The sequence below is a fragment of the Coregonus lavaretus genome, assembly GCF_964263955.1.
Source record: "Coregonus lavaretus genome assembly, chromosome: 36".
Classification (NCBI taxonomy): domain Eukaryota; kingdom Metazoa; phylum Chordata; class Actinopteri; order Salmoniformes; family Salmonidae; genus Coregonus; species Coregonus lavaretus.
In genome coordinates this window covers 11,472,282-12,048,997 of record NC_140023.1, presented here as the reverse complement: position 1 = coordinate 12,048,997, position 576,716 = coordinate 11,472,282, and the positions used below count along the sequence as shown (strand labels likewise).

The following is a 576,716-nucleotide window of genomic DNA, read 5'->3' as shown; positions in this document are numbered from 1 at the left end:
GCCGTATATACAGCCAGATGAATGTAATACGTTTCCTGACTTCCACCCCACATTCCTGCACTACAAATGCTGACCCAGTACGTCCTGTCCTTGGATCTTTTGAACCATCTGTGTAAATGTCCACAAAATCCTGATACACAGTTTCCAGACATCTCTTAAAGAAATCAGATGGATCAACACCCTCCCTATCTTTCTGTAGTCTCTCCAACTCTTCTAGATCAACTACTGGAGGTGGGAGTAGCCATGGTGGATTTTCAGGATTGTTGTGCCTTTTAAGTACACTTCCTGTCCCATCAAAACAGAAACTGTGATATACAGTAAGTGCATCGCTCCAGTAGGCAGAAGAGGAAGCGAGACATCACACTGGCTAATTGTTTTCTGGTTCATATAAAAAATAATAATAGTAATAATATGCCATTTAGCAGACACTTTTATCCAAAGCGACTTACAGTCATGCGTGCATACATTTTTGTGTATGGGTGGTCCCGGGGATTGAACCCACTACCTTGGCGTTACAAGCGCCGTGCTCTACCAGCTGAGCTACAGAGGACCACCATATACAAGTAGACCAAACCCAGCTGCTTCATTGGTGTCTATGGGAGAGCCACCCCTTAAGTAGACCGGAACAGTGACAATTTCTTTCCAATGGTAAACGTCCTGAGTAAGACGTCTTCATTTATCGATCATCTTTGTCAACCAACCTTTTTAGATTGGCCTTTAACCAGTTAAAGTCAAAATGGGCTATATTGTGAAAGTTCCTTTTTTGTTGTTTATTTTTGGTCTTATTTTAAGTTTAGGGTTAGGCATAAGGTTTGCAGTGTGGTTTAGGTTAGGGTTAGGTTTAAAAGTACGATTCTAAGAAGATATTTTTCAGAAATAGGTGGGGTTTAGCCATAATATGAGGACAGTAGACAAGGTGTTAGGGGCTAATACCGTGTGTAAAGATCCATGACCTTCCAGAGCCGACTAATCAAGACTGGTCAAGCGCTCTCAATACTGAGCTTCTACTTCTTATCATTAAAGATATTCTAAATTACATGTACACACTCGGAAACAGGCCATTTTACGCAGTGGTAGTACTTTGTTGAACGACACTCGTTTCATGAATAACCCTGTCTCAGACTTGAAGACGTGTTAGCTCCCAGAGCCAATGCCTAGGGCTTTAGCTCAGTGGGCTAACCTTGTCTCGAGGCATGCAGATGACCTGGGTTCAATATTGGTTGGTTGCATATGGTTAGTGTTTGTCACAGAAAAATTTATTTCTACGAATTCAGGCAGAACCCCATGGCTTATTTCTATGAAAAGTTCCAACTGATCAATTTAATTTCAAAAGCATTTGTTTCGCTAAAATGTCAGATCAGAGTATATTTGGGTCAGGGTGTTCAAGCCCTGCTAAATCCATGTCTCACTAGTCCGAGCCTGTCATTATTATCACCTGCAATAACGGCATCAGCATAGCAGGAGGAAGGCCTATTGTGACAGTAGGTAATAAGACATTAATGATGTGTTTTGACATGCTTTCCCTTTAATATTACTGGATCATGACATATTGTAGCTCATTTTGGATACATCTGTGGATGACTCATGTAGCGACCATAAGACCTTGATATCACCTATATTGATTATATTCTAGGAAGATATCTACTCATATGTTTACCTAATTACACATTGTGCAAATATAAAAAACTAATGTCACATTCTTGTGACATTATATATCTTTTTCTAGTAATGTTTTCGTGTTATTGTATGTTATTATTGTATTCACGGTGGCTCATATTAATATTTTACACCTGGAAATGATCAATACTAATTTTATAGACTAACAGAGGGCCATTTGTGGTGTTTTGTTTAAGTAGATATACACTACCGGTCAAAAGTTTTAGAACACCTACTCATTCAAGGGTTTTTCTTTATTTGTACTATTTTCTACATTGTAGAATAATAGTGAAAACATCAAAACTGAGAAATAACACATGTATCCAAAAAAGTGTTAAACCAATCAAAATATATTTAATATTTGAGATTCTTCAAATAACCACCCTTTGCTGATGACAGCTTTGCACACTCTTGGCATTATCTCAACCAGCTTCATGAGGTAGTCACCTGGAATGCATTTCAATTAACAGGTGTGCCTTCTTAAAAGTTAATTTGTGGAATTTCTTTCCTTCTTAATGCGATTGAGCCAATCAGTTGTGTTGGGGAGGGGGGGGGGGGGGGGGGTTACACAGAAGATAGACCTATTCAGTAAAATACCAAGTCCAAGAACAGCTCAGATAAGCAAAGAGAAACGACAGTCCATTATTAATTTAAGACATGAAGGTCAGTCAATAATAAACATTTTATTCAAGTGCAGTCGCATAACGCTATGATGAAACTGGCTCTCATGAGGACCACCACAGGAATGGAAGACCCAGAGTTATCTCTGCTGCAGAGGATAAGTTCATTAGAGGGACCAGCCTCAGAAATTGCAGCCCAAATAAATGCTTCACAGAGTTCAGGTAACAGACACATCTCAACATCAGCTGTTCAGAGGAAACTGTGAATCAGGCCTTCATGGTCGAACTGCTGCAAAGAAACCACTACTAAAGGACACCAATAAGAAGAAGAGACTTGCTTGGGCCAAGAAACACAAGCAATGGACATTAGACTGGTGGAAATTTGTCCATTGGTCTGCAGTCCAAATGTGAGATTTTTGGTTCCAACCGCTGTGTCTTTGTGAGACGACGTGGGTGAATGGATGATCTCCGCATGTGTACTTCCCACCGTAAAGCATGGAGGAGGAGGTGTTATGGTGTGTGGGTGCTTTGCTGGTGACACTCTCTGTGATTTATTTAGAATTCAATGCACACTTAACCAGCATGTCTACCACAGCATTCTGCAGCGATATGCCATCCCATCTGGTTTGGGCTTAGTGGGACTATCATTTGTTTTTCAACAGGACAATAACCCAACACACCTCCAGGCTGTGTAAGGGCTATTTTACCAAGAAGGAGAGTGGAGTGCTGCATCAGTTGACCTGGCCTCCACAATCCCCGACCTCAACCCAATTGAGATAGTTTGGGATGAGTCGGACCGCAGAGTGAAGGAAAAGCAGCCAACAAGTGGTCAGCAAATGTAGGAACTCCTTCAAGACCGTTGGAGAAGCATTCCAGGAGAAGCTGGTTGAGAGAATGCCAAGAGTGTTCAAAGCTGTAATAAAGGCAAAGGGTGGCTAGTTAAATAATCTAAAATCTAAAATTATATTTGGATTTGTTTAACACTTTTTTCGTTACTGCATGATGCCATATGTGTTATTTCATAGTTTTGATGTCTTCACTATTATTCTACAATGTAGAAAATAGTAAAAATAAAGAAAAACACGTGTGTGTGTTCTAAAACTTTTGACCGGTAGCGTAGTTCAGTAATGTGCCGTTTGAAATACAATGCAGTGGTATTACATTCAAACAAACAGCGTTTTAACGCAATGCATTAATATGTAAATCCTAGCCAGACAGTAATCTGGCAGTTTTCTTTTTATTGTTGTTGATTTCATTCTTGGCCCGGGGCACACAGTGTTTCTTCTTGGGGAAAGGCCATCCATTTCCTGAGTCCACACACCCAGCACACACACACACAACCAAACCTTTTGGCAGAATGTGCAATTTTGCACTTGTCTAATCCTTCCCACAGTGCACCTCCCAATATCAATTCTCCTGTCAAGTCCCAACAACACCAGATGCCCCCAGGGCTATTTCTACGCCAAAACTACCATTTGCATCAAAAAGACAGTTGGCAAGCACCCGGCGTCGTTCATACAACACAACTGAGGCATTTTGGAAATATTTCCTCACGGTCTCGACACTGCATTTTCTTAGTGGGCTTGGCTGGAGGAGTAACCGGCTGGGTAACCTTGTGTCTGTCCCGAAGTGAAGGTTATCTCTGTAGAGGCAGAGCTGTTACCACTGTGTACTGCGCCCTCATATGGGCATCTGTCTGTCACACTGGTGTTATGAAGACAGCTATCATCATTTGGCATTGCTATCTGTGTTATCTGGAGCATTCTCACACAACCCACTGTGGCCACTTTTCTGCATGCCAGCATATTGCACTGCAGCCGTTTCCTCACTTTACAGGCTAGGTGAACGAATATCTACAACAAGCTTATGAGCTATAACATTCCTAATTTGTCATGCAGGGCCATTTTGAGGCAGATAGATAAACAACAGCTCTGGTGTTGAAAGAGAAGCATGGGCCCAGCTGCTACCCTCTAGCTCTCAGTCTACTAGCACTGACCTCCTGTTGGCAACACATCCCCAAGGCCCAGGGATTCTTATGTGTACTGTTCATCGAAAATGGAATTTCACCTTAGTGTGGATGTCCTTGCAACTACAAAAGACACAGAAGGTACAGTCAGTAGCAGTCAATGTACTGTATGACTTTTTGAAGTCAGTGGTGAAATATCTCTAGGCTTTCTTTCTTTTTACACATGTACCTGTATTTGGAAATCCTCATTAATTATAGTTAGGAGATGTTTAATCACCAAGTGACTGGGACGAGACAAGCTCTGTCGTCTAAGCTGCTGGAAAACCACTTTCAAAGCCGCGAGTCGACTTCCCTAGCAATCAAGTTGTTTCTTTGTCTTCAAAGTGTTGCACTAGATCAAAGGGCCTGGAGAAGATTATAACACACACCCTTTCACTCTACTGAAAGACGACATTTAGTGCTTCACCAGGAACAAAACATGAAACTGTGCAACAAGCATAGCCTTTATCAAAGTGTGTAATGACACGATGACATTTTAGAAAGTGCCACGTCGCGCTAGTTTTCATTTCCAAGGCCGACAATAAAAATGGCCTCTTCAACGCAACAGGATTCATTAATGGACTTCCGGATTTAAAAAAAAGATTGGTCAACGTTTTATTGGCACTCAGCAGGAATACAGTACACACAGGTTGTGATCTCAGTCAATTAACCATGAAATATGGAGCAAAGCTGACATCATCAGGTGTGGGAGAATATCAGTGAGCTTACACCACTCACGTCATTGTTTGGTGATGAAAGAATGATCAACTGCATATCAGATCAAATTTGATTAGAATTAGATTTATTTTCAATGAAATTGGATTTGTGAAAATTTGATAAATGGCTATTACATTAGAGAGATACAGTAAGGGAAAAAAGTATTTGATCCCCTGCTGGTTTTGTATGTTTGCCCACTGACAAAGAAATGATCAGTCTATAATTTTAATGGTAGGTTTATTTGAACAGTGAGAGACAGAATAACAACAAAAAAATCCAGAAAAACGCATGTCAAAAATGTTATAAATTGATTTGCATTTTAATGAGGGAAATAAGTATTTCACCCCCTCTCAATCAGAAAGCTTTCTGGCTCCCAGGTGTCTTTTATACAGGTAACGAGCTGAGATTAGGAGCACACTCTTATAAAGGGAGTGCTCCTAATCTCAGCTTGTTACCTGTATAAAAGACACCTGTCCACAAAAGCAATCAATCAATCAGATTCCAAACTCTCCACCATGGCCAAGACCACAGAGCTCTCCAAGGATGTCAGGGATAAGATTGTAGACCTACACAAGACTGTCAATCTCCCTCGGCCTGGGGCTCCATGCAAGATCTCACCTCGTGGAGTTGCAATGATCATGACAACGGTGAGGAATCAGCCCAGAACTACATGGGAGGATCTTGTCAATGATCTCAAGGCAGCTGGGACCATAGTCACCAAGAAAACAATTGGTAACACACTACGCCGTGAAGGACTGATATCCTGCAGCGCCCGCAAGGTCCCCCTGCTCAAGAAAGCACATATAAAGGCCCATCTGAAGTTTGCCAATGAACATCTGAATGATTCAGAGGAGAACTGGGTGAAAATGTTGTGGTCAGATGAGACCAAAATGGAGCTCTTTGGCATCAACTCAACTCGCCGTGTTTGGAGGAGGAGGAATGCTGTCCATGACCTCAAGAACACCATCCCCACCGTCAAACATGGAGGTGGAAACATAATGCTTTGGGGGTGTTTTTCTACTAAGGGGAAAGGACAACTTCACCGCATCAAAGGGACGATGGACGGGGCCATATTTACATTTACATTTACGTCATTTAGCAGACGCTCTTATCCAGAGCGACTTACAGTTAGTGAATACATATTTTATTTATTTTTTTATACTGGCCCCCCCGTGGGAAACGAACCCACAACACTGGCATTGCAAACGCCATGCTCTATCAACTGAGCTACATCCCTGCCGGCCATTCCCTCCCCTACCCTGGACGACGCTGGGCCAATTGTGCGCCGCCCATGAGTCTCCCGGTCGCGGCCGGCTGCGACAGAGCCTGGATTCGAACCAGGATCTAGTGGCACAGTTAGCACTGCGATGCAGTGCCTTAGACCACTGCGCCACTCAGGAGAAGTGGCGCAGTGAGATATACAGTCGCAGGAGATATACAGTCAAATCTTGGGTGAGAACCTCCTTCCCTCAGCCAGGGCATTGAAAATGGGTCGTGGATGGGTATTCCAGCATGACAATGACCCAAAACACATGGCCAAGGCAACAAAGGAGTGGCTCAAGAAGAGCACATTAAGGTCCTGGAGTGGCCTAGCCAGTCTCCAGACCTTAATCCCATAGAAAATCTGTGGAGGGAGCTGAAGGTTCGAGTTGCCAAACATCAGCCTCGAAACCTTAATGACTTGGTGTCACGCCCTGGCTCTGGGGACTCTTAAATGTTGAGCCAGGGTGTGTAGTTTCTATGTTTAGTTTTCTTGTTGAGTGTCTAGATCGTGTAGATCTATGTTGGCCAGGGTGGTTCCCAATCAGAGGCAGCTGTAGCTCGTTGTCTCTGATTGGGGACCATACTTAGGCAGCCGTTTGGCACCAGTCTGTGTGGGATCTTGTTCCGTAAACGTATGTTATTAGTCTACCTTGGACTTCACGTATCGTTTGTTTGTTGTTTTGTTCGTGTTTAGTACTTTAACAAATATCACGCTGCGCCTTGGTTCCACAAATCCTTAAATGGCCGTGACACTTGGAGAAGATCTGCAAAGAGGACTGGGACAAAATCCCTCCTGAGATGTGTGCAAACCTGGTGGCCAACTACAAGAAACGTCTGAACTCTGTGATTGCCAGCAAGGGTTTTGCCACCAAGTACTAAATCATGTTTTGCAGAGGGGTCAAATACTTATTTCCCTCATTAAAATGAAAATCAATTGATAACATTTTTGACATGCGTTTTTCTGGATTTTTGTTGTTGTTATTCTGTCTCTCACTGTTCAAATAAACCTACCATTGAAATTATAGACTGATCATTTCTTTGTCAGTGGGCAAACGTACAAAATCAGCAGAGGATCAAATACTTTTTTCCCTCACTGTATGACTTGATAATCAAACAAATACAATTTTAATGATTACAATAGATTAAATGGTCACGCTTGTTATTTACTTATGTCATAGGCCTAGATTCAAATGCAAATAATGTCAATCAGTACCTAGTTTTGAAGAGCCATTTTCAGTTTAATAGAGGGCACAACTTCGTCTGGTCATGGTCTCTACAAGGTGTCAAAAGCGTTTCACAGGGATGCTGGCCACAGTTGTGTCAAGTTGGCTGGAGGTGGACCATTCTTGATACACACGGGAAACTGTTGAGCGTGAAAAAACTCAGCAGCGTTGCAGTTCTTGACACAAACCGGTGCACCTGGCACCTACTACCATACCCCATACAAAGGCACTTAAATATTTTGTCTTGCCCATTCACCCTCTGAATGGCACACATACACAATCCATGTCTCAATCGTATCAAGTCTTAAAAATCCTTCTTTAACCTGTCTCCTCCCCTTCATCTACACTGATTGAAGTGGATTTAACAAGTGACATTAATTAGGGATCATTGCTTTCACCTGGATTTACCTGGTCATTCTATGTCATGGAAAGAGCAGGTGTTCTTAATGTTTTGTGCACTCATTGTATATGTGAGCCAGAATATTAGGCTGCGTTTACACAGGGAGCCCAATTCTGAATTTTTTTTCACTAATTGGTCTTTTAACCAATCAAATCAGCTCTGAAACAGATCTGATGCGATTGGTTAAAAGACCAATTAGTGGAAAGAATATCAGAATTGTGCTATCTATCTAAACGCAGGAACTGAATTTAGTGGGGGAGGAAATGTTTACTTCATGTGCTGAAATAACCCTGAATAAGTTGTACATTTGCGGGCCACATCACATCAAGGCCCTTTGAGTATAAGACAATATGGATGGACATCAATATCAAGATGGGTTATTTCTCTCCTTGCTTTCAACATGAGTTTTGTTTTCCTCCAGATCGTAGTGTATGAGGGGTTTCCTAGCAACAGTGGCTGTTTTCTCAACAGACCTTAAAAATAGAATATCAATTCATACACTGTATGAATGGTCTAAAGTTAAAGTAATGGGTGTTCTTTTCAGTCTAATAATCAATGTCCACCAATGTTCACAGTCTATCCAGGATGCAAGGCACTGCTGTTTGAAGGAGGAAACAGTTTTCATTCAAACTCAATGGTACATGCCGGTTTCGTAATTGTAGTTCAAAATGAAACAATGTCTGCGACTCTTTGCTCCCTACAGTGGTTTATTGTGAGACATGCACATGGTCCCATCACCAGGATCAACATGCCCTTTTGAATGTATTTGGAGTATGTCTCTCTCGCTCTCTCTCTCAGGCTCTCTCTCTCTCTTCACCGCCCCTCCCTTGTTTATGGAGTCTGGTCCAGACTTCTTGTCCAAAGTGCCAGTTTGAGTGGGCCTGTTTTCTCACTGGAGAGTGTCTCGATGGCTTTTACTGTCCATTTAAAACACATCAACCATGACACTTACTTAACAAGGATATCGCAGCATAATGACCACCACACAAGTACCACTGACCTTTTGCTGTCACAATTAAAGTGCAGTGTGTAGAGCATAGGCAAAATTGGCACGGGGGATGGGGGGATATGTCCCCCCAATATTCAGAACAGGTCAATTCATCCATTCATTAAAATCAATAATAGTCATTTGGACGCACTGCGCCTCCTCCGCTCAGCTATTCACGCCCCTCTCCCACTTATTTCAGTGTGCTGCTCAGTAGCCTCAGCCAAGCCAGCACTTACCTCACAGTCAGGCCGGCCTCATTCCATTTCAGATACACATGTATCTCTGGAATGGAATTTGCCCCTCTGATATGGTGCCCCTCCCTCTATTAGTGACCATGCATATAACTGGCCCCACGAAACAAGCTAGTTTAATAGATTAATAGATTCTAATGTTGAAAGAATCATTTAGTCTTAGTTAAATTTGATTGCTGAACAACTCACTGTAAATGTGTCCTTTAAAGTAAACTTCCTAGGTTATCCAGTAACACAGGACATTGTCCGCTCTCTCTGTCTGGCTCACTGTATGTGTCCTTGTCTGCTGTGATTGGGTGCGATAGAGGCAAGCAACCGTAAGGGGAGAGGTGTCAGTGCAGGCAGGGGCAGCTGCAGGGTTGGTGTATAGGTGAGTGAGAGGAGACTTATGCTCAAAAAGTGGAAATAAAAAGTAGTCTCACAAAACCAGAGTTCCTTTCAAGGTGTACTTATGTTTGAAGGTGGCAAAATGGCTGTATGTGATGATCAACCTTTCCATAACATCAATCACATATCTACAAATCACCTTTTTTTTTTACACTGCATCATTATAATACAACTCTGAGAGGCTTAATAGGTTTTGTCAAACTGTGTAGAATTGCAGTAAATGCGTTTTTAAATGTCAAATTTTTTCCGGAGCCCCTGTCTAAAATGCTATATCTACACCACAATTGCACCTCTGGTGTAGAGACCACATTCATCATGGGAAGGCTCTTAGCCTCTCTGTCTGAATTTGTTGCGGAAGTAATACATGATAAGCATTGTTGTGTTGGATTTTTGTTGATATGCTTTTTAAACGAACTCCTACAGTAAGTTACCTCTTAAGTGAGGCGGTGTGTGGTTTCAAGAGGGTGCTCAGTGGAGGGTTTCATACCGTTATATAACAGGCCTCCCATCATCCCTCAACTGTGCACTCTAGTACAGGCCTACGCTCAGCTGTTTGGGTTACACAAGCCTGTCACTGTGTCTGAATGACTGGTTGATTGACAAATGTTGTGGACATGAAATCATCTCACCAGTGTCCCAAATAGATTCAAGACAATGTCCAAAGGATTATTGGATTGCATTTAACATGAACAAGATTTGTTGGAAAACCATCAGCAACACCACCAATCCAGTATGCCAGCTTGGATTCCCCAAGCCTATATCAACTTCCTATCAACATAAACACACAGCAAGAGTTCCTTGTCTAGGAAGGTTCTTGAAATGGACAGTGGTGGAAAAAGTACCCAATTGTCATACTTCAGTAAAAGTAAAGATACAATGCATTGGGAAAGTTTTCAGACCCCTTAACCTTTTCCACATTTTGTTACATTACAGCCTTATTCTAAAATTGATTTAAAAAATATAAAAAATCTCAGCAATCTACACACAATACAAAGCGGAAACAGGTTTTTAGACATTTATGCAAAAAAAACATATACCTTATTTACATAAGTATTCCGACCTTTTGCTATGAGACTCGAAATTGAGCTCAGGTGCATCCTGTTTCCATTGATCATCCTTGAGATGTTTCTACAACTTGATTGGAGTCCACCTTTGGTAAATTCAATTGATTGGACATGATTTGGAAAGGCACACACCTGTCTATATAAGGTCCCACAGTTGATGGCCACTCTGACAGAGCTCCATAGTTCCTCTGTGGAGATGGGAGAACCTTCCAGAAGGACACCCATCTCTGCATCACTCCACCAATTAGGCCTTTATGGTAGAGTGGCCAGACGGAAGCCACTCCTCAGTAAAAGGCACATGACAGCCCGCTTGGATTTTCCCAAAGGCACCTAAAGGACTCTCAGACCGTGAGAAACAAGATTCTCTGGTCTGATGAAACCAAGATTGAACTCTTTGGCCTGAATGCCAAGCGTCACGTCTGGAGGAAACTAGGCATCGCTCATCACCTGGCCAATACCTATCTACGGTGAAGCATGGTGGTAGCATCATGCTGTGGGGATGTTTTTCAGCGGCAGGGACTGAGAGACTAATCAGGATCGAGGGAAAGATGTGCTCCCGAGTGGCGCAGTGGTCTAAGGCACTGCATCGCAGTGCTAGCTGTGCCACTAGAGATCCTGGTTCGAATCCAGGCTCTGTCGTAGCCGGCCGCGACCGGGAGACCCATGGGGCGGCGCACAATTGGCCCAGCGTCGTCCAGGGTAGGGGAGGGAATGGCCGGCAGGGGATGTAGCTCAGTTGGTAGAGCATGGCGTTTGCAACGCCAGGGTTGTGGGTTCGATAAAATAATGTATGTGCTAACTGTAAGTCGCTCTGGATAAGAGCGTCTGCTAAATGACTAAAATGTAAAATGTAATGAACGGAGCAAAGTACAGAGAGATCCTTGATGAAAACCTGCTCCAGAGCGTTCAGGACCTCAAGACTAGGGCGAAGGTTCACCTTCCAACAGGACAACAACCCTAAGCACACAGCCAAGACAACACAGGAGTGGCTTCGGGACAAGCCTCTGAATGTCCTTGAGTGGCCCAGCCAGAGCCCGGACTTGAACCCAATCTAACATCTCTGGAGAGACCTGAAAAGAGCTGTGCAGCAACGCTCCCCATCCAACCTGACAGAGCTTGAGAGGATCTGCAGAGAGGAATGGGAGAAACTCCCCAAATACAGGTGTGCCAAGCTTGTAGTATCATACCCAAGAAGACTCGAGGCTGTAATCGGTGCCAAAGGTGCTTCAACAAAGTACTGAGTAAATGGTCTGAATACTTATGTCAATGTTATATTTCAATTTTTTTATTTTTAATACATTTGCAAAAATTTCTAAAAACCGTGTTTTTGCTTTGTCATTATGGGGTATTGTGTGTGGATTGATGAAGAAAAGGCCATAATGTAACAAAATGTGGAAAAAGTCAAGGGGTCTTAATACATTCCAAATGCACTGCAAATAAATATGCGGTGTGTATAAACAGTGTAACTAAAATACAATTTACAGTGGTAGAAATACTAGAAAGAGCTATGTTGGGGATACAGTATTTAAATACACATTGTGAAATGGGACATGTCCAGTGGTCCAATGTCTCTATAACATGTGACAGCAGCGTTGGCTATGTGTGTGTATGAGGTGTGTGTGTGTGTGTGATAGCTTTTGTGTGTGTGTGTGTGTGTGTGTGTGTGTGTGTGTGTGTGTATTGTGTGAGTGAGTGTGCATCATCTGCAAACCAAAGCATGAGTTTATGTCATACCTGGTTCATAGACTGCTTACAGGGTAAGAAAACCAATGTTATAATTTGGGTGAACAATCCCTTTAACCATAGGGGGGGGGGGGGGGGGGGGGGCTTCTTTGAAAAAGTATCATCTAATAGTAGAAACATCACCATCTACTGGTCAGAACCTGGAATTATCAGGATGTAGGATGGGACATAAACCCAACAACTTCAATGACAAATTTCTCTGAACAGAGAAAAAAACCCATCACCAAAGTCACTGAAAATACATTACATAGGATGAAGAAATAATACTCTGAGCCATTATGTTGTACTTCTCTGCTGAAATAAAAACCCTGCAGCGGTTTGAACAAACATTCCATAAAAGTATATATTTTGTAGGTGTGATGCGTGATTTGAAGGAGTCAGGCGCAGGAGAGTAAATCACAGTGTACAGAGTCTCTTCCGTAATCCAGCATAACCAGTCCAGTGCGCAAAACAGGCGCACTGGAACAAACATGCACACAGGGAAAATACCCCGGCAATACAAAATACTGAGCTCAACCGAGCTACTAATCCTCACAATGAACAATCACCCACAAGGACAAGGGGGGCAGAGGGAACACTTAAACCCGTACTAATGAGGGGAATATGAACCAGGTGTGTGTAATTGACAAGACAAGACAAATGGAATTATGAGATATGGAGCGGCAGTGGCTAGAAGGCCGGTGACGATGAATGCCGAAGCCTGCCCGAACAAGGAGGGGAGGCAGCTTCGGAGGAAGTCGTGACAGTAGAATAATTTAGGACAACATGAACGACGAATAGATAGAACCTTCGCTTTTAACAAAGGATTTTGCAGTAGATTTTGCAGCACAAACATAAGTTGGACACAAACAATACTTTTTTGCAATATCCTTATCCTAAATGTGGGGTGAAACCAAACACATTTAGCCTACATGACAACATAACATGTAGCCTAACATGTATCCTAGCCCTGTACACACATATCATTGGGGCAAAACCGTCTTAAACCATACATAAAATAACCATACATAAAATACAACAGTTATTTATCTTCTCAATGATCATTCAACACCGCACGATTTGAATGACAGCACATCATTGAAATTCGCCAGAGTAGCCTGTTCCACTTCTGGGCAGCCGAACATTCTGTGTGTGTAGGCGGTAACCAGAGTTTGACAACAGAGTAACACATGCACAGAAAGTCTGGTTGTTTAGCTACCGAGAACAATGTCCAGAAAATCTAGTCACACTGCACTGGGTTGATATCACCCATTTTCCATCCAGCGAGACAGTAGATAGAGAAAACCTTTAAATAAGGACAAATATGGACAGCATAATGCAACATTTGATATGCGCTCCTCAAACAAGCTGCCAAGCAGAAGGAGATAAAAGTGGTTGGGTTGGTGCTACTCTTTAAACATCCCTCAAGCACAGCGATGCAGAAGAAAAGCTCAGCAAGATTCATGGAATTATTCCTCATATGTTTTAAGGTTTATTTTCATAGTGATTAGGGCTTTGTTGATGCTAGAGGATCTTCGGGATATAACTTCCCATATCCTATTCACTGAGCTATAGAGTGGGAGGTGATGAACACTTTAGGGGCCTTAATATGTGTGTGGTTCAGGTACTGTATACTGCCATCCTCAACCTTTAGATTGCACATTCATGACGATGTAAGACTCCAATTATCCTATTTTCAAAAAGAAACAAAAAGAATTAGAAAAACATTCACAGAAAATCTATGTACAGGATGGTCATGAAAAGTCAGTCACATTGAAAGAGCTTATGAATGAAGAATTTGTTGTTCTCCAGCTTGTCATTGTTAAGCCCCCTGCAATTAGATTCTCATAGCTGCCTGATTCTGTGACAGGACGGAAGGGGGATGGGGGATCACGCACCTCATAAGTCCTTTAAGCATGTTTATGAACACAATGGGTTATTTTTATTTCCGATGCTCAAGTTAATCAGATATTTGTGATTCAATATTAAAACAATCTAGAGTTGATTGATGCAGCTGTGCGTCACACAGTAATGTAATTTTGTTTTGAATATTGAATAGAGACTTACCGTTTCTTGTAGTGGCTGCAGCTCAATCCCCTCTTTCTGCCGATATAAAGTTTGCTCCTATTCCATAGCATGGGGCTTGTGAAAGCGTTCTTTTTCTACAGTTGTCACAAAATCATCTGTAAAACCCAAACCGTGTGAGCTACAAACTAATAAGAAAGGTGAGACTCTCAAGAACACCACAGTGTCAGTTGTTTGGCTCTACAACATCCACAAGCTTTATGGCAGATGTCTGAACTCTCTGTCACAAATATCCTCATTTTGAAGAGGTCTTCTCACAAAACCAACTGTCCAGACTGAACCGTTGGAGCTACATGTACTACTAATATGTCACCAATATCGAAAGAGGAGACGCAAACATTAGCTTCAGGGGTCCTCTGAAGGTAACCCAGTACCAGGCTGTAAAAATGTCAAAAACATAATAAACATCATCATTTCTTACATCTTGCAGACATAGGAAAGACACTTATTCCTTCTGATTGATTTATTGACTGTCTGTTTTGACGTTTACAAATGAGCTTAAAAATCTAATAAAAATTGCCTAAATGACCATCTTAAAAGAAATCTATATGGGTCGTTCCATGCCATTTCAGCAAGCCATGACAACCACCATCTCAGATTGTTCTGAAATCATTTCTGGAGTTAGAAACAGCTAAGATAAGCATTCCAGAAACATTATTTTGTTTAAATAAAATCTCTGACAAATTAAGCTAATTGATTGCACCCAAATTGGCCATTTTAATTTATAGGATTCATATAATATTCAATAATGAAGACATGAAGAATACAAAGAAGTGGTCAAATGCCATTAGTGCTGAGCAATTAGTGTTTTTTGAGGTCGGTTCGATTTTTCTATTTCGTTTTTGATTCAATTTTTTAAACATTAAATGCACTATGCATTATGTGGGTTGAGTGCTGTAACAACATAGAATAATACAATTAGTAAAAGTCCCATGATGGAAGTGACTGCTCATTACTGCTTATTACTTATTTCAGCGCAATGGATTATGGTCAGTGTAGTTAATTACCACATTTTCTGTGCTAAACTGTGTAGAATATTTGCCTGTTGGAAACTACAACTCCTTACTACATCGCCCAGTTCAGTTTAAATAATGCCCCCCCCCCCCCCCCCCCCCCCCCCCATTGTTAAAGGGATAGTTCACCCAAATTACAAAATTACATATTGGTGCTCTTACCATGTAAGCAGTCTATGAACCAGGTATGACAGCAACTCATGCTTTGGTTTGCAGGTGATGCACACTCACTCACACAACACACACACACAAGCTATCACACACACACACACCTCATACACACACACACACACACACACACACACACACACACACCACACACACACACACACAGCCAACGCTGCTGTCACATGTATAGAGACATTGGACCACTGGACACTCGCATTTCAAACTGTGTATTTAAATACTGTATCCCCAACATAGCTCTTTCTTGTATTTCTACCACTGTAAATTGTATTTTAGTTACACTGTTTATACACGTCGCATATTTATTTACAGTGCATTCGGAAGTATTCAGACCCCTTGACTTTTTCCACTTTTTATTACATTACGGCCATATCAAAAAAAAAAAAAAATTGTTTTCTTCCCTCATCAATCTACACACAATAGCCCATAATGAAAAAAAGCAAAAACAGGTTTGCAAATGTATAAAAAAAGGAAATATAACATTACATAAGTATTCAGACCATTTACTCCAGTACTTTGTTGAAGCACCTTTGGCAGCGATTACAGCATCGAGTCTCTTGGGAATGACCCTACAAGCTTGGATGTGTCCAGTGGTCCAATGTCTCTATAACATGTGACAGCAGCGTTAGCTGTGTGTGTGTGTGTGTGTGTGTATGAGTGTGTGTGTGTGTGGTCCTCTGTAGCTCAATTGGTGAGCATGGCGCTTGTAACGCCAGGGTAGTGGGTTCGATCCCCGGGACCACCCATACGTAAAAATTATGTACACATGACTGTAAGTCACTTTGGATAAAAGAGTCTGCTAAATGGCATATTATTATTATATTATATTTGGGGAGTTTCTCCCATTCCTCTCTGCAGATCCTCTCAAGCTCTGTCAGGTTGGATGGGGAGCGTTGCTGCACAGCTATTTCCACGTCTCTCCAGAGATGTTCGATCGGGTTCAAGTCCGAGCTCTGGCTGGGCAACTTTTTGGAGAAATGTCCTCTGGTCTGATGTAACAAAAATGTAACTGTTTGGCCATAATGATCATCGTTATGTTGGAGGAAAAGGGGGGGGCTTGCAAGCCGAAGAACACCATCCCAACTGTGAAGAACGGGGTGGCAACCTCATGCTGTGGGGGTGTTTTGCTGCAGGAGGGACTGGGTGCACTTCACAAAATAGATGGCATCATGAGGAAGGAAAATTATATCTCAAGACATCAGTCAGAAGTTAAAGCTTGGTCGCAAATGGGTCTTCCAAATGGACAATGACCCCAAGACTACTTCCAAAGTTGTGGCAAAAATGGCTTAAGGACAACAAAGTCAAGGTATTGGAATGGCCATCACAAAGCCCCTGATCTCAATCCTATAGAACATTGTGGGCAGAACTGAAAAAGCGTGTGCGAGCAAGGAGGCCTACAAACCTGACTCAGTTACACCAGCTCTGTCATGAGGAATGGGCCAAAATTCACCCAACTGATTGTGGGAAGCTTGTGGAAGGCTACCCAAAACATTTGACCCAAGTTAAACAATTTAAAGGCAATGATACCAAATACTAATTGAGTGTATATAAACGTCTGACCCACTGGGAATATGATAAAAGAAATAAAAGCTGAAATAAATAATTCTCTCTACTATTATTCTGACATTTCGCATTCTTAAAATAAAGTGGTGATCCTTAATGACCTAAGACAGGGAATTTTTACTAGGATTAAATGTCAGGAATTGTGAAAAACTGAGTTTAAATGTATTTGGCTAAGGTGTATGTAAACTTCCGACTTCAACTGTACGTATAGATTGCATTTTGATTACTACTACGGTGCTATTTGGGTTGTTAATTGGATTCATCCCGCCGTTTCTTTACTATTTGCTTACTTGTTTGACATTTTACTGCATTGTTAGGAGCTAATAACATAAGCATTTTGCTACAATGATTTTGATTTAATTAGATTTTTGTTTACCTGGCCACTGTTTCAAATGGTAACTTTTTAGCATTTGTGGCCACTGTTTCCATCCAATTGGTAACAGAATTTCATGCGAATATTCTAAAATCTGCATAAAAACAATATGCATTTTTCCACCAGATCAAATTGAGTTGTTGGTAACGTAGTGCACATAAAAATACCTTTTGCTGTTAAATTCCCGAAACAAAAATACAACTTAAATTGGTTTCCATCACATTTTAAACTCTACTGATGGTTTTCTCACAAAAGATGTTGCATTATATAGTGAGTGTGCCCACTCTGGTATTGGCACGTGCACTCTAGCCAACACCGCTATCTGCATGCTGTTGGCTAGAGCCCCCGCATAGCCTTCATGATGAGATTATTATTATTATGGACAAAAGAGCAAAATTATTATATATTTTTTCAAGCATTGATTATCATGCAATCAATTAGCTTAATTTCTAAGAGATCAACTTATATTTCAACAAAATAATGTTGTAGGAATGCTAATCTTAGCTGTTTCTAACAACATAAACTATTTCAGAACTATCGGAGATGGAGGGTGTTGAAATCCTCTTTCTTGTGCATTTGGAACGACCCATATGTTAGCTTAGTAGATATTGTGATCTAAGGGCTTAGACCTACAGGGGTTAAAGAAATACACTTACAGCCAAGGTGATGCTTTGAGTGTATTGTGTGCACATGCACACACATGCACTCACACCCGTTTTCAGCCCCAAAAGTTTTCCTGAGCCAATCGGTTAGGGATTGTTCAGCTCTAAACTAGGTTCTGTGCCCTGAGACCTCCCCTACTGGGAGAAGAGCTGGGAAACAGCCAATGACTCAACAGAAGGTACCATATGGCCTCCACAGCACTGTTGTACTGTATGTCATTGCCATCAATGATAGACTTAACAAATGACAAGTGCTATTAGCATCACAGAAAACAAAATCTTAGGTCTGCTACACACATATTATGCATATCAAGCTATTCAATATATGTACAGTATATGTATGTGATGTGTATAATCTTGCTGACAACGTAGCTCTTAATTTATATTCTGTGATAAAACAATTGTTAGAGCGGAACCCTTTATCCAAACTGCAAGTTAGTCACTACCTTTTTATGGAGCTAAATATTAAATCAGCCAAGTGCATTGGAGACATTACGCTCCCTTAGTGGCACATAAATAACTTGTGATGTGGCTTTTGAGTGTAACCATTTTGGATAGGTACAGTAACTTCGAGCTTGGCAGTTTGGCTGCTGTGTAAGCATAAACTACAGCCATTCAAACTATGGCCCTCCCTTGGCACTCTCCCTCTCTCTCTTTCTCTCTCTGCCTCTTCTTTCTGTCCCTTCCTATGCCTCTTTTTCTCTACCCTTCTATTTCTTTTCCCCTCAGCTCACTCTCTATACCTCACTCTCTATACCTCACTCTCTATACCTCACTCTCTGCCTGTCTTTATCTCTATCCCTTCCCTTCTCGCTTCCTCTCTTCCATTCTTTCTCTCTCCACCCTTCCTTCTCTCCCTCTCTCTGAGCTCTCTTGCGTATTTGTTCATGTCCCTTTGATGTGCTAAACAAAAGAGGGATACATTCGCTGTTGAGCTCTGGGGAATCCGAGCTGAAACTGCACACCACAGCACAAGCATGTCCCCAGGACCTCCAGGGAATGGAGAAGATGTTCCAGAGACTTCCTGTGAAGACATGGGCCAGCGCTCCATCAAAACAGGCTGCCAGGAAGTACAAACACAACATCGGCTAGGGTCAATGCATACTGTGAATCCCACCCACAGAAAATCATCTTTGTCTTTATTGTTTGATAATCTATTGAGGCGTTCCATTGTTCGGGTCACCCCTTTATGATTAAGTACTAATTATAGAATCCATGGAATGTGCATGTAGCCTATAGATGTAATTGATATAAGGATGGCCGTCTGCTGCATTCAAGCTTTACAATAGACTGCTGAATGATACCAGGAGGAAAAAAGAAAGACCTGCATATGCTCTCTCTCTCTCTCTCTCTCTCTCTCTCTCTCTCTCTCTCTCTCTCTCTCTCTCTCTCTCTCTCTCTCTCTCTCTCTCGTTCCCATTCTTTCTCGCTTAGACAGGCACACACACACACAGACTAAATGCACTTCATTATGGGGGTTGGAAGGGGAACTATAGCTAAATGAGTGCTCTCGGATGTGAGGCGTGACTGGGGCATAGTCTGCTGGAGTGTCAGATGTCTGTGTTTATCCACACCCACGTAGGTCTAACCATACAGTAAGACACACCGTCACACACCCATACTGTGTCTGAGATCCATCTCTCTGTTTCATACTCATTGTTCACAAACTGTGCTATGTGGAGTTCATGTTTGTGGCTGTGCTCTATCTGTAATCCATCTCATTTTGCGCACAGACATGTCTGTTTGATTAACTTCAATCCTGTGAATTACATGAACTAACACTTTATTGCAATGATTTGTCATAAAATGTGCCAACATAAGTTGGTGAAATTACACACAAGGACACTGAAATGGATCTCTCTTTCTCTCGCTATCTCTCTCTTCAACTTGCACATACTCTCTCTTTCCATCTCACTCTCTCTTTCACGCTTGCTCTCTCACACACACAAGCACTCCATATGTAGTTAATTCATGCAAATGTTTCCTTTCTTGAGAACGACCTCCACACAGAAGGTACTCTGGGTCTTGTATGGGATGACTATGTTAGAATATTTTCTTGAAAATGTTTTGACAAATTTATGGAAACCTACCTATTGGGACTGAGGTCAATAATAAGTGTTGTATGTAATAACTTCTAGCTGTTTTGATCTTCACAAAAATCTTTACAAAAAATACATGCCCTAGCACTACACAGCTGATTCAAATAATCAAAGCTTGATGTTGAGATGGTTATTTGAATCAGCTGTGTAGTGCTAGGGCAAAAAACTAAACGTACACCCAGGGGGGGCCCCAGGACCGACTTTGGGAAACCCTGCGTTAGTGTATACAGTGAGGGAAAAAAGTATTTGATCCCCTGCTGATTTTGTACGTTTGCCCACTGACAAAGAAATGATCAGTCTATAATTTTAATGGTAGGTTTATTTGAACAGTGAGAGACAGAATAACAACAACAAAAATCCAGAAACACTCATGTCAAAAATGTTATGAGTTGATTTGCATTTTAATGAGGGAAATAAGTATTTGACCCCCTCTCAATCAGAAAGATTTCTGGCTCCCAGGTGTCTTTTATACAGGTAACGAGATGAGATTAGGAGCACACTCTTAAAGGGAGTGCTCCTAATCTCAGCTTGTTACCTGTATAAAATACACCTGTCTACAGAAGCAATCAATCAATCAGATTCCAAACTCTCCACCATGGCCAAGACCAAAGAGCTCTCCAAGGATGTCAGGGACAAGATTGTAGACCTACAAAAGGATGGAATGGGCTACAAGACCATCGCCAAGCAGCTTGGAGAGAAGGTGACAACAGCTCGTGCGATTATTCGCAAATGGAAGAAACACAAAATAACTGTCAATCTCCCTCGGCCTGGGGCTCCATGCAAGATCACACCTCGTGGAGTTGCAATGATCATGAGAACGGTGAGGAATCAGCCCAGAACTACACGGGAGGATCTTGTCAATGAGCTCAAGGCAGCTGGGACCATAGTCACCAAGAAAACAATTGGTAACACACTACGCCGTGAAGGACTGAAATCCTGCAGCGCCCGCAAGGTCCCCCTGCTCAAGAAAGCACATATACAGGCCCATCTGAAGTTTGCCAATGAACATCTGAATGATTCAGAGGAGAACTGGGTGAAAGTGCTGTGGTCAGATGAGACCAAAATGGAGCTCTTTGGCATCAACTCAACTCGCCGTGTTTGGAGGAGGAGGAATGCTGCCTATGACCCCAAGAACACCATCCCCACCGTCAAACATGGAGGTGGAAACATTATGCTTTGGGGGTGTTTTTCTACTAAGGGGACAGGACAACTTCACTGCATCAAAGGGATAATGGACAGGGCCATGTACCGTTAAATCTTGGGTGAGAACCTCCTTCCCTCAGCCAGGGCATTGGAAATGGGTCGTGGATGGGTATTCCAGCATGACAATGACCCAAAACTCACGGCCAAGGCAACAAAGGAGTGGCTCAAGAAGAAGCACATTAAGGTCCTAGAGTGGCCTAGCCAGTCTCCAGACCTTAATCCCATAGAAAATCTGTGGAGGGAGCTGAAGGTTCGAATTGCCAAACGTCAGGCTCGAAACCTTAATGAGTTGGAGAAGATCTGCAAAGAGGAGTGGGACAAAATCCCTCCTGAGATGTGTGCAAACCTGGTGGCCAACTACAAGAAATGTCTGACCTCTGTGATTGCCAAGTACTAAGTCATGTTTTGCAGAGGGGTCAAATACTTATTTCCGTCATTAAAATGCAAATCAATTTATAAAATTTTTGACATGCATTCTTCTGGATTTTTTTGTTGTTATTCTGTCTATCACTGTTCAAATAAACCTACCATTAAAATTATAGACTGATCATGTCTTTGTCAGTGGGCAAACGTACAAAATCAGCAGGGGATCAAATACTTTTTTCCCTAGCTGTAGGTACAGTCAGGGCCGGCGCCAGAACGAATCAGTTGGACTGGCATTTGATTTCCATAGGTGGGCATGTTTTTTTCACGGGACCTCCCTTTTTTAATGGGAATTATAGTAAAGACCATAGGTGGCTCGTTAGTTTCAAGTTTGGGGAAGCTTAAAATGTATCCTACCATTTGTAACGATCTGCGTGTCAGTTGTGATTAATTTTTATGGGCACAGTTTAATTTTGATACTAACGTTTTCGTTTCTCAAAATCATTGTCACGTGGTTAATCATAAAAATCTGAATTAAAATGATACAAATCAAAAAGTACCAGCCTCTGCCATATGGACACATTGATACACCGTGATCCATTGGCGGCTAAAGAAATTAGCGCATGGAACTCAGAGATAGCCTATAGGCCAATGCAGCAGTAGTAACTTCCATCGTCAACTAAGTAAAATACATAGGCCTAAAGCCGACAAATAAAAACAGTAGGAAATATCCTGATGAAAATTCAGGTTCTTTCAATTGCATTCACCTCTCTACTCCGCCTGTCTGCCTCCCTTTCTGTCTGTCTTGACTTAAGCTATCGCTAGTGAAGTGCAGCATATCAAATCAATCAACTGGGTCCAGTAAATGGGCACTTTCTTACATTTGCGCTCAGCACTTCTATGCATGCTCCCTCAAATTTTATCAGGACAGAGAAACCAGACACATACAGTATTCATTGCTCACATGGAGCACTCCAAACAAAAGACAATAAAAAAATAATGGTTATGAAATAAACCAAAAGTGTAGTAGGTTGGATCTATGTAAACAACCTTTCCACTCTGAGAATGAGAATGGTAAATTACAGTAATTAATACATGCATTAAAATAAATGAATGTAACCAAATGAGGGTGATTCACTGTAAATTTACTAGGCTTACTGGTGACATATGTAATGGGGAATTGATAAAAAGAAACAATCAAAGTGTAAACAATTCACACAATAAAACTATTAATGTGCAAGAATTGGCAGGAGACAGCTGAGCGCATTCTGGAGAGCTGAGTGCATGCATTCTGGTGAGAGACGCGCCATATCTTCGCCACACACCCCTCCCCTTCTTCTTGTTTCAACATTTAAAATTATACTCAAGACACATGATCTTCACACGTTTTAGATGCTTTTCACTGACAGCCGCAACTCAATAATCAGCTAGCCTATTGCCACGCACGCTGCCCAAATTGTAGGCTTCACAAATAGGCAGAAGCCTACGCACAGCTATTTTTTTAAAGAAGCTGATTATCCTCTGTGGCTAGGTCATGCTCTCTGGTGAAGTATTTTAAATTATTTTAAATGCTTGACGAGGTCACTAGATGTTGGGGTTTAGGTTGCTACACTACCAAACGCCTCGATGCCGACCGGGACTCGAACCCAGGTCCAGCATTTGTCAACCCAACACACGAGATCCAGGTTCCTGAACCTGCCGTAGCCTACAATTTATGAGGAGAAATAAATAATGCACGTTAACCAGTGTAGGCTGCTGAGGGGAGGACGTCTCATAATAATGTCTGGAATGGAGTGAAATGTCTGGAATGGAGTTAATGGAATGGAATCAAACACATGAATGTGGTTGATACCATTCCATTCACTCCATTCTGGCCATTATTAGGAGACATCCTCACCTCAGCAGCATCCACTGACATTAACTGACGAGAGTGGCTGAGTCTGCTTTGTCACAGCAATATCATGTTTATAGTGCAATATGGATGTACACGTTATGCGTTTTGTTGAATGTCAACATTCCATAATACTCAGGCTATGCAACTTACAGTAGCCCATGTCATGTTGTAGGCCTACTATTGTGCTTATAATTTCTCTCTTTTTGTTTAGGTGTGAACTGTGTAACTGGAGTAAGAGATATGCAGTGTGACCACAGAACCACAAGTCAGGTAAGCTTTCTCAAACCTACAGGAAATAAGTATTGCAAGTATTTTAACAAGTATAAAAAATATTTGCATGCATCTTCTGTCCTTGTGTTTGAATGTGTGTCAAAATCCAAATGTGATATGTGTTCAGTGACTATACAGTAAAACAGTCACAGTGCCAACTGAATTAGACATGAACGTCTGGTGGGGTTTTTAAAGTCAGACCTTGTATTGCTTTACTGTGTTTTATTTATGCCCCTCAGATTATTCACCCTGACATTTACAGAGGCTCTCTGTCATGTGAAAGTCTCTCTCTATCGTAAAACTGCTTGTCCAGTGTTCACATGGTAAATATTTGAGGTCGCCTTCCCCTCTGTTGGGCGCAGAGTCAGTTGTATTTTTCAGGCCAACTTTTGCATAATTGGATGAGGACGTTTTGTATTGTTGTAGTTTTGTTTTAGGCATTCTGGTTGGATTAGGTAAAGCACAGGGACCTAGTTCTGTGTGATTAGTGGTGTATAATGTCTTAGCCCAGAGTATACTTACTGTAAAGCAAAAGGGTCATGGTACTTATGGGTTCTCTTTGAAGGCTCATGCCTCACAGGCTTGAAAGTGCCACTCAGGCCCAAAAACACACAAACTGCTTAGTCAGCACACATCACACGCACACACACACACACACACACACACACACACACACACACACACAAACACACTTACTAACAGGCTGAGTTTGAGTGAGGAGCACTAGAGAGAGGGAGGGAAGTGAAGCGAGAGAGGAGAGTTGAGGAAGGAGGAGATAGGGAGCGAGGGATAGATAAGAGTCACCGGTGCAAGAAGTGTGGCATGTACTGTCTTAGTCTCATGGAGATTAAGGTCAGGGTTAAATTGACGGATGTGGCTGTGGCCCTTTTTTAATGCCATGTAGCAACTGATAATGTAATAACTGCCAATAATGTAATCACTTTTGCTTTTATGTTATAAATGCTGATAATGTAATTAATTGCCTATAATGTAATAAATATGCTGAACTCCTAACATAATAGTGTTTTTGCGCATAATGTAATAATTATTACATTTTTGCGTTGATTATTACATTATGAAGTGGGTTAAAAAAAACATGAATAGTGTAATAGCTTTAATCATGAATGTAATAACAAGTTAAATTATCTAATGAGCTACCATAATTGAGACTTAAATTCTTACTGATGCATTTTATTATTAGGTTTTGGCTTGGTGGAAGAAATATTTGTATTGATATTATTTAATTTATATGACTAAGGGAATGTTACTGGACAGTTCATTAAACCATTGGGCTAATGGTGGAGGGTCCATACTCATGTTTCCCAGCAGACATAAACGGGGAGATTGTGGCATTTGAATTCCGATACACTTAAATATTACAGATAGTACAGTCCCAAAAGTTTGTCATATCTACACCAGAACATATGTAAAATGGAGCCATGAAGGCAACTTTTTATAAAAATTGTTCTTGTACTGGTTGACCTGAAGAAGAAAAGCGTAAGAAAAGTGTGAGGCTATTTGTCTCCCGAGTGGCGCAGTGGTCTAAGGCACTGCATCACAGTGCTAGCTGTGCCACTAGAGATCCTGGTTCGAATCCAGGCTCTGTCGTAGCCGGCCGTGACCGGGAGACCCATGGGGCGGCGCACAATTGGCCCAGCGTCGTCCAGGGTAGGGGAGGGAATGGCCGGCAGGGATGTAGCTCAGTTGGTAGAGCATGGCGTTTGCAACGCCAGGGTTGTGGGTTCGTTTCCCACGGGGGGCCAGTATGAAAAATAAAAAAATAACTGTAAGTCACTCTGGATAAGAGCGTCTGCTAAATGACTAAAATGTAAATGTACATGTAATTAAGAGGACTGTAGAGGCAGATAAATGAAAGTAGTGAGAAAACCCCCCACCGATTTTCGCCTTGGATTGATGGGTTAAGTGTGAGTGAGTGAGTGTCTGTCTGTCTGTCTGTCAGTCTGTCTGTCTGTCGAGTGAGTCTCTGTGTAAATGAGGGAGAGAGAGTTTTACTATACTTGTGGGGAAATTTCGCTGGTCCACAAGGAAAAAGGCTATTTTAGGCTTAGGGGTTAGGTTTAGGGTTAGGGTTACAATTAGGTTTAAGGGTTAGGGGTTTTTGAATGGGAATCAATTGTTTGGTCCCCACAAGGATAGTAAAACAAACGTGTGTGTGTGTGTGTGTGTGCTTGTGCATGCTCAGATTTCCCCCCCCCAATACTATTAAAATCTCTACTGATATGCAATGTTTTTCATAGATATAAGCCAGTTGTAGACTGAACTGAACCATACTCCTCTCTGATGGTCATGGGGTGGTGATGGTGGGGACACGTCAAGCATTGTAGGCGGGCCTATGCACTGCCTCACCACAGCCTGCAGCAAGCAGTGGGTGTATTGTAGCCTGGTCAATCATAGGATAAGGAGGAGTGAAACTCCTGTTGAATATTTGTGTGATCATTACAGTTTGTCCAATCACATGGCTGTAAGGTGTGTCTTCAAATTGACGAGTGTTGTTTTTCTGATGTTAGGCCTAGTACGTTATGCGTTCAGCATGTCCCACCCAGACACGAGTTTGGTTCCATCTCCACTCTGTAAGGCAAAATAGCCTGGTCTGATAAGGAGGAGTGAAACGCCTGTTGAATATTTTACGTGATGTGTTCATCATATTTATTACATTATTGGCAATTTATTACATTATCAGCATTTATTACATAGAAAATACAAAAGTTATTACATTATTATTACATTATTGGCAGTTATTACATTATTGACAGTTAGTCCATTATTGGCAGTTTTTACATGTGAAATAGCTGTTTTCACATGCTAAGCTTACATTTCACATGTGAAACCATATTTTCACATGTATTACATTTAGAGTTCACGTTAACGCCACCTTTTCACATGTGAGAAAAAAATATGTTTTCACCTCACATGTGAACTGCAGTTTCACATGTGAAATTTGCAGTTTCACAAGTGAAAAACTTTCTCATGTGAAGATTTCACTTTCACATATGGAATTGCATTTTCACATGTAGAAATCACATTTGCAGTTTCACATTTAAGAAAACGCGAAAATACCACTTTCACATGTGGAATTGCATGTTCCCATGTGAAAAACCATCAAATTTGCAGTTTCACATGTAAGAAACATTCACAGGTGAAAATCTAACTTTTACATGTGGAATTAGTGTTATTCTCCTGTGAAAAAGTGGTGTTAACATGTTGCAGTAGCAATATTTCCACATATGGAATTGCAAATTCTGTAATGCAATTCTGAAAAAATTAACAGCCTACCTAAGTATAATAATTTAAGTGCGTTAAACATATTTATTTCTTATTTCTGAGCCATCCATTCAGAGTGTTACTGCTGCAGGCGCACGCCTCTCTTCTTCATACATTGGTTGTAGGTGTGTTCACACATGTGTCCGAACACCACGTGTTTTTTCACGTGTTCTTTGAATGTGATTTTTTTCATGTGTTTTGTTTGTTGTTGTAAGGGTCTGATACAAAAGTAATCATTGAGTATTATAGTCATTGTAGTTTTTTTTTCCGTTTTCTAATGAACTCTCAAGGTCTGTGTGTTTCATCTTTGTCTCACTTAGTTTCAGTCTTTCAGTAGAGATGGTTCTGGTAAGCGAAGCATAAGAGACTCTGTTCAGCTTGGCTTTGTTGCCTCGTCTTGTCTGCCTCCCTTGTGCTGGGCTTCCAGTTCACCTGTAATTAGCTTCAATGGGGCCAGTGCTTCACAGAGCCAGGTAGACTGTTCTGACAGCAAAAACAGGAACACACACACACACACACACACACAGGCATGCGTACGCACACGCATGCACACACACACACACGCACACACTCATACACATGAGAGGGAAGTCATCTGGAATAATCCCCTTGTGTCTGCTTGGCTGTGTGAAGGTCACCTAGCCTTCCCTTTCCATTCTGACCATGCCTCTGCTTAACATATTTAAATGAATTTCTATTCAGTGTTATTTGGACAGGACTTTTGACTTTCAGCACTCTAGATGAAGTCAGGATCCCGTAAAGGAAGCCAAGAGGAAAACTAGCCTAGGGGGAAAATGTAATGAGAATAGGCAGTGCAAGACTTCAGGGTGTGTGTGACCAGAACAGGGATAATGCTTTATTACTTTGTTATGACCACATTAGAGCCCTTACTATGCAGTATGCTTGCTATCAATGCATCAGTGTTACTCGCCTAAAGAGGAAATGCCAGAGATATAGTATTTGACAGGTAATAACATGGAGCCCTGACGGCCTAGACCAGAGCTTTAATTAGCTCCCTATTCTAATGTAGTTTAATGTAGTTTCTCAGTCAGCCGTCAGTCTCCTAACCCCTCAAGATCACAGCTCATAGGGAAAAAAGTTTTTAAGCGCTGCTGTCTAAAAGGGGCTCATTCAACCACCTTCAATTCCAATCTCCAACATGTCACATCTCTCTGAGCTGCCGTTGTAACAGATGTTTATAAGTGCATGGAATTACACGTTCACAGGAAACAGGAAGAGGTAAAGAGAGAAAAAAAACGACTCTACCTACCACCTTGTCAATCAAATCAACTGGAAATTTATTCAACATCAGTATGTGTTTAGTTATATTTTCTAAAATGAGGTAGGAATGGTGACTCATGCCCAGGGTTGCAAAACTTTCAATACATTCCCTGGTTTTCCAGGAATCCCTGTTGGAAGTTTGCCGGAATCAGGAGGGAATAAGTAGGAAATCCGGAATCCTCCAACCAGGATTTCTGGAGAACCAGGAAATGTATAGAAAGTTCCCGTAATGTTGCAACCCTACTCATGCCTGCAGGTCGGATGATGTAATGCTTTGAAATGATGTGTCGGATGTGATGATCATTGCATACAGCATGAGGGTCACAATGTTCCATCAGCTCATAGGTCAGCTAACAGTTGTTTGTTCCCAGAATGTTTCTGGTACGTTTGGGGCATATCCCCACAACAGCTAGCCTATTTGACACATTCTATGAATGGCCCATCAACATTTTCACAACTGCAGACGCATACCCCTTGTGGAATGTTGTGACGTGAAGTAAGAATGTTGTTTTTCTTTGACCTTGTCAAAATGCATCTGGAAACATCACGCTTAACACAATTAATGTCTAGGGAACATCATATAGTGAGTGTTATTGTATTTCACAACCAAAATGGATATCAGAGGAAAACATCCCATAGGAGTGTGTCTTCTTAAATGTGATGTTTTCGTGGTATTTGTATTATAAGAAAAGGTTATTCACACCCAGAAACTAAAATAGGAAGTACCCGTGCTAAGGGCTATTCAACGCTGGTCTGACCAATCGGAATCCATGCTTCAAGATTGTTTTGATCACGCGGACTGGGATATGTTCCGGGTAGCTTGCGAAAATAATTTAGACGAATACACTGAAACGGTGACTGAGTTTATCAGGAAGTGTATAGGGATGTTGTGCCCACTGTGACTATTAAAACCTACCCTAACCAGAAACCGTGAATAGATGGCAGCATTCGCGCAAAACTGAAAGCGCGAACCACCGCATTTAACCATGGCAAGGTGACTGGGAATATGGCAGAATACAAACAGTGTAGCTACTCACTCCGCAAGGCAATTAAACTGGCAAAACATCAGTATAGAGACAAACTGGAGTCGCAATTCAACAGCTCAGACATGAGACGTATGTGGCAGGGTCTACAGACAATCACAGACTACAAAAGGAAAACCAGCCACGTCGCCGACAAGTCTCGCATCCAGACAAGCTAAACACCTTCTTCGCCCGCTTTGAGAATAACACAGTGCCACTGACGAGGCCCACTACCAAGGACTGTGGCCTCTCCTTCTCCGTGGCCGACGTGAGTAAGACATTTAAGCATGTTAACCCCCGCAAGGCTGCCGGCCCAGACGGCATCCCTAGCCGCTACCTCAGAGCATGCGCAGACCAGCTGGCTGGTGTGTTTACGGACATATTCAATCTCTCACTTTCCCAGTCTGCTGTTTTCACATGCTTCAAGATGGCCACCATTGTTCCTGTACCCAAGAAAGCAAAGGTAACTGAACTAAATGACTATCGCCCGTAGCACTAACCTTTGTCATCATGAAGTGCTTTGAGAGACTAGTCAAGGATCATATCACCTCTACCTTACCTGTCACCCTAGACCCACTTCAATTTGCTTACTGCCCCAATAGATCCACAGACGATGCAATCGCCTCACACTGCACACTGCCCTATCCCATCTGGACAAGAGGAATACCTATGTACGAATACTGTTAATTGACTATTGCTCAGCATTCAACACCGTAGTACCCTCCAAGCTCATCATTAAGCTCGAGGCCCTGGGTCTGAACCCCGCCCTGTGCAACTGGGTCCTGGATTACCTGACGGGCCGCCCCCCAGGTGGTGAAGGTAGGAAACAACATGTCCACTTCGCTGATCCTCAACACTGGGGCCCCACAACAGTAGTAGGCTTGATTACCAACAATGACGAGACCGCCTACAGGGAGGAGGAGAGGGCTCTGGGAGTGTGGTGAAAGGAAAATAACCTCTCACTCAATGTCAACAAAACAAAGGAGATGATCGTGGACTTCAGGAAACAGCAGAGGGTGCACCCCCCTATCCACATCGACGGGACCGCAGTGGAGAAGGTGGAAAGCTTCAAGTTCCTTGGCGTACACATCACTGACAAACTGAAATGGTCCACCCACGCAGAAAATGTGGTGAAGAAGGCGCAACAGAGCCTCTTCAACCTCAGGAGGCTGAAGAAATTTGGCTTGGCACCTAAAACCCTCACAAACTTTTACAGATGCACAATTGAGAGCATTGTGTCGGGCTGTATCACCGCCTGGTACGGCAACTGCACCGCCCACAACCGCAGGGCTCTCCAGAGGGTGGTGCGGTCTGCAGAACGCATTACCGGGGGCAAACTACCCGCCCTCCAAGACACCTACAGCACCCAATGTCACAGGAAGGCCAAAAAGATCATCAAGGACATCGACCACCCGAGCCACTGCCTGTTCAACCCGCTATCATCCAGAAGGCGAGGTCAGTAGAGGTGCATCAAAGCTGGGACCGAGAGAATGAAAAACAGCTTCTATCTCAAGGCCATCAGACTGTTAAATAGCCATCACTATCACATTAGAGGCTGCTGCTGCCTATTGAAATCACTGGCCACTTTAAGAAATGGAACACTAGTCACTTTAATAATGTTTACATATCTTGCACTACTCATCTCATATGTACAGTGGGGAAAAAAAGTATTTAGTCAGCCACCAATTGTGCAAGTTCTCCCACTTAAAAAGATGAGAGAGGCCTGTAATTTTCATCATAGGTACACGTCAACTATGAACAGACAAATTGTGGAAAAGAAATCCAGAAAATCACATTGTAGGATTTTTTATGAATTTATTTGCAAATTATGGTGGAAAATAAGTATTTGGTCACCTACAAACAAGCAAGATTTCTGGCTCTCACAGACCTGTCACTTCTTCTTTAAGAGGCTCCTCTGTCCTCCACTCGTTACCTGTATTAATGGCACCTGTTTGAACTTGTTATCAGTATAAAAGACACCTGTCCACAACCTCAAACAGTCACACTCCAAACTCCACTATGGCCAAGACCAAAGAGCTGTCAAAGGACACCAGAAACAAAATTGTAGACCTGCACCAGGCTGGGAAGACTGAATCTGCAATAGGTAAGCAGCTTGGTTTGAAGAAATCAACTGTGGGAGCAATTATTAGGAAATGGAAGACATACAAGACCACTGATAATCTCCCTCAATCTGGGGCTCCACACAAGATCTCACCCCGTGGCGTCAAAATTATCACAAGAACGGTGAGCAAAAATCCCAGAACCACACGGGGGGACCTAGTGAATGACCTGCAGAGAGCTGGGACCAAAGTAACAAAGCCTACCATCAGTAACACACTACGCCGCCAAGGACTCAAATCCTGCAGTGCCAGACGTGTCCCCCTGCTTAAGCCAGTACATGTCCAGGCCCGTCTGAAGTTTTCTAGAGTGCATTTGGATGATCCAGAAGAGGATTGGGAGAATGTCATATGGTCAGATGAAACCAAAATATAACTTTTTGGTAAAAACTCAACTCGTCGTGTTTGGAATGCTGAGTTGCATCCAAAGAACACCATACCTACTGTGAAGCATGGGGGTGGAAACATCATGCTTTGGGGCTGTTTTTCTGCAAAGGGACCAGGACGACTGATCCGTGTAAAGGAAAGAATGAATGGGGCCATGTATCGTGAGATTTTGAGTGAAAACCTCCTTCCATCAGCAAGGGCATTGAAGATGAAACGTGGCTGGGTCTTTCAGCATGACAGTGATCCCAAACACACCGCCCGGGCAACGAAGGAGTGGCTTCGTAAGAAGCATTTCAAGGTCCTGGAGTGGCCTAGCCAGTCTCCAGATCTCAACCCCATAGAAAATCTTTGGAGGGAGTTGAAAGTCCATGTTGCCCAGCGACAGCCCCAAAACATCACTGCTCTAGAGGAGATCTGCATGGAGGAATGGGCCAAAATACCAGCAACAGTGTGTGAAAATCTTGTGAAGACTTACAGAAAACGTTTGACCTGTGTCATTGCCAACAAAGGGTATATAACAAAGTATTGAGAAACTTTTGTTATTGACCAAATACTTATTTTCCACCATAATTTGCAAATAAATTCATTAAAAATCCTACAATGTGATTTTCTGGATTTTTTTTCTCATTTTGTCTGTCATAGTTGACGTGTACCTATGATGAAAATTACAGGCCTCTCTCATCTTTTTAAGTGGGAGAACTTGCACAATTGGTGGCTGACTAAATACTTTTTTTCCCCACTGTATATACTGTATTCTATTCTATAATATTCTACTGTATCTTAGTCCATGCCGCTCTGTCATTGCTTTTCCATATATGTCTATATTCTAAATTCCGAACCTTACTAGCTTTGTGTGTATTGGGTATATGGTGTGAAATTGTTAGATATTACTTGTTAGATATTACTGCACTGTCGGAGCTAGAAGCACAAGCGTTTCGCTACACCCGCAATAACATCTGCTAAACACGTGTATGTGACAAATACATTTTGATTTGATTTGATTTAGCTAGAATGGGGGAAGAGGAAGGGAGAGGTGTAGATGGTGAGATAGCAGTGTGTATGCCGCACACACCCACGTAAAGGGCATTTTTTGTTGTTGTTGTGGAGAATAGACACGAGCACTGTTCCCTCTCACAGATTCGCGACATAGCTGTACTGTGTGCAATGACTATATATCTCAGTCCTATCTCCTAATTTATCTCAGTCCTGAATCTCCTGAATCTTATCTTCAGTGCCAGACACTAAGAGAATGATAATCCAGAAAGAGGTACTGTATATAGAGAGAGAGGAAGAGGGGAATACAGGTAGAGAGAACATATAGAAGAGAAAGAGAGAAAGAGAAAGAGAGAGAGAGATGGATAGTGAGAGATACAGAGTGAGTTGTTTACAGGGTAAAAGGCATCCTGACAGGCCTGTTAGAGTGAAAGAGCCTGTGTGTGCATAGGGAAGCTCAGAATGTGAAACATAACCGTCTGCCATTGAATTTCATTCAGGACACCTGAGGCTGTTATGGACTAATATGGTCGATGTTTCTCAAGCCTCCCCACGCATCCCGGTGGATGTGTTTGTGCTTGCATCTCATTCATGCAGCCCTGTGTGTGTGCATGCATGCATCCGTCCGTGTGTGTGTGTGTGTGTGTGTGTGTGTGTGTGTGTGTGTGTGTGTGTATTTGCGTCAATAGGGAATAGATCGCCACCCCCCATGGGTCTCTCTTTCCTGCTACTGCCCAGCAGAACAGGGCTCTTGTTCTTCTCCAGACTTTAAAAGTTTGAGCCAAGAGGGGACTTTGAGGGGTTCTGGACCGGTTTGCTGTACAAAGAGTTATGTGAACGTCTTAGGGTCCCGTTCCTTATAGTGCCAGAAAGCCCCATCTGTCTGCTCTCCACTACCACTCTCTCAGCGGACCTGACTTGAAGTGTCAGGTTTCAGACCCAACATCTGCATAGGGAGTGATGTGTCACATTTTCTGGCCAATCCAGTCAAATAATTAATTTGCTTCCTCTGAGCGACGGAGCCCAGCCTGGGAGACGGCATATGCAAGGCGACAGTTGAGCAAATCCAGCAGTTGTGGTTTCATCTCGCAGAAAATATAGTCCCGTGTAGTTCAGTTGATAGAGCATGGTGTTTGCAACGCCAGGGTTGTGGGTTCGTGTCCCACGGGGGACCAGTATGAACAAAAAAAATGTATGCACTCACTAACTTTAAGTCGCTCTGGATAAGAGCGTCTGCTAAATAACTAAAATGTAAATGTAAATATTCTCAGCCAGATTTAGAGCTCTCAACATGAGAAGAAATACTAAATAATTTAATAGAATTGAAACAAGTCCACTTTCTCTTGGTCACAGACGGACACAATCTATTTGTGCTTAAAGCTGAAGTTTTAACGTGTCTGCACATATTTGAATGGTGTCTCTGGACGTCATTGAAAATTCTCTGTCGTCAGTTATATGAAATGGTGCCAATATTGCACTGTCACTAATTATAATCATATTTTACAGATATAAGAAAGGTGAAATCTTATATTAAGTCGGTTATAATTTGATTGTTAATATATTTAGAAAGCATTTCAGTCATTTCAAACCCTATTGCCCCAATTTGTTGAATAGTAAAAAAAATATGTTGTACTATGTTCTTGAGCTTGTGTCCTCAAGAATGAGTACACCTCAGCAATTTATAACATTTCTTTTCCAGAAAGGTGAGTTCTAGACCTTTTTAAAATGATGCAACGTTAATGTTTATCACCACCTCATGAAAATTAATTACATTTGGGTATGTCTGTTTATGTCACGATCGTTTATAGACGGGACGGACCAAGGCGCAGCGTGATAAGCATACATGTTTATTTAAAAGAATAAACACCCGACAAAACAACAAACGAAAGTGAAGTCCAAGGTAGCACACAAACAACATACCTTACACGGAACAAGATCCCACAACTAACTCTTGCCAAAAGGCTGCCTAAGTATTGTCCCCAATCAGAGACAACGAGCGACAGCTGCCTCTGATTGGGAACCACCCCGGCCAACATAGAAATAGACATACTAAATACTACACCATAGAAACAACACAACACGGAATATACACACCCTGACTCAACAAATAAACGTCCCCTGAGTCAGGGCGTGACAGTTTAGGCGGAAATCAAATTTTTGCCCTATCATTCAAGAGGAGGGGAGAATCATTGAACATTGCATCTGTCTATTTTTTTAACATGAACCCATACGTTTTCGCACACAGACTTCAAAGCGAAAGAAGACACTCATTTCAAGTGTTCCTGCAGTGGTGTTCTTGTTAACCTCTATGGGATCGGTGTCCCGTATACGGGACGGTTGAGCTAACATGCGCTAATGTGATTAGCATGACTGTTGTAAGTAACAGCAAACTAACCAGGACATAGACATGTCTTATATGGGCAGAAAGTTTACATTCTTGTTAATCTAACTGCACTGTCCAATTTACAGTAGCTATTACAGGGGAAAAAATATCATGCTATTGTTTGAGGAGAGTGCACAACAACAGAAAACATATCACGGCAACTGGTTTGATACATTCACCTCTCAAGGTAAATGATGTACTTACATTCAGTAATCTTGCTCTGATTTGTCATCCTTAGGGTCCCAGAGATAAAATGTAGCATAGTTTTGTTTCATAAAATCCATTTTTATATTCAAATGTAGGAACTGGGTTCTGCAGTTTGAAGCCCTGCTGTCTCTGGCTCCACACCCACCCCGCCCGGCCATCTAGATGTGTGAAAGTTAGTGTATAAGCTAATGATCCATCATGTATGACATTCCTGGAAGTGTGTAAACTTACATTTTGTATTCCCATATCGTTTTTGTATGTTCTCTATAGTTATTAACATTTACATTTTATCATTTATCAGACACTCTTATCCAGAGCGACTTACAGTTAGTGAGTGCATACATTTTTCATACTGGCCCCCCGTGGGAAACGAACCCACAACCCTGGCGTTGCAAGCGCCATGCTCTACCAACTGATGTACTTAAATGTATCAATTGACCAATTCGGCACATTTGTGCAGACTTGATACAAAATAGTCCAGTATTGCAATGCTTCACTGGATCAATCTGAAAGTTTTTTGCGCGCACACTGCTACCATCTAGTGGTCAAAATCTAAATTGCGACTAAACTGCAATATTATATTTTGACCTTTCTCTTGCATTTCAAAGATGATGGAACAAAATTATAATATTTTACCAGATCTAATGTGTTAAATTCTCCTACGTTAATTTCACATCAAATTTCAAAGTGTTTCCTTTCAAATGGTATCAAGAATATGTGTCAGAGCTGGCGTAGGTGTGGTGTGGGAATCAGATGCAGGATGCAGAAGTAGTCCAAAATACTTTAATAGAGTCCACAGAATGAACGGCTATAAACAGAGCCGGAGGCACAAGAAAAATAACGCACTCAGCGTAATAAACAAACACGCACAATAGTGCGGACTCTCTACAGAAAAATGAGTACAAACTTGACATGGAAACACCTGCTGACAAAGAACAACTACACACAACCACAAGACAGAAACAACGAGAACTTAACCGTGACAGTACCCCCCCTTGACGCGCGGCTCCAGCCGAGCGCCGACCCCGGCTTCGGGGACGACCAGGAGGACGCGGAGCAGGGCGCGTGGGATGACCACGATGGAACTCAGTCAGAAGAGACGAGTCTAAGATATCTCTCCTAGGCACCCAGCACCGCTCCTCCAGACCGTACCCCTCCCACTCCACGAGATATTGGAGACCCCCCATCCGGCGTCTCGAATCCAGGATGGACCGAACTGTGTACGCCGGAGCCCCCTCGATGTCCAGCGGGGGCGGAGGAGTCTCTGCTATCTCACAGTCCTGGAGTGGACCAGCTACCACCGGCCTGAGGAGAGACACATGGAACGAGGGGTTAATATTCTTATAATCAATAGGAAGTTGTAATCTGTAACACACCTCGTTCAACCTCCTCAGGACTTTAAAAGGCCCCACAAACCGCCGACCCAGCTTCCGGCAGGGCAGGCGGAGGGGCAGGTTTCTGGTCGAGAGCCAGACTCGATCTCCCGGTGCGTACACCGGTCCCTCACTGCGGTGGTGATCGGCGCTCTCCTTGTGTCGACGGATGGCCCGCTGCAGATGTACGTGAGCAGCATTCCATGTCTCCTCCGAGCGCCGCACCCACTCATCCACCGCAGGAGCCTCGATCTGGCTCTGATGCCAAGGTGCCAGAGCCGGCTGGTACCCTAGTACACATTGGAAAGGAGTGAGTCTGGTGGAGGAGTGGCGAAGGGAGTTCTGGGCCATCTCGGCCCAGGGAACATACCTCGCCCACTCCTCCGGCCGGCCCTGGCAATACGACCTCAGAAACCTACCCACATCCTGGTTTACCCGTTCAACCTGCCCATTGCTCTCCGGGTGGTACCCCGAGGTAAGGCTCACCGAGACCCCCAAGCGCTCCATGAATGCTCTCCAGACTCGAGAGGTAAACTGGGGGCCTCGATCAGACACTATATCCTCGGGTACCCCATAATGCCGGAAGACGTGAGTAAATAGTGGCTCAGCGGTCTGTAGGGCAGTGGGGAGACCCGGCATGGGAAGGAGACGACAGGCCTTCGAGAACCGATCCACAACGACCAGGATGGTGGTATTTCCCTGGGAGGGGGGAAGGTCAGTAACGAAATCCACCGAGAGGTGAGACCAGGGTCGTTGTGGAACGGGCAGGGGTTGTAGCTTACCCCGGGGCAGGTGTCTGGGTGCCTTACACTGGGCACACACCGAGCAGGAGGAAACATAAACCCTCACATCCCTGGCTAACGTTGGCCACCAGTACTTAGTGCTAAGGCAGTGCACCGTCCGGCCAATCCCTGGATGTCCAGAAGAGGGTGACGTGTGAGCCCAATATATAAGTCGATCCCGAACCTCGAGCGGAACGTACGTCCGACCCACAGGACACTGTGGAGGGCTAGGATCGGTACGCAACGCCCGCTCGATTTCGGAATCGACCTCCCACACCACCGGTGCCACCAGGCAAGACGGCGGGAGTATGGGCGTGGGCTCAACGGACCTCTCCTCCGTGTCATACCGCCGGGACAGGGCATCTGCCTTAACGTTCTGGGACCCAGGGATGTACGTGATCTTAAAAACGAACCTGGCCAGAAACATGTTCCACCTAGCCTTGCGAGGGTTCAGTCTCCTAGCTGCCCGGATGTACTCCAGGTTTCGGTGGTCAGTCAAAATGAGGAAAGGGTGTTGAGCCCCCTCAAGCCAATGCCTCCACACATTTAGGGCCTGGACCACGGCTAGCAACTCCCTGTCCCCCACGTCATAATTTCGCTCCGCCGGACTGAGCTTTTTAGAGTAAAAGGCACAGGGGCGGAGTTTCAGGGGCGTGCCAGACCGTTGCGAGAGCACGGCCCCTATACCGGCCTCAGACGCGTCTACCTCGACCTGGAATGGTAGCGCGGGATCCGGATGCGCCAGCACCGGCGCCGAGGTAAACAGGTCCTTCAGTCTCCCAAAAGCCCTATCAGCCTCAGCAGACCACTGCAAGCGCACCGGACCTCCCTTTAGAAGAGACGTTATGGGAGCTGCCACCTGTCCAAAACCCCGGATAAACCTCCGTAGTAATTCGCAAAGCCCAAGAACCGCTGCACCTCTTTAACAGTGGTTGGAGTTTGCCAATTACGCACGGCCGACACACGGTCAACCTCCATCTTTACCCCTGACGCAGACAACTGATAACCCAAAAAGGAGACAGACTCCTGGAAAAACAGACATTTCTCTGCCTTGACATATAGGTCATGCTCCAACAATCTCCTCAACAATCGGCGCACCAGGGCTACATGCTCGGCTCGGGTAGAAGAATACACCAGAATGTTGTCAATGTACACGACCACTCCTTGCCCCTGCATATCCCGGAAGATCTCATCTACGAAGGATTGGAAGACTGAAGGAGCATTCATTAACCCGTATGGCATGACGAGATACTCGTAATGACCCGAGGTGGTACTAAATGCTGTCTTCCATTCGTCTCCCTCCCTAATACGCACCAAGCTGTATGCGCTCCTGAGGTCCAATTTTGTGAAGAACCGCGCCCCGTGTAAAGACTCCGTCATAGTCGCAATCAGAGGGAGTGGATAACTGTATTTCACAGTAATCTGATTGAGACTGCGGTAATCAATACACGGGCGCAAACCTCCATCCTTTTTCTTCACAAAAAAGAAACTTGAGGACGCAGGGGAAGTGGAGGGCCGTATGTATCCCTGTCTCAGAGACTCGGCTATGTAAGTCTCCATAGCTCTCTTCTCCTCTTGAGACAAAGGATACACATGGCTCCGCGGAAGCGCAGCTCCTACCTGGAGGTCTATCGCACAATCCCCCTGTCTATGTGGTGGCAATTGCGTCGCCTTCGCCTTACTAAACACAAGTGCTAAATCCTCATACTCGGGGGGAATGTGCAATGCGGGCACTTGGTTTGGACTCTCCACCGAGGTCGCCCCTACGGAAACGCCCAGACATCGCCCTACACACTGGGCAGACCACTCCTTAAGAGCCCTCTGTTGCCACGAAATAGAGGGATTATGGGTAATCAACCAGGGAAGCCCCAGCACCACCGGATACGCAGGAGAGTCAATAAGATATAGCTGTATAGTCTCCTCATGACCCTCCTGCGTCCCCATCCTAAGTGGAGCTGTGACCTCCCTAATCAACCCCGATCCCAACGGACGGCTATCTAGAGCATGTACAGGGAAAGGATTGTTGACAGGAAGGAGGGGAATCCCTAACTCTGCACAAAATCTCCGATCTATAAAATTCCCAGCTGCGCCTGAATCTACTAGCGCCTTATGCTGGGAACGAGGTGCAACCTGTGGGAAGCAAACAGGTATGGTTAGTTGCACAACAGAGAGCTCTGGGTAAGTGGGGCGCCTACTCACCTGGAAGGACTCCCCAGTGCGTGGCCTGCCATCTCGTCCCCTAGGAGACCCCTCCCAGCACCTGGCCGCAGTGTGTCCTCCACGACCACAGTTGGTACAGGGGTTGGTCCCCCTGGGGCTCCTTCTCCTCTCCTCTCTAGCGCCAGCACCCCCGAGCTCCATAGGACTAGGCTCGGAGGTGCTGGAGGGTGGAATGGACGACCCCCACTCAGGACGTTCGCGGGTGGCCAGCAGGGTGTCTAGGCGAATGGCCATATCCACCAACTGGTCAAACGTGAGGGTGGTGTCCCTGCAGGCCAACTCACGACGGACGTCCTCCCGTAGGCTGCAGCGGAAGTGGTCTATGAGGGCCCGCTCATTCCACCCTGCGTCTGCCGCTAGAGTCCGGAACTCCAGTGCAAACTCCTGGGCGCTCCTCTTCCCCTGTCGGAGGTAGAATAGACGTTCTCCCGCCGCCTTCCCCTCAGGTGGATGGTCGAATACAGCCCTGAAGCGACGGGAGAACTCCGCATAGGTGATCGTCGCGGGGTCTATTCTCCTCCATTCGGCGTTGGCCCACTCCAACGCCTTGCCGGTGAGACAGGAGATGAGGGCGGAAACGTTCTCGTGTCCCGAGGGCACCGGGTGTACGGTGGCGAGGTAGAGTTCAACTTGTAGGAGGAAACCTTGACACCCGGCAGCGGTACCATCATACGCCCTCGGGAGCGAGAGCCGAATCCCACTGGGTTCCGGAGCGTGGACAAAGGGACTGACCGGTGCTGGTGGTAATGTGGGAGGAGGCGTGGGTGCCCAACTGGTCCTGTCATCCTGTCCGCGGACGCGCTCCTCCCATGACTCGGTCAGTGCTGCTGCTCCTGCTGATTCCATGAAAGGTGTGTAGTTCTGTCAGAGCTGGCGTAGGTGTGGTGTGGGAATCAGATGCAGGATGCAGAAGTAGTCCAAAATACTTTAATATAGTCCACAGAATGAACGGCTATAAACAGAGCCGGAGGCACAAGAAAAATAACGCACTCAGCGTAATAAACAAACACGCACAATAGTGTGGACTCTCTACAGAAAAATGAGTACAAACTTGACATGGAAACACCTGCTGACAAAGAACAACTACACACAACCACAAGACAGAAACAACGAGAACTTAAAGGACACATAATCAAGACAAAATGAGAAACAGGTGTACCAAAACAGACCAAACCAAACGAACACAGAAACAACGAACGGTGGCAGCTAGTACTCCGGGGACGACGACCGCCGAAGCCTGCCCGAACAAGGAGAAGGAGCAGCCTCGGCAGAAACCGTGACAATATGCATATCCTTGCTGCAGGTCCTGAGCTACAGGCAGTTAGATTTGGGTATGTCATTTTAGTAGAAAATTTAAAAAAAGGGTCCGATCCGTAAGGATGATGGTGCAATTCTGTCTGCTTGGTTGAAGTTCTTTGTTTTGAGGGACATGAACAGTCAGGTCCTAAATTGTTGGTACCCTTGATAAAGATGAGCAAAAAATACTGTATAAAATAAATAATACAAATACTGAGCTCCAAAAATTGGGACAATTATTTTATTTTATACTAATACAATTATTCAGAGAAAATATGTAGTTTTTTTTGTATTTTATTAGGATCCCCATTAGCTGTTGCAAAAGCAGCAGCTACTCTTCCTGGGGTCCACACAAAACATTACATAATACAGAACGTTAATAGACAAGAACAGCTCAAGGACAGAACTATATACATGTTCTTTTTTAAAGGCACACGTAACCTACATATCAATACATACACACAAACTATCTAGGTCAAATAGGGGTGAGGTGTTTTGCCGTGAGGTGTTGCTTTATCTGTTTTTTGAAACCAGGTTTGCTGTTTATTTGAGCAATATTAGATGGAACGGAGTTCCATGCAATAATGGCTCTATATAATACTGTATCCTTTCTTGAATTTGTTCTGGATTTGGGGACTGTGAATAGACCCCTGGTGGCATGTCTGGTGGGGTAAGTGTGTGTGTCAAAGCTGTGTGTAAGTTGACTATGCAAACAATTTGGGATTTTCAACACATTAATGTTTCTTATAAAGTGATGCAGTCAGTCTCTCCTCAACTCTTAGCCAAGAGAGACTGGCATGCATAGTATTTATATCAGCCCTCTGACCCTCTGATTATAATGAAGAGCAAGACGTGCCACTCTGTTTTGGGCCAGCTGCAGCTTAACTAGGTATTTCCCTGCAGCACTGGACCACACTACTGGACAATAATCAAGATTAGACAAAACTAGAGCCTGCAGAACTTTATTACGGACAGACCTCTCCCCATCTTTATAACCATTGAATCTATATGTTTTGACCATAATAGTTTACAATGTAAGGTAACGGCAAGTAAATTAGTCTCCTCAACTTGTTCAACAGCCACAACATTCATTACCAGATTCAGCTGAGGTCTAGAACTTAGGAAATGATTTGTACCAAATACAATGCTCTTAGTTCTAGAGATGTTCAGGACCAGTTTATTAGTGGCCACCCATTCCAAAACAGACTGCAACTCTTTGTTAAGGGTTTCGGTGACTTCATTTGCTGTGGTTGCTGATGCGTATATAGACACACATGCTTTGTTTAATGCCAGTGGCAGGCCATTGGTAAAAATAGAAAAGAGTAGAGGGCTGCCCTGTGGTACACCACACTTTACATGTTTGACATTAGAGAAGCTTCCGTTAAAGAAAACTCTTTGAGTTCTATTAGATGGATAGCTCTGAATCCATGATATGACATAGGTTGAAAAGCTATAACACATACGTTTTTTCAACAACAGGTTATGGTCAATAATATCAAAGGCTGCACTGAAATCTAACAGTACAGCTCCCACAATCTTTTTATTATCAATTTCTTTCAACCAATCATCAGTCATTTGTGTCAGTGCAGTACATGTTGAGTGCCCTTCCCTATAAGCATGTTGAAAGTCTGTTGTTAATTTGTTTACAGAGAAATAACATTGTATTTGGTCAAACACAATTTTTTCCAACAGTTTGCTAAGCGCTGGCAGCAAGCTTATATGTCTACTGTTAGAACCAGTAAAGGCCGCTTTACCATTCTTGGGTAGAGGAATTACTTTGGCTTCCCTCCAGGCCTGAGGACAAAGACTTTCCTCTAGGCTCAGATTAAATATATGACAGATAGGAGTGGCTATAGAGTCAGCTACCTTCCTCAGTAGCTTTCCATCTAAGTTGTCAATGCCAGGAGGTTTGTCATTATTGATCGATAACAATAATTTTTCCACCTCTCCCACACTAACTTTACAAAATTAAAACTTGCAAAGCTTTTCTTTCATTATTTGTTTTTTTATGCATGAATACGATGGCTCACTGTTCATTGTTGGCATTTCCTGCCTAAGTTTGCCCACTTTGCCAATGAAGTAATCATTAAAATAATTGGCAACATCAAATGGTTTTGTGATGAATAAGCCATCTGATTCGATGAAAGATGGAGTTGAATTTGTCTTTCTACCCATAATTTCATTTAAAGTACTTTTTTCCCATCATTCTTTATATCATTGATCTTAGTTTCATTATATAGTTTCTTCTTCTTTTTGTTGAGTTTAGTCACATCATTTCTCAATTTGCACTAAGTCAACCAGTCATATGTGCAGCCTGACTTATTAGCCACTCCTTTTGCCCCATCTCTTTCAACCATACAGTTTTTCAATTCCTCATCAATCCATGGAGCCTTAACAGTTCTAACAGTCAGTTTCCTAACAGGTGCATGTTTATCAATAATTGGAAGAAGCAATTTCATAAATTCATCAAGTGCAGCATCTGGATGCTTCTTATTAAGCACAGCAGACCAACACATATGTTTTACATCATCCACATATGAGTCACAGCAAAAAAAAAAGTATGATCTTTTATACACTATTGTAGGCCCAGCTGTTGGAACTTTGGCTTTCCTGGATATAGCCACTATATTGTGATCACTGCTTCCAATGGGTACGGATACAGCTTTAGAACAAAGTTCTACAGTTCTACAGTTGAACAGGTAATAAAGAAAATCTCAAAAAGATAGGGGTCAAAATTATTGGCACCCCTGTTTTCAGTACTCCAGCACCCTCCCCTTGCGAGGATAACGACACAACCTTTTTCTAAAATGTTTTATGATATTGGAGAACACATTGGGATGGATCTTAGACCATTCCTCCATACATAATCTTTCCTAGATTCTTGATATCCTTCGTCTGCTCTTATGGACTTCCCTTTTCAATTCGAACCACACATTTTCAATGGGGTTCAAGTCCAGAGACTGAGATGGCCATTGCAAAATGTTTATTTTGTGGTCAATATTATTTTTTTGTGTTGTGGATTTTGATTTGTGCTTTGGGGTTATTGTCTTGCTGGAAGATCCACTTGCAGCTAAGTGTCAGCCTCCTGGCAGAGGTAACCAGGTTTTTGGCTAAAATGTCCTGGTACTTGGTAAAGTTAATGATGCCATTGACCTTAACAAGGGCCCCAGGACCAGTGGAAGCAAAATAGCCCTATAACATTAAAGATCCACCACCATATTTTACCGTAGGTGGGTCAATGACGAATAAGGATTTAAAAATGGGAAAAAATATAAAACTCTGTTAAAAATGCTATTTCAATTTATTTCTATCTACATTAGAGTGTTGTATATATTTCAACAAGTTTTAGTCACCGATAATTAAATCCATGCATTTTAATATTGGATCATATTATTTCCTCATGAATAATGTCATTCGGTGTAACGATAATGGATTTTCAAATTATTTGATTATTTACCAGTATGAGCATTAAGCTGTTTATAGATAGTAATAGTGTCACGTTTTCGGCCGAGGCTGCTCCTCCTCCTGGTTCGGGCAGGCTTCGGCGGTCGTCGTCCCCGGAGTACTAGCTGCCACCGATCTATGTTTCATGTTCGTTTGGTTTTGTCTTGATGTTGTACACCTGTGTCTTGTTAGTCCTCGTTAGTGTCCTATTTAGTTCTCGTTGGTGTGTTTGTCTTTGTGTGTGATTGCTCTTCTGTTTCGTGTTGGAGCTACGTACTTCCCTCCAGTGTTTTGGAGAGGTTTTTTCGCACATGTTAGTGCGCCGTTTGTTTGATGCCAGTGTGCGCCGTTATTTCGCCTTCGGGCTTATTGTGCTTATTTTCTACGTGAATATTGCACTAAAGTCTTTTGGACTGAGCTTCTGCGTCCTGCGCTTGATTCATGCACCACACCCACCTTCAGCACCCCTTGACAAATAGTTTGATCTCAACAAACATGTACTGTTTTGAAAATGAAAATTGCATCATAATTAATATCATGCATTTTGGCTTTCCTACTAACATGAGCTCATTTGTTGATTTTAGCACCCAATATTTCACATTCAAAAGTGAAAAAAGCTGGAAAATTGTAAAGGGGTAAAGATTGTTATAGTATCCTCAGCTTGACTAAATTAAATTATGTAATATGACGTGAAAAACCTGCGTTACACCGTCTGACTGTGGCATCAATATACCGAATGACACACTGTGAGATTCCACATTGGATGATCCTAAAAGACTGTCTCAGTAACAAAGATGTACTTATTACATACTAAATGTAAAATGAGAGGCAGTGGCAATTAGTTTTAAATCACCTTTGTCTTATTGTAAGGTAAATGGAGAACAGGCATATGGAAAAGGCATATTAGAACTCTAATTCATATATGACATGAAGTCAAGATTAATTCATTTTGAAACATTGAAAAGTATAACATTTTGATTGAATAACATTGTCAGCAAAATGTGATGAACTTTCCCTACGATTCCTCTGGTTTTTCCTCCATTTATCCCTCCTCTTTTCAGCTGCAGAGGTCGTCATCTTCCTAACTGGGCGATGGTCTATGTGCCCATCCTCCTTCCGTCTACGGTAGCTAAACACAAGCCAAATATAATTACAGAGATATAGTGCAAGCTATCCTCAAAATTACTTCCATACATGAATATTTCCTACAGTGGTTGCGAAAGTATTCACCCCCCTTGGCATTTTTCCTATTTTGTTGCCTTACAACCTGGAATTAAAATAGATTTTTGGGGGGTTTGTATAATTTGATTTACACAACATTCCTACCACTTTGAAGATGCAACATATTGTTGGGGGTGAAACAAACAAGAAATAAGACAAAAAAATAGAGTGTGCATAACTATTCACCCCCCCAAGTCAATACTTTGTAAAGCTACCTTTTGCAGCAATTACAGCTGCAAGTCTCTTGGGGTATGTCTCTATAAGCTTGGCACATCTAGCCACTGCGATTTTTGCCCATTCTTCAAGGCAAAACTGCTCCAGCTCCTTCAAGTTGGATGGGTTCCGCTGGTGTACAGCAATCTTTAAATCATACCACAGATTCTCAATTGGATTGAGGTCTGGCCATTCGAAGACATTGAAATGTTTCCCATTAAACCACTAGAGTGTTGCTTTAGCAGTATGCTTAGGGTCATTGTCCTGCTGGAAGGTGAACCTCCGTCCCAGTCTCAAATCTCTGGAAGACTGAAACAGGTTTCCTTCAAGGATTTCCCTGTATTTAGCGCAATCCATAATTCCTTCAATTCTGACCAGTTTCCCAGTCCCTGCCGATGAAAAACATCCACACAGCATGATGCTGCCACCACCATGCTTCACTGTGGGGATGGTGTTCTCAGGGTAATGAGAGGTGTTGGGTTTGCGCCAGACATAGCGTTTTCCTTGATGGCCAAAAAGCTACATTTTAGTCTCATCTGACCAGAGTACCTTCTTCCATATGTTTGGGGAGTCTCCCACATGGCTTTTGGCGAACAACAAACGTGTTTGCTTATTTTTTTCTTTAAGCAATGGCTTTTTTTTTTGGCCACTCTTCCGTAAAGCCCAGCTCTGTGGAGTGTACGGCTTAAAGTGGTCCTATGGACAGATACTCCAATCTTCGCTGTGGGGCTTTGCAGCTCCTTCAGGGTAATCTTTGGTCTCTTTGTTGCCTCTCTGATTAATGCCCTCCTTGCCTGGGCCGTGAGTTTTGGTGGGTGGCCTAGGCACATTTGTTGAGGTGCAATATTCTTTAAATTTTTGAATAATGGACTCTGTGTGATGTTCAAAGTTCCTGATGTTTTTTTATAACCCAACCCTGATCTGTACTTCTCCATAACTTTGTCCCTGACTTGTTTGGAGAGCTCCTTGGTCTTCACGGTGCCGCTGGCTTGGTGGTGCCCCTTGCTTAGTAGTGTTGCAGACTCTGGGGCCTTTCAGATCAGGTGTATATATTATGAGATCATGTGACAGGTTATGTGACACTTAGATTACACACGTGGACTTTATTTAACTAATGATGTGACTTCTGAAGGTAATTGGTTGCACCAGATCTTATTTAGGTGGCTTCATAGCAAAGGGGGTGAATACATATGCACGCACCACTTTTCGTTATTTATTGTTTTGAATTTTTTGAAATAAGTAATTAGACTATTTTGTGTATGTCCATTACATGAAATCCAAATTAAAATCCATTTAAATTACAGGTTGTAATGCAACAAAATAGGAAAAACGGCAAGGGGGATGAATACTTTTACAAGGCACTGTAGAAGTGCTAATACACTCTCCAGATATGGTTGCCCCGGGTCGTAAGAGTAATAACCTGTGATAGCTGTCAAAGAGTTGCCCCCCCTCCCCCCCCCCCCCCAAGGTTATCAAGGTGCATGCTGAAGAGAAAGGGCGAGGAACAGGCAGGGAGTACATTTTCATTAGAGGGTCAGTGTTAGCGTTAGCCTCTGGGAGCTCCAGTCAAAGATTTGGTCCATGCATTATGTTCTGTTCCCCATGTGTTCCAATTATCAGCCTCTCACAGTCATCAGAATCACCCCAAAGCTAGGATCTATTATGAATGTTCTTCCCCCTAACTCTCTTCTGTCACATTTAAAGGGACATGGTCAGGGTCGGTTCCAGACATAAGTGAGATAAGGGGTCGCTTAGGCCTCCAGGCCGCTAGGGGGCCCCGTCCCCAGTCGGGGTCTCAACTAACTGTTGAGAGTTAGAATAGTAGAATACACAAGGTGCAAGTTCGACATTTGGTTGTGCATCAGCCATTTTTATCGTATTATGTCAGTCACTGACAGTCACTCAATTAGCCATGTCAGCTAAACATTTTTAGATTGGTAAGTTAGACTAGGCACCTATATAAACTTAATGGCCGAATACTAACCAGGCACGCAGGTCACGTGCCCAGGGGTCCTGACCTCCATGGGGCCCCTATTGATTTTTTTAGTCACTCTCACTCAGATATCATTAACATGGCACAAATTATCTCCATCCCATTGCAAAATGGGTAGAATTGCAGGAAATTAGCTGTAAAACTGCCAAGAAACTAATCTGGTTTAGGGCCCCACCAAATCTGGCTTAGGGTCCCCAAAAGGCTAGAGCTGGCCCTGGACATGGTGGTAAAAAAAAATAAAAAATGTAGCTTTTCATTACAACATGTGCTTGATAAATCAATGTTGTTTCAGGAAGATAAATGAAAAGAAATGGCTCTGAAAGCTAGGCAATGGACAGCCATATTGTGTTATCACTCACTGATTTAAGCATGACTATATTAATTCCTTATTTTTGGACATACACCCCATTTCCATGATCCAAAGCCCAAAGTACCCACTCTAACATAACCTCTTCAGTCACTTTCAAAGCTGGTGGATTATATTTTACTGATTTATTTTCCATGAAAAATGAATATGGCAGCAGACCAACAACATCTACTATTGAATTTGTGCTATTACATTCTGGTTTGAATGCACAATTCAGCTTTCCATTCTCCAAGTCTGGCGTGTGTCTAGCTAGTTCTATTGAACCATACCACTCATAGAATTGTGTCTTGTCCTCAAAACTAGGGGCCTTATTCATTGAATTCACATGTCCCCAATTTGAATTGGAGTATGAATTTGAATTGATGCAGTTTTAGAATATTAGTAAGAATGACCAGACATAGAATTTAAATTCCACAAAAGTATTTGCAATTCTTTAACTGTTGTTGTAGGATAAATGTTACCTTATTAGATCAGATCTGATAAACCTTATGTAACAAGAGTGTTTTATATTGTTGAAAAGTCAATTCCAATGATTGAGTTAGCGATGACAAGGCTTCTTAAGAAACTTCTCACCTGCCATCTTTGTGCCAGGAACTGATGTTGAGGTGCTAAAGAGAGCCATTATCTCTCTCTCTCTCTCTCTCTCTCTCTCTCTCTCTCTCTCTCTCTCTCTCTCTCTCTCTCTCTCTCTCTCTCTCTCTCTCTCTTGCGCTCTTGCTCTCTCTCTTGCGCTCTTGCTCTCTCTCTCTCTCTCTCTCTCTCTCTCTCGCGTGCTCTTGCTCGCTCTCGCTCTATCTCTCAATATCATACCAGTCACTTCTGTGCCAACCATCGGCATCCCTTGACAGTTTTTAAGCCTAGCCTCCCTTCAGCGTTTTTCCATTTGCACAGAGCCAATTTAAATATTTCTATGGAGTAGGTGTGGGTTGGTGTCAGAGCCACGGTGAGGAGCTGGGCTGAATAATGCCCTAAGCGCTGCTCGTTACAAGACTAGAAATCAACTTCAGCTATCAGCTCCTGTACAAGTCAGAGAAACAAAGGCCTCTAGCACAGCTTTATTTGTGTGTGTGTGTTTATGTGTGTTTATGTGCGTGTTTACTTGTGTGTACGCATGTCTGTGTGTATGCATGCTTGTGTGTGTGTATGTGTGTGTGTGTGTGTGTGTGTGTGTGTGTGTATGTACAAGCATGTGTGTGTGAGAGAGAGTGCTGAGCACCTCTATGTAAAAAGCTCTCGCAGAGATCACTTTGAATGGCTACATCACACTTCCAACTGAACCATTTCAAAATTACATTTAGTCAAGGGAGACTGCTGCCACAATCTTCAGTACCACAGTCAGCTCCACTCTCGCTCTCACTCCCGCTCTCATGTCTAGCTGTGTGTGTGTGTGTGTGTGATCGTTCTTGTCCACATCTAGAGAATGTTTGTATGCACAATACTTGGAAAGTGAGCCTTTCACCCTTTTTTTTCACTGCAGATACAAAACATGCTGTCACACAACCACCTACACAGTTAATGTACTGGCCTTATTCTTAGGAGCTATACTACAGCTATTGTGTTATACAGTGTTATACAGCAGTCAGTGCTATGTGCTTTGGAAATACCTTATTCATTATTTCAGACAAGATGCTGCCCATAACAACCCCAACCTAAACAATTGGAGTTGATATGAGGACAGCTTTGTTATTTAGTTATTTAGATATCCACTAGAGGAAACACTGGATTGGAGTCTGTCACGTTTAGTGGCAGTCTCTCTTTGTGTGTGTGTGTGTTCCCTAGGGATAACCCACAGGGAGCTCCCAGGAAGAAGATTTCAGAGCTGAGTGAACAGAATCGCCTGGGAAATGACGCTTCAACAAGAGGAATCATTGCCTGGCTACCCAAACTCCTTGCTCCAGACAAACGCTACGCCATGCCCATGGACGTTAGTTTCTGGAGTCTGGATCTGAGTACCTTTCCCTACGATTTCTAGAATGGAAATACGTTCTAGACCAGGGGTGTCAAACTCAGTCTGTGGAGGGCCTAGTGTCTGCAGGTTTTTGTTTTTTCCTTTCAATTTAGACATAGGCAACCAGGTGAGGGGAGTTCTTTACTAACTAGTGACCTTATTTCATCAATCAAGGCAAGGGAGGAGCGAAGACCCGCAGACACTCGGCCCTCCATGGAATGAGCTTGACACGTGTTCTAGACAGTCTGATTGGTCCCTGAAACCGATGGGTTGGGCCAGAACACACATGGGTAAAGCAACGTTTTGAAAATTCATCATTGGCTTTGATACTCTTATTGGTTAGAGATAATCCAATTGCCGATGACATTGTTTTGTACAACACCCCTCATTTTGACGTCACCACAAACAACTTTAATGATTACAGTCTCAGACTGAAGTATGTAGCTAACATAGAGCAGCGGAAGAATTCAGCTTGAGTCGTCAGGCAAGAGGAATAATTTAATTTGTCCCAAGAGAAAAACGATATTCAAGATTAACTGTATGTTTTCGTAATGCCAGTATCTTATTCCTGTTTTTCCTTGAGAGGCTCTTGGCCTCATGGCTGCTGAACTGCAGAGGTTGTTGTGGATGGCAGAGGGGATGTAGGAAGTATGCATAGGAGGGATGATAATTTTCCTCTCATCTGAGTGTGGTTGCTCTACTCCCTTGGAAGACACTTGTGAATCATTTATTGTGTGATTGATTCAAAGAGCTCAGAGAGGAGCATGGGTAGTGGGCTAATTCTCAAATCAGAAAGGGAGCGTTATCTGCACTCTGAACATCCCATTTGGGAGCCTCTGTGCCTTCGTTCCTGTGATACTGACTGGAATTCCACACCACTATAGTAAACACAGAGATTGGAATGTGATTATAACTGCAGATGGTACACAACCAATTACCCCAGCATTATTTATCAGAGTCTGAAAACATCCAAACTGAAATGTGAAAATCATCCAAGTCAGATTCACACGTTTTTAATGACCTGAAATCAATTTTACGGGTCGTCGAGAAGCGATAAAAAAAGAAAAAAGAAATCCCCCAAAAATTCAAGCGTTGCTGCTGATCCATAGCCTCCACAGATGTGAGAGCGGAAGTAATTTATGGAGAATAATTAGCCTATTACTGACAGTCGTTGCTGCAAGTTCACATCTGCTAGGCACAGTCTCTCTGTGGAACTTGAAGGAAATGTCTGACAGCACTTTATTAATGAAACATTACTAATATGAATTATCTTCTCAGCAAATTATTTGCATGCTTTGTGATTGAACTAGTAGTTGAATACAGAGGAGTTAGTAGACTTCAGCTGTTAATGAAATATACAACAACCTCCAAAGAACAAAAAACTGCTCAAAGTGGATATAAGGATGGATACAAGCGTTGCTGACATACACCATTGCTTAAGAATCACCCAGAGGTTGCAAGCTAAGAGTTGCAGTTGGAAGGTTTTTTACAATATGTTCCTGTTCCAGCTTCCAAGGCAAATGTTTAGGTTGAGTAGTCGCTCAACTCAACAGTCATGTGTCAAGCCACAAAGTGCATCAAAGTGTTCTGAGAGTGGCAAGCCAGTCTACAGGTTGAAAAGATGACATCTACTTAAGTGTTAATGTTTACGCTATTGGTCATACTCGTGTAGCTAGTGGTCGATTAATTTTGTGCCATAATTGTGATGTGAATATTTTGATGGTCATCAGACAGACAATTGCCTGTGGTTTCTTTCTTTCTTTCTTTCTTTCTTTCTTTCTTTCTTTCTTTCTTTCTTTCTTTCTTTCTTTCTTTCTTTCTTTCTTTCTTTCTTTCTTTCTTTCTTTCTTTCTTTCTTTCTTTCTTTCTTTCTTTCTTTCTTTCTTTCTTTCTTTCTTTCTTTCTTTCTTTCTCTCTCTCTCTCTCTCTCTCTCTCTCTCTCTCTCTCTCTCTCTCTCTCTCTCTCTCTCTCTCTCTCTCTCTCTCTCTCTCTCTCTCTCTCTCTCTCTCTCTCTCTCTCTCACACTCACACTCACACTCACAACTTATATATTTACTTTGATTTCAGGGAATCCTCATTAGTAGGAGTTTATTGGGGTGACTGATCCTACGGTAAGAGAAGACTTTAATACTCTCCCCCCAGAGCAGCGCTTTCCTTAAAGGGCAATTATGGCACTTTTGAACCTCATAGTCATCATCTCCAGCACCTATCCAGAGTCTACAAACACAACCAGTCAAAGGTTTGTACACACCTACTCATTCCAGGGTTTTCTTTATTTTTACTATTTTCTACATTGTAGAATAATAGTGAAGAGATCAAAACTATGAAGTAACAAGTGGAATCATGAGGTAACCAAAAAGGTGTTAAACAAATCAAAATATATTACAGCCACCCTTTGCCTTGATGACAGCTTTGCACACTCTTGGCATTCTCTCAACCAGCTTCATGAGGTAGTCACCTGGAATGCATTTCAATTAACGGGTGTGCCTTCTTAAAAGTTAATTTGTGGAATTTCTTTCCTTCTTAATGCGTTTGAGCCAATCAGTTGTGTTGTGACATGGTAGGGGGGTATACCGAAGATAGCCCTATTTGGTAAAAGACCAAGTCCATATTATGGCAAGAACAGCTCAAATAAGCAAAGAGAAACGACAGTCCATCATTACTTTAAGACATGAAGGTCAGTCAATACGGAACATTTCAAGAACTTTGAAAGTTTCTACAAGTGCAGTCGCAAAAACCATCAAGCGCTATGATGAAACTGGCTCTCATGAGGACCGCCACAGGAATGGAAGTCCCAGAGTTACCTCTGCTGCAGAGGATAAGTTCATTAGAGTTACCAGCCTCAGAAATTGCAGCCCAAATAAATGCTTCACAGAGTTCAGGTAACAGACACATCTCAACATCAACTATTCAGAGGGGACTGTGTGAATCAGGCCTTCATGGTCGAATTGCTGCAAAGAAACCACTACTAAAGGACACCAACAAGAAGAAGAGACCTGCTTGGGCCAAGAAACACATGCAATGGTCATTAGACCGATGGAAATTTGTCCTTTGGTCTGGAGTCCAAATTGGAGATTTTTGTTACAACCGCCATGTCTTTGTGAGATGCGGTGTGGGTGAACGGATGATCTCCGCATGTGTATCTCCCACCGTAATGCATGGAGGAGGAGGTGTTATGGTGTGGGTGTGCTTTGCTGTTGACACTGTCTGTGATTTATTTATAATTCAAGGCACACTTAACCAGCATGGCTACCACAGCATTCTACAGTGATACGGCATCCCATCTGGTTTGGGCTAAGTGGAACTGTTATTTGTTTTTCAACAGGACAATGACCCAACACACCTCCAGGCTGTGTAAGGGCTATTTGACCAATAAGGAGAATGATGGAGTGCTGCATCAGATGACCTGGCCTCCACAATCCCCTGACCTCAACCCAATTGAGATGGTTTGGGATGAGTCGGACAGCAGAGTGAAGGAAAAGCAGCCAACAAGTGCTCAGCATATGTGGGAACTCCTTCAAGACTGTTGGAAAAGCATTCCAGGTGAAGCTGGTTGAGAGAATGCCAAGAGTGTGCAAAGCTGTCAAGGCAAAGGGTGGCTATTTGAAGAATCTCAAATATAAAATATATTTTGATTTGTTTAACACTTTTTTGTTTACTACATGATTCCATATGTGTTATTTCATAGTTTTTATGTCTTCACTATTGTTCTACAATGTAAAAAATAGTAAAAATATAGAAAAACCCTTGAATGAGTAGGGGTGTCCAAACTTTTTAACTGGTAGTGTATGTGAAAACAGCGTGTTTCTATGATCTGTGGTTAAAAAGATAAGAAGAAACGTCCTAAAAAATGCTTGTCTGTGTCATCACTGGGTAGGATTAAAAGTAAAAAACTGTAATTTTATTTTCCTGCCCAAGGGAGGGTATTTTCTTGCTCCCCATGTCACCGCGAATCTCATAGTGTTTTTAAAATGTTTTAACTTTTGAAAAAGTCCTTGAGTATAACTTTTTTACTTTATATGTTATTATTTTTAAACTTAGAAATGTTGACACTGGTATTATGCTGGAGATAATGAAAATGAGGTTGAAAAGTGGTGGACTTGCCCTTTAATCATTTCTCTCTCCAGAGTGTGTTCACTTCTCCCTGAACTCTGCCCTGCTTCCTCTCAGCACAAGAGAGGGAGACAAGAGAAGAGAAAGAATGAACACTCTGACAGCCTGATTATTAGAGAGCTTTTACACAAAGCCTGCTTGATATAAAAAACTAGTCGGGCCAAGTTGAGATTTTGATCTTAACCTGGATTAGCTTCTTGTGGAGGAAGAATTCAGATGAATGCTAATTAGACAAGGTTTTTGAACAGTAATTTTAGTCTTTGAAAAGAGGATGAGATGTGGAGAAAACCCAAAGGAATTGGCCCATGAACCAGAATGACGCAGAACGTAACAGCCCTCTATTGATCTGAAGAGCTGTGCGTTTGAAATGATGGGGAACAATACACTTTATAACAATGACAAATAACAGCAGATAGTAATATATTCATGACTCACAATGCTTGGGTTACTACAATCCACTAGCCTCTTTGGGCAGCATATTGTTAACACAAGGCTTTTATTAGTGCCCAGTTTTCTCAAATAAGATTAGAATCCCCGAGCCAACTAGCGGAAAGATCTGTCGATGTGCCCTTGATCAAGGCACTTAACCCTAATTGCTCCTGTAAATCGCTCTAGGTAAGAGCATCTGCTAAATGACTAAAATGTAAATGTAAATGTCATTATTGTTTTAATTTACTTCACAAAGTGTCATTGAACAAAAGGAAACGTATTTCTACATTGACTCCTGTGCAGGACAGAGCTCTGACAGCTCTTCTCTCACATTCATTGTATTTAAGCTGATTTCATGTTTATGCCCCTAATCATCTTCACTTGACTCCAGATTTGGTCGACTATATGCTAATTCAATGGGACAGAGATTGGGAAGGTACAGGTACATGTACAGTACCAAGCAAAAGTTTGGACACACCTATTAATTCAAGGGGTTTTCTTTATTTGTACTGTTTTCTACATTGTAGAATAATAGTGAAGACATCAAAACTATGAAATAACACATATGGAATCATGTAGTTACCAAAAAAGTGTTAAACAAATCAAAATATATTTTATATTTGAGATTCTCTGGTCTGAAACCAAGATTGAACTCTTTGGCCTGAATGCCAAGTGTAACGTCTGGAAGACACCTGGCACTATCCCTACGGTGAAGCATGGTGGGGGCAGCATCATGCAGTGGGAATGTTTTTCAGCAGCAGGGACTAGTCAGGATCAAGGGAAAGATTAACGGAGCAAAGTACAGAGAGATCCTTGATGAAAACCTGCTCCAGAGTGCTCAGGACCTCAGACTGGGGCGAAGGTTCACCTTCCAACAGGTCAACGACCCTAAGCACACAGCCAAGAAAACACAGGAGTGGCTTTGGAACACGTCTCTGTCAAAAATGTTATAAATTGATTTGTATTATAATGAGGGAAATAAGTATTTGACCCCCTCTCAATCAGAACGATTTCTGGCTCCCAGGTGTCTTTTATACAGGTAACGAGCTGAGATTAGGAGCACACTGTTAAAGGGAGTGCTCCTAATCTCAGGCTGTTATCTGTATAAAAGACACCTGTCCACAGAAGCAATCAATCAATCAGATTCCAAACTCTCCACCATGGCCAAGACCAAAGAGCTCTCCAAGGATGTCAGGGACAAGATTGTAGACCTACACAAGGCTGGAATGGGCTACAAGACCATCGCCAAGCAGCTTGGTGAGAAGGTGACAACAGTTGTTGCGATTATTCGCAAATGGAAGAAACACAAAATAACTGTCAGTCTCCCTTGGCCTGGGGCTCCATGCAAGATCTCACCTCGTGGAGTTGCAATGATCATGAGAACGGTGAGGAATCATCCCAGAACTACACGGGAGGATCGTGTCAATGATCTCAAGGCAGCTGGGACCATAGTCACCAAGAAAAAAATTGGTAACACACTACGCCGTGAAGGACTGAAATCCTGCAGCGCCCGCAAGGTCCCCCTGCTCAAGAAAGCACATATAAATGCCCGTCTGAAGTTTTCCAATGAACATCTGAATGATTCAGAGGAGAATTGGGTGAAAGTGTTGTGGTCAGATGAGACCAAAATCGAGCTCTTTGGCATCAACTCAACTCGCCGTGTTTGGAGGAGGAGGAATGCTGCCTATGACCCCAAGAACACCATCCCCACCGTCAAACATGGAGGTGGAAACATTATGCTTTGGGGGTGTTTTTCTGCTAAGGGGACAGGACAACTTCACCGCATCAAAGGGACGATGGACGGGGCCATGTACCGTCAAATCTTGGGTGAGAACCTCCTTCCCTCAGCCAGGGCATTGAAAATGGGTCGTGGATGGGTATTCCAGCATGACAATGACCCAAAACACACGGCCAAGGCAAGAAAGGAGTGGCTCAAGAAGAAGCACATTAAGGTCCTGGAGTGGCCTAGCCAGTCTCCAGACCTTAATCCCATAGAAAATCTGTGGTGGGAGTTGAAGGTTCGAGTTGCCAAACGTCAGCCTCGAAACCTTAATGACTTGGAGAAGATCTGCAAAGAGGAGTGGGACAAAAACCCTCCTGAGATGTGTGCAAACCTGGTGGCCAACTACAAGAAACGTCTGACCTCTGTGATTGCCAACAAGGGTTTTGCCACCAAGTACTAAGTCATGTTTTACAGAGGGGTCAAATTCTTATTTCCCTCATTAAAATGCAAATCAATTTATAACATTTTTGACATTTTTTTGTTGTTATTCTGTCTCTCACTGTTCAAATAAACCTACCATTAAAATTATAGACTCATCATTTCTTTGTCAGTGGGCAAACGTACAAAATCAGCAGGGGATCAAATACTTTTTTTCCCTCACTGTAATCAGTTTTAGAATAAGGCTGTAATGTAACAAAATGTGGAAAAAGTCAAGTGGGTCTGAATACTTTCCGAATGCACTGTATTTCCTTTCCCGGTTTTATTTTCTTCATAGAAATATACTGAATTGGCTGAAAAACATATTTTTATTCTGTCAGTTCCTGAATGCATTTGTCTTCTCTGTTCATTCACTTCATTCTAGTTTCATCCCAATGGAAACTGAGAGAACATTGGATAAGCGCATTGGATATTAACATACAATTTTTATTGCGCCCTGGATTTTGGATGTCCTTGACGCCTCTTGAATGGATAATGCAACACTTTCCCCCAGTCTGAATGGAAAAGTGTCCTTGTTTGCATGAAGAGTCAAACTTCTTTAATGTTCCCTCAACATGGCATGTCAAGACTTATTCAACAATGATGCCTATTCTAATTAGAGCAAGGTATATTGATGAGAGGAGTTTTGTTGTGATCTGAGCAGTGGTATAAAGTACTTAAGTAAAAATACTTGAAAGTACGACTTAAGTAGTTTTTTGGGGGATCTGTACTTTACTTTTACTATTTATATTTTTGAATACTTTTACTTTTACTTCACTACATTCCTAATGAAAAGAATGTAATTTTTACTCCATACATTTTCCGTGACACCCAAAAGTATTCGTTACATTTTGAATGCTTAGCAGGACAGGAAATGATCCAATTCATACACTTATCAAGAGAACATCTCTGGTCATCCCTACTGCCTCTGATCTGGCGGACTCACTAAACACATGCTTAATTTGTAAATGATGAAAAGAAAACGGAAAAAACGAAAATGGTTCGGTCTGGTTTGCTTAATATAAGGAATTTGAAAATATGAATACTTAAGTATATTTTAGCAATTATATTTACTTTGATACTTAAGTATATTTAAAAGGAAATACTTGTAGACTTTTACTCAAGTAGTATTTTACTGGATGGCTTTCACTTTTACTTGAGTCATTTTCTATTAAGGTATCTTTACTTTTACTCAAGTATGACAATTGGGTACTTTTTCCACCGGTAAAGACCAGTGATTGTTGTAAGGTGACCGCTAGTGTAACAGGAAGTGGTCGCAGTTTCTGAGCGACCCACTAGGTGTCATCCTCCGACAACCTTAGGCACCTCCTTACTCACAGTCTGGACTAATCACCATCCTATTGGTGTCACCTGTGTCTACCTGTTCACTTGTGTATTTATGCCCTCACTTCCCTGTGTTCCCTTGCTCTGTTTTCTCTGCTAGTTTCTCTATGCTCAGCAGTACTAATCAGTGTCTGATCGGAGAAGTATGTACAGGTACTCGAGAAGTGTTTCTTTATTATTTCAGTCATAAACTAAACTGCCGGCGGGTGGGGAGGGGACTCCACCTCTATGCGGACGACACCATCTGGCCCTTCATTGGACACTGTGTTAACAAACCTCCAAACGAGCTTCAACGCCATACAACACTCCTTCCGTAGCCTCCAACTGCTCTTAAACACTAGTAAAACTAAATGCATGCTCTTCAACCGAACGCTGCTTGCACCCACCCACCCGACTAGAATCACTACTCTCGGCGGGTCTGACCTAGAGTATGTGGACAACTACAAATACCTAGGTGTCTGGCTAGACTGTAAACTCTCCTTCCAGACTCACATTAAGCATCTCCAATCAAAAGTTAGATCTAGAATCGGCTTCCTATTTCGCAACAAAGCCCCCTTCACTCATGCTGCCAAACATGCCCTCGTAAAACTGACTATCCTACCGATCCTTGACTTCGGCGATGTCATTTACAAAATAGCCTCCAACACTCTACTCAGCAAATTGGATGTAGTCTATCACAGTGCCATCCGTTTTGTCACCAAACCCCCATATACTACCCACCATTGTGACCTGTACGCTCTTGTTGGCTGGCCCTCACTAGATATTCGTCGCCAAACCCACTGGCTCCAGGTCATCTATAAATCACTGCTAGGCAAATCCCTGTCATACCTTAGCTCACTGGTCACCATAGCAACACCCACCCGTAGTCTGCGCTCCAGCAGGTATATCTCACTGGTCATCCCCAAAGCCAACACCTCCTTTGGCCGCCATTCCTTCCAGTTCTCTGCTGCCAATGACTGGAACAAACTGCAAAAATCTCTGAAGCTGGAGACTCTTATCTCCCTCACTAACTTTAAGCGTCAGTTGACAGAGTAGCTTACCGATCACTGCACCTGTACACAGCCATTCTGAAATTAGCCCACCCAACTACCTCATCCCCATATTGTTATTTATTTTGCTAATTTGCACCCCAGTATCTCTATTTGCACATCATCTTTTGCACATCTATCATTCCAGTGTTAATACGAAATTGTAACTAGTTTGCACTATAGCCTATTTATTGCCTTACCTCCATAACTTACTACATTCACACACACTGTATATATATTTTCTGTTTGTATTTTTGACTTTATGTTTTGTTTACCTCATATGTAACTCTGTGTTGTTGTTTTTATCGCACTGCTTTGCTTTATCTTGGCCAGGTCGCAGTTGTAAATGAGGACTTGTTCTCAACTGGCTTACCTGTTTAAATAAAGGTGAAAAAAAAAAAAAAAACATTAAAACATTAAAAAACTCAGCAAAAAAATTCATGTCCCCTTTTCAGGACCCTGTCTTTCAAAGATAATTTGTAAAAATCCAAATAACTTCACAGATCTTCATTGTATAGGGTTTAAACACTGTTTCCCATGCTTGTTAAATGAACCATTAACAATTAATGAACATGCACCTGTGGACCGGTTGTTAAGACACTAACAGCTTACAGTCGGTAGACAATTAAGGTCACAGTTATGAAAGCTTAGGACACTAAAGAGGCCTTTCTACTGACTCTGAAAAACACCAAAAGAAAGATGCCCAGGGTCCCTGCTCATCTGCGTGAATGTGCCTTAAGCATGCTGCAAGGAGGCATGAGGACTGCAGATGTGGCCAGGGCAATAAATTGCAATGTCCGTACTGTGAGATGCCTAAGACAGCGCTACGGGGAGACAGGATGGACAGCTGATTGTCCTCGCAGTGGCAGACCACGTGTAACAACACCTGCACAGGATCGGTACATCCTAACATCACACCTGAAGGACAGGTACAGGATGGCAACAACAACTGCCTGAGTTACACCAGGAACGCACAATCCCTCCATCAGTGCTCAGACTGTCTGCAATAGGCTGAGAGAGGCTGGACTGAGGGCTTGTAGGCCTGTTGTAAGTCAGGTCCTCACCAGACATCACCGGCAACAATGTTGCCTATGGGCACAAACCCACCGTCGCTGGACCAGACAGGACTGGCAAAAAGTGCTCTTCACTGATGAATCGCGGTTTTTTCTCACCAGGGGTGATGGTCGAATTTGCGTTCATCGTTGAAGGAATGAGCGTTACACCGAGGCCTGTACTCTGGAGCGGGATCGATTTGGAGGTGGTGGGTCCGTCATGGTCTGAGGCGGTGTGTCACAGCATCATTGGACTGAGCTTGTTGTCATTGCAGGCAATCTCAACGTTGTGCGTTACAGGGAAGACATCCTCCTCCCTCATGTGGTACCCTTCCTGCAGGCTCATCCTGACATGACCCTCCAGCATGACAATGCCATCAGCCATACTGCTTGTTCTGTGCGTGATTTCCTGCAAGACAGGAATGTTAGTGATCTGCCATCGGCAGCGAAGAGCCCAGATCTCAATCCCATTGAGCACTTCTGGGACCTGTTGGATCGTAGGGTGAGGGCTAGGGCCATTCCCCCCAGAAATGTCTGGGAACTTGCATGTGCCTTGGTGGAAGAGTGGGGTAACATCTCACAGCAAGAACTGGCAAATCTAGTGCAGTCCATGAGGAGGAGATGCACTGCAGTACTTAATGCAGCTGGTGGCCACACCAGATTCTGACTGTTACTTTTAATTTTGACCCCCCCCCACCCCCCCCCCCCCCTTTGGTCAGGGACACATTATTCAATTTCTGTTAGTTACATGTCTGTGGAACTTGTTCAGTTTGTCTCAGTTGTTGAATCTTGTTATGTTCATACACATATTTACACATGTTAAGTTTGCTGAAAATAAACGCAGTTGACAGTGAGAGGACATTTCTTTTTTTGCTGAATTTAGTTGCTATTTCGTATTTTGGCTGTCAGCCTGTTTTTGGAGACTTATTTGCCTCACCTTTCTTTTATCGTGTTAAGTCCGTTGTTTTGTATCCTGGCTTCGGGACCACCAGTAAAGAGCCTTGTTTCACCATCTCTGCTTACTGGCTACTGTCTATCCTGCACCGCACCTGGGTCACACCTCACACCAACCCTTACACACTAGGTGAATCATCATTAGAAACGTATAGTGTTAATATCGTTTCAGCACTAACATCCTCCAGTCCATTCAGACAGAGTACAGTAAAGGCAAAAATGAATGGCAACCGATTGTAAATGGCTTATGATGACCTTCACACTGCTGCTACCCTTAGCTGAGAGTAATCTTGATTGAGGGATAACACTTCTGCCTACTGTGGAGATACTGACGACCATTCACTTATTTTCACTGAAAGCATTTTCAGTTAGGACTAGGATTATTTTCACCTGTGCTATAGCCTATTGATTGGATTAATATTTTAATGTGTTCATTATTTATAAAATAGACATGGTGAGATTAGAGTATGTTACATAACCTTGTCAAAGGTAATTGCTCTCATTCTTAATCTAAGTGTATATGACCCTATAGAAACTAAGGTGTAGACTAGCATGATCCTGTGTGTCTTTACTGTCCCTCCGCACCCCTCTGTGTGTAGTTGGTCAGGTTTAGCTTCTCTCTCAGACGACGTGGACAGGGGGAAAATACAGATTTACCCGACTTCACCTTTACTGCCCGCGTAATAGGATTACTGCTTAACGTCAAGAGCATTTGCTCAGGCAGAGTGAGAGAGAGAGAGAGAGAGAGAGCGTCTGAATTTCAACGAATAGTTGGTTTCTGTAGGCTATGTGCTGTGCGCAGCTGAGTTTCGATGCTTGATAATCGTGCTTGCCAACAGAAACATACTAACTCGTACAATAGTTGTTATTTCTGGCCACGGAGTCTCCCTTTCAAGTGTAGGCGAGAGACAGGGGGCGGTCGAGGGCTGATGTGCTTGTGTGAGGACGTGTTCTAGTGTCAGTTGGCGTCTGTGACAGTCCGAATAGGATTTGTGTGCTTTTGGAGACAACATGGTAAGACATTATTTTACGTTTGATATGACCGTTGTAATATTTTGACTTCAGTAAGGGAATAATGTATAGAGGTAGTTCAAATGTATTGGAACGTTTGTTGCCTGCCGCCGTTGTAATATATAGGCTTCTATAAAGTGTTTATTTGTTTGTTGTGTGTGGATCTATGCGCTAGTCCTTTCAAATAAATTGACTAAATGCAGTGTATAATCATTGCAGTATAGGGGGATGCCAGTAATAAACCATTATAACGTGATAATAATTATTAGCACTATATTTTATCATTGACATTGCATCACCATGGTTAAACTACTCTACCCAGAGTAGACTACGGTTCCGTTAATCTCTTGAAAGTGAAGTTTTAAATCACACTGAGCGCATCAGCGTTCACATTGGATTACGCAAGGGTGATATCCAATTAGTGTTAGTGTTTTACTGTAAACTGCAGCTGCAGGCAAAACAAAGAGTTGTTTCACGATCATCAGTCGCTTTCATCACTTCATGTCTCCCAGAGTGGAATACTCCGTGCTTTTGTTTTATGCAGAGAAGCATCCAAAAATCACACATTTCTCCACGGAGGCACTAAGCTATAGCGCCTTCACGCGCATGGGTCTGGTCTCTCTCCCTCTCCCTCGCTCTCTCTCGCCTGTGGATTTACCTCAAGGATTGAACAGCCCAAACACCTTCTGTAGCCCAATTCATGGCAGCTACCTTCCATTCGTATTTTTTCTGATAAATATTTAGATACTGTTTATTTCTATCGAAAATTGGATACAACTGCGTCACTTTGATGTGCATGCACCACGTGCACAGGTCAAGTTTAACGTTTCAGTTTAAAGTTTTAATGTCACATGCACAAGTACAGTGAAATGCCTTACTTGCAAACTCAAAACCCAACAATGCAATAATCAATAACAATGTAATACTAGAAAAAAACCGACATGAGAAATAAGAAGAAATATGAAGAATGCAATAAGTAAGTAAGTAAGCATACTATATACAGGGTCAGTTCCAATGCCATATTTACAATGTGCATAGATACTGGAGTGATGGAGGTAGATATGTATAGGGGTAAGGTTACTAGGAAACAGGATATAAGATAAACAGAGTAGCAGCAGCTTTTTTGTGAGTGGGTGTGCATGTGTGACGTGGCGATTTGAGCATTTACATTTTGGTGGAGCAAATAACAAATTAAAATTGCATGCCAGCAAAGCCACAACACAACACTAAACAATACATTAATTGCACTATAACGGTGACAAACGGTGCCCACAAACTGTTAGGGCCTACATAAAGCTGTCCCAACAGCAGAGCTTTCTATTCAGCACCATGGAGCGAAACAGTTAATTCAGCCTAACTTACTGCCTTTTAAAAAAACATAGCTGATATGGCTGACTTGCTTAAACAAATGTGGTTTCCACTGACAATTGAGATGCGCAAACTATGGCATAAGGGAACGATGAGCAGATAAGAGACAATCCGTAATTTCGATTAAGACATTATTGAGCAAGCTAAGATGGACATAGTCAATATAACTATTTGTTCAGCACTTTTTAAATGTACAGTGACAGAATTCAGAATATGGGCCTTACAGTCTTTTCCCTGTACACCAAGTCAGAACCATAGGATAAATAAAGGGAGCATATAAGTAGACAATACAATATCCGATGATGACATTTCTCTAAAACAGGCTATAGGCTACATTTGAACCACCAAGTCAAACAGTAGTCTAAGTTATGAGGAGGAAAGGGACCAAATTATTAGGGTGAGGCATATGGGCTACTAACAGCTTACTACACAACATACACTTAGTATTACTTTCTCAGCTACAGTATACATACAGTTGAAGTCGGAAGTTTACATAAACTTAGGTTGGAGTCATTGAAACTCGTTTTTCAACCACTCCACAAATATATTGTTAACAAACTATAGTTTTGGCAAGTCGGTTAGGACATCTACTTTGTGCATTACACAAGTAATTTTTCCAACAACTGTTTACAGACAGATTATTTCACTTATAATTCACTGTATCACAATTCCAGTGGGTCAGAAGTTTACATACACTAAGTTGATGGTGCCTTTAAACAGCTTGGAAAATTCCAGAAAATGATGTCATGGCTTTAGAAGCTTCTGATAGGCTAATTGACATCATTTTAGTCAATTGGAGGTGTACCTGTGGATGTATTTCAAGGCCTACCTTCAAACTCAATGCCTCTTTGCTTGACATCATGGGAAAATCTAAAGAAATCAGCCAAGACCTCATAAAAAGAATTGTAGACCTACACAAGTCTGGTTCATCCTTGGGAGCAATTTCTAAATGGCTGAAGGTACCATGTTCATCTGTACAAACAATAGTACGCAAGTATAAATACCATGGGACCACGCAGCCGTCATACCGCTCAGGAAGGAGATGCGTTCTGTCTCCTAGAAATGAACGTACTTTGGTGCAAGAAGTGCAAATTAATCTCAGAACAACAGCAAAGGACCTTGTGAAGATGCTGGAAGAATCAGGTACAAAAGTATCTATATCCACAGTAAAACGAGTCCTATATCGACATAACCTGAAAGGCTGCTCAGCAAGGAATAAGCCACTGCTCCAAAACCGCCATAAAAAAGCCAGACTACGGTTTGCAACTGCACATGGGGACAAAGATCGTACTTTTTGGAGAAATGTCCTCTGGTCTGATGAAACAAAAATAGAACTGTTTGCCCATAATGACCATCGTTATGTTTGGAGGAAAAAGGGGATGGCTTGCAAGCCGAAGAACACCATCCCAACCGTGAAGCACGGGGGTGGCAGCATCATGCTGTGGGGGTGCTTTGCTGCAGGAGGGACTGGTGCACTTCACAAAATAGATTACATCATGAGGAAGTAAAATTATGTGGATATATTGAAGCAACATCTCAAGACATCAGTCAGGAAGTTAAAGCTTGGTCGCAAATTGTTCTTCTAAATTGACAATGACCCCAAGCATACTTCCAAAGTTGTGGCAAAATGGCTTAAATACAACAATGTCAAGGTATCCGAGTTGGATGACCGTTCAAAACGTATTTTCCCAGTCAGATCTTGTTTTATTTCGAGTTCCCAGTTGTTTTGAACTCACTGAAGTCTGAGATTTCCAGTTACGAGTTTCCAGTTGTTTTGAACGCTGCAGAAGTCATGCTGGATTGACAGCATGGCCAATATATTCAACCTTTTCTGGTGTTGCGTGTGAATTTTTATCCATTTAAGCTTGGAAAAGAGAGCCTTAAACCCAGACTTGGACCACACACCCTCTCCACCGAATAGCAGGCAGGGGAAGCAAAATAGTGATTGATTTGCAACGCAAACACTGATTCCTTCCAAACCACTAATTGTTGAATTTGCGATTTCTAACTTGTTGTGTAATGTTTATGTCCAATGGCCGATGAACACCAATACGGTTTGTTTATAATTTCACTTCATATGACAAGGATTGAAAAGGATTTTCCAGTAGATTGTCGACGTGATTCATGATGATGACTGCTTGTCTAGCTTGCTAGCTAAGATTTTGAAAGTATGATGTTGACATGATCAGTCCAATCAAATCAAATCCAATCAAATTTGATTAGTCACATACACTTGTTTAGCAGATGTTATTGCGGGTGTAGCGAAATACTTGTGCTTCTAGCTCCGACAGTGCAGTAATATCTAACAAGTAATTTCTAACAATTTCACAACATGTACCCAATACACACAAATCTAAGTAATGAATGGAATTAAGAATATATACATATATGGACGAGCAATGACAGAGCAACATGGGCTAAGATACAGTAGAATATTATAGAATACAGTGTATACATATGAGATGAATAATGCAAGATATGTAAACATTATTAAAGAGATCAAAGCTACGGTAGCTATAACGTGATTTGACGTCATTTTATCCGTGGCCAATGACCTTGAGCCTTCTTGTATGGGCACCTCTAATGTAAATCTATGGCAGAACCCAAGGGGACTTGAACTTTCTAGCTCTCCCTGTAGATTTCCATGTAGATAGTGTCCCCATGACTGACAGAACACTGAGCCAATCACAGCGCACATAGAGAAGATTACCAACCCCTACACTCTGTATTTTCCACTGGCTGCCCCTCCACCACAAAAAGCACTGAGCTAGGCTGAAACACCTGTATTTTGGAGCTGCCTTACTCAAGAAAGCAAAAAAGAGACCATGTTTGTATGCGGCTTTATTAACTCAATATTTTTTAATTTTTTTACATTGTTTGCAAACTGATATTTGACACATATTAGTGCCAAAATAACATGCAAAACAGGCAAAACAAAATATATATATATTTTTTTAACTAAACAGGTGGGGCTCAAAACAAGCTCTGCCCCACCTGCCCTGAATGACGGGTCACCACGGGTGTGTGTAGGGTCAGTATAAATGTACAGTGCATTTGGAAAGTATTCAGACCCCTTGGCTTTTTCCATATTTTGTTACGTTACAGCATTATTCTAAAATGGATGCAATGATTTGTTTTCCTCATCAATCCACACACAATACCCCATAATGACAAAGTGAAAAAATATTTTTTGAAATCTATGCAATTGGAGTCCACCTGTGGTAAATTCAATTGATTGGACATGACTTGGAAAGATACACACCTGTTTATATAAGGTCCCACATTTGATAGTGCATGTCAGAGCAAAAACTAAGCCATGAGGTTGAAGGAATTGTCCGTAGAGCTCCGAGACAGGATTATGTCGAGTCACAGATCTGGGGAAGGGTACCAAAAAATGTCTGCAGCATTGAAGGTCCCCAAGAACACAGTGGCCTCCATCATTCTTAAATGGAAGAAGTTTGGAACCACCAAAGACTCCTCCTAGAGCTGGCCGCCCGGCCATACTGAGCAATCGGGGGAGAAGGGCCTTGGTCAGGGTGGTGACCAAGAACCTGATGGTCACTCTGACAGAGCTCCAGAGTTCCTCTGTGGAGATGGGAGAACTTTCCAGAAGGACAACCATCTCTGCAGCACTCCACCAATCAGGCCTTTATGGTAGAGTGGCCAGACGGAAGCCACTCCTCAGTAAAAGGCACATGACATTCCGCTTGGAGTTTGCCAAAAGGCACCTAAACACTCTCAGACCATGAGAAACAAGATTCTCTGCTCTAATGAAACCAAGATTGATCTCTTTGGCCTGAATGCCAAGCATAAATTCTGGAGCAAATCTGGCACCATCCCTACGGTGAAGCATGGTGGTGGCAGCATCATGTTGTGGGGATGATTTTCAGCGGCAGGAACTGGGAGACTAGTCAGGATCGAGGGAAAGATGAACGGAGCGAAGTACAGAGAGATCCTTGATGAAAACCTGCTCCAGAGCGCTCAGGACCTCAGACTGGGGTGAAAGTTTACCTTCCAACAGGACAACAACCGTAAGTACACAGCCAAGACAACGCATGAGTCACTTCGGGACAAGCATCTGAATGTCCTTGAGTGGCCCAGCCAGAGCCCGGATTGAACCCGAACGAAGATCTCTGGAGAGACCTGAAAATAGCTGTGCAGCGACGCTCCCCATCCAACCTGACAGAGCTTGAGAGGATCTGCAGAGAAGAATGGGAGAAACCTCCCAAATACAGGTGTGCCAAGCTTGTAGCGTCATACCCAAGGACTTGAGGCTGTAACAGCTGTCAAAGGTGCTTCAACAAAGTACTGAGTAAAGGGTCTGAATACTTATGTAAATGTAATATTTTATTTTTTATACATTTCTGAAAAGTTGTTTTTGCTTTTTCATTATGGGGTATTTTGTGTAGATTGGTGAGGAAAAGTTATTTAATCAATTTTAGAATAAGGCTATAACATAACAAAATGTGGAAAGTCAAGGGGTCTGAATACTTTCCGAATGCACTGTATGTGCATTTTATGTGTGAGTGAGCAGATGATGGAAAGAGTGTGTGTGTGAGTGTGTAGGGCCCTGTGAGTGTGCATAGATACAGTTAAAGGTCAGTAAAGATACAAGGTTAACTCAGATAGTTCATGTAGTGATTTTGTTAGCTATTTATCAGTCTAATTGCTTTGGATAGAAGCTGTTCAAGAGCCTGTTGTTGCCAGACTTGATGCACTGGTACCGCTTGCCGTGCGGAAGTAGAGAGAATAGTCTATGGCTTGGGTGGTAGGAGTCGTAACAGTTTTCCGGGCCTTCCTACCACACCACCTGATATAGATGTCCTGGATAGCAGGGAGTTTGGCCCCAGTGATGTACTGGGCTGTCTGGGCACCACCCTCTATAGCGCCATGAGATCGAGGGCAGTGCTATTGCCATACCAGGAAGTGATGCAGCCAGTCAAAATGCTCGCAATGGTACCGCTGGAGAGCTTTTTCAGGATTTGATGGCCCATTCCAAACTTTTTCAACCTCCTGAGGGGGAATTGGCGCTGTCGCAGAGCACATGCCCCTTTGCCCTTCCAGTCTCCAAATTGCCCTTTTCAGGTGGTGGTAAAATATTTATTTCTATTCCTTTTTTGTCATTGTTGTTCGGAACCCACTGCCCGCAAGTCGTCATGATGTTTTCAAGTTCGCCACCCCCCCTTCTGTCCATTGGTTCCACCTGTTGATATGCCCAGTACAGAGCTCACACTCGCCCGGTTGCACTTTTTTCCCAGTCTGCCCTGTAAAGAAATTGTGCACGGTCGGTATCCAAACAGCACTCTGACCCAATGAGAAAGGGGGGAAACTAAGGGTGGCCAATCATATTTTAGGGGGGGGGGGGCTGGGACCGCTGCCACCCCTCTGATAATGCCCCTGGTTCACATGTAGTCCTACATTATCGTCAATGCTTTCAAAGTTGTTTGTGTGTTGGCCTGCATGCATGTATTCCGAGAGGGATTCGAGAAAACAGGAAAAAGAGATGAGGGCTTGAGCCATCGTGCTTCCATTAAACCTTAAATGAGTTGACTTGTCCCAGAGAGCAGCCATGGTCAGCCTTGGTTAGCCCGAAAAACGACGCCACACAGTGAACGCAATGGCGTCCTAGATTGCTAGGATGCGGAGCCCGGAACATATTTGGTGAAAAGTCCTAAGGTTTAGGCTTGATTGATATTGAAGGCATTCCTATAATCCGTTACTCCTTGTCTGTCCATCTGGATTGTATAATGTGAAGAAACCTTCTGAACTTTTCTCCAAACAGGCACATACAGTGGCTTGCGAAAGTATTCACCCCCCTTGGCATTTTTCTTATTTTGTTGCCTTACAACTTGGAATTAACATGGATTTTTGGGGGGTTTGTATCATTTGATTTACACAACATGCCTACGACTTTGAAGATGCAAATATTTTTTATTGTGAAACAAACAAGAAATAAGACAAAAAAACAGAAAACTTGCGCATGCATAACTATTCACCCCCACAAAGTCAATATTTTTGTAGAGCCACCTTTTGCAGCAATTACAGCTGCAAGTCTCTTGGGGTATGTCTCTATAAGCTTGGCACATCTAGCCACTGGGATTTTTTCCCATTCTTCAAGGCAAAACTCTGCTGCTCCTTGGTTGGGTTCCGCTGGTGAACAGCAATCTTTAAGTCATACCACAGATTCTCAATTGGATTGAGGCCTGGGCTTTGACTAGGCCATTCTAAGACATTTAAATGTTTCCCCTTAAACCACTCAAGTGTTGCTTTAGCAGTATGCTTAGGGTCATTGTCCTGCTGGAAGGTGAACCTCCGTCCCAGTCTCAAATCTCTGGAAGACTGAAACCGGTTTCCCTCAAGAATTTCCCTGTATTTAGCGCCATCATTCCTTCAATTCTGACCAGTTTCCCAGTCCCTGCCGATGGAAAAACATCCCCACAGCATGATGCTGCCACCACCATGCTTCACGGATGGTGTTCTCAGGGTGATGAGAGGTGTTGGGTTTGCGCCAGACATAGCGTTTTCCTTGATGACCAAAAAGCTAAATTTTAGTTTAATCTGACCATAGTACCTTCTTCCATATGTTTGGGGAGTCTCCCATATGCGTTTTGGCGAACACCAAACATGTTTCCTTATTTTTTTCTTTAAGCAATGGCTTTTTTCTGGCCACTCTTCCGTAAAGCCCAGCTCTGTGAAGTGTACGGCTTAAAGTGGTCCTATGGACAGATACTCCAATCTCCGCTGTGGAGCTTTGCAGCTCCTTCAGGGTTATATTTGGTATCTTTGTTGCCTCTCTGATTAATCCCCAACTTACCTGGTCTGTGAATTTTGGTGGGCGGCCCTCTCTTGGCAGGTTTGTTGTGGTGCCATATTTTTAATAATGGATTTAATGGTGCTCCGTGGGATGTTCAAAGTTTCGGATATTTTTTTATAACACAACCCTGATCTGTACTTCTACACAACTTTGTCCCTGACCTGTTTGGAGAGCTCCTTGGTCTTCATGGTGCCACTTGCTTGGTGGTGCCCCTTGCTTAGTGGTGTTGCAGACTCTGGGGCCTTTCCGATCAGGTTTTATATACTGAGATCATGTGACAGATCATGTGACACTTAGATTGCACACAGGTGGACTTTATTTAACTAATTATGTGACTTCTGAAGGTAATTGGTTGCACCAGATCTTATTTAGGGGCTTCATAGCAAAGGGGGTGACTACATATGCACGCACCAATTTTCCGTAATTTATTTTTTAGAATGTTTTGAAATAAGTAATTTTATTCATTTCACTTCACCAATTTGGACTATTTTATGTATGTCCATTACATGAAATCCAAATAAAAATCAATTTCAATTACAGGTTTTAATGCAACAAAATATGAAAAACTCCAAGGGGGATGAATACTTTTGCAAGGCACTGTAACTCCTACTATGGTTTACAGTGGTAGGTTACACTGTAGCTTGTCTTGCGTGCTGTTTGGTGTCGGTATTCGCTGAATATGTTCTAGGCTTCGCATTCTAGCGATCTAGGACGCAATAGCATTCATTGTACGGAGTCCTATTTATGGCTAGCCTTTGACATTCTCTACGCATCCAACCCACAGTATAGGACTACATCAGCAGGATGTGTTTAGTATCTGAGTGAAATGAATTATATTCTGCCTGATTTTACATTGACTTGTGTTATCCCTGGTTTTCTAAACCTCTACTCTTGTTAAGACTATTCATTAATAACTATTGACAAGGAGGTTTTGTCGGTAGTTGAGTGTTGTATAGTCTCCCTCAATAAATCTCAATGCAAGTCAGAAGACATATGACATTGAGTTTATAATGAAGCGATGGAATTCAATTAAATCTGCAATGCGACACACACAGAATGCGTATAGCCTAAGACAAAATCATTCCCTTACATTCTCCGCCTTATACCCAGTGCACAGTTTGAGAGTTCTGGACTGCACCAAAGGAGCTAGATGACTGGTGCCAGGTCTTCAGTACATTACATGAGGACAGCCTTACATTACTCCATCTTTATTGTCAGTAAGAGAAGAGGAGGCTCAAGGCATCTTAAGATACAGTATTAATAAGGTGAACCAATGAGGTTATAATGCTCTGATAACTAATCAGAACCAGAGGCTATACATTGTCCATTCTGATAAAATGAAGTACTCCTTTAGATTTATGAATGTACAGTAGAGAATAGCATAGCATAGGGAATGATGGGTAAACAAAAAAGTCCTAAAAACACCAGTATTCAAGATGGCCTCACTCTACATATTGTGCAATGGGGAATTTTCTTTCTTTTCATCAAGATGCTATGAGAGCCAAATAGATATTGAAGACAATGTGTGTTCTGATTGTTGTTGTAGTTGTAGTTGTAGTAGTAGTAGTAGTAGTAGTAGTAGTAGTAGTAGTAGTAGTAGTAGTAGTAGTAGTAGTAGTAGTAGTAGTAGTAGTAGTAGTAGTTTGCACTTGTGATTCATTGCCTCTTCATTATTACCCTGGGCTCACGCGAGGGAGGTGTGCGTGTGTATGTTATAAAACACAAATTAAAAAGGGTTGGAACACTCCCATGACTAACAAATGGTCCCCTCTCATCTCATCATTACTAAGCGATGACAAGTCTGAGACATATTACAGTGTTATTAATTTAAATGAAGCATTTATGTTTTACCTCGTGTGGGTTTTTCTTATTTTCTAGAAATATTTCCCTAAAGCGAACACTTTGAGGTATTCTCAGTTTAAATGTGGCTGTTTGAATGTTGTGGCAATGGTCACATTTAGGTGTTGTTCAGTTGTTTTGAGTGCTGACATAACAAAGACCATATCACATGGTGTTGTGTTGAACATTTGTATGGTCCCAGTGGGATTTAAGTCAGGGTCATTGACCACTGCCAGAAATATGGTAGGATGACAATAACCATGTGGTGACAGAAGCAATTATAAGGAGGTCAAAATATTACAGTATATGCAGGATATGACCTTGTGAGGTCACATATACAGTAGCCTCTTACTGTTAATAATAAAAACTCCAGGTTCAGAAGGTGATGGCGTTACGCACAATCCAAAGTGACATTTTGCAAAATGTAAGGGAGCTTTCAGACAATCCCCCACCGTCCCACTTATCAGCCAGCACAGATGATTGTATTCATATGCTCAATGTACACCTCAGGGAAGCCATTCCACCAGTAGTTGATGACACCCATGGTCAGCGATACCTGAAATGATTTCACTCTGTCCGGATGTGGAGACGGAGACGAGACGGGATCGCTAGAAAGACTTGTCCTCCCCCCGGTGTTTCAATTTCCCCAGACGTTGTGTCAGACGCAGGTCTGTATTAGGATCAGACCTCTTTTGCGTGCATGCCACGTTTATCAAGAAGGCTAGATAGGGTTGAGCACCCTTATCAAATCAGCCCATAATCAGACGTTCAGGGACATTAGACTGTCTGGTGCTACTCTGCCACCTGGAGTGGCCTGGAGTAGGAACAGATGCATGGGACAGGGGCACGAGATCAAAGGTTATTAATGACAGCAGCGGAGGGTTCATATCAGGGCAGGGCTGATTGTGGGTAGATCATGAGGACTTCATGAACATTTTCCAGATGGAGTCTTGCTATCTCTATCTCTTAACGTCTATCTTCCACAATACTTTGGCGATACAGAGTGAATCCACCCCTAAGTGATTGCAGTTCTTACAGTGCCTTGCAAAAGTATTCATCCCCCTTGGCGTTTTTCATATTTTGTTGCATTACAACCTGTAATTTTAATGGATTTTTATTTGGATTTCATGTAATGGACATACACAAAATAGTCCAAATTGGTGAAGTGAAATGAATAAAATTACTTGTTTAAAAAAAAATCTAAAAAGAAAATTATGGAAAAATTGTGCGTGCATATGTATTCACCCCCTTTGCTATGAAGCCCCTAAATAAGATCTGGTGCAACCAATTACCTTCAGAAGTCACATAATTAGTTAAATAAAGTCCACCTGTGTGCAATCTAAGTGTCACATGATCTGTCACATGATCTCAGTATATATACACCTGTTCTGAAAGGCCCCAGAGTCTGCAACACCAAGCAAGCGGCACCATGAAGACGAAGGAGCTCTCCAAACAGGTCAGCGACAAAGTTATGGAGAAGTACAGATCAGGGTTGGGTTATAAAAAAATATCAGAAACTTTGAACATCACACGGAGCACCATTAAATCCATTATTAAAAAATTGAAAGAATATGGCACCACAACAAACCTGCCAAGAGAGGGCCGCCCACCAAAATTCACGGACCAGGCAAGTAGGGGATAAATCAGAGGAGAAGGAGCTGCAAAGCTCCACAGCGGAGATTGGAGTATCTGTCCATAGGACCACTTTAAGCCATACACTTCACAGAGCTGGGCTTTACGGAAGAGTGGGCAGAAAAAAGCCATTGCTTAAAGAAAAAAATAAGCCAACACGTTTGGTGTTCGCCAAAATTCATGTGGGAGACTCCCCAAACATATGGAAGAAGGTACTCTGGTCAGATGAGACTAAAATTGAGCTTTTTGGCCATCAAGGAAAATGCTATGTCTGTCGCAAACCCAACACCTCTCATCACCCTGAGAACATTATCCCCACAGTGAAGCATGGTGGTGGCAGCATCATGCTGTGGTGATGTTTTTCATCGGCAGGGACTGGGAAACTGGTCAGAATTGAAAGAATGATGGATGGCGCTAAATACATGGAAATTCTTGAGGGAGACCTGTTTCAGTCTTCCAGAGATTTGAGACTGGGACGGAGGTTCACCTTCCAGCAGGACAATGTCCCTAAGCATACTGCTAAAGCAACACTCAAGTGGTTTAAGGGGAAACATTTAAATATCTTGGAATGGCCTTGTCAAAGCCCAGACCTCAATCCAATTGAGAATCTGTTGTATGACTTAAAGATTGCTGTACACCAGCGGAACCCATCCAACTTGAAGGAGCTGGAGCTGTTTTGCCTTGAAGAATGGGCAAAAATCCCAGTGGCTAGATGCCAAGCTTATAGAGACATACCCCAAGAGACTTGCAGCTGTAATTGCTGCAAAATGTGGCTCTACAAAGTATTGCCTTTGAATAGTTATGCACGCTCAAGTTTTCAGTTTTTTTTTTTTTTTTCATAATAAAAAGTATTTTGCATCTTCAAAGTGGTAGGCATGTTGTGTAAATCAAATGATACAAACCCCCAAAAAATCCACGTTATTTCCAAGTTGTAAGGCAACAAAATAGGAAAAATGCCAAGGGGGGTGAATACTTTTGCAAGCCACTGTACTTCCCTCAATATCCCCTTTGTATGTCGACACATGTGGGTAGGCCTAGCCTTGGACTGTCCATTTGGTATTGTCACAATATGTTTTGCTAAATTAGTAGTCTAACCACTTTGAGCTAGCTGATCCAAAGATCATGCTGCCTTTGTGTGGTCACACACACACACACACACACACACACACACACACACACACACACACACACACACACACACACACACACACACACACACACACTGTGGAGTAGTTCAGTGGCCTGCATAAAGAGACGTTCTATAGTTCAAAGAATCATCACGTTGTCTGTGCTTAAGGGGTTCCAGCCATCCACAGACGGTGAGATATGTGAAGTTAATGGGATGGGGGTCAAAGATGCCCATTAAAGTTCTTGCTTCCAACCGATTCATTTAATGTGCTTGGACTGAGGTTTTGAGGGATTACTATGACGTAGTTCTAATTGGAATGTAACTCCCAGGTTGGAAGTAGCAAATAGCTCCCTTTTTCATCACAAATGTATGGAGCCCTCTCTGGTTGCTAGCATAGCAGATCCATTGTACCCTCTGAAGTGCTCCCCAAAAGTGTAAGAGGTAAGTGAACACTGATGCTTCATTGAAACAGACTTTGCCTATCACTTTTTTAGTGAAGAGAAGTGGTTGACTTGAATACTAGATATGTTTAAGGTTGGCGGTTTTCAGCTGAGATTGAATGGTGGCAATATGATTGAAATAAATTGGAGTAAAAAAAGCTCTTAAAGGCATTTATTGTGCAAGACCTTGTTCTCTTTCACTGTCAATGTCAGGTCTGGTACGTATTCTTGCAGATGTCATTTATTTTTTATGTGACCAAACCATTCAGCTCTTCAGTGAGATGGTGATCTATGCTGACTATACTTAACTGTTTTGGTAAGGTAGAGGTTATGTTGAATGTTGGTCATGCTATGGAAGCCCTGGTAGAACTAGGGGCATTGTTAAAGAGTCTGCTTGTGTGTGGCTCAGCCAGGAGCAGACTAGCAGCAAAACATAATATATTGAGTTATCATGCATTATGCATTGCAATCATACCAGTCAGCTAGCAAGTTTGTGTATTGACTAGCTTCTCCTGTAGGGGTTATGGGCAGCTAAAATGTTAATGTTATGTCTTTGCTACAGCATGTGTACCCATCTATTTCACATTGCATTGCATTTGATGATTAATATCCTTCATTGTGAAGAATGACAACAACCTTTATATGTGACTCATTTCAGGAAACTAGGCATATGTCGCATGTCACTACTTCACAGGAGAGGCATTTGAACGTAAACATATATTTGTTAATCAAAATGCGTTTTTCTGGCAGAAATGCCATCTGGAACATGTGAACTTTAATGTGCCTTAATAACAACCTTGTATGCCATCTGTAAATACAAATACATTGTTAAATTATGAGCCTAGTTTAACCACGGAAAAAGACAGGAACCTTCCCACTAGCCATAATTTGCTGACATAATGGATGGGCTGGACATGCCGAGAGATGAGTTCAAATTGGTCTGCCATGTAGCATGCTTCTGTCTATAATGTGAGCTGGTCAGTATGTGTCGGGAATCCTTTCTAACTCTGCTTTTTTGAAAGATATCATGAAAGAACTGCAAAAGTGTTGCTAATGCTCTTCTAATTTTGTCAGAAAGTTGTTTACATTGCAAGTTAAAGTGTACTGTTAGCTAGCTAGCTAACTTTACGTGTATGATCTGTGTAGTAATGTTTTTTGTATCTCAGAAATCCATTTGCATTGCTAGTTATAGCCTAATGTTAGCTAGCTAGCTAACATTGAACCTAGTTGGTTCGCTTTAGCTACCTGCAGATTCATGTATGGTAGTAATGTTATGAGTTGGGATTATGGTTCATTGTTTAGCTAGCTAGCTAGCTAGCTACATGTCTAAACAAAAGACTCCACTATGCAGGTAACCATTTCACTGTACCGTTTATACCTTCTGTATACTATGCATGTGACAAATAAACTTTAGAAACAAATAGATTTTATTTGATATAGTGTGTGTTTACCAGAGACAGTAATGTGAAGAACGACATGACCTGCACCAAAGTCAAATTAGATATAACGTTATGCCAATGAGACAGTGGAATGCCCTGCTTTTATTTCGTCACACTCACAACCGCAAGTTATTTTCTGTAATTAGCTCGCCATTCACTTGTAAATAATGATCTTGTTGTGAGTTTATTTTCCTGTAATAATGAATACAAATTAGCTTAAGTTAAGATGTTGTCAGCTATGATATGGTCATTATTTGAACTGGCTAGCCAGCTAATGTAACTTTAGCTAGCTAGCTAACAAGCTAGAAACAAACCAAAACATTGTTTAGAAAGTTGCTTTTAGTTGCCTGGTTTGCCAAATTGACAAATACTAAATTCATTTTTAAACGGATGGGTTTATTGGTGTTAAAATAATTAATTAAAATAATGTTCATGATGTCACTGCGACAACTGATAAGACATGTCGATAGACGTAGTATAAACCAGCCTTTAGTCTTGAAATCTTTGGTTGTTTAGGACACTACCATTCTCACTCTGTTTAGCACATGGGGGGGAATTCTTAAAGACATGGGTGGGACTAAAGCTTAAGAGGGTGTGAATGATGCTGAATGGGTGTAGACAAATAAGAGCTCTCCATAATGTGAACCGAAACATTCAAGGGCCATTTTCTCAAAAGCGGGGTTACAAGTTTATCAACTTTCAAAGCAGAATTAGTTTCCCATTATTCCACCACTGTAGTGTATGATATACCATTTTCTAGCTCCGAGTCTCTACTTTTATCCAATGTAAAAACACAATTTCAAATGTTGCTACATAACACCGAATCGAGCCAGTCGGTCACACATGTCAAAAGAGCTCTTTGCAAAGCCTCTGGAAGCCATTGGAAACATGACACATCTGACCAGTAATTATTATTTTTCAACAGGTGTTGAGTGTACATTTCCCATCAATTATATGTGTCCTAGGCTGCTTCATCGTACTGTAGGTTTAAATGAAGTGGTTTTGATGGTTTAATGCCTTTGAAGCTTCAATGCCTTCTTACAAAATGTGATTATGTTGCTGTCTATGGATGTATTCCTGCCCACTCCTTTTCAAGCGAACAATGTTCACCAGATCAATTATTTAATCAGCTATTACAGTTGAAGTCGGAAGTTTACATACACTTAGGTTGGAGTCATTAAAACTTGTTTTGCAACCACTCCACAAATTTCTTGTTAACCAACTATAGTTTTGGCAAGTCGGTTAGGACATCTACTTTGTGCAAGACACAAGTAATTTTTCCAACAATTGTTTATAGACAGATTATTTCACTTATAATTCACTGTATCACAATTCCAGTGGGTCAGAAGGTTAAATACACTAAGTTGACTGTGCCTTTAAACAGCTTGGAACATTTCTGAAAATGATGTCATGGCTTTAGAAGCTTCTGATAGGCTAATTGACATCATTTGACTCAATTGGAGGTGTACCTGTGGATGTATTTCAAGGCCTACCTTCAAACTCAGTGCCTCTTTGCTTGAGATCACTGGAAAATCAAAAGAAATCAGACCTCAGAAAAAAATTGTAGACCTACACAAGTCTGGTTCATCCTTGGGAGCAATTTCCAAACACCTGAAGGTACCACGTTCATCTGTACAAACAATAGTACGCAAGTATAAACACCATGGGACCACGCAGCCATCATACCGCTCAGGAAGGAGACGCGTTCTGTCTCCTAGAGATGAACGTACTTTGGTGTGAAAAGTGCAAATCAATCCCAGAACAACAGCAAAGGACCTTGTGAAGATGCTGGAGGAAACAGGTACAAAAGTATCTATATCCACAGTAAAACCAGTCCTATATCGACATAACCTGAAAGCCCGCTCAGCAAGGAAGAAGCCACTGCTCCAAAACCGCCATAAAAAAGCCAGAGTATGGTTTGCAACTGCACATGGGTACAAAGATCGTACTTTTTGGAGAAATGTCCTCTGGTCTGATGAAACAAAAATAGAACTGTTTGGCCATAATGACCATTGTCATGTTTGGAGGAAAAAGGGGTACTTGCAAGCCGAAGAACACCATCCCAACCGTGAAGCACGGGGGTGGCAGCATCATGCTGTGGGGGTGCTTTGCTGCAGGAGGGACTGGTGAACTTCACAAAATAGATGGCATCATGAGGAAGTAAAATTATGTGGATATATTGAAGCAACATCTCAAGACATCAGTCAGGAAGTTAAAGCTTGGTCGCAAATGGGTCTTCCAAATGAAAAATGACCCAAAGCATACTTCCAAAGTTGTGGCAAAATGGCTTAAGGACAACAAAGTCAAGGTATTGGAGTGGCCATCACAAAGCCCTGACCTCAATCCTATAGAATATTTGTGGGCAGAACTGAAAAAGTGTGTGCGAGCAAGGAGGCATACAAACCTGACTCAGTTACACCAGCTCTATCAGGAGGAATGGGCCAAAATTCACCCAACTTATTGTGGGAAGCTTGTGGAAGGCTACCCGAAACGTTTGACCCAAGTTAAACAATTTAAAGGCAATGCTACCAAATACTACTTGAGTGTATGTAAACTTCTGACCCACTGGGAATGTGATGAAATAAATAAAAGCTGAAATAAATAAACTATTCTGACATTTCACATTCTTAAAATAAAGTGGTGATCCTAACTGACCTAAGACAGGGAATTTCTACTAGGATTAAATGTCAGGAATTGTGAAAAACTGAGTTTAAATGTATTTGGCTAAGGTGTATGTAAACTTCCGACTTCAACTGTAAATAGTGACTGCTAGGGTCACAATTTCAAGCATTCTTCGGATTGAAGTATCAGTAATTCAATCATGGGGTGAAGCTTAGTTCGAAACCTCTCCTCACAATGACTGATTTGTGATTACAACAGATTGACTTCCACAGCAAGTATGTTAAGCCACACATTAAGTAGAGGAAATCTCGCCAAAAGTCAAAGTGCTTTGTTAGGAGTCAGTGGTTAATGTTTAACGCCCATTGTACTGAGCTTAGTTCCTTGTGAGATGGATACTAGGCCTACATTGGGATGCTAAGCAGTGAGCCAGAAAGGCACCCACATGGGTTTAACTCCACAGGGTTTAGAGCTTTGGAACGTGGTCATGAGATGAATCAGACAGAGGGATTATAAACCTCAGAGATCTGCAGCTCTGTCAGTGAATTTAAATGAAAACCTTCCCCAGCAGAAACAAAACATTGTACACAGTGTTGCATCTGTCCCTTTAAATCAAATCAAATCAAATTGTATTTGTCACATGCGCCGAATAAAACAGGTGTAGACCTTACAGTGAAATGCTTACTTACAAGCCCTTAACCAACAATGCAGTTTTAAGAAAAATAAGTGAAAGTCAAAAATAGCAGCAGTAAAATAACATTAGCGAGGCTATATACAGGGGTTACTGGTACAGAGCGGGGGCACAGGTTAGTCGAGGTAATTGAGGTAATACAGTGGGGAGAACAAGTATTTGATACACTGCCGATTTTGCAGGTTTTCCTACTTACAAAGCATGTAGAGGTCTGTAATTTGAATCATAGGTACACTTGTGTTATGCTGGAAGACCCAGCCACGACCCATCTTCAATGCTCTTACTGAGGGAAGGAGGTTGTTGGCCAAGATCTCGCGATACATGGCCCCATCCATCCTCCCCTGAATATGGTGCAGTCGTCATGTCCCCTTTGCAGAAAAGCATCCCCAAAGAATAATGTTTCCACCTCCATGCTTCACGGTTGGGATGGTGTTCTTGGGGTTGTACTCATCCTTCTTCTTCCTCCAAAACACGGCGAGAGGAGTTTAGACCAAAAAGCTCTATTTTTGTCTCATCAGACCACATTACCTTCTCCCATTCCTCCTCTGGATCATCCAAATGGTCATTGGCAAACTTCAGACGGGCCTGGACATGCGCTGGCTGGGGGGGGCAATGCAAATAGTCTGGGTAGCCATTTGATTAGCTGTTCAGGAGTCTTATGGCTTGGGGGTAGAAGCTGTTAAGAAGACTTTTGGACCTAGACTTGGTGCTCCGGTACCACTTGCCGTGCAGTAGCAGAGAGAACAGTCTATGACTAGGGTGGCTGGAGTCTTTGACAATTTTTAGGGCCTTCCTCTGATACCACCTGGTATAGAGGTCCTGGAGTGCCTTGCGATCGGAGGCCGAGCAGTTGCCATACCAGGCAGTGATGCTACCAGCCAGGATGCTCTCAATGGTGCAACTGTATAACTTTTTGAGGATCTGAGGACCCATGCCAAATATTTTCAGTCTTTGTCGTGCCCTCTTCGACTGTCTTGGTGTGTTTGGACGATGACAGTTTGTTGGTGATGTTGACTCCTTTGTCTTGATCACGTTGAGGGAGTGGTTGTTATCCTGGCACCAGATGGCCAGGTCTCTGACCTCCTCCCTATAGGCTGTCTCATCGTTGTCGGTGATCAGGCCTACCACTGTTGTGTCATCGGTAAACTTAATGATGGTGTTGGAGTCGTGCCTGACCATGCTGTCATTGGTGAACAAGGAGTACAGGAGGGGACAGGGCACACACCCCTGAGGGGCACCCGTGTTGCGGATCAGCGTGGCAGATGTGTTGTAACCTACCTTTACCACCTGGGGGAGGCCCGTCAGGAAGTCCAGGATCCAGTTGCAGAGGGAGGTGTTTAGTCCCATGGTCCTTAGCTTAGTGATGAGCTTTGAGGGCACTATGGTGTTGAACGCTGAGCTGTAGTCAATGAATAGCATTCTCACGTAGGTGTTCCCTTTGTCCAGGTGGGAAAGGGCAGTGTGGAGTGCAATTGAGATAGCATCATCTGTGGATCTGTTGGGGCAGTATGCAAATTGGAGTGGGTCTAGGGTTCCTGGGATAATGGTGTTGATGTGAGCCATGACTTTCAAAGCACTTCATGGCTACAGACATGAGTGCTACGGGTCGGTAGTCATTCAAGCAGGTTACCGTACTGTTCTTGGGCACAGGGACTATGGTGGCCTGCTTGAAACATGTTGGTATTACAGACTCAGTCAGGGACAGGTTGAACATTTCAGTGAAGACACTTGCCAGTTGGTCAGTGCATGCTCAGAGTACACGTCCTGGTAATCCATCTGGCCCTGCGGCCTTGTGAATGTTGACCTCTTTAAAGGTCTTACTCACATCGGCTATGGAGAGCGTGATCACACAGTCATCCGGAACAGCTGATGCTCTCATGCATGCTTCAGTGGTGCTTGCCTCGAAGCGAGCATATAAGTAATTTAGCTCGTCTGGTAGGCTTGTGTCACTGGGCAGCTCTCGGCTGTGCTTCCCTTTGTTGTCTGTAATTGTTTGCAATCCCTGCCACATCCGACGAGCGTCGGAGCCGGTGTAGTACGATTCAATCTTAGTCCTGTTTTGATGCTTTGCCTGTTTGATGGTTTGTCGGAGGGCATAGCGGAATTTCTTATAAGCTTCCGGGTTAGAGTCCAGCTCCTTGAAAGCAGCAGCGCTACCCTTTAGCTCAGTGCGGATGTTGCCTGTAATACATGGCTTCTGGTTGGGGTATGTACGTATGGTCACTGTGGGGACGACGTCATCGATGCACTTATTGATGAAGCCAGTGACTGATGTGGTGTACTCCTCAATCCCATCGGAAGAATCCCTGAACATATTCCAGTCTGTGCTAGCAAAACAGTCCTGTAGCTTAGCATCTGTGTCATTTGACAACTTCTTTATTGACGAGTCACTGGTGCTTCCTGCTTTAGTTTTTGCTTGTAAGCAGGAATCATGAGGATAGAGTTATTGTCAGACTTGCCAAATGGAGGGCGAGGGAGAGCTTTGTACGCGTCTCTGTGTGTGGAGTAAAGGTGGTCTAGAGTTTGTTTTTCCTCTGGTTGCACATTTAACATGCTGGTAGAAATTAGGTCAAACGGATTTAAGTTTCCCTGCATCAAAGTCCCCGGCCACTAGGAGCGCCGCCACTAGATTAGTGTTTTGATGTTTGCTTATGGCCTTATACAGCTCATTGAGTGCGGTCTTAGTGCCAGCATCGGTTTGTGGTGGTAAATAGACAGCTACAAAAAACTATCTTGGTAAATAGTGTGGTCTACAGCTAATCATGAGATACTCTACCTCAGGTGAGCAAAACCTTGAGACTTCCTTAATATTAGATTTTGTGCGCCAGCTGTTGTTTACATATATACACCGCCACCCCTTGTCTTACCGGAGGCAGCTGTTCTATCTTGCCGATGCAGAATATATCCTGCCAGCTGTATGTTATCAATGTCGTCATTCAGCCACGACTCGGTGAAACATAAGATATTACAGTTTTTAATGTCCCGTTGGTAGGATATCCATGATCGTAGTTTGTCTATTTTGTTATCCAATGATTGTACGTTGGCTAATAGGACTGATGGTAGAGGCAGATTACCAACTCGCCGTCAGATCTTTAGGCACCCTGACCTACGTCCCCGATATCTCCGTCTCTTTCTCATGCGAATGACGGGGATTTGGGCCTTGTAGGGTGTCTGAAGAAAATCCTTTGCGTCCGACTCGTTAAAGAAAATATATTTGTCCAGTACGAGGTGAGTAATCGCTGTCCTGATATCCAGAAGCTCTTTTCGGTCATAAGAGACGGTCGCAGAAACATTGCAGTGAGGGAAACAAGTATTTGATCCCCTGTTGATTTTGTACGTTTGCCCACTGACAAAGAAATGATCAGTCTATAATTTTAATGGTAGGTTTATTTGAACAGTGAGAGACAGAATAACAACAACAAAATCCAGAAAAACGCATGTCAAAAATGTTATAAATTGATTTGCATTTTAATGAGGGAAATAAGAATTTGACCCCCTCTCAATCAGAAAGATTTCTGGCTCCCATGTGTCTTTTATACAGGTAATGAGCTAAGATTAGGAGCACACTCTTAAAGGGAGTGCTCCTAATCTCATTTTGTTACCTGTATAAAAGACACCTGTCCACAGAAGCAATCAATCAATCAGATTCCAAACTCTCCACCATGGCCAAGACCCAAGAGCTCTCCAAGGATGTCAGGGACAAGATTGTAGACCTACACAAGGCTGGAATGGGCTACAAGACCATCGCCAAGCAGCTTGGTGAGAAGGTAACAACAGTTGGTGCGATTATTCGCAAATGGATGAAACACAAAATAATTGTCAATCTGCCACGGCCTGGGGCTCCATGCAAGATCTCAACTCGTGGAGTTGCAATGATCATGAGAACGGTGAGGAATCAGCCCAGAACTACACGGGAGAATATTGTCAATGATCTCAAGGCAGCTGGGACCATAGTCACCAAGAAAACAATTGGTAACACACTACGCCGTGAAGGACTGAAATCCTGCAGCGCCCGCAAGTTCCCCCTGCTCAAGAAAGCACATATACAGGCCCGTCTGAAGTTTGCCAATGAACATCTGAATGATTCAGAGGAGAACTGGGTGAAAGTGTTGTGGTCAGATGAGACCAATATCGAGCTCTTTGGCATCAATTCAACTCGACGTGTTTGGAGGAGGAGGAATGCTGCCTATGACCCCAAGAACACCATCCCCACCGTCAAACATGGAGGTGGAAACATTATGCTTTGGGGGTGTATTTCTGCTAAGGGGACAGGACAACTTCACCGCATCAAAGGGACGATGGACGGGGCCATGTACCGTCAAATCTTGGGTGAGAACCTCCTCCTTCAGCCAGGGCATTGAAAATGGGTCGTGGATGGGTATTCCAGCATGACAATGACCCAAAACACACGGCCAAGGCAACAAAGGAGTGGCTCAAGAAGAAGCACATTAAGGTCCTGGAGTGGCCTAGCCAGTCTCCAGATCTTAATCCCATAGAAAATCTGTGGAGGGAGCTGAAGGTTTGAGTTGCCAAACGTCAGCCTCAAAGACTTAATGACTTGGAGAAGATCTGCAAAGAGGAGTGGGACAAAATCCCTCCTGAGATGTGTGCAAACCTCTTGGCCAACTACAAGAAACATCTGACCTCTGTGATTGCCAACAAGGGTTTTGCCACCAAGTACTAAGTCATGTTTTGCAGAGGGGGTCAAATTCTTATTTCCCTCATTAAAATGCAAATCAATTTATAACATTTTTGACATGCGTTTTTCTGGATTGTTTTGTTGTTATTCTGTCTCTCACTGTTCAAATAAACCTACCATTAAAATTATAGACTGATCATGTCTTTGTCAGTGGGCAAACGTACAAAATCAGCAGGGGATCAAATACTTTTTTCCCTCACTGTATGTATAAAATAAGTTACAAATAACGCGAAAAAACACACACAATAGCACAATTGGTTAGGAGCCCGTAAAACGGCAGCTATCTCCTCCGGCGCCATTCCTCCGGCGCCATTTAAAGATGCACAAAAACGTGATTTTCCTGTGTTTTACATATACTGTATGTGACCCACCGCCTCGAAATTGTGTTTTGTACATTGGATAAAAGTAAGGACTACAAAAGGATATATCATAGTCTCCAGTTGAGGAACATTGGGAAAGTATTTCTGCTTTGAAAGTTGATAAACTTGTAACCCCACTTTTGAGAAAATGGCCCTAGAATGTTTTGGTACACCTACTGGAGATCTACACCTATTCAGCATCGTTCACACCTTCTTAAGTCTTAGCCCAACCCATCTCTTTAAGGATTCACATGTGAGGCCATGTGCTAAACAGAGTGAGTAAGGTAGTGTACTAAACAACCAAAGATTTCAAGACTAAAAGTGGTGAAAGTAGTAGCCTACAATAACGAAAAATTCCAGGTAAAAATACACTTTATTCAGTCCTTGGCCTATATCCTAATCTAAATTGATGGGTCATGTGAAAAAAATGCTATAACCAATCCCCAGCCACATCAAGCTAAGTGGAGGGGTCACTATTGTCTAGACATGTACACATGTTCATGAAATACAATAGATGGCCAAAATCACCCCCAGACACACCTGGCTAACTTGATGGGTCATATAATCATTCTCTTGCGAAGTGGAGTCTTTTGTTTTGACATGTAGCTAGCTAGGTAAACAATTAACCATAATCTCAACCCATAGCTACAGTACAAACAGATTGTGATAGCTAGCCACTATGCATGAAATGCTGGAGTATGCATCTGCAGGTAGCTAAAGCTAACCAACTAGGTTAAATGTTAGCTTGCTAGCTAACATTAGGCTATAACTAGCAATGCAAATGGCTATCTGAGATACAAATACAATTACTACACAGATCATTCACGTAACGTTAGCTAGCGAGCCATTAAGCTAACGTTCGCTAGCTAACAGTACATTTTAACTTGCAAATAAACAACTTTCTGATAAAATTATAAAATTATAATATCTGAAAATATAGCTCTGGATGAATGCTTCACACCATTTGGTTTGTAGCTAGCTACAGCTTGTTTGGCCCATTGTTGTGTCAAGTCACATAAAGTAGTCCATCACAACCTTTTCCCACTGATCTTTGTCGATAGTGCCTGCTAAATTCTGGGCAGCAATGTTGTTGGGAGCAGTATTAACACTTTTGCAGATCTCCATGGCTAACATTATATCTTTCAAAAAAGCCATGGTAGCAAGGATTATCTACACATACTGAGCAGCTCATGTTATAGACAGACGCGTGCTACATGACAGGACAATCCGAATTTGTTTCTTGGCATTTCCAGCCCATCCAATATCTCAGCCAATCAACTAGCGGGAAGGTACTTGTCTTTTTCCTTGGCTAAACCAACTAGGCTCTTAATTTTACAGTTGTATTCATATTTACAGATGGCATACAAGTTTGTTATTAAGGCACATGAATGTTCACATGTTCCAGAAGGCATTTCTGCCTCTCCTGTGAAGTAGTGATGTGCGACATAAGTCTAGCTTCTTGAAACGGGTCACATACAGCATTTCCCCACTACACTATGAGGATAGAATATTACTGTTTGTGAAAATGATGATAATGCACTTTTATTATAAGAGCTGTTTGAAAAGATGTTCTGAAATTTCAGCCTATTTTGATGGGATGAAGTTTTGGCCTGCCTGCCTTAGTTAATAGACCAATAAGAAGAGAGTTCCAAACCTCTCTAACCACTCCCAGACAGTCCTAGCAAAATTATTGATTGAAAAATTGCTCTTTGCTTTATTTTTGACCATTTTAATTGAAATCAATCACAGTAAGGTACTTAATTGTTACCCAAAATTATTTGATATTGAGATAAAAACGGCTGCATTCGACCTTTAAGCACAACAAATGTGTAACATATTGCATGATTTGGATTTGTAACATATCACACCAATTAGCTTATTTCTCTCTTTTTTGGGGGCACAGATTTGTTTATATCCCTGTTAGTGAGCATTTCTCTTTTGCCAAGATAATCCATCCACCTGACAGGTATGGCATATCAAGAAGCTGATTAAACAGCATGATCATTACACAGGTGCTGGGGACAACAAATGGCCACTCTAAAATGTGTGGTTTTGTCACACAACACAATGCCCCAGATGTCTCAAGTTTTGAGGAAGCTTGCAATTGGTATGCTGACTGCAGGAATGTTCACCAGAGCTGTTACCAGAGAATTGAATGTTCATTTCTCTACCATAAGCCCCCTCCAATGTCGTTTCAGTGAATTTGGCAATATGTCCAACTGACCTCACAATCATAGACCACGTGTATGGCGTCGTGTGGGCGAGTGGTTTGCTGAAGTCAACGTTGTGAACAGTGCCCCATGGCGAGAGTGGGGTTATAGTATGGGCAGGCATAAGCTACGGACAATTAACATAATAGTATTTTATTGATGACAATTTGAATGCACAGAGATACCTTGACGGGATCCTGAGGCCCATTATCGTTCCATTCATCCGCCACCATCACCTCATGTTTCAGCATGATAATGCACGGCCCCATGTTGCAAGGATCTGTACACAATTCCTGGAAGCTGAAAATGTCCCAGTTCTTCCATAGCCTGCATACTCATGTACGACAACGTGTTCCAATTCCCGCCAATATCCAGCAACTTCGCACAGCCATTGAAGAGGAGTGGGACAACATTCCACAGGCCACAATCAACAGCCTGATCAACTCTATGCGAAGGAGGTGTCGCAATGGTGGTCACACCAGATACTGACTGGTTTTCTGATCCACGCCCCTACCTTTTTTTAAAGGTATCTGTGACCAACAGATGCATATCTGTATTCCCAGTCATGTGAAATCCATAAATTAGGGCCTAATGAATTTATTTAAATTGACTGATTTCCTTATATGAACTGTAACTCAGTAAAATCTTTGAAATTGTTGCATGTGTTGTTTTTCTTTTTGTTCAGTATATTATTTCTTCACATTTTAGGCGCAGCAATATGTACATGTCGGTAGGCCTACGTGTGAATGTTCTAAAATGCAAATGCGCAATGCTCTTGCAAGCAGTTTCTTGGACAGAGATGGAAATATCCGTTAGAAATTTAGAAAGAGGGGATATCTAAAGATGCAACAACTATCATGGGTTGCTAATATGACTAGGAAAATGCCTTTGGCTGCTAGACAATGAAAGAAAGTTGAAAGAAAACCAATAGAACAGGAGAACGCAAATGAGACTCATTTGAAAGCCTCATTTATCTGTAGGCCTACTTGCACAGTACAGCTTGGGTTGACCTGACTGTGAAAATACCTATTTGGGATTTATAATATTTGGTCATTCAGAGTGTATGTCACTGTTTCTCATCAGATTTTGCACACAGGGCACCTTTCCTTCGCTGTGTGGGCCGTTTGGGAAATGTTTGGCAAAATTTGAGGATACGCACTTCTCCAGGCACCACTACACCACTGGAGAGATCATAACTGTTTTTGGAGAGATATTCAAGTTTTAGTGGGCCGCAGGGCTCTATTGACTTTCCATGCGGGGTCTAGCTTTACTGTAGAATATTGCTCTAATATCTGTTTACTTTTTGCTTTTTACTTTAGTATCCCAGGATGGTGTCTCAGAGTGTGGAGAGAAACACCTATCCCACTCATATTTATATAATTGATTATCAACTATGACACTAGTGCTAGAGCTTGGAATTAGCACTTGAAAGCTATGATGGAGAAGCATGAGGCATGCACGCACATACAAACACATACTTCACTCTCTCTCTCGCTCTCTCTCGCTCTCTCTCGCTCTCTCTCGCTCTCTCTCGCTCTCTCTCTTTCTCTCTATCACACTGATTATGTCTATTCTGCTATTACTGTAAAATGAAAACATAGCACCAACAAGCACAGCGGCTTTATCTTGTTCTATCCATTTCTCCATTATAATAAACATGAGAGCACTCGTGGCCCATATTAAAGCTTTCAATCGCTTTCATGAGGACTGCAAAAGCATGTAATGGTGTTTATTCCGTCCCCTATTAGGGTCACTATGCTGTAGCAGAACTACCCAGGAAAGACTGTCTGATGTTAACACTTCCCAGTCCAGAAGGCTGTATATTGCTGCCACTTTAACTTAAAGGCATGGTTACACTAACTGCTGATTAAGTTAAACAAATGAATTGACAGTAGCTCTAAAACATCTCTTATTTTTTGCCAGTGTTCCTGTACGCATTGTTTGTTTACAAAGCTGCTGTGCTGCTTCACTCAAACACACAAGTAATACATTGATTAATCAGTTAATTAATAATACAGGTGGCTAGCAAAAAGCTAACAGAGACAGGCCAACAGGTAATAGAAAGGTGCAAGAAGATAAGCTTGTGGGAGCTGCAGGTGTGTTTGGTCTGATTACAGTCTGTTGTGTGGTGAGTAGTGAGTGGTGAGTGGTGAGTGCTGCTATCTCTGGCCGGCTGCTAGCTGAGGCACACCATGAGGCGTGGAGCCCCAGTCCGTTAGCCTGCGCTAATCACCCCAGTCATTATGAAGCGGGAGGGCCCCTCGCTAGGACTTATTACATCTCACAGTGGTTAATGAATATCTCCCACTTTTTCCTGGCAGGGACATCACAGAGACTCTCCAGCTCTGCTGTTCCAGCTCCAGCTCTGTCCTCTATTCCAGGTGACGTGGTAACAGAGACAGTAACAGTAGTCGTTTGTGGAGAGCGTGCCATACCATGCAAGGCCGGCTCACTTAACGGCACGTTGAGGGACGTCCAGTTTGGGTTACTGGACTGCTAGCCACAGGAGAGGGTGTGTGCTGAGGATATTTGGTTACGGTAGCAGAAGGGTTGTTGTGAGGACAGGGCGTTTCTATGGAAGGTTGTCACCAGGTGAAGGTTCAGTCTGGGATGTCTTTGACCTGGCTTTTACAGGACCTGGCCCTCAGGCTAATAAGGTTCTTTGTAATGCCTCTGCCCTGTCAATTAGAACAAACACTTGGCGCTGTCAGACTAATTATCACACCTATTACGTTATTATTGTAGTATTACAATTGATTAGACAACTAGAACAAAACACAATGACATTTTCGCAGTGCAGGAACAAAGTTATGTTTTTCAATTAAGATGTAACAAGTAAGCCCATCTACAGACGTTATTATTGTAATCAGACTGTACTGAAGGGTCTGTATACATGCTGATAAACACATAGTCCTGATGGTACAGTCTCTTTGTTTATGGTAAAAAGTGCTTCTTACACTCTTAGAAAAAAGGGTTCCAAAAGGGTTCTTCAACTGTCCCCATAGGAGAACCCTTTTTGGTTCCAGGTAAAACCCTTTTTGGTTCAAGGTAGAACCCTCTGTGGAAAGGCTTCTACAGTGCATTCGGAAAGTATTCAGACCCCTTGACTTTTCCACATTTTGTTACGTTACAGCCATATTCTAAAATTGATTAAATAATTTATTTTCTCATCAATCTACACACAATACCCCATAATGACAAAGCGGAAACAGGTTTTTAGAAATGTTTGCAAAATTATAAAAATACCATATTTACATAAGTATTCAGACCCTTTGCTATGAGACTCGAAATTGAGCTCAGGTGCATCCTGTTTCCATTGATCATTCTTGAGATGTTTCTACAACTTGATTGGAGTCCACCTCCATACCTGTGTATGTAAGGTTCCACAGTTGACAGTGCATGTCAGAGCAAAAACCAAGCCATGTGGTCAAAGGAAATGTCCGTAGAGCTCCGAGACAGGATTGTGTCAAGGCACAGATCTAGGGAAGGGTACCAAAAAATGTCTGCATCATTGAAGGTCCCCAAGAACACAGAGTCCTCCATCATTCTTAAATGGAAGAAGTTTGGAACCACCAAGACTCTTCCTAGAGCTGGCCGCCCGGCCAAACTGAGCAATCGGGGGAGAAGGGCCTTGATCAGGGAGGTGACCAAGAACCCGATGGTCACTCTGACAGAGCTCCAGAGGTCCTCTGTGAAGATGGGAGAACCTTCCAGAAGGACAACCATCTCTGCAGCAATCCACCAATCAGGCCTTTATGGTAGAGTGGCCAGACGGAAGCCACTCCTCAGTAAAAGGCACATGACAGCCTGCTTGAAGGCACCTAAAGGACTCTCAGACCATGTTAAACAAGATTCTCTGGTCTGATGAAACCATGATTGAACTCTTTGGCCTGAATGCAAAGTGTCACATCTGGAGGAAACCTGGCACCATCCCTACGGTGAAGCATGGTGGTGGCAGCATCATGCTGTCAGGATGTTTTTCAGCGGCAGGGACTGGGAGACTAGTCAGGATCGAGGGAAAGATGAACGGAGCAAAGTACAGAGAGATCCTTGATGAAGGTTCACCTTCCAACAGGACAGTGGCCCTAAGCACACAGCCAAACACAATGCAGGAGTGGCTTCAGGACAAGTCTCTGAATGTCCTTGAGTGGTCCAGCCAGAGCCCGGACTTGTACCCGACCGAACATCTCTGGAGAGACCTGAAAAGAGCTTGAGAGGATCTGCAGAGTAGAATGGGAGAAACTCCCCAAATACAGGTGTGCCAAGCTTGTAGCGTCATACCCAAGAAGACTTGAATCTGTTATCGCTGCCAAAGGTGCTTCAACAAAGTACTGAGTAAAGGTTCTGAATACTTATGTAAATGTGATATTTCAGTTTTCTTTTAAATGTTTTTTTTGTAAAAAAATCGAAAAACCTGTTTTTGCTTTGTCATTATGGGGTATTGTGTGTAGATTGGTGAGAATTATATATTTTTTAATCCATTTTAGAATAAGGCTGTAACGTAACAAAATGTGGAAAAAGTCAAGGGTTCTGAATACTTTCCGAATGCACTGTACATGGAACCCAAACGGTTCTACCTGGAACCAAAAGGGTTCTACATGGAACCAGAAAGGGTTCTTCAAAGGGTTCTCCTATGGAGACAGCCGAAGAACCGTTTTAGGTTATAGACAGCACCTTTTTTCTAAGCGTGTGTAGACTGATTTATGTTACCATGTGCTGTTTTCTTGTACAAGTTTTATGACTTGCATATCTGCATGCATGATTGATTATGTTTTGTATGTCATTAATTCACTTGATCAGTCAGATGACACACAGTACTGTACAGTATATCACTCACCATGCTTTGGGGAGGAGTTGGGCTATAATTGCGTCTAATTTTAAAATGATGATTTTGCAATTCTCAATACCTGTCTCCAAGGGGAGGAGTTTCAGATCAATGATAATGGAGGCAAACTTTCTAAAGAATGGGTCATTAACAATGGTTTTAATCTCCTACCATGTTTCGTTCTCAGAGGTTTTAGTATCTAGCCCAGTGATCCTATTTAGGGACAGTCCCAGACATGCCAGGCCAGGCCATTTTATACAAATGGGATTACATCAATGAGGCTTGATGCCTCAGCAAAGTAGTCCAATATGTTCTGCAACATTGAAGGCCTGCATTGGGACCTACACTGACCCATTAACTGGAACATGCTTAGATTATTAAAATGCGCACACACACACAAACGTACACATGCACACACACAAACTCATGCAAAAACACACGCTCATGCGAATGCGCACACACAAACACTTGCACAAACACACACACAGATACACACACACACACACACACACACACACACACACACACTAGATGCCATAATTGACTGCTTGATCATTTGAGGCGTAGATTGATTGCTTGATGGTTTCTTTCTGCAGGGGTCGATGTTGTTTTTTCTGGCTCTGTTCCAATAGATGCTCAGAACATCTACTCAGTGATTATGACAAGACAATATGGTTTATTTTCTTTCTTGTCTCGTCAGCTGCTTGAACAGAGAGTGAGAGTCAGACTTTGGACAGGCATTTCTGAAGCACAGTTTATATGACTTATATCCACTCAGGATACACATGGACACAGCAACAACTGTTTTGAGTGGATATTGGAATTTACTGTAGCTTATTTCTTATAGACTAGCAGAGGTGGGAACAAGTCACTATTATTCGAGTCACAAGTAAGTCTCAAGTAGAATGGGTCAAGACTCGAGTCAAGTCCAAGTTGTGCATTCTAAGAGCAAGTCAAGTCTCAAGTCAAAAACGAATCTATACATGCAACGACTTGTTCAACTACAAATCTTTGTCTATTTATTGAGGCTACAGGACAGCCCTTTTCATTATTTTGTCTGCAACATATTTTGATTAGCCTATGTAATTGTAAAATAGTGACCTTGTAGCAATCGTAAGGGCTTAAAATCAGCAGAAGGGAAGGCAGGTTGATGTGCTCAGAGTGTAGATTTATGTACAGGTCTTGGTGATCCAATGGTGAAAGCACCATAATCATACAAAATACACAAGTAGATTTACCAAATATACACGGGCAATAGCCCAAAAGAAATAGCCTCTGTGTCAGGCTTAACCTGTCCAATCTGAGAAACCAAATCGAATCTGTCTAACAGGAGCTCAAACAAGTAGGCCTACATAATAAGCACTTGGCTCCCAGGACCATACAATGACCCAATTGGCAATTATAACCAATGTAACCAATGTAACAGGCAATTTCCACATCCATTGTTACATTGGTACATTTATCTTAATCAGACTTAATGATTATTAATGATTTTCCAACACCATGCATACATGGAACAATCATTTTCTCTTGTTCAACGTTCTGACTCCAAAGCATGGAGAGCAGGTCACGTAGCCTATTTCTATGCGAACTAAGGCGCGCACGCTCCTATTACGCACAACAAAAATGACAGAGACATAGGACACAGACACACAGAACTACAACATAACCCGGGAAATATGAACAAAGGAAACTATACCATGAATTAAATAAACATAACTTCTACCTCATGAGTCTTGCGAATGTTCATGTGCACTATAAATATCGTGCCCACTTAGAGCAGGGTAAGAAATGGTTGGCTATCAAATGAAAATGTATTGTAGTAGGCCTATCAAACATGAAATAGAAATGTCTACATGTTGCAATAAAAGTAAGGTAATGAAATGATGAAACGCTAGCAATTATTGTAGTATTAGATGGAATGTAGATTTATCACATAGGGCCTATGAATTTAAATGTGTGAAAGCAAGAGCAAACATTTCAACAGGAGAAAAAAAGCCCTCTCCACTGGCGGGAGTTTGGAGAGTGCAATTGAAGCGCAGTGCCTGTTGTGCGTCTTCGCCACAGTAATATTTGATTTTAACAACAAATTCCAATTGCAAGCTTCATAAGTAAACTATCAATATCAAGCAATTGTTACATACCAAAAGACCAGTAGACATATGCTAGTAATTGTTGCCCATTGCTGGTGAGCTTGCAAAGTAAACAGTTAATATTCTTGGTCACCAAACAATTTTTGGAGCTGCATATGTATTTATTATGGCAATCCTCTCTCTCTACAATTTGATGTTTGTGCTGCACCCGATCCTATAGCTGAACAGCAAATCAGCAATTTGTTCGCTAGCTCACTTGACCTGTGTTGATTGACAGTTTGCTGGTCCAATCAGAGTGCCGAGTGTGCATTTCACTAGCCAATCTGTTGCAGTTTTTTTGCAAGGGCAATGCTGCAGCTACTGTCTCTGGCTGTGTGTAGATTAATCCACGTAGACTCTGTGCCACAAAATGAGTGACAAAACATTACAAAACCTGGCCAGATAATTTCAAGTCATCAGTCTCAAGTCAAAGTCGAGTCCCGAGTCTTGAGGCTCCAAGTCCAAGTCAAGTCTCAAGTTATTTTATTTTCTATGAAGTTGAGTCTCAAGTCATCAAATGTGTGACTCGAGTCAGACTCGAATCCAAGTCATGTGACTTGAGTCCACAACTCTTTAGACTAGAATATAGCTTTCTACAGGAAACCTTGGAAATCTGTTTTATGGCCCTGACCAACAGCTAAAATGTTCAACTGAAGTTAGGTTGTAATGCCAAAGTGTATTTTCACCTTTGTTGACCCCTACTTATATACATACAGTATATGCTCAACCTTTATACAGTAGAATCATCCGAACATGGAAAATCCTCTTCAAATGCCATGTCCTGCATGTGAATCCTTAGTTGCCGAGTGTGATAGATATCAAAAGTCGTCCTCATTATTGACGAGGACGAAGACAAGCTTGAAGTGGCTGCCAGCAGATGGGATGTTAAAACAGATTATACAGGTACCATGAGTGTTAGATCAGCTCTTCACTCCTTTCATGTGTAATGGAAAGATATGATTCCCTTTTATCAAGACACTTCCGACACTCAGAAGCAGAAAAGAGCTAGTCGGGGGAAAATAAAGTCTGATGAAAGAGAGGAGAACGAGCTGAGAAGCTGTTCCTGTTTTTATTTCAGATGGAGTAGGGCTCATACCCTTGCTGGATAAAGCCCAGCCTTGTCAGTCTCCATGTTATCCATAATCCATAACCGTGATTGCTTCACTCCCCTCCCCCCTCCCCACACACTTCCACTATGTTATTCCAGCCACATAAATGTCCTACAAGAGATACTGACTGAGATATAGACTCACAGCAGGGATTAGAGGATGAGAATCATGTTGTAGTTATGTTTCCCCAGATGTTGTCCTCATATAAAAAGTATAATCCAAAGTAAAGGACATAGTTAAACTTTACACATTCAGTAGTCCACCATCCCATTTGGGTTAGTTGGAGCAATGGTGATAAGCAAAAGAAGGAACGGAGACATGACATCAACTGACAATTTTCTAGTTTCACCTCCATCGTCCTCCAATACTACAGCATGTTCCTTTAGAGTCACAGTAAAGCCTGGGTTGTGGCTAGAAAACATGCTCATGGCTTTGTTTACCTTGTAGGCCAGGAGAACATTCAGTTGACTCACAATGCCTCCAAGTTTGTGCTCCCCTTATTCTCTTCTCCTAGAGTCACATGGATTTCTTTCTCCCCATGAGGACAGGGAGGATATGACAGACAGTTTAGGCTCAGACAGGAAGTCATCTGGGGAGAATGCTGAAAGATGGCCCTCCCCCTCCCCAGAGTTTCTGGGCCCTGAAGACTGGCTTCAAACGTGTACTGATCAGCCTCTGTTAAGACCGATAGATGTATGTGGGAAATTAACCTGGCTTCAAAGGGAACGACACTGAGATGAGAGAGAGATATGAAGAGGCAGAAAGAGAGAGAGAGAATACGTTTAAAAAAATATAATTGTCGCAGTGGAAGAAGAGATACAACAGCTGGGTTTGTTCTCCATTATCCCCTTGTGTAATCCGCTAGTTATATCTATGATTTGTGTGCATGCGTGTGTGTCTGTCTGGATGTAAGTCTCTCTGGATAAGAGCATCTGCTAAATGACTACAATTTTTAAAAAATTTAAACGTTACGTCTGTGTCTGTTTGTCTTGGTGGAATGTATGTGTTCTTGTGTCACAAATCATTATTCTGTCAACATGTGTGCTAAAATGACTGACAGAGATGCTGATTGTGTTAAACAGGCCTTTGATATGGTGCAGGGGATATCTGTGACTGCTTGCCCTGGCACTGTATGGTTTAAAAGCAAATTTTGCAGCGTATCTCATTCTCCCAGAATAAACCGACTGAGGAAGTTGTGACTCAAAATACCCCTTACAGATAAAAGCTGAAACACTTATATTCTTCTCTGAGACACCTTGCCTCTGTATAGGGAAATATGTGTATGTGCTGTGTACTGTGTAATTCAATCACATAGGCTACATACAGTGACAATAACTCACTAGGTGGTCTACTGTGATAGATGTCTCCAGCGAGGACTTGAATACACTGAAGAAGAAAAAAAAGGTTCTTAAATGGTTCTTCATCAGCTCTTAAGGTTCCTTGTAGAACTCTTGACCGATAAAGAACCTTTGAGTTAAGTGGGGGGTTCTTGACATGGCATCTACTGTTCTTTAGAATTCTAAAAGGTTGAAATGTATGGAAGCCTGCAGATGTGTCCCTTTCATAGCATATCATCGCTTGACTCCATCGCTATACGGCATGACTAAAAACTATGGATACGTAGTTTATGTCCCACTCTCATCAGATCCTCTGAGGTAAATTGCAGCATAGCTACATCATCATCTGATGGACAACTTTGGTGAGTATCAAAGTTAGCTAGCGTTGTCTAGCGCAATTTATTATCATTTATTTTAAACCATATTCCTAAAAGTCCTACATTTCTCAGTGAACAGTATAGCTACCACCTAACTGATCTGACTTGGCGGAGCACAGTAACATAGATACAGTTATAACACAGACAAAATGTTAAACCTGAGGTTATTAGTAAATGTTAGTTAGCTAGCTAGCTAGTTACCAGTATATTTGTTTATACTAACGTTAGCTGCCTACTAGCTAGACAATATTGCTTCTCTGGTGTACAGCAATGTACAGCATATTTCCACACGATGTGATGTGATGTTAGATAGCTAGCTACATTATCTAAGTTAGCTATCTACCAAGGTTGGTATGCTCGCACCAAGTCAGATCACAAAAGTATCTCTGGCCAAATCAGATGAGTTAGCTAGCTAGCTTGGTTTCCAAGTTAGCTAGAAAAATAGTTTGTCAGTAATATCATCATGTGAGATGTTAGTTGTTTTAACCAAAACCTATCACTGGCTAAATATGAACAGTGACTAGCTAATGTTAGCTAAACATAGTGGTGTACAGCAAACTTTTATGCCCGGTGTAGCTAACTAGCTATTTACGTTATCTAGCATCATGCAGGATGTTAGCTATAACATATTAACCTGACAATATTGTGGAAGGGACACAATTTATTGAAATATTAGATAGATAGTAATCTTGGTGATTGTTGTTTCATATGTGAATCAGTGATTCATAAGTGGGTTGTCCATTTAATTATCTTTTTTCTTTTTTTAGTCAGCAATGCTATGCCTATAATATGGGCCAACGAGCACCACTTGCTGGCAGTGAGAAATGTAGCTAGCTTTTAGTGTTGCCAAACAGTGCCCCTTACTGTCAGTAAAAAAATAATAACATATTTTATGGGTATTTTGTTTAAGTACCTATTTTATTAATTTATCTCATTTAGTTAATGAATACAATAAATTAAAAAAGAATGAATGTACAGAATGTATTTACAAAATATATTATGGAATTAACTCTTAGAAAGCCTAAACTGTTACTGTATGTTTTTGTGGTGGATTGGACATATTTGTTTGGTATTTTGAGGACCTATTTAGTTAATCTCACTTAGTTCATGAATAAAATGCAATAGATGAATTAATTTACAGAATGTATGTACAGCATGGATTTACATAATTTATGGTTTATTCTCTCTCTCTCTTCTCTCTCTAGCTTTTGGAGGAGATGACAGCACTCATGCACAAGGACGTGGACAAGCTACTGATAACCAATCTGTGTAAAATGGCAGTCAACATAGTTGAGAAGGCCCCAAAGAGTCCACTGAATATGTAATGTGCCCAGTTGCTAGATGGCTGCCGAACAGAGAAAGTGGGTAAGAGGTTTTATATTATTACTCTCAAAGTTCAGTCTAAAGTGGGCAGCTGCTATGGGTGTCTACTGGTTTTTCTATGGTAGATGGGTGGTGTGCGGGCTAGGTGGCGCAACAGGGGATGCTTACTCACACTTGTGCAAGGAAAGTTAAAGCAATGTTCAATAACAATATAGGAGTAGCAATGAATTAAGATGTTTCATTCTATTTTTCAGGCCAGATGATCAACAGAGACATTCTCCTGCTGCCATATCTCTTCAAAGAGGATCAGCACAGTTGTTTGTGGTTAATTGTCATTATGACATTTTGGAACACTCATTACATTAGTGCAGGGCTCTACAGTTAGATTCTTGTTCAATTCTTTGATTATAATGTACCTCTATTATTGAACAATTACTTTGTTTTAAATTGTACTTTGAAATGAATGGAAATTGTACTTTGTTGGAAATTGTACATTGAGTTTGAAATTAAATGGTACTTTGTTTGAAATTGTACATTCTACTCTGTTTGGTACTTGGTTTTATAATAAACTATTGGTACATTTGAGAATTGTTTAGTCGTGATTGATTACTATTTCAATACATTTGAAAGGATGAATGTATTTTAACAAAATTGCTGAAGAACCACCATATCTGAGAGAACAATTTAGAGATCTATGAAGAACCTTCAATGCCGTGCTACAAAGGGTTGGTGTTAGGGCTAGGGTTGTTTGTAGAACCGTTTATGCTGTTTCCTTGTTTTACCAATAATGGATCTTGGTAGAACCTTTAATGCTGTTTCCTTGTGTAACCAATAATGGATCTTTGTAAAACCTTTTATGCTGGATCCTTGTCAAACCAATAATGGATCTTTGGAGCTCTTGATATTTAAATAGTGTTCTTTTTTTTTTTTTTGGTAGGGTTCTTTAAAGAACCATCCCATTTATGGTTCTTCGGAGATCCAAAAATGGTTCCCCTATGGCATCGCTCTCAAGAACCCTGTTTGGTTCCAACTTGCACCTTTATTTTTAAGAGTGTAGATGCATTTACCCTTGACCTGAACTGTATTTACTTCAGCTATGTCTACAACTTACTTCTGTTGGGATAATGTGATGTCTACCCAATTCACACACGATGACATACACACAGAATGTGAGCAACACGCACATTGCCTGCACATGTGTCCCACAATGGCTCAGTAACAACCTTGGGTATTCTGTACGATTTATGTGCATGTCTTTGTTTGTCCGCCTGTGTGTGTGTGTAGCCTATGTACACGTGCGGTCGTAGCCTGTAATTTGAATTAGTGTTTGTATTACGTACGTCCATTTTGAGCAGTCTTAGCTAACTGGTGTGTGCTGGACAGGAACATCTGGGCTGAAATGTGTTATCTCTGGCCATTTAATGAAGTGGCCGTGTCTTCCTCCCGTCCAGGTGGGCAGGCAATAACGTTTGACAGAAGATGCGACGAGGGCCATGTCTCTTCAGATGGCTGGGGATAGGCATGGCGCTCCTCTCTCTGACCACCTACAGCTGGGCCCAGAACACAGAAGGTATAGTAGATGGACAGTCCTTAACGGGATGTGTGAAGTTGGGTATTGTGACAGCAAATCAATCAATTTTCGTTGTAACATTGACAGTTGAGTGTCTATTCTATTATATCGTATATTATATGTGCTGAGTAAAAACATGCATACTGTTTAAGGTAGACATTTTCACTGGAGTGTGTGCGTGTGAGCTTTATCATAAAGCATAACAACAAAGAGTCCAGAGATTGGCTGGTAAGATGAGGGGGTCAGGAAAAAGGTGAGGACAAATTGTATGTTAAGCCAGGGGGCAGAGGGAGAGCAGAGCAGTAGCTAATTACTTTCTTGGATGGATGTATAGATATTCTCTATGATACTTAATCACAGTGCACTCACAGTACGCTCCCTAGTGTCAAGCTCTTCCCTCGTCATCAATATCACTCAAAAGGCATTATGTTAAGTATTTATAAATCCCTCAATATTGTGGGACGCTTATAAGAAATCCCGCTATGCCCTCCAATGAACCATCAAACAGGCAGAGTGTCAATACAGGACTAAGATTGAATTGTACTACTACACTTGTCGGATGTGGCAGGGCTTGCAAACTATAACAGACTACAAAAGGAAGCACAGCCGCGAGCTGCCCAGTGACACGAGCCTACCAGACAAGCTAAATTACTTCTATGCTCGCTTCGAGGGAAGCAACACTGAAGCATGCACGAGAGCATCTGCTGTTCCGGACGACTGTGTGATCACGCTCTCCGTAGCCGATGTGAGTAAGACCTTTAAACAGGTCAACATTCACAAGGCCGCAGGGCCAGACGGATTACCAGGACGTGTACTCTGAGCATGCGCTGACCAACTGGCAAGTGTCTTCACTGACATTTTCAACCTGTCCCTGACTGAGTCTGTAATACTAACATGTTTCAAGCAGACCACCATAGTCCCTGTGCCCAGGAACACTAAGGTAACCTGCCTAAATGACTACCGACCCGTAGCACTCACGTCTGTAGCCATGAAAAGCTCATCACTAAGCTAAGGACCCTGGGACTAAACAACTCCCTCTGCAACTGGATCCTGGACTTCCTGTCGGGCCGCCTCCAGGGGTAAGGGTAGGTGACAACACATCTGCCACGCTGATCCGCAACACGGGGGCCCCTCAGGGGTGCGTGCTCAGTTCCCTCCTGTACTGCCTGTTCACCCATGACTGCATGGCCAGGCACAACTCCAACACCATCATTAAGTTTGCCGACGACACAACAGTGGTAGGCCTGATCACCGACAACAATGAGACAGCCTATAGGGAGGAGGTCAGAGACCTGGCCATGTGGTGCCAAGATAACAACCTCTCCCTCAACGTGATCAAGACAAAGGAGATGATTGTGGACTACACGAAAAAGAAGAGGATCGAGCATGCCCCCATTCTCATCGACGGGGTTGTAGTGGAGCACGTTGAGAGCTTCATGTTCCTTGGTGTCCACATCACCAACAAACTATCATGGTCAAAACACACCAAGACAGTCGTGAAGACGACAAAGCCTATTCCCCCTCAAGAGACTGAAAATATTTGGCATGGGTCCTCAGATCCTCAAAACGTTCTACAGCTTCACCATCGAGAGCATCCTGAGTGGTTGCATCACTGCCTGGTATGGCAACTGCTTGGCCTCCGACCGCAAGGCACTACAGAGGGTACTGCGTACGGCCCAGTACATCACTGGGGCCAAGCTTCCTGCCATCCAGGACCTCTATACATGGCGGTGTCAGAGGAAGGCCCTAAAAATTGTCAAAGACTCCAGCCACCCTAGTCATAGACTGTTCTCTCTGCTACCGCACGGCAAGCGGTACCAGAGCGCTAAGTCTAGGTCCAAAAGGCTTCTTAACAGCTTCTACCCCAAGCCAAAAGACTCCTGAACAGCTAATCAAATGGCTACCCCCCGGACTCTTTTACGCTGCTGCTACTCTCTGTTTATTATCTATGCATAGTCACTTTAACTCTACCTACATGTACATATTACCTCAATTACCTCGACTAACCTGTGCCCCCACACATTGACTCTGTACCGGTACTCCCTGTATATAGCCTCGCTACTGTTACTTTAATTATGTGTTATTTACATTTTTTACTTACCTATTTTTTACTTAACACTTATTTTTCTTAAAACTGCATTGTTGGTTAAGGGCTTGTAAGTAAGCATTTCACTGTAAGGTCTACACCTGTTGTATTCGGCGCATGTGACAAGTAACATTTGATTTGATTTGAGTATAGTTGAATTAGCTGGATAAGAGGATGCTCCTTGTTGTGTAATGTACTGTACAGTGAAAATATAGACTTTGTAACAGTCAGTAGAAATGGAATCCATTAAAATTTCTGAGACAGTCAGTAAATTATGAACTGTAAAGTACAATAACTAAGACATAACCATACTTGACTGCCCTAACATGTCCCGAGGAGGGAGGATATGTCACTTTAATTCAAGAAGTGTCCTTATTTCCTTCCTTCTTTTCTCCTTTCCTTCATTCCTCCCTCCTTCCTTCCCTCCTACTGTATTACTAAAGCATGATACTTGTACAAAAATGGAATGGAGTGCCTCCTCCTCAAGGTGAAAGCGAAGCATTGTGGGTTCCTTGTGGAAACTGTCTAGACGCATAAACAGCCAAGCATCTGCCCCTGTTGAGTGAGGAGAGTATTGACCTAAACATCATAGTTTGAATTACCCCTGGAATATGGATTTATTTGTACCGTTTTACAACTTCTGGAAAGTTAGTCTTCTTTTAATGCACGGGTTACCTTTGAGAAACCACTGTAGGTAATGCCTTTAAAGCTGCAATTATTCACATTTTTATAGAGTTTTGGCTGGCACGCACATCATCTCATTAATTTGCTCCAGTCACCTTGGGGGAAAGTGAGTTCCTGCTGAAAGAAGTCATAAAAAAAAAAAAAAAAACATTCAGAGCCTATGTCAAATCAAATCAAATCAAATTTTATTGGTCACATGCGCCGAATACAACAGGTGCAGACATTACAGTGAAATGCTTACTTACAGCCCTTAACCAACAGTGCATTTATTTTAAACAAAAAAAGTAAGAATAAAACAACAACAAAAAAAGTGTTGAGAAAAAAAGAGCAGAAGTAAAATAAAGTGACAGTAGGGAGGCTATATATACAGGGGGGTACCGTTGCAGAGTCAATGTGCGGGGGCACCGGCTAGTTGAGGTAGTTGAGGTAATATGTACATGTGGGTAGAGTTAAAGTGACTATGCATAAATACTTAACAGAGTAGCAGCAGCGTAAAAAGGATGGGGTGGGGGGGCAGTGCAAATAGTCCGGGTAGCCATGATTAGCTGTTCAGGAGTCTTATGGCTTGGGGGTAGAAGCTGTTGAGAAGTCTTTTGGACCTAGACTTGGCACTCCGGTACCGCTTGCCGTGCGGTAGCAGAGAGAACAGTCTATGACTAGGGTGGCTGGAGTCTTTGACAATTTTGAGGGCCTTCCTCTGACACCGCCTGGTATAGAGGTCCTGGATGGCAGGAAGCTTTGCCCCAGTGATGTACTGGGCCGTACGCACTACCCTCTGTAGTGCCTTGCGGTCAGAGGCCAAGCAGTTGCCATACCAGGCGGTGATGCAACCAGTCAGGATGCTCTCGATGGTGCAGCTGTAGAATTTTTTGAGGATCTGAGGACCCATGCCAAATCTTTTTAGTCTCCTGAGGGGGAATAGGCTTTGTCGTGCCCTCTTCACGACTGTCTTGGTGTGTTTGGACCATGATAGTTCGTTGGTGATGTGGACACCAAGGAACTTGAAGCTCTCAACCTGTTCCACTACAGCCCCGTCGATGAGAATGGGGGCGTGCTCAGTCCTCTTTTTTTTCCTGTAGTCCACAATCATCTCCTTTGTCTTGGTCACGTTGAGGGAGAGGTTGTTGTCCTGGCACCACACGGCCAGATCTCTGACCTCCTCCCTATAGGCTGTCTCATCATTGTCGGTGATCAGGCCTACCACTGTTGTGTCGTCGGCAAACTTAATGATGGTGTTGGAGTCGTGCCTGGCCATGCAGTCATGGGTGAACAGAGAGTACAGGAGGGGACTGAGCACGCATCCCTGAGGGGCCCCCGTGTTGAGGATCAGTGTGGCAGATGTGTTGTTACCTACCCTTACCACCTGGGGGCGGCCCGTCAGGAAGTCCAGGATCCAGTTGCAGAGGGAGGTGTTTAGTCCCAGGATCCTTAGCTTAGTGATGAGCTTAGAGGGCACTATGGTGTTGAATGCTGAGCTGTAGTCAATGAATAGCATTCTCACGTAGGTGTTCCTCTTGTCCAGGTGGGAAAGGGCAGTGTGGAGTGCGATAGAGATTGCATCATCTGTGGATATGTTGGGGCGGTATGCAAATTGGAGTGGGTCTAGGGTTTCTGGGATTATGCTGTTGATGTGAGCCATGACCAGTCTTTCAAAGCACTTCATGGCTACAGACGTCAGTGCTACGGGTCGGTAGTCATTTAGGCAGGTTATCTTAGAGTTCTTGGGCACGGGGACTATGGTGGTCTGCTTGAAACATGTTGGTATTACAGACTCAGTCAGGGACATGTTGAAAATGTCAGTGAAGACACTTGCCAGTTGGTCAGCACATGCTCGGAGTACACGTCCTGGTAATCCGTCTGGCCCTGCGGCCTTGTGAATGTTGACCTGCTTAAAAGTCTTACTCACATCGGCTACGGAGAGCGTGATCACATAGTCATCCGGAACAGCTGGTGCTCTCATGCATGCTTCAGTGTTGCTTGCCTCGAAGCGAGCATAGAAGTGGTTTAGCTCGTCTGGTAGGCTTGTGTCACTGGGCAGCTCGCGGCTGTGCTTCCCTTTGTAGTCTGTAATAGTTTTCAAGCCCTGCCACATCCGACGAGCGTCAGAGCCAGTGTAGTATGATTCAATCTTAGACCTGTATTGACTCTTTGCCTGTTTGATGGTTCGTCGGAGGTCATAGCGGGATTTCTTATAAGCGTCCGGGTTAGAGTCCCGTTCCTTGAAAGCGGCAGCTCTACCCTTTAGCTCAGTGCGGATGTTTCCTGTAATCCATGGCTTCTGGTTGGGGTATGTACGTACGGTCACTGTGGGGACGACATCATCGATGCACTTATTGATGAAGCCAGTGACTGATGTGGTGTACTCCTCAATGCTGTCTGAAGAATCCCGGAACATGTTCCAGTCTGTGCTAGCAAAACAGTCCTGTAGCTTAGCATCTGCGTCATCTGACCACTTTTTTATTAACCGAATCACTGGTGCTTCCTGCTTCAGTTTTTGCTTATAAGCAGGAATCAGGAGGATAGAGTTATGGTCAGATTTGCCAAATGGAGGGCGAGGGAGAGCTTTGAATGCGTCTCTGTGTGTGGAGTAAAGGTGGTCTAGAGTTTTTTTCCCTCTGGTTGCACATTTAACATGCTGGTAGAAATTAGGTAGAACGGATTTAAGTTTCCCTGCATTAAAGTCCCCGGCCACTAGGAGCGCTGCATCTGGATGAGCGTTTTCCTGTTGATTAATGGCCTTGTACAACTCATTCAGTGCAATATGTGTGTTTGTGTGTGAGTGCATGTTGGAGTGTTTGTTTTGTCTGTGGGCACTTAAGTATGTTATGCGCGTGTGTGTTTGTGTGTGTGTAGTCTATGTACAGTTGTAGCCTGTAATCTGAATGAGGGTTTGTATTACGTACGTCCATGTGTATGTTTGTGCTTTTCTGGCGCCCACATTTTGAGCAGGCTTAGCAGAAGCCTGGCTGGCTTTCACCTAAACAAACAACAACAACAAAAACGGTTCTCTTCTGACCACATTCAGTCTCTTTGTGGGTAATTGAGTCTAGGCTGAGGTCTGACAATTATACATATTTCCACTAGCCATTGTCAAGTATTTTACGTGTAATTTGATGTAACATAAAAGTCAATGGCAGAGTGTGGTAGCTAATGTTGTTTTGAACTAGTGCTTTAGAACCGGTACCCTCAGTCAGAGTTGTGGCCCTTACACTTACACACACATCTCTTATGTATCTACTCCATATGGATGTAAGTGACCAGACTGGCACATGATTATATATTTCCTGTCCTTGTCCTCCATGTCTCTGAGCCTTCTCTGTATTTATCTCACGGTACGGTGACCTGTTCCTCTAGCAGTGGAGCTCCAGCCCACTGATTATAACTGGGGATGCAGCCTATAATTTGAACGAATGCAGACGGGATAATTACAAAGGGAGCAGGTAGGAATTAGAGGTAGTTAGAACAATCACAAATGAGGGTTGATTGGATTGCTGCATGGAAACACGGGCGCTTTTTGAAGCATGAAAGGAACAGTGTCTGTGATGTGTTTATGTGAATGTGTGCGTTCGTGTGTGTGTGTGAGTTTCTTCCCAACTGTGTATGTGCGTGCATATTTTCTCAGTGTCACCTTGGTTTGAGCAGGCCTTCTTAGGCCATTTCCAGCCATAAATCTCCCTGCTCTGTCTGTCGGTCGGTGCGCTATAGTCTCACTGTTTGTTTGTTGTCTGTCTGTCAGCATTCAAGCGTACAACAATGTTGTTACAGTATATAAAAAAACATGCAACAATAATTTATATATCAAAACATAGAAATAACATGAAAACACCAATAAAAGATAAGAGAATAGTTATCGCACAGCTCTTTCTTTCTCTTTCAGCCTTTCTACAGTATGTATCCCATCATCCTTTTTCTCTCATCCTCTCTTTCCTAGAGCTCTTTCTTCACCTTCTCACCTCACTTTGCCTCATATGCTTTACCTGTCTCATATCTCTGACAGTCAGTCTGCATGCTGTGTGTCTGTCTGAACAGTGTGGCATAGCGTTATGCAGTGCAGTATTCCCATCATGCATATCCCCTGTCTGTCCATCCAATGTCTGCCTCTATGAGGATCAGTGATCAGCAGGCCCCATAGCTTAGGAAAGGTTCATGAAAGGTCAAGCCTCAATCTGGATGACAATTCACAGACCTTTCTCATACCTCTCTCTACCTCTCAATACAATCACTCCAAATCTCCTGATGTTTAGTGAGTGTGTGTGTGTGTGTGTGTGTGTGTGTGTGTGTGTGTGTGTGTGTGTGTGTGTTTGTACATGGACTTATTTCTGTGATAATACACTGTACTAATGATAAGCAGCTATTATCTTTGAAGGGTTTCATCAATAGTATGTTTATTATGTCTCTGTTGAGGCTTTGATGGTTGCCCTATTCTCATAAAAACATGTGTGTGTGTGTGTGTGTGTGTTGACAGCCATCCCAGCCAACCAAAATTGGTTCTGTGAAAGTTCCCAGAACATTCGTTAGGTTGCGGCAAATGTTATCATAACACAAAAACTGTCCGGTTGTGCTGGTGATTATACTATGTTTGTACAAAACCTTCGCCTGATGTTGCAAGAATGTTCCCAGAACGTTACTCTCACACTTTGTTGCGGTAGTACGTTCTAAAAACATTACTGGTACATTGTGTTATTAGATTACCTGGAAACCTAAAGTTAGATAAATCCCTAACTAGAAATTAATGGGGAATCTTAGCTAATGTTCTGGGAATGTTCACGGTTTGCTGGAACGTGTTACCTCCTCAGATTCCATCTATCCTTCTCTCTCATCCCCTTCCTTTCTCTCTCTCTCTCCCTCTCTCTCTCCCTCTCTCCATCCCCCTCCCTTGTCTCTGTCTGAAATTGTTTCTCTATTTTGGGGATTGTTTGATTAGAGGCCAGATGCGCAGACTGTGTCTAGCGGTAGCAGCCTCTAGCTGTGTGGGCAGTGGAGTGGCTGTGTGGATGGATGTTTTAATCTGGCAGCCAGCAGGCTGTAATCAGGCTCGGTGTTGTGACACTCTGGCTCCGGGACTTTTATATTTGAGCCAGGGTGTATTTGTTTTGTTGGGTTTTGGTTTGGTTATGTTGGGTTTTGGGTGTATTTCTATGTTTGCAGTTCTGTGGGGTTTATGTCTAGGTTTGGTCAATGACTCCCAATCGGAGGTAACGAGTGTCAGCTGTCGGCTCGTTATCTCTGATTGGGAGCCATATTTAATCTGATTGTTTTCCTGTGGGAATTGTGGGTTTTTGTTCCAGGTTCAGTATTTTGTCACTGTTGGACTTCACTTTCGTCTTTTGTTTTGTAGTTACGTGCTTTACTCATTAAAGTCATTATGTTCACTCAACGCGCTGCATATTGGTCCGCTTCCTCAGACGATCGTGACAGAAAAACCCACCATAAAAGGACCAAGCAGCGTGTCAAGCGGCAACAGGATTTATGGACGCCTATCAAGGATTCATGGACATGGGAGGAGATACTGGATGGAAAGGGTCCTTGGGCACAACCGGGAGAATATCGCCGCCCTCGTGAAGAGCTGGAGGCAGCTAAAGCCGAGAGGAGGTGGTATGAGGAGGCAGCACGGAGTCGAGGCTGGAAGCCCGTGGGTACTACCCAAAAATTTCTTGGGGGGGGGCTAAAAGGGAGTGTGGCGAAGTCAGGTAGGAGACCTGCGCCTACTCCCTGGACTGACCGTGGAGAGCGAGAGTACGGGCAGACACCGTGTTACGCAGTAGAGCGCATGGTGTCTCCTGTACGCAGGCATAGCCCGGTTCGGTACATTCCAGCTCCACGTATCGGCCGGGCTAGATTGAGCATTGAGCCGGATGTCATGAAGCCGGCCCAACGCATCAGGCCACCAGTGCGTCTCCTCGGGCCGGCTTACATGGCACCAGCCTTACGCATGGTGTCCCCGGTTCGCCTACATAGCCCGGTGCGGGTTATTCCTCCTTCCCGTACTGGTCGGGCGACGGGGAGTATACAACCAGGTAAGGTTGGGCAGGCTCAGTGCTCAAGGGAGCCAGTACGCCTGCACGGTCCGGTATTTCCGGCGCCACCTCCCCGCTCCAGTCCAGTACCACCAGTGCCTACACCACGCACCAAGCCTCCTGTGTGTCCCCAGAGTCCTGTGCGTCCTGTTGCAGCTCCCCGCACTAGCCCTGAGATGCGTGTCCTCAGCCCGGGACCACCAGTTCCGGCACCACGCACTAGGCCTTATGTGCGTCCCCAGGGTCCAGCATGCCCTGTTGCTACTCCCCGCACTAGCCCTGAGATGCGTGTCCTCAGCCCGGGACCACCAGTTCCGGCACCACGCACTAGGCCTTATGTGCGTCCCCAGGGTCCAGCATGCCCTGTTGCTACTCCCCGCACTAGCCCTGAGATGCGTGTCCTCAGCCCGGGACCACCAGTTCCGGCACCACGCACTAGGCCTTATGTGCGTCTCGGCCGGCCAGAGTCTGCCGTCTGCCCAACGGCGCCTGAACTGCCCGTCTGCCCAACGGCGCCTGAACTGCCCGTCTGCCCAACGGCGCCTGAACTGCCCGTCTGCCCAACGGCGCTTGAACTGCCCGTCTGCCCGACGGCGCCTGAACTGCCTGTCTGCCCAACGCCGTCTGAACTGTCCGTCTGCCAAGCGCTGCATAAGCCGCCCGTCTGCCATGAGCCTTCAGAGCCGTCCGCCAGACCGGAGCCGCTAGAGCCTTCCGCCAGACAGGATCAGCCAGAGCCTTCCGCCAGACAGGATCAGCCAGAGCCTTCCGCCAGACAGGAGCCGCTAGAGCCTTCCGCCAGACAGGATCAGCCAGAGCCTTCCGCCAGACAGGATCAGCCAGAGCCTTCCGCCAGACAGGATCAGCCAGAGCCTTTCGCCAGACAGGATCAGCCAGAGCCTTCCGCCAGACAGGATCAGCCAGAGCCTTCTGCCAGACAGGATCAGCCAGAGCCTTCAGCCAGCCATGAGCAGCCAGATCCTTCGGCCAGCCATGAGCAGCCAGATCCGTCGGCCAGCCATGAGCAGCCAGATCCGTCGGCCAGCCATGAGCAGCCAGACCCGTCGGCCAGCCATGAGCAGCCAGATCCGTCAGCCAGCCATGAGCAGCCAGATCCGTCAGCCAGCCATGAGCAGCCAGATCCGTCGGCCAGCCATGAGCAGCCAGATCCGTCGGCCAGCCATGAGCAGCCAGATCCGTCGGCCAGCCATGAGCAGCCAGATCCGTCGGCCAGCCATGAGCAGCCAGATCCGTCAGCCAGCCATGAGCAGCCAGATCCTTCAGCCAGCCATGAGCCGTCCAGCCAGGATCCGCCAGAGCCGTCCAGCCAGGATCCGCCAGAGCCAGCCAGCCAGGATCCGCCATTGAGTCCGGTGCTGTCCCTTAGTCCGGTACTGCCCCTTAGTCCGGTGCTGCCCCTTAGTCCGGTGCTGCCCGTTAGTCCGGTGCCGCCCCTTAATCCAGTGGGGTTTAGTTGGGGGGTGGTCATATGGAGGAGGCTACGGAAGCGGATAGTGACTAAGGTGGGGTGGGGACCACGACCAGGGCCAGAGCCGCCACCGTGGACAGACGCCCACCCAGACCCTCCCATAGACTGTATGCTGGTGCGCCCGGAGTTCGCACCTTTAGGGGGGGGTACTGTGACACTCTGGCTCCGGGACTTTTATATTTGAGCCAGGGTGTATTTGTTTTGTTGGGTTTTGGTTTGGTTATGTTGGGTTTTGGGTGTATTTCTATGTTTGCAGTTCTGTGGGGTTTATGTCTAGGTTTGGTCAATGACTCCCAATCGGAGGTAACGAGTGTCAGCTGTCGGCTCGTTATCTCTGATTGGGAGCCATATTTAATCTGATTGTTTTCCTGTGGGAATTGTGGGTTTTTGTTCCAGGTTCAGTATTTTGTCACTGTTGGACTTCACTTTCGTCTTTTGTTTTGTAGTTACGTGCTTTACTCATTAAAGTCATTATGTTCACTCAACGCGCTGCATATTGGTCCGCTTCCTCAGACGATCGTGACAGGTGTGGCCCAGGAGGGTGGGGGCTTGCTGGGCTTGGCTGGTCCTGAACTTGGCCTCTCCTGGAGCTCAGACTGGTCCATGTGCAGGATCAACTCCAAGCAGTTCACTGGGAGTGTGATTGCAACACTCGAAGCAAAGTCCTTTATTACATCGATCTAGCTTTTTTCCCTCAAGTAAAGGAGAACGGTTGTTTGTGATGCTGAGTACTGCTCTCTGCAACTGTTTTCCAGGAGCGTGCAGAGAAATGTCCCTTCCATTCAATGAATACCTAAACCCACCTGAGGACCTGTAATAACATACAGGGTACTAAGGTAAAAAATCTGTCTACGTGCCATTCAGCAAGGCACTTAACCCTAATGGCTGTGGTAAGTCGCTCTGGATATGAGGATCTGCTAAATGACTAAAATGTAAATGTGGTATAAAAGGGGCAATAAAACAATAAAGCGGTCACCCCACCACTTCTTTGGTAAACAGCTAAGGGATGGGGCTGGAGAAATGTATACACTGTCAAATTCATAGACATTGAGGCAAGCAACACTGAAACCATGCGTGAGAACACCAGCTTTTCCGGTCGACTGTGTGATCACGCTCTCCGTAGCCGATGTGAGTAAAACCTTTAATCCTTAAAACGGACCTGTGCGCCAATCTACAGTGCCTTCAAAAAGTATTCATATCTGTTGACTTATTCCACATTTTGTTGTGTTACAGCCTGAATATACATTTTTCTCACCCATCTACACACAATACCCCATAATGACAGTGAAAACATGTTTTTAGACATTTTTGCAAAATCTATTTAAAATTAAATCCAGAAATATCTCATTTACATATCTATTTACTTTTTGGGTAAGTCTTTCTGAGTAAGTCTCTAAGAGCTTTCCACTCCTGGCTTTATTGCCCTATCTACACCCAAGCCATAAGACTCCTGAACATCTAATGAAATGGCTACCCAGACTACTTGCAAACTCCCCAGTTCTTAATGATTACAAGCATACTCATAACATGATGCAGCCACCACTATGCTTGAAAATATGGAGAGTGGCTCTAACTAATGCTGTCTTAAGAGCTCACAGTGAGCAAGGTGAGTGGGCGATTGAATCCCAAGTGGGAGCGGTATGAGTTACAGTGCATTCGGAAAGTATTCAGACCCCTTAACCTTTTCCACATTTTGTTACGTTACAGCCTTATTCTAAAATGGATTAAATCGTTTTTTCCCCCCTCATCAATCTACACACAATACCCCATATTGACAAAGCAAAACAGGTTTTTAGAAATTGTTGCAAATTTATTAAAAATAACAAACTGAAATATCACATTTAGTTAAGTATTCAGACCCTTTACTCAGTACTTTGTGAAGCACTTTATGATGCTACAAGCTTGACACACCTGTATTTGGGGAATTTCTCCCATTCTCTGCAGATCCTCTCAAGCTCTGTCAGGTATTTTCAGGTCTCTCCAGAGATGTTCGATCAGTTTCAAGTCTGGGCTCTGGCTGGGCCACTCAAGGACATTCAGAGACTTGTCCCGAAGTCACTCCTGCGTTGTCTTGGTTGTGTGCTTAGGGTCATTTTCCCAAGATGGCATAGCAGTGTGGTCGTGTACTCTGAAGTGTGTCCGTGTAAATAGCCTGTTTTTTGTTTGTTTTTTGTCTTTTATGTATATATTTCCCTATCACACTTTTCATCCTTCTACTAAATATACTTTCCTGCAACCCGCCTCACTCAATGTGGAACGGATTCTATTTATTTACCTTTTATCTAGAATATCCAGTTGAAACTATCTAGCCAGCTAACTAGCTACTTGCTAGTAGCCACCATTAGCGGTTTTCACCCAGAACATCTGATTTTCTGCCGGAATAACTGAATCACTGGACCTTAACACCGGATCGCAACTAGCTAGCCACAACCGAATGGATGTTGCTGTTGGCTAATCACCACTGCCCCAGAAGCAAGCACCAGTTAGCCTTGGGCTAGCCTCGAGCCAGGCCCATATCCCGGCTATCTACCTCTCTGTCTACCGGACGGGAGTAGCCAGCTAACTAGCTACTTGCTATTAGCCACCGTTAGCGGTTTTTCACCATTGTCCGTGGCCTGCACTACCTACCAGCCAGCTCTAGCCTGGACTATTATCGGCCAGTCTACACTGTCAGCACAGCGCGTTATAGACACAGAACATATCAGATTTTCTGCCGGAATCACTGAATCACTGGACCTTTAACACTGGATCACCGCAACTAGCTATCTGCAACCTAATGGATGTTGTTGTTGGCTAATCAGCCTTGAGCTAGCCTCGAGTCAGGCCCATCTCCCGGTTATCTACCTCTCTGTCAACCGGACGGGATCTCCTAGTGTCGACACGGAGCCCCGCCGATCCATCATGACTGGTCTGCCGACGTAATCGTCTGTGGTTTCAACAGGCTTCCCGTTGCGATGATCAGGAAGATCCATCTGCTAGCCCCGGCCCGCTAGCACACACAATTCCACAGCCGTGCTTCCTGCTCGCTTGTGCTGTAGCACCAATTCGAACTGCTCTCGGACTCACATATTGCTGTTCGCTGGACCTTATGATCACTCAGCTGCACAGCTGATGCCTGCTGGACTGTTCCTTTACACAGTACCCTGTCCTGTTTATCTGTTTAGCCTCAGCCCAAACTTTCATCGTGTGTGTGTGTGTTGTTGTCTTAGCTCTCTCAAATAACACCTGTGATTGCTTTATGCCTCTCTCCCATGTCAATATGCCTTGCCTATTGCTGTTCCAATTAGTTCTTATCATATAATTTCACTGTAGAGCCCCAAGTCCCTCTCAAACTGCCTCAAATAGCAATATACACAAGCAGTTAGGAAAGCAAAGGCTTTTCTTTAAGCATCAGTTGTCAGAGCACTTTACCGATCACTGCACCTGTACACAGCCAATTTAAAATTAGCCCACCCAACTACCTCATCCCCATATTGTTATTTATTTTGCTAATTTGCACCCCAGTATCTCTATTTGCACATAATCTCTTGCATATCTATCATTCCAGTGTTAATACTAAATTGTAATTATTTTGCACTATGGACTATTTATTGCCTTACCTCCATAACTTGCTACATTTGCACACACTGTATATATATTTTCTGTTGTATTTTTGACTTTATGTTTTGTTTACCCCATATGTAACTCTGTGTTGTTGTTTTTATCGCACTGCTTTGCTTTATCTTGGCCAGGTCGCAGTTGTAAATGAGAACTTGTTCTCAACTGGCTTACCTGGTTAAATAAAGGTGAAATAAAAAAAATAAAAATAAGAATTGTCCTGTTGGAAGGTTAACCTTTGCTCTGGTCTGAGGTCCTGAGCTCTCTGGAGCAGGTTTTCATCAAGGATCTCTCTGTACTTTGCTCCCCTCATCTTTCCCTCGATCCTGTCAAGTCTCCCAGTCCCTGCCGCTGAAAACATCCCCACAGCATGATGCTGCCACCACCATGCTTCACCGTAGGGATGGTGCCAGGTTTCCTCCAGACATGACGCTTGGCATTCAGGCCAAAGAGTTCAATCTTGGCTTCATCAGACCAGAGAATTTTGTTTCTCATGGTCTGAGTCCTTTAGGTGCCTTTTGGCAAACTCCAAGCGGGCTGTCATGTTCCTTTTACTGAGAGGTGGCTTCTTTCTGGCCACTCTACCATAAACACCTGATTGGTGGAGTGCTGCAGAGATTGTTGTCCTTCTGGAACGTTCTCCTGTCTCCACAGAGGAACTCTGGAGCTCTGTCAGAGTGACCATCGGTTTGTTGGTCACCCCCCTGACCAAGGCCCTTCTCCCCCGATTGCTCAGTTTGGACGTGTGGCCAGCTCTAGGAAGAGTCTTGGTGGTTTCCAACTTCTTCCATTTAAGAATGATGGAGGCCACTGTGTCTTGGGGACCTTCAATGCTGCAGAAATGTTTTGGTACCCTTCCCCAGATATATGCCTCTGACACAATCCTGTCTCGGAGCTCTACGGACAATTCCCTCGACCTCATGGCTTGGTTTTTGCTCTGATATGCACTGTCAACTGTGGGACCTTCTATAGACAGATGTGTGCTTTTCCAAATCTTGTCCAATCAATTGAATTTACCACAGGTGGATTCTAATCAAGTTGTAGAAACATTTTAAGGATGATCAATGGAAACAGGATGCACCTGAGCTCAATTTCGAGTGTCATAGCAAAGGGTCTGAATAAGGTATTTCTGTTTATTTTTATACATTAGCAAACATTTATAAAAAACCTATTTTTGTTTTGTCATTTGACCATTTATTTTAATTAATTTTAGAATATGGCTGTAACGTAGCAAAATGTGGAAAAAGGGAAGGGGTCTGAATTGTTTTTGAATGCACTGTATATCTATCATGAATTAATCTGACTGCTATAGTGCTTTTTTAAACTGTTTTGTGGTTGCCATTGCCGTGACCTCCCATTAAAGGAAATATTCATTCATTTTGAATGTTAAATTGTTTTCGTGCATCTCGATTCCCAGGGTAATTTCATGTTTTCATGTGTATCTGAGCTATTGCTGTTCAAGCAGGCAGAATGTCGGCCGGTATGATGTAGCTTTGCGATAAAGCCGCTCTCACTACACTGGAAGTTAATAGGAATCTGACTTTTAGATTGAAAAAACGTCTATCATCCATGTCAGATTTCAATTCTGGCCGATGTCATAACGTATTCTCTTGAATGAGCCATTGCTCATATTTTTGCGATATTCCTACTTCGAGAAATGTGTACGTTAACAGAGGGTTCACCACATTTCTCCTATTTGTTTGACTCTTCAGTCCAGGAAGCATTGCAAGGTGCCGTTGAATGGCTGTTGCGAATGTCAGACTCCACTCTGCGAGGCACAGATCTGCAGGTTGAACATTGTGAGATTGTAGACTCCTAAATTGATAGTGCAGTTTGTTTAGGTGATTTTACAGTTAACTAAGTACTTCAGATGCTGATATTCACTTTGGTATTATTATGTGTAGCTACATTTGCTAGATAACTAACTACCTAGCTAGCTAGATAGATAGCTAGCTAGCCAGCCCATAGAGAGAGCATTGCATTGTGGGTTTTGTAGTCGACTTGAACTGCAACAGATTTCCACAACAATTTGTTTACCCAAATATATTTTTCTCACATATTAGTGTTATTTAACGCTGCAAATTATAGGAATTAGTGATTTTGTATGAATTTTTCCTTTAACTTGCAATGGGCAGCGTTGGACAAATGCCCTCCCTGTCTCTTGTGTCTCCCGAGTGGCGCAGTGGTCTAAGGCACTGCATCGCAGTGCTAGCTGTGCCACTAGAGATCCTGGTTCGAATCCAGGCTCTGTCGTAGCCAGCCGTGACCGGGAGACCAATGGGGCGGCGCACAATTGGCCCAGCGTCGTCTAGGGTAGGGGAGGGAATGGCCGGCAGGGATGTAGCTCAGTTGGTTGAGCATGGCAGGGTTGTGGGTTCGATTCCCACGGGGGTATGAAAAAAGAATGTAAGTCGCTCTGGATAAGAGCGTCTGCTAAATGACGTAAATGTAAAAATGTAAATGTCTCTCTCAGCCCTGCGCTAGCCAGCTATTGCTGGACCCAGACCAGGGTTCCCTGCTGCTCTTCTGGATGCCACTCTATGCAAGCAGACTACACTAAGCCCCCTGGGAAATTAAGAAGTCCCTGTTCAGTTCAGTCTTCAGTCCCTTGTCTAGGCATCCTGCCTGCCACACCAGGGACTGGCAGGGTTGTAAATGTAACCTTTGACCTTTGAGCGTTTTAAGCTGATGACGATGATCAGTGACACTGAAATTGTGCGATCTTCCAATCGTCTCACTGCGTGGAAAGTTGAAGTAAGGCAAGGGACCTGGCTTGGTTCGCTCAAGATTCCCCCGCTGTCTCCTGGAGAGAGAGAAGTGACATTGGACAGGGACTCCCAGACAATTCCTCTCCGTCGTCAAGGCTTAATATTTATTTAAAGGGGAGTAGTATTTATGAGTGGATATGGAGGTATTAAAGGTTTTATGAGATGAAGGACCTGGTGTGGAACTGCCTGGAAGAAAGTCATTCATCTACAGGAGTAGTGTTCTCTCCTTTCATTCTCTGTCTCTGATGGGAAAAGGCTGTCCATGGCTGGAGAAGGATGTCTTAGTTATTCTGACAATATCAGTATGGATTGGTGTGTGTGTATGCATGCATTACTAATTAGTTGAAAAGATGGCCCAGGTGCCCATCGGTGGTGTGAGATGATGCGTTACTGTTCCGTATGGGAACAACTCCCATCAGAGAATTATGAACACACTGAATTCACCATCAGCGAAAACGTGTTTTTAAGAACTTAACTTTGAGTGAGCTGTGGTCATTTGATTTAGTGGCTGCTAAAAAGTTACTTTTTCAGATGAAGTTGTGGAAAAGCAGTGCGCACTGATTTCAAAGGCAGCTAAAAAAACATTCTGAAAATAAAATTTCAGTGGGCAGCATTATCTCAGTGGTGCCTTGTCTGAGTGCTCTGGTAATGCACTGCTGATCGAAATGTCCTGTAAAGAATTAAGGCACTGTCTATATCTGTAAGCCTGCCTTTACTGAAAATACCTTGAAATGTTTTGCAGCTTTTATATCCCAGTCATGGAACAAAGTAAGATCTTGCACAAAAACAACCACATCACATCTAAAAAAGGTTACTTGTGTCTCCATCCATCTCTTTTGTGAGGAAAAACGATAAACATTTGGTAATTGAAGTTTTGTAGCTTAAGGGGGAATCGTCATGTTGATTAGTGCAGGATATTATCTCCTCAAATGAAAGCAAATTACCCCGCGGTTCTAATTAGAATATTTAGATTGTCCTTGGACTAAGCTCCTGGAGTGTATAGTGCCTTGATTACCAATTACTGATTGAGTACTGCGTCTTTAACATTCACTGTTTTTCCTCCTATACTTCCACTAATATTACTGGGAACAAAGAGATATATCCATTAAAGCAATGTTCCCCTCTCTGTGGTTTATGAGATGGCTAATTAAACATTAGTCTTGATGCTGCGGTGCTTGTTGATCTGCTTTGGTAATCCTAATTGTGGATAGACATTTGTTGTTTAATTAATTATTATTAGATGGCTAATGCACTAACATTATGCATTGTATGGAGGTACAGTGCCTTGTAAAAGTATCCATCCCCCTTGGCGTTTTTCCTATTTTGTTGCATTACAACCTGTAATTTAAATTGATTTTTATGTGGATTTCATGTAATGGACATACACAAAATGTCCAAATTGGTGAAATGAAATTACTTGTTTCAAAGAATTCTAAAAAATTAATAACGGAAAAGTGGTGTGTGCATATGTATTCACCCCTTTTGCTATGAAGCCCCTAAATAAGATATGGTGCAACCAATTACCTTCAAAAGTTGCATTATTACTTAAATAAAGTCCACCTGTGTGCAATCTAAGTGTCACATGATCTGTCACATGATCTCAGTATATATACACCTGTTCTGAAAGGCCCCAGAGTCTGCAACACCACTAAGCAAGGGGCACAACCAAGCAAGCGGCACCATGAAGACCAAGGAGCTCTCCAAACAGGTCAGGGACAAAGTTGTGGAGAAGTACAGATCAGGGTTGGGTTGTAAAGAAATATCTGAAACTTTGAACATTCCATGGAGCACCATTAAATCCATTATTAAAAAAATTGAAAGAATATGGCACCATAACAAACCTGCCAAGAGAGGGCCGCCCACCAAAACTCACGGACCAGGCAAGGTGTCAGGTTTGACGTGTATGCGGAAAACGAAGTCAAGCGCAGGACACCGAGCGACTGGCAGACGTACTTTACTAAACACAGTAATGAAAGTACAAAACAACAAAACCTCCAATCAGGGAGGAACAACACTAGCATACCACAACACTGCCGACCTAACGGAGAACAATCACACACAACAAACAAATGAGAGACAGGGGGTTTTAAAGGGAATACAATCAACACTAATGGGACACAGGTGTAAACAATACAGACCAATCTAGACAAACACCGAAACATAGATCGGTAGCAGCTAGTACTCGGGCAGCTGCCGAAGCCTGCCCGAGCAAGGAGGAGGAGCAGCCTCGGCTGAATCCGTGACACAAGGAGGGCATTAATCAGAGAGGCAACAAAGAGACCAAAGATAACCCTGAAGGAACTGCAAAGCTCCACAGCGGATAGGACCACTTTAAGCCGTACACTCCACTGAGCTGGGCTTTACGGAAGAGTGTCCAGAAAAAAAGCCATTGCTTAAAGAAAGAAATAGTATTGACTTTGGGTGTTACGGTCCGGCTCTGTTGGTCCTGTTCCTGTTGGTGTTCCTTTCCCTTTTCTCCCCTGTGTGTGTTGTTTTGTGTCTGTCTCCCCCTGCTGTGCAGTCAGAGGTTCTAGGTCAGCGGGCGTGGCCATTCTATCACCAGAGCAGTTACATCAAGCTGCAGCTCATTGGCACCAATCAAGCAGCAGATATCTACCCGGGCTGGACACCTCTCCAGCGCCAGTTCGTTCCTACACTTCCAGTGGTAACTTGGCCCGTACAGCACTCTCAGTGTAGTTGTACTCTCTCAGTATTATTGTTGTTCCTGCCACGTTTTGTAACCTGTCTCTCCTTCGACCAGATCTCGTCTGTTCCTGCTGCCTGCTTGCCTGCCTGCCTGCCTGCCACTCCCACGCCGCTACCTGCTCCTCTGTTGCCTGATATCCTCGTTATCCAGCTCTCAGGACTACTGGCTCTCCACTCCACTCAGCTCCTACCCCAGCCTGAAGCTATTCCACCCTGACTACTTACCTCTGCCTACACACGTTGAATAAACTACATCCTAATTTTACTCTCTTTGTCCGTGTGTCCGTCTCTGCACCTGAGTCCCCCACCCAACCTAACAGAACGAACTGGCCAAACATGGACTCAGCAGAGATGCCACATGAAACAACGGAGGATGGCGTACAACACGCCCTCCATTCACAAGGAGTACTATTGGGACAACACGACCAACTCATCCGGATGCTATTGGATAACAACCAGCAGTTGTTGGATCAAGTATCTCATCTCACCTCTCAGGTAGTTAACCTGGTAACACTCACTACCCTTTCTCCCTCTGCTTCTCCTCCGCCTGTTCCTCCTACAGTGGCTCCAGGCTCGGCTTCCGCTCCTGCCCTTCGGGAACCCCCTACAACCGCACCCGAACCTTTCACCGGGGATCTGAACAAATGCCGTGGTTTCCTGCTTCAGTGTCGCTTGGTGTTCCAACAGAAGCCCCTGTCTTTCTCCACGGAATCCTCAAAGGTACATTACGCACTGGGGTTAATGAGGGGCAAAGCTTTGATGTGGGCAGAAGCGGCTTGTTCTACTCAGCAGATTGCCAGCCTGTCGTTTGACGATTTTTCCTCTCAATTGAAAGTTGTGTTTGATCACCCGGACCATGCCGGGACCGCCACAAAGAGACTGTTGGAGCTACGACAGGGCACGGGTAGCGTGGCTGAATACGCCATTGATTTTTGGACCTTGGCAGCCGATTCCAAGTGGAATGACGAAGCTCTTCAGGGAGCGTTTGTTCACGGGTTAAGTGACACGATTAAGGATGAACTAGCTGTTCGTGAAGAGCCTGCTAACCTTCATGTTCTCGTTTCCCTTGCTACACGAATAGACAACAGGCTACGGGAGAGGAGACAGGAGAGGGGCGGTCGGGGCCACACCGCAGGCGGGGCTCCCTCGCTTTCTGCAACCCGAGCTACATCACCACTCGGACACCGACCACACACCTCAGCGGATCCCTCCATGGAACTAGACGAGCCCATGCAGCTGGGCCGTGCTCGTCTGTCCCCTGCCGAAAAGGAACGGCGCATGCGGGTTGGTGAGTGCATGTACTGTGGGGACCGCACTCATTTCCTGATTAACTGTCCGGTTCGCCCAAGAAGACAAAGCTCGCAGGTAAAAGTGGGCGTACTTGCGAGTGCTACACCTGACTCAATGCCCACAGCACCCTGTCTAGTTATCCCAGCTACAGTCCAGTTCAGGAATCTGTCTCTCCCATTAGCTGCTCTCATTGACTCTGGTGCTGAGGATAATTTTGTTGACGTTAACCTGGTCACTCAGGCTGAGATCCCTGTTAAGCCCCTGCCTAAGCCTATAACAGTAACCGCTATAGACGGCCGTCAGTTTGGCAACATCACCCACCAAACTGTCCCCGTTTCTCTCATGCTGTCCGGTAATCACAAAGAAACCATCCAGTTTAAAGTAGTCTCCTCCTCGGACTCCCCCCTTATCCTCGGTTTCCCTTGGCTTCGCCTTCACAACCCCCATATTGACTGGCAAAACCACAAGATACACAGTTGGAGCACTCACTGCCATTCTGCTTGCCTTGGGTCGGCTATTCCGCCCTCGGTAGGTTCCCCTGCTTCCCCTGTCAAAACCCCAGACCTCTCTTCAGTCCCTGAGGAGTACTTGGACCTGGCTGAGTTTACAGACAATGAAGACTCCAGCAATCCTGAACCTGTTCTGCCCGCTTCCTGTTTGGTGGCGGCGGTTCACTGGGAAATCGAGTCCCTCGTCCGATCGGCACAAGAGTCGGAACCTGGACCGACCGATGGCCCCCCCGACCTTCTCTATGTTCCCGCAGCAGTGCGGCCGCAAGTGCTCAACTGGATCCACACCTCGCGCTTCTCCTGCCACCCTGGTATGAACCGTACACTGTCGCTACTGAAGAGGCACTTTTGGTGGCCATCCGTCGAGACTGACGTCCGGGAGTACGTGGCGGCCTGCTCCATCTGTGCCCAAAATAAGGCTTCCCACCGGGCTCCTTCGGGCCTGCTGCGGCCTCTCCCAGTCCCGAGTCGTCCTTGGTCTCACGTGGCCTTGGACTTCGTCACTGGACTTCCTATGTCTGAGGGTAATGACACCATACTCACCATCGTGGACAGATTCTCTAAATCTGCCCATTTTGTTGCATTACCAAAATTACCGTCTGCCAGTGAGACGGCCGACCTCTTTGTCCTACATGTATTCCGTCCCCATGGAATACCTGTGGACATAGTGTCCGATAGAGGTCCACAGTTCATTTCTCGGGTATGGAAGGAGTTTTGTTCTGCTCTGGGTGCCTCTGTCAGTCTCTCTTCAGGGTTCCATCCCCAGTCCAATGGCCAGACTGAGAGGACCAATCAGGACCTGGAGGCTGCTCTACGCTGTGTGACATCCCAGAACCCGTCCACCTGGGCCAAACACCTCCCGTGGGTCGAATATGCCCACAATTCCCTCACCTCATCTGCCACCGGCCTTTCACCCTTTGAGGCGGCTTTGGGGTACCAACCGCCATTGTTCCCGTCTCAGGAAAAGGAGTTAACCGTCCCGTCAGTTCAGGATAACCTTCGTCGCTGCCGCAAGGTGTGGGTGGACACCCGTGAGGCCCTTCTACGGACAGAAGAGAGGAATAAGAGGGTGGCGGACAGGCACAGGGTAGTCGCTCCACAGTTCCAGCCTGGTCAGCGTGTCTGGCTCTCCTCCAGCAACATTCCCCTGCGCACTGACTCCCGTAAACTGTCGCCCCGATATTTGGGTCCTTTTGAGGTCGAATCCATCATCAACCCTTCGGCTGTTCGGTTGAAGCTTCCCCAGGCCATGAGAGTCCATCCCACATTTCACGTGTCCCAGCTGAAGATGGTCTCCTCCAGTCCTTTGTGTCCGCCGGTGGATCCCCCTCCGCCACCGCGCATTATTGACGACCATCCAGCCTACACGGTTCGGAGACTGCTGGACGTCCGAAGGCGTGGTAGAGGGCTTCAGTACCTGGTGGACTGGGAGGGATACGGTCCCGAGGAGAGGTCCTGGATTCCCAGACGTTTTATTCTGGATCCTCAGCTAGTGAATGACTTCCATAGGGACCACCCTGACAAGCCGGGTGGGTCGCCGGGTGGCGCCCGTTGAGGGGGGGGTACTGTTACGGTCCGGCTCTGTTGGTCCTGTTCCTGTTGGTGTTCCTTTCCCTTTTCTCCCCTGTGTGTGTTGTTTTGTGTCTGTCTCCCCCTGCTGTGCAGTCAGAGGTTCTAGGTCAGCGGGCGTGGCCATTCTATCACCAGAGCAGTTACATCAAGCTGCAGCTCATTGGCACCAATCAAGCAGCAGATATCTACCCGGGCTGGACACCTCTCCAGCGCCAGTTCGTTCCTACACTTCCAGTGGTAACTTGGCCCGTACAGCACTCTCAGTGTAGTTGTACTCTCTCAGTATTATTGTTGTTCCTGCCACGTTTTGTAACCTGTCTCTCCTTCGACCAGATCTCGTCTGTTCCTGCTGCCTGCTTGCCTGCCTGCCTGCCTGCCACTCCCACGCCGCTACCTGCTCCTCTGTTGCCTGATATCCTCGTTATCCAGCTCTCAGGACTACTGGCTCTCCACTCCACTCAGCTCCTACCCCAGCCTGAAGCTATTCCACCCTGACTACTTACCTCTGCCTACACACGTTGAATAAACTACATCCTAATTTTACTCTCTTTGTCCGTGTGTCCGTCTCTGCACCTGAGTCCCCCACCCAACCTAACATTGGGGGGGGTGAATAGTTATGCACGCTCAAATTTTCTGTTTTTTTTGTCTTTTCTTGTTTGTTTCACAATAAAAAAGATTGTGCATCTTCAAAGCGGTAGGCATGTTGTGTAAATCAAATGATACAAACCCCCCCAAAATCATTTTAATTCCTGGTTGTAAGGCAACAAAATAAGAAACATGGCAAGGGGGGTGAACATTTTCGCAAGCCACTGTTCATAGATCTAATTGCTGCAGTGCTTGTTGATCAGGTTAGTGTCCCTCTGCTTACATTGCCTTCAAAAATATTCATACCCCTTGACTTATATCACTTCATGTTGTTACAGCATGAATTCGAAATGTATTTTTAAAAAATAGTAATCCTCACCCATCTACACACAATACCCCATAATGACAAAGGGAAAACATGTTTTTAGACATTTTATCATATCTATTGAAAATGAAATACAGAAATATCTAATTTACATGTTAGAATCACCTTTGGCAGCAATTACAACTGTGAGTCTTTCTGGGTAAGTCTCTAAGAGCTTTCCACACCTGGTTTGTACAACTGTAACTAGGCCACTCAGTAACATTCAATGACGTCTTGGTAAGCAACTCCAGTGTATAATTGGCCTTGTGTTTTACGTTATTGTCCTGCTGAAAGGTACATTTGTCTCCCAGTGCCTGTTGGAAAGCAGACTGAACCAGGTTTTTGTCTAGGATTTTGCCGGTGCTTAGCTCTATTCCGTTCCTTTTTTATATATACAAAAAAATCCCTGGTCCTTGCTGGTGACAAGCATACCCATAACATGATGCAGCCACAACCAAGCTTGAAAATATGAAGAGTGGTACTCAGGGATGTGTTGAGTTGGATTTGCCCCAAACATAAAGCTTTGTATTCAGGACATAATGTTCATTTCTTTCCCACATTTTCAGCAGTTTTACTTTAGTGCCTTATGTTGCAAACAGGATGCATGTTTTGGAATATTTTTTATTCTGTACAGGCTTCCTTCTTTTCACTCAGTTACTTAGGTTAGTAAAGTGGAGTAACTACAATGTTGTTGATCCATCCTCAGTTTTGTCCTATCACAGCCATTCAACTCTGTAACTGTTTTAGTCACCATTGGCCTCATGGTGAAATCCCTGAGCCGTTTCTTTCCTCTCCGGCAGCCGAGCTGGGAAGGACGTCTGTATCTTTGTTGTGACTTGGTGTAATTAATAACTTCACCATGCTCAACGGGATTTTCAATGTCTGTTTTTTTTACCAATAGGTTCCCTTCTTTGCAAGGCATTGGAAAACCTCCCTGATCTTTGTGGTTGAATCTGGTTTGAAATTCACTGCTCGACTGAGGGACCTTACAGATAATTGTATGTGTGGGGTACAGAGATGAGGTAGTCATTCAAAAATCATGTTAAACACTATTACTGCACAGAGTCCTCCCATCTCCCTCTGCCATTCATCTTTCTCTACCATTCCCCTTTCTCTGTCATTCCTCTTTCTCTGTCCTTCCTCTTTCTCTGTTCTTCCTCTTTCTCTGCCATTCCTCTTTCTCTGTCCTTCCTCTTTCTCTGACATTCCTATTTCTATGTCCTTCCTCTTTCTCTGACATTCCTCTTTCTCTGTCTTTCCTTTTTCTCTGTCATTCCTCTTTCTCTGTCCTTCCTCTTTCTCTATCCTTCCTCTTTCTCTGCCATTCCTCTTTCTCTGTCCTTCCTCTTTCTCTATCCTTCCTCTTTCTCTGCCATTCCTCTTTCTCTGTCCTTCCTCTTTCTCTGTCATTCCTCTTTCTCTGTCCATCCTCTTTCTCTGTCCTTCCCCCACCTGCCTTTCATTTACATTTACATTTGCGTCATTTAGCAGACGCTCTTATCCAGAGCGACTTACAAATTGGTTCATTCACCTTATAGCCAGTGGGATAACCACTTTACAATATGTTTTTTTTTTTTTTTTGGGGGGGTGGGGTGGGGTAAGGAGGGGGTAGAAGGATTACTTTATCCTATCCCAGGTATTCCTTAAAGTGGTGGGGTTTCAAGTGTCTCCGGAAGGTGGTGAGTGACTCCGCTGTCCTGGCGTCGTGAGGGAGCTTGTTCCACCATTGGGGTGCCAGAGCAGCAAACAGTTTTGACTGGGCTGAGCGGGAACTGTGCTTCCGCAGAGGTAGGGGGGCCAGCAGGCCAGAGGTGGATGAACGCAATGCCCTCGTTTGGGTGTAGGGACTGATCAGAGCCTGAAGGTACGGAGGTGCCATTCCCCTCACAGCTCCATAGGCAAGCACCATGGTCTTGTAGCAGATGCAAGCTTCAACTGGAAGCCAGTGGAGTGTGCGGAGGAGCGGGGTGACGTCAGAGAACTTGGGAAGGTTGAACACCAGACGGGCTGCGGCATTCTGGATGAGTTGTAGGGGTTTAATGGCACAGGCAGGGAGCCCAGCCAACAGCGAGTTGCAGTAATCCAGAAGGGAGATGACAAGTGCCTGGATTAGGACCTGTGCCGCTTCCTGTGTAAGGCAGGGTCGTACTCTCCGAATGTTGTAGAGCATGAACCTACAGGATCGGGTCACCGCCTTGATGTTAGCGGAGAACGACAGGGTGTTGTCCAGGGTCACGCCAAGGCTCTTTGCACTCTGGGAGGAGGACACAACAGAGTTGTCAGCCGTGATGGCGAGATCATGGAACGGGCAGTCCTTCCCCGGGAGGAAGAGCAGCTCTGTCTTGCCGAGGTTCAGCTTGAGGTGGTGATCCGTCATCCACACTGATATGTCTGCCAGACATGCAGAGATGTGATTCACCACCTGGTTATCAGAAGGGGGAAAGGAGAAGATTAGTTGTGTGTCGTCTGCGTAGCAATGATAGGAGAGGCCATGTGAGGATATGACAGAGCCAAGTGACTTGGTCTATAGCGAGAATAGGAGAGGGCCTAGAACTGAGCCCTGGGGGACACCAGTGGTGAGAGCACGTGGTGCGGAGACAGATTCTCGCCACGCCACTTGGTAGGAGCGACCTGTCAGGTAGGACGCAATCCAAGAGTGAGCCGCGCCGGAGATGCCCAACTCGGAGAGGGTGGAGAGGAGGATCTGATGGTTCACAGTATCAAAGGCAGCAGACAGGTCTAGAAGGACAAGAGCAGAGGAGAGAGAGTTAGCTTTAGCAGTGCGGAGAGCCTCCGTGACACAGAGAAGAGCAGTCTCAGTTGAATGACCAGTCTTGAAACCTGACTGGTTTGGATCAAGAAGGTCATTCTGAGAGAGATAGCAAGAGAGTTGGCTAAAGACGGCACGCTCAAGAGTTTTGGAGAGAAAAGAAAGAAGGGATACTGGTCTGTAGTTGTTGACATCGGAGGGATCGAGTGTAGGTTTTTTGAGAAGGGGTGCAACTCTCGCTCTCTTGAAGATGGAAGGGACATAGCCAGCGGTCAAGGATGAGTTGATGAGTGAGGTGAGGTAAGGGAGAAGGTCTCCGGAAATGGTCTGGAGAAGAGAGGAGGGGATAGGGTCAAGCGGGCAGGTTGTTGGGCGGCCGGCCGTCATAAGTCGCAAGATTTCATCTGGAGAGAGAGGGGAGAAAGAAGTCAAAGCATAGGGTAGGGCAGTGTGAGCAGGACTTTCCTTCTATATCTCTCTATCTTCTTTTTCTCGCTGTCGTACACTTCAATACAGACCATCCCAAACATGCTCAATGGTTGACATGTCTGGTGAGTATGCGGACCATGGAAGAACTGGGACATTTTCAGCTTCCAGGAATTATGTACAGGTCCTTGGGACATGGAGCCATGCATTATCATGCTGAAACATGAGGTGATGGCGGCGGATGAATGGCACGACAATGGGCCTCAGGATCTTTTCACAGTATCTCTGTGCATTCAAATTACCATAGGTCAAATGCAATTGTGTTTGTTGTTCGTAGCTTATGCTTGCCCATACCATAACCCCACCGCCACCATGGGGCACTCTGTTCACAAAGTTGACATCAGTTAACCGCTCGCCCACACGACGACATACATGCTGTCTGCCATCTGCCCGGTACAGTTGAAACCGTGATTCATCCGTGTAGAGCACACTCCAGCAGGCCAGTGGCCATCGAAGGTGAGCATTTGCCCACTGAAGTCGGTTACGATGTTGAACTGCAATCAGGTCAAGACCCTGGTGTGGACAGCGAGCACGCAGATGAGCTTCCCTGAGACGGTTTCTGACAGTTTGTGCAGAAATTCTTCAGTTGTACAAACCCACAGTTTCATCAGCTGTCCGGGTGGCTGGTTTCAGACGATCCGGCAGGTGAAGAAGCCGGATGTGGAGGTCCTTGGCTGGTGTGGTAACACGTGGTCTGGACGTTTGGACGTACTGCCAAATTCTCTAAAACAGCGTTGGAGGCAGTTTATGGTAGAGAAAGGAACATAGTGTTGGAGTGTGCCCCTGGCTCTCCGTAAATATTAAAAATAAACAAGAAATTGTTGCCATCTGGTTTGCTTAATATAAGGAATTTGAAATTATTTATACTTTTACTTTTGAAACTTAAGTATATTTGAGCAATTACATTTACTTCTGATACTTAAGTATATATAAAACCAAATACTTTCACTCAAGTCATATTTTTCTGGGTGACTTTTACTTGAGTCATTTTCTGTTAAGGTATCTTTACTTTTACTCAAGTATGACAATTGGGCACTGTTTCCCCCACTGATGACAAGCTGTGTGTTCTTCCAAATAGGTTAGCACAATGTAGCCCTCATCTTTTTGGCTCTCGTAGCCCTTTCCCTACTTGACCAAGTTAACTCGCTACACATCTCCTGACTTCACAATTGAGCTTTTTAGGATTTGCCCCGGCCTGCCAGATATGTGGATATATCTATAAGCAGCTTTGCTTTGGTGTGTGTATATGCCTATACGAACTTCAACAGTAGGCTTCACGCCACATTAGCAACCTGAGGACCATTACAGCCTGTGGTATTTAGGAATTTCAGCATGACTAAGCTATGTTTACTTCTATGAATACAGAATTACAGGGGTGGGGCAGTGATAGGGAACATCTCTGATATTCTCTTCTAACTCCGGGAGGCCACCCGAGAGGGAAGAGTCCCAGACGGAGAATGTCAGAAAACAAACACATAAACAGAAACACCCTGGAAAAGATGGAAACACAAGATTAAATATGGTGCTCTCTTTTCTCTTTGGCTTTGTAGTCAACATGTGTCTCTTGACTGTGCTGACTTTGAGGCTGATGTGGTTATGGTGTGTGTGTGTGTGTGTGTGTGTGTGTGTTGCTGCCCTTCTGCTGCAGTGTGTGCTCTGATCTCAACAAGTGACCATTAACAGAGCAATACAAGGCATTGTTCTTCCTCCCTGCTGGAGTCTTTTCTTCTCAAATCAGGCTTTTGACATTACTACACACACAAACACACACACACACACACACACACACACACACACACACACACACACACACACACACACACACATATATTTACACAAACACACACACACACACACACACACACACACACACACACACACACTCACACTCACACTCACACTCACACAAATGCAATAAACACAAAACCAACAGACTCCTTGGGATCCTTAAGTCCTCGCTAAAGGTCTCAGTTTAAGAGACATTCTGCACACACACATAGTTACACACGAATACACACACCTACACACACCCCCTCATACACGCCTACACATACTCCCACTCTCCCTTTCTATCCACATTTTTTCTCAGAGCTGATGAGCGTACTCATTTTGATGTGTTGTGTATGCCTCAGATTGGTAGGTCGGAACACTTTCTATTTTTGTCTGAATCAAAGGGAATGTAGATCTCTGTTTCTCCAGCAGATGCATTCATTAATCTAATTGCTGTGAAATTGTAGGAACTCTGAACTCCTATATCAGAGCGCATACTCCTACTCCTAACAGATTAACTGTGCAGTTACAAAATGACTAAAATTAGATGAGCTATGTGCTACCTTACTGATTAACCTCTGAATTATTACACACATAGACAGCATACATATGAATGACTTTCTCTGTCACATTTGAAATTAATGTGCATCCGCCTGAAGTCATAAATGGACACAAACTGGATGGAATGAATACACAATTTCATGAAACAACTGAACTTTCAAATAGTGTGGCCCCCTTATTGCCATTTAATCACTAATTATCATTCGTACCTGTGCTAGAGAAAAACCCCTTGTTAATATAACAGCGAATTCAAGCCTGCAGTTGTATTACTGATTCATGTGCACTTTTAAACCTTCACATTACTGGAAGGGCTCGTTTGCATGAATATTTGATGGGAAAACGATCTGCCCGTTCGCACCTAGCGACAGGTGTTTAGTTGCGTAAGAGAAGTTAAGCAACAGACTGCCATTGAGGAACCTTAGAGGGGGCTGACGGCCTGGTGTCTATTTTCTCTGTCCCACTCCGATGACACGCAGACGTATGGTAAGGAGACACCTGGGCTGGACAGCAGATCACATGTGTTCCTGAACATGCCTTAGACAGGGACACTAGTTGTTGAATGAGTCATAGTGAGAGTCAACTTGTTCTCCATGTCCAGTAAACATTCTCCTTGAACCTGGTCACTGCTTTTCTCAATATCTCTAAGAATGTCACTGCTGATGTCAGTAAGGTACATGCTGTAGGTTCTTGGACATGGGCCATCATATGTACCTTTACAAAGTGTGCCATTATGTAATTATGTGGAAAAATATTTTCACAGTAAGGTTCATAGGTTCATGGAAATCCTTCATCATATGTGCCTCTATAGAGTGTGCTATTAAGTAATTAAGTGGGACATTATTTTCTTGGAGAAAGACAGGACAGTACAGTCTAAGTAATGCTAACATCAGTAAGGTATAGCTTGAGGAAATTATGCTTTGTTATTGTTTCTGTATGTATGTGCCTCTAAGTGCATGCCCCTAAAGAGTTCACTTAAATAATTATGTTCCAAACAAACACTTATCATGAATTCTAAAGTCAAGAAAATGTATGCAACAATTGCAGATTGCGTTTTCATTTCCAAACTACAATTGTATGCAGAAAAAAGGCTAACTATGTTGTGGTGGATGTATCTTGTTTCCTACTCCCATGCCAAATGAAGTCCATCTAAAGATTGATTGAATTGAGATCTAGTGTCTTTTTATAGAGCTGTTATTTTGATTCACTAACTCTCTATTCCTTCACTCCCCTCCCCCCTTTCCTCTCCTCTAACATCAAACCTCTCCTCCAAACCAACAATTTCATGCTATTATTTTCTCCCATGATTATTTTCTTCTTTCCTTCTATGGCACCACTAACCCTGACCTCTACAGACTGGCAGTATGAGGGTAAGAGGGTAAACCTTTCCTTTTCCTCTCTCTCTCTCTCTTGCTCTCTCTTTCTCTCGGCATTAAGTGTATATTGACTCTCAACTAGGGTTGCAAAGCTACCGGTAATTTACCAAAGCTAATAAACAGGTAATCTATGGCAATCTATGGTAACTTTGGTAATTTATACTTGAATAACTTTTTTTTTAAAGTATATATTACACAGCAATGGTATTCACTAAGATGATGGTTTATGTTTAGGTTAATGTCATTCTTTGTTATTGTATTAAAAAAAATAATCTTATTTGATTATTTTACTTGTGATGAGGCCACACAGAGGGTCAGAGACAATTACAGACACCTGTGTTAATCTGAAGTACCCAGAAAGGCCACTAGATGTCTTGTGGTTAATTATATAAAATCCTTTAAAGTACCAAAATTCTGGTAGTTTACTGGTAAACTTTGAAAGTTTCCAGTAATATACCCTCCCTTTGCAACCCTTCTCAAGACCTCTCTCCTGTCTTTTGCCGTCATACAGTCATCACTGAAGCGCAATTCACTCTTTGTACTCTGAGTAATTCCCATCTGTGTATCTCCTGTACTGGACACTGTGCTCATGTTGTCCCCCTCATGGCTGTCATGTATTGTCATCATGTATTGTAGAGAGTTGATCATCACTGCTTTTGTGTCAGTGTCGTTCAACCTATCAATGTGCTTCAACAGTCATAGAAATTATGCAACCATTCATAACCAGTTATGACAGTTTATGACATAAGGCTCTTTGTGGTATTGATGTGTTTTATTGCCTTCTCTCTCCACCATACAGAATGTAAACTGTCTCGGTCAGGCCCCCCTGCTACCATAGTGACCATCGATGAAGAGAGCCCAAATGGTATGTACTGCTTTTTTGTTTTCTCTGAACCTACTGTTCAGTATAGACCATAACATACATTACAACACAGAGTTGAAGGACACATTATGTCTCAAGTACCAGTACTTGGATTTCTAAGTTAAGAATCGACAGGCATGCTACTGGGTACCCAATCAAACCTTTACCCAAGATCCCAGGCTAGGAGCCTTTGTGCTCCTGTTGAGAACAAATCTAGCTTAAAGACTTCAGTTACCTGTAGCACGATACTTGCTATTTACCTAATTAGCTCGAGGAAAATCAACTTGTTACAGGCACTTGTTGTTGTGTACTGTGTGTGCGTGTGTGTGTGTGTGTGTTGGCCTCCCCAGGCAGGGGACATGTGTGCTTGGTACAGATGGTGTTTGTCGTGGTGGTGTGGTGTGGGGCTCCTTTAGTGAATAGACCGCTCCCAACCGAGGACGGCACGGCTACGCATGGCTGTGTGCAACTGGTGACGGCTACAGCTCTGAATGTGTTCGAGGACTCAGGGATGTCGCTAAACAGATGTGCACAAGTTGTTGGGGTCAAGTGTACCGAAATTCTTCTCCAGTTTCCTCATTATTATCTTCCTCCTCTTCCTCCTCTTCCTCCTCCTCAACTGTTTATGTTGTTTTTCAAAAGAAAAACCGCTCAACAACCAGACCCTTATAATGGAAGTCATACTGTCCTTCCAAGCCCTACCTCTCCATACATGTCCTTCCCAGCCCTACCTCTCCATACATGTCCTTCCCAGCCCTACCTCTCCATACATGTCCTTCCCAGCCCTACCTCTCCATACATGTCCTTCCCAGCCCTACCTCTCCATACATGTCCTTCCCAGCCCTACCTCTCCATACATGTCCTTCCCAGCCCTACCTCTCCATACATGTCCTTCCCAGCCTTAGTTCCCTATATGTGTGACCGTGATATGGCCATGATGGATTGTCTAGGGAATGTGTTAGACTGCCATGCAGTCAGGCCTGCATTAGAAAGCCCCTCTCGTCCCTGTATCAACGTGTTCTCCTCCGATGCGCCAGGTCTGTGAGATTTGGGCCTAATCCCCCTCATAAAACACTCATTTACCTGGGATATGGCCCCTGTCCTTTTATTTATCTGGATGTGATGAAAGTGCCCAGGCCTGGTGTTCCTATAATGTAACGTAAAACAGGCAACCTGTCATTATTGACCAAAGCAATTATCCATCTAAATGTGCTCCATTTCTTCCTCCTGTCACACACATGCAATACAAATGACATATAATAAGATTCCATCTCCCCTTCATTCCCTTTTATATTAGTTTATGTCGGGCACCGGAAAAACAAACAGAATAATCACCAGTCCATCACTGTTTGCTTTGTCTGCAGGGTTCCAAGCAGTGTCCTTGTTTTAGAATGCCTTTTGCATCACTCAAGGGACAAGTACGTCATAAGCCTTGTGATAGAAGAATTGAATCAGTTGCTGAAATTATATTTGTAAAAATTATTTCAATGGCCATTCATTGAAGAACAGAGAAGCCTTCGCACTGCTCTTGCTCATATAACTTTGTTTTATTAACCCTTTACACTCGTGGGAATTGGCCTATATGCATGTAGGGCCCAATGGAAATGTTTCAAACAGAAGAAATATGAGAAACATATGCACAACTATGGTAGAAATTTAGAGGAAACAGTTTGGAGATTATGGGGAAATTATTAGACCAAAGGCGAAGACACAACAGTTCACCTGACGCGACTGAATCCAAACATTACACTGTGGATTTGATGTGCATTTTACATTTTCTGTACTTTTCGCAGCATTTGTCAATACCGAAATCTGACTCTTGATACATTGGGTAATATAATAAGAATATTCATGAAATTGTGGGGTATGTGCAACATAAGACAAAAAAAAAATGACAAGGGTTTCAGTAGATGTCTAACTGGTGATATGATACAAGGAAAGAGCCTTCAACTATTAGGGGCTTTTTTGAGCTCTCCTAGCTGTGCCGTTGAGGAACTGAAGCAAGCACACTTGTAGTTTTTTGTTTGGAACACAGCCCTGCATCCTCACCTTCACACAATTACTGTTGTTGTTTACGCAATCCATTATAAATCGCAATCTGGGTCAGGTGGGCATAATTTGAAAGCTTATTATATTGCCAACATGACTAGCTAAGTTATAAAATATGATCTTACAGTGTTAGGCTTTCACAAGGCACTTCAGAGAAACAGATAGTAATTTTGGTGTGCAAAGAATCGATCCATGAGTGCATTCAGGTACAGTGGGGAAAAAAAGTATTTAGTCAGCCACCAATTGTGCAAGTTCTCCCACTTAAAAAGATGAGAGAGGCCTGTAATTTTCATCATAGGTACACGTCAACTATGACAGACAAATTGAGGAGAAAAAATCCAGAAAATCACATTGTAGGATTTTTTATGAATTTATTTGCAAATTATGGTGGAAAATAAGTATTTGGTCACCTACAAACAAGCAAGATTTCTGGCTCTCACAGACCTGTAACTTCTTCTTTAAGAGGCTCCTCTGTCCTCCACTCGTTACCTGTATTAATGGCACCTGTTTGAACTTGTTATCAGTATAAAAGACACCTGTCCACAACCTCAAACAGTCACACTCCAAACTCCACTATGGCCAAGACAAAAGAGCTGTCAAAGGACACCAGAAACAAAATTGTAGACCTGCACCAGGCTGGGAAGACTGAATCTGCAATAGGTAAGCAGCTTGGTTTGAAGAAATCAACTGTGGGAGCAATTATTAGGAAATGGAAGACATACAAGACCACTGATAATCTCCCTCGATCTGGGGCTCCACGCAAGATCTCACCCCATGGGGTCAAAATGATCACAAGAACGGTGAGCAAAAATCCCAGAACCACACGGGGGGACCTAGTGAATGACCTGCAGAGAGCTGGGACCAAAGTAACAAAGCCTACCATCAGTAACACACTACGCCGCCAGGGACTCAAATCCTGCAGTGCCAGACGTGTCCCCCTGCTTAAGCCAGTACATGTCCAGGCCCGTCTGAAGTTTGCTAGAGTGCATTTGGATGATCCAGAAGAGGATTGGGAGAATGTCATATGGTCAGATGAAACCAAAATATAACTTTTTGGTAAAAACTCAACTCGTCGTGTTTGGAGGACAAAGAATGCTGAGTTGCATCCAAAGAACACCATACCTACTGTGAAGCATGGGGGTGGAAACATCATGCTTTGGGGCTGTTTTTCTGCAAAGGGACCAGGACGACTGCTCCATGTAAAGGAAAGAATGAATGGGGCCATGTATCGTGAGATTTTGAGTGAAAACCTCCTTCCATCAGCAAGGGCATTGAAGATGAAACGTGGCTGGGTCTTTCAGCATGACAATGATCCCAAACACACCGCCCGGGAAACGAAGGAGTGGCTTCGTAAGAAGCATTTCAAGGTCCTGGAGTGGCCTAGCCAGTCTCCAGATCTCAACCCCATAGAAAATCTTTGGAGGGAGTTGAAAGTCCGTGTTGCCCAGCGACAGCCCCAAAACATCACTGCTCTAGAGGAGATCTGCATGGAGGAATGGGCCAAAATACCAGCAACAGTGTGTGAAAACCTTGTGAAGACTTACAGAAAACGTTTGACCTGTGTCATTGCCAACAAAGGGTATATAACAAAGTATTGAGAAACTTTTGTTATTGACCAAATACTTATTTTACACCATAATTTGCAAATACATTCATTAAAAATGTGATTTTCTGGATTTTTTTCCCTCATTTTGTCTGTCATAGTTGACGTGTACCTATGATGAAAATTACAGGCCTCTCTCATCTTTTTAAGTGGGAGAACTTGCACAATTGGTGGCTGACTAAATACTTTTTCCCCCCACTGTACTTGTTCCATAGCAAATTTTATTCACAATAGACAAACATTGGTATGTTTGCTGTACAATTACAAGTATGACATGGCGTCATACCCTAAATTGTTCTGAATAGAATGAACCTATCATAAACATTGATACTGTAAAGTACATGAGTTTTATAATATTTGCGCGTTTGGTTTGCTTGCAAGGGTTTGTGGTTTAGTAGCATTACATCGAAGCGTTATTTATTATAATCCTCAACGTCTCATCTTTCAGAACACATCGAGTACTCTTGATTTACAGCATTCCCTTCTCTCAGATGAAAAAACATTTGCAAAAGTAGTCAATTAGCGGGAGGGATGGGGGCATCTTCTTGTTGCGCTTGTTGCTCACACTTAGAGTGTCTGTCAGTTGAATCCCATACACCGCTGTAAAGCGGAGACCCTGAGATCTGACGTTATGTATAGCACGTTACTGTACAGCCACTGCTTTCCCATTTAGGCACTTATCAATTTTCAACCCATATACGGATTGAGTGCAAAGGGCTACAGTTTACGTGTCGGCCTCTCTGCCTTTTGTCAGAGCTTTGAAAAAAAGGCCAAGAGGAGTACACGTAAGCTTCAATAAAAAAGTGATACGAGCAAGTTTGTGTAGGTTTCTCTTTTCTTTGAAGTAATGCAACAAGATAACTCTGATGTGTGAGTGCTTTTTTCGCATTTTGAATGGCCATTCATTGGTATTGTGTGCTGTAGCATTATGGTGGGCCAAGGAAGGAACAGAATACAGTATTGATTAATGTCTTTACTGCTTAATACTTAACGTGCTCAAAGAGAGGTCTGAATAGCTTGAAAGCTATATGTTCTTGCAAAGGAAGAAATGGACCCACATTTTCATGTCAATTTCCATTGTCAATCGTACCATCATTGGTGTGTTGAATGGGATAATGCAACGGGAACGATTGTATTGACCTTACTGAGAGAAGAAGATGAGGATTACATATTACAGTGCATGACTGAAATTGAAGCAATATGATGCCTGTATTCAAATGATCCTCCTCACAATTCCAAGATTGATTGATGAGGACTTATTGGTCAGATGGTGATAAACTGATAGAAGAGATGGATAGGGAGATCGGTTGAGCAGTGTAAAAGATGGCTAGGAGGACAGAGTGGTGCATAGATGTATAGATGACTAAACAAAGCACTTGCTTATTATTATTGTTTGTGTTCAGGCTTAGCGTTTTTCTAGACATGCTTTTCTCATTACGGCTCACTATGTCTGTCTACTGGGGCCCTGTTTAGTCTGAGAATACCAAGAGCTCACAGGGGGATATGACTCTGCTCATTTAGATGGAACGTAGCATGTTTAATTGATCCCAAACGCTAGCTGTGCAGTCACTCTGACAGGTGCCAGAAAGACTCAAAGTATCACTTCACCATTTAAAGCTGATTTGTATCGTAAAGACAAAGCTTGTTTTGTTTTGGCTTTTTTGCTGGTTCAATGTATGAGAAAGCAAATGTGTTTTTTCCCGGGTTCCAACTGCAGTTAATCGGATTGAAGAGATTTCTATCTGGGGGATAAAGGATATGGGCTGTCTGCAGGTGCAGAGAGAGAGGGGAACTGAACTAGAGAGAGGGAGAGAGCATTACAGAAGTGAGTGGAGGTAGAGAGAGGACGTTGGAGAGCGAGAGAAAGGACGAAGAGAAGGAGAGAGAGAAGACAGAGAAAAAGAGAGAAAGTGTGTGAGAGAACGAGAGAATAATACAGATTTTCTTAGAAGAGAGAAAGAAAAGTGAGTGAGAGGTAAATAGATTAAGTGAAAGAGGTGACGTGAGCGGTATAAAGATGAAGGCATAGAAAAAGAGGTTAAGAGAGAGAGAATGAGAGAGTAAGACAGAATTACAGAGTATAGAAAGAAAGGGAAATTAAAGGAATGAAGCCATTGAGAAAGAGATGAGGGAGAGTGAGAATGAGAGAAAGAGGCAGATAATTGGACAGAGCAGAGCTATAAAAAGAGAGTGGAAGTGAGAGAGATGGGTAGACAGAATAGAAGACTGACTTATTGACTGATCTGCTTCTACAACAGCAGAAGCAGATCAAGGTGCCTATAAACTAAGGGGCCGGATGCTGGCGTTTATCTTTTCTCCACAAATGCATGATTTGTATCAATTGTGGCTTGGAACGTGTGAAGGGCCGCCCACTCCTCTCCCGGACATATTGAGCGACAGCTCACAGGAAATAGAAGAAATGAATAAAGTAGTGTAGCTGAAGGGTTTTATTAGAAAGCAGCATTTTATACAGTATGTGCTGTGGGCGAGCATAAGCCGTGGTGAGATCACTTGGAAGACTGATAAAGTCTTTGTCGTAAAGTTGGAGCATCCATATGAATGAAATACACTGAGTATACAAAACATTACTCAATATTAGGAAGGTGTACCTAATGTTTGCTATACTCTGTGTATTTAAGTCACAAATATCACTTCCCTTCTTAAATAAGATATTGCTACCCTGATTAAAAAAGACACACATTCACACACATACTGTGCATGCAAGCACGCACACACATGCACAGATTCCATTCCTTACTTAGATTTGTGTGTATTGGGTATATGTTGTGAAATTGTTAGGAATTACTTGTTAGATATTACTTGTTAGATATTACTTGTTAGATATTACCTGTTAGATATTACCTGTTAGTCCATGAATGCCTTAACCTCCTGAGTGGCACAGTGGTCTAAGGCACTGCATCGCAGTGCTAACTGTGCCACTAGAGATCCTGGTTCGAATCCAGGCTCTGTCGCAGCCGGCCGCGACCGGGAGACTCATGGGCGGCGCACAATTGGCCCAGCGTCGTCCAGGGTAGGGGAGGGAATGGTTCGATTCCCACGGGGGGCCAGTATAAAAAAATAAATAAAATAAAAACATGTATTCACTAACTGTAAGTCGCTCTGGATAAGAGCGTCTGCTAAATGATGTAAATGTAAATATTACTTGTTAGATATTACTCCCTCTCCGCAATAGCAACAGGCTTCTACAGGGCATCCCCTGTAATTAGACTTGGACTGTATCGCCATTAATGCTGAATAGTTAGCCTGAACTAGCTAATACCAATCAACTAATGTACAGAATAAGAATGCACTAGATTCAATCTGATAACGAGAGAGGTGAAATGCAACACTAGACACAGACACTTGGCTCAGGACTGAGGCTGCATCAGAGGAATTCAAATCAAATGTTATTTGTCACATGCGCCGAATACAACAGGTGTAGACCTTACTGTAAAATGCTTACAATTTTACATTTTGCAGACGCTCTTATCCAGAGCGACTTACAGTTAGTGAGTGCATACATTTTCCATACTGGCCCCCCGTGGGAAACGAACCCACAACCCTGGCGTTGCAAGCGCCATGCTCTACCAACTGAGCTACAGGAGGCCCACACTGAGCTACAGGAGGCCCACCCGGACTATTTACATAGTGCAATGTCATTCAGTCTCTCGAAAGGTCTCCTCTTTTCTAAGAAAGCATTCAAAGACTGAAGGATGCTGTCTTCCATAGGAAAATGTCAGGTACAAAGACCTCAGAACCAGCTTCAGAATTGTTTTAAATGTTGTTAAACAATCTGTGAAAGAGCCCATGCAAGGGCTTTGTGACTGTTTTCTCAACGACCATGGATTCATTAGTTACTCCTTTCTCCAGCGCTATTTCAATCCTCTTTCTCTGTATCTCTCTCTGTATCTCTCTCTGTATCTCTCTCTGTATCTCTCTCTGTATCTCTCTCTCTCTCTCTCTCTCTCTCTCTCTCTCTCTCTCTCTCTCTCTCTCTCTCTCTCTCCCTCTCTGTCTCTCATTCTCTCTTTTCCCTGTTCCTCTGGGGAGTCTATCTAATTATCCACATACATGACGGTGAACTAAGACACTCAATTGTTTTATTTCATTCTCACATTTGAATGAAGCAAATCTTTTTTTGTTAATTTGTCTCTGGTGCACACCTGTTTGCCCAAAAAATTTGTACAGCATTACCCATTTTCAGGGCCTCAGATTGATACGAAGTTATAATGACTGGGCCCTGTAATTATAGAATGGTTGCTATGGTAAAATGAGGGCTCTGTGCATTTCCGTTTCAGTGCTATGTCGGTTGTAACTTTTTCTGTCTGAGATGTAGGTTTGGTATTCTGGAGCCGTCTCTCTGTGATTCAAACGATGAGAGCCCTGGTGGCAACACATGCATGAATGCCTGGCAGCAGACTAAAGAGAGAGAGACAGAGTGTGTGTGCGCATTTATGTTCCTGCATGAGTGTGCATGTGCCTGGGTTGGTTGCAGTGTGTGGATGTGTTCTGCGAGGTGCTTGGTTTAATTTGGATTTTGCAGATGTTCATTCCCAGTTAACCACTGCCAGTGTGATACAGAGAAAGTGTTTGTGTGTATAATAATTTGGTGGGTGCTTATATTTGTCGTATTTCACAAGTGTGTATTAATATGCATGTATGAATTAGAAATATATTTTTTTGCATATCCCACTCTCCCTGAGAGGACGACCCTGGAGCAATTAGGGTTAAGTGCCATACTCAAGGTCACATCAACAGATTTTTCACCTTGTCGGCTCGGGATTTCAACTACATTTACATTTACATTTAAGTCATTTAGTAGACACTCTTATCCAGAGCAACTTACAAATTGGTGCATTCAACTTAGGATAGCCAGTGGGACAACCACCACTGGGGGAGGGGGGGGGGGGGGGGGGGGTGTAGAAGGATTACTGTTATACTATTCCAGGTATTCCTTAAAGAGGTAGGGTTTCAAGTGTCTCCGGAAGGTGGTCAGTGACTCCGCTGTCCTGGCGTCGTGGGGGAGCTTGTTCCACCATTGGGGTGCCAGAGCAGTGTATAGCTTTGACTGGGCTGAGTGGGAACTGTGCTTCCGTAGTGGTAGGGGGGCTAGCAGGCCAGAGGTGGATGAACGTAGTGCCCTCGTTTGGGTGTAGGATCAGAGCCTGAAGGTAAAGAGGTGCCGTTCCCCTCACAGCTCCGTAAGCAAGCACCATGGTCTTGTAGTGGATGCGAGCTTCAACTGGAAGCCAGTGGATTGTGTGGAGGAGCGGTGTGACATGAGAGAACTTGGGAAGGTTGAACACCAGACGAGCTGCAGCGTTCTGGATAAGTTCTAGGGGTTTAATGGCACAGGCAGGGAGCCCAGCCAACAGCGAGTTGCAGTAATCCAGACGGGAGATGACAAGTGCCTGGATTAGGAACTGTGCCGCTTTCTGTGTAAGGTAGGGTCGTCCTCTGCGAATGTTGTAGAGCATGAACCTGCAAGATCGGGTCACCGCTTTGATGTTAGCGGAGAACGACAGGGTGTTGTCCAGGTTCACGCCAAGGTTCTCTGCACTCTGGGAGGAGGACACAATGTAGTTGTCAACCGTGATGGTGAGCTCATGGAACGGGCAGTCCTTCCCCGGGAGGAAGAGCAGCTCCGTCTTGCCGAGGTTCAGCTTGAGGTCATGATCCGACATCCACACTGATATGTCTGCCAGACATGCAGAGATGTGATTCGCCACCTGGTTATCAGAAGGGGGAAAGGAGAAAATGAATTGTGTGTCGTCTGCGTAGCAATGATAGGAGAGATCATGTGAGGATATGACAGAGCCAAGTGACTTGGTGTATAGAGAGAATAGGAGAGGGCCTAGAACTGAGCCCTGGGGGACACCAGTGGTGAGAGCACGTGGTGCGGAGTCAGATTCTCGCCACGCCACCTGGTCGGAGCGACCTCTCAGGTAGGACGCAATCCAAGAGTGAGCAGTGCCGGAGATGCCCAACTCGGAGAGGGTGGAGAGGAGGATCTGATGGTTCACAGTATCAAAGGCAGCAGATAGGTCTAGAAGGATAAGAGCAGAGGAGAAAGAGTTAGCTATGGAGAGAAAAGAAAGAAGGTATACTGGTCTGTAGTTGTCGACATCGGAGGGATCAAGTGTAGGTTTTTTTGAGGAGGGGTGCAACTCTCGCTCTCTTAAAGATGGAAGGGACATAGCCAGCGGTCAAGGATGAGTTGATGAGTGAGGTGAGGTAAGGGAGAAGGTCTCCGGAAATGGTCTGGAGAAGAGAGGAGGGGATAGGGTCAAGCGGGCAGGTTGTTGGGCGGCCGGCTGTCACAAGTCGCAAGATTTCATCTGGAGAGAAAGGGGAGGAAGAAGTCAAAGCATAGGGTAGGGCAGTGTGAGCAGGACCAGCGGTGTCATTTGACTTAATAAATTAGGATCGGATGTCGTCAACCTTCTTTTCAAAATGGTTGACGAAGTCATCCACAGAGAGGGAGGAGGGAGGGGGAGGGGGAGGAGGATTCAGCAGGGAGGGGAATGTGGCAAAGAGCTTCCTAGGGTTAGAGGCAGAGGCTAGACATTTAGAATGGTAGAAAGTGGCTTTAGCAGCAGAAACAGAAGAAGAAAATGTAGAGAGGAGGGAGTGAAAAGATGACAGGTCTGCAGGGAGTCTAGTTTTCCTCCATTTCCGCTCGGCTGCCCGAAGCCCTGTTCTGTGAGCTCGCAATGAGTCGTCAAGCCAAATAGCAGGAGGGGAGGACCGAGCCGGCCGGGAGGATAAGGGACATAGAGAGTCAAATTATTTAGAAAGGGAGGAGAGGAGGGTTGAGGAGGCAGAATCAGGAGATCGGAGGGAGGATTTAGCAGAGGGAAGAGATGATAGGATGGAAGAGGAGAGAGTAGCGGGAGAAGGAGAGTGAAGGTTGTGATGGCACATTACCATCTGAGTAGGGGCAGAGTGAGTAGTGTTGGAGGAGAAAAGGATACAAAGTAGTGGTCGGAGACTTGGAGGGGAGTTGCAGTGAGATTAGTAGAAGAACAGCATCTAGTAAAGATGAGGTCAAGCGTATTGCCTGCCTTGTGAGTAGGGGGGGACGGTGAGAGGGTGAGGTCAAAAGAGGAAAGGAGTGGAAAGAAGGAGGCAGAGAGAAATTAGTGAAAGGTAGACGTAGGGAGGTTAAAGTCACCCAGAACTGTGAGGGGTGAGCCATCCTCAGGAAAAGAACTTAGGAACTTATCAAGGAATCAAGCTCATTGATGAACTCTCCAAGGAAACCTGGAGGGCGATAAATGATAAGGATGTTAAGCTTGAATGGGCTAGTGACAGCATGAAATTCAAATGAGGAGATAGATAGGTCAGGGGGAATAGAGAGAATGTCCACTTGGGAGAGATGAGGATTCCTGTGCCACCGCCGCGCTGACCAGATGCTCTCGGGGTATGCGAGAACACATGATCAGACGAGGAAAGAGCAGTAGGAGTAGCAGTGTTTTCTGTGGTAATCCATGTTTCTGTCAGCGCCAAGAAGTTGAGGGACTGGAGGGTAGCATAGGTTGAGATGAACTCTTCCTTGTTGGCCACAGAACGGCAGTTCCAGAGGCTGCCAGAGACCTGGAGTTCCACGTGGGTCATGCGCGCAGGGACCACCAGATTAGAGTGGCAGCAGCCACGCGGTGTGAAGCGTTTGTATGGCCTGTGCAGAGAGGAGAGAACAGGGCTAGACAGACACATAGTTGACAGGCTACAGAAAAGGCTACAATAATGCAAAAGAGATCGGAATAAAAGTACCTAAACATCTAAGAGCGGGGCCTCCCTCACTTACCTTTCACTGAAACACTCAAATATAACTCTCCCAACTTCCACTTTAGAAATTATAATTGTTGTAACTACAGCGTTTCAATGTTTTCTAGGAATAGACTCTAACTTAGTTTATTCAGCTAGCTAACTTGGTACAGTATTCTTCCGTGAAAACCGCCCAGGTATCCTATGACGCCATAGCTAACTAGCATGCTAGCATCCAATAACACACGGTTTAGCACCAATACTTGGTTACAACAAACTACCAAAAGTGTGTTTACACACTAAATAGATCATTTGTGTCCGGTTCTAGTTCCTTTCATAACGCGGAAATAATTAAACGTTGGCTAGCTAGCACAAAGTCAGTCATGCTAGCTACACAAGTGGACTACACATCTCGAATGTTCAGAAAATGAAGCTTTACGTTGCAAAATTCTCATTGACTAAAATGATATTGTATTTAGTTGCTACAGTACTGCTAGCTGGTGGTGTTGGCTAGCTAGCAATGGCTGCAGTGTTGACTTTGTTTGAAAAATGGCATCGCTGCAAACGAATGTAGCTGGCTAAAATGATATTGTATTTAGTTGCTACAGTACTGCTAGCTGGTAGTGTTGGCTAGGGACCATTCGGTTACTGGCCCAACACTCTGACCGCTAGGCTACCTGCAGGCGTGTGTGCGTGCGTGTGTGTGCGTGCGTGTGTGTGCCCTGTTGAAATGATTGCAAGGCCAGCAATATGTAATTAGAGAGTATGGCTGAAAGGACTGGATTAGTCTCCAACACCTGCTACTTCTCTGGATTAGAGAGGGAGTGGAAGAGAGAGCGATTGAGAGGGGTGTGGGGGAGATGAGATTGGTGCATGGAAAGTGGTAGAGCAAAGAGAGAGGGCAGTGTGTTGTCAGTGTGCATAATGTAGGTGCCCACATGCTTGCCTCCGCGCATGTGAGGTGTTAGTATATAAACATTTAATATACCCAGACTTTCCATTTTACTGTTGTTTTTTCATATAATGTATCTCGATGGCTGCGTGTTTGAATCTGCTTGCTAATTCAGTGGAACGTCAAATCTTTAGTGGAATGGTAGAACACTAGTTGCTATTTCTCTCTGTGTCCACCCAATTAGCCTTCTGGGGTTGCTAGTGTGGTTTTTTGGTATTGTGAAACATATTCCTCCATTTGATATGTAAATAAAGGCTGCGATTACAGTATTATATTGAGATAAACGGTCAGGTTAATTAGCTGCGTTGTTGTGCTAAATTGCTTTAACTCTTTGTTTACCCTCATAAAAAATAAGCTATAGAGATGAGTATCTTTTGAAGTATAGCTAGGATTCTGCATCCTCATTTACATACACTTAAATTCTTTGTGAGGATTTTTGCCTTTTTCCATATGCAAACCTCCACCTTTGCTATGAAAATAAAATGAGACAATATACTCCCAAAACAGATTACTAAATAAAATGTAATATGTTCACTCATATTCCCAATATTATATAAACCTCTAATACAGAACTCATCCGAATAAACCTCTAATACAGAACTCATCCAACTGCAATGTAATTTTATAAGAAATAGGAAGAAAAATGCCTCTTTAACTTCCTTCAATTTTTCTCAAGTCGATTCTGACATGAATTCTCAGTCCCCACTGCATTATTCAATTGCCTCTCCCAGAGTGTCTGAGCATTGTCACGTTAGATTATGGTTAAATACAATTCTGTATATTTGTCATTTTGGATTCACATCTCTCTTAAGAAAATCCTGGGGTACATTTTCACAAGAACAGCATCCACTTCTATTAGTTGCTTTGAAAATCGGGTCTCAAGAAATTACTTTACTCTAATAGTTTCGTAGTCACACAAGTAATACGGATTAAAATGTAAAATGTATTTTTTCTTTTTTCGCTGATTTCAGTTTGTGACAAAACTAGCAAGTATAGTGTAGAGAATCATTGTACCATCTAAACCACTGTGAAATATATTTTCCATTAAAAATATATATATATATATTTTTTTTCAGCTGTTTGAAGCTGGTGTACAAAACCGATAGTAAAAAAAGAAATCTTCAGAACAGAAAGCATAGAAATAGCGCACATAGAACAGATCTACCGCTTCTTAGACTTGCTTTCAATGAGAATGATAGATCTATAACCTACATTTCTATGTGAATTTGGTTGGGTCGCCCCAAAAGTTACATATTGCAGCTTTAATCCTCTCATTAGACTGAGTAGTTATTAAAGGGGGGGGGGGGGGGGGGCAGTGCAAATAGTCCGGGTAGCCATGATTAGCTGTTCAGGAGTCTTATGGCTTGGGGGTAGAAGCTGTTGAGAAGTCTTTTGGACCTAGACTTGGCACTCCGGTACCGCTTGCCGTGCGGTAGCAGGGAGAACAGTCTATGACTAGGGTGGCTGGAGTCTTTGACAATTTTGAGGGCCTTCCTCTGACACCGCCTGGTATAGAGGTCCTGGATGGCAGGACTCTTTCACTATTGGTTCTCATTCCCCAGAGATTATTTTCTAAATTGCCTGCAAAATCAGCATGTAGATACTTCCCTTTAAAAGGGGGCTGAACTTACTGATTTAGCCTCGGTTTCAATCGTCCTCATTAGGAAATGCAACTGAGAATGAGATTTGGGTCTTGGAGGCGTGCATTGATGTGGGTGTCTCTTGTGTCTCTTGTATTAATACATTTTATTTGGGGAACACCTTTCAAGATACTCAAGGACATCTTACATTAAAAGTAGGCCTATGTAAAATCAAGTGCCGTACATAAAATCATAAAATCAAATGCATCAATTAAAATGTAAAATCAAAGGACAAGACTAAACAGGACAGATAGCAACAAGAGGGAGGGGTTGGGAAGAGTATACTGTAAGGGTTGGTGTGAGGTGTGACCTAGTACAGTAGGCAGTAGGCAGAGATGGTCAAACAATAATCTTTACTGGTGGTCCCGAAGCCAACATACAAAATAACGGGCTTATCACGATAAAAGAAAGGTGGAGCAAATAACTCCTGTAACAGGATACAAACCCAGTTTAGGGAAGGGTTTGGGTTGGGTCGACACATAGGGATACATAGGGAACTGGGAAGGCACAGAAGGGGGCGGTAGGACAGAGTCAATCATGGATGCTAGGCTATAAGATATAGAGATCGTTGAAGAGGTGTGTTTTGAGGAGGTTTTTGAATGAGATGACTGTGTCTGCATGTCGTATGTGTAGGGATATTGCATTCCAGAGCCTGGGTGCCGAGCAGCTAAAGGCCCTGGCACCTATGGTGGAGAGGCGGGGGGGGGGGGGGGGGGTGACAAGGAGACCAGCAGAGAAGGAGTGTAGGGAGCGGGAGGTGGCATAGGCTGGGAGAAGATCAGAGAGGTAGGTGGGTGTCAGGTTGTGGAGGCCTTTGTAGGTGAGGAGGAGTGTCTTAAAGTTAACATAGGATAGCACAAGGAGCCAGTGTAGATTGATGAGAAGATTGGTGTGATGTGTTTGGTTGATCTGGTGCGGGTGAGGTTTCTGGCAGCTGAGTTCTGGACCAGTTGAAGTCTGTTGGTGAGTTTGGGTGGGGATACCAGTGAGGACAGTAGTCCAGTCGTGAAGTGACAACAGCATGGATGAGGGTTTTGGTGTTGGAGTGTGACAGTGAGGGGCGGACCCTAGAGAAATTGTGGAGGTGGAAGTATGCTGTCTGGGTGATTGTTTTTATGTTAGGTTCGAATGTGAGAGTACTGTCGAGAATGACTCCGAGGCTTTTGACTTGTGTTGACAGAGGGACCAGGAAACCATCTATGGTGATGCTGAGGTTGTGCTGTTTGGAGAGAGTGGATTTGGAACCGATGAGCATGACCTCCGTCTTGTTGCTGTTAAGTTTGAGGAGGTTCATGCTCATTCCGCTCCGGATATCTTGGGGGCAGCTGATGAGGGAGGTGGGAGGGAGAGGAGTGGTGGGTTTGGTGGAGAGGTAGAGCTGGGTATCATCAGCATAGCAGCGGAAGTTAACTTTATGATTTCGCATGATCTTTCCCAGGGGTGGGAGGTATATGATGAAGAGGGGTGGACCCAACACTGACCCCTGGGGGACACGCTGTGAAACAGCCACACGCCCTGATCTGTGATTTTTCAGTTGCACAAACTGTTGGAGGTCAGTGAGGTAGGAGGAAAAACAGGAGAGTGCAACACCCATGACAACAACACCAGCCAGACGTTCCATGAGGAGTGGATGGGAGATGGTATAGAAGGCTGCGCTAAGGTCGAGGAGGATGAGTATGGATAGCAGCCCTGAGTCAGTTGCATGGAGGAGACCATTAGTGATTTTGACCAAGGATGTTTCAGTGCTGTGTTTGGAGCGGAAACCGGACTGGTATGGTTCATAAAGGTTATTGTAGTTGAGATAGAGTTGTAGTTGAGTGGCCACAACCCGCTCCAGTATTTTGGAAAGGAAGGGAAGGTTTGAGATGGGACAGAAGTTGTTCAGGTAATCAGGGTCAGCATTCCGTTTTTGGAGGATGGGAGTAACAGCAGCCATCTTAAGAGGGGAGGGTATGATGCCAGTGGTGAGGGAGGAGTTGATTATGCCAGTGAGCAGTGGAGAGATGGAAGGCAGGAAGGCTTTGACAAGGCTTGCGGGCACAGGGTCAAGTTGGCAGGTGGATGATTTGGATTTGTGGATAAGCTCAGTGATTGAGTTCTCAGCAGCCAGGGTGAAGTCAGAGAGGCAGGTGGAATGGGCTGGGCCTTCTGTGTGTTCGCACGTGGGAAGCTTAGACTAGCTAGCAAGCTAGCCAACTTCCTTTGCCAATTAGCTTCAGCCGGCCGGTGTGCAACCGTGGCAAAGTTGGCTTGACTTTGGATAGCCTATTTGTGGGGCTAGTTAGGGATCATCAATATAGTACACAATGTAAATGTGACAATATGTTCATGTTGCACACCTTTTAGTTTACTCATTAAATGGTTTCAGTATTTGTATATGAATTTCTACAATTTATAGTTGGTTTGAGGTTTTTATGTCTTTGAAATTTGGAGCTATTGAAATTGTTAAATATTGTCCCATGTACATTGTGTAATTTACTGATGGTCCCTAACTAGCCCCATATTAATATCCAAAGTCAAACCAAATTTACCATGGTCAGTGTGTTGGGCATTATGATCGGGTCGATTGCAGCTGTGCTCCGAATTGAGTATTACTTGGGTGCTGCCAGCTGTGGGCATGTGGGCAGGATTGCAATAAACCCAACCCAAGGAAAACTGTTACGTACCCTTCATTCTGTGACATACACTTGTTTACTAATAATCTTGTAAATCTCAGTTTTGGACGAGACTGACTTTTATGACCAACATTATCCTATTTACACTTTGTTGTCAATTTTGACACCAGAATAAATGTTTTTGACTCATATCGATGCTACATAGGCCATTTTCAAACAGATAATTTGTTTTTTGATTCAGTTGCTCTTTAAGTTGTTTCTCAACATTTGTTAAAATAGAGGAGCAGTTGAGACAGTCAGAGGTTCAGATGCAAAAATAGGTGGTATTTATTTTACAGTGCAGGTAATAAGACTGGATACAGACAGGGTATTTACAAAAAAAGTTGTTGACAAAAATGCATAACTCAAAGAAAATAAACTTACTTGGCCAAAATTGCAATATATAACCTCGAGTCGAGGACAAAGGCAAAGTGGCTCATACACTGGGCAAAATGCTGATTAATTCACGCATCTGAGTATATGGCAGAACTAAAGGAACAGCAAGACAACATACCTAGACAAATAAATTCACCTTATTCAGAACAAGGAGCCTGAAAAGAACTTGCCTGAACCTGGCATGAACCATTAGGACCTCTTTAAAGAGGTAAATTCTCAATGACAGTGACACACTTGAAAGGCAATACCATTGCACAATACACATTACAATGGCCAAGACTTAACACGTTAATGAAAACAAAGACATAATATGCATAAATCTTAGCATTTACAATAAATAATGAAAACACCCTTTAAACGGGAGAAACCAAATAACGCAGAGGTGTGCAACCTGTGGGTAAACATGCCTGGCCGTGAACATGCCTGGCGGGGGCTCACCTAGGAAACCAGTTCAGCAGTGGTGAGTACATGTTGGCGATCATCAAACAAAATAATACACAGCTAAACATTTGAAGAGTTTGTTTCACATTTGTGTTTTTTCATCAGAAATGATTGCTTATGGAGACTTCTGGTGACGCAACTTTTTCGTACTGCACATCGGTTGGGTATTTCCCCCCTAAATTCAAGTATTTACTCTGAGCATTATAGTAACTTACACAAAAATGGAGAAGGGGAAAGTAGGAAAAGGTTGTGGAGCTACAACAATAGTCCGTAACAAGACAGGAGAAGCTATAATCATAGACGAAACAAAGATGGCTAATGCTAGCGCAAATAAGATAGCAGCAGCAAAATAACTCTCATTCCGTGAGGTGATAAAGGAGGAATTGCGCGAGGCACTCGCAGGCTTTCGAGACGAACTTCGAGAAGATATGCGAAAATAACTAAATGAGTTCAAGAAGGACATTAACCAGAAACTTGAAGAAAACAAAGAAGAACTTCACAGCATATCTACAAGAGTGGGGGAAGCAGAACAGCACATAGGGGAAATGGACACATGGAACACTGCGGTCAAGGACGTACTTGTACAGTCTTTGAAAAGCCAACACACACTACAGGCAAAAGTGACAGAACTCAAAGGTTTTTACGTCGCAATAACATTAGACTTTATTTCGTGGCAGAGGGCGCAGAAAAATACTCTATGCCCAAATTCGTGGAGGGTCTATTCAATTAAATACTTGAAGATGTCACTGACCTGGGAATCGAGAGAGCACACCGAGCTCTGGCCTCAAAACCCCACAGTGGCGCCCCACCAAGATCCATAGTGGTACGGTTCCTACTATTATAGGTCAAAGAGAAAGTCTTACGTACAGCCTGGAAAAAGCCTGTTAACTTCCAAGGCCAACGAGTGTTCTTTGATCATGACTACGCGGGAGGGATACTGAAAAGAACGAAGGAATACACCCCCATCAAGAAAGCACTAAAAGAGAAAGGGATTCGCTTCTAAACACCATTCCTGGCAAAAATGCAGGTATTCCTGGATAATGGCCCGGTTACATACGAGCATGCAGACGAGGCGGCTGAGGACCTGAAGTCGAGGGGCATACCAGTGGAGTATACCAGTGGTCACGTTAATAACATATATATTAGCTAATGATGAATGATACAGTGACAACAGGGTGACAGAAGGGCATATCATGGGGAGGATTGATGACATGCATGCATGATCTATATAGTTTTCACTTGTAATTAACCGATGTGTATAAGCAACGAAATGGGAACCCTTTTTTTTCCGGTTCCAAGAGGTCTTGTTTGCGACTGCGTCACGCATTTTCATGGGACAGGCTCATCCCCCTCAAATTCCAGAGGCAAGAGACAGTCCTCTGACATAGGATTCCAAATAACAAAGTATTTTCCCTCTTTGGTTTACTTTTGTATTGTTCTTGTTTTTCCGTTCATTTTTAGGCTCATGTTAAGCAGGCTGTTACAGTGCACAGGTTTTCTTTATTTATATCGATGCATCATCGGGATTTTAAGGTCATAAGTCTCAATGTTAACGGACTGGGGAGTGCCATCAAGAGAAGTAAGGTAATAGCAAAGATGAAACGGGAGAGAGTTGACATACTATTCTGGCAGGAAACTCACTGTCTCCCGAGTGCACTGTCTCACTGTCTCTTGAACCCACAACCCTGGCCCAGCGTCGTCTAGGGTAGGGGAGGGAATGGCTGGCAGGTAGCTCAGTTTGTAGAGCATGGCGTTTGCAACGCCAGGGTTGTGGGTTCAATTCCCACGGGGGGTATAAAAAAAATAAAATAATGTATGCACTAACTGTAAGTCGCTCTGGATAAGAGCGTCTGCTAAATGACTTAAATGTAAATGTAATCCCTCCTGAACATAAGAAAATGGGATATAGGAATACCTTTTTTTCTTCTTATAAAATAGGTAGAAGAGGCATGGCAATCTTGATTCCAAATTCAATTAATTTTGAGTTTATATCAGAAATAAAAGACAAGGAGGGTAGATTTATCTTTGTTAAATGTAAACTGGATAACAAGGAAGTTACATTATTTAATGTATACGCGCCTCCGGGAAGTGACATGGTCTTCTACAGGAAGGTGTTTGATTTAATTGCTACAGAAACCTCTGGCACTCTTTATCTGTGGAGGCGATTTTAACATGATTTTAAACTCAAAATTGGACAGCACAAATCAAAATAGGAAAACTAGCCAGTTTGCTAAAAAGATCAATAGGATATTGCAGGATTTAGGACTGCTTGATGTATGGCGCGACATCCACATGTCAGATAGGGAATATACTTTTTACTCAGTCCGCCACACTGAATACTCCAGGTTAGACTACTTTTTCATGTACAGTGCAGATTGACACAGGCTTAAGGATTGTAGGATCGGGCAGAGCGACTTATCAGATCATAATGGAGTTTACCTAACTCTACACCTTGATAGCAAACAAATAAATACGATATGGAGGCTTAATACAAGCATGCTGAATGATCCAGGATTCAAGGAATCAATAAAGACAGAATTGAACGTCTATCTGGAGAATATTGATAACGGGCAAGTATCTCCTGCTACATCGTGGGATGCAGCTAAGGTGGGTATTAGAGGGAAGATCATAGCCACATCATCCCTCAAGAAAAAGATGAAAGCACAGAAATTGCTGAAATTACAGGAAACATTAGGAAACTTAGAACGATCTCATAGTCATTACAAAGACCCTCTTATATTACGAGAGATTCAAAAGGTAAAACAAGAAATTGACCAGATTTATAGTGAAGAAGTAGAGAAAAGGTTCCTGAAACAACGATATTATGAAGCAGGCTCAAAGGCAACAAAATTACTAGCATGGAGACTCAGAAAACAACAAGCACAGAATAAAATGTTTAAAACAAAAGAAGATGACATGCAAATTGGATGAAATACAGAATGCATTTGAATCATACTACACATATCTGTACCAGCAACCAGAGAAGGTAGATGCACAGACAATAGGGAATTTTTTGAACTAACTTGATCGCCCCTCAATTGGGACAGAGCAAAATGATAGACTTCAGAAATAACTACTGAAGAAATTAATAATGCAATATCTAATCTAAAAGCAAACAAATCTCCAGGCACTGATGGCTTCCCTTCAGAATGGTTCAAAGCCTCCAGAGAACATCTAACACCTCTACTTCAGGCCTGTTTTAATTGGACTGCGGGAGGAGGATCTTCCACCACCGTGGAGAGAAGCCATCATATCTGTAATCCCAAAAGAGGGTAAAGATAAGAAGGAATGCAGTTCCTAGAGACCTATTGAAATTCTTAACATGGTGTATAAACTAAATTATATGCATCAATAATAGCCAAAAGAATGGAGGACATAATCCCAGAATTGATTGACAGGGATCAAACTGGTTTCAGACGAAATAGACAGACATAGGACAACATAAGGAGAGCATCCTGTAGCTCAGTTGGTAGAGCATGGCACTTGCAACGCCAGGGTTGTGGGTTCGATTCCCACGGGGGGCCAGTATGAAAAATGTATGCACTCACTAAATCTGGATAAGAGCGTCTGCTAAATGACTAAAATGTAATGTCATGGACCACATTACTCAGAATAAGACAAGTGCTATGTTAGTTAGTCTAGATGCAGAAAAAGCATTAGATTCAGTGGTATGGGATTATCTATTCCAAGTTATGGATAGATTTGGTTTCAACAAAGAAGTGATACAATGCATCAAAACACTAGTCATGTCCGACTTCTAGAATAAAGATTAATGGACATTTGTCACGAACGATAAGATTAGAACGAGGGTCAAGACAAGGCTGTAATCTTTCACCCATGCCCTTCTCCTTGTACATCGAGCAATTAGCACAGGCAATAAGACAGGACCCATCTTTAGAGGGAATAACAATAAGAGCCAGTGAACATAAGATATGCATTTATGCTGATGATGTTCTGTTATTCCTTAAAGACCCAGGCTCAAGTGTAACTAGATTGATGGATGTTTTACAAACATTTGGAACGTATTCAGGGTATGTGCTTAACATACACAAGACCCAAGCCCTAGTATATAATTATACCCCACAGGAAGAGCTGAAGAGTAAGTATAACTTCCAGTGGACCTCCTCATCCATTAAATATCTTAGAGTAAATCTACCAAAAGATACAATTGAAGTTGTAAGTTTACATACACTTAGGTTGGATTCATTAAAACTTGGTTTTCAACCACTCCACAAATTTCTTGTTAACAAACTATAGTTTTGGCAAGTCGGTTAGGACATCTACTTTGTGCATGACACAAGTAATTTCTCCAACAATTGTTTACAGACAGATTATTTCACTTATAATTCACTGTATCACAATTCCAGTGGGTCAGAAGTTTACATACACTAAGTTGAATGTGTCTTTAACAGTTTGGAAAATTCCAGAAAATGATGTCATGGCTTTAGAAGCTTCTGATAGGCTAATTGACATCATTTGAGTCAATTGGAGGTGTACCTGTGGATGTATTTCAAGGCCTACCTTCAAACCCAGTGCCTCTTTGCTTGACATCATGGGAAAATCAAAAGAAATAAGCCAAGACCTCAGAAAAAAATGGTAGACCTCCACAAGTCTGGTTCATCCTTGGGAGCAATTTCCAAATGCCTGAAAGTACCACGTTCATCTGTACAAACAATAGTACGCAAGTATAAACACCATGGGACCACGCAGCCGTCATACCGCTCATGAAGGAGACATGTTCTGTCTCCTAGAGATGAACGTACTTTGGTGCGAAAAGTGCAAATCAATCCCAGAACAACAGCAAAGGACCCTGTGAAGATGCTGGAGGAAACAGGTTAAAAAATATCTATATCCACAGTAAAACGAGTCCTATATCGACATAACCTGAAAGGCCGCTCAGCAAGGAAGAAGCCACTGCTCCAAAACCGCCATAAAAAAGCCAGACTACAGTTTGCAACTGCACATGGGGACAAAATCTTACTTTTTGGAGAAATGTACTCTGGTCTGATGAAACAAAAATTGAACTGTTTGGCCATAATGACCATCATTATGTTTGGAGGGGTGGCTTGCATGTCGAAGAACACCATCCCAACTGTGAAGCACGGTGTCACACCCTGGCTCTGGGGACTCTATATGTTGAGCCAGGGTGTGTAGATTCCATGTGTTTATGTTCTGTGTGGGAGTTCTAGTTGTTGCTTTTCTATGTTGGCCAGAGTGGCTCCCAATCAGAGGCAACGAGTGTCAGCTGTTGCTGGTTGTCTCTGATTGGGAGCCATATTTAAACAGTCTGTTTCCCTTAGTGTTTGTGGGATCTTGTTTCCGTTTGGTTTGTTTCTGTGTTACCGTAGGACTGTACGTTCGTTTATTGTTTTGGTTGTTATATTATCACTAAAGATAATAAAGTTAAGTATGTTTGCAACTAACGCTGCGCATTGGTCTACTCTCTACGACGATCGTGACACACGGGGGTGGCAGCATCATGCTGTGGGGGTGCTTTGCTGCAGGAGGGACTGGTGCACTTCAAAATAGATGGCATCATGAGAAAGGAAAATTATGTGGATATATTGAAGCAACATCTCAAGACATCGGTCAGGAAGTTAAAGCTTGGTCGCAAATGGGTCTTCCAAATGGACAATGACCTCAAGCATACTTCCAAAGTTGTGGCAAAATGGCTTAAGGACAACAAAGTCAAGGTATTGGAGTGGCCATCACAAAGCCCTGACCTCAATCCTATAGAAAATGTGTGGGCAGAACTGAAAAAGCGTGTGCGAGCAAGGAGGCCTACAAACCTGACTCAGTTACACCAGCTCTGTCAGGAGGAATGGACCAACATTCACCCAACTTATTGTGGGAAGCTTGTGGAAGGCTACACGAAACGTTTGACCCAGTTAAACAATTTAAAGGCAATGCTACCAAATACTAATTGAGTGTATGTAAACTTCTGACCCACTGGGAATGTGATGAAAGAAATAAAAGCTGGAAGAAATAATTATCTCTACTATTATTCTGACATTTCACCTTCTTAAAATAAAGTGATGATCCTAACTGACCTAAAACAGGGAATTTTTACTAGGATTAGATGTCAGGAATTGTGAAAAACTGAGTTTAAATGTATTTGGCTAAGGTGTATGTAAACTTCCGAATTCAACTGTACATCCAAACTTTATGACATGAATTACGATCACATCAACAAGAAAATATATGATGACCTGGACAGGTGGAATTCAAAATGAATATCCTGCTGAGGTTACTGTATTTGTTTCAATCACTGCCCATAGAAATCCCACCTAAACAGTTTAGGGAATGGGATAAACGGATATCAAGGTTTATCTGGAACAGTATGAGACCAATAATTATATATATAACATTATAATTACCAAAATAACAGTGGGGGCATGGCCTTAACAAACCTAAAATATTATTTTGTGTCAGCCCAATTGAGACCTCTGGCGTGTTGGTGCAGTTCAGAATACGAATCCAAATGGAAAGACATCAAGACTACTTTGACAGAGATACCCATACAGTCAGTTTTGGGTAATAAGGACATGGTAATATAAATATACAATAGACCAAATATGTAGATTCATTTCTCTCTTAATACATGGTTTAGGGTAGTTAAGCAAATTCATTTAGACAGAGAGGTCAAACTGCTGAGTTGGCTCGCATACGACCCCAGCTTCACCCCTGCAATTCAGCAAAGCAGATTTAAACAGTGGACGCAGAAAGGCATCACATCATTTTGTACAATTATAAGGAATGGGGACCTACAGAACTTCTATGCAAAAAACATGGCTTGGATAAACAAGATTTTTACAGATACCTACAAGTTTGACACTATTTTTTAAGTGAGATAAAAGTGATTGACCCTAGAGCACCTCAAAATGTATCCAATTATGCACTAGCTTATACAACTTGGGGAGTAACAAAAACAACTATTTCAAATCTTTACTTGGGTATTCTATCCTCAAAGAAACATTCTACAAACTATATTAAACAGAAATGGGAGGAGGAACTTAACATTGAAATAACTGATGAAACATGGTTGAACATATTTGAGACTCAACTAAGCTCTACCAACTCAAGATCTTGGAGAGAATTCTGATGGAAGAATGTTATATACGTTTCTTTATAATACCTAAACTGAAATCAAAACAGACTGGCTCCCAACACCCTTGTTGGAGAGAATGCGGGCTATTGAGAGTGGATCACTCATATCTTTTGGTCCTGCCCCGCAATCTAAACTTACTGTGGAGAAAATAATGGGATTTGACATAGAACAACATTCATTTCTTTGTATTTGGGTGAAATACCTAATAACTTACACAATAGGGAAAAGTACCTGTTGAAGGTCCTACTGGCAGCCAGTAAAAAGGCTACCACTAGAAAATGGCTACAAAAAGACCCTCCCACCGTGACACAATGGATAGATATTGTTAAAGAAATACACCAAATGGAGCATATGACCATTGCTTTAAGAACTCATGAGGAGAGAGACCAGGAATACTATGAAAAATGGGTTTTGTACTTGAAAATGGTCTAATTCAAAGATGATGTCACTGTAACTAATCTGATGAACGTATAATGTGTGCTGTACCTGACAGACCTTTTTTGTTGCTCTTTTACTTTATTTGTATTTTCTATATTTGTGTTCCTCAATAAAAACAACGTTTAAAAAAAGATTGCTTATGGGAACCTTCGTGTGTGTAATATATTACCGTCCCCCGATTGAAAAAAAAAGTTATGCTACAAAAAGCTATATATCCTTTGTTTAACTGGAATGGAATGTTCGTAATCCATATATTTGACTTTGATACATTGCCTTCGGAAAGTATTCAGACCCCTTGACTTTTTCACATTTTGATAGGTTACGCCCTTATTCTAAAATTGATTAAAACGTTTTTTCCCCCTCATCAATCTACACACAATACCCCATAATGACAAAGCAAAAACATAATTTTATTTATAAAAAATTAATAATGGAAATATAATTTTTACATAAGTATTCAGACCCTTTACTCAGTACTTTGTTGAAGCATCTTTGGCAGTGATTACAGCCTCGAGTCTTCTTGGGTATGATGCTACAAGCTTGGCACACCTGTATTTGGGGAGTTTATCCCATTCTTCTCTGCAGATGCCCTCAAGCTCTGTCAGGTTGGAATGGGAGCTATTTTCAGGTCTCTCCAGAGATGTTCGATCGGGTTCAAATCCGGGCTCTGGCTGGGACACTCAAGGACATTCAGAGACTTGTCCCGAAGCCACTCCTATGTTGTCTTGGCTGTGTGCTTAGGGTCGTTGTCCTGTTGGAAGGTGAACCTTTGCCCTAGTCTGAGTTCCTGAGCACTCTGGAGCAGATTTTCATCAAGGATCTCTCTGTACTTTGCTCCGTTCATCTTTGCCTCAATCCTTACTAGTCTCCCAGTCCCTGCCGCTGAAAAACATCCCCACATCACCATGCTTCACCGTAGGGATGGTGCCAGGTTTCCTCCAGAAGTGACGCTTGGCATTCAGGCCAAAGAGTTCAATCTTGTTTTCATCACAGCAGAGAATCTTGTTTCTCATGGTCAGAGAGTCTTTAGGTGCCTTTTGGCAAACACCAAGCGGGCTGTCATGTGCTTTTTACTGAGGAGTGGCTTCCGTTTGGCCACTCTACCATAAAGGCCTGATTGGTGGAGTGTTGCGGAGATGGTTGTCCTTCTTGAAGGTTCTCTCATCTCCACAGAGGAACTGTGGAGATGGTTGGCCGGGCAGCCAGCTCTAGGAAGAGTCTTGGGGGTTCCAAACTTCTTCCATTTAAGAATGATGGAGGCCACTGTGTTCTTGGGGACCTTCAATGCTGCAGACATTTTTTGGTACCATTCCCCAGGATCTGTGCCTCGACACAATCCTGTCTCGGAGAGCTGCGGACAATTCCTTCGACCTCATGGCTTGGTTTTTGCTCTGACATGCACTGTACATTTTGGGACCATATATCGACAGGTGTGTGCCTTTCCAAATCATGTCCAATCAATTGAATTTACCACAGATGGACTCCAATCAAGTTGTTGAAACATCTCAAGGATGATCAATGGAAACAGGATGCACCTGAGCTCAATTTCGAGTCTCATAGCAAAGGGTCTGAATACCTACAGTGGGGAAAAAAAGTATTTAGTCAGCCACCAATTGTGCAAGTTCTCCCACTTAAAAAGATGAGAGAGGCCTGTAATTTTCATCATAGGTACACGTCAACTATGACAGACAAAATGAGGGAAAAAAATTCAGAAAATCACATTGTAGGATTTTTAATGAATTTATTTGCAAATTATGGTGGAAAATAAGTATTTGGTCAATAACAAAAGTTTCTCAATACTTTGTTATATACCCTTTGTTGGCAATGACACAGGTCAAACGTTTTCTGTAAGTCTTCACAAGGTTTTTGCACACTGTTGCTGGTATTTTGGCCCATTCCTCCATGCAGATCTCCTCTAGAGCAGTAATGTTTTGGGGCTGTCGCTGGGCAACACGGACTTTCAACTCCCTCCAAAGATTTTCTATGGGGTTGAGATCTGGAGACTGGCTAGGCCACTCTAGGACCTTGAAATGCTTCTTACGAAGCCACTCCTTTGTTGACCGGGCGGTGTGTTTGGGATCATTGTCATGCTGAAAGACCCAGCCACGTTTCATCTTCAATGCCCTTGCTGATGGAAGGAGGTTTTCACTCAAAATCTCACGATACATGGCCCCATTCATTCTTTCCTTTACACGGATCAGTCATCCTGGTCCCTTTGCAGGAAAACAGCCCCAAAGCATGACGTTTCCACCCCCATGCTTCACAGTAGGTATGGTGTTCTTTGGATGCAACTCAGCATTCTTTGTCCTCCAAACACGACGAGTTGAGTTTTTACCAAAAAGTTATATTTTGGTTTCATCTGACCATATGACATTCTCCCAATCCTCTTCTGGATCATCCAAATGCACTCTAGCAAACTTCAGACGGGCCTGAAAATGTACTGGCTTAAGCAGGGGGACACGTCTCGCACTGCAGGATTTGAGTCCCTGGCGGCGTAGTGTGTTACTGATGGTAGGCTTTGTTACTTTGGTCCCAGCTCTCTGTAGGTCATTCACTAGGTCCCCCTGTGTGGTTCTGGGATTTTTGCTCACCGTTCTTGTGATCATTTTGACCCCACGGGGTGAGATCTTGCGTGGAGCCCCAGATCGAGGGAGATTATCAGTGGTCTTGTATGTCTTCCATTTCCTAATAATTGCTCCCACAGTTGATTTCTTCAAACCAAGCTGCTTACCTATTGCAGATTCAGTCTTCCCAGCCTGGTGCAGGTCTACAATTTTGTTTCTGGTGTCCTTTGACAGCTCTTTGGTCTTGGCCATAGTGGAGTTTGGAGTGTGACTGTTTGAGGTTGTGGACAGGTGTCTTTTATACTGATAACAAGTTCAAACAGGTGCCATTAATACAGGTAACGAGTGGAGGACAGAGGAGCCTCTTAAAGAAGAAGTTACAGGTCTGTGAGAGCCAGAAATCTTGCTTGTTTGTAGGTGACCAAATACTTATTTTCCACCATAATTTGCAAATAAATTCATTACAAATCCTACAATGTGATTTTCTGGATTTCTTTTCCTCAATTTGTCTGTCATAGTTGACGTGTACCTGTGATGAAAATTACAGGCCTCTCTCATCTTTTTAAGTGGGAGAACTTGCACAATTGGTGGCTGACTAAATACTTTTTTTCCCCACTGTATGTAAATAAGGTATTTCTAAAAACCTGTTTTCGCTTTGTCATTATGGGGTATTGTGTGTAGATTGCTGAGGATTTTTATTTATTTAATCCATTGTAGAATAAGGCAAAAGTCAAGGGGTCTGAATACTTTACGAAGGCTGTATGTGGTTGTCTCACCTAGCTATCAAAGATGAATGCACACTTACTGTCAGTCGCTCTGGATAAGAGCATCTGCTAAATTACAAAAATGTTAAACGTAAATGTTTTATATACAGATCTCATATTACTTATTGAATTATTATAATAAAAAATAATCATAATATTGATGTCACAAATGTATAATTTGACTGTTTTTTTTATTTAAAAAAGTATTATTTTTTACATTTGACTGTGTAAAACCTAGCAGTACTACTTATTTCTCTGAGAGTGAGCCTGATATGAAGCATTTTGCAAAAAAACATTAAATGAAACCATCAAGTGATAGATTTTAAACAAATATATGTCTGTCATTGAACAACCCCATGCCATGATTAGATAGTGAAAAAACACCAAATTCTTTCCTAATTTCTTTAAACAATACAACCCTATTTACCAACAATGGATATATAGTGTTTTGGAATGAAACTATTCATTTCTAGATTCGACTACCAGACACTGGCGTTGGCGTTCACTTAATATATACTGAACAAAAATATAAACACAACATGCAACAATTTCAAAGATTTTACTGAGTTACAGTTCATATAAGGAATCAGTCTATTTAAATGAATTAATTAGGCCCTAATCTATGGATTTCACATGACTGGGAATACAGATATGCATCTGTTGGTCACAGATACCTTAAAAAAAAAAAGTAGGGGCGTGGATCAGAAAACCAGTAAGTATCTGGTGTGACCACCATTTACGTCATGCAGCACGGCACATCTCCTTCGCATAGAGTTGATCAGGCTGATTGTGGAATGTTGTCCCACTCCTCTTCAATGGCTGAGCAAAGTTGCAGGATGTTGGTGGGAACTGGAACACGCTGTCCTACACGTCGATCCAGAGCATCCCAAACATGCTCAATGGGTGACATGTCTAGTGAGTATGCAGGCCATGGAAGAACTGGAATATGTTCACCTTCCAGGAATTGTGTACAGATCCTTGCAACATGGGGCCGTGGATTTTTTAATTTCTTCATTATCATGCTGAAACAAGAGGCGATGGCAGCGGATGAATGGCACAACAATGGGCCTCAGGATCTCGTCACGGTATCTCTGAATATTCAAATTGACATCAATAAAATGCAATTGTGTTCGTTGTTCGTAGCTTATGCCTGCCCATACCATAACCCCACCACCACGGAGGACTCTGTTCACAACGTTGGCATCAGCAAAACGCTCGACCACACTACGCCATACACAATGTCTGCCATCTGCCCGGTACAGTTGAAACTGGAATTTATCCTTGAAGAGCACACTTCTTCAGCGTGCCAGTGGCAATCGAAGTTGAGAATTTGCCCACTGAAGTCGTTTTCGACACCAAACTGCAGTCAGGTCAAGACCCTAGTGAGGACGACGAGCACGCAGATGAGCTTCCCTGAGACGGTTTCTGACAGCTTGTGCAGAAATGTTTCAGTTGTGCAAATCCACAGTTTCATCAGCTGGTCTCAGAAGATCCCGCAGGTGAAGAAGCCAGATGTGGAGTCCTGGGCTGGCGTGGTTACAAGTGGTCTGCGGTTGTGAGGCCGGTTGGACATATTGCCAAATTCTCTAAAATGATGTTAGAGGCAGCTTATGGTAAAGAAATTAATACTCAATTCTCTGGCAACAGTTCTGGGTGACATTCCTGCATTCAGCATGCCAATTCCACGCTCTTTCAAAACTTGAGACATCTGGGGCATTGTGTTATGTAACAAAACTGCACATTTTAGAGAGGCCTTTTATTGTCCCCAACACAAGGTGCACCTGTGTAATGATCATGCTGTTTAATCAGCTTGTTGATATCCCACACCTGTCAGGTGGAAGGGCTATCTTGGCAAAGGAGAAATGCTCACTAAGAGGGATGTAAACAAATTAGTGCACAACATTTGAGACAAATAAGCTTTTTGTGCATATGGAACATTTCTGGGATATTTTATTTCAGCTCGTGAAACATGGGACCAACACTTTACATGTTGAGTTTATATTTTTGTTGAGTATATAAACCACAATGTTTGATGGGATTAGCAATAGCGTAGTCAGGTTAGCAAGACATGATTGTACCACACAATCAGTCCGTTTGTGTGGAAACAAATGTAGGAAAATGTCCTGACACACATCGTCACAGCAAAGAAGCGGCGAAGCTCATGGGCTTATACTGAAGAATAACAGTTTTTTTTGTTTCTTGCCATGGATTTATAAAAACAATATTGGCCTATCAATATACACTTTGATGCTGTTTCATGGTGAGGTGAAAATATATCACGTGCAATGGGATCCAATGGCACTTCCTGTCTCTTATGCTACAACTTTGTTAACTAAAACACCTTTTTATTTTCCTCATACTCAGCTAGGAGGGCCACAAAAACCATTGTCTCCGTGTAGAGTTGCATCATGTGAAGGAAGCAAGAAAGGAAGTGTTTGTGCAGATGAAAATAGTATAGTGGGTATGAGAAGTATAACTTATATGTCCTGGGTTCAGATAGTGTTAATAAGCCCAAATAGGAGTGACAAGGTATGCTGTAGAGGCATTGGTAAGAAGCTCATTGACATCCATGGAGCAGCTGTGGCAAGGCTGAAGTGGAGATTAGGCCAGATTCAGCAGCCTTGATCTCTCCAGTCGAGGCTTAGGTCTGGAAAATAATCACACAATCCTCCCAGTTACTCACAACCGAACGGAGTGAGGAGAGAGAGAGAGAGAGAGGGAGAGAGAAGGAGAGAATCAGAACGAGAAAGAGCATGAGAGAGTAAGAGATTTGGGAGAATAGAGAACAGAGAGAGACCTAGTCTTTTTATGTGCATTCTCCTTAAGATTGTATATGTCTGCAGCACCGTTTAATAGGCTTGCATTGTTGAGAGCACGTCTCGTTGCCACACGCTGTCTGGACTGAGAGTGTGACTGAGCTTTACGAACAACACAAAGCTAATCAGAAGGCTTTCACTCTCCGAGCAGATTTAACCTGCGGGATGCTCACTGGTTTCGTGTATAGAGACCCTAATAGTCCTCATACAATACCACTTTCATGGATGTGAACATATATAAGTCAGTAAACCAAAGTCTCTCATTAGATGCTAGGGGTGAAAGGGGATGTGATGCAGAGGGAGATACCCTATAGAATAATAGCATTCTTAACAAGCAATATAGCTGGTGTTGGTTGACCTCATTCTGCAATTAAGTTGTTTAGATTTGAACTCACCCTTGCATCTTGGGCCTCTGTGCCTTGAATGAGAACACGAACAAGACTAGAATAGAGTGTGTCAGTGTCATCTAAGGGACATGGGAGGGTTAGTGGCCCCGGAACACTCACATCTATAGCCATGAAATGCTTTGAAAGGCTGGTCATGGCTCACATCAACACCATCATGCCAGACACCCTGGACCCACTCCAATTCGCATACCGCCCTAACAGAGCCACAGATGACACAATCTCTATTGCACTCCACACTGCCCTCATCCACCTGGAAAAAAGGAATACCTATGCAAGAATGGTGTTCATTGACTACAGCTCAGCATTCAACACCATAGTTCCCTCCTAGCTCATTACCAAACTCAGGACCCTGGGACTGAACACCTCTCTCTGCAACTGGATCCTGGACTTCCTGACGGGCCACCCCCAGGTGGTGAGAGTAGGCAACAACACATCTGCCACAATCACCATCAACACAGGGCCCCTCATGGGTGTGTGCTTTGTCCCCTCCTGTACTCCATGTTCACCATCGACTGCGTGGCCGCGCACGACTCCAACACCATCATCAAGTTTTCTGAAGACACGTCGGTGGTAGGACTGATCACAGACGGGGATGAGACAGCCTACAGGTAGGAGGTTAGAGACCTGGCAGTGTGGTGCCAGGACAATAAACTCTCCCTCAACGTCAGCAAGACAATGGAGCTGATCGTGGACCTCCGGAAACGGAGGGCCGAGCATGCCCCCATTCACATCGACACGGCTGTAGTGGAGCAGGTCGGGTGCTTCAAATTCCTCTGTGTCCACATCACTAAGGAATTAACATGGTCCACACACACCTACACAGTTGTGAAGAGGGCACGACAACGTCTCATCCCCCTCAGGAGGCTGAAAAGATTTGGCATGGGCCCTCAGATCCTCAAAGAGTTTTACAGCTGCACCATTGAGAGCTTCTTGACTTGCTGCATCACAGCTTGGTACGGCAACTGCAAGGCACCCGACCGCAAGGCACTACAGTGGATGGTGAGTAGGGCCCAGTACATCACTGGGGCCAAGCTCCCTGCCATCCAGGACCTCTATACCAGGCGGTCTCAGAGGAAGGCCCAAAAGATTGTCAAAGATTCTTGCCACCCAAGCCATAAGACTGTTCTCTCTGCTACCGCATGGCAAGCGGTACCAGTGCACCAAGTCTGGAAACAAAGGGCCCTTAACACACACACTGAACTCTACCCACACACTCACACATACTTACACTGACACCCCAACACACACACACACACAAAACATGCGCTCACATGCATACTGGTGCCACACAAACACACACACACACTTTCACAATCACTACCTATGCTGCTGCTACTGTCTATTATCTATCCTGTTGGCTAGTCACTATACCCCTACCTATATGTACATAGCTACCTCAATTTCCTCGTACCCCTGCACATCAACTCTGTACTGGTACTCCCTGTATAACCATGTTATTTTTACTCATTATTGTTATTCGTTATTCACTGTGTATTTATTCCTCATGTTACTGTTTCTATTTTAATTTTGTATCTTTATATTTAACTCTGCATTGTTGGAAAAGGACACGTAAGTAAGCATTTCACTGTTAGTCTACACCTGTTGTTAACAAAGCATGTGACAAATAACATTTGATTTGGTTTGACTTAGGTATTTGAGTTTTTGTGTTTACTGAAAGTTTGCTGAAAAAATAGCAATGTCTGGTTCTGGTATGATCTGTTGCTCACTTCAGCTGATTTGCATTGACCCATTTCATTTGGAGGTTTTCATTCGTTTCCTACTCTATACACAGTACTAAGCACCTGTTCCCCCATCCTTTCTTTTCATTTGCCTCTGTAGTTATAGTTTACCTTGGTAGTAATGTATAAACAGACAAATGTTTTCTATGGATCAAATTACTTCAGCTGTAATACGAGGATTTATTAAGCATTTTGGAATGCTAAGATGACATTGGTGCTGACATCCCATGCTCAGTTAGAGGTGGTGGCTTAGCACACATGCAGGTGGCAGCGGGCACTGCAAAGTGGGACACTTTGTATCTGGTGTGTGTGTTTGTGTGCAGCTTTGCTCAATCTCCCCATTCACACCAGGATGATAGGTGCTAAGGGTCCAGGGTGTGAAACTGCAGGGGTCAAGCGGTGGGAGCCAAACATCAGCCACTGACACGTCCTATCGGAGTTTGATCCACCGTGTCAGGGATAGAGTAAAGCCGTACTTCTTACACAACCTCTTATAGAAGACTACTGGTCTTGAAAAGTTATAGTATTGGATTGTTTCTTACAGAATGGTGTTTTTCAGTGGATTGAGGACATGAATTAAGTTTTTTTTTGGCTTATTGCGTGGAAAATATAATGTTTAATATATTATTTCAAAGATCAAACACAATTAAACCTGCTCTCGGTTCGACTTCAGTACAAAACAAATGAAGTGCTTATTGATTTGTACTTTGCGAATCTTTTGATTTTCTCTCCGCTAATTTCAAAGTCTTTGGTAAACCTCAGCACATGTACTGTAATTATCCTGTGATTGATTATATTGGTCTAAGGTCTAAGATATCGTGAGTCTAGAAACTCTGCTATGAGTCATCAAGGCTTACGCCTTATGAAAGGTGTAATCTTCAATATATCTTCAATATCTACCGAACTCACACAAAGTCACTGTACTTGGCGCCTGGCCTCTCAATTAGAGAAAAGGGTCTATATTAACTAAAGAATCACAAACCTATTGTTTGAAACATATCCTCATATGGGCGGCAGGTAGCCTAAATGGGTGGCAGGTAGCCTAGCGGTTAAGGGCGTTGGGCCAGTATTTGAAAGATCACTGGTTCGAATCCCTGAGCCGACTAGGTGAAAAAAGTATGTTGATGTACCCTTGAGCAAGGCACTTAACCCTAATTGCTCCAGGGTCGTTGCCAATAATGGCTGATCCCTGGCTGTGACCCAACTCTCTGAGGGTGTCTCAGGGGGAGTGGGATAGGTAAAAAAAAAAGAATCCTAATAGGACAAATGTTATCACCATTATTATTATATCCATAAAAGGTATAATAAAGTAGAATTCCACCAACGGACCTTCCCATTGCTTCTGAAATATAAATCTATTTGATTTGCATTGTCAGGTAGCATGGTTCTGCAGAGTGTCTTTTGATATTTAGAATAAAAGTCGCCTGGTTTTCAACCTTCCCAAGTTCTCCCATGTCACCCCGCTCCTCCACACACTCCGCTGGCTTCCAGTCGAAGCTCGCATCCACTACAAGACCATGGTGCTTGCCTACGGAGCAGCAAGAGGAACTGTCCCTCCCTACCTTCAGGCTATGCTCAAACCCTACACCCCAACCCGAGAACTCCGTTCTGCCACCTCTGGTCTCTTGGCTCTCCAACCTCTACGGGAGGGCTGCTCCCGCTCAGCCCAGTACAAGCTCTTCTCCCCCTTCTAGCACAGACTTTGCTGATAACTACTATATTGAGGAAAAGTGTACTTTCTATGCCTGTAATATATGGTTGTCCCACCTAGCTATCTTAAGATGAATGCACTAACTGTAAGTCGCTCTGGATAATAGCATCTGCTAAATGACTAAAATGTTAAATGTAAAAAAAGTGAGTCCTCTGCCCTCCCTCAGTGGGCTGGTCACACTGTGAAGTCTGGAATAGATGACATGCTCAGTGGAGAAAAACCCATAGGTAGGAAAGCTTCTGTAGGATTTGTTTTTTCAAGGCTTCTCACCACCTGCAGAAGTTTACTTTATCTTGTGTGAGCGTGTCAACATGGTCTCTTTCCTTTGTGAGTTTTGTAAGTATTAGATTGATAAAGTAAGTGACTAGAAGTGCATCAATCTTCCATTGACAGAAATAGTGAAGGCCATTGCCTGCCTTTCTCTAGAAAGCTGAAGTGTAATTAACTTTAGAAAGCAACAAGGCTCCATCTTCCTCCCCTGTAATATTATCAGCAGTATAATTGATGACCTAGATATTCCAAAAAGATGTCCCTCTCAAATTACTGAAGCGAAAGTATGAAAATGCCTTGTTTTGAGATTAATGAACCTGCACGGGGACCGTCTTCCACTTTAAATTAAATTCTTAAAGATCCATTATTCAAATGGTGTTGTGTCCAAGTCAGAGGGAGATAATGGTGTGTCCTCTTGATTGCAACATAGCTGCATCAAACATGCCGTGCCCCAAACATGGAGCATACTCTTTAATGGGGAATATGTAGATGGGTAAATAATAATCCTCTGACTTCATCACTCTTCCCTGTCTACTCCTTCCTGTATGATACTGCATTAGGCCATTTTATTAAAGCATGAAATACAGTGTATTATACTGTGTAATTAAAATATCCATAACACACACCATCCTAGTTAGTTGTATAGCTAAATGCTCTGCTTGCGTCTATGTGCTAGTGTAGTGAGGCATGTGTTAAACTCAGTCCATTACATATGTAGTTTAATTGGCAGTATATGGTTGGTTCAGGGGTTCTATAACTACGCTAACCTTAACCTCGTCCTCATGTGAATACTGCATATGCCTTGCTACATTACTTCTGAGTGTATGTATTTTGTCTCGCAACATTTTTAGAACATTTGGCTCCACATCAACAAGGTCAGGATGTGTTGTGGTGTAGTCATGGTACCCTAACAAGCATGCAAGTCAAACAAGGCACAATTGGTTGGATTCCTCCAGCCAATGCCAAGGCCAGAATTCCAAGGCTGTGTTTCTAGAGGCGTCTGAGCAGAGAGAGAGAATGTCTAGCCAGTGCTCGAGTGCTGCAGAGTCGGATTCTAATCACTCTAATCATGATTCAAAAGCATGGATGAAAATTTGCCAATAAAGTGGCTTTTGAGGAAAATAATTTGGTAATGCCAGGGGCTAGCCCAAATGAGCTGTTGAGTAACTTTCTCTGCAAAGGGATTTAGAAGTTTTGGAGAGTATGTAGACCCTGATAATTATGCTGCTGTGTAACATGACTGACTGTTGGTTGAGGCATAGTGCTTGCAACACCAGGGTTAATGGTTTGATGTTTGCATGGGCGACCTACTGAACATAAATGTGTTAAATAAATGTAAGTTGCAATGGATAAAAGTGTTATGCTAAATTACAATATAACATACCTCTTCTGTGCAGGCACAGTTCTGGTGGAGAATATGCAGATCAACGGGAGAGCAGAGGACCCAGACAGGACCATCTCGCTGATCCTGCTTGACAACTATGCCTACTGGGTCATCCTGGATCCCCTCAGACAGAGACTGTTCCTCAACAGCACCGGACGTGTCCTGGACAGAGATGTGAGTATGGACTTGACGCCAGGTTGGGTTGGGTTGGGTTACTGTAGTTAGTAGAGGCAAAGGGTTTTACATAAAAAAAATTGAAACACAAATACAGACACACTTGCCTACACACACACACGGATCCACTGATACTTAAATTGTATGCAATCACATTGTAAGCTTTCCAAATCGCATTGATATTCCAAGTATTTTTTAATCATAATTATTATAATAATTTTTTTTTTGGGGGGGGGGGGGCTGCTGCTGCATGCTGGAAATGGTCGTCAAGAAATCATAAATGTTTGACTGTTTTTCACAACGAGAACAGTTTGGCCACTGTAAATACTGGTTTCAAAACAGGTCCAAGAAAGCTTGAAGCACTAGACAGATCCCACTGTTTTGAGGCTCCTGGATTGACTGCACTGCAATTTCCTCATTGTAAGGAAAAATCTGTTCTGTTGGATTGATTTGAAACCACTGGCTTGGAGCCCATTCACCACTTCTCTGTTCAGAGTCTGTTATGGTGTCTACAGATTGTAACTGTAAAATCCCGGGACACTGTGAGGTAGAAAAGCGTTCTTTCTGTGGTTGTGTCGGAAACATTTGGAACTAATCATCTACTGAGTGCTTTCGAGCAGTGTGACAATGTATTTTTTATGATGATTACATAATCATCAGTTTATTGATTGGTTTATTGAATTGGTTGATTGATTTCTTGTATCTCTTTCTCGCTCTTTCTCTTGCGCTCTCTCTCTCTATCTCTCTGTCTCTCTCTCTCGCTCTCTTTCTCACCCTCAGCCCCCCTCCTCTATCACTACAATCGTGGTGAAGGTCCAGTGCACCAGTGAGCTGGTTGGGACAGTGATTCTCCACGAGGTCCGCATTGTAGTCAGGGACAAAAACGACAACACACCTCGCTTTCAGCAGCCGCGCTACTATGTGGCCATCAACGAGGTGAGAGAGAGAAAGAGTTACTACAACAGTTGTTGCTTTTTGCTTTAGTGAGCATTTCTTTCTCCCCTGGGTAAGTAATTCAGCCTGGCATGACCCTTCCCACAGAGGTCAGCAAAACCCAGAGGCCTTACAGAAAGTGACTCCTATACTGACTACTGTTGAAGCAATTATGTAGTACATTCATGCTTCATTCTTTCAAATACAAAGAAAGGTCAAGGTTTGGTCGTCATTGAAATGAAGGACCTACATAGTTAGAGTCAAAGCTTTGTTGATGTAGGAACAGTGGAATAGAGTGTAGACTATGCTACTCTGCAGCAACAGGAGTATTCTGCACTGTGTTCCTTCATCTTTTTTATCTCTGTTTTTTACTCTGTTATGCCTTCTGCACGGAGACAGAGTAAAACATGACAACAGCTATTCTACGCATGTTAGGCACCAGCTTCCCAGGATAACAAAACAATAGCAGATCCTCAGATCTCCAGGATATCTGTTCTTCCTCTAGTGCATGAAATTGCTCTGACGCATGGATGGTAGCACGCTAGTTATGCATTCCCAGTGAATCATGGGGTTCCTGTCTGTGTGCTCTGCGTGATATAGATGTCACCATACTCCCTGTCTGCCCCAGAGAGCTCAACAATGATGCTTTTGACTAACATCATCAGCTCAGTGTGTGTGAGTGTGTGTGTGTGTGTGTGTGTGTGTGTAATATCCAATGTAAATAGGTATGCTAGTGTGTGCATGTTTTATTTAAAACAAAGTGATAGCTGCGTGAGTCAGTACTCTCCCTACCAATCCAGACAGAGAGCACAGTGGAATATCAACGGGTGGGTCTAATGCTAATTAGTTAAAACTGCAGTTCCAGCCGGTGTCTTTTCCACAAGTTACCACCGGCTAAATCTATGACGTTAAAATGCCTATTTACTCTGTTCCATCTGACTGCACAATCCACTGTCTCGTCAGCCAAGCCAGGCAATTTATAAACTTGATCTCCACTATTAAATGCATCTAGACATTATCTCACATTTCTTTCAGACTAACATTTAGTTTTCAACAGCGGAGATTTGTATAAACATTGCTGTCTGTCTCTCCGACATTTGCAACATTGTTTCAATATTCAAATTCCATCTCCCCCAACTAATGAACGTGTCGGGAGTCAGAATGAGACAGACAGGCAGGCAGCTTTTCTCAGCCAGTTGAAATCAAGAATCAGCATCATTTTTATGGATATTTACAAAGAAATGTCAATAGAAAACAGGTAAAACAAAACCAAGTGCAGCTAGTTTGCAGTCTTTCCAGCTTCAGTTTGAAGTGATTATATTAGTTGTGTTGTTGGCGAGCTCCTCTGAACAACAGTGTTCTGACAAGAGATCACATTTTCTATGCCAGGTGAAATTGCGCATCATTAGCTCATTGTTATGGATGTATCCAAATAAATGTCACTAGAAACAGCTTAAACAAATGCAAATGCAGCTACTTTGTTGTTATTCTGGCTGCACTGTTTGACGTGACTGTAAGTTACCCGTAGTTGGCTAGCTAGCAAGCAAGGGATAAGAACGTTGCCAGCCAATATGGCAATAGAACATTTACAACGAAAGACTGGGTTCCGTCTCTGGCAACCAAACCGATAGAACGAACAACCAGCCGGCTTGGGTAGCAACCCTAGATTTGTGTCGGGACTATATCTTGTGGAAGGATTAAATAGTATGAATAAATTCTTTAAAATAACGTTTTTAATGAAAATATGTTAATCATTATTTGAATATGTTGGTAACCCGTTGTATAAAAGTGACAATTCCCCCGAAGCCGGTGTTTGGAGGATATATTGGCACGGTTAACAACACCCGTGCTAATATATCCTCCAAACACCGGCTTCTCAGGCATTGTCACTTAAATGTTTTGTGTTAGGCATCACTGTGTTTAGTATAATATGTCTAATCAAAAACAGCCAGTGATATCTACACCTATAGCAAATTGACTTTTGTCTGCATTTTGCATATATATTTTTTTTTTTACCACAAACTGTTATCTACCTATGTTAGAAAGAAACTTACATTTTTACCAAAAGGTCTGCAGAACTGAACAAACAAGCTAATTATGTGGATACAGTACATGCATACACCTTTGAAGATTGATTTTAATCTCCTACATTTGCTGATATAGCTCGCTGAAATTACCATAGTTCTCATCCATCATATCTCACAGCTGTCAGAGGAAAATAGAAGTTATAGTTCAATACATTTCATTTAATATTGAGTGTCGCTGACAAATACACTAGCTCTTCCTCTGTTTCTCTTTTCCAAAATGTCATCACTGTACAACTACAATACATTAATGACACTAGACATGTCTTATTACAGATGTTGGATCTTAATTTCAGCCAGTTTGCAACAGCATGATAAGAATCCTGCAGCAACAGGAAATATAAACTATTATGTGGATTATAATTAATGGACATTTTTGTAGGGGTTGATACATTTTTCAATAGGGCAAATCAAGTCTGAAATTTCAAAGTGGAAATTACTAACTTTAGAAGGCTTTTTAAACCTCAAATACACTTACAATTTGCAGGAAAAATTCTCAGCAAAAAAAGTGAACAAATGAAGATCCTACATCTGTAAGACGCCTGTATTGAGAGCCTCCGAGTCAGACAACCATGACTTTTGTCTCATTTGTTGACACTTCCTATGTTCTTCACACTAAGTACCTGTCAGTGTGTGTTATCCCAGGAAACATTACTCCCTGAACAGTGTTCTGAATCAGACCCCACTGCTGTCAAACCTCTCCTGAACTGAGCTTAACTCCCCTCGGGCCCCCAGGTGCTTTAGAACACAGCTCTCTGGAGGCCCCTCTCTCTGCAGCATCTCTCTGAGAGGTTGCTATGGCTGTCAGTGGGGTGCAGAGGCCCTCAGAGAGAAATATTCATCCATGGCTGCTGACGACAATGTTTTCAGTTCAAATCAGTGCATTCATTCACTCTTCCTAACAACAAAGGTCTCCACTTCTCGCACTTCTGGCAGTATTTGGCCATCTTCTATAGAAGACACTGTGTTCCTGCGATCTTGGGAGGGGTCAGTAATATCAGTGAGATGTAGCATATAAAGTTGTTACAATGTCCAGACAGAGGGACATGCCTGTTGACAGTATTCTTTCTCAATCTCTGCCTCCAGCTCACTCCTGCCGGGACCACCATATTCACAGGCTTTAGTGGAGACAACGGGGCCACAGACATCGATGACGGGCCCAACGGACAGATAGAATATGGCATCCAGTACAACCCCAACGACCCAGTACGTGGATGTAATGCTTACTGACTGCAGATTGTGACTTAATGAAGCTATACGACAATGGGACAGTGGAACAGTGTCTGTTGTCAATTAAACCTATGACTGAACACTGTCTGTATCTCACTCTCACTCCCCCCCACCCTCTCTCTCTCTCCCTCTGTCTCTCTCTCTCTCTCTCTCTCTCACACACTCTCTCTCCCTTTCTGTCTTTCTTTCTCAGGTGTCTAATAAAACTGTGGTTGTAGGCAATACTCTCTCTGGGAACATTGTTCTGGCTGAGAGACTAAATTACGAAGAGAAAACACGCTACCTGGTCATTGTTCAAGCCAATGTGAGACACTTTGCCATTTTCTTTGTTTGTTTGTGTGCTCCAGAAGTGTGTATGTGCATACATTTGTGTGTGTGTGTGTGTGTGTGTGTGTGTATGTGCATACATTTGTGTGTGTGTGTGTGTGTGTGTGTGTGTGTGTATGCATGTGTGTTTGTGCAGATTAAATATGAATGAACAATATTTTTTACTTGGTGTCATGGTAGTGAACTGACAGTGAAAGTTTTTGAATGTTTAGGACTTGAGGGTTCATGGATCTGTTTGTTTTCTACCCTGGCAAAATAATGGATTGGCGTTTTGCAAGGTTTTGGACTGAATGGTTGGTTTAGGGACTTGTTTTGTCCAAAGTGTTAAGTGCTGATGTTTAGAATATAGGGTAAATTACTGATTGTTACTTTGATTGGTTTATGCTTTATTAAGTTTGCCATCGTCAGATAAACCAAAACCTTACTACACTGAACAAAAATATAAACACAACATGCAACAATTTAAAAGATTTTTCTGATTTACAGTTAATATAAGGAAATCAGTCAATTGAAATACATTAATTAGGCCCTAATCTATGGATTTCACATGACTGGGAATACAGATATGCATATGTTGGTCACAGATACCTTCAATAAAAAGGTAGGGGCGTGGATCAGAAAACCAGTCAGTATCTGGTGTGACCACAAGTTGCCTTATGCAGCGCGACACATCTCCTTCGCATAGAGTTGATCAGCCTGTTGATTGTGGCCTGTGGAATGTTGTTCCACTCATTTTTAATGGCTATGCAAAGTTGCTGGATATTGTCGGGAACTGGAACATGCTGTCGTACACATCAATGCAGAGTATCCCAAACATGCTCAATGGTTGACATGTCTGGTGAGTATGCAGGCCATGGAAGAACAGGGATATTTTCAGCTTCCAGGAATTGTGTACAGATCATTGCGACATGGGGCGTGTATTTTCATGCTGAAACATGAGGTGATGGCGGCGGATGAATGGCACGACAATGGGCCTCAGGATCTCGTCACGGTATCTCTGTGCATAAAAATTTCCATTGATAAAGTGCAATTATGTTCATTGTCCGTAACTTATGCCTGCCTATACCATAACCCCACCGCCACCATGGGGCACTCTGTTCATCAGGAAACCGCTCACCCACACGACGCCATACACACTGTCTGCCATCTGCCCGGTACAGTTGAAACCGGGATTCATCCGTGAAGAGCACACTTCTCCAGCGTGCCATTGGCCATCGAAGGTGAGCATTTGCCCACTGAAGTCAGTTATGAAGCCGAACTGCATTCAGGTCAAGACCCCGGTGAGGACGACGAGCACGCAGATGAGCTTCCCTGAGACGGTTTCTGACAGTTTGTGCAGAAATTCTTTGGTTGTGCAAACCCACAGTTTTATCAGCTGTCCGGGTGGCTGGTCTCAGACGATTCCGCAGGTGAAGAAGCCGGATGTGGAGGTCCTGGGCTGGCGTGGCTACACGTGGTCTGCAGTTGTGAGGCCGGTTGGACATACTGCCAAATTCTCTAAAACGACTTTGGAGGCGGCTTATGGTAGATAAATTAACATTACATTCGCTGGCAACAGCTCTGGTGGACATTCCTGCAGTCAGCATGCCAATTGCACGCTCCCTCAAAACTTGAGACATCTGTGGCATTGTGTTGTGTGACGAAACTGCACATTTTAGAGAGGCCTTTTATTGTCCCCAGCACAAGGTGCACTTGTGTAATGATCATGCTGTTTAATCAGCTTCTTGATATGCCACATTTTTCAGGTGGATGGAATATCTTGGCAAAGGAGAAATGCTTACTAACAGGGATGTGAACAAATTTGTGCACAACATTTGAGAGAAACACGCTGTTTGTGCGTTTGGAACATTTCTGTTTTTTTTTATTCAGCTCATGAAACATGGAGCCAACACTTTACATGTTGCGTTTGTATTTGTTGTTCAGTGTAGTTAGCTATTCGTTGCTACTGAAAGAAAATGTACGTAATTGGAAGGAAAGATAGCAGCTGTTGCAGATTACACGTTTGCAATTAAAGTACAAAGCTTTTTACAAAGCATTTGTTTATTCATAAATGAAAGCATCAGCCTCTATACACTTTGATTGTTTGATTGTTTTTAATTCATTGCTTGACTGACATGGTTTTCTAATCCTAGAATAAAAGCAACACTATGATCATTGATTTGTTGTGGTTATGTAGAATTTTGTGTTCTGTATTATGAAAGGATAGAGACAGCTCCTCATCAAGAGACCATTGTTTATTCCTTCACAAGAAACAAATCCACAAACAAACAACTTTTCAACTAATAGTTACATAACCCATAATTACTTTTAGTCTAGAACTACCTAACTGAAAGGTCTGTCCCTTTTTCCAGTTTCCATTACTATTTATTTCCAAATTTGCGAAATGACTCCAGGCTCTCTTTGGAGCTCTGTCAGATAACTGTTCATAGGCTAACAGCCTAACATATCAGGATGTATTTCATTAGAACTTTTACAAGAGGAAGGGCAGTGGCTCCCAGACTCCCAGCAGGCCACATGAGGGAGGGAGAGATATTGGAAATCAAGTGGCGCTAATGAGACTGGTTTAAATGCTTGGGGTTTTAATAAATGTATTTTTATAAAAGCTGTGGTAGGTCGTGCCTATTACTCCAGGTCATTAGCTGTGAAGAGTCCCTGACAAGGATTATGAATCTGGCACTGTAATGCTACCAGTGACAGGATGGTATTTTAAGTATGGCGATGGTACATGAATATGTATTTCTCAACACATTATGCTCACTAAAATTACAAAGTTGATCATGGAATTGAAAAGAGAAATTGGTCTCTTGATTGATTGATGTTGATGATTTTTTAATGTGTTGTTAATTAATGGCTTTGGTAAGTAACCATGTTGACTTGCATCCTACAGGATCGTGCCCCGTACGATGCCAATAGGCGGACCGCTACGACCACGCTGACCATAGACGTTCTGGATGGAGATGACCTGGGCCCCATGTTCCTGCCCTGTGTCCTGGTCAACAACACCCACGACTGCAACCCTGTCACCTACCGTGTCACCATACCAGAGTTCACCAAACCGGTACAAACCACACTGTGTGTGTGTGTTTTTGGTTTTGCTATCCTGGGTATCAGAAGTCCTCACAAAGATAGTAAAACAAGGACATTTCACCGGTCCCCACAAGGAAAAAGGCTATTTTAGACTATGGGGTTAGGTTGAGGGTTACGGTTAGGGATTAGGCTTTGTGCGTGTGTAAGCGAACAGGTAGTGAGTGAGTGAGTGAAGGAGTGAGTGTGTGTTTGTGTGCAACTGCAACCCCTTCATCTCCCGTGTGTATTGGAAATAGCCCATGCTGAGGATTGAACCGGTAGTCAGGCAGGTGATGATATGACAAGTGCGTATGTCATCAGTCACAGCGCTACACTGGCACAGACCACCACTACGCTGGCAGTACAGCATGGCAGGAAGTAAATGCCACATCTCTGTGTGTGTGTGTACCTCACCTAGAGGCTGTTTTGTCTCAGCATGGTCGTTTAAAAGCATTTTCTGGTCTGGTGGAACATCAATTACAGCTGAAGTTTGAGTCAGCTTCAGACTAAAAACACCAGCTGAATTCCAATCAAAAAGCGAGAGAGATTGATATAGCTTTGGGAGGAAATGTAGAGCAGAAAAGAGAGGGAGAGAGGGGTGGGGGGAGTCTGACTGAGGGATAGAGAGAAAAGGAAGGGCCCTTATGAGTCCTGGGAGGTAGTCACCAACTACAGCGTCAAACTGAGATTGGAGTTACAGTACGTGACAGTCCCATGTGTTTTTTGACGATGGACCTCTTTGTCTTCTCTGCTCACCCTGTGTCACTGGGTCCCTGAGGGACAGATGGAGGGAGAAGGAGAGAGTTAGAGAGAAATACTTAAAAATATGGTGATGGTGACTGAGAAAGGGAGAGGGAGAGGAGATGGACAGTGACCTAAATAGTTAGAGAGAAATAGAGAGACATTGTGAATCCCAGTTGTTGTTGGCCGAGAGGAGTCGGGGTGATTTATAATTAATGATAAAAGGTTTGCAGACTGCTAAGTATGCAAGGCCGGGGAGCTGTGTGGATCTCTACAGTACAGTACCCAAAGCTCAGCTTTTTCATCAGGGAAGAAATGTTTGACTTTCTCCCTCCTGCTCTCTTGCTTCTATCTCTTTCTCTCTCTCCGACACTTTCTCTATCTCTTGTTCTCTATCTTGCTTTTTCTCTCTCTCGCTCGCTCGCTCTCGCTCTCTCTCTCGCTCTCTCTCTCGCTCTCTCTCTCGCTCTCTCTCTCTCTCGCTCTCTCTAATTCTATCCCCTCAAAGCTTCACTTCAATTACTGTCTTTTCAAGGTGTCTAATTTAGCCAACATCTGAATGTTTCATATTTCCCTTGGTTTCTTCCCAAACCTTTTATCTGGTACTTCACTTGTAGTTATTTGAGTTGTTGCTAATTTTGCTAATGTATGTGACGTTTTGAATCTAGCCGACTTAATTATTAATTTTACTCTGGTAATAAACTGTAAACCCTTGACAAGCGTTGTACTCAGAGTCTGTGCACAGGTTTACTGGTTCAACTGCCCAGAATAGATAGATGGCTTTGGAGGATACATAATCAAAAGAAAGGTACATGCTAATAAAACATTTAACAATAATTTTAAAAGTTGTATTGTCACATACACCGCATAGGTGCAGAGAAATGTGTTGTTTTACAGTGTTGGGAACTGACTTTTATCCCTTAGCTTCTACGGCGCTAAACCCCCTAGATGCACATCGCCTAGTCTAACCTTCTGGTGGCTAGACCCTCCTAGACACACAACAATGTCTAGTCTAACCTTCTGGTGGCTAAACCTCCTAGGCATATAACAATGTGTAGTCTAACATTCTGGTGGCTAAACCCCCTAGGCATATAGTGCCTAGTCTAACCTTCTGGTGGCTAAACCCCCTAGGCATATAGTGCCTAGTCTAACCTTCTGGTGGCTAAACCCCCTAGGGGTTCCAAATCATAGGTCTACGACCGGTCGTATACACAATGGGCCTACTGAATAAATCCAGGCTTTCTAGGCCTGTTTCCCATAATTTATATTCCGCCTACAACCCTCACCTCCCCAAGATGACAGAATGAGTGGTGTCAGGTGTAGGAACTTGCCTACCTTGTTTTTTGCTGGCTCCTGTTCCACTGATTCGGACTCTTTAGTTTGACTGCAAATTGTGGTGAATCCTGCCAACAACGCCAATTGTTAGGTTCTAAATTCCGGTTCAATAATCCAGACGGATACCCAAAGAAAGCTCTGACTAGATGTATTCACCACACTGGGTTATGCAGCAGTGAGAACAGATACAGAGTCACAGGCACATATATTTATAACCTCCAACTAGGCCCCCGTTCCCAAACAGACCCCCCTTTTGCGTCTAGGATGAACAATCAATCTCTGTGGCTGGGCAGGTGGTGTTATCGTCCCTGCTTGAGTCCGGTACTCCTTCACGCCAATCACAGGTCTTCTTATCAGTCAAGTTAGGGAGTACACATTCTTCCAGTCCACTACAGTCCACAACCTAATTATCCTTCTCATACACAAAGAGAACACTGCTTTCTATTTTTAAGAATAAGCCATCTATTCATACTAAAATAATATAATGATATAAACATTAATATAAAATAATGATATAATACATATTAAGGGGATATAATTATATAAAACAGTGAAGATGTAAGACAGTGTTATAGGACAGTAATTTACGATCTATCAGTTCTAACACATGGCTCCTATCTCACCCTTATGGAATCATTCTGGTACTCAGAGACAGGCCCCCTTTGTACTCAACCTATGGCCAAATACAACGCACATAGATAATAATATAATAATATGCCATTTAGCAGACGCTTTTATCCAAAGCGACTTACAGTCATGCGTGCATACATTTATTTTTTTTATTTTTTGTGTATGGGTGGTCCCGGGGATCGAACCCACTACCTTGGCGTTACAAGCGCCGTGCTCTACCAGCTGAGCTACAGAGGACCAGATCTTTCAGCTAACCCATAACATGACCCATAACATGATAATCACTACTGTTAGGCTATTTATATAATTATGGACATGTTAAAACGTGCTCAGGTGAATTCCCAACAACAGGGTCAGCTATAGTAATATGGCGCCCCTGGTGCAAATTCAGGTTAAGTGCCTTGCTCAAGGGCAAATCAACATATTTTTCACCTGGTCGGCTCGGGTAATGGAATCAGCAGCCTTTTGGTTACTGGCCCAATGCTTTAACCCAGGGGTGTCAAACTCATTTTAGCTCAGGGGCCACATGGAGGAAAATCTATTCCCAAGTGGGCCGGACCGGAAAAATCATGGTATATATAACTTAAAAACAACAACTTCAGATTGTTTTCTTTGTTTTAATACGATCAACATACAACATAAAGCTGGAGCCTGAGGACAGTGTGTCCAAAATAGTACAAGCATAACATCACTATTAATCATAAAACACGTCAAGTTTATTTGAAAATTCTAAAGAAAAAGAACACACAAACACACAATGCCTCAGTGATTAACAGAACTGTTTCACAGATCACAGAACTATATCAGGGTGTCATTTCTCAGGCAGAGATGTAGATAAAAATAATGAAATCCTGTTCCCCAAACAAGTGCAAGAACCACAGAGTCAAGAATAGGTTAAATATACAAATAAAATAAAATCAATTAAGAAACAATAGCACATCAACATAAAAACATATAAACATAAAGCTGGAGCCTGAGGACAGTGTCCAAAAGCACAACATCACTATTAATCATAAAACACCTCAAGTTATTTGAAAGTTCTGAGGACAAAGAACACACAAACACACAATGCCTCAGTGATTCACAGAAGTATATCACAGATCACAGAACTATATCAGGGTGTCATTTCTCAGGCAGAAATGTAGATACAAATAATGAAATCCTGTTCCCCAAACAAGTGCAAGAACCACAGAGTCAAGAATAGGTTAAATATACAAATAAAATCAATTAAAAACAATAGCACATCAACATAAAAACATCAACATAAATATGAAAGCGTTGCTCAAACTCCCGTAATAGTCCCGTTATTTTATCTTTGAACCGCTTCATGTCTGCCACATGTTGGGTCGCGCACACATTTTTCAGACAGGGGAAGTGAGCTGCATCACCACCGGCAAGTTGCGTCTCCCACAATGACAGCTTCAACTTGAAAGAACGTATGCTGTCATAATACTGCGTGACAACTTTGTTGCGCCCTTGCAGCTGTTTGTTCAATTATTCAGGTGCTCTGTAACATCCACCATAAATGCAAGGTCCTGCATCCATTCTGCAGAATGAAATTCTAACACTGGTTTGCCCTTTTCTTCCATGAACTGTTCAATTTCTTCTCGTAAATCAAAGAAACGCCTCAGCACAGCACCTCGGCTTAACCATCTTACCTCAGTGTGGTATGGCAGGCCATAGATGTGGTCTTTCTCTCTGAGAAGGCTGTCAAACTGACGGTGATTCAGGCTTCTGGATCGGATGAAATTAACAGTTTGGATGACCACCTTCATGACGTTATCCATCTTTAATGACTTGCAACACAAAGCCTCCTGGTGCAAAATACAGTGAAAAGTCAAAAAATCACGTCCTCCATTTGCAGATTGCACTTTCTCTCTGAACTTTGTCACAACGCCTGCTTTTTTCCCGATCATTGAGGGCGCACCATCTGTAGCCAGGCTGACAGCGCGGGACCAGTCCACTCCGACCCTGTCCAGCGCGCCGACGAGTATCAGCTGCTGTCGTTGTATCTGTCATCGGCACCAACTCCACGAACTCCTCGGTGACGGTCAATGTGTCATCAACTCCGCGGATGAAAATGGCCAGTTGTGCAATATCTGTAATGTCCGTGCTTTTATCAATTGCAACCGAAAACGCAATAAATGACTTTACTTTTTGCTTCAACTGGCTGTCCAAATCCACTGAAAGATCGGAAATCCTGTCTGCAACTGTGTTTCTTGTCAGGCTGATATTTGAAAAAGCCTGCCACTTTTCAGGGCACACAATCTCCGCTGCCTTCATCATGCATGTTTTTACAAATTCACCCTCACTAAATGGTTTTGAAGCCACTGCGACTTCATTAGCAATGAGGTAGCTAGCTTTCACTGCAGCGTCACTGATGTCTCGGCTGTGAGTAAACACAGACTGCTGTTTCTTCAGACCCGCCAACAGTTCATTCACCTTCTCTCATCTCCGCTGTCCTTGAAAGTTGTCATATTTGTCGGCATGAAGACTCACATAGTGGCGACGAAGGTTATATTCTTTCAGCACTGCAACATGCTCTGAACACACCAAACATACAGCTTTCCCATTCAATTCCGTGAATAAATAGGATGACAATTTTTCTTGGAACACTCTGCACTCTGCGTCCACTTTTCTCTTTTTTGACAGAGACATATTGGGGCAATGAGGGTGCCAAATCACATAATGTTAAAAGTAGAAGCCGTAATAAATATCGCGGGCAAAACAAAGTAGCTCATTGGCTGCACGTGCTTGACCTACTTGCTCTGCCCCGGTATAAACAGTTTGCTTGCTTAACACAATTGCTATTGCGCCATCCAGTGGACGCAATTGGAACAGCAGTTTATTTTATAGAAAAATTGCAGCGCATTTTTATACTTTACAAAAAAAAAAAATATATATATATATATATATAGTTTTTTAATTTTTTATTTTATTTTTTCTCTAAATCATCTCGCGGGCCGGATTAAACCCGTTTGCGGGCCTGATCCGGCCCGCGGGCCGTACGTTTGACACCCCTGCTTTAACCGATAGGCTACCTGCCACCATAGGTACAAATAAGCTACAAATCAAATGTCACTGTGACCATAGAGTTGGCGGGGGGTTCATAATCAGAATGATTATGAATGACAATGAGACTGGAAAATGGTGCACCGCGGTATGAATTCTGAGAAAGTAATTTAACCTGCAAATATTGAGGGGGTAAGTTGAAGCAATGGTAACCTAGAGTCAACAGTTAAGACATATTATATAACATACGCAATATCAAATATTTGGTAACACTTTATAATAACCCCTGGTTATAAAGCATTAATAAAGGATTTGTAAGTAGTATTTTAAGCATTTATTAAGTATTATTCTTACATTTACTAATATTAGTTAGTTATTCATAAACAGTATTTTATCAATTAATAAATACTGTTATAAATGATGTGTTCGTGATTATTAAGACCATTTATATGGTATTTGATGATGGTATTTTTATACATTATAAATGATTTATAAACCAGATTTAAAGGGCTTATTTTAGCATTAGCAAACCTGTTATAAAAGGAGCTGATATTGGCTCATGTAATCGTTTAGAAAGCATTAGTTAATGCTATATATATATACACCACTCCTCTTTCTATTCTAATCTTCAGTTTCTTGGCAATTTCTCACATGGAATAGCCTTCATTTCTCAGAACAAGAATAGACTGACGAGTTTCAGAAGAAAGTTATTTGTTTCTGGCCATTTTGAGCCTGTAATCGAACCCACAATTGCTGATGCTCCAGATACTCAACTAGTCTCAAGAAGGCCCGTTTTATTGCTTCTTTAATCAGCACAACAGTTTTCAGCTGTGCTAACATAATTGTAAAAGTGTTTTCTAATGATCAATTAGCCTTTTAAAATGATAAACTTGGATTAGCAAACACAACCTGCCATTGGAACACAGGACTGATGGTTGCTGACAATGGGCCTCTCTACGCCTATGTAGATACTCCATTAAAAATCAGCCGTTTCCAGCTACAATAGCCATTTACAACATTAACAATGTCTACACTGTATTTCTGATCAATTTGATGTTATTTTAATGGACAAATAAATTGCTTTTCTTTCGACCCCAAACTTGACCCCAAACTTGACCCCAAACTTTTGAACGGTAGTGTATATATATATATGAATACATTAATAGATATAATGAATAGGATACTTACTAATGGTTAATGAGTATGTTTATAAATATCATCATCAACACTTACTAATATATCAATTTATGATTAATAAGGGTACTTACAAAATATTGACTAATCATTAGTTTAAAAAAATTCAGACTCTAAAGTGAGGACTATCTATACCATATAAAGCATTTATAAATGATGATTGAACACTCCCTTAAGGCTGGCTATGCCATAAGTAGCCACTCCAGCATTGACTGATGCTACATAAAGGGTTCAATATGACCTAAAACAAGCCTCATGTGGCAGTCCGACGGACAAATCTGGGTTTGGCGGATGCCAGGAGAATGCTACCTGCCCGAATGCATAGTGCCAACTGTAAAGTTTGGTGGAGGATGAATAATAGTCTGGGGCTGTTTTTCATGGTTCGGGCGTGACCCCTTAGTTCCAGTGAAGGGAAATCTTAATGCTACAGCATACAATGACATGCTAGACAATTCTGTGCTTCCAACACTATAATAATCCTTTAAAACATGGTGTATAAATCACCTTATAAATGGTCTAAATAATCACAAATACATAATTTACAACAGTTTATTAATTGATAAATTGTTCTTTATGCATAGCTTACTAACATTAGTAATTGTAAGAATAATTATTAATAAAGGCTTAAAATGTGATTTACAAATGTTTTCTTAATGCTTTATAACCAGGGGTTATTATAAAGTGTTACCAAATTTGTTTTGCAGAGTTGGTACAATCTTCCTAGATTGCAATTCAAGGCTATATTATCAGCTTTTTTCTGGTAGTTGCTTGGAAGACTGTACCTGCTGCAGTAAAACCATTGTGTGACTACAGTGCCTTCAGAAAGTATTCCCACCCTTTGACTTTGCCACATTTTGTGTTACAAAGTGGGATTAAAATGGATTTAATTGATTTTTTTTGTACACAAAATACTCTGTAATTTCAAAGTGGTTAAAAAAATTCGAACATTTGTAAAACATTTATGAAAAATAAAACAATACATGTTAGAGTCAACACATGTTAGAATCACCTTTGGCAACGATTAAAGCTGTGAGTCTTTCTGGGTAAGTCTCTAAGAGCTTTGCAAACCTGGATTGTACAATATTTGCACATTATTCATTTAAAAATTCTTCAAGCTCTGTCAAGTTGGTTGTTGATCATTGCTAGACAGCCATGTCCAATAGATTTTCAAGCTGATTTAAGTCAAACTGTAACTAGGCCACTCAGTAACATTCAATGTCATCTTGGTAAGCAACTCCAGTGTAAATTTGGCCCTGTTTTTTAGGTTATTGTCGTGCTGAAAGGTGCATTTGTCTCATAGTGTCTGTTAGAAAGCAGACTGAACCAGGTTTCTTCTGGGAATTTGCCTGTGCTTAGCTCTATTCTGTTTCTTTGCCCTAGTCCTTGCCGATGACATGTAAACCCATAACATGATGCAGCCACCACCATGCTTTAAAATATGAAGAGTGGTAGTCAGTGATGTGTTGTGTTGGATTTGCCCCAAACATAACGCTTTGTATTCAAGACAAAGTTAATTTCTTTGCCACATGTTTTGCAGTTTTATTTTTGTGCCTTATTGCAACAGGATGCATGTTTTGGAATAGGTTTATTCTGTACAGGCTTCCTTCTTTTCACTCTGTCAATTAGGTTAGTATTGTGGAGTAATTACAATGTTGTTGAGCCATCCTCAGTTTTCTCCTATCACTGCCATTAAACTCTGTAACTGTTTTAAAGTCACCATTGGCCTCATGGTGAAATCCTTGAGCGGTTTCCCTCCTCTCCGGCAACTGATTTAGGAAGGATGCCTGTATCTTTGTAGTGACTGGGTGTATTGATACACCAGCCAAAGTGTCATTAACAACTTCACCATGCTTAATGGGATATTTAATGTCCGTTTTTTTTTACTTTTACCCATCTACCGATAGGTGCCCTTCTTTGCGAGGCATTGCTATACTGAGGGACCTTACAGATAATTGTATGTGTATAGAGATGTATATAGAGATGAGGTAGTCATTAAAAACAAATGTTAAACACATTATTGCACACACAGTGAGTCCATGCAATTATTAAGTGACTTGTTAAAACACATTTTTACTCCTGAACTTATTTAGGCTTGCCATAACAACGGGGTTGAATACTTATTCACCCATGACATTTCAGCCTTTCATTTTGAATTCCTATTTTTTTTTTTACAAAAACATAATTCTACTTTGACATTATGTGGTATTTTGTGTAGGCCAGTGGCGCAACATTCTCAATTTAATCCATTTTAAATTCAGTCTGTAACACAACAAAATGTGGAAAGGGTGTGAATCCTTATTAAGTTGATATGTATTTATTTGCTCACGGGGGGGGGGGGGGGGGAGGGGGGGGGGTATTAGTTATCTGCTCTGGAGTCCTTACGATAATGGCTGCTGGAGGGGTATTATAGCTAATCATCATTGTGCAGAGCTAGAGGGATTTGATTTAGCGCACCTCCAGACATTGTAAAAGTGGTGGAGTGTGTGTGCGTGTGTGTGCATGTGCGTGTTTGGGAATAAGGATTACAGTGGACCCTGGGATATAAATACAGCCAGAGCTGTTGGTTAGCCATGTGCCTTCCTATGCTAGGGAAGTACAGCGCAAACCGCTAAGCAACCCATCCACTTACTGTATTAGCCATATGTGGGTACACTAGGGAAATGCAGAGCAAGCTAATTAGTGCTGATGGTGTCTATTAGCAATGAGTGTGCGTGAATAAGAGAAGTAGCCTAGCCTACAGCACAACAAACAGATTAGCTGTGAAGTAAATCGCTCTGGATTAGAGTGTCTGCTAAATGACTAAAATGTAAATGTAAATGTAAGTACAGTGGCTTGCGAAAGTATTCACCCCCCTTGGCATTTTCCTATTTTGTTGCCTTACAACCTGCAATTAAAATTGATTTTTTGGGGGTTTGTATCATTTGATTTACACAACATGCCTACCACTTTGAAGATGCAAAATATTTTTTCTTGTGAAACAAACAAGAAATAAGACAAAAAAACTGAAAACCTGAGCGTGCATAACTATATATATACAGAAATTACAGCTGCAAGGCTCTTGGGGTATGTCTCTATAAGCTTGGCACATCTAGCCACTGGGATTTTTGCCCATTCTTCAAGGCAAAACTGCTCCAGCTCCTTCAAGTTGGATGGGTTCCGCTGGTGTACAGCAATCTTTAAGTCATACCACAGATTCTCAATTGGATTGAGGTCTGGTCTTTGACTAGGCCATTCCAAGACATTTAAATGTTTGTCCTTAAACCACTAGATTGTTGCTTTAGCAGTATACTTAGGGTCATTGTCCTGCTGGAAGGTAAACCTCCGTCCCAGTCTCAAATCTCTGGAAGACTGAAACAGGTTTCCCTCAAGAATTTCCCTGTATTTAGCGCCCTCCATCATTCCTTCAATTCTGACCAGTTTCCCAGTCCCTGCCGATGAAAAACATCCCCACAGCATGATGTTGCCACCACCATGCTTCACTGTGATGGATGGTGTTCTCGGGGTGATGAGAGGTGTTGGGTTTGCGCCAGACATAGCATTTTCCTTTATGGCCAAAAAGCTCAATTTTTATCTCATCTGGCCAGAATACCTTCTTCCATATGTTTGGGGAGCCGCCCACATGCCTTTTGGCAAACATCAAATGTGCTTGCTTAGCAATGGCTTTTTTATGGCCACTCTTCCGTAAAGTCCAGCTCTGTGGCGTGTACGGCTTAAAGTGGTCCTATGGACAGATACTCCAATCTCCGCTGTGGAGCTTTGCAGGTCCTTCAGGGTTATCTTTGGTCTCTTTGTTGCCTCTCTGATTAATGTGCTCCTTGCCTGGTCCGTGAGTTTTGGTGGGCGGCCCTCTCTTGGCAGGTTTGTTGTGGTGCCATATTCTTTCAATTTTTTAATAATGGATTTAATGGTGCTCCGTGGGATGTTCAAAGTTCCGGATATTTTTTTATAACCCAACCCTGATCTGTACTTCTCCACAACTGTGTCCCTGACCTGTTTGGATAGTTCCTTGGTCTTCATGGTGCCGCTTGATTGGTGGTGCCCCTTGCTTAGTGGTGTTGCAGACCCTGGGGCCTTTCAGAACAGGTGTATATATACTGAGCTCATGTGACAGATCATGTGACACTTAGATTGCACACAGGTGGACTTTATTTAACTAATAATGTGACTTCTGAAGGTAATTGGTTGCACCAGATCTTATTTAGGGGCTTCATAGCAAAGGGGGTGAATACATATGCACGCACCACTTTTCCGTTATTCATTTTTTAGAATTTTTTGAAACAAGTTATGGTTTTCATTTCCCTTCACCAATTTGGACTATTTTGTGTATTTCCAATACATGACATCCAAATAAAAATCTATTTAAATTACAGGTTGTAATGCAACAAAATAGGAAAAACGCCAAGGGGGATGAATACTTTTGCCATGCACTGTATGGTACTATTATGCGTGTTGGTGAGAATTCTGAGGAGGAAGAAAGCTAATAGAGCTGTTTAATTAGATTATTACCCTATTGTGTTAACAGTAGTGTACAGTCGTGGTCAAAAGTTTTGAGAATGACACAAGTACTGGTCTTCACAAAGTGCGCTGCTTCAGTGTTATGAGATATTTTTGTCAGATGTTACTATGGTGTACTGAAATATAATTACAAGCATTCCATAAGAGTCAAAGGCTTTTATTGATAATTACATTAAGCTTATGCAAAGAGTCAATATTTGCAGTGTTGACCCTTCTTTTTCAAGACCTCTGCAATCCGCCCTGGCATGCTGTCAATTAACTTCTGGGCCACATCCTGACTGATGGCAGCCAATTCTTGCACAATCAATGCTTGGAGTTTGTCAGAATTTGTAGGTTTTTGTTTGTCCACCCGCCTCTTGAGGATCTCAATGGGATTAAGGTCTGGGGAGTTTCCTGCCCAACATTTCAATGTTTTGTTCCCCGAGCCACTTAGTTATCACTTTTGCCTTATGGCAAGGTGCTCCATCATGCTGGAAAAGGCATTGGTCGTCACCAAACTGTTCTTGGATGGTTGGGAGAAGTTGCTCTCGGAGGATGTGTTGGTACCATTCTTTATTCATGGCTGTGTTCTTAGGCAAAATTGTGAGTGAGCCCACTCCCTTGGCTGAGAAGCAACCCCACACATGAATGGTCTCAAAATGCTTTACTGTTGGCATGACACAGGACTGATGGTAGCGCTCACCTTGCCTTCTCCGGACAAGGTGTTTTCCGGATGCCCCAAACAATCGGAAAGGGGATTCATCAGAGAAAATTACTTTACCCTAGTCCTCAGCAGTCCAATCCCTGTACCTTTTGCAGAATATCAGTCTGTCCCTGATGTTTTTCCTGGAGAGAAGTGCTTTCTTTGCTGCCCTTCTTGACACCAGGCCATCCTTCAAAAGTCTTCGCCTCACTGTGCGTGCAGATGCACTCACACCTGCCTGCTGCCATTCCTGAGCAAGCTCTACACTGGTGGTGCCCCGATCCCGCAGCTGAATCAACTTTAGGAGACGTCCTGGCGCTTGCTGGACTTTCTTGGGCACCCTGACGCCTTCTTCACAACAATCAAACCTCTCTCCTTGAAGTTCTTGATGATCCGATAAATGTTTGATTTCGGTGCAATCTTTCTAGCAGCAATATCCTTGCCTTTGAAGCCCTTTTTGTGCAAAGCAATGATGACGGCACGTGTTTCCTTGCAGGTAATCATGGTTAACAGAGGAAGAACAATTATTTCAAGCACCACCCTCCTTTTAAAGCTTCCAGTCTGTTATTCTAACTCAATCAGCATGACAGAGTGATCTCCAACCTTGTCCTCTTCAACACTCTCATCTGTGTTAACGAGAGAATCACTGACATGATGGCAGCTGGTCCTTTTGTGGCAGGGCTGAAATGCTGTGGAAATGTTTTTTGGGGATTAAGTTCATTTTCATGGCAAAGAGGGACTTTGCAATTAATTTTAATTCATCTGATCACTCTTCATGACATTCTGGAGTGTATGCAAATTGCCATCATCAAAACTGAGGCAGCAGACTTTGTGAAAATTAGTATTTGTGTCATTCTCATAACTTTTGACCACGACTGTACTGTGTGAATGGTGACTGAAACTAACAAAGCCATAATACTGATATTGTTGATGATATTCAATATTGAACATTTACTTGCATTTTTATCATGTTTCCCTTGGTTGTAAAAGGCTTAACAGTGTAATGGGGATACAAACTACTAACACAGTTCATTGGTTACTGACTCCCTTCTTCCCTCCCTCCTTTTCAGAGTGAACTGAACCCGCTGGGGGTGACCCCACCTATTCAAGCCGTGGACATGGACAGGAACATCCAGCCCCCCTCTAGAAGGCCAGGGATCCATTACTTCATACTGGTTGGTAGGTTCCTCACAGAGCTGACAGTCACACACATGCATGTTTGCATGTTCAGTTCCACCATTTTACTTTGATCCTTTATCGTTTAATCACTAATGTCTTATCAATGGTCACCAGTCATGCCCAAAAGCACAAAAAAAGAAATGTTCATTCTTTGTGGGTGTTGTTATACTTCAGGTCAGCCCTCAACGTACCCAGAGTACTTCTCCTTGAACAAGACGACTGCAGAGCTCCTCCTCCTGAAACCAGTCAGCAGAGACCTGTACACCAAATTTACCCTAATCATCAAGGTAAGCAAACCCACCTTTAACCTGAAATCAAGGTGTAACATGTACCACACTATCAACCAGAGCATTTGGGTAAGCTTACTCAGCCTTTAAGCCTGACAAAAGGCAACTAAACCAATACTTACAGAAGTGTCAGAAATCTAGGAACGTGATAGGAATTGTTGCTGTTGCCTTCTTATGAATCCTGATAAGAACTGGGGATTACCTGTGGTGATGAACAGAGCAGACTATCATCCACCCACCAGAACCTCTCTCCATTTAAAACGGTAGCCCCTGAGCACTGATCAGGCTGCCATGTACACAGAGAGGAGAGCAGAGGAGGAGAGGTCAGAGGAGGAGAGGTCTCCACACGGAGGAGAGGAGAGAGTGATGATGTGTGAAGAGCATTTTGTGTGTCGCCAGGAGAGTTGTCTATGGAGCGGGGCGAGGGAGGTGGAGGGAGGGCGATAGCAGCCTTATCTAGCTGAGTCACAGGGAGATGGAACTGGTGCTGGGGGTATCAGCAGGGAAGAAGAGAGAGAATTAGAGGTTGGTATCTGGAGACTGCTCTGGGTTAGCTAGCAGATACTGCTTTACAAATATGCCTACTGCCATTGAAATACATTGAGATCTTACTCATTGAGAGACCTGGAGGAGAGGAAAGAGTAGTACATAGTTGTATTTTATTGTCACTTGTTATAGAATGTTCAGCACCAAGGACATGTTGTACCAATGTTATCATTGATTTTCATGTCTCATTGGAAAAAGCCATTTTCTCTCAGAGGGTGGCTAGGACAAAAATGAAAAATAAAGATGGATGGATGGGGAAAGAGGGGGAGACAATAGTCAGATCAATACAGAGGAGGGGGAGAGAACCCCCCCCCAGAGAAAAAGAGAGCGAGGTGGGATTGGAGGGGGGGGGGGGGGAGCGAGAGACGTGGGGGGCCAATGAAGATTGAGTGATAAACAGTGACTGTAGGTGGCAGAGAGTTTCCTGCAGCCTGGTGTGTTCTAGCAGCGGAACACAGGTAATTTACCACTGCCTCCCAGAAACAGGGACATTACTAAAGAGACAAACCACAAGGGAACACACTTCATCCTCCTTTTCCTCCTACTCTCTCTCTATCTGCCTAACGCGTTCTCTCTCTGCCTCTCTCCCCATCTCCTCTTTCTAAAAGCATTTTCCTTCAGGTGTTCCTGAGAGTAGATTAGATCCTAGGGAGAAACCACAGGGTAGAAGTGGGTGGTGGGTCGATGGTTGTCCAATCTCATCAGTCTGAGATGGGCAGGAGGTGGAGGTGGTCACAGAAGATGGACACAGTAAAGATGGACAGATAAATTGGTGGTGGTGGACATGGAAGGAGTGCTCTTCAAGCTGGGCAGCAGGAGGATATGAGAACACAGTCTTGAGAAAGATGGACAGATAAGGCAGCACTCCAAAAGTGAAAGTTGGCAAGCAAGCAATATGCAGGGATATCTTCTTCTATTTTATGCTCAATATACCTGCAATAGATTCAATTCAAAAGACTTACTATATGTTTGAGTGCACAGGTACTCCGACCTTAAAAAGAAGACAGGGAGGATGTTTTAAAGAACGTATTTTCTTGTCAGTAGCTAGGTTGGCGACAGATTTTATGCGAATATTCTAAAATCTGCACCAGTGGTGTGTTTCCACTAAATGGACTTGTTGTGGATAAAAGTCAATGCGTGATGACGTAGTGCACACAACATTTACTTTTTCGCTTAAGTTTTCACGTACAGAATAAAAATTGAAAGTTCAATGGGTTTCCTTCACATTTTAAACTCTACCGATAGTTTTGTCACAAAAACTGTTGTGTTAATAAATAGCAAATGTGCCTAATTTGGACTTGGCACATGCGCTCTAGCCAACAGCTCGCATATACAGTACGGGTAGGCTGTGCAGGTAGACTAGTCTACATGATGAGACAGTCAATATTTTTTGGAGCATCAAGATAGGAGCATGAAGATAGGAGCGCTTTCACCACCCTGTGAAGTTCATCGTAACTTATTTCATCTGTAGCCTAATAAACTGCATGGTCTCCCGAGTCGTAGTGGGAGGACCACACACCATGCCATCGTGTGACTCCAAGTTTACTTCGATATGATGGTTGCTTGCACATAAAGGCGTTTCCACCGCCATTTCTCGCATAATACATTTTATCGAAACAAAAAGATCCCACCATGTCGAACGAACACTGACGTCGGCATTTATAAAATTATACAGAAACTTCCTGTTTCCAACACAGCTGGCGCAATTTTTTTTTATGCGGTATGACTTTACTCGCTTAGAAACTGTGGATGAAAATGTGGTTACTGTCATCTCTTATTCGAATCTTCAGACTACAGAAAATCTACAGTACATACTAGTGTGGTGGGTCAGGAGGTTCCCTAAGGATTTGGATTCAGTGCCTTTCAGTGATATACCACCTATCATAGTATTCAGGTCACAGCTTTAACTGATGTTGCGCCTCTCTGCCTCCCCTCCTCCCTTCCTCTACTCCTCTCATTCTCTCCTCCTCCCTTCCTCTACTCCTCTCATCGTCTCCTCCTCCCTTCCTCTACTCCTCTCTGCCTCCCCTCCTCCCTTCCTCTACTCCTCTCATCCTCTCCTCCTCCCTTCCTCTACTCCTCTCATCCTCTCCTCCTCCCTTCCTCTACTCCTCTCATCCTCTCCTCCTCCCTTCCTCTACTCCTCTCATCCTCTCCTCCTCCCTTCCTCTACTCCTCTCATCCTCTCCTCCTCCCTTCCTCTACTCCTCTCATCATCTCCTCCTCCCTTCCTCTACTCCTCTCATCCTCTCCTCCTCCCTTCCTCTACTCCTCTCATCCTCTCCTCCTCCCTTCCTCTACTCCTCTCATCCTCTCCTCCTCCCTTCCTCTACTCCTCTCATCCTCTCCTCCTCACCAGGTTCACTTGCAATGAAACAACATGAGTGTACGAACTGCCTTAGTGGCGCAGTGGCCACTAGAGATCCTGGTTCGAATCCAGGCTCTGTCGTAGCCGGCCGCGACCGGGAGACCCATGGGCGGCGCACAATTGGCCCAGCGTCAACCAGGGTAGGGGAGGGAATGGCCGGCAGGGATGTAGCTCAGTTGGTAGAGCATGGCATTTGCAACGCCAGGGTTGTAGGTTCGATTCCAGTATGAAAAAAATAAATAAAATAAAATAAATGTATGCACTCACTAACTGTAAGTCGCTCTGAATAAGAGCGTCTGCTAAATGACTAAAATGTAAAAATAAAGTAATTGTGAAATATATGTTGATGAGAAATTATGGTGGTCTGACTGCATGACTGCCATCAATCGGTGGCTTGTCATCCATGCTAGGATATAGTTTCACATGCATGTTACGTTACAGTGTAACTATCACTAAAGAATATGTGATACTTGCTGTGAGAGGTTGAATGGTTGACTGGCTGAAGGGACATGCATATTGATGCGTGCTAATGTGGCCTGTTACTGTAGTCATTTCCCCCAGCAACTGTGCTGCAATAAATCCTAAAACGATGGAAGTAACATGTACGCCCCTGTGTTTGTGTCTCATAGATTGGTTACAGTATCATATTATACACTGTCCATTACACAAGACACCAACATGGTTTGAAAAATGTTTAGTCCAAATATGTGTACACAGTACAGTGATGATCTCTTAACTGCTAGGTTAAATTAAGAAGGTTATTTATGTCCCCCCAAAAAGACAATGTTTGAACATGTCCTGGTCTTTGTCAGAATTGTCTAATAGGGTGTTGAATGGTGCATTGAATGTGCACACAGTTTGATGATTGCCTCAAGCAAACACGAATGCTGACATTTAGATAACTTGTTTGATTGCTGTAAATGCTTGTCAATAGCTAGGTTTAACAGCAAGGATCCACATTACAAAATAACATGATTTGAATGCACTTATCCATTGAACTGGTTTCCATGGTGAGCAGCATGAGAAGGCACATTTAAGAGAGCTGCAGGCTTTTGCTTCAGCCTAGCTCAAACACACCCAGTAGCTGTGCGTGGGTAAAATCACTGGGGAAGCCAAGCCAGGAATAAAGCCATATTACAACCTATGTTGTGATAAGTGCTATGTTTGCTCTATAACCCGTTCGTTCATAGGCCACCATGATATACAATAAGGCCGTGACAACAAAAAGAGAACAGTCAAACAGTGGTGGAATAAATCAACCACACATACGTTTGTTTCATCACAAAACCAGAGAGCAACATCTGTCCGGTGAAGTCCACAAAGCAAATATTCCATGTAACAAACAGTTACATGACCTGCAGCAAGTTAATATTTCCAACTGTTTACTAAACAACTACTGATTTAGAAACACGGCGAGTTATCCCAAGTCAGCACAAAGAAAACCGGAGCACTTTCTCCGCTATTCCAGCAGCATTTCAACTTAAACAGTTCAACATCATCAAATCAAGATACCACAAACAATTTAGACCAGTCAACGTTGCTAAATATCATGTGGCTGTCCATGTTGCTGATTAGATTTCTGTGCGTGTGTGTGTGTGTGTGTGTGCGAGTGCGTGCATCTGTGCAAGTAGAAAAAACATGTTGACTCACCCAGACTAGATGAACGTCAATGTCATCCTCCCTTCTTCCAAAACGGTCTACGACTCTGTCAAACAGTAGTACAAATTTTTTTTGGGTCCTAGACTATAGGCTACCAGGCTAAAATGCTTGCTAGCCTAACTATCTCGCATGGGCAACAATGAACCAGCTAAGTTGGCTAGCTAGTTAATGTGAGCCTACTACATCTATGCTACGTATTGTACTTCAATCCTCTCAGGCCAGTGGCACAATGTATGAATTTATGGTTAAATCGGAATCGCCATAATAATAATTGTCAACATGTCATACTCTCTTTGGCCAGACAGCATCAGCTACATGGGTTACACATACTGAAACAGATGGGCGCTGTTTCCCTCGCTCAGATGATTCCTCCGGTGAGATAGATTCAGCCACTTGCAAATGTTATGAAAGTTATGAAAACACAGAGAGACGAAGATATTTTAAAATTATTAATATTATTATTATCGGTCAAATTTATGGGAAAGCCTGGCTTCCCTTGGCATCCATGAATACACGTCACTGGACACACCTGATTCTACCAATCAGCTGTTCATCAGGACCTTGATTAGCTTTAATCAGGTGTGTTAGAATAGGGCTGGAGCAAACGTCTGCACACAGGAAGAGGGTTGGCCACCCCTGATGTAAACAATAAAGTATGCAGTATTAATTTACATTTACGTCATTTAGCAGACGCTCTTATCCAGAACGACTTACAGTTGTGAGTGCATACAAACGAACCCACAACCCTGGTGTTGCAAGCGCCATGCTCTACCAACAGAGCTACAGGGGACTGCATTCAAAACAGAAACTGAACTGGTAGTTAACCATTTTAATTAGCGTCCATCCGTCCCAGATTAAAGCATTTGTGTTAAGTTTCTTACCAATTACTGGAGTCTAATCCAAAGTGGACGTGTGATTAATTTGCCAATGCTTTATGTAATTGAAATGACAGTCTTTCGGAAACAATGCCTTCTGCATTTCTATTCCCTTGGTAACGACACTGACGAGCAGAAGTTTGTCATTACAATTATGACATTGAGTCCTTGTAAATGGTTTAATATGTGGCAATCAAATTGGTTTAGCTTTGTTTACTGATCTGCAGCAGGTGTTACAGAAAATAGTCAGTCTGTCATAATAATGTTTCCAATGAGCTATAACCCCCTTATGATTGTATGTTCCATGTATGTTGTAAGTTGCATTTCAGTACATGTTACAGTGAGGTTCATTATAAATATACACTTTTCTCCTTCTTTTAGGCTGAGCAGGACAACGGCCACCCACTCCCAGCATACGCTGAGCTGATCATTGATGTCCTGGATGAGAACAACCAGGCTCCATACTTCCAGTTCCAGTCCTACCAGGGCTACGTCAGTGAGTCCTCCCCAGTGGGCACCACCATCTCTGCCAGCTCCAACCTCACTGCCCCCTTGGGCATCATCGCCCTGGACAAAGACATTGAAGAGGTATGGGGATGTGCGCGTGCACACACAGACGCACACTCACAGAAGCGCACACTCTCACGAGCACAAACATGTCGCTTATGAACCTGCAAATACACAATACTACGAGCGCACACAAATACACACACAAATTAGCTGGCATGCTTACACACAAGCAACTAATTGTACATGTTAACCTTTTTAATTAATTGAATTCCATACAGAATTTGAAGCCTATAGTGGGCTTTTCACAGACACACACATAATGTAATGAATACATAAGACAATTAAATATTTACATTTTATAGCAGGTTTATGTTAATAAAAATACTTCCATAAGCCCATGTTGAGATGGGTAAACACCCTCCATCACACTGTATTATCATTGTTGCTGCTTTGTCTCTTTGTTTTAGCTGCTGCCTGGTCAAACACCTGTAGGTAAAAGTGTGGTTTGTGATGCTGTTATGACTAAAAGTGTGCCTTTGGGTTTTACACTACTGCATGGTCTGTGTTCAAACCTCTGGGGCATGCTCTCTTTCAGTTCTTTCAGATGTGTGACTCAGTTTTCCCTTCCAATTTTTCATACAAAATGTCTAATGTGTTTGTGTTTTGCCATGTGTGCCTATTGTTCTGGTCAAGTAAAACATTTTTATGTTGTTAGTGGGTAAATACACAGATCGCACCGATACATTTAGTACATTCAGTGTTTGTGTGTGTGTTGTTGAGGTGATGATTCTGAAAAGCACACAATTTCAAACAGGCGCTGACAGGAGTGGGTTTTCTAAACGCCTCAACTGCATTTAAATGGTTGAAAACACACATTGAGACAGGCTGCCAACACACCAGGAGACACTCAGAACACAGACGCACAGCAGCATTCGCCCCCACTCTGTTTGTGTTTTTGTCACCAGGATATTTATCTTTATGTTGATGATGTATAAAATATTGTTTTATTCATTTCCTCAGATGACACCTAACACAAACTCCTCCACAGAGATTTCTCCAACTCACTTTCCCTCTCCATCTTTTCTTACTGTGCCTCTCTCTTTGTGTTTCTCTGTCTCTCTCTTTCTCTAATGTGTGTCTGTCTGTATCTGTGTTTCTCTTTCTATCTCTCTCGCTCTCTCACTCTTGCGCTCTCGCTCTCACTCTCTCGCTCTCTCGCTTCTCTCTCTCTCTCTCTCTCTCTCTCTCCTTCAGCAGGGTGAGATTAAGACATCAAAGTGCAGTTCTAAAACAGATCAATGGGCAAAGCAGTGTGAATGTTTAGTAGACAGGCAGGCCTCATTGACAAACTTGAATCACCCTAACACCCAACCCTACTTAAATATCCCTTGCACCAACATAACCCAGAGAAGAAAACGATTTTGGGGGGAAGTTGTAAAACAGTATTGAAATGTTTTTAGATATGGTCCTCACTTTTAGGGCAAATTACTCCATACTCCATTTTATATTCATATTTACAGATCGCATACGACTTTGTTATTAAGACACATGAAAAAACGATTTTCTACTTTCAAATGTCTCGACTATATAGTACAGTATGCCGACAAACGCCTAGGTTTTCGTAAATCGATGCTGTAGCTTGTGAACAGAGCCACAATGAAACACCTACTGTACAATTGTAGTGTGCTCTATAGGAGGTATAAAATCACATGATTTCTTAGAATTTATTCAAGGCCTTCCCCTGTTCTCAGTACTATGTTGTCTTTGTCAGCAGGCTTTTACCACTCCGACATGTTTTGTCTTGTTCTGTCTCTCATAATTGTTTTTCGTCAGTGACACAGCTGCGGACTTGAGTAAGGTCTTGTCACCATGGTAACCTCTTCTCTCCAATGTCTTTACTTTTTGAAGAGCAAAGACCCTCTCGTGACGGTGACTCTGGACGACTTCAGCACCATCTTTGCCATAACCCCGACCGGGATCACCCGCTACCTCCGACTGCTCAAACCTGTGGACAGAGAGAAGCAGATGACCTACACCTTCACGGTACGCCTAGGTCCAACCACATCCACACATATTACCAAATAACACCCACAACTCTAATACAGTATATGGGAGGAAACAGCACCCACGTCTAAAAGATATAACAGCTTGGGTTATGCTGTATGATATGACTTGACTTAACTACACTGCCTACGGGGTCAATTTATTTTTCAACTCAGTCAATACAATTGAACTGAACTTACATTGTAGCAGTTTGATTTATCTACACCTATGCCTCTATTGAAGAGATGAAATGACTTGGCCAGGACATTACTGCTTTACACCATTATTATCAGATATTTATTCAAAATCACCTGTTTTCTGACCTACAGTAGCTTTCCAAGACCCAACCAATACCAGATGCATCCCTTTCCTTCTGGACAGAAACACACTGCCACTGTTGGCTCCTGCTGTATTTTGACACGCTGTGATCTCCAGCATCTTCGCAATGAAGTGATTCTATCTTACATTATTCAGAGACTTAATTGTGTTCTCTGTATTAAAAGCATGCAATTACATGTATAGTGCTACTGTACTCTTTGATATTAAGACCCTGAGTATTCCCTGAAGAGCCCCCCAGTGCTTTAAGCATCTACACGTGTGTACTCTCCCTGTGGGATGGTTACATATTAGAAAGGATCATTATGGCCTCCTGAGTGGCGCAACGGTCTAAGGGACTGCATCGCATTGCTTGAGGCGTCACTATAGACCCGGGTTCAATCCCAGGCTGTGTCACAGCCGGCCGTGATCGGGAGACCCATGAGGCGGCGCATAATTGGCCTAGCGTCGTCTGGGTAAGGGGAGGGTTTGGCCGGCCGGGATTTCCTTGACCCATCGCGCTCTAGCGACTCCTTGTGGCGGGCCAGGCGCCTACAAGCTGACTTCGGTCACCAGCTGGATGGTGTTTCATCTGACACATTGGTGCGGCTGGCTTCCGGGTTAAGTAAGCAGTGCGGCTTGGCAGGGTCGTGTTTCGGAGGATGCATGGCTCTCGACCTTCACCTCTCCCACGTCCGTAGGGGAGTTGCAGCGATGGGACAAGACTGTAACTACCAATTGGGGAGAAAAAGGGGTACAAGTAAATTTAAATGTAAAAAAAGCATCATTATTTCAATATTGAGGGAGTGTTTCCTGGAGAAAAAATTTTGATTATACAAAAGAGAAAGTGGGAGGGTTTGGGGGATAGAGGTGTTAGAGGTGGTAGGATACTAGTCTGTTTTCATTATCTGCATCTGTGATCTTCAGAAGAAGCTTTGGAGATGAAGTTAGCTCTTTTGGATCTCACAATCAGAGGTCGCCGTGTACACCCGTGATGGCGGTTGTAGTTGTGTGTGTGTGTGTCAAGGACCTCAGACACCCGAACCATGGCCTGTTCACCCCGCTACCATCTAGAAGGCGGTTACAGGTGCATCAAAAATGGGACCCGAGAGACTGAAAAACAGCTTCTATGTCCAGGCCATCAGACTGTTAAATAGTCACCACCAGCCAGCTTCTGCCCAGTACCCTGCCTTGAACTTGAGTCACGTTTACTTTGCCGGCTACCACCCGGTACTCAACCCTGCACCTTAGAGACTGCTGTCCTATGTACATACAGTTGAAGTCGAAAGTTTACACCTTAGCCAAATACATTTAAACTCAGTTTTTCACAATTCCTGACATTTCATCCTAGTAAAAATGCCCTGCCTTAGGTCAGTTAGGATCACCACTTTATTTTAAGAATGTGAAATGTCAGAATTATAGTAGAGAGAATGTCACGATCGTCGATAGATGAAGCGGACCAAGGTGCAGCGTGATAAACGTACATCTTTTATTGAAGTACACCACACGAATAAAACAACAAACGAAACGTGAAGTCCTAGGTTAACACAAACCTTTCGGAACAAGATCCCACCATGACTAGTGAAAACAGGCTGCCTAAGTATGGTTCCCAATCAGAGACAACGAGCTACAGCTGCCTCTGATTGGGAACCACCCTGGCCAACATAGATCTAACCGATCTAGAATGAAAACCATAGCAAACAAAACATAGAAAATCCACACCCTGGCTCAACAATTAAGAGTCCCCAGAGCCAGGGCGTGACAGAGAATTATTTATTTCAGCTTTTATTTCTTTCATCACATTCCCAGTGGGCCAGAAGTTTACATACACTCAATTAGTATTTGGTAGCATTGCCTTTAAATTGTTTAACTTGGGTCAAACATTTCGGGTAGCCTTTCACAAGCTTCCCACAATAAGTTGGATGAATTTTGGCCCATTCCTCCTGACAGAGCTGGTGTAACTGAGTCAGGTTTGTAGGCCTCCTTGCTCGCACACGCTTTTTCAGTTCTGCCCACACATTTTCTATAGGATTGAGGTCAGGGCTTTGTGATGGCCACTCCAATACCTTGACTTTGTTGTCCTTAAGCCATTTTGCCACGACTTTGGAAGTATGCTCGTGGTCATTGTCCATTTGGAAGAACCATTTGCGACCAAGCTTTAACTTCCTGACTGATGTCTTGAGATGTTGCTTCAATATATCCACATAATTTTCCTTTCTCATGATGCCATCTATTTTGTGAAGTGAACCAGTCCCTCCTGCAGCAAAGCACCCCCATAGCATGATGCTGCCACCCCCGTGCTTCACAGTTGGGATGGTGTTCTTCGGCTTGCAAGCAATCCCCTTTTTCCTCCAAACATAACGATGGTCATTATGGCCAAAAAGTTATAGTTTTGTTTCATCAGACCAGAGGACATTTCTCCAAAAAGTACGATCTTTGTTTTGGAGCAGTGGCTTCTTCCTTGATGAGCAGCCTTTCAGGTGATGTCGATATAGGACTAGTTTTACTGTGGATATATATTATTTTGTACCTGTTTCCTCCAGCATCTTCACAAGGTCCTTTGCTGTTGTTCTGGGATTGATTTGCACTTTTCGCACCAAAGTACGTTCATCTCTAGGAGACAGAACGTGTCTCCTTCCTGAGCGGTATTACGGCTGCGTGGTCCCATGGTGTTTATACTTGCGTACTATTGTTTGTACAGATGAACGTGGTACCTTTAGGCGTTTGGAAATTGCTCCCAAGAATGAACCAGACTTGTGGAGGTCTACAAGTTTTTTTCTGAGGTCTTGGCTGATTTCTTTTGATTTCCCATGATGTCAAGCAAAGAGGCACTGAGTTTGAAGGTAGGCCTTGTAATATATCCACTGGTACACCTCCAATTGACTCAAATTATGTCAATTAGCCTATCAGAAGCTTCTAAAGCCATGACATCATTTTCTGGAATTTTCCAAGCTGTTTAAAGGCACAGTCAACTTAGTGTGTGTAAACTTCTGACCCACTGGAATTGTGATACACTGAATTATAAGTGAAATAATCTGTCTGTAAACAATTGTTGAAAGAATTACTTGTGTCATGCACAAAGTAGATGTCCTAACCGACCTGCCAAAACTATAGTCTGTTAACAAGACATTTTGGAGTGGTTGAAAAACAAGTTTTAATGACTCCAACCTAAGTGTACGTAAACTTCCAACTTCAACTGAAGTCATTGTACACTGGTCACTTTAAAAAAAAATCCATACTGTTTTACGCACTTCATATGTATACAGTGCATTCGGAAAGTATTCAGACCCCTTGACTTTTTCCACATATAAGATTTCCCTCATCAATCTACAAACAATACCCCATAATGACAAAGCAAAAAAAGGTTTTTAGACATTTTTGAAAAAACATAAATACCTTTTTTACATAAGTATTCAGACCCTTTGCTATGAGACTCGAAATTGAGCTCAGGTTCATCCTGTTTCCATTGATCATTCTTGAGATGTTTCTACAACTTGATTGGAGTGGTAAGTTAAAATGATTGGACATGATTTGGAAAGGCACACACCTGTCTATATAAGGCCCTACAGTTGACAGTGCATGTCAGAGCAAAAACCAAGCCATGAGGTTGAAGGAATTGTCCGTAGAGGTCCGAGACAGGATAGTGTCAAGGCACAGATCTGGGGAAGGCTACCAAAAAATTTCTGTAGCATTGAAGGTCCCCAAGAACACTGTGGCCTCCATCATTCTTAAATGGAAGAAGTTTGGAACCACCAAGACTCTTCCTAGAGCTGGCCGCCCGGCCAAACTGAGCAATCGGGGGAGAAGGGCCTTGGCCAGGGAGATGCCCAAGAAACCAGATGGTCACTCTGATAGAGCTCCAGAGTTCCTCTGTGGAGATGGGAGAACCTTCCAGAAGGACAACCATCTCTGCAGCACTCCACCAATCAGGCCTTTCTGTTAGAGTGGCCAGACGGAAGCCACTCCTCAGTAAAAGGCACATGACAGCCCGCTTGGGGCTTGCCAAAAGGCACCTAAAGGACTCTCAGACCATAAAAAACAAGATTCTCTGGTCTGATGAACCCAAGATTGAACTCTTTGGCCTTAATGCTAAGCGTCACATCTGGAGGAAAACTGGCACCATCCCTACGGTGAAGCACGGTGATGGCAGCATCATGCTGTGGGGATGTTTTTCAACGGCAGGGACTGGGAGACTAGTCAGGATCGAGGGAAAGATGAACAGAGCAAAGAGAGATCCTTGATGAAAACCTGCTCCAGACCACTCAGGACCTCAGACTGAGGTGAAGGTTCACCTTCCAACAGGACAAGGACCCTAAGCACACAGCCAAGACAACACAGGAGTGGCTTCGGGACAAGTCTCTGAATGTCCTTGAGTGGCCCAGCCAGAGCCCGGACTTTAACCCGATCAAACATCTCTGGAGAGACATGAAAATAACCGTTCAGCGACGCTCCCCATCCAACCTGACAGAGCTTGAGATTATCTGCAGAGAAGAATGGGAGAAACTCCCCAAATACAGGTGTGCCAAGCTTGTAGCGTCATACCCATGAAGACTCGAGGCTGTAATCACTGCCAAAGGTGCTTCAACAAAGTACTGAGTAAAGGCTCTGAATACTTATGTAAATGTTTAATTTTTTGCAAAAAAGTCTAAAAACCTGCTTTGATTTGTCATTATGGGGTATTGTGTGGAGATTGATGAGGGGGAAAAACAATTTAATCAATTTTAGAATAAGGCTGTAACGTAACAAAATGTGGAAAAGGTCAAGGGGTTTGAATACTTTCCGAATGCACTGTATATTATTATTATTATTATTATTATTATTATTATTATTATTATTATTATTATTATTATTATTATTATTATTATTATTATTATTATTATTATATACTGTATTCTAGTCAAGGCTCATCCTATATAGGGTAACACTTTACTTGACACCCAGCATCATAACACATTATTATTATATATATATATATATATATTTTTTTTTTTTTTTCATTTAGCAGACGCTCTTATCCAGAGTGACTTACATGAGCAATTAGGGTTAAGTGCCTTGCTCAAGGGCACATCGACAGATTTTTCACCTAGTCGGCTCGGGGATTAGAACCAGCGACATTTCGGTTACTGGCACAACGCTCTTAACCATTAAGCTACCTGCCGCCCCATTATGACATTGTCATAATGTGTCATAACAGCTGACATAACTTGTCATAACCTGTTATAATATGGTCATAAAACTGTCATGACACATATATTTAGACCTGTTGAGAAATTGATTATATAAAGATTGTGGGGTCTGTTTTGTTAGACTTCAGTGGGGCTTTTGACATTATTGATCATAGTCTGCTGCTGAAAAACGTATGTGTTATGGCTTTACACCCCCTGCTATAATGTGAATAAAGAGTTACTTGTCTAACAGAACACAGAGGGTGTTCTTTAATGAAAGCCTCTCAAACTTAATCCAGGTACAATCAGGAATTCCCCAGGGCAGCTGTTTAGGCCCCCCTTACTTTTTTCCATCTTTACTAACGACATGCTACTGGCCTTGAGTAAAGTCAGTGTGTCAATGTATGTGGATGACTCAACACTATACACTTCAGCTGCTACAGCAAATGAAATAACTGCAAAACTTAACAAAGAGTTGCAGTTAGTTTCGGAATGGGTGGTTAGTCATAGATATTTCCAAAACTAAGAGCATTGTATTTGGGTCAAATCATTCACTAAACCATAAACCTCAACTACATCTCGTGATGAATAGTGTGGATGTTGAGCAAGTTGAGGTGACCAAACTGCTTGGAGTAACCCTGGATTATAAACTGTCATGGTCAAAGCATATTGATACAACAGTATCTAAAATGGGGAGAAGTATGTCCATAATTAAGTGCTGCTCTGCCTTCTTAACAACACTATCAACAAGGTAGGTCCTACAGGGCCTAGTTTTGTCGCACCTAGACTACTGTTCAGTAGTGTGGTCAGGTGCCACAAGGAGGGACTTGGGAATGTTGCAGTTGGCTCAGAACAGGGCAGCACGGCTGGCCCTTAAAAGTACACGGAGTGCTAACATTAGTCTCTCCTGGCTTAGAGTGGAAGAGCAATTGACTTCATCACTGCTTGTTGACAAGCTGAATGTACCGAGCTGTCTGTTTGGACACCCATGCATACCCCACGAGACATGCCACCACTCTTCACAGTCTCCAAGTCCAGAACAGACTACGGGAAACACACAGTACTACATAGAGCCATGACTACATGGAACTCTATTCCACATCATGTAACTCAGTCAAGCAGTAAAATCAGATTTAAAAAACAGATAAAACTACACTTAATGGAACAGCGTGGACTGTGAAGAGAAACACACACACACACACACACACATAGGCACACACAGCATTCGCAAACACATGCTAACACACGCACTCTACACACACACACATTTTAATATTGTTATTTTGCTGTGTTATTGATTTTGTATTGTAAATATGTTATGGTAGAGTAGTGTGTAATAATGTGTTGTGTTATGTATTGTTTTATTATACGTAAATTGTGATTGGACCCCAGGATGAGTAGCTGCTGCCTTGGCAGCCGCTAATGGGGATCCGTAATAAATACAAATACAAATAACATGTACTGTAGATATAGATTTATATTCCGGAGTCTGAAATTGCTTGTTCTAATATTTCTATATTTCTTAATTTTTGGGGGGGATTTGCATGTATTGTTTTGTATTGTTAGGTATTACTGCACTGTTGGAGCTAGGAACATAAACATTTAGCTACACCCACGATAACATCTGCAAAATATGTGTAGGCGACCATCACAATTTGATTTGGATTTTTTAAGGTTTGTACATGGACTTGTTGCTGTGATACTACACTGTACTAATGATGTGAGACTATTATCTTTGAAGAGTTTCATCAATAGTATGTTTATTATGTCTATGTTGAAGAGGCTTTGATGGTTGCCATATTGTCATTAGATTGAAAGAAATAAATTGCTGCAATTTTCAGTTGTTGAGCATCAAGCAATTGTGTTATATCGACATGGGCAGGCAATGGTAAGATAATAAATGGCCCATTTCAATTGAAATCATGCCTTTAATGTTCTTTATTCAAAGGTTCTGTTTTGTTTGGTTGTCCTTTCTTCTGGGTTGCGCTCGCTTACTGTGTGTGTATGTGTACTTCACAGGAGGTTGGTGGCACCTTAATTGGGGAGGATGGGCTTCTGGTAATGGCTGGAGCATAATAGTGGAATGGTATCAAATACATCAAACACATGGTTTCCATGAGTTTGATGCCATTCCATTTGCTCCGTTCCGGCCATTATTATGTGGTTTACGTGTCTGTGTATGCATGTGTGTGTGTGTTTGTATGAGTGTGAGGGTGTGCCTTTCTAAGTCTCAAATGTTTTATTTAGTTTTTCACCCCACCTGAGGAAAACCTCAGCATCTGTGTTGTGAATGAAGCCAGGGGGACCGGCAACACAACACTAAAGTTGTAACCTTTACCCTTTTATGTACCCTTTATTTGTTCCTATTTACTCTGTTTTATCTTAAGTTAAAAAAAACGTAACACAAAAGGAAACTGGAAGAGAATGAGCTAGAAACAGGCGTTGTCCTAAAGGCAGGATTTTTACTGCTCTCACTGTTGTCCTGTGTATAGATGATGGCATCAGATGGGGTACAGGAGAGCATGCGGGTGACTGTCAACATCCTGGTGATTGACGCCAATGACAACACTCCCACCTTCGGCGAAGTCTCCTACAGCGTTATGGTGTTCACTGACATGCAGCAAGGAGAAACAGTACTACAGGTAATCAATACATATCTGTCTCTATCTTCCTGTCCCCCTTTCTCTCTGGCTCTCATTCTTCTCTTTTTATGTCTCTCTCTCTCTCTCTTGCTCTCGCTCTCTCTCTCTCTGTCTCTCCCTCACCCTTCCCTTGCTCTTTTTTTCTCTCTCTCTCTCCCGCCTCTCTTTCTCTCTCGCATCCAGTTTCCGCAAACAATCCAGTGCCTTAGATCAACAGTCCCAGCCCCAGAACAATCCACTCTTTCTTTGATCAGAGCTGATGACTCAAGAACAATCTACTTTCTTAATACAGTGGTCAGGACTCAAATATCATCAGCTCAATATTGACATAACTCAACGTAATACACTACCATGGGTCAACAGTCAGGACTCCAAATCAATCTCCTCTCCTATAAAAACAATTGTCACTGAAATAGATCCAGGGTGATCTGGTTTCTGGTTTGTCGTCATCTTTACAATATGTCTGAATGGAGTTTATTTAGTTTGACTCTGATTCTAGTTTGATTGGTTTGAAGGTTTGGGGTTGGTGTGTGTGTGAGTGTGTGCGTGTGTGTGTGTATGCGTTTGTGTTTAGGGTCAAATTGTTTCCAGCAGGAAGTCCCCACGACGACATATCTGGTTTTGTGGGGTTCGTTCATCAGCAGTGCGCGTTTGTCTCTCATTTGGTAAGCAGAGCTTGGTTTTTAATCAAATAAAACAAAATGGGAAAAAACATACGTTTTTTATGTTTCTAAAGTATACAGGCACATTAGGCTACTCTTGTTCCATGCGCATATGGGCAGTGTGCGTCACGGCTGGATAGGCTGCGTTACCGTTAAAACCAGCTTTTGAAGCCCTGAGAGTAAGAATGATTGTACAGTATCAAAAAAAGCTTGAAAAGGTAGTGGAATGGGATTGGTGTGGTGTGTGAAAAATCCAATACTTAACTTTGTATGAAGTACAAATCACATTATTGTGGGAGCACCTCCTCTAAGAGTGTGAATTAGGCTGGTAAGCAGAGCATGATCTCTGATCGCTCAGCACACAGTCACAAAAAAAATGTCAGACACAGAAAAGGTCAAGTTTAATCTGTGTTTAAATTTCCCACCCAGCTCAGCTGAAATGAGGCCAGGGGTCACGTGGCGGCCGGTACGACCACTTAACCTATTTTTATAAGCAATATATATGAGAGTCTCCTGGCCTCTAAGGTCGCAGGTTTATTTGATGCTGCTGCTGATATTTCATCTCTTAGACATCACAGCTGGAAAAAGGGTTCAGTAGGCTAGCCAAGCATAGATTAACATAGCAAGGCCTTACAGATATGGAGCTAACGTTAAACTAAATCCTGGCTAAGTGTGCTACGAGTTCTAAACGGTTGGGTGTCCAAGTTAATTGGCCATGTTTAATGTTGGAGATAACACAGCATGGTTCTAAGATCTATTAAAAACAAAAAACTACATTTTAAGTGAGAAGTAGGCATTGGTCTGAAGCCGAAAAAGAAAGGAATTTCACATGAGCACCACAATGCCTACTCCACCCATGCTATACCAAGGTTTCTCAGCACACAGTTTTGACCTACTACAGTAGCTATGTTGGTCTATTGTACCTCAAACAATGTGTATGCAGGTTTCTTAATATTTAAACCTTCTCAAACAGCCTAATTCACACTCTTAGAGGAGGTGCTCCCACAATAATGTGATTTGTACTTCATACAAAGTTAAGTATTGGATTTTTCACACACCACACCAATCCCATTCCACTACCTTTTCAAGCTTTTTTTGATACTGTACAATCATTCTTACTCTCAGGGCTTCAAAAGCTGGTTTTAACGGTAACGCAGCCTATCCAGCCGTGACGCACACTGCCCATATGCGCATGGAACAAGAGTAGCCTAATGTGCCTGTATACTTTAGAAACATAAAAAACGTATGTTTTTTCCCATTTTGTTTTATTTGATTAAAAACCAAGCATAGCCTCCCCTCCTCTCAATTAAGCCTTTTTTTTCTCTGCCCAATGCAATCGCGAAGTAGTCAACACTTAGTAAAGGGTTTGGCTCCTGAGACCACTTCTAAATAAATCGGAATCACCAAAGCTTTATTAAAATATAAAGTTTGAGAGGAGTAAAACAGTGAGCTGACATTCCATTTTTATCTATGCATTTTAGGCAGGTCCACATTATTTTTGCAATGCAGGTCCCGTTTTGGACGTGCGTAAAACCCCCTCCATGATGTAGGTTACATGTCCATTCCCATCATAAAACGAGAGATGAGAACCTCTGTGAATACTGGTGAACCTTGTATTTAGAAGTTATCTGTAACCTGTAAAAATGGCTTGTTTTTATTTATTTTGATTACAACCAAACTTATTAGAATGATTCACCTTCCTGGTTTTATTATGACAACGTCCGTGCCGCGTTTGCAATGCAACTTCTGGAGATGTGTGAATGCGATCTGATCTGTAAGATGGTTCCAATTATATTCATAAAACATATGCCTATTTGAGAGCAGTATAACAGTGAGTGGAAATGCTCCCTTTCTCTTTATATTGGATATTTGTCCAGCTATTGTGAAAAGTTTGGATTAAATTATGGTGCCTGTAAGTGTGCCGTCTATTTAAAACAAGTTGTTGTTTCGTTTTGTTTATTTGTTCTCTGTTTAGGCCTTATCAATAATGCATTTAATCTTGCTTATTGACAATGTTTGGCATGTCCATGCTCAGCCCTAATGCAATTCACAGTAGGCCTTGCCCCTATATCAGTGTGAATGCTATTGAAGCCATGCAATTACTAGAACAATGTGGACTGCAAATGGGTTCAAGTTAACATATTTGGCAAAGATTCTGTAGGTCTACATTTTGTTATGTCGTTTCTGTAAGCCATTTAACAAACTTTAACGGACTTACATTGGAATTGGAGTTGATTACAAGGCAATACATAAAAAGTCAGTAAATACACAACTTGAAGCAACCACATATTTCGCCTTGGAGCACGTTCTGATTGGCCAGTAAGGGGACAAGTCTCGACACACCCACAACTTGTTTATTCATCAAAATCCAGACCTTTCGCCCCAACGCCAGCAAGTGCGCAGATAATTGTGATAGTGAAAATAGCAAAACTATTTCTGACACACCCCTGAACCTATAGCGCTACCACCTGTGCTTAGATTTACCCTTGCGTTAGATTTGTTAAAATAGAGCCCATAGATTCTCACTCAATTAGCATCAGTATTTTAGGAGGGAGGATAAGTTGTTTACTGTAGCAGTTAGAAATGGTCAGTAGTTCTGTATACACACTAGTGGTGCGCAGGTCAGCTGTTTGTTCACCCGCCCGCAATTGCTAATAACCCATCTGCAACCACCTGACTATATGTGATAAAGTGAAAATCTGACCCGGGCATCCAACCCTAACCCGCAAATATAGAAAATGTGCTATAGGCTACAGTCAAAGACTGCAGAACAATTTTTTGACAGGGGGTGCAGGATTATTATTTTTGCCTCATTTAGATATGTTTCTGCTTATAATTTCTGACATTTTGGTAGGTTATTTGTTAGTCAACTTCAACTATAATTAGATACATGTAGCTTCTCTTTTGTCATTATATGTTGTCCTAGAAGAATAAATCCTTACTCAACAGAATGATGTAACAGATCGACAGATTGAATGCTTCAATCTAGTTGACATCGGTGAAGATGTTTAGGGACTGGGGAGAAAATACAATAAAGCAACAAAAAAATCTGTTTGACTGGTTGTAAGGAACAAGAAAGCTGTGAAAATGACCCAATGTGTTTCTGAAAAGATTTCAGGTCGGCTTGGATGTATATTTTATGTGGTTCAAATACTATCAGCTTTATGATGCTTTTATGATGAAGACAGCACCTCTACAGATGGTATCTAACTGAGCATTGCATTCTCTCAAGATGCAGAAATAAATCATATTTCTCCACTCTTGTTCCCAAGTCCAAATGTTGCCTATATTTGGTGTATAATTTTACTGCAAGAAATGCTTAATTCTGCAGGAGTTATTATTAAGGCTATAGCCCTATTCGCACGGGACTAGTATTACTACAGAATGTTGGTTATGTATTTAATACCCAAGAATGTCCATTATTCCAGAGGCGCAATATTTTTTTAGGATGCATTTGGCACAATAATTATACATTGATGGATTGTTTAAGGTATTGTTTCTCTTTATTCAACCCGTCAGTCACCCACCCGCCCTTCAGCCACACAATATTTAATGACCCTAAACCCATCCGCCCGCGGATAGAACCGCGAGGTCTGCAGGTTATGAATCAACCCGCTCATCACTAATACACACAGCTTACAAGAGCACCGTCTGGTACATGTCACTCATTGTATGCCGGTCCTGTACACATAACATTACAAAGACAGGTGGGGCCCTCCCACAAATCACTATTGCCCCCCTGCCTCAGTTCAGTAAATTGAATAGTTAGCGGCTTTGAATGTTGATTTTAGGGGCCACACCCTGCTGAGATACACTGAATTCTTCCACTCTCACACTGACTCTCCCTCTCCCTCTCGCTCTCCCTCTCTCTCTCAGCTGACGGCATTGGATGCGGATGAGGGGTTAAACGGTCTGGTGACCTATGAGATCCTTGCCGGAGCGCAGGGTGTTTTCATCATTAATAACCGCACTGGACGAATCACCATCGCACCCGGGATAGCCCTTAGCGTGGGCCTTTCTTACGCCCTTACAGTGAAGGCTGCGGACAACGCACCAGATATCCAGAGAAGGTACATTCATTTCATCCATTCATTTTTATCTATTCGTTCTTTCAGCCTTTCTTTTGCTCAATCACACCTTTCATTTATTAATGTGTTTATTAAAAGGACTGTATCCCTTGGATCTCCACATTAATATACATGCATTATTTAGGTGATGTTTGATGTAAAATCTTGTTTCTTACTCAGTTTTTCATTTTTCATACTTCTTCAGTTAATCAAGTATTCAATTATTCCTTCATTAAGTCAGGACTTCATACATGTATTCATCCATCTCATTCAGTCGTTGTTCCATCTGATTGTTTATTCCTACTGTACAGTCACTTGTAGGTCTATTCAATTCATGCATATATAATCATTGTATTCTTTATTGAATGTGCGTATTGATTCATGTATCTGCTGTGATTGAAGTTGTGAATGGTAAGAGGCTGTATGAAGACATATTTGACTGACCGTTGAGACAAACTGTTTAGAATCAAGTATCAGATGGCCTCTCATTCTTACAGACATTAGAAACACATCTTTGTCATGAATTTCTCTTCATTTTGAACTATCTTTTTGATAATGGTGTGATGCCTTATCTGTAATTATTGCCTCATATTCTTGTTGCCAAGAAGCAAGTGACTAGCACACTCTTCTGAAAGTTTATACGCACTATCTTAGCTAAGGCTCAAAGTTCTCAGCAGTATTTGAGGTTTGAACACAGAGGTGATACCTGCAGTAGAATGGGTTTTGCTGAAGATAGTTTGCCATGACTGGATCTGACTGTGCAAACAGAAATCTATTGGACTTGGCAAACAGTGCCTCTGTACGCAGACTGTTCAGCAGCTTTTTCAAGATAACACATTTAGGCTGCCGGTTGGAAACTGAAGTACTTTCTTCACGATAGCTCCTTGTTTCTGTAAGGGCTTCCAATATGCTGTATACAACATCTATATTTAGCCTACTGTATATGAGGGCACAGCTCCCTCCTCATTGGCTTGTTCACCTACCTTTATCAGCCTCTTTAAGCAGGATGTCCTTTTTGGCAGTCAGGAAACTCATGACAACCTTAAATTCCCTGATAAATCACCACTGTACTATTACAGTTGCGCTCTAATATATTGGTACTCTTGCACGATTCACAATTTCTTCAAGAAGTTGAAATGGAAAAATGTTGGTGTTCACACGTGTATATGTTTGATTAACAACTGCACAGGACCTAGAAAAATTTTTGTCAAAAAATGGCCTAGACTAAATTATTCAGAATTGAAATGAATTTGAGACAGGTGAGACAGGTGATTCTTGTTTACTGTGTAATTTTTCTCACCTGTGGTAATTGGCAGGTGCCTACAGGCTGCAGTAGCCATTGAACCTGAAAACCGGATGTTCTGTTGCATTCCACTGTACTGTAAAGTGCAAGGGTGCCAATATATGTGAATGTAACTGAGCAAAGAATGTCCTTCTGGGGGACATCAAATACTCTACTCTATACCATTCCATTCTACTATACCCTTTTGTATTCTATTCTGCAAGCCCCCAAAAATGACCTCCACACCAGTGTATGTAACCATTACCTTTCCTTCCGCCCTCTCGTTGCCCCCCACCCCTCCAGGAGCTCTATCACCACGGTGTACATTGAGGTGCTGCCCCCCAACAACCAGAGCCCCCCACGCTTCCCCCTCTTCACCTACAGCCTGGAGGTCAGCGAGGCCATGAGGATTGGAGCCATCCTGCTCAACCTACAGGTGAGCGGCACACAGCAGGGGTCAAAGGTCACATAACTAGATCGATGGAGGCCAGGAGAGGGCAGTGTGATTACTCAAGCGAAGATCATGGAAGATTTTGAGTTTAGCAAACAGCAATTACTAAACCAGCCAGTATGGATTATCAGATGTAATATCATATGATTTAATAGATTTTAATAATTTATGTGTTGGCAGTGGAAGTAAACGCTTGCTTGATTTCTATCTTCTGTTCTTGTTGTTTTTTTATAGGCCACAGACAGAGAGAATGACCCAATCACATACCAGATTTTGAGTGGGGATATCCAGCAAGTCTTCAACCTCTCTAAAACGTAATATAGATGGATGGATGGATGATGATTCAGAATAGCATTTGTGCTTTGTCTTGCTTCAGTCCTTGAGAATGAGAAATATTAAAGTTGTTAGTGTGAGCAATGACCATGTGGAAATCTATTTTAAGAAACTATTCACAAAATAAGGCACAATTATCCTAACAAGAGCCTCTTGTCTAGAATGTGCCCTGAGTCAATGGCCTGTACAATTAACCTAACTTGTTACTTTTGGACAAATCAAATCCAAATCAAATAAAATTATATTTGCCACATGCGCCGAGTGAAATACTTACTTACAAGCCCTTAACCAACAATGCAGTTTTAAGAAAAACGTGTTAAGTAAAAAATAAATAATAATAATTTAAGAGCAGCAGTAAAATAAAATAACAGTAGGGAGGCTATTTACAGGGGGTACTGGTACAGAGTCAATGTGCGGGGGCACCGGTTAGTCGATGTAAATGAGGTAATATGTACATGTGGGTAGAGTTAAAGTGACTATGCATAGATAGTCAAGGATCATATCACCTCTACCTTACCTGTCACCCTAGACCCACTTCAATTTGCTTACCGCCCCAATAGATCCACAGACGATGCAATTGCCATCACACTGCACACTGCCCTATCCCATCTGGACAAGAGGAATACCTATGTAAGAATGCTGTTCATTGACTATAGCTTAGCATTCAACACCATAGTACCCTCCAAGCTCATCAATAAGCTCGCGGCCCTGGGTCTGAACCCCGCCCTGTGCAACTGGGTCCTGGACTTCCTGACGGGCCACCCCCAGGTGGTGAAGGTAGGAAACAACATCTCCACTTCGCTGATCCTCAACATCGGGGCCCCTCAAGGGTGCGTTCACCCATGACTATGTGGCCAAGCATGCCTCCAACTCAATCATCAAGTTTGCAGATGACACAGCAGTAGTAGGCTTGATTACCAATAATGACGAGACAGCCTACAGGAAGGAGGTGAGGGCTCTGGGAGTGTGGTGCCAGGAAAATAACCTCTCACTCAACGTCAACAAAACAAAGGAGATGATCGTGGACTTCAGGAAACAGCAGAGGGTGCACCCCCCTATCCACATCGACGGGGCCGCAGTGGAGAAGGTGGAAAGCTTTAAGTTCCTTGGCGTACACATCACTGACAAACTGAAATGGTCCACCGATTCAGACAGTGTGGTGAAGAAGGTGCAACAGAGCCTCTTCAACCTCAGGAGGCTGAATAAATTTGGCTTGGCACCTAAAACCCTCACAAACTTTTACAGATGGACAATTGAGAGCATCCTGTCAGGCTGTATCACCACCTGGTATGGCAACTGCACCGCCTGCAACCACAGGGCTCTCCAGAGGGTAGTGCGGTCTGCCGAATGCATTACCGGGGGCAAACTACCTGCCCTCCAGGACACCTACAGTACCTGATGACACAGGAAGGCCAAAAAGATCATCAAGGACAGCAAATAGTCCGGATAGCCATGGCTTGGGGGTAGAAGCTGTTAAGAAGCCTTTTGGACCTAGACTTGGCGCTTCGGTACCGCTTGCCGTGCTGTAGCAGAGAGAACAGTCTATGACTAGGGTGGCTGGAGTCTTTGACAATTTTTAGGGCCTTCCTCTGACACCGCCTGGTATAGAGGTCCTGGATGGCAGCAAGCTTGGCCCCAGTGATGTACTGGGCCGTACGCACTACCCTCTGTAGTGCCTTGCAGTCGGAGGCCGAGCAGTTGCCATACCAGGCGGTGATGCAACCAGTCAGGATGATTTCGATGGTGCAGCTGAATAACTTTTTGAGGATCTGAGGACCCATGCCAAATCTTTTCAGTCTCCTGAGTGGGGGAATAGGCTTTGTCGTGCCCTCTTCACGACTGTCTTGGTGTGTTTGGACCATGATAGTTTGTTGGTGATGTGGACACCAAAGAACTTGAAGCTCTCAACCTGTTCCACTACAGCCCTGTCGATGAGAATGGGGGCGTGCTCAGTCCTCTTTTTTTTCCTGTAGTCCACAATCATCTCCTTTGTCTTGATCACGTTGAGGGAGAGGTTGTTATCCTGGCACCACACGGCCAGCTCTCTGACCTCCTCCCTATAGGCTGTCTCATTGTTGTTGGTGATCAGGCCTACAACTGTTGTGTCGTCGGCAAACTTAATGATGGTGTTGGAGTCATGCCTGGCCATGCAGTCATGAGTGAACAGGGAGTACAGGAGGGGACTGAACACGCACCCCTGAGGGGCCCCCGTGTTGAGGATCAGCGTGGCAACTGCTACGGGATGGAAACTGCTTGGCCTCCGACCGCAAGGCACTACAGAGGGTAGTGCATACGGCCCAGTACATCACTGGGGCCAAGCTTCCTGCCATCCAGGACCTCTATACCAGGCGGTGTCAGAGGAAGGCCCTCAAAATTGTCAAAGACTCCAGCCACCCTAGTCATAGACTGTTCTCTCCGCTACCGCACGGCAAGTGGTACCGGAGTGCCAAGTCTAGGTCCAAAAGACTTCTCAACAGCTTCTACCCCCAAGCCATAAGACTCCTGAACAGCTAATCATGGCTACCCAGACTATTTGCACTGCCCCCCCACCCCATCCTTTTACGCTGCTGCTACTCTGTTAATTATTTATGAATAGTCACTTTAACTCTACCCACATGTACATATTACTTCAACTACCTCAACTAGCCAGTGCCCCCGCACATTGATTCTGCACCGGTACCCCCCTGTATATATATCCTCCCTACTGTTATTTTATTTTACTTCTGCTCTTTTTTTCTCAACATTATTATTATTATTATTATTTTTTTTTATTAAAAAAAATAAATGCACTGTTGGTTAAGGGCTGTAAGTAAGCATTTCACTGTAATGTCTGCACCTGTTGTATTCGGCGCATGTGGCCAATACAATTTGATTTGATTTGATTTGTTACTTACCCTTACCACCTGGGGGCGGCCCGTCAGGATCCAGTTGCAGAGGGAGGTGTTTAGTCCCAGGGTCCTTAGCTTAGTGATGAGCTTTGAGGGCACTATGGTGTTGAACGCTGAGCTGTAGTCAATGAATAGCATTCTCACGTAGGTGTTCCTCTTGTCCTGGTGGGAAAGGACAGTGTGGATTGCAGTAGAGATTGTTGGGGCAGTATGCAAATTGGAGTGGGTCTAGGGTTTCTGGGATAATGGTGTTGATGTGAGCCATGACTTTCAAAGCACTTCATGGCTACAGACATGAGTGCTACGGGTTGGTAGTCACTTAGGCAGGTTATCTTAGTGTTCTTGGGAAAAGGGACTATGGTGGTCTGCTTGAACTTTTTTGGTATTACAGACTCCGTCAGGGACATGTTGAAAATGTCAGTGAAGACACTTGCCAGTTGGTCAGCGCATGCTCGGTGTACACATCCTGGTAATCCGTCTGGCCCTGCGGCCTTGTGAATGTTGACCTGCTTAAAAGTCTTACTCACATCGGCTACGGAGAGCGTGATCACATAGTCATCCGGAACAGCTGATGCTCTCATGCATGCTTCAGTGTTGCTTGCATCGAAGCGAGCATAGAAGTGATTTAGCTCATCTGGAAGGCTCGTATCACTGGGAAGCTTGCGGCTGTGCTTCCCTTTGTAGTCTGTAATAGTTTGCAAACCCTGCCACATCCGACGAGCGTCGGAGCCGGTGTAGTACGAGTCAATCTTAGTCCTGTATTGACTCTTTGCCTGTTTGATGGTTTGTTGGAGGGCATAGCGGGATTTCTTATAATGATTACAGCCTTGAGTTTTCTTGAAGCTACAAGCTTGGCACACCTGTATTTGGGGAGTTTCTCCCATTCTTCTCTGCAGATCGTCTCAAGCTCTGTCAGGTTGGATGGGGAGCGTCGCTGCACGGCTATTTTCAGGTCTCTCCAGAGATGTTCGATCGGGTTCAAGTCCGGGCTCTGGCTGGGCCACTCAAGGACATTCAGAGACTTGTCCCGAAGCCACTCCTGCGTTGTCTTGGCTGTGTGCTTAGGGTTGTTGTCCGTTTGGAAGGTGTACCTTCGCCCCAGTCTGAGGTCCTGAGCGCTCTGGAGCAGGTTTTCATCAAGGATCTCTCTGTACTTTGCTCCGTTCGTCTTTCCCTCGATCCTGACTAGTCTCCCAGTCCCTGCTGTGTGTGCCTTTCCAAATCATGTCCAATCATTTGAATTTACCACAGGTGGACTCCAATCAAGTTGTAGAAACATCTCAAGGATGATCAATGTAAACAGGATGCACCTGAGCTCAATTTCGGTCTGAATACTTATGTAAATAATTATTTGCTTTATTTGTATATTTCTAAAAACCTGTTTTTGCTTTGTCATTATGGGGTATTCTGTGTAGATAGATGAGGAACATGTTTTTATTTAATCCATTTAAAAATAAGGCTGTAACGTAATAAAATGTGGAAAAGGGGAAGGGGTCTGAATACTTTCCGTATACACTGTATACTGAGAACAGAACAAAAACACCCTGGGTCAACTGCATCTATCATCATCCATGTTTAGAAAATTAGCTATCTAGTGGAAGTCCTCCACAACATCCTCCCCTATAGGCTGGAAAGCACAGACAGTCCTCTACCCTCAGCCTCACTGACTTGTTACATGGCTCACTGCATGAAAAAGAGATGGAGGATAGGCTTCAAACAACCAGAAAGAAGATGAAAATTGTCATCAGCCACCCACTGCCAATATAGCCTGTCAGAGCAAGGGATGGGAGAGGAGGTGGAGGGGGTGGAGTGAGAGAGGGATAGAGGCGGGAGGAGAGGAGAAACACCATTAAATATTTACGAGGCGAGTGCGGTTTACTGTCCCTTAAATAAACAAGGAAATAAAGAAGGAAGCGTCCCGTGCGATGGCGCCACGGTGAGGAGACATGGGGAGACTGAAAAATCTAATTGATTAAAGCCTCTCCCAGCCATGCCAGGCATCGTTTCCCCCTCTTTTGTTTGAGTTTGTTTACTCTTAATCTGTCTCCAGGAGTGATTGTTTGTATGGAGGGATGATTACTTTGAGCAGGGTAGCATGGCAACAGTAAGAAAAGACGTGACAATATCTCCAGGACTCTGAGACATCTGTTGTTGGTACAGTAATCTCTCCCCGAGCAGATACAATTGACATCTTCCTAAAACAAGTGCATATCCTACTGTGTCTTTTGGAGAGGTTGAATCGTTATACATTACAATAGCAGCCCTCAGCAGCTTTACTGTATAAGTACCCCACTGTATATTCCCCTAACCAGGTGCATGGGACTTCTGATGAATCGAAGGATAATTAACCGGTAACGTATGCTTGATGAGTGTGCGAAATATGGCGTCCTAGTCAGAGCTGCTCTCTCATTTTTCAAACCCATCCAGAACTCTTGAGAGGGATGACGGGGCGGCAGAGGTTTTGTGCAGCGTAGGATGTTCAGATTCAGGCCACATATGGTGCTGGTTTGATACGGCTAATATGAATAATGGGCTCCTTGGTCTATACCTCCCTCTAAATGGAGCAGGTTCCCCAGAGGCATGATGGGTAGAGACAGAGAAGCTCAGCCTCAGATCTTTTCCCACTTTTAGCCAGGAATAGATAGCAAAGATCATTACAACAAGGCTTGGACTCATCACTCGTATGATACACACAAAAGATGCTACAGAGTCGAAGAGAGGACATACAGTGGCTTGCGAAAGTATTCACCCCCCTTGGCATTTTTCCTATTTTCTTGCCTTAAAACTTGGAATTAACATGGATTTTTGGGGGGTTTGTATCATTTGATTTACACAATATGCCTATGACTTTGAAGATGCAAAATATTTTTTTATTGTGAAACAAACAAGAAATAAGACAAAAAAACAGAACTTGAGCGTGTATAACTATTCACCCCCCCAAAGTCAATACTTTGTAGAGCCACCTTTTGCAGCAATTACAGCTGCAAGTCTCTTGGGGTATGTCTCTATAAGATTGGCACATCTAGCCACTGGGATTTTTGCCCATTCTTCAAGGCAAAACTGCTCCAGCTCCTTCATGTTGGATGGGTTCCGCTGGTGTACAGCAATCTTTAAGTCATACCACAGATTTTCAATTGGATTGAGGTCTGGTCTTTGACTAGGCCATTCCAAGACATTTAAATGTTTCCCCTTAAACTGCTCAAGTGTTGCTTTAGCACTATGCTTAGGGTCATTGTCCTGCTGGAAGGTGAACCTCCGTCCCAGTCTCAAATCTCTGAAAGACTGAAACAAGTTTCTCTCAAGAATTTCCCTGCATTTAGCGCCATCCATTTAGCGCCATCCCACAGCATGATGCTGCCACCACCATGCTTCACTGTGGGGATGGTGTTCTCAGGGTGATGAGAGGTGTTGGGTTTGCGCCAGACATAGCGTTTTCCTTGATGGCCAAAAAGCTAAATTTGAGTCTCATCTGACCAGAGTACCTTCTTCCATATGTTTTGGGAGTCTCCCATATGCCTTTCGGCGAACACCAAACGTGTTTGCTTAGCAATGGCTTTTTTATGGCCACTCTTCTGTAAAGTCCAGCTCTGTGGCGTGTACGGCTTAAAGTGGTCCTATGGACAGATACTCCCATCTGCGGTGTGGAGCTTTGCAGCTCCTTCAGGGTTATCTTTGGTCTCTTTGTTGCCTCTCTGATTAATCCCCTACGTGCCTGGTCCGTGAAGTTTGGTGGGCGGCCCTTGCTTAATGGTGTTTTTTTTGTTGAATTTTTTGAAACAAGTAATTTTATTCATTTCACTTCACCAATTTTGACTATTTTGTGTATGTCCATTACATGAAATCCAAATAAAAATCAATTTAAATTACAGGTTGTAATGCAACAAAATAGGAAAAATGCAATTAATACTTTTGCAAGGCACTGTTCAGAGATCATATGTTCAGTACTGGGGAAAATACTTCCAGGTTCATGCACATGGAAGGAAGCAAATATGGCATGCCATCAGATATGAGGGCAGAATCACTCACATGCAGCACTACCTTCCTCCACTTGCCCTCCACTGTGTTTTAACAAGATCATATCAGTCTGACAACAACTTCCTCTCTCTAGGATCTCTCCTGTAGCTGCTGGCTACTATCATACGTGATCAGTGTCCTATCAAACAGGGTCGGAGTAGAGTTCACAACTTCGAGCAGGTTGGGATAGATTCCCTGTTGTCTGAGAAGCAAAGATCATCATCATCATTATTAGTATAATCAGCATCATCATATTCAAGTTCAGCTTCACTGCTCTTTGTACCCAGGGCTTCATTCTGTGCAGATTTTAGGAATTTGTGGCCATGGTATAAATATACATGAGCACAACAGCTTGGCTGTGGAAGACACTGTTTTGCATTTTTATGCTGTTTGGAGAAAAAATTTGCTTGGCCTCATGAATGCCAGCTCAACTGGTGGCGGAGAAACGTATGGGCCATAACTAAGAGAACTCACTTGGAAAATGGACAACTTTAATCAAGCTTGGAGATGGTCCTCTCAGGCTGTGATGCATTGGGGGGCAGACAGGCAGGCGAGGAAGTGTAGGCTCTGCAAGGTCATGTCTGACCTGCCTAGTCGAAGAAGCTTTAAATTATTGACATGAGAGTGCAGGCGGAAAGGAGGAAAATGTGTCGCTGCATGTTTCTGTTTTTTTGTGTTTCCAATTGTGTGTTTGTGTGTGTGTGTGAGAGAGAGAGGTGTGAAGAGAAAGTGTGTTTGTGTCTCAAGTACACCTGCTCATTACACTGTACTGTAGCTTATCCATTCATTGCAGATCCACTTGCAAGGGCACCAACAAATCCTGAATGGATTTAGTAGAGCATGGGTTTTGCTGTTTACTAATGCTGCTGTGTGTTGTGTGTTGTTGTCTCTCCCTCTACAGGATAGGCCTGCTGCTTCTAGGGAAGCCTTTGGACAGGGAGACCACTGACCAGTACCATCTCATCGTCACTGCCTCTGATGGCAACCCAGGCGGGGTGAGATTATTTTATTCAGTTAATAGGAGTGCAACGGTACATGTATTCGTACCGAACTGTTCTGTATGGGGACCTCGGTTCGGTCCGCACTGTGAACCCGAATGAATACATTAAAAAAAACATATTTACATAATAAACACTATGCCTATGCTGCGTTGTAGGCCTATGCCTCTTGAGTAAATATGAGCAAAACAAAACAAAACAAAAAATCTGGCTATTCCGTTAAAATAACTAGAGCCTATGTGCAAGTTGCAATCAAAATTATAATCTTAATTGGCACATTTCAAATTGTCCTTTTGTGAGGCACAGCCGGGAACAGTTCTGTACGATGGCGAGTGGTGTGGTTGATAAACCAGAATTGGAGGATCTTCCATCATTGTTTAAATGTCCAGTTTGGCAAGATTTTTTGCTTCCCAGTAGATTACAACGGCGATGGACAGAGAGTTGTGGATAAAACGTTAACAGTATGTCGCAACGCTCAACAAGAATAACCTATGCAGCTGCCAACACCTCAAAATTGTTGACACATTTACGCCGAAATCACCCCAGTATACCGGAGCAAGACGGAAACACAAATAAACAACAACAGAACACCGTCTCCCCTCTGCATTCAAGCAGCCCTTGGCAGCTGATTCTGACCGGGCCAAATAAATTACAAGAGCGATAGGTAGGCTATGTTTATATGTTTTACAGTTTATGATTTATAGCCACGGATATGCGCCCATTCTCAGTGGTTGAGAATAGGGGGTTTCAGCACCTTGTGAAAGTGCTCAACCCACTTTACAAACTTCCCTCTTGCACCCATTTCAGCAAACAGGTAGTACACGCTCTATATAAGCAAACCAAAGTTGACATTTCTGGGCTTACCTAACAGTGGCAGCCCATCACGTTTCCCTGGAGTGGGAGATGTACCGTGCAAAGACACGCATCTGGCACTGAAGGAGGCAGTGTGATGGTGCGTTCGTAACCAAGTGGGAATTTACCACATACGACTGGGGGAAATCCACTTCAATGGCCCTCCAACTGGTAATTACTAGTGGGAAACTCGTCTATCATCCTGACCACCCACTTCTCCCACATGGTAACCTCTGACGTCACCTACTAAGGCAATGGCCTCTATAAAAGCATTTAGGCAGTTAAATGCAACAACAAATATTATTTGTAAAAAGCAATCTTTTAATGTGGTTTTTGAACTCTATAAATTACAAGCATGATAGCTGTACTTTTAGTTTATGGTTGACACAGCTTTTTGGCCATTAGCCAATCGGCGTTTCTCAACAAGTTCAAATCACATGAATGCATCCAACTGGTATGTACGACTTCACAACTGGTCAATTCCCACCTCCCACATGGTTACAAATGCAGCATCAGAGTGGAAACTTGAGAGGCCCAACATAACAATCCTGTCACAACAGACAATGCAAGGAACATTATGAATGCTGAACATTGTGAATGGCATTTCGTTTTCCTGCTGTACCGAAACCGAACCGAACCGAACCGTGACCTCAAAACCGCAATACATACTGAACCGTGGGTTTGGTGAACCATTACACCCATGTCAGTTAGGGAATTGGATGGATGGATGGATTGGTGGATTGGTTGATTGACACAATTTCTGTGAATGTCTGACTTTCGATTGTTTATACAAAGATCACAGCTAGGATACAGGCCTTTATAGTTATTTCCTTGAAGCTCATGTTAGGTCTTCAGAGATAGATAAACATGCACTTTACTGTGAGAAGACTATCCTGTACTGTGTTAAAGGGATACTTCAGGATTTTGGCAATGAGGCCCTTTATCTACTTCCCCAGAGTCAGATGAACTCGTGGATACCATTTGTATGTCTCTGTGTCCAGTATAAAGGAAGTTAGAGGTAGTTTCGCAAGCCAAAGCTAACTAGCGTGGAAGACAGCATTTATGCATTTTCTAGGAAGACAGTATGATGGTAGAGGAGGACAGAGTGAGAAAGTGAGCCTACAAAATGTACAGAGAGAAGGTCAGAGTGGGAGTGACAGACCAATAAAGAGAGAGAGAGAGAGAGAGAGAGAGAGAGAGGTGCTCTGACCTCTCAGAATGAGGTGACCAGCGCTGGCCCTCTGTGTACTAATGTTGATTAAAGGATTGTAAGCAATATTCCCTCTAAGCTGTGCATGTGTGCACGCACGCAGTAGCCCCGAGACTGCCATGCAGCTCCCCCGGGACTGCCGCGCAGAAGAAATATTAGCCCACAGAGAGAAGCATGAGATTGAACTTTACTCAACTTTCTAGAGCAGTGGTCACCAACCGGTCGATCGCGAAACAATACTGTAAATAAACCAACGATAAAGCCTTGTTTTATCAATTTTTTATTCGTATCGGGCTGTTGGCGGTAGGTGCACCCGATTCAACTGCCCTGCACACCGGATAGGCAACTGTTGCCATTTTGAACGATTTCATGTGTCTGAAAGTTCAAACTCTGCCTTCCCAGTGGGCCCGGAGTGCAAATCAAGTGCACTAATAATAATAATAATATAATAATAATCTGGTCTGATGAAACCAATATTGACCTCTTTGGCCTGAATGCCAAGCATCATGTCTGGAGGAAACCTGCACCATCCCTACGGTGAAGCATGGTGGCGGCAGCATCATACTGTGGGGATCAAGGCAAAGATGAACGGCGCAAAGTAAAGAGAGATCCTTGATGAAAACCTGCTCCAGAGCGCTCAGGACCTCAGACTGGGGCAAAGGTTCACCTTCCAAAAGGACAACAACCCTAAGCACACAGCCAAGACAACGCAGGAGTGGCTTCGGGACAAGCCTCTGAATGTCCTTGAGGAGCCCAGCCAGAGCCCGGACTTGAACCCGATCGAACATCTCTGGAGAGACCTGAAAATAGCTGTGCAGCAACGCCCCCCATCCAACCTGACAGAGCTTGAGAGGATCTGCAGAAAATAATGGGAATAACTCCCCAAATACAGTAGTGCCAAGCTTGTAGCATCATACCCAAGAAGACTCAAGGCTGTAATCGCTGCCAAATGTGCTTCAACAAAGTACTGAGTAAAGGGTCTGAATACTTACAGTTAAAGTCAGAAGTTTACATACACCTTAGCCAAATACATTTAAACTCAGTTTTTCACAATTATTGACATTTAATCCTAGTAAAAATGTCATGTCTTAGGTCAGTTAGGATCACCACTTTATTTTAAGAATGTGAAATGTCAGACTAACTTTATTTATTTCATCACATTCCCAGTGGGTCAGAAGTTTACATACACTGAATTAGTATTTGGTAGCATTGCCTTTAAATTGTTTAATTTGGCCAAACGTTTCATGTAGCCTTCCACAAGCTTCCCACAATAGGTTGGGTGAATTCTGGCCCATTCCTCCTGACAGAGCTGGTGTAACTGAGTCAGTTTTGTAGGCCTCCTTGCTCACACACACTTTTTCAGTTCTGCCCACACATTTTCTATAGGATTGAAGTCAGAGCTTAGTGATGGCCACTCCAATACCTTGACTTTGTTGTCCTTAAGCCATTTTGCCACAACTTGGGTCATTGTCCATTTGGAAGACCCATTTGCGACCAAGCTTTAACTTCCTGACTGATGTCTTGAGATGTTGCTTCAATATATCCTCATAATTTTCCTTCCTCATGATGCCATCTATTTTGTGAAGTGCACCAGTCCCTCCTCCAGCAAAGCATCCTTACAGCATGATGCTGCCAGCCCTGTGCTTCACGGTTGGGATGGTGTTCTTCAGCTTGCAAGCTTCCCCCTTTTTCCTCCAAACATAACGATGGTCATTATGGCCAAACAGTTCTATTTTTGTTTCATCAGACCAGATGACATTTCTCCAGAAAGTACGATCTTTGTCCCCATTTGCAGTTGCAAACCGTAGTCTGGCTTTTTTATGGCGATTTTGGAGCAGTGGCTTCTTCCTTGCTGAGCGGCCTTTCAGGTTATGTCGATATAGGACTCGTTTTACTGTGGATATAGATACTTTTGTACCTGTTTCCTCCAGCATCTTCACAAGGTCCTTTGCTGTTATTCTGGGATTGATTTGCACTTTTCGCACCAAAGTACGTTCATCTCTAGGAGACAGAACGCGTCTCCTTCGTGAGCGGTATGACGGCTGCGTGGTCCCATGGTGTATATACATGCATACTATTGTTTGTACAGATGAACGTGGTACCTTCCGGCGTTTGGAAATTGCTCCCAAGGATGAACAAGACTTGTGGAGGTCTACAATTTTTTCTGAGGTCTTGGCTGATTTCTTTTCATTTTCCCATGATGTCAAGCAAAGAGGCACTGAGTTTGAAGGTAGGCCTTGAAATACATCCACAGGTACACCTCCAATTGACTCAAATGATGTCAATTAGCCTATCAGAAGCTTCTAAAGCCATGACATCATTTTCTGGAATTTTCCAAACTGTTAAAGACACAGTCAACTTAGTGTATGTAAACGTCTGACCCACTGGAATTGTGATACAGTGAATTATAAGTGAAATAATCTGTCTGTAAACAATTGTTGGAAAAATTACTTGTGTCATGCACAATGTAGATGTCCTAACCGACTTGCCAAAACTATAGTTTGTTAAGAAGAAATTTGTGGAGTGGTTGAAAAACGAGTTTTAATGACTTTAACCTAAGTGTATGTAAACCTCAGACTTCAACAGTATGTAAATGTAATATTTATGTTAATAATATGTTTTTTTTAAACCTGTTTCTGCTTTGTCATTATGGGGTATTGTGTGTAGATTGATGAGGGGGAAAAAACGATTTTATACATTTTAGAATAAGGCTGTAACTTAACAAAATGTGGAAAAAGTCAAGGGATCTGAATACTTTCTGAAGGTGCTGTATGTAGTCAGCAATAGGGGAGTGATTACTTCCTACAAGAGCACAAAACGTCTACATTTCTAGACATCTTTGAAAAGCGAGTCAGGTACGTTTTTTTTTTTAAAGGGGCAGTGTTGTATTTTGAGACTGGCTTGATTATGCTAAGTAGCCAGAAGGCGGAGGGTAGCATATTTTGCCTGATTCTCTGTAATAATAGTATGGGAATAATAATGCATTTTATTTTGTAAAGTGGTTTCTTGCATCAAACAACACAAAAAAAAATTCTGTCACCTGCTTGTCTGAACGACAGGTGGATAAACAGGTTAATGTTTCATGGAATGTAGGCCTACATTGAACAGCTATTTCCATGTTAAAATATTATGGGATGCATTTTATCCATTATTTTTGATGGTAGGCCACTCTGGTAGGCCAACATTATGATCAAATAGCCACAGTAGCCTACTTGGCCACTGTTAAAACTGTAACTAAAAGCGGGTACAGCCTCAGTGTTCACAGTAAACGCGCGCTGGAAGTTGCACAGAATTTTCACAACGTTCAATTTTGCACTCAGCAGACCTGAAATTTGCTCAGTGCAAAAAATATTAGAGGGAACATTGATTGTAAGGACCCTGAACTACAATCCTCACTCTCACCAGGGCTCCATACGTGCACTGACCTCAGTGTAAAATCAGTTCCTCAATCCCTCAGGTGTGTTTGTGGTGTGTGTGTGTGCGTGCGTGTGCATGTGTGTATGTGGACCTGCAAACGTGTCTGTGTGTGTGTGTCTGTGTTCTTGCATGTGTCTGTTATGATGGAGTCCCCATGGGAACTGGAAAATTACTGTCTGACCCTGCAGCCCATCAGGAGGTGTTGTCACAATGGAAAGAGAGGGGTGGACAGGCTGCGAGAAATACAAGAAGAGGTCTAATAGACTGAGATACAGTTGAGTTGGAGATGAAGGTGTTAAATGTATAGAGTGGTAGAGATTGTATGCAATTGACAGAGTGGGAGAGATTGTGTGCAATTGACGAGAGAGAGAGAGAGAGAGACCCATAAACCCTCAAAGTTCCAGAATGGGGTGAAAATGGCAGCCATATTGATCAGGGAGAAATCCAAACCAGTCTAATTGGAATGAATGGCAGTAGAGGCACAATCCTCATTTTACGTATGCAGGAAATGTCACGATCTTCGTTAGATGAAGCGGACCAAGACGCAGCGTGATATGCGTACATACTTTATTCAATTAACGTACTAAACACACGATCAACACAAAACAACAAACGATACGTGAAGTCCTAGGTTAAACAGCAAAACAAACCTTACAGAACAAGATCCCACAAACAACAGTGCCAAACAAGCTGCCTAAGTATGGTCCCCAATCAGAGACAACAAGAATCAGCTGCCTCTGATTGGGAACCACCCTGGCCAACATAGAAAACACGAACTAGAACAAAACATAGAAAATTACACATAGAAAATCCACACCCTGGCTCAACATATAAGAGTCCCCAGAGCCAGGGCGTGACAGGAAATTAACGTACGGCATGTGATATATCAGAAATTGAATAATAGAATGAATGTCAACCTGAAATATTGTAATATAATTATAAATACAATTTACATGGGTTTTATACACATTTTCTGTATAAATAGCCTCTAAAATATATGTAAATAGACTATAAATGTATGTCTGTGTTTTCTTGGAAAGCTGTACTTGTTGCATTTACAACTTGTCTAAGTCCTATCATCAACTGATTTCAGCCATTGTATGGCTGTTGATTGACTGCATTGTTTGAATGGAATGTTGGCATATTGGCAGTTAATTTGGAAAATGTATGGAATCATTCCTCTAAATATATCTGGCTGGCAAGCTAACAAACATACAGTACAGATAAATTCTTCAAATTCATTATTTTACACTATCTTATCACAGCACTGGCAAACCTTGGGTGACCAACCATTGAAATATAATCAGGGATGTAGTGGAGTGTAAACGCCATTTACATTTACATTTACATTTAAGTCATTTAGCAGACACTCTTATCCAGAGCAACTTACACATTTACACACCTTTTTATTTGTGAAATAGCTTTTACCCACTTATTATTGCGTCCCCAGCGTTGATCAAAGCTCAGACCGCTTATATTCTTGATTACTGAGTTCTTATGTCACACCCTGGCTATGGGACTCTAGTTGTTGAGCCAGGGTGTGTTTGTTCTATGTGGTGTGTTTCTATGTTGGGGGTTCTAGTTTGTCTATTGCTATGTTTTGCCTGAGTGACTCCCAATCAGAGGCAACGAGTGTCAGCTGTTGGCTGGTTGTCTCTGATTGGGAGCCATATTTAAACTGTATGTTTTCCCTTTGGGTTTGTGGGTTTTGTTCCGTGTTGGTCATTGTTACCAAGGACGTTACGAGTCGTTTGTTGTTTTGTTTGTTGTATACATTATCACTGAAGATAATAAATATACAATGTTCGTTCAACACGCTGCGCATTGGTCTACTTCTCTCCCTGACGATCGTGACATCTTATCACGCCTGCCTCTTTGCGAACGAGTGGAATCATTCTATTCAACCAGCTTATACGAACAGGAGTTAGCATTTAGCAGTCACTTATTCTAAACCTGAAAATGGACAACTTCTACATGTTATGCAGCGAAAAAAGCCAAATATATCCAAATCAGACTTAAGTAACCACATTGTGGGCTTGTTACAATACATAAATCCTGACAGATTTGACGAATATCCACTTTGTTAGATCAGGGTAGTTGAATGCGTGCCAATCCGGCACCTTTTTCTATCCTCCACGGTCTGCGTTCCATTGATCTCTTTACAGCATGTATGGTAGGACCCCCCTCCCGATTCCCCTCCACTCAAACAGTCAAATCTCCAACCTCATCTGCAGGCAAGGACACACCATTACACACACAGCACCACACCTCCGTCAATGTGCCCCAACATTACAGTACATGTAGCTACATGTCCAACTCAAATGTTGCTAGCAGACACTGACTGTTGAGGTCAGATCACCGACTATTGAGGTCAGTTTTGACTCCATCAATGCAGGAAATTAATGGAAATTGAATTCATGAATTGAAACGATCCCCATGTGAAAATAATGTTCAGTATCCAATTAATGATCAGCTTTTCATTAGTTCTCAGAAATCAAATATCCCCAAATGAATAGCCTGCAGGCTAGTATAATATTATGTTTCCAAGTTGGCTAAAGAACTAACCCATCACCCATAGAGACGAACTACTGTTGGTAGATAACCCACTGTACTTAACCCTTAGATGAGGTGACAGTGACAGCCTACACAGATCATCAAACCTCACCACAGCCACACACACAAGCTCCAACCATGTTGTCACTTTAAATGCTGTACCATTGGCACCCTGGCCATGTCGTAGGGACTGTGGTGACAGAGAGGGGAGATCACAGACATGCATTTCCTCTAGTAAATAAATAAAAGGAGCTCATTAATACGACTGATGGCCACATCCAGCCCTAAAGAGCTTTAGCAGGGAGATGCTGGGCTTTGATAATGCACGCCCAAGCAAGACCCACACCTAATTAGCCTTCAGGAGCTGGGAGATGAGAGGTCCATCATAGAAGGGTTAGTGTCTGCGCTGTCATGAAATGTGAAGGAAGAAAGGAGACCCTACATTGGATGTAGCTATTCTTTTCTTCCGTTCTCTTTTGTCTAGAAACGCAACCTCTCAGAGAGCGATGACATGTTATGATGTTATAAAGCTTCAACCTCTCAGAGAGCGATGACATGTTATGATGTTATAAAGCTTCAACCTCTGAGAGAGATGACATGTTATGATGTTATAAAGCTTTGACCTCTGAGAAAGATGACATGTTATGATGTTATAAAGCTTCGACCTCTGAGAGAGATGACATGTTATGATGTTATAAAGCTTCGACCTCTGAGAGAGATGACATGTTATGATGTTGTAAAGCTTCGACCTCTCACAGAGAGATGACATGTTATGATGTTGTAAAGCTTCGACCTCTCACAGAGAGAGATGGGCTGGCATGTGATATTGTACAGGGGGGTGCTGTAGCTGTATTTGGCCAATCTTTGAGAAAAGAGGTGATTATGGGTTTCAAAAGAAAAAGAGGAAACACTATCAAAGATGTTCCCTGTACACTATGTAGAAATGAAGGTGACATTAACCAGGTCACTTCTCTCCTTTCCTACGCCTGAAATGCCTTATGAGGCGAGGATGATGCCTACCTCCCGGGAATTATTTGTCTACCATTGTATCCTTTCCTTTCCTCCCCAATGAGGCCATTTTGCACCATTGTGTAAGCACAGCATTGCCTCAATGCACGATGGGATTATAGATGTTGTGCCTATTCAGCTATCTTTCCCAGTGATTTATACGAGGGCCTTGGAGGGTTGTATACTGGTGTCATTGTTTGAAGGTTAACTGCACTATATTGGTACACTGTGACTTCCAAAATTGTATATTATTACTGCAATGGGATACAGAGGATCCTCCTCCTCTATTGAAGGGACTGCCATGTCCCTTCAGAGTTTAGGAAACCCTGTCCTACAGTATCAGTCAACAACTGATGATAGTCTTTTGGATGCTGGGTCCCTTTCAATCACAACAGTTCACTTGGAGTGCCAAGGATAAAGCCAAATCAAGGCAATTCATATTATGTGATAATAATTGCACACTGTACAGTATATCCACAAAGATACTGTAGGTATGCTAACAGCCTTAGTTGCCTTAGTAATAGTTGTATTTGGTCATGCGACCATATTGTATTCTCTGCATTCTCCGTGAAGATGAAGTCTGTGTGAATTAGCTTCAGTAACTATTTGACGTAGTGTCTCAGCATTGACTTCATTACATTCTTTTTGAATTAGTAGAGTGTATCTGTCTTTACCTAGTCATCACAGAGGCTGTTCTGTAAGTCTGCTTCAGATAAATTAATTTCCCAATTTTTTAGAAAATATTTCTGATTCTCTGTGGCTTTAGCTTTTATTTGGCAAATTGTCATTCAATTATTTACACTGTATCATCATACAGAATGTCTTTGAATTTAGTTTTGATTTCTCTCAAAGCTTTCCATTCTACCACAAATACAGTATGTCTGTCTGCTTGTACACGAACACATACACACACACACACACAATCAACTTGTTCTTTTCTCTCTGTCTTTGTTTCCAGACCTCCACCACCACAGTGAACATAGTGGTGACTGACGTAAACGATAACGACCCTACGTTTGACCTGACCCTGCCCAGGAACCTCACTGTCCAGGAGGAGAAAGCCAACGTGTTTGTGGGGCAAGTCACGGTAAGCACTTCTAATGGGTTAAAGATGCACACAGTGTAGTAGTATGTTGTTAGAGTTCACCTTGAGTGTGAATACGAAGAAAAAAATAATATTGCTTTCACCTGCCATTTCCTGGTATTTCCCTTCTTTCCACATCCATACCTGGAACGTCTTTACTGAGCAGGTATTTTTATAGCTTCACCGACCCCAGCTACTCCCAAAGTTCCACAAGTGTCCACAGCAACGTATGTGGTGATAACTTCAACATGATTGGCTGATCTTTCACCCAAGGTGACGTCCCTTATGACTGGTTCAGTTCAGCTCCGTCAGGCAGCAAGGTTTTTCTAATTACTGTTTTAGATTAATTGGGCTGGGGCTTTGTCAGATAAATAATCAGAGAATAATACATCCAGACTTTTTGTGTGAGCGTGTGTGGTGTGTGGCGGCGCGATGGGAGGACCGCGGCGCAGCATTTGTTTTGTTACCTCCATGTCTTGCCTTGATTAGGAGGACTTAGGGAAATGCTCTAATTGACTGGAATACAATGCTTTGATGAAAGATCAACAAACATTTTTTTAGTTGGGATCAAAATTATTAGTAACGTCAGAACTTTGGTTTGGGCTGTGCTCTGATAAGTTATAGCACATAAAGAGCTAAAGCACAAATTCCACCACTTTTCAACCTCATTTTCATTTTCTCCAGCCACTTGGGGTTCTATTTTGGGAGCAATGTGCGTCTACCGAGCTATCATCACCTCCACAATAAACAATCACACACAAAGACATGGGGGGGCAGAGGGAATACTTATACAGATACTGATGAGGGGGATATGAACCAGGTGTGTCAAATGGAATGATGAGATGCGGAGCGGCAGTGGCTAGAAGGCCGGTGACGATGAACGCCGAAGCCTGCCCGAACAAGGAGAGAAGGCACTTCGGAGGAAGTCGTGACAGTACACCCCCCTTGATGCGCAGCTCAAGCAGTGCGCCGACACCGGCCTCGGGGACGGCCAGGAGGACCCGGAGCAGGGCGAGCCGGATGGCGACGGTGGAAATCCCGCAACAGGGAGGGATCGAGGACATCCCTCACTGGGACCCAGCACCGCTCCTCCGGACCGTACCCCTCCCACTCCACGAGGTACTGAAGGCCCCACACCCGACGCCTCGAATCCAGGATGGAACGGACAGAGTATGCCGGGGCCCCTTCGATGTCCAGAGGGGGCGGAGGGACCTCACGCACCTCAGACTCCTGTAGCGGACCAGCCACCACCGGCCTGAGGAGAGACACGTGAAACGAGGGGTTAATACAGTAATCAGGAGGGAGTAGTAACCTATACATAACCTTGTTTACTCTCCTCAGGACTTTGCCAGGACCGGCTGATACCCTAAAACACATTGAAATTGAGATAGGTTAGTGGAGGAGTGGCGGAGAGAGTTCTGGGCATATTCGGCCCATGGCAAGAACACCGACCACTCCCCCGGCCGGTCCTGGCAGTAGGACTGCAGGAACCTACCCACATCCTGATTCAACGTTCCACCTGCCCATTAGATTCGGGGTGAAACCCAGAGGTCAGGCTGACCAAGACCCTCAGACATTCCATGAACGCCTTCCAGACCCTGGACGTAAACTGGGGACCCCGGTCAGACACTATGTCCTCTGGCACCCCGTAGTGCCGGAAGACGTGAGTAAACAGGGCTCCGCAGTTTGCAGTGCTGTGGGGAGACCGGGCCGAGGAAGGAGACGGCAGGCTTTAGAAAAGTAGTCCACAACGATCAGGATGGTAGTACCCTGAGAGAGGGGAAGATCAGTTAGGAAGTCAATTGATAAGTGGTACCATGGCCATTGTGGAACTGGTAAGGGATGTAACTTACCCACTGGAAGGTGCCTAGGTGCCTTACTCTGGGGCACACCGAGCAGGAGGAGACATACACCCTCACGTCCTTAGCCAAGGTAGGCCACCAGTACTTCCCGGCCGATGCCTGGGTGACCAGAGGAGGAGGACGTGTGTGCCCAATATATAAGACGATCACGGACAATAGACGGCACGTACCGCAGCCCAGCTGGGCACTGAGGTGGAGATGGCTCTGTGCGTAACGCCTGCTCTATGTCCACGTCCACCGCCCACACTACCGGCGCCACAATGCAGGAGGCCAGGAGTATGGGGGTGTTGTCTATGGGCCTCTCCTCTGTGTTGTACAGCCGTGACAGTGTGTCTGCCTTCACATTCTTTGTGCCTGGTAGGTAGGACAGCGTGAAATAAAACCGGGTAAAGAACAAGGCCCACCTGGCCTGGCGAGGGTTCAGCCTCCTCGCTGCCCGGATGTACTCCAGGTTACGGTGGTCAGTCCAGACAAGGAAAGGGTGCTTAGCCCCCTCGAGCCAGTGCCTCCACGTGGTCAGGGCTCTGACAACAGCCAACAGCTCCCGATCACCAATGTCATAGTTCTGCTCCGCCGGTCTGAGCTTCTTAGAGAAGAAGGCACAGGGGCGGATTTTGGGTGGCGTGCCCGAGCATTGGGATAGGACAGTGCCTACCCCTACCTCGGATGCATCCACCTCCACTACGAACTGCAATGATGGATCGGGATGGGCCAGTACTGGGGCTGAGGTGAACAGAGCCTTCAGGTTACGGAAAGCCGTGTCAGCCTCAGCAGACCAGCAGAGCCGGGACGACCCACCCTTCAACAGAGAGGTGATGGGTGCTGCAACCTTGCCAAAGCCCCGGAGAAACCTCCGATAGTAATTGGCAAAGCCAATAAAGTGCTGCACCTCCTTTACCGTGGTTGGAGTCTGCCAATTTTGCATGGCTGAAATGCGGTCTCCCTCCATCTCCACACCTGAGGTGGTGATGTGGTATCTGAGGAAGGAGACGGACTGATGGAAGAACAGACACTTTTCTGCCTTGGTATATAGGTCACGCTCCAACAGTCGGCCCAGCACTCTGCGAACCAGGGACACATGCTCGGTGTGCGTAGCGGAATACACCAGAATGTCATCGATGTAGACCACCACACCACGACCAAGCATGTCCCAAAACACCTCGTTCACAAAGCACTCGAAGACTGATGGAGCATTCATCAACCCATACGGCATCACCAGGTATTCATAATGCCCCGTGGTTGTGCTAAATGCTGTCTTCCACTCGTCCCCTTCCCGGACATGCACCAAGTGGTACGCACTCCTGAGATCTAATTTCGTGCTTTGATTCGATAACAGAGGAGATGAGGGGTAGAGGGTAACTATAGCGAATGGTAGTTTTGATTAAGTGCACAGTAATCAATGCAAGGGTGCAGACCTCCGTCTTTCTTCTTCACAAAAAAAAAACTTGAGGAGGTGGGTGAAGTGGAGGGACGTATGAACCCCTCGCGCAGGGACTCGGAGATGTATGTCTCCATAGCCTCCATTTCAGCCTGTGACAGGGGATATACATGACTCCTGGGCGGCACAGCGTCTAACCGGAGGTTTATCGCGCAATCCCCCGCACGATGGGGTGGTAATTTGGCCACCTGCATTTTGGTGAAGTGCGCAGCAGAGGGCTCTGAACGAGTGTGGGTTTGCGCTACCTGGGGTGACGCGAGAGTGCCCTGCCTGCCGCCTCCAGACCCAGAAGAACTCTGACGACAGCGTGCAGCAGAATGTCCTCACTTGCCACAAGAGTGACACTGGATATGTCGTCCTCCGTTCTCCCGGATTGCTGCACCACCCAGCTCCATTGGAACGTGATGGGGTTGAAGGGGGGTGAAACGGGCAGGCCCCTTCCAGGACGTCCTCTCGCTGCCAGCAGGTTTTCCAACCGGATGGCCATGTCCACCAGTTGGTTGAAAGTCAACGTGGTATCCCGGCAGGCTAGCTCCCTTCGGACATCCTCACGCAGGCTGCATCGGAAGTGATCGATGAGGGCCCGCTCGTTCCACCCGGACCCAGCCGCTAGAGTACTAAACTCCAGGGCAAAGTCTTGCGCTGTCCTCGTCCCCTGCCTCAGATGGACAAGACGAATGCCCTGTAGTTGTCCAACGCGTCTCCTCCTTCACTCCAGACCGCGTTGGCCCACTCCAGGGCTTTCCCCGAGAGGCACGAGACGAGGGCGGACACGTTCTCCTGCTCCGATGGAGCTGGGCTGATGGTGGAAAAGTAGAGGTCCAGCTGCAGGAGGAAACCCTGGCAGCGGGCCGCTGTCCCGTCGTATTCCCTCGGTCGAGATAGATGAATACCACTGGGTGCTGGGGTGTGGGTGGCTGGATCCGGTCGCTCAGCTGGTTCCGAAGGGTCGGGTCCTCTCCTCTCCAGGCGCTGGACGACCTGGAGAACCCAATCCATCGCTTCGCCCAAGCTGGCTAACATGTTGGAATGCTCCCGGACCCGCTCCACGACTCCAGGCATATTCCCTGCTCCTGCTGACTCAATGCTGTTGGGTGTGTGATTCTGTAACGGGTGATTTGGACGAAGTCAGGCGTAGGAGGGTAAATCACTGAATAAATGGTTTATTCGGCAAATACAGCGGTATGCAGCAATGCGTAAAACACTACAGTGCAGTAAAACGGTGCACTGGAGAAAACAAAGCACACAGGTGAATATTCCGGCGATACAAATGTATAAAGCTCCACCGAGCTATCGTCACCTCCACAATAAACAATCACACACAAAGACATGGGGGGCAGAGGGAATACTTATACAGGTACTGATGAGGGGATATGAAGGTGTGTGTAAAAACTAGACAAAACAAATGGAATGATGAGATGAGGAGCGGCAGTGGCTAGAAGGCCAGTGACGACGAACGCCGAAGCCTGCCCAAACAAGGAGTGGAGGCAGCTTCGGAGGAAGTCGTGACAAAAGGTTAACATGTGTTGGGAAAAATGAATGCCCAAGTCAAGAAAGCTTACCAGCTGCCAGCAGCGCTTGCGATGACAGGTAAGTTAACCGCGGGTGCTTTTTCTTAGCCTATGTCAACATTTGTTTATTCTGTTGTTGCTAGTGAAATTAATAAAATCCACTTTTATTTTTAAGAGATATTTTCTCGGATCCCCGTTTGAAGACCCCTGCCTTACACGCCTTAGGGTTAGCATTAAGATACTTAAACGATCTGAATTTTACAGTGCCCTCTGTGAAATAATGCACACTCTAGAATGCCCTTCAAGTCAATTAGAAATGAGTAGATTTAGCAACCAATGTGTTTGTCTAGCAACCAGGCAAATAGGACTAATGACTGGAATGTTTTTGTTGGAACAACTTCATAGCTGTTAGTTATTGACATGCATTACTGAGAAAAAACACACACTCTAGAATCCCCTTCAAGTCAATCAGAAATGAGTAATCAACAATGCAGTGGCTTAATCTAGTTTATCATTATGTCTTTATTAGAACTGCATCGTACCTCTTCCAATATTCCAATGTCCCAGACTGTTGACAGGTAAACCTTTTGTGTTTATGTAAGCATTTGCATAATGAGCATACACACCCATACATTCCTCCCAGGGAGGGAGTTGTAATCTGGGCACGCACATGACGATGACAAATCAATTAGCATTCACGTCAGCTAAACCATAAAAGCTGTAGCGATGTAGCTAATTGAAGAGGCAGTTGAACATGGTATCGTTTGATAACTGGATTATGACATCTCTCCCCCGCTTTTCTTGATGAAACCATCAACCTCAATAATATGACACCCGTTTTCTTATGAGTTGTAAGCTGCATCATACCCTTCAAGGTTCCACTTTAATTTACAATATGTTATTTACCTGCTTGTTACCTACAAATGTCATGCTGAAATGGTAATTACATAATAATGTGATGATAATTACTTTGTTAGTTTCTTTGTCATTCACAAGCATGAATACTGTATGTGGGCCTACCTTTTTGTGTCAGGTATTAACCAAAAGGTATTGATGCATCCACATAGTGTAGATTCTGCATTCTAGATTCTATACATATCCACACTCACCTAGCATACACAAAAGTGACGTTTCCAGTTTTTTCATGTGGCAGGTCTAAGGCAGCCCAATTCTGATATTTTTTCACTAATTGGTGTTTTGACAAATCAGATCAGCTCTTTTGCCAATAATTTGGTAAAATATCAGAATTGGACTGCCTGTGTAAACGCAGCCTAATTAACTTTTAATGGATCTGAGAGACAATGAATGCTCGGTTTCCTTAACTGCATAGAAAACCAACCCTGCGATGCTAAAGTGAGTTTGTGTTTGTTTTTAGTCCATGGGAGGCTGTTAAATATTCCTAATTATTAATTGATACATTTAGTATGTATTAAAGAAATGAAGCCTGTGAGCCGTAAGGTGCATAATGATGTCAACTCACTGCAGAGTAATGTTTGCACATTTCAATTGATTATTTTGTTCTTCTGTTTTCTAAAGGCTTAACGCCAGGGCTCAATCTTTAGCCTAGGCTTTGAGCATCTATCTGGCTTTCTGTGTAATACAACATGGACTCCATCTTAGCCCTCTCCCTTTAAAAATTTCCCTTTTTTTATTTGATTCTCTCTGTGCTACTCTGTCCTTCCATAGCCGAGGTCAAGAACTCAGTCAGGCTTGAATCGAACAGGGGCAGGGGAAGTGTGGCCAGATTTCAAAGCCTTCCCCGCCTCTCTCTCTCTCTCTCTCTCTCTCTCTCTCTCTCTCTCTCTCTCTCTCTCTCTCTCTCTCTCTCTCTCTCTCTCTCTCTCTCTCTCTCTCTCTCTCTCTCTCTCTCTCTCTCTCTCTCTCTCTCTCTCTCTCTCTCTCTCTCTCTCTCTCTCTCTCTCTCTCTCTCTCTCTCCCTCTCTCTCTTTCCCTGTTACCATGATTACAACAGAAAGGAATTAGTGCCTGCTCTTTACACACAAAAACCATGCTGTCAGGTTCACACACACACACACACCAGGCTAGCACACACTCACACACAAGCTAGCACACATTCACAAATGCTGGCATACTCATGAGCTGGCATATTCATGAGGGATTTATAATTTGTTAAGCAACTAACTTTCTGTCTACCCTGAAGGATCCTCAAAATTTACCCTGTTCTGGGTTTTTCGTCCTTTCCTTCTTTTTTGCTGAATAAAGAATGAAGTGTATGTTTCTGGAACTTGATTTAGCATTCAAGGAATTCCCTTTGATGAAAATCAGACTTTAAAGGAGAGGCTTCTGGCCTTTTGAACTTGCTGATGATTAGTCATGAGTCTGTGACAAAGACACTAATCTCAATGTGAAGAGAAAATGAGACTGAAATTAACACTGGGTTTGAATTTATGAGAACCGTGTCAGCTTAGTAATTTTAAGTGTACAGTGCACATTTTTAAGTGTATGTGTGTGTGAGTTTTTAACTGTGACTATATTTATGATAGAGCACAATCCCTTGTACCTTACTGCTTAAGTATTTCCATGCATATTTGCCTGTTTCCCTTCCTCACTCCACATATTGAATCTACTATGTTTTCCTCCTCCAATGCAGGCCACAGATCCAGATGCAGGGGCTAATGGCCTGGTGCGCTACAAGATAGTCAACCACCCAGGTCTTTTCAACATCACCAAGAATGGCAGCATCTTCACCGTGGTGCCTCTGGACCGGGAGCTCAGAAGTCAGTATGACCTTATAGTGGAGGCCTCAGATGGGGCGGTGGACCCCCGCAGGACCACCTTCACCCTCTCTGTCCAGGTGACAGACATCGATGACAACAGCCCAGAGTTCTCCCAGAAGACCTACGTGGTCAATGTCCCAGAGAACAGCCCTGTTGGTACCGTGGTGCTGCGCCTCAGTGTAAGTGTGTGTGTGTGTGTGTGTGTGTGTTTGTGTGTGCGTGTGCGTGTGCATGTGCCTTCATGTGTGTCCTACAACTACACTGAGTATGTGTGTGATCAGTGAGCATTGTGGTTCTGAGACTGTGTAAGTGTGGATGTGGGGGAGGGGATCTGTGGTTTCTGTCCTTCTCTCTGCCAGGCCTTGCACAGAGCAGTAAGGGCTTCAAACAGCTTGACTATTAAATGCACCCTTTAACATCCTTTAACTTCAAAGTGTCTCCAGCTATCAGGTGATTTGGCCTCCATTTCAACTGCCATAAGCTTCCAGGCTCTTTAGTGTTTCACATGCGCAACGGAGGGCAAAACACTTATATTTTACTATCTGAGGAGTCTGGTCTGTGAGAACTCTCTGGGTGTCTTAGGTATCAAATGGAGTAAGACTAAAGCCAGTTCCTCATTAATGCTCAGAATCAAGCTGAAGGGGTAAACAAACAAAAAAGCATCCTTCTCTTGACAAACGATAATGTAATGCTTGAAAAACCTGAGCGCTTTGGAACTTGATGGATGGTGTCTCAGGTAGATTCGGCACTGCAAGTAAGGCTGCACGATTTGGACAAAACAGATATTGCGACTATGAATTGCGATTTTCAAACACTTGAGTGAAAACTATGTGTCAGGGTAAAGAACATCACTTCTAAAATGAGATCATATGAATTAATACATACTGTGCTAACTGAATACAAAACCAATTTTGTTATACTTATATATAGGATTATTACACCTGCATATTAACAAACATTCATTTTTAACATGATCATCAAAATATAGCGTTCTATAAGCGCAGCAATTAATTATTATACCATGGCATTGTTGAATACTTGTTTCTGATTGGCTTGAAGGGCGTTCTAGAATCTGCATTATTTCCCTATAATGCATGGTATATTTGTACCGTAGAATTCAATGGCTATAGTTAATTCTTACATGTTCTATGTTTGTGCTGCTTTTGAAAGCAAAAGTCGAATTGAAAACATTATTGGCATTGTTGAATTAGATTTTCATAATGGCAAGCTAGTGGTGATGGTTTGTTAGCTAAACTAGCAAGTCTATTTGGTTAGTTACCATGGTTACTACTGTAGTTATCTAGTAAACGTGTTAGCTACTTTAGTGGATGTTGAACACATTTATACCGGCAAATTAACACATTTCTAGCACCAACGTGTTAAATTATAGCCATGGTATAAAAGGGATAATCAAATCGGGGCTCTATACATTCTCTGGAAAATAATGCAACTCCGTGGAAGGTCAGTTCCACTCCGCACATCTTCCACGTCGTTCATTATTTTCCATAGTTGATTATCCCTTACATAACATTATGAGTTCATATTTCCTATTTTACCATTATGAGTTCTTAAATGACCTAAGTTAAATATGTATTAATGCATCCATAGGCCATTTCAATTATAATTCAAAGTGCCTTAAAAACATGTAACACGTAGCCTACCGATTGCAAGGTGCAGTCTGTGTCCAAAGCATTGGAGTCTGGTCCAGTCATTCAACACCATGGCCTTTACTACGTTTGCACCGTTATCGTTACTTGCTGAACCTCATTCAGGACCCAGGCAGCTAAAACTTCACACAACCCCAGAGCAATGTTTTCTCTGTGTGATCTTCGGGCCTATGATGTTTGCAAGCACCGACCTTTCAGTTGAAACGTCTCATCAATATAGTGTACTGTCAAACGAATGTAGGGCTCGGTTGGTTTACTACCAAAGGTCTGTTGTAGTCATTTAATAATCAACATGTGTGAGCTCTGTTTCAACTTCTCCCATAATTTTGTTATACAGTGCTGGGATAGCAACTTGGGAGAATTATGTGCGAGATGGAATCTTGTATATCCTGTCCAGCTTGTTTATCATCTTCTTGAAGCCATCTTTGCTGACTGTGCAAATAGGAATCATGTATTTAGCTATGTGATAGATAGATGATGTCTATGTGTCTGCAGGATGTTTTTTCATTAGCACTAGCAGCACTAGCAGCACTCAGCCCTTTCTCTCCTCACCAGCATCTAACTGTGCGCTCTAAGCGGGGACGCTTGTGATTGGCAAGCATGTGCATGCCATGCAGAGCGTGAGAGTGCCCGCTTGTGATTGGTCAGCATCTTCTGTGCATGTAGAAAGTGAATGAACGGATTCTAGCGCATCTAATTGGAGGAGTGACCGCAGTCTAGTTTTTGTTGTATTCATTGAGCGTCAAATAAAAGAGATAATCGCAGCCTCTTGCGATATGGAAATTGCACTTTCGATCAAAATTCGATTAATTGTGCAGCCCTACTGTCAAGCATATCCACGTGTTGTTTGTGCTGAGGAAGAGAACCATGGGAATACACCAGCGAGCACCAAAGCAAAGGCAGAGCAGAGGGGAAGTAATTGTCTGCATATTGTGAGTGACATTATCACTCAACTCACAAGGGAATAATGCAAGGGAGGGGGGAGTGGATGAGTGACTGACACATGCAACCGTGACAACACTAATCTCCCAAGAAACGAACAACATCTTCAGCCAGAGCAGGAGCAGACAGGGATGGGGTTGGTGGTGGGAGTGACACCTGTCTGTAAAGAAGGCCCATTGATAGACAGCATCGCAGGCAGATGAATCTCTGATCCCCGCCTCTCTCCTCTGGAGGGATTGTATGTGTTCTGTTTTCTATTTATTTATAAATGTATTTTATCTTTTTATATTGTTGTATATTGTTACTTCTGTCACATCTGTACATCAAAGCCTTCCACCTGAAAGATTCTCACTCCCACAGATCGCATTTACTTTTTATTTTCAGTTGTCGGTTGGATATCTTTTCTAATCAGGTTTTTTGCTGTCTTTGTGTGTTTGTGTGTGTGTGTGTGTGTGTGTTTGTGTACATGCATTTCTATAATCATCTCTCTCTGCCCCTCTCTCTATTCTCTCTCTCTCTCTCTCTCTCTCTCTCTCTCTCTCTCTCTCTCTCTCTCTCTCTCTCTCTCTCTCTCTCTCTCTCTCTCTCTCTCTCTCTCTCTCTCTATTCTCTCTCTCTCTCTCTATCTATCTATCTATCTCTCTCTCTCTCTCTCTCTCTCTCTCTCTCTCTCTCTCTCTCTCTCTCTCTCTCTCTCACTCTCTCTCTCTCTCTTTCTCGCTTATCCCTCTCTCTCCCTCTGTCCCAGGCCGTGGATGCAGACCTGTTCTCTAATGTAACGTACCGTATCAAATCTGCGGAGGCCAGGAAGCTTTTCTCTGTGAACCCGATTTCAGGCGATCTGTCGGTCCTGCAGACGCTGGACTTTGAGGACCTGGCTAGTATGGGCATGGGGACCAACTATACCTTCCAGGTGGAGGCCGTGGACCAGGAAGGGACCATGCCCCCCGGTGAGGCTACCGTCACCGTTCGGATCACGGTAAGACCAGCTGAAGCTCTGTATTCACTGTGTATTCACTCACCACTCCCACTGTCTGACCCACTACAGTTTGCCTACAGAGCTAACAGGTCTGTGGACGACGTTGTTAACAGGGGCCTACACTACATCCTTAAACACCTCGATAACCCAAAGACATATGCAAGGATATTGTTTGTGGATTTTAGCTCTGCATTCAATACCCAGAACTGCTACAAGACAAACTCTCCCAGCTGAACGTGTCCAGTTCCATCTGTCAGTGGATCCCTGACTTCCTGACCAACAGGATGCAACATGTGAAGCTGGGAAAACACCTTTCGGACTCTTTATCCCTCAGCACCGGAGCGCTGCAAGGATGCGTGCTCTCACCGCTAATCTACTCATTCTACATCAATGACTGCACCTCCAACAACGCATCTGTCAAACTACTCAAGTTTACAGATGACACCACTCTGGTCAGTCTCATCACCTACGGCGATCAGTCCATGTACCGTGGAGAGGTCGACCGGCTAAAGGCCTGGTGCAGTCGCATTAACCTGGAACTCAACACAGACAAAACCGTGGAAATGGTAGTTGACTTCAGAAAATGCCCCCCACCATCTCTCCCCCTCGAGATTGATGGCTCAGCTGTTAGCATTGCTGAATCATTCAAATTCCTGGGGACCATCATCTCCCACAACCTCAAGTGGGAGGACAACGTCACAGCGGTCACCAATAAGGCACACCAGTGGATGTACTACTTGCCGCAACTAAAAAAACAAAAAATATCCCATTCAATCTTGATCCTGTTTTAGGCATCAATCGTTGAGTCCATCGTCACCTCCTCCATCACCGTCTGGTTTGGGTCTGCGTCTGCCCACTGCAAGGGCAAACTGCAATGCATTGTCCGGTCTGCAGACAGGGTCATCGGCTCGGGGTGACCACCTCGGTCACCCCCTCCTCCAGAAATTAACCTCTGGCAGGTGGTTCAGGTTACTCATGACCAAAACCTCCCGCCATCTGAAAAGTTTCTTCCCCGGGCTGTGGCCCTCATCAACCGGCCATCCTGTCCATAGAGACTAAAGGACTATGCACTCTATGCTGCACACCGCATCAAGACATCTCTGACCTGTACTGTACACAAAATAACTCCACTATACTGCATTGCACTCTGTCCATATCTCTGTCCATCTCCCCATGTTGAATCCAATGCTTCCCACAGTTGTGTCAAGTTGGTTTGATGTCCTTTGGGTGGTGGACCATTCTTGATATACAGTATTGTACATGAGAAACTGTTGAGCGTGAAAACCCAGCAGCGTTGCAGTTCTTGACACAAACCGGTACACCTGGCACCTACTACCATATCTTGTTCAAAGGCACTTAAATATTTTCTCTTGCCCATTTATTTTTAATTTCACCTTTATTTAACCAGGTAAGCCAGTTGAGAACAAGTTATAATTTAAAACTGCGACCTGGCCAAGATAAAGCAAAGCAGTGCGATAAAAACAACCTCTGAATGGTACATATACACAATCCATGTCTCAATTGTCTCAAGGCTTAAAAATCCTTCTTTAACCTGTCTCCTCCCCTTCATCTACACTGATTGAAGTGGATTTAACAAGTGACAACCATAAGGGATCATACTGTAGCGTTCACCTGGATTCACCTGGTCAGTCTATGTCATGGAAAGAGCGGAAGTTTTTAATGTTTTGTATACTCAGTGTATATTCATACTGATACTGTTAATTTGTACATCCACTGTATATCAACTGTATACACACTGTATATTTGCTAATTCTGTTATAGCTATACTCACTCTACCTAGTTGTGTATAATGTATGTAAACGTTGTTTAAACTCCGTTGTCTGTCTCTAAATGTGTCTATCACTAGCAGCATCATATCACCAAGTACAATTCTGAGTATGTGTAAATGTACTTGGCCAATAGTAAAAGTCAGAAAAACATATCCTCTGTTACTTCACTCTCACTTGTTTCCACTCATGGTGGTGACAAGTAGGCTAGTGCTTGAAGAATGAACTATGTATGGCCCTCATCAAGGTAAAAGCACTTGTTGCTTTATATCTGCAATAGTATGTACCATCATGGTCCCTAAGGACAGGTAGTGGTGGTGAAGGATGCATAGAACCAGCACCGTAGATGTGATAGTCATAGTCGGCATAACCTTTTATTCACTGTGTGTCTCCTGCTCTGCAATTACCGAGGAAGGCGTGCTGGAGTTAGTATACAGAAAACATAGCTTTCCTCCTTCGGATGAATAAACACTTTATGTTTCCATATACTTTCCCCTCATGGTCCCCAGGCAGAAGTAGTGCTGGCATAAATCAACAAAGCAATACTATTTCACTGCCAGGAGCAGTAGTTACAGTTATCTTTAGACAAGATATAGGTTGTTATCAATAAGATGTCACAATATGGTGCGGGGCGATCAATTTGACCCCCAGCTCTGCTAAAACCATTGACAACTACGTGCCATTTTCAAGTGATGTGAAGGCTAAGGGCAGAAAGGCACAGTGGCTTTGGATATGCGCTCAGCCTTGGACCAGCCATAACAAAGACACAATCAGGACTGCAATTCAAAAGTCTCCTAGCTGGCCTAGCTGAAAGAGGTGATCATTAAATTGAGTTCACAGCATATAATGACATAATACCATGACTGCTATTAATGCAGCGCTAAAGTACTTTGCATGTTAAATTACATGATCAATTGATGTTTACTGATCATGAAAAGCATGTAGTTACTTGCTGCATAACTCTGATAGAGCTAAATGTGCGCAATTGTTTCTGACTATGCTCTTCAAGAGGTGATGATATTACAACCAAATAGTTAACATTTCCCCCAGCAGGCAAAGTACTTTAGCGCTACATGAATAGGAGTCATGGTATTATGTCATTATATGCTGTGAACTCAATTTAATTATGACCTCATTCAGATAGGCCAGCTAGGAGACTCTTGAATTGTAGTCCTAAATGTGTCTTTGATATGGCTGATCCAAGACTGAGTACATATCCAAAGCCACTGTGCCTTTCTAGCGGTCGTGTTAGCCCGGTGCTATTCCAGGGCTGAATGACTCATTAGCTTTGTGACTGCAATTATGTGAGGATTTCCAGACGCATGCGTTCCCTTTCCAACCTTTCAGGAGATTAGCCGCTCAATCCAAACTAAGGGATTAGACGCCTCCTGTTTTGGCACACTGTGTCTCGCTCTGTTTGTGTGTGTGTATGTATGTGTGTGTGTGTGCGTGAGTGTGTGCATGCGTAACAACACCTTTTAACTGTGACTATATTAATGATATAGAACAACCCCTTGTCTCCCACTTCACCCACTGAGTTGCACAGAACACAGTGCATTTGCTTTTTCAGGGTGTACAGTGTATGTGAGTTTTATTTAGCCCGATGGCAGAACCGCTGACTTCCACTCTGCATTCACAATATTGACAGGAAGGCAAGGGAAGCTTGGTCCTTCAAGTTGTTCCTCTGCAGGCCCAGCCTACCTGTAGAGTGAGTTTGTTCTCCGATAAGGACAGTTTGATGCAGTTTCCTTGTAGTCAGTCACCCAGGAACAGTGTTTGATAGGATAAGGTGCAGTAGTGCTTCCGTTATCACACCCTCCTGGCTGCTTTTTGATAGGGCCAACATGAATTAAGGTGGGACTAATGGATTCATACTGGGTTCCTATGAGTGTAGATAGAGCAGGCACAATTACTTTCCTTCCTTCCTCCATATAACACCTGCTGAAGCTTTTGAAGTCTTTTGCGTTTAATTTGTTCTTGTCTTTGTTTTTCTAAAGGTTTTCTTGTTTTGTTTCCATGGAAGACCTCGCGGTGATGGATTGCGTAGTCTACCTGTGTCCTGGGGTTCAGAATTAAACTCACAAATGTTTCCATCTTTTTTCTGCCTTTCTGAAAACACACTGTAGAAGCTGATAGAGCGTGCTTGTGTGTGTGTAACTCACAAACTTTTCCCTCTTTTGTCACCCTTTCTGAAAACACATGGTAGAAGCTGATAGAGCGTGCTTGTGTATGTGTATGTGTGTGTGTGTGTGTGTGTGTGTATATTCTCCACCTCCACAAACAAACAGAGGACAACACCATGGCAAGACTTTGTTATTGAAAGCAGAAGCAGTGAATCACAGTTTGTCAGCTGTACAGCACACAAGCTGCATATAGATGGACTGGAAACGTGTCTGTGAATGAGTCTTTGCCTTTCACATAAAGATCCTCTAGGTATGGTTAAAACAGATGGTTTGTTCAAGGGCACTTAGTGTCAAAGGCTCTTCTCTCTACCGGTCAGCACCGGACACTTCAACCTTACCATCAGAAATGTCATTATATCATATGTGTCACGGTGTTTAAATGGTGTGGTGTGGAATCAAGCGCAGAAGCAGATGTACAGTCCAACAAGACTTTACTAGTGAGCAAAATAATCCAAAAACGGCCTGAGGCCAAACAGACGCACACAGGCGTCAAACACGAGCGCACAAACACAGGGCGCAAAAACTCTCCTCAACCGAGGAGGAAGCAAATAGTAACTGGCGTACCGAAACACGGGTAACGCACAAACACCTGACACGAAACAATTACACACAACACAACACTAACAACAAGGAAACTAAATAGGGTGCTTAATGAGACTTAACACAAGACAGGTGTGGCTAACAGACAAAACTAATCAAACAGGAAACATGGAACATATAACGGTGGCAGCTAGAATTCCGGAGACGACGAACGCCGAAACCTGCCCGAACAAGGGAGAGAGGCAGCCTCGGCCGAAACCGTGACAGTACCCCCCCCTTGACGCGCGGCTCCAGACGTGCGCCGACTCCGGCCTTGGGGACGACCCGGAGGACGTGGAGCAGGGCGCGTCGGATACCCCCGATGGAATTCCGTCAGGAGCGACGGGTCCAAAATGTCTCTCCTCGGCACCCAGCACCGCTCCTCCGGACCGTACCCCTCCCACTCCACTAGATACTGGAGACCCCCCATCCGACGTCTCGAATCCAAGATGGACCTCACGGAGTACGCCGGTGCCCCCTCGATGTCCAATGGGGGCGGGGGAGTCTCCCCTATCTCATTTTCTTGGAGCGGGCCCGCTACCACCGGCCTGAGAAGGGACACATGGAACGAGGGGTTAATACACTTATACTCCACAGGTAGCTGTAATCTATAACATACCTCGTTCAACCTTCTCAGGACTTTAAATGGCCCTACAAACCGCCGACCCAGTTTCCGACAGGGCAGGCGGAGGGGCAGGTTTCTGGTAGAGAGCCAGACTCGATCACCAGGTGCGTACACCGGTGCCTCACTGCGGTGGAGATCAGCGCTCGCCTTCTGACGTCGGAGGGCCCGCTGCAGGTGGACGTGTGCAGCGTTCCAAGTCTCCTCCGAGCGCCGCGCCCACTCATCCACCGCAGGAGCCTCGATCTGGCTCTGCTGCCAGGGTGCCAGAACCGGCTGGTAACCTAACACACATTGAAATGGAGTTAGGTTAGTGGAGGAATGGCGTAGGGAATTCTGGGCCATCTCGGCCCAGGGAACGTACCTTGACCACTCCTCCGGCCGGTCCTGGCAGTATGTTCTGAGAAACCTACCCACATCCTGGTTTACGCGTTCCACCTGCCCATTACTCTCCGGGTGGTACCCCGAGGTGAGGCTCACCGAGACCCCCAACCGCTCCATAAACGCTCTCCAGACTCTGGAGGTGAATTGGGGACCCCGATCAGCCACAATGTCCTCGGGTACCCCGTAGTGCCGGAACACATGGGTGAACAGTGCCTCGGCAGTTTGTAGGGCCGTAGGAAGACCCGGCATGGGGAGCAAACGACAGGCCTTAGAGAACCGGTCCACAACGACCAGGATAGTAGTATTCCCTTGGGAGAGGGGAAGGTCTGTTATAAAGTCCACCGAGAGGTGGGACCATGGTCGTTGTGGAACGGGCAGGGGCAGCAACTTAACCCTAGGCAGATGTCTAGGCGCCTTACACTGGGCGCACACCGAGCAGGAGGAAACATAAACCCTCACATCCCTTGCTAACGTGGGCCACCAGTACTTGGCACTAAGACAGTGCACTGTCCGGCCGATACCCGGATGTCCAGAGGAGGGTGACGTGTGAGCCCAATAGATCAATCGATCCCGAACCTCGAGCGGAACGTACTTCCGACCCTCCGGGCACTGTGGTGGACTAGGGTCGGTGCGTAACGCCCGCTCGAGTTCAGTATCGACCTCCCACACTACCGGTGCCACCAGACACGACTCAGGCAGTATGGGAGTGGGCTCCACGGACCTCTCCTCCGTGTCATACCGCCGAGACAGCGCATCTGCCTTGCCATTCTGTGACCCAGGGATGTACGTGATTTTAAAAGTAAACCTGGTCAAGAACATACTCCATCTTGCCTGGCGAGGGTTCAGCCTCCTCGCCGCCCGGATGTACTCCAGGTTACGGTGGTCCGTCAAAATGAGGAAAGGGTGTTGAGCCCCCTCAAGCCAGTGCCTCCACACCTTTAGAGCCTGTACCACGGCTAACAGCTCCCTGTCCCCTGCGTCATAGTTCCGCTCCGCCGGACTGAGCTTCTTAGAATAAAAAGCACAGGGGCGGAGTTTAGGTGGCGCGCCAGACCGTTGTGAAAGCACGGCTCCTAAACCGGCCTCTGACGCGTCCACCTCTACCTGGAACGGCAAAGAGGGATCCGGATGCGCCAGCACCGGGGCCGAGGTAAACAGGTCCTTCAGCCTCCCAAACGCCATGTCCGCCTCGGCCGACCACTGCAGACGCACCGGACCCCCCTTCAACAGAGACGTGATGGGAGCTGCCACCTGTCCAAAACCCCGGATAAACCTCCTGTAGTAATTTGCAAACCCCAAAAACTGCTGCACCTCCTTCACAGTGGTTGGTGTTTGCCAATTACGCACGGCCGACACCCGGTCTACCTCCATCTTCACCCCTGACGCAGACAACTGATAACCCAAAAAGGAGACCGACTCCTGGAAAAACAGACACTTCTCTGCCTTCACATACAGGTCGTGCTCCACCAGCCTCCGCAACACTCTACGCACCAGGGCCACATGCTCGACACGGGTAGGCGAGTACACGAGAATGTCATCAATGTACACAACCACCCCCTGCCCCTGCATGTCCCTGAAGATCTCATCCACGAATGATTGGAAAACTGACGGAGCGTTCATCAACCCGTATGGCATGACCAAATACTCGTAATGGCCCGAGGTGGTACTAAAGGCTGTCTTCCATTCATCACCCTCCCTGATGCGCACCAAGTTGTACGCGCTCCTGAGATCTAATTTCGTGAAGAAACGCGCCCCATGCAACGACTCAGTCATGGTCGCAATCAGCGGGAGTGGATAACTATACTTCACCGTAATCTGATTGAGACCACGGTAATCGATGCACGGGCGCAAACCACCATCCTTTTTCTTCACAAAAAAGAAACTCGAGGACGCAGGGGAAGTGGAAGGCCGTATGTATCCTTGTCTCAGAGATTCGTCTATGTAAATCTCCATAGCTTTCTTCTCCTCCTGAGACAGAGGATACACATGGCTCCGTGGGAGCGCAGCTCCTGCCTGGAGGTCTATCGCACAATCTCCCTGCCTATGGGGTGGCAACCGCGTCGCCCTCGCCTTACTAAACGCAATAGCCAAATCCCCATACTCAGGGGGAACGTGCAATGCGGGCACCTGGTTTGGACTCTCCACCGAGGTAGCCCCTACGGAAACGCCCAAACATCTACCCACACACTGAGCAGACCACTCCATCAGAGCCCTCTCCTGCCACGAAATAGCTGGGTTATGGGTACTCAACCAGGGCATGCCCAGCACCACCGGATACGCAGGAGAGTCAATCAGGAACAGCTGAATCATCTCCTGATGACTCCCCTGCGCACACATCCTAAGTGGCGCCGTGACCTCCCTGATTAAGCCCGTACCCAACGGACGACTATCTAGGGCATGAACGGGGAAAGGAACATCAACAGGAATAAGGGGAATCCCTAACGCTAAACAAAACTTTTTATCAATAAAATTCCCAGCCGCGCCTGAATCTACCAGCGCCTTATGCTGGGAATGAGGTGCTACCTGTGGAAAACGCACAGGCATCCAAAAATGGGCAACAGTGAGCTCTGGGTGAGTGGGGCGCCTACTCACCTGGAGGGAATCCCCAGTGCGGGACCCGTCGTCATCCCCCCTAGGAGGCCATCCCCAGCACCTAGCCGCGGTGTGTCCTCCCCGACCACAGTTGGTGCAGTGGATGGACCCCCTAACCAACCGACTCCTCCTCTCTCTAGCGCCAGCGCCCCCGAGCTCCATAGGACACGGCTCGGAGGCGCTGGAGGGTGAAATGGACGGACCCGCCTCAGGACGTCCGCGGGTGGCCAATAGGTTATCCAGTCTGATGGACATGTCGACCAGCTGGTCGAAAGAGAGACTGGTGTCCCTACAAGCCAGCTCCCGACGGACGTCCTCTCGTAGGCTACATCGGTATAGATCGACGAGGGCCCGCTCATTCCACCCTGCATCTGCCGCCAGAGTACGGAATTCAAGAGCGAATTCTTGGGCACTCCTTCTCCCCTGCCGGAGGAAGACCAGACGCTCCCCCGCCGCTTTCCCCTCCGGGGGATGGTCAAACACCGCCTTGAAGCGGCGGGAGAACTCGTTGTAGGTGATCGTCTCGGCGTCGATCTTCCTCCACTCCGCGTTGGCCCATTCCAACGCCTTCCCGGACAGGCAGGAGATCAGGGCGGACACGCTCTCATGCCCCGAGGGTGCCGGGTGTACGGTGGCCAGGTACAGCTCCACCTGGAGGAGGAATCCCTGACACCCAGCCGCGGTTCCGTCGTAGGCCCTCGGGAGAGAGAGTCGGATTCCTCGGGGTTCTGGCGCTGGAATGGGCGGGCTGGCCGATGGTGCTGGCAGTGAGGGAGGTGGTGGAGGCGCTCCCCAGCCTCGGAGCGTGGTGATCACCTCCTGCAGGGCGGTCCCCATCTGCTGTATCTGGTCCTGTTGTTCCCGAACCTGGACCTCCAGTCTCGTCGGGGCTGCTTCGGCTCCTGCTGATTCCATGTCGGGTGTGTAATTCTGTCACGGTGTTTAAATGGTGTGGTGTGGAATCAAGCGCAGAAGCAGATGTACAGTCCAACAAGACTTTACTAGTGAGCAAAATAATCCAAAAACGGCCTGAGGCCAAACAGACGCACACAGGCGTCAAACACGAGCGCACAAACACAGGGCGCAAAAACTCTCCTCAACCGAGGAGGAAGCAAATAGTAACTGGCGTACCGAAACACGGGTAACGCACAAACACCTGACACGAAACAATTACACACAACACAACACTAACAACAAGGAAACTAAATAGGGTGCTTAATGAGACTTAACACAAGACAGGTGTGGCTAACAGACAAAACTAATCAAACAGGAAACATGGAACATATAACGGTGGCAGCTAGAATTCCGGAGACGACGAACGCCGAAACCTGCCCGAACAAGGGAGAGAGGCAGCCTCGGCCGAAACCGTGACAATATGAATGAATGAGTTGTTCAAGATCTTTAATTGTATATGTACAGTGCATTCGGAAAGTATTCAGACCCCTTGACTTTTTCCACATTTTCTTACGTTACAGCCTTATTCTGAAATGGATGGAATTCTTATTTTACTCATCAATCTACACACAATACCCCATAATGACAAAGCGAAAAACAGGTTTTTAGAAATGTTTGCAAAGCAATAACATAAAATAAACCTTATTTACAGTATTCAGACCTTTTGCTATGAGACTCGAAATTGAGCTCAGGTGCATCTTGTTTCCATTGATCATCCTTGAGATGTTTCTACAAATTGATTGGAGTCCACCTGTGGTAAATTCTATTGATTGGACATAATTTGGAAAGGCACACACCTGTCTATATAATGTCCCACATTGGACAGTGCATGTCAGAGCAGAACCAAGCCATGAGGTCAAAGGAATTGTCCGTAGAGCTCCGAGACAAGATTGTGTCAAGGCACAGATCTGGGGAAGGGTACCTGAAAAATGTCTGCAGCATTGAAGGTCCCCAAGAACACAGTGGACTCCATCCTTCTTAAATATAAGAAGTTTGGAACCACCAACACTCTTCCTAGAGCTGGCCGCCGGCCAAACTGAGAAATCGGTGGAGAAGGGCCTTGGTCAGGGAGGTGACCAGAACCCGATGGTCACTCTGACAGAGCTCCAGAGTTCCTCTGTGGAGATGGGAGAACCTTCCAGAGGGACAACCATCTCTGCAGCACTCCACCAATGACAGCCGCTTGGAGTTTGCCAAAAGGCAGTCTAAAGACTCTCAGACCATGAGAAACAACATTCCTAGGACCATCCCTACGGTGAAGCATGGTGGTGGCAGCATCATGCTGTGGGGATGTTTTTCAGCGGCAGGGACAGAGAGACTAGTCAAGATCGAGGGAAAGATTAACATAGCAAAGTACAGAGAGATCCTTGATGAAAACCTGCTCCAGAGTGCTCAAGACCTCAGACTGGGGCAAAGGTTCACCTTCCAACAGGACAACGAACCTAAGCACACAGCCAAGACAATGCAGGAGTGGCTTCGGGACAAGTCTCTGAATGTCCTTGAGTGGCCCTGCCAGAGCCCGGACTTGAACCCGATCTAACATCTCTGGAGAGACCTGAAAATAGCTGTGCAGCGACGCTCCCCATCCAACCTGACAGAGCTTGAGAGGATCTGCAGAGAAGAATGGGAGAAACTCCCCAAAAAACAGGTGTGCCAAGCTTGTAGCATCATACCCAAGAAGACTCGAAGCTGTAATCGCTGCCAAAGGTGCGTCACCAAAGTACTGAGTAAAGGGTCTGAATACTTATGTAAATGTGATATTTTAGTTATTTATTTTTTACAAATTTGCAAACATGTCTAAGAACCTGTTTTTGCTTTGTCATTTTGGGGCATTGTGTAGATTGATGAGGGAATAAAAAAATATATATATTTTAGAATAAGGCTGTAACGTAACAGGATGTGGAAAAAGTCAAGGGGTCTGAATACTTTCCAAATGCACTGTATAATGTTTGGCCTCCATCCTGCAACTACGCTATTTTACTCATATTCTCCAATGCAAAAACAGAGCAGAGCAGAGCAGAGCAGAGCAGAGCAGAGAGAGAGAGAGAGAGAGAGAGAGAGAGAGAGAGAGAGAGAGAGAGAGAGAGAGAGAGAGAGACTAGTCTAACCTAGTATATTTTAGTAAAGAAATATATGACATGTATCAGTAGCATGGTGCCACGCGCCACTCTCGTGAAAAGCAAAGAGCAGCAGCATAAATTATCCAATTTCTCTCTCTCTCTACTGCGGCAGTCGCGTTTGGATCTGTACAGGTCCTTCCGGACAAGTCAGTTAAATTACCCATATCCGAGACCCATGACAATCATATCAGATCCTAACCAGATCTGTGACATTATTTACAATTCTGGATTCAGACCTGCACGGGTCCCGGATCGTTCTTGGGTATTTGGGTACAGGTGGATCCGAGAAGACCTCTAATTCGAGGTAGAGCAATGGAAACTTCAATTGGTGAGGTTGAAGTGGTTACAACGATGTCCCTTGAGGAGGACACTCTTCGTGCTGTGAGACGGACAGTAGCCTCTCCTTTCATCCCTGGATGTCTGTAGTATTGACTAACCTAACTATCCCTTTGTCCTCTCTGTCAGAGACACAGTAGGCTGTCACAGTAGGCTGTCACAGTAGGTTGTCACAGTAGGTTGTCACAGTAGGCAGCCAGAAGGGTGGGAGGTGGGAGATCAGAGGAGAAAGTGCTATATAGATACCCTTGCCTGGCTACCCAAACTCCTTGCTCTATGCCCACGGACATTGTGTCTCCGCAATGTCTGAATCTGAGTACTTTCCCGATGATTTCTAGAACAGAAAAACATTCTAGCCGTTTTGATTGGTCCCAGAAACTGATGGATTGGGCCAGAGCAAGGACACACGTGGGTAAAGTGGCGGTTTGAAAATGTGGTGTTGGCTTTGATACTCTGATTGGTTGGAGATGATCCAATCGCTGATCACTTTGTTTTGTACAACATCCCTACTTTTGAAATCACCACAAACCGACTTCAATGATGGCAGTCTCAGACTAAAGTATGTAGCGAACTATAGAGCAGCGGAATAATTCAATTTGAGTCAAAGAGCAAGCAATGCAGATATAGAAGCACAGTGGCTAGGAAAAAAACCCTAGAATGGCAGGAACCTAGGAAGAAACCTAGAGAGGAACCAGGCTCTGAGGGGTGGCCAGTCTTCTTCTGGCTGGGCCGGGTGGAGATTATAAGAGTACATGGCCATTTAGGCCAGATTGTTCTTCAATACGTTTAAGTTGTTTACAGTTCAGTTTACAGTTTTTTTTCTCTCTTATGTTTTTATTCTACCTTGTTATTTTTAGTGCTACATTGATATTGATTACTGTAATGTTGGGTTTGGAGCTTGCAAGAAAGGCATTTCACTGTACCTGTGCACGTGACATAAAAATAGTGAAACTTGAAACTAATGAGTTTACAATCAGATATGAAATATGTACCACTGTCCTAGAGCAACGCCTGGGGCCATACACATCTTGCAAAGGCCAATTTACTTGATTTCATCAACATTTCCATTATTTGGAATCAAGTATCTTTGCAAGACAGTGATATTTGCTATCGCTTGCACACTGATAGATAAAATGTGAGACTGACAATGCTTACAATGAAACTGAGAATTATGTGATGATTCATGCTCTGACCGACTTTCTTTTTTAAGAGTTGGGGATACAAAAAGTAAAAATTCTACATTCATAGTAGCTTACAGTACTTTATGTATCTATTCCTTTTATTTTTATTCACAGGATATGAATGACTTCTCCCCGGTGTTTAGACAAGCGCTGTACAAGGGCCTGGTGGCCCCCAACGCAGAGAAGGGAACGGTCATCACTACTGTGTTCGCTGAGGACCAAGACCCTCCTGTGAGTATCACTGATCGCTCTGTGACTAATGATTCAGAACAAGATGAATATGTATTGGTTTTATAAAGCAGAAGTTTTCAAACATTTTGGGGCTGGGGACCACTTTTGTGATAGCAAATTCATCAGGGACCCCCTCATAATCTGAACACAACTCAAGTGAGATAAAAATAGCATCCAAGGAGTTTGGCTGAATGGAAGCATGTCCCCGCAGCAATGTTCAAACATCTAGTGGAAAGCCTTCCCAGAAGAGTGGAGGCTGTTGTAGCAGCAAAGGGGGAACGAACTCCATATTAATGCCCATGATTTTGGAATGAGATGTTCGATGAGCAGGTGTCCACATACTTTTGGTAATGTAATGTATATGCAGTACCTCCGCGGACCCCTGTTAAAGAGAACAGTGATTTGCACAGCTTATGGCATCACAGCTGATTACACAAATTATTGTTTATTACACAGCATAGTGAAATACAGCACTACCAGCAAGAACCAATGTTATCTTCATAAAAATAGCTACCTGATTGTGTTGCATCTGTTCTGTTCCAACAGTTGTCATGTGATGATTATTTGTGTTAAGTATGTTAAACAATACACCGGTCCAGTCTCACCCTTCTGTCTCCTTCTTCATTCGCTTTGCCATGGCTGAGCAGTTCCACACCGACTTCCTGGTATATCAACAAAAAAAATTGTTGCCGGCTGCAAACCGTGGGAATGAAATTACACGATACGGCACCAGAATTTTGACACCCTGTTGCACTCAGAAAGGATTTCCCTATCACAGGCGAGGCTGCACAGGGGCAGGGGAAAATCACTATAGGTTTTTGTAGTGCTGCATAACACACTCCCTTAACTTTTACTGCTTCCTGTTCACTCTGTCACTAGGACAACAAGGCCATTACGATAAAGCAATGACACATTCGGAGTCTAATAAATGCTAGAGATCAAGGTTATTTTGTCCCCAGAAAAATGTGGTTCAGCTTCATCAACCCTATGCCAAAGGAAGGTGGGTTTATTGGCGGTGCAATCACCTAAATATTTTATAGCCCCATAGGTGAGTCAGCGTTCTACCTTACATGCTCCGTCTCTCCTTCTCTCTTTTGTTTTGTTTTGAGACTGGAGTTGTTTTGCATTATAACGAGTGCTCAGCATAGTTACATGAACCTTAAAGTCATGAGGTTCTCAAAGTGTTTAGTCCATGTTAGTTTCCATTGTTACTGTAGCATATTGTGAATGTGTGTTCTGTGGAGAGCAAGTTAGCTGTGAATTGGGCAAAAGTTGCAGGGTAGAGCAGAGAGGTTGTATTGAGCCAATTGGAAGCTGGAGATAATTAGAGGACCGAGGTAGTCCGAGGGGCCAGGTGGGGAATTTAGCCAGGACACCGGGTTAACACCCCTAATCTTACGATAAGTGTCATGGGATCTTTAGTGACTACAAAGAGTCAGAACCTTGGTTTAATGTCCCATCCAAAGAACGACACCCTTTCCAGTAAGCCAGCAGTGGGATGCAGGGTGGTATGGCTAGCCGGAAAATGTAGTAGTAATGTGTAAGAAAAGCAGAGAACTTTGGGGCTTCTGTCTGCACACCTCTTCCTCTCTTCCTCACTCTCTTGCAAGCTATGTCTGTTTTGTACCCCGGTCCTTCTTCCTCTCTTTCTCTCTCTCCCTGGCAAGGATTTTAATATAATTTAATGATATGCCTTTTTTATAGTCTGCATCATTATATTTTACTTTTGTGTGAATTGTGTCCATCTAAAACAATGCAGCCATCAGAAACAATCCTCATCTGACTCTTCTCAAATCTATCTGCTCAAAAACAATACAGCCATCAGTAACAATCCTCATCTGACGCTTCTCGAATCTATCTGCTTGTTTTACCCTCCCAGGGGGTCTGGAGAAAAGGCCAGTGATTGTAGACTGGACTGGAACTTGGTGTGAAAGGACCTCCTGCTGGTTGTGTTCCCAACAGGATAGTGGGCCTGCGTGGTGTCTGTAGCAGAGGAACAGTGCATGTCCCTGGGGTTCACTCTGGGCCTGTCAATCACAACAGTTTGAATCTGAACATTTCACACAACATAGTTAACCTGCAGTAATGACTCACTCCAAATATCTCCCCCTCTACGTGCTCTCTGTGCATGTGTATTGTCTATCTGTCTGTCTGTCTTTCTCTCCCGCACTCCCACTCTACCTTTGTGTGTCATCTCTTCTGCTGCACTCAGGGTCATATTTACTGTACAGAATATACTTAATCTATTGCTCAGTTACAAAGCAGGTGGGTGGATTATGATACACTCTAGTTCATGGTCAGTGAAGGAAAGCAGATACTCATATTGTCCCAACTATGGAAAGTATAGCTCTGGAGGATAGTTAGACTAACACAAAGGGATTAGGGAAACTAACAGGACTATTTCACCTAGTCTCTTATTGACCTAGATTTGGGAGCTCAAAGAGCTTTATTAACAGGACGCCTGTCAGGTGGAGGAGGGCTTAGCCTAGTGTGCAGACATACAACCACACACACACGCGCGCTCTCCTCTTTACTACTACTCTTAATTTTGGCCTTGGTGTTGGAGAGCACAGTAACAAGTGGGCTGTTGTTGTGCCTCCTTTCCACAGCAGAGCTGATGAGGGAAACAGGGACGGAGAACAGAAATGGAATTCAATCTCAGACATGAACTGTTCTCTGTATTTTGGGCTGCACCATACAAACCACTTATTCAAATGTCAATTTCGACTTGATTCCATGCAGAGAACCACCATGGAGACAAAGGCTGAGAATACAAAGGGATATACGGAAGTATCTCTTCTTATCGCTAACTAAGCTGAAGGAAATAAATTAGAGAGGTGCAATGAATACCTATTATCATATGCAGTTAATGTTTCTGAAAATTGAAGGTTCTGAAGTTTACATCACAGCCGGAACACATTTAGCTCCATTGATCACTTCATGGATCACTCTGTGGACAATGTCTCATAAGGGTCTCAAAGCCTGTGATAGACTGTTATTACAGCAATTTTAGCCAATTTCTTTCATTTTAGCCAACAATAGGGGCTATGTTATAATAACAGGCTATGTCCTAATATCAGGTGAAGAAACATTGGCCAGTGACATCATCAGTTTGAAAATATTCCAGGAAGTATTCCTGCCCTTGGAGAAATAAGAGTGGACTTGAAAGGACCGATTAAACCCCTGACCATACAGTTCACTATGCCTCTGTGCACGTCTTTAACTTGATTAAAACAGCATCATCCCATCATTGAACTCATATAAAACCTTTAAATCTCACTGTGTTGAAAATGATTAAGCAGTGATTATCCAACTGCTATTTCCATTTAATATAGCAGCACTAAGGAGTAATTAATGTAAGTGGATTATCAGTTTGAAACAATAAGAGAGAGCCCAGAGGGTGAAAAACTGAAAATAAACCATATCTTCTAGAAATAAGCCTGAGAAGTTGATGGAGTACCTTGGATCCAATGGTTTTATGCTTGCTGATATAGGAAGTACACTCATCACTGTCTTAATCAGCCATATTCCAGTTACTAAATCAGATTTGATTTGATATTCCAGGACTGATGAAGTGTGTGCAGCCTGCACAAGAAACAAATCCAAGCTCATGCATTTCATGCAACTTTTTTCAAATCATCATTAGAGTCGCATCATGCAGCCTTAGAATGTATAAAAAATATAAACATATAGCCCAACGTTTGTATCACAACTAAAGTTGCAGAAATAACTCTTAAGTTAAGTATATAGGAGGACCGGTTTCTTTGTTAACCGTTCAACACAGAATAGCCGCATGTGCACACTTCCTTGGAAATCGTTTGGAGAAAATATCCTTTCTATTTATTCTATTATGTTCAATTGTATTCTTCATATAAAATAATAAAAAATAATGCCACGGAATTCTAAGCAAATCTTGTCTGCTAAATGAACTAGTGTAGCCCACAGCCATTTGGCATAGCCATATCAGGGCCTAACATAAGGACAACTCAGAGTATGCTATTCTGTTCTTCTGAAATAGAATACATTTTCTTCATATCATGTTTCTTTAGACCTGTCTAAAATGAATAATGGATTTATTGTGTTATATGTAGGCTAGATTTATTAGCTTTTTTTATGTAGATGTTCCAAAGGTCTGTATCAGTGGCTTGTAGGCTATGCGTGGAAGCCAGGAGATGCTAAACGTTTTTATGTTAATTGTTTGTCAATTACTGTGAAACCGGCAGTTGTTTGCTTGACAATCACCAGCTGACAAAATTTCATGACCGCCACAGCCCTAGTCCCAACATACATTTCTTAGATGTCAAAGTGGTAAATCTCAAAATGTTGGGTGACTTAAATACTGAGTGTGTTTTCCCCAGCAGAAGGCATAAAACATTTATGGTCTGTGAGCAAAAAGTCAGACAAGGGGAGCTGCTGTAAACCTGAAAGCACTAGTAGAGATAGTAAGATGTTACTGTATCAAGGCAAGCCCCATAGTAGACTGCTGTCTTGGAACCAGTATTAGACCTGCTATTGAACGTCAAATGTGGAAACTGGAAACGTTGATACTGAACTGCACAGTTTATAGGTGAAGGGAAACGGGAGAGGACATAATCTTCTTTTTATAAATGTTTCTATTATGTATTATGTAGGCGCACGGTCTCTGATCCTGAGGGCTTGTTTGGCTTTTCAGCTCACACTGCAGTGGCCAAATGCCTTGGGGTTCTACTTCTTAGTAATATTTAAAAGTCAAAGCTTGGCCTTATATGTTAAGGAACAGCATATGATTGGTGTTGGATTCCGAAATGGTGTGCCTTTATGGGTTGTTAGATACAGTACTTAGCCTATGCCCTATGTTCACCTGAAATAAATAATTCAGACAGAATGCTGATACTTTTGTTACAATATTTGGTGTGTGCAGTTGCCAAACATAAAGGCATTTAGTTTATGTTCTTATTATGCTCAGTTTGGATCTAACACATATCCCGGATTCTACGCACACAGCCTGGATTTTATACACATGCCCCTCAGTGTATCCGTAAGCTCTCTCTGATGGTTTCAACTTTTGGCAGATGTATTTGTGGGAGTAAACCACCCAAGGGATCTAACATCTCTAACCCCTGCATTTGCTCAGTTCTGCCCAGTTTGACTGCACAGAAAACCCATTAGGCTGTCTCAAGTCCAGCATTCTCAGTTCTGCTTAAGGGCACTGAAATATTATCTTCTATTAGAAGACAGTAAGAAAAAAAAGTGGGGGGAAAAATATAGACCTTAAAGTGGTATAATTGAAAAAGATAGTTATGAGATAATCAGCTATATGAAAGCATTATTAATCTTAATCAAAGGGTCATATTAAAGTCCCGGCATTAATGCCTCTAAGAGGAATTGATTTGGGGATGGATGGATAGGCTGGGTGCTATTTAACTCCAATAGATGATGTGTGTAATCTATGAATACAGTAAAGGGTAATGTGATGAGCAGTCATCCTACTGGTAATGAGACTATGTTGTGTAGTCACAGTGTAGTAGAGGTAGTTCATCAAGGTTCACTTGCACTTGGAGAGTACCTGCTGGAGATCTCAAGACCAATGTTCGCACAAACAGATAGACAATAGCGAAGTGGGCAAACACACCCATGAGTTATATTCACGACCTAGGTTCCTGACCCGGTCAGGGGAATTGGGAATTAGATTCCCAAGCTAACTGTAGAGTTAGAGTAAAGCAAACTGTAAGTCAGTTCTTTGAGACTACTTCAACCCACCTGAGTGAAATGAAGTGCATCACTGCTGTCCCCTTGGGCAATATACAATATCAAAAGTTAAAGTAGAAGAGTTCACTCACCTAACATGACTGTCTTGCTCCTGTGTTTCTCTCACAGGGTACTCCAGCCAGTCTGGTGCGTTACAGAGTGGACGAGGACCAATCACCTTACAGCGGTAGCATCTTTGACGTGGAGAAGGGGTCTGGGAGGGTCATCACCAGGGTCAACCTCAACGAACAGCCCAGCGTCACCTTCAAGGTAGGATGATGATGATGATGATAATGATGATGATGGATGATCACCCCCACTTACACATACCCAAAATAGACATCACTCATACAATTACACTTGACACATTTGTACAGTACAGTTGGACTTTAAGATCTAATGCAGACCAGTGGGTCAGAAAGGTACACAGATTAAACTAATACATATTCTGTTTCTAGAACATTTGCACAATACCTCCATCTCAGTCATCATAAACAAAATAAACTCACTAAAATATAATCTCCTCTGATACTATGTGAGTATTTTTTTTCTTTTCTTTTCTTATTTAAATAATGTGTACACTACCAGTCCAAAGTTTGGACACACCTACTCATTCAAGGGTTTTTCTTTATTTTTACTATTTTCTACATTGTAGAATAATAGTGAAGACATCAAAACTATGAAATAACACATATGGAATCATGTAGTAACCAAAAAAGTGTTAAACAAATAAACATATATTTTATCTTTGAGATTCTTCAAAGTAGCCACCCTTTGCCTTGATGACAGCTTTGCACACTCTTGGCATTGTCTCTACGAGCTTCACCTGGAATGCTTTTCCAACAGTCTTGAAGGAGTTCCCACATATGCTGAGCACTTGTTGGCTGCTTTTCCTTCACTCTGCGGTCCAAGTCATCCCAAACCATCTCAATTGGGTTGAGGTCGGGTGATTGTGGAGGACAGGTCATCCGATGCAGCACTCCATCACTGTCCTTCTTGGTCAAATAGCCCTTACACGGCCTGGAGGTGTATTGTGTCATTGTCCTGTTGAAAAACAAATGATAGTCCCACTAAGCGCAAACCAGATGGGATGACGTATCGCTGCAGAATGCTGTGGTAGCCATGCTGGTTAATTGTGCCTTGAATTCTAAATAAATCACTGACAGTGTCACCAGCAAAGCACCATCACACCTCCTCCTCCATGCTTCATGGTGGGAACCACACATGCGGAGATCATCCGTTCACCTACTCTGTGTCTCACAAAGACACCGCAGTTGGAACCAAAAATCTCTCATTTGGACTCATCAGACCACAGGACAGATTTCCGCCGGTTTAATGTCCATTGCTTGTGTTTCTTGGCCCAAGGAAGTATCTTCTTATTGGTGTCCTTTAGTAGTGGTTTCTTTGCAGCAATTCGACCATGAAGGCCTGATTCACGCAGTCTCCTCTGAACAGTTGATGTTGACATGTATCTGTTACTTCAACTCTGTGAAGCATTTATTTGGGGTGCAATTTCTGAGGCTGGTATCTCTAATGAACTTATCCTCTGCAGCAGAGGTAACTCTGGGTCTTCCTCTCCTGTGTCGGTCCTCATGAGAGCCAGTTTCATCATAGCGCTTGATGGTTTTTGCGACTGCACTTGAAGAAACGTTCAAAGTTCTTGAAATTTTCCGTATTGTACTCCTGAGTGGCGCAGTGGTCTAAGGCAATGCATCGCAGTGCTAACTGTGTCACTAGAGATCCTGGTTCGAATCCAGGCTCTGTCGCAGCCGGCCGCGACCAGGAGACTCATGGGCGGCGCACAATTGGCCCAGCGTCGTCCAGGGTAGGGGAGGGAATGGCCGGCAGGGATGTAGCTCAGTTGATAGAGCATGGCGTTTGCAACGCCAGGGTTGCGGGTTCGATTCCCACGGGGGGCCAGTATAAAAAAACATGTATTCACTAACTGTAAGTCGCTCTGGATAAGAGCGTCTGCTAAATGACTAAAATGTAAATGTATATGTAAATGACTGACCTTCATGTCTTAAAGTAATGGTGGACTGTCATTTCTCTTTGCTTATTTGAGCTGTTCTTGCCATAATATGGACATAAGTATGGCTATTTTCTGTATACCAACCCTACCTTGTCACAACACAACTGATTTGCTCAAACGCATTAAGAAGGAAAGAAATTCCACAAATTAACTTTTAACAATGCACACATGTTAATTGAAATGCATTCCAGGTGACTACCTCATGAAGCTGGTTGAGAGAATGCCAAGAGTGTGCAAAGTTGTCATCAAGTCAAAGGGTGGCTACTTTGAAGAATCTCAAATATCAAATATATTTGTTTAACACTTTTTTGGTTACTACATGATTCCATATGTGTTATTTCATAGTTTTGATGTCTTCACTATTATTCTACAATGTCGAAAATAGTAAAAATAAAGAAAAACCATTGAATGAGTAGGTGTGTCCAAACTTTTGACTGGTACTGTATATATCTTTTTTTTATGTGAGTCTTTCTTAATGTACACATGCACAGTACAGATGCACCTTTCCTCGCATACTGTACAGAAATAATGTACATTGTCTGTGCACTTTATTATTCGTTCTAATTGGTCAAAAGGGTGCACATATTGAGCTAATGGACAGACTCTTTCTGGAACCTTCTCACAATACTTTATCGTCTCCTTATTCATCAGGCCATTACACAGACTCCACCTGTGACTAAATCAAGATGTGCCTGCATATTAAGTTCCTGACGTTATACTCCCACAGAAGGTCATCTGAGTGTATGTGGAGTTGACCTCAGCTCAGTGTAACCTTGGCAGCGAACACTAGGAGCATGTTGCTGAAGGATATTAGGTTGTAATAAAGACAGACTCTCTCTCTCTCGCTCTGTCTCTGTCTCGCTTTCTGTCTCTGTCTCGTCTCTCCGGTCTAAGAATGTTGGGTCGATAGATTCACACACTCTCTCTGGATGGGTTGGAGCTTGGTTCCCAGACCTGTTTGTGCCCTTTCCAACTTCTCTGTTATTCATTGTCATGCATGCAGAAACAGAAGGCGACCAGGTTTGATTCAAGAGGAAATCAGTAATGTGTGTGTGTGTGTGCTCTCAGTTGGTGGTGATAGCCTTTGACGATGGAGAGCCAGTGAAGGAGAACCAGACCCTGGTGGAGATCACTGTCCTCCAACCCTCCAGGATCCCCATCTTCACTGAGGAGGAGTACAGGTAACACACACACATGCACTTACACACACACGCACACACACTTGAATATGACGATATATACATCTTACTTATATACAGCTCATTACTCAAAGCTGCAAGCAGGGTTGGGTAGGTTACTTTCTAAGTGTAATCCGTTACAGTCCAAAATTGTAATCAGTAACGTAACTTTTGGATTACCCAAACTCAGTAATGTAATCTGATTACTTTCCATTACTTTTGGATTACTTTCCCTTTAAGAGGCATTAGAAGAAGACACAAAGGATCCATCCCCAAAAAATGTATATGTTTTATTGTCACATACACTGGATAGGTCCAGTGAAATGTGTTGTTTTACCGGATCAGCCATAGTAGTACAGCGTCCCTAAAGCAAATTAGGGTTAAATGCCTTGCTCAAGGGCACATCGACAGATTTTTCACTTTGTCGGCTCGGGTATCCGAACCAGAAACCTTTCAGTTACTGGGCTAATGCTTTAACCGCTAGGCTACCTGCCGCCCTACGTATTTGATGTGTCATCATAGTCATTTCTGACTTGTGGTCGGACTCGCTCAGGCAACTTAAACTTGCGCCTTTTTTTCAATGCTGCATTGAATGTCATTGAGAAAACAGAAAAGTGTCCTTTCTGAATTTAAAAGTAATCCAAGAAGTACGTTTTTCAAATGTATCTGTAATCTGATTACAATATTTTTGTTGATAACGTGATTGATTACGGTTAGTTGATTTGTAATCAGATTACATGTAAATTATTACATGTAATCAGTTACTCCCCAATCCTGGCTGCTGGATAGGTTTATCTGGTGTTGAGCAGAAACGCAACAACACCTCAACACACACAAACACACCTTACACACCAGATCACATCCTCCCTCCCTCACCAGGCCTTGGTAAATATTAAAAACAATTTAAATAATGCATCCGCCAGCTGCAATTACATTTTGTTTGGCCCTGAGTTTACTATCTATTATTCAAAGCAGTTATTATTGTGTGATTACATTAGCCCATGCTTGTGTCTCATCTGGGGTGATGTACACAATGTGAGAAGATGTATACAAATGTGTGAAGACAAGGTGAAGACAAGGGTTTGTAAGATACCAGCATTCTGAGTTCATGTTTTAAAGCTCTATTTTATTCACATGCAGACTATATAATGAGTAGTATAAATATTAAGGAGTGCTCGGAGCCAGAGGCTGCTGCTGATCATTAGTACAGTAAACCACAACATTTGTTTTTCTTGTTTCTTGGAGGGCAAAGCAGAGCTTCCCCTGAGTTTATTAAGAGAGTAGTTTAGCCAGATTACATTTTTAATTAGTTGAACTGGAAGGATAGCGGTGGACGGGGATCAAATCTATACTCATGACTTCTCTAGCAGGGCTGGATCGGAGCGAGGCACAGCCCAGCCTGAGTTTGCCGTATTGATATGTTGAAGGAGGGATTCGTATATGTATTTTTTATTATTATTAGCATTGTGGCTGGAGCAGCATTGAGAAAGTCTTGGTTTTGATTAGAATCTCTGTCAGTGAGATACACATAGGGCTGTGGCGGTCACAACATTTTGTCAAGCCGGTGATTGTGAAGCAGATAACTGTCAGTCTCACGGTAATTGACCGTTAATTAACATAAACACATTTAGCATCTCCTGGCTTCCACACATAGCCTACAAGCCACTGATGCAGACCTTTGGAATATCTACATTTTAAGACGTCTAATAAATCCATGTAATATAGCCTACACCTTCACAATAAATCCATTATTCATTTTAGACAGGTCTAAAGAAGCATGAAATGAAGAAAATGTAGTCTACTTCAGAAGAACAGAATAGCATACTCTGAGTTGTCCTTATGTTAGGCCCTGATCTGGCTATGCCATATGGCTGTGGGATACACTAGTTCATCTAGCAGACAAGATTTGCTTAACATTTCGTGGAATTATTTTCTATTATTTTATAGTATGAAGAATACAATCGAACAAAGCTGAATAAAATATAAATCTTTTCTCCAAACGATTTGAGGGAGTGCGCACATGCGGCTATTCTGTGTTGAGCGGTTAACAAAGAAACAGGTACTCCTATTTGCTTCATTTAGAGTTATTAATGTAACTTTAGTTGTTATACAAATGTTGGGCTATATGTTTTGATTTTGAATACATTGTAAGGCTGCATGATGCGACTCTAATGATGATTTGACAAAAGTTGCTTGAAAGTCATGTGCTCTGCTCTGTTTTTTTGCACAGGCTGTACACTCTTCCTTAGTCTCTCATTCACAATTTGACAAGCACTTCATAATGCCTCGAATTCCACGGCGGCATCCCCTTTGTGGCCGTAATGCACCATAAAAAGATCCATGCCTTTTGCGGCCAGTGGCCGTTGTGCCGTTGGCCCGGAGTGCTGCGTTGTACCCTTCTCTCTGAGTGCTGCGGCGCTCCTAAGCACCTCTCACACACATGGCTCTCCATCACCTGATTGGGTCTTTCGCACAGGCTACAAGTGAAGACAGACACATCGGAGACACAACTGCGCGCGTCCTTATCCAATTCCGAGGTGCATATTGAAGATATTGGAAGAACTGTCCACATTTACTTTTCGTCAGCCAACAAGATGAGTAGGCCTAACGAACAGCAAAAGCCCTAGCCTATGTCTACTATCCCCCATAGTACAAAAGTCGACCTATTCTATTCTGTGCGAGAAATAAATATTTCAAACATAGTCTGGGAAAGTTGTGGGATGCAATAGATCCCAAATTAATACAACCACTAGCATTAAAAAACATTTTTTAAGCAATGTGGCTGACGCAACAGATCAGAACGTTTAGCTTAAAATGTTGATCAACTATTAGACTATTTCTTCACATTATAAGCGCAGCAATGTGCAAATGGCAGTAGGCTATAAGCACAAATGTTCCATTAGCGGGAAAACACCATTATCAATAGTGACCGCAAATGTGATTTTGCATGTAATGCTTTTATTATAAAGGTGCATTTTTATGGTGACAATTATCTTTCCCAAACTTGAAACTCACGCGCTGCTTATGTATGCCAGTTAGGCTCTAAACCCCTTGTAAAGCGGATTAATGTGCTTAATTTTAAGAAGTTATTTGGCCACTTTAGTTGTGATACAAACATTATCAAAACATATCGGCCTATAGGCTAGGCTACATGAGGTGTGCGACTATAATTCGAAAAAGTCGCAAACAAAAAGGCTGTTTCTTATGCTGGGCATCATTTTACAGGTGATAATATATCATTCACAAGTGATAGGCTAATATTGTCACCCATCAGACTATTCTTGATTTAATCTTGTCTTTACATATACTAAATAATATATGTGTGAAATTTGTTTTGATTTAGAATGGACCATTATCATGCACCTGTCTCGAAACAGGGGCAGCGGAAAAAAGACATGTCATCTATGCACTTAAATAGCGAATGGTGGACACTTTTCCCGTGGTTCATTTTCATGCCAACCAGGTAGGCTATACTCATGTTGTAAAGATAAGCAATGTGCTTAATATTAGGAAAGTTGAGAAATAAATATAGTAGGCCCAGCCTATAGAAAGCTGATGGGATCCTCCTCTTTTTAGTAGAGGACATCATTCTGTTTTCTCGCGCAATTGCATAGCCTATAGAAATGTTTCGCAACATGAGCTCATGAGCTCTCATGAAGTGTTTGATTAGATTTTCAAAAACATTTGCATTGATGTCAGAGTGATTAGAGGGACAATAGAGTGCTGAGTACCAGACAGTTAGCAAGTTTGGTAGGCTACTAATGACCATCAGCAGCATCAGAGCTTGGAGAAGCCTAATTACCGTGACTAAACTGTCAGGTGGAATTTGACTGCCTTCATGATGGTCACCGCAACAGCCCTAGATACACCAACTCTGACATTCATCCCAAAAAAATGTGTATGATAATATTGAACAGCAGGTGGTGTTAGCTGTGAGGTACCAGTCAGTGTATTATGTCTCCTACTGTCCCTCAGAGTCCCTTGGAGCTTATTAAGTCAAGCTTGTTAGCGGCAAATTGATTTCTAACTGTCAAGGCATAGAATCATGGCAAAATGTGTAATTTCTAATAGAGTTCAATATGCCTTTACACATTAGGGAGAGCTTTTCATAAGGTCAGCTCAGCCTGTCAAGCTGCTGTTTTGTGCTCACTTTACAGTAATTGCTTGTTCTTGTGTAAACTGTATGTCAGAATGTGCTGCCTGTGTGTGTGTGTGTGTGTGTGTCTGTCTGTTGCTGTGTCCTATGTTTATAACTTCATGCATACACTATTAGGAATGTATCTGTGTGTGTTCTGTTTCTTTTCCCGTGCTCATGTTCTCTCTATTCCAGGCATTATCCTATGATTGATCAATGCAATACACATTCCCAGCGGTGTGTCTGATGAAGGGCCTTAGATTAGCTTGTGAATGAGTGTGATGTCCTACACAAGCACAGAAGGTTAGGATGACTGGCACGGCACTCTGTAGGGTGTAGCATTGACGATGCTTACCATCCACAGTGGCAGCCCCAACATAAATGATGACCCATAAAACCATTAGCCAGGTGCTCGCTCTTCCCTGCTGTACAGGAGCGCACCAAGAGGGCCTCCAATCTGGTCTTCACCCCCCTACTGGACAATAGAGTGCTCCATCTTTCCTCCTCGCTTCATCTTCCTCTCTCTAAGGAACCCTCACAACACAAATCATGCTCTACACGTTCACAGAAGATGCTGTTTGTCTAACCAAAGCCTGTTAGTGGTAGCAACAATCAGGAAGGCTGTGCGTACAGGTCCACAACACACAATTAAAACAGCTCTATGGGGATTTGGCTGGCTTAATGCTTTCTTTCAGGGTTTTATTGTTAGTCCCCTCCATCTGTTTTGGGGAGGTGAACATTCCCAGTCATGGTTGGAGAAAACAAATGGCACGTACAGTATAGTAGTCTGCTGTAGCGCATTGTGCCTTGGCTTGTATTGTTGAAATTCTGAGCACCAGTTTGTTTGTTTGTAATACGCATCTAGTATTAATTACAGAAGTCTTACAACAATTAGGCTACACCATCTGAAATGATATACCGTGTAGAGTTGAAAAATGGGCAGATTCATTCATTTTATACTCAAGTTTAAATAACACTGAAATGCATGAATAGTACATTTATATTTATTTAATGTGTTAATGTTATGATGTTGATGTATGATATAATGTTGAGTAGGACATTTTTGTTGTACATTCATAAATTACATCATGTTTGTATTCAAATCATATTCAAATGAAACATAGATACAATTTACTAGGAAAACAAGTTAATAGGCTTATATAAACAAGGGCCCATTGTAAGAACAATTATTCCTGTTTGAAACATTTCACTTAATCACAATGATGGCCTTTAGATTGAACTCACAAACACAACCCTGTGGGGAAGTTTTTAGCACTGGGCACCAGGGACAGCAATTCATTTACTTTCCCCAGCATGTCTGACTAAGCCGGAAATCCCTACTGTACGCTATGGTGGGATGCTACTTTACTTTACTGGCCCCATGTAGCAGACCTTCAGCCTAAAAGCATCTTTCCCTTATGCCTGCTGCTTATCTCCCCCAGCACTTCGCCTGAGTTGAGGGTTGAGGGTTGAGAGCTGCTGGCTGGGGATGGATCCTCTAAATCACAGGACACTAAGCCTCGCCACTTCTCACTTTGTCATTTTAATGATCATAGCAATTACAGCCTCTCTGCTCTACTAGCTTCTCTCTCTCTCTCTCTCTCTCTCTCTCTCTCTCTCTCTCTCTCTCTCTCTCTCTCTCTCTCTCTCTCTCTCTCTCTCTCTCTCTCTCTCTCTCTCTCTCTCTCTCTCTCTCTCTCTCTCTCTCTCTCTCTCTCTCTCTCTCATCTTCTTGCCTCCTCCATCTGTCTCTCTGTCCCTCTCGTACCTGACTCATTTTGTCCTTTCTACCTTTCTACTCCCCTTTTCTCTCTCACCTAAGCGGATGCAGTCGCAGAGTTGTAGTTTATTAAACATTTATGAATCATGTCTTACCCTTACATCAAGCTAAATCACTGAACCTTGCTTATCAATTACAAATGTTTGTTTCCATGCACTGTGCTCGAAGCCTCTTGTTGATATGATAATTGTGTTTTGACAGTATAATATAGCCAGACACGATGTACAAATTACAAAAACATTAATTGGATCAAACTTGTTCTATGCAAGAGGATAATGCTGTCTAAGTCTACAGTGCCTACGGAAATTATTCAGACCCCTTGACTTTTTCCACATTTTGTTAGGTTAAGGCCTTATTCTAAAACTAATTAAATATTTTTTTCCCCTCATTAATCTACACACAATACTGTATAATGACAAAGCGAAAACATGTTTTATAAATTTTTTGCAAATGTACAAAAAACAAAAACAGAAATACCTTATTTACATAAGTATTCAGACCCTTTGCTATGAGACTCGAAATTAAGCTCAAGTGCATCCTTTTTCCTTTGATCATCCTTGAGATGTTTCTGCAACTTGATTGGAGTCCACTTGTGGTAAATGCAATTGATTGGACATGATTTGGAAAGGCACACACCTGTCTATATAAGGTCCCACAGTTGACAGTGCATGTCAGACCAAAACCAAGCCATGTGGTCGAAGCATGGTGAAGCATGGTGGTGGCAGCATCATGCTGTGGGGATGTTTTTCAGCGGCAGGGACTGATAGACTAGTCAGGATCGAGGGAAAGATGAACGGAGCAAAGTACAGTGAGATTCTTGATGAAAACCTGCTCCAGAGCGCTCAGGACCTCAGACTGGGGTGTAGGTTCACCTTCCAACAGGACAATGGCCCTAAGCACACAGCCAAGACAACGCACACAGCCAAGACAACGCAGGAGTGGCTTCCGGACAAGTCTCTGAATGTCCTTGAGTGGCCTAGCCAGAGCCCAGACTTGAACCCGATCGAACATCTCTGGAGAGACCTGAAAATAGCTGTGCAGTGACGCTCCCCATCAAACATGACAGAACTTGAGAGGATCTGCGGAGAAGAATGGGTGAAACTCCCCAAATACAGGTGTACCAAGCTTGTAGCGTTATACCCAAGAAGACTCAAGGATGTAATCGCTGCCAAAGGTGCTTCAACAAAGTAATAATTAAAGGGTCTGAATACTTACGTAAATGTAATATTTCAGCTTTTATTATTGTTTTTTTTGTTTTTCTACACCTGTTTCTACTTTGTCATTATGGGGTATTGTGTGTAGATTGATGAGAAAAAATATCAATTTTAGAATAAAGCTGTGGCGTAACAAAATTTGGAAAAAGTCAAGGGGTCTGAATACTTTCCGAATGCACTGTATGTGCTTATAATAGCCCCATCCCAAACTTGAGCCAAAAGCAGAAGCTCTTTTAGACCAACTCAAGCCCGTAGCATATGACTTGTTCTTTAGTCAGTTCAGTCCTTTGCTGAGTTCTAAGAGAATTGTCCCTAGATGGGCATGCTAGAATGGACATTGTCTGTTATCAGCAACCTCACATGAGCAAAACCATGAGCGGTTTGTTATTTATTTGTTCTATTGGTTCTATCAAGGGTTAGGGATAGGGGTAATGGATCCTTTGTCCCTTTTGGCATGTGGCTGTTCTAAGACGGACCTTTAAGACTGCGGACCTGTCTTTCTCTCTGGCTGACGACACTCTGACTCTCTCCTGTGATATTCGCATGCAGCCCAGCGGGCCACTGAACAACACCCCACCACAGCACATTATTGAGTCAGCTTCTTAGACATGCTGTTAGCATAGCAGACCAAGGTAGCTAGTGCTGTCCATATCAAGTATTACTACAGGAAAAACCTTGTCAAACAACCAGCTCTGCCAACTGCACTGGTAATGAGAGAATTAGCAGCGCTATGTCAACAATTAGGATGTAACATTTGTTTTCTACTTCAGAAACGCAGCAGCATCTCCCTGTTTAAATGTGGCTATCCAAACAGGCTTTGAGAAAAAGTACAGCTGACTTTGTTAGGAACTGTTGCTCATAATGTAAAAGGAATTGCCAAAGAAAAACTGTTCAGTTGATTTCAAATAGAGAAACCTGTTGGCTTAAGTAGAATGGGCTCTACCCCTCAACCTTTCATGCACAGCACAAGTTATTGTTACACCACTTATAGAGATGATCTGCATCAGTCTTGCATATCAGTTCAATAACACACCAATAATTCGTTTGATCCCTGGTTGTCATAACAGACTGCTGTCTCTGGATTTTGATATGTGTACTGTAATGTGCTCGCCCACACACTTAAACGCTCACTCAAACTCTGTCCTCTGTCTTACACTCTAGCCTTCTTTCTCCTATTTTCTTTCTAAAACAGACATGAACACGTGGGCATACACAGCAGGCTACACACACACACACACCACCCACACACCACCCACACACACACACACACAATAGGCTACACACACATTCACAGTAAAGGATAATCCATGGCCGTACATAATGTATTATTTTATTTGTACCTGCAGTTTATGTTTGATATTCTACTGAAGACTTAAAAGTGCTGTCCTTTACCTCACCCTGCAAAGCAGACAGGCATCTTATGTCAGTCATACTGTATACAGGCGCTAAGTAGCAGACGCTGCTCATATCACGCTGTCCACAGAAGGTCAATGCCATACTGACAAACCTTTACAAAAACCTTTCTCTGGTTCTGTACTTCCGTAAAAGAGGTGATGGTAGCCGACTATATAATCATTCAAAAATATATTATCTGTGTGTGTGTGTGTGTGTGTATTAGGTTTAGGGGGTTAGGGAAATTAGGATTTTGAATGGGAATAATTTTTCGATCCCCAAAAATTCAAGAAAATTCAAGAAAAAAAGCTATACTGTATGTCTGTGTGTCCATGAGTGCATGCATGCTAGATAGTCCTGTCATCAGCCATGGAGGATGGCATTTGTCTGTCTACAAGGCACCGCGGGCAGGTTAAGACAAACAACCAAGTCACAGCCAGCCACAGTATCCCTCCATTTGACAGAGAGGCCTCCCCATGTGTGTTAAATGAGCCAGTGAAACATGATCCACAGGATGGGATACAATATGCTGTCCTCTGCATGCTGACCCTTGCCTTGCACTATACTTTGAGAAGGGGGCAATAGGCTCATGTTCTTTGGTGGATTTCTGAGACATTTGTTTGGACAGCCTTGACTGTTAAATCGCCTTACCAAGTTTGTGAGTCAGCAAAATAAACACCATTCTGTGCTAATATCGGCTAGCTTTGCGTTGGACTATGTCTGCACTGACACTGCACTTTTCTCTGTAGGCCTGAAGGAGGAGATTTGGAAAAGTGTTAATTCGGATGTACATAGGGGAAATACCAAGTCCAATTGCAATTGATTGAAATAGAAGCCCGAAAAAGTGTATTAGTTTAGAGTTAACACTAGAATGGCTGGGCCTCGACGAGTACCAATAGCCGCTCTTGGGCGTCTATTTTATTACACAAAGAAGTCCATTAATATTTGTTTAAGAAACATTATGGTTCTAAGAAAATGTATTTCAAAAGAACAGAATAGCATATTTTGAGTTTAATTATGTTACTAGTCTAGTCTGTTATTAGTAGCCTAGACTATATACAGTGCCTTGCAAAAGTATTCATCCCCCTTGGCGTTTTTCCTATTTTGTTACATTACAACCTGTAATTTAAATTGATTTTTATTTGGATTACATGTAATGGACATACACAAAATAGTCCAAATTGGTGAAGTGAAATGAAAAAAATGACTTCAAAAAAGTATAAAAAATAAATAACAGAAAATTGGTGCGTGCATATGTATTCACCCCCTTTGCTATGAAGCCCCTAAATAAGATCTGGTGCAACCAATTACCTTCAGAAGTCACATAATTAGTTAATTAAAATCCACCTGTGCGCAATCTAAGTGTCACATGATCTGTCACATGATCTCAGTATATATACACCTGTTCTGAAAAGCCCCAGAGTCTGCAACACCACTAAGCAAGGGGCACCACAAAGCAAGCGGCACCATGAAGACCAAGGAGCTCTCCAAACAGGTCAGGGACAAAGTTGAGGAGAAGTACAGATCAGGGTTGGGTTATAAAAAAATATCCAAAACTTTGAACATCACACAGAGCACCATTAAATCCATTATTAAAAAATTAAAATAATATGGCACCACAACAAACCTGCCAAAAGAGTGCCACCCACCAAAACTCACGGACCAGGCAAGGAGGGCATTAATCAGAGAGGCAACAAAGAGACCAAAGATAACCCTGAAGGAGAAGCAAAGCTCCACAGCGGAGATTGGAGTATCTGTCCATAAGACACAAGATGCCCTACAGATGCTCATACTATCAACAAACTATATGTTGATAAGCAACTGCTTGCTAAGGTTACAGTTAAATTAAGGGCTAGGATTAGGGTTAGGTTAGTATATAGTTAGTTGAAATGTTACTGATAGTCTGAAGATAGAGCATCTACAGATGGACTACAGACTATCAAAATAAAGTGTTACCCAAACTGTTGCTGAGTGTTACGAGTGCTCACGTGTGGAATGTGTGGAACAGCGGTTGTTCTACCAAACAGAGCCCATTTTTGGCAAATGTAGGTGTGCTAGAAAGCTTACAATCTGCTCTTTCTGATAATGTATAGAAATCAAAACATCTGACCTGGATGAACCTCTGGATTTGGAAAAGTCGCTTTTTGATAAATAAAACAATTAAAAAGCAGAGATGTTACAATTGCTTATTCACATGACGTTCAAAAGAAGTACAGTGCATTCGGAAAGTATTCAGACCCCTTCCCTTTTTCCACATTTTGTTACATTACAGCCTTATTCTAAAATGGATGGAGAAAAGAAAATCCTCATCAATCTACACACAATACCCCATAATGACAAAGCAAAAACAGGTTTTTAGAAATGTTTGCAAATGTATTTCAAATAAAAAACTGAAACACATTATTTACATAAATATTCAGACCCTTGGATATGAGACTCGAACTTGAGCTCAGGTGCACCCTGTTTCCATTGATCATCCTTGAGATGTTTCTACAACTTGATTGGAGTCCGCCTGTGCTAAATTCAGTTGATTGGACATGATTTGGAAAGGCACACACCTGTCAATATAAGGTCCCACAGTTGATAGTGTATGTCAGTGTAAAAACCAAGCCATGAGGTCGAAGGAATTGTCCGTAGATCTCCGAGACAGGATTGTGTCGAGACACAGATCTGGGGAAGGGTACCAAAAAATGTCTGCAGCATTGACGGTCTCCAAGAGCACAGTGGCCTCCATCATTCTTAAATGGATGAAGTTTGGAACCACCATGACTCTTCCTAGAGCTTGCCACCCGGCCAAACTGAGCAATCGGGGGAGAAAGGCCTTGGTCAGGTAGATGACCAAGAACCCGATGGTCACTGACAGAGCTCCAGAATTCCTCTGTGGAGATGGGAGAACCTTCCAGAAGGACAACCATCTCTGCAGCACTCCACCAATGACAGCCGCTTGGAGTTTGCCAAAAGGCAGTCTAAAGACTCTCAGACCATGAGTAACAAGATGTATTTATGTAAACGGAATAAACTCTGGACTTGGTTGTTTTACCTCCTGCTCCTGACTCCTTCATTCACAGCTCATCACAGTAACAAAATGTGGAAAAAGTCAAGGGGTCTGAATACTTTCCGAATGCACTCTAGGTTGTGGTTCTAGTGTGAACACAGAAAATACAAGTAATTGTGTTAATATTGTGTTTACAGTGAGGGAAACAAGTATTTGATCCCCTGCTAATTTTGTACGTTTGCTCACTGACGAAGAAATGATCAGTCTATAATTTTAATGGTAGGTTTATTTGAACAGTGAGAGACAGAATAACAACAACAAAATCCAGAAAAACGCATGTCAAAAATGTTATAAATTGATTTGCATTTTAATTAGGGAAATAAGTATTTTACCCCCGCTCAATCAGAAAGATTTCTGGCTCCCAGGTGTCTTTTATACAGGTAACGAGTTGAGATTAAGAGCATACTCTTAAAGGGAGTGCTCCTAATCTCATTTTGTTACCTGTATAAAAGACACCTGTCCACAGAAGCAATCAATCAATCAGATTCCAAACTCTCCACCATGGCCAAGACCAAAGAGCTCTCCAAGGATGTCAGGGACAAAATTGTAGACCTACACAAGGCTGGAATGGGCTACAAGACCATCGCCAAGCATCTTGGTGAGAAGGTGACAACAGTTGGTGCGATTATTCGCAAATGGAAGAAACACAAAATAACTGTCAATCTCCCTCGGCCTGGGGCTCCATGCAAGATCTCACCTCGTGGAGTTTCAATGATCATGAGAACGGTGAGGAATCAGCTCAGAACTACACGGGAGGATCTTGTCAATGATCTCAAGGCAGCTGGGACCATAGTCACCAAGAAAACAATTGGTAACACACTACGCCGTGAAGGACTGAAATCCTGCAGCGCCCGCAAGGTCCCCCTGCTCAAGAAAGCACATATACAGGGCCGTCTGAAGTTTGCCAATTAACATCTGAATGATTCAGAGGAGAACTGGGTGAAAGTGTTGTCGTCAGATGAGACCAAAATCGAGCTCTTTGGCATCAACTCAACTCGCCGTGTTTGGAGGAGGAGGAATGCTGCCTATGACCCCAAGAACACCATCCCCACCGTCAAACATGGAGGTGTAAACATTATGCTTTGGGGGTGTTTTTCTGCTAAGGGGACAGGACAAATTCACCGCATCAAAGGGACGATGGACGGCGCCATGTACCGTCAAATCTTTTTTATTTTTTTTATTTTTTTTACCGTCAAATCTTGGGTGAGAACCTCCTTCCCTCAGCCAGGGCATTGAAAATGGGTCATGGATGGGTATTCCAGCATGACATTGACCCAAAACACACAGCCAAGGCAACAAAGGAGTGGCTCAAGAAGAAGCACATTAAGGTCCTGGAGTGGCCTAGCCAGTCTCCAGACCTTAATCCCATAGAAAATCTGTGGAGGGAGCTGAAGGTTCGAGTTGCCAAACGTCAGGCTCGAAACCTTAATGACTTGGAGAAGATATGCAAAGAGGAGTGGGACAAAATCTCTCCTGAGATGTGTGCAAACCTGGTGGCCAACTACAAGAAAAGTCTGACCTCTGTGATTGGGTTTTGCCACCAAGTACTAAGTCATGTTTAGCAGAGGGGTCAAACACTTATTTCCCTAATTAAAATGCAAATCAATTTATAAATTTTTTGACATGCGTTTTTCTGGATTTTGTTGTTGTTATTCTGTCTCTCACTGTTCAAATAAACCTACCATTAAAATTATAGACTGATCATGTCTTTGTCAGTTGGCAAACGTACAAAATCAGCAGGGGATTAAATACTTTTTTCCCTCACTGTAAATGAAAGATGGTGGCGTTTTAATCAGTTGTCCTGTGAGGCCTCTAATACAGCCCACACATTATTTCTAAAAATGAGAAAATTGTACCAGGAAATGTGTGGAGTAGCATTAAGGTGTTTTTGATATTCTGAGACTTCATACACCAGAATTAATGCCATTCAGTCTGTCTCACTTCACAAAACCTCAACTGCTCTTTTTGTAATTGTGGTATTAGGGGAACTGCTATTGGCATGCTCGTTTGGAGTGGCAATATTTGCCCTCCACTGCCATTGTAAATGACTGCTAAATATAAATACCACACACACACACACACACACACACACACACACACACACACATGCACACACACACATGCACACAGCATGTCAGTCACCCAGAATGTTGTTTTGGGGCTGTGTTTGTAGTAGGTCATGTTCTGAACACCATTGAGAGTGTGGAGGCTGACTCTTGGTGACCTGCTCCAATGTTCAACTGTCATGTGACGTTATGCTTCAAAGAGCCAGATCAAGGCTGACACTTATCAGCATGCAGCGTGTACACTCATGTACACACACAAACACACACACATTCACGCAAGCGCATATACACACACACACACGTGCTCACATACATGCCTCTTTTATATATGAATGCCTTTCGATATTCTCCAGCTGACAGGCAACAACAACACAACATCTTTCCCGGCTTTTAGTCCGCTCTGCCATTATGATTCAGACAAACTAGGGGGAAAATAAAACCAATCCTGTTGCTTTTCACAATGGAGTTGACTTGACTTTCTACGTAATGGATTGCTGTATAATAATATGTCTCTCAGTGCACCGTTTTTCAAAAAACTATTGGATCTTAAAACCCTAAATGTTTTGGGGATCAGCTCCCATCGATGTCTCCCTCCTCATTCCTCTCCATCTCTCTCTTCCTCTCTAAATATTACCTTTAATTTTGAAAGTTTTCTATTCAGTCCCTTTTATTTTATTCATTTTATTTTATTTAACCTTTATTTAACTAGGCAATTCAGTTAAGAACAAATTATTATTTACAATGACGGCCTACCAAAAGGCCTCCTGCCCTCGTCCTGCGGGGACGAGGGCTGGGATTAAACATAAAAAATACAATAAAAATATAGGACAAAACACACATTACGACAAGAGAGACACCACAACACTACATAAAGAGAGACCTAAGACAACGACATAGCATGGCAGCAACACAACATGACAACAACATGGCAGCAACACAACATGACAACAACATGGTAGCAACACAACATGGCAGCAGCACAACATGGTAGCAGCACAAAACATGGTACAAACATTATTGGGCACAGACAACAGCACAAAGGGCAAGAAGGTAGAAACAACAATACATCATGCGAAGTAGCCACAACTGTCAGTAAGAGTGGCCATGATTGAGTCTTTGAATGAAGAGATGGAGATAAAACTGTCCAGTTTGAGTGTTTTTTGCAGCTCGTTCCAGTCGCTAGCTGCAGCGAACTGAAAAGAGGAGCGACCCAGGGATGTGTGTGTTTTGGAGACCTTTAACAGAATGTGACTGGCAGAACGGGTGTTGTATATGGAGGATGAGGGCTGCAGTACGTATCTCAGATAGGGGGGAGTGATGCCTAAGAGGGTTTTATAAATAAGCATCAACCAGTGGGTCTTGTGACGGGTATACAGAGATGACCAGTTTACAGAGGAGTATAGAGTGCAGTGATGTGTCCTATAAGGAGCATTGGTGGCAAATCTGATGGCCGAATGGTAAAGAACATCTAGCTGCTCGAGAGCACCCTTACCTGCCGATCTATAAATTACGTCTCCGTAACCTAGCATTGGTAGGATGGTAATCTGAATCAGGGTTAGTTTGGCAGCTGGGGTGAAAGAGGCACGATTACGATAGAGGAAACCAAGTCTAGATTTAACCTTAGCCTGCAGCTTTGATATGTGCTGAGAGAAGGACAGTGTACCGTATAGCCATACTCCCAAGTACTTGTATGAGGTGACTACCCCAAGCTCTAAACCCTCAGAGGTAGTAATCACACTGGTGGGGAGAGAGGCATTCTTCTTACCAAACCACATGACCTTTGTTTTGGAGGTGTTCAGAACAAGGTTAAGGGCAGAGAAAGCTTGTTGGACACTAAGAAAGCTTTGTTGTAAAGCGTTTAACACAAAATCCTGGGAGGGGCCAGCTGAATATAAAACTGTATCATCAGCATATAAATGGATGAGAGAGCTTCCTACCGCCTGAGCTATGTTGTTGATGTAAATTGAGAAGAGCGTGGGGCCTAGGATCGAGCCTTGGGGTACTCCCTTGGTGACAGGCAGTGGCTGAGACAGCAGATGTTCTGACTTTATACACTGCACTCTTTGAGAGAGGTAGTTAGCAAACCAGGCCAAAGACCCCTCTGAGACGCCAATACTCATTAGCTGGCCCACAAGAATAGAATGTTCTACCGTATCAAAGCTTTGGCCAAGTCAATAAAAATAGCAGCACAACATTGCTTAGAATCAAGGGCAATGGTGACATCATTTAGGACCTTTAAGTTTGCAGTGACACATCCATAACCTGAGCGGAAACCAGATTGCATACCAGGGAGAATACTATAGACATCAAGAAAGCCAGTCAGTTGATTATTGACAAGTTTTTCCAACACTTTCGATAAACAGGGCAAAATAGAAATTGGCCTATAACAGTTAGGATCAGCTTGATCTCTCCCTTTAAATAAAGGAAGCACCGTGGCTGCCTTCGAAGCAATGGAAACCTCCCCAGAGAAGAGAGACGGGTTAAAAATGATGATGGGGCAGCAACCTTAAAGAAGAAAGGGTCTAAACCATCTGACCCAGATGGTTTTTTGGGGGTCAAGTTTAAGGAGGTCCTTTAGCACCTCATACTCAGTGACCGCCTGCAGGGAGCAACTTTATGGCTGGGCAGGGGAAAAAGAGGGGGGAGCATCGGGGCTAGTCTCATTAGAAGGGGTGGGAGATGAGGAAATGTTTGACTGGAAAGGAGGCATGTCTGAGTCAAATACAGTGGCTTGCGAAACTATTCATCCCCCTTGGCATTTTTCCTATTTTGTTGCCTTACAACCTGGAATTAAAATGGATTTTTGGGGGGTTTGTATCATTTGATTTACACAACATGCCTACCACTTTGAAGATGCAAAATATTTTTTATTGTGATTCAAACACGAAATAAAACAAAAAAACTGAAAACTTGAGCGTGCATAACTATTCACCCCCCCCAAAGTCAATACTTTGTAGAGCCACCTTTTGCAGCATTTACAGCTGCAAGTCTCTTGGGGTATTTCTCTACAAGCTTGGCACATCTAGCCACTGGAATTTTTGCTCATTCTTCAAGGCAAAACTGCTCCAGCTCTTTCAAGTTGGATGGGTTATGCTGGTGTACAGCAATCTTTAAGTCATACCACAGATTCTCAATTGGATTGAGGTCTTTGCTTCGACTAGGCCATTCCAAGACATTTAAATATTTCCCCTTAAACCACTTGAGTGTTGCTTTAGCAGTATGCTTAGGGTCATTGTCCTGCTGGAAGGTGAACCTCCCAGTCTCAAATCTCTGTAAGACTGAAACAGGTTTCCCTCAAGAATTTCCCTGTATTCCTTCAGTTCTGACCAGTTTCCCAGTTCCTGCCGATGAAAAACATCCCCACAGCATGATGCTGCCACCACCATACTTCACTGTAGAGATGGTGTTCTCGGGGTGATGAGAGGTGTTGGGTTTGCGCCAGACATCGCGTTTTCCTTGATGACCAAAAAGCTCAATTTTAGTCTCATCTGACCAGAGTACCTTCTTCCATATGTTTGGGGAGTCTCCCACATGCCTTTTGGCGAACACCAAACGTGTTTGCTTATTTTTTTCTTTAAGCAAAGGCTTTTTTCTGGCCACTCTTCTGTAAAGCCCAGCTCTGTGGAGTGTACGGCTTAAAGTGGTCCTATGGACAGATACTCCAATCTCCGCTGTGGAGCTTTGCAGCTCCTTCAGGGTTATCTTTGGTCTATTTTTTTTATTTATTTTTTTGGGGTAGATCAGCTTAATATTGCAGATAGATTGTAACTTCCATCAATGTAAATGTCTGCATCACTTCCAATCCCCCATGTTTTTTATATATATACTCCCCTTTATTACTTTTCAACCCCGCCATCCTTTCCCTACTTGGGGTAAATTAGTGAACAACAATGCCCAGGCCTCTACTTCCAGCCTATACTTACTATCTACACCTTATGGACACGATCAATTTTACAATAATTCTATTTTATTTGTTTTTGCTACTGAACTTGTTCTACTCTCAACCTCTCTGATCATTTTCATGATGTCCATCCGGTTTGCTTCTATATGCCATATCTTTCTAACTGTGCTCTTTCCCAAAAGCTCCCAACATACAACCTATATACTTATTATGGACACAGTATGCTTACATTATTAGTTATCTTGTTATTATTTATTGTTATTTGTTATTAGTCCCATCCTTCAACTCCATTCAATACCTCCCATCTATCTTTTAACACCATCCATATAGGATTTCTATTTGCCATATATATTTCAACCTTACTGTGATGTTTTACAAAAGTTATGAACCTTTCTATTCTCATTGCTTCTACAGACTGTGAATTAAAAATAAACATTTTTGCTAAAAGTATTATTATATTATTGATCGATTGACTATGACTTTTCAAATCACCCAGTAATGCTATCTGCAAGGTTAGCTCCAGGTAAATATTGCAATCCTTTAGCCATTCCTGGACCTGTGTCCAAAAACAAGCTACAAATGGACAGAACCAAAACAAATGATCTAATGATTCTGTGTCTTCACAGCAAAATCTGCAGAGCTGGGAAGATTGTATCCCCCATATAAATAACATTCTATTGGTAGCAAGAATTTTATATAATAATTTAAATTGAAAGATTCTAATTTTTGAATCCGGTGTCGTTTTGCGTGTCAGTTCATAAACACAATGCCATGGGATCGGTACGTCAAAAATCTCTTCCCAACTATTTTGCAATTTATATGGGATGGCTGTCAATCCTTTGGTCCTTAAGTGAAACAGATATACTTTCTTATTAATCACAGTTTTCCTTAACCAATTATGTTCTTTAATGCAAGGCCGACAGACAAGTTCCTTACTTTCTCCCCCTTCCACTTTCCTCTTCCACTTTTGCGGTAAGGCTGCAATTATTTGGTTGTAATTTTGGGTAGAGCAGACATTTCCACATGTTTTTGTTAGCTGCATGTGCAACGTAACTCCACCAGTCCTACCGATGATATCATTTACGAAGATTATACCTTTTTTAAACATTCTGTCAAAAAATAAAGGTTTTTTGTCAATTGGTATATTTGAATTTAACCACAATATTTGTTGCATTATTTGTTCTGTCATTTCTGGAGGATTAAATTGAAATTGTAACCAACTTTCTATGGCTTGTTTTAGAAATAGTGATATTTGGGAGATTATTTCCTTTTCAAATAACTGAAAATGAGAGGTTGTAATATGAATAAACGGAAAAAGGCCATTCTTGAACATTGGGTGATACATTCTTACTAATTTGCTTGAGAACCAGTTCGGATTTAAGTATAACTTTCGTATGACTGAAGCTTTTAGTGATAGGTCTAATGCTTTAATATTTAATAATTTCTGTCTTCCGAATTCATATTCATTATATAAATAGGCCCTTTTAATTTTGTCTGGCTTGCCATTCCAAATAAAATTGTTTTTTTTTTCTCATATAATTTAAAAAACTGTTCGCTAGGCGTAGGCAAGACCATAAGCAAATAGGTAAACTGGGATAATACTAAAGAGTTAATCAGGGTGATTTTTCCACAAATTGACAGGTATTTACCTTTCCATGGTAGCAAGATCTTATCTATTTTTGAAGTGAGATCATTCATTTCCATTGGGATATGTATTCCGAGTATATCCACATCACCATCAGAACATTTTATTGGTAAACTACATGGTAATGTAAAAATTGTATTTTTTTGTGATCCAATACGTAATATAGTACATTTGTCATAATTTGGTTGTAATCCAGATAGGTTAGAAAATGTATCTATATCCTCTATGAGGCTGTGGAGGGATTCTAGTTGTGGATTTAAAATAAAACATGAATCATCAGCGTACAATGACACCTTTGTTTTTAAGCCCTGGATTTCTAATCCTCTGATATTATTATTGGATCTGATTTTAATAGCTAACATCTCGATGGCCACAATAAATAGATATGCCGATAGTGGACAACCTTGTTTCACTCCTCTTGACAGTTTAAAACTTTCTGAGAAATAGCCATTATTTACTATTTTACCTAGGGTTATTATACATGATTTTGACCCCTTTTTATAAGAGATTCTCCAAAATTGAAATGCTCCAGGCATTTATATATAAACCCCAGTCGTACTTTATCAAATGCCTTTTCGAAGTCTGCTATGAATAGCAGGCCTGGTTTCCCACATTTTCCATAGTGTTCTATTGTTTCCAATACTTGCCTTATATTATCTCCAATGTATCTTCCATGTAAAAAACCTGTCTGATTAGAATGAATAATATCCGACAATACCTTTTTAATTCTATGCGCTATACATTTTGCTAGAATTTTTGCATCACAACACTGAAGTGTAAGGGACCTCCAATTTTTATAATGGACTGGATCTTTATATTTTCCACTTGTATCCTGTTTCAGTAATAATGAGATCAGACCTTCTTCTTTAGTGTCAGATAATCTACCATTTACATAGGAGTGGTTAAAACATGCTAATAACGGTCCTCTTAGTATATCAAAAAAGATATTTGTTCTAATTATAAATAAATTATCATCCAATAGGCTTTGATTACATTTCCAATATCCTTGCCCACGTGGAAATTCAGTAAGAGTAATGTATATGCCAATTATATGATGGTCCGACCGCATTCTGTCCCCTATCAACACTTTTTAAACTTTTGGTGCCAATGAGAATGAGATAAGAAATAAATCAATACGACTAGCTTGATTGAGTCTCCGCCATGTATATCTCACTAGATCAGTATATTTAAGCCTCCATATATCTACTATTTCTAATGTATCCATGACATTCACAATTTCCTTAAGAGCATGTGGGTGATTGTTTGTGGTGTGATTTCCTTTACGGTCCATGGAGCTATTTAAAACAGTATTATAATCCCCTACCATAATAATAATGTCTTGAATTGCTTGCAGGGTTGATAATTTATTATATATATATATATTGTCAAAGAAGTGTGGATCATCATTATTTGGTCCGTAAAGGTTAATGAGCCATATCTGTTTATGGTCCAATAACATATTTAAAATAATCCATCTACCTTGCGTATCTATTTGGACAATTTGCACATTCGGATCGAAATTACTATTAGTTAATATCATCACCCCTTTAGAATTTCTTTGCCCATGGGAGAAGTATATTCCCCCCCATTCCCTTTTCCACTTCATCTCGAATTGTTGAATGAGTTTCCTGTATACAATAAATATTATATTCCTTCTCTTTGAGCCATGTAAATATTGTTCTTCTTTTGTTATTATCAGCTAAGCCAGTACAATTATAACTGGCTATACTTATTTCACCATACACCATAATGAGATACACGTTTCAAGTATATTTATCATTATATATGTTTGTAAATGTACCAATAAAAAATACCGTAATGATTGAGTGTCCATATAGCTGTACCGTGATATTTGCATTGCTACTGAGTAACCCTTCAATTGTTCTCCACTAATTCCCCCGCTAAAGCCATTCCCCATCCCAAGTTGAGCCGTCATCCCGGTTATCGGCATCCCACCCACGTCCCTCCGGATCCCTAAGGTCCTGAGAGGCCAGGACCCATCCATCGAAAACAGCAGACAGTGCCACCCACAAAACAGAAGCAGATTAACCGCCAAAAGCATTTCCAATGCTGTCACCTATATATATATATATATATATATATATATATATATATATATATATATATATATATATATATATATATAACTATTTTTAAAAAATGATGCATATCCTATTTTCCATAATTATCAATTAATACGTAATAATGTCGGCAGTTCATGCGTAGGATTTTAACATATAACCCGGATTGCCATTGTATTACATTTAATTTATTCACAAGCAATTATTGTCCTAGCAAATAATTCCCGTTGTCCATCCCATACACCCCCCCCCCCCCTCCCACAACCGATGCCGGACAAACACACACGCACATACTCACATACTCCAACACACTCAACCCCCCTCCTCCACAATCCACCATAAAATCAGATACTCAATGGCTGTTATATCCCAGAGCCCAACTCAAGAAAGGACCTGATTTACGAGTGCACATACAGTTAAAGCTGATTGAGAAAGCATGCAGATTGAGCAGAAATTGACAACAATGTGAGATTTGATTAATCTACTTAATCTATGTCAAGTCCTAGGTGATGGAGATCAGATCCACCCTCTTCACCTGAGACACAAACACTCTGATCCCCTGTTGTAACCATTTTCCCAAGCATCTCCGTGCAGTCAGACCTTTGATTATTTTGTGCCACCTGGGCCACAATGATAAACCCCCTCTCTGATTGTCCGAGTATGACCCCCTCCCTATGGGTTACTGCAGCCAGTGTTGCCAGCACTGCCACTACCTGGGTGGGGGTACCCCACCAGAATCCCCACTGGCTAGGTAAAAGGTCGTCAAGGTTCTCATTAGCAGCTTTGAGAATTTCCTTGTATACAGTATAATGCTCTCCCATCAGGGGGCTCTGGCTCAAGTAGGTCTCTGACCGCATTTATTTATCTGTTTAGGCTGCATACTCACAGCAGGTCCATAAAATAGATGGGAACTTCTCTTTGGTGTATAGGTCGCTCAGATGGGTGTCCAGGATATAGGGTTAGGGATCTTTCCATCATGATAGGACAATAAAACATTAGATTAGATGTATACTATATTTAACAATGTATATCCCACATCTATACAAAATTGAAAGCTCTCTCTCACTACCCCTGCTCATAGACCCCCGTTGGCTCTGGGATATGCAACCATTTCCCCTCTCACTCACTTAACGGCGCACCTTTTCAAACACAAAAATGCACACCACATGGTTGACTGCGGAAGAAATGGGCCGAGCATGCAAACGCACCCGCATCCACACCTGCCGCAATGGGGAAAGGACGCCAGAGAGAACACAGAACCGACCACAACAACCATCCGCCAAAACAAGAACCGCCCGCCAAAAAAGCCATGTTCTAATTATTTGTGTTTAAAGATGTATTATTCTGCTTGTTATCGTTTCTTTTTATATCGTTTTATCCTTTTATAAAATACTATACTTACTATAAATGTTCTTTAATATTACAATCCCTATCATTGCTAGGATTGGGTGCTCCATTATTCGACTCCTCTATTACAACTTTTAGAATAGCCATGGAGTAGTCTTTGTGTCTTTGAACATTTGGTTGTCGATATACAGTTTATCCACCACGAGTGCAACACATTTCCCTTTTAATCTGTTTTCCTTGAAGATTGGATACAGAACTTTGCACCTTTCTGCAATCATTCATGCCTATTTTCGTGCCAGCATGTCTTTTCCCTAGGCTTTTAACCATTGCTTTATCCTTAATAAATGCAAATTTGGCAACGATTGGGCGCTCATATTTCTGTCCTCTTTTTCCGAAACGGTGTACACGTTCGAGTTGGATTTTATCGACAGCCTCGAGTGGGATTTGTAGCGCTGTATGCAGGAAGTCCTTCATAATATTCTCTGTTATTTCTCCCTCCTTTTCCTGAATACCCGTAAGTACTAGATTTTCTCTCATCGATCTAGTTTGGATGTCTAGTAAGGCTTCTTTCAGAAGGTTGTTCTCCTTTTTAAGTTCCCTAACGTCTGTTTCCATCTTAGAGACTGTCACTTTTAATTTTTTGGTTTCTTTCTCCATTACCAAAGCTTTTTCGTCACTCATTTGAAGACTCGCTTTCAACTCTTTTACGTCCTTACTGACCAATTCTAGTATGCCCAATTTGTCATTTGTCGACTTCAACAGGTCGCTTTCCACACTTACCAGACCCAGTGGTGAAAAGAAGATTGTGAGGTGAATGCACCTATTTGTAAGTCGCTCTGGATAAGAGCGTCTGCTAAATGATGTAAATGTAAATGTAAAAGCATATATCATCTGTATCAGTCGACGAGTCGCGTTTCCTCTTGGGGATCTGCTCTCCTCGCTTATCTTCCGCCATGTTTGGGTATTGCGTGTTGTTGTAATATTTGTCAATATATTTCTCTAGTCTTATGATCTGTTTTGTGTTATTATCCAGATTGTATTATATTAACTGCATATATATGAAATGCTAATATTTAGTCTAACTTACTGATTTGGAATATTATGTTTTTATCTTGAGGTGGTTTGTACCGCTTTTCTATTCAATACGCCATCTTGCCTACGCGCGCCTCTCTGATTAATGCCCTCCTTGCCTGGTCTGTGAGTTTTGGTGGGCGGCCCTCTCTTGGCAGGTTTGTTGTGGTGCCATATTCTTTCAATTTTTTAATAATGGATTTAATGGTGCTCCATGGGGGGATGTTCAAAGTTTCAGATATTTTTTATAACCCATCCCTGATCTGTACTTCTCCACAACTTTGTCCCTGACCTGTTTGGAGAGCTCCTTGGTCTTCATGGTGCTGCTTGCTTGGTGGTGCCCCTTGCTTAGTGGTGTGACTCTGGGGCCTTTCAGAACAGGTGTATATATACTGAGATCATGTGACAGATCATGTGACACTTAGATTGCACACAGGTGGACTTTATTTAACTAATTGTGTGACTTCTGATGGTAATTGGTTGCACCAGATCTTATTTAGGGGCTTCATAGCAAAGGGGGTGAATACATATGCACGCACCATTTTTTCTGTTATATATTTTTTAGAATTTTTTGAAACAAGTTATTTTTTAAATTTTACTTAACCAATTTAAGTAAATGTCAAGTCGATGTCAAGTCCATGTTTTCATTAAGTCACATTTTTCATAGAAAGTGGGCATGATTGTATTCATATGATCATTATTTCCTGAATGAATAACATTGAATTGGCTTCAACTTTCAACCCCAGCAGGTAAAGGAGGCTAACAAATACAGTTTGTTGGCTTTAGTATCCCCATCAGCACACAGCTCACTGATGTGGTTGTTAGGAGTCACAATGAGACACAACTCAACACCTATGAGTCTGCCCTTGGAATTAATAATAGCACCTAGTTAGTATTCAGCCAGTGGATTGGTGTGTAAAAATACACTAATGAAATGTGAAAATATAAGGTGCAGGTTAACGGATTAGGCCTATTCCCTGTGCAAATCCTGCAGCATGACTGAATTTACTGTGCCGTGGCTGCCTAATATAAAAAGCCATGTCCTCTTAATAGAAGGAATGGAGCCTGGATTCAAAAGGTCTCTTCTCAAAGGCCCAGTGCAGTCAAAAACAAAAACAAAAAGCAAGTACATGGCAATACCACGGAGAGGAGATACTAACTTTCCATGTGTAACTTACTGAAGCCACGTCAGTCTGAATGTGTTGTCTTATGGATCTGAATGTACAATATGTCCATCCATATTTTTACACCCAAATATCCAGTCAATCAGTCACTCTCAGGTTAAGCTGGTGCAGGAGATTAAAACACTTCCTGAACCAAGTTAAGGCTTGAATAAATCAGTTCTACTTTGATTTAAAGCCCCTTTAGGCTTATTTAACACTCATCTAACATAGTCATAAACTATGCAGAATTATCACCTTCACAATCACTGCCTAATACATAAATACTGAACAAAATGCAGGTGTCGGCTTGTGTCAACAACACCAGGCACAGAATGATTATGCAGTAACATATCCGCTTCTGTATATATGCAACATTTATGAATGTCCATGCAATATTTATGAATGTGGTTCTTATGATAACCCACAGTGGTTTTGAATGTTTTACGCAGTGCTAACTGTACATAGGGCTTTTAGACTCATGTACTGCAATATACGAAATTGTGTGGAGAGACCTTACCAGGGACCTATGACCTGGGTCATATACTCATATACTCTGTCCTCTGTGCTGCAGACCCACTGTGTTCACTCAACCTGTTATATTATGTAATACAGGCTGAGAGAGAGAGAGAGAGAGAGACAGAGAGAGAGAGAGAGAGAGAGAGAGAGAGAGAGAGAGAGAGAGAGAGAGAGAGAGAGAGAGAGAGATAACATTCTCCCCTGTGGCACACAGCAGGGTTTGCATTCCTCTGCCATGTCTCGTCAACTTCACTCTGAGTTTGGCCCCGGGGCCTGGCACCCGCTGACACCTCTGTGTGACGCTCTGCACACTGGCATGTCATTCACCCTCTCTCATGCTGACACGGAGAGAGTCTCTTTCTGTCCTTGTTTTTCTCTCCCATTTTCTGTCTCTTTTTCTCTGTTTCTCTCTTACCGCCTCCTCTCTCTGCCTGTGCCTCTTTTTCTTCACTCTCACGCTCTCTGTCTCTCTCACTCTCTCTCTCTCTCTCTCTCTCTCTCTCTGTCTCTCTCTCTCTCTCTTTCTCTCTCGCCCTCAGGGAGTTCATCCCTCCTCATTTTCCTGTTCATCTTATCTAAATATGAAAGGCTTTGGAAACAGCCCCCCTTGTCCCTCCTCCATGCTACATGGTTCTGGACTATGTATAATTGAATCCTAGAATACACCCACTTGTTTGGCTCACACTAATTTAAGTTCCTTGTTAGCCATGTCCCCCTGGATTGACTTGTTGTTGTCCCTTTGCAGTTCAGTTTTGGGGTGGTTGCAGACTACTGAACTCCAAATTGTAGGTGTGCTCTGTATTCTGTCTTGTTCATGCACACACACACACATCCTTTGGGATTTCTCAGTCGCTAACACCCTCGGGCCAAGCTGCTTTTGAGCGCGACCGCAACCAGTCAACTCTGGCCGCTCTGCACTGGAGTGTGGTCTCAGCAGGAATGCAGCATGTTAGCGTAACGCGTGATAGCCTGAATCAAATCAAATCCAAATGTATTTGTCATATGCTTCGTAAACAACAGGTGTAGACTAAAAGTGAAGTGCTTAATTACGGGCCTTTCCCAACAATGCAGAGAGAAAGAAAATAGAGAAATAAAATAAAAGTAAAATGCGTAATAAAAAATAATAAATAAACAATGAGCTACAATAACTTGGCTATATACACCAGTACTGAGTCGATGTACAGGGTTATGAGGTACTGTAATTGAGGTAGATACACTACATTACTAAAAGTATGTGGATATCTCCTCGTCGAACATCTCATTCCAAAATCACGGGCATTAATATGGAGATGGTCCCCCTTTGCTGCTATAACAGCCTCCACTCTTCTGGGAAGGCTTTCCACTAGATGTTGGAACATTGCTGTGGGGACTTGCTTCCATTCAGCCACAAGAGCATTAGTGAGGACAGGCACTGATGTTGGCCGATTAGGCCTGGCTCGCAGTCCGCGTTCCAATTCATCCCAAAGGTGTTCGATGGGGTTGAGGTCAGGGCTCTGTGCAGGCCAGTCAAGTTCTTCCAAACCGATCTCGACCAACCATTTCTGTATGGACCTCACTTTGTGCACAGGGGCATTGTCAAGCTGAAACTTCCCCAAACTGTTGCCACAAAGTTTAGAATGTAATTGTATGCTGTAACGTTATGATTTCCCTTCACTGGAACTAAGTGGTCTAGCCCGAACCATGAAAAACAGCCCCACACCATTACTCATCCTCCACAAACAGTACAGTTGGCACTACGCATTGGGGCAGATAGCGTTCTCCTGGAATCTGCCAAATGTAGATTTGTCCGTCGGATTGCCAGATGGTGAAGTGTGATTCATCACTCCAGAGAATGCGTTTCCACTGCTCCAGAGTCCAATGGCGGCGAGCTTTACACCACTCCAGCTGACGCTTGGCATTGCATATGGTGATCTTAGGCTTGTGTGCGTCTGCTCGGCCATGGAAACCCATTTCATGAAGCTCCCGACGAACAGTTCTTGTTCTGACCTTCCTTCCAGAGGCAGTTTGGAACTCAGTAGTGAGTGTTGCAACTGAGGACAGAGGATTTCTACGCGCTACGCGCTTCAGCACTCGGCGGTCCCGTTCTGTGAGCTTGTGTGGCCTACCACTTTGCGGCTGAGCCATTGTTGCTCCTGGACGTTTCCACTTCACAATAACAGCACTCATAGTTGACCGGGGCAGCTCTAGCAGTGTAGAAATTTGACGAACTGACTTGTTGGAAAGGTGGCATCCTATGATGGTGCCACGTTGAAAGTCACTGAGCTCTTCAGTATGGGCCATTCTACTGCCAATGTTTGTCTATAGAGATTGCATTGCTGTGTGCTCAATTTTATACACCTGTCAGCAACGGGTGTGGCTGAAATAACCGTATCCACTAATTTAGGGGTGTCCACATACTTTTGTATATATAGTGTATGTACATATACAGTAACTAGGAATAAGTAATAAACAGTAGCAGCAGAGTATGTGATGTGTCAAAAAAGTTGGGTCAATGCAGATAGTCCAGGTAGCTATTTGGTTAACTATATAATGAACTATAACGAGTCTTATGGCTTGGGGTAAAGGCTGTTCAGGGTCCTGTTGGTTCCAGACTTGATGCATCGGTACCATTTGCCCTGCGGTAGCAGAGAAAACAGTCTATGACTTGGGTGGCTGGAGTTTTTGACCATTTTTAGGGCCTTCCTCTGACACCGTCTAGTATAGAAGTCCTGGATGGCAGGGAGCTCGGCCCCAATGATGTACTGGGCCATACACATTACCCTCTGTAGCGCCTTGCTGTATGGATGCCAAGCAGTTGCCATAACAAGCGGGGATGCAGCCAGTCAAGATGCTCTAAGTGGTGCAGCTGTAGAACTTCTTGAGGATCTGAGGGCCCATGACAAATCTTTTCAGCCTCTTGAGGGGGAAGAGGCGTTGTCATGCCCTCTTCACAACTGTGTTGGTGTGTGTGGACAATGATAGATCCTTAGTGATGTGGACACCGAGAACTTGAAGCTCAGGACCTACAGCCCTGTCAATGTGAATGGGGGCGTGCTTGGCCCTTCGTTTCGTGTAATCCATGATCAGCTCCTTTGTCTTGCTGACGTTGAGGTAGAGGTTGTTGTCTTGTCACCACACTGCAAGGTCTCTGACCTCCTTCCTAAAGGCTGTCTCATCGTTGTCGGTGATCAGGCCTACCACCGGCGTGTCATCATCAGCAAACTTAATGATGGTGTTGGAGTCGTGCGCGGCCACGCAGTCGTGGGGACTAAGCACACACCCCTTAGGGGCCCCAGTGTTGAAGGTCAGTGTGGCAGATTTGTTGTTGCCTAACCTCACAACCAGGGGGCGGCCCGTCAGGAAATCCAGGATCCAGTTGCAGAGAGAGGTGTTCAGCCCCAGGGTCCTTAGGTTAGTGATGAGCTTGAAGGCCATTATGCTGTTGCACGCTGATCTGTAGTCAATGAACAGCATTCTCACATAGGTGTTCCTCTTGTCCAGGTGGGAAAGGGCAGTGTGGAGTGCAATAGAGATTGCGTCATCTGTGGATCTCTTGGGGCAGTATGCGAATTGGAGTGGGTCCAGGGTGTCTTGGATGATGGTGTTGATGTGAGCCATGAAAAGCCTTTCAAAGCATTTCATGGTTACAGATGTGAGTGCTGTGGGGCGATAGTCATTTAGAGAGGTTACTTTGGCGTTCTTGGGCACAGGGACTATGGTGGTCTGCTTGAAAGGTATTACAGACTGGGTCAGGGGGAGGTTGAAAATATCAGTGAAAACACTTGCCAGCTGGTCAGCGCATGCTCTGAGTACGCGTCCTGGTAATCCGTCTGGCCCTGCGGCTTTCTGAATGTTAACCTGTTTAAAGGTCTTACTCACATCGGCTACGGAGAGTGTGATCACACAGTGGTCTGCAACCCTTTAGCTTCAACTAGCAGCATTTAGTACTTATAGTAGCATTAGCCTCAATTCACAATCTCATCCGATGTTTGACTTCATGTCCAGGCAGCAACATATTAGCTTCAACCCTGTAAGCCTGTTGCTCTGCTGCTGCACTCCTACACATTAGTGTCAATGGGCAACAGAGTCATTAGTACACAGTACCGTTGTACACTGAGTGTACAAAACATTAAGAACACCCGCTCTTTCCATGACATACACTGACCAGGTAAATCCGGGTGAAAGCTATGATCTCACACAGCAGCACCTCAGAGCATTAGCTTCCGTAACAATTTAATGGCTTGTCATTTAGTCTGTGTTGGCCTTTGCCAACTTTCTCTCCATTATCCTTCTTAAAGCTTCTACAAAGAGCACACTTCTCATGGATAGGCTTGATTCATAGTGAGTGTGAAGCAGAGGGTCTGTAATTATAGCAAAAGTCTGTGAAAGGCTTAGACAGCAAGAACCCAGGTGTGAATTGGAGCTGTGATTTATTCATCCATGCATGCTTACTGATGTGATACTAGAATTTGTTCAATGTCAGGACTTAATGTCCATGCTTTGCATAAGTACACAGGAAGGTATGCTGTCTCAGTGGAAATTATTACAGATTTCTGCACATGCTGTATCAAAATTACTATTGACCTTCTGTCTCTCAATACATTGTTTCCTTAGATACACATTGTTTTCTAAGCCACCTGATATTCACTTTTAGATTAAATGTAAGACACTTTCATCTCTCACTTCTTCAGTTTATCTCCCTGACAGTCAAACGGTTGTTGCATGTTGTCTAGCAGGGATAGTTGTACTAATATTATATCATACACTTACTGTATGTGTCTCATGAATAAAGCCAGTTGTTGTAAAGGAGATGGCTTTATCTTTTTCCCAGTGCAAATGCCTCATACTGACCTCCACGTTCAATATGGGAAATGGATCTCCTCTGTGGTTCCTCTTATTAAATCACTTTTATAAGAACAAACCCTGGAGTAAAAGTCTGACTCTGTTTTGACGTTTGTTCTTACCTGAAGGCTTGCTTTATTATTGATGCTATAATATGCATGGAACTCATGGGGGTCAGGGAAGACAAGAAGGAGTAATGAAATGACAGCGTTGACGCGGTGGTTTAAACTGCCTTGGGTTGCCAATTTGGTTTACAGCTGGGAGACACTTCTTTATCTTTCACTTCCTCTACTGCGGAAGGTTCTGTATCCCTGACACTGAATGGAATTTATTGTACATAATAGAATACAACTCCTACACCTTATGATTTGATCGCTACTTTTCCCCACAAAGCTTTCACAAGGGAAAGCTTTTTATCTCTTGATATGATTGACTGTAGGCTGAAGTGGGACTAGTCTTGAAGCAAACCGAGACACACACACACACACACACACACACACTGACAGTATTACAAAAGCACACACAGTAAGATGGCATTATCAACTTAAATCACCCCATGCCGACACTCTGCCGAGCTAGCATTCAGCGCTATTTATGGCATCCGCTATTTCTATTGAGACACATGATAAGCTTATCTGTCGTAGATGTGGATGAGAATGCATTCTTTATGTGTGATAGTCAGCCATGGATGTTAGCTGTTATTAGCCATTGTCTCTCCTATTATGGAAATAACAACTCAGGCTATCTCATGCTATTCACAGCACAATAGAGGAAATGTTAAATATTAAGGACATTGTTGCAAACTTTTTTTTATCTTGACAACCTGAAGACATCGACTTAATGTGCACTTGAACTTGTCAAGCTAAGATAAAGTGATAATTGCTATTGTAGAAACTTTGAATGTTTGAATATAGTTTCCTTTAGTGCAATTTTCATTTGTGCCATATTCAACAGTGTGTCTGCTAAATGTGGTGGTAAGGCGCATAGTGTCAAAGAATTTGATTTTGTCACAATGGATTTTTTCAGTGGAAGTTGTCAGTGGTAATGTGTCCAGGGATATTTAGTCATATTGGATGTCATCTCTGTCTCCAGGTTTGCTCCTGTCAGTGAGCTGGCCCCAGTAGGCAGACCGGTGGGCAGCATCCTGGCAGCCGCCATGAACCAGACAATCTTCTACTCCATTGTGGGAGGAAACGAAGGTGGTAAGTGCAGAAATGTACCTTCCAGTGCTATAGATAAAATAAACACTCGCCAAAATAGGAAAAGGTCACATTTCTGTCTTACTTTCTTGCAATAATGTACAATCCATGGAAATTGCAGAGAAATGGCCTGAAACAAAAAATTGGCTGCACTTTACTTGTGGTAAAAGTAACTATTGTTAAAGTAACTATTTTTTACCACAGTGGAAGTTTCCTTTTATCACAGTCTATTTCCATTGTCTATGAAGTTAACGTGCAATAGTCTTCGTCAATGTGTGATGCACAGTCTACTCCTGATTAATGCATCGACTTGGGAATGTCCTAAATTAGTGCTTTAAACCTGAGCATCTGGAAGTAGTGAAATTAAATGTAAAATGGGGCTAGTGAACTGCATCACACTTAAACAGTGTGTGCATGTACAGTATCAGCAGCAGGCTGCAAAATGTCAAAATAAAAAAAGGATAGGTTATAATCTTTCTGGTTGGCAGTTGGCACACCCACAGATGCAAAATTAACCTATTTTTTTAATCCAATGTTGATCCTTTCAGTGAGTGCTGCCAATATCTTCGTCATGTTGTACTGATAGTTTTTTGATTGGTTGCAGGTCAGTTCCAAGTGAATAACCGGACAGGTGTTATCTCCACGGCTAAGACTCTGGATTATGAGAATGTCACCAGCTACGTGCTCAGGGTCCAGGCTGACTCCATGGTCGTGGTCATGGCCCAACTGCGGGTTCCCTCCAAATGTAAGAGGGGGGTATTGAACTGGTGTAGGGGGCTGGGACACTACATCAAGTGCTCACCTTTCCAGCTAGATACAGTGCCTTGCAAAAGTATTCATCCCCATTGGCATTTTTCCTATTTTGTTGCATTACAACCTGTAATTTAAATGGATTTTTATTTGGATTTCATGTAATGGACATACACAAAATAGTTCAAATTGGTGAAGTGGAATGAAAAAAATAACTTGTTTCAAAAAATTATTAAAAATAAATAACGGAAAAGTGATGCATGCATATGTATTCACACCCTTTGCTATGAAGCCCCTAAATAAGATCTGGTGCAACCAATTACCTTCAGAAGTCACATAATTAGTTAAATAAAGTCCACCTGTGTGCAATCTAAGTGTCACATGATCTGTCACATGATCTCAGTATATGTACACCTGTTCTGAAAGGCCCCAGAGTCTGCAACACCACTAAGCAAGGGGCACCACCAATCAAGCGGCACCATGAAGACAAAGGAGCTCTCCAAACAGGTCAGGGACAAAGTTGTGGAGAAGTACAGATCAGGGTTGGGTTATTAAAAAATATTCGAAACTTTGAACATCCCACAGAGCACAATTAAATCCATTATTAAAAAATGGAAAGAATATGGCACCACAACAAACCTGCCAAGAGAGGGCCGCCCACCAAAACCAGGCAAGGAGGACATTAATCAGAGAGGCAACAAAGAGACCAAAGATAACCCTGAAGGAGCTGCAAAGCCAAAAGGCATGTGGGAGACTCCCCAAACATATGGAAGAAGGTACTCTGGTCAGATGAAACTAAAATTGAGCTTTTTGGCCATCAAGGAAAACGCTATGTCTGGCGCAAACCCAACACCTCTCATCACCCGGAGAACACCATCCCCACAGTGAAGAATGGTGGTGGCAGCATCATGCTGTGGGAATGTTTTTCATCAGCAAGGACTGGGAAACTGGTCAGAATTGAAGGAATGATGGATGGCGCTAAATACAGGGAAATTCTTGTTTCAGTCTTCCAGAGATTTGAGACTGGGACGGAGGTTCACCTTCCAGCAGGACAATGACCCTAAGCATACTGTTAAAGCAACACTCAAGTGGTTTAAGGGGAAATATTTAAATGTCTTGGAATGGCCTAGTCAAAGCAAAGACCTCAATCCAATTGAGAATCTGTGGTATGACTTAAAGATTGCTGTACACCAGCATAACCCATCCAACTTGAAAGAGCTGGAGCAGTTTTGCCTTGAAGAATGAGCAACAATTCCAGTGGCTAGATGTGCCAAGCTTATAGAGACATACCTCAAGAGACTTGCAGCTGTAATTGCTGCAAAAGGTGGCTCTACAAAGTATTGACTTTGGGGGGGTGAATAGTTATGCACGCTCAAGTTTTCTGTTTTTTTGTCTTATTTCTTTTTTGTTTCACAATCAAAAATATGTTGCATCTTCAAAGTGGTAGGCATGTTGTGTAAATCAAATGATACAAACCCCCAAAAAATCAATTTTAATTCCAAGTTGTAAGGAAACAAAATAGGAAAAATGCCAAGGGGGGTGAATATTTTCACAAGCCACTGTAATGTGGTTGTCCTTGGTATTAAGAGGAAATCAAGGCATATTTATACAATTATTAGTCATTTAGCAGACACTCTTATCCAGAAGAACTTACAGGAGCAATTAGGTGTAAGTACCTTCTTCAAGGGCACATCGACAGTTTTTCCACCTAGTCGGCTCAGGGATTCGAACCATCAACCTTTTGGTTACTGGCCCAACGGTCTTAACTTCTAGGCTAACTGCCCCCCATTGTGGGGTAAAATACTTTTTGGCCCACATCAGATAAACCCTCTTCACCTCATATCTGTAATTATTCGAATGCAGAGCAGGCCGCCGTGTGATTTTTCATTATGTTTTACAACTTTATTGAGTTCAAATAATCAGAGCAGAACATGGCGGAATTGTCAGATTGTCACAGACCAATTAACATCATTACACACACACACACACACACACACACACACACACACACACACATTTGGGTCATTCTACAGATTCGGTGCCTTTTGTGATTGAGGAGGATGAAACAATGAACATTAAAATCTTAAGCTTTTTTTTATTTGATGTGACAAAGTAATGTGTGTACTTGATAGAAAATACCTTTTCCCATCTCAATGTAGAGTATTAAGTTATTATTCTGTATTATTTTCTCAAACAAGTCCCAATTTAATTCAACCCCGTCACAGTCATTTTGTTATTCAACTATTCATTTTTCCAATAAGCTTGAGATCAGCTTCTGGCATAATCTCACAGTTTAGATGTCCCTTGTAAATAATGGCATATTGTAATTAAAGAGAAAATCAAGAAAAACTGACCAGCACCATCCTTTCCAGTTTACGATGAAGAAATTTCTAATCTAACTCCACATTTTCGCAAGAAATGTGCAAGAATGCTGCGTAATTCCTGACAAAATTGAAATAGCCTTATTTACCCTGAATTAATACACACAATAAAAACACTATTGATGTTATATTTTGTGTATTTAATAAAAAATGTAAAAATAATAATCTCGTAACAGGGATGAATGCACCGCAACAGGGTTGAAAATCATGTAACAGGGTTGAGTGAAAAGCATCACGTGTCATATGTTTTATCTTTTGAGATCACTAACATGTTGCCATTTTTAAAACATTTAAAACATTTTTAAACCTACTGTCAACATAGCTTTTAAAATCTAAAGAATCTAGATGAAAGCTAGACAGAGTAAAACACATTAATGAACTAATAACAGTAACAACATTTCATTGATTTCATAAAAATATCCATCTGATAATGGCAGGAGTCTGTTTGAACATTGAGCAAACATCTTAACATTGATAACCTACAGTGAGGGAAAAAAGTATTTGATCCCCTGCTGATTTTGTACGTTTGCCCACTGACAAAGAAATGATCAGTCTATCATTTTAATGGTAGGTTAATTTCAACAGTGAGAGACAGAATAACAACAAAATAATTCTGAAAAACGCATGTCAAAAATGTTATAAATTGATTTGCATTTTAATGAGGGAAATAAGTATTTGACCCCCTCTCAATCAGAAAGATTTCTGGCTCCCATGTGTCTTTTATACAGGTAACGAGCTGAGATTAGGAGCACACTCTTAAAGGGAGTGCTCCTAATCTCAGCTTGTTACCTGTATAAAAGACACCTGTCCACAGAAGCAATCAATCAGATTCCAAACTCTCCACCATGGCCAAGACCAAAGAGCTCTCCAAGGATGTCAGGGACAAGATTGTAGACCTATACAAGGCTGGAATGGGCTACAAGACCATCGCCAAGCAGCTTGGTGAGAAGGTGACAACAGTTGGTGCGATTATTCGCAAATGGAAGAAACACAAAATAACTGTCAATCTCCCTCGGCCTGGGGCTCCATGCAAGATCTCACTTCGTGGAGTTGCAATGATCATGAGAACGGTGAGAAATCAGCCCAGAACTACACGGGATGATCTTGTCAATGATCTCAAGGCAGCTGGGACCATAGTCACCAAGAATACAATTGGTAACACACTACGCCGTGAAGGACTGAAATCCTGCAGCGCCCGCAAGGTCCCCCTGCTCAAGAAAGCACATATACATGCCCGTCTGAAGTTTGCCAATGAACATCTGAATGATTCAGAGGAGAACTGGGTGAAAGTGTTGTGGTCAGATGAGACCAAAATGGAGCTCTTTGGCATCAACTCAACTCGCCGTGTTTGGAGGAGGAGAAATGCTGCCTATGACCCCAAGAACACCATCCCCACCGTGGAGGTGGAAACATTATGCTTTGGGGGTGTTTTTCTGCTAAGGGGACAGGACAACTTCACCGCATCAAAGGGTCGATGGACGGGGCTATGTACCGTCAAATCTTGGGTGAGAACCTCCTTCCCTCAGCCAGGGCATTGAAAATGGGTTGTGGATGGGTATTCCAGCATGACAATGACCCAAAACACACGGCCAAGGCAACAAAGGAGTGGCTCAAGAAGAAGCACATTAAGGTCCTGGAGTGGCCTAGCCAGTCTCCAGACCTTAATCCAATAGAAAATCTGTGGAGGGAGCTGAAGGTTCGAGTTGCCAAACGTCAGGCTCGAAACCTTAATGACTTGGAGAATATCTGCAAAGAGGAGTGGGACAAAATCCCTCCTGAGATGTGTGCAAACCTGGTGGCAAACTACAAGAAACGTCTGACCTCTGTGATTGCCAACAAGGGTTTTGCCACCAAGTACTAAGTCATGTTTTGCAGAGGGGTCAAATACTTATTTCCCTCATTAAAATGCAAATCAATTCATAACATTTTTTACATGCGTTTTTCGGGATTCTTTTGTTGTTATTCTGTCTCTCACTGTTCAAATAAACCTACTATTAAAATTATAGACTGATCATTTCTTTGTCAGTGGGCAAACGTACAAAATCAGCAGGGGATCAAATACTTTTTTCCCTCACTGTATATAGGTCACATGTTGCCATTTTTTTACATTTTAAACTACTGTCAACATAGCTTTTAAAGTTTAAACAATCAAGATGAAATCTAGACAGATTAAAACACATTAATAAACTAACAACAGTTACAACATTTCATTGATTTCATAGAAATATCCAGAGTAATGGCAGGAATGTCTGTGTTGTTTGAATGTTTGAACATTAAGCAAACGTCTTAACATTAATAACCTATAGGTAAGCCTACAGTTTGTTCACCATTTTTACTGAGAGAGCCTAGCCCACACTTCCTTCTGTATTTCCATGTGCCTAGAAGTCACCGGTTTAGGGGGATCAATGTGTTCCAAGATGTCCTCAAATGGATACCACAGGATATTGTCAGAGTGGTGTAGGTGGATAAGTAGGAATCAGGCGCAGGAAACCAGGAGGACTTCAACAGAACTTTACTAAAGTCCAAACACAAATATCAGTCGCCAACCCAACCGGGTGGCGCGAACAATTACGCACGAAACAACAGTGCGGAAACAACAAGAAAAGCGCACGCAGTGCGAGCTCTCGAAATAACACAATAACGAGAGAACCAAACTCGTAGAGGCAGGCTGACATAAACAATCACGCATAACACCTGACCCAAACACACGAAACTAAATAAGGGAACAATTAAGACACAAATAAGGGACAGGTGTTATGAACAGACAAAACCAAATGAACATGAAACATAGAACGGTGGCAGCTAGTACTCCGGAGACGACGACCGCCGAAGCCTGCCCGAACAAGGAAGAGGAGCAGCCTCGGCCGAAACCGTGACAGTACCCCCCCCTTGACGCGCGGCTCCAGCCGTGCGCCGACCCGGAGCTCGGGGACGACCCGGACGACGCGGAGCAGGGCGCGCAGGATGACCCCGATGGAACTCGGTCAGTAGGGACTGGTCTAATACGTCCCTCCTTGGCACCCAGCACCGCTCCTCCGGACCGTACCCCTCCCACTCCACGAGATATTGAAGACCCCCCATCCGGCGTCTAGAATCCAGGATGGACCTCACGGTGTACGCCGGAGCCCCCTCGATGTCCAACGGGGGCGGAGGAGTCTCCTCAATCTCAAAGTCCTGGAGTGGACCAGCTACCACCGGCCTGAGGAGAGACACATGGAACGAGGGGTTAATATTTTTGTAATCAACAGGTAGTTCTAACCTATAACTCACCTCGTTCAATCTCCTCAGGACTTTAAATGGCCCCACAAACCGCCGACCCAGCTTCCGGCAGGGCAGGCGGAGGGGCAGGTTTCTGGTTGAGAGCCAGACTCGATCTCCAGGTGCGTACACTGGCCCCTCACTGCGGTGTAAGTCGGCGCTCGTCTTCTGTCGACGTATGGCACGCTGCAGATGGACGTGTGCAGCGTCCCACGTCTCCTCCGAGCGCCGTACCCACTCATCCACAGCGGGGGCCTCGATCTGGCTCTCATGCCATGGTGCCAGCACCGGCTGGTACCCTAACACACACTGAAAAGGGGTTAGTTGGGTGGAGGAGTGGCGAAGAGAGTTCTGTGCCATCTCGGCCCAGGGCACATATCTCGCCCACTCCTCCGGCCGGCCCTGACAGTATGACCTCAGAAACCTACCCACATCCTGGTTGACACGTTCAACCTGCCCATTACTCTCCGGGTGGTAACCCGAGGTAAGGCTTACCGAAACCCCCAACCGTTCCATAAATGCTCTCCACACTCTAGAGGTGAACTGGGGGCCTCGGTCAGACACTATATCCTCGGGTACCCCGTAATGCCAGAAGACATGGGTGAAAAGAGCCTCTGCGGTCTGTAGGGCAGTGGGTAGACCCGGCATGGGAAGGAGACGACAGGCCTTAGAGAACCGATCCACAACGACCAGGATGGTAGTATTCCCCTGTGAGGGGGGAAGGTCGGTAACAAAATCCACCGAGAGGTGGGACCAGGGTCGTTGTGGAATAGGCAGGGGTTGTAACTTACCCCTGGGCAAATGTCTGGGCGCCTTACACTGGGCACACACCGAACAGGAGGAGACATAAATCCTCACATCCCTAGCTAACGTTGGCCACCAGTACTTCGTGCTAAGGCAGTGCACTGTCCGGCCGATACCCGGATGGCCAGAGGAGGGGGACGTATGAGCCCAACAAATGAGGCGATCGCGTACCTCGAGCGGAACGTACGTCCGACCCACAGGACACTGTGGAGGACTCGGGTCGGTGCGTAACGCCCGCTCGATCTCACCATCAACCTCCCACACCACCGGAGCAACCAGACAAGACTCCGGTAGTATGGGCGTGGACTCAACTGACCTCTCCTCTGCGTCATACCGCCGAGACAGAGCATCTGCCTTCCCGTTCTGGGACCCAGGGATGTATGTGATTTTAAACACAAACCGGGCTAGGAACATAGTCCAGCGAGCCTGGCGAGGATTCAGTCTCCTAGCTGCCCGGATGTACTCCAGGTTACGATGGTCAGTTAGAATGAGGAAAGGGTGTTGAGCCCCCTCGAGCTAATGCCGCCACACCTTTAGGGCCTGTACCACGGCTAACAGCTCCCTGTCTCCTACGTCATAATTCCGCTCCGCCGGACTGAGCTTCTTTGAGTAAAACGCACAGGGACGGAGTTTAGGTGGAGTGCCAGAACGCTGGGAAAGAATGGCCCCTATCCCGGCCTCTGACGCGTCCACCTCTACTTGGAACGGTAAAGAGGGATCCGGATGCGCCAACACCGGCGCCGAGGTAAACAGGTCCTTCAGTCTCCCAAATGCCCTGTCCGCCTCAGCTGACCACCGCAAGCGCACCGGACCCCCCTTTAACAGAGACGTTATGGGAGCTGCCACCTGTCCAAAACCCCGGATAAACCTCCGGTAATAATTCGCAAAACCCAAGAACCGTTGCACCTCCTTCACAGTGGTTGGGGTCTGCCAATTACGCACAGCTGACACCCGGTCTACCTCCATCTTCACCCCTGACGCAGATAACTGGTAACCCAGAAAGGAGACCGACTTCTGGAAAAACAGACATTTCTCTGCCTTGACATATAGGTCATGCTCCAACAGCCTCCTCAATACTCGGCGCACCAGGGCTACATGCTCAGCACGGGTAGGACTATACACCAGAATGTCGTCGATGTACACAACTACTCCCTGTCCCTGCATGTCCCGGAAAATCTCATCGACGAAGGATTGGAAGACTGAGGGAGCATTCATCAACCCATATGGCATGACTAGATACTCGTAGTGTCCGGAAGTCGTGCTAAACGCTGTCTTCCATTCATCGCCCTCTCGAATGCGCACCAAGTTATATGCGCTCCTAAGATCCAATTTTGTAAAGAACTGCGCACCGTGCAGTGACTCCGTCATAGTCGCAATCAGAGGAAGTGGATAGCTGTACTTCACTGTGATCTGATTGAGACCGCGGTAATCAATACACGGGCGCAGACCTCCATCCTTTTTCTTCACAAAAAAGAAACTTGAGGAAGCGGGTGAAACGGAGGCCCGTATGTATCCCTGTCTAAGAGACTCAGAGATGTATGTCTCCATAGCCTTTCTCTCCTCTTGAGACAAGGGATACACATGGCTCCGCGGGAGAGCTGCTCCTGACTGGAGATCTATCGCACAATCCCCCCGTCTATGAGGCGGCAGCTGCGCCGCCCTAGTCTTACTGAACGCCAGTGCCAAATCCTCATACTCGGGGGGAATCTGCAGTGCTGGCATTAGATTCGGACTCTCCACCGAGGTCGCCCCTATGGAAACACCCAGACACCGCCCCTCACATTGAGCAGACCACCCTTTAAGAGCTTTCTCTCGCCATCTAATAATAGGGTCATGAGTCATCAACCAGGGAAGACCCAGCACTACCGGATACGCAGGAGAGTCAATCAGATAGAGCTGAATTCTCTCCTCATGACCCTCCTGTGCCATCATCTGAAGGGGTGCTGTGACTTCCCTAATCAACCCAGACCCTAACGGACGGCTATCTAGGGCATGGACGGGGAAAGGCTTATCCACTGGAAGGAGGGGAATCCCTAACTCTATACAGAACTGGCGATCTACAAAATTCCCAGCTGCGCCTGAATCTACCAGCGCCTTATGCTGGGAACGAGGTGCAACCTGTGGGAAACAAACAGGCAAGGTTAGGTGCACGACAGAAAGCTCTGGGTAAGCAGGGCGCCTACTCACCTGGGGGGACCCCCCAATGCGTGACCTGCCATCTCCCTCACTGGAGGACCCGCCCCAACACCTAGCCGCAGTGTGCCCTCCACGACCACAGTTGGTGCAAGGGCCGGGTCCCCTCGGGCTCCTCCTCCTCCGTTCCCTAGCGCCAGCACCTCCGAGCTCCATAGGGCTCGGCTCGGAGGTGCTGGAGAGTGGAATGGGCGAACCCCCCCCTCCGGGACGCCCACGGGTGGCGAGCAGGGTATCCAGCCGGATGGCCATGTCGACCAGCTGGTCGAAAGTCAACGACGTGTCCCTGCACGCCAACTCTCGCTGGACGTCCTCCCGGAGGCTGCAGCGGAAATGGTCGATATGGGCCCGCTCATTCCACCCTGCATCAGCCGCTAGGGTCCGAAACTCCAAGGCAAAGTCATGGGCGCTCCTCATCCCCTGTCGGAGGTAGAATAGACGTTCCCCCGCCGCCTTCCCCTCTGGTGGATGGTCGAACACAGCACGGAAGCGGCGGGAGAACTCCGCATAGTTCGTGGTAGCGGCGTCCATTCTCCTCCACTCGGCGTTGGCCCACTCCAACGCCTTGCCGGTGAGACAGGAGATGAGGGCTGAGACGCTCTCGTGTCCCGAGGGCGCCGGGTGTACGGTGGCGAGGTAGAGCTCCACCTGCAGCAGGAACCCTTGACACCCGGCAGTGGAGCCGTCGTACGCCCTCGGGAGCGAGAGCCGAATCCCACTAGGTTCCGGAGATGAGACAGGAGGGCTGACCGATGGGGCTGGTTCGGTTCGTGGAGGTGTGGGAACCCCGCTGGTCTCCCATCGGTGCAGAGTATTCATCACCCCCTCCAGGGCGTGACAGACCTGGTTGATGCGGTCCTCCTGACCACGAAGACGTTCAGCCATCTCGGCTGTCGGCGCGGTCGCTCCTGCTGATTCCATGGAAGTGATGCGTGATTCTGTCAGAGTGGTGTAGGTGGATAAGTAGGAATCAGGCGCAGGAAACCAGGAGGACTTCAACAGAACTTTACTAAAGTCCAAACACAAATATCAGTCGCCAACCCAACCGGGTGGCGCGAACAATTACGCACGAAACAACAGTGCGGAAACAACAAGAAAAGCGCACGCAGTGCGAGCTCTCGAAATAACACAATAACGAGAGAACCAAACTCGTAGAGGCAGGCTGACATAAACAATCACGCATAACACCTGACCCAAACACACGAAACTAAATAAGGGAACAATTAAGACACAAATAAGGGACAGGTGTTATGAACAGACAAAACCAAATGAACATGAAACATAGAACGGTGGCAGCTAGTACTCCGGAGACGACGACCGCCGAAGCCTGCCCGAACAAGGAAGAGGAGCAGCCTCGGCCGAAACCGTGACAGTTATCATCAAGAAGTGCCCAGAAGTACCTATTTGGTCCAGCACAGCACATGCATTTGACCTGCACATGGGATTCATCTGTGGCTAGAATTATTCCGGGATAGAAATCGTCATCATATTTGGCCACGCACCATTTCCCGCATATGTCTTTTGACCTCTCTTATCTAGATCTCCTATTCCTTTCTTCTTTCCTGCTAAAACATATTTTGTCCATCTCATGCGTTCACTCCTGAGGTACTTTTCCCTTCGTTCTGGATCAGCATTTCTTCTTGCCCTGTACTCTCTTTGCCTTTCTGCTGCTGTTTTTGCCATTGTTGAATCTGAAATTGTAGGTCAAGGTCAAGTCAATGACCAGTTTACTCTCCAAAACTAATTACTGTATCCTTTTAATCACTATGTAGTAAAATGAACGTGAACTTGCAGATAATACTCCTAAATATGTCAGTACAAACCAGTCGGCTAGTGAACATGAACCCCTCACGCACCAGTTGCCAAGGCAGTATACTGTATGTCTTTTTAGACTAGTCTTCATTTACATTCTCTAGTCTTTTTATGCATTACCAAATTATGCTTTAAAGCAACAAAACTTTATTTTCTGTTGATTGTGTGTCCATGACCACCACCACCTCGTGTCTTAAAGATCTTACATTTCCAGGAGAATTACCTGACCACCGGCGCGCGGATGTCCCTCACCTTCCTCTCTATGTGTGTTTCCTTTCTGCTGCAGTTTTTTCCATTGTTGAATCTGAAATTGTAGGTCAAGGTCAAGTCAATGACCTGCTTACTCTTCAAGACTAAATATTGTATCCTTTTAATCACTATGTAGTAAAATGAACATGAACTTGCAGATAATACTCCTAAATATGTCAATGTATATAGGAGAGAGAACAAATTAATTGTCACTTTTTTTAAGTTATTATTTTCAAAAATTCCTCGTACTTTTAGTTGATACTGTAAAACCGTAAACAACAAACATTCAACAAGAAAATATGATTGGTATTAAGCAATATACATTAAATATTGCTAAGATTTAACAGCTATTCAACCCTGTAACAGCCATTCAACCCCGTAACATTGAAAAATGTGATGGGGTTGAATGTGACAGGGTTGAAGATTTTGTGCTAATCTGTTGCTAATTCGGGATGCTAGCAGCTAGCATTGTGCCACATGGCCTTATTCAACAAAAGACATTGTTATACTTCATAGCTATAAAAACAATTCTTGGTAAAATCTTAACTATGAATTCCCCCCCCCCCAACAGAGTTGAATACCTGAGATTGACAAAGCCCATATGTGCTTAAAAAACATGAAATATTTATAAAAAGTGAGAGAGCAGCTTACCACTTGTCACACCAGGCTTCTCTGAAGACTTGTATGATGTCACTTCCTCATAAATGATGTCCACAGGATCAAACCATTATTTAATTGTGAGTGGGGGTATTGTTGCGTTACGGGGTTGAAAGAAATACAAGGACAGGGGTAAAAGCCTGAATTTCTCAGAAAATAAAATGTCTTATGCTGAGAAAATGGATTATGCATAATAAGGGGGCATATACAATTAATTTAACAAAAAAAAAGCATTATTATTTAACACTGTGTACTCAAAATGAGTCACGCCATTTGCATGATGGTCAATAGGGACAGGCGAAATTCTTAATACTCCTAAGAAAAGCAAACATATAAGTATTGAAATTCATCTCTGTTTAAAATCATATTCTCTACTCCATATTAAAAACATGTAAAACTTTGAAATGTTGTAATTTAAGTGTAGTTTGATAAATGTTCTGACAAGTTATAGCACTAGTACATCTTGGGACACTGACAATACTGAAATGTCACCGAATCTGTAGAATGACCCATATATTTAATCAAGCAGAGTAATTGATAAGAATTCATTTAACACAGCTCCCCTCCACTCCCACCACCCCTTTCCCTAAATTAAAATGTACTCTACGCACACTCAATAGCTCATTCTGCCATGGGAGCCATCCTTTCTCTTAATGGTTTTCTTTCTTAATGTGTGTGTGTGTGTGTGTGTGTGTGTGCGCGCTTGTGTGTGCGCTGAATTTCTCTCTATGCTGTTGTTTCTCTACACTTGCAAGCATATGTTTGTGAGTGTGTCTCTTTACTGAAAAGTTACCAATTTCCCACAAGACCACAACGGATAAACCGTGGAGGGAATAAAACCGTTTTTAGAGAGACAGAAAAAAGGCAATAGAGAGAGAGCGACTGTCCTATCCCTCTGGGCCTTCCCTCTGGCTCTCACAGTGGTGTTTGTGCCTGTGATTTGATGAACTGTGTTTTTGTTTGTCCTATTCCCTCGAATCCTCCTTAGCCCTAGCCTCATGACTTTACATTTCTGTGCACTGCTGGAAGAAAAATAGTCATTGACAGTGCATATTTTTCACCTTAACTGCAGTGTGGGCCAGGTTAGGATTGTGCTAGGTTTGTACATATTTGTACTGTATAAGTGTAACAGTGACAAATAGGTATGAGTGTGTATATCCTTACTACAAACTATTTTCCTTGAGGACAACCTGGCATATACATGGAAATGGCACAGTAGCTGCAAAAGGAGAACATATTTGATTATTTGATTATGAACTGGAACCTTTTTGTATGGGAGTTTTATTTTGTTTGTAATAAAGCTCCCCTTCCCTACCAACACTGATCCCCTCTAAACTATAGGGGGTACTGTAGAGGAACGTAAATGGAAGTTGTATGCTCTTGCTGCCCTGTTTCAGTCTGGATAAGACAATATGCCTTATGTCTAAAATGTGACTGTGTCCCTCCTCTTTAACTCTGCAGCCAACACAGCCAAGGTGTTTATCGAGGTACAGGATGAGAATGACCACCCGCCTGTCTTCACCAGAAAGCTCTACATCGGTGGTGTGGCTGAAGATACTAAGACCTTCTCCTCTGTCCTGAAGATAGTGGTGAGAAAGGCCTTCGGATACTCATCCTTATATGCTACTGTCTTAACACACACACACGCACATACACACACGCATAAACATACACATGTACTGAAGATCATGTTGAGAAAGCTGTCTGACACTCAATTCTCTGACGTACTCTGATTGTACTCTGATGTAAGCCAGTCGAAACTCATCCTTAATGCTACTCAGGTCCCTGCAGTCCTTTGGTCGGTCCAAAATCAATTAATGCGTAGAGAGACTGTGTCATCACGCATGCACACACACAAACACAATACTGACAATATGCAATCTGATTCCATCCCCATCCTCCCTGCCGGTTCCATTCTGTTCGGTCATGGTGGCAAAATCCATTCGAGCCACTCTCTGTAGTTCAGTTTCATCTTCTCCATTCCTCTATTCACTGGTTGGATCTAATATGATGGTGGGATGTATTATGATCCCAGTTCACCCATTGAACCGTGGCCAAAAATCAGTCCAGATTATCAGTCTGTTTTACATTGAAAGTGGTATGGCTCTGTAATGTGAACATTCCTTTACGTGTGACTCAGCTGGTAGCACCTTACATACCAAACAGGCACACATAGTCATTTGAAAACAATCGGCAGCAAGTACATGCTCTGGGATATACTGTAGCTCTTGCTGCATAAATCTATTGTGCTCCACTATCAATATTGTATGATTGTATGGTTTAACTCATATTGTTTGAGTAGAAGTCACCCTTGAGCTCAGATTTGTGTAATTACGTTAACTGGAACCATTCCTAACCTGAACCATTAGCAGGTGCTTATCTATCCAAACTGAACAGAGTTGCACAAATTCCCCAGTCTGTCCACTACTGAGGCATAATAATAAAAAACTCAGTCCAGTCTTCCAATCATGAGCCAAACACTAGATTGGATATGAAGCTTCTTCAGCATGCTGTCTGATAGAGTGGAGCTAATACATAATAAATGCTATAAAGGGACTTCACGTATGACTGATATTAAATCTTCATTTACAATCTGTTCCGTGAGCTTAGTTTCATCTGGACATGATGATGGCAGGAGGGGTTGATGGGAACCTGAGGCTCCATGACACTCATGGTCGGTCGGTTGGTTGGTCGGTCGGGAAGAATTCAGACCCCTTGACTTTCTCCACATTTTGTTACGTTAAAGCCTTATTCTAAAATGGATTTTTTTTAAACATCCTCATCAATCTACACATCAAAAAATAGGTTTTTAGAAATTCACCCATTCTTCTCTGCAGATCCTCTCAAGCTTTGTCAGGTTGGATGGGGAGCGTCGCTGCACAGCTATTTTCAGGTCTCTCCAGAGATGTTCGATCTGGTTCAAGTCCGGCCTCTGGCTGGGCCACTCAAGGACATTCAAAGACTTGTCCCGAAGCCACTCCTTCATTGTCTTGGCTGGGTGCTTAGGGTCGTTGTCCTGTTGGAAGGTGAACCTTCACCCCAGTCTGAGGTCCTGAGCTCTCTGGAGCAGGTTTTCATCAAAGATCTCTCTGTACTTTGCTCTGTGAGGGGAGCATTCTACTCAAATCAAATCAAATTTTATTGGTCACATGCGCCGAATTCAACAGGTGCAGACATTACAGTGAAATGCTTACTTACAGCCCTTAACCAACAGTGCATTTATTTTAAACAAAAAAAGTACAAATAAAACAACAACAAAAAAAGTGTTGAGAAAAAAAAAGAGCAGAAGTAAAATAAAGTGACAGTAGGGAGGCTATATATACAGGGGGGTACCGTTGCAGAGTCAATGTGCGGGGGCACCGGCTAGTTGAGGTAGTTGAGGTAATATGTACATGTGGGTAGAGTTAAAGTGACTATGCATAAATACTTAACAGAGTAGCAGCAGCGTAAAAAGGATGGGGTGGGGGGGCAGTGCAAATAGTCCAGGTAGCCATGATTAGCTGTTCAGGAGTCTTATGGCTTGGGGTAGAAGCTGTTGAGAAGTATTTTGGACCTAGACTTGGCACTCCGGTACCGCTTGCCGTGCGGTAGCAGAGAGAACAGTCTATGACTAGGGTGGCTAGAGTCTTTGACAATTTTGAGGGCCTTCCTCTGACACCGCCTGGTATAGAGGTCCTGGATGGCAGGAAGCTTTGCCCCAGTGATGTACTGGGCCGTACGCACTACCCTCTGTAGTGCCTTGCGGTCGGAGGCCAAGCAGTTGCCATACCAGGCGGTGATGCAACCAGTCAGGATGCTCTCGATGGTGCAGCTGTAGAATTTTTTGAGGATCTGAGGACCCATGCCAAATCTTTTTAGTCTCCTGAGGGGGAATAGGCTTTGTCGTGCCCTCTTCACGACTGTCTTGGTGTGTTTGGACCATGATAGTTCGTTGGTGATGTGGACACCAAGGAACTTGAAGCTCTCAACCTGTTCCACTACAGCCCCGTCGATGAGAATGGGGGCGTGCTCAGTCCTCTTTTTTTTCCTGTAGTCCACAATCATCTCCTTTGTCTTGGTCACGTTGAGGGAGAGGTTGTTGTCCTGGCACCACACGGCCAGATCTCTGACCTCCTCCCTATAGGCTGTCTCATCGTTGTCGGTTATCAGGCCTACCACTGTTGTGTCTTCGGCAAACTTAATGATGGTATTGGAGTCGTGCCTGGCCATGCAGTCATGGGTGAACAGAGAGTACAGGAGGGGACTGAGCACGCACCCCTGAGGGGCCCCCGTGTTGAGGATCAGTGTGGCAGATGTGTTGTTACCTACCCTTACCACCTGGGGGCGGCCCGTCAGGAAGTCCAGGATCCAGTTGCAGAGGGAGGTGTTTAGTCCCAGGATCCTTAGCTTAGTGATGAGCTTAGAGGGCACTATGGTGTTGAATGCTGAGCTGTAGTCAATGAATAGCATTCTCACGTAGGTGTTCCTCTTGTCCAGGTGGGAAAGGGCAGTGTGGAGTGCAATAGAGATTGCATCATCTGTGGATCTGTTGGGGCGGTATGCAAATTGGAGTGGGTCTAGGGTTTCTGGGATAATGCTGTTGATGTGAGCCATGACCAGCCTTTCAAAGCACTTCATGGCTACAGACGTCAGTGCTACGGGTTGGTAGTCATTTAGGCAGGTTATCTTAGAGTCCTTGGGCACGGGGACTATGGTGGTCTGCTTGAAACATGTTGGTATTACAGACTCAGTCAGGGACATGTTGAAAATGTCAGTGAAGACACTTGCCAGTTGGTCAGCACATGCTCGGAGTACACGTCCTGGTAATCCGTCTGGCCCTGCGGCCTTGTGAATGTTGACCTGCTTAAAAGTCTTACTCACATCGGCTACGGAGAGCGTGATCACATAGTCATCCGGAACAGCTGGTGCTCTCATGCATGCTTCAGTGTTGCTTGCCTCGAAGCGAGCATAGAAGTGGTTTAGCTCGTCTGGTAGGCTTGTGTCACTGGGCAGCTCGCGGCTGTGCTTCCCTTTGTAGTCTGTAATAGTTTTCAAGCCCTGCCACATCCGACGAGCGTCAGAGCCAGTGTAGTACGATTCAATCTTAGACCTGTATTGACTCTTTGCCTGTTTGATATCAAATCCTACTGTGATGTTTCTGATGGCAACCGGAGTGCCAGATGATCTTGAGGGTTTGTTAACATGCTTTGGTGAGAACAGACCAGGGGTCTTGCCATTCTGAGAATTGAAACTGTAATGATACAATGTACTTTTTGACATTTCTGGGAATGAAAAGACTCACTGAGTTAAATGAGATGAAAAGTGAGGATGAGGATAGATGACATGAGGAGGACTGTATGTTGAAATGAGAAATGCACTGTACCTCCGCCTAGCCTTGTTGCATTCCTGTTTATAGCACTTTGACATTCAATTGATTTTAGTGGACAATTCTGATATTGGCAGCCATAGATATTGCTTAAAGGGATATTTTTCCTACTGTACAAGGAATCTATGAAACATTTATAACAATCAACACTTGACTTGCAAATGGGGTAAAATGTATCCTATAACAAGACAAAGTATCCAATAATACTGCATCGGCTATTAGACCATCTCAGACTCCATCGGTATAATTAATTATACGATTCCATTTCTCCATTGTTTCTGTTCCTTCGAATGTTGTGTTATCTCTGTCAGGTCTAGATAGAATACTGAACCATCCTCAGTAGCATGAATACTAAACACAGTTTGGCTGTGGCACCAAGCTTTGGTCTCAGCCATCTTTGTCTTGCACTCCATGTCATTCTCTCTGATGGGCCTTCAGATTGTATCTGATGTGTCTGAGATCTTTGTATGGTTTTAAAGCAGGCGGCTCAACAGTGTATAGATTAGCCTAATCTACTGGCAAATCCTTCTTTAAATAGTTTGGAATAGAAGCAGGGGAAAATAAAAGATGGCAGGGGGTGATGTGGCACAGTGGTAATGACTGAGAAATGGCAATTTTATGCTAAAAGTTTTCTCAGAACATATGTTCTCGAGTGGTTTTACAAAGGGTAGGGCTATTGAGTTGAAGCAGAGTCACTTAATGTATGGAGTTGTATATAGTCTTGTTGAGTATTTCATGAGTGATTGCTGAATAGAAGTATGGAAAATGTATGCACGCACTAACTGTAAGTCGCTCTGGATAAGAGCGTCTGCTAAATGATTAAAATGTAAAATGTAAATGTAAGTCTATTTTCCAACCCATTCTTCCTTTCCATGCCACTTTGTGGCACACTGTTAATTTTTTACAAATAGTTTTTACAGAACCTTTGTTCTTAAGTGCTTTTACGAACTGTATTGAGATAAAGCAGAACCCAAGGTTACTTTCTATACACAGAGCTAGAAAATTGTATATCACACACTACAAATGGTATATCATACACTACAGTTGAGGAACAATGGGAAAGTAATTGTGTTTTGAAAGTTGATAAACTTGTAACCCCACTTTTGAGAAAATGGCCCTTGAATGTTTTGGTGCAGCTACTGGAGAGCTCTTCTTTGTCTACACCCATTCAGCATTGTTCACACCCTCTTAAGCCTTAGCCCCACCCATCTCTTTAAGAATTTATGTGAGGCCATGTGCTATGGTAGTGTACTAAACAACCAACGATTTCAAGACTAAAGGCTGGATTATACTACGTCTACCGACATGTCTTTAGACAGTTGACGTCAAACATCAAACTTGTCATTGTCGTTATAAAAAAGTATAAACACAAAAACTACAGGCTTTATGACATCAGCAGCCTGGTGGTCCAAAATAGCATAACTGGTGTATTTTAACACCAATAAACCCATCCGTTTAAAAATGAATTTAGCATATGTCAATCTAGCAAACCAGGCAACTAAAAGCAACTTTCTAAACAATGTTTTGGTTCATTTCTAGCTTGTTAGCTAGCTAGCTAACGTTAAGTTAGCTGGCTAGCCATTTCAAATAATGATCATATAGCTGACAATATCTTAACTTTAGCTAATTTGTATTCATTATTACAGGAAAATAAACTCACAATAAGATAATTATTTACAAGTTAATGGCGAGCTAATTACAGAAAATAGCTTATGGTTGTGAGTGTGATGAAACAAAAATAGGGCATTCTACTGGAGAAATGTAGAATTTGTCCCTTACATTATATCCTAATTTGACTTTGGTGTAGGTCATGTTGTTCTTCACATTACCGTCTCTGGTAAACACACACTATATCACATAATGCACATGATACAGAAGGTATAAACGGTACAGTGAAATGGTTACTTGCATAGTGGAGTCTTTTGTTTAGACAATGAACCATAATCCCAACTCATAACGTTACTACCCTGCTTGAATCTGTCGGTAGCTAACTAACTAGCCTTATCGCAAATATCCTATAAGGACATGCCCTTGAACAGTGCCCAAGAGTTCGCTCTTGCATAAAACTCTTGCTCTATCCAAGTAGATGCGCAACACGCGTACTGGACACAAACGCTTTAGATGCTCTTCTTCCGTAGAAGTGAAGGGTGGCGGGTGGAATGCCACAAGCTCCAAGGGGAGACAATTGTAATTGTTGCTGACTTTAGGCATTAAGGCAGGGGTAGGCAACAAAGAAACCTTGGAAAAAAACTGGGTCAAACTGTAGACACCAATGGTGAACTGACAGTATGCAGCTCACTAACTCACTTTGTGGATGTAAGGGCGACCAGTAAAGCAGTCTTGAAGGAGAGATACTTAATCTCCACGCTTTTCAGCATCTCAAAAGGCTGCTGTGAAATAGCCTCAAGAACTATAGACAGATCCCAAGATGGGGCTAAAGGCTTGGAAAATGGACGTGAGCGATGCGCCCCTTCATGAAACGACATAACAAGGGGTGTTTTCCCACTGTGTTATTGCGAAAGCCTATATGACAGGCTGAGATAGCGGCTAGATAGACCTTAACAGTGGAGAAAGCCTTCCCCCTGTCTTGCAAAAAGCATAACACCTCAGATACAGAGCATTGGTAAGGAATTATCTGTTTTTGGTCACGCCGCTTCTCAAAAATGCAACACTTGTTGCCATACATTGAGTGTGTAGAAGGGGCCCTGGCACTCTGGATTGTCTCAATGACTGAGAGGCAGGCCTGTTGCATCCAGATTTAACCTCTCACGGGCAATGCCCAGATGGCCATGGTATCCGGGTGAGGGTAGTACATCTCTCTGTTCGCCTGGGTCAGAAGATCCCTGCGTAATGGGAGTTGCTGGGGACTCATCGTACAGCAGGAGAATGATCTATGCTAACTAGAGCTTGCCTGGCCATGGAGGACTACCGAGATGAGAGATGAGCCTACTTCCCACACTCTGACTAGAGTGGGGAGTATGAGGCTTAGAGGATGAAAAACATAAAGGAACACCCCCGGCCAAGGGTGTGCCAACACGTCCCCAATGGTGCATCTCCTGCACGCGCAAAGAACAGCGGGCAGTGCACGTCTTTGTGCAAAGAAATTTACGGATGTTTGACCATATCTCTCCCAGATCTGTTTCACAACTTGGAGATGGTCTCCATTTCCTATGATGAGGATTCCTTCTGGACAAGTCGGCTCCTACGTTCAGTACGCCTAGGACATGAGTTGCGCGTAGTGAGAGTAAGTGTGCTCTGCTCCACTGAATAAATATTACGGCAAGTCTGTGTAAGCGCAGTGAGCGAGTGCCACCCTGGCGTTTGATGTATGCCACCACAGTCGTATTGTCCGTTCTGATCAAGATGAGACAATTCCAAAGGGAGGGTCGAAAGTGTTTCAGAGAAAGAAGCACTGTCAGCAGTTCGAGGTCATTTATGTGAGCAATGCGGAGTTGTGAGGTCCACACTACGTTTATTGCTTTTCCCTCATGCCCAACCTGTGAGTGACGTGTCTGTCGTGACCACCTTCCTCTTTGCCACTACCCCTCTGGTGGCATTAGAGTGAGTCGCCCTTTCATTGAATTAAAACACTAGGATATGTGGACAGTGCTAGGTGGTGACTAACAGTTTGTGTTCCTGCCTCAGCTACTTGAGAAAGAGCTGAGGTGAGAGATGTGGCACGGAGGGCACTAGGGGGTAGAGTGGGCTCCCTCCGTCTTCCTTGTGAGCAAACTCATAGAAATTAGTCACTGCACGAAAGGAAGGGTTGTAGGAGCACAGATGTGACTCTCCCCCATTGTGATAGGAGGAAAGAGGGGGAGTCTGTGCTCCACCCGAGAGGTGTCAGGCCAGGAGACGGAGTGAACTGTTGGCTGCCTCTCTCTGCCGCTGGGGCATACCCGGAGGTCGGGCACCCCTTCTTCCCCACAGGGGAATCAGCTGGGAGGGACAGGGGAATCAGCTGGGAGGGACTTTGATGCGGCTGCAGCAGAGGATCGTTTCTCCAAACTGTTTGCCTCTGACCTGAGACTTGGACTGTGGGTTTGCAGCCAGCTGCGTCGCTGGTCGCTCAGTTAGCACTTGCTCTAGCAAACTGCCCCTCTCCCTGATGCGGAGCCTTGGCTCATAGAGGGGGAAAGTGGAGGCCGGGTTGCCACGATATCCGGGTCTGCCGGGCAGGTGATGGCAAGGCTAGCTTTGATGCGGTAGCTGATCTTTGTTTTGAGTCTCTTGGACCGGAGTACCTAGTAGGTGGGGCTGGTAAAGTTGATAAGTACAAAAAAGACTCAAGAGACCTAAGCTAGTGGTGAGGCCGTCTCGTTCGGTTAATAGGCACAAAGCCACTTAATGCTAGGCGAACTAAAAAATGAGAGCCAAGCTAGCAATAGCTAGACAGTGGTTAGCTAGTTAGCTTTCGCCGTGACAGCTAATCAAATCAAATCAAATCAAATCAAATCAAATCAAATTTTATTGGTCACATGCGCCGAATACAACAGGTGCAGACATTACAGTGAAATGCTTACTTACAGCCCTTAACCAACAGTGCATTTATTTTAAACAAAAAAGTAAGAATAAAACAACAACAAAAAAGTGTTGAGAAAAAAAAGAGCAGAAGTAAAAAAATAAAGTGACAGTAGGGAGGCTATATATACAATAGAATAAAGTGACAGTAGGGAGGCTATATATACAGGGGGGTACCGTTGCATAGTCAATGTGCGGGGGCACCGGCTAGTTGAGGTAATATGTACATGTGGGTAGAGTTAAAGTGACTATGCATAAATACTTAACAGAGTAGCAGCAGCGTAAAAAGGATGGGGTGGGGGGGCAGTGCAAATAGTCCGGGTAGCCATGATTAGCTGTTCAGGAGTCTTATGGCTTGGGGGTAGAAGCTGTTGAGAAGTCTTTTGGACCTAGACTTGGCACTCCGGTACCGCTTGCCGTGCGGTAGCAGAGAGAACAGTCTATGACTAGGGTGACTGGAGTCTTTGACAATTTTGAGGGCCTTCCTCTGACACCGCCTGGTATAGAGGTCCTGGATGGCAGGGAGCTTTGCCCCAGTGATGTACTGGGCCGTACGCACTACCCTCTGTAGTGCCTTGCGGTCAGAGGCCAAGCAGTTGCCATACCAGGCGGTGATGCAACCAGTCAGGATGCTCTCGATGGTGCAGCTGTAGAATTTTTTGAGGATCTGAGGACCCATGCCAAATCTTTTTAGTCTCCTGAGGGGGAATAGGCTTTGTCGTGCCCTCTTCACGACTGTCTTGGTGTGTTTGGACCATGATAGTTCGTTGGTGATGTGGACACCAAGGAACTTGAAGCTCTCAACCTGTTCCACTACAGCCCCGTCGATGAGAATGGGGGCGTGCTCAGTCCTCTTTTTTTTCCTGTAGTCCACAATCATCTCCTTTGTCTTGGTCACGTTGAGGGAGAGGTTGTTGTCCTGGCACCACACGGCCAGATCTCTGACCTCCTCCCTATAGGCTGTCTCATCGTTGTCGGTGATCAGGCCTACCACTGTTGTGTCGTCGGCAAACTTAATGATGGTGTTGGAGTCGTGCCTGGCCATGCAGTCATGGGTGAACAGAGAGTACAGGAGGGGACTGAGCACGCACCCCTGAGGGGCCCCCGTGTTGAGGATCAGTGTGGCAGATGTGTTGTTACCTACCCTTACCACCTGGGGGCGGCCCGTCAGGAAGTCCAGGATCCAGTTGCAGAGGGAGGTGTTTAGTCCCAGGATCCTTAGCTTAGTGATGAGCTTTGAGGGCACTATGGTGTTGAATGCTGAGCTGTAGTCAATGAATAGCATTCTCACGTAGGTGTTCCTCTTGTCCAGGTGGGAAAGGGCAGTGTGGAGTGCGATAGAGATTGCATCATCTGTGGATCTGTTGGGGCGGTATGCAAATTGGAGTGGGTCTAGGGTTTCTGGGATTATGCTGTTGATGTGAGCCATGACCAGTCTTTCAAAGCACTTCATGGCTACAGACGTCAGTGCCACGGGTCGGTAGTCATTTAGGCAGGTTATCTTAGAGTTCTTGGGCACGGGGACTATGGTGGTCTGCTTGAAACATGTTGGTATTACAGACTCAGTCAGGGACATGTTGAAAATGTCAGTGAAGACACTTGCCAGTTGGTCAGCACATGCTCGGAGTACACGTCCTGGTAATCCGTCTGGCCCTGCGGCCTTGTGAATGTTGACCTGCTTAAAAGTCTTACTCACATCGGCTACGGAGAGCGTGATCACATAGTCGTCCGGAACAGCTGGTGCTCTCATGCATGCTTCAGTGTTGCTTGCCTCGAAGCGAGCATAGAAGTGGTTTAGCTCGTCTGGTAGGCTTGTGTCACTGGGCAGCTCGCGGCTGTGCTTCCCTTTGTAGTCTGTAATAGTTTTCAAGCCCTGCCACATCCGACGAGCGTCAGAGCCAGTGTAGTATGATTCAATCTTAGACCTGTATTGACTCTTTGCCTGTTTGATGGTTCGTCGGAGGTCATAGCGGGATTTCTTATAAGCGTCCGGGTTAGAGTCCCGTTCCTTGAAAGCGGCAGCTCTACCCTTTAGCTCAGTGCGGATGTTTCCTGTAATCCATGGCTTCTGGTTGGGGTATGTACGTACGGTCACTGTGGGGACGACATCATCGATGCACTTATTGATGAAGCCAGTGACTGATGTGGTGTACTCCTCAATGCTGTCTGAAGAATCCCTGAACATGTTCCAGTCTGTGCTAGCAAAACAGTCCTGTAGCTTAGCATCTGCGTCATCTGACCACTTTTTTATTAGCCGAGTCACTGGTGCTTCCTGCTTCAGTTTTTGCTTATAAGCAGGAATCAGGAGGATAGAGTTATGGTCAGATTTGCCAAATGGAGGGCGAGGGAGAGCTTTGTATGCGTCTCTGTGTGTGGAGTAAAGGTGGTCTAGAGTTTTTTCCCCTCTGGTTGCACATTTAACATGCTGGTAGAAATGAGGTAGAACGGATTTAAGTTTCCCTGCATTAAAGTCCCCTGCTACTAGGAGCGCTGCATCTGGATGAGCGTTTTCCTGTTGATTAATGGCCTTGTACAACTCATTCAGTGCAATCTTAATGCCAGCATTGGTTTGTGGTGGTAAATAGACAGCTATGAAAAGTATAGATGAAAACTCTCTTGGTAAATAGTGTGGTCTACAGCTTATCATAAATAGTGTGGTCTACAGCTTATCATCTTGTAGTGGAGGAGCGGGGTGACATGGGAGAACTTGGGAAGGTTGAACACCAGGCAAGACACAGTAGGGTAGCTTAAGGTAGCACGGGCCGGTATTTGGTAAAAACCTTACAAAACTTGCAGGACTCGGTCGAGAGCTGCCTGAGCATGTTTGTTTCCCATGGGGTATGGGGACCCATTATAACTCTGGTAGAAAAGTATGGCTAGCCAGGTTATGTGTATGCTAGTTGACGCTTAGCAATTAAGCTTTTGTGTTAGCCAGCTAGTGTTCACCCAGCGAAAAAGCTAATTCTTATCTGTACCGAAAACGTTCGTTTTGGTAAAGTCACACAACACAAAATACTTATCTCCCGTCTGTACTACTGCAACTCGCTGTTGGCTGGGCTCCCCGCTTGTGCCATCAATCTTATCCAGAATGCTGTGTCTTGCCTGGTGTTCAACCTTCCCAAGTTCTCCCATGTCACCCCGCTCCTCCACTACAAGACCATGATACTTGCCTACGGAGCAGCAAGAGGAACTGCCCCTCCCTACAGGCTATGCTAAAACCCTACACCCCAACCTGAGCACTCTGTTCTGCCACCTCTGGTCTCTTGGCCCTCGCCACCCCTACGGGAGGGCGGCTCCCGCTCAGCCCAGTGCAAGCTCTTCTCTGTGGTGGCACCCTAATGGTGGAACCAGCTTCCCCCTGAAGCTAGGACAGCAGTCCATCTTCCGAAAACATCTGAAACCCTACCTCTTCAAAGAGTATCTTAAATAATCCCACAGCACCCTCCCCCCTTTACTATGACTGTGATATGTGGTTGTCCCACCTAGCTATCTTAAAATGAATACACTAACTGTAAGTCGCTCTGAATAAGAGCGTCTGCTAAATGACTAAAATGTAAATGTAAATGTAGACGACGAGAGCTAAAAAACCTGAGCGACACACCTGTCAACAGTTAAGCAGGAAACAGGGATCAAGTTGTGCTGAGCAGAGCTTAGAGTAGTACTCCTCGCAAGGAAGAGAGGTGAGAATGACCAGAGGGCAGATGAGTGGCTCCTTATCACTTGAAACAAGTAATTGAAAGATACCCACTTTATTTAATATGAGTGTGTTTTTAGGGTGGCTTGTATGGAGTGGTATACGGTCTTATTTGAGAATATCTAGCTCCATCTAATGACCAAGATAGGGCAGCCCTGTCATTTATTGCTCTACTACCATCCATTTCCTCCCTCCCTCAATCCCTCCATCCTCCCATCAATACCTGGAGACAAAAAAAGGCATTGCACCTATTAATCAATGTCACTGCAGACAGGCACTCTGAGAATTGATGCAAGTCTGAGCACGCAGGCCGGCAGGCCAGAGTCAAATTCTCTCTGTGCCATACTGTACCTGCTTCTGAGACTCAAGTTCCCCCTCTCCTGGCCAAATTAGCTAAATGCACTGTCATCGTTTGGGGAACAATGACAATAATACATTTGCCATTTTGGTCATTAAGCAGAAGCTCTTATCCAGAGCGACTTACTTAGATTATGTTAGTTTTGACTTAGGTGCCTCAATACTCCATGCTATGCCCTCCATTTGTGTGTATTCTATGTGCATATGTGTGGCGACAAGTCAAGCAGCTCTGTCCCAAAATATGCCACCACAACTGAAGCACACTCATCGTAACTGCCATTGTTAATGTAGTAGAGGTCAGAAGACCTCAGTCTAGTGTTCATGTGTAGCTTGTGTGTGTGTGGTTACTTTTCCCCAGGCCACTGATGCAGATACAGGGAACTACAGTGCCAATGCGTACCGGCTGATCATCCCGCCCACGACAGATGGTCAGGACAGCTTTGTGATTGAACAGTACACGGGCATCATCAAGACGGCTATCATGTACCGCAACATGCGCAGGTCCTACTTCAAGTTTGAGGTCATCGCCACCGACAACTACGGAGAGGGCATGAGCAGCAACGCTGATGTTGTGGTGAGTGTCTAGTGTCCTCAAACAACACATATCCCTCCATTGTTTGAAACACTCTTTCTTGTTAGGCAAGTGAATATGAGACTTTGAAGCCTGGCAGTTAGAAGTTGTCCTCAGTCAACTGTGATCTTAACAACCGATGCCAATACCCTCACCACCCACAACATCTGATGGGTTTATTAGTGTTGGACTGCAGTTTTCCTCTGAGATTAGTTATTCATTAGGAGGCTACATGATGATGAGGTACATTTTCTCTTCTCTCTAGACTGTGTCTAGCTTCCAATATATTAAATTATTCAGAGCAGTTACAGCACACGAGATGCGTAATGTGTATGCCAGTGAACCCCTCTGCTTCGAGTTGATGATCCAATTAAACAATGCATGGAGTGTGTTTTTCGCTCATTCTAATTGGTGTGTGTGCATGTGTGTGTGTAATTATACTTATACAATACATTTCCATTTGCTTCCAGTTATTGGAGTCAGGGGTTCTCCTAATATGTCAGGCTAACAAGTCTCTAATGAGACTGAAGGAGTGTTGGAACGGCGCCTGAACGGGTGACAGCGGCTAGTGCTTAACCATGTTGCTGGTTCATTTTCAAGAGGAACTGTAATTTCACAGAGACCATGTGGGAGATTTTTCTGCAGAGCCCAGAGCCTTAGAGTCAGTGTACTAACTGTGCCAGCGAATATTAGGCACCATTAGATTGGCCACATGGTACCAATACAAACAGGCAATTTAGATTCTCGTTTTAGCCACCAGGAGCATGTTAAGCATGAATGGACAAAACGTACATATCTACGACTACTCTCTACTCTCTCTCTCTCTCTCTCTCTCTCTCTCTCTCTCTCTCTCTCTCTCTCTCTCTCTCTCTCTCTCTCTCTCTCTCTCTCTCTCTCTCTCTCTCTCTCTCTCTCTCTCTCTCTCTCTCTCTCTCTCTCTCTCTCTCTCTCTATCTCTATATCAGGTGTCAGTGGTCAACCAGCTGGATATGCAGGTGGTGGTGTCCAATGTCCCGCCCACTGTCGTGGAGGAGAATAAAGAGCAGCTTATTGCGTAAGGCACCAGTCAATCACTTCCTTTCAGTGTTATTGTCACAGTGAACATGCTTGGTTGAATTGGAAACCTATAAGGGTCCTAAAGGCCCCTGAACACTCAACAGAAACAGGAGAGTGAATTAAAAAGTATTACATTTATTTTCATTAGAAAACATTTCCTCTACAGGGGCAACATACTTTAACCTTTTTTATATTCTGAGAAGCACCTATAGTGGAATAGATTTGTATAGTACAGTAGGGTCTGTCACCACCCTCGTCTTTTACTTTCAGCCCATGCCCAAGTACATTTTAAATGCATTACAACTAAATGTTTGAGTCCATCCCTTTCCTTCTCAGTGATAACTCTATGGTCTAGCGGCAGAAGCCCTGTGGAGAGTCAAGAACAGTCTTTTTTATCATAGACTAGAATGCCACTTACAAAAGTGGATAGCATTTTTCATTTTTTTATTTCTCCTGTTGAATAAGGGGACTTGGTTCAAAGTCGCACGATGCAATTTGCATTTCTGCTAGTGAAATTGTTTGCGTTGAATATTAGTTCCCTTAATGGCAATCTTAGCCAATGTTCTGGCAATGTTCCCGGTTTGCTGGGTAGTCTCCAACTGTGTTTTGAGAAAATGATCCCTGTGTTGCAGAACTTAGGTCCTCAATGGCTTCACTGTCTGTTTACGTTCTGTCTCCCTTAACCAATGATTGGGCAAGTAAAACCACTGATTGTCCAGTTGATGAATGAATGGCAAGAACAGAAAACAGTACAGTGTTTTTAGACAGATAGGATAATAAAATAAGAAGGTAATATATTTTTACATTTACATTTTAGTCATTTAGCAGACGCTCTTATCCAGAGCGACTTACAGTTAGTGAATACATCTTTTTTTTATACTGGCCCCCCGTGGGAATCAAACCCACAACCCTGGCGTTGCAAGCGCCATGCTCTATCAACTGAGCTACATCCCTGCCGGCCATTCCCTCCCCTACCCTGGACGACGCTGGGCCAATTGTGCGCCGCCCATGAGTCTCCCGGTCGCGGCCGGCTGCGACAGAGCCTGGATTCGAACCAGGATCTCTAGTGGCACAGTTAACACTGCGATGCAGTGCCTTAGACCACTGCGCCACTCAGGAGACAGAGTAATATACATTCATTGTTTTAAAGCCTCACTTTAAATGACACTACCCCTATAAGATTGCTCTATGCTTTGACAACTAAATCATGTGTTTAGTTAGTCATTCTGATTACATCTGAGAGGCCTCCCATGTTCCTTGGTCCTAGTGGGGTCCAGAACTGGGTACTCTGTTCATCAGGCTTGGCATTCGGGTTGGAGAAAGTACCCATTTAGTGGTTGTCATTTAAAGTGCAGAGTTCACTCAGCCTGAAAAGACATACTGGTGTCCATTTTGGCAACTATGGCTGGGAGTGAAATACTTAAAAGTATGGCCTCAAACTGATATGGTCACACACAAGTAAAAGTTGTAAAAAGATTACATTTCAGCATTATAAAGTCAATGACATCATTTGTAAATGGTGACACAAGACATGCAGGTGAAGTGAATCAGGGCAACCACTGCTAACGCATGATCAGCACATTCGCTAGGCTACTGTACATCACCTGTTAATAACAGTATGACAGTAGTTACTGAATGATTCATAGAGCCTTCACGTCATGGTATAGATGGCTGTAGAAATATGAAGGTAGAAATATCTAATGCTTCAGCTATACCTGGTACCATACTTTATTTTAAATGTGAACAGACCACAATGGTTTTGTCTCCCAAATGTCAGTATTCTGGAGCGATACATCCAGGACCAGATCCCAGGGGCCAAGGTGGTGGTGGAGTCCATCGGGCCGCGGCGGTTCGGAGACGGCTTTGACCAGGAGGACTACACAAAGTCAGACCTGATGGTGTACGCCATCGACCCACTGACCAACAGGGCCATCTCACGTCAGGAGCTCTTTAAGTGAGTGAACCAACACAATGAAATGAAAAGCTATCTCTTTGTCTCTCTCTCTCTCTCTCGCTCTCTCTCTCGCTCCTCTATCTTTCTCTCCCTTTTTCTAATGAGAGAGAGAGAGAAAGAGAGACAGAAAGAGAGAGAGAGAGAGAGAGAGAGAGAGAGAGAGAGAGAGAGAGAGAGAGAGAGAGAGAGAGAGAGAGAGAGAGAGAGAGAGAGAGAGAGAGAGAGAGAGAGAGAGAGAGAGAGAGAGAGGAAAAAGAAGGTGCTATTCCATCAGTAGCTGCCACTAAGCCACCCAGAGGTTGTTCCAACATTCTGGAGAAATGCCAGCTTAGCATTTTAGTTCCCCTGTATTTTAGTTCCCCTGTATTCGGCGAGAGAGAGAGACACTCCTCAGAGCCCAGGGTTCCCCTCTTACATAGCAGGAGAAACACTGTTTTACACTTTTACCACAAATGCTCTAAAGGTGCAGTTGAAAAGTGCTTTTGCAACACTTTTTCACCCTGTCAGGGGAAAGAGCAGTCCCCTTCCACTCAGCAGGCGGGGTGTGTTAAAACACCTAGGACCATGTTGCTGCCATTAGTCTTTTGTTCCCCAGCCCTCAGACAGGGTTAGAGTCAACACTGTGGGAGCCAAGGCCCCCCCTCAGAGCATAACAGGCACCATGCTAGAGGAACCCTTCCCCCCTACTGAGCACCCTTCCACTGTCCACAGAAGGAAGGCATGATCTCTCTATTTCCCTCCTTATGTCTGTCTCCTTCCCTCTCTTTTGCCCCATACTCCTTTTCACTCTGGCTTTAACAGCTCGAATTAGGCTACGTTCCCCTCCCCTTTAAACCAGATACCAATCTATTGTTTAATCCTGCTCTTTAAAAAGTGACTTTGAGTAAAGTGGCTTTGTGTTGAGTTAATCTGAGCACATTACCTCTCTGTCTGTCCTTGGCTGCTAGCGGTGGCCCTGTTTTAATGTAATGATACACGTGTCTCATAAAGAAAGGGGGTTTCTTAGCCTGAGATAGTGAGCGTCACTCTTATCACAAGCACCAGCTTTGGAGAGAGCCGTTGTTCATTTTAAAAAGAGGTGCTGATATATCTAGCGTTGCTTCAATAAGAATCCCCCTCTTAGGTACAATGGGAGGCTGTTAAAGAAGAGGCTAGCCGAGGTTCAAGGAGCAGGAAGGGAAAAAATAAGCTCTATGTTCATGCAGCTCACGCCTGACAGCGTAGAGCGTTAAATGAGGGAAATAAGGACTCTTGAGGGTTGAAAAAAAGAAGCCTATAGATAACTCACATGAAAGGACAATCACTTGAGTACTATTCATTTTTATAACGAGGCCATATAGTGGATGATAATGCAACTTGTGGCAGAGAGGGATTGCGTTGGGAACTTGAATGACTGCACAAATCTCCTATTGACATCAATGTACAGTGAGGGAAAAAAGTATTTGATCCCCTGCTGATTTTGTACGTTTGCCCACTGACAAAGAAATGATCAGTCTATAATTTTAATGGTAGGTTTATTTGAACAGTGAGAGACAGAATAACAACAACAAAATCCAGAAAAAACGAATGTAAAAAATGTTATAAATTGATTAGCATTTTAATGAGGGAAATAAGTATTTGACCCCCTCTCAATCAGAAAAGTTTCTGGCTCTCAGGTGTCTTTTATACAAGTAACGAGCTGGGATTAGGAGCACACTCTTAAAGGGAGTGCTCCTAATCTCAGCTTGTTACCTGTATAAATGACACCTGTCCACAGAAGCAATCAATCAATCAGATTCCAAACTCTCCACCATGGCCAAGATCAAAGAGCTCTCCAAGGATGTCAGGGACAAGATTGTAGACCTACACAAGGCTGGAATGGGCTACAAGACCAGCGCCAAGCAGCTTGTTGAGAAGGTGACAACAGTTGGTGCGATTATTCGCAAATGGAAGAAACACAAAATAACTGTCAATCTCCCTCGGCCTGGGGCTCCATGCAAGATCTCACCTCGTGGAGTTGCAATGATCATGAGAACGTTGAGGACATGGAGGTGGAAACATTATGCTTTGGGGGTGTTTTTCTGCTAAGGGGACAGGACAACTTCACTGCATCAAAGGGACGATGGACAGGGCCATGTACCGTCAAATGTTGGGTGAGAACCTCCTTCCCTCAGCCAGGGCATTGAAAATGGGTCGTGGATGGGTATTCCAGCATGACAATGACCCAAAACACATGGCCAAGGCAACAAAGGAGTGGCTCAAGAAGAAGCACATTAAGGTCCTGGAGTGGCCTAGCCAGTCTCCAGACCTTAATCCCAAGATTAATCCCATAGAAAATCTGTGGAGGGAGCTGATGGTTCGAGTTGCCAAACGTCAGGCTCGAAACCTTAATGACTTGGAGAAGATCTGCAAAGAGGAGTGGGACAAAATCCCTCCTGAGATGTGTGCAAACCTGGTGGCCAACTACAAGAAACGTCTGGCCTCTGTGATTGCCAAAAAGGGTTTTGCCACCAAGTACTAAATCATGTTTTGCAGAGGGGTCAAATACTTATTTCCCTTATTAAAATGCAAATCAATTTATAAAATTCTTGACGTGTTTTTCAGGATTTTTTTTGTCATTATTCTGTCTCTCACTGTTCAAATAAACCTACCATTAAAATTATAGACTGATCATGTCTTTGTCAGTGGGCAAACGTACAAAATCAGCAGGGGATCAAATACTTTTTCCCTCACTGTACATGTACGCATAAGGCCTAGTAACAGGCGCATATATTATGTTAGGATTCAACACCAATTCAAATCATTTGAATTCCCAGAACTGTCGCAGTTGAAATGGTGTTACACCCAAACTTAAAGTACACTACATGAACAAAAGTATGTGGACACCTGCTCGTCAAACATCTCATTCCAAAATCATGGGTGTTAATATGGAGTTGGCGACGAACAGTTTGTGCTGACCTTGCTTCCAGAGGCAGTTTGGAACTCTGTAGTGAGTGTTGCAACTGAGAACAGACACATTTTACGCGCTTCAACGCTCTGTGGTCCTGTTCTGTGAGCTTGTGTGGCCTACCACTTCGCGGCTGAGCTGTTGTTTCTCCTAGACGTTTCCACTTCACAATAACAGCACTTACAGTTGACTGGGGCAGCTCTAGCAGGGCAGAAATTTCACGAACTGACTTGTTGGAAAGGTGGCATCCTATGACGGTGCCAAGTTGAAAGTTACTGAGCTCTTCAGTATGGGCCATTCTACTGCCAATGTTTGTCTATGGAGATTGCATGGCTGTGTGCTCGATTTTATACACATGTTAGCAACGGGTGTGGCTGAAATAGCCAAATCCACTAATTTGAAGAGGTGTCCACATACTTTTGGTAGTGTACTTGTGTGACTGACTGTGGTCTGTCTGGCAGGTTTCTAGATGGGAAGCTGCTGGACATCAACAAGGAGTTCCAGCCCTACCTGGGTCAAGGAGGACGTATCCTGGAGATCCGTACGCCCGACATCGTGGCCAGCGTGAAGAAGGCTGCCCAGGCTGTGGGCTACACAGAGGGGGCACTGCTCGCCCTAGCCATCATCATCATCCTCTGCTGCATCCCCGCCATCCTCATCATCATGGTCACCTACAAACAGTGAGTGCACAATCGCTGTTGTCGTAGCTATACGCAACGTGTGTGTATGGCCATGGTGACCTTTCAAAGCTAGCACTGTAGTTCTGTAGAGGCTGAGGAAATATGCATGGTGCTAGGTATTCAGTCAAACACTGCTCTCCCAGTCTCTCTCTCCCGAACTAATTAGTGATGCTGACAGTGTACACCGCTGGTCTAATGTCCCTATTCACACACTGTGAAAGCAGATTAATTTACACTCATTTGCAACAAATATCCAAAGCCAATTGTGACCGTCACAGTGCATCTTCACGGCTCCACTACCCCATCACTCACACTCACACTCACACACACACACACACACAGAAAAATCTCTTCCACACACACCCACAACAAATTGCATAATGATAAAGCATATGGCACAGATTTAGTATACCATTTGTTCCTGATTGCTGAAGTTGTTTTATTTGATGTTGATTGGGCAAGGTTCGTAAAGCGATGACAACTGTGAATGCGTCAGGCAGGTGCTGCTCAATGTTGCTCTATGTGCCGTGTGAATCCACTACATCAACACTATATAAACACTGATGTCTGGGGAATGTTTACACCCAGCAGACGGGTCAGAGTGGTTACCCTGAGCTGAAGAAACACACACACAGAAACATTGCAGAGTTTGTAGTGTTACGATGCGCTAGTTTAGAAAAGTTAATTCATTCATTCAACTTTATGACTTATTGATCTCTGGGAGAATATTCTGATGCAACGCATTCTCTCGTTTCTCTCTTCTGGGGTAATTGTATATTGCTGTGAATAAGTAATGCTGAGAACAAAAGAAACGGAATAAAAATAAGTTTGATGTACTTGTATGAACTGTAAGCTGCAAACATAGCTGGAGAGCCTGATGCGTTCCATAACACTGTGTGATAAGAAATTAAGAAGTAAATTAAGTCCTCTTATTATATTCAGTGGTGAAATAGGCTGAGATCTTTGATAGGGCGTGTTATCCAAAGCCTGGCTGTTATCTGAATAGGTCAAAAGGAATTCATGAATAATGCACATTGTTTCACCTAGAGTGGTGTGTTTTTCAAAAGAAACCTTAACATCCGCCAAACATTAAAATTGAATGGCGTTGGAGGAACGCCGAGGCGTCTCACTATTCCCAATTTAATTAATGTTTCTCATTGTATAGTATTAACAAAATAGGAATGAGCTAATTGTATAACTGAGATTCTCTTGTGTTTTCTTTTTTCCTCTGCTCCCCTGTCTCCAACACTGCCTGGAAAACTATCCACCAGATTCAAAGAGTAAGTCATTGTCCATGTGATATGAGTGATCTCTCTTGTATGCACTTGAGCATGAATACAACATGGTTCTATTCACATGTCCACATTACTGAATAGTCCTTTAAAGATGAACCAGGGAGTCAGAACGACTATTAAAATGAGGATTAAAGTACAAACATTGTAGTTCAAGTCATCTCCTTAATACAGACTTAAATCCCCAGTAATTGGGAAAGACAATGACTTGCCTATTTTAAAATCTAGTTTTATATAAGAGATTGGCTCTGTTATTTTTATCTCAGTCAGTTGGGATGAGACACATACTGTACTGATGTTCAATCACTTCAATCACCAAAGACATGTAGCCTTCATGGGGAACAAGTGATGAAATGTTATGGAAAGAAAGTGCAATGGATGGACTCAAACTTTATTTGAACTTCAGGAGACAGGCGGAATGTGCCAAGACTGCGAGGATTCAGCAAGCTCTGCCAGCGGGCAAGGCTGCTGCTCCACGCGCCCCAACAACCAATCTCTACGGGGAACTAGGGGACAGCAGCATGTAAGTCCAATCAAATCAAATCAAATGTATTTATAAAGCCCTTTTTACATCAGCAGATGTCACAAAGTGCTTATACAGAAACTCAGCCCACCTTTGACCTCTTCCTCCTAACCCCCTTACTTCCTGTTTCAGGTACCATATACAATGAGTAATGCCTATTTGTGCAGATGATAACGTTTGTGGGTGTTAGGACATTGCCTATTTTTCAAACAGCAAACACATTTCTTGACTAAAAAAGGCCTTAGTCCACCAACGATGGACATTGGTCTTTAGAGTCTGTCATGTTGAGCTTTAGCTGCATCATTGTTCCCATTCAGTCGTCATTCATTGTGCTTTGTCCTACAAACACCTACACAGACCTAAGTTTGTTCAGTATCCCATCTCAGATTGTCAATGTGTGACTTTGCAATTAGATGCCAGATCCATTTCAACATGGCCTTCTGTTCTCTCAAGGTGAATCTCTTTGTTTTGACTCATAAAAGAGAGACCAATGTTTGCTAGAAATAGAATAATGCTGTGTCTCTGTTTGGCCCATCCTTTTGTTGGCCATTGATTTTGTGGTAAATTACTTTTTGATTTCCCCTTCTTATTGTCGCTGTTGAATAACTCAGCAGTTTTTCGAGTCAGTTTTGCCATTAACACAATCGGATTCCACCTTTCACATTAAATACAATCCTTAAATGCGCAATGAAATGTTAATAGTTTTAGAATAATCCAGATTTAATCTAAACGACATAATCAGTCCCCGTGGTAAATAGGGGCTGAGGTGATCTTCATTTTTATGCATTTTAAACCATTGCTGCTACCTACATCACGGACGGTGTGTAATGGACATTTTACGGTGAGCTGCAAAAAGGCTCTGCTATGTTTACAGCAGCTGTTGACAAATACTCAACACGGAGCAGATGCTTTTAATTTCACTCTGTTCAGAAGAGCTCTCTCAGGGGTAACAGAGCAGCCCACTATCGTATATTTTGGGTTGATTTCCATAGAAACGAGGAGGAATGATCACAGAAACGACACTATTGTTTTTAAAATATATTTTGCCCATGCGTGTGTATGCATTTGTACATGTGTGTGTGAGTTATAGAAACCAGCAATTACTGGTAATACTAATAAGCAATTACTGGTAAGGCACACAGTACAGTTTATGCATACCAACTTGAAGACAGTATTACCTCGAATGTATGCAGAACTTGTTCTATGCCTATTAATTTACTATCTTCATCAACCAACTAGTTTGACCATGGATACCTCAGCTTCTTGACCATTTCCCATAAGGTTACACTTTGTTAAACAACTGTCTCTCTCTGTCTGTCTTTCATTTCATTTCATCTCCACTCTATTTGTTCTTCGATGGATTCAGACTGCAGTAAGTAACCCCAATGCTTATGCCTAGGCTCAAATAGAAAAACTGGAGTGATATAGATGGCATCTAGTCCCCTACACCTGTTCTTGAATATTTTTCATTGACATGTACTTAATATTTTATTACAGAAGTAACTTAGATGTTACAGTACTATACATGGTTAGTGCATTTGCATCTGAATATAATGGTATAATGTCAGGGATGCAAGGTAATACTCTTTATAAAGGTAAGGCTTAACTACAGCGTAACACCATTTTTGCTTCCGCCTGTTTAGGAAAAGTGAACCTCCCTTTATAAACTTTAGAGGTATGGTGCATCTGTAGATGCTTATAGCTTACACCCTACCCATCCCAATCCTGATCCCATTAGAAAAAAAGTAATTGTTTATGTTTCATGTCCATTAACTTAAGATCATAACCTCTTAGTATTATTGATATGATTGAACTAATGCACAAGGGTAGGTGTTGGGTACTTCAGATATCACATGTTCCATATATTTGTGGACTGTGATACTAAAATGGAGGTACCTCTGTGACTGTGCTTTGATTTCTTCAAATCAAATATGATTATATATTTGATCTTGTATTAAATGTACTTGGGATGTTTTTAAGTGGATACTTTATCGCCTGTCCAAATACTGTCAGCAGTTGAACTGCGATTCTAAAACTTTATTAAATATTTTGTATTTAAATAAATTTTTCTAATGACTCCGATACTGTAAAGCATGGTCTACCCTGCTGCATTACCTTTGAGTTCGAATCACATATTTTATATTGTTTCTAACTTTAATCATAATACTAAGAGTCAAAATGACTGAAGGATTTTGGAATAACAGTCTATAGCATCTCCCTCATCCCTTCTCCTCTGCTTCCTCATCCTTCATCCTTCCTTCACCTGTGTTTCAAATCTTTATTTTGTCCACCCTCCATCTACATTCCTAATCGGACAGGGCTAAAAGGTCTGAGATCGAGGAAGCCGACCGCCAGAGATGCCTTAGCAGCTTCGCCTGTCGCGCCATCTCCTCCCGTGGCAATGGGTCGCTGCACAGCATTCTGCCCAAGTCAGAGAGCAACGTCACCTTTCTGTCAGACCACCACCCCCTGACCACCACCAACCCCCTCTATGACGAAGAAGAAGACGGGAACCTCAGCAGCCCCTACGGGACGGCGAAAGGTGGCTCTTTCTCCCCCTCCCTCTCTGGAGGGTCCGGGAACGCCTGGACCATACCGACTCGTCTCCGTGGAGGGTCAGAGGGGTACGAGTCGCTGAAGAGACAGGCTCTGATGGACCCGGCCCAGTGGGAGCTGCAGCTGCTCCAAGCTGGGATGAAGGGTCAAGACAGCCTGGAGGGTTATGACGTCCAGAGCAGCCGCAGCACAGAGGAGAGCAAGCTGTCTGTCAGGGAGCAGGCCAGGCAGTATGAACAGCAGGCCATGCAGGAGAGGACCCCCAGGGGAGGGTGTGACTCCAGGGGCTCCCTGACCTCCCCTCCACTACTGCGTAACCGAGACAGCATTGACATGCTGGAGCTGAGCGCGGAGACCCTGTTCTCCATCATGGACCGCCCCTACAGCCCCATGTCCATAGGGAAGGATGTGCCCCCCCGCATCATCATCACCCAGGGGGAAGGCTCTCCACCCCAGGCCCAGAGGCCCACCCCGCCTGTCCTCAGGAAATTCAGCTCCAGCAACTCCAGCTACATCACTGCAGAGCCCTGTGAGATCACTGTGGAGATCATCCCTGACCCGCCTGAGAATCCACCACCTCCTCCTCCTTCTCCTCATTCTCCTCCTCCTCCACCTCCTCCTTCTCCTCCTCCTCCACCTCCTCCTCCTTCTCCTCATTCTCCTGCCTCATCTCCTCCTCCTCATCCTTCCTCATCTCCTCCTCCTCCTCCCTCCTCACCTCCTCCCCCTGGGCCCTTCAATCTTCACTCCAGTGAGCCTGATCATTCTCCCCCACCCTCTTTCCCTCCCTCTCCCCCTCCTGTTCGTAATCGTGCTCCTCCGCCACTGCCCCCACCCCTCCCGCCCTCTTTCTCCCCCACTTTCGAACGACCCCGCCACACTGTTCAGTTTGTCCCAACCTCCCTGCCGCCGTTGTCCTCGCTCCGCCCTATCTCCTCCCGGGCCCCTCCCCCCCCACCTCCCCCCCAACCCAAAGACGGTGTGAAGAGGAAGGAGCTAAAGGGGATTCTGAAAAACCTACAGAACCTTGCCGACATCGAGAAGTCTGTTGCCAACCTCTACAGTCAAGTAGACAAGAATCGCAAGGTGGCGCGATTCGGCAAGAAACCCCAAGCAACCGAGGAACAAGAAGGAACTCGGAAACAAAGCAGATCTGTGTCCCTTGAGGAACCAAACCAGCCAAACCTGACCAGCACGGAACCTGTGATCCAACCAAACTCAACCACAAACACTAACTCCTCTGAGCTGGAAACAAGCCAACCAAGCACTAACAATGTGACCTCAGAGGTCCAGGAGCCGAGCCAATCAAACCAGTCAAATGCAGACTCTGTGACTGAGGAACTAAGCAATCGCTTTCCATCCCAATCCACCACTTTCTGACTCGCTGACTTTTCTCCTCAGCTCTATTTCCTAATTCATTTTCTTTCTTTCTACATCTTTATGTCTCATATCATGATCATGCTGTGTTGTATTGGATATTCTCTGTCTGATGTTTTTGTAAGTGTTGTCATCAACAATATAGTTTCTTCCCCTAACAAACTTGTATAATGTTCATGTCATCACAACTAACAGCAAGTGGGCGATAAGTAAACTGAAAGATCCCGTAGCTTTTCAGAACCTCTTAAACTTAGGATTTAAAATAAATATCATACCTTGTCATGTTCCTAAGTTCATAACCCCTTGGCCTTTTCTATGTCACCAACCATCCTCCATCTTCACACCCTGATCTACCACAAAATATTCCATTAAAGTTTTCAAGGCTTGAGAAATATGTTGAACTGAACCTGCATAAAACGTACTCCTTGTACGTTGTATTCCCATCCAATTCCATTTTATACGGAGAGTGGAGAGTATTATTTCCAATGCTTTTATTGACAGACTAGATTAGAAATTGAAATTGAGATGGGTGAAGAGGCTAATTAGGTGAAGAGATGGGATATGGATGTGAGCACACAGGGATTGAATCCAGATCTATCCCACTAGGCACAGACATCAATTCAACGTCTATTCTATTTCATTGAAATGACGTGGAAACAACGTTGATTCAACCAGTGTGTGCCCAGTGGGATGTGAGTATGTGCATAGAGCCTGGATGACTCATCCATACAAACAAACTTATTCTAACCCCACTCTCACATTGTGAGCCTTATGGACTTTAATTCCCCATGAGTACCCTGGTGAATGGAGAGCTGTTATTCTTCACAGAGGACAGTGCACGTATCAGAATATCCATACAATCTATACAAGACAACATCCTGGGGGAATGGTTTCATGAGAAAGATGCGGTCTAATTTACTTCTTTCAAAACAATGCAAGGGCATTCTATTTGTTTATGATTTGTAGAAGGATTTTACATTTCCGGAACAACAGTGAATTTGAATTTCCAAAGTGCTCTGAAGAGGGGAAGGAATGGAGTGTAACACAGAGTTCAGATGTTTCTCTAGATGTTTGACATTGGGAAGTGGTAGTTGAAGCTGTGGGTTCATCAGTAGGCTGATGATGATGTTGTGGATGGTCTATACAGATCCTAATAGCATGATAAACTAGTAGATGTTGCTGTCTGATGGCTCTCTGAAAGCGGCTAATTAGTAAATCAATCAATCCCTCAACCACTGGCGCTGCTGTCCTGACCTGACACCCTCTCCTCTTAACTCCATCATACACACTATCTCTTCTTTCTTCTGTCTAACACACTTTCTTGTGCTCTATCTCCATCTTTTTATTCTCTCTCTCTCTTGTTCTTTCTCGCTTTATTTCTCTACCTGACCCCTTCTTGTTCTTCCTTTTATTCATCCCTTATCATTTGCATGTGACTCTGACACACTACCATCAGTATCACTTTTCTCAAGGCTCCTGTAGCTCTTTTTTTCTCAGTCTTTTTCTCCCTCTCTGTTTGTCTCTCGTCCCTTCTCTCTAGTGCTCCTTTCAAGAGCAGTTATATTTGTTTAATCAGCCATTCCCCTGGTGTTCCAGAACAGATAGAATTTTGACTAATTGTGTATTCTGTGTTCACCACATGGGGTAATCTCCTCTATCAAAAAGGCCCACAATTCACATACTATACTGAACAAAAATATAAATGCAACATGCAACAATTTCAATGATTTTACTGAGTTACAGTTCATATGAGGAAATAAATAAATGAGGCCCTGATCTATGGATTTCACATGACTGGGAATACAGATATGCATCTGTTGGTCACAGATACCTTAAAAGAAATGGGCCTCACAATGGGCCTCAGGATCTCGTCACGGTATTTCTGTGCATTCAAATTGCCATCGATAAAATGCAATTGTGTTCGTTGTCCATAGCTTATGCCTGTCCATACCATAACCCCACCAGTATGTAACATTTCTGGGATCTTTTATTTCAGCTCATGAAACACTTTACATATTGCGTTTATATTTTTGTTCAGTATATTTTCCGGTTCAGGTGCTCTTTTTCTTTGGCCCAAACAGCTGTCATTTCTAACAGATCTGATTATTTTTCTTTTTTTGTTCCTTTGATGGCAATTATTGTGTCACTTCCTCTTCGGTTTTACCATTTATTTTCTTCATTTTTCATCCAGTGCCGTGATAAACGTAATGAGGAGAGTCTGTTCACTCCCGCTACCTACTTAGAAAACTCTAACTCATTATTATGTCTGGGTATGGTCAAATATTATATCATAGCGGAAATGTTTGCATCCTAAAACGAACCTTTACCTCTCTGCATCATAAACCATTACCTCCCAGTGAATTGCATCTAAGATAGGAAGAAACTCCCTCCACTTGGTTACGCCCAGATACATTAGTATTTAAGTGTCCATTAGTTATATGAAGTGGACATCTCTGGATGTGCATCCCCCCCTACTCCTCCCTGCCTACAGTATCTGTCTAATGGGCCATTTGTTTTGGTGTTTTCTAAAGACTTTACCAGCCCAGCAGGCCTTTCATCAGCCCTACTCCCACCTAGCCAGTCCCATACGGGGAGGTGTGGTCGTACGGCAGGGATCATCAACTAGACTGGGGCCGATTTTTTTTATGCACACCTCCCTGTATGCATATGTTTTATATGCACTATGTCTGGGACAGTTACGTTTTTTCTGGGGGAAATCTCTGTGATGCTTTGTTATCTGATGGCTAGTGTAAGGTGCATTTGAGTAAATCATCAATACTGCTTTCCAATCCAGCCACTCAAATTCTTGAAAATTAGGCCAGGATTCGATCAGATCAGCGTAACCCGCATTAGCCGACAAACATAGATTTGTATTGCTTTTGTTTAGGCGGTGTCGGAGGTGTAACTGCATTTGAGCTGTCAAATTGGTGACTGGCTGCTCTTGTAGTCATTACCACGAAACCACTTACCTGTCCTTATATCGCACCCACGTTAGAAGTTCAGAACAAGAAAGTGTAAGCTATATAGAAATATGATGGCTCTCAAATGTATAGTCATTCAACAAAATAATATGCATTTATATCAGCCTAATCGAGGTGTAGAGAACATCACACATTCCAGTCTTCAAATTTGTAACGCGGCTGCATGGAATTTCTACTAATGTGACTCTGTGCATCCAATGGCAATGTCCGCGATAGGTAACACCAGGAGCCGCTTGTGCATTTGACAGCTCTAACACAGTTAGCCTACACCTCCGACACCGCCTAAACAAGAGAAATAAAAACCTATGGTAAACCTTTGTCGGCTAATGTGGGTTACCGCGCTAATGATTGAATCCTGGCCTAAATAAATCTGATATTTTATGAGTTATATGGTGTGACACCCACAAAGCTAACCACACTCAAAGGATGTTTGAACTTTATACAATAACAAATTAATTATATATTTGTATTGTACTAACAAATGCATTCTAGTGACAATAGTGTGCCATTAAATGATTTTCCCACTTGCTATTGGGAAGGCAATTGCTTAGATATGTCAACTTAAGTGTAGGGTTTGTTGTTATTTCCTATTTCTGTCTCCCCCACCTCTTTATGTATCCAACTTTTCATTTTATCTGCCAATCATTGTTATAATGGAAGAAAGAACATAACAAATAGATAACAAAAATGTTTCTGTATTATTTTTAAATGAAAAATGTAACCAATGGCTTGACACAGAAAATTGCACAGTAAGTAACATTGAAATCACTTAACTGGTCAGCAGAATATACACTTTTATATCAATGCACTTAGAATTTGGATGTCACATTCTACTCATTATTTGCACTATTTCTTTCCTCCTTTTTTCCATGACCTACAGACGAGGATATGGCAGAAAGGTAGGCATTTTTATTGTGATGTATTTTTATGTTATGCATTGTGTGCGAAGTCAATTTCTTCATGCTCAAGGGAGCTTTATTCACCATCATTCTTATCTACCGCTCGCCTGATGGAAAACACTGAATGAGATTTAGACGGGATCATAGAGATAGTTGGCTGATTATTTTAACATTAGCATCACAGTTTACATTTGATTTGAAAACCGTTGGTGCTGTAATCTCAAATCTCTCTACTGACAAGTGACAGATGAGCATTAGGGCCACTTTCTCTCCCTACTGGTGCGTGGAAGTACTACTAGGAGCTTAGCCAAAGATTAACTGACTCAATGTTTTACAACTTTTGACGCACCCTGAGTACTACAAATCCTGCCCTGTAAATAACCCATGAACTTCAGCATCAGAAGTGTCATGTATGCTCCTTTCATTTTCAATATTATTTGATAGCAGCTCTAAGGTTGTGAGTGAGCTTTATCTGTCATATATCTCTCTTCTGGCTTCTATCTGTATTCACTCAACATTTCTATCTATACCCTTTGTCTATTTTCTTGTGACTGTCTACTCTGTTCATCCTGTCAGTCTTTCATTTTCTCTGTATTCACCTTAACCTCATCATCTCCTCCTTATACTGTGTTAAACCTTTGTTCGCTACCCTCTTCCAAATCCACTCTCCTTTCTCTATGGCCTTAAAAAGCTTTCATTCTTTATCCTGCTGTATCTGTAGTTAAATATGAACTGTGAACTGGACACTCTGTCTCTGTTTCTCCTTATCCCTCCCTCTCCAACTAATCTATGGCAGCAACAGCAACTGCTGAGGCCATCTCTGCTGAGACCTGAGGTAGAAACCTTACTGCTTCTGTCAAAGCTCCAGGCTAATTCTGCTATGCTCACACTGTGCTGTTCTGTACTGTGCTGTGCTGTGTTTCTAGCTCAGGTTTCTAATTTTTTCTCTGTATTGATGTATCTCTATGTGCTTCTCCTGAAATTCAGGAGCTCTCCATGGAGTCAGGCATCGACCCAGGCCAAGACTATTACAGGGACGAATACTATAATTACGACCAGGGGTGAGTCCAATCCCCGCTGACCCTCCCATCTCTCATCAGTTTCGCTCTGATCCAGTTAATTTAATTGATCTCCACTGGTTAATTGCTGAAAGTTATGCCATTAAGACTAATTTACAAATGTATCATGAACTTACATTTCACAAGGCCCCGACACACACACACACACACACTGAGAGATCCTACCTCTAACTTCCTTCATACTGGACGCAAAGACATACAAATGATATCCACGAGTTCATCTGACTCTGGGGAAGTAGATTAAGGGCTTCATTGGCAAAATCCCAAACTATCCCTTTAAGTGTAACATAGTGCAGCTGGCTGGCAGGGTTGGCTAACACTCCAGTTATTCAGATCATTCCTAAGTGTTTACCCTTTCCACTCCCACCAAATATGATCAATTACCCAGCCTTGAGCGGAGCATGGCACCTGAGAGCTTGGTAATGGTCCAGAGGAAAACGCTGGAATTTACAGCGTTACGAACAGATGCTGGCCAAATGTTGTGCATTGGACTCTCGTGTTCAGTGAGGGGTTCTTTAAAACACTCAGGCGAGTTAAGCTACAGTGAGGGAAAAAAGTATTTGATCCCCTGCTGATTTTGTACATTTGCCCACTGACAAAGACATGATCAGTCTATAATTTTAATGGTAGGTTTATTTGAACAGTGAGAGACAGAATAACAACAAAAAAATCCAGAAAAACGCATGTCAAAAATAAATTGATTTGCATTTTAATGAGGGAAATAAGTATTTGACCCCTCTGCAAAACATTATTTAGTACTTGGTGGCAAAACCCTTGTTGGCAATCACAGAGGTCAGATGTTTCTTGTAGTTGGCCACCAGGTTTGCACACATCTCAGGAGGGATTTTGTTCCACTCCTCTTTGCAGATCTTCTCCAAGTCATTAAGGTTTCGAGCCTGACGTTTGGCAACTCGAGCTTTCAGCTCCCTCCACAGATTTTCTATGGGATTAAGGTCTGGAGACTGGCTAGGCCACTCCAGGACCTTAATGTGCTTCTTCTTGAGCCACTCCTTTGTTGCCTTGGCCGTGTGTTTTGGGTCATAGTCATGCTGGAATACCCATCCACAACCCATTTTCAATGCCCTGGCTGAGGGAAGGAGGTTCTCACCAAAGATTTGACGGTACATGGCCCCGTCCATCGTCCCTTTGATGCGGTGAAGTTGTCCTGTCCCCTTAGCAGAAAAACACCCCCAAAGCATAATGTTTCCACCTCCATGTTTGACGGTGGGGATGGTGTTCTTGGGGTCATAGGCAGCATTCCTCCTCCTCCAAACACGGCGAGTTGAGTTGATGCCAAAGAGCTCGATTTTGGTCTCATCTGACCACAACACTTTCACCCAGTTCTCCTCTGAATCATTCAGATGTTCATTGGCAAACTTCAGACGGCCCTGTATATGTGCTTTCTTGAGCAGGGGGACCTTGCGGGCGCTGCAGGATTTCAGTCCTTCATGGCGTAGTGTGTTACCAATTGTTTTCTTGGTGACTATGGTCCCAGCTGCCTTGAGATCATTGACAAGATCCTCCCGTGTAGTTCTGGGCTGATTCCTCACCGTTGTCATGATCATTGCAACTCCACGAGGTGAGATCTTGCATGGAGCCCCAGGCCGAGGGAGATTGACAGGTCTTTTGTGTTTCTTCCATTTGCGAATAATCGCACCAACTGTTGTCACCTTCTCACGAAGCTGCTTGGCGATGGTCTTGTAGCCCATTCCAGCCTTGTGTAGGTCTACAATCTTGTCCCTGATATCCTTGGAGAGCTCTTTGGTCTTGGCCATGGTGGAGAGTTTGGAATCTGATTGATTAATTGCTTCTGTGGACAGGTGTCTTTTATACAGGTAACAAGCTGAGATTAGGAGCACTCCCTTTAAGAGTGTGATCCTAATCTCAGCTCGTTACCTGTATAAAAGACACCTGGGAGCCAGAAATCTTTCTGATTGAGAGGGGGTCAAATATTTATTTCCCTCATTAAAATGCAAATCAATTTATAACATTTCTGACATGCGTTTTTCTGGATTCTCTCACTGTTCAAATAAACCTACCATTAAAATTATAGACTAATCATTTATTTGTCAGTGGGCAAACGTACAAAATCAGCAGGGGATCAAATACTTTTTTCCCTCACTGTAGATGGAGGACAAGCTAAACCCCTAATTGAATCAAACCTTAGTTAACCGTGTGAAATGGATCATCGACCACGTAACATATTTTAATTGCATGATCACGTAGGCCTCATCAACTCTGTGATTTACCCTCTCATCATCCATTAAAATTCTAATTGATGCTTAGTGTGTTTGTATGATGAAGCCCTTCCGTTGAGTCTTAAGGTAATTGTGTTGTGATTCCACTGTGGGACAGCAGGTCCCTAAAGCTGCTGCTGCTGAGGTTGCTATCACGATAACCCAGACTGCCTTTGATCCATTTCTATTTAAAGAGCAACTTAATAGCTGGGTTAAGCTCTTAATCCAGCAATCACTAGCTCTGGCGGTCTTCAGCTGCGACCCAGCGACCCCACGTGTTCAGAAGGTATTGCTAATGTAGATTTCCCATTGACCTGCTTCCTTCAGTTTCCACACAGAGTCACTGGTGTAATGCAGCTTGCTTCTGCCACCCATGCCAAGTGGGTTGCAGATTGTACCACAAATCTGTTTTGGCACGCAATTTCAGGTCTGACGTTGATACTGATTGATGTCGGCCCCACACTGCACCTCATTTACAGATTCAGTGTGGGGCTAATGCAGATTGTGATATGGGTCTTTTAATTGTGCATTGCCCAGTTTAGCCTTGTACAGATTAAATTATGCAGCAGATCAGTGTTGACCCCTTCTCTCATGCGTGCACTTGGGAACTGTTGATTTAAGAATGTGTTATGGACATGTAACACAGTAAATGTGCAAATGTAATATTGTTAGAGCGAGTGCTTCAAATATCTCATGCACCAGCTATATAAAGCTGGAGGGTTGTATGTGTTTGTGGCTCACGTCCCTAGGGGTGTGAGCAGAGGTTGTTAGTTACTGTCAACTCTCAAAAAATATTTCACAAATCAAGCAAAGAAGTTATGGTTGAAACATCCCTTTAAGCTGTTTCCCGTTTGCCTCTAAATGTTTGTTTTGTCTCCCAGGTATGACCTTCCTCAGTATGGCAGTCGCAGGAAGCTGATTTCTCCCATGTATGATGAGTATGGAGAGCTGATTATGGAGGATGACTACTACACCCCCCATGGGTCTGAGGTACTTATTTTACTATATGTATCAACACTTTGATATGATCAACAATTTGATTTTGATTAACAATACTATATATCAATGATTATGATTTAAGCACACATATGATGTTCAGGGGATCAAGTTATCATAGAGTTAGTTAACCACTACACTGCATAACTATAATAACTACCCACTACATAGCTACAATAATGCAATAACAGAGTTCCAATTTCAACTATATAATGTTGTCTGAACTATGTTGATGCTGAAAATCTTGTTGAATCACAAGTGATGTAACTGTGGCAGGGGCGAGGCAGAGGGCGTGGAAGGGGTACTGATCGAGGAGGCAAGAGGGTGGGATTCAGAGACCTTCCACCAGAGGATGAGATCGAGCAGGCAGAGCCAGTGGAGGGCGAGGAACCCCGTGAACCCTCCTCGGCTGCCAAGAGGCTGAAGTCCGTCATGAAGCTCAGCAAGCTGCTAGCGGCCAGTAAGAGTGGAGACCAGACTGCTCCAGCCGGAGAACCAGGCCCATCCCCCTGGAAGAAGGCCAAGATGTTCAAGATGTTTGGCGCCAAGAAGGACAAGGACTACGCCAAACTGATGTCGGCCCGCCGCATCGACAGCCAGGAGAGTCTGACGGGGGGACCTGCCAGTGATGGTCCGATAGACACCAAGTCCACCGCCAGGAGCCGGCTGGGCAAGGTGATGAAGCGCATCAACCTGAGCAACAGGCTGCAGGCAAGGAGGAAATCTCAGGGAAGCATTAGTCGAAGCTCTGCCACAGGTAGCGAGAAGAATGAAGATGCCTCGCAAGCTGCCACCAGTGATGAGGAGAAGAAGTCCAAGGTGTCTATCAGCGTGACGGTGGAGAGCGAGCCGGAGGCGAGTGGAAGCGGGAGTGGGAGTGGAAGTGGGAAGGGTTCTGATGAGGATTCAGAGAGAAGCAGTGTGGCGCTTTCCACTGAGGACAAAGATTACCTGAAGGTGGATCTGGACCGAGACGATACCAATGAAAGCACTGTAGACTCAGAAGAGGAGCCAGAGGAGCACCCAGAGGATTCTGATGATGAGAGCAAATCCAAGTCAGAGGGTGACGAGACAGAGAAGGAATCTGGCACTGAAATGGAATCGGGGACAGAAAAAGAGTCTGATTCAGAAAAAGAGTCAGGCTCAGAGAAAACATCTGGGACAGAAAAGGAATCAGGATCAGAGAAAGGTTCTGATTCAGAGAAAGGTTCTGACTCAGAGAATGAATCTGATTCTGAGAAAGAATCTGATAGTGGGAAAGAGTCAGGGACAGAGAAAGAGTCAGGAACTGAAAAGTCAGGAACTGAATCCAGTACAGAGAAAGGATCTGGGACTGAGAAAGATTCAGAGGAAGAGTCTGAAGAGGATGAGGGGACTGGGGAGTCCAAAGAAAGTGGATCCTCTGCCCGTTCTTCCAATAAATCATCTGGGACTGCTACTGAAAGGTCCAGTGGAGGGACACAAGGCAGCATGAGGAGCAGTGCCTCTGGCATCAGCGGAAGTGGAAGTGCTAGTGACGCTGGTAGCGTTAGTGGCAGTGGTAGCGTTGGTGGCAGTGGTAGCATAGGTGGCAGTGGTAGTGTTGGTGGCAGTGGTAGCGTTAGTGGCAGTGGTAGCGTCAGTGGCAGTGGTAGCGTTAGTGGCAGTGGTAGCGTTAGTGGCAGTGGTAGCGTTAGTGGCAGTGGTAGCGTAGGTGGCAGTGGTAGCGTTAGTGGCAGTGGTAGCGTAGGTGGCAGTGGTAGTGTTGGTGGTAGTGGTAGTGGCTCAAGCAGTGCTGCTTCCCAGCCTGGTTCTTCCATAAGATCGTCACAAAGTGCCGGCGGCTCAGAGATGTCCAGGCCAGGAAGTGAGGGGGTCAGTGAAGGGGAGTCAGGGTCGGGAAGCTCGGTGTACAGCGGAGGCAGCCAGATCCAGCTCTCTGGATCAGAGGTCAGCGAGTCCGAGGATAACCAGCTGACGGACCAAAGCTCCCTGGCGGGCAGCGAGAGGAGCTCCACCAGCTCCAGGTCCACTGGAGGCAGCCGCAAGTCCATCCTGACCTGCAGTTCACAGGACACCATCGATGAGGAGAGTGAAGAGGAGGACAAAGGAGAATCTGAGGAGGAAGTTGATACCGCCGATGAGAGAAAAGAGTCTGCGGAGGAGCTGAGTGACGGAGCAGCATCCAGGAGGTCCAGCTTATTGTCTGCTGGAGAAGGGCCCAGCCATAGTCCCTACGCTGGAACTCCCTACGCCTCAGACTCCAGCAACAGCCTGACAGAGGCCTCAGAGGAGACCTTCGGAGGACTCTCTCCCATCACAGAGGTGGACGAGGACGCCATCACACCATCTGAGAAATCGTCTGAGTCTGACGCCAGTAGCCAGAGGTCAGCTGGTAGATCCCAGTCTGGAGCCACGGAGGAGACCTCCGATACCGATTCAGAGTCTGACGGGAACGCCACAGCCTTCTGAGGAACGAGTTGGTCAGCTGTGAAGTAAGATTGGCTGGAGTCGCCTCTCGCATGGGAGTGAAGAGAATACTGTGTGCTTCCTCCTGAGTGTTTAATTCTCTCTACCTCTCTCTATCTCTTGGAAAATACTTATTGCATGGAAGTGGAATGGGTTGTTCTCTTTTCAATGGTGTTGAACCACACTTTGTGGCATCTTTGTATTTTCTCTCTTTCACATTTTTTGGTTGTGCTCAAAATTTATCTTCAACAAATTGCACATTGTGTCTCTTTACTTATAGCCATATGATGACCATAACATAGCAGTGCTATAATCATGTTTACAGAGTTGTGTGTTTCCTATCCTGTTACTGTTATAGATTTAAAATGACTTGTACATTGATTGGCATACTTTTATCTATGATCTGTTTGGATGCATGATGTTTGAATATATGGAAATACTATTTTATCTGTGCATTAACCTAATCTTTCTCTCTCCATCTTTCTTTCCATATTTTATTCTCAGTCTGGAGTGAGAAGGAAGCGGATCAAGCTGGTGGTGGACAGGGAGTATGAGACCAGCTCCACGGGAGAGGACAGCGCTCCTGAACCCCAAAGGAACCGCATGTCTAACATCAACAGCCACGCTAACATCAACGGGAACGTCTACCTCGCCCAGAACGGGACAATTGTGCGGACCAGGAGGCCTGGCCACCCCAACAACCTCAAGGTGGGCTCCCCGGGCCGCTTGGGCAAACAGTTTAAAAAGTTGGACATGCTGACTGAGACTCAGGAAGATAAGCTTCCTCTGAACAGCGTGGGGGAACCAGTAACAGGAAATGGAACAGGTACACTTACGGGCGTTTCCTCAATCGTTGACATTAACCTCAACACCCGGCCATCCAGCGGGTCCCTGGGGTCCAGCATCACGGGCCTTGACAGTATTGGGTCCAAATCCAATATTGCCAAGGCCCTACATGACAGGAACAGCAGGAGTAACTGTTGTGTAGACGAGCAGGAGTCGTGTGTGGACAACATGGCGTCGAAAGAAACGTTGACGTCCCACAGTGACCACACACTGTCGGATGAGGAGGAGCTGTGGATGGGGCCTTGGAACAGCCTGCACATACCAATGACTAAATTATGACACATGGACTGCTGAGAGTTTGTATTTTTCTGTTGACAAAGTTGACCATGCTTTTAATGGGTTGAGATATAAAGCAACAAATGATTGTATGCCTCTGCTGCATAAGCACCAATCACTGTCCAAGACTAGCAGTGTGATTGCGCTAACGGTATTATTTCACTAATCTTATGAATGATTTGATGACTTTTGATATGGTGATGTTTCATGTGTCAAATACAGTTGAAGTCAGAAGTTTACATACACTTAGGTTAGAGTCATTAAAACTCGTTTTTCAACCACTCAACACATTTCTTGCTAACAAACTGTAGTTTTGGCAAGTCGGTTAGGACATCTACTTTGTGCATGACACAAGTAATTTTTCCCACAATTGTTTACAGACAGATTATTTCACATATAATTCACTGTATCACAATTCCAGTGGGTCAGACGTTTACATACGCTAAGTTGACTGTACCTTTAAACAGCTTGGAAAATTCCAGAAAAGTATGTCATGGCTTTAGAAGCTTCTGATAGGCTAATTGACATAATTTGAGTAAATTGGAGGTGTACCTGTGGATGTATTTCAAGGCCTACCTTCAAACTCAGTGCCGCTTTGCTTGACATCATGGGAAAATCAAAAGAAATCAGCCAAGTCTGGTTCATCCTTGGGAGCAATTTCCAAACGCCTGAAGGTACCACGTTCATCGGTACAAACAATAGTATGCAAGTATAAACACCATGGGACCATGCAGCCGTCATACTGCTCAGGAAGGAAACGCGTTCTGTCTCCTAGAGATGAACGTACTTTGTGGAAATCAATCCCAGAACAACAGCAAAGGACCTTGTGAAGATGCTGGAGGAAACAGGTACAAAAGTATCTATATCCACAGTAAAATGAGTCCTATATCGACATAACCTGAAAGGCCGCTCAGCAAGGAAGAAGCCACTGCTCAAAAACCTCCATAAAAAAGCCAGACTACGGTTTGCAAGAAATATCCTCTGGTCTGATGAAACTAAAATAGAACTGTTTGGCCATAATGACCATCGTTATGTTTGGAGGAAAAAGGGGGATGCTTGCAAGCCGAAGAACACCATCCCAACCGTGAAGCACGGGGGTAGCAGCATCATGCTGTGGGGGTCCTTTGCTGCAGGAGGGACTGGTGCACTTCACAAAATAGATGGCATCATGAGGAAGGACAATTATGTGGATATATTGAAGCAACATCTCAAGACATCAGTCAGGAAGTTAAAGCTTGGTCACAAATGGGTCTTCCAAATGGACAATGACCCCAAGCATACTTCCAAAGTTGTGGCAAATTGGCTTAAGGACAACAAAGTCAAGGTATTGGAGTGGCCATCACAAAGCCCTGACCTCAATACTATAGAAAATGTGTGGGCAGAACTGAAAAAGCATGTGCGAGCAAGGAGGCCTACAAACCTGACTCAGTTACACCAGCTATGTCAGGAGGAACGGGCCAAAATTCACCCAAGTTATTGTGGGAAGCTTGTGGAAGGCTACCCGAAACATTTGACCCAAGTTAAACAATTTAAAGGCAATGCTACCAAATACCAATTGAGTATATGTAAACTTCTGACCCACTGGGAATCTGATGAAAGAAATAAAAGCTGAAATAAATAATTCTCTCTACTATTATTCTGACATTTCACATTCTTAAAATAAAGTGGTGATCCTAACTGACCTAAGACAGTGAATTTTTACTAGGATTTTAGAGTTTAAATGTATTTTGCTAAGGTGTATGTAAACTTCCGACTTCAACTGTACACATCCCTGATAGGGCTATTATAGAATCGGTCAACTTGCTGTGAAGCAATGCTTGTCTCAAAAAATGTATGAAAAGTAATGAATGGTGATTGGAATTATCCCTAAAATTTACCTTGAAGACCTTTGTCTCGCTGGATGTTGCATAATATTTATAAGTATTATCTTGATTTAGAGGTGAAGGGTGTCTGGAGCCCAGATACTTTATAATACAGATACATATAATTATGATAATTAAGAAAAATAAATGTATTTTATTTGTAAATAATTATATATTCTGGTTGATTGTTTTATGTTTGAATCATTTCTAATAATTTTTTGAAATCTTATCAGAAAGTTTATGGAATTATTGTTGTCTTTAATATCGATCCGAGTATGGGGGGGAATGTTGGACTTGTAACCTATGGCACAGAAGTAATGCAAACATCTTTGTCAATATTTCAACAAAGAAATATGTTAATATTGTCATTATATAAACGATGTTGTTTTTAACAGACATTTGTATCTACATGATGTGGGATTTTCAGTCCCTTAAAACTGGATGCAAAACCATTCTGTTTGAGATCATTTCTAAATACATCAGGTCCCTGCTGATGGGAAAACACTACCAAATAATTTATAAATCTCAACAATAAAGTTTTAACATGCAATTCTTTGGAGAACTGGCATGAATGAAGTAGCACAACATCTGCAGGTAACTCATGTCAAGACACAGGTATTGTGTAGAATGCTGTTTACAAAGGCCCAATATTGAACTCTGAAAAAGTACAACTTGAGTGACTTTGGCAAGGACATTTTAAATTCATCCCTGTGGGTTTCATTCAGTACACTCAACATAAATCGTTTTTGTTGTCCCCATTAGCTGGTGATCTGAAAATAAGTTTGCAGTATTTGAGAAACGTAAGAGTATGTTTCTAAGGCATCCTCCTTATCATATTGAATGACTTGGGAAAGGCAATTGTATATGATATTAAATGCTAATGATCTTTGATAAGCTTGACTTTCTACCTATAAGTCATCTGCCAATTTATCTCCGGACAATTGGAATTCCAGACTATAAAGAGATGGGGTAATGTGGAGAGAGAACGGAAGTGTAAACATTATGAAGATTGAGAGATTAACCTCTTCTGAAAACCCATCATTCAGAATCTCCTCCGCTGTCATATCAAACTGTCCGCCGATTATTCAAGATTTTTTCTTTCTTTTTAAAAACATTCCATTACGGCAGCTCATAACATCCAGTTCCAGCCTCCCAAATCAGTTTTATTAAAGTGAGTGTCACTCTCACAGTAATAGTGTTATGACTGCCTCTGTTGGGTAAGGGCTTCTGGCAAGAGCATTATCAAGTAGCCTGCCTGTTTATTTGTCTCAATTTTTTTATTAATTATTGTTAATCACAAATTCATCTCTTACCTTTAAATATTTAAGTCTATAACCACATTGCAATTGTCATGTGTTAGCCTGCTGGATATACACTGAGTGTACAAAACATTATGAACACCTGCTCTTTTCATGACATAGACTGACCGGGTGAATACAGGTGAAATCTATGATCCCTTATTGATGTCACTTGTTAAATCCACTTCAACCAGTGTAGATGAAGGGGAGGAGACTGGTTAAGAAGGATTTTTAAGCCTTGAGACCATTGAGACATGGATTGTGTGTGTGTGCCATTCAGATGGTGAATGGGCAAGACAAAATATTTAAGTGCCTCTGAACGGGGTATGGTAGTAGACGCCAGGCGCACCAGTTTGTGTCAAGAACTGCAACGCTGCTGGGGTTTTAACGCTCAACTGTTTCGCGTGTGTATCAAGAATGGTCCACACCCAAAGGACATCCATTCAACTTGACACAACTGTGGGAAGCATTGGAGTCAACATGGGCCAGCATCCCTGTGGAACACTTTCGACACCTTGTAAAGTCCATGGCCCGACGAATTGAGGTTGTTCTGAGGTCAACTCAATATATATGTTATGTTTCGTGCTTTACTCGTTAGGCCTCCTGTAGCTCAGTTGGTAGAGCATGGCGCTTGCAACGACAGGATTGTGGGTTCGATTCCCACGGGGGGCCAGTATGAAAAATGTATGCTCTCACTAACTGTAAGTCGCTGTGGATAAGAGCGTCTGCTAAATGACTAAAATGTAAATATCTGAGAATTCTCTAGAGCGTGCTCTGTCCCTACAGCCACAAGATGGCGCCTAAGGCTTTATACTGAAACAGACTACTGGCCCACCTTATTACTGCCAAACCATGAAATTACACAATACTACTAATATAAAAAATTTGGACTATCTATCTAAACAAAACAGAAAAGTTATAATATGTTACTATTTACCTATTTATATTTTTGGGGATACTTCATGAACACACTAAATATATTAAATATTTGTTGTAAATGCTGCCAATTTAGCTAGTATTTGTGGACTATGAGTATTAACATAGTTTATTATTATTGTTAGATAGTCTAGGATTGCTGCTTCCTTATAGCTGGATGCAATGCTGATCAATACCAATACACTGCATAGTTGGATGCAATGCTGATCAATACCAATACACTGCATAGTTGGATGCAATGCTGATCAATACCAATACACTGCATAGTTGCTGTACTGTTGATGTGAAGGGCTACTTTTCACCACTAAATGGAGACATACTATATCTGAGCTACAGTGATGATGAAGCAAATTAATTCAAGCATTTTATTATCAAAATACTTTGCTATCAACAATTCAAATGAACTGAAAGGGATGAGGAATGTAATTGACAAAATGGTAGATGTATCTAAGTATGTTTTGTCTAGGTGTGTTGGTGGGTGGGTAGGTCACAGTATTTAACTGTAGTGTTTATGTGTTCATGCACATACATGTAGGTTAATGTTGTAATATTCTTCATGCAGTTCTGGTCTGTCTGAACATGTGATGTTTTCTGTATATGCCTCAGTGTTGAGAAACATCACGTTCCAGGGAATGTTCGGGATGTGAGCTGGTTTTGTTCCAGGTTTTGTAAAGATTGCAAAGTTGTTCACGTTAAGTATATTTCTTCATGAACATAAATATAGCTGAACTTAATTATGTTGGTCTGGTAGGAAGATATGATTTAAAAAAAGACACTCAAAAAAAAAAAAAGACACTCAACTTGCCCTGCCCCAGAAAAGAACTTGGGAATACAGAGATACAGAAAATGGAAGCTACTCTGGGCAGACTAATTATAGCTGAAATTATTTGGATATTGCTGTAATGTGTTTAAGAGGTACCTATTTCATATCTTGCTCCTTTCATCAGTAGCATATGAGACCCTTGTTAGACAGGTATGACTGCAGATCCCTGGTTAAATATCAGCTACTGCCGTTCTGCCACTACAGGTGGATCATCTGAGCAGTATAATTACCTGAAATACTGTAATTAGTAAGGTGTTCAATATATCAAAGCACCAGGGTTCCTCTTCTGCTTAGAGAACACTGTCATAGGCCCCTGAGTCAGATGTTTTTGCATAGTAGACATATCCACCTAGCTGCTTGTGGCAACAGACTGACAGCTTAAGAGTAGATTGCAGAAGAATGTGGTCGATAATTGATTTTCTCACTAGAGGGGAACAGAAGTGTCTAAGAGAAAAATGGCTGCTGTTTAGTACTAGTGCACTGTTGCCTTGAGGAAGACAGTCAGTTCAACTTGAATGAAACCTACTGTAATATTTCCTTGCCAGGGTTGTTTAGTTTGTCCATGGGTTGTTAATCTTCCATTAGCATCGGAATTGTTGTAGTTTTTATCTGGTTTTCCTCCTACTGTGAGATGGGATTCGTCAGCAGAGGAGCAAAGAGGGACAGGAAGAATATTTGTTATGTGGCGACTGGTTTCTTCCTTCTCCCTGCATATGATTCATACAATGCTGATTGGTCAGAGGGTCCACATACTGGCCTAAAAACATCAAAAGACTGAATCAGTCTCTTATTCGAAGGCAAAGATAAAAACCAGTAGAAATGTCAGTCCTCTAGAATCAGTGGTTTTATAATGCCAGGGCCTTGTCCAGTTTAATCAGTACAAGTTAAAAGTGAGTTTGGGCTGTGAAATTAGCCTTAATTGTGTAATTGCAACAGCTTGCGTCATTTTAGTGTTTATAACTGCCCTATTGTGGTTGTCACTGTTTTAACTGCCTAGAATGTGCAATTTATTCAAAGTTTGTTTACTTAAGGCTCTGGCCACCGCCATTTATCTTCCTTTTAATGGTTGTGATGAAAGTTTTCACAATGTTGTTTTTCCTTTGTGATGTACTATTTATTGGATTCCTTTGGCCTGTTTCAAGTAGGAATCTGATGCTCCTCCGCTGAGCTATTTAGAGAGAATGAGGTGCTTAGGCTGAGTAGATGTAAGTCCATCATCATCTCCTCATTTCCACTTGCTATTTGGACCATGTCCTTCCAAAATAAGTATCTCCTGACCGCGGTGTGAGCTATCTGGGGACCTGTTTCAAATCAAATCAAATCAAATTGTATTTGTCACATACATGTGTTTAGCAGATGTTATTGCGGGTGTAGTGAAATGCTTGAGCTTCTAGCTCCGACAGTGCAGTAATATCTAACAAGTAATATCTAACAATTTCACAACACATACCCAATACACACAAATCTAGTAAGGAATGGAATTTAAGAATATATACATATATGGACAAGCAATGACAGAGCGGCATGGACTAAGATACAGTAGAATATTATAGAATAGAATGCAGTATATACATATGAGATGAGTAATGCAAGATATGTAAACATTATTAAAGTGACTAGTGTTCCATTTCTTAAAGTGGCCAGTGATTTCAATAGGCAGCAGCAGCCTCTAATGTGCTAGTGATGGCTATTTAACAGTCTGATGGCCTTGAGATAAAAGCTGTTTTTCATTCTCTCGGTCCCAGCTTTGTGAGTAATTTCAGGATATTAGGATGTCCCAAATCTTTTTGTTTTGACGTCTCACCAGCTCCATCGTCTCCTGTGTGTATTTCTGTATGCCATTTCATATAATGCAATTTTCAAGGCAATTTTAAGAAGCTTTTTTTGGTTTTGGTAACTATATATTGTACATGTTGAGTACTTTATAATTTCTATGCTGCACATTGTTATTTTGGAAATGTACACAAACCCAAATAAAGGTTTTACTGACAGACAGGGGACACACTCGTGAACACACACACACACACACACACACACACACACACACACACACACACACACACACACACACACACACACACATACACACGTGCAGGCAGACATGCTGTGCACTCCATGAGCTTGTCCCTGTGACATACCCCCAAAGGTTATATTATATCTGAAATGTTGGGTGTGTAGTAAAGTACATGCTCCACTGTCTGGCACATCTCTAATGAAGGGGTGTACAGTATGGCCCATGGTCTTGTTTTACATACAGTATATATGCACCATTAGATACTGTACCATTCTCCCAGGACTCTTACAAGATGAGAAAAGTATGCCATCTTTTGCATTCAACATTCACTATAACAATCTGATCATCAGGTGCCAAACACACTCATGGCCTCCAGACTACCAAATCAGTATTTCCAACAGAGATGGACATGATTAGTTTTAGTACAAATTGTGATGATCAAGCCTGGAAAAAATAAGGTCTAAAGTAGTCAGGAGTCTGAGAGGGCCACACGTCGCCAGACCTGTCAAGACTGTGAAATTTCAGCACCCACAGTGTTAATGCATAATGTCAACCCAGTAGGTAGCCTTGTTAAAAAGCAATTAAGCCAAAATGATTTAAACATCATGTGGTTTGGCACAGTGTTGTTTTCTTAAAATGAGAATTTGACTGTCTGCTCACATTTAAACCGCCATTTGTGTGAGTGTAGTTCTAACCACACTTTCTCACAACCGCCAAACCCTACCAATCCACAGACTTCACACACACGCACGCACACACACGCAAATATACACACATACAAATGTACAGACACACAAACACACACAAACACGTTCCCTCATGAAGAGTAATTGAGGGGTTTGACTAGTTTTTGGTGCATTAAAACAGTAGATGCTGTTTTAAATGGCTGGGACTGAGACACACTTGGTTGTCTGTGACTGGCAAAGCCATGGGCTATTGCTGACAAAGGACGTGGCACCCAATGCTGTGTCTGTGTGGTCCTTTTTTAATCCTGTTCCACAGAAAGGCACTATGATAGCTATATTGTCATGTTTCTATTGGATTTGCATGGCATCAAGAAATAAATGAGTGTTTGGATTAAAATGACTAAGATTAAACACTGATGCACTCTGTGTAAACAACCAGAAGCCTTTGCATGCCAAATACTGCATCTGGACAAATACTGTATCACCACAACCAGTGGAGAATCCTCGGAAAACAACCCATGACGGGTGTGTTATGGGGCCCGTTGTCATAGCAACTGGTCCCATCCCATAGTATGTGATAATTTGCTATTATGAGTGCATCAGAATAAGTCTGCTGGAGTCTAACAATATAGCTACCCCTCCGGTCTGACACAGCAACTGCTTTTAGCTCTTGCCTTTCAAAAACTGAAAAGTGGTGAGAGTCGTTTTTGCTGTTGGCAGATTATTACCCCACACTGCTCTGTGTGAATGTGCTCATCACAGCCAGACGGCTTGGATGTGGTTTAGAGTGTCTGTGTGGTCCTCTGCACAGAAGACAGACAGAGAGAGACGGAGGGAGGGAGGGAGAGACGGATAGACCCCAGCGCTACTTTAAGTCCTCAATTTTTCCATCACCGCTGTCGCCACTACGGTGCTTGTAGTACTTTTGAGCAGAGCCAGGGGACACAGAGAGAGAACGAGCTAGAGCGAGAGAGAGAGGGAGAGACAAAGAACAAGCTAGAGAGAGCGAGACAGACAGAGAGACAGAGATCGAGCTAGAGAGAGACTGAGAGAGAGAGAGAGAGAGAGAGAGAGAGAGAGAGAGAGAGAGAGAGAGAGAGAGAGAGAGAGAGAGAGAGAGAGAGAGAGAGAGAGAGAGAGACTGAGTGGGGAGCCACCAGTCTGGAGTCTAGTGGATGACTTATGAGGCTGATGGTTTGGTCTGGCAGGGCTGGGGTTTAATGGGGCTGGTGCTATGGGGGGGGGGGGGGTTGAGGAGGAGTGGAGGGGTGTTGAAAATAGCCTGACCCAAACCTGCGGTCGACTCTGAGTCCCCCATCACCCACCCCACCACCCCTCTGCCCATACACGTGTGGTGTTTATTTACGAGGCAGTTAACCGCGTCGCGGTCCCCGCGGTGGACTGACACTAGACGACAGCAGCCTAATGTCCTGCCCTTTAAACTCAGCCCTAATGGTTGCTTTAGTGCGAGGAGCAGGCACCGGGAGAGGCGCCTAAGTGTCTTTTCATGGGGGCCCTCTGAGTAACACATCAGCTCACACATCTATGGGCCACCGTCCAGGCTTTATGAGTACCTGCTTCTGTGCCTGTGGCGCCACTGTTTTTAGGCACGGCTCTATGACGGGTATAGTAGGAACATGTAGGAAAATGTTATTAATCTGTTAGACTGATGTAACAATGATTTATGGATGGGAATGTCTTTTTAATATCAGTGACTGTGGCACCTGTGATATTTGGATGGCAACTAGAGGACCGGAGATTTGAAACTGAGCCCTCAGAGCCCTTTTTATGCTATGTTGGGGATGGCTGCAGCGCACTTTGGTACTCTTATACATTTTTCATTTTAGACCTGCAATTGGTTGTGTAACAGATGTGATCGTACTTCGTAACTCTCTTGCATTGTGTTTTTAAAGAAAAGCCTGTCCAGCCAGTGATCCCAGTTGATTGGTGTTTATTCTGACGACAGACACAAGGAAGCAAATTAGATGTGCAGGACAACAGTATATTGATGGCTGTAGATTTGTGATTTGTCTGTTAGCATGGAAATAACTGAATTAGCAGGGAGCTAATGCGACCATTACAATTAGAGCATGCTAGCTAATGCGCTCTTACAGCAATAACATACAAAAGCACATCCCAAGAAGCCCCCAATATCTAACAAGTACCGTAAACACACACACACACACACATATACAGTCAAAGTCGGAAGTTTACATACACCTTAGCCAAATACATTTAAACTCCGTTTTTCACAATTCCTGACATTTAATCCTAGTAACAAATCCCTGTCTTAGGTCAGTTAGGATCACCACATAATTTTAAGAATGTGAAATGTCAGAATGATAGTAGAGAGAATTATTTATTTCAGCTTTTATTTCTTTCATCACATTCCCAGTGGGTCAGAAATGTACATACACTCAATTAGTATTTGGTAGCATTGCCTTTAAATTGTTTAACTTGGGTCAAACTTTTTGGGTAACCTTTCACAAGCTTCCCACAATAAGTTGGGTGAATTTTGGCCCATTCATCCTGACAGAGCTGGTGTAACTGAGTCAGGTTTGTAGGCCTCCTTGCTCACACATGCTTTTTCAGTTCTGCCCACAAATGTTCTATAGGATTGAGGTCAGGGCTTTGTGATGGCCACTCCAATACCTTGACTTTGTTGTCCTTAAGCCATTTTGCCACAACTTTGGAAGTATGCTTGGGGTCATTGTCCATTTGGAAGACCCATTTGCGACCAAGCTTTAACTTCCTGACTGATGTCTTGAGATGTTGCTTCAATATATCCACATAATTTTCCTTCCTCATGATGCCATCTATTTTGTGAAGTGCACCAGTCCCTCCTGCAGCAAAGCACCCCCACAGCATGATGCTGCCACCCTTGTGCTTCACGGTTAGGATGGTGTCCTTCGGCTTGAAAGTACCCCCCTTTTTCCTCCAAACATAACCATGGTCATTATGGCCAAACAGTTGTATTTTTGTTTCATCAGACCAGAGGACATTTCTTCAAAATGTACAATCTTTGTCCCCATGAGCAGTTGCAAACCATAGTCTGGCTTTTTTATGGCGGTTTTGGAGCAGTGGTTTCTTCCTTGCTGAGCGGCCTTTCAGGTTTTTGTCGATATAGGACTCGTTTTTACTGTGGATATAGATACTTTTGTACCTGTTTCCTCCAGCATCTTCACAAGGTCCTTTGCTGTTGTTCTGGGATTGATTTCCAATTTTCGCACCAAAGTATGTTCATCTCTAGGAGACAGAACGCGTTTCCTTCCTGAGCGGTATGACGGCTGCATGGTCCCATGGTGTTTATACTTGCGTACTATTGTTTGTACAGATGAACGTGGTACCTTCAGGCATTTGGAAATTGCTCCCAAGGATGAACCAGACTTGTGGAGGTCTACAAATTTTTTTCTGAGGTCTTTTCCCATGATGTCAAGCAAAGAGGCACTGGGTTTGAAGGTAGGCCTTGAAATACATCCACAAGTACACCTCCAATTGACTCAAATGATGTCAATTAGCCTATCAGAAGCTTCTAAAGCCATGACATCATTTTCTGGAATATTCCAAGCTGTTTAAAGGCACAGTCAACTTAGTGTATGTAAACTTCTGACCCACTGGAATTGTGATACTGTGAATTATAAGTGAAATAATCTGTCTGTAAATATTTGTTGGAAAAATTACTTGTGTCATGCACAAAGTAGATTTCCTAACCGACTTGCCAAAACTATAGTTTGTTAACAAGAAATGTGTGGAGTGGTTGAAAAACAAGTTTTAATGACTCCAACCTAAGTGTATGTAAACCTCCGACTTCGACTTCTTTTCCTTTTTTCTTTTTCTACATTGTAGAATAATAGTGAGACATCAAAACTATGAAATAACACATATGGAATCATGTAGTAACCAAAAAAGTGTTAAACAAATCAAAATATATTTTATATTTGACATTCTTCAAATAGCCACCCTTTGCCTTGATGACAGCTTTGCACACTCTTGGCATTCTCTCAACCTGCTTCTCCTGGAATAATTTTCCAACAGTCTTGAAGGAGTTCCCACATATGCTGAGCAATTGTTGGCTGTTTTTCCTTCACTCTTCGGTCCAACTCATCCCAAACAATCTCAGTTGGGTTGAGGCTGGGTGACTGTGGAGGCCAGGTCATCTGATGCAGCACTCCATCACTCTCCTTCTTGGTCAAGTAGCCCTTACACAGCCTGGAGGTGTGTTCGGTCATTGTCCTGTTGAAAAACAAATGATAGTCTCACAAAGTGCAACCCAGATGGGATGGCGTATCGCTGCAGAATGCTGGTTAAGTGTGCCTTGAATTCTAAATAAATCACCTACAGTGTCACCAGCAAAGAACCCTCACACCATCACACCTCCTCCTCCATGCTTCATGGTGGAAAGCACACATGCAGAGATATTCTGTTCACCTACTCTGCGTCTCACAAAGACACAGCGGTTGGAACAAAAAATCTAAAATTTGGACTCATCAGACCAAAGGACAAATTTCCACCGGTCTGATGTCCAAACTTTTGACTGGCACTGTATATATACACTACCGGTCAAAAGTTTTAGAACACCTACTCATTCAAGGGTTTTTCTTCATTTTTACTATTTTCTACATTGTAGAACAATAGTGAAGACATCAAAACTATGAAATAACACATATGGAATCATGTAGTAACCAAAAAAGTGTTAAACAAATCAAAATATATTTTATATTTAAGATTCTTCAAATAGCCACCATTTGCCTTGATGACAGCTTTGCACACTCTTGGCATTCTCTCAAACAGCTTTATGAGATAGTCACCTAGAATGCATTTCAATTAACAGGTGTGTCTTGTTCAAAGTTAATTTTTGGAATTTCTTTCCTTCTTAATGCATTTGAGCCAATCAGTTGTGTTGTGACAAGTTAGGTGCGGGTATACAGAAGATAGCCCTATTTGGTAAAAGACCAAGTCCATATTATGGCAAGAACTGCTCAAATAAGCAAAGAGAAATGACAGTCCATAATTACTTTAAAACATGAAGGTCAGTCAATCCGAAAAATGTCAAAACTTTGAAAGTTTCTTCAAGTGCAGTCGCAAAAACCATCAAGCTTTATGATGAAACTGGCTCTCATGAGGACCTCCACAGGAATGGAAGACCCAGAGTTACCTCTGCTGCAGAGGATAAGTTCATTAGAGTTACCAGCCTCAGAAATTGCAGGCCAAATAAATTATTCACGGAGTTCAAGTAACAGACATATCTCAACATCAACTGTTCAGAGGAGACTGTGTGAATCAGGCCTTCATGGTCGAAATGCTGCAAAGGAACCACTACTAATGAACACCAATAAGAACAAGAGACTTGCTTGGGCCAAGAAACACGAGCAATGGACATTAGACCGCTGGAAATTTGTCATTTGGTCTGGAGTCCAAATTGGAGATTTTTGGTTCCAACCGCTGTGTCTTTGTGAGACGCGGTGTTGATGAATGGATGATCTCTGCATGTGTATTTCGCACTGTGAAGCATGGAGGAGGAGGTGTTATGGTGTGGGGGTGCTTTGCTGGTGACACAGCATTCTGCAGTGATATGCCATCCCATCTGGTTTGGTCTTAGTGGGACTATAATTTGTTTTTCAACATGACAATGACCCAACACATCTCCGGGCTGTGTAAGGGCTATTTTACCAAGAAGGAGAGTGATGGAGTGCTGCATCAGATGACCTGGCCTCCACAATCCCCCGACCTCATCCAAATTGAGATGGTTTGGGATGAGTTGGACCGCAGAATGAAAGAAATGCAGCTAACAAGTGCTCAGCATATGTGGGAACACCTTCAAAACTGTTGGAATAGCATTCCAGGTGAAGCTGGTTGAGAGAATGCCAAGAGTGTGTAAAGCTGTCATCAAGGCTGTCACGGATTCAGCCGAGGCTGCCCCTCCTTCTTTCTCGGGCAGGCTTCGGCGTTCGTCGTCCCCGGAGTACTAGCTGCTACCGATCTATGTTTCTGTGTTTGACTTGTTTGGCCTTGATTGTCTACACCTGTTTCCCATTATGTTGTATTGTCTTCCCTATTTAACCCTCTGTCTTTCATTGTGTGTTGTGTGTGATTGTATTTCGTCATCGGCAGTCGTTAGTGTGTGGGCTATTTTCCTCCCTGTTTGGAGGTTGTATGTACTCAGTTTACTGTCTAGTAAAGTTTCCAGTAAGCTCTGTGTCCTGCATTTGACTTCGCCCACCGCATTCACTGACGCTTATGACAGAATCACACACCAATGACATTGAGTCAGCAGAAGCAGCGGTGCCAGCAGGATCAATGGAAGAACGCGTACAACAACAAGCGGCCATGATCCAGGCTCTCGGCACTGCCATGGAACGTGTAGTGAACACCATGGAGCGATGGGAGAGAGGGGGTCTGCCTACACCTCCTCCGATTACACCACCATCATCGATACCCATCGCTTCACCTCCTGGGTCCAGTGGGATTCGGCTCTCGCTCCAGAGGGCTTATGATGGCACAGCTGCCGGGTGTCAGGGTTTCCTGCTCCAGGTCGAACTCTACCTGGCAACCATCCACCCGGTCCCCTTGGGATACGAGAGCGTGTCCGCCCTCATCTCCTGTCTGTCCGGCAAGGCGCTGGAGTGGGCCAATGCCGAGTGGGGGGGAATAGACGCCGCTACTGTCAATTATGCAGAGTTCACCCGCCGCTTCAGGGCGGTATTCGATCATCCACCAGAAGGTAAAGCGGCGTGTGAGCGTCTATTCCACCTCAGACAGGGGAAGAGGAGCACGCAGGAATTCGCACTGGACTTTCGGACTCTGGCCTGCAACGCGGGATGGAATGAGAGGGCCCTCATCAACCACTACCGATGTAGCTTGAGGGAGGACGTGCGTCGGGAATTGGCCTGCAGGGACACCAACCTAAGCCTGGACCAACTGGTGGACATGTCGATTCGACTGGATACCCTGTTGGCTACCCACGGACGTCTCACTACATATTCGTCGCCAAACCCACTGGCTCCAGGCCATCTATAAATCACTGCTAGGCAAATCCCCGCCTTATCTTAGCTCATTGGTCACCATAGCAACACCCACCCGTAGTATGCGCTCCAGCAGGTATATCTCACTGGTCATCCCCAAAGCCAACACCTCCTTTGGCCGCTATTCCTTCCAGTTCTCTGCTGCCAAAGACTGGAACAAATTGCAAAAATCTCTGAAGCTGGAGACACTTATCTCCCTCACTAACTTTAAGCATCAGTTGTCAGAGCACCTTACCGATCACTGCACCTGTACACAGCCCATCTGAAATTAGCCCGCCCAACTACCTCATCCCTATATTGTTATTTATTTTGCTCATTTGCACCCCAGTATCTCTATTTGCACATCATCTCTTGCACATCTATCATTCCAGTGTTAATACTAATTGTAATTATTTTGCACTATAGCCTATTTATTGCCTTACCTCCATAACTTGCTACATTTGCACACACTGTATATATATTTTCTGTTGTATTTTTGACTTTATGTTTTGTTTTACTCCATATGTAACTCTGTGTTGTTGTTTTTATCGCACTGCTTTGCTTTATCTTGGCCAGGTCGCAGTTGTAAATGAGAACTTGTTCTCAACTGGCATACCTGGTTAAATAAAGGTTAAATAAAAAAATTAAATAAAAAACGTCTGGATCCGGGGCCGTCCATTCCATCCCCCAGCACTTCCGAGCCTACCCCTATGGAGCTCGGAGGTGCTGGTATGAGGGAGACCAGGAGAGGGGCCGTCCCCTGCACCAACTGTGGCCGCAGAGGACTCACTGCTGGTCGGTGCTGGGGAGGGTCTCCCAGGAGTCGAGGCAGTAGGCAGCGCACTGATGAGCCATTCCAGGTGAGTAGGCACCCAACTCACCCAGAGCTCCCTGTTGCGCATATGTGTATTAATGTTGTGTTTCCCAAGGTTTCGCCTCATTCCCAGCATAAGGCGCTAGTAGATTCAGGCGCAGCTGGGAACTTTATCGATCGTCAGTTATAAGTTACCTATAAGTTAGGGATTCCTATTGTTCCAGTTGATGTGCCCTTCCCTACCCATGCCCTAGATAGCCGCCTTTTGGGGTCAGGGTTGATTAGGGAAGTCACAGCGCCTCTCAGGATGAAAACGCAGGAGGGCCATGATGAGATAATTAGCTTGTATCTGATTGATTCTCCTGCGTTTCCCATGGTGTTGGGGCTTCCCTGGTTAACTTCTCATGACCCCAATATTTCATGGCAACAGAGGGCTCTCAAGGGATGGTCTGATCAGTGCTTGGGGAGGTGTGTAGGTGTTTCCATAGGGGCAACGACGGTGGAAAGTCCGAACCAAGTTCCCACCATGCACATTCCGCCTGAATATGCCGATTTGGCTCAATAACCACCTCATCGACAGGAGGATTGTGCGATAAACCTCCAAGTAGGCGCTGCGCTTCCCCGAAGTTATGTGTATCCTCTGTCTCAAGAGGAGACGGCAGCTATGGAGACATATGTCACCGAATCTCTGAGACAGGGATACATACGGCCGTCCACTTCCCCTGCGTCATCGAGTTTATTTTTGTGAAGAAGAAGGATGGTAGTTTACACCCGTGCATTGACTACCGTGGTCTCAATCAGATCACAATCAAGTACAGCTATCCACTCCCTCTGATTGCTAGTATGACGGAGTCATTACACGGGTACACAAGTCTTCACAAAATTGGATCTCAGGAGCGCGTACAATCTGGTGCGTATTAGGGAGGGAGATGAGTGGAAGACAGCATTTAGTACCACCTCGGGCCACTATGAGTACCTCGTCATGCCATACGGTTTGATGAATGCTCCTTCAGTCTTCCAATCGTTTGTGGATGAGATTTTCCGGGACCTGCATGGACAGGGTGTAGTGGTGTATATCGATGACATTCTAATATACTCCGCTACACGAGCCGAGCATGTGTCCCTGGTTTGTCGGGTGCTTGGTAGACTGTTGGAGCATGACCTGTATGTGAAGGCGGAGAAATCTCTGTTCTTCCAAGAGTCCATCTCCTTGTCCGCGTCAGGTGTGGAGATGGAGATTGACCGCGTTTCGGCCGTGCGCAATTGGCAGACTCCCACCACGGTGAAGGAGGTGCAGCGGTTCTTGGGTTTTGCCAATTACTACCGGAGGTTTATCCGGGGCTTTGGGCAGATAGCAGCTCCGATTACCTCCCTGCTAAAGGGGGGGCCGGTGCGTCTGCAGTGGTCGGCTGAGGCGGACAGGGCTTTTAGGCATCTGAAGGACCTGTTTACCTCGGCTCCGGTGCTGGCACATCCGGATCCCTCTTTGGCATTCCAAGTTGAGGTGGATGCGTCCGAGGCTGGGATCGGTGCTGTACTGTCTCAGCGCTCGGGTACGCCACCAAAACTCCGTCCCTGTGCTTTCTTCTCTAAGAAGCTCAATCCGGCGGAGCGTAATTATGATGTGGGGGACAGGGAGCTGTTAGCTGTGGATCAAGCCCTGAAGGTGTGGAGGCATTGGCTTGAGGGGGCTAAACACCCCTTTCTCATTTTGACTGACCATCGTAACCTGGAGTACATCCGGGCGGCGAGGAGGTTGAACCCTCATGTCATGTTTTTCACTCGATTTGTGTTTAAGCTCACCTACAGACCAGATTCCCAGAATGCTAAGGCAGACGCTTTGTCCCGACTATATGACACAGAGGAGAGGTCCATTGAGCCCACTCCCATACTTCCTGAGTCTTGTCTGGTGGCACCGGTGGTGTGGGAGGTTGATGCGGACATCGAGCGGGCGTTACGTACCGATTCTACTCCCCCCCAGTGTCCAGAGGGTCGGAGGTACGTGCCGCTCGAGGTTCGTGATCGATTGATATATTGGGCTCACACGTCACCCTCCTCTGGTCATCCCGGTATCGGTCGGACAGTGCACTGCCTTAGTGGGAAGTACTGGTGGCCCACTTTAGCTAAGGACGTGAGGGTTTATGTTTCCTCCTGCTCGGTGTGCGCCCAGTGTAAGGCGCCTAGACACCTGCCCAGAGGGAAATTACAACCCCTACCCGTTCCACAACGGCCGTGGTCTCATCTATCGGTGGACTTTGTCACGGACCTTCCCCCCTCACAGGGGAACACTACAATCTTGGTCGTTGTGGATCGGTTTTCGAAGGCCTGCCGTCTCATTCCTATGCCAGGTCTCCCTACTGCCCTACAAACTGCTGATGCCCTGTTTACACACGTCTTCCGGCACTACGGGGTACCTGAGGATATAGTGTCTGATCGGGGTCCCCAGTTCACCTCTAGAGTCTGGAGGGCGTTTATGGAACGTCTGGGGGTCTCGATTAGCCTTACCTCAGGTTTTCACCCCGAGAGTAATGGGCAGGTGGAGAGAGTGAACCAGGATGTGGGTAGGTATCTGAGGTCCTATTGCCAGGACCAGCAGGGGGAGTGGTCGGGATATATCCCCTGGGCAGAGATAGCCCAAAACTCACTTTGCCACTCCTCAACTAACCTTACGCCTTTTCAGTGTGTGTTAGGTTATCAGCCGGTCCTAGCACCTTGGCATCAGAGCCAGATCGAAGCTCCTGCGGTGGACGAGTGGTTTCGGCGCTCGGAAGCGACCTGGAACGCTGCGCATGTCCACCTGCAGCGGGCTATCAGGCGCCACAAGGCGAGCGCCATTGCCACCGCAGTGAGGCTCCGGTGTATGCACCGGCAGATCGGGTCTGGCTCTCGCCCCGAAACCTGCCCCTTCGCCTGCTCTGCCGGAAGCTGGGTCGGCGGTTTGTGGGGCCATTTAAAGTCCTGAGGCGATTGAACAAGGTTTGTTATAGGTTACAACTTCCTATTAATTACCGTATTAACCCCTCGTTCCATGTGTCTCTCCTCAGGCCGGTAGTAGCTGGTCCACTCCAGGAGTCTGAGGTACGAGAGGTTCCTCCACCCCCACTGGACATCGAGGGGGCTCCAGCGTACTCAGTCCGTTCCATCTTGGATTCGAGGCGTCGGGTGGGGGTCCTGCAGTATCTCGTGGAGTGGGAGGGGTACAGTCAGGAGGAACGGTGCTGGGTCCCTATGAGGGACATCCTAGATCCCTCCATGTTGAGGGATTTCCATCAGAATCATCCGACTCGCCCTGCTCCGCGTCCTCCTGGCCGTCCCCAAGGCCGGAGTCGTCAGGGGGGGGGGGGGGGGGGGGGGGGTACTGTCACGGATTCAACCGAGGCTGCCCCTCCTCCTTGCTCGGGCAGGCTTCGGCGTTCGTCGTCCTCGGAGTACTAGCTGCTACCGATCTATTTTTCTGTGTTTGACTTGTTTGGTATTGATTGTCTACACCTGTTTCCCATTATGTTGTATTGTCTTCCCTATTTAACCCTCTGTCTTTCATTGTGTGTTGTGTGTGATTGTATTTCGTCATCGGCAGTCGTTAGTGTGCGGGTTATTTTCCTCCCTGTTTGGAGGTTGTATGTACTCAGTTTACTCTTTAGTAAAGTACGTTTCCAGTAAGCTTTGTGTCCTGCGATTGACTTCGCCCACCGCATTCACTGACGCTTATGACAAAGGCAAAGGGTGGCTATTTGAAGAATCTCAAATATAAAACATATTTTAATTTGTTTAACACTTTTTTGTTTACTACATGATTCCATATGTGTTATTTAATAGTTATTATGTCTTCACTATTATTCTACAATGTAGAAAAATAGTTAAAATGAAGAAAAACCCTGGAATGAGTAGGTGTGTCCAAACTTTTCACTGGTACTGTATATATGTATATATATCTCAGGAAATGTACTTAGTGAACTCATACACATTGTAAATACGTAAAGAGAATGCACTATTTCAGAACATGACCTACCGCTTGCATTTCAATACATAAATATTGAATACATATTTCTGCAGTGGGAAGTGAAAACATGACTTACCCTGTTGCAGTTGCTTGACTCAATTGGTAGAGAAGTCCGTCTTAATGTTAAGATCATTTCCAGTCTCATCCTTGAAGTTCAGAACAGAACAGGTTAATTCAGCAATACATCTCTCCTTGTTATACCTCTGTAGTAAGTTAATAGCACATGTGAGTGTTATTGGGCAAATGTTATGCATTACTATTATATGAGAGCAAATATACACTAAGCATAAAACGACCTGGGAAAACAGGACATTTAGGACTGCATACCTTTCTATATGGGCCTGCTAGCCCACACAATTAGACTACTTCTGAAAGGAAGAGAAGATTATCACTTAAACCTCTCACATTGCTCAACCCAGGCTACCAAGGTGAACATGGTTTACTGTATGATCAACACTGCCAATCATGCATTGAAAATTATCTAAAAGGCCTGATTCCAAACAAACGTTTACTACCATCTCTCCATCTTTTTTGGTATACATTTGCAGATTTGATAGCATTGGATTAAATAAGTGTAATCATAATGGTGGAAAAAACATTAACCCTACCGGAGGGCTAGGTGGGACAGAGAGAAAAGAAGGAGGAAATTATTAGATTGGAATCCAACCACCCTTGGAGAACAGTCTCCTATGGTCTTCTTCTTCACATGCTGGTTCCTGGATTGCTTCCTGTTTATGTACCACACTGGGCTCATGGTTGCTCAATGAAGGCTACGCCTCCACCATACAAATGAAAGGACCATGAGGAGTCAACAAAGACCAGACCACATGAATTGGTCCATGGGGTTTTCTCGTTTGGGCAAAAGGCCGTCCTCTGTCCTCTTTCTTCTGTCCACTGCCCTCTCTCCTCCATGACCCGGAAACCAATAAGTGGTGGAGGGGTCAAGCAGTGTGTCAGTTCGTAAGTAGGCAACTGCTCTCCTTGATAGCCTCCTTTTGGCAAGGAAGCACAAGTGTATCCTACCTGAGTCCTTCACGGAAAAGTTTTGAAATCTGACTTTGAATCAGCTTTTGTTTTGTCAAAGGAGAAAAACATGCACACTTTTAAAACCAACATGCTCCTTATTGTTTTATCTATAAAAGGTCTTGCACAACTATCTTAATTTGTTTTGATCACTTTAGAAATGTATTTTGGGACCCAGCCCTGTAAATATCATTTGCCTAATGACGTGCGAGTGGAGAAGGACCGTCTCATTTCAAGCAAGTACATTTCCATCCACGTTCACTCTTCTCGCCGACTCTCCTCGATTAACTTTGACCTATTTCAAAAGGAGGCGAGAGAGGATGGAGGAGAGAGGATGCAGGAGGTGAGCAAATCGAATTGATAAAAGGCCTATGTCTCTAATACTCCTCAAGCTGAATTGCAATTTTCTCTTCTCTCCTATCGCTATTTGTCTGCTGTCACTCTATAGGATTATGGTCCTGAAATGCTTTCATCACAAACATACAATGAGGTGGGGTGGAGTCTGGAGAATTTAGTCAAACCATTGTTGTTTATTTGTTTTCCTGTTTCCCAGTGAGCACCGACTGATGCAGGACGTCCATGGACGTTGAAAACTGGTTGAAATTTGTTCAGTCCGCCATGGCCTTAATTTCAACATCCACAGATGTAGATTTTTGGTCCAGTCCGGACCGGCCTTGATTTGGCCCAAACAAAGACGTCTATGATTGGTTCAGATTTGGTCCGGACCGGTCTTTATTTGGGCCAAACAAAGAGGTGTATGATTGGTTCTGATTTGTTCCGGTCCAGACCGGCCTTGATTTGGCCCAAACTTGGTTAAAATTTGTTCCGGCCCGGATCGGCCTTGATTCAGCCCAACTTGGTTCAGATTTGGTCCTCTCCGGCCTTGATTTGCTCCCATTGGTTCAGATTTGGTCTAGTCCTGACCGGCCTTGATTTGGCCCAAACTGTGGTACAGATTTGGTCTCGTCTGGACCTGCCTAATAAATACTTCATACTGCAGTCTCCAATTTGCTATTGTAAGTGGAAATAAAACCTTTGAACATTACATAATGCTATCTTCATTGACATGTAGATGTAAGTGAAATTATGTATGGTTGAAGTTTGGCCGTAGGAAACAATGATAAAAAATACAGATTTACAACACCTGTAAAAATATGTCTTTCATTTTTTATATAGAAACAAAAATGAACGTGACTTCAACGTCAGTAAATGTTGCTCACTTGGTTGTTTCCCTGTTCATGGTCTTTCTCTTTTTCTGCTTCAGCTGATTGCCTGAACAGACTTTGATGATGCAAACACAGATCGAGCTCTCCTCTTGTCTCCATCTATTCAACAATGGTCTCCCACTCACAGAGGACTCTAATAACAGGATGTGGCTGGCTCAGCTTGATGACCTCATCATTCCTAATCTGTAGGGGGTGGTGGTGGGGGTCAGTTGGTTCATGGAGTAGGATGAAGTTGTAGACTAATCTTAGGTCAGTTGTATGGTCATGTGTGTTTTTCCCCTCTAACGGCTTTGGTTAGGATTTGGGGAAGGAAAGCTGATATGTGCCTCTGGGGAACTTCTCCCCTAAGTTTGGATCACAGTGTTTGATGAGGCACCCTTGGTCTCACTGATGAGCTGGTTGCAGCCACTGTTCTCCAGACTAGTGACTGTGGTCTAGACTTCCTCCAATCCAAGAGCCAATCCATCCCAAGACAAACAGACACAGTGATTACAATTAAGCACTGCTATTAAGGGATAGGCTTCAGGCAGATTATGGGAAAGAGTTGTGGCTAGTACTTATATATTGCTATTGCAGACTGTTGATTTTCTCAAGGACGAGCGTGAGATTGAAGTGTGGTCATTTGTATTTATAGTTAGATTATAATTCATGTGGTTACACTATCAATGTTGCAGGTAAATATATATTTATCTTGCAAGGGACAGTGACTCCAATAGCTCCCTCTGTCTTTGGCTAATCAGAGGGACAGTGAAAACATTTGGGAAGAGAAACTGGAGGTGCACCCAGTTCCCCAGGAGGGTTGTGATTGAGAGGATTAAGATTAGTGGGCAGTTCCCTCTGAGTGACTGACAGTACAAAGTGAGAGAGGGAGGGAGGGAGGGAGGGAGGGAGGGCAGAGCAGGAGTCTGTGTGGCGGACCAGCAGCAGCTTTACTCTTCAATCAGCCAGATGAAAATTGCCACTCCTGTCAAAGTGGAGGTGTTTACTGAATAGAGGACAAGAGAGAAAAAGAGAGACAGGGAGAGAGTTATGCAACCTGTGTGTTGTGTGTGTATGTGTGTGAATGTAAGCTGAAGATGAGCTGAATTTGAAAGAGTCCGTGGGTTGAAATAGCATTAGGGTTGATAGGTTGGAAGGAAGACAATTTCACAATGATGTTTACTGACACAAAAACAAATGATGCATTGTTAATATGGGTGAATTAAAAGTGTGAGTGAAAATCTTCCAAGAATGCCTGTGAGGAACCACATCAAACAAGGATTGTAACTAAGACACTGTTTGTGGTATTTTTTTCATCAGTACAATGTTGATACAGTCCCAATTTGTATTGCATGTCAGCAGTCAAGCATTTTGCATCATGATGATGATGTGACTAGTGACACTTTGCTTCTTGAAAGTCCAATGTCTTGAAAACTTGACTGCTGACATTCAAAACATTTTGGGACTGTATCAACAGCGGATTAATAAAATAAATACCAAAACATATTTTTGGGGTGGAGTTTCCCTTTGAACTCAGTAAGTGTGTACCAGGCAGTGGGCTGATAATCCAATACACACAAGAAAACAAGAAAAACTGTCTCACTCTCTAACAACATTTAACTATTTTATTTTATTCAGGAGAGTGTTACTGCAAGTAATAAAATAAATGATTTTCCACCTTTTTGAGCCCAAACCCTAGTCTGAGAAGTGATGACATGTGGCATTGCTGCTTACATAACCTCAGTTAACCCAGAACAAAAATATTGCATAATTTGGACAGACCATTTATGTTTACGTAGTCTGTCCACAAGAGATTACTGCTAACACAGGCACTCTACCATACCAATTATATTATTACCATAACCCTAACCCTAGCTTCATGTCCACACCCCAGCTCAACCCTAACCCTAGCCTCAACTCTAACCTCTAGCACCTGTGCAATGTACTACATACAGCTGTAGATAGCCTATACATTTTTTTGTGTGCCATTTTTGTCTTCTAAGTATAAGAGATCACTTTATACTTTACTCATCACCGTTAGTACCCTAGCGGAGCTTGCATATCCTAGAACTGTATACCATCTCATGCCCCCTCCTACCATCCCATGCCCCCTCCTACCCACCCAAATAGAGAAAGAGGATAATTGTATTTGTTGCATGGATTCTGACGTCTTCATGAATCAGGCTAATGGCAGGGTTGTGGTGCACCCCTGCCTTGTTTGAATCTTTGTTAATGCCATACACATGTGGCCAATGACAAGCTTGTATATATCACCAGCCATCACCACTCGCTCAGCTGTAGGGGTGGTTAGTCGTCTGCTGAGATGTAACATATAGGGCGAATGACAGACGTTGTTGGGATATTTGGCTGTGGTCTTTGGAACCAAGGACAGGCTTGGATATGTGTCATAAAGTATTGCCATACATTTTTGACGTTATATAGCTCCCCTCACAAGCTATGGAATTAGTTATCAGTTTTATCATGACAATGACTTTTTCAGTTATTTTCCTGTCTGCATGGCGTAGAGGGAACATTCTCTTTGAACAATATACTGTATGTTCCTAACAGAGAGATCTTCGTAACAGAGAGAATTTATCTTAACTAAAACAATACATCTGCAATTAATGTTGACGTTTTTTCTGGAGCAAGTCTTAGTTACATCTAGCTAAGAAGTTTTGTGCTTGATGGAGCATTATTTTCTACGTTTTACTATATGCATGAAAATTGTCTGTTAGCTAGCTAGCTAACGTTAGCTTGCTAGCTGAGCCAGTCACACTTCATACTAAATAAATGGGATGGTAACCAGCAAGTGCACACAATGCTGAACACTAGCTAAATGCTTCCTCTATAAGCTAGCTATCTAGCCATTGTAGCTAGTAACATTATTAATAAATAACAATGAATTCGTTTTCACAAAGCAGCTGCCTGTTCTGCCGAAAGTCAAACGGAGTCATCTTAGTGTGATAGCGATATGCTAACCAATGCTAACCAATATAGAAATTTGGCTAGCTGGCACTGGCATTATGAGATAATGGAGAGTGAATACAAACAAAAAACTAATCTTGCTAGCTAGTTATCTAAAAATCATAGCTAGCTAGCTAGCAAAAATTTAGCACAGCCAGCTAGCTAACATAGGCTATCTAGCAAGATCATCAACATGCCAAACAAAGCTCAAGAAAGTAACGCTACTGCCACCTTCTGGCCTGGAGTATTTTAAGGCTGACAGTAAAAAAAGAGTGACTGCCGACATTCTGGTCAAAAGTGCGGTAACACTTTATTTGGATAGTCCCAAGTAGATCGTTTGTAGATGTTCAGTAGATGTTCAATAACTGTCAACAACACTTCAACTAACTATCTACTAACCTTAACCCTTATCCTAACCCCTAAACATAACCCTTATCCTAACCATAACCCTAACCTTAACCCTAACTCTTATTCTAAATCTATAACCTTAGCAAGCAGTTGCTTATCAACAGATAGTTTGTTGATTGTATGACTATCTGTAGATCATCTATATGGCACTATCCAAACAAAGTGTGACCAAAAATGCTAAGTACTGCGGCCGACAGTATCTCTGAGGTTTCTGTGCTCTTAGACTTGACCCATTGGAAACAAACCACATCTGGGTACCACGTTCCATCATATCTCAGCTGCATTCCATGGCTCCATTCATATAGAACATTAGATGACTGTTCCCCCAAGTTGCGGCCTCCCTCTTTCTTTCACTTTAACTCTCTAGCTTCTTCACACTTTACCTCTCTCTCTATTGTCCTTGTCTAAGAAAAATATGTAGTTCATTTATATAGAGGCTCCACAGCAGACACGTGCTGTCTGAAGTGGAGACAGCGACGGTTCATACAGCTGACGAATGTTGGAATGCGTTTGGTCTTCTTTAATTTGCTGACATGATCAGACCACAGCGAGGTATTCTCAAGACGCTAGCGAGACACAACCTCAGACGATGGCTCTGAAGTTTGAAACACTCGCTAAATCAATATTGCAGCTTTTTCATTTCTCACAGAAAGCCACAGAAGTCCACATGCACAGACGGATCAGCGGCGTCACTAATATTAATGTCATATTAAAGTAACTGTCCAGTGAAAATCTCACTTTCAAAGTTCATATTCTGTTAACTCATACCCAAATAATGTTGTTGACTCATCCTATACTTGTATTTGTGGCCACACTTCAAAAACACCACCTCAAGCTTGTATCTCAAACAGACCGTTTCAAAAATGCTTTCTATTTCCTCATAGAACATGATGTCATGTTGGCTCATGGGCTGAGCTGGCCAATCAACTCGCATTAATATTTTTAATGACTGGTATATGCCCACACCATTCTGTTGTTGGGGTACGCCCACACAATTCCAACACAGAAAAGCTGCTTTTTAACATACTTAAATACCTTTTTTTTTAAGGAAAACTATTTGAACTCATATTGTTATTAATTATAGGTCATATTTAATAGAAATCTGGAAACACTGGACAGTTACTTTAAGTATTGAAGCCACTTTGATTGCTAATGCAGTAAATCATGTTTGGATAGGCTGGATGCACTTTGTGTTTTCAGTCTAAGGGGAGCAGTGTTTCCTCTGTGTGTCTGATGGATGTGTAATGCTTGCTAAGCCTATGGGTGCATCTCAACACCTCAAAGTGGCTCCCTTTCCTTCAGCATCGCTGATGTTACGTGAAACAACTGGACAAGTCCATACAGCAAAGTTCAACATGTGAGAGCAAAGTAGGCGTGTACACCATAATGCTTGAACCTTTGTTTTCAGACACTGTCTACGTACATTCAAAGTGTGAACTTAGCCATTTCACCAAGACAAGAGCTAGTAACGTCATTGATGTGTCATGTTCATCAGTACATTTTAGAGGATGTTTAATCTCTGTTTATCTCAAGTTAACCGTTTCACTGTACTTGTGCATGTCAAAAATAGAATAATGTCAGTTGGTAGAGCAATATACATATTAAAACTGATTAAAATACATAGCTGGCGAAGTTGCCAACGTTTTTATTAGGCCAACCACTAGAATACGTCTTTGTTCTCATTAATACGTAGAGCTTATATAGAATGCTATACTGTATTGACTAATGTAGTTTGTAAATGATTGAAATCCATGTCTGGCGAAGTTGCTATAGTTATCATAAGGCCAACCACTGAACTAATAATAAGTCTTAGATCTCTTTAAATATGGTGACACTGGGGACAAGGGGGACTCTGTGACTGTCACTGTTTCCAGCAGTCTGCTGTGCACTGCGTACTAGTCTGGATGTCATTACCCTAACGGAGACAGTAAATCATGATGCAACGTAAGTCCAATTTATGGTGGGCGAAAAAAACTGGCCCTGGGTTTCTGGAGTCGTCGTTGACTAAACAGGGCCCATTAACACGTGTGGGAGAGAGCCGCAGTGGCAGCAAGAGAGAGAGAGGGGAGGAACGGGCGTTTAATAAAACAAGCTATTTAAGTGCTATTATGTTTTGTCTCATTTCAAAATTGAAAATATAAGAAAGAGAAATAGCAATATTGAAATGTCATCCTCAGAAAAAAGACTTGGATCCATGGGTAAAGCCACTTAAGAGTATTGGGATGCTTCCCTTGGTCTTTCAAGGCCTGTTAATGCCAAACCGTTCTCATTTTTACTTACTTATCACTAAGTGGTTTCAATACTTCACCTGTATTTATGACATTTATATAACTCTCCTTTCATCTGAGAACCAGATTGCACAGGGACACACTGACTCAAAAGTTTCCACTCCGGTTGGAAGCTAAGCTAGTGAGTCAGCATCAATAAAAGTTTTCGAGCGATCATCTCCTTTGAGCCAGAATACAGCTCTACAGACCCATCAGATAAACCAGGATCCCCTAACATATCATTTTACTTGGCCAGCAGGGATAAGACAAGGCTTTTTTCCTCAGCCCTGTCTATCAGGGAATCTCATCTCTCTTTGTTTGTTTTGGAAGAAAACATGTCATACAGCTGCAAAAACACAAAATGTGTGACATGCAAAATGCGAGTCCTTCCAGGTTGAAAGGGTTGGAGTACCAGGTAGGCCTTACTAAGAGATGTCTACTGAATGACACGTCATTCATTTGTTATTGACACAATTATCTTCCCGGAATATCCAGTGTGAGACAACATGCCACAGTGTTTGGGAACAGTAACCAATAGAATTCAGCATTCAACTAGGATAGACATGAACAGTACAAAATATAAGCCATGGGTGCTATTAAATAACGTTTCAAGTCTCCTTTGCCGCACAAACCATGTTTAAAGGGGAAGAAGTCTCCACCACAATCTGCTATGGCTGTTGCTGTGTTTTTGTCTCTGCTGCTCCACTTTTCTGTTTTAACCCTTTGAATCATCCTCTCTCTCTTTTCTCTCTCGCTTCTCCAGGTCAAATTATTCCCTGGCTTCACAGGGAATGGTTCTGCGGTGGCTCCAGTAATGGCGCTGTAATTTTGTATCTGCTTTGATGTGCTCCCGTCCCGACCGTCGTGTTACCTGAAGTCTGCTTGGTTGTGGGATGGCTGGGGCTGGGGCTGGAGCAGGCTAGGCTAGCTCACTGCTCCCTGCAGCCTGATTAGATGTAATTGCTCCATTTTGTAGTGGTGCCTGTGTGGAGAGGGGAAGCCTTGTAATAAGGGAGATTGCGTGAAGGGTCCAAGGATCACAGACGCCAAAGAGGAGCCACAAGGAGACAATTCCACCTCTCCCGTCGCCTCCCTTGTCCTGAGCAGACCTAGTCATTACCCCCTCCACCCCTATCTATCTTTCCCTCTCTCCAAAGTCTCTGGCACACAGCATGGTGCCCTGGGGTTGAGTCATCATAACTGTTTTGGGGGGAAGGCATGGAGAATGTGAGGCCACTGTCACATAAATATTTAGCATTTGTGCTCATTGCTAATGGTCTGTGTGTATACATATTCTGTTTATGTGTCTTGTGTTGACCGCATAACAACTGCACTAATCTCACTCTATGAGGGTTTTGAATGAAAACTGTTTTACAGTAATTAACACCTACATTTGATCCCACAGATATAAACTCCCGATGATTTAGAAAGTATCATTTTTATGGTCAATGAATTTCATAAACCACTGTTATGATTACGTAATTTATTTTAAACCATTAGAAGTGGCTATTTAGCAGGATTCTTATCTTGTAGGATTCCACTTGAAATGTTGTAGGATTCCACTTGAAATGTTGTAGGATTCCATTTGAAATGTTGTAGGATTCCACTTGAAATGTTATAGGATTCCACTTGAAATGTTGTAGGATTCCACTTGAAATGTTGTAGGATTCCATGTCACCAAACTGCATTGTTCTAATTAGAAAGTGTGTTTGTGGTATTCTCCATCGAATTCTCTCATCTAGTGTCACTGCTCTCTGCGTGAGAGCTGGGATTCTTGGAATAGTTCAGACCCCTCCGGGTCTCCGTGACTGACTCAGACACTTTAAGAGGGGCTGTTTAACCCTGACTCTGACTCTGAGGAACGACAGGAGACACATTCTTTCCGGGAAAGAGGAAAAGAGAGGAAATTACAGGCCAGAAGAGGATGACATGACACAGTGAGAGATAGCGAGAGGGGGGAGAGACAGAGAGAGCGTCTGCTTGACCATGACCCTGTCTGATGAGATGAGAGGCTGGTTGGTTGTGTGAGCTGTCTACAGAGGTGACTCAGACAGAGGGATGAGCTAAGATTAACCTATCTGTTTTAGAAAGGTCCTGCAGACTGACTCCGCTGTTGGAGAGATGACATTCCTTCCTCCGCTGGCTCCAAATGCCTCTCCTCCAACAGGATGTCCAGAGATTCGCTCCCCTCCTCCTCATTTTCCTCCTCCTCCTCTCCCTCCATCTCCCAGTCTGTGGTGCCAGCCCGTCTGCCATTGGGCCCATTAAGGCTAATGCGACACAGCCTCCGGATCGCATTTCAGCCCAATATGAGGCACCCGTACCCCTACCTCATCCCTCACTCCATCCCTCCACCTATATCTCCCCATCTCCTCTCCTCCTCCTTGCTGACCAGGCCTGGCCCAGGAAGCACATGGCTGGACCGGGCCGACAGATCAATAAAAACCACCATTTTGTGTTTTATGATCCAGGAAAGCGTGCTGTAAATGATTTCTCTGCTTGTTAAAATAGTTTTATGAAGATGTCTGGAGAACGGGTTGGATGCTGCTGCTTCTGGAGGGATGGGGGAGGAGATGGAGGGATGAGGAGGAGGAAGGATAAAGAGGAGAATGATGGAGAGAAATAAATCAATAGTGGGAGGAAGGGGGCTAGGTGCAATGCCCCAGTCAATCCCTCCCTGTTTTACTGACTGGAGAAGGATTCTCAGCCCAGAATAAATGTAGGAGCGGAACATCAAAAGGCGGACAGAGACAACGTGAGGTTGGATCACACACAGTGCACGGGCCAGTCTCTCTCCTGACCACTTCTTATGTGGTTTCTATGAGAACAGGCCCCTCAGCCACAGTGTTTCCATATAAACCAAAGCAGATTTGGCAAAAGCTCTGAACGCTGTACTCCCGTTTACCACCGTGCTAATCGCTTGGCTGTCTCTGGATGACTGCATCTCATGTGTCATCACCTTACTGCCTTCATAACACCCAGATGCTTGAAATACCACCATGTATAAATACCATCGTATAAGTGTCAAGTCCTATTCTATTCCAATCTGTCACATTCTCACTCTTCCAGACTGCCAGTTCCCCTAAACGTATACCCTTACGCAGTGAAAAGTTTATTTCTCTAAACAGAGACAGTTAGTGCATCACTCTACCAGGCTAATGAGGCGGTCCTCCTATTCAGCACTGGGGGCATCAGGCAATTAACCAGTTGCACATGGTGATTAGCTGTCTGCATGTTGAATAACATTTAGCTCCCAGTTCCCCATTAGTGGCTTATGGAAGCTAAGGTTCATAATTATGTCATGAATTGTATATGCTTGATTCATAATTATAGAGTCTATGTAATTATAGATGTACGCTTCCTCTGTAACCTGTTGTGACACACATTGTGCAAACGTTCGTAATTAGCTCAGTTTGAGGGAGTATTACCTACCTTGGATGAGGGAGGATTCTAGAATGGTTTGGGAATGGAATTTTTTAGTTGCTTGCTTTTGCCAAAGGTGGGTGAACTAATCTGGTTTTGAAATCTGTGTTTACCTGATGAGGCTTCACACTGCCTTCTCAACCCGCATCATTGAACTTGTCACACTTCTCCCACACTTGACATAGACACCTTACTTTCATCTGCCAAATGCTGTTCGATCAGTTATCATTTCTGGGAGGGATGCATTTTAATTCAATAGTCTAACGGATTTTTATGTTGATACATTTATTACTATAGCCATGTCCCTCCTATGGCGGTCACCCAGGCTCTTCATTCTCTCACAGCCCCATACCGCTTCTGTAGCCTTTTCTCACAATTCCGACACATTTACGCACTTCTCAGTAGTTGGTATTCAGACTTACCTTATGCAGGTGCATAATGAGCTTTGCAGGCGTGGATCCCTTTCGCGCGCTGAATACATTTAATTCAACAGCTGAAAATCCTCCCACTTGCTGGCAAACAGATTTTCTCGTATAGTTTTCATTCAATAGGGTTTTCAGTGCATTTATCTTAAGCCATCCCTTTAAATACGGTGTTCCCTTAACTCAAATTTTGTCAACAGACTAGAATACATTGAGAGAACGAGTTCAGAACATAGGGCTCAATGAATGAAAGCCATCTAAATATATGCATATTCGTCTCCATTTCAGAACCAACTGGAAGATGTAAAAAAAAATACTCTGATCTTTTAGATTATTTCGGCAAATTTAAGTGTTATGAAAGTACGTATGAATCATAAAAAAATTGGTTTGGAGATCCTTTAAGCACAAAATATATTGATGAATCACAAATACAGTGGCTTGATTCATCCTGAAAGTTGGCATATTCAAGTTCAATCCATTAAATATTGGAAGGTGGGAATAATTTGTACAGTAAGGGTTGAACAATAGTCCTATAGATCTACCCTAATCCTCACTAATCATGGAACTGTATGACAAAGGTCCAGTCGTCGTGAACCATACGCCAGGCTCCAGGCTCCAGGTTTAACCTGCTAGGTGTGGTCTGAGTTCCATAATGATTCAAATAGGCTACATGTCCCAAATTATTGCACAATATTAGCTTATTATGATCCACTAATGCTAGTGATCTTCAGGAACAACTACACAGACGTGACAGAGGAAAGAAAGGTAAACGGAATGGAATTAAGCAATGGAAGCTACAAAAAACAAAAACAAACGAACACTAAAGTGACAGTTCTAAATGCATGTGGGTATTACTGACGGTGGCTCCCGATAGTGGATCATATTTAGCATGACACAAATTGTCAAATAAACCCGGGCATATAATTATAAAGTGCATACATCAACTCAGCAGGTTCAGCCAGAAGCCTATAGCTTGGGTCTCCAAATTTCATCCATGCAAATTGAGAGGGCACACAATAACACATTCTGAATAATGGCACAGCTATTTATGTGGAAAGGGGCCGCAATACATGTCATGTTGAAATGATTTTCAGTTAGCTTCCATAAGACTGGTTTCACATTCGTCTCCAGGGAGCATAAGGAAAAATCATCCAAAACAAATGGAAAATGCGGTTTACATACTTTTCCCACTTGGAACCAGCAGGTTTGCTCAACCTTATTTATGGTTTCCTCATACATAAAGGTGGTGAAATTCTGAGTGAATTAAGTCAAGGTCAGAATACGGAGTATCTATAGACACACCTTCATTTCTTAGATCTCCACCCCGAACAAATAGTGGGTGAATAGCATGCTATTCTGATTCTTAAGTTCATGGTCAGAATACATATAGAGAAAAGTGCATAAAAAGGGAATAAAGTTCCATTTACTCGAGCTTAACTCTGGTCGAAATCGGCCCCATGATGTGTGGAGTTAATGCCATCTAGCCTGAATCCACCTGGCTACTTGATCTGATTGAATAAGACCCTATTAGACTAATATGCCATAATTAGGCATGATACCTTTGGACTAAGACAGGTCCGCACTCGTCATCTCCTTTATTCTTGCCAGTCATTGAGAATCCTATTCTCATCTCATTGTAATGTAAAATGGGCCGTGAATATATGAACATAATACTTCACACTTCTGAATCTTGGCTAAACTCTGATGAGCGTTTATCTTTTCGCTCCATAGTGAAAGCTGTAGTAGTTGTGTCAAAGTCATTGCCATTGTTTGGACTATAAAGTGTAAAATCAGCATCAGATGTGGCTCATTTAATGCTCTGAACAGGACCATATGGTCCAATATTTTACTCAGAGGGATTCAGAGATCCCTCCCGTACAGCCTGCTTGAAGTTAAATCGTTCGGCGAACTTTCAACAAGTGAGAGAAATCATGTCTTTTGGAATAACTGGGACACAGAGCAGGGGTGTGCTGTGAACAGTGGAAAGGACCACCCTCAGGCAGACTGTAAATTACTGTAAATGATTTTTAAAAATGAGTAGTGAGCTCACGATGCTATTTGAAGAAGAGGGCAGAATAAAGGAGAATATGTTACAGGTTTTGTGTGAGAACTATCTTCTATTGTTTATGTCTAGGGCCACAAGTTTTTCCTGATCGCGTGACCTCACTTGAGAAAAAAACTCTTGACCCTGTCTCTCTTTTGGATAAACAAATGACATGCCACTGGAGGTAAATCAAGCGCTCAGAGAGAACAAGACGACCAATCAGAGTTAGATGTGGGGAACTCCAAGGCCTGTCAGAAGGTGCCCTCAGGATACATAGGCTTGTAATCTCTACCTTATTAAAGCAGACTATTGTACATTTGTTTAGAGACAAGGCGCTGTTGTGTTCTGAGAAGGCCTATTGTACTGAGACTGCATGGAGTTTAGAGAGTAACAATACAATGAGAGCTAACATGCAAATGATCCCATGGCAAATGAAAATGTCATTTCTAATTACATGTTAATTAATGGAAAATGTTTGCGGTAACTGTCATTCAACAGAATAAAATGGGATATAATGAAGGTAGATGGAAAGAAGACTAACTTTCACCTCATTGTGAAATACTCCTTCTTGTCATCATGGGGTTTCATCAAGCTATATATCACCACTCACACATACAAAGATATCATGAAAACATTGCCATAGAGCAGGACTGGACAATGCCACCCCCCAAGTCAACACTTTTTACTGTGTTTGATAGCTAAAGTCAATAATTGTGGATAGACTGCTATAATCGACTAAAATAAGATAATTATCAAAAGGAAACAGTGCAATCAAAGCAGTGGCTGCGTTCTAAAAAGCAGGAGCGTTATGCACCCATTATTTTAGAGGGGGCACGAAGTACGTGCCAGCCCCTCTTCGGAATTCTGAGAATTTTGAATTTTTTAAACACCTGAAACAGCTATTTTCCTGCAATCTAGAGCCATAATCATTTTACCTAATTCTATATAAAAAATAAAACATGTACATTTATCTGCAAATGTCATCTAAGCATAACTCTTTACCTGTTCAATTGTCATTTTAATTAATGATGCACATTGATTATTTTAGAACTTTTATGCCTTAGGAGTTTAGTACAACTGCTGCACTGGTATATAGTATCATAACCCAAGAATTAAAGCAATTTTTGTATTTTCTAGTCTAGCAACCTTGCCAGCAGGCATGCCAGCTAAGATAGTTAGACAAGCTACCCTAACTTGATTGATAGCCTGAAATGGCTTGGTAGCTAGTTATGAGGTTGGGAGATTGGGAACGTATCTAGCTGGCTAGCTAAAGACAACTTAATAAAATGGATAGGTGGCTAGTATTACAGAGAAACAACAACAACATTTTCGTTGTATTTTATTAATCAAGAAGGAATCAATAGGCTACATACTGTAGCTTGATACAATTAATTTACAAACATACCTGCTGCGAGTCCTGCCCATCACCGGCAGCTCAAATCAAATCAAACGTTGTGTGTGTCACTCAACACTCTGTTCCCTCCTCCACTGACGATACTGTCTGCATGCACTAGAGTATCTAGCGTCCTGCCTAGCATATTTTTGGTCTGTGATGCATCTTGGAAGGAACCACTTACTAGGGAGAATGGGGTTAACGCAAAATACCGTTAACAGATCTTTTTATAAATAATTATGATAAAACGTGCTTAAAAATGAAGTAGTAGTAATTAATTTAACTTCTGAAAAATATGCTGTATACTGAACAAATATATAAACGCAACATAGGCCCACCCACTTGGGAGCCAGGCCCACCCACTGGGGAACCTGGCCCTGCGAGTGTGTTTTTCTCCATAAAAAGGGGTTTATTACAGACAGAAATACTCCTCAGTTTCATCAGCTGTCCGGATGGCTTGTCTCGCAGGTGAAGAAGCCGGATGTGGAGTTCCTGAGCTGGCGTGATTACACGTGGTCTGCGGTTGTGAGGCCGGTTGGACGTACTGCCAAATTCTCTAAAATGATGTTGGAGGCGGCTTATGGTAGAGAAATAAACATTAAATTCTCTGGCAACAGCTCTAGTGGACATTCCTGCAGTCAGCATGCCAATTACACGCTCCCTCAAAACTTGAGACATCTGTAGCATTGTGTTGTGTGATAAAACTGTACATTTTAGTGTGGCCTTTTGTTGTCCCCAGCATAAGGTGCACCTGTTTAATGATCATGCTGTTTAATCAGCTTCTTGATATGCCACACCTGTCAGGTGGATGGACTATCTTGGCGAAGGAGAAATGTTCACTAACAGGGATGTAAACAAATTTGTGCACAAAATATGAGATAAATAAGCTTTTTGTGCGTATGGAAAAATTCGGGGATATTTTATTTCAGCTCATGAAACATGGGACCAACATTTTACATGTTGCATTTATATTTTTGTTGAGTACATATACTGTATAAAAAAACAAAAATACAATTTCTTTTTTTTTAATCTGATGGGGCACATGACCTTGTGCCCCCTATGGGCATGACACCTTTGCTGAATAGTCCACCTTCCTTGTTTCCCATCTGAGAGGATTTAAGTGGGTGCACCAGGCCAGTCCTCACTTATCAGTGCTTATGAAAGGTAAACACATCTCTGTTAATTCATGACCGCTGGAATCTAAGAACTGTTATATTGCTAATATCTATGAAGTCCATTCAGACAAAGTTGTCATGAAGTCAAAGGAGAAATGCAAGGAATTAAGCTATTCAAAGTTATTGGGACACCGAGAGTGACAATGGAAACAAGCGTCCACTATGACCTCTTGGGTACAGGAATACAGGAGTACAGGAGTCTCCAGGACCAGAAACGATGGGTTTTGGATAAGCATCACAAGGTCAAAAGGGCAGAATCTTAATAAAACACTTTAAATAAGAGTAGAGCTCTCTCATTAGAGTGGTATTACATCATAGGGACTTCCTGAGCTAATAATCAGAGGACAGAGACTGCATGGGTCTGCATCAGGATGTGTCTCAGCAGAGAGACAGCCAGCCCTGTAATACAACAGCTTCAATTACACTGTATCAGGAAAAGGAGGCCGTGATAGAGCTCAGTTCACAAAGAAAAGGACAAGGACACAGAAGGAAGGAAGCAATACTGTGTGTGTGCATGTTCGTGTGTTTCACCGTGAGGATGATTCACCTTCATTTGGAATTTTGGTTGGTCTTGGGGTTTTAGTCTACAGACCATATTACAATAAGTAGTCATTCTTGGAGTCAATGCATTGACTTTCAATGAGGATTTCATCAAATTATAAATTCTGTTAACTTGAAATTACTGACATTTTAAACTGCCCCCAATCTAACTACCCCCTGGCCTGTGAGCAGAGCCAGATAATTGCTTCCCTCATGCCTTAGAAAAGCTCCAGCAGGCAGGCTGTTGCTGGAGTTATCCTCAGGAGAGAAGCTGGAAAGAATGATGCCTTCAAACAGCCCTAACAGCACAGGAACATCTGTTCAATCGCTTCCATTGATAATAATCACAACTACCAGCAAACTGCTACATCTTATCCCCCGCAATTAGCAAAATACGGAACTTCTAAAACACCCTCTGGCTCTCTCTCTCTCTTCCTCTCTCTTCCTCTCTCTTCCTTCCCATATCTCTCTCTCCCTCTTTCTCTCTTTCTCTCTCTCTCTCAGTGCTTTTGAGGGACTCTTCAGATGTTTATTCCGCCTCTTGTTAGCTAACGTCGGTTGTAGTGAATGCCCATTGAAGGAAACTATTTTGCCAAATGTTTCTTCATATCCTGTCAGATAAGCCGCCACAAAGGCCTCCCTTTTTTTCTCCTGCTCCCAAACCATTCTTAACATCTTGACATCCTCCTCTCTTCCTCCCCCTCCCCTCTTGTTAGGCTATAGAGTTGTAATGTCAGGAAGGACACACATTCCTCTGTACGTATTCACAGATCTCAGAGGAGAAGGGGAGAGATGTCGTGCAATGTCTGCAGCAGATCAGAAGGGGAGACGGAAAGGAAGGCAACAAGAGACAGAAGAGGCTTCAGAGAAAGAGAGGGAGTGGGGAGATTGAAAGAGGCCAATGAACGAGAGAGAAAGTGGGACAGGGAAAGCGAGAAAGAGCAGTCTTGATCAAAGGTCTTAAGCAAACATTAAAACACTGTCTTGGGCCTCTCCAAATTAGTTTTCCAAAGGAATCAGCATCTACTGTATATCAAATATGGGACCGCTGTAGCTCCTAGGGTCAACATGGATGAAGTGCTGACTGTTAAGTCTCAGAACACACAAAAAACATCTGTACTGTAAATGAGTTTATTAGAGTGCACCATGGGAGTCAACAGTAGCACATTTTAAGTGCATTAAATTGATTGTAAATTACATGCAGAGCAGGACAAAGCTTGAGTGTTTAAACTGGCCTTGTTTTCAAAACCTCCTTTGTGGCAGCTTTTGGATGGCTAGCAGCTCGAACGCTCAATAAAACATATGCCTGGTATTCAGACTCACACAATTAGAGTTTAAATGGAGCAGCCAATGTGATACCGAGGCGTTAACTGCAGTGGGCCCTGGCTTTTTGACATTCTTTAGTAAATGCTGTTGTTTTTGTAAACAAGGTTGTTTGGAAGGGATGGGAAACACCTGTGTACTGTGATCAGTCAGATGACACTCAGATGCTCTGGAATCTGTCTCTTACTGATAACTACATGTAATGCTGTCAGCATGTTGGACATCCAGTGATCAAAGCTATCTACCAGACCTTAGTGTTTTTCTTGGAATTGTAATTTTTAGGTTGGTATGTGAATCTGTATCCCTCATTGTCTTGCAATGTCTTGTCCCTCTTTCCCGCGCATCCTCTCTCTTTCTCCATCTTTCTCTGGGTGGATCTTGACCTTATACGACCATATTTGTCTTCAATATCTTCACTATACAGTCTCATATTTGGTATTTATCCATGTATGACTGTCAACATATACCATGTTTTTAAATTGCTCACTATGCATACAGAAAACGTGGTAGATGTTAGAGTCCTATAAACAGTATCACATATGAGAGCCTCCTGTATGACTCCTATCAAAATGACTGGGATGCCTGTGGCTTGTGATTAAGCTGTTGCAAACCACACAGCCAAGAGAGAGAAAAAACAACATTTAAACTCAGACCCAGGGACTGGCAGCCTAGGCAACAACAGCGGCATATTAGTGATTACGCCCTGAGACAAAATGTCCGTAATTTGTGTGTAACCCACATTGAGGCAATTCTGCCTCTCAGCACATGGTATTATGTCTGGAGAGGTTTTGGGGGTGCATTTACCAGTCCAATTTATTGCCTGGAGTACTCAAAATGACTTTTTGAAAACTATCAAACTGATGTGCTTTCTAGCTGCTTCATAGCTGCTGAGTATGACACATACCTGCACTAAATATGATTTGTGTTTAGTACACACAACAAACAAATTAAGAATGGTCCTTTTAAGGTTGTTCAGCAGTCTAAATTATTGTGACGGCCATCTTTTCTTTCCATAAGCAGGTTTTTCCACCCTGGGACAACAGTTCCTGTGTTATTGGTAGGCTACTGTAGTCCAATAATATAACGGGTGTTGCTACAGTATGTCTTCAATTGCCCATGAGAATTAGCAAAGCAACCTGTTTAGAAAGACATATGTCCTCTAAGTGTTTACACGGACACATAAGACAGCTACAGTTATTGCAAGTCCTCTTTTGACCAGTGGGACCTGGTCCAAAGGAAAGCAGAACCAATCTGTCTGGGAAGTGTTTCCATATGGACACAAGAGGAGGGCACATTCTTGTGGAAATGAAAGCCAGTCCTTTAATCTAAGAGACATAATCAATACATGATAAGGCTTCTAGCCGAAGGACAAGAGCAGTAGTTTGAAGATAACTAAAGACAGGATTTGTGATAGGACAGAGAGAGGGGGGCACTATGTTGAATTAAAACATTATGCACAACGGTTCTAGTTAGCTCCTTGCTAATCAAGGCTCCCTATCAGCTGCTTCGATCACTCCCTGCAGGCCTAGCGTTGCTTTTCCTTTGAGTGATCATAGATTTATCTTATTTATCTTAGAGGAATGGTAATTAGAGTTGTAGAGAACTTGTCCAGAGATCTGTGACAGCAGTTACATAATTAGTAGACCAGTGGGACAGAAATTAATGGCATGTTGGAGATTGTGCACATCACAAAAATGTAGTATGTGTTCAGAATACCAGTACTCCCTGCGACATCAGTTTGTTGTGTGATTGTTTGTGTTTGTGAGGGAGACAGTGGAGTGGTGCGGTTTTGGATTGTGCTGACCACCCTCCTCTAAACAGATGTTTATCATCGTCTGAATGCCAAAAGCACAGTTTAAATTAATGGAACATTTGTGAGGCTGCCAGTGTTGTTTTGGGGTTGTCAGTTAAATGTAGGGTGCCACAAAATAGAAGAGCTCTTAAATGGAGATTTATATTGTGTAATGCGATGGTCAAATGCATACACTGAGGAATGTGCTGATACCAACAATAGTAGTTAGTATTTTAACCAAAGTATTAATATTGTATTAATATTGTCTTACCGAATTTCAGAATAGGTCCAACAATATCCCCAAGGATTCTGGAGGATTTGGTGCTTGGCTAAGAGTTGATGTGACTGTGTAGTTCGAGCCAAGGGAACGGTTTGGGGTTACTGGAGAATTAAGACATCTCTGGGACAGCATCTGACATGTAGGGACATTTTGATTCCAACAATAACTTATCTGATATCTGGTATCAATTGGCATTTTGGGTGGCTACCTAGCAGCATGAGAACTTCACAAATACTTGCAATGTCCATAACTTATCAAATTGGGCCAACCAGTCCCATCACCACCCTCAACAACATAAGGAGGGGGTGGCATGCATGATCAGTGTAAATCCATGTTTCTCAGCCCAAGCTGACAGTCCAGGGCTGAGTTAGTGTGATTTATGTCCTATTATTCACGTCAGTTGTGAGAGTGACAGTAATGTGATGTTTTCCACCCACAGTGGAAGAACACACACAGACTGCAACCTCAACACGACTCCACGGCACGGCTGTGGGGTGTTCTCAGTCACTGTAAACCTGCAGCACAGTCACACAGCATGCAAGCCATCAGGGATCGGTTATGAGTAGGGCCCTGAGTTTGTACTGACTATATGGATTTGACTAGAAAATCTGTAGTTTGTCTTGTTCAGGTCATGTGGTCAGGGAAACCATGGGGCCCTAGTTATGAGTATGAATCAACTAGTAAGGACTGTGAGTGAGGATGATGCTCAGTGAAATAAAATGCTGATGTTTAACGTTCATAGTTCATCAGTGTTCACCAAGGAGAGACAGAGGGAAAATAAGTCTTACGTGTATCAGAATGCCAGAATGTCTGCTAATAGAGGTGAACTTGACAGTTTTTTTTCTTTCATACTGGCCCCCCGTGGGAATTGAACCCACAACCCTGTCGTTGCAAGCGCCATGCTCTACCAACTGAGCTACACGGGGCCCATAATATATATGGTAATTGTACCTCCCGAGTGGCGCAGTGGTCTAAGGCACTGCACCGCAGTGCTAGCTGTTCCACTAGAGATCCTGGTTTGAATCCAGGCTCTGTCGTAGCCGGCCGCGACCGGGAGACCCACGGGGCGGCGCACAATTGGCCCAGGGGAGGGAATGGCCGGCAGGGATGTAGCTCAGTTGGTAGTGGGTTCGATTCCCACGGGGGGCCTGTATAAAAAATTATGCATGCACTCACTAACTGTAAGTCGCTCTGGATAAGAGCGTCTGCGAAAATGTAAATGTAATTTGGGGTATTATCAACAGTAAAATACTGTGAAACATTTTACTGCTGCATACTGTAAATGATCGTGCACTGTGGGAAAATGTTGTGGACGGGGAAAGAATTGCTGCATTTCCAATGGTACTGTAATTCCATTCCCAGAATACAGTACCGTACCGTATATTTTTGGAGCGACAAAACCTTTTGACCACTAGTTGTGCATGGTATTGTTGTTTCTGGCTCACTAATTAACATACTTTGAGGCGTGCCTTGTAAGAGGCTATATTTGTTGCACCCCCTAGTGAGAATGATGTAACAATTTAACTGGTATGTGATAGTAGTGCCCCATCAATTTAGAATGTATAGGGGACAGATTGAAGTGGCAGCAAGTCTTGAACTTTAAATGGTTGAGCATTTTGCCATGTCCTATTTGTTTGTTTTTCCATGTAGTCTGGAAGCCTCTAGAAGTGCAAGTGATATAAAATACCAAATATTAATTGATATGCTGTAATGTGTAAACACATTACCTAGCAGCCAACCTTCTTGCACCAATCCCATGCAATTACATTAAAATACTGTGAAATACAAACACCATCTCCCCTCAAAGAATGTAATTCATCCATTCATTAATTCATTACGATTACAGTAGCATTTACTTTTTTACAGTATAATACAGTCAATTCTATGGTATTTTGCTGTGTGTCATTACACAATGCTTGCTTTGATACTTTATTTAGATTACAGTAGTTGTACTGCAATATGAAATACGGTAACTTACTTACCACAAGTTAATGTCAAATTCACAGCAACCCCTTTACAATGTGTTAATGGGACAATGGGGGAACCTCTGAGGCCATTACTGTGCCATTGTCTAATAGGATGCTTCCCCTTTGAGCTGAGGAGGCTGCTCTGGGGCTCTACTCTTTTGATGCTACCAGGCTGACCTTAGGTACGGTGAGGAGTGACACTCCATGTTTTCTGTATTTCCCTGGAAAAGGGAGAAAGGAAGGGATAAAGAGATGTGAACAGTGGCGGCTCCTGAAAAAATTCTCAGGAGGGGCAATTTTTCTGATGATTTAGGTGACCTACACACATTTTTAAAAAGATATGTCCAGCAACAACATGAAGACAGGGGCAGCATATAAGTCAATACCAGAAGCATTTATTGACTGATCTCAAAAGTGTTGGCTTACAAAAGCAAAATAAGTTATCACAGTAAAAATAATCAAGGGTGTTCTTTCACATTCCTCAACACTGCATAAACAATATGTATGGCTTTGTAAAAATGAACAACCATATTCTGGCCAACTGTATAGATTTGTAAATATGAACAACCATATTCTGGCCAATTGTATAGATTTGTAAAAATGAACATGAACAGATTTTTTTATTTTTTTATTCCTCTTTTTAGTCAGCTTTAGAATGTGTTCATACACTTATGAGCACCACTGTACAGTACACATAGTATATAAAATAAGATAGATTACACCACTGGCCATATATAATGACAATAATGTAATTTCAAACACAAATGCAGTCTCCTTTCATGCATACATTTTCAAATAAAGCTCTGCTTTGAGAAAGATCGAATGATATTGTTTAATCTTTATCTTACCTTATGGCCTGCACACTGCTTGCGAAGCTGTCGAGGGCACGTTTGATAAAGACAGCATCGATGTCCTTATTCTGTAGCTTCTGGTACGGTGGGCTGGTCAAATGAACCCAATGAACCCGTCCGGATGGCTTCAAAACATTCTATGAGGTCGTCTCGATTCTCGTAGACAGTGTTCACGACTCTGCTGTTGCTAACCTCATCGTTGTGGCGGCGGACAGCTAGCCTGTATCCCTCATCCAGTTGAGTGGCAATATTCACTCTCACCAAAGCAGACAATCTCAAACAGCTATCAATGTGGGTCTTTGACAGCTCATTTTTCTTAATCTTTTCTGAAAGATGGTGCATGTCGGTTACACCAGTCGCTGTCCAAGCGTTGCTGTCTGCCGTTCATGGTTACGTTACGTTACGTATGACGAAAGCGCGTAAGTGCAAGCCCTCAGACACCCATAGAGAATGTATTGAAAGCTCAGAAATTTGAAAAAAAAATATTTTACATTAGAGGCTATGAGAGACTTCTGGGCGATTTTCAACCTGACTGAAATCGCCCCAAAACGGGCGGGGACATTTGAAGCACGACTTTAGCCTGATTGGACATTTAGTGGCTGGCAGATCAGACGTGAACACTGAACTACTGTTGCCATGATATAATTGATTAGAAAAAAAATCCCTTCCTTTTCCCGTTTGGCAGTGCGTCGCCCATATCGCCCTATTGAACACACCGCCCATGGATGTGAAGGGGGAGAGGCATGGGGATATGTATTAGGAAGAGAGTGGGAGAGAGGGGAGAAGGAGAGGCAGGGTGGGGAATTATATTGTTCCATGTGCAAGGAGAGGGCAAAGGGAGATGAGAGAGAGGGGAGGGGGTGAGTGAGGGAGAGACAGAGGTATAGAGAAGAAAGTAAGAGAGAAATAAAGTGTGAGAGAGAAGGGGGAGGCAGGGGAGAGAGAGACAGAAAGGGGAGAGAGAGGAGATGTAGACAGACATCTCCCGTCGGTCGAAGGGTTTCATAGTTTAATTTCCAAAACTATGTTATTAAACAGAAAGTCAAGAGACACCTATTTCCTGTTTCAAGAGAAGTGCTCTCTGTCTCCTGTGAGCATACTGAATTAGCTATGGTCACCGGAAATGTCTACTGACATGCATACACACTGGTTTTTGCCAAGCATTGCATTTTTTTACAATTCACACTACTTCAGGCCTTCCACAAATGTGACTGTGTCATGGATGGATATTAACTATATGTTGCCATTGAGTCAGCTGTTCTGAACACTGCCACTCCACAGGTCTACTCAATTATAACATTATATAACAGCATAGCTTTCATTTTTACTGAGTAATGACTCTTTTCTCTGTCAGTTGATTTTCCAGCGTAGGTGCCATTGCAATTAATCTAATCTCTTTTTACATAGAGAAATGTACAAATAATGAGTAAATTATACGTGTGAAACAGCTTTGCACAATGTGGTTGTGCCTCAGAGAGACTTTATACAGCAGCATTCAGGCCAGCTTTCTGGCTGCCAACAGAAAATGTTCTGGATCAGGGATAATGTAGAGTAGGCATTTTTATTCCCTGCTGTAATTTTGCCCCCCCCCCCCAGTGCATCTGTTTGCTGTGTTTTGTCTGGCACAGAGGGCAGGCATGGCATATTGGCTTATTATTTGTATAAACAATGGGCATATTGTTTGTTTGCAGTGAATGGGACCCAGCTGTGGCCGAGCTGGAATATCTGGCACATCAGGAATAAAGAGACGACCAAGTGAATCCACCTGAAAAACGCAGGTGTATGACACATTCGAAACTGAACACGTGCCAAGATAGCACTTTATAGTAGACTTCACTTGCTGACATAATTTATAAAGCCATAAAAGAAGTTAAAAGGATACAGTGCAATGCAAATGTGTTTATAGGAAATGTTGTGTTCAAATTACAATGTATGACTGGTAGTTTCTCTTCAAGACATGTATGCTCCTTATATCAATGTCAAGACTGGGCCTCTGACATGTCACATGTGATTCAACTCAATGCAATCCAATTATCTGACAGAAAATGGTCCACAAATCACTAGAATATGCCCAAGTCCATCCTGTTTCAAGTTTATTGCATGTGGTGATAAATGTCCTTTAGCATGACATCATCAGAGTGGGACAGACCTGAGACCACAGAGGAGGCGTCGGCCACAGATGGATAGAACACCAGCCTGGATCAAACCAGACACCCAGGGGCCCCCCAGGAGAGCCAGCCCAGCGCAGCGTTCTTGGGGTAGTACAGAGAGATGCCGAGCCTCCTGGCCGCCATATGAGGAGCCCTGCAGACGTTTTTGTGGCTAAGAGAAACAGATTGGGAAGAAATACATATGATGGGAAGTATATCATATTATATGGTGTTCAATGGAACCAATGGATTCTAATTTGCCACAGCAAAAAGTTAGGCAACCAGATGTTTCACTGTAACATTACTAAAATAAACCATTACTCCATTTGAGATACTACAACACTACTAGTTAGTTATTACCAGTATATTAGGAATGTATTGACTTTTTGGGGACAGTGTAGGTCCCATCATGGCCTTTGAGGAACAAGAGCAATCAACAAGACAGACTCACCTGGTGAGGGCAGTCTATGACACACCTTTTGTACCCAATCCAACTTCCTCACTGTGTGAAAGACTCCATCGTAATCATTTTGTTTACGTCATCCAGAATTTGAATCAGCAGGACTCAATTGTTTTCAAATGAGATGGTCAAACACACAAAGCATTGTGTAGGATGACGTGCACCTTTTTAATTACAAAATTCCCAGAGATAGGGAGAGTCCCCTTGTTGCTCAATCTCTCAGATAGTCACTGCGATTACTTCACTAAGATGAATAGTGTGCATTGTGCCTCTCTATGGGGTAAACAGTGCCAGTGCCCAACAGTATGATAACACCTCCCTGGAAAAAATGTTTTGATAAGAACTTGTTTTGATCAGGATCCACATTCCCCAGATACATGCCCCTTTCACGTGACAGAATAGCAGGTATTACGCATGTGTACACGGCGTCATCTCTTTTGTATTTTATCTGTGATGGGTCTCACTGCACATTTGTTTATACAGCCTTGTCAGGGATGTTAGAATAATAATGAAGATTACACCAGCTACTTTAGTGGATAAATGGTTTATTGTGATTATCAGATCTCAAAGTGAGATATGAAATTTGAATATACAGTGAGGGAAAAAAGTATTTGATTCTCTGCTGATTTTGTACGTTTGCCCACTGACAAAGACATGATCAGTCTATAATTTTAATGGTAGCTTTATTTGAACAGTGAGAGACAGAATAACAACAAAAAAATCCAGAAAAATGCATGTCAAAAATGTTATAAATTGATTTGCATTTTAATGAGGGAAATAAGTATTTGACCCCCTCTGCAAAACATGACTTAGTACTTGGTGCCAAAACCTTTGTTGGCAATCACAGATGTCAGATGTTTCTTGTAGTTGGCTACCAGGTTTGCACACATCTCAGGAGGGATTTTGTCCCACTCCTCTTTGCAGATATTCTCCAAGTCATTAAGGTTTTGAGGCTGACGTTTGGCAACTCAAACCTTCAGCTCCCTGCACAGATTTTCTATGGGATTAAGGTCTGGAGACTGGCTAGGCCACTCGAGGACCTTAATGTGATTCTTCTTGAGCCACTCCTTTGTTGCCTTGGCCGTGTGTTTTGGGTCATTGTCATGCTGGAATACCCATCCACGACCCATTTTCAATGCCCTGGCTGAGGGAAGGAGGTTCTCACCCAAGATTTGACGGTACATGGCCCAGTCCATCGTCCCTTTGATGCGGTGAAGTTGTCCTGTCCCCTTAGCAGAAAATCACCCCCAAAGCATAATGTTTCCACCTCCATGTTTGACGGTGCGGATGGTGTTCTTGGGGTCATAGGCAGCATTCCTCCTCCTCCAAACACGGCGAGTTGAGTTGATGCTAAAGAGCTCCATTTTGGTCTCATCTGACCACAACACTTTCACCCAGTTCTCCTCTGAATCATTCCGATGTTCATTGGCAAACTTCAGACGGGCCTGTATATGTGCTTTCTTGAGCAGGGGGACCTTGCGGGCGCTGCAGGATTTCAGTCCTTCACTGCGTAGTGTGTTACCAATTGTTTTCTTGGTGACTATGGTCCCAGCTGCCTTGAGATCATTGACAAGATCCTCCTGTGTAGTTCTGGGCTGATTCCTCACTGTTCCAATGATCATTGCAACTCCACAAGGTGAGATCTTGCATGGAGCCCCAGGCCGAGGGAGATTTAGAGTTATTTTGTGTTTCTTCCATTTGCGAATAATCGCACAAACTGTTGTCACCTTCTCACCAAGCTGCTTGGCGATGGTCTTGTAACCCATTCCAGCCTTGTGTAGGTCTACAATCTTGTCCCTGACATCCTTGGAGAGCTCTTTGGTCTTGGCCATGGTGGAGAGTTTGGAATCTGATTGATTGATTGCTTCTGTGGACAGGTGTCTTTTATACAGGTAACAAACTGAGATTAGGAGCACTCCCTTTAATAGTGTGCTCCTAATCTCAGCTCGTTACCTGTATAAAAGACACCTGGGAGCCAGAAATCTTTCTGATTGAGAGTGGGTCAAATACTTATTTCCCTCATTAAAATGCAAATCAATTTATAACATTTTGACATTAGTTTTTCTGGATGTTTTTGTTGTTATTCTGTCTCTCACTGTTCAAAAAACCTACCATTAAAATTTATTTGTCAGTGGGTAAACGTACAAAATCAGCAGGGGATCAAATACTTTTTTCCCTCACTGTAGCTTGAAAATAAACGCAAGTAGGCAGGGTGTTATTATAACTCAATAAAGATTTGGAATTGATATCGAGAAATTGAAGAAAAAAAAATCTGAACAAAGATACACATAACTCAACAGACATCAGTGGTGGCCATCATCAGTGTTATGATGTTATGGTCAATTGAAATTAAAATCCCAGTGCACGTGATGAACAGGAGCGGATCTGTGATCTTCTCGATAAGATCAATAAATGTTATGGCAATGTTGAGACTTCCAGATAACACAATGGCATAATAGAGCCATCTCAAAGCCCTAGAAGCACAACTTGTGTTTTGGTTAGTAGTTTACTTTGGAGTGTGGGAGTGTGTGGGATGTGGGAGTGTGTGGTTAGCCTAATTATTAGTGGCTCTGCAGAGACACAGATTCCAGGACCCCCAGCAAATAGGTTAGCCTAATTATGAGTGGCTCTGCAGACACACTGATTCCAGGACCCTCAGCAAACACGCTTTAGCTCACGCTGGAGCATTATGATGACAATACAGGAATTGGCAGTCATTTAATAGAAGCATGCGCTACTTCTTGATGTAATAATATAATAATAACATGCCATTTAGCAGACGCTTTTATCCAAAGCGACTTACAGTCATGTGCGCATATATATTTACGTATTGGTGGTCCCGGGGATCGAACTCACTACCCTGGCGTTACAAGCACCATGCTCTACCAATTGAGCTACAGAGGACCACAGATGTAAAATACATCTGTGTGTTTGTCCACCCAAGTGTCTGTCAGTCTGCCAACTGCCATGCATTACGAGGGTTTGGGTGCTACATTTGCAGTGGATATGGTGAATTACCCCCATACAATGTAAAGCGCTTAAAGACCTTGGTCAAATCGTTTCTGATACTGTATAAACACCATCCATCCTTAACCATCATTCTGTACTGTATATGGCCGTGACATGAAAGGTTGCAGAGGGCACTTTGCATGGTTAGAAATCAAACGTTTCTCTTCGCCTACCCTTTGATCCAAATCACTGGGATGTCAACATGAGAATCCGTCTGCTATGCTGGGGCAGAAGACACAGTCATTATTTCACCATTATGTAATCCACTTCGTCCTAATTAGAGACACGAAGGTAGAGTTTGGTCGATGCTTATATGTTATTGCACAAGTGCAGGAAATGCAGTGTGTCCCTGCCGTGCAGTGAGCATGAAGAACACGCATTGCATCACAGTAAACTTAAGTCATGTGGTATCCCCCATTTCATGATCTTTCTGTAGATTGAGTAGAATAAAGTAATTAGAGAGTAGGCTCAGCTAGCTAGCAGCTACATTATCTCTATGTTATGTTCAGCTTCACATGAAGGCTAGGAGAGGTCTAATTAGAAGTTAGCCAGAAACACCAAAGACTCAAGGAGGACACTGGGATACTTATCATAGACTATTTTCATTGGATACAGTGTTATTGTCTTTGTAGTCCCCTGCTATAGTGTTCCTGTCTGTAATGACTAGGTGTGGTTTTTACAGAAAGCCATGCATGGCCCAAGGACTGTGCCGCACCGCTATGATATCTCTCCAACGGTCAAGCCCCACACATTGTCACAAAGGTATGTTGTTTTATGATAGTTGATGTGACGTGTGTGTGTGTGTGTGTGTGTGTGTGTGTGTGTGTATGTGTAAAAACCATGACCAGAATATCTGGGCCAAAAATTCTAACTCTCCAGTCTTAACCACTGATTTGTGTGGCCCGGGTTAGGAGTTAAATGCTACCAAGAGCATGCCTAAATAACTCTTGCGCTCCAAAAGAGGTGGTTGTTAGCTTGGAATGCTAAAAACATTCCCCACCCCCTATATTTGGAGAGACTGAATCATTAAGCTGTTGGACATCATTTTGAGATGTATAGAGTCAAAAACAATTGGGTTGTTTTACATTATACATTTTACTCATTTAGCAGACACTCTTATTCAGAGCTACTTACAGTTAGTGAGTGCATACATTTTCATACTGGCCCCCCGTGGGAATCAAACCCACAACCCTGGTGTTGCAAGCACCATGCTCTACCAATTGAGCTACCCACAATATCAAATACCAGTTTATTGTTCAACAACCATTGTAAAATAGCCAAACAAGGTTTTTTCTTGTAGAACTCGAGCAGCCACACTTACAACATGGGTCAGGTTAATAGAATGTTTTAATAAAACAGATATCTTTACTATTTGTTAATTTTTACAAGTAAATAATGAAAATGTACATTTTACATTAGACAGTAAATAACAATATCAATCATATTGTGTACACATTTACAATATTGGAAAGGAACCGTGCAGCACCGTGTTCATATTTATCATACTGGTGCTGACAGAATTCAATAGCTCAGTTAAGTACCACCTCCAGTACAGTATTTACAATACAGTAATTTACTGCAATAATCAAGGTTAAGTTCCATAAAAGAGAAACAAAACAACTCTGCCATTTTTAATGACGTATCGATCTTTCCAAGACACATCCAATGACAGCTTCCTTATTCGGCAACCCCCAGCATCCAGGTGAATCGGATTGGTCCATTTTAAACCATCACATCCCTCAGGGCGTATCACTTTTCTCTGGAATCTGGTCTTCCTTTCCAGGTGTCGTGTGTTGTGTGTGTGTGTGTGTGTCAGCGTCTCTGACAGATGTGTAGGTTGTGGGCAGCGTGTCAGCATCTTAGGCAGTGTGTATGTCCAGGATGTGTGTGTGTCAGCGTCTCTGACAGATGTGTAGGTTGTGGGCAGCGTGTCAGCATCTTAGGCAGTGTGTATGTCCAGGATGTGTGTGTGTGTCAGCGTCTCTGGCAGGTGTGTAGGTTCCGGTCTGCGGTCCTGCTGACTCCGGGGTCTTTCTCTCCTCTCTCCGGTCTGCAGGAGAGGCCATCTCCACAGTCGCAGCGCTGGAACAGCTCCAGGCCATGGCCGCCTTTCCTACGGTGACGCGTGCACACCTGGCCCTCCGTCAGCACCGGCTTACAGATACGAGACCAGAAGTGGCGTGCACAGCACAGACCCTCAGAGCAGTCAGAGGACCTCAGGCAGTTGTTACCTTCCCGACCTAGAGAAAGAGAGAGGGAAGAGAGAGAGGTAAATATGACGTGTTCTGTTGGAAAGGCCTCACAGCTGGAATTTTGATATTGAAAAGTTTCCTTTCAAACCCCTTGGTAATTTAGTCCAAGTGGACTGTGTGGGTAGGACAAATCTATAGAATCTTTATGGGTGATACTGGGTAGTGTTTGTTGTGTGGGTGTGTGCATGTGTAATACACACCTACCTTTGACAGAATGTTGTGGTTGACCTTGGGGCAGAGGCAGTCTCTTGCCATGGTGTTCCATGGTGTTGTTCTGCCTATTCCCAACACTGGTAGTGACTGCAGCTTCAGCATCTTGATCACTGGCCTGACAAACACCTGAGGGAAAAGGTACATGTTATCATTGAACGCTAGTAAAGTTTTCAAGATAATTACAATATCTCATTACACCCCAACTTTATATAATATGCCATTTAGCAGACGCTTTTATCCAAAGCGACTTACAGTCATGTGTGCATAATTTTTTTTTTTATGTATGGGTGGTCCCGGGGATCAAACCCACTACCCTGGCGTTACAAGCACCATGCTCTACCAATTGAGCTACAGAGGACCACTTTCTTACCCATAAGTAGTTTTTGTATTCCCAATACTTCTCTTACCACATCACTAAACTTAAATAAAAGACCTCGCATGAATTAAAAGTGTAATGATCTGAAAATGGTTGAAAAAATAACAACAAGTAACATTTGGATATGTTGAGCTCACCGTTGATGCAGCGGTTCCCAGCGCAGCACATTGAATCCCTTGCGCACCGCTTCCGGATCTTTCGGCATGGGAGGCACGCGCCTCGGATATCGTTGCAGAATTCATCGGTCCCACACTCATCATCATATGTGCAAGTAGGCTAAGATAAATATACATAATAAAATATTTATTTCCATTGGAACATAAATGCAGAACGCATTTCGGTAAAAGCGCATTGGTAACGTATCCAACAAGCGCTTGGGCATTGGTTAGTGTTGGTATTACGCACAGCTCCTAGAGCTTTCTAGTGGGGTTTCTTACCTGCAAAGTGTCCACGACTGCTTTCTGCCGGTCGCTATCTGGTGAAGATGGACGTGGGCTCGGGCTAACCATGTCGGTGCCACCGGGCAAGTTCTTGATGGCATTAGAGTTGAGTAAAACCGCCCCGGCATAAGCATCCCCAAGGTATCCAAACAGCATGACATATATGGCCATAAAACGAAGCACTGGCAGATGAGGCATACCTCTTCTTATGTAAATTATTGGTCTTATAAATAAATGAAAAATGAATAAAAATCCGTCAAATGTATTGGTAAAAAGTCTGCGTAAGTCTTGAATCCTACCACAAAGTCTCAAGAGGTTGTTGTTAGTAGGGTATTTTGAGGTATTCTGACGCATGGCTCTGCGATGTTCTCTTTATACATGTGGATCTGTATTTATTCCCGCCCCTCGCAGCACACAACAAAGGCGGAGGGTGGAATTTCAAAGGCGCTTAAACGCCTGAGCTCCACTGTATGGAAATGGGCAACTGCTCTGCCAGGATTTACTTTCACAAGGTTTGTGTGATCAACAAGTCTCTAATGGGATTGCGCCCATCACCTGCCTGGAGACATCATCCTTTAAACAATATTTAAAGGATGCCATTAGGATACAGCTCAGGAGAACTCCTGGTTTATTATGGCATTGTAGCCAATACCACATTTCTGTCAACTGGCACCAAAGTTATTTACTCACATCATTTCAGACAGAAGAAGTTGTGGAGCTGCTCAAATCCAGAACTTCTAATAGACTACGCTTGATGAGCAGTTGACATGGACCCTATTGCTTATTTTGGGTAAGATAGTATGAAATCCATGAGCTGTTCTGGCTAGCACAAGCCACTCATGCAAGGCTACTTACTATTTGTACACAGTCTGAAATCTGCGCTCACAACTCGCAAATATTCTTATGGTTTAATATGGCATTTTTTCTTTATTTTTTTCCACCACATCCTGTGATTGAACTGTATCTATTGTCTGGACATATTCTCCCATTCTTATGCTATTTTGGGAAAGTTTGGCACAGTGGAAGGGTCTTTCCTAAAGGCCCGCTGTTTTTCCTTTGACATTCAAGTGCCTAACTGTCCTTTGGCTGTGTGTAAACGGTGATTGAAGCTACTTTCCGTCGATTAACTACTTCATTTGATCTATCTGATTGCAAAGGGCACAATTATCCTCAAAGTGTGCTTGATTACACCAGCGGCGGACATCAATATTGGATATACAAAGCATTAAGGGGTGTGAAAGTGTATCTAATTAATGGGCTTCCGTGGAGAGGTCTTTCAGGGCTGACTGGCACATTGAGATAAAAGACAACTCTGATATTTCATGCTTGCGCTCAGGTTGAGCTAGTGAAGGACACGGGATAAAAGAGGCCACCAAATGGGACAGAGTGAAGCTCTGCTCTTCCCATGGCCTGCAGTTCACTCCCACACAAATTATGTCAAAAAGTTTGACATTTTTGAGACTGGTGTGTGTTCATAAAATACCATTACCAACATGCGTGTTTAGGTCTACAATGTCATGGCACCAAGGGAATATCCAGAAAAGGCACCAAAACAGTTCCTGTACCGGGTAAGAAAGCGAGGCTGAAGAGAATGTGCTTGCTTCTCTTGTATGCTACAGAAAAGGTTTGGCACTTGGACCCCATCTGGTGGTTCCATAACGATATAGACAATGAAGAAGCAACGTCGCCATACAAATATTGCCTACCTGAACACGAACTGGCGCTACAGTATGTCTGGTGGTTCGGTTTGGTGCTTTAGCTTTTAACCAAGGTATAAACCATCGTGGATTAACAAGAACCCCTTTGATGGGTTTAAATGATCACACAGAGGTGACACGCTGTTAGGTCTCTGGGAATACACTGTCGATTAGTCTGGTTACTGGCATTTGAAATATTTACGAACCAGATGAAACATCTCTGAAAAGTGGAAGGTCCTCCTGTCAAAGCCTACCAGTTGCTTTCATTTGAATCAGGCTACATTGGGGTGAACAAGAAGATGCTCACCTTTTGCTCTCTCTTGTGGCTGTTGGTGTTTCCTTCTCAGTATTATTGACTTGGTGTTTTGAATAGAAAATCTTAACTTAACATTAGATTGGCCACATGAAGAAAAGACACCCAGAAAAACCCCATTGAAAAGTATGTTGTCTTTTTAAAGAGTGTACATGTGGCACAGAAACATAACAAAAACACAAGGAAAATATATCAGGCAACTCACATTGTAACTTTTGGGGATTCACAAAACAGTGGCAATTAAAGCAGTAAGGGTCTGTCAAATTATGAATGACAAAGTGGTGTACAAGAAACTGAAATGTTTGCAACCTATTCTATGGATCCCAACATCACGGCAACAATAATGTTTCAAATAAGTAATGCAGGCCTAGGCTATGTGTTCATGTCTGTGGCGTATGATCTGGATTATGTGTGGCTTGGGTTGCATATGCTCGTACATGAGTGAAGATAGAAGCAGAATTCCTATTATAATCTCTTGGGCCTTTGCAAACTCAGCACTTATTTAAATTAAAAAAAGATTGCCAGTGCTAAGCATTCCCTCTCAATTTAACAAAGCCTTTTCAATGGGCTAATAGGTCATATACTTTTCAGACCAACTGTGCCGACAACTGCAAATCATCTTTGCCATCTCTATCTGATTGAAGTGGTCATTCAAAGTGGTGGTTTATCCATCATATTGACATGTGAGTTTCTGTGCTCATTACCACAAAGCGTCTCAGAGTAGAAAGCTGATCTAGGATCAGGTCCCAAACTGTCTATATAGTCTTATTCATTATGATCTAAATGAGAAACTGATCCTAGATCAGCACTCCTACTCTGAGAGGCTTTGTGGATAAAGGCCCAGGTCTCAGTCTTCAGGTGCAACCACCACTATCATGTCCAGAGGAGAGCATGTCATTGCAGTCACAATGCAGTCAGTGTTTCTACTTTGTTTCCATATCATGTGCACTCAGTTTAGGATACATATCACTTAAATATATATTTTTGTGAAGGGGGAAAAGGAGCAAAGGAGAAAAATACTGTTTTATAGACAGACTTTCAGTTGTTGTCTACAGTGTTTACCATTTGATTGTAAAAAAAAAATATATATATATATATATATATATATATATATATATATAGTGCCTACGAAAAGTATTCAGACCCCTTGACTTTTTCCACATTTTGTTACGTTACAGCCTTATTCTAAAATTGATTAAATAAATAAAAATCCTCAGCAATCTACACACAATACCCCATAATAAAAAAGTGAAAACAAGTTTTATTGAATTTTTTTGCAAATGTATTAAAAAGAAAATACAGAAATACATTTTTTTACATTTACATAAGTATTCAGACCCTTTGGTATGAGACACGAAATTGAGGTCAGGTGTATCCTGTTCCATTGATCATCCTTGAGATGTTTCTACAACATGATTGGAGTCCACCTGTGGTAAATTAAATTGATTGGACATGATTTGGAAAGGCACACACCTGTCTATATAAGTTCCCACAGTTGACAGTGCATGTCAGAGCAAAAGCCAAGCCATGAGGTCGAAGGAATTGTCTGTAGAGCTCCGAGACAGGATTGTGTCGAGGCACAGATCAGGGAAAGGGTACCAAAACATTTCTGCAGCATTGAAGATCCCCAAGAACACAGTGGCCTCCATCATTCTTAAATGGAAGAAGTTTGGAACCACCAAGACTCTTCCTAGAGCTGTCCGCCTGGCCAAACTGAGCAATCGGGGGAGAAGGGCCTTGGTCAGGGTGGTGACCAAGAACCCGATGGTCACTCTGACAGAGCTCTAGAGTTCCTCTGTGGAGATGGGAGAACCTTCAGGCCTTTATGGTAGAGTGGCCAGACAGAAGCCACTCCTCAGTAAAGGGACAACAGCCCGCTTGGAGTTTGCCAAAAGGCACCTAAAGACTCTCAGATCATGAGAAACAAGATTCTCTGGTCTGATGAAACCAAGATTGAACTCTTTGGCCTGAATACCAAGCGTCACATCTGGAGGAAACCTGGCACCATCCCTATGGTGAAGCACGTTGGTGGCAGCATCATGCTGTGGGGATGTTTTTCAGCGGCAGGGATGGGGAGACTAGTCAGGATCGAGGGAAAGATGAACAGAGCAAAGTACAGAGAGATCCTTGATGAAAACCTGCTCCAGAGCACTCAGGACCTCAGACTGGGGCAAAGGTTCACCTTCCAACAGAACAACGACCCTAAGCACACAGCCAAGACAACGCAGGAGTGGCTTCGGGACTAGTCTCTGAATGTCCTTGAGTGGCCCAGCCAGAGCCCGGACTTGAACCCGATCGAACATCTCTGGAGAGACCTGAAAATAGCTGTGCAGCAATGCTCCCCATCCAACCTGACAGAGCTTGAGAGGATCTGCAGAGAATGGGAGAAACTCCCCAAATACAGGTGTGCCAAGCTTGTAGCGTCATACCCATGAAGACTCGAGGCTGTAATCGCTGCCAAAGGTGCTTCAACAAAGTACTGAGTAAAGGGTCTGAATACTTATGTAAATGTGATATTTCAGTTTTAAATGTATTATACATTTGCTAAAATTTCTACAAACCTGTTTTTGCTTTGTCATTATGGGGTATTGTGAGTACATTGATTAGGGGAAAATAACAATTTAATCCATTTGACAATAAGGCTGTAACCTAACAAAATGTGGAAAAAGTAAAGGGGTCTGAATACTTTCCGAATGCACTGTATATGGAAAGCAGCCATCTATGGACAGTGTGACAACAGATGTAACGTTTTGAGTCGCTTACTGTTCATGCAGTATTGAAACGATGACATGACGTTAATTGGGATGCCATTGATTTAAGGCACTTGCATTGTTCTACTGATGAATGACTACTAGTGTTGGACAGTGAGGTAATGAACCACAAGTGTAGAGAAAATGATGAATGAATGATTAGCGTCACTCATAAAACATAACCATGCTGGTTGTCCAGTCCACCAACTGTTTTACAAAACTGTTTTTAAAATAGACCTACTCCAATATATGATTGATGCACACTTCATAGTTATGTCAACAAGGAATAGTAATTGGTTGCTAACTGTTCTACTATGTATTTATCATTGTCCTCTGGATTTAGCGGTCACTTGTATGACTTTAACTAAACACGGCAAATCATTGTCCTCTGGACTTTAACTAAACATGGCGACAACAGAAGTGTCAAATATTAAACAGACTTGTCACTTAAGTTTACAAACCAACACAATTCTCTAAAGAAAGCAAGCAAGTGCATTACAAAGTAATCAAGCACTTTAATATCAATACACAGTAACAATAACCAGTGCTCATAACGTTTCATCCATTCATATTTAATTCAGTACCTGTATTTACATTACTGTAGAAACGACAGCACTGAAGGCATTAAAACCCCATTAAAAGTGGTAAATTAAACTACTGTGGCGTGAAAATATGACTTACCTAATTAAAGGGATGCCATTTATATTGATTGGTTAGTAACTGCATGATGAAAGAGCAACTCATAGGATGAGGATGTCAGACATTTGCAATACATAGGGTTGATGTGTAGCTAAGAGCATATAGTGGACTTATAAATTACATCTTTATTATCTGATCGTCCAATGCCTGTGAAATGAAAGATGGTCCAAGAATCTTCGCTGTTGTTGTTGATGAAGTTTGTTAATAACTGCATAATAACAAATTGCTTTGTAGAAATGAGGGATGAATATGTGTGACTGATTACATTTGTAAGCAGGACATTTGAAGCACAGAACAGAAATGTTGCTTTTTTTAAGGTAAGTAGCTGCTGCATTCAGTGTACATGAGTAAAGTAGATGAGTGTAGCAGCCTATGTGTGAGAATGTAACTTCAAATTGTATCTACATATACTCTGTGGTTCTAAAAGTAATATTAAGAGGAACAGTAACATTCACGTTCGTCATGAGCACTTGGTACCTGTTTGACTTGTCAGACTAAGATCCTGTTTCCCTATTGAGGAGGGCCAGATACCAGATACTGTCGGTACTAGGTACTGCTGAGCCGAACCTCAGGGACCAGCCTGTCCGTTTGTCTTGGAGAGAAAACAGGGTGCAGAGGGGAAGCCTTCCAAACATGGACCCAGCCTGTCTGTTTGTGTCTGTCCAACCTTTTAGGAGCAGTGCAGGTGTGTGGCCACAACAGAAAAATAATCTTCCACCCTATATATTTTACTTTTTTTATCGTTCCTTTTTGTGTCCTTACACTCTCACATATATTGTACATACACTCATTCTCACATGCTCTCTCTGCTAAATGAATAGGCATTGTTTTAGCTCCAGGACTTACCTCAGTGTGTGTGTGTGTGTGTGTGTGTGTGTGTGTGTGTGTGTGTGTGTGTGTGTGTGTGTGTGTGTGTGTGTGTGTGTGTGTGTGTGAGAGAGTGAGTGAGTGAGTGAGAACACTGAGGAAATGATAAGGTCATTAAATGCTAGTCCCAGAGCCACGCGTAGCGAAGGCATATCGGTGACCCAGAGCGGTTGTGGTCCTCTTCCTCTCCTCCGACCTCCTCTTCCTCTTTATCGCAGTCTTTAGAATGCAGCTATATCAGGAAGTAGGCCCCCAGGCCAATGACAGAAGAGAATTTGGTATTGGGGGTGGGGGTGGGGGGTGCCGTTTAAAAATCGGTGTCCCAGCCAGAGTTGTCATCTGGGGGCGGGTCTTCATTGTCCTCTGGGAAGCTGTCAAAGTTACTTGTGTCCGTTGGTGATGTCACCTGATTGACAGACAAAGACAGAAAGAGAATTGAACCACTTAAACCTTTTATGAAAGCAGCTTGCTGCTGAAATGTTGGTTCGTGACTTACATTAGGGATGATAGGGGGTGTCAGCGTTCCCTTCCGTAGACCTTCCCCGTTAAAGCCCTCGAACCATCTGGAAATGTATAGAAACTGTTATAAATATCTAAATGTGAGAAGATTAGTAGAATAATATGGCTATCCATATCCATGAACTTACTTGTGCTTTTGGATGTCTTTGACACCGTTTTTCAAGTTTCCCAGTCTTTCCGAAGGATTGTCCCTAAAATGTACACATCTTTAAATTCTCTACTAAAGACCAAATGATATTAAAGGTCCAATGCAGCCATTTTTAACTCAATATCAAATAATTTCTGGGTAACAATTAAGTACCTTACAGTGATTGTTTTCAATTAAAATAGTCAAAAGTAACAAAAATAGCTTCTTAGCAAAGAGGAATTTCTGTCTGGGAGTGGTCTGAGTGGAGAGGGGAAAACTGAAAATGAGCTCTTATTGGCAGAGAGGTTTGGAACTCTCTTTCTTATTGGTCTATTATCTAATTTACTGCATGTTGATGTCACAATGTAAGGCCAAAACTCCCTCCCATACCAAAACAGGCAGAAATTTCAGGTGGTCTTTTCAAACAAATCTTACACTAAAAGGGCATACAATTCACAGTATTATTCCAACCTCATAGTGTGGAAATATACAGTATATAAAACACAGGGAAATCATGTTTTTGACTGCACTGAGGCTTTAAACAGTAATTGTTGAGGGTGGACCAAATGGTTTGGGACTCACCTGCATAGTTTTTTTATTAAGTTGGCAGCGTTTTTGGTAATCTTCTTTGGAAATTCAATCATGTCGATGCCCCTCAGGATGATGTTATATGTTTTCATGGGATCAGGGCCAGAGAAGGGAGGGCTGGAAGACCAGGGTAGAAGTAGACACTAACATTTCTCCCAATCTAAGTTTACATCTGGCCTTTCACTTTTATTTAAGAGTAATTATCAGGTTTGTCTGTATACCTGCCGGTGAGGAGCTCAAACATGAGGATTCCTAGAGACCAGTAGTCAGCTGAGATGTCGTGGCCTTTGTTCAGAATGATCTCTGGTGCCACGTATTCTGGTGTTCCACAGAACGTCCACGTTTTCTTCCCAAACCCTATCTTCTTGGCAAAGCCAAAGTCCACCTAAACAAAGGACATGGGAAAATACATTCTTAGAGGCAACCTGCAGCGTTAATAGATCAAAGTGTTAGAGGTTTGGGCCATCAAGCTTTGAATCCACAGTGTGTGTCCCTTACTAGCTTGGCGTAGCCCCTGTGGTCCAGTATAAGATTCTCTGGTTTGAGGTCTCTGTAGATGATGCCTTTGGAATGCAGGTAGGCGAATGCTTCCACCACACAAGCTGTATAGAACCTGGTGGTGGAGTCCTCAAATGAACCCCTGGAGAAGGAAGTGACAATAATCTCTAAAATAACCATCATATTTTAAACAAGCTCACATTGACCAGCTCTTCCACAGACTCACTGAAACACATGCGAGGCACAATGAAATTAGTTGAAATATTGACCTGACATGCTGGCTAGGCCGGCCACGTTGTTATTCAATAATTTCATCCAAACTGGTCGCGGGTGTCAATGGGCGTCTGCGTAGCCAGGCGCTAAAATAGATCTTGGTTCTATTTTAGAAGCTTGACGCGTTGCAAGTCCCACCTCTCCCAACTCTACTCATTGATTTTCACGAGCATACTAACCCACGTGGGTGATTGAAAGATGAACGCGGAGAGATAAATCAAATAACTAACTAACTAAAAACTAACTAGGTTTCCCCTTTTATCTGTGGATTAATTGTCGGAGTAGAGAACACATGATTTTGTATGACTAAAAAATCTACAAAGATCCAGCAAAAAAAAGGAGCACATGCATTTCAGGTAAAATAACAACCTAATGTTTATCTCCCAGGACAAATTAGCTCGCAACAGCAAGTCAGCTAAATGTCTATGAATGTTTCATGTGTGTTTCGACCTGTCCCCAAATTAATATAGTTGATTCACAGTTGGTTTTGGTATTTTAATCTGCGTGTCATGAATGCGTCTGGTGGGGATAGACAAAATCAACATGCGCACGATGGTGCATGCGGGTGCACACGGGGAGCCGGTTTGGTCAAGGTATAACACTCACCGGTCTCTAAGAATGGTCCACAGCTCTCCTCCCAGACAAGCCTCCATCAGCATGTAGAGATACTTACTGTCCTTAAACGTCCTGTATAGTCTGAATACGAAACACAGAGTACAAAGATATCAAGACAGTGGCGGGGGGAGGGTGGGTCCTCTGTAGGTTTTACTGTGAATTAAAAGTGTCTGTGGACAGGCATTGCATGCGTGTCTCTACCTGACAATAAAGTCAGAATGGGCCTCCTGCATAATTAGTTTTTCAGAGCGGATATGCTCCTGCTGCCGCGTGTCCACGATGTGACGCTTCTTCAGGATCTTCATGGCAAAAGTCTTCAACTCATCACTCTTCAGCTGGACCTGTTGACACAGGAGAGAGGAGAGCACTGTTAGCTGTAAGCAACAGTTCAATGACACATCAATGCACTACAATGTAAGTTGCAGCTTCTTAAGCTTCCGAGTGTGGACTTCCCATACTTGTCGCTAGAATCCAGAAGACTAAAGAGTCCCTTTACAAGTCAGAATGTTGAATTAACTGTCCGTGGAGTTCACCCTTATGCCGTTGGAAATGTTAGACAAAATATCCATAGGAAAGTATTATTAAACCGACTTCAATATGCGGGTCTCTGTGCGTGGCTCTCATGGTTTGTTTGTTCATCACCTGAGTCACGCGCACACCACGTAAATACAAGCAGGCGATACATGCATTCTAACCAAACTCGTGCAGGTGTTTACATGGTTTTGTGCATGTGCCAGGTGATAGAAATCGCAACGGCAGTACCAGCATTTTAAAAAGTCGGTTTAACAATACTTTTCTGTGGATATTTTGTCTCATATTTTTTGCACAAGAACCATCCAAGTGGACAACTGGCAGAGTAAGTTCAAAGGACAGTTTATTCAACATTTTGGCTACACAACGCTATTCAAGGCACCTTTCATTAAGCTATAGCTTGCTATTAGGTCAGGAGGCCGACAAGTAGCAGCTGTGGTTCCTACCAGCTCTACGCGGCCAAAGCCACCAACCCCCAGTGTGTCAAAGATGTTGAAGTCAGCCAGATTGAGGTTGGAGAAGAAAGCGTTCTCTGCTTCGTACCTGCAGGGACAGACAACAAGGACATGTTAACTTTTAATTAGTACTTCTTATTTTAATCTTCACTGATTAAGACCTGGGACAGATGGTGGAATCTCTGGACAATCCTTGACATTGATCAATTAACTAACAGGTAGAAAAAAAACTGCCGTACTCCAGACCTATTTAATGTCCTGAGTCCTGACCTCTATCACAACATAGAACTTCCATGTCCCTATCTGTCCCCATTGCACCAGAGACAGAGGGGGACAGAAGTCACATGAGATGACTCCTCTGGGACCAAATGCCGTGCTTGGCTAGGCCTGTCACTCCCAGTGTCCTCTCTGGTTATTGTTTAATCCAGTGGGCCTTATCAGCTCAGTAGTGTGATCGAGAGGATCAGGACAGATAGAGGCCTGAGCCCTGAGGATAAAGGGTTTCTGGGTCAACCAAGCCAAAAGATCTTCAACGCCTTCAGCCTCGGGTGCATGCCAAAACAATCACCATGACGGTGGAGTGGTTCATACTTTTCCATGTGAAAGGGGAGAGAGCGGGGACAGCAGCTTCACAGCGATTGCAAATGTCGCACCTGTCCAGCCACATTAGCCCATACTGGAATTATTTCTGGACTTTGTGACATTACCAGGAAACATCTGGGCCCTAGTGATGAGCTCCAATCACAGACCTCCTTACTAGAGGGCAATTATGTTTATGATGATGACTCTGTGTGTGGTCTTCTCCACAGTCTCACATATAGGTGTTGTCTAGAAGGTGTTGTCATTTGAACCAACTCTGCCAATTGGTACAACTGTCTGTCTGTCTGTCTGTCTGCCCTGTTTCCCAGAAAAGGGACATGTTTAGCAGGGGCAGCGAGGCCCACTAGTCCCTGAGCACTGAGCACGACTCCATTGGGCTTCACCAGCCTCTCCTTTCATCACTCCCTTCTACTCTACCCATCTCCTGGAACACAGCCCAGACTACACTCCAAAGAGGGTGGCCCATTTACAGCTCAGGGTGACTGACAGCTGATCCCTCTCCCTGTCAAGAGTTTTACAAGTCAAGGGGTGACAGCGAGGCCCACTTGTCCCTGAGCACTGAGCATGGCTCCATTGGGCTTCACCAGCCTCTCCTTTCATCACTCCCCTCTACTCTACCTATCTCCTGGAACACAGCCCAGACTACACTCCAAAGAGGGTGGCCCTTACAGCTCAGGGTGGCTGACAGCTGACCCCTCCCCCTGTCAAGAGTTTTACTATTCAAGGGGTGATGGGTAAGGCCAAGAGATTTTCCTGACCAAGTGACCTGAGGAGGGAAGCGTTAAAGCTCAATTCAGACCTACCTCAGTCATAAGCTCATTTGATGTTGTAAGAATAGTTTATGACCACTAGATGGCGAGGTTGTATCATTGTCATCACAGGTAAAGGAAGTTCAACTGAACATTCAGTAGAGAATGGAAGAAATTAATTCAAATGTCTAGAATTCAGTGGAGGCTCCTCAGAGTAGGAAGGGGAGGACCATCCTCCTCAGTGAATTTCATAAAAATAAAAATAGTGAAACATTAAAAAAGTTATCATTTTTAAATAAAACTATACTAAATAAATTCACGTCACCAAATAATTGATTAAAACACACGGTTTTGCAATGAAGGTTTACAGTAGCCTCAGCAGCACTCTGTAGGGAAGCACCATGGTGTGGCCGGAGGACAGCTAGCTTCTGTCCTCCTTTGGGTACATTGACTTCAATAGAAAACCTAGGAGGCTCATGGTTCTCACCACCCTTACATAGACTTACACAGTAATTATGACAACTGCTGGAGGACGTCCTCCAACCTATCAGAGCTCTTGCAGCATGAACTGACATGTTGTCCACCCAATCAAAGGATCAGAGAATGAATCTATTACTGAAAATAGCTAGCTAGCACTGCAGTGCATAAAATGTGGTCGGTAGTTGACTCAAAGAGAGAGAAAGACAATAGCTGAACAGTTCTGAACAAATGAATTCCTTCCAAAATTAAGGTTAAGCAAGAGAGGGAGAGAGAGAGAGAGAGAGAAAAGCTACAGTACATGTGTTTGAAATGTCCTTTAGAACAGTACAGCAGAGAGCCGGCCAGTGGTGTTCATTTCCAGTCAAGCGTTTGAATTCAACTGGTAATTGGATGGTGATCTGGTGTCCCAAGGAGGGGTTATGAAAATACAGGCTGGGGTGGGGCCTGAGACCAGCACCAATCGCATTGTTTCCCTTCTCTGTCAATGATGTCACACTCTTTAAATAAGCTCTCATTCTCTACTGACCCTCCTATCAACCCACACACAGTTGTATTTTTTAATTTTTTTTACTTTCACTTTCACTTAGCTAGCTAGTTTAGCTTACTCAATCACCCGACTCAAGCAGAGAGGATGCTATGTTAGCTAGCTGGCTATGGCTATCCAACACTGGAACTTTTCCAAGTCAAGGTAAGCTTTTGGTTTTATTAATTTATTGCCACCAGGGCCCATCGGTGTAACTGCTAAACTGCGGGTTTACAAACACGTTAGTTCTAGTAGCTACAGTGGGGAAAAAAGTATTTAGTCAGCCACCAATTGTGCAAGTTCTTCCACTTAAAAAGATGAGAGAGGCCTGTAATTTTCATCATAGGTACACGTCAACTATGACAGACAAATTGAGAATTTTATTTCCAGAAAATCACATTGTAGGATTTTTTAAGAATTTATTTGCAAATTATGGTGGAAAATAAGTATTTGGTCACCTACAAACAAGCAAGATTTCTGGCTCTCACAGACCTGTAACTTCTTCTTTAAGAGGCTCCTCTGTCCTCCACTCGTTACCTGTATTAATGGCACTCGTTTGAACTTGTTATCAGTATAAAAGACACCTGTCCACAACCTCAAACAGTCACACTCCAAACTCCACTATGGCCAAGACCAAAGAATTGTCAAAGGACACCAGAAACAAAATTGTAGACCTGCACCAGGCTGGGAAGACTGAATCTGCAATAGGTAAGCAGCTTGGTTTGAAGAAATCAACTGTGGGAGCAATTATTAGGAAATGGAAGACATACAAGATCACTGATAATCTCCCTCGATCTGGGGCTCCACGCAAGATCTCACCCCGTGGGGTCAAAATGATCACAAGAACGGTGAGCAAAAATCCCAGAACCACACGGGGGGACCTAGTGAATGACCTGCAGAGAGCTGGGACCAAAGTAACAAAGCCTACCATCAGTAACACACTACGCCGCCAGGGACTCAAATCCTGCAGTGCCAGACGTGTCCACCTGCTTAAGCCAGGCCCGTCTGAAGTTTGCTGAGTGCATTTGGATGATCCAGAAGAGGATTGGGAGAATGTCATATGGTCAGATGAAACCAAAATAGAACTTTTTGGTAAAACCTCAACTCGTCATGTTTCGAGGACAAAAAATACTGAGTTGCATCCAAAGAACACCATACCTACTGTGAAGCATGGGGGTGGAAACATCATGCTTTGGGGCTGTTTTTCTGCAAAGGGAACAGGACGACTGATCCGTGTAAAGGAAAGAATGAATGGGGCCATGTATCGTGAGATTTTGAGTGAAAACCTCCTTCCATCAGCAAGGGCATTGAAGATGAAACGTGGCTGGGTCTTTCAGCATGACAATGATCCCAAACACACCGCCCGGGCAACGAAGGAGTGGCATCGTAAGAAGCATTTCAAGGTCCTGGAGTGGCCTAGCCAGTCTCCAGATCTCAACCCCATAGAAAATCTTTGGAGGGAGTTGAAAGTCCGTGTTGCCCAGCGACAGCCCCAAAACATCACTGCTGTAGAGGAGATCTGCATGGAGGAATGGGCCAAAATACTAGCAACAGTGTGTGAAAACCTTGTGAAGACTTACAGAAAACGTTTGACCTGTGTCATTGCCAACAAAGGGTATATAACAAAGTATTGAGAAACGTTTGTTATTGACCAGATACTTATTTTCCACCATAATTTGCAAATTAATTCTTAAAAAAGCCTACAATGTGATTTTCTGGGAAAAAAAATCTCATTTTGTCTGTCATAGTTGACGTGTACCTATGATGAAAATTACAGGCCTCTCTCATCTTTTTAAGTGGGAGAACTTGCACAATTGGTGGCTGACTAAATACTTTTTTTCCCCACTGTATGTTGTCTATGACGTGACAAGGATGTAGGCTGTGTGAAGTGGTTAGCGGTCATGATATGAAGGTTTGGCTTGGAAAGGTTTTTTCGCCTAGTCACTAGCTGATGTGTTGTGCACTGAAGTCCACTAGCGAAAGGAAAAGGTTAGAGGAGGACATCGTGTAGATAGTTGCGAGATGGAATTATATATACAACGAGCAGAGTGATCATGCTGTTTGTATGTGGCTGCTATGAAAGTGGATTGTGCTTGCGTGTGATCAGGGGTGTATTCTCTCCGCCGATTCTGTTTTAAAACGTTTCTTAAACGGAAGCAAATGGAACGAAATGGACATAAACATACCTGAATTTGTCCAAAGAAACTCTCATTTGCAAGTGTTGGACTAATGATTACACCCTAGATCAGCTAAATGCAGGCAAGAGTGTGCAAGGTGGTATTGAATGTCACTGTCTGTCACCTTGACTGTAAATTTTCATTCATAAGCTAGGTTGTAGCAACCTCATGATGGGTACAAGGAACATTTGAGTATCATGTAGTAGCCTAAACCTATCGATGTTACATTGAGCTGGATGAATGGAATATGAATGGCAGTCATTCAATATGCTGTAATAGAAATAAGGCCATGCTCATCAAAAAAAGAATCATCCTCCCTCATCTTAAACGGCACCAACCGCCACTGATAGAATTGCAGAAAATTGCAGTGTGATGAAAAAATTAGTGATGACTCATAATTCAACTCATAAGGCGGCAGGTAACCGAAAGGTCGCTGGTTTAAATCCCCGAGCCGACTCAGTGAAAAAGAAAAGTCACTTAACTTAATTGCTCCTCTAAGTCACTCTGGATAAGAGCGTCTGCTAAATGACTCATATGTATAACCCGCACACGGGTCATGAAATACTGTGTGGATGATATTTAATTGCAATGTTTTTGGCCAGATATTGCAAATGAGATTATGAATAGCAATTTTAAACACTTGGTCGAAAACTTGGTAATTCCATCAGACATGTTTAAAACAATTGTCAGGGTAGAGATGATCACTTCTAAAGTGAGATATGATCATATTAATGAATACATACTGTGCTAATCTTTTCCAACATTGTTATTGGCTTCATATGATAATACATAGGATTATTACACCTACATATTAACAAACACATTTTTAACATGATCATCAAAATACATTCACCAGCCAGTTTATTAGGTACACCACCCCTTTCAGTTTATTTGGTACACCACCCCTTTCACGAAAATGGTTCGATCCTACAGACAGTGAGTCACGTGGCTTGCTATATAAAGCAGGCAGACAGGCATCGAGGCATTCAGTTACTGTTAGAATGGGCAAAATGAGTGACCTAAGCGACTTTGACCGTGGTATGATCGTCGGTGCCGGGCGCGCCGGATCCAGTATATCGGAAACGGCCCCCCTCGTGGGCTTTTCATGCATGACAGTGTCTAGAGTTTACCGACAATGGTGCGACAAACAAAAAACATCCAGTCAGCGCCAGTCCTGTGGGCGAAAACAGCTCGTTGATGATACATTTGATGTGTTGCCTCTTGTTGTCGTCACAAGTCTGAGGCACTTTCTGCACAACACTTGCATTTGGTTGACATCGGTTTGCCTGTAGACTAAATACTGCCATTGGCCTACTCTGAAGATGCGCCCTTCTTTGGCACCAAATCGACGTTGTCGTTAGCAGCACTCATGTTGTCCGACACACACACAGGTAAAGCTGTTTCTCTCCTCACCAGAGTGAAACTGTGCAGAGACTGAGAGTGCCAGCTTGTGATTGATCAGCATCCTCTGTGCATGTAAAGAGTGAATGAACGAAGTCTAGCGCATCTCATTGGAGGCGGCACCGTAGTCTAGTTTTTGTTGTATTAAGGGATGGATCGAAATCTACAGGATGGTTACTTGGAGGAAAATGGGGGAGGGTCATGCTTTTTCAATTTCAGTCATTTGTAATTGATGAAATTTCAATATTTCTCAGTGTTTTATAATTAGTTGCTTATTAGGCTATACTGTATATCGTGTGCTCAATACCGCCCCTCATCTCTGATTCTCTGAAATATCAAGTGCGCCTATATGCTATTTAGTGTGGTCTCAATCAAATGATCCATAGCCTATAGGCTATAGGCTACGAAGTGCATGCTCGGAGAAGCACAGAGCAAAGTCATATTTCTAAGATAGCTGCTGGGACGGTGTAAATAAAACTAGGCTGAATTATTCACTGCAATGGATATTCCAACCTTGAGCCCCGGCCTGCTCTGCTCTTCTTGATCAAAAACCTTTTTGTGTGCTGCCTAACCAATGGCTGTGCTGTGTAGGCCTACAGTGGCAGTTTAGGAGGAGAGTCAAAGGCTTCTTCCGAAAATACATTTTGATATTGAACACGGACTAGCCTATAGCCTATGTTCTGAACAGTTTGAGAAGGAGAGCGCGAAGATCAGAAGGAGGACCGAGGTCAACTTTGATAAACAATATGTTTCTTACCCATGATGTATTTATCAGAGTTATTGACCTCACAATAAGCCAGATTCGAGTAACTTACATTGGGGTGCTAAAACTTGAAGCAGCAGCCGTGGCACAATCGGAAATGGACAGCTCATGGTGCTGAAAGTAGGCAAATTCGAGTAGGCATAATTAATTTAAACATTCTTAATTTTAATTAGATTTTACTAACAACAAGAGGGCTTTGTGTTGGAGCTTATTTCTTCCTATTTAAGAAATAAGAGGTAGGCCTACCTATTTGACAGATGGAATTAGGCTATAGGCTGCTATATCCATTGATTTGTAGGTCAATTCCTCCACCCACCATGCTCGCTTCGAGGAATATAACAATGTGCCTTGCTTTTCCGGATGACTGTGATCTCGCTCTCCGTGGCTGATGTGAGCAAAACATTTAAACATGTTAACAATCACAAGGCCACCAGACGGAATGCCAGGGCACGTTTTCAAAGCTTGCGCAGACCTGCTGGCAGGTGTCCTCACAGACATTTTCAATCTCTCCTTGTCCCAGTCTGTAATCCCAACATGTTTCAAGCTGACAATCACTGTCCCTGTTCCCAAGAGCTCCAAGGAAACCTGCTGGTGATGACACAAATCAACACCATCACCCCAGACACCCTAGACCCACTCCAATTCGCATACTGCCCCAACAGATCCACAGATTACGCAATCTCAATTGCACTTCACACTGCCCTCTTCCACCTGAACAAGAGCGGAAATAACTATTTGAGAATGCTGTTCATAGATTACAGCTCAGCGTTCAACACCATAGTCCCCTCCAAGCTCATCACCAAGCTAGGGATCCTGGGACTGAAACCCTCCCTCTGCAACTGGATATTGGACTTCCTGACAGGTTGGTCCCAGGTGGTGAGGGTAGGCAACAACACCTCCGCCACGCTGATCCTCCACACGGGGGACCCTCAGGGGTGTGTGCTTAGTCCCCTCCTGTACTCCCTGTTCACCCACGACTGCGTGGCTGCGCACGACTCCAAATCCATCATCAAGTTTGCTGACGACACAACGGTGGTAGGCCTGATCATCGACTGTCTGCATCACCGCTTGGTATGACAATACCAAACAATTGGTATACGCTACAATTGGTGGTGCGGACAGCCAGTACATCACTGGGGCCAAGCTCCCTGCCATCCAGGACTTTTATATCAGGCGGTGTCGAAAAATTGCCAAAGACCCCAGCCACCCAAGCCATAGACTGTTCACTCTGCTATCATCTGGCAAACGGTACCAAAGCATCGGCTCTTGGATCAACAGGCTCCGAGACAGCTTCTACCCCAAAGCCATAAGACTGCTAAATAGCCAGACTGCAAAATAATCAATGAAGGGTCCCTGAACTATCTGCACTGATTATATCTTGCACTGACCCTACACACACTCACTAGACATTATATACACACCATATACACACTCTCTCTCACACACACACACACACACACACACACACACACACACACACACACACACACACACACACACATACACCACACTGTCACTTCCACACAAATCCCTCACACATTCAAACACTACTTACAGTGCATTCGGAAAGTATTCAGACCCCTTGACTTGTTCCACATTTTGTTATGTTACAACCTTATTCTAAAATTGAATATATAAAAAAAATGTCCTCATCAATCTACACACAATACCCCATAATGAAAAAGAGAAAACATGTTTTTAGAAATGTTTGCAAATGTATAAAAATTAAAAACGGAAATGTCTTATTTACATAAGTATTCAGACCCTTTGCTTTGAGATTCAAAATTTAGCTCAGGTGCATCCTGTTTCCATTGATCACCCTTGAGATGTTTCTACAACTTGATTGGAGTCCACCTGTGGTAAATTCAATTGATTGGACATGATTTGGAAATGTACACTCCTATCTATATAAGGTCCCACAGTTGACAGGGCATGTCAGAGCAAAAACCAAGCCATGAGGTCGAAGGAATTGTCCGTAGAGCTCCGAGACAGGATTGTGTGGAGGCACAGATCTTGGGAAGGATACCAAACAATGTCTGCAGCATTGAAGGTCCCCAACAACACAGTGGCCTCCATCATTCTTAAATGGAAGAAGTTTGGAACCACCTCTTCCTAGAGCTGGCCGCCTGGCCAAACTGAGCAATCGGGTGGGAAGGGCCTTAGTCAGGGAGGTGATCAAGAACCCTATGGTCACTCTGACAGAGCTTCAGAGTTCCTCTATGGAGATGGGAGAATCTTCCAGAAAGACACCATCTCTGCAACACTCCACCAATCAGGTCTTTATGGTACAGACAGAAGCCACTCCTCAGAAAAAGACATGGAGCAAAGTACAGAGAGATCCTTGATGAAAACCGGCTCCAGGACCTCAGACTGGGGCGAAGGTTCACCTTCCAACAGGACAATGACCCTAAGCACACAGCCAAGACAACGCAGGAGTGGCTTCTGGGACAAGTCTCTGAATGTCCTTGAGTGGCCCAGCCAGAGCCCGGACTTGAACCCAATCAAACATACCTGGAGAGACCTGAAAATAGCTGTGGAGCGACGCTCCCCATCCAACCTGCCAGAACATGAGAGGATCAGCAGAGAAGAATTGGAGAAACTCCCCAAATACAGATGTGCCAAGCATGTAGGATCATACCCAAGAAGACTCAAGGCTGTAATCGCTGCCAAAGGTGCTTTAACAAAGTACTGAGTAAAGGGTCTGAAAACTTACCTAAATGTGATTTCAGTTTTTTCTGAAAAACCTGTATTTGCTTTGTCATTATGGGGTATTGTGTGTAGATTGATGAGGGGAAAAAACTATTTTATCCATTTTAGAATAAGGCTGTAACCTAACAAAATGTGGAAAAGATCAAGGGGTCTGAATACTTTCAGAATGCAATGTATGCACACACACATACACAACACACGCATATGCACACACACACATACATACACACACGCACTCTCACACACACACACACTTTTATAATCATCATTTGCTGCTACTACTCTTTTCTTTATTTTACTCTTATTATTATCTATCCGGATGCCTAGTCACTTTACCCTGCCTTCATGTACATACAGTTGAAGTCGGAAGTTTACATACACCTTAGCCAAATACAGTCATGGTCAAAAGTTTTGAGAATGACACATATATTAATTTTCACAAAGTCTACTACCTCAGTTTTTATGAATTTGCATATACTCCAGAATGTTATGAAGAGTGATCAGATGAATTGCAATTAATTGCAAAGTCCCTCTTTGCCATGAATATGAACTTAATCCCCCAAAAACATGTCCACTGCATTTCAGCCCTGCCACAAAAGGACCAGCTGACATCATGTCAGTGATTCTCTCGTTAACACAGGTGAGAGTGTTGACGAGGACAAGGCTGGAGATCACTCTGTCATGCTGATTGAGTTAGAATAACAGACTGGAAGCTTTAAAAGGAGGGTGGTGCTTGAAATCATTGTTCTTCCTCTGTTAACCATGGTTACCTGCAAGGAAACACGTGCCGTCATCATTGCTTTGTACAAAAAAGGCTTCACAGGCAAGGATATTGCTGCTAGTAAGATTGCACCTTAATCAACCATTTATCGGATCATCAAGAACATCAAGAAGAGAGGTTCAATTATTGTGAAGAAGGCTTCAGGGCGTCCAAGAAAGTCCAGCAAGCGCCAGGACCATCTCCTAAAGTTGATTCAGCTGCGGGATCAGGGCACCACCAGTGCAGAGCTTGCTCAGGAATGGCAGCAGGTAGGTGTGAGTGCATCTGCACGCACAGTGAGGCAAAGACATTTGGAGGACGGCCTGGTGTCAAGAAGGGCAGCGAGGAAGCCACTTCTCTCCAGGAAAAACATCAGGGACAGACTGATATTCTGCAAAAGGTACAGGGATTGGACTGCTGAGGACTGGGGTAAAGTCATTTTCTCTGATGAATCCCCTTTCCGATTGTTTGGGGCATCCGGAAAAAAGCTTGTCCGGAGAAGACAAGGTGAGCGCTACCATCAGTCCTGTGTCATGCCAACAGTAAAGCATCCTGAGACCATTCATGTGTGGGGTTGCTTCTCAGCCAAGGGAGTGGGCTCACTCACAATTTTGCCTAAGAACACAGCCATGAATAAAGAATGGTACCAACACATCCTCTGAGAGCAACTTCTCCCAACCATCCAAGAACAGTTTGGTGACGAACAATGCCTTTTCCAGCATGATGGAGCACCTTGCCATGAATAAAAGCCTTTGACACTTATGGAATGCTTGTAATTATTCTTCAGTATAACATAGTAACATCTGACAAAAATATCCAAAAACACAGAAGCAGCAAACTTTGTGAAGACCAATACTTGTGTCATTCTCAAAACTTTTAACCAAGACTGTACATGTCACAATTCCTGACATTTAATCCTAGTAAAAATCCCCTGTCTTAGGTCAGTTAGGATCACCACTTTATTTTAAGAATGTGAAATGTCAGAATAATAGTAGCGAGAATGATTTCTTTCAGCTTTTATTTATTTCATCACATTCCCAGTGGGTCAGAAGTTTACATACACTCAATTAGTATTTAGTAGCATTGCCTTTAAATTGTTTAACTTGGGTCAAATGTTTTGGGTAGCATTCCACAAGCTTCCCACAATAAGTTGGGTGAATTTTGGCCCATTACTCCTGACATAGCTGATGTAACTGAGTCAGGTTTGTAGGCCTCCTTGCTCGCACACGCTTTTTCAGTTCTGCCCACAAATTTTCTATAGGATTGAGGTCAGGGCTTTGTGATGGCCACTCCAATACCTTGACTTTGTTGTCCTTAAGCCATTTTGCCACAACTTTGGAAGTATGCTTGGGGTCATTGTCCACTTGGAAGACCCATTTGCGACCAAGCTTTAACTTCCTGACTGATGTCTTGAGATGTTGCTTCAATATATCCATATCATTTTCCTTCCTCATGATGCCATGAATTTTGTGAAGTGCACCAGTCCCTCCTGCAGCAAAGCACCCACAGCATGAGGCTTCCACCCCCCGTGCTTCACGGTTGGGATGGTGTTCTTCGGCTTGCAATCCCCCCCTTTTCCCTCCAAACATAACAATGGTCATTATGGCCAAACAGTTATATTTTTGTTTAATCAGACCAGAGGACATTTCTCCAAAAAGTACGATCTTGTCCCCATGTGCAGTTGCAAACCGTAGTCTGGCTTTTTAATGGCGGTTTTGGAGCAGTGGCATCTTCCTTGCTCAGTGGCCTTTCAGGTTATGTCGACATAGGACTCGTTTTACTGTGGATATAGATACTTTTGTACCTGTTTCCTCCAGCATCTTCACAAGGTCCTTTGCTGTTGTTCTGGGATTGATTTGCACTTTTCACACCAAAGTACGTTCATCTCTAGGAGACAGAACGCGTCTCCTTCCTGAGCGGTATGACGGCTGCGTGGTCCCATGATGTTTATACAGATGAATGTGTTACTTTCAGGCGTTTGGAAATTGCTCCCAAGGATGAACCAAACTTGTCGAGGTCTACAATTTTTTTTCTGAGGTCTTGGTTGATTTCTTTTGATTTTCCCATGATGTCAAGCAAAGAGGCACTGAGTTGGAAGGTAGGCCTTGAAATACATCCACAGGTATACCTCCAATTGACTCAAATGATATCAATTAGCCTATCAGAAGCTTCAATGACATCATTTTCTGGAATTTTCCAAGCTGTTTAAAGGCACAGTCAACTTAGCGTATGTAAACGTCTGACCCACTGGAATTGTGATACAGTGAATTATAAATGAAATAATCTGTCTGTAAACAATTATTGGAAAAATACTTGTATCATGCACAAAGTAGATGTCCTAACCGACTTGCCAAAACTATAATTTGTTAACAACAAATTTGTGGAGTGGTTGAAAAACGAGTTTTAATGACTCCAACCTAAGTGTATGTAAACTTCCGACTTCAACTGTATCTACCTCAAGTACCTCATACCTCTGCACATTCATCTGATACTGGTACTCCCTGTATATAGCTCTATTCCTGTGCATTTTATTTAATTCCTTCTTGTGTTAGTTACAATTTTATTTTGTATGATTTTTAAACTCTGCATCATTGGGAAAGGTTCGTAACAAGCATTTCACTGTAAAGTCTACATCAGTTGTTTTCGGCGCATGTGATAAATTCTATTTGATTTGATTAAATAGCCTACATGCATGTCAGTGAATGGCTGTTAAGTTAAAACCAAAACTCAAATATAGGGGGTATGCCATAGGCCTACCTTTTCTTAAAGAAAATGGCAAAAAGGATAGGCCTAGCCCTTGTTAGCTTAATGTTTTGAAGAAAATAAAACGGATCTGATTCTATAACAGCGCTTTGGTCCGCAATGCTTTATCCTAGAAACAAGCTGTAAAATACATGGGAAAGACGTGACTGATGCACATGGGGATACTGTATAATTGTTTAATTTCTTTGACATTCAGAGGCTGAGCTACAACCTTCTGTAGCTGAGGTGACAAAAAATTGACTTTGCTTGGTAATTTAATTATATCACTATCAATTGATTAAGCTATTCACTTTTTGTACAAAAGCCAGACAGCTTTTAGGAAAAAACTTGTGACCTTCTCTCATTGGGTTAAGCCACGGAAGAAGAGTAGCCAGCAGTTAATGCTTCCATTTTTTGCATCGGTAGTTCTACTCTGTCTGGGGTCAAAAGGTAGGCCTAACCTTTGAAAGTACCATGCCAGATTCCAAATGATGTCTCAGATGTAATTATTTGCAAACAGGGACAGTTTCGTTTCAAACAAGACACACTGATTTGGCATCGGAGAAACATGATAAGATGAACAAATAGGCCTATCTCTCTGTCCATTCTTAGCTTGTAATTTCTGTAATTTGTGTGGTATTAAAAAATGTTCTGCTAATATGTAAAATGATGTAGAATTGCATGAAATGTTTATTAAAGGAAAAACATTCTCGGCCCTGCAAATACAATAATAGAATAATGCTTTTAATATGAAGGAGATCTTTCCACCCCTACTCTTGTCTACGGTGGTCTACGAACCCACAACCTTCTGGCCCGCAGCCCTGTATTCTATCAAAATTCCTGCGTTGCCGTGTAATGCTTACAGTACGAAGAACAGTTTCTAAAACTGCATATCTAAGGTTTTGGTCTGTCCAAGAAGGGCGGGTAGACATTAGACTTCTTCTCTGCTATCCACTTTGTTTTAATTATTATTTTGGGTATAGGGGAGGGTCACTTGATTTCTTTCTAGGGTTTAGGTAAAATATATTTTGCTGAAGGGAGGGCCATCCATTTTCATTTTAGAGAGGTCCGATTTTCTTCATGTAACCTTTATTATAAATAACGTTCATTCCCTAACAGAGTGTCAAAGAAAGAAGAAAATCGCAGCCTCTTGGGATATATTGCACATGTCAATATCGTTATTTCTATCTGAATTCGACTAATCGTGCAGTCCTATTTCAACCACATAAAATATGCATCCAAGCCGAACTAAAATATTTTATATATTTGCGGGTTAGGGTCGGGTGAGGGCATCAGATTTTCACTTTATAACATAATAGTCGGGCAGTTGCGGATGAGTTATTAGCAATTGCGGGCGGGTGAACCTTGAATCCAACTGCACAACCTGGGATGGAAATATTGTGAAAGACATTACCAATGTATCATACTGGACACAATGCAGCAGATTGTACAGTAGGTTCCAGGACAAAGACTCCATTCACTGTCTTCCTCAGACGTGGGCCTCACTACAGTGACCAACACAAAGTATCTTTCTCCATTCTTGTCTCTTTCCAGGATGTAAGCAAAACAGTAAACCATTATTTATCTTTTCTACACAAAGAATATTGAGTCAGACATAATCATCTGTAGTTCCCCCCCAAAAATAAGAATTTCAGTATGAGAGAGGCTGACATTTCCAATGTACCATATGAGGTACACACAGCCAGGTATGGAAGTACAGTATGTAAGGCTTATAACATGTTTAAATACCACACAGACTTCCAACAAATAACATAATACTACCAAAAGAGTTCCCTAAGGTGTAATAAAACAACTACATTGCTGACATTAAAGGATTAGTGAACAGTAGACAGATAAGATCATAAAGAATTATGTAATTCTTGTCTGTTTGTGTGTGCGTGCGTGCGTGCGTGTGTGCATGCGTGAGTGTGTGCTTGCCTGCATGTGTGTATCTGTATGTGAGTGTTTATAATGTATCAAACACTCTAACCTCTAACACCCCCTCCAAGCCCCCATCTATTGCTCCAATGCTTCCTGCTTCCTGAAGAGAGAGGGAGAGTGCTTCCCAATGTCCCCCATGAGATCTTCTGATGGGACACAGCTGCCAGTACCTCCCCTTCATCACATCAGGGACTGGAGCCTGGAACAGACTAGACCCTTTCTATACACGATGTGTCCAAGCTCAAACACACACTCAAAACTCAGTTGTAGGTTTTGCCTGTGTTACTAAACTCTGGATAGAAACATCTGCTTAAGTGACAGAAATTAATACAAACGTTCCACAAACTGTGGTGAGGATATTTCTTTATGTCAAAGTGAGAACTACCACCCTTTCTTCATTGAGGAAATAATCAAATGATGAACAAGAAATGTAGTGTTGAGGAAAAGGCGACTCTCCTAAATAGCGAGAAGCTGTAGTTAAGATGCGGTTGCCGTGTGGCGACAAGCCTGCTGTTGCCAATTAGACAGGTTCCATCTCTGTGGCGGTCTGATTCGGGCTTCTCAATCTCCCCCAATGACCGGCTCCCAGGAAGTAACGAACGGGAAAGGAAACTCCGGGGATACAACCGACAGTAGCGTGATGGTGAAAAAGTCATTTTAATCAAGGTGACAAAGGCACATCTTTTTGATGTGACAGAGGAATTAGAGCTGTATTTATTTGGTCTTGTGTGGCTCAGTCGGTAGAGCATGGCACTATCAATGCCAAGTGTTGTGGGTTCGATTCTTGCTGGGGTCACCCATAAGTAAAATGTATCCACGCATGACTGTAAGTCGCCTTGGATAAAAGCATCTGCTAAATTATATATTATATTACTTTACTCACAGCTTTGCGGTCAGTCTGTCCTGTGTTTCAACCAGGGTTCTGGTTTCTCCTCACCTTGTATCACTACATTACCCTGCTCTGAGCTGGCATCTCTTTATGCCAACAAGAACACGCCACAGCACCAAGGTGCCCCTGTGCCAGGGTGCCCGGGGTCTGGTGCTATGCTCCTGTTTCCATGGTTACAGATAACATATTGGTTTCTCCAAGGGGTGCGGTAGAGGTCACAACCTTCACTTCCAGGTCTGTCACCAGAGAATTGCATTGTTATGTAACATACCTTAAGTTGATCAAACCACAAAGCCAAGCAAAGCCAGTTGATAGGATGAGTTATGAGTAGACAGTGAAAGAAAGACAGGGGACTTACCTAGCCTTGGCCTCCGCATCCTCACAGCCTTTACTGGACACCTCCTCCAACCCTCCAATCAGGTGCTTGAAGGAGCTGTAACACAGGAAGTGTATTGCGTCTTTATAGTACCAATTAAAACTTTATGAATATTTAATAAACCTTGGTAAGATTGTTGTTTGTTTGAAGTGGAAACCACTTGGTCTCACTTTATAAGAACCCAAGACCACCTGATCACTTTATAATCCCCAGGTTCCCCACACATATCATATCTGTTTGGATGTGCTTGAACCCTAGACCCATAAATCATTAAGCAAATACTGATGAATATGAAAATGAAGGATAATAATGATAAAGATACATTTCAATTGAGATGTTTACAGCTGAAAGACCATTTGACAACCCTGGCTGCCAAGGCTAAATCCTCGACCCAAAATACTTACAAGGTGACATGCAAACACACACACAAGCACACGCACGCACACACACACACACACACACACACATCTGTGCTGGATTTTCCCTCTCACCATTATCCCCTAATTCTCATTCTCTCTCTCTTTCCCTCCCTCTCTCTTCCCTCCAGAAAGATAGATTGCAGGCTGCCTGCCACCGCTAACCTCTCTCTCACCCTGGCCCCTAACCCAAACAGTTCTGGGTGACACAAATGCCAAGCTGGCTATGTGAGGTGAGAGAGCATTAGCGATCTGTGTGACAAACTGACAGACCATAATAATTATCTAATTCAGATGACTCACTTACTAAGGGTTGCCCATGAGAGGCCTGCTCCATAACAGGGGCTAACCTGATACCACCCAGCCCTGCGCTTACATTACAGCTGTAAGTTGCTTTGGATAAAAGTGTCTGCTAAATGGCTTTTGTTATGTAAGATTCTTGACCAAATGATAAAAAAACGTTTCAGAATACAAGAGAAGGTACTGAGGTTTTGAACACTCACTCTCTGTCGATTACCAGACATGTAACAGCCTCTGCAGCGATGACGTTTGCTGTTCTGATGTCCTCCCTGCAACAGAACACACATACGGTCATTAGTGACAAACATTACACAGAATACAGCAGCACTTTATTTTATTAAACATTAATGACCAGGTATGTGCTTAAAATTACATGAAAAAATTGTTATTACACAATAAAAACACTGCTTTACAATCAATAAAATAATACACAGTAGAAAGACATTTGATACATTAAGAAACACAGACTTTGCCATAGAAACATTTCATCATAGGATTGTCAAGCTTTGTGTTGACAAATACATATAACCAGCTTGACAAAAGTATAACCAGCTTTACTCTGTATTGTCAGTGACATCATCGATATCCTCTTCTTCCGAGGACTCGTCTCCCCAGTCGCTCTCAGAGTCTGAGCCGTCCCAGGACTCCATGGCCCCTCCAGTCTAACTAGCACGGCCAGTCCTCTCACACACACACACACACACACACACACACACACACACACACACACACACACACTCTACCGTATCACTGAGAACACTCAAATCTACACTTACAGCTGGGTAGGCGAGTCCACGCAAGCTGTCTATACACACTTTAAAAGATCTCAGGGTCAAGTGAAGACCACTCTAAGACACACTGAAACCTAACACTTAGCACAGCAGCTGGAGGAGTCCATACAGTATTCCACTTTATCCAAATTCATAACAGGAAAACTCTGTTGGCAAAAGATGAGCATACACTAAATACTATACTAAATACTGTACTAAATACAGTACTGAACAAGTACGGAATCAAGCTTTACTCCGGATCGGTGAGAACGTGTATCAGCATTAGAGCTGTTGACATGTGAGTCAAGTCACACTCTGGTGTCTAAGTAGGGGAGGAATGACCCATATGTTTTTGCTGCTACGCAACCTATTTCACATGGACCTAGGTGACAAGCCCTTCTCATACACCCCCCCACCACCACCCACTTTCCAAACCCAAACACACACTCCCTATCTAAAAAAGGTCACAGCTGCTGGAAACGACAAGGGTTTCACCAGTGGAAAAGGGAGGAGAGGTGAGGAGAAGAGAAGAGGCAACCATTAAGGAGTGTTGGGGTAAATATTTGGCTAAAGAGGAAAGAGACAGGGGCTTTTCTCACATGGGCATGCACAGAGCATGTAGAGGGAGGGAGGCGGGAGGCTGAAGGGGGTATTAAATGAACTAAATCCAGTCCCTGAGTGGTACATCCTAGTACTTGCCATCGTAAACACCTGCTGGGTGTGAATTGGGACTTTGTGCCAAATGTAGCCTCTCTGCCATTGTGCTACTGTTGTCAACAGTGTTTTGGCAGATACACATGCCTCTCAAGAGGACAGGGTACATTGCTTTTTCCATGTTGGAAGAAAGAAACCCCCAACACACACACACACGTACGTACGCATGCACACACACACGCACAAAATCTATTTTGTTTTCTATCTCAGATAATGAGCAGAGCCCTTTAACTAGTACATACACAGAGAGACTAAGCTGCTAGCCGCGCTAATTTGCCTCATAAAAGGTGCACAGTTTCTGTATTATTTACACACCATGGTGATTCCCTTTCATTAAGAAATCAACAACCCAATACAGCCCGGTGTGTGGGATAGATAGATTAATTGTTAAAGGGGCAATCTGTAGTTGCTACATCCATTTTTGGACTTATAAATTAATGATGTGTACCCATTGATTCTTGAAGGATATAACTTAGAAATGTCTTGTGAGCTTAGTTCAACTGTCGTATCCCATCAGAGCCCAAAATATAAGCTTGCTTTACTCTATGGTCGGTAAACAAAGTAAATGTAAACAAACACTTTATATTCTCAAAACATGGTTAAAACTATAATTTTATATCATGGATGATGGTCAGTCCTTGCATCTATAGCTCTGTCTATGAATTTGATATCCAACCCCATCCCTCAGCTTTTTACAGAAAGAATGGGGGTGACTTTCTTATTGTTTAAACTCTGGATTACCCATTTAAGGGACCTGCAGGGTTTCATATTAGAGGGGGTCTCCATCACCTGCTCTCCGCTTCTCCCTTGGTTGCCGGGGGAGCGTTTTTGGCTGTCATATAATTTAGTTGATATTGACAATAGTAGTTGTGGAACAATTTCTACTGTCTGTTAACCTCTGCAAACAATTGATTTACTCCGGTCACCGCACACCTTCACAATTGCTTGTAAACACACACACAGAGACAGACAGAGAGAGACAGACGGAGAGAGAGAGACGGAGAGAGAGAGACGGAGAGAGAGAGAGAGAGAGAGAGAGAGAGAGAGAGAGAGAGAGAGAGAGAGAGATGTACATGTGTCTGAAATGTCCTTTAGAACAGCACAGCAGAGAGCCGGCCAGCGGTGTTCACTTCCAGTCGAGTGTTTGAATTCAACTGGTAATTGGATGGTGATCTGGTGTCCCAAGGAGGGGTTATGAAAATACAGGCTGGGGTGGGGCCTGAGACCAGCACCAATCACATTGTTCCCTTCTCTGTCAATGATGTCACACTCTTTAAATAAGTTCTCATCCTCTCCTGACCCTCCTATCAACCCACACACATGAACGCACACACACAAACACACACACACACACTCTCTACCCGAAGCATAGCACACATCGTCTGAACTGTTGATGGATCTACACCTCAAATGGGAGCTCATACAAGAATGTGAAATCAGATACTATGCTGCCCTATCGGGGACAACAACTATGTTTTGAGGTACCTCTGTTCCTAGAACTACCAACAAGATTTGTGTACGTGATATACTATAACCTAAGAGGAGAGTGGAACAATTTCTGTTTTCCGCAAATACACACGCATGAAAACACATGCGCAGGCGCACACACACACACACACACACACACACACACACACACACTCCAGTATCACTGCTAAGAGAACAGACTGTGATTTGCAAATATTGTAGCAAAAGATCAAAGTCAGTGTCTTGAAATGTAGAGTTCCCTTTATCACACAGATATTGAGTTTCATAAGCATCGACACACACCATTAACTTCTGATTAAAAGCCTAGCTTGAAGCCCCCTGATCAAAAGCATACATTGAAAAAGCTGTGATCTTAATTTCAATTTGAGATACATGCTTGACCATCAAAGCAAACGTTGAGTGGACTGCTTTGCTCAAGACGCCCCAAGACAAAGACTTGTTGGTAAATGGTTACAATAATAAGTGGACACTGTGTCCTTCTGAGGATACATACATGCTTCTTAGATGTCCTTAGGGAGAATACAAGGGATAGAGAAAATACATGTGCTTTTGAAAAAGCTTTTCCCTGTATCTTAGAGTTATTTACAGCAAACAGACATTCTAAACTCCATAAAATATATTTCTGGAAGTGTCGCTATGACACATTATTTTAAACAGAAATTTGTACAGATTCTTCTTCTGGGAAAAGCTATGAATCCTATTACAATCAAATGGGTCAGTCCAATCTACGGTAGCATTAGTATGACCATCAGAAGAGTTGGATTAATATGACTCAAATACTCTCATTTCACAAAGGAATTTTTCACTCATTACTGTGAAATGTGGGACAGTTTATTTCTTATATCTGTTTCATATATTGTCTTTTAATGGCAGCAGAGCTACAGTAGCCCTTTCCCATATGTCCCACATACATTTTAATGATGTCATCTTTCAACTCTTATGTTCATTAGCTTCAGATAAGGAATAGACCATACTGTACTCATGTTGCAACACTGCATTTTCCATATATTTACCACCTTAAATATGCTGTATTAATATCAGACAATGATCTTATATAACTGTTTGTGTGAGAAATATGACAAGCAACTGATGATCTAGATTGGAATATACAGTGGGGGAAAAAAGTATTTAGTCAGCCACCAATTGTGCAAGTTCTCCCACTTAAAAAGATGAAAGAGGCCTGTTATTTTCATCATAGGTACACGTCAACTATGACAGACAAAAAGAGAAAGAAAATTCCAGAAAATCACATTGTAGGATTTTTAATGAATTTATTTGCAAATTATGGTGGAAAATAAGTATTTGGTCAATAACAAAAGTTTCTCAATACTTTGTTATAAACCCTTTGTTGGCAATGACACAGGTCAAACGTTTTCTGTAAGTCTTCACAAGGTTTTCACACACTGTTGCTGGTATTTTGGCCCATTCCTCCATGCAGATCTCCTCTAGAGCAGTGATGTTTTGGGGCTGTCGCTGGGCAACACGGACTTTCAACTCCCTCCAAAGATTTTCTATGGGGTTGAGATCTGGAAACTGGCTAGGCCACTCCAGGAGCTTGAAATGCTTCTTACAAAGCCACTCCTTCGTTGCCCGGGCGGTGTGTTTGGGATCATTGTCATGCTGAAAGACCCAGCCACGTTTCATCTTCAATGCCCTTGCTGATGGAAGGAGGTTTTCATTCAAAATCTCACGATACATGGCCCCATTCATTCTTTCCTTTACACGGATCAGTCGTCCTGGTCCCTTTGCAGAAAAACAGCCCCAAAGCATGATGTTTCCACCACCATGCTTCACAGTAGGTATGGTGTTCTTTGGATGCAACTCAGCATTCTTTGTCCTCCAAACACGACGAGTTGAGTTTTTACCAAAAAGTTATATTTTGGTTTCATCTGACCATATGACATTCTCCCAATCCTCTTCTGGATCATCCAAATGCACTCTAGCAAACTTCAGACAGGCCTGGACATGTACTGGCTTAAGCAGGGGGACACGTCTGGCACTGCAGGATTTGAGTCCCTGGCGGCGTAGTGTGTTACTGATGGTAGGCTTTGTTACTTTGGTCCCAGCTCTCTGCAGGTCATTCACTAGGTCCCCCTGTGTGGTTCTGGGATTTTTGCTCACCGTTCTTGTGATCATTTTGACCCCACGGGGTGAGATCTTGCGTGGAGCCCCAGATCGAGGGAGATTATCAGTGGTCTTGTATGTCTTCCATTTCCTAATAATTGCTCCCACAGTTGATTTCTTCAAACCAAGCTGCTTACCTATTGCAGATTCAGTCTTCCCAGCCTGGTGCAGGTCTACAATTTTGTTTCTGGTGTCCTTTGACAGCTCTTTGGTCTTGGCCATAGTGGAGTTTGGAGTGTGACTGTTTGAGGTTGTGGACAGGTGTCTTTTATACTGATAACAAGTTCAAACAGGTGCCATTAATACAGATAACGAGTGGAGGGCAGAGGAGCCTCTTAAAGAAGAAGTTACAGGTCTGTGAGAGCCAGAAATCTTGCTTGTTTGTAGGTGACCAAATACTTATTTTCCACCATAATTTGCAAATAAATTCATTAAAAATCCTACAATGTGATTTTCTGGATTTTCTTTTCTCAATTTGTCTGTCATTGTTGACGTGTACCTATGATGAAAATTACAGGCCTCTCTCATCGTTTTAAGTGGGAGAACTTGCACAATTGGTGGCTGACTAAATACTTTTTTTCCCCACTGTATCTCTCACTCCAAATGGGTAGCGATTTCTCAGTGAATAATTGCTTAAACAGTTAATGGTTGTCTGCATTACTTCTGATCAATACATCAATATGCATTGTAACTGTTTGCTTCACATAGGTAAATAGAGCTCAATGGGGATTGTTCCTCATTCAGTCACCACAAGATGGTGCTAGCTACATCCCTTATTTTTCCACTCACGTGCAGTGCACCTGTGTGTGTGTGTGTGCATGTAAGTGCAGCAAATTTTCTGTAGCAAATGTAGTTACAAAACCATGATCCATCTGCAAAAACCAACTACCATTCTGAGGACTAAGATGTCTAGTTTTTTGCAAAGTGTCTTATTTTAAATACATTTTACACTTCCACCTGAATTCTGTACATTTTCACCTCAAATTCTCATTACTGAAATGTGTCCGGATTATGTTCTCGGGTCATTTTATACAGTTTTACTTTAGAAAAACACAATATGTTTTTGTAGTTTGTCCATAAATAATAATAATTGTATACTAGTTGAAGTTTAAATTAAACTATAATATGTATTATGTACAAACACAGTGCCTGTGGACATCTCTTACCGTAACACTTTTTCAAGTTCCTGTAAAAACTAAAATCAGTGTTTTTATAAAGTTTTATTCACCCATGACGCATCATCTAGAGAAGTAGTAGAGGTTAAGTTTATTTTGTGGTCCTCTGTAGCTCAATTGGTAGAGCATGGCGCTTGTAACGCCAGGGTAGTGGGTTCGATCCCCGGGACCACCCATACGTAAAAATGTATACACACATGACTGTAAGTGGCCTTGGATAAAAGCGTCTGCTAAATGGCATTATATTATTATTTATATGCCTGTTGAATTAGGTTTTTATTCCCAAACACCCCCTTTACCTCACTTGGCCTTCTCATTCCCGAAACAGCTAAAAAGCTCTAATTGGGGAAAAGTGTGGTTTAATTGTACTTTCATTTTACATATTTGTATTTTCAATATTAGGTTTAACTCAGGCCTTTTCATTAGAGGAGCAATGTTAAAAAACATATTAGAAATTGATTTCTTTATTACTTTTTTGGACTGTTGCAGTAATGATAATTTTGTGGAAATTGTGGTAAAATGCATAATGTACTGTATGATCAAAAAAACATAATAATAATTATGAAATAGATAAGTACAGATCGTAATCTCAGTGATCCAAGAGGACATTTCGTGAAACATCACACATGAGCATTTTGGGGTCAAATGTCAGTTTTGTGAGTTTGACCAAACAAGACGAGGTAATAAGGAATGAAAAGAAAGCTACGTCAGACGTTGGGGTCCTAAGCAGGTAGCTAAGTGGTTAAAAGCATTGTGCCAGAAACCGAAAGATCACTGGTTCTAATCCCCGAGCCGACTTGGTGAAAAATCTGTCGATGTGCCCTTGAGCAAGGCACTTAACCCTAATTGCTCCTGTAAGTCGCTCTGGATAAGAGCGTCTGCTAAATGACTAAAATGTAAATGTACACATAAATACAGTGAAGTAAGTATGGCTGTACCCAATACATTTGTGGACAATGATAACGATGCTTGGATTTATACAACACTTGCCCGGTTCTCAAGGTACTTCACAATGTGTCAGGGGGGAGATCACTCAGGCATTGTGACGCATGTGGTTTATTGGGGGTATGCACATAACAGACATTCTGGTCACAATTCTGATATCATGTAGCTCTTATCATCCATTGCTACAGAGCACCTTCCTAGAGAGAGAGAGGCAAGGAGTGGGAGTTAGAAGTGTGGGTAGAGGGGTTATCAGTCTTACCCTTGCAGGGCCTTCTCTCCAAACCAGTCTCCTTTCCCCATGCTGTGGAGGTAGACAGGATCCCCGCTGGGCTTGTCTTCCCTGGTCACATTCACCTGGACAAAGGGGTGGGGGTGCCACTTTAAATCCATGAGGGGGGAGTGAGCAATTATACATTCTGAGAGAAGGGACCTATGGGACCATGTGCTGCACTGTAAGTACCTCAAACCCTTCTGTAATGGATATTTCTGTAACTGTATGATTGACTAATCACTACATTATTCAACATCAAAGTGAGATTAATGCAGAGCAGGGGTGATGGACATATCTGTGCATGCTAAATCTTTGTACATATTTGATGGACATCTTGGTGCTATGGTCTGTGAGGAACCACTGACCAGGTCATTAGCTAGCTGACAACTGAGCGATGGAGGTCCAGCAGAACTGGCCAAAGTGAAGATATATAGAAGGTCATTTGACTTAATTAAGGCTTCCATCTTCATTCATTAGAAGGTTATATTGCGGTATGACATCACGTTCACCAGAAATACATAGCTAATCTGAGGGACAGAGCAATAATTCAACTTTTAATATGATCTAGAGGACATAAAGGGAAAGGAAGACCCAGGAAAAGAAACAGAGGGATTGAGAAAGAGAAGGAGAGAGGAATGTGGACAGGGAAGGGTAAAGGCAGGGAGAGAGAGGGAGAGATGAGAGATGTTTGTTCCACTAGTTGAGACAGATAGATACTGTACATCTTGATAATTTGAATGGGGTGAGTCATTGAACTTATTTGGCTCCCTGGCTAGGACAGAAGGTAACATGTCTGGCTGAGAGCCCTTTATCAATAATGTTGATGATGATGAGGGTCTCACCATTCCCTTACTGACGATGAAGAAGGTGTCTCCTGTGGCTCCCTGTCTGACGATGTACTCTCCATCCTCATAGTGTGTCTGGAACCAGAGAGGAGAGGATAAATGAGAAGGATGAGTCACCCAGACACCTCTGTCTAATACCCCTTCACCCCAGGGTGAGACACCTTAGACACGTTTCCTTGGGGTGCAGAGTCCCCTGAAGCAACAATCCAAGCCTCTTCTGACACCTGACAACGTCACGCCTTTGAAAGCACAAACACATTCACACATAAGCACATAGGTGCATGTGCACGCACGCGCACGCACGCATGCACGCTCCCTATTCTTCACGCTCTCATTTCCTGTGTTTTCTCTTGATTTGAAAGCCTCTCCTTGAACCTCATACACACACACACAGGTAGGTGTGTTAACCTGTAAAGACAGGATTACGTGCAACACTGCCATTTATATAGGCAAAGATGGTTGGATGTGGCATGTGAGAGTGAGTATCTGGCCTTTGTAAGACAAAGCTGTGTGACATTTAGCTTGTAGAGGGCTCAGCCGATCAATACACTGTGACCAATGTGCCACACCAGACCAACTAAACACACTGGCCATAGAAACAGATGCTGACCTTTGTATATTATGGTCATCCAACGTCAAAACATGGAGAGAGGTTACATTGTCTTCCTGTTGTTCAGCCTAGCAGTCAAATCCTGGGTGGTGTTCTAGCGATCTACCCCAATATGCCTGTTATCAACAAGGGTTAGATATGTGTGTTTTTTTCCTCAATCATCTAGACACAATACCCCATAACGATAAAGCAGAAACAGGTTTCTAGAAATTTTAGCAAATGTGTAAAAAAAAGCAACAACTTAAATATCACCTTTACATAAGTATTCAGACCCTTTACTCAGTACTTTGTTGAAGCATCTTTGGCAGCGATTACAGCCTCGAGTCTTCTTGGGTATGACGCTACATGCTTGGCACACCTGTATTTGGGGAGTTTCTCCCATTCTTCTCCGCAGATCCTCTCAAGCTCTGTCAGGTTGGATGGGGAGCGTTGCTGCACAGCTATTTTCAGTTCTCTCCAGAGATGTTTGATCGGGTTCAAGTCCGGGCTCTGGCTGGACCACTCAAGGACATTCAGAGACTTGTCCCGAACCACTCCTGCATTGTATTGGCTTAGGGTCGTTGTCCTGTTGGAAGGTGAACCGTCGCCCCAGTCTGAGGTCCTGAGTGCTTTGGAGCAGGTTTTCATCAAGGATCTCTTGCTTTGCTCTGTTCATCTTTCCCTCAAACCTGATTAGTCTCCCAGTCCCTGCCGCTGAAAAACATCCCCACAGCATAATGCTGCCACCACCATGCTTCACCACAGGGATGGTGCCAGGTTTCCTCCAGACGTTACACTTGTCATTCAGGCCAAGGAGCTCAATCTTGGTTTCATCAGACCAGAGAATCTTGTTTCTCATGGTCTGAGAGTCTTTAGGTGCCTTTTGGCAAATTCCAAGCGGGCTGTCATGTGCCTTTTACTGAGGAGTGTCTTATGTCTGGCCACTCTACCATAACGGCCTGATTGATGGAGTGTCCTTCGGGAAGTTTCTCCCATCTCCACAGAGGAACTCTGGAGTTCTGTCAGAGTGACCATCACCTCCCTGACCAACGCCCTTCTCCCCTGATTGCTCAGTTTGGCCAGGCGGCAAGCTCTAGGAAGAGTCTTGGTGGTGACAAAGTTCTTCCATTCAAGAATGATGGAGGCCACTGTGTTCTTGGGGACCTGCAATGCTGCAGATATTTTTTGGTACCCTTCCCCAGATCTGTGCCTGAACACAATCTTGTCTCGGAGCTCTATGGACAATTCCTTCGACCTCATAGCTAGATTTATGCTCTGACATGCACTGTCAATTGTGGGACCTTATATAGACAGGTGTGTGCCTTTACAAATCATGTCCAATCAATTTAATTTACCACAGATGGACTCCAATCAAGTTGTAGAAACATCTCAAGGATGATCAATGGAAACAGGATGCATCTGAGCTCAATTTCGAGTCTCATAGCAAAGGGTCTGAATACTTATGTAAATAAGGCTTTTCTGTTTTATATTTTTAATACATTTGCAAAAATGTCTAAAAACCTGTTTTTTCTTTGTCATTATGGGGTATATGGGGTGTGTAGATTGTTGAGGGGGAAAAATTATTTAATACATTTTAGAATAAGGCTGTAAAGTAACAAAATGTGTAAAATGGGAAGGGGTCTGAATACTTTCCAAATGCACAGTATGTCTCAGTTTGTCTCAGACATATCAATAAGACAGCACCTGATTTACATTAGAATGAACAGTACTATGGTGAATACAACAGAGTATTGAATGACACAGAGGGGCTCTCACAAACATGGTGTTAACATGTTATTTAGGTTTGTGTTTGGCAGACAGTGTATGTCCCAAACATTGGTCAGATGGTCTGTTCTTTTTTAAACCCATTGATTCATTTTACCACTGCAGTCAGGATGGTTCTCTGTTTTCTACGGCATGGCAGGCAATTTACACAAATGGAATAGCATGCAGAGAAATTATTTTAGCTTTAAAATGAACTTTAATGACTTTGTGTCATGTATTCATTCTCATGAAAGAGAGGTAAATATTTATGTTGAAAGAAACAAAATGGAATAGGAAAAGCCTTAAGTTGTAGAGAGTGTAGAGAGTGCATAGATTTTCATAGTTTAGCATAATTAAAAGATTTTTCTGTCCTTGTGAAGTGAACACTTTATGGCCGAAATTGGGACCTCTTCCTGGTCATTATCTGAACACACACACACAGAGAGAGAGAAATGGAACAGGCTTCTAAAAGCATGCAGCACAAAATACATGTAAAAAGCAGCCAAAGTAAAACTGGAGAATATATCAAAGGAAAAAGGATAACAAATAGTATAAATGGAGCTCAGAAGGGTAGTGCTAAAAAAATAATTGCTATTGCGATGTCAAAAGAAAACATATAACCTTAAACAAAACCACCAGAAGTCTGAAATAATTCAGAGAGGAAACATGAACAAAAAATATAAAGCCAGAGAACAGGTACAATATTTACATTCCTCTGGGCAAAAAGTGGTGATCTGACGTCTTTGACCGGTGAGATTCCTTCAACAATTTCAATTAGATTTCAATTGTATGTGTTGTCACATCACATACAAGTATATCAACACCATACCCAGCTGCTCAGAAATCTCAAACCTCCTCTGCCTTCAGCATAGCAAGAATGTCATCCCCAACCCGTAGTCATCCATTCTCCATGCACTTTTGTTTCCATAGAAATGTGTATCCTTGGCGAACACATTTGTGTATGTAACTGGCTTTCAACAGAGGACCTACCTCCTCAAGGACATCAGCTAGCTTGCTTAGAATCTCCTCCGGTAGTTCATGGAACGTCGGAACACTGCAGGAAGAAAAGAGTCAGGAAGTCAGTGTACAATGAAGAATAGGGATCCACAATGCTACAGGGCATTGGCGCTAATAGACATACAGTTGAAGTCGGAAGTTTACATACACCTTAGCCAAATACATGTAAACTCAGTTTTTCACAATTCCTGACATTTAAACCTAGTAAACATTACCTGTCTTAGGTCAGTTAGGATCACCACTTTATTTTGCAACGCCAGGGTTGTGGGTTCGATTCCCACGGGGGGCCAGTATGAAAAAATAAATAATAATAATAACGTATGCATTCACTCACATTCATTCTCTGGATAAGAGCGTCTGCTAAATGACTAAAATGTAAATGTAAATTTTAATTTTAAGAATGTGAAATGTCAGAATAGTAGAGAGAATTATTTATTCCAGCTTTTATTTCTTTCATCACATTCCCAGTGGGTCAGAAGTTTACATACACTCAATTAGTATTTGGTAGCATTGCCTTTAAATTGTTTCACTTGGGTCAAACATTTCGGGTAGCATTCCACAAGCTTCCCACAATAAGTTGGGTGAATTTTGGCCCATTCCTCCTGACAGAGCTGGTGTAACTGTAACCGTCTGGTTACTGCAACTCGCTGTTGGCTGGGCTCCCTGCCTGTGCCATTAAACCTCTACAACTCATCCAGAATGCCACAGGTGTTCAACCTTCCCAAGTTCTCTCACGTCACCCCGCTCCAAAACTGTTCGCTGCTCTGGCACCCCAATGGTGGAACAAGCTCCCTCACGACGCCAGGACAGCGGAGTCACTCACCACCTTCCGGAGACACTTGAAACCCCACCTCTTTAAGGAATACCTGGGATAGGATAAAGTAATCCTTCTACCCACCCTTACCCCACCCCCCAAAAAATAAAAATAAAAAATAATAATATTGTAAAGTGGTTATCTGTCACGCCCTGACTCAGGGGACGCTTATATGTTGAGTCAGGGTGTGTATATTCCTTGTTGTGCTTGTTCTATGTATGAGGATCTCGTATGTCTAGTTCTATGTTGGCCGGTGTGGTTCCCAATCAGAGGCAGCTGTCGCTCGTTGTCTCTGATTGGGGACCATACTTTAGCAGCCTATTGGCACTGTCTAGTGGTGGGATCTTGTTCCTTGTAAGGTATGTTGTGTGTTCTACCTTGGACTTCACGTTTCCTTTGTTGTTTTGTCGTGTGTTTAAAGTTTAATAAACATGTACGCATATCACGCTGCGCCTTGGTCTGACCCGTCATTCAACGAACGTGACATTATCCCACTGGCTATAAGGTGAATGCACCAATTTGTAAGTCGCTCTGGATAAGAGCGTCTGCTAAATGACGTAAATGTAAATGTAATGCCATCTATTTTGTGATGTGCACCAGTCCCTCCTGCAGCAAAGCACCCCCACAGCATGATGCTGCCACCCCCGTGCTTCACGGTTGGGATGGTGTTCTTCGGCTTGAAAGCAGCCCCCTTTTTCCTCAAAACATAACGATGGTCATTATGGCCAAACAGTTCTATTTTTATTTAATCAGACCAGAGGACATTTCTCCAAAAAGTACGATCTTTGTCCCCATGTGCAGTTGCAAACCGTAGTCTGGCTTTTTTATGGCGGTTTTGGAGCAGTGGGTTCTTCCTTGCTGAGCGGCCTTTCAGGTTATGTCGATATAGGACTTGTTTTACTGTGGATATAGATAATTTTGTACCTGTTTCCTCCAGCATCTTCACGAGGTCCTTTGCTGTTGTTCTGGGATTGATTTGCACTTTTCGCACCAAAGTACGTTAATCTTCCTGAGCGGTATGACGGCTGCGTGGTCCCATGGTGTTTAAACTTGTGTACTATTGTTTGTACAGATGAACGTGGTACCTTCAGGCATTTGGAAATTGCTCCCAAGGATGAACCAGACTTGTGGAGGTCTACAATTTCTTTTCTGAGGTCTTGGCTGATTTCTTTTGATTTTCCCATGATGTCAAGCAAAGAGGCACTGAGTTTGAAGGTAGGCATTGAAATACATCCACAGGTACACCTCCAATTGACTTAAATGATGTCAATTAGCCTATCAGAAGCTTCTAAAGCCATGACATCATTTTCTGGAATTTTCCAAGCTGTTCCAAGGAACAGTCAACTTAGTGTATGTAAACTTCTGACCCACTGGAATTGTGATACAGTGAATTATAAGTGAAATAACCTGTCTGTAAACAATTGTTGGAAAAATTACTTGATGTCCTAACCGACTTGCCAAAACTATAGTTTGTTAACAAGAAATTTGTGGAGTGGTTGGAAAACGGGTTTTAATGACTCCAACCTACGTGTATGTAAACTTCCGACATCAACTGTATACACTGAGTGTACAAAATATGACATAGACTGACCAGGTGAATCCAGGTGAAAGCTATGATCCCGTATTGATGTCACCAGTTAAATCCACTTCAATCAGTGTAGATGAAGGGTAGGAGACAGCTTAAAGAAGGATTTTTTAGCCTTGAGACAATTGTGACTGTGTACAGTATTGTGTGCCATTCAGAGGGTGAATGGGCAAGACAAAATATTTAAGCGCCTTTGAATGGGGTATGGTAGTAGGTGCTAGGCGCACCGGGTTTGAGTGTCATAAACTGCAACAATGCTGGGTTTTTCACGCTCAACAATTTCCCGTGTGTATCCAGAATGGTCCACCACCCAAAGGACATCCAGCCAACTTGACACAACTGTGGGAAGCATTGGAGTCAACATGGGCCAGCATCCCTGTGGAACACTTTCTACACATTGTAGAATCCATGCCCCGACGAAATTAGGCTGTTCTGAGGGCAAAAGGGGGTGCAACTCAATATTAGGAAGGTGTTGCTAATGTTTTGAACACTCAGTTGAACAGAACAGAATTGAACAGAAGGTCATGTAATATTGACAGCTACACAGTCAATAGGTTAGCCTGAATAGAGTTTCTGTTATTACGCTCACTCAGTTTTCATAATGTTGGTGAATGTATAATCCAGAAATGAACCTTATATAAATACACTACACATGTATTATCTGTGGAATTCTGTATGCACGCACGCACGCACGCACGCATACACACACACACACACACACACACACACACAGAGAGGTTGAAGAGGCTTGTTGTTTTTTCTGTGCATTTCCTAGATCCTAAATCCTATCTGCTTGTTATCGACATGGACTAAAGAAAACTGGCCAATGTTTATCAGAGGGGAGAGGAAAATAGCACCCAGGCATTGGAACAAAGGCCTTTATCTCTCCATACCATCTCTCTGTTTCTCCATCTCCCTCTCATTTTCCTTGCTTTATTAAAGTAATCTGAACCATCTCACCCCAGGACTGACTCCTGGTGCTGAATTTCCTCCATAGACCCTGGCCAGAAAATGGCTTGTCAGATAGCTCCTTACTATGGGAAACATATGTGACTTTAGCCCCCGAGCCGTGAAACAATCCCCGCAAACAAAAAGCATCTGTTATGGAAAGTTCTGCATCTAACGACTTAATTGGGTTGTAATAAAATTGTACATTTGATCATCATGTTATTAGGTTCAAAACTGTTACAGTGGAATAGGATGGTGTTTGCATGTGTCTTTGTGTGTGTGTGAGGGTGTGCGTGCACGTAGCTTAGACTCCAGTCTTCTCAAATGTGACTGCGAACCATCTGAACTCGAGTGCCACCATCTGAACTCATTCCCCCCGGCCCTTAATTTATAAATTAAGGTAATTGATTTGCTGGAAAGTGGGTTACCCAGGTGTTATCAATCTCTAATTGAATGGTAATGATGAAAAAGGGGTTGGGTCAATTCAGGAAGTAAACTGAAATTCCAATTCAAAAACAGTGAAAAAGGCATCTATTTTCAATGATTTCTCAATAAACCGAAAAGGAGAAGCTATTTATTTCAAAAGTTTTTCCATTTTCGAATTTAAAATTAAAATCACTTCCTGAATTGACTGACTTCAATTCTAATTGACACAACCCCTGGATGAAAAGCAGCCATCACTCCAGGACCAGAACTCTACCCCCCGCTAACAAACTAGAACATCTTGGCTCCTGGACCCTGTCCACGCATTTCAAGGCTGCGTTGAGACAATGACTTATCAGTGACCCAAGCCCTGATCAGATAATCCCTACCTTTGTGTCGCTGAGTTGTCATAGTGCTGCTGCATTGTACATTGCAAATGTACATTGTCCCAGGGGTGTTGGCAGTCATAATTTAACTCCTCTGAATGCCTATGTCAATCCTACAGCTATTGTATGCTGTAATCATGTGCCTATGAACCTATACTGTTATACTGTTAGCACGGAGGCGGTTTGCCCTAGTAGGAAGTCCATTATGTGCAACTCACCCTGCACTATCAGCTCAAACATAAATATCACTGTCATTTCTACCTCCGATAAGCCTCCCAGTAAAGCAATAAAAACTATTAAGAATTCCAGAAAAGTGCTAAAAATATCCTACATTAACATGTGTAGCCTAAGAAACAAGGTTCATGAAATCGATAACTTGCTAGTAACAGATAACATTCATATACTGACTATCTCTGAAACTCACTTGGATAATACCTTTGATGATACAGCGGAAGCAATACATGGTTTCAACATCTTCAAAAGAGACAGGAATGCCAATGGTGGAGGTGTTGCCATTTATGTTCAGTCATATTCCTGTAAAGCTTAGAGAGGATCTCATGTTAAATGCTGTTGAAGTAACATGGCTACAGGTTCACCTGCCTCACCTAAAGACCCATTCTTGAAATGTTTGATCATGTATGTGATATCAACAGAGAGGTATAAATATTGACTGGGTTCATCAAGCTGCCCACTCAAGAAAAAGCTTCAAACCGTAACCAGTGCCAGCAACCTGGTTCAGGTTATCAGTCAACCTACCAGGGTATTTACAAACAGCACAGGAATGAAACCATCCACATGTATTGATCATATCTTTACTAATGCTGCAGAAATTTACTCTAAAGCAGTATCCAAATCTATCGGATGTAGTGATCATAATATAGTAGCTATATCTAGGAAAACCAAAGTTCCAAAGGCTGGGCCTAATATAGTGTATAAGAGGTCATACGAGAAGTTTTGTAGTGATTCCTATGTTGAAGATGTAAAGAATATTTTCTGGTCTGTGGTGTGTAAATGAGGAGCAACCAGACACTGCACTTGACACATTTATGAAATTGCTTATTCCAGTTACTAATAATCATGCAGCCATTAAGAACATTACTGTAAAAACATTTAAATCCCAGTGGATTGATGAGGAATTGAAATATTTCATGGTTAACAGGGATGAGGCAACTAGGAATGGCAAATAAGTCTGGCTGCACAGCCGATTGGCAAACGTGCTGTAAATTGAGAAATCATGTGACTAAACTGATCATGAAGAAGAAGAAACTATACTATGAAACAAAGATAAATTATATAAAGAATGATAGTAAAAAGTTTTGGAGCACCTTAAATGACATTTTGGCCAAAAAGTTGAACTCGGCTCCATCGTTCATTGAATCAGATGGCTAATTCATCACAAAACCCACTGATATTGCCAACTACTTTAATGATTTTTTCATTGGCAAGATTAGCAAATTTAGGCATGACATGCCAACAACAACTTCTGAAACTACACACCCATGCATAACTGACCAAATTATGAAAGACAAGCATTGTAATTTTGAATTCCCTAAAGTGAGTGTGGAAGAGGTGAAAAAAAATATTGTTGTCTATCAACAATGACAAGCTACCTGGGTTTGACAACTTGGATGGAACATTACTGAGAATGATAGCAGACGATATTGCCAGTCCTATTTGCCATCTCTTCAATCTAAGCCTACAGAAAAGTGTGTGCCCTCAGGCCTGGAGGGAAAGAAAAGTCATTCCGCTACCCAAGAATAGCAAAGCACTCTTTACTGGCTCAAACAGCTGACCAAATCACTCTGTTACCAACCCTTGCTAAACATTTTTGGAAAAAAATAGTGTTTGACCAGACACAATGCTATTTCACAGTAAACAAATTAACAACAGATTTTCAGCATGCTTATAGGGAAGGGCATTCAACATGTATGCACTTACACAAATGACTACGGTTGTGTTCGTAAATTTAATCTGGAGTGCCAGAGTGTGCTCTGGGCGATCGTAAACTCAGAGTGTTGTCAGATTGTCCGTTCGTAAATTCAGAGCGTTTCACTCTCGGAGCGTTCAGAGCGCACACTGGACGCTGTGGCCTAGGAGTAGGATTGATCCGAGCATTCTGACCTAACAACAGCAGTCAAGCACCCAAGCTAACTGGCAAAAGATGGCTAGCTTGCTAGCTACTTCCAGACACAAATGAGAGAACAGCTCACTCTGACCATTTTACTCGCCCTAACAGAGCTGGTTAGGCTGTTTTTATGTTATCCAGAGCGTTGGTGACTGCAACTGTGCTGCTGGCAACAATTTAATTATGCTTTTTTGCCTACGTTTACTGACACCGGCTTTATTCAATGGGTGTTGAGCGTTTGTAAATTCGTCAGTTATTCTGTACTTTGGGACATCGGAGTAGATAGCCAGAGCGAATTTACCAGCTCTGTCTATCGACAGTTGTCGCAGTGACATCATGAAAATTCTATTGAAATGGTTACTTGCATAGCGGAGTCTTTTGTTTAGACATGTAGCTAGCTAGCTAAACAATGAAACATAATCCCAACTCATAACGTTACTACCCTGCATGAATCTGCAGGTAGCCAACCAACCAGGTTCAATGTTAGCTAGCTAACATTAGGCTATACCTAGCAATGCAAATGGCTCTGAGATACGAATAATATTACTACAAAGATCATACACGTAAAGTTAGCTAGCAAGCCAGCCAGCTAATGTTATCTAGCTAGCTAACAGTACACTTGAAAAGAAAATGACTTTTCTCCATCTCCTTAGCTATCATACTCTAATTCCACTAATTTCAAAACTCGCTCCTCCAAAAAGTGGAGAGCAACACTTATGCAGTTCTACTTCGTGATATCTTTCAAAAAAGCTGTGTTAGAAAGGATTACCTACACATACTGACCAGCTCATGTTATAGACAGAAGCATGCTAAAATCAAATCAAATCAAATATTTTTTGTCACATGCGCCGAATAGAACAGGTGAAATGCTTACAGTGAAATGCTTACTTACAAGACCTTAACCAACAATGCAGTTTTATGGAAAATAAGTGTTAAGTAAAAAATAGATAACTAAAAAATATATCCAGGGGGTACCGGTACAGAGTCAATGTGTGGGGGCACAGGTTAGTCAAGGTGATTGAGGTAATATGTACATGTAGGTAGAGTTAAAGTGACTATGCATAGATAATAAACAGAGTGTAGCAGCAGCGTAAAAGAGGGGGTGGGGGTGGATAATGCAAATAGTCCGTGTAGCCATTTGATTAGCTGTTCAGGAGTCTTATGGCTAGAATCTGTTAAGAAGCCTTTTGTTTTATTTTTTATTTTTTATTTTCCCTTTATTACTTTCCAACCCCACCACCCCTTCCCTAATTGGAGTAAACTAGTGAACAACAATGCTTAGGCCTCTACTTCCAGCTTATACATACTATATACATTTTATGGACACAGTCAATTTTACAATAATTCTATTTAGTTTGTTTTTACTCCTGAACTTCCTCTACCCTCAACCTCTCCGATCATTTTTATGATGTCCATCCGGTTTGCTTCTATGGATGTGTTGTTACCTACCCTTACCACCTGGGGGCGGCCTGTCAGGAAGTCCAGGATCCAGTTGCAGAGGGGGGTGTTTAGTCCCAGGGTCCTTAGTTTAGTGATGAGCTTTGAGGGCACTATGGTGTTGAATGCTGAGCTGTAGTCAATGAATAGCATTCTGACGTAGGTGTTCCTTTTGTCCAGGTGGGAAAGGGCAGTGTGGAGTGCAATAGAGATTGCATCATCTGTGGATCTGTGGGGCGGTATGCAAATTGGAGTGGGTCTAGGGTTTCTTGGATAATGGTGTTGATGTGAGCCATGACCAGCCTTTCAAAGCACTACATGGCTACAGACGTGAGTGCTACGGGTCGGTAGTCATTTAGGCAGGTTACCTTAGTGTTACCTATGGTGGTCTGCTTGAAACATGTTGGTATTACAGACTGTAAGTGATGTAAGTGAAGACACTTGCCAGTTGGTCAGCGCATGCTCGGAGTACACGTCCTGGTAATCAGTCTGGCCCTGCAGCCTTGTGAATGTTAACCTGTTTAAAGGTCTTACTCACATCGGCTACGGAGAGCAGAACAGCTGATTCGCTCATGCATGCTTCAGTGTTGCTTGCCTCGAAGCAAGCATAGAAGTTATTTAGCTTGTCTGGTAGGCTCGTGTCACTGGGCAGCTCGCGGCTGTGCTTTGTAGTCTGTAATAGTTTGCAAGCCCTGCCACATGCGACAAGCGTCGGAGCCAGTGTAGTACGATTCAATCTTAGTCCTGTATTGACGCTTTGCCTGTTTGATGGTTCGTCGGAGGGCATAGTGGGATTTCTTATAAGCGTCCGGGTTAGAGTCCCGCTCCTTGAAAGCGGCAGCTCTACCCTTTAGCTCAGTGTAGATGTTGCCATGGCTTCTGGTTGGGGTACGTACGGTCACTGTTGGGACGATGTCATCAATGCACTTATTGATGAAGCCAGTGACTGATGTGGTGTACTCCTCAATGCCATCGGAAGAATCCCGGAACATATCCAGAAAATCCTTCGCGTCCGACACATTATAGAAAAAATCTTCATCCAGTACGAGGTGAGTAATTGCTGTCCTGATATCCAGAAGCTCTTTTCGGTCATTAGAGACGGTGGCAGAAACATTATGTACAAAATAAGTTACAAATAACGCGAAAAAACACAAACAATAGCACAATTGGTTAGAAGCCCGTAAAACGGCAGCCATCTCCTCCAGCGCCATTTTAGAGATTGGCAGACCAATCGAAACTCATCTCTCAGTATGTCCAGCCCACTCATTATCTCAGCCAATCACGGCTAGCAGGAAGGTTGCTTTTTCGATGGCTAAACCAACTAGGCTCGTAATTTAACCATTGTATTTATATTTACAAATGGCATAAAAGTGTGTTATTAAGGCACATGAAAGTTCACATGTTCCTGAAGGCATTTCTGCCCAAAAACGCATTTTGGAAGAAATAAAAAGTTTACTTTCAAATGGCTCTCCTGTAAAAGTAGTGACGCATGACATATGCCTAGTTTCCTGAAACGAGTCACATTTCACATTCTTACATTTTAGGGAACTATCTATTTAACAAATGTGTGATGAACATGAATTCATATATTTGATGATGTGATTAGAAAGAAGGGTGTTTTCTTTATTTAATCATTAAATGTCTGAATTACAGATGTCTTAGGATTTTGATACTCTGCACTTTAGATACATTTAAGGTGAGGACCTTAATGGGTTATGAAAGAAGAATTCACTACAAAACTGTTCTGAGATCTGGGATGTCAAAACTTTAATGCTCAATATCTCAGAACTATGCTTAGCGCAGAAAGAACCTTATAGGTCTCGAATAGCCCTCTTGCCCATCCAAGTGACACTTTAATAGGCTACACATGTCAGGAAAGCAGAGGGATTGGATGGGGCCTCCAAAGGTTTCTCCTGAGCTCCAAGGTGCAAAAGAGGAACCAAACGTTCCATAGATCCCCCTTTACATGCACACACGCATGCACACATCTCTCTTCTACAGTGCCTTGCAAAAGTATTCATCCCCCTTGGCGCTTTTTCTATTTTGTTGCATTACAACCTGTAATTTAAATTGATTTTTATTTGGATTTCATGTAATAATATAATATGCCATTTGGCAGACGCTTTTATCCAAAGCGACATAGTCATGTGTGCATACATTTTTACGTATGGGTGGTCCCGGGGATCGAACCCACTACCCTGGCATTACAAGCACCATGCTCTACCAATTGAGCTACAGAGGACCATTGAGCTAATGGACATACACAAAATAGTCCAAATTGGTGAAGTGAAATGAAAAAAATAACGTGTTTCAAAACATTATAAAAAATAAATAACGGAAAAGTGGTGCGTGCATATGTATTCACCCATTTTGCTATGAAGCCCCTAAATAAGATCTGGTGCAACCAATTACCTTCAGAAGTCACAAAATTAGTTAAATAAAGTCCACCTGTGTGCAATCTAAGTGTCACATGATCTCAGTATATATACACCTGTTCTGAAAGGCCCCAGAGTCTGCAACACCACTAAGCAAGGGGCACCATGAAGACTAAGGAGCTCTCCAAACAGGTCAGGGACAAAGTTGTGGAGAAGTACAGATCAGGGTTGGGTTATAAAAAAATATCTGAAACTTTGAACATCCCACGGAGCACCATTAAATCCATTATTAAAAAATTGAAAGAATATGGCACCACAACAAACCTGTCAAGAGAGGGCCGCCCACCAAAACTCACGGACCAGGAAAGGAGGGCATTAATCAGAGAGGCAACAAAGAGACCAAAGATAACCCTGAAGGAGCTGCAAAGCTCCACAGCGGAGATTGGAGTATCTGTCCATAGGACCACTTTAAGCCATACACTCCACAGAGCTGGGCTTTATGGAAGAGTGGCCAGAAAAAAGCCATTGCTTAAAGAAAAAAATAAGCAAACATGTTTGGTGTTCGCCAAAAGGCATGTGGGAGACTCCCCAAACATATGGAAGAAGGTACTCTGGTCAGATGAGACTAAAATTGAGCTTTTTGGCCATCAAGGAAAACGCTATGTCTGGTGCAAACCCAACACCTCTCATCACCCCGAGAACACCATCCGTCGTGGCAGCATCATGCTGTGGGGATGTTTTTCATCGGCAGGGACTGGGAAACTGGTCAGAATTGAAGGAATGATGGATGGCGCTAAATACAGGGAAATTCTTGAGGGAAACCTGTTTCAGTCTTCCAGAGATTTGAGACTGGGACGGAGGTTCACCTTCCAGCAGGACAATGCCCCTAAGTATACTGCTAAAGCAACACTTGAGTGGTTTAAGGGGAACATTTAAATGTCTTGGAATGGCCTAGTCAAAGCAAAGACCTCAATCCAATTGAGAATCTGTGGTAGGACATAAAGATTGCTGTACACCAGCGGAACCCATCCAACTTGAAGGAGCTGGAGCGGTTTTGCCTTGAAGAATGGGCAAAGATCCCAGTGGCTAGATGTGCCAAGCTTATAGAGACATACCCCATAAGACTTGCAGCCGTAATTGCTGCAAAAGGTGGCTCTTCAAAGTATTGACTTTGGGGGGGGGGGGGTTAGTTGTGCACGCTCAAGTTCTGTTTTTTTGTCTTATTTCTTGTTTGTTTTACAATAAAACATATTTTGCGTCTTCAAAGTGGTAGGCATGTTGTGTAAATCAAATGATACAAACCCCCCCCCAAACAATTTTTATATTCCAGGTTTTAAGGCAACAAAATAGGAAAAATGCCAAAGGGGGTGAATACTTTCGCAAGCCACTGTATTTCCAGGGAGAACTAATGTCTAATTTCACTGCAGATAAAATAATGCATACAGGTTGACTCATGGGAACAGTTTGTTTATCGTAATCTGATTGCTTTTAAATTGTTTTAGGATATAAAATCTGTAGAGAGATCTACAACAACTACAAAATCACTTTACTACCCGGGGTATACAGATCAATAAGATAGCGAGCTAACTTCCATACAAATTCCGAGTAGAAAGTCAGTAATAAAGAGCTAGATGTAAGTTTAACTCTCTTTTTGAACCAGGAAATATGGATGGCCACTAGAACTCAGACTGAAGCAGAGAGAGTAAGAGAGAACACTGAGAGATTCATGAGGCCTTTGTTCTAAGTAAATACAACCTGTAAACCTCTGCGTGCTAGTGGGCCCTGCAGCGTCCTTCTGTAAGCCTCTCAATGGATAAATTCAATTTGCAATGACTAATTCAAACTACGGGAAACAGATTGAGTTTGTATGAACAAAATGCATCGAAAGGTAATGTGACGTCATTCCATTTTCATAAAATATAAAAACAAAAGCAGAGCGCAAGAAAAAGAAAGAGGGAAAGGCGCCAGATAGTGAAAGACAGAACAGGGGGACAATCAGAGGGACAGACAGAGGGACAGACAGAGGGACAGACAGCTGGACAGACAGCGGGACAGACAGAGAAAGCAGTACACTTCCAAGGCACCTCATAAATCCTGCATGATGCATATGACGCGCTATACTCCCTCCATCTTTTGATGAGGATTTATTTTATCCCACGCTGTGTGTCCGTGCAACAAAAATCTGCCTTTAATATGATAACAGGCTTCTCTGTCTTCAGCCCCTCTCCTCTGCCAAACCCTATGCTAATGTCAACGTCAGATAGAGAGAAGAAAGAGAGCAGCAAGAAGGGATAATTATTTTTTCCGGTAGAGTGGGTACTTCAAGATGCGTAACAAACTTGAAGGAGACATTGGGCTCAATTTTAACAAACCTAACGCAATGGTAAATCTTAGCACTGGCGGTAGGGCTATAGGTCCTGGGGTGTGTCGGAAATATTGTTGCTATTTTCATTGCAGGAATTAGCTGGTGGTGGCATGATAGGGCTGGGTTTTGATTAATTAATAAATTATAGGTGGCCAATCAACAAGTTTCGTGGCTTAATACTGCATGCCGTTGTCTCAAGCTCTGTAGGTTATTGACAGTCTTTGCGTTGTCATCAACACAAATTCGGATGGGGGCACCGAATATTCTCTTCCTTGTCCATTGTGGATTGATACAGTTTATTAAATAGCATAGGCTACAATAACGAGTAATAGCAACAGTAAAAGAAAAATACATCCAGTGTTTGCTCAATATGTTTGGAGTGTTGACAGTCAACATTGTTGTAATTGGCTTCAACGAGTATAGGCCTTTACGCATTACACTTCTCCGCAATTAAAAAATACTAGGCTCCCGTAAATTGTACTGTATGTGTGAGGCATGTTTTCAGTAAGCAAGATATAGCCTAGGCCTACTGTTGATATGGCGTTATAGGATGTTCGCAGCAGCGAGTCTTTGGTAATCAGACCAGAGGCGCTCTTTGGAAATGGGCATGGATAGAAGCCGAATGGATTAGCCTATGTAGTGCAGGTAGGCCTTTGTGAATTGTGAATAATGAAAAAGCATGAAGGCAAAAGTAGACTATTTAGAAACCTTTCATGGATAGGCTACTTGGCTAATGCATGGCCAGGATAAGGAAGACACCCGACGCATTGCTGTTGAACCAGCTTTTCTTCTAGTAGGGTAAGGGTAGCCTATAGGGTCTTGTTTTCTAATGAAACAAAAGGGGGAAAAATCTATTGTTTGAGGAAAATAACTTATATGATCATCTCATCTCTCGTTCCATGATGGGCATATAGTGCCTTCGGAAAGTATTCAGACCACTTGACTTTTTCCAGATTTTGTTACGTTACGGCCTTATTCTAAAATTGAATAAAAATAAAACATTCTCATAAATCTACACACAATACCCTATAATGTCAAAGCAAACACAGGTTTGTAGAAATGTTAGCTAATTTATTTATTTTTAACCCCGGAAATATTACATTTACATAAGTATTCAGACCCATTACTCAGTACTTTGTTGAAGCACCTTTGGCAGTGATTACAGCATTGATTCTTCTTGGGTATGATGCTACAAGCTTGGCACACCTGTATTTGGGGAGTTTCTCCCATTCTTCTCTGCAGATCCTCTCAAGCTCTGTCAGGTTGGATGGGGAGTGTTGCTTCACAGCTATTTTCAGGTCTCTCCAGACATGTTCGATCGGGTTCAAGTCTGGGCTCTGGCTGGGCCATTCAAGGACATTTAGAGACTTGTCCCAAAGCCACTCCTGCGTTGTCTTGGCTGTGTGCTTAGGGTCATTGTCCTGTTGGAAGGTGAACCTTTGCCCCAGTCTGAGGTCCTGAGTGCGCTGGAGCAGTTTTTCATCAAGGATCTCTCTGTACTTTGCGCCGTTCATCTTTTCCTCAATCCTGACTAGTCTCCCAGTCCCTGCCGCTGAAAAACATCCCCACAGCATGATGCTGCCACCACCATGATTCACTGAAGGGATGGTGCCAGGTTTCCTCCAGACGTGACGCTTGGCATTCGATCCAAAGAGTTCAATCTTGGTTTCATTAGACCAGAGAATATTGTTTCTCGTGGTCTGAGAGTCTTTAGGTGCCTTTTGGCAAACTCCAAGCGGGCTGTCATGTGCCTTTTACTGAGGAGGGGCTTCCGTCTGGCCACTCTACCATAAAGGCCTGATTGGTGGAGTGCTGCAGAGATGGTTGTCCTTCTGGAAGGTTCTCCCATCTCCACAGAGGAACTCTAGAGCTCTGTCAGAGTAACCATCGGGTTCTTGGTCATCTCGCTGACCAAGGCCCTTCTCCCCCAATTGCTCAGTTTTGCCGGGCAGCCAGCTCTAGGAAGAGTCTTGGTGGTTCCAAACTTCTTCAATTTAAGAATGATGGAGGCCACTGTGTTCTTGGGGACCTACAGAAATGTTTTGGTACCCTTCCCCAGATCTGTGCCTCAACACAATCCTGTCTCGGAGCTCTACGGAGAATTTCTTTGACCTCATGGCTTGGTTTTTGCTCTGACATGCACTGTCAACTGTGGGACCTTATACAGACATGTGATTCTCTTTCCATTTTCATGTCCAATCAATTGAATTTACCACAGATGGACTTCAATCAAGTTGTAGAAACATCTCAAGGATGATCAATAGAAACAGAATGCACCTGAGCACAATTTCGAATCTCATAGCAAAGGGTCTGAATACTTATGTAAATAAGGTATCTGTTTTTAATTTTTAATAAATGTGCAACAATTTCTAAAAACGTGTTTTCGTTTTGTCATTATGGGGTATTGTGTCTAGATTGCTGAGGATGTTTAAAAAAAAATCCATTTTACAATAAGGCTGTAACGTAACAAAATGCTTGAATACTTTCCGAAGGCACTGTATAGCCTACATGGACAGGATTTTTATGCACATCCAAAATAATAACAGGAGCTGGATAAATAAATGTACAATAGCCTACATAGATAAAAAGGGGATGCTTCCAAACTATATATATTTTTTTATTTTTTTGTCTTATTACCCCAATTTCATCATATCCAATTGGTGGTTACAGTATTGTCCCACCGCTGCAACTCCCAAACGGACTCGGGAGAGGCGAAGATCGAGAGCCATGCGTCCTCCGAAACACAACCCCGCCAAGCCGCACTGCTTCTTGACACAATGCACGCTTAACCCGGAAGCCAGCTGCACCAATGTGTCAGAGGAAACACCGTACACCTGGCGACCGTGTCAGCGTGCATGCGCCCTGCCCGCCACAGGAGTCGCTAGAGCACGATGGGACAAGGACAACCCAGCTGGCCAAACCCTCCCCTTACCCGGACAACTCTGGGCCAATTGTACGTTGGCCTCATGGGTCTCCCGGTCGCGGCCGGCTGCGACACAGCCCGGTATCGAACCAGGATCTGTAGTAACGCAGCTAGCACTTCGATGTGAAAAAACATTCGTTTTTTATGTTTCTAAATACAAGGTCTTGTTCCATGTGCATATGGGCACTGTGCGTCACAGCTGGATAGGCTGTGCTTCCGCTGTCAAATTCTATGCCATAACCAACCGAGTTACTGCTAACACCAGCTTTTGGTTGGTCTTAAATATCCCCACCAGCGCTGCCTGAAATTGGCACTTTGGTGCACGTTTTTAAGGACACACCTCAGATACTGCCACCCCTCCCACCTCAGCGCAAGCGAGCTCATATAAGACAGACAGGTCAATTACCAATCCTGGCACTAGGGTTTGAAAACAGAAGAGCACCGGCTTTAACAGGTCGAAATTGCAAACTGTCACGCCCTGACTCAGGGGACGCTTAAATGTTGAGTCAGGGTGTGTATATTCTTTGTTGTGCGTTTTCTATGTTGTATATTCTAGTATGTGTGGATCTATGTTGGCCGGTGTGGTTCCCAATCAGAGGCAGCTGTCGCTCGTTGTCTCTGATTGGGGACCATACTTAAGCAGCCTATTGGCACAGTCTAGTTGTGGGATCTTGTTCCGTGTAAGGTTTGTTTTGTGTACTACCTTGGACTTCACGTTTCGTTTCGTTTATTGTTTTGTCATGGTGTTTATTCAGTGTAAAATAAACATGTATGCATATCACGCTGCGCCTTGGTCTGTCCCGTCATTCAACGAACGTGACACAAACAAGCGTGCGTTTGACAATTGCGCAGGCTTAACTATCATTTTGTAACTGAATGCGAATGGTGAAATGTGACAGTGAGGCTTCAATGGTAAATCACTCCAATATCGCCAACCTAAGTCGTATGAGTCTGGTATATTGATAAATCAATAAATGTTGTAATTTAGTCAAATAAAATGTTATTCATCACATGTGCCGAATACAAATGGTGTAGACTTTACAGTGAAATGCTTGCTTACGAACCTTTCACTATGTTGCAGAGTTTTAAAATAATAATACTAAATAAAATAGTAACTAACACGAGGAATACAATAAAATACACACGAATGGAGCAATATACAGGGAATATAGTCTTTCTATTCCTCACCTTTTTAAAAACTCCATGTATTCGGTGTGTTTGATCAGGCCCGTCCTCATCATAATAGTCTGAAAGCATTGTCGGTCGATGGCCCATAACTTCACATTGGTGAGAGCTGGAGAGGGAGAAAATGGAGAAGAAAGGAGTGATCAGAATAGTCAGGGAGAAACATGGATACCAGGTCATTTTCACAATATAATTCGTTTTCTTAATTAACCAGGTATCTACTTGGACAACATGATTGAAGTTTCGAGAGAGATGCGGAGAGAAAGAGATATTACTGTCAGAACTTAAACTGGCCCAGGCTATCCCCTAAGAACCCACAGCAGAAAGGCGCCATAGTATTACAGTAGGATCATTAGCATAACTTTCATCACTGATGAATGGATCCATTTGACTGACCCTGTCTGTGCATGTTTATCTGTTTGTTGCTTTGCCTGTTTGTTCAGATCCTGACCTGTCTACTTGAATGTCTGTGTCACTGTAACACTGACTTGTCCACTCCTAATCTAGTACACACACAAAGACAAATGCATTGACAAACAGACACTTGAGGGTAGGCAAGATCACACACACACACACACACACACACACACACACACACACACACACCCATGAGCACACCCACAAGCCTCCAAGGAGCAACACTTGAGCCCAGTGTTAGCTGTGTAATCAAACACTGCCAGACCACAGGAGAGATTCTCTCATTAGATAGCCAGGTTCTTTTTAGTCCCAGTTAGATCAGTTTTCTTCACAGGCTGAAACTGTCTCCAGCCCTCGTACCAACTAATGAGGAAGGAGACAGCAACAACCTATGTATCCTTCTTTTAGCACTAAATAACTAAAACGCTGAGGCTGGGTCCCATTCCAAAAACCTCCTTCTCTTGGGCCTAGATAACTCACAAACATGGAGCTGAAACACTAGTTAAATAGACGCAATTTGGCAGATGGAAATTTCACAGCCTAGCAGAAGTCTTAGTGAAGCCACAGTATCACAATTTTGCTTTCAGCTTTCCAGTACTATCAGGCTGCATGAAATCAAGGGATCCAACCTATGATTACTAGGGAACAGACTGCCATTCCAGACCTCTAAAACCCAAGCCTCGGAGAAGAGGGCTAGAAAATATTTTGGAGTAACATTCCTGTTAGGCGCTAAAGCAACAGCTGTTAAGAGGAGAGACGTGGTGGTGTAAACACAGAGCCAATAGAGTGCTACGGCGGTGAGTGGGAAATTCACAGGGCATGGGGAAATCAGATATTGAGAGGCCTGGAGCGCATTGCAGTGAGCGTAAGTGGGTTATTTGGAGACTTGACTAAATTGCAGTGAGACTTAGGGAGCTAGTTAGCCTGCAATGTGTGTAGATGAATGTCTTAATGCTTGTGGGCTGTTCAGCCATTAGCTCGACAGCTTACTAAAGCCACTCTAGGCCCTGGGTAGACAACAGGCAGGGATGGAGGTGGAATGTTAAGCGTCTTGAGAAGTGTGGGAGTCTGGTAGTGAGGGAATTATGTTGAAGCAGACTGAGAATACATGCATGATGCATACTGCATATAACGACCTAGCAAAAACAGCACACACATAAATGTGTGTTGAGCTCTAAGCACACGCACCCACGCACACACACAGGCACACACCCTTGGGATCTCATCCCTTAAAGAGATTGGAACAACACTATTGCTACCAAAAAAAAAAGTGTGCGATCAAGTCTGCTACTGTCTTCATCGTACGAAGGACAAGTCCCATTACGATTTATGTTCCCACAGCATACAAAGTGTGATCTTTCAGCCACAGTCTCCTCTTCCTTATTGACAGAACAGCCCTGCCTGTCTGTTCAATACCTGCACTGCCAACAGCCTTCAACTGGCCCATACATATTTGTATACTTTTACCCATTTCTCTCCCCAATTGGTAGTTACAGTCTTGTCTCATCGCTGCAACTATCCTACGGACTCAGGAGAGGCGAAGGCCGAAAAACATGCATCCTCCGAAACACGACCCTGCCAAGCCGCACTGCTTTTTGACACACTGCTTGCTTAACCCAGAAGCCAGCCGCACGAATGTGTCGGAGGAAACAAAGTCCAACTGATGACCGAAGTCACCTTGCAGGCACTCGGCCCGCCACAAGGAGTCGTTAGAGCACAATGAGACAAGGAAATCCCGGACGGCCAAACCCTCCCCTAACCTGGACGATGCTGGGCCAATTGTATGCCGCCTCATGGGTCTCCCGGTCACGGCCGGCTGTGACACAGCCTGGGTTCGAACCCGAGGCTGTAGTGAGTGACGCCTCAGCACTGCAATGCAGTGCCTTAGACCACTGCGCCACTCGGGAGGCCCTTGCCCATACATTTCTCCACCACTTTCCCTATCTTAAAGAGGCAGTAGCATTGCCCTGGTAGTTTGCAGTTGTTTCCCCTCCCCCTTCATAATCTGAAGGTTCCTGTTATCATGCTAGCAAGTAAAAGTGCAGTGATGACGCCATCACTCAGAAGCATCTGTTCAGAGGACATGTGTTCTGATTCATATAAGGCATCATCCAAATTAAAGAATATTGTAAGGTCAATGTTTCCCCTAACATTGTATGTTTCCCATACAAATGTGATCGATTGAGCTGTTGATTGGGATTACCACAAAGCCTGTGCGTAATCAAGGATGTGTGTAATCAAGGATCAGTTGATTTGCCTTGTGTCACCCTCAGGGAGGGAACAGCTTTGTTTAAATCCTTATACAGCAACTGAGGCCAGAGCTCTGTTTGTCAGGGGCTGTAGAGAAAACATCACAGAGCAAACGAGAAAGGATTGAACAGAATTACTTTGTCCAAAAGTATTTGAATATCTTTACTTCTGAATGTATGTCGCACCATTTAAATACAAGTGGGGCGACTGCCAAAATGAATTGTAATAGAATTCAATACAATAGAATAATGTCAGGTTAACTTAGGTTTTTGAATAGAAGGCATTAAATAATTATACGTTTTAATTTATATATTGTTCAAAGTAAAAAAGAAGCAGCCAAATGTTTAATTATCACACCATTGTACTCTCATGGTGAATGTTCTCTGTTGTGTTACGGAGTGTAATGAAGTTGAAAAGGACTCCAGTACCTTTGAAACACAGTCCCTCTCTGGTCCTGGATGGCTCTGATACACTACGCTGCTGCAGTTGCTTTGTAAAGCTGCATTATAATGAGTTGTGACAAACACCCCCTCATATCAGTTTCACAAGAACAAAGACAACCACGGGAAAATACACATAAATAAGCAACTTTGTGAATTTCCTTACACAGTTCAAGTCCCATAATCATGCACTGTCCAATGGAGGGAGAACAATACAATAGCAGGGAGAAGATACACACAGCATACATAATACTGCATCTCCTGAGGAACACAGCTGAAAAAAGTGTACCAACAAAGGGTGGACGACAATTATTCATATCCGTCTCGAATGACCATGAAAAAGAGTGCCACCTTGTAAGAGTGCCAACTTGTACCGTTCTTGTTAGGAACAAAAGCCCAGAATCCCTGGGTATAGAAATGATACTGAGTTTATGAACCTAGACTCCTATAGGCACTGTTTCACTCAGTAGTAAGGGAGAGTTAGAAAGAGTTAAAGGTCACACTTTGTAAGAGGACTGAGGGTTTTCTACAACAGTCACACCCCACTATTATAATGGAGGATAGACTGACTGTATCTCTCTCCCTATCGTTATCTGATTTTGTATCTCTCTCTCTCTATCGTTATCTGATTTTGTATCTCTCTCTCTCTATCGTTATCTGATTTTGTATCTCTCTCTCGTTATCTGATTTTGTATCTCTCTCTCTCTATCGTTATCTGATCTCCTCTCGCTCGTATCGTATTTTGTATCTCTCTCTCTCTATCGTTATTCTCTCTCTATCTCTCTCTCTCTATCGTCCTGCTTCTCTCTCTCTCCTCTCCTCTCTCTCTCTCTCTCTCTCTCTCTCTCTCTCTCTCTCTCTCTCTCTCTCTCTCTCTCTCTCTCTCTCTCTCTCTCTCTCTCTCTCTCTCTCTCTCTCTCTCTCTCTCTCTCTCTCTCTCTCTCTCTCTCTCTCTCTCTCTCTCTCTCTCTCCATTTTCCCTCATCATACTCTATAATTATATCACTGTGGCATGGAAAGGCAAATGTGTTGGAATATTAATTAACATGTATCTTTATCCGAACCTTCGGAGCGGTGGTTATTAGGGTATTAGCTACTTTGAGAATTATCATAAGTCCCTCTCTGTAATTAACCTGATGATAGTTAGGCAGCTCTGAGAGGACAGGGGGCTTCTCTGTCTCGACTGCTGCTGCTGGGCACAAAATCTGGTCTGAACATTCACAGTGAGAAGTGATATGCTGTCATACTATTGTGGTGTACGACATTGAAGAGCTTTCAAACAGGCTTCAAACACATACCTGCAGTGTAGATCAATGGTACTGTTGTTATACATGTTAATCCTCTTCATTCACTCTGACTTTGCTGCTCACACACCGCATATCACCCTCTTTCACTATTGTCCCCTCTTGTCCCTCTCTCCACACCACATTTCTCTTAACCTCTCTCTTTCTCACTATCACACCTCTCCCTCACCCTCTTTATCTCTCCACCCCCCCCCCCCCCCTCTCTCAATCCCTCTCTCTCTTTCTCTCTCTCCCTCCCTCTCTCATCTCAGTCTTGTCTCAGGGGAAGATCCTTCAGGGCATTAACCGTAGGGACAATGGAGTCTGTCTGAGAGCTGTAGGGTGTAAAATACTGCTTGAGAGGCTTAATCTCCTCCCTCCCCACAGTCATTAATAACTCCAGTCTTATTTGATTACATCTACATGAGTTCTTTGGAGCGTGAGAAAGTTGGACAGGCCATTTCGACCAGGCAAAGTAGGACAGAGCACAAAACAACATTAATGGAAAAGAGGAAGCATCTTACTAACAATGCACACTGAAATGTTGGGTTATAGCCTCAAAGAATGGATTGACTCCTTGGAGAACAATATATGGATGGTGACACTTGAACTGTAAGCATGTGTATTTAGATTAATTTGTGACCGAAAAATAACGTATAACCTGTGATATACTGTGTATGCATAGCTCCCACTTTCAGTGTCAGTGGTAGTTTAGTGCAAAAATTGTTGCCCTAAAACTTTATCATAACTTAAATGTGCTTGTTACTTTGTCACACGTGACTTACTGAGTGACTAAGTCAGATGCAAAAGGCAGACGTCAATCTCCCAGCTGCCAATGGTCTCCCCATGTGGGAGAGAGGAATCTATGGCCCTACAGTGGAGAAGCAGCTAGAGAATATTTGCCACTGTTCTTCATCCTACCACCACCCACACCCAACCACCATTTACCAGGCTCAGAATACAAAACACAACTGTTCACCACCACATCACATCTAACTTCTTCCACACCAAATGCATACTGCGTACTGCACAATACATCCAGCTATCCAACTGATAACGTATGCCGGAGAGTGTGAACAAGCTAGCTGTTAAAAAAGCTGTTAGTTTGACAATGATAACACTTTGTTCACTCAAACCAGTGCTAATGTATGACAATTAATACAGGAAAGTACAGTGGCTAGCGAAAGTATTCACCCCCCTTGGCATTTTTCCTATTTTGTTGCCTTACAACCTGGAATAAAAATATATTTTGGGGGGGATTTGTATCATTTGATTTACACAACATGCCTACCACTTTGAAGATGCAAAATATGTTTTATTGTGAAACAAACAAGAAATAAGACAAAAAAACAGAAAACTTGAGCGTGCATAACTATTCACCCCCCCACCTTTTACAATAATTACAGCTGCAATTATCTTGGGGTATGTCTCTATTAGCTTGGTACATCTAGCCACTGGGACTTCTTCCATATTTTTGGGAGTCTCCCACATGCCTTTTGGGAAACACCAAACGTGTTTGCTTCTTTTTTTCTTTATGTAATGGCTTTTTTCTGGCCAATCTTCCGTAAAGCCCAGCTCTGTGGAGTGTATGGCTTAAAGTGGTCCTATGAACAGATACTCCAATCTCCACTGTGGAGCTTTGCAGCTCCTTCAGAGTTATCTTTGGTCTCTTTGTTGCCTCTCTGATTAATGCCCTCCTTGCCTGGTCCGTGAGTCTTGGTGGGCGGCCCTCTCTTGGCAGGTTTGTTGTGGTGCCATATTCTTTCCATTTTTAAAAATGGATTTAATGGTGCTCCGTGGGATGTTCAAAGTTTCTGATATTTTTTTATAACCCATCCCTGATCTGTCCTTCTCCATAACTTTGTCCCTGACCTGTTTGGATAGCTCCTTGGTCTTCATGGTGCCGTTTGGTTGGTGGTGCCCCTTGTTTAGTAGTGTTGCAGACACAGGGGCCTTTCAGAACAGGTGTACAGTGAGGGAAAAAAAGTATTTGATCTCCTGCTGATTTTGTACATTTGCCCAATGACAAAGAAATGATCAGTCTATAATTTTAATGGTAGGTTTATTTGAACAGTGAGAGACAGAATAACAACAAAAAAATCCAGAAAAACGCATGTCAAAAATGTTATACATTTATTTGCATTTTAATTAGGGAAATAAGTATTTGACCCCCTCTCAATCAGAAAGATTTCTAGCTCCCAGGTGTCTTTTATACAGGTAACAGCACGGAAACAGTGCCACTCTTAAAGGGAGTGCTCCTAATCTCAGTTTGTTACCTGTATAAAAGACACCTGTCCACAGAAGCAATCAATCAATCAGATTTCAAACTCTCCACAATGGTCATGTCCAAAGAGCTCTCCAAGGATGTCAGGGACAAGATTGTAGACCTACACAAGATTGGAATGGGCTACAAGACCATCGCCAAGCAGCTTGGTGAGAAGGTGACAACAGTTGGTGCGATTGTTCGCAAATGGAAGAAACACAAAATAACTGTCAATCTCCCTCGGCCTGGGGCTCCATGCAAGATCTCACCTTGTTGGAGTTGCAATGATCATGAGAACGGTGAGGAATCAGCCCAGAACTACACGGGAGGATCTTGTCAATGATCACAAGGCAGCTGGGACCATAGTCACCAAGAAAACAACTGGTAACACACTACGCCGTGAAGGACTGAAATCCTGCAGCGCCTGCAAGGTCCCCCTGTTCAAGAAAGCACATATACAGGCCCGTCTGAAGTTTGCCAATGAACATCGGAATGATTCAGAGGAGAACTGGGTGAAAGTGTTGTGGTCAGATGAGACCAAAATCGAGCTCTTTGGCATCAACTCAACTCGCCGTGTTTGGAGGAGGAGGAATGCTGCCTATGACCCCAAGAACACCATCCCCACCGTCAAACATGGAGGTGGAAACATTATGCTTTGGGGGTGTTTTTCTTCTAAGGGGACTGGACAACTTCACCGCATCAAAGGGACGATGGACGGGGCCATGTACCGTCAAATCTTGGGTGAGAACCTCCTTCCCTCAGCCAGGGCATTGAAAATGGGTCATGGATGGATATTCCAGCATGACAATGACCCAAAACACACGGCCAAGGCAACAAAGGAGTGGCACAAGAAGAACCACATTAAGGTCCTGGAGTGGCCTAGCCAGTCTCCAGACCTTAATCCCATAGAAAATCTGTGGAGGGAGCTGAAGGTTCGAGTTGCCAAACGTCAGCCTTGAAACCTTAATGACTTGGAGAAGATCTGCAAAGAGGAGTGGGACAAAATCCCTCCTGAGATGTGTGCAAACCTAGTGGCCAACTACAATAAACGTCTGACCTCTGTGATTGCCAACAAGGGTTTTGCCACCAAGTACTAAGTCATGTTTTGCAGAGGGGTCAAATACTTATTTCCCTAATTAAAATGCAAATCAATTTATATCATTTTTGACATGCGTTTTTCTGGATTTTGTTGTTGTTATTCTGTCTCTCACTGTTCAAATAAACCTACCATTAAAATTATAGACTGATCATGTCTTTGTCAGTGGGCAAACGTACAAAATCAGCAGGGGATCAAATACTTTTTTCCCTCACTGTATATATACTGAGATCATGTGACAGATCATGTGACACTTAGATTGCACATAGGTGGACTTTATTTAACTAATTATGTGATTTCTGAAGGTAATTGGTTGCACCAGATCTTATTTAGGGGCTTCATAGCAAAGGAGGTGAATACATATGCACACACCACTTTTCCGTTATTTATTTTTTAGAATTTTTTTAAAACAAGTTATTTTTTTCATTCCACTTCACCAATTTGGACTATTTTGTTAATGTCCATTACATGAAATGCAAATAAAAATCCATTTAAATTACAGGTTGTAAAGCAACAAAACAGGAACAACGCCAAGGGGGATTAATAATTTTGCAAGGCACTGTATTTTGCCTGAGCTGAAGTGATACTGGCTTGCACATTAGACATGTTTATCGCACAATGATGGTCCTACTCGATCAAACTAGTGATCAGGTTTCTGGGGTAAGACCAAATAACATTGTTCTTGTACTTAGAGAATTCACCCTTGGGTTCATGTAGTCAATAAAACACATCTAATGAACCCACAGGAAAATGAACTGGATTGTTTGCGTTTTCTCACAGTGCAGGAGGAATGTTGTTTTGCCCCAGAAACTACCAGTTGTCATTGTTTGATTGAACAGGGCTCTGATTTGTATTACTCTATGAGTCATGGTGGAGACATGGCTTCAACAACCCCGCCTATATAATATAAACAAGACCTCTAAGCCTGCAGTCATCATGTAACTTTGGAGATGTTTTGGAAGTTCATCATAAACATTTTCCCATTACCGGGCCAGGTGATTGGTCAATGTAAAGTCAGCGTTATCATAGAAGCAGAGTGGCCCTTCTGAAAGTAGTTCCCAGCATGCCCTGTGATTGCAGGTTTGCTCATGTTATTCATGGCCCAGGGATAACACATTACGTCACAACTTGTGACAACAAGATTGCCTTTTTGTATTTTACATTGCACATTGAGTTCGGAATATTCTGGAAATTGACCAAACCTCACTACCAGTAGCCAGTTAATGTATCAATATAGAGGATTATCTAATTAAAATCAATCCTCTATCTATACAATTTTTCACTCAGAATTAAGGCCCTAGGTTATATCTTTGATAACATCAAATGAAAATATTCAAGAAACACTTTCTCCTGCTCTGTACTGTAAATTGAAAAAGCTTGTACTGCCGCACACTGCATCCAGCTCAGAAGCTCTGGGGTTTTATACCCCTTTTCAAAAATATGTCAAGAAACTGACCAGGGAGCCTGGACAGTGACAGTGATTGGACAAGTTTGTGGCCACGTGGAACAAGAATGAGGGTATAAATTAATGATGAGAGAGAGGTGGTTTGAGGGGACGGGTGGTTTGAGGGGACCTGTGATCTGAGTACAGTTCAGATAGGCTGAAGAGAGACTGACTTGATATTTGGTGTGTTGACACCGAAACGCCAAATTTACTGAGGTGCAAACTCTCCACGTTTTAAGTTCATACCTGCTACTAACAAAGGAAATGTAAAATGAGAGGTAGGACAAAAGTGCAAATGGGGTAAATGTTCAAACTAAGGCAAAGAATATCTGGTATCTATTATCCATCTTTCCAAGTAAAATATCTGCTTTTGATAGTATCGGCTGAAAACAGAAAACTGCATTAACGTTATTTCTAAACCGTGTCTCTGGTAACATTGGTGAGACAACAAGCCTTTTCATGATTACTCACAACATGTTCATCTTGAAATAGACTTCCCCTTATTAAATGTAGCACTATAGAAGAATGGAGCTATGTTGACAGAGACAGTTAATGTCAGCATGATCCAGGTCAATAAGGACAGGTAAAGGAGACACAAGTGGTAGAGAATATTTGGTTAGACGCATGACTGGCCTGAACGAAGGGTGGATGGATGTTTATCTTTGTTTCAGAGGGTGTTCAGCACAGAAAAGGTCAAAGTAGACACAACAGAAGAAAGCCAGGCTGATTGCTGTAAATGGAGCATAACTTGTCAACTACAATTCCATGCCTCCTGAATTCTCTCAAATGGCTGATTCAGAGTTAATGTCTGATATAACCATGGGAAATGCATTGTGTGCAGGAATAAACTAGGGTCAAATGTTAACAGTGTGTGTGTGTGTGTGTGTGTGTGTGTGTGTGTGTGTGTGTGTGTGTGTGTGTGTGTGTGTGTGTGTGTGTGTGTGTGTGTGTGTGTGTGTGTGTGTGTGCGTGCGTGCGTGCGTGCGTGCGTGCATCTGGGGATATTTTGTTAGTCCCCACAAGGTCATATAATATTTCTTGGGGGGTTTGGGTTAAGGTTAGAATTAGGGTAGGAGCTAGGGTTAGTTTTAGGGTTAGGAGCTAGGTTTAGGGTTAAGGTTACGTTTTGGGGTTAGATTTAGATCAAATAGGATTTTGAATGGGACTGAATTGTGTGTCCCCACAAGGTTTAGTTATACATGTGTGTGTGTGCATGTGTGTAGGCTTGGCCATCATTTATGTGCTCTCTGTCACCTGGGGCTGGATGGCAAATGGCCCAGCAAAACACAAAGGACAATGCCCAAGAACTAGTCAGCCATTCCCCATCTGAGGGGCCAAAATGTAAATCTCTCTGTTACAGTATCCATAGGACTGACTATTGAATGTGTGATAGAATAATCAAATCTAATCTAATTGTATTGCTCACATACACGTGTTTAGCAGATGTTATTGCGGGTGTAGCAAAATGCTTGTGCTTCTAGTTCTGACAGTGCAGTAATATCTAACAAGTAATATCTAACCATTTCACAACATATACCCAATACACACAAATCTAAGTAAGGAATGAATTAAGAATATATACATATATGGACGAGCGATGTCAGAGCGGCATGGACTACGATACAGTAGAATAGTATAGAATACAGTATATACATATGAGATGAGTAATGCAAGATATGTAAACATTATTAAAGTGGCTAGTGTTCCATTTCTTAAAGTGGCCAGTGATTTCTAGTCTATGTCTATAGGCAGCAGCCTCTATTGTGCTAGTGATGGCTCTTTAACAGTCTTATGGCCTTGAGATAATACTATAATAATAATAATAAATAATATGCCATTTAGCAGATGCTTTTATCCAAAGCGACTTACAGTCATGCGTGCATACATTTTTTTGTGTATGGGTGGTCCCGGGGATCAAACCCACTACCTTGGCGTTACAAGCGCCGTGCTCTACCAGCTGAGCTACAGAGGACCACACTATAGTATCCATGTCCATTTCTATCTGAAACTTTTCCTCTAAAGAGGACTCTGACGATATCTATATGTATGTATGATCACTGTGGTAACTTGTATCTCTATGCATAAGGGTTTTATGGTCCTCTCAAGAATTCTGTCTTATTTACATTGATCTCATCCCCCACACAAGCCTTTAGATGCTGTGACACCCCGTGGAGATTGGGCATGGGTCAGGTTACTGTAAACTTGGTATCATTTGATTGGTCAATGGTGGTTGGTTTTCGGTTGAAAGAGTTACACCTTCAGATGTTATGAATTGAATCACATGCCTTTGTTCTCTCTTATCCTGTAACCAGTCCATGGAGGAAAGTTGCATGATCAATTCTAATTTCCTAGGCTTCTATTTCCTAGGCTTCTATTACAAACTATTACAGACTACAAAGGGAAGCACAGCCGCGAGCCACCCAGGACACGAGCCTACCAGATGAGCTAAATTACTTCTATGCTCGCTTTGAGGCAAGTAACACTGAAAGCATCAGCTGAGAGCATCAGCATGAGAGCATCAGCTATTCCGGACGACTGTGTGATCACGCTCTCCGTAGCCGATGTGAGTAAGACCTTTATACAGGTCAACATTCACAAGGCTGCAGGGCCAGACGGATTACCAGGACGTGTACTCCGAGCATGCGCTGACCAACTGGCAAGCGTCTTCACTGACATTTTCAACCTCTCCCTGTCTGAGTCTGTAATACCAACATGTTTTAAGCAGACCACCATAGTCCCTGTGCCCAAGAACACTAAGATAACCTGCCTAAATGACTACTGACCCGTAGCACTCACTTCTGTAGCCATGAAGTGCTTTGAAAGGCTGGTCATGGCTCACATCAACACTATTATCCCAGAAACCCTAGACCCACTCCAATTTGCATAACGTCCCAACAGATTCACAGATGATGCAATCTCTATTGCGCTCCACACTGCTCTTTCACACCTGGACAAAAGGAACACCTATGTGAGAATGCTATTCATTGACTACAGCTCAGCATTCAACACCATAGTGCCCTCAACGCTCATCACTAAGCTAAGGACCCTGGGACTAAACACCTCCCTCTGCAACTGGATCCTGGACTTCCTGACGGGCCGCCCCCAGGTGGTAAGGGTAGGTAACAACACAACCACCACGCTGATCCTCAACACGGGAGCCCCTCAGGGGTGCGTGCTCAGTCCCCTCCTGTACTCCCTGTTCACTCATGACTGCATGGCCAGGCACAACTCCAACACCATTATTAAGTTTGCCGATGACACAACAGTGGTAGGCCTGATCACCGACAACGACAAGACAGCCTATAGGGAGGAGGTCAGAGACCTGGCCGTGTGGTGCCAGGACAGCAACCTCTCCCTCAACGTGATCAAGACAAAGGAGATGATTGTGGACTACAGGAAAAAGAAGAGGACCGAGCACACCCCCATTCTCATCGACGGGGCTGTAGTGGAGCAGGTTGAGAGCTTCAAGTTCCTTGGTGTCCACATGACCAACAAACTAACATGGTCCAAGCACACCACGACAGTCGTGAAGAAGGCACGACAAAACCTATTCCCCCTAAGGGGACTAAAAATATTTGGCATGGGTCCTCAGATCCACAAAAGGTTGTACAGCTGCACCATTGACAGCATCCTGACTGGTTGCATCACTGCCTGGTATGGCAACTGCTCGGCCTCCGACCGCAAGGCACTACAGAGGGTAGTGCGTACGGCCCAGTACATCACTGGGGCCAAGCTTCCTGCCATCCAGGACCTATGCATTTCACATTTGGCATGTCTCTTTTGTCGTGGGTCAGAGTTGCGAAGAGAACGATATGACGAGTCATATACACTTTTTTCTACTCACTTAAATTGCATACAGTCAGTTGTGTCAGTTGCTTGAAATAGGATTGATTTCTATCTCTTACGAAGCAATGCAACTAAGTTGCAGGCAATGTTTGTGGGGTGACACATGGAGCAACCCAGATGCAACTTTGTTGTAAGCAACATAAATTGCATCCAGATTGCTTCGTGTGACAGTGTGACAACCCCACTAATGTCTCACTTCCCACAGCTGGTCTCAGACTACTTTGAATGTTTGTGACAGTATCACCCATCCCCTGCTGGTGCCAAGAGGTCTAGGGCCATACATCAGGAGCCAACAACCTATTCACCCTGACAGCCTCCACTCTTTCACTGCTTAATTTCCCAGAACAGTATGCCGATATCAACAATACTTGTCTGTTGAATTCATGCCTGTTTGTGATCAAATGTAATTTTCATGATTTAAAGCGCAGGTCAATGCTCCATCACATCTGTAGGGTCCATCGCTGGGAAGAGGACAGAGTGGAAGAACACAGGTGTGTTCCCCATTGAATTAGCATGCATTTCAAATGAAACACACATATAACCTTTCCTTTTCGCAGATGAGAAATGTTTTCTTAGAATCTACTTAGAAGACAACAGCATGAAAGCCCATACCCAGTTGACAGTTTTGGACCACAATGAGAATCAGAACCGGAATAGAGGACAAGCCTCAACCATTGCTGGTAACTACGGAAACTATGCCATCCATTTTCTGATTTACACTTTAGCACTTCCTTGGTCATATTGGGATGGTAATGCAATCATTGGCCTGTCCAGATCTATTCAAACAAATGGACAAGTAATTGCCCCTTCAGGATAGCTTGGTTGACTTGGGGAAAGTGGGGGGTTTCTTTGGGGGATGGTGCTCTCTTTCAATTGTGCTCAGACACCCTTTTTTCTCTGTGGGAGGTGTGGGGCCTGACTATCTCCACTGCACTTATATGATCATTTGCATCCAGCCTGAGTGCAACGTAAATCAAATCAAATGTATTGGTCACATACACATTTTTAGCAGATGTTATTGTGAGTGTAGCGAAATGCAAGAAGTGTCCTTGTGTTTTATTGTATTCACTGGTTTATTTTCTTCTCTTTCCTAATTTCAGCCAATCCAAGATACAACGTTGTTGACCCTAAACTCAAAACAGTGTATTGCCAGGCCAATATATCAGCCCACCACTCAAAGATTCAGGAATGACCTGATGTAACACGTCCTGCAGAGACGCATGGACAAATCAGTGAAATAATGGGAGGCAAAATTCTGTGGAAGAGGCCGTCATCTGGCTGCCAACATAGCCCCATCCCAAAACCCAGCAAGGAGGTTATTGCAGCACACACATGAAGATTCAAGGACACTTGAGGGCCATTTTGAGAATGCCCTGTCTGTACTGTGTATTGTTCATTATGTGCAGTGATCTGTGTTGTGTTGTAAAAAATTACAATTACGATTCTCATGTCATTACATAGGTATACACTATGATTTGTTGGGTTTTACCAATTTACCTTCAGTATTCAAATGTTACTGACACATTGATCTGACTGCTTTATTTAATACACAACACTATCATGTGACACCGTAATAAATCACTTATAGTAGATAGTAACAAAACAGGTAGTAGTGGTTCAAATAATGGAATTTATTACTGTGATTCGACAGAATTGTAACAAAATAGAATGTACTGGTTTAGAGTGATTTGACAAAATTGGTTGGTTAGGCAATGTCTGGCTGTGAAGATGAGTCATCGTAGTGTAATTACAATAGGCCCATTACATTTACTGCCTCTGTAAATCCCACATAGACTCCTGTCGATGAGGGATATTTGCGGAGAATGGCACATACAACACAGGAAGCCAAGACTCTTCTGTTCCCTCGTCCCAGTCTCTCTCCCTTCAGTGCTCATTCAAGCACCGATAAGAAATCAACCTGTGTTGACTAAGAACACAAATTGTTATTCATGAAAAGCTAGATAAAACAAATCTAATCACAAGAAATGTTTTGATTTGATCAGAGTGCAATTATAAAACTGCAAAAGTTATGAATAGATTATCTTCCTTACACTTGTTAGTGTGTGCTGGGACAAGAAGAATAATGTCACTTACTCGATGGACAGCTGTCCATTCGGTCCAGCAGGTCTAGGCTGCTTCTTCCAATTTATTTTCAGGACATAGAAAAATGTCTCTATAACACCACAATTGATGAGCACAGAAAAGTCCTCGTGATTTGTTACACAGTCTCTCGTGCGCTGCTTTCTTCGCTGGAGATATCAAGCCCCCCAATCGATGGCAGTAACAAGTCCCACACACCTGAAGCACAAACACTCATCGTCGGTTGTCATTGGTTGTCATTTCCCACAGTTGCACCGCCAATCCTGGCTCTCACCACCGCTTCAGGTGTTATGATGATTGGCCAATAAGAAAGAAAGTAAGCTAGCTAGCTACGTTAGCTACTATAGTAAGCATCAACAATATTATGGTTAAATTCAAATATACTAATTGATAAAGAAAAAATATTTTGGGAAAAAAATGTTTAACAACGGTATAATCTTTGTAAATGATACACATGCAGCTAACAAAAATATATGGAAATATCTGCTCTACTCAAAATTACAACCAACTAATTGCAGCATTACTGCAAAAATAGAAGAGGCCAGAGGAAGGGTTAAAAAAATTGTGATGAATAAAAAAGCATACCCGTTTCATTTAAGGACCATATACAGTTGAAGTTGGAAGCTTACATACACCTTAGCCAAATACATTTAAACTCAGTTTTTCACAATTCCTGACATTTAATGTGTAACTGAGTCAGGTTTGTAGGCCTCCTTGCTCACACACGCTTTTTCAGTTCTGCCCACAAATTATCTATTGGATTGAGGTCAGGGCTTTGTGATGGCCACTCCAATACCTTGACTTTGTTGTCCTTAAGCCATTTTGCCACAACTTTGGAAGTACGCTTGGGGTCATTGTTCATTTGGAAGACCCATTTGCGACCAAGCTTTAAACTTCCTGACTGATGTCTTGAGATGTTGCTTCAAAATATCCACATAATTTTCCTTCCTCATGATGCCATCTATTTTGTGAAGTGCACCAGTCCCTCCTGCAGCAAAGCACCCACACAGCATGATGCTGCCACCCCCGTGCTTCACGGCTGGGATGGTGTTCTTCGGCTAGCAAGCATCCCCCTTTGTCCTCCAAACATAACGATGGTCATTATGGCCAAACAGTTCTATTTTTGTTTCATCAGACCAGAGGACATTTCTCCAAAAAGTGCAGTTGCAAACCGTAGTCTGGCTTTTTTATGGCGGTTTTTGAGCAGTGGCTTCTTCCTTGCTGAGCGGCATTTTGCCACAACTTTGGAAGTACGCTTGGGGTCATTGTTCATTTGGAAGACCCATTTGCGACCAAGCTTTAAACTTCCTGACTGATGTCTTGAGATGTTGCTTCAAAATATCCACATAATTTTCCTTCCTCATGATGCCATCTATTTTGTGAAGTGCACCAGTCCCTCCTGCAGCAAAGCACCCACACAGCATGATGCTGCCACCCCCGTGCTTCACGGCTGGGATGGTGTTCTTCGGCTAGCAAGCATCCCCCTTTGTCCTCCAAACATAACGATGGTCATTATGGCCAAACAGTTCTATTTTTGTTTCATCAGACCAGAGGACATTTCTCCAAAAAGTGCAGTTGCAAACCGTAGTCTGGCTTTTTTATGGCGGTTTTTGAGCAGTGGCTTCTTCCTTGCTGAGCGGCCCTTCAGGTTATGTCGATATAGGACTCGTTTTACTGTAGATACTTTTGTACCTGTTTCCTCCAGCATCTTCACAAGGTCCTTTGCTGGTGTTCTGGGATTTATTTGCACTTTTCGCACCAAAGTACGTTCATCTCTAGAAGACAGAACGTGACTCCTTCCTGAGCGGTATGACAGCTGCATGGTCCCATGGTGTTTATACTTGCGTACTATTGTTTGTACAGATGAACGTGGTACCTTCAGGCGTTTGGAAATTGCTCCCAAGGATGAACCAGACTTGTGGAGGTCTACAAATTTTTTTTTCTTGGCTGATTTCTTTTGATTTTCCCATGATGTCAAGCAAAGAGGCACTGAGTTTGAAGGTAGGCCTTGAAATACATCCACAGGTACACCTCCAATTGACTCAAATGATGTCAATTAGCCTATCAGAAGCTTCTAAAGCCATGACATCATTTTATGACCCACTGGAATTGTGATACAGGGAATTATAAGTGAAATAATCTGTCTGTAAACAATTGTTGGAAAAATGACTTGTGTCATGCACAAAGTAGATATCCTAACCGACTTGCCAAAACTATAGTTTGTTAACAACAAATTTGTGGAGTGGTTGAAAAAACAAGTTTTAATGAATCCAACCTAAGTGTATGTAAACTTGCGACTTCAACTTGCAAAATAGTTGGAAAGAGATTTTCGATGTACTGATTAAATGGCACATGGTTAATGAACTGATACAGAAAACGACACTGGATTCAAAACTTAAAGAGTTTTTCAATATACATTATTATACAAAATTCTTGCAACCAATATATTGTTATATATTTGGGGATACAACCATCCCAGCTTTGCAGATTTTGCTGCGAAGAGACAGAATCATTAGATCATTTGTTTTGGTACTGTCCATATGTAGCTTGTTTTCAGTCACAGTTTCAGGAATGGCTGAAGAATTGCAACATTTATCTGGCACTAACTCTGCACATACCACTGCTGGGTGATTTAAAAAGATATAGTCAATCGATCAATAATATAATAATACTCTTAGCAAAAATGTTTATCTTTAATGTACAATCTGTAGAAACTATGAGAATAGAAAGGTTCAGACCTTTTGTGAAACATCACAGCACAGTTGAAAAATATATGGCAAATAGAAATCAAAACTGGATGGTGTTCAGAGATTGATGGGTGGGGTTGAGTGGAGCTGAAGGGTGGTACAAAAAATAACAAGATAACTAATATAAAATATACTACGTCTGTAAAATGTATATAGGTTCAGAACTTTGGTGAAACAGCTCAGTTAAAATATATGGCAAATAAAAATCAAAACTGGATGGTCTTCAGAGATACATGGAAAGGGTTGAGGGTAGCTGAAGGATGGGACTAACAACAAACAAAATATAACTATAGTGTCCGTAAAATGTATATAGTATGTATAAGCTGGAAGTAGAGGCCTAATTGTTGTTGTCCATTAATTTACCCCAATTAGGGGAGGGGTGGTAGGGTTAGGGGAAAATAATGAAGGAAAATATATTTAAAAAATATGTACATATGTTATATAGAGTACCAGTCAAAAGTTTGGACACACCTACTCATTCAAGGGTTTTTCTTTATGTTTACTATTTTTTACATTGTAGAATAATAGTGAAGACATCAAAACTATTGAATAACACATTTTGAATCATGTAGCAACCAAAAAAGTGTTAAACAAATCAAAATATATTTTATATTTGAGATTCTTCAAATAGCCACCATTTGCCTTGATGACAGCTTTGCACACTCTTGTCATTCTCACTTTTCCAACCATCTTGAAGAAGTTCCCACATATGCTGAGCACTTGTTGGCTGCTTTTCCTTCACTCTGACGTCCGACTCATCCCAAACCATCTCAATTGGGCTGAGGTCAGGGGATTGTGGAGGCTAAGTCATCTGATGCAGCACTCCATCACTCTCCTTCTTGGTAAAATAGCCCTTACACAGCCTGGAGGTGTGCTGGAGGTGTGTTGGGTCATTGTCCTGTTGAAAAACAAATGATAGTTCCACTAAGCCCAAACCAGATGGGATGGCGTATCGCTGCAGAATGCTGTGGTAGCCATGCTGGTTAAGTGTGCCTTGAATTCTAAATAAATCACTGACAGTGTCACCAGCATAGCACCCCCACACCATAACACCTCCTCCTCCATGCTTTACGGTGGGAACTACACATGCAGAGATCATCCGTTCACCCACACCGCGTCACACAAAGACACAGCGGTTTGAACCAAAAATCTCCAATTTGGACTCATCAGACCAAAGGACAAATTTTCACCGGTCTAATGCCCATTGCTCGTGTTTCTTGGCCCACGCAGGTCTCTTCGTCGTATTGGTGTCCTTTAGTAGTGGTTTATTTTCAGCAATTAGACTATGAAGGCCTGATTCCCACAGTCCCCTCTGAACAGTTGATGTTGAGATGTGTTTGTTACTTGAACTCTGTGAAGCATTTATTTGGGCTACAATTTCTGAGGCTGGTAACTCTAATGAACTTATCCTCTGCAGCAAAGGTAAATCTGGGTCTTCCATTCCTGTGGCAGTCCTCATGAGAGCCAGTTTCATCATAGCACTTGATGGTTTTTGCGACTGCACTTGAAGAACCTTTCAAAGTTCTTGACATTTTCCGTATTGACTGACCTTCATGTCTTAAAGTAATGATGGACTGTCATTTCTCTTTGCATATTTGAGCTGTTCTTGCCATAATACGGACTTGGTAAGGGCTATCTTCTGTATACCCCCCTACCTTGTCACAAAACAACTGATTGGCTCAAACGCATGAAGAAGGAAATAAATTCAACAAATTAACTTTTAAGATGGCACACCTGTTAATTGAAATGCATTCCAGGTGACTACCTCATGAAGCTGGTTTAGAGAATGCCAAGAGTGTGCAAAGCTGTCATCAAGGCAAAGGGTGGCTATTTGAAGAATCTCAAATATAAAATATATTTTGATTTGTTTAACACTTTTTAGTTACTACATGATTCCACGTGTTATTTTATAGGTTTGATGTCTTCACTTTTATTCTGCAATGTAAAGAATTGTAAAAATAAAGAAAAATCCTTGAATGAGTAGGTGTGTCCAAACTTTTGACTGGTAGTGTATATATTTAGAAAAAATATATATGGAGGATTGGAAATGATGCAGACAATTACATTAATGGAAGTCACAATCTATCTGCAATATTAAAGCTGATCTACCCCTTCCAAAATATTTTTTACCTGCTTATACATATCTGGGCATCTGGATTGATGAAAATCTATCTTTCAAAAAGCACGTTGATGAGTTAGCTAAGACATTTTCACTACGCTTTATGACGGGCAATAGGTTCAGTACAAATCACTGCATTCTGTATCAGAAAGTAGGCTGGCTCTCTTTGAATTCTCATAGATCGATGCATTGCACTCTTTCAAAAAAAAAAGCCTTCCTGCATAAACTTCCACCGTACCTTACTTCCTTGTTAACTTACAGACGTACAAGATACCTGAATCAGTTTCAGGGATGGCCAACTCTGGAGATCCCTTCGATCTTCACTGAGTTAGATAAATCTGATTTGAGTTTTTTTTGTACCTTACTTGTGGAATAATCTCCAAGACTCTCTAAAATTGGATGCATTGGTGCCTTTAGGGCAATTCAAAAGGATGATTGAAGACCTTTTTACTGAAGAATGTGTTTGTTTTCTATGATTGTGTTTTGCTTTTCTTGTATTGATGTGAATATTGATGTGTACAGTATATCAATGTGTATATTGATGTGTATAGTGTATATTGATGTGTATTCATGTGTATTGACGTGTATACAGAGCTCATCTGTAAAAGAGACCTAGGTCTCAGCATGACTTCCTGTCAATATAAAGGTTAAATAAAAAATATATCTTAGAGTTTTTAATTAAAGAGCCTTTTCAGACAGTTTCAGTCTTCTCTTCTCTTCAATTCTCAATCAAAACAGCAAACAATGACAAAGCTTTGTTGCTGTGATGATTCTGCTTCCCACCGGTGCAGAATGTAGAGACAATATTGTCCTTCCACAATAGACTGTTTCCTTGGAAGATAAATGGTAATTGTTTATTTTCCACGTCATTACAGAAAACCACCCAAACAATCATTCTCCACCAGGAAATGTATTGGAGTGACCTGGTATATTTTAGTCTGGTCGTTCTGAGAAAATCATACAGAGAAAATGTGTGTTCTCATCTATTCATCAATAGATGAGTTATTCTAATCTGGGGCTACAGTCTTCTCATATTTGCTTTCACATATCTCCAACTCAATTGACTTAGTTCCGTCACATTGTTGATAGCCTGCGTCACATAGCAGGGTTGAAGAAAGGAAAGGGACATTGTGTCCAAGTCCTTGCTGCAGGACACTGGCTGGATTTGTCCATCAGTACAAGAGGTCAAACTGCTTAAACATTAGATAATCAGATGTTGAATACACATTTTTATTTATTGATAAAGAGAAATAGGTTTTTCCGAAAGCTTTTAACTGTTGCTACCACAACCGTTATATACATCTCTGTTGCCAAATTAGATTTTATTCCTGTGTTGCACTTTAGAACCACATCAAGGTACCAGCACCTTCCTGAAATAGCCCCAAAATGTACCAAACATTTCAAAGGGAGATATACACAGCGCCTACGGCAGCATTGTTTTGACCATTGTGGGACTAGAGGTAATCTATGTGAGCATCTAAGCAATATGCATAGTTTCTCATTCCTCCTTCACCTCTGATAACCTTAGCACTAGAATAGCCGGGCCTCAACGAGTACCAATAGCCACCAATGCCGCACCCCTGGGGCATCTTTTTTAAGAGTCTAATACATCAATTAAATATACACTATCACAAAGAAATCCATTATTATTTTGTTTAGGCAGGTCTTAAAGGAATAATACACTCAAAAGCTATAGTTTGGTATTTTTTTCATTAGTCCACTGTTGAAACAGTCCCAAAATGTTTTGCATGTCAGCAATCAAGTTTTCAAGATATAGGACTTTACTCATTACACTTGCCACATCTATCATCATGATGATGCATTTTACATCATGTGGCAAGTGTCAATTTGCTTTTTTAAAGTCTTATATCTTGAAAACTTGATTGCTGACAAACAAAACATTGTGGGACTGTATCAACAGTGGACTAATAAAGAAAAAAATACAAAACATTTAGTAGATTATTACATTATGATGCTAAGAACAAATGTTTTTCAAAATAACAGAACAGCATATTTTGTCCTCCTAAAACTGCATTCTTTTTGTGTTATCAAAATACTAACAACGTCAGTGTGTTAAATACTTATTTAGGAAAAGTCAAGGACAGAGGGGGACATGACTTTTAGAATGACAGATATGTAAATGTTTTATTCACATGACGCTCAAAAGGCGTCGTTGGCGGTTCTACTGTTCTACAAATTTGTTGCGGTGTAGATAGAACGCTGTAGCTTAATCTCATAAGCCTCATCCTCTGACAGTTCGGTGACGACACTTCCCCCTGAGGCAAAGTAGAACAATCATCAAAACTCTGCTCCAAAACATAACCCTGGTGCCACAGAGACAATTCCTCTGGCTTTGGCAGCTGGTGATGAGTGTCTTAGTGTAGTGTGGTGAGAGAGAGCATCCCTCTCTTTACAGAAACACCAATGACTCTGACTAAGAAGCTTCCTATTTTGGCAGGGGCCCCCTGTTCATCTACACATCTGTAAACCCATGTGGGAAATAGCTCATTAAGAAGAGCAACCAACCAAGGTTCAAAATCACTGTGAAAAAGAGTCAAATAAGAAAAGTTTGTGTGGTAACTTTGCATTCACTCTTGTTTCAATAGTGTGACACAAAACACATCCAATGGTCCATTCAGTTTAGCTGTTCTTGTGGGATACTAACAGTTTAGTCTAAAAAAAGATGCACAGACACATGCGCACATGTGCACACGCGCTCACGCACACACATAGACATAGACACACACCTTTTGTCTAGTTGAATCTTAATGATGACTCGCATGTTATTTTCACTATCATGTCCTTCCCTGAGGGAGAGATGCTAGTTTATATTACCATGCCTGTTTCCGCATTGACAAATATTAGCATAGAAATGTCCATTAAACATTGTTTAAAGAGACAGCTGCAGGGCTATTCTCTCACTGTAATTCTGGAGGTCTCTTTCTCTCCCTGTCTTTTCTCTCTCTCCCCCTTTCCCTCCTCTCGTCCTCCACAGTGCACTCTTACTAGGTGTGTTAACATTTTCAGCCACCTGGAATCCTGATGCAGCCTCTGGCTCCAACACCTGCGTTCTCTCCAAGAAAATAACAGCTTACACAAACACACAAACTTTCACGCACGTACATTTATAAACCCTCTCAGATATAAACTCATACACAAGCACAGATCTGTACACGTACACACCGTCTGCAGTCTGGCTAGGGTCTGAGTGACCGTAACCCCCGCTGTCCTGATCACCCCGATCCCCTCCACTGTTCCGTGCAGGAGAGGGTTACCATGGCAGCCAATGGAAGCTGAGGGCTTTTGATTACCACTCATTCCCCATAGAGGACCTTGTTAAAACATCTTCCTCCTCCTCCTCACTTTCCATCTTGTTGTCTCTCACCATATCTCTGTCTGTATCTCTCTCTCATCTCTCAATTTAATTTACCTCTATCTCTCTTTCTCGTTGTCTGCAGCTCTCTGCCCCCTATCTCTATTTCTTTCTCTCTCTTTTTCATCTCTCTCCGACTCCATAAAGACTCCTGTGTGTTGTGATATGAGATGTTTGTGACAAGTGGAGACACAAAAACACAGGATACCTTCTTCCGAGAGTCTGCAAGTGCTCTCCTTTCACTGCCTCCCTCAATTAAGAGTGCCCTCATCTCTACCAGAGTCCCTGTCTAGTCACACCGTGGGAGAATATACCAATGTTTACAATATCCAATTTGCTATTGATTTCAAATAGCACTATCACTTCCTATAGAATGATTAAAAACAAATGTACATCAGGGAGAAGACGAGCCCCAATCACACAAGCATTTGCTAATTAGTGGGCATGTGATTGAGCGGGACACATTGTCAGTGATGCCTGCTTTAATCAAGTCGATTTTAAATCATTTTACCCTCGTTCATACCTTAGTTCTTTAAGGCTAAAAAACATGATTAGTATTCTGGGTCAACCTCTCTGTGAGCAGAGCAGAGCAGGCAGTCTCAGAAGGACAAGGAGAGGAGACAGTTTAACATTGTAACAGCTCGCTGCTGGAACTACAAGGTCAGTGTCATATGGAGGTTGACTATAGTCTGAAACTCACCACTCAACTGCCTGTTGCCATGGAGAACATGAAATATGTTGTTTAAACATGGATGTGAAAGTGTTCTGGGAAGTCTTTTTGTGGTTCATAACCTATTGTACAAGCTCAGCACATACATTCATGTGTGGTGCACATACTGTACATCTACAAACACACCAGGGTTGGGGTTAATTTGTATTGAAATCAGTCAATTCAGGAAGTGATTTGAATTCACAAATTCAAAAATGGAAAAACCTTTGAAAGAACTAGCTTCTCCTTTTCAGTTTATTGAGAAATTGTTGAAAATAGATGCCCCTTTTACCATTATTGAACTGGAATTTCTGACTTGACTGACTTCCATTCGAATTGACACCAACCCTGAAACAGACACACCTGTATAGGGACACACATGTGAAGACACATACATTAACTTGCTTAAACACACATACAGAGAGCCCCTCCCAGCGTCACACATACACAGGAATCTGCCACAGAATTCCAAACAACAAGTTTTATGATTTAAACAGTGAGTCCCTAGTGAAGCTACCACTGTCTGTAGAAAAGTTCCAGTGTTTAGTTTCATGCCTGTTCTCCTGAGGTCAAACCTGTAACTTCCAACTCCTGTCATAACAAAAGCCCAGTAACTTTGGACAGGGTGAACTGAGAGAAAGCCCAAGCAGGGAACGATGAGTCCCACTAGACTGTCCAAACCTACTGATAGAGATTAGACAGACAGACAAAGTTTGGTCATTCACTGGAGGAAAGGCTTTTCATACAGCTCAACTCTCCAAACAACAGAGCCCCTAAAAATGACTACACTGCATTGCAGCCTGACTTAGGCTAATGTTTGTTTTCTGCGATGCATGGAGAGATAGTGTTGTGTTTGTGACTGTGTGTGTGTCTGTGTGTGTGTGTGTGCGTGCGTGTGTTTCCGTGTGCTTGCGTGCGTGAATCCTTATTTGCATGCATTGTTGAACATGAGAAAAATGCTTTCAGAGTTTGATCTCAAGGGAAACTGAGGTATATGTTGGTTTATGTGATCAAATCCACAATAGCTTAGAAAGAGGGGCAGGAATCTACATTACACAAGGATTATGGGTAGAGAGAGAAAATATGAATCATAGTATTATAATATCACTGGGGGAATTTCTCTCTAAAGTCAGAGTTTAGCTGAAAACAGAGTGGCAGAGATCTCAAGGTCTGAGCTATTTTGCGCTGTACTGTACTGTGTTCTTCAGTGTTGTGCTGATGAGCAGACTGGACTGCTTTTTCCCAAATGCCACTACCCTCCAGTTCTGGGGGAAAAGCACTGCATATTTTTTCAACATTGAGGCATGCATCTCTCTCTCCTTTCCTTGTTTCCACCCTTGCTCTCTCTCTCCTTTCCTTGTTTCCACCCTTGCTCTCTCTCTCCTTTCCTTGTTTCCACCCTTGCTCTCTCTCTCTCCTTTCCTTGTTTCCACCCTTGCTCTCTCTCTCTCTCTCTCCTTTCCTTGTTTCCATCCTTGCTCTCTCTCTCTCTCCTTTCCTGGTTTCCACCCTTGCTCTCTCTCTCTCTCCTTTCCTTGTTTCCACCCTTGCTCTCTCTCTCATTTCCTTGTTTCCACCCTTACTCTCTCTATCCTTTCCTTGCTTGTTCTACCTCTCCCCATCTCTCTCTCTCCTGGTCTTGAGATTGTAACCTCCTTAAAACCGTCCTTAAAGTGCTTTGTCCTTAATAGGAGAGAAAGTGATGCATGACTTGTTTGCATCGTAGTGGAAAAATAACATGGTTCATTGTTGACGTTACAGATATGACCAGGAGGAATTTTTAAATCCTTTTCAAATTTGTCTAATAATTCACCAGGGTCTGTAATGAGTAATCTTAGAGCATGGACCATACAATCAGAAACATATGAACTGAGAATACCCCTGGAGTGATTTGGCTAGCTTGAATTGTTGTCTTCAGCTCAATTGTATTTGACGGTAGTCTCAAATCTATTCATATTTAATACCCAATCTATATATATATATGTTACTTCAGTGTGTATATGTTATTATAAGTCTACATGATTGTGACACTCTCTCCTCCTCCCTCTCTCTCACTCTCTGCCAGACCCAAATCACTCTATCTTTACAGCATGGCACATGTGTTAATGAGTGTTAGACGTCAAACAAAGAGAGCTCTCTGCAAACCTGTAGTCTGTATTCCAACACAGAGCCTAACACTCTTGGATTTATGTAACACTTTATGTAGCGATGTATGTGGTGCTTTTCCAGATGCTCAAAGAGGCTTGACATTGTAATTTAGTATTTCTTAAGAAAAGCCATCATGTGTAATAACAGCACTCTTGTCAAACAGTTATTGTCCTCAACTTCTCACATCGCTTCATGATTATGCCATGTAATCCACAGATATGTAATTATGTTTCATGTTGTCAGTAACTTTAAAGGAGGGAGGGGGTGGGCGGGTAGCAGGGTGGGTTTGTATTATGGAGAAGCTTTAGTGACAGGCTCATATCACATCTGAAGAAAATGCTCCTCAAACGGCCAAGTCATAATTACACATGCAAATTATACTTAAAGGAGCGCACACTGGAATAATCCCATAGAAGAACATGTACATATGCATTCCTAGATGCTTCATACTGGCAGCAAAATGAATTGGTTGATTACATAACACACACACACACACACACACACACACACACTTCCTCATGCACTCAGATGAATTCCACAGGTCTGGTGTGTGAGCAGTGGTAGTGGGAGACATATGAGTGGGAATGTAGGGAGGCAGAGGACAGTGATGGTTGAGACACTCCGTAACTGTTGTGAAGTAGATCTAATCCCCCAGAGACTCAATCCCAACCCTCCCTGAGGACTCCTCACCATGGCAACAGAGCCATGAGATCCAACACTTTGGAGAAACCAGAGGAACAGGTAGGAGGTGGCAGACTGACTGACAGCGTGACGGCCTCCTCACCTCTCTCCTCTCATCTTTCCATTCCTCACCTATCTCCCCTCTTTTCTGCCCCTCACATCTCCCTAATTATCACTTTCCCCCTCATGCCCTCCCCGCATCTCTCTCCTCTCGGCTCCCCCCTCAACTCTCTCCGCCCCAACCCCCCTCCTCCCATCTTTCTCCTCCAATCTCAACCATCATCTCAGGGACCCTATATCCACACCTGGGCCACTGCACATCCTTGGGGTTCAGTCACCAGCCACCACCTCAAGAAAATCCATCAACTGTGTGAGTAATTGATTAATTAATCAATAGTGGTTAAGTTAAGTGATTTCAGGGATTGTATGTGAAGCTGACTGGGAGCTGCCAATGAAACTGTTTCAGATACAACATTCTTGAGCTGTGGCGTACAGAAGTGTACAGTATGTGCATACGTGTGAGAAGAGAGGGCTTGTGTCCCTTGTAAATGTCCTAACACACAGTGCTATGTCAATCCTGTGTTATTCCTATCCAACCCTACAGCTCCAGCCTGTACCCATTTCCTCTGTGTTCCATAAACACACATCCCTCATCCTGACACACTCTCATAACACACACGGGCTCACTGAAATATGGACACAGACTTAGAAACCTTTCTTTCAGTGTATGTATATATTCATGTGTGTAGGCCTGTGATGATAAAACCTGGAGGTGAAAACTAAAGCACAACCATTAGAAGAAAAAAAAAGAATGTCGAGCTGCATGTCAAATGCACCACTTTGGTGTTCTGAGCTACTCAACCAGATTAAAATCCAACGTGTTGTGGCTAGAGGGCTGTTTCACCTTGACTAGAACAATGCTATCAGTGTGTTCCACGCTTCTGCTAGTACACAACAGGGTGATCCCTTCCTATGTCTACTGAGGGAGGTCCTGATTGACTCCACACTGAGCTCTGTGTGTGTGTGTGTGCGTTTATATAGCGATATAGGGTTGGTGTGTGTGTAGACTCACTCTTGACGGTTGCTGTCCTGGTACAGTTGTAGAGGATGGCCAGCTCTCCAAACACCTTCCCAGGTCCCATGGTGCACAGCTTCACACTCTCCTTTGTCACCTCCACCCTACCATCTGAAAAAAAACACACTCACACTCTTAATATATCTGAAAACGCAGACACACACATTCTTAATATATCTGAAAACACACACAAAAATACACACTCTTAATAATATAACTGTAAATACACATAGAAGTGGTTTTCACATATCATCTGTACTTGACTTTGCACATCATCGTGGCCCATCTAGCAAAGTATATCAGAGCAGGATGCTAGTAAACTGATAGACTGCAGGTTCAATCCCTGTATGGATCACATACTATTATCCCCTAGTATGCATGACTAAGCAGTAAGATACACCATTAAGTAGACTGTGAAATCACACAGTTCACAATGGCTTGGCATTCAGAAGCAACAGTATATAAAATCGATATAAAATATTAAACCCAAACCAAGGGAATGGTTCAGAGACAATGGGTTATGTCCTGAACTGGTGAAGTTTAAGGACATCCTTTCTGTGTGATTGGGGCTGTGAAGGGTGATGGGTGTGATTGCACAGCCTGTTTGTCTGTGATTGGAGCAGAGTATAGCTATTGTGTTTAGATGCACCTCATCACAGAAATATGCATACTCCAGAGGAACTAGAGCTCTGATTGGTTAAGAAAAGGGGAACTGGGAAAAAAGACTGTGGCAGTAAACAAAGTGATGGGCAGGTACCTGATGAAAATAACTGAAGCAGAAGAGAAGAGAAGAGAGGAGAAAAGGAGAGGAGAAAAGGAGAGGAGAAAAGGAGAGGAGAAAAGGAGAGGAGAAAAGTGAGTCACATTCTTGAAGTTGAACTTTCAGAAGCTCTAGTCCCAAACACCTGTCAGAGTTTGTGATAATACAAGGGTGTCAGACATGTGTATGTGATGCTCACTACCTAAAAAAACTGAACTTTCGCTTTGCAAATAAAGTAAATTTTTATTGAGTTTGAAAATGTACAACTTCTGTATTGTTCAGCAAGAACATGAGGTATAGACAGTGTACACTCACAGCATAGGTGTGTGTGTGTACTGTATGTGTGTGTGTGCATGTGTGCAACTGCTAAAATTCTGTGTTCCACTTAACTCTTTGCACTGCCCTCCTTCAACGCTCTCTTTGTGTTACGACCTTTGTGTAAACTCGTCCTCTTTCGCTAAGCAGACAGAGAGACAGCTGGAGATGAGAGGATAAACCAGAATACTCCACCATAAAAAAAAACACATTACCTCTTAGATGTTAAGTTAACTATTTGGGGGACTTTAAGCGGCTCTGGACTGGTTCTGACTGACATTCTGGTGTATAGGCAGGTAGCTTAGTGGGTAAGAGCATTGTGCCAGTAACCGAAAGGTTGCTGGTTCTAATCCCCGAGCCAACTAGGTGAAAAATCTGTCGATATGCCCTTAAGCAAGGCACTTAACCCTAATTGCTCCTGTAAGTCGCTCTGGATAAGAGCGTCTGCTAAATGACGTAAATGTAGAGCGCTCGGTGAAAGCCGTAGGGTCCCATTCCTTATGGTGCCAGAAAGCCCCATCTGTCTGCTCTCCACTACCACTCTCTCAGCAGAGTTGACTTGAAGTGTCAGGTTTCAGACCCTACATTTGCAAAGGGAGTGATGTGTCACATTTTCTGGCCTATCCAGTCAAATAATCGATTTGCTCTTCCTCTGAGCGACGGAGCCCAGCCTGGAAGACAACATATGCAAGGTGACAGTTGAGCGAATCCAACAGTTGACGTTTCATCTCTCTGTGATATTCTCGGCCGGATTTAGAGCTCTCAACATGAAAAAAATGGTGTCTCTGCGAAGCTCAGTGGATGTTTAGGAGAAAAGTCATTTACATTTTAGTCATTTAGCAGACGCTCTTATCCAGAGCGACTTACAGTTAGTGAATACATATATATATTTTTTTATACTTGCCCCCCCGTGGGAATCGAACCCACAACCCTGGCGTTGCAAACGCCATGCTCTATCAACTGAGCTACATCCCTGCCGGCCATTCCCTCCCCTACCCTGGACAACGCTGGGCCAATTGTGCGCCGCCCCATGGGTCTCCCGGTCGCGGCCGGCTGCGACAGAGCCTGGATTCGAACCAGGATTTCTAGTGGCACAGTTTGCACTGCGATGCAGTGCCTTAGACCACTGCGCCACTGTGCCGACTCTGTCGTCAGTTATATGAAATGGTGCCAATGTTGTACTGTCATTAAGTATGATCATATTTATTTTACAGTTACAGTAGGGGAAAAAAGTATTTAGTCAGCCACCAATTGTGCAAGTTCTCCCACTTAAAAAGATGAGAGAGGCCTGTAATCTTCATCGTAGGTACACGTCAACTATGACAGACAAAATGAGAAAAGACAATCCAGAAAATCACATTGTAGGATTTTTAATGAATTTATTTGCAAATTATGGTGGAAAATAAGTATTTGGTCAATAACAAAAGTTTCTCAATACTTTGTTACATACCCTTTGTTGGCAATGACACAGGTCAAACGTTTTCTGTAAGTCTTCACACGGTTTTCACACACTGTTGCTGGTATTTTGGCCCATTCCTCCATGCAGATCTCCTCTAGAGCAGTGATGTTTTGGGGCTGTCGCTGGGCAACACGGACTTTCAACTCCCTCCAAAGATTTTCTATGGGGTTGAGATCTGGAGACTGGCTAGGCCACTCCAGGACCTTGAAATGCTTCTTACGAAGCCACTCCTTCGTTGCCCGGGCGGTGTGTTTGGGATCATTGTCATGCTGAAAGACCCAGCCATGTTTCATCTTCAATGCCCTTGCTGATGGAAGGAGGTTTTCACTCAAAATCTCATGATACATGGCCCCATTCATTCTTTCCTTTACACGGATCAGTCGTCCTGGTCCCTTTGCAGAAAAACAGCCCCAAAGCATGATGTTTCCACCCCCATGCTTCACAGTAGGTATGGTGTTCTTTGGATGCAACTCAGCATTCTTTGTGAGTTGAGTTTTTACCAAAAAGTTCTATTTTGGTTTCATCTGACCATATGACATTCTCCCAATCCTCTTCTGGATCATCCAAATGCACTCTAGCAAACTTCAGACGGGCCTGGACATGTACTGGCTTAAGCAGGGGGACACGTCTGGCACTGCAGGATTTGAGTCCCTGGCGGCGTAGTGTGTTACTAATGGTAGGCTTTGTTACTTTGGTCCCAGCTCTCTGCAGGTCATTCACTAGGTCCCCCCGTGTGGGTCTGGGATTTTTGCTCACCGTTCTTGTGATCATTTTGACCCCACGGGGTGAGATCTTGCGTGGAGCCCCAGATCGAGGGAGATTATCAGTGGTCTTGTATGTCTTCCATTTCCTAATAATTGCTCCCACAGTTGATTTTTTCAAACCAAGCTGCTTACCTATTGCAGATTCAGTCTTCCCAGCCTGGTGCAGGTCTACAATTTTGTTTCTGGTGTCCTTTGACAGCACTTTGGTCTTGGCCATAGTGGAGTTTGGAGTGTGACTGTTTGAGGTTGTGGACAGGTGTCTTTTATACTGATAACAAGTTCAAACAGGTGCCATTAATACAGGTAACGAGTGGAGGACAGAGGAGCCTCTTAAAGAAGAAGTTACAGGTCTGTAAGAGCCAGAAATCTTGCTTGTTTGTAGGTGACCAAATACTTATTTTCCACCATAATTTGCAAATAAATTCATTAAAAATCCTACAATGTGATTTTCTGGATTTCTGACGTGTACCGTGTACCTATGATGAAAATTACAGGCCTCTCTCATCTTTTTAAGTGGGAGAACTTGCACAATTGGTGTCTGACTAAATACTTTTTCCCCACTGTATAAGAAAGGTGATATCTTATAGTAAGTCATTTATAATTAGATTGTTACTATATTTAGAAAGCATTTAAGTTATTTCAAGCCCTATTGCCCCACTTATGTTGAATTGGAAAAAAAATCCTATATGATTTTTCATATTTGTACAATGTAGTTGAGCTTGTGTCCTCAAAGGTGAGTACACCGCAGCAATTTATAACTATTTTTACCAGAAAGGTGAGTTCCAGACCTTTCTAAAACTATGCAACAATACCAGTTATTGTTTATGGCCATCTCATGAAAAATAATTACGTTTGGGTATGTCTATTTAGGCGGAAATCAACATTTTGCCCAATTATTAAACACTGCAATGGTTCACCTCGCTCTAAAATTGCATTCTAATCAAACTGAAGGCTAGCCAATAAACCATCCTGGATCAGTCTGTAGTTATTCTGTTCTAACATATTAAACTCCCATTAACTCCTAAACACAGAGTTGCTGCTTCAATACATTGGCCATGTAGTTGTCTATATAAGGGTGACACAGATAGTTAAAACAATAATCTGAACTGCTGGAAATGTGCAACGTTTTTTGCAGTCTATGGACCATGAAGGTCAAAATATTAATTATTATGCAACGATGTGAGAAGACACATGGACACCTGCACTTATAGGCTATGTCCAGTGGATATAAAATGTCCAGGTAAATTGGTGCCCTAGCCTAGATTATATCTAGATGACAACATTCTATGCAGACAGGTGAAGATCCAATGCAATATTCTATGGTAACAGAAGCAGTCAGTCAGTTCAAACAGGGGGTATGTTTTGGGTGAGTTCATAATCACACGATGTATGATTACCATGCGTTATAGGGAAATAATGCACACTCTAGAACAGTGGTTCCCAAACTCTGGGGCACGCATGGGTCAGCATTATTATTATTATTATTATTTTTAAAGGAACTCAGTCCGGCTTTAAACTTACTCTTGAAAGTTGTAATAGTAGAACGCACAAGGTGCAATTTCGAAATTGGGAAGTGCATCATCAGTTCCTCTTGTCATGTTAGTCATTGCATACCTTAGAGACCTATTTATAACTTGTCAGAAATGTCCAGATCTACTATCCCATGTCAGCTAACGTTTATTTATTGAGGTTTTCTAGCCCATAGATTTTGTTGTAAGTTTTTTGTCACTCAAATATCACATGAATAGACATTAGACATGGCAAAATGTATAGAATTGCAAGAAAATGTGCTTTAAAAGTGCAACATTTTCTTTGCACCCCATGACAAAATGTGTAGAATTGCAGGAAATAAGCTTTAAACCTGCAAAATTCTCTCCACCAACAAGAGGGGTGTGAACAGTTTGTGCATTGAACAGTGCTTGCGCCCATAGAAATAGATGTGGCGTGCACGTGCAGGGGGTGGCACGGGGTGTTCCACAATGCTGGAAGGGGGGCCCGGAGTGAAAACGTTTGGGAACCCCTGCTCTAGAATGTCCTTCAAGCCAATCAGAAATGATTATTCAACAATTAAATAATACATGAGGGGTATTTAGTATTTAAGCAATAAGGCATGAGAACCTGGGGATTATTGTGTGATAACTCGACTAAGGGCTGTTCTCAGGCCGGAGGAGAAGGTCTGTTCTTAGGCCAGGGTTCGAGGGCTTTATTGCTTTTATAAAACGGTTGCCAACATATAAAAAAAATTATTTATGACATTTCTACAGTAAAAACATTATTTTAACCAGTACATTTGTTTCTGCATTCTGAATTTGCTAGTCAAGCGGGCTGGTCGTTAGTTATTTTCTAGCCTCTTCACGAAGCAGGTTTCCCTAAAACGGGAAGCTTGGGGAAGTTCCATGACAGAAATCAGCTAAAGAGGGGCGGGAACCTGGTGTAAATCAGTGACGCCTCGTAACATGTCAAACCAATCAAATGCCTTGCTTGGGCGGAGCTCCAAAGGTGCTCACCAGATTAGTGCCGTAGGATCAACAGTGTATGAGGACAAAACATTTCAACAAAACAAGCACTGGTGACAAAGCATTTTAGAATGTTTACAGCACACTGGTTTTCACAGCATTTCTCTGGTCTACAATGCTGGCCATATCAATACTTTTTATTTTGACGTTTCTGAAGTGATATTTGGCTGAAAAGGCTAGCATGAGGGACAAGAAGTAGCTAGCCACAATGCGGTTCGTTTTGAGAAAAGTCAGCTAACCTTATAAGCTACCTAGGTATAACTAACTAGCTAGCTAATAGCTAGTTACATTTCTCTCACGATTATAAAGCCAACAAAATGTTAATAAAAACAGCATATTATTTACCTAAAAGGTTAGCTTTGTTAGCCCAGTCACTAGCTTATTCCGGGTTAGTGATACATAGAGCAACCATGTAAACTGCAATCATTTTGCTAGCAACATTGCTAAAATTAATGAAGTTAAATGAACCTCATAAAATGTTACCTGTGATCAGGGGCGCAACTTAGGTGGGGGACATAACTTTTTTTGTTTTGATTTTTGTTTTTATCCAGTCAGATAAACACTCCAAACAGCCTACCCGACCGCTCGGAGGCGTCCTAAAACACACCGTTGCCTAGTTTGTATCACATTCCAATGATAAAACTGGGGGTGACATGTCCCCCCCCATCCCCAGTGAAAGTTGCGCCCCTGCCTGTAATGCTCATCTCCTGTCGCCTAATTATCATCTCCTTATTTTCATACTGTACCTAAATGAGAAGGATTGGATTTGCACTGAACCATTTTCTGACAGCACTTAAAAGGCATGTACAAAATCTGGTATTTGGTTTGCCTCATATACATTGTCTACTGGTATCATTTTAAATTGAGCTATTCTCTGCTTCAGATGACAGATGCCCATAAGGCCAGTAATGCCATCATACTGTGGGCCAATGGCTGCATGGACGATGCATGCGATATATGATAAACTGGAAAATGGATTCACATAGCATATACTGTGAGAAAGTGACAATCAAATAAAACAGATTGGAGATCTTACAACTAGACAAAAGGAAATGTTCATTTGAGAATACAACACAGAAACACAGACACATTAAAGACATAACTGCACTTTATTGCATGATTGTGTTATGTGATTAATCAACATTGACACTAGTTCATTTTGAATATCAGTTTAACAGTTAAAACACGTTTAAACACTTCACTTCAAAGAGGCAACACTTCATCACTTCAAAATGTACAAATAAGCTAACTTGTATGTAAAGATTAGACATCTTAGTGTAAACAGCAATAGATCATTGAATAGTAACACGTAGGCTATTATTCCAAAAGCATAATTTCAGGTGAAAAAAAAAACTCCATACCAGCGGTGGCCAACCTTGCTCCATGGATCCCTGATCTACTGGGTGAGCAGACTTCCAGCCCAGCAATAGCACACTTACATTTGATAAGTTGAACCAGGTGAGTCATTGTCTGAACCGTTAACGTTAGGTAGTAAGTGGCTACTGTGCTTGAAATTTAGCTAGCTTGTTGCTACCTGGATAGCTACTAGTAAACAATAGCTGGAACGACCTAGCGAACAGACGCGAACTGGCTGAGTCAATTCAGTGGCTATCTTTGCACTTGGCTAGCTAACAGTAGCTGCTAGGGGTAAGTTATAACCTACATTTGTGTTTTGTTTTTACATATTGGTAGCCAGAGTCGTTCAAGGAATTCGGGACATGGGTGACTAGTTAACGTTAGCTTGGCTCTGTGTGTTCGTGCCGTGAAAGGAGGGGTTTCTTCTTTGTCTGAAAGCAATGGCTAGCTAGTATGCTAACTATTCTAGCTAACTAACTGGCTGAATAAGTTGACGACGGACTCGCTCAAGCTGTCAGGACTAACCCACAACGTTAGACACGAACACGAACGATCTGCTTGGCGTGTTGACACACTGGTGGTTTGTTGTGGCCGAGTTATGGTGCTAAACCGTGTTGTTGGAGTCCGGCATGCTAGCTGGCTGTGGCGTCTTATGACTAGGTGCCCTGCACGATTTTCACGGAAGAATACTGTACCAAGTTAGCTAGCTGAATAAACTAAGTTAGTCTGTAGTTTACAACAATTATAGTTTCTGAGGTGGAAGTTGGGAGAGTTATATTTGGGTGTTGTGGTGAGGGAGGCACCGCTCTCTCCTTTCCCAGATGTTTAGTTCATTTCATTCCGATCTCCTTTGCATTATTGTAGCCATTTTCTGTAGCCTGTCAACTATGCCTCTGTCTATCCCTGTTCTCTCCTCTCCGCACAGGCTATACTAACGCCTCACACCGCGTGGCTGCTGCCTCTCTAACCTGGTGGTCCTGCACGCACCACCCACGTGGAGTTCCAGGTCTCAGGCAGCCTCTGGAACTGCCGTTCTGCTGCCAACAAGGCAGAGTTCATCTCAGCCTATGCTACCCTCCAGTCCCTCGACTTCTTGGCGCTGACGGAAACATGGATTACCACTGAAAACACTGCTACTCCTACTGCTCTCTCCTCGTCTGACCATGTGTTCTCGCATACCCCGAGAGCATCTGGTCAGCGGGGTGGTGGCACAGGAATCCTCATCTCTCCCAAGTGGACATTCTCTATTTTTCCCCTGACCCATCTGTCTATCTCCTCATTTGAATTCCATGCTGTCACAGTCACTAGCCCATTTAAGCTTAACATCCTTGTCATTTATCGCCCTCCAGGTTCCCTTGGAGAGTTCATCAATGAGCTTGACGCCTTGATAAGTTCCTTTCCTGAGGATGGCTCACCCCTCACAGTTCTGGGGGACTTCAACCTCCCTACGTCTACCTTTGACTCATTTCTCTCTGCCTCCTTCTTTCCACTCCTCTCCTCTTTTGACCTGACCCTCTCACCGTCCCCCCTTACTCACAAGGCAGGCAATACGCTTGACCTCATCTTTACTAGATGCTGTTCTTCTACTAATCTCACTGCAACTCCCCTCCATGTCTCCGACCACTACTTTGTATCCTTTTCTCTCTCGCTCTCCTCCAACACTACTCACTCTGCCCCTACTCAGATGGTAATGCGCCGTCACAACCTTAGCTCTCTCTCTCCCGCTACTCTCTCCTCTTCCATCCTATCATCTCTTCCCTCTGCTAAATCCTTCTCCCTCCGATCTCCTGATTCTGCCTCCTCAACCCTCCTCTCCTCCCTTTCTGCATCTATTGACTCTCTGTGTCCCCTATCCTCCCGGCCGGCTCGGTCCTCCCCTCCAGCTCCGTGGCTTGATGACTCATTGCGAGCTCACAGAGCAGGGCTCCGGGCAGCCGAGCGGAAATGGAGAAAAACTAGACTCCCTGCGGACCTGGCATCTTTTCACTCCCTCCTCTCTACATTTTCTTCATCTGTTTCTGCTGCTAAGGCCACTTTCTACCACTCTAAATTCCAATCATCTGCCTCTAACCCTAGGAAGCTCTTTGCCACCTTCTCCTCCCTGCTGAATCCTCCTCCCCCTCCCCCCCCCCTCCTCCCTCTCTGTGGATGACTTCGTCAACCATTTTGAAAAGAAGGTTGACGACATCCGATCCTCGTTTGTTAAGTCAAATGACACTGCTGGTCCTGCTCACACTGCCCTACCCTATGCTTTGACTTCTTTCTCCCCTCTCTCTCCAGATAAAATCTTGCGACTTGTGACGGCCGGCCGCCCAACAACCTGCCCGCTTGACCCTATCCCCTCCTCTCTTCTCCAGACCATCTCCGGTGACCTTCTCCCTTACCTCACCTCGCTGATCAACTCATCCTTGACCGCTGGCTATGTCCCTTCCGTCTTCAAGAGAGCGAGAGTTGCACCCCTTCTCAAAAAACCAACACTTGATCCCTCTGATGTCAACAACTACAGACCAGTATCCCTTCTTTCTTTTCTTTCCAAAACTATTGAGCGTGCCGTCTTTAGCCAACTCTCTTGCTATCTCTCTCAGAATGACCTTCTTGATCCAAACCAGTCAGGTTTCAAGACTGGTCATTCAACTGAGACTGCTCTTCTCTGTGTCACGGAGGCTCTCCGCACTGCTAAAGCTAACTCTCTCTCCTCTGCTCTTGTCCTTCTAGACCTGTCTGCTGCCTTTGATACTGTGAACCATCAGATCCTCCTCTCCACCCTCTCCGAGCTGGGCATCTCCGACGCGGCTCACTCTTGGATTGCGTCCTACCTGACCGTTCGCTCCTACCAAGTGGCGTGGCGAGAAGCTGTCTCCGCACCACGTGCTCTCACCACTGGTGTCCCCCAGGGCTCAGTTCTAGGCCTTCTCCTATTCTCGCTATACACCAAGTCACTTGGCTCTGTCATATCCTCACATGGCCTCTCCTATCATTGCTACGCAGACGACACACAACTAATCTTCTCCTTTCCCCCTTCTGATAACCAGGTGGCGAATTGCATCTCTGCATGTCTGGCAGACATATCAGTATGGATGACGGATCAACACCTCAAGCTGAACCTTGGGAAGACAGAGCTGCTCTTCCTCCCGGGGAAGGACTGCCTGTTCCATGATCTCGCCATCACGATTGACAACTCCGTTGTGTCCTCCTCCCAGAGTGCGAAGAGCCTTGGCGTGACCCTGGACAACACCCTGTCGTTCTCCGCAAACATCAAGGCGGTGACCCGATCCTGTAGGTTCATGCTCTACAACATTCGGAGAGTACGACCCTGCCTTAGACAGGAAGCGGCACAGGTCCTAATCCAGGCACTTGTCATCTCCCGTCTGGATTACTGCAACTCGCTGATGGCTGGGCTCCCTGCCTGTGCCATTAAACCCCTACAACTCATCCAGAATGCCGCAGCCCGTCTGGTGTTCAACCTTCCCAAGTTCTCTCACGTCACCCCGCTCCTCCGCACACTCCACTGGCTTCCAGTTGAAGCTCGCATCTGCTACAAGACCATGGTGCTTTCCTACGGAGCTGTGAGGGGAACGGCACCTCCGTACCTTCAGGCTCTGATCAGTCCCTACACCCAAACGAGGGCATTGCGTTCATCCACCTCTGGCCTGCTGGCTCCCCTACCTCTGCGGAAGCACAGTTCCCGCTCAGCCCAGTCAAAACTGTTCGCTGCTCTGGCACCCCAATGGTGGAACAAGCTCCCTCACGACGCCAAGACAGCGGAGTCACTCACCACCTTCCGGAGACATTTGAAACCCCACCTCTTTAAGGAATACCTGGGATAGGATAAAGTAATAATAATAAAGTAATAATTAAAAAAATATTGTAAAGTGGTTATCCCACTGGCTATAAGGTGAATGCACCAATTTGTAAGTCGCTCTGGATAAGAGCGTCTGCTAAATGACGTAAATGTAAATGTAATGAAACAGAACCCTGCACACCCAGCAGACCTCCAGTAGGGTTGGCCTGCTGCAATTGTAATAGGCTTATACATTGTGTGTGATGTTTAACTGTATTTTTGTTTACAATATTTGCTAACAAATAAATACAATATTTTTTTCTCACCCATCTACACACAATACCCCATAATGAAAAAGTGAAAACATGTTTTTAGAAATTGTAGCAAATGTATTGAAAATGAAATACAGAAATATCTCATATACATAAGTATTCACACCGCTGAGTCAATACTTTGTAGAAGCACCTTTGGCGGCAATTACAGCTGTGAGTCTTTTTGGGCAAGTCTCCAAGAGCTTTGCACACTTGGTCTGTACAATATTTGGCCATTATTCTTAAAAAATGCTTAAATCTCTGTCAAGTTGATTGTTTACCATTGCTTGACAGCCATTTTCAAGTCTTGCCATAGATTTTCAAGCCGATTTAAGTCAAAACTGTAACTAGCCCACTCAAGAACATTCAATGTTGTCTTGGTAAGCAACTCCAGTGTAGATGTGGCCTTGTGTTTAAGGTTATAGTCCTGCTGAAAGGTGAATTTGTCTCCCAGTGTCTGCTGGAAAGCAGACTGAAACAGGTTTTCCTCTAGGATTTTGCCTGTGCTTATAGCTATGTTCTGTTTATTTTTATTCTAAAAAACTCCCTGGTCCTTGCCGATGACAACCATACCCACAACATGATGCAGACACCACCATGCTTGAAAATATGAAGCGTTGTGCTCAGTGATGTGTTGTGTTTGCCCCAAACCTAATGCCTTGTATTCAGAATAAGAAGTTCATTTATTTGGCACATTTTTTGCAGTATTACTTAAGTGACTTGTTGCAAACAGGATGCATGTTTTGGAATATTTGTATTCTGTACAGGCTTCCTTCTTTTCACTCTGTCATTTAGGTTAGTATTGTGGAGTAACTACAATGTTGTTGATCTATCCTCAGTTTCTCATATCACAACCATTAAACTCTGTAACTGTTTTAAAATCACCAAAGGCCTCATTGTGAAATCCCTGAGCAGTTTCCTTCCTCTCCGGCAACTGAGTAAGGAAGGACGCCTGTATCTTTGTAGTCACTGGGTGGATTGATACACCATCCAAAGCCTAATGAATAACTTCACCATGCTCCAAGGGATATTCATCGTCTGCTTTTTTTATTTGTACACAACTACCAATTGATGCCCTTCTTTGCAAGGCATTGGAAAAACCATCCTGGTCATTGTGGTTGAATCTGTGCCTGAAATTCACTATATATTGAGGGACCTTACAGATAATTGTACTGTATGTGTGGGGTACAGAGATGGGGTAGTAAAATTTTTTAAAAATCATGTTAACCACTATTATTGAACACGGAATGAGTCCATGCAACTTATTATAATAATATAATAATAATAATATGCCATTTAGCAGACGCTTTTATCCAAAGCGACTTACAGTCATGCGTGCATAAATTTTTTGTGTATGGGTGGTCCCGGGGATCGAACCCACTACCTTGGCGTTACAAGCGCCGTGCTCTACCAGCTGAGCTACAGAGGACCACATTATGCAATTTGTTGAGCACATTTACTTCTGAACTTATTTAGGCTGCCATAACAAAGGGGTTGAATACTTATTGACTCAAGACACTTCAGCTTTTCATTTAGGATTAATTTCTAAAATATTCTACAAACAAAATTCCAGTAGGACATTATGGGGTATTGTGTGTAGATCAGTGACACAAATTTGACATTTAAATTCAGGCTGTAACACAACAAAATGTGGAAAAAGTGCAGGGGTGTGAATACATTCTCAAGGCAGTTTTTGTTGCTATTATCTCTCTGTCCTCAAAGTTTTCCCCTCTAGGGACTGGAGAATCTTTTCATAATGTCCTCCCACAAAATTACCTTCCCTATCCAGTACAGTAACCTACACTCGCCGTTTACTGACAGCTGGAGCTGCAATTTCACCGTCTTCCATGGCTGCTATCTACAAATGCATTTGGAGACTGTGTTTTTAATTTACAATGATTACATCAACATACACCACCGGTCAAAAGTTTTAGAAGACCTACTCATTCAAGGGTTTTTCTATATTTGTACTATTTTCTACATTGTAGAATAATAGTGAAGACATCAAAACTATTAAATAACACATATGGAATCATGTAGTAACCAAAAAAGTGTTAAACAAATCAAAATATATTTTATATTTGAGATTCTTCAAATAGCCACCATTTGCCTTGATGACAGCTTTGCACACTCTATTTAATAGTTTTGATGTCTTCACTATTATTCTACAATGTAGAATATAGTCAAAATAAAGAAAAACCCTTGAATGAGTAGGTGTTCTAAAACTTTTGACCGGTAGTGTAGCTAGCTAATAGGAAGTTAGATAGCTGATGACATTTAATTAACTTAACAGTGTGTAAAGTTAGCTAGCTAGCTAGCAGCTCAGTTAACAGGCCTACAAAGTGGCCTACTGTAGACAGGTAGCTTGCTAATAATAAATAGTTTTTAACATAAAAAAAATATATTTAGTTACTTGAATAGGTTCTCCCACTGCCTCAGTTTTTTGGGGTCCTTATAATGAGCAATCTTCAAAATAATGAGCAATCTTCACTATTTTCAGTGGTAGCAAAGCGCAGCAAGCAGCCATGTGGATGAATGGAGACAAGGAAAAAAAAGTATATTTGCCACCAGAGCGGTTTAGAACTTGACTTTACCACCGTAATCCACTTTCAATTTCAATAAATATAAATCGCAGACTGACAGCCACACTTGATAACTTGAAAACTAGCATTTGAAATTAGCATAGGCAACATCTACCCGGACAGAAAAAAGTGACGCACATAACACACAGCGCCCCTTCTACGGCATGTGAGGGGAGGGTTCTTGAAATGTAACATCCATTTAAAATCTTGCCACTGGGATCCAGTGGACCATTCAAACCATTTTTGCAATACAAAATTCTCCAGACCTCCAAGGGATGCATGACAACGACATGATTTTGGAGGTATGGCAAAGCGAGACTAGTTATTTTCTCATGTTTTGACCCAGTCATTAATTCTAATCATTCTATTCATTTGACGTTGCTATGCTAAACAAATCATTGGCATGTAGCTAGCTAGCAGAGATTCAATGATGATGAGAGACAAGAACTTCAATAAATAATAATTTGATAAATATTCAATGGGCCTACGTGGGCCATAATGCGCTGGATGATGAATTCATGGAATTCTGAGTGTTTATGGTTAATTATTAGTTTCACGTTCATTCTTGGGCTAGATAGCCTACTGGCACAGGAGGGGTCGCATTTGTAAAATGATACATTGTTGCACAGGTTGTATAGGCAGACAGGTAGGTTTATACAACCCCCAACTGTTGCAAACCAAATAGTAGCATGGAAAAATAATGTGTAGATGCTCTTTTCCCCGATGGAGATGAAGTTTATGAATTTCCTGCCTGGGCTGCGGGACAGTGGAATTATGACATTAACACATCATGGTATTTTGCGGGAGTCATCCCATAACTCATGCATATCAACCAATCAGCATCCAGAATCCAAAAACCAGTTTTATAAATGGTCACGATGCCTACGATGCCTGAGCCTACTACCCGTTTTATAATAGAGAATAAGGCTGCAGGTAAGACTCATGTTTTGTCTTCATATGCATACAGTGGGGGAAAAAAGTATTTAGTCAGCCACCAATTGTGCAAGTTCTCCCACTTAAAAAGATGAGAGGCCTGTAATTTTCATCATAGGTACACGTCAACTATGACAGACAAATTGAGAAAAAAAAATCCAGAAAATCACATTGTAGGATTTTTAATGAATTTATTTGCAAATTATGGTGGAAAATAAGTATTTGGTCACCTACAAACAAGCAAGATTTAAGATCAGTAACACACTACGCCGCCAGGGACTCAAATCCTGCAGTGCCAGACGTGTCCCCCTGCTTAAGCCAGTACATGTCCAGGCCCGTCTGAAGTTTGCTAGAGTGCATTTGGATGATCCAGAAGAGGATTGGGAGAATGCCATATGGTCAGATGAAACCAAAATAGAACTTTTTGGTAAAAACTCAACTCGTCGTGTTTGGAGGACAAAGAATGCTGAGTTGCATCCAAAGAACACCATACCTACTGTGAAGCATGGGGGTGGAAACATCATGCTTTGGGGCTGTTTTTCTGCAAAGGGACCAGGACGACTGATCCGTGTAAAGGAAAGAATGAATGGGGCCATGTATCATGAGATTTTGAGTGAAAACCTCCTTCCATCAGCAAGGGCATTGAAGATGAAACATGGCTGGGTCTTTCAGCATGACAATGATCCCAAACACACCGCCCGGGCAACGAAGGAGTGGCTTCGTAAGAAGCATTTCAATGTCCTGGAGTGGCCTAGCCAGTCTCCAGATCTCAACCCCATAGAAAATCTTTGGAGGGAGTTGAAAGTCTGTGTTACCCAGCGACAGCCCCAAAACATCACTGCTCTAGAGGAGATCTGCATGGAGAAATGGGCCAAAATACCAGCAACAGTGTGTGAAAACCTTGTGAAGACTTACAGAAAACGTATGACCTGTGTCATTGCCAACAAAGGGTATATAACAAAGTATTGAGAAACTTTTGTTATTGACCAAATACTTATTTTCCACCATAATTTGCAAATAAATTCATTAAAAATCCTACAATGTGATTTTCTGGATTTTTTTTCTCATTTTGTCTGTCATAGTTGACGTGTACCTATGATGAAAATTACAGGCCTCTCTCATCTTTTTAAGTGGGAGAACTTGCACAATTGGTGGCTGACTAAATACTTTTTTTCCCCATTGTATGACTGTGTACTGGGTCTGTCAACGAGTATTAGAAAATATACACTGAGTGTACAAAACATTAGGAACACATGCTCTTTTCATGACATAGACTGACCAGGTGAATGATATAACCCCTTATTGATGTCACCTGTTAAATCCATTTCAATTAGTGTAGATGAAGGGGAGGAGACAGGTTAAAGCAGGATTGGAGTCAACATGGGCCAGCATCCCTGTGGAATGCTTTTGACACCTTGTAGTGTCCATGCCCCAACAAATTGAGGCCGTCTGAGGGCAAAAGGGTGTGCAACTCAATATTAGGAAGGTGTTCCTAATGTTTTGTACGCTCAGTGTATATAGACATGCAGGCATAATACATTCGTATGTTATCGTACTTTAACATTTGTTGAATGGTAAATTCTTCCCGACCAAGATGGTCCAGCAGCTTATTGTTGATACAGTGTAATTTGTTGGGATTGTTCAAGCAGAACTACATGCATGATTTCATGCTGATCTAATTAGCTAAAACAAAAGCTGTTTGTTCAGGGAAATTCCATGGCTCAGACAGATCGCTCTCTCTTACACAAACACACACACACACACACTATTCTTTCATCATTAAATTAATTTGGAGATTTGTTTTGAGGATCTGTTAAGAGGATGTGGTGTTGAGACACTGAGGTCATCTAGATCAGCACGTCCATGCAAACCCAACTGCAGTGCTATTCAAATCCTATTCAAATAGCACTGTGCTGTGTTAATTGCTCCTTTAAGTCGCTCTGGATAAGAGCGTCTGCTAAATGACTAAAATGTAAAATGTGATGACCCCATATACTGCCTATGAGGGCCATACTGTAGCTCAGCTGGTAGAGCATGGTGCTTGTAACGCCAGGGTAGTGGGTTTGATCCCCGGGACCATCCATATGTAAAAATGTATGCACACATGACTGTAAGCCGCTTTGGATAAAAGCGTCTGCTAAATGGCATATTATTATTATTATACTGTAGAGCAACTGAACATCAGCATTTCCATTCACCACCCCAGTCACTGAATTACAGGCTGCACTAGAGGGCCAATAAAATACTTGATATCTGAAGTGAAAATGCAAATTACCATAAAACACTTATCTATAGCGCTAGCTAAATGTAATCAAGCTTTGCACTGGTATTTTATTGCAGCACATCTCGCTCTCTTGCTCGCCTATTGTATATACCCTCATTAATGTGAGTTCACATTTTAATGTGTGTGATAAGGGGGACTTCAGGGCTCAGTTTAAGGCAGAGGAAACACTGGCTGCATTCCAAACCAGAAGCCTGCTGCTTTTCCCTTGCCCTTGATGCCAGTGTTGGGAGCAGTGTTGGGAGTAAGAGATATGGCCTCAGCTCCACCCTGCCTTCTCCTAAACAGTAAACGACACAGGTCTATTATATCCACATATCCACCCTCATCATCTCAAGTCCGTTTGGATGAGTAATACAAATGGTTTAGTGCAAAGGGGAATGATTAGTATACCTTGGGAAAGAGGAGACACTTGAGACAGTACAGTTTAAAATGGTTTGTAGCAAGGCCATTGTCTGGGCGCCATTCAGTGAAATTTCATGCAATGCTTATTCATTACTATACGTAAACCTAATTTGGAAAAACATCAGTTCATTTCCTGCAGGCTATTATGTAATGAGTTTGAAGGAGTTTGAAGGGTCATCCATGGGGTACAATGCAATTATTTCTTTATGGCTGATTTCTTTTCTCACAACACATCATGGGGCAGGAAATAGGAGGAGGATTTGTCCAATAGAGGATAACGTATTGCCTAGCCACAGTCAACAGTCCCACTACTACGCTTGGGGATGAAGGGGCCCCAAACCATATTAACCTTCCTCCAATGTGTAACCTTAAAATAATAACATCTACACAATGAGGTAAGATCAGTTTATCAAATATAAATAGATTGAATATGAAATGTAGTCATTTATCAGACACTCTTATCCAGAATGATTTAGAGGAGCAATTAGGATTAAGTGCCTTACTCATGGGTACATTAACATATTTTTCACCTAGTCAGCTCAGGGATTCGAACCACCGACCCCCTTTCAGTTCCTGGCCAAACGCTCTTAACCGCTAGGCTACTTGCTACCCCGGCAAATATGAATACATTTGAGACTATAGTCAAAGATAATTGAGCAGAAGATTTTTTCTGATTGTAGGGCCGTGCTCTAATTAAGTTACTCATTACAGAACCTGGTGAATGATTAGCCAAATTTGATAATGATTTATAAATTCCTCCTGATCATATCTGTAACATCATCAATTAACCATTTTATTTTTCCAATACACAAAAAAAAGGTGGCCCTGTAGGAGAACCCTTTGAAGAACCCTTTTTGGTTCCAGGTAGAACCCTTTTGGGTTATATGTAGAACCCTTTCCACAGAGGGTTCTACATGCAACCCAAAAGGGATCTACCTGGAGCCCAAAAGGGTTCTCCTATGGGAACAGGTTGCAAGCTTCAGACCAGGAGAGGGGGGGGGGGACAGCAGTAGATCACCTTTAGGCTCAACCAGTGGACTATAAATTGATACACTGCGGAGACACCTCTGGGAAATTAGTGCAATAATGTGGAACCTCTCTCTCCCTTTCTTTACAACATCATTCCGGAGTGGTTTCATCTCTGCCACTTTTCCAGTCATCAAACTCAGATTATCTCTCCTGTATGACAGTGTGGTTGATAGAGAGAGTCGGGGGCCAGTGTACACCTTCATTCATAGGCCCACCATCGTAATTAGCATCAGGGCCAGGATGCAGCATTTGTATATATTCAGACTGGGCATTATTAGCACGCTATGACATTAGCGGTTAGCGCCACAGATTATTGTGACATTTAAAGTACACTAATGGGCCGACTTCATTTTCTGCCTGGCCCGGCAAATCAGAGTGTAGACATCGCTGAGGCTCATTTACCAAGGGGATTCAATTCCTCTGTCTATTTCAACATAGTGCCCCCCCCCCACACACACACACACACACACTCACTCACTGTTGGCATACTGAAGGGTTGACAGGGTGATATTACATGCTGTGTTAACACATGCACCACGCTGGCCTATTCTAGCAAACATAAAGGATTTGACATGGTAATTTCACAATTGTCAAATGACATGAGCATACAAAGGAACACAGCAGAGGGTTTATTTTATTTTACACTTAAAGGCAGCCTAGACTTCATGATTTTTGGGTCCGCTTCAGCACAAGGAGATAAAAGAACTGTCCTTTACCTTGCTTGTTATCTCAAAAATAGGGCTTGACTTCAGTGGCATACTTTACTAATGGCCTATACTATTTTGAACATTCTGAAACCCTATTCAAATGTGTCCTTCCAAGTACCTTGCCCTAACATCCAGAGCACAGGAAATGCAATTACTGAAAATACCATACAACAAAGGTCAGTGCTTCAAAGCTGGATATTTGGCGGTAATGACTGCTGCTCTCTCTACAGCCATGATGTTTTGCAGCTTCTAACAAAGCCAAAAAAGGTCTTAATGCAAGTGTGTGCGTGTGCGTGCATGTGTATGTGTTACTCTTCGGTACATAACCAACCCATGTTCTGTCTCACTCTGCGTGTTAGTGGATGGTACATGAATTGCCAACTTTTCCATGGGTGATTGTGTGTGGGATTTGTCACTCAGTGTAGCAGAGGAGATGACTTGTGCTCTGTCTTGTATCCCTATGCTGAACCTGAGCAAAAAGAGAGAGAGTAAGAGCGCTTATCCAGCCAGAGCAGACTCCATCAGTCTCTCCCCTAGACTAGAGCATAGGCCTACCTCACACACTCTAGGCAAACAGGCACAGATACAGACCCCCATACACACACACACACACACACACACACACACACACACACACACAGCCTAGCCACAGTCGACAGTCCCACTCCTACATTGGGGGTAGAAGGTCTCCCAAACCACATATCTAGGGTCAGATTACCTTGCCTCCAATGTGTAACCTTAACCTGCTGACCCTGTATCAGTGGTTAGGGGAGGAGGAGAAGACATGACCTCTAAAGATTATAGATAGGAGAAGGATGAAGTCGCCCCTGGACACTAACCTTAGGTCATTTTTGTATTTTGACCCTTATAGTTAAGGTTAGGATTGGGGGAGGGTAATCCTAGATCTGTGCCTAAAGCCAACTTCTACACTGGGAGGTTATGGACATGGCTTTGATGGTTCCTCTAGAGAAAACTGAACTCATGATCCACTTTTCAAAGGGGAGTTCAAGAAGCTTGAGTTTGGCACACATACACACACGCAAACTTTACGAAGTGTAAATCTGTAGCTCAGCTGGTAGAGCACGGCGCTTGTAACGCCAAGGTAGTGGGTTCGATCCCCGGGACCACCCGTACACAAAAATGTATGCACGCATGACTAAGTCGCTTTGGATAAAAGCGTCTGCTAAATGGCTTATTATTATTATTAAATGTATCACCTTATTGTTGAGGAGCTCTCTACAGCAGGTTTATACAGAGTGAGAATTAAAGACTCAGGGATCCCTCACAAATGACTCATTAAGTCTCCTTCTAAAGCATATTCATCTAACCCCTGGACTGGGAATATGAATCAATAAACCCTCCTGGGATAAATAGAAAAATGTTTGTTAATCACATACTAATCATACAGAGAGAAAGAGAAGGAGGGAGAGGGGGGCTGACAGAAAGAAAAGAAAGGAAGTGGATATAAATGGAAAAGTGGGACAGATAGAGAAAGATAATTAATAATAAGGACAAGGAAACATTAGGCTGAAAAGGGAGGAGGACACAGAGTGACAAAGAGAAGTTGGGATTGATAGGGGAAACAAGAACAGACCGTTCTCATTGGGTAGAAGACAGACAGACAGACAGACAGACAGACAGACAGACAGACAGACAGACAGACAGACAGACAGACAGACAGACAGACAGACAGACAGACAGACAGACAGACAGACAGACAGACAGACAGACAGACAGACAGACAGACAGACAGACAGACAGACAGACAGACAGACAGACAGACAGACAGACAGGAGTACTCTCTGTGTTGCTATTCTCAGTCTGTTTGGCCATGTGCATGTGTTCACTCCAGCAAGCAAATCAATAATAACATGTTGAATGGAACATATAAAGTCTCTGCAAACAGCTTATTTTCTTTATCACACTATTTCTGAAATTACATTCAATCTTTTCTACAGAGCACAGATGTTATGCATATTTTGCTAACTGCAAATTAACTTTTTCATTCTCATATAGAAAGTTGAAATGAAATGAGAGAAAAGTGTATTAGAGGGAAAAAATTATCTATTTTTCATACCTCCTGATTAAATCAGCAATCCCTTCTCAAGGGGAGGACACACACACACACACACACACACACACATACACCCACAGTACCTGCAGAAAGTATTCACACCCCTTGACTTCTTCCACATTTTGTTGTGTTACAGCCTGAATTTTAAATGGATTACATTGATATTTTGTGTCACTGATCTACACACAGTACCCCATAATGTAAAGTGGAATTATGTTTTTAGAAATGTTTATAAATTAATTAAAAATGAAAAGCTGAAGTGTCTTGAGTCAATAAGTATTCAACCCTTTTGTTATGGCAAGCCTAAATAAGTTCAGGAGTAAAAATGTGCTTAACAAGTCACATAATAAATTGCATGGACTCACTCTGTGTGCAATAACAGTGTTTGACATGATTTTTTGAATGACTGCCTCATATCTGTACCCCACACATACAATTATCTGTAGGTCCCTCAGTCGAGCAGTGAATTTGAAGCACAGATTCAACCACAAAGACCAGGGAGATTTTCCAATGATTGACAAAGAAGGGCATTCGCTGAATATGTGAAGTTATTAATTCAGCTTTGAATGGTGCAGTGTGGTGTATTCATGGGTGCCAAGGGAAGCCAGGCTTTCCCAAAAAAGAGATTAAGAAAAAATAAAATAATAATAATAATTTATCTTTTGTCTCTATGTGTTTCATAATTTTCCTTCAATTCGCAAGAGGCTGAATGTATCTCACAGTAGAAAGCATCCGAGCGCCCCTCTGTCTCTCTACAGCCATACCGGCCTGAATATGCCCAATCTCATCTGATCTCAGAAGCTAAGCAGGTCGGGCCTGGTTAGTACTAGGTTGGGAGACAGCTTGGGAATACCAGGTGCTGTAAGCCTACAAGCATTTCGCTACACTACAAGCATTTTGCTACACTCGCAATAACATCTGCTGTGCATGTGACCAATCCATTTGATTAGATTTTGTGTAGGCCATCTATCTGATGCTGTCTGGTCCAAACGAGTATGACATTATTGCCGCCCATAGCATTGAAGGCAAGGGAAGCCAGCGAGCATTTGGCCTCCCTTGAAAAATGTGCCTCCCAAATTTGCCATTAAGCATTGCGCTAAATGAATGGTCCTAGGCGCACCAAAAGAAAGTGTCAAGGGAAGCCAGCTAGGATTTTGGCGTCACTCCTATCAAATCCCATTGAGAGCATACGTCATTGACAGAAAAACTTGAATTGTTGCTTCTCGTTGTGTTGTTGTCCTCCGGTGGCTAGCTAGCTAGCAAAAATGTTCCCTTTCCTAAATTAGCCATGGATGGAGATAGGGATTTGGACTTGTGCTCTTACTTAATTCTCCGGACTGGCCACTGATTATAACGGTGATTCTGATCCAACCATTAATTCATACATTGTTGTGCCCCTGGCCTGAGAGGATGGAAGTTTAATATGTAGCTAGATGTAGAAGGCTAATGTTAACTAGCTAACGTTGCCCATGAATGTAAGTTAGGCTGGTGAGCAAGTATTTTAGCCAGGTAGCCTAGGACAACAAAAAAATTAAAACGTGTACTGTATGACAGAGTGATAGACCGTTTCGTCAACATAAAAGAGAGCAGGATGGCATTGGTGTTTCTCTACAAGTAGGGTGAGTCAACAGGATTTTCTACGTGCACAAACCCGCATGCACGCACACACACACGCACACAGAAATCAGAACCATGGACAGCCACATCATATTTAGCTTACGATGACTGGACTAAATTGTTTTTGGTATCTTTTACAGTGGGGAAAAAAAGTATTTAGTCAGCCACCAATTGTGCAAGTTCTCCCACTTCAAAAGATGAGAGAGGCCTGTAATTTTCATCATAGGTACACATCAACTATGACAGACAAAATGAGAAAATGAAATCCAGAAAATCACATTGTAGGATTTTTAATGAATTTATTTGCAAATTATGGTGGAAAATAAGTATTTGGTCAATAACAAAAGTTTCTCAATACTTTGTTATATACCCTTTGTTGGCAATGACACAGGTCATACGTTTTCTGTAAGTCTTCACAAGGTTTTCACACACTGTTGCTGGTATTTTGGCCCATTCCTCCATGCAGATCCCCTCTAGAGCAGTGATGTTTTGGGGCTGTCGCTGGGCAACACAGACAATCAACTCCCTCCAAAGATTTTCTATGGGGTTGAGATCTGGAGACTGGCTAGGCCACTCCAGGACCTTGAAATGCTTCTTACGAAGCCACTCTTTCGTTGCCCGGGCGGTGTGTTTGGGATCATTGTCATGCTGAAAGACCCAGCCACGTTTCATCTTCAATGCCCTTGCTGATGGAAGGAGGTTTCACTCAAAATCTCACGATACATGGCCCCATTCATTCTTTCCTTTACACGGATCAGTCGTCCTGGTCCCTTTGCAGAAAAACAGCCCCAAAGCATGATGTTTCCACCCCCGTGCTTCACAGTAGGTATGGTGTTCTTTGGATGCAACTCAGCATTCTTTGTCCTCCAAACATGACGAGTTGAGTTTTTACCAAAAAGTTCTATTTTGGTTTCATCTGACCATATGACATTCTCCCAATCCTCTTCTGGATCATCCAAATGCACTCTAGCAAACTTCAGACGGGCCTGGACATGTACTGGCTTAAGCAGGGGGACACGTCTGGCACTGCAGGATTTGAGTCCCTGGCGGCGTAGTGTGTTACTGATGGTAGGCTTTGTTACTTTGGTCCCAGCTCTCTGCAGGTCATTCACTAGGTCCCCCCGTGTGGTTCTGGGATTTTTGCTCACCATTCTTGTGATCATTTTGACCCCACGGGGTGAGATCGAGGGAGATTATCAGTGGTCTTGTATGTCTTCCATTTCCTAATAATTGCTCCCACAGTTGATTTCTTCAAACCAAGCTGCTTACCTATTGCAGATTCAGTCTTCCCAGCCTGGTGCAGGTCTACAATTTTGTTTCTGGTGTCCTTTGACAGCTCTTTGGTCTTGGCCATAGTGGAGTTTGGAGTGTGACTGTTTGAGGTTGTGGACAGGTGTCTTTTATACTGATAACAAGTTCAAACAGGTGCCATTAATACAGGTAACGAGTGGAGGACAGAGGAGCCTCTTAAAGAAGTTACAGGTCTGTGAGAGCCAGAAATCTTGCTTGTTTGTAGGTGACCAAATACTTATTTTCCACCATAATTTGCAAATAAATTCATTAAAAATCCTACAATGTGATTTTCTGGAGAAAAAAATTCTCAATTTGTACCTATGATGAAAATTACAGGCCTCTCTCATCTTTTTAAGTGGGAGAACTTGCACAATTGGTGGCTGACTAAATACTTTTTTCCCCCACTATATTTGTAAGGAAAACAACAATAAAGGCAATGCGGACGCCAGCAAGGCCTGTTCTGACTGGAGATGCATAAAACTTGATCTAGGGAAACACTGGGAAAGTCCTTGGGCTCTCGTTGACGAGAGACGTTTGTCTGGCTCAGTAGAGCCTGAAACATACAGTACCAGTCAAAAGTTTGGACACACCTACTCATGCAAGGATTTTTCTTTATTTTTACTATTTTCTACATTGTAGAATAATAGTGAAGACATCAAAACTATGAAGTAACACATATGGAATCATGTAGTAACCAAAAAAGTGTTAAACAAATCAAAATATATTTTATATTTTATATTCTTTAAAGTAGCCACCCTTTGCCTTGATGACAGCTTTGCACACTCTTGGCATTCTCTCAACCAGCTTCAACTGGAATGCTTTTACAACCGTCTTGAAGGAGTTCCCACATATGCTGAGCACTTGTTGGCTGCTTTTCCTTCACTCTGTAGTCCAACTCATCCCAAACCATATCAATTGCTTTGAGGTCAGGGGATTGTGGAGGCCAGGTCATCTGATATAGCACTCCATCACTCTCCTTCTTGGTCAAATAGCCCTTACACAGCCTGGAGGTGTGTTGGGTCATTGTCCTGTTGAAAAACAAATGATCGTCCCACTAAGCCCAAACCAGATGGAATGACATATCGCTGCAGAATGCTGTGGTAGCCATGCTGGTTAAGTATGCCTTGAATTCTAAATAAATCACTGACATTGTCAACAGCAAAGCACCCCCACACCACTTCCTCCATGCTTCACGGTGGGAACCACACATACGGAGATCATCCGTTCACCTACTCTGCGTCTCACATAGACACGGCGGTTGGAACCAAACATCTCAAATTTGGACTCATCAGACCAAAGGACAGATTTCCACCGGTCTAATGTCAATTACTCGTGTTTCTTGGCCCAAGCAAGTCTCTTCTTCTTCTCGGTGTCCTTTAGTAGTGGTTTCTTTGCAGCAATTCGACCATGAAGGTCTGATTCACGCAGTCTCCTCTGAACAGTTGATGTTGAGATGTGTTTGTTACTTGAACTTTGTGAAGCATTTATTTGGGCTGCAATTTCTGAGGCTGGTAACTCTAATTATCTTATCCTCTGCAGCAGATGTAACTGTGGGTCTTCCTTTCCTGTGGCGTTCCTCATGAGAGCCAGTTTCATCATAGCGCTTGATGGTTTTTGCGACTGCACTTGAAGAAACTTTCAAAGTTCTTGAAATTGTCCATATTGACTGACCTTCATGTCTTGAAGTAATGATGGACTGTTGTTTCTCTTTGCTTATTTGAGCTGTTCTTGCCATGATATGTACTTGGTCTTTCACCAAATAGGGCTATCTTCTGTATACCATCCCTACCTTGTCACAAAACAACTGATTGGCTCAAACGCATTAAATTCCACAAACTAACTTTTAACAAGGCACACCTGTTAATTGAAATGCATTCCAGATAACTACCTCATGAAGCTGGTTGAGAGAATGCCAAGAGTGTGCAAAGCTGTCATAAAGGCAAAGCGTGGCTACTTTGAAGCATCTCAAAAATAACATCTATTTTGATTTGTTTAACACTTTTTTAGTTACTACATGATTCCATGTGTGTTATTTCATAGTTTTGATGTCTTCACTATTAATCTACAATGTAGAAAACAGTAAAAATAAAGAAATACCCGGGAATGAGTGAATGGGTGTGTCCAAACTTTTGACTGGTACTGTAAATTGTCCGCAACAGTGAAATGGGCTACTTCTATGTGAATTAATTAGGAGGTCAAACACACCTCAATTCAAACTGTTGTCAGAAAATAAAACTTTTTAGAAAATAATTTGAAATTGACAAGTTGAAACATAGCCTATAGATAATTAACATTCCGATTTTTTACCAGTGAGTACATTCTGACATCACGCACATAAAAAAACTCACACTGGGGGTGACCGTTAGAAATATTTGGAACTCACGCGTGAAACATTTAAAACAGTTACAAAATGTAATGGCAGTGAGTGATAGGAGCTAACTGACGATGGATCAACAACATTGTAGTTACTCCACAATACTAACATAAATGACAGAGTAAAAAGAAGAGAGCCTGTACAGCAGGGTTCCCCAACTGGCGGCCCGTGGGCCGAATTTGGCCCGCAGGTGGTTTTATTTGGCCCCACATTTTTCGGAGGAAAATTATTCTGTTGAATTTTCATTGTTGGATATAAAAAACAGTAAAAACACCAGGAAATCAGCCTCAAGTGATTTTAATTTGGGAAATCTGTTCCCAAGTATTTCCACGAATAATAGAGAGACACGTGATCATAAACAAATGGAAGCAAGATTTATGTTTTTTTCCAATATTATATCTGTTTGGGCTTCTTGCGGATAATTTGCAGTCTACTAATTATTTGTAATTATGTTTCGGCCCCCCGACCATCCGCTCAAGAAAAAATCATCCCACGGCTGAATCTAGTTGATGATCCCTGCTGTACAGAATAAATAATATTCCAAAAGATGCATCCTGTTTGCAATAAGGCACTAAAATAATACTGCAAAAAATGTGGCAAAGAAATATACTTTTTGTCCTGAATTTCAAAGCTGCAAAAATGTTTTGGTGTTGAGGCTACCCTCAGATAAATACATTTTTCAGATCTCTTTTGTACCTTCTCAGATAAGTGATCATACTTTATCTAAAATTAAGATATTAATGTGCTGATATATGCACATGCTAGCATATTTGATGAGTATTCATCAATTTAAAATATGGGTTTTCCATGTTAGCAGTCGTGCCTGCATGTCACAGTCTCACAGTAGCAACATAAATTGGTGAACTACAACAAGATCATAGAGTTCAGGAATTCACAGCTTACATTTATTAAATGCATTTTGTCTTATTTTACGGTTAAATTAACCATGCATTGTTTTACATAGATGCCATTTTTGTAAATTTGACATTTATCTCAGGTGGGCTTACAAGGGTACAGTAGTACAAAAAGCACTCCCTCTATAAAGAATGTAAATGACAATAAAGCAATATTGTTCAATATGATCAATACTACCAAGATTAGGAACCATTAAAAACCTCTAATCTCTCCAAGACGTTTGGAGTGGACAGGTAGTCATTGATGCAGAGAGAGAATAATAAGATCAGGCTTGAGGGATATCAGGGATTAAAGACTTGTGGTGCATAAAAATGCAAACAAATGAGGGACAAAATGACTATTGGGCGACTACTCATGCACTTTTGGGTGGGGGCATTGTCTTTCATTCATCCAAGTGATTCTGTTTTTTGGTCCACCACTTGTACCTTTTTAATACACAGTAGAGAGGGAGATTTGATACTGTCTTCAGATAGGCTTTAGGAAGACAAGTTGAACTAATCAAAAATAATAGCAGTACAGCAAATGTGAATTAGTGTTCAGAAAACTAATTGAAAGTTGTGTGTGTTATGGTCTTTGTTATATGGCTTCTTATCCACAGAGGGCCAGTGTGGGTGCAGGTTTGTGTTCTAACCAAGGGGAAATGGAAAGGGGATACCTATTCAGTTGCACAACTGAATGCATTCAACTGAAATGTGTCTTCCACATTTAACCCAACCCCTCTGAATCAGAGAGGTGCGAGGGGCTGCCTTAATCCACATCCAAGCAATAACACACCTGATTCAACTAATCATGTCTTGATTGAAGTCTATGATTAGTTGAATCAGGTGTGTACTGGTCGGCAAGAACAACAGTCGAAGTCCACATTGATCTCTGTGGATAAGATTGGACACCCCACTGTTATGAGTGCTCCTTTCATTATGAATAGTAATGATCATGTCACGAACGTTGAGAGACGGGTCGGACCAAGGTGCAGCGTGAAAAGCATACATGTTTATTCACCCAATAAACATACAAACCAAAACAAGAAACAACGTAACGTGAAGTCCAAAAGGCTATACACATACCAGCCTAACAGGAACAAGATCCCACAACTAAGGTAGGCAAACAGGCTACTTAAATATGATCCCCAATCAGAGACAACGAGCGACAGCTGTCTCTGATTGGGAATCACACCCGGCCAAACATAGACACACAACCTAGAACTGCAACATAGAAATAGACTAACTAGAACATAAACATAGAATTTATAACATAGTAACTCACACCCTGACCAAACCAACTAAAAGACAACAGGCCTCTCACGGCCAGGGCGTGACAGTACCCCTCCCCCCCAAAAGGTGCGTACTCCGGCCGCACCAACCTGACTCATTAGGGGAGGGTCCGGGTGGGCTTTCAGCCTCGGAGGCGGATCCGGCTCCGGGCGTGACGACCTCTTCCTCTCTGCCTCCCCGTTGCACCCCTGGTCTGATCTGGACCTCGGCGCGATGCTTCCCCTCTCCTTCCTCCCACGATGCACCAAGCCCTGTCTGGACCCTGGTGTGGGAGACCCCGAACCTGGAGAGGGGCGGACGTCTGGGCCTGGATCGGCAATCCTCCCGCGATGCACCAAGCCCTGTCTGGACCCTGGTGTGGGAGACCCCAAACTGGAGAGGGGCTGACGTCTGGGCCTGGATCGGCAATCCCCCCACGATGCACCAAGCCCTGTCTGGACCCTGGTGTGGGAGACCCCGAACCTGGAGAGGGGCTGACGTCTGGGCCTGGAGTGGAGCCGCTGACCGGAGCTGAACTGGACCCCGGTGGAGCGGACTGCTCTGACTCCGGAGTGGAGCCGCTGACCGTAGCTGAACTGGACCCCGGTGGAGCGGACTGCTCTGACTCTGGAGTGGAGCCGCTGACCGGAGCTGAACTGGGCACCGGTGGAGCGGACTGCTCTGGCTCCGGAGTGGAGCAGCTGACCGTTGCTGGACCAGGCACCGGTGGAACAGGCCGTGCCGGACTGGGGACACGCACCACTGGTCTGGTGCGAGGAGCAGGAACGGGCCGGGCCGGACTGGAGACACGCACCACAGGTCTGGTGTCACCCTGGGCACCGACGCAGAGGTGGTTTCCAACCCTGTAGTCGGGATGGTTGCCGGCCCCAGACTGGGCACCGACACGCTAAAGTGCTCCCTGCAGGGGGCCGTCGCTGGAGGTCGGGTGAGTTGTGTGGTTGGAGGAGGTATAGAAACGCCACCTCTCTCCCATCGCTCCAATCTACTCACCACGCGCTCCATTGTGCTGCCGAGAGCCTGGATCCTGCTCGTCTGCCGTTGGATACGTTCCTCCAAAGAACCGGACGGACCGACTGTACCTGCTGACTCCATTTTAGGTGCGTGTTCCTGTCCTGGAACGGGCCGTGCCGGACTGGGAACACACACCACTGGCTTGGTGCGAGGAGCAGGCACGGGCCGTGCCGGACTGGGAACACGCACCACTGGTTTGGTGCGAGAAGCAGGCCCGGGACGTACCGGGCTGGGGACTGGCGTTGGATATGTACGACTGTTCCAGTCCTTCTCTCTCCGCGCCCAATCCTCCTCCAGTGAGGACTCCTCCGGGAGCCCCCACGAGTTAGGGAACAGAAACTCATCGTCGTCATCATCCTCCGACTCCTCAGTGTAAAACTGTTCCCATTCCTGTTCCCATGGTCGTAGGCACTCCAACTGGAACCCCACCAGGTGCAGTGGTCGGGGCTCTTTTCTCTCGATTCGCAGGTCTTGGAGGACCTCTAAAATAGCGGCCTCCTCCTCTCTAGTCAGCCCTTTCCCGGCCTCCTGCTGCCTCGTCATCCACCCCGTGAGCCCCCCCTCAAAATTCTCTTGGTGCTGCTTCTTGGGCTTCCTCTTCGGCCGGCATCGTTGATGTCGCCGTTGATCCTCTCCGACCCGGGCTTCCTCCTTCATTGCCTTACCGTAACGGATTTTCCCCCAACCGAGGAGGACATCTACCAACGTAGCCTCCCGTTGAGTACCAGGCATTTGCTCCTTCTGGGCACGCTGCTTGGTCCTTTTGTGGTGGGATCTTCTGTCACGAACGTTGAGAGACGGGTCGGACCAAGGTGCAGCATGAAAAGCTTACATGTTTATTCACCCAATAAACATCCAAACCAAAACAAGACACAACGTAACGTGAAGTCCAAAAGGCTATACACATACCAGCCTAACAGGAACAAGATCCCACAACTAAGGTAGGCAAACAGGCTACTTAAGTATGATCCCCAATCAGAGACAACGAGCGACAGCTGTCTCTGATTGGGAATCACACCCGGCCAAACATAGACACACAACCTAGAACTGCAACATAGAAATAGACTAACTAGAACGTAAACATAGAAACTCACACCCTGACCAAACCAACTAAAGACAACAGGCCTCTCACGGCCAGGGCGTGACAGATCAGTTTATTTTAATAACTTTAGGGGAGATTCATATAATCTAATTTTATATAAGAAATGTAAGTTTGTAAGTTTTGAACATTTGGAAATTAATTTTAAATGATTATTTAAGAGGTGGGCTTATTTGGAACACCAATGGGCTTAAATGGGACACTCGGTACCCTTTAAGTCCAATCTGGACGTTTCACATATTTTATAAAATATTTGTATGTCTTATTAAAACATATTGTAAGTAAAGCCATTAAACTTCACATGAGAGATTAATCTTTCATTTTATCTCCACTTCTCTTATAAAAATTAGGGAAGTATATGTTAGAAATGTCTAAACTTAAATTTTGGTGGGCTTAATAGGTACACTTACCCCAGTCGCTGCCAGGTGATTCTAACATGTATTGACTCAGGGGTTTGAATACTTATCTAATCAAGATATATTATTGTTTTATTTGAAGGCACTGTACACACACTGAACACTGTTGACTCTAATAAGATCAAGGCTGCTCAGAGTGAAGAGTTGAGTGGTGTTCTCTGAGGTTGAAGCCAGGGTTGTCATCGCTTCACTGAGTTGTGATAAATTGGTTGGTGTGCCTTTTAGAGAGTTGGGCTTGGTGCTCACTGGCCTATGAGGCAAGGCTGTCTTCCATGAAAACCTACATCCAATTATCCCAAACTAACAAAAAGATATCTGAAGACTTTATTTCCAAAACGCTATATCCACCAATTATTCAAATTTGTGTTTTTACATCAGAAATTATTGCTTAATGTGTGTGTAAAATATTACTGTTCTCAGATTTTTTATTCATAGATTTTAGATGTGTATTAATTTATTTATTTGCTAAATGCTACCATTGTTTAGATTGTTTAGCTGCAATGGAATGTTCGTATCCTGTATATTTGACTTTGATATGTGGTTGTCTCACCTACTGTAGCTATCTTAAGATGAATACACTCTGGATAAGAGCATCTGCTGAATGACTAAAATGTAAAATTTAAATGTTTTACATACAGAGCTCATATTACTGTATTGAATAATTATTATTCAATATTGATGTATCATTTGACAGTTCTTTATTAAAAATGTAGTTATTAGTTATATTTGACTGTGCAAAACCTAGCAGTACTACTTATTTCTCTGAGAGTGAGGCGGATATATAGCATTTAGCAAAAAAACACATTTTATTTGCCTTTCTAAAATGAAACTATCAAGTGATAGATTTTAAACAAATACATGTCTCTCATTGCACAACCCCATGCCATGATAAAATAATAATCTCTTTCATAATTTCTTTAAACAATAAAAGTTAATCTACACAAATACAATTTATAACAGCGAATATCACACATAATAGAGTACAGGAACAAGTATTTGTCTCTCGGCATTTCAAGTCAATTGCATTGAGTCTATGAGATCAAGTAGCCTACAAGGTGACATGGAGGGGAGGGGATGGCAGGGAAACTAAGGGGTTTAGCCTATCACATTAATCAAATATGCATAATGGCTAAAAAGTGAATAAAAAAAGTTAACACCTGCATAATTTTCTGATAGCTTTTATATTAGATGAATATGCAAACAAAGACTAACAGTTATGCAGAGCACATATGAATGGGGGTATATCAGGACAATATCAACGAGTATCATAGGAAAACTAGTCAAGGTATTTCACAACATTAACAAAGAAATCTGTTAGTCGACAACGTCTTTCGAGGGACTTTGCATAAGCCTCAGACAGTGTGTATAATTTGCCAAAATGTGCCAGTTTTTATCTGACTGGTTCTAAATGAGGTGGTGACATCTAAAACCGACCTTCAAGCCAACAACTGAGCTCTAATAGGAGCAAATACATCACAATGCAACATTTCTCATTTCTTAAAGTGTGGTCGAAAAACATAATTGGAGAGTGTGTCCAATTTGTGTCAACAAAACGCTAAATCCCTCAGGATATGCCTCTAACTTTAAATCCCCTGAATCCAATAGTGTAGATTTTAACAAGTCTCATAGAAATTCTGAAAAGAGAACAAAGGAAAGTCTGGACAAACTTGGGATCAAGAGAGGCGGATTCAGCTGAGGCCCTCAGCAATGCTGCCTCTACGTAAGTGGGAAATCCATTTGATTATAACAGATTTATAACTTCATGGGAGTTGTAAATTGCATAGTCAAGGAAACCCTTGATAATAATGGGATCTAATTAACTCCATTATTATCCCCATTATCAACCTGTAAGAGTGTTCAGATCCCAAGCACCCAATCAGAACCCCCAGTGTTCAAGAGCAGCTCCACGTCAACTACACTGGACCAGAGACTTAAGTCAAAACCATTCATTTAGGCCATTATTCATCACATTGAGCAGCATAGTACGTTTACCTCAGCCCAAGTTCTGCAACTATTCAATCGTCAAAAAACTGGTTCCATTTTAAAGGGATGAATGTCCCTCCCCATCCTGATGCTGATGAGCTATCCCCTGCAGGAGAGCGGCTACCCCGGGGCTAACGGCTCGTCACAAACACTGATACAATTGAGTCACACCAGTAGGCAGGTTTCCATTGACCCAGGTTTATTCGACAAAAGCATTGCGACATGTATTGTAAACAGCAAATATAGATTTTTATTTTACTTTTATTGCGACAAATGATGACAGAAACCGCGTTTTTCAAATAAATGATGATTTGAAGGTACGCGGAGCACGTGATGTCAAGACGTAACTATGAAGCTCCACTCCACATTTATTTCTAAATGCTTACTGCCTGCTAAATCTACTTTCAACTATAAAAATCAGATTTGTTTGCAGGATCCTTGTCCTGACTTTCAAGAATGGCTGAATTGCTTCGCCTTGCTTTTCTGGTTGGCTGGATAAAAGTTTCACCATCCAATTATTTCAGATCTACAGGAGTGAAAGTTTCACCATGGCAGGGACCGTAGCGATACATTGGCACATGAGAATTATTAGAACATGGCAAATATATAAGTAAATTATTGCAATTTATCCATGCTGGCTTTTGCGTTATTACGTCCAGCTGTTTTTACTGAAGCAAGATAGTTCAATGGAAACGCACTATAGCAGACAATTGTCAAATCTATTTTCAATGCAAACTTTCTAAATGTCGACTAAAAAATAACTGGACAAGTTAATGGAAACATAGCTACTGACAACAGAAATAATGGCCAGAGGATGCTGGCTGTCACAGGCTTGGCAAAGACACAGCCAGCAGTCCTGTCGACAGTCCTGCTTAAAGGTGACAGACTGGACCTTTTCCCACTTAAATCAAGGCTCTTGACCTCAGGGTGAAACTACTAACATTTACCACTGAAGCAGATTGTGTTCAGGGAGAAACCTACAGCGCAAGTAAGGACAGAAGGTTAGGAGAGGTCTCCTACACACAAAAGAGCGCAGATAAGTCATTAAAAATGAAGATGTCAAGAAAGCGCTGAGAAGGGGTTGAATGAAAGGAGGGAGCAGGGTAAATAAAGGCATAATCCAACATCCTTTTAATCTCCTTTCTTTCAAAGTATCAGGCCTCTCAAGCCAATTCAAAACCCTTTTATTGAGAAAGCACCTTTTACTACAGTGAAGGAAAAAAGTATTTGATCCCCTGCTGATTTTGTATGTTTGCCCACTGACAAAGAAATGATCAGTCTAATTTTAATTGTAGGTTTATTTGAACAGTGAGAGACAGAATAACACAAAATACATCCAGAAAAACGCATGTCAAAAATATTATAAATTGATTTGCATTTTAATGAGGGAAATACGTATTTGACCCCCTCTCAATCAGAAAGATTTCTGGCTCCCAGGTGTCTTTTATACAGGTAACGAGCTGAGATTAGGAGCACACTCTTAAAGGGTGTGCTCCTAATCTCAGCTTGTTCCCTGTATAAAAGACACCTGTCCACAGAAGCAATCAATCAAATTCCAAACTCTCCACCATGGCCAAGACCAAAGAGCTCTCCAAGGATGTCAGGGACAAGATTGTAGACCTACACAAGGCTGCAATTGCCTACAAGACCATCGCCAAGCAGCTTGGTGAGAAGGTGACAACAGTTGGTGTGATTATTTGCAAATGGAAGAAACACAAAATAACTGTCAATCTCCCTCGGCCTGGGGCTCCATGCAAGATCTCACCTCGTGGAGTTGCAATGATCATGAGAACGGTGAGGAATCAGCCCAGAACTACACAGGAGGATCTTGTCAATGATCTCAAGGCAGCTGGGACCATAGTCACCAAGAAAACAATTGGTAACACACTACGCCGTGAAGGACTGAAATCCTGCAGCGCCCGCAAGGTCCCCCTGCTCAAGAAAGCACATATACAGGCCCGTCTGAAGTTTGCCAATGAACATCTGAATGATTCAGAGGAGAGATGGGTGAAAGTGTTGTGGTCAGATGAGACCAAAATCGAGCTCTTTGGCATCAACTCAACTCGCCGTGTTTGGAGGAGGAGGAATGCTGCCTATGACCCCAAGAACACCATCCCCACCGTCAAACATGGAGGTGGAAACATTATGCTTTGGGGGTGTTTTTCTGCTAAGGGGACAGGACAACTTCACCGCATCAAAGGGATGATGGACGGGGCCATGTACCTTCAAATCTTGGGTGAGAACCTCCTTCCCTCAGCCAGGACATTGAAAATGGGTCGTGGATGGGTATTCCAGCATGACAATGACCCAAAACACACGGCCAAGGCCACAAAGGAGTGGCTCAAGAAGAAGCACATTAAGGTCCTGGAGTGGCCTAGCCAATCTCCAGACCTAAAACCCATAGAAAATCTGTGGAGGGAGCTGAAGGTTCGAGTTGCCAAACGTCAGCCTCGAAACCTTAATGACTTGGAGAAGATCTGCAAAGAGGAGTGGAACAAAATCCCTCCTGAGATGTGTGCAAACCTGGTGACCAACTACAAGAAACGTCTGACCTCTGTGATTGCCAACAAGGGTTATGCCACCAAATACTAAGTCATGTTTTGCAGAGGGGTCAAATACTTATTTCCCTCATTAAAATGCAAATCAATTAATAACATTTTTGACATGAGTTTTTCTGGATTTTGTTGTTGTTATTCTGTCTCTCACTGTTCAAATAAACCTACCATTAAAATTATAGACTGATCATGTCTTTGTCAGTGGGCAAACGTACAAAATCAGCAGGGGATCAAATACTTTTTTCCCCTCACTGTATGTGATTGTCACGGAGTCTCCAAACTATCCCTCTGAAGCATGCTCCACATCATCTGTCTGAATGTGTCCATCCTGTGGGGAGATGTATTATCATGTGGTGAGGGAGACACTTGCTCTCAACAGGAGGTCCAACTCTATTGAGGCAGATGGGGATATCGAATGCCACACACACACAGTGTGTGTGTCAGTGGTGACCCGTCATTCAGGGCAGGTGGGGCAGAGCCCATCATTTTTGGGGGGGCTTGTCTATTTTGCATGTTATTTTAGCATTAATACGTGTCACATATCAGTTTGCAAACAATCTAAAAAAAAATAAAAAAATCATTGAGTTAATTTAGCCGCATACAAACATGGTCTCTTTTTTGCTTTCTTGGGTTAGGCAGCTCCAAGATGCAGGTGTTTCAGCCTAGCTCAGTGCTGTCTGTGGTGGTGCGGCAGCCAGCGGAAAATACGGAGCGTAGGTGTTGGTAATGTTCTCTAGTTGCGCCGTGATTGGCTCAGTGTTCTGTCACTCATGGGGACACTACGTCACCGCCAAGTCTAAGTGTAGAGCAAAACAATTCAAGCCCCTTGGGTGCTGCCATAAAGTTACATTAGAAGTGCCCATCCAAGAAGGCTCAAGGTCATTGGCCACAGATAAAATGACGTCAAATCACGTTATATCTACAGTAGCTTTACGCTTTGATTGGACTGATCATGTCAAACATCATACATTCAAAATCTTAGCTAGCAGTCATCATCATGAATCAAGTCGACAATCTACTGGCAAATCCTTTTTAATCCTTGTCATATGAAGATAAATAATTAAGAGAAATTATAGATAAAACGTATCAGTGCTCATCGGCCATTGGACAAACATTACACAAGTTGGAAATCACAAATTCAACAATGAGGGGTTTGGAAGGAATCAGTGGCTAACTGCTAGCATTGCAAAGCAAACACGAGCCTGCTATTCAGTGGAGTGGCTGTGTGGTCACAAATCTGGTATTAAGGGTCTCTTTTCCAAGTTTAAAATGATAAACATTCAACATTGGCCATCATGATTCGACCTTGTTTTTTTTTCCGAGTTCCCAGCTGTCTTGAAAGCACCATAAATCCAGAGAATGCCAGACTTTGATGACAAAATTTGCCCACGAAGGACCGCCGCGCCACCTTCCTGTTCAAGTGAGCACAGCACAACAAGGTGAGTCCAAAAATGAATTGTATGCTGCTGCATAAATTATGAAATATGCCAGGGAGATATGTATTCAGTAGCTAAGAAAGTAATACTAAGTGTATGTTGTGTAGTAAGCTGTTAGTAGCCCATGTGCCTCACCCTAATAATTTGGTATATTTTCCCCTCTACTTTTCTGACTTGGTGGTGCACATGTAGCCTATAACCTGTTTTAGAGAAATGTCATCATTGAATATTGTAAGAGCTTTCATTGTCTGCTTATATGCCCCCTTTATTTATCCTACAGTTCTGACTTGGTGTACAGGGAGAACACTGTAAAAATGGCCCATGTTCTGAATAAATGTCACTTTACATTTCAAAAGAGCTAAACAAATAGTTATACTGAATACGTCCGTCCTAGCTCGCTCATTAATGTCTTAATCTAAATGTAATGAATCCTCCCGAGTGGTGCAGTGGTCTAAGGCACTGCATTGCAGTGCTAGCAGTGCCACTAGAGATCCTGGTTCAAATCCAGGCTCTGTCGTAGCTGACCGGGAGACCCATGGGGCAGTGCACAATTGGCCCAGGGTAGGGGAGGGAATGGCCGGCAGGGATGTAGCTCAGTTGGTAGAGCATGGCATTTTCAACGCCAGGGTTGTGGGTTCGATTCCCACGGGGAGCCAGTATAAATAAATAATGTATGCACTAACTGTAAGTCGCTCTGGATAAGAGCGTTTGCTAAATGACTAAAATGTACATGTACTCAGGGAGAAAAAGGTGTAGATTCACGTGCAGAGCGTGGCAGGTGTTTATTTTGCCTTTGCAGAAGGCAGGAATCGTTAAAACAGGCAGGCAATGGTCATACACAGTTAGGCAAACAGGCAGAAGAATCAAAAACTAGGACTGAAGGCTATAACTGGTTCTCACAAACGAGCTAGGAAAAGGCTTAGTAGAGTCAAAATGAACAATACCTCACAAGGCACAAACAGAATGAACTGAACTAAATAAGGAGCTAATGAGACCAGGTGCGTAACAAACACAGGTGAAATCAATGAACAAAAATGAAAGACAGGGCTACGTTCAAGAACACAAAGAAACAGGGCTACGTTCAAGAACACAAGGTTGACTAAGTCCCCTGTAGCTCAGTTGGTAGAGCATGGCGCTTGCAATGCCAGGGTTGTGGGTTCGTTTCCCACGGAGTCCAGTATGAAAAATGTATGCACTCACTAACTGTAAGTCACTCTGGATAAGAGCGTCTGCTAAATGACTAAAATGTAATGTAAATGACTACGAAAATAAATACAGAACCTTACACTAAATTATGGATTTCCGCTTGTCGTCCCCTTATGCCATAGTTTGTACATCTCAATTGTCAGTATAAACCACATTTGTTTAAGCAAGTCAGCCATATCAGCTATGTTTTCTTAAAAGGCAGTAAATTAGGCTGAATGAACTGTTTCGCTGCCAGATTGGGACTGCTATTGGGACTCTGCTGTTGGGACAGCTTTATGTAGGCCCTAACAGTTTGTGGACGCGGTTTGTCACCGTTATTTGATAATGGCGCCGGAATGGATGGCTGCCGTTTTACAGCCCTCTAACCAATTGTACTATTATGTGTGTTTTTTCGCGTTATTTGTAATTTATTCTGTACATAATGTTTCTGCCATTGTCTCTTATAACCAAAAAGAGCTTCTGGATATCAGGACAGCGAATACTCACCTCGTATTGGACGTATTTTTCTTCAACGAGTCGGACGCGAAGGATATCCTACAGACACCCGACAAGGCCCAAATCCCCGTCATTCGCAGGAGAAAGAGACAGAGATATCGTGGACGTAGGTCGGGGTGCCTTATAAGGATCCGACGGCGAGTGAGTAAACTGCCTTTTCCATCAATCCTATTAGCCAATGTTCAATCATTTGAAAATAAATTAGATGACCTAAGATTACGGTTATCCTACCAACGGGACATTAAAAACTGTAATATCTTATGTTTCACCGAGTCGTGGCTGAACGACGACATGGACAACATACAGCTGACGAGATATACGCTACATCGGCAGGATAGAACGGCTGACTCCGGTAAGACAAGGGGTGGTGGTCTGTGTATATTTGTAAACAACAGCTAATCCACAAAATCAAATACTAAGGAAGTCTCAAGGTTTTACTCGCCTGAGGTAGAGTATCTTATAATAAGCTGTAGACCACACTATTTACCAAGAGAGTTTTTATCTATATTTTTCATAGCTGTCTATTTACCACCACAAACCAATGCTGGCATTAAGATTGCACTCAATGAGCTGTATAAGGCCATAAGTAAACAGGAAAACGCTCATCCAGAGACAGCGCTCCTAGTGGCCGGGGACTTTAATGCAGGGAAACTTAAATCTAATTTCTACCAGCATGTTAAATGTGCAACCAGAGGAAAAAAAAACTCTAGACCACCTTTACTCCACACACAGAGATGCATACAAAGCTCTCCCTCGCCCTCCATTTGGCAAATCTGACCATAACTCTATCCTCCTGATTCCTGCTTACAAGCAAAAACTAAAGCAGGAAGCACCAGTGACTCGGTTAATAAAAAAAGTGGTCAGATGACGCAGATGCTAAGCTACAGGACTGTTTTGCTAGCACAGACTGGAACATGTTCCGGGATTCTTCAGATAGCATTGAGGAGTACACCACATCAGTCACTGGCTTCATCAATAAGTGCATCGATGACGTCGTCCCCACAATGACCGTACGTACATACCCCAACCAGAAGCCATGGATTACAGGTAACATCCGCACTGAGCTAAAGGGTAGAGCTGCCGCATTTCAAGGAGCGGGACTCTAACCCGGACGCTTATAAGAAATCCCGCTATGCCCTCCGACGAACCATCAAACAGGCAAAGAGTCGATACAAGACTAAGATTGAATCGTACTACACCGGCTCTGACGCTCGTCGGATGTGGCAGGGCTTGAAAACTATTACAGACTACAAAGGGAAGCACAGCCGCGAACTGCCCAGCCAGACGAGCTAAACCACTTCTATGCTCACTTCGAGGCAAGAAACACTGAAGCATGCATGAGAGCACCGGATGACTATATGATCACGCTCTCCATAGCCGATGTGAGTAAGACTTTTAAGCAGGTCAACATTCACAAGGCCACAGGGCCAGACGGATTACCAGGATGTGTACTCTGAGCATGTGCTGACCAACTGGCAAGTGTCTTCACTGACATTTTCAACATGTCCCTGACTGAGTCTGTAATACCAACATGTTTCAAGAAGACCACCATAGTCCCCGTGCCCAAGGACACTAAGATAACCTGCCTAAATGACTACCGACCTGTAGCACTGACGTCTGTAGCCATGAAGTGCTTTGAAAGGCTGGTTATGGCTCACATCAACACCATTATCCCAGAAACCATAGACCCACTCCATTTGCATACCGCCCCAACAGATCCACAGATGATGCAATCTCTATTGTACTCCACACTGCCCTTTCCCACCTGAACAAGAGGAACACCTACGTGAGAATGCTATTCATTGACTACAGCTCAGCGTTCAACACCATAGTGCCCTCAGCTCAGCGTTCAACACCTCAGCGTTCAACACCATCAGCCACGCTGATCCATAACACGGGGGCCCCTCAGGGGTGCATGCTCAGTCCCCTCCTGTACTCCCTGTTCACCCATGACTGCATGACCAGGCACGACTCCAACACCATCATTAAGTTTGCCGACGACACAACAGTGGTAGGCCTGATCACAGACAACAATGAGACAGCCTATAGGGAGGAGGTCAGAGACCTGGCCATGTGGTGCCAGGATAACAACCTCTCCCTCAACGTGTCCAAGACAAAGGAGATGATTGTGGACTACAGGGAAAAAAATAGGGCTGAGCACGCCCCATTCTCATCGACAGGGCTGTAGTGGAACAGGTTGAGAGCTTCAAGTTCCTTGGTGTCCACATCACCAACGAACTATCATGGTCCAAACACACCAAGACAGTCGTGAAGAGGGCACGACAAAGCCTATTCCCCCTCAGGAGACTGAAAAGATTTGGCATGGGTCCTCAGAATCTCAAAAGGTTCTACAGCTGCACCATCGAGAGCATCTTGACTGGTTGCATCACCGCCTGGTATGGCAACTGCTCGGCCTCCGACCGCAAGGCACTACAGAGGGTAGTGCGTACGGCCCAGTATATCACTGGGGCCAAGCATCCTGCCATCCAGGACCTCTATACCAGGCGGTGTCAGAGGAAGGCCCTCAAAATTGTCAAAGACTCTAGCCACCCTACTCTCTGCTACCGCACGGCAAGCGGTACCGGAGCACCAAGTCTAGGTCCAAAAGGCTTCTCAACAGCTTCTACCCCAAGCCATAAGAGTCCTGAACAGCTAATCATGGCTACTCAGACTATTTGCACTACCCCCCCACCTCCACCCCATCTTCTTACGCTGCTGGTACTCTGTTCATTATTTATGCATAGTCACTTTAACTCTACCCACATGTACAGTGGGGAGAACAAGTATTTGATACACTGCCAATTTTGCAGGTTTTCCTACTTACAAAGCATGTAGAGGTCTGTAATTTTTATCATAGGTACACTTCAACTGTGAGAGACAGAATCTAAAACAAAAATCCAGAAAATCACATTGTATGATTTTTAAGTAATTAATTTGCATTTTATTGCATGACATAAGTATTTGATCACCTACCAACCAGTAAGAATTCCGGCACTCACAGACCTGTTCGTTTTTCTTTAAGAAGCCCTCCTGTTCTCCACTCATTACCTGTATTAACTGCACCTGTTTGAACTCGTTACCTGTATAAAAGACACCTGTCCACACACTCAATCAAACAGACTCCAACCTCTCCACAATGGCCAACATCAGGGATATAGGACATCAGGGATAAAATTGTAGACCTGCACAAGGCTGGGATGGGCTACAGGACAATAGGCAAGCAGCTTGGTGAGAAGGCAACAACTGTTGGCGCAATTATTAGAAAATGGAAGAAGTTCAAGATGACGGTCAATCACCCTCGGTCTGGGGCTCCATGCAAGATCTCACCTCGTGGGGCATCAATGATCATGAGGAAGGTGAGGGATCAGCCCAGGACCTGGTCAATGACCTGAAGAGAGCTGGGACCACAGTCTCAAAGAAAACCATTAGTAACACACTACGCTGTCATGTATTAAAATCCTGCAGTGCACGCAAGGTCCCCCTGCTCAAGCCAGCGCATGTCCAGGCCCGTCTGAAGTTTGCCAATGACCATCTGGATGATCCAGAGGAGGAATGGGAGAAGGTCATGTGGTCTGATGAGACAAAAATAGAGCTTTTTGGTCTAAACTCCACTCGCCGTGTTTGGAGGAAGAAGAAGGATGAGTACAACCCCAAGAACACCATCCCAACCGTGAAGCATGGAGGTGGAAACATCATTCTTTGGGGATGCTTTTCTGCAAAGGGGACAGGACGACTGCACCGTATTGAGGGGAGGATGGATGGGGCCATGTATCGCGAGATCTTGGCCAACAACCTCCTTCCCTCAGTAAGAGCATTGAAGATGGGTCGTGGCTGGGTCTTCCAGCATGACAACGACCCGAAACACACAGCCAGGGCAACTAAGGAGTGGCTCCGTAAGAAGCATCGCAAGGTCCTGGAGTGGCCTAGCCAGTCTCCAGACCTGAACCCAATAGAAAATCTTTGGAGGGAGCTGAAAGTCCGTATTGCCCAGCGACAGCCCCGAAACCTGAAGGATCTGGAGAAGGTCTGTATGGAGGAGTGGGCCAAAATCCCTGCTGCAGTGTGTGCAAACCTAGTCAAGACCTACAGGAAACGTATAATCTCTGTAATTGCAAACAAAGGTTTCTGTACCAAATATTAAGTTCTGCTTTTCTGATGTATCAAATACTTATGTCATGCAATAAAATGCAAATTAATTACTTAAAAATCATACAATGTGATTTTCTGGATTTTAGATTCCGTCTCTCACAGTTGAAGTGTACCTATGATAAAAATTACAGACCTCTACATGCTTTGTAAGTAGGAAAACCTGCAAAATCGGCAGTGTATCAAATACTTGTTCTCCCCACTGTACATATTATCTCAACTACCTCAACTAGCCGGTGCACCCGCACATTGACTCTGCACCGGTACCCCCCTGTTTATAGCCTCCCTACTGTTGTTTTATTTTACTGCTGCTCTTTTTTTCTCAACACTTTTTGGTTGTTTGGTTGTTTTATTTTACTTTTTTATAAAAAAATTAATGCATTGTTGGTTAAGGTCTGTAAGTAAGCATTTCACGGTAATGTCTACACCTGTTGTATTCGGCGTATGTGGCAAATACAATTTGATTTGATTTATAGTGCAATTAATGTATTGTTTAGTGTAGTGTAGTGTCTTTGCTGGCATGCATCCCACATTTTTTTTGTTTTGTTTGCCCCACCAACATTTACATGCTAAAATCGCCACTGATATGTTTGTGTGTCTTGCATTCAGAACTAGTTTGCTGTCTAAGTCAAACTAATGGGAAAGTATAGGTGGTATTGATCAGTGAGGTACAGATATCTGCCAAAATAAAGGAAACACTTCAGTAAATGAGGGATACAAAGTATATTGAAAGCAGGTGCTTCCACACAGGTGTGGTTCCAGAGTTAATTAAGCAAGTAACATCACATCATGCTTGGGGTCATGTATACAAATATTTTGGCTACCATGGCTAGAAGAAGGGATCTCAGAGACTTTGAAAGAGGGGTCTCAAAGGAGCATATAGGGGGTTTAAAGGGTGTGTGTGTGTGTGTGTGTGTCTCAGTCACCAGATCTCAACCCAATTGAACACTTATGGGCGATTGTGGAGCGGCACCTGAGACAGCGTTTTCCACCACCATCAACAAAACACCAAATGATGGAATTTCCTGTGGAAGAATGGTGTCGCATCCCTCCAACAGAGTTCCAGACACTTGTAGAATCTATGCCAAAATGCATTGAAGCTGTTCTGGCTGCTCGTGGTGGCCCAATGCCCTATTAAAACACTTTATTTCTGAAGTTTCCTGTTGATCTCAGCACAGAATCTAACAGATTGATTGGATCTATACACAGTTCACCTTGAGGCAAACTGCCCGAGTGGATTCCACCTCCATCACACACACACATCCTATATATAAACAATACAATCTGAAAACACCCACAATCTCGCTGATGCTGTCAATCAATCTGATGCAGGCTAACCTTCTCATAAACATAATCAACTTTAAATACCGCAGTTCTGATATCTACCTCTTGAGGTGTTCATATTTTAAGTCTACAGGCAAAGAAAACAATGCCGCAGCTGTCTCTCCTAAACTCAAAGTAAAATGTGATTTTAAAGGAGTTTATTTTAGCAGCCTTCCTGTTGAAGAGCCGTCAATGTCAGTGACACTGTGTCAGTGACAATGAGACAGCTCAGTCAACATAGTGTACTTCCTTCAACACATGCCACTGCTCTTTACAGGTGGAGTGGATTTCCCAAGCTAGAGGACCACAATAGAAATGTGTCCCTGACTTTTTTTCTATACTCAATCGCAATCATTTTTAATGTACAGTATGTGCTGCTATTTCAGAGATGTTGGGACTGTATGCATTTTACATTATCAAATATATTCATTCAGTCAGCATTGGCATTGATGGGGATTCCTCTCATGCCCAGATCTAAAGAGAGCAAAAGCCTGTTTGGGTTCATTTAAATTGACAACACAATGTTTACTGCATGACCAAAACCAAAATAAATAAACAATCCCAGTTACCAAATTTTAATCCAATAAGGCACCTAGAATCCATAAAAGCTGCTGCAGATTGCATCATTTAAATCAGTGGCCTGTATAAAATCAATGCTCCTCCAGTGGTGTCAATCAATAATCGCTCTAATTAACTTTAAATGCCTCTCTAACTATTACACACACGCACACATTTATCTCTGAGTAGTATCCCCCCATAGACAAGCAGAGAAGATAATGCTATTGCAAACACATAACTTTTAATAATGTTTCACATTACTATTGCTATGGGTCGGTGGAGTTTTATAGTGCAGTGCAGTGACTTTGTCATTGTCAAGATCACTTCAATTCACTTATCTTTTCTAAACTTTTTAGACACTAAAAGTTGTCTAAATGGCCCCATTCCAGAATCCTAGAGGTCAAGTCTGTGGTGATTATGGAAAGGAAAAAGTACTCTGTGAAGGTTTTATTCGTGTAGGACTTTTTTTTTTACAATGTCATTGTGGCAAAGCATTAAACTAAATGGCACATTCCAAAATCCCTTGAGATCCAGTCTGGACAGAGGGCTCAAGCACTGATCTCCTAACTGTAACGGTTATTCCCAATAATGCTTATCACTTCCTGTTTCAAACAAAAACAAGAGCCTCAAACAACCCCAATACCAGACATACACATCACAGTGTGTGACACAGGGAGAGAGTAAAACTACGGTATTTACCTTCCATGACATAGACCAGTGAGCCCACGTCACCTTCCTTGATGATGCAGCTGTCTTTGCCATACTCCACAGGGTACATGCAGTCCACGATCTCTTGGATCTGAGACAGCTCCAGGTTCTTCATGAAGTCGTTGTCCAAGATGGCTTCCTTGATCAGGTCCTTAGACCTGGGGGTTAGAGGAGAAGGAGGTAGAGAAAATGGGATTAATATGATCATATGTAATTGTAAGGAATTAGTGTTTTCCTTAGCATTGTTTAGGTGGAGTGGATACCCCCTACCTGTTTCTTTGCCTCTTTTTTACACCTTAATGTGCCTAAAGCGTCAAGGTGGAAACACTGAACGATTGCATAACACCCTACAAAAAGTTTACTTCATTTAGAGATTCAGCAGTTCAATGCCTACTGTGGTGTATTTTGAGCCTGCTGAATTTAAAATAATTCTTTAAATGAATGTTCAGGAAATAACCTGTTAACAAAAGATGTTCTAAATTCTGTGGTTTCAAGGTGACTTATTTTATTTGCTTCAACAACTGGAACAACCCAATAAACACAGGAAATCAATGCCTAACAGAAATGGATTGATCTGATCTAAAAGTACACTTCGTAAAGACTAAATTAGACTTTTCTACAAGGGTAATCCACATAGCTTGTTTAGGAGATGTGAACTGAGTTGATTTATGCTACGAATATGCTGTGCAGCCTCTTGCTAAGGGATGGTATAATGAACACCTCTAAGCCCAAGTGCAGTAATAAAGGTCAGGGGTGTATTCATTAGTCACACACCGTAGCAAAACGTTTTGCAACTGAAACAGTTAAATTAATATGGAAAATGTTTTGCATAGAAAACAAATGTTTCTATTGGATAAATTCCGTCCCTGTTTTGTTCTGTTTGCTTTCCGTTCTGTTTGGTTTTTGCATGAAACAAAAAACACAGAGTACAAGGCTACTGCAAAGCTTTCTATTCAAAACTGCCTCATTTTCCCAGCTTCTTTAGAAGCAAAGTTCAAAGAAAGCCTGAGAGAATAAGATAGTCATATCAAAAGAGATGGGGACAGGGAGGGATGTCAATTTAGGCAGAGCCAAACTGAACAAATGCCCAAAATCTGTACAATCCTTTCAGATGTGTTTGCTGAGAACAGTTTGTTGATTAAGTATTTTCTCAGAATGAGGTTCAGAAAGAGTGACAGATGGAGAGAACGTGAAGGAGAGGAAGTTAAAGTAAAATGTAGGTAGAGGTTGACCATTGAGAAGAAAGTAAACCAGGGGGAGAAGGGGAGGAAGATGCAGGGAGGGGGAGAAGTGCAGGAACCGGGGCACCATAAAAAATGTGGCAATGCAGAAACCCCATAGGTGAGCTTGAGGTGTAGCACCCAAAGAGGAGTGTAATGACACTTCCGACATTCCACTCCAATGCATTTCCCTCATCTGGCGCCAACCACAATTTGCAAATCATTGCTAATGTTTGTTCTTCTCGCTAGCATTTTCAAACATATTCCTATCGCTAAACATGTCCAACAGTTCTTTCACAAAATATCACACGCGAGTAGAAATGTTAACATTGTTTATAAGAGTTTAAAGTTACATTGTATCACCAGCCCCTACTCACCATCGCGGATTGTTTGTGGAGTGAGCTGGACGTTCTAATTAGAGCACGCGCACCTGATGGATAACTATGTGAATGTGACCGGCACGCGCGTTCAGTAATAATAATCATTATTTGTTAAATGTTTTTTATGTGATATTATGTCATGATATGTTGAAATGTATTAAGGTATTCACCACTCATATATACATTATTGTGTGTGATCCGATTATAGAGTGACATTTAATTGATTAAATACATGTTAAGGTGCATTTAGGATAATCCTATTTATATTGTTGTTTATTCTTTTAAGAGTCCATGTTTATATGTCAGTGTTAGTCAACATCTTGGTAATATCCATGGTCCCAGCTCACCTTCTGCACCTGTTAATAAACACCACAATTTTGCACCTGATTCCGTTGATGCTTCGCAGCCCCTTGACAAGACCGCCTATATCCACTATCTTACAAGGAGGCATCTCAACAACTCCACACAGAGAAAGACAAACAAAATCTCAAATGAAACCCGATTCCCTAGTGCACTACTTTTGAACAGAGCATAGAATTAGATTAGACAAGATTGGGTGTAATGTGCTCTATACTGAAATGTTCTGTGTCTGTTTTGTACTGAAATCCTTTCACAGGGAAGCAGACAGTCTAGTGTCATGCGGCTCTCTATCATCCGACTCTGTAAAAGGGGCTAATCACATGTAACAGGGTTAATCCAACGAGGACTGCTGTCTTCAAAGAGAAGCTTGGATAAAATAGGGACAGGAAACCCTTTCTACCCCTCAAAGGATGCTGAGAATAGAACTCACAAAGGGGAGACGGTTTGAAGTGTTGCCCAAGCTTCTAAAGTCCCGCCCAGCATTCTGTGGCAATACACCACCAAACACCCCTCTGTTCCTGTTTAGGAGCGACCACACACAGGCAGACTGACATAATATAATATAATAATATATGTCATTTAGCAGACACTTATCCAAAATGACTTGCTTACAGTCATGCCTGCATACATTTTACGTACAGGTAAAATATTGTTTTGAATATTTTGTTTGTGCCAGAACACATTACAGTGCCTATCCTTTGTTGATGTTATGAAGGTATGAAGGTAGCAAACTTTAAAAACAACACTATCTTTCAATCTATCCTTTAATCCTAACCATGATAGAGTAAAGAGAAGCACAGTAGTGAGGGGTAACATTTTAGTACTCTCCTGTTTCCTGAGAGCAATATCTGCATACCTCCGGAAGCTTCTCTCCTTAACCCTAACCCTGACTTTGACAGATTTATACCCAGGAAAGGAGTGAGGGTCCCTGGCCTCCCTACTACACTATGGACCCCAGAGTGGAGGAGCCTGCAGTCCAGTAACAACTCTCTGATTCATGTCCTCTATACTCTAACCAGCCACCCCATTACACACCCACCCTCCTCTCCTCCTCCTCTCCTTCCTCTTCTCTTTCTATCCGCTGGAAGGGAAGATACACACAGTCAGTCAGGTTTGGGGACTGAACACGGTCTGTCTTCCTTAAAAGGAGAAAATATGCTATTTTAGAAGAATAAGGGAGAGAGGCTGAGCAAGTGAAAATAGAGATAGAGAGACCAACAGACATATTCCAGAGGACGAGTTTGAAAGATAAAGGGAGTAAAACTGGGAGAGAAAGAACAAGGCCATTAATATACCTCAACATTTTAAAGGCCACTTCTTTTCAAAAACAGGTTTTCTAAACCATCTGACGAAGGCCAATAGGCCGACACATACGCTGAATAAAAAAGTATTACTGACGAGCAGTGTGCTGGTTTTTCAGAGAAATAAATAAATAAATATAGAAAGTTGGTCAAACAGAGGAGAGACATTTGATTTCCAAGCCATTGAGTAAACATCACACTGCACTGTTCTAATTGATAGAGGAGCAGCTCTATTGAAACTCATTCCTCTGTACCCAAAATGGTTGTCAAAGGCCTCTGCATTGACAACCATAAATGTCTGCTTGTTCAAGACAATGACTATGATGAAAATGTGCTTTACTTAAAAAAAGCGGCAAAAGTGTTATAAAGTTTTCATGAGGTGCATGAAAGTGAAGTATAACCTGTCCAATTCTGACGGTACATAACTTTTCACATTAAGTAATTTTCATTCATCCGTTACTGAGATATCATCTAGAGACAGTGGATGTGACATACAGACTTTCCAAAACTTCATTTGATCCCTCCTTGCTGACACCAACACAGATAAGGGGAAGGAAAATAAGGGCCATTTTTGGCCTCCGTCTTGTGTCCTCATCTGGCACCAGGGCAGATACCCAGCTGACCAACACAACCAATTTGCCTCGCTGAAGAAAAACAAAGGAATGAGGCCAGAGGATTAGGAAAAGGCTTTGGGTGATATGCTGCACAATGCTGACAGGTACAACTAAGATTAATAACTTTTTCCTCTTCAAATAATAACCTCCCTTCATGTTGACTCTTCCTCAATGAAACCCTAAAAGCATATTACATGTGCAGCAGGCCACCAGGACAGAACCATTCTTATCTGGCTTCAATGGACACAGCTGGCCACTCAGCAAGGCTTATTATTCAGCTGATTTCTATGTGTCTTTGATGCTTCATGTAGACTGAAACACCTTTTATAGCTACAGTACCACACATTTAATAAGCCTATAAGAATACCAGAAAATCTGAGAAAACATATCATCACCACCATAATCATATTCTCAAGGTAAGTGATTTCCAGGCTTTTAAAATTAATTACATTTACATTTACATTTACGTCATTTAGCAGACGCTCTTATCCAGAGCGACTTACAGTTAGTGCATACATTATTATTTGTAATTTTCATACCCCATGGGAATCGAACCCACAACCCTGCAAACGCCATGCTCTAGCAACTGAGCTACCTCCCTGCCAGCCATTCCCTCCCCTACCCTGGATGACGCTGGGCCAATTGTGCGCCGCCCCATTGGTCTCCCGGTTGCGGCAGGCTACAGCAGAGCCTGAATTCGAACCAGGATCTCTAGTGGCACAGCTAGCACTGCGATGCAGTGCCTTAGACCACTGCGCCACTCGGGAGACAAACCTCAACTCAATTTTGAAGACAGTAAATAAGTATAGCATCAATAACCCTTTTTGTTCAGGGTTTGATTTCCAGAGACAAGCATCAAATGTTTCTCATCCACCTTGAGGTGTGTATTGATTTTGAGTGACATGTTAGACAAACAACGCAAGATGAGGTGCAGAATGTCTCTCTAAATGCATGAGACCACACACAAGTTTGGTGGCGAGAGAGAGAGAGAGGTGAGTGTTGATTGCGTACTGTACGTATGTGCATGTGTGCAGAGATAACAAGAGGAGTGTGTGTGTGTGTATGTGGTTGTGTGTATGTGGTTGTGTGTGTGTGTGTGTGTGTGTGTGTGTAGAGACAGAGAGATTTTACTGAGTTACAGTTCATATAAGGAAATCAGTCAATTGAAATATATTCATTAGGCCCTAATCTATGCATTTCACATGACTGGGAAAACAGATATGCATCTGTTGGTCACAGATACCTTAAAAATGCAGGAGCGTGGATCAGAAAACCAGTCAGTATCTGGTGTGACCACCATTTGCCTCATGTAGCGCGACATCTCCGTCGCATAGAGTTGATCAGGCTGTTGATTGTGGCCTGTGGAATGCTGTCCCACTCCTCTTCAATGGCTGTGCGAAGTTGCTGGATATTGGCGGGAACTGGAACACGATGTCTGGTGAGTATGCAGGCCATGGAAGAACTGGGACATTTTCAGCTTCCATGAATTCTGTACAGATCCTTGCGAAATGGGGCCTTGCATTATCATGCTGAAACATGAGGTGATGGCGGCGGATGAATGGCAAGACAATGGGCCTCAGGATCTCATCACGGTCTCTCTGTGCATTCAAATTGCCATTGATAAAATGCAATTGTGTTCATTGTCCGTAGCTTATGCCTGCCCATACCATAACCGACCACCATCATGGGGCACTCTGTTCACAATGTTGACATCAGCAAACCGCTCGCCCACACGACACCGTACGTAGTCTGCGGTTGTGAGGCTGGTTGGACATACTGCCAAATTCTTGAAAACAACGTTGGAGGCAACTTATGGTGGACATTCCAGCAGTCAGCATGCCAATTGCACACTCCCTCAACACTTGAGATATCTGTAGAATCACCTTTTATTGTCCCCAGCACAAGGTGCACCTGTGTAATGATCATGCTGTTTAATCAGATTCTTGATATGCCACACCTGTCAGGTGGATGGATTATCTTGGCAAAGGAGAAATGCACACTAACAGGGATGTAAACACATTTGTGCACAACATTTGAGAGAAATAACCTTTTTGTGCGTATAGAAAATTTCTGGGATCTTTTATTTCAGCTCATGAAACATGGGACCAACACTTTACATGTTGTATTTATATTTTTGTTCAGTATACATTATATTTTTTGAGTTATTCACTGCGTTAGCACACTCCGCCAACCCTGATGTTCTAGCAGTGTCTGAATCCTGGCTTAGGAAGGCCACCAAAAATTCAGAAATTTCCATCCCCAACTATAACATTTTCCGTCTAGATAGAACTGCCAAAGGGGGTGGAGTTGCAATCTACTGTAGAGATAGCCTGCAGAGCTCTATCATACTATCCAGGTCTGTGCCCAAACAGTTTGAGCTTCTACTTCTAAAAATCCACCTTTCCAGAAATAAGTCTCTCACTGTTGCCGCTTGCTACAGACCCCCCTCAGCCCCCAGCTGTGCGCTGGACACCATATGTGAATTGATTGCCCCCCATTTATCCTCAGAGTTCGTACTGCTTGGTGACCTAAATTGGGATATGCTTAACATCCCGGCCATCCTACAATCCAAACTAGATGCCCTCAATCTCACACAAATTATCAACGAACCTACCAGGTACAACCCTAAATCCGTAAACATGGGTACCCTCATAGATATCATCCTGACTAACTTACCCTCTAAATACACCTCCGCTGTCTTCAACCAGGATCTCAGCGATCACTGCCTTATTGCCTGCGTCCGTAACGGGTCCGCGGTCAAACGACCACCCCTCATCACTGTCAAACGCTCCCTAAAACACTTTAGCGAGCAGGCCTTCCTAATTGACCTGGCCCAGGTATCCTGGATGGATATAGATCTCATTCCGTCAGTAGAGGATGCCTGGTTGTTCTTTAAAAGTAATTTCCTCTCAATCTTAAATAAACATGCCCCATTCAAAAAATACAGAACTAAGAACAGATATAGCCCCTGGTTCTCCTCAGACTTGACTGCCCTTGACCAGCACAAAAACATCCTGTGGCGTACTGCATTAGCATCAAATAGCCCCCGCGATATGCAACTTTTCAGGGAAGTTAGGAACCAATATACACAAGCAGTCAGGAAAGCAAAGGTTAACTTTTTCAAACAGAAATTTGCATCCTGTAGCACTAACTCCAAAAAGTTTTGGGACACTGTAAAGTCCATGGAGAATAAGAGCACTTCCTCCCAGCTGCCCACTGCACTGAGGCTAGGAAACACTATCACCACCGATAAATCTACAATAATCGAGAATTTCAACAAGTATTTTGCTACGGCTGGCCATGCTTTCCACCTGGCTACCACTACCCCGGCCACCAACTCTGCACCCTCCGCTGCAACTTGCCCATGCCCCCCCCCCCCGCTTCTCCTTCACACAAATTCAGACAGCTGATATTCTGAAAGAGCTGCAAAATCTGGACCCCTACAAATCAGCTTGGCTAGACAATCTGGACCCTTTCTTTCTAAAACTAGCCGCCGAAATTGTCGCAACCCCTATTACTAGCCTGTTCAACCTCTCTTTCGTAACGTCTGAGATCCCCAGAGATTGGAAAGCTGCCGCGGTCATCCCCCTCTTCAAAGGGGGTGACACTCTAGATCCAAACTGTTACAGACCTATATCCATCCTGCCCTGCCTTTCGAAAGTATTTGAAAGCCAAGTTAACAAACAGATCACCGACCATTTCGAATCCCACCGTACCTTCTCCGCTATGCAATCCGGTTTCCGAGCTGGTCATGGGTGCACTTCAGCAACGCTCAAGGTCCTAAACAATATTATTACTGCGATCGATAATAGACAGTACTGTGCAGCCGTCTTCATCGACCTGGCCAAGGCTTTCGACTCTGTCAACCAACGCATTCTTATTGGCAGACTAAATAGCCTTGGTTTCTCAAATGACTGCCTCGCCTGGTTCACCAACTACTTCTCAGATAGAGTTCAATGTGTCAAATTGGAGGGCCTGTTGTCTGGACCTATGGCAGTCTCTATGGGGCTGCCACAGGGTTCAATTCTTGGGCCGACTCTTTTCTCCGTGTATATCAATGATGTCGCTCTTGCTGCTGGTGACTCTCAGATCCACCTCTACGCAGACGACACCATTTTGTATACATCTGGCCCTTCATTGGACACTGTGTTAACAAACCTCCAAACGAGCTTCAATGCCATACAACACTCCTTCAGTAGCCTCCAACTGCTCTTAAACACTAGTAAAACTAAATGCATGCTCTTCAATAGAACGCTGCTGGCACCCGCCCACCCGACTAGAATCACCACTCTCGACGGGTCTGACCTAGAGTATGTGGACAACTACAAATACCTAGGTGTCTGGTTAGACTGTAAACTCTCCTTCCAGACTCACATTAAGAATCTCCAATCCAAAGTTAAATCTAGAATCGGCTTCCTATTTCGCAACAAAGCCTCCTTCACTCATGCTGCCAAACATGCCCTCGTAAAACTGACTATCCTACCGATCCTTGACTTCGGCGATGTCATTTACAAAATAGCCTCCAACACTCTACTCAGCAAATTGGATGTAGTCTATCACAGTGCCATCCGTTTTGTCTCCAAAGCCCCATACACTACCCACCACTGTGACCTGTACGCTCTTGTTGGCTGGTCCTCACTACATGTTCGTCGTCAAACCCACTGGCTCCAGGCCATCTATAAATCACTGCTAGGCAAATCCCCGCCTTATCTTAGCTCATTGGTCACCATAGCAGCACCCACCCGTAGTCTGCGCTCCAGCAGGTATATCTCACTGGTCATTCCCAAAGCCAACACCTCCTTTGGCCGCCATTCCTTCCAGTTCTCTGCTGCCAATGACTGGAACAAATTGCAAAAATCTCTGAAGCTGGAGACTCTTATCTCCCTCACTAACTTTAAGCATCAGTTGTCAGAGCACCTTACCGATCACTGCACATGTACACAGCCCATCTAAAATTAGCCCACCCAACTACCTCATCCCTATATTGTTATTTATTTTGCTCTTTTGCACCCCAGTATCTCTATTTTCACATAATCTCTTGCACATCTAGCATTCCAGTGTTAATACTAATTGTAATTATTTTGCACTATAGCCTATTTATTGCCTTACCTCCATAACTTGCTACATTTGCACACATTGTATATATATTTTCTGTTGTATTTTTGACTTTATGTTTTGTTTTACCCCATATGTAACTCTGTGTTGTTGTTTTTATCGCACTGCTTTGCTTTATCTTGGCCAGGTCGCAGTTGTAAATGAGAACTTGTTCTCAACTGGCTTACCTGGTTAAATAAAGGTGAAATAAAAAAATAAAAATAATATTACACATATTGACTGATCCTAGATTTCAACCCACACTGAAACGGAAAACTGTAATTTATACACTAATTTTAGGTATTATCAACAGTAAAAAACTCTGAAACGTTTTCCTGCAGCATACTGTAAATGATGGTGCATTGTGGGAAAATTGCTGTATTTCCCAAATGGTATTGTAATTCCACCCCACAGAATACAGTACCGTACTGTGTCTTTGGAGCGGCAAAAACCTTTTGACAACTAGTTGGTGCATGGTATTGTTGTTTCTGGGCCATTAACATATTTTGAGGCATGCCTTGTAAGGGGCTATATTTGTTGCACACTTGAGTGAGAATGCTGTACTAATTTAACTCCTACCGTAGTATTCATATCCTTTGATATATTCCACATTTTGTTGTGTTACAGCCTGAATTCAAAATTGATTAAATTATTTATTTTTCTCACTCATCTACACACAATACCCCATAATGACAAAGTGAAAACATGTTTTTAGAAATGTTTGCAAATGTATTGAAAATTAAATACAGAAATATTTATTTTTAAATTTTTACATAAGTATTCACACCTTTGAGTCAATACATGTCAGATTCACTTTTGGCAGCGATTACAGCTGTGAGTCTTTCTGGGTAAGTTTCTAGGAGCTTTGCTCACTTAGATTGTACAATATTAGCACGTTTTTATTTATTTTATTCTTCAAGCTCTGTCAAGTTGGTTGTTGATCATCGCTAGACAGCCATTTTCAAGTCTTGCCATATATTTTCAAGCTGATTTAAGTCAAAACTGTAACTAGGCCATTTAGGAACATTCAACATCATCTTGGTAAGCAACTCCAGTGAATATTTGGCCTTGTGCTTTAGGTTATTGTAATGCTGAAAGGTGAATTTGTCTCCCAGTGTCTGTTGAAAAGCAGACTGAACCAGGTTTTCCTCTAGGATTTTGCATGTGCTTACCTCTATTCCATTTATTTTTATCAAAAAAAAAAAAAATCCCTAGTCCTTGCCGATGACAAGCATACCCATAACATGATGCAGCCACCACCATGCTTGGAAATGTGAAGAGTTGTCACGATCGTGTGAATGATGAGACCAAAGCGCAGCGCGTGTTCCGATAAACATGATGACTTTATTTAATTAAAGTGCAACACGAGAAAACAACAAAGAACGATACGTGAAGTTCCAATACTGAAATAAACTAACAGCATCAAGGAAACAAAAACCCACAAACCCCACAGGAAACATACAGCATAAATATGGCTCCCAATCAGAGATAACGAGCCGAACAGCTGACACTCGTTACCTCCGATTGGGAGTCAATGAATACAAACACCCAACATAGAAATACCACAACCTAGACACCCCAACATAGAAATACACCCAAAACAAATGAACATGAACAACCCTGGCTCAAGAATAAAGGTCCGTGGAGCCAGAGTGTTACATTACCCCCCCCTAAAGGTGCGACCTCCGGGCGCACCAGCAAACAGTCTAGGGGAGGGTCTGGGTGGGCGTCTGTCCAGGTGGCGGCTCTGGCCCAGGTCGTGGTCCCCACCCCACCATAGTCATTACCCACTTACTTAGCCTCCTACACATTACCACCCCCCCACTACACCCCACTGGGTTAAGGGGCGGCACCGGACTAAGGGGCAGCACCGGACTACGGACCAGCACCGGGATAAGGGGCAGCACCGGGCTAAGGGGCAGCACCGGGCTAAGGGGCAGCCCCGGGCTAAGGACCAGCACCGGGATAAGGACCAGCACCAGGCTAAGGAACAGTACCTGACTAAGTGGCAGCTCCGGACTGAATGGCGGATCCTGGCTGGCTGGCTCAGGCGGATCCTGGCTGAACGGCTCATGGCTGGCTGAAGGATCTGGCTGCTCATGGCTGGCCGACGGATCTGGCTGCTCATGGCTGGCCGACGGATCTGGCAGATCCTGTCTGGCCGAAGGCTCTGGCTGATCCTGTCTGGCGGAAGGCTCTGGCTGATCCGGTCTGGCGGAAGGCTCTGGCTGATCCGGTCTGACGGAAGGCTCTGGCTGCTCCGGTCTGACGGAAGGCTCTGGCTGATCCGGTCTGACGGAAGGCTCTGGCTGATCCGGTCTGGCGGAAGGCTCTGGCTGCTCCTGTCTGGCGGAAGGCTCTGGCTGATCCTGTCTGGCGGAAGGCTCTGGCTGATCCTGTCTGGCGGAAGGCTCTGGCTGATCCTGTCTGGCGGAAGGCTCTGGCTGATCCTGTCTGGCGGAGAGCTCTAGCGGCTCCGATCTGGCGGACGGCTCTGAAGGCTCATGGCAGACGGGCGGCCTTGTAGGCTCTGTACAGACGGGTAGTTCAGACGGCGTTGGGCAGACGGACAGTTCAGACGGCGTTGGGCCGACAGGCAGTTCAGGCGCCGTTGGGCAGACGGGCAGTTCAGACGGCGTTGGGCAGACGGGCAGTTCAGACGGCGTTGGGCAGACGGACAGTTCAGGCCCCGTTGGGCAGACGGACCGTTCAGGCCCTCTGAGGCGCACCGTAGGCCTGTTGCGTGGTGCCGGAACTGGAGGTACCGGGCTGAGGACACGCATCACAGGGCTAGTGCGGGGAGAAGCAACAGGGCATGCTTGGCCCTGGGGACGCACCGTAGGCCTGATGCGTGGTGCCGGAACTGGAGGTACCGGGCTGAGGACACGCATCTCAGGGCTAGTGCGGGGAGTCGGAACAGGGCATGCTGGACCCTGGGGACTCCCATAACGCCTAGTGCGGGGAGCCGGAACAGGGCATGCTGGACCCTGGGGACTCACCTCACGCCTAGTGCGGAGAGCAGGAACAGGCCGGGCTGGGCTGGCGACGCGCACCGTATCCCTGGTGCGAGTGGCCGGAACAGGCCGGGCCGGGCTGGCGAAGCGCACCGTATCCCTGGTGCGTGGAGTAGGAACAGGCAGGGCTGAGCTGGCGACGCACACCGTATCCCTGGTGCGTGGAGTAGGAACAGGCAGGGCTGAGCTGGCGACGCACACCGTATCCCTGGTGCGAGTGGCCGGAACAGGCCGGGCCGGGCTGGCGAAGCGCACCGTATCCCTGGTGCGTGGAGTAGGAACAGGCCGGTCCATACCGGGAACACACACCACTGGCCTCAACCGAGGATCAGGAACGGGCCGGACCGGACTGGCAACACACCTCAGTCCTTCACGCCGTGCCACACACACATCCCTGCCTCTTCTCGCCAATGGCTCCCGTACTCCGTTAGCCCTCTCACCTATACTCCCTGTGGCAGCTTCCTGCTGCCCAGCCGCCCAAGCCATGTGCCCCCCCCCAAAAACTTTTTGGGGTTGCCTCACGTCCACGGGCTTCCAGCCTCGCCTTCGCGCTGCCTCCTCGTACCACCTCCTCTCGGCTTTGGCTGCCTCCAGCTCTTCCCGAGGGCGGTGATATTCCTCCGGTTGTGCCCAAGGATCCTCTCCGTCCAATAACTCCTCCCATGTCCAGACCCTCGGCTCCTGGACACGCTGCTTGGTCCTGGTATGGTGGGTTTTTCTGTCACGATCGTGTGAATGATGAGACCAAAGCGCAGCGCGTGTTCCGATAAACATGATGACTTTATTTAATTAAAGTGCAACACGAGAAAACAACAAAGAACGATACGTGAAGTTCCAATACTGAAATAAACTAACAGCATCAAGGAAACAAAAACCCACAAACCCCACAGGAAACATACAGCATAAATATGGCTCCCAATCAGAGATAACGAGCCGAACAGCTGACACTCGTTACCTCCGATTGGGAGTCAATGAATACAAACACCCAACATAGAAATACCACAACCTAGACACCCCAACATAGAAATACACCCAAAACAAATGAACATGAACAACCCTGGCTCAAGAATAAAGGTCCGTGGAGCCAGAGTGTTACAAGAGTGGTACTCAGTGACGTGTTGTGTTGGATTTGCCCAAAAAATAACACTTTGTATTGAGGACATAAAGTTAATTTCTTTGCCACATTGTTTGCCGTTTTACTTTAGTGCCTTATTGTAAACAGGATGCATGTTTTGGAATATTTTTATTCTGTACAGGCATCCTTCTTTTCACTCTGTCATTTAGGTTAGTATTGTGGAGTAACTACAATGTTGTAGATCCATCCTCAGTTTTCTCCTATCACAGCCATTAAACTCTGTAACTGTTTTAACGTCACCATTGGCCTCATGGTGAAATCCCTGAGCGGTTTCCTTCCTCTCCGGCAACTGAATTAGGAAGGATGCCTGAATCGTTGTAGTGACTGGGTGTATTGATACTCCATCCAAAGTGTAATTAATAACTTCACCATGCTCAAAGGGATATTCAATGTCTGCTTTTTTTATTTGTACACATCTACCAATAGTTGCCTTTCTTTGCGAGGCATTGGAAAACCTCCCTAGTCTTTGTGGTTGAATCTGTTTTAAATTCACTGTTTGACTGAGTGACCTTACAGATAATTGTATGTGTGGGGTACAAAGATGAGGTAGTCATTAAAAAAAGCATGTTAAACACTATTATTGCACATAGAGTGAGTCCATGCAACTTATTATGTGACTTGTTAAGTACATTTTTACTCCTGAACTTATTTAGGCTTGCCATAACAAAGGGGTTGAATACTTATTGACTCAAGATATTTCAGCTTTTTTTTTATTAATTAGTAAACATTTCTAAAAACATAACTCCACTTTCACATTATGGGGTATTGTGTGTAAGCCAGTGAGTGACACAAAATTTGGAAAAAGTCAAGAGGTGTGGATACTTTCTGAAGACACTATATGTGGTTATAGTGCCCCATCAATTTAAAATGTATAGCGGACAGATTGGAGTGACAGCTAGTCTTGAACCTTAAATGGTTGAGCATTTTCCCATGTCCTTTTGGTCTGTTTTGCCCTGTAATTGTTTTCAATTTGGAAGCCTTTCTTAATGCCTTCATGAATATGCTGTAATGTGTAAACACTTTACCTAGTAACCAACCTTCTTGCACCAATCCCTGGTAATTACAGTAAAATATTGTGAAATACAAACCCCTCCCCTCAATGAATTTAATTAATTCATCCATTCATTCCGATTATGGAAGCATTAGCTTTATTACAGTATAATACAGTCAATGTTACGGTATTGTTCTGTGTGTCATTACACAGAACTTGCTTTGATACCATATTTATATTACAGTAGCTGTACTGTAATATAAAATACTGGATTTTACTTGCCACCGAGCTGCCTGTAAATTACTGTCGAATTCATGGTAACCCCTTTACAGTGCACCTGTTGGGTGTCAGACATGATTAATCTACAGAAAACTATATGAGTTTATTATTCAACAGTAAAAAAGCTGTAATGAAGCTGGTATTTTCTGCCCTTTGTCATTCTCCTGTTTATGTACTCACCCACAGCCATTTGCATATATCCTACTGACTGACTCTGCCAGGCTGGTGTGTGTGTGAGCAAGTTAGTGAGCGAGAGAGAGATAGAGAGATAATGAATTAAAGTTGCAATATGTAACTTTTTGGGGACCCACAAAATTCACATCAAAATTTGACTTAAAGATCTGTAATTCTCATTGAAAGCAAGTCTAAGAAGCGGTAGATCTGTTCTATGTGCAATATTTCTATGCTAGCCCATTTGTAAGTATATTTTTTGCTCTTTTACTTTCGGTTTTGTACACCAGCTTCAAACAGCTGAAAATACAATATTGTTGGATATGGAAAATATATTTCACAGCTGTTTAGATGGTACAATGGTTCTCTACACTATTCTTGCTTGTTTTGTCACATAAACTGAAATTAGGCGAACTATTAGAATTTTAGTAACCAGGAAATTGAGCAATTTCTACATAGTGCATCTTTAATAATTCATGGATGGATGGATAAATAAATTAATTAATTAATTGACATTCTTCTTTCAGCTTCTAAAGAATTTATTCACTGAGCCATTACAGTCAAATAAGGTATACCATTTGATACACAACGCAATGTCAAAGGGCAGAAAGAAAAATAATTAACTGCGGGAAACCCTTGATTTGAAATATCAATAATATGATTCTGACAGGTCTCACACCTGATGCGCCATACGCACACTTAGAATTAATGCACAATGGATAAACACAGCCACGGGCTGTATCACATAACGTCAAAACATCATACAGTAATGCAGAAACAGGCACCCCTGTTGTAACTGTACACCTACTGTGGACTTTTGGGGTAGAAAGGCAGCGTGACATGGCTAAGATCATGGATGTCGAATGCGGTGGGTTCGGCAGATATCGCCTGTCTCTTCGTTCGCTGGTGTTCGTGCAGCTCGGTCTGTTTGACGACCTGTTGGGCGGCCGGTTTGATAACGGACCGGTATTTATCTAGTTCGTTCTGTAGTTTTTGTATCAGTTCATCTTTCTGGTCAAGCTCCAGTTCTAGCTCGTCAATGAGTGCGTCCCGCTGCCGCAGCTCCTCAATCTTCTCCTGAAGCGCGTATTGGAGGTCGCGCAAGGTACCCATGTTAATCCCAGACGCAAAGGGAACTTCACAAAACTTTATCCAAAGCTATCCAGTCGATACTGTATCCTATTCCTTCTCCTCCTCTTCCTGACTGAAAACTGTATTGCGCATCAACAGCTTTAAACATATATCCTCCCTCCAGTCCTTGATTCCCAAACGGCTTGCTCTCCGTTGACGACAGGTTCTGAATATTTAAATAGGCAAATATAGTGGAGGAGGCGACACTGAAGGTGAACCCCCGAGAGCACTGCAGTCTGGAAATGTAGTTTTGTCTTTCTCTCTCTGCCTGAGAGAGAGCAAGGCGAGAAGGGCACCTACAGGAATCCGAGGTACAATGCAGCCTGTGCGCACGTGAGTGAATTCTGTGAGAACAAAACTTACAGGGCAACTGGACCAGATACCATAGGCACTCCTGAAATAACAATAACCAACGTTGGCTTTGGCTAAGGTTGAGTTGCCATTGAAATACATACATAGCCGGGGGAAATAGGTGTGTTGAGGGTGCTGCAGCACCCCCTGAAAAATCAGAATCCCCCAAAATATTAATAAAATCATATACAGTCCCAGTCAAACGGTAGGACACGCCTACTCATTCCAGGGTTTTTCTTTATTTTTACTATTTTCTACATTGTAGAATAATAGTGAAGACATCAAAACTATGAGATAACACATATGGAATCATGTTGTAACCAAAAAAGTGTTAAACAAATCAAAATAACCGAAAGGTCGCTGGTTCTAATCCCCGAGCCGACTAGGTGAAAAATCTGTCGATGTGCCCTTAAGCAAGGCACTTAACCCTAATTGCTCCTGTAAGTCGCTCTGGATAAGAGCGTCTGCTAAATGACTAAAATGTAAAATGTAATTCTTCAAAGTAGCCACCGTTTGCCTTGATGACAGCTTTGCACACTCAAATAAAAATATGTATTTAGATCTTCTTTAGTTATGTACAGTCATGGGTCAAAAGTTTTGAGAACGACACAAGTATTGGTCTTCACAAAGTTTGCTGCTTCAGTGTTTTTAGATATTTTTGTCAGATTTGTTGGTACCATTCTTTATTCATGGCTGTGTTCTTAGGCAAAATTGTGAGTGAGCCCACTCCCTTGGCTGAGAAGCAACCCCACACATGAATGGTCTCAGGATGCTTTACTGTTGGCATGACACAGGACTGATGGTAGCGCTCACCTTGTCTTCTCCGGACAAGCTTTTTTCCGGATGCTCCAAACAATCGGAAAGGGGATTTATCAGAGAAAATGACTTTACCCCAGTCCTCAGCAGTCCAATCCCTGTACCTTTTGCAAAATATCAGTCTGTCCCTAATGTTTTTCCTGGAGAGAAGTGGCTTCCTCGCTGCCCTTCTTGACACCAGGCCATCCTCCAAAAGTCTTTGCCTCACTGTGCGTGCAGATGCACTCACACCTGCCTGCTGCCATTCCTGAGCAAGCTCTGCACTGGTGGTGCCCCGATCCCGCAGCTGAATCAACTTTAAGAGACGGTCCTGGAGCTTGCTGGACTTTCTTGGGTGCCCTGAAGCCTTCTTCACAACAATTGAACCTCTCTCCTTGAAGTTCTTGATGATCCGATAAATGGTTGATTTAGGTGCAATCTTACTAGCAGCAATATCCTTGCCTGTGAAGCCCTTTTTGTGCAAAGCAATGATGACGGCACGTGTTTCCTTGCAGGTAACCATGGTTAACAGAGGAAGAACAATGATTTCAAGCACCACCCTCCTTTGAAAGCTTCCAGTCTGTTATTCTAATTCAATCAGCATGACAGAGTGATCTCCAGCCTTGTCCTCGTCAACACTCACACCTGTGTTAACGAGAGAATCACTGACATGATGGCAGCTGGTCCTTTTGTGGCAGGGCTGAAATGCAGTGGAAATGTTTTTTGGGGATTCAGTTCATTTTCATGGCAAAGAGGGACTTTGCAATTAATCTGATCACTCTTCTATAACATTCTGGAGTATATGCAAATTGGCATCATAAAAACTGAGGCAGCAGACTTTGTGAAAATTAGTATTTGTGCCCTCAGAACAACCTCAGTTCGTCGGGGCATGGACTATAGAAGGTGTCGAAAGCGTTGCACAGGAATGCAGAGTGGCACAGTGGTCTAAGGCACTGCATCGCAATGCTAGCTGTGCCACTAGACATCCTGGTTCGAATCCAGGCTCTGTCGTAGCCGGCCGCGACCGGGAGACCCATGGGGTGGCGCACAATTGGCCCAGCGTCGTCCTGGGTAGGGGAGGGAATGGCCGGCAGGGATGTAGCTCAGTTGGTAGAGCATGGTGTTTGCAATGCCAGGGTTGTGGGTTCGATTCCCACGGGGGGCCAGTATGAAAAAATAAAATAATGTATGCAATCACTAACTGTAAGTCGCTCTGGATAAGAGCGTCTGCTAAATGACTAAAATGTAAAATGTTGACTCTAATGCTTCCCACAGTTGTGTCTGGATGGGTGGTGGACCATTCTTGATACACAAGGGAAACTGTTGAGCGTGAAAGACTCAGCAGCATTGCAGTTCTTGACACAAACTGGTGCGCCTGGCACCTACTACCATACCCCGTTCAAAGGCAAAATATGTTGTCTTGCCCATTCACCCTCTGAATGGCACACAAACACAATCCATGTCTCAATTGTCTTAAGGTTTAAAAATCCTTCTTTAACCTGTCTCCTCCCCTTCATCTACACTGATTGAAGTTGAATTAACAAGTGACATTAATAAGGGATCATAGCTTTCACCTGGATTCACCTGGTAAGTCTATGTCATGGAAAGAGCAGGTTTTCTTAATGTTTTGTATACTCAGTGTATTTTGCTTAGTGACGCGCGCTGTTGAGTTTTGGCTGTATGTGAGAAAAATGTGACCATTCGCACAATCATCCTGAAATCTCATAATAAATTAGTTGGTGTTTTTAAATTAGGTGGTGTTTTTTGTCTTACAGTAACGTTATATGCTATTATATTTGGTTCTGTTGTGTAGAATACTATCATTACATGATCTTGCGCACATTGATTCAGCTTTGATCTAACTTTAATAAACAAGCACCATTCATCAGTGAAATTCACCAGAGTAGCCTGTTTTCTGGGCAGCCGAATGAATAGAGCAGAGACTGTGCGTAAAGTAGAGAATTCCAGAAGCTTCAAACCGTTTGCTGTCGGAAAGAGGGTTCCAGAGAACTCGGATCGGCAGCCACTCCAAAAGAAGTAGCGTTATTACAATAATGCTAATACACTATATATACAAAAGTATGTGGAAACCCCTTCAAATTACTGGATTCGGCTATTTCAGCCATACCCATTACTGACAGGTGTATAAAATCGAGCACACAGCCATGAAATCTCCATAGACAAACATTGGCAGTAGAACGGCCTTACTTAAGAGCTCAGTGACTTTCAACGTGGCACCGTCATATGATGCCACCTTTCCAACAAGTCAGTTCGTCAAATTTCTGCCCTGCTAGAGCTGCCCGGTCAACTGTAAGTGCTGTTATTGTGAAGTTGAAATGTCTAAGAGCAACTACGGCTCAACCGCGAAGTGCTAGGCCACACAAGCTCACAGAATAGGACCACCGAGTGCTGAAGCGCAGCGCGTAAAAATCATCTGTCCTCGGTTACAACACTCATCTGTCACTCATCAACACTCATCTGTCTTCCAGAGGCAGTTCCAAACTGCCTCTGGAAGCAACGTCAACACAATAACTGTTCGTCGGGAGCTTAACGAAATGGCTTTCCATGGCTGAGCAGCCGCACACAAGCCTAAGATCACCATCTGCAATGCCAAGCATCGGCTGGAGTGGTGTAAAGCTTGCCGCCATTGGACTCTGGAGCAGTGGAAACGCGTTGTCTGGAGTGATGAATCCCACTTCACCATCTGGCAGTCCGACAGACGAATCTCGGTTTGGCGGATGCCAGGAGAAAGCTACCTGCACGAATGTAAAGTTTGGTGGAGAAGGAATAATGGTCTGGGGCTGTTTTTCATGGTTCGGGCTAGGCCCCTTAGTTCCAGTGAAGGGAAATCATAACGCTACAGCATACAATGACATTCTAGACGATGCTGTGCTTCCAATTTTGTGGCAACAGTTTGGGGAAGGCCCTTTCCTGTTTCAGCATGACAATGCCCCTGTACACAAAGTGAGGTCCATACAGAAATGGTTTGTCGAGATCGGTGTGGAAGAACTTGACTGGCCTCCACAGATCCCTGACCTCAACCCCATCGAACACCTTTGGGATTAATTGGAACGCCGACTGCGAGCCAGGCCTAATCGCCCAACATCAGTGCCCGACCTCAGTAATGCTCTTGTGGCTGAATGGAATCAAATCCCTGCAGCAATGTTCCAACATCTAGTGGAAAGCCTTCCCAGAAGTGTGGAGGCTGTTATAGCAGCAAAGGTGGGACGAGCTCCATATTAATGCCCATGATTTTGGAATGAGATGTTCGACGAGCAGGTGTCCACATATTTTTGGTCATGTAGTGTACCTTTTTTAGTCCATTCAGATTTCTGATGCACGAGGGGTAAAAAAGCCAGAATCCAAGGATTAGAGACTATAGGACAGGATTCAAATACACCACATAAAGGCAGAGGGATGAAGGGTGATGATGAGGATGATGATGGTGACCTTCTGAGTGGGAGGTCACTGTATTCCTCTGGTGAGGTAATGACCAGCACGTTCCTTATCTAATCTGCAGTGTCTTCGCTCTGAGCTGTGGTGTCAGCTTGTGTTATGTCATTAATGCATCTGAAATCCACTGAACTTCATTAGACCTTATACTCACTGGTCTCATCCAGAAGACGTTATATCACTGATGAAGGTCAATGCAGCTGAGGGTTTATGTTAAATCAAAATGCAGTGATGTGTGATATTGTAAAATCAAAGGACGGTAGTCACTAGATGGTCATGCCAGAAACGCCATTGTAATATCGTCACTAATGACCAACAAGTAGCCTACATTAGAGGTAGGGTCAGGGTTAAGGTCGAGGTTTGGTGTTAATGGTTAGAATCTTATTTGTGGTTAGAAAGAGCTGTAGCTCTGTTCATTCTACCATGGCCAGTCACCAGACAGTATGATGACATGAAAAAATATAAAATGTGCCCTCTTGTGGTTGTATGTGATACCAGTGACTGAGCAGTTGGGGAGAAGATCTGAAGACTAAATACAATGTCTGATGCACACACACTTTTTGATCAATGAATCTCAGAAACCAGTGATCTAGAGAAATCCCATTATCGGACCCTAATCATGCTGAACTGTAATATATATCCTAATAATATTAATAATAATAATAATAATATATGCAGTTTAGCAGACGCTTTTATCCAAAGTGGCTTACAGCCATGCGTTCATACATTTTACATACGGGTGGTCCTGGGAATCAAACCCACTATCCTGGCTTTGCAAGCGCCATGCTCTACCAACTAAGCTATAGAGGACCACAAACTGTGATCACACACCACAAACTGTGTCTGAAGGATCCTTCTCTATGTTTTCAAAAGATCTAGATAGAAGAGTTTGTGCTGCCCAACAATTCAACAGCTGTTTTTACCATGTTATTACCGTGCTATGACAATGCTATTACAGCACTGTAAGACTGGCTATGATATGGTGACAGTGATATATCATATTGGCTGTAATAGTGTGGCGATGAGAGTTGGCTTGAAGATCAAGAGCCTGAACCTTTTAGTGGGTGCTTTAGGGACAACAAAGTTTAAACAACTCGGACATAATATATGATATAGTAAAACAAGAATGCTTATCACTTATGCAAGGAACAGTTTAAGAGCCAAGTTTATACTCGTTTCCCTTTTAGCTTCAGACGTCATTCGTGAGGAGATCAAGTATTAGTGTAAACGAAATACTTTACTAGAGACCTCATTACACAAACCTACAGACCTACAGATGCAGGATCTTAATTTGATCCCCCTGTTGCAGGAGAATTTCTAGAAACTTTCCAGGAAATGTAAAACATGTAGTATATTTGAGGTTTGAAAAGGCTTCTGAAGTTTGTAATTTCCACTTTGAAATTCCAGAATTGATTTTCCCTTACGAAAAATGTATCAACCCCTACAAAAATGTCCAATAATTATAATCCAAATAATAATTCACATTTCCTGTTGTTGCAGGATTATTTTCCTGCTGTAGCAAACTGGCTCAAATTAAGATCCTACAACTGTATGAGGCATTCTAGGTCCAAGAGTTTTTCCTGGCCAAGTGATATGACCAGGAAAACATGCCCTGCATCCCAACACTTCCTTTTAAACCAATGCTTTTACATTTGTAGGGAGTAGGGTACTGATCACATCAACTCCTGGCGCTAGGCATTATTTACATCCACTGGAAGGCTGCCGTTTGTCAAGCTCCGACCCAACTTTGCTATTTTGTGATTATTTTGTTGTTTATTTTTACTCTATTTTCACGAAATGTATCCGTTATTATTTCTTACAACCGACAAGAACTCTTGAACATTAGATTGGCAGTTACTTACCCCAATTCAGGCTTCTACTTCGACTCATCTGCCCTGGGCTCTCTCTGTAATTCCAACCCAATTTTCGGCCTATCCAAGAGGAAACGCTGGCGTTACAGAGGCAAGAGAGGGGGAATCCTGGTGAGATTATGGCGATTGTCGCGCCCTGACATTGAGATCTCTAGTTGGGTTGGTCATGGTGTGAAATCTAATTTATATATTTCTATGTTGGCCGGGTGTGGTTCCCAATCAGAGGCAGCTGTCGGTCGTTGTCTCTGATTGGGGATCATACTTAGGCAGCCATGTTGCCTACCTTAGTTGTGGGATCTTGTTTCTGTTTGGCTTGTTTGATGTTTAGCCTCTTGAACTTCACGTTCTGTTGGATTTTGTTATTTTGTCGGTGTTAATTAAAATAAACGACTATGTACGCATACCACGCTGCACCTTGGTCCGATCCTTTATACAACGAACGTGACAGCGAAGGGAAAACCGGATACCTCTTCCCTCCATTCTACTGGCTAATGTACAGTCACTTGATAATAAGATGGATGACCTCCGATCGCGGATTTGCTACCAACGGGACAGATCATGACGACGTACACTTGCTTCCTGTTTACAAGCAGAAGCTGAAACAGGAAGTACCCGCAATTTGCTCCGTTGAGAAATGGTCACCAGAATCAGAGGTTATTCTACAGGACTGCTTTGCTAGCGTTGATTGGAATATGTTTCGAGACTCCGCTGATAACATTGAAAATGCATCGGCGACGTTGTGCCCACGGTGAGGGTTCGCTGCTTCCCCAACCAAAAGCCCTGGATTAACACGAGGTTGGCGCTAAACTAAAGAACAGGGCTACCGTACACAGAGCTATCGTAGACAACCCTGATGCTATGGCCGAAGACAGGAATAAGTACAAGAAGTCCCGCTATGACCTCCGCAGAGTCATCAAACGAGCAAACGGACAATATAGGAATAAGGTGGAATCATATTACATAGGCTACGACGCCCACCACATGTGACAAGGGCTACAGTCAATTACGGATTACAAAGGAAGACCTAACCATGATCTGCCCAATGATGCCTCTCTACCGGACAAACTCAATGCATTTTATGCACGCTTTGACAACAACAACATCGAGCTGGGTGTGAGGGCTGTCACCGACCCAGAGGATTGGGTGATCTCGCTCTCCGAGGCGGACATGAGAAAGGTCTTTAATCCGAAGGTATTCCAGAGCGCATTCTCAGAGCATGCACAAAACAGCTGGAAGGCATATTCCCGGTAATTTTCAACCTCTCCTTGTCCCAGTCTGTAATCCCCACAGGCTTCATGCCACAATGACTACCGCCCTGTAGCACTCACTTCTGTAATCATTAAGTGCTTTGAAAGGCTGGTTATGGCACACATTAACTCCATCATCCCAGCCACCCTAGACCCCCTCAAAATTGCATACCACCCCAACAGATTCATAGACGATGCAATCGACGGGGCGGCAGTGGAGCAGGTAGACAGCTTCAAGTTCCTCGGTGTCCAAATCACTAAAGATTTAAAATGGTCCAAACACACATGCACAGTCGTGAAGAAGGCGCGACAGTGCCTCTTCCCCCTAAGGAGGTTGGCATGGACCCTCAAATCCTGAAAAGGTTCTACAGCTGTACCATTGATAGCATATTGACTGACTGCATCACTGCTTGGTATGTCAATAGCACCGCACTAGATCGCATGGCGCTACAGAGGGTTGTGTGGACAGCCCAGTACATTACTGGGGCCGAGCTCCGTGCCATCCAGGACTTCTATCTCAGGCTGTGTGAAAAGAAGGCCTGGGAAAATCATTAAAAAGTCCAACCATCCAAGCCATATACATTTTTCTGCTGCCGCACGTCAAGAGGTACCGGTGCATCAAGTCTGACACCAACAGGCTCTTGAACAGCTTCTATCCCCAAGCAATACGACTGATAAATAGCTAACAAAATAAACACGGACTGAGTTTACCTTGTATCTTCGTTGAGCTTTTATTTATTTACCTTTTATCTCTATGCTCTACTCACAGGGCCCTACACACTCACACACAACACACAAACAGTCCATCATTTTCTCACTCACACATTGTCAAGGTAGATGTAGGTGGGTGTGGTGGTGGAATCAGGCGCAGGACGCAGAACGTTAGTCCAACAGACTTTAGTAGAAGCACACAAAAACAATCACAAATAAATGCCCTGAGGCGAAAACTCCGCACGTAGGCGAAAATAACGGGCGCACTAACAGGTGCGACAAAACACTCCAAACAATATGGAGAAATAGCTCAACCGAGCAAACAGTAGAATAACAGCCTACCGGCACGACAGTAAAACAATAACACACAACACTAGACAAACACAACGAGAACTTATAGGACACTAATTACACTAAACGATAACAGGTGTAACAACAATCAGACAAAAGCAAACGAACATAGAAACATGCAACGGTGGCAGCTAGTATTCCGGAGACGACGAACGCCGAAGCCTGCCCGAGCAAGGAAGAGAGGCAGCCTCGGCCGAAACCGTGACACACATAATATGCACATAAAGTGCATTCTGAAAGTATTCAGACCCCTTCACTTTTTCCACATTTTGTTACGTTACAGCCTTATTCTAAAACGGATTAAATTATTTGTTCCCCTCATCAATCCACACACAATACCCCATAATGACAAAGCAAAAACAGGTTGTTGTAATTTTTGGCAGATTTATAAAACAATAAAAAACAGAAATACCTTACTTACATAAGTATTCAGACCCTTTGCTATGAGACTCGAAATTGAGTCCCCTTACCCCTATACATATCTAACTCCATCACTCCAGTATCCCTGCACATATAAATATGGTATTGGATATGAATTTTTAAATATTTCCTGTATATAGTATGCTTACTTACTTTAATTTGTATTTCATATATCCTAATCTTATTTTTTGTGTTTTTTCCAGTAATACATTGTTATTGATTATTGCATTGTTAGGTTTTGAGTTTGCAAGAAAGGCATTTCACTGTACTTGTGCATGTGACATTAAAACTTGAAACTTGAAACTTGACAATGAAGCATTAGGTACACCTTTACTCCACAATGATGGTCAATAGGTCAACTTTCAGCAACCAAATAAGTAGATAATAACCTAAATGACACCTGACCCTACTCCTTCTGGCTACTTCTAGAAGTGCCACATACTTTATGGCCAAATGTACATTACACCTTAAACATGTGTTTCTCCCTTTGATCTTCCTCCTCTCATCCCCTCCTTTCCCTCCATCCCTCCTTATGCCCTTCAAACCAACTCCGTGTCGGAGACAGGCTTTAGATTTCACCTCGTTATACTTCCAGCTCAGCCCTTTCCTATGGCGATCAATAGGAACAGGATCCATTGCTCCAGGCTCTGTAATCCGATGATGGCTGGTGCCAGGTTCTGACACTAATAGAGGTCACTCTGTCTCGGTGTCTCTGACCCCTAGCAGAGCCACGAGCAGGTAGACAAAGCCATATCCGTTAAATAACGACAGACATGCCATCCTTTTCATCAGCTGCCTGTGGCCTTGGACCACTACTACAGCAGCAGCCCTAAAGATATTCTTCTTAATAGAAAGAGAACAAATACCAGAAAACTTGAAAGGAATTGTTTTGCACTTTAATGGCATTACTCTTTATGGATAATGACATTGTCTTCCGACAGATGGCGTCATGCTAAAGCGACACGTTGCCAGGAGCAAGCTGCCTTGCAAACTGTGGAAAAATCAAGATTTTGTTCATCCGTGTGACACTAGTTCCTAACTTCTGAAAATCACTGCGCTTTACCATGACTCGCTATGGAACACCAGCAGACCTAAAGGCCTGAATACATTTGTCATGAAAACATTATTTCTAAACATTTCTAAATTCATGTTATTCTTATTTTTTCAGATGGATCATTATGGCCTGACAGAGCACTGTATAATTCATTAACGCTATTGTAATCTTCTTGTCATTTAGTTCTTTCAGAGCAATTTGTTTGGGTAAAAATGTAAATTCCTTTTATCTGGTTACCTGACAATCAGTTTATTTTGGCCTGTTATTGTTTATACAGTGGGTTCTGTTTCCAATCTAATCCAGACCCACATTGTGGTTAGTATTTGATAATTGTATGGGTGGTCCTCTGTAGCTCAGCTGGTAGAGCATGGCACTTGTAACGCCAAGGTAGTGGGTTCGATCCCCGGGACCACCCATACACAAAAATGTATGCACGCATGACTGTAAGTCGCTTTGGATAAAAGCGTCTGCTAAATGGCATATTATTATATTATTATAACTGTAGGCAGTTAATAACCCAAATCTAGTCTTGACTTTCAGTAATGTAAATTAACCATGACGAGAGACAGTGGGAAATTATCTAGCCACAAATTAGCTCATGTTAACACAATTTGGCTCTGTAATTTCAGTCTGTGCACATCATGTTGGCATTGAGTCATTCCATGTCATTTCAGCAAGCCATAGCACCCACCATCTAAGATTGTTCTAAAATCGTTTCTGTAGTTAGAAACACGTAAGATACGCATTCCTGAAACATTATTTTGTTGAAATGTAATTTGATTTCTTAGAAATTAAGCTAATTAAGTGCATCCAAATTGGCCATTTTAATTTATAGCATTCAGATAATATTCAATAAATATAGTACCCAACATCCGATCTGGACCAAACTTCTTCCTACCAATGAACAAATGAAAAATCCAATGAAATGGTCAAAACACACACGGATATTTTCCCCTGTTCAGAGATATTAGTCATTGAAGTCGCTTGCATTATTTACCATAAATTAGTGTGAAAGTACCAGGTTTTGACCACTAGATGCAGCTGTTCCTGCTATACTGCCACACTCTTTCATCCATTCTGCTGGTTTCTTGTGTTTATTATATAGATAATAATAATAAAATAATACTAATAATTTATTTAACTTGTTGAGCTCTTTTCATTACAGAAAATAATCTCAAAGCGCATAAAAAGCGAAACAAACAAACAACACATTCACATTGAAATGGTTGAGATGGAGATTGAATGTCTCTATTTGGCTTTGGATGAAAGGCTGGGAGTTGAGGCAGTTTGGATTGGAAAGGCAGTGTAGCTCCAGCGGAGGGGGCATCGATGGTACAGCCAGAGAGAAACAAAGACAGTCTGACAAACAGTGCACAACATCTGCTCCTCCAACAGTCAGTTCCTCTATAGGACCCACTCCTCCATAGGTACTGTCCTCTATTGCTTAACATGTGGCACCCACCTGGGTGATGCCACAGCTGCAGTAAAGCGCGCGAAAAACCACCACATCTTGGCAGTGGTTAAGAACAGTCGCTGAGCCTCTTCTGCCACCTCTAGACACAGCATGCAGTACTTGTTGTAATTCTTCCCGACAGATTAAACAATAGAGCCGGGGCTGCGTTATTTGAATCCAAACAGCCAGCTAGCTGTAAGCCAAAAATACTGTATATACCTTCCAATACCAATTCTGCAACTCTGAAAGTCAAGACCACGAGATGTAAGTGATCAACCCCCAGAGCAGTCAAAAAAATACTACAAACATCTGATAGATCACAACATTTTCTTTGCAACTTTGTTTAGAAAACCAATAGCTTTTGCTCATGATGAAAATAAATTGTGTGGCCATCATTACAATTCAAGTAAGTTCTCCATGAAAGCAATTCAGTTTGTCCTGCTCTTAGCAACCTAATTCTTCAACCCCAACTCTCCTTGAATAGTCCAACACGTAGCATCTCTCTGAGAGGGCTATCCCTATGGTGCAATTATCATATGAAGACTTTTGCTATAAGCACAAATCTTTGATGGAGAAATGGGCTAGGGGCTAAAATGTTGCGACAACCCTAATAAAATAATACAATTATTAACTATTGCATGGCAATCTTATGTTTTCAATAACATTATTAGAAAGCAGCTCTATCTGTAGTGTGATTAGTGACATTTAAACCCAACCCAGCCCAATATAGTGTGTGTTTGGGACTTTTACCATTGAAGAGCGTTAGAGACCATAACATTGAAACCATTAGAACTGCTGTAGCCTAATGGTTTGCTTGTTCACCGTGAATGATCTAACACACACGAAAAGGCCATTTCCTGGACACAGATTAAGCCTAAGAGAAGGAAAAACTGATTTGCTTTTATGGAGGACTGGTATGAATTGTCAGCAAAAGCTATTGGTTTTCTACCCAAAGTTGCAAAGGAAATGTTGTGATCTAAATAATAAACACGAGACCAGCAAAATTTATAAAATAGTGTGGCAGTATAGCAGGAACAGCAGCATCTAGTGGTCAAAATCTAGTACTTTCATACTAATTGATGGTAAATAATGCAAGGGGACAGGGGAACAGGGGAAAATAACCATCACCAGATTCACAGGGAATACATTACATAGTATGAAGAAGCAATACTCCGAACCACAGCTTCATACTACATGTCAAACATAGAGAACTGATACTGGTTGTTGGGGTGAAATTGGCATGGGGTGTGGGTAGGGCTGTTACGGCAGTCAAATTCCATGTGACCGTTTAGTCACGATAATTAGGCTTCTCCAAGCTCTGATGCTGCTGATGGTCATTAGTAGCCTACCAAACTAACTAACTGCCTGGTACTCAGCACTCTATTGTCCCTCTAATCACTCTGACATCCGTGCAAATGTAATCGAAAAATTAATAAAACATTTAATGAGAGCCCATGAGCTCATGTTGCGCAATACTTATATAGGCTATGCAATTGCGTGAGAAAACAGAGTGATGGCCTCTATTAAAAACAGTAGGACCCCACCAGCTTTCTATAGGCTAGGTTTACTATATTTATTTCTCAACTTTCCTACTATTAAGCACATTTCTTCTCTTTAAAACAGGAATATAGTCTACCTGGCTGGCATGAAAATGAACCACAGGAAAAGAGCATACAGCTATTTAAGTACATACAGTAGATAACTTTTATTTTTCTCCCTGCCCCTGTTTCAAGACAGGTGCATGATAATGGTCCATTCTAAATCAAAACAAATTTCACACATATATTATTTAGTACAGTGAGGGGAAAAAGTATTTGATCCCCTGCTGATTTTGTACGTTTGCCCACTGACAAAGACATGATCATCTATAATTTTAATGGTAGGTTTATTTGAACAGTGAGAGACAGAATAACAACAACAAAATCCAGAAAAACGCATGTCAAAAATGTTATAAATTGATTTGCATTTTAATGAGGGAAATAAGTATTTGACCCCTCTGCAAAACATGACTTAGTGCTTGGTGGCAAAACCCTTGTTGGCAATCACAGAGGTCAGACGTTTCTTGTAGTTGGCCACCAGGTTTGCACACATCTCAGGAGGGATTTTGTTCCACTCCTTTTTGCAGATCTTCTCCAAGTCATTAAGGTTTCGAGGCTGACGCTTGGCAACTCGAACCTTCAGCTCCCTCCACAGATTTTCTATGGGATTAAGGTCTGGAGACTGGCTAGGCCATTCCAGGACCTTAATGTGCTTCTTCTTGAGCCACTCCTTTGTTGCCTTGACCGTGTGTTTTGGGTCATTGTCATGCTGGAATACCCATCCACGACCCATTTTCAATGCCCTGGCTGAGGGAAGGAGGTTCTCACCCAAGATTTGACGGTACATGGCCCCGTCCATTGTCCCTTTGATGTGGTGAAGTTGTCCTGTCCCCTTAGCAGAAAAACACCCCCAAAGCATAATGTTTCCACCTCCATGTTTGACGGTGGGGATGGTGTTCTTGGGGTCATAGGTAGCATTCCTCCTCCTCCAAACACAGTGAGTTGAGTTGATGCCAAAGAGCTCAATTTTGGTCTCATCTGACCACAACACTTTCACCCAGTTCTCCTCTGAATCAGTCAGATGTTCATTGGAAAACTTCAGACGGCCCTGTATATGTGCTTTCTTGAGCAGGGGGACCTTGCGGGCGCTGCAGGATTTCAGTCCTTCACGGCGTAGTGTGTTACCAATTGTTTTCTTCGTGACTATGGTCCCAGCTGCCTTGAGATCATTGACAAGATCCTCCCGTGTAGTTCTGGGCTGATTCCTCACCGTTCTCATGATCATTGCAACTCCACGAAGTGAGATCTTGCATGGAGCCCCAGGCCAAGGGAGATTGACAGTTCTTTTGTGTTTCTTCCATTTGCGAATAATCGCACCAACTGTTGTCACCTTCTCACCAAGCTGCTTGGCGATGGTCTTGTAGCCAATTCCAGCCTTGTGTAGGTGTACAATCTTGTCCCTGACATCCTTGGAGAGCTCTTTGGTCTTGGCCATGGTGGAGAGTTTGGAATCTGATTGATTGATTGCTTCTGTGGACAGGTGTATTTTATACAGGTAACAAGCTGAGATTAGGAGCACTCCCTTTAAGAGTGTGCTCCTAATCTCAGCTCGTTAACTGTATAAAACACACCTGGGAGCCAGAAATCTTTCTGATTGAGAGGGGGTCAAATACTTATTTCCCTCAATAAAATGCAAATCAATTTATAACATTTTTGACATGCGTTTTCCTGGATTTTATTCTGTCTCTCACTGTTCAAATAAACCTACCATTAAAAGTATAGACTGATCATTTCTTTGTCAGTGGGCAAACGTACAAAATCAGCAGGGGATCAAATACTTTTTTCCCTCACTGTATATGTAAAGACAAGATTAAATCAAGAATAGTCTGATGGGTGACAATATTAGCCTATCACTTGTGAATAATATATTATTACTTCAGAATGATGCCCAGCTTGTGTCCAGTACGGCAAGAAACAGCGTATTACTTTTTTTTGCGACTTTTTCAAATCATAGTCACACACCTCATGTAGCCTAGCCCATTGGCCTATATGTTTTGATAAGGTTTGTATCACAACTAAAGTGGCCAAATAACTTCTTAAAATGAAGCACATTAATCCGCTTTACAACAGGTTTAGAGCCTAACTGGCAGACTGTACATACGCAGCATATGAGTTTCAAGTTTGGGGAAGATAATTTTCACCATAAAAATATACCTTTATAATAAAAGCATTACATGCATGATCGCATTTGCGGGCAATTTTGAGAATGGTGTTTTCCCGCTAATGGAACATTCGCGCTTATAGCCTACTGCCATGTGCGCATTGCTGCGCTTATAATGTGAAGGGTTTTTGATGCAAGTGGTTGTATTAATTTGGGATCAATCGCATCACACAACTGTCCCAGACTATGTTTGGAATATTTATTTCTCGCACAGAATAGGTCAACTTTTCTGCTATGGGGGACAGTAGATTGAAATAGGCTAGTGTTTTTGCTGTTCATTAGGCCTACTCATCATGTTGGCTGACAAAAAGTAAATGTGGACATATCTTCAATATGCGCCTCAGAATTGGATAAAGACGGGCGCAGTTGCATCCCCGATGTGTCTTTCTTCACTTGTAGCCTGTGAGAGGGGGGGGGGGGCGGTTCTTTGCTTTTTGACCCCAAATAAATTGGATTTCTCATGTCTTACTCATTAGTAGGAAGAAGTCTGGTCCAAATCGGATGTTGGGACCTATATTTATTGAATATTAGCTGAATCCTATAAATTATAATGGCCAGTTTGGGCTCAATCAATTAGGTTAACTTCTCAGAGATCAAATTACATTTCGACAAAATGTTTAATGGATTCTAATTTTATCTGTTACTAACTACAGAAGCAATTTCAGGACAATCTGAGATGGTGGGTGTCGAAATCCTCTTTCTTGTGCTTTTTGAAGTGGAACGACCCTATTACAAGCCATTTGTCCTACTTAGCTTTTATTACTGTACTGAGGAAATGTGATGTATGTGTGTGTGTGTGTGTGTGTGTGTGTCTGTGTGTGTCAATATCACAGAAACAAATCTTCAGAGAGTAAAAAGGAAATGACAGGGAAATCCACAGTGAAGCCGACTTTATGAATGGGCTTGTGTTGTTGAGGAAGCCTATAGAATAACAGAAACCTAATGTAGGTGTTATTTATTGAATTGCCCTTGTTAAATTGTCAGGAATATATTCAAATCTTTTCATCAATACTTTCTCTGAAGTGTATGCTTAGTAACTTATTAGGCCGGATATCATTGAATCAATCTGATTAGGCCTACAGAAGAGGCATTCATCCCATTCTAAAATAACATATCTGTATCCATTAATTTCCTCTGTGTTTGCTATCATGATGTAACATTTCACAGTCAGTTACCAGACCAAGGGAGTCGGTCCTTCAAAGAAGGAACCCTAATAATTTAGAACATCAAACACTGAAGCTACAAAGGCGCAAAGCAAGGTGATGAGGATAGCATATTGTCAAACAAAGAGTTTTCTAATGGAGTATTTAAGGGATAGTTCACCCAAATTACAAAATGAAAGTGGTTTCCTTACCCTGTAAGCAGCCTATGGACAACGTATGACAGCAATCCATGCACTGGTTTTATTTCCCTGGCACTGTTTCCAAATGCTAACATTCAAGATTTTGTGGCAAAAATCCCATTCAAGTCATGGGACCAATATTATAATTTTTCATGTCTAAATCATCCGAAAGTATCTAAAATGTATTGTGAAGCTCAACAAAGTCACTTATTATGGAAAGCTGTTTTAACATACAGTACCAGTCAAAGGTTTGGACACACCTACTCATTCCAGGTTTTTATTTTTTATTTTTATTTTCTACATTGTAGAATAATAGTGAAGACGTCAAAACTATGAAATAAAACATATGGAATCATGTAGTAACCAAAAAATTGTTAAACTAATTAAAATATGTTTATATTTGAAGCTCTTCAAAATAGCCACCCTTTGCCTTGATGACAGCTTTGCACACTCTTGGCATTCTCTCAACCAGCTTCATTAGGTAATCACCTGGAATGTATTTCAATTAACAGGTGTGCCTTGTTAAAAGTTAATTTGTGGAATTTATTTCCTTCTTAATGGGTTTGAGCGAATCAGTTGTGTTGTGACAAGGTAGGGGAGGTATACAGAAGATAAACCTATTTGGTAAAATACCAAGTCCATATTATGGCAAGAACAGCTGAAATAAGCGAAGAGAAATGACAGTCCATCATTACTTTAAGACATGAAGGTCAGTCAATACGGAACATTTCAAGAACTTTGAAAGTTTCTTCAAGTGAAGTCAAAATAGTTTTGATGTCTTCACTATTATTCTACAATGTAATAAATAGTCAAAATAAAGAAAAACCCTGGAATGAGTTGGTGTGTCCAAACTTTTGACTGGTACTGTATATTCATTGAATTTTTATATAAATCATTGATGGACAGCAATATTCAATGCTTGTCACTGATTTTCAAGCAGATTTAGGTCAGGACTGAGACTACTAGACCATTCCTGATCACTCAACACCTTTCGGAAAGTCTTCTGGTGGGTCTCAGCGTGACTTCCCTGTCAAAATAAAGGTTATTAAAAACAACATATACACAAATGTAATGGCTGGCAATGGTGCTTCCACCAAATGTTAACTATGGGGTGTGACAACATACAGTACATGTAATCAAGACATTTCCGTGCAAAAACATTTTTAAGAAGAAAATGTTCTTTCAATTTAGAAATGTGGAGTAGGTTGTGTATATAATATATGTTTTTATTTAATTTTAAGGCAACTTTATGTGAAGACTGTCTCTTGGTGCTCGTTCCACCCTCCTCTTCATTATATTTTTTATATCAATAATTCAAATTATTGATATCGATAATTACATTTTTATATCAAAACTTCTAATTATTGATATAACATTTAAATTACCAATAAAAAATGTCTCTATTGAATCCTATGGGGATCTATTTATATCAAAAATGCAATTATCGATATCAAAAATTCTAATGATTGATATTGAAAATTCCTTTATTGATATAAAAAATACAGTTATTGATATAAAAAATATAAATGAATGTATGTTGAAACGGCTTTCCATACACTTATTGATGATTTGAATGTGATTTTCGAAAAATGCTAATATCGGTCCCATGGGATTTGTGCCAATGCTAAATGCTAAATGCCAGGGACACTAAACCAAAGCATGGATTGCTGTCATACCTTGTCCATAGACTGCTTACAGGGTAAGGAAAATGATGTGTCATTTTTTAATTTGGGTGAACAATCCCTTTAAATATCCTCAGACGTGCATTTCAGGCGCTCAGCATCCAGCTACTAAAATCAATAATGCATCGCGCTTCCTCCACTCTACCTCCGGTGGGAATGCAAAGATGGATTGGATCAATCATAAGCTACGCCATCGGCCCCAAGAATGAACGCGCTCACGCTACCCCATTCATGGAAGCGCGTCTCCATCTCCACAGTAGGAGGGCTCAGCCCTGTTATGATTGTGAATGATTGACATCCAATGGGCTGACATCACACTCAACTCTACCTATCTGTTTCAAGTAGGCTAGTCTAAATGCAAACCATACCATTAGGCTACATTTGTTCCATTTTTTCTATACCCCATCAATTGCACACGATGGATAAACAGACTTGTTTTGCTGTATATAAACCCTCAATAAATCGACACCAATAACAACCAGTTTAAACTCTCTTACCAGTCGGACTTGACATATTTCCGAAAGGCTTGTCTCGAAAGGTCTTGGTAGTTTTGAGGCTCCGCCGAGATGCCTTGTGCCCGAGTCCTGATCCTCGGTCCTATAAGTTGAGCGCTGGGCAATACGGACTGACATTTGTGCAGTTTCCTCTTCAATTCTTGGATCTCGTCTTCCCTGTCTGCCAGACGCCTCTCCAAGTCTCGTATCCTGTCCTCCTTCAACATTAAAATCTTGGCAAAGTCCTCTTCCAGGTCGCTCATGTTGAAATATGCGGACACTTCACCGTTGTTTCCCCTCGAAAAACACAATTCCGATATTTACGGTCAGAATTCCGTTGTTTCCAATGGATAAACGAGACTCCGCCGTGCGTATTGAGAAGGATCCCTTTGCAATCCACGTGTTTATTTCGGATGGTGATGAGAGGAGGGGATTTAAATCGGTGTTTAAAACAGCCGAGCGATCGGTTGATAGATCCGAGCAGCGCTTGTCCACAGACAGAGACCCTGACCCTCCAGGGAAGTTGGGAACTATTGATGATCCTTTATTGAGAAACCAATTAGAGCATCTCTTCCTCTTTGGGGACGCAGGCCGTCATGCTGGAGACAAACTCGGTGTGCGCTCCAGACGGTAACCACGACTGTGCGTCACTGACTGCCCCAACATAGCCTATAATTTTTTTTGCGTTGTCAAATTCTCACGGTTACAATCATCAACACAAAGCTTCTGGAACGCCCTTTGATCCGAGCATCTGACGCAGCACAGCGAAACTCGATCTGGCTAGGGATCTGATTCACAAGGTTGTTAGATTTGAGTGCTAGTTTGGGCATCCCCAAAAACACTCACCCTGTCGTTTTGTCATTAAACTAGCCTATATGAAACTCATTTAGGCTATAACAGCCTATGCAATTACTTTAGGCACGGAATTGGGGGTTCCATAAGAGGGCCATTTAATTATTCGAGCAAACATTTAGAGGCCCTCCAACCCAACACAATGTTTCATAGAATAAACTGTAATATGTAAACTAAACTGTGTAAGCAGCACATCACTGTCATAATCCTTGGTGGTCTGTAGCAGAGTAGTAGCCCAGCAAACACGATGTGGGCCCAATACAAGATACAATATTGGCCCCACGTAGGCAGCCCACATTGGGCAGATCAGATGCACCTTTGCTTATCAGCTTCACATTGGACCACAAGGCATTGGCCCAGTGTAGCCCAGTGTGGGCAGCCCATATCAGGCAGCCCTCACCTTGCCTGAAATAAGCCCATCTTTTCCCAGCGAACATGCCCATATTGCCACGATGTGGGCCCAATGTAGGCTGCCCACATTGGGCCAATATGCCTTTGCTCATCAGCTCCACATTGGCCCCAAGGCAGCTGGCCCCAAGGACAGCCCTCACTTCGCCTGAAATTAGTATTGGAAACCGAGGCATTCTGAAGGCTTGGGCGCTTTCACCAAATTGTGCCGGAAAACGGTTCATTACTTGGAGCTTCATTATCTGTTCACAATGCATATTAGTGACATCTGCTGGTCAGCAATAAATAGCAGCGTGTGATTATCAGATAGACGTTTTTATCTCCACGGTTTCAGCAAAACTCCGTGGCGCAGCGGTAAGTCGTTGGCTTTAGCATAATTTATACCATGGCATTGTTGAATACTTGTTTCTTATTGGCTTGAAGGGCGTTCTAGAGTGTGCATTATTTCCCTGTAACACACACTATATTGGCATGTTAGAATCTAATGGCTAAAGTTAATTCTTACATGTTTTGTTAATGTTGTAAATGGCTATTGTAGCTGGAAACGGCTGATTATTTTATGGAATATCTACATAGGCGTACAGAGGCCCATTATCAGCAACCATCAGTCCTGTGTTCCAATGGCACGTTGTGTTGGAAACAAAAAACAAAAAACTTTCTTGGCAATTTCTCGCATGGAATAGCCTTCATTTCTCAGAACAAGAATAGACTGACGAGTTTCAGAAGAAAGTTATTTGTTTCTGGCCATTTTGAGTCTGTAATCGAACCCACAATTGCTGATGCTCCAGATACTTAACTAGTCTCAAGAAGGCCAGTTGTATTGCTTCTTTAATCAGCATAACAGTTTTCAGCTGTGCTAACATAATTGCAAAAGGGTTTTCTAATGATCAATTAGCCTTTTAAAATGATAAACTTGGATTAGCAAACACAATGTGCCATTGGAACACAGGACTGATGGTTGCTGTTAATGGGCCTCTGTATGCCTATGTAGATATTCCATTAAAAATCAGCCGTTTCCAGCTACAACAGCCATTTACAACATTAACAATATCTATACTGTATTTCTGATCAATTTGATGTTACTTTAATGGACAAAAAAAATGCTTTTCTTTCGAAAACAAGGAAATCTCTAAGTGACCCCAAACTTTTGAATAGTAGTGTATATTTGCAAGTACGGTGTCCAGTAGAGGTCGGTGTTTTAAAGCAGCTTGGAATTGAAGAAAGTCCAGATCCACGGTGAAATCAGGGGGCTCTTGCATTTTGCAACACATGATTTGAAAAAGCTTGTGATCAAATGAAGCTTTAGACGTCATTGATGAGGTACTTCTAATAGTGATACACGCATCAGCACACTGCTTCAAAGTTAGCTGCTTAGCGATTTCGATACATGCCTCGGAGCTCCGGTATCAAACGTAACATCACTATCTGAAATAAGCCCACACTTTTGGATCAACTGCCTGTTACATTGTATCAGAAAGACAACTAAGTTTTTCCTATAGTAACGGTTGACAAAAATAACCTGTGAACTATAAGGTTCTATCTGAAAAAATGATTATTCTGAGATAATTGGCTTTAAAGTTCCGAACCATCAATGGTTTGAATGGTGCCAGCAATTTTTATCTTGTATTATTTTTTAACATAACAACATAAATTGGGGTGCTTGCTAACCACGCCCCCAAATATTATAATGAACCCGACTCTATTATGAAGTAGCTGGGCTTGGTGTTGGCTAGCCTGTGCAGGGCTTGATGTGGGCTAGCCAGTGTTGGGCTGGTGTCCACTAGTCTGTCTTGGGCTGTTGTGGGCTAGCCTGTGTTGGGCTGGTGTAGGGTAGCCCATGTTGGGCTGGTGTAGGCTAGCCCATGTTGGGTTGGTGTGGGCTAGCCTGTGTTGGGCTGGTATAGGCTAGCCCGTGTTGGGCTGCTGTGGGCTTGGTGTGGTCTAGTCCGTGTTGGGAATGGTGTGGGCCGGCCGATGTCGGGCTGGTGTCCGCTGGACCGTGTTGTGCTGATGTGCGATTGCTGTGGGCATTTTTGTGGGCTAGCCCCTGCCCACAATGGGGTCATGTTTGCTGGGAGGCTATGTTGAGTTTTGCAATGGGTAAATGTAGAGAACGGCCAATGTTGTCATACACACACACACACACACACACACACACACACACAGACACACACACACACACATATGTTGAGCCCTCTGTAAGCCTAATCTTCAAACAGAGCCAGCCATTTCTTTGCATTATTTTTCATCCTCTGACTAAATCCATTTCAACTCAATGAATTCATCAAAAGAGCGACTTGGGCTGCAGGGGGAATCTTTCATTAATATTCTGAGTTAAAAATAGAGCCAGGAGATCCATCATTTGCAAGTGGAGTTCATGGTATTATGCCCCTGTTTTCCTGCTCTCCTCCCTTCCATCAAATCTGGGTGGCTCAAAATACAAGCAAGTTACAGGAAAGGTAGGCTGCTTTCCGACTACTACCACAGACAGACATATTTGCTCATCACTTTTCCTTTTAAATTAGAATTCCAATCCCTAATGTTTTCGTTTTCAAAGTGAGGAGAAAGTACTTCAAATGACTTGCACCGAAAAAGGCTAAGCTTTGAAGAGAAATACCTTTTGATATGCTGTGCAAGTGCAAGAGATCACTTAGAGACATGCTTGAGACCTTGGCCATATGAGAAATCGTATTGGCTTGAAGGACACATCTTTACAGACATTCAGCCTTCTCTACGTGTGGTAAAGCTGTGTCAATTACATTTTACATTTGAGTCATTCAGCAGATGCTCTTATCCAGAGCGACTTACAAGGGGAGGGGGGCGTCGGGGGTGCCATGAGAGTTATTTGAGATACTCTTCAAAGAGGTAGGGTTTCAGACATTTTCTAAAGATGGGCAGGGACTCTGCTGTCCTGACTTTAGGGGGACGCTTGTTTCACCATTGGGGTTCCAGGACAGAGCAGAACTTTGACTGGGCTGCGCGGGAGCTGCCTTTCCGTAGGGTTTGGAGGGCCAAGAGACCAGAGGGGCAGGAATAGAGTGCTCGGGTTGGGATGTCGTTTTTTAGCATAACCTGAAGGTAAGGAGGGGCACTTCCCTTTGCTGTTCCATAGGCACGCACCAGGGTCTTGAAGATGATGCGAACTTCGACTGGAAGCCAGTGGAGTGTGCGGAGGAGTGGGGTGACATGGGAGAACTTAGAAAGGTTGAACACCAGGTGGGCTGTGGCATTCTGGATAAGTTGCAGGGATTTGATGGCACAAGCCGGGAGCCCAGGACCTGCGCAACTTCCTCTGTGAGCAAACGTCATACTCTACGGATGTTGTAGAGCATGAACCTGCAGGAGCGAGTCACTGCTTTGATGTTTGCTGAGAATGACAGGGTGTTGTCCAGGGTCACGCCAAGGTTCTTTGCACTCTGGGAGGGGGACACCGTGGAGTTGTCAACCATGATGGAGAGGTCTTGGAGCGGGCTTCCCCACGAGGAAGAGCATCTCAGTTTTGTAAAGGTTGAGCTTGACGTGGTGGGCCCACATTCAAGCTGAGATGTCTGCCCACAGAGATGTGTGTTGCCACCTGAGTGTCAGAAGGGGGAAAGAAGAAGAATAGTTTAGTGTCATCCGCATAGCAATGATACGAGAGACCATGTGAGGATATGACAGAGCAGAGTGACTTGGTGTAAAGAGAAAAGAGGAGAGGGCCTGCAGGAGTGAGTCACTGCTTTGATGTTTGCAGAGAATGACAGGGTGTTGTCCAGGGTCACGCCAAGGTTATTTGCACTCTGGGAGGGTGACACCATGGAGTTGTCAACCGTGATGGAGAGGTCTTGGAGCGGGCAGGGCTTCCCCGCGAGGAAGAGCAGCTCAATTTTGTTGAAGTTGAGCACTCTTTTGTTTTTTTGTCACTGTGTGCCTGAGCCCTGGGAGAAACCAATAGTGAGTGCATGTTGTGCAGACACAGATCCTCTCCACGCCACCTGGTAGAAGCAACCTGCCAGGTAGGATGCAATCCAGCAGTGTGCAGAGCCTGAAACGCCCAACCCTGAGAGGGTGGAGAGGAGGATCTGATGGTTCATGGTGTCGAAGGCAGCGGATAGATCTAGGAGGATGAGAACAGTGGAGAGAGAGTCAGCTTTGGCAGAGCGGAGAGCCTCTGTGACACAGAGGAGAGCGGTCTCAGTTGAGTGAGCTGCCTTGAAGCCTGACTGGTTAGGGTCAAGAAGATCGTTCTGAGAAAGATAAAGAGATAGTTGGTTCAGAGACAGCACGCTCAAGTGTTTTGGAAACAAAAGAAAGATGGGATACCGGTCTGTAGTTTTTGACATCAGAGGGTTCGAGTGAGTTTTGAAGTCAGAGGGGACCCAGCCAGTGGTCAGGGATGAGTTGATGAGGGAAGTGAGGAATGGGACAAGGTCTGGAGGAGGGGAGGAGGGGATGGGTTCAAATGGGCAGGTTGTTGGGTGACCGGACATCACTAGTCGCAGCATTTAATCTGGAGAGAGAGGGGAGAAAGAGGTCAAGGTGTAGGGTAGTTCTGTGTGAGTGGGACCAATGGACTCAGTAGGCTGATAGAATGAGGAGCAGATTTCGTCAACCTTTTTTTCAAAGTGGTTGACAAAGTCGTCTGCAGAGAGGGAGGAGGGAGGGGGAGGAGGTGGAGTATTAAGGAAGGAGGAGAAAGTGGAGAAAAGAGGCAGAAGCTAGAGTGATAGAAAGTGGCTTAAGAAGCGGATACAGATGAAGAGAAGGTAGAGAGGAGGGAGTGCAAGGATGAAGTTTAGTTTTCCGCTCAGCTGCCTCCAGCCCAGTTCTGTTAGCACGCAGTGAGTCACTCAGCCATAGATACGGTCTATGGATTGTGATCCAACTGGATGTGACAGGTTCTGGTTCCAACTGGACTGGAACAGCGCCATGTGCAGCTTAGATCAATCAATCATAGCTTAGTTCCTAACTGTACCCTTTATCCCACTGGCAAATGTTCTGTACATTTACAGTATCTAGGGCACTCCAGTATATCCATATTGTTGATAGGGATGAAAGGATGTTCATCCAATGACATTTGCACATAGGTCTGGGTCTGACATAGAGAGGTCATGTCAGGGTAATTGAGAAAAATAGTTTTGTTTGTGGCAATTTAAAGCATTGAACGTCAGTTCTGAATGTGTTGAGTAGGCCTAGTTTAGTCTCATTGTTTGTCTCAGAGAGTATGACTGGATGTGAGTGGTACCATTGTTATCAAGTGATTTCACATTGAGCCATTGCTTTGCTGTAATGCATGGTTTAGTCAATGTTGTTGCAGTGCTCCCAAAGCGTCTGGGCAGACTAAGCCCTCCCGATAGCCTTGGGGACAGATCAGCTTACAGACGAGTGGGGGCAGACGTTAGTCACTGCTTTCCTGTAACACACACACACACACACACACACACACACACACACACACACACACACACACACACATGAATGCACACACATATGCACAGATGCATATACTCATAGGCAAAACTTTACATGTCCATACAAACTCATAAACATTTACAGTATACTGGCACAGACATGGCTGCCTGGCACACCTTCATGGCTGCCTGGCACCCATATGGAAACCCTAGAGCGGTTGAGGGTGGTGGTGGCGGTCGATAGGGTTGCTGCTGGTGCCTGTGATGCAGTGATGCCAGCAGCTGGTTGGAGGCTGGGGCGTCTGCCTCAGAGGAGTCCGAAGAGGGGACGGAGACACGGAGAGACTGCACACTACTGAGCCACCTGTCTCTGAGCCTCAATACCCACATCATCACATCACACCACAGCAAAGAAGCCCTGACTGATCATTCAACCTGGGCCAAGGGAAACATAACCAGTGTTCTCTCTCCTCTGGAATTTGAGAGCATCGAAATATGATACTTAAAAAAATGTCATGCATCCCTCTTGCCTGCCGTAGTGTCTTCCTCTCTTAGGGGTTCTGTAGTCTGTTAAAATAGGAAATTGGATGGGCAAAATGATGTTTTCCAGGATAATCAGCTTGAGGGTGGACAGATGCCCTTGTACAGTATTTACAGAACAGTTGTGCGAGATGGGTGTCTAGAGAGACACACACAGGGAACAGGCATGTGAGATGAGCAACAGTTCAGAGGTCAGAGGCTGGAATGTTCCCCTCCCCTCACCATCCAGGTGTGCCATGTAACTGGCTGAATGACCCAGATCATGTGACCGCAGGTCCAACAGGATCCAGACGGATGGGGAATAAACAAGAAAACAGAGTAAATGCTGTACTCTATACTCAAACATCTGTTTATTTCAGGTCAACTTACCATGTTGGGCCATATGTGATGGCAATATTACTTAGAAAAATAGTCCTTATGCAATTCTTGGAATTTTAAGTGTATGCTCTGTAAGGCTAAGACAATACAACAGTGACATGCAGTCAGGGTAGGCAGTGCTTACACTGATAATCTAATAAATAAGCTGTTATGAAAAGCCAAATAAAATATACAATTATATAAAAAATGGTCATTCTTTTTTGTTATCTATTGTTTTTTCTCAATGATTCTGGTGTTTTTTATGCTCAAAATCTAAACATTTGCTAAAACTGCATCAAAACCTCAGGAAAGGCTCCAGGGTATTCATGTCTTTCTTTCCGTCCATTAGAATCCATTAAAATCCTTGACATGTGCAGCCTTTCCTGACTCCAGTGACTGTCAATGAACAACAGGGTCATTGCCTAGCTTGAAGTAGCCTATTTTATATTTTGCGCATGCGTATTGCCTAAACATGTTGTGTGGCTATTGCCTGGGGTAAGCTTTGCAAATTTGAGCATGTCTACATAATTTGGCTCTCGCATCCCTTGGCTTGAACTGAACAATGCTAGCTAGCTAGCAAAAACAACCTGACAAATTACTATACTGCACCTCTAACTATTTTCCAAGTTGGAATAGTCATGTAACGCGCCGTTTGGAGGGTTTAGAAGAGTCGAACGTCAACAATAATGAAAGGTAAGACCAGACAGACAGACAGACAGACAGACAGACAGACAGACAGACAGCATCCAGCATACAGCATACAATATGTGACTTTATTCATGATAGGCAAGGCAACCAACATCCATCTCCCTCACTGCTATCTGTCGGGCAGGCGAACAATGAGTACTGGACTGTCCACTCATTACCAGTTAATACTTTATACCCAGACTTTTACAAATCTTGGACATTTTATTTATTTTGTATTTATTTAACCTTTTTTTTTTATCAGGGAGTCAAACTGAGACCAAGTTCTCTTTTACAGATGAGCTCTGAATTACATAAATTGCAGAAAAAACAGACATCAAAATATAAATACAAAAAGCAAGCAGAAAGAAAAACACTGTCATAAAAAACAAAACACATTCATCAGTAATAAGGTCCTCAAACAGCTTTCTGAATTGCCCTAGAGGCACCAGAACATCACATTTATGAACATTTTGAAGATTGTTCCACAAATAAGGTGCAAGAAAACTAAAAGCTGATTTATCTAACTCAGTAGAGACCAAACGAATTTCCAGAGTTAGCCATCCCTGAGACTGGGTGTGGTAACTCGCATGTCTAAAGTTTAGTAATGATGTTCTGTATAGTGGGACTTTTTGTAAAAGTGCTTTATAAATTAAAACATAGCAATGTATCAACCTAATATATGTGACATCAAAGATGGCAGTGATGAGTACTAAAATTGTCGCCCGTAATAAATCGTAGTGTGCATCTAACGGCTTTAATGAAGTGGCAGCTGCATTCATATAGATGACGTCGCCATAGTCTAGGACAGATAGGAATGTCAACTGAATAATCTGCTTTCTACTATTTAGCGAGAGGCAGGACATATTTCTATAGAAGAAGCCCATTTTTATTCTCAGCTTCTTAACTAACTCATCAATATGCTTTTTAAAAGACAGATTTTCATCTATCCAGATATTTGTAAGCACGGACATGATCAATATTGAACCCATCCAAAGTACATATGCTTAAATCATTTTTATGCGCTATAGAGAACAACATATTCTTAGTTTTACATGCATTCAGTACTAATTTCAGGTCAATTACATTTTTCTGTAATCCAATGAAGGCAGACTGTAGTTCAGATAGAGCCTGGTCAACCATGGGGGCAATAGCATACACAACAGTATGGTTACAATTTTTTATAGACAAGTCTAAATTGTTAACAGTAAAAAGTACAGGACCCAGAATCAACCCCTGCAGGACACCTTTCATAATATCCATCCAGGAAACCTGATTTAACACCATCAGTAGATATATATATTGAGTTCTATCTGTCAAGTAATTTTTAAACCAGTTACATGCAGCCTGGTCTAGGCAGTGAGTGATCAACAGTATCAAAAGCCTTTGACAGGTCAATGAAGAGGGCAGCACAATGTTGCCTTTTATCCATACAGTTAACCACATCATTTATAACTAGGGATACAGCAGAGATATTGCTATGACCTGGTCTAAAACCTGACTGACGTACATTTAGAATACATTTCAAATATTATAAAGATGTTAGCTGAGAATTAATCAAGGATTCTAATATTTTAGGTAGGCAAGAAAGTTTAGAAATTTGCCGATAATTATTTAGGTCACAAGGGTCACCACCTTTGTGAAGGAGGAGTACATGGGCCGTCAGGTAAAAAATATGGGTTAAGGATTCAGCAATAACAGTGGCAGAGAGCTGAAGCAAAATTTGATCAAGCATATCAGCTCCAGTGGATTTTTTTTACATCAATCTTAAGCAGGGCATCTAGCACATCACAGATAGTAAATTGTTAAAATGAAAACAAAGATTCACTAAAAGTTGACGGGTTAACCCTCGAGTCAGCTAGAGGCTGGCAGAGGCAAGAGCAGTCGATTGACTTACCAGGGTCAACTACACCACCATTTCTCTCAAATAAAATGTCTGCCGAGATAAAATTATGATTAAAAGCATCACTTATCCCATTCTTCTCAGTTATGAGAGTCAGACATAACTTGCTTAGGCAGGGAAGAAGAGGAATTTGTATGCTTCAGTGCATTTACTGTTTTCCAAAATGTAGGATCACCAGCAGAGTCAGAGATAAGAGCTTAAAAAGTAGCTTGATTTAGCTTTCTTAATCAAGCTAGTACATATTTTGCTTACAATTTATACAATTTAGCATACATTTACTTTTGATTTGTGGACGTAGTGGGAATGGGGCTTCTTCTGTCTCTCAATGCGGGCCCGAGCCTTACACAAGATGGATGCGCCTAACTGCACTACAACCATTCTATGTGCATGGCTGCCCTGCTCTGTGCATGTAGAATAAAATAATGGACATGGGGTTCTGCTGTGACTTCTACAACACTTTCACCGAGAGGGAAGGACAGAAAAATTGACTTAATTTACAAGTAAAGGTAGGCCTACATGCATTTTCCTTAGCAATTTGCAGGTTAGGCTGCTTTTAGATCATGAGAATAGACAACATCACTTTGAATGCACTTGATTTATCGAGCTAGAATTTCGTTTTGATGAGACACTTTTTTTGACGTTTTGAACTGCATTTTTCAGTCAATTTGATTGTTGATATGGAAGCCTTCTTTATTTTATATGTTTGTGTAATAATATTTCACATAATAATATTATTGTGAGTGTGTGTGTGTGTGTGTTTGCGCATTGGAAGAATTGTAAATCCATTGTGAAAGGCTATGGCGTTTGCGTTGCGAATTATTTGGATATTGGTATTTTAGTGCCACCTATTGTGGATGCTACATCGGTCTATGGCTGAGCTGAGTTGAGCAGTTTCATTTTGTCGGATTATATGATATATGCCGCCATCAAAGGCTATCGATGTGAATCTAGGCTACATTGGTATTTACATTGGGTAAAATCTTATGTCAATTTCGGTTAATAGCCTATGTGACATAGGACCTGGATCTGTTGTATTGTGAACTTGGGCTTCATCAAGGTTTATTTGTAAGTAAATCTGGCTTTGATAATAGCCAGTGCTTACCCAGCCACCGACCTCACATCACTGCAATACAATGTTATGACCTCTCTACCACTTAGCTGCTTAAAAACATCATATTTGGGAGGCATTTGTGAATATTACAGTAAGAAATGAAGTAAAGTCAGTAACTTCGATTCTCATACCAACAATGGACAAGTGATTTCACTTTGCCACTGCTGTATGTAGTCAGTCTCAGTGTTGGTGCTGTCCTCTGATAAGGACATAGGGTTCTTCAGCGTAACCTCAGAGGGGGTAATATGAAGTGGCAGCCTCATCAGTCTGATTCTGCCCCATCATTCTCCCCACTCAGCCCCAAATTATTCACATATCGTCTTCTTTTTGAGGAGAGGCGAGAGTTTCCTCTCTGTGTCCGCTGAGCTGAAACAGGATTATTTTGGGCCCTGCTTCTCCAATTATTCCTCGATCGCTTTACTCACCTGTCCCAAACTGTCTGACACGGCTCCATCAGGGCAATGTCATTCTGTTTCTTTTTAATTCAAAGAGTGACTTGGGCTGCAGGGGGAATGTTTCATTACTATTCTGAGTCACAAATAGAGCCAGGAGATCCATCATTTACAAGTGGAGTTCATAGTATTATGCCCCTGTTTTACTGCTCTTCTTCCCAAGTCCATCAAATCTGGGTGGCTCAAAATACAAGCAAGTGACAGGAAAAGTAGGCTGCTTTCCAACTACTACCACAGACAGACATATTTGCTCATCACTTTTCCTTTTAAATTAGAATTCCAATCCCTAATGTTTTCGTTTTCAAAGTGAGGAGAAAGTACTTCAAATGACTTGCACAGAAAAAGGCAAAGCTTTGAAGACCAGTACCTTTTGATATGCTGTGCAAGAGATCACTTAGAGACATGCTTGAGACCTTGGCCACAGGAGAAATGCTCTTGGCTTGAAGGACACATCTTTAGACATTCAGCCTTCACTATGTGTGGTAAAGCTGTGTCAATATGCTTGATATGGTGGATATGATAGGTTCTGGGTGACAGGGTCATGACTGGAACAGCGCCGTGGGCAGCGTAGATCAATCAATCATAGATTAAATCCTAACTGTACCCTTTACCCACTGGCAAATGTTCTGTGCATTCATCTAGGGCACTCCAGTATCTCCATGTTGGTGATAGGGATGAAAGGACGTTCATCGTTCTGTGTCCTTTTCAGGGTAATTTACTAGGCTTCTTCAGGACAATCATTCGGTTTCAGTGTCCTTTCAGGGTACTTTTTATTGTACTCCAACATGCTTTTTCACCATATTTTCCATGCTGTCGTAAAAGCAGTTTTTTCAAATAGCTCTGTTCTTCGACTGCTCTATCTATGGTCTTAATATTGGTCTTTGTCGATCCGCATCGGCTAAGTTGTTCGCTCAAAAACAGCAGTCTTAAATGGATATGTAGTAGACCTTTATGACTGCACTGTTGGGCTAATACATGGACATTTATTTATCGAAATGTGTTATCCTAATTCTATGATTTTACTATTACTATTTCTTATACCTGTTCTATCTGAATACTCTCTTGGTTGTTCTGTTTGGCTGGTTCAGAAAACACAATCTAATACATGATTCTCATACAGACTGATGGGATGGACAGTGTGTGTGTGCGCGTGTGTGTAAACATCTGTCTGGGTAGGGTAAGCAGCCGTTTGAAAAGTCACCACCCATACCATACTGTTTTATTCTCAGAGAACGAAGCTGTCAGGGAAGATAAGTTGCTGTGTATTTTACTAGGAGAAGGAAACATGTGTGGCAACACTGGTGGGGAATACTTCTCTTCTCCAGAGATGCTCTTACGTAATAGGGACGTAAACACACCGGACGACCCATAGAGCATTAGGTACCATGCTGTGTTCTGCGTGTTTGCTATGGTTGATGGAATCTCTGTTGAAGATTGTGGAAGATAAACACTGTATATGTACACAACATGATCACTGAACACCTTGGTTGCAGCAGGTGGAATTCCATTTCAGTTGTAGTCAATTGCAGGTATTCTTGCAAAACGAGGAAGAAATATTGTATTTCAAAACATAAGACTAATGAAACGTCATGTGCAGGATGTCCTGTGAGCAAAAATGGCTTTAAAGAAGAGCACAATTAAAACCATTCCTCGTAAGTAACCATGGAAAGCCCTTACAGCTGTGTGACAGAAGTTAGCTAATTAGACCAACAGCTATTATGTAGAAGTACTTCTGTTCCACTCCAGCGCATGCCTATCTCTGTGGCTACCTTTCATTCTGAGCACACCACCCTTCGACCATCCAAACATGCCCACCATGACACTGTTAAGAAGCAGGCATCCCGGGTATGTTTATGCAAAGGTAGGAAATTACATCAGTCACGGCGGAGGCCCTGTTGCGAGCGGCTGGGGTCGGGCCTGCTTGCCATCTCTGCCACAGCAGGCCTTCACTTAAACACTCTCATAAAAGTCTGCCTGGCTAAAGATAGACACAGGCAGTCAAAGGTACAGCTGTAAATCAGAAGGCCCCTGCTGCTGCTGGGAAGGACCAGTAGATGGGGGAGAGTCTTCCTCTGACCTCCAACCTCTGCTAAAGTGAACCCCGTCTCTTCAACCCGTCTGTAGTGTATTAGTGAGCTAAAACACAGGCGCTTACATTTACCTCTTTTCTACTGCTGAACAGAGGCCATAGCTTTGCTCTAATGTTTCTCTGTCCCCAGTGAACTTATTTCAGCGTGGACTTCCACAGGGACAGTACAGGTGGCCTGTATTTACTGTATGTGTGTTGGGTTATATGGGCTAGTCTCTTATAAATACAATCTTTAGTCTCCCGAGTGGCGCAGTGGTCTAAGGCACTGCATCGCAGTGCTAGCTGTGCCACTAGAGATCCTGGTTCGAATCCAGGCTCTGTCGTAGCCGGCCGCGACCGGGAGACCCATGGGGCGGCGCACAATTGGCTCAACGTCGTCCAGGGTAGGGGAGGGAATGGCCGGCAGGGATGTAGCTCAGTTGGTAGAGCATAGTGTTTGCAACGCCAGGGTTGTGGGTTTGATTCCCACGGGGGGCCAGTATGTAAAAATAATGTATGCACTCACAAACTGTAAGTCGCTCTGGATAAGAGCGTCTGCTAAATGACGTAAATGTAAATGTAAATGTAATGTCTGTCGAAATGTGTTTGCACTTCGAAATGTTGTGTTTGCTTTGCTGAAAGCTGAATTGAACATCACTTGTCGGGCCCAGAAACAGTGAACGGAATAGACATTACAATATGTATTTTTTGTCTGTGGATGTATGTAAAGTAAACACTGTGTTTTAGTAATACTTCTCTTTCCCCCTTCCCGTCCCAGGCTGTGAAGTTGATCTCAGCTATCCCATGCCCAGAGGGGCTCCACATTCCTGGGTCAGCTTGACACTCAGCAGGCCACCACCTGCACGGTGTCAACAACCCAGGAGTTAACTACCCAGGGTTAACTATTTCCCCTCATCATTTACTACCACTTCTAACTGGTAGCAGTTATAAACATGTCTGAAAATACAAAGGGTAAAATGTGAAGTTAACTGAAAATTCTTCAATGTTTTAAGAGAGAGGGATAAGACTGTGAGAATGATAGTTTTAAACATACCATGAGAGAGAGAGAGAGAGAGAGAGAGAGAGAGAGAGAGAGAGAGAGAGAGAGAGAGAGAGAGAGAGAGAGAGAGAGAGAGAGAGAGAGAGAGAGAGAGAGAGAGAGAGAGAGAGAGAGAGAGAGAGAGAGAGAGAGAGAGAGAGAGAGAGAGAGAGAGAGAGAGAGAGAGAGAGAGGAGGATATTAAGGGAGTCAGAGGAAGGCTAGGAGAAGTAAAGGGAGAAGGACAAGGACTGGGAAGCAAGATAGAAAAGGCAAGACAGGAGACAAGATAAAGATAAAGATAGGGAAGAGATAGAAAGAGATAGAGGTAACAGAGAGCCAGGTGGGGAGACAGCTGGCGAGGACAGGTGTGGAGAGATGTGTACTATAGAAAAATATGAATAAAATAACCTGAAACACAGACAAATCCTGCATAATGTGATCTGTGATGAGATGTCCTCATGTTTCTATACTCATCCTAAAAACAAAAGAGTGATGTTTCCTGAGGCAGTGTGTGATAAAGATGATGAGAGCAGTTGGAGACATGGTGGCTTCTTTGTGTGTGTGTGTGTGTGTGTGTGAGTGAGAGAGAGAGTTCGCGTGAATCTGCCCGCCTCAGAAGGATGGTCAATCTAGTCTGAGTCAACGTCTAAACCTCAAAGCATTGCATTGACTACTCTTGACAAGCAATCACTGTCAGTAAATGTCATAGAGAGCTAGCAAGCTAGCAATTGCAACTACTCTCTATCAGTCAACTGTTATCTCTTGAATTTAGACAATGGATATTACAGTTGTGTGTACTGTACACATCAGCCCCAACCTTGATATCTCAAGAAATCCTCCTATGGGAGATGAAGCTGCAT

General features: G+C 43.1%; 3 protein-coding genes across 5 annotated transcripts; 1 reads left to right on the top strand and 2 right to left on the bottom strand.

Moving 5' to 3' along the window:
* Nucleotides 1–100,489: 100,489 nt before the first annotated feature.
* LOC311110814 (protocadherin-15-like) lies at nt 100,490–346,273 on the top strand (the record flags this gene model as incomplete). The annotated part of the gene is made up of 36 exons (XM_084153381.1): nt 100,490–100,580; nt 131,187–131,201; nt 132,007–132,072; nt 168,786–168,946; nt 169,727–169,882; nt 173,050–173,169; nt 173,387–173,497; nt 176,408–176,578; nt 189,766–189,874; nt 190,049–190,161; nt 195,991–196,197; nt 198,028–198,162; nt 206,135–206,284; nt 210,823–211,016; nt 212,599–212,731; nt 212,981–213,060; nt 220,883–220,976; nt 230,978–231,106; nt 238,526–238,831; nt 242,010–242,240; nt 255,093–255,209; nt 261,066–261,206; nt 264,037–264,149; nt 295,426–295,535; nt 296,137–296,277; nt 309,098–309,225; nt 321,932–322,147; nt 323,110–323,198; nt 324,978–325,154; nt 328,542–328,760; nt 330,459–330,575; nt 338,370–338,388; nt 339,185–339,223; nt 339,376–339,449; nt 342,586–342,694; nt 345,653–346,273. The coding sequence occupies 36 exons, from the start codon at nt 100,490–100,492 to the stop codon at nt 346,271–346,273; spliced, it is 5,202 nt and encodes a 1,733-aa protein (XP_084009507.1).
* Nucleotides 346,274–395,483: 49,210 nt separating this feature from the next.
* LOC311111033 (dickkopf-related protein 1-like) lies at nt 395,484–397,997 on the bottom strand. The gene is made up of 4 exons (XM_084153728.1): nt 397,679–397,997; nt 397,379–397,517; nt 396,857–396,991; nt 395,484–396,640 (listed from the first exon to the last, which is right to left on the bottom strand). Exons 1-4 carry the CDS (start codon nt 397,877–397,879, stop codon nt 396,375–396,377), a joined length of 741 nt encoding a protein of 246 aa, XP_084009854.1. The 5' UTR covers nt 397,880–397,997; the 3' UTR covers nt 395,484–396,374.
* A 6,317-nt stretch (nt 397,998–404,314) lies between these two features.
* On the bottom strand, nt 404,315–561,313 carry LOC311111048 (cGMP-dependent protein kinase 1-like; the record flags this gene model as incomplete). Of its 3 annotated transcripts, none has more annotated exons than XM_084153743.1 (18): nt 404,315–404,413; nt 404,504–404,570; nt 404,655–404,717; nt 405,236–405,358; nt 405,463–405,626; nt 405,740–405,881; nt 406,619–406,708; nt 406,829–406,968; nt 407,605–407,701; nt 423,706–423,780; nt 424,643–424,708; nt 431,915–432,009; nt 432,769–432,846; nt 436,115–436,178; nt 452,711–452,816; nt 480,696–480,809; nt 526,369–526,535; nt 561,054–561,313. In XM_084153743.1, 18 exons carry the CDS (start codon nt 561,311–561,313, stop codon nt 404,315–404,317), a joined length of 2,010 nt encoding a protein of 669 aa, XP_084009869.1. The 3 variants fall into 3 exon arrangements, with proteins under 3 accessions (XP_084009869.1, XP_084009870.1, XP_084009868.1); XM_084153744.1 differs by lacking the exon at nt 561,054–561,313 and adding an exon at nt 541,745–542,064; XM_084153742.1 differs by lacking the exon at nt 561,054–561,313 and adding an exon at nt 541,745–542,049 and having other exon boundaries at nt 406,829–407,001.
* Between the last annotated feature and the right edge of the window lie 15,403 nt (nt 561,314–576,716).

What these genes read in the sequence shown, in the direction of transcription:
- LOC311111033 (XM_084153728.1), bottom strand. Translation starts at nt 397,879, where the DNA reads ATGCCTCATCTGCCAGTGCTTCGTTTTATGGCCATATATGTCATGCTG. An exon ending in TGGGAACCGCTGCATCAACG is followed by an intron (nt 396,992 to 397,378) that starts GTGAGCTCAACA and finishes CTTTTCCCTCAG; the next exon opens with GTGTTTGTCAGGCCAGTGAT. An exon ending in ACCACAACATTCTGTCAAAG is followed by an intron (nt 396,641 to 396,856) that starts GTAGGTGTGTAT and finishes CTCTTTCTCTAG; the next exon opens with GTCGGGAAGGTAACAACTGC.